This window comes from Dromaius novaehollandiae, chromosome 24, assembly GCF_036370855.1.
Source record: "Dromaius novaehollandiae isolate bDroNov1 chromosome 24, bDroNov1.hap1, whole genome shotgun sequence".
Taxonomy (NCBI): Eukaryota; Metazoa; Chordata; class Aves; order Casuariiformes; family Dromaiidae; genus Dromaius; species Dromaius novaehollandiae.
Genome location: NC_088121.1, coordinates 4,095,006 through 4,608,304, shown reverse-complemented (window position 1 = coordinate 4,608,304; position 513,299 = coordinate 4,095,006). Strand labels below are relative to the sequence as shown.

At 44.7% G+C, this 513,299-nt stretch overlaps 10 protein-coding genes and 1 long non-coding RNA gene across 29 annotated transcripts; 7 read left to right on the top strand and 4 right to left on the bottom strand.

Annotated features, from left to right (window-relative positions):
• The first annotated feature begins 26,801 nt into the window (after nucleotides 1-26,801).
• AGRN (agrin) lies at nucleotides 26,802-172,592 on the top strand. Of its 8 annotated transcripts, none has more exons than XM_064525506.1 (37): nucleotides 26,802-27,008; nucleotides 36,566-36,827; nucleotides 82,772-82,792; nucleotides 98,584-98,631; nucleotides 122,760-122,975; nucleotides 124,192-124,416; nucleotides 126,605-126,829; nucleotides 126,978-127,184; nucleotides 132,634-132,855; nucleotides 136,413-136,607; nucleotides 137,864-138,064; nucleotides 140,272-140,417; nucleotides 140,594-140,699; nucleotides 141,061-141,174; nucleotides 142,970-143,134; nucleotides 144,389-144,532; nucleotides 144,886-145,010; nucleotides 145,448-145,553; nucleotides 145,789-146,172; nucleotides 146,325-146,459; nucleotides 147,938-148,065; nucleotides 150,361-150,475; nucleotides 150,834-150,953; nucleotides 151,665-152,021; nucleotides 153,553-153,745; nucleotides 154,413-154,628; nucleotides 154,897-155,126; nucleotides 155,651-155,785; nucleotides 155,950-156,046; nucleotides 156,467-156,631; nucleotides 157,013-157,124; nucleotides 160,174-160,290; nucleotides 160,622-160,811; nucleotides 161,582-161,669; nucleotides 166,406-166,630; nucleotides 167,372-167,475; nucleotides 169,390-172,592. In XM_064525506.1, the coding sequence occupies exons 1-37, from the start codon at nucleotides 26,817-26,819 to the stop codon at nucleotides 169,545-169,547; spliced, it is 6,189 nt and encodes a 2,062-aa protein (XP_064381576.1). In that variant the 5' UTR covers nucleotides 26,802-26,816; the 3' UTR covers nucleotides 169,548-172,592. The 8 variants fall into 8 exon arrangements, with proteins under 8 accessions (XP_064381576.1, XP_064381574.1, XP_064381579.1 ...); XM_064525504.1 differs by having other exon boundaries at nucleotides 155,651-155,815; XM_064525509.1 differs by lacking the exon at nucleotides 82,772-82,792.
• Nucleotides 172,593-177,979: 5,387 nt separating this feature from the next.
• On the top strand, nucleotides 177,980-237,915 carry LOC112983482 (tyrosine-protein phosphatase non-receptor type 11-like). The gene is made up of 16 exons (XM_064525502.1): nucleotides 177,980-178,098; nucleotides 212,641-212,763; nucleotides 224,208-224,402; nucleotides 227,604-227,796; nucleotides 227,904-228,023; nucleotides 228,292-228,405; nucleotides 228,802-228,898; nucleotides 229,507-229,586; nucleotides 230,303-230,458; nucleotides 231,802-231,933; nucleotides 232,147-232,301; nucleotides 232,711-232,778; nucleotides 233,687-233,838; nucleotides 234,057-234,157; nucleotides 235,916-236,035; nucleotides 236,484-237,915. The coding sequence occupies exons 1-15, from the start codon at nucleotides 178,085-178,087 to the stop codon at nucleotides 235,998-236,000; spliced, it is 1,785 nt and encodes a 594-aa protein (XP_064381572.1). The 5' UTR covers nucleotides 177,980-178,084; the 3' UTR covers nucleotides 236,001-236,035; nucleotides 236,484-237,915.
• A 1,140-nt stretch (nucleotides 237,916-239,055) lies between these two features.
• On the bottom strand, nucleotides 239,056-241,462 carry RNF223 (ring finger protein 223). The gene is made up of 2 exons (XM_026100625.2): nucleotides 241,352-241,462; nucleotides 239,056-241,010 (listed from the first exon to the last, which is right to left on the bottom strand). Exons 1-2 carry the CDS (start codon nucleotides 241,401-241,403, stop codon nucleotides 240,163-240,165), a joined length of 900 nt encoding a protein of 299 aa, XP_025956410.1. The 5' UTR covers nucleotides 241,404-241,462; the 3' UTR covers nucleotides 239,056-240,162.
• Nucleotides 241,463-244,364: 2,902 nt separating this feature from the next.
• On the top strand, nucleotides 244,365-255,796 carry LOC112983484 (uncharacterized). Of its 2 annotated transcripts, XR_010392836.1 has the most exons (4): nucleotides 244,365-244,532; nucleotides 246,991-247,084; nucleotides 250,034-253,611; nucleotides 254,860-255,796. It is a non-coding gene; the product is annotated as an uncharacterized LOC112983484 (long non-coding RNA). The 2 variants fall into 2 exon arrangements; XR_003259236.2 differs by lacking the exon at nucleotides 254,860-255,796 and having other exon boundaries at nucleotides 250,034-254,625.
• Nucleotides 255,797-259,064: 3,268 nt separating this feature from the next.
• On the top strand, nucleotides 259,065-278,337 carry C24H1orf159 (chromosome 24 C1orf159 homolog). Of its 5 annotated transcripts, XM_026100649.2 has the most exons (10): nucleotides 259,065-259,200; nucleotides 264,611-264,766; nucleotides 264,913-265,003; nucleotides 266,902-266,977; nucleotides 268,963-269,067; nucleotides 269,984-270,049; nucleotides 271,407-271,541; nucleotides 273,729-273,754; nucleotides 274,102-274,132; nucleotides 275,493-278,337. In XM_026100649.2, the coding sequence occupies exons 3-10, from the start codon at nucleotides 264,932-264,934 to the stop codon at nucleotides 275,588-275,590; spliced, it is 609 nt and encodes a 202-aa protein (XP_025956434.1). In that variant the 5' UTR covers nucleotides 259,065-259,200; nucleotides 264,611-264,766; nucleotides 264,913-264,931; the 3' UTR covers nucleotides 275,591-278,337. The 5 variants fall into 5 exon arrangements, with proteins under 5 accessions (XP_025956434.1, XP_025956436.1, XP_025956437.2 ...); XM_026100651.2 differs by lacking the exon at nucleotides 264,611-264,766 and having other exon boundaries at nucleotides 259,066-259,200; XM_026100652.2 differs by lacking the exon at nucleotides 273,729-273,754 and having other exon boundaries at nucleotides 259,101-259,200.
• A 105,096-nt stretch (nucleotides 278,338-383,433) lies between these two features.
• On the top strand, nucleotides 383,434-408,052 carry TTLL10 (tubulin tyrosine ligase like 10). Of its 2 annotated transcripts, XM_026100655.2 has the most exons (12): nucleotides 383,434-383,646; nucleotides 386,667-386,773; nucleotides 390,270-390,435; nucleotides 391,390-391,508; nucleotides 392,742-392,862; nucleotides 393,521-393,606; nucleotides 393,912-394,083; nucleotides 396,165-396,336; nucleotides 398,216-398,356; nucleotides 399,776-399,892; nucleotides 406,490-406,583; nucleotides 407,640-408,052. In XM_026100655.2, the coding sequence occupies exons 2-12, from the start codon at nucleotides 386,680-386,682 to the stop codon at nucleotides 408,020-408,022; spliced, it is 1,665 nt and encodes a 554-aa protein (XP_025956440.1). In that variant the 5' UTR covers nucleotides 383,434-383,646; nucleotides 386,667-386,679; the 3' UTR covers nucleotides 408,023-408,052. The 2 variants fall into 2 exon arrangements, with proteins under 2 accessions (XP_025956440.1, XP_025956442.2); XM_026100657.2 differs by lacking the exon at nucleotides 383,434-383,646 and having other exon boundaries at nucleotides 386,509-386,773.
• A 373-nt stretch (nucleotides 408,053-408,425) lies between these two features.
• Nucleotides 408,426-417,661, top strand: LOC135330731 (uncharacterized). 4 transcript variants are annotated; one of them, XM_064525499.1, is made up of 4 exons: nucleotides 408,432-408,892; nucleotides 410,311-410,389; nucleotides 415,368-415,695; nucleotides 416,334-417,661. In XM_064525499.1, the coding sequence occupies exons 1-4, from the start codon at nucleotides 408,804-408,806 to the stop codon at nucleotides 416,612-416,614; spliced, it is 777 nt and encodes a 258-aa protein (XP_064381569.1). In that variant the 5' UTR covers nucleotides 408,432-408,803; the 3' UTR covers nucleotides 416,615-417,661. The 4 variants fall into 4 exon arrangements, 2 of the variants coding, with proteins under 2 accessions (XP_064381569.1, XP_064381568.1); XR_010392833.1 differs by lacking the exon at nucleotides 410,311-410,389 and having other exon boundaries at nucleotides 408,426-408,892; XM_064525498.1 differs by lacking the exons at nucleotides 408,432-408,892; nucleotides 410,311-410,389 and adding an exon at nucleotides 412,221-413,192.
• Nucleotides 417,662-418,981: 1,320 nt separating this feature from the next.
• Nucleotides 418,982-430,646, bottom strand: TNFRSF18 (TNF receptor superfamily member 18). The gene is made up of 6 exons (XM_026100592.2): nucleotides 430,391-430,646; nucleotides 427,606-427,740; nucleotides 426,994-427,081; nucleotides 426,416-426,504; nucleotides 425,281-425,421; nucleotides 418,982-425,030 (listed from the first exon to the last, which is right to left on the bottom strand). The coding sequence occupies exons 1-6, from the start codon at nucleotides 430,563-430,565 to the stop codon at nucleotides 424,879-424,881; spliced, it is 780 nt and encodes a 259-aa protein (XP_025956377.2). The 5' UTR covers nucleotides 430,566-430,646; the 3' UTR covers nucleotides 418,982-424,878.
• A 10,149-nt stretch (nucleotides 430,647-440,795) lies between these two features.
• On the bottom strand, nucleotides 440,796-449,359 carry TNFRSF4 (TNF receptor superfamily member 4). Its single transcript, XM_026100663.2, has 7 exons — nucleotides 448,353-449,359; nucleotides 446,111-446,233; nucleotides 445,687-445,788; nucleotides 445,198-445,264; nucleotides 444,417-444,649; nucleotides 443,914-444,039; nucleotides 440,796-443,096 (listed from the first exon to the last, which is right to left on the bottom strand). Exons 1-7 carry the CDS (start codon nucleotides 448,507-448,509, stop codon nucleotides 443,026-443,028), a joined length of 879 nt encoding a protein of 292 aa, XP_025956448.2. The 5' UTR covers nucleotides 448,510-449,359; the 3' UTR covers nucleotides 440,796-443,025.
• Nucleotides 449,360-449,499: 140 nt separating this feature from the next.
• SDF4 (stromal cell derived factor 4) lies at nucleotides 449,500-469,787 on the bottom strand. 3 transcript variants are annotated; one of them, XM_026100660.2, is made up of 7 exons: nucleotides 469,675-469,787; nucleotides 467,565-467,931; nucleotides 460,724-460,860; nucleotides 460,137-460,250; nucleotides 456,192-456,350; nucleotides 454,968-455,143; nucleotides 449,500-453,677 (listed from the first exon to the last, which is right to left on the bottom strand). In XM_026100660.2, the coding sequence occupies exons 2-7, from the start codon at nucleotides 467,870-467,872 to the stop codon at nucleotides 453,501-453,503; spliced, it is 1,071 nt and encodes a 356-aa protein (XP_025956445.1). In that variant the 5' UTR covers nucleotides 467,873-467,931; nucleotides 469,675-469,787; the 3' UTR covers nucleotides 449,500-453,500. The 3 variants fall into 3 exon arrangements, with proteins under 3 accessions (XP_025956445.1, XP_025956446.1, XP_025956444.1); XM_026100661.2 differs by having other exon boundaries at nucleotides 469,633-469,762; XM_026100659.2 differs by lacking the exon at nucleotides 469,675-469,787 and adding an exon at nucleotides 468,875-469,022.
• Nucleotides 469,788-469,821: 34 nt separating this feature from the next.
• On the top strand, nucleotides 469,822-477,003 carry B3GALT6 (beta-1,3-galactosyltransferase 6). Its single transcript, XM_026100662.2, has one exon. The coding sequence runs from the start codon at nucleotides 470,210-470,212 to the stop codon at nucleotides 471,251-471,253; it is 1,044 nt and encodes a 347-aa protein (XP_025956447.1). The 5' UTR covers nucleotides 469,822-470,209; the 3' UTR covers nucleotides 471,254-477,003.
• Nucleotides 477,004-513,299: the final 36,296 nt, after the last annotated feature.

Here is a 513,299-nt window from a genome sequence, read left to right as displayed (position 1 = left end):
ACAAACACGTGCATGCAAGATACATCAGTAACTACTAATGACTTTGCTGTATTCAAGCATTGGTTATTAAAAATGTTATATACAGAAACACATAGGTATGGATGAAGGATAAACCAGGCCTTAAATATGCATGCCTCTACAGCTCTGTACTAATATACATAACCTTACCTCTGTGCGTACACGTATCAATAAATCTGAAACCACGATTGCCACAGCCATGCCAAGTCTTCCTGCTGTTGTGCTAGGAACATGATCTGCACTAAAGGTATGCCCAGTCCTTGAAATGGACTGGTATACAGTGATGTACTGTGCAGACAGTTCAAACCAATACACTGGCACTTTGGGTGATGCAGAGGAAAAAACAGCCGATAACATTTAATTAATGTATAATTAATGCACTTTCTGGATTTCTGTGTTTCCATGCAAGGTCCTGGATCTGCCTGCACACCTGGCACAGAAGGAAACAGTCAGCGCAGCTTGGTTGCTGCTGTGGTTACCTAAGTTAGCTAATTCAGAACTGGCATAGGGCTACATGGGAGGTTTGCAATCTCTTTCAATTTGTGAATCTTTCAGCATTTTCACATATGATATAACCAATTCTTGGTCCTTGGGCTCCTGGGGATCTGACCCGTCTTGTCCTGTACATCTGGAGCCATGGAGAGACCCACTTTCTGTAGGCAGAGTGAGGACATGAAACACAGATAATTTGCAGGCGTCCTGACTCCCACTACGGTGCTCACGGCACTGGCCCACTCTTTCAGTCAATGTGCACTGAATCTTTCACTCCTGCTGTCGGCTGTGGCAAGTTTGCAAGAGGAGCTCTGGCTTGTCTGCAAGGGCTCTATGCTTCCCATTGGCTGGTCTTCCCAAAAGCCTCGGGCATGAATAACACTTGTACACCACTAGCAGAGGGGGAAAAATGCCTTCACATTCCTGATTTCTTGCACAGCAGCTCTGAGCTGTGCCTCCCTTGCCTTGCTTTTGTTCCAGTGTTTCTCCAAATTTCTGCACCTGCTTCTTAAACAGGTTCCCAAAGCTGAGGAATGATCAGAAACGTGTGGGAGAAAGAGACCTGAAGGCATGAGAAACCCATGGTGAGGGTGGGCAACAGAGATGTGGTAACAGAGGAGCAAAGTAGACAAGGGGGAGTCTGCATGGGGCTTGCTGAGCGGAGGGGATTTCGCTGATAAAGGGGCCTGGGTGTTGCAGCCCTAGCCAGCGAGAAGTGAGGAGGGCTGCCACAGAGGCCTGAACTCCGCAGGAGGTGGGAGCTCCTGCCTTGGAGAAGCCAAGTACCTCCAGTGAGGTGAGCAGATGTGGCTTGCCCCAGGGCAGCACTTGGTTTTGCTGAGTTCCGGCCTGTATGCTCAGTCTCCTGTTGGGGAAAGCAGAATCCAGCCAAGTGCTGCATCAGTGACAGCCTGCCACTCTGGGCTGAGATGGTGGTGAGGGGCTGACTTCATCCTGGTTTGAGCTGAAGTCCATGGGGAAACCAGGATGCAGGGCTGAGTCCTCACCCAGCACTGGTGAACTCCAACAGTGTCAGAACACGATAGACTGTCCCTGGGGACACGTAAGGTGCTCCAGAATAGGGAGATCTCCTGAGATCACTGCCCCTGTGAGATTCCAAGGATTAGGACTGTGATCTCAAGGGAATAGTATAAAGCAGTGCTTGAAGAAACGCCTTCCCCCACAGAGCCAGAGGATGAGAGGAGGCTTTTAGCCCAGGTCTTCGGCAGGGCATCAAGCTGAGTGGAGCTGAAGAGATGTTTGGGTTCAGGAGGGTTTTTGTGCTGTCTCTTTTAGACTTTGTGAATTATGGAACTGTCAGGATATTTTATACTGCATTTAGACTTTTTTTCCTTTAAAAAATGAAACTTCTAGAAGTTTGTAGTCTTCCCAGAGCATATGGTCTGATCTGTGGGGCATTTTAATGACTTCATATCACCGTCATATCAACCAGGGAAATATTACAGGGCTTCTCTGCACCACTTAATCAGAGAGAAGCAATAGTCTGTTGTATTTGTTTGTAATTCAGTCAGTGGTGTCAGTCCTTCCTGGTTCGCATACAGCATGAACTCAGCCTCACTTTCCTTCCCCTTCCAAACAGGTCATATATACTGAGGACTCTTTTCTATCCCATATGGTGTCAAGCCCACCTAGGGCCAGAGACTCTGGGAGAGCACATGGAAGACAGCTGGGAACAGAGGGAAAACAGCAGCCGCCACTACTGTAACTTGCAAAGGGCCACAGCAGGATGGGAGAGGGATGCAGCGCCAGGAGCTGTCTCCCTGGAAACCGCAGTGTAGGAGACACAATGAGGAGTGTCCCTCCCCGCCAACCGCTCTTTAATTCCTTCTTCATCTTTTTTTACAGCCAAGAGAGTGAAGAGCCGTTGGGCAGGGTGTCTCCCTCAGCTTGGCCTATTGTGAGTTTATGACACCTAGCCTTAGAAAAGTGCATTTTTAACACAGCTGCCACTATAACTTATCGCAATGCCCTGTTATAGCTTGGGAGAGGAGGGGGAGGGACAAGAAAGGAGGTCATGGAAAGGGTGCTGTGCATCCCGGAAGGGACCCTCAAAAAATTCAGAGTGGGGAAAAGACATGGGTTCTCATCTCTTTCTCATTCTGTTCTTCCCACAAGCACAGTGTATAAATGAGGCACTGAGGGCTGGGGCGTCCTCAAGCACTCCAGAGACAGAGCAATAAGACAGACGTATTCATCCGTGCCACCTAAAAGCATGTATGTTCTTACACTCTGAAAACAGTTTAAAATGCAGGTAACTAACGGGGAGGAGGAATAATAGCCACACTGAGTCAAGGCCATTACGTTGTCACTGCTGCTATTGCCTCAGGAACTAGACCCTGGAGGGTGAATGCGCTGCACCATACCCTGCTCCGAACAGCAAGGCACTAATCCTAGCAGCCTGCAGCTCATGCAATGCCTGAAAAGCCCGATGCACTCTTGGGTGCCCCTGCATAGCCTTTCAGCACATCCCACACTCCTCTCAAGCCAGCTGTGCCCCTCAGTCTTGATTTTATTTATGCCTTTGAGACAGGCCTGGCCATGGAGATGAACACCTCGAAGGTTCATCTTCCCCAGGGCCACGAAGGAGAGGAACGTGTCTTGGCTAAAAGGAGGTTGTTTCCTCAACCTCAGAGATCAGTGCTGACGTTTGTCCTCTCACAATTGGACAGAGGATATGCAGGGGAAGGGGAGGGAATGGGTCTAAATGACTCAGGGACCAGAGCTTCTGCTGAGCATTCAACTGAGGCAAACAAGCAAGCACAGAGAGGTCCGTAGGGCTGGAAGGGTGCTGTAATCCACAGCCGTCTGCAACACACCTGGAGATCCCAGCTGTCTGGGGGCTCACTGGAAGGAGCTCTGCGGTTTCATTTGGGCAGAGGCAGTTCCGAAACTGCAGCTGCATGCCAGCATGGGTGCTGGACCCAAAGAGGCACAGGGCAGGGAGCAGCCAGACCCTCTGAACAAGGAGCTGGGATTTTCCTCCAGGGAAGATCCTTCAGAGGTGTTCTGTCTTTTTCCTGACAATGAAGCCACCACCACAGTACGGTACTCCCCTGCCCAACCCCATCTCTTATCACCTTCCTTTTTATTTTTCCTCTTTTTTTGTTATTTGAGAAATGAATTTTTTTTTTAATGGAATCAGTTTTCCCTTTGGGAGGATTAAAGCCCTCAGCATTCAAGCTCCAAGCGCAGGAAACAGTGGCTTTTCTTCTGGTGCAACTTGGAAAGACATGGCTCTCTGTTCTCCCTGAAAGCCCCTTGCACTGAATGATCCACAGGGCCTGAATGAAGTGCCTCTCAATTAAAAGTTTCCCATTGATGCTGGCTGAATGAGACCTTGCTGTGGAATTCACCCTGGCTGAATGGCCTGGGCCTTCATCAAATATTAAGGGGCCAATAGATTTCCCACAATATTTGTACACCTTCCTTTGTGGGGATTTTTCCCTCCATTGAACCAGAAACTGTTAACACATCCGCTCCTGACGTGCCCCGTTCGGCTGCTCATTAGGGGCCGTGGCAGAGGTGGTAGCTGCGCTGTGCCACCCCCATGGCACAGGCTGGGCTGAGGAGGGCGAGGTGAGGGGCGCGCTTGGGGGGCCCGGCAGGCAAAGGAGCTACATGCATAGAAAGAGCCACTGGCTTATATTCATCCTCCAGTGAGCCCAAGCTGAACTTGAAATGCCGTGAAAAAATGAAGGGCTGGAGAGAGGAGAGGCCGGCAGCCCTCCTAAGCAGCCCCTGGCCACGGCTGGCCCAGAGCCGCACACAGACGCCTCCCAGCCCCGCTCCTGCCATGACCCGGACGGTCGCTGCCCAGGGAGGAGGTTTTGGTGGCATCACCTCCCGTTCTCTCCTGGTGGTCTCGGGAACAATTTAGGGGGCAGTGGAGGGAAGGGAGAGCCTCCCTTCCCATTTCCCCCCCCTTTCCCTTTCCCCACACAAAAGGAAAGTGGTCTTAACTCCAGGGCTCCTTCTGCCTGGGACAAAAGCTTTGGGATACTTTAACAGCACCGAGGGCCTAGCTGACAGCTCTGATTGTTAAAGGAGCTGTGGCAGCAAGGCTGCCCCCACCCCCATTAACGATGCTAATTAGAAACCATGCAGAGCAGCCTCTTGGATGTTGGGGGGGGAGAGGGGTGGGCTCTGTCGGCATAATTTATTCTCACTTAATCTCATTAAGGGGAAAAAGAGCGAGAGAGAGCAAGAAACGGACTGAGTGTGGGAATGCAGCACACAGGAGGAGAAATACTGCTCAGTTCTTATACAGCACCTCTTTCAGCCGCAGGACTCAAAAGAGCTAAATATCATTATGCCTGCTTTACAGGCAGAGAAGAAGAGGCACGGAGGAGGGAGGGGGCTAGCCAAGGTCGCATGGCAGGCCAGAAACAGAGCTGGGAACTGAACCCAGGGTGTCCACACTTATCATCATCTTCCACTGCCATTTTCTCCTCCCACATTCAATCCAGTGACCAGGAGTGCCAGAGGTATCAATGTCATAGCCTCACAGATCCAGGTTTTGAGCAGGCCAGAGATGGGCCATGACCTTGTGTCAGCAACAGGACTGTTTTAGCTCAGTCATTTGAACAAATGCTCAGAGAAGCCATTGCTGTGACAGGGAGAGGACCCTCATGAATCCCAGCAAATGCAGATATTCTGGCATAAGCCCAAGCAAGAGTAAAGAGAATGAGGAAATGCAGCAATGCTTATTTTGTCTTTCTTTTTACCTTAGCTAAGCAACTTCCTTCTGCTTCTCAGCTCTGACTGCCCAGAACAGCTCCCTTTCAAATAAGAAACCAGAAGGAGTGAGACATAATGACAAGGCTTAGCACTGGCCGTGTTGCTGCTTGCCAACCCGAGCACGAAGCGCCTGTGGAAATGAAAAAGCTTTTTACAAGGGCTCTGTTGGAACGTGACCTGAGGAAATCTGTGACTGCTCCAGGCAGGGGGACCGTGGATAAGGGTTGTGTTCTGGCAAGCCACAGCACTGCCAGGCATGCATTAAAGGGGTTTCAGCATCCCGGCAGGTGAATCCATCTGAAGCAACGCTAATACCTAGCATGTGTCTTGGAACCGCCAAGGGTCACAGCCCCGTGAGACCTTTAGGAGTACGGGGCAGTGGGTTGGGTAGACTGAGCACACCGGAGACTTCCTTTCTTCGCACTACCCCTGCTTCTCATCTGCTCTGCTCCGAGTGGCAGCCAAGCTGAGTGGAGCCTGGCGCAAAGGGTGGGGTGGGATGGGGCTTTTCCTGACCTGGAACCAGAGTGCAGGGTTTGTGCTCACAGTCAGGGATGCCAAGAGGTCCAGTTCTCCTGGCGGAAAGGGTGAAGGAAGAAGAGGATAATATTACCATTTCTTGAATCTGTCTTCTGAGCTGGGGGGGCAGGCGGGGAGGAAGGGCTGTGAAAACCATATCCTGTTATGCTTTGGAGCAGAAAAAATTGCCATTCCTTCCCTCCACTGACCTGGAAATTGTTAACATGTCCCTGTGGCCTGTGGGTCACTCGCACCATTGCCTGGGTCACCAAGCTGCATTATGTGGGGAGGAATTAGCCACCTGTTCTCCAGCCCTAATCCTGCACGCGGGGCAGGGGCTGCTCCGCTTCGCCGGCCTTTCGCACTGCCTGCTTCACAAGCACAAAGAGGCCAGTTAACCTGGGAATGGGCAGATTGGAGGAAGGGGTTTTCCTTTCAGGAGAAGGATCTGGGCTGTGGGTGCAGGGAAGGGCACAGAAGAGAGGTGCCAGCCTGGCCTGGCAGCCCTGTTTCCACCAGGGACTCACAGACCTTTCGCTGCAAACCGCAGCACGTATGGCTAGGCAGACACCATGCTGGGTGCTAGAGCCAGTTCCTCAGCTTGCTTTGCACCCTCCATTTACACTGCTCAGGGCTACAAATGAGCCCCATTTGAATTTATCACCACAAATAAGCATCACCTTAAGACAACATATTCCAGGTGTGGTTTCCCGGCAGGAGCAGCTTACCACAATGCAGTCTCCATGACAGGAGCTGGGCAAGGCTTCTCAGCTCCATCAGCGCTGCTTGGAGCACAGGGGCAGCTGCACCTCTTGAGCCCTGTCCTTCCAGGGCAAATGGCAGGAAAAAAGAGAGGGAAAGAGAGAGAGCAAAACAGTAATTTGGAGGTGGAGCCAGACTGTACACTCCAGGCTGTGCATTTCTTCCACAACTGATTTTACAGCCCTTCATTTAAGGAAACAGTGTTTCCCTAAGGAATGCATAGAGGGATGGAATGTCTCAGGACTGGTCTCAGCAGCCTTCGAAACTTTCGTAGGAGACTGGGTACCTTTTCCTGGGGTACTCCCAGCACAAAGTATGGCCTAGACACGACTTTCAGGTCCAGGAGAACTATTTCTGAAGTTCTGAGCTTTGGATCTACAGTATTGGTTCAGCTCCAGGCAGAAGTAATGGACAACATTCAGATGCACAGATTTCTGCTTAGGGGATTTCATCAGAAGAGGAAGGGGAGATCGAGGCCAGCTCTGTCTCTAGCAGGGCAGGATTTTTTGTCTGTAACGGAGGGGTTGCTTGCAAAATGGTGACAGGTTTAGGCAGGGATGTTTCTTAGTGGTATGCTTCCAGCCTGACGCCTGGGTTTCCCTTCTCTGCACGTTGCCACAGCCAGCCTGCCACATGGCCACAAGGAAGGAGGGTCTAAGCATCCTCTGAACAAGAGGTCTGAAAAGACATTGTCAGCCGAAAGGACAAGAGGAAAACGAAGACAGATGAATGAGTGGAAAATAAGCAGCTCCTTCATGTGAAAAAATGTGTTATGAGTTCCCCAAGGCCTCTCACGCTGAGCAGAGGGGTGTGGAGAGCAAGCAGCCACAGTCCTGCTCAGTAAGTCAAACAGTAGCACTGGCAGCGCTCTCAGACTGCTTCTGGACTGCCCTCTGCTCCGAGGAGACCTCTGGAGCCATCCATATGGGGAGCATGTGCAATTTTCCATGCATTGTGGTCTGCATATGTCTCAAACACATGGACGGAAGGGATCCAAAGCCAAGGGACAAAAAGGAAAAAAAAAAAAAAAAGCACACACACGCAGAGAGAGAGAGAAAAAACAAGAAAGCAAAAATGAATGCCTGTGTTGAAAAAGCTTTAAAGAGACCTGATACTTCCATATGTATGTGTTACTCAGTACAACCTGTGGCTCTTTGGTGGGGACGGGCCAAAACTTGAAGGGGACAGACTTACAGTTCCTCAGAAAGTCCCAGGTTTTATAAGGTGAATATCCAGACTCCCAGTGCGCGCAGAAGCAGTAGAGAAGGATAAGTCAGGGACATTTCTGTATCCCCATCCCAGTGCTCCGTGGCACCCTCAGCTGAAGATCTGCAGGTGAGACAGATTTGCCTAGAGCTGTTGTGAGCAGTCACTACATTTTGGAGGCTCAAATAAATCCCTGTGCATTCCTCCTACACTGCCAAACGAGCCAGGAAGAATGCGTGGAGGGCTGGCTGCACAGTATCCCACCTCAAGGCTCCAACGCATCTCCCTCAGGCCGAGTCTGGCGTTTTCAGCCCAGCGGAGGCTGGCGGGCTCTCCTGCTCCATGCACACTCCGCTCTGGGGAGTTCCAGCAGCAGTGAGGACAGTCTGAATACCACTGGGTGTGGTGGGTCCCTCCTGACGTGAGACAGAAGGCCAGGAAGACGTGCGAGTGGGCCAGGGTTTCCAACATGTGCCCTGCTTGTGCTTGGAGCCCTCTGTGCTGCAAAGCCAGAGAAGTTTCAGCCACACTCCTTGCTCCTAATTGAATCTGGAAGAATTCTGCATTGAAATTTTGAGCAGCTGATGAAAACGACTAGGTTTAAAGCACATGGGACTCTTGAGGAGGCTTGTTTCTGGGGGTAGCAGAGGAACAGCCACCAGGATACAAGGACAGCCAAGATAAGAGAATCCAAGACAACATCTGTGTATGAGAGGCTGCCACAGCTGCTGCAGTGCCCGTGAAAGAGCCCTGTGGCTCCATCTGGTTTGGGGACAATCCTGGTTCTTATGGAAACGCATGGCTGACATCTGGGGAAACAGGAAATGGCAGCAAGCGTTGCCCCGCAACGGTGTGTCCTTCTGCCTGGTCCCCCACTGGGAGAGCCTTGGGATCGGCAGCTCACCACTCAGGGAATTCAAAGTACGAGACCAAGGCAACTGATTGCTGGGTCAGGTTCAATGGGGAGGGATATGATTAATAAGTGTTATGGCCCCATTATTCCTGCTGTGTGGCTGTCAATGCCTGTTAGCTCTGATGGACGCTTTGATGACTCTATGCCCATGAGTGAGCCGCTGACATGAGTCGGCAGAATAATACTTGCTATGAACTGGTTCTGTCCCCTCGGACAAGAGCAGGGCCTGCCTGCATTGTGAGGGGTGTGAGGTCCGGCTACGGCAGGGAGGCCTGATTTCTCCAGCACAGGCTGTTCTGCAGCACTTGCCTCTTTCTGTCACATTGCCTCCCCACTACGGGATCACAGTCACTCTCCTCCTACCCCTGCAGGCGACTGATGGTGCCAGGGAGGGAGGGAGTTAAAAGAAATTGTGTCTCTTCCTTAGGCTTTCTTAGAAACTCGAATGCAGGGGCTTTCAGACTGGAATGCCACCATGGTCTGGCACCAACAGCACAACACTTCTTTGTGCCAAACACTTGCATGTTGCGATCCAGGTACGTTTTCTTTAGGCACCGTGCACCCCGGCAAGGGGCAGGCGCATACTATAACGAAGCCTACTGCGCTGTGCTCTTCTAAGCCCTGTTCCTGGGTCACTCTGGATGTGTAGAACAGTCATGTGCCTGCTCTGTGCCGTGGTTACCCCTGTGGCCTGACTACCCTCTAGTACTTGGGCCAGTTCAAAGGTACTGCGCACTCCTCGGGACAAGGGAACACCAAGGGAGTCTTGGCTCCCCACTGACGGCTGCTGCAACCTGGCTTATCCTTGCCCAAGATCCTCAGTGACAAGTGGTAATTGCACCAGCAGGAGCCTTCTTTCTGGAGCTCTTTCCTGCCATCTAGGACAAAATGATTTCTGAATGCAGAGCTCAGCTGCATTTTCCTTCTGCTCTGACCTGGACAAAGCGAGCCCCCTCCCTCCCCAAGCAACATGCAGGTCTGAGAGCGCAGAGGGAGGGGACGCTCAGCCAGAGCTGTCCTAACAATCTCTGTACAATATGGCTCATTGACTCCACCAGTTCGTCTCCTGCTGTCTGGCTGTCCTTTCTAATGTTTTAATAATGTTGCTGCCACTGCGGCTCCCTCTCCACCAAAGAGGGTCCAGAGCTTCTGTTGCTGGTTGCTTTCTGCCCTCCCAGCTCCAAGCAGTGGCTGTCCAGAGATGGAGTGTGTTTATCTGCGCTTGACTCTGGGCTTTAGTGTACTTTTGCACTAAGCAAACGCAGGAGTGACCTTGTTGAACAAAGGGAAACTTAAAAGCTATGAATTTGCTTGTATTTTTCTCTACTCCAGCATCGGCACCTGCCTGTACTCACAAATTGCTCGTGTTTCTTTTTTTTTTTTTATTTGCAAAGCTGAGCAAACTAAGAAAAGGGAAATACAGGCTTCTTCCAGGTCTTACTTCACATTACTCGTAGTCATTAAACTCAAGGTGCCAGAGCACAGCTCTCCCATAATCCTCTCCTGCTGCAGGCATGCGGTCACCCCGCAGCCCCCGCGGCTGCCTCGGGCGCTCCCCAGGCCGGGGGCTGCCGTGAGGCCCCCGGGGTCGCCCTGCTTGGGAAGCGGGGTAGAGCGCGCTGGCCGGGGCCACCGCTGCAGGCCGCTTGTGCCCTCTGCCGGGGCCGTGCTTGCCTCGCCCCGCGCACGGCCCGAAACCCAGCCCCATCTCCCGGAGCCTGGCCGCAAGGGCTGGGGAAGCTGCGCTTCGGCCTGCTTGCCTTGCGAGCCTGGAGCAAGAGCCCAAGAGCTGTCATGCACTGCGCCCGTAGGCTTAGCTCCGCTGAGCTCCTGGCAACCACCCTTCCTTTGTTTCTAGCACCCTGTCTTTTTAAAAATACAGGTTCGGCCTAGCTTTGAACATGCTCTGGCATCCAGGGTGCAGCAGGCAAGTCCTGCAGGACCCCTCAGAGAAAGCAGGCAAGCATCAGTGAGGAGATGGTAGAATAGCTGTGTCTCTGCCAGGATGACAGGAGCAGGCTCACACTGACCTGCCACAGGGAGAAAGCCCTGTCTGCCTGAGCAGCATGGCCTGGGACTTCCCCAGAGCTGCTGCTGCTCCTTCCTCAGAGCTACTGCTGCTCCTTCCCCTCTTGCTGGGCAGCCTCTTTGGTGATGTGCAGCTTGGACCAGGCACTGTAATGCACCCATGTTTCCTTGTTCACATCCTCTCCATACACCCCCAGTGACGAGAAGTCTGTCCCATCCACATGTGCCAGGGCAAGAGCCGTGCTTATGGGGCCTCTGAGCACCGCTACACCAAGGCCCCGCCAGGATGGAAAGGGTTGGACTGCACTCTGTGCAGTGCTGCTGGCTCATGGTGCATCACAGCTTTCATCCACAAGAGGCCACTTTCCTCTATCATTTGCTGCTGCAGCAGCAAAAAGCCTTCCCTGGCTAGGGAAAGATTGGGAAGAAGGACGTGTGCTCACTTGGGCAAATGAACAGGGGGACAGACTGTCCCAATCCTTGGGTCAGGTGCCTCTTCCTGTATGGGGCTGGCTGTGCTTTTCTGCGTAAGTCTAGCTCCTCCCTGGCTTTATTCCACACCTTTGTGAAGACAGGGGAGCAACTGGGAAGAAAGGCTCATTGCTGCACTGGCAATTTTGTTGGGACAATTCCTGCTGCCTGACTTTCTTAGGTAACATCTTAAGCTTTTTAAGGAGGAAAGAACACTTCCTCTCCTTTCACCTGTGAATTTCTGCTGAAATTCATTTTTCAATTAAGGGAAAGGGTTTCCACCAAAGCACAGAAGAGACAGAAGATTCCCCTCTGCCAGTCTCATGGAAATCGCTCTGGTGCGGGCCGTTTTCCAGCCAGTTTATTTACACTATGCACAGCCCCCAGGCACTGGCCTGGAAGCCCTCAGCATTTGCCTCTCATTGCCCAGAGATCATGGAGGGAACTGTTCCCCCCACCCTGCTTGTTTTGCAGAGGAAATAATTTTGACAGTTGCTTTGCACAAACTACAGTCAGAAGCACTTGGCCTGTCTCATCATCCCTATAAGCATGTGGGTACCTCCAATGTGAAGAAAGGCAGTAGCAATGTCCCCGTTGTGCAGACAGGGAGATGGAGGGCTCTGAATCACAGCCTCTGATGATTCACACTGGGGCAATTTAAGGGGTTGCCTGCTCCTTTGCTGCAAGCCACTGCTCTTAGAAGGAGGATGCGACACAGAGTTAAGCTCCCGTCCTCCTGGCTCCTTCTTCCTCTTCTCCAGAGTTTCCCAGTGTACTACCGAAGGGGCATGTTAATTACTTAGGACCTGATTTCCTCCTTTCTCTCGCTAAGGCTGCACTGCAATAGCCAGTCAATAATTCAATCAGTGTGAGTAATATCTAAGTACTGCATCTTGGCACTATTATTGTTCCTTGCTTGGTAGAGGTTTATGGCATTTCATTTCATAGAAGCTTTCCTGCTGCCAAAGCCTCAAGCCAGCCTTTTACTTTAGCTGTATTAATTCTCCTGGGTCAGCCCCACTCACATTGCATTTTTAATTGAGCATACTTTTCTTGTCTCACTTTTGCAAATTCAGCCTTGATTTTCTTCCAGTTTTGCAAGGAAAGAAAAAGATGAATACAGCACTGGCTGACCCAGGGAAAGCACTCCTGAGAGGGACCCATCTTTTGAGGGCCCAGCTCACTGGCCAGGAGAGGAATGAAGTGGAAGGTCCTGACAAAAGCAAGTGGGAGAGGACTGAGGGGCAGCTTTGCTTTTAGAGAGCTTTGTCTCCTCTTTTCCAGACAGAGGCAGACTTATGCCAAGGCCTCTGTCCGCATGTCCCTGGATGATGGAATTACATCTTCTTTTTGTTACAGCAGCTCATTCTGTCTGACCACTGTAGGCGAGCAACACGTATTCTTTCTGACCCCTAATTCAGGACCAGGACCGGGATTAGTTTCATTTTGAAGCATCTCCCTTGGCTTTGCCAACACATGTCCTATGCTGATGGGAGGTGAGGGGAGACAGTTGTAGCCTTCAGGTCCCATAGCTCTTGTTCTTTCCTCCGAGTGTAACTGGAATGGCCAACATCACCCAGACAGCTCAAGAGAGAGAGAAACACCCCTCAGGATGGGAAATCGGCTTGTGTTAAAGCTGTTTGTGAATGAAGTGGTGCTCTGATATGAGATGAAGCAGGTCTTGTAACAACAGCAACTCAGAGTGATATGAGATTTCCAAGGCCTGAGTGAGACCGCTGAGCTTGTTTCTATACAGCAAGCCTGATTTGGACATGCTTGCTATCATAAGCAAAAGTACTATTAATAATAATGCCTTCCCAGGAAGGAATGGATAGGCAATGCCAGGCTTTCTCAGACTGTGGTCAGTCCCACTGTTGCTTCTCTTGTATTCATCAGCATTTGTGAGGGAGACATTTCCCCCCTTGCTGTAGAGATATCCAGGCTACTAATGATTTCCAGCAGTGTGTTTGACTGACTGAATTACAAATCCTGCTTGACTAGACTAGAAGCAATCCCAGGGCAAATCCCTGGTCCAAAGTCTGCACTTTGATTTAAACTACTAAACCAAGGGCAACAGCATCAACTAGCACCCCACCAAAGCCTCTGGTCTTAAAGCATATGGCTCTGCCTCATTTCTGCACCCTTTCGGCAAGTTTTACCATATTTACCATCCAGCGAATAAGATGCAACCCCCAATTCTAACAGCTCTGAAGTACAGCATCTTATCCCTAATGCTCCTTACAGCTCAGAAATGGGGTGGGAAGAGTCAGTAGCCCATCTCTCAATGGGAGCTCAGCTCTGGTAGCTGCAGTGAGCTTGTCCAGCCTCAGACAACACAAATCTCTGGGATAGCGTTCATTTACGAGGGCCTCCTTCCTGCCCAAATCTCTACCCTTGCTGTTTCCCAAAGCCAAGCAGAGCCTTACAGGCTCTTGGCTTCCCTGAGGTGCCAGGTCAGCAGTGATGCAGGTACCCAGCCGTTTCCCAGGTTGAGTTACAGCAAGGCAGCTCACTGCTGCTTTGTGTCCCAGGGGTATGAATGCATGCAGTGTCCAGGCTGCTTGTGGACTGTGGCTGAAATCGTACGTTGATGCAGCCAGGACATGAGGAGTTGCTCAGTTTTAAGATCTTAACACAGATCTGTTCACCCTTGTAAATGGCCTGGCTCCACAGCAAGGATTATGTGCCTGAACAAGCCCTCAGCTCTGGGAGCAGCTGTTCTCCAGCTACTGCCTAACAAAAAAAACCTTTTATGACTATAGGAAAAAAACAGGACTTGGTTTTTCTGTAACAACCATCTAATTTGGGAGCAGTGTGGCTGAGGAACACCTCCTTAGCGCCCACTGATGAGGCTGAGCTGCTCCTTGCTTGTGTGTGCTCACGTGCACCCTGTCACAAACCTCAGCCAGGACTCACTGCCCTGCGCTGGAGGCAATGACAGCAGCAGCAAAGGCGGGACATGACCATATAGAAATAAAGGACTGAGTTAGTTACTGATGGGTCTCACCTTTTCCAGGGGCACAGAGTGGTTGTTTTGGCCTTTCGTCTGTCTTCCAGCTACACATCCCTGCTGCCACGTGTGTGCAGATGGTGTCTGTGCGGAGGCCCACATGCATGAGCCGGTAATGCCTTCTTGTTCAGCATCATGTGCATTTGTCTCCCTGGCTGCCTTTCCTGGGTGAAAACATTTCCAGGTTTTCCCACTGACCTGAACATTGCACCAACCCGTCACAAGCTGCCTCTGCTGTCAAAGAGCTAAAAGTATGTGCCTTCCAGGGGCTGCAAGATTTGGTTTGTCATGATGGAGCTCTTTCTTTCCCTTGCACAAACTTCACCCTTTCCTCTTCCTTTCTTTTTTTTTTTTTTTTTTTTTTTAGAAACCAATTTCCCAAATGAAATGCAGTGGTGAGCAGACAGCCTGCAAGTGCCTGAGTCAGATGAGCCTAATGGATGAGGCGGCAATTCACTGAAGCACTTTGTTTAATTGAAAGGGTCTGCCTGCTGCTGCCAACAGGATTCGGAATGTGCTTCCCCTGACAGGCCCTAAGTAGACAGCACAATATATGGAGGCTCAGCCCCCAGCCCTGCTGTGTTCAGCTCCTCGGCTCACCTCCTGCTCCCCGCAGCAAGCTGAGTCGTCTTGGCAGGAAATCTGCACCTTGCCTGGAGTCTCAGCTTGCAGTTGTCCTGTGGTTGTGCATCCACCTGTGCATCCACTAGTCACGCTTCTAGATGACTGCTCACATCCCTGGTGCAGCGGCACTTGCTGTAGGTAGAGGGCTGCATGGAGATAGTTCACCCCTGCTATGGTCCATGACACAGGCTGTGCTCCCCTCACCTCAGACTGGGCGAGCAAAATGCCTCTGCCGTGGGGGGTTAGGGATCCTAATTCTGAAGGGGAAACCTGGCACCCGGCAGCGCTTCCTCTGTGCAATGACCCTGTTCACTTGCAGATGGCCCTGGGCTGCCTATCAGCTACAGCCACTGCTGAGATGCTGCAGAGGGGGGCTGTAGGCCTAAAGGGGGTTGTAGGGGAAGGAGTCTGCCTGGGTGACAGCTGTGCCACAGACTTCCTTTATCACCCCAAGCACTGCCAGTGCTTTCTGGAGAGATAAGAAGCATAGGACTGTGCAGAAGCTGCTTCACAGAGCAGCTGTGAAGAGTAAGGTGTTAAACAGATGTCAGCTGTCAAATAATGCGGTAATGTGGGACCTGAGGTTGCTTTGCCCAGGCTGGAATTCAGGGTCTGCAAAAGCACAGTGAGCAAGGTGTGCGAGAGCAGCCAGCCACTACAGGTGCTGGGGGAGAGGGGAGATCTCTGCTGGGGTTGCTCTGCATCCATGTGTCACTCCTGCTCCTTTGCGTGATGCTATCTGCTTTTGCTCCAGGTCACTGGGCTAATTTTCTCTCCCTCTCTCATCACCTTTTGATAACACCAGATCTTTTATTTGGATTCAGTTCTTTACAGTGCACACAGCAGACACAGATTCAGGGAATGGGGAATTGTTTAGAGTCCATCAGGAGCCAGCTGGGCAGACGGCACTTGGAAAGCAGGCTGCCTTGCCCTGGTCCCCTCTGATTACATTGCCGATACAGCAGGGCCCTTCGGGGCTCCGGAGCAGGCATCCAGCTGGATTCCTTAGGAACTGCTCTGGCAGCACAGTCCAGATGCAAACAGGCTTTGAGTGCTTGAAACCTGGGCTGTCCCGGCCCAGGTCCTGGAGGACTGTGACACACACCGGTGTGTCCCTCCACTTCCAGGCACAGCAGGGCGGGCCATAACCGGACAGGCCAGCAGGTGGCACTAGGGCAGCTCGTTCGTTCCCGGTACCAATTCGTCCCTCGCTCGCCACGATTGTTTCCCAGCCCTCGTCCCCTCTTTCCTGGGCCGGTGCCATCCGGAGGCTGCCGCCGGCCCCGGGCCCGGGCCCCGCCGAGGGCGCCCCGGGGTGCGGCCGCTCCCGGGCAGCGCGGGGCCGGCCCTCGCCGCAGCCTGCTCCCCTGCGCCGCGGCGGCCGGCCTGCGCCTCTGAGTGGCTGCGCGGTGTCATTTCCGCGGGCTCTCTGGGTGTTTTCCTGGCTTTGTATTTATTGCCTGTCTGTCGTTTTTCAGATAAACGTATAAATAGTGCCCTGTGGTTACCAGTGCCACAGACAAAGGCTGTGCGTGGGGCTTGCCAGGATCCGGGGGAGGAAGGATGGGGCCTGTTCTGTGGGGGTTGTGTGCGGAGGGGTTTTCTCCCAAGAGACGGGGAAGGGGAGGCCGGCTGGGGGGCAGCTGAAGGGGAGAAGAGAGGCCGGGTCTCCCTGGGTGACTCGAGTCAAAGAGGTGTTAAGCTGGCGCTGGGTTGCGGCAGCGCAGTGCCTGCCCCAGCCGCTCTGCCCACGAACTGCAGACACAAATGACTATTTGATGGAGAAACATGTCAAGTGACGTTTGGGACCCTGCTAGCTTTGAATGTCCGGTGTGATGTGGACTGAAGCGAGACACCCCTGCTGCCCCGTGAACACCAGCTCTCACCTGCACGGCTGTGATGGCTGCGGGCAGCTCTGCCCGGGGGGACCGTGCCGGGCAAGGTGCTAACGGCTCTCCCCGCTGCGTCCCCCTGCCCTGGCCACCCAGCCCGATGGGCCATCAGGGCTCAGACAAAACTGCAGCCTTTCCCTGACCCTCCCCGAGACGGGATCCTGGCTGCTCTCTCCATTTTACACCTGGGGAAATGCAGACAAAGAAGGCCAGTGACTTGCCCAAGCCCCAGGGAATGGGCGGTCAGGGAATCCCATTTAGCCTGGGGAAGAGGGTGGGGTGTCCTGCTCGGTCCCTTCGCTTGGCCATCAAAGAGCAGACAGCAAGAGGTTAGCTCAGCCTGAGTCCTCACTCTGTGTGGGTCTGTGTGTGTGTGTCTGTGTGTGTGCGCAGAATAATGAGAGGAGAGGAGAGCATTTAGGAAATTGAACAGGAGGCAGCCCCTGCACTGCCTTCTCTCAGCTTGGCACCAGGAGAATAAAATATTTCCTAGTTATTCTCTGTGTGTGTTAAGAAAATTGATTTTTAGATAGAAAAAGAAATCTTTTAAGAGCTGATAGTTTTAATGTCTTTTTTTTTTCCTTCCCCCCCCCCTTCTTTTTTTTTGACCACACTGATAGCAGCAGCAGCTGCTGCATTAACTGTTTTGGATAAAATTCAACATAAAAGCCTCTATCTCACTGAGAGTCTGGTCCAATAAATCCTACCTTTAGCTATGAAATGGATTTAAGGGAGTGTGAAACCACAAGCTGGAAGGTGCTCAGTCCCTTCCCTGCAGGCCTGTGTGCAGTCCAGCCCTGCAGCTTTGCTAGGCACCTCGCAGAAGTTTTTTCAAAGGAGCCCAGTGGAGGGAGGCCAGAGCGGCAGCTCCAGCCTGCAAGCAGCTTTGCAAAGGTTGCCAAGTGCCCTTTAACAGGACTCTAAAAACCTTGGAACCTCTGTCTCTGAAAAAAAGGGGGGAAAAAAAGGAAAAAGCCATATCCTTGCATGTCCTGAATCTTAATCTCTTCTCTTTCAACTTGAGTCCTGCTTCCCAGAACCCTTAATGGCTTTCCATTAAAGGAGGGCTTCCGAAAGCTCAGTGTCTTTGTGGTGTCTGCCAACTCAGCTGTCAGCGGCTGGGGATGCTGATTCAAGCCTTCAGCATGGTACGCATGCAGGACTACTGCAACTACTATTGCTGCAAGTACCTCTCCCACATGTCTCTGCACCTGGGGCTTGCAGCTGGCTCCTGGTGGCACACAGAGGGCAGCCATGTTACGGAGACCAGTAGGCGTGATCATCTGAAACTGGGAATGCCCCTGCCAGAGATCCTGGATTCTTTTTCTTTTTTCTTTTCTTTTCTTTTCTTTTCTTTTCTTTTCTTTTCTTTTCTTTTCTTTTCTTTTCTTTTCTTTTCTTTTCTTTTCTTTTCTTTAGAGCTTGTTGCAAAAGGAAAGTGGGATATTTCTTATGGAAAACATTTTGGTAAAAACTTGTGGCTGGGGTACTAGCATTGTGCATCACATGTGTTTCCTGCAGTGAAGTCTGAGCCAAATTTGACAGGAGAGGTCATGATCTCAAAGGTATTAACACCCTTCAAGCCTCATGAAAGCAAGCAGCCAAGGAAAAGAGAAAGACCCCCTTTTCCCTGAAAAAAAAAAAAGGCTGTGTGGTGAGCACAATCCTTTCTAGCCATCAGAGAGCCCTGGTACAGGGTGGCCATCTGTGGGAAACCAGGCTTTATTAGCTAGAAGACCTAAATTGGAATAGCTGCCTTGGCTTCTGGGCACACACTGGGGGTAACCTGGGGAGCCCTGTGGCATGAAGGGGGCAAGTGATAGCTGTGTCTGGGCACACACAACCAGGAAAGACTCTTTGTTTTTCACCTTGAATATTCTTCACCCCCTGCACTGCTGTATCAGTGACCTTCATTCCCATGCCTACCCCACAGCACCTGCCAGTGCTGCCCCAAGCACCACGATGGTGCAGCGGTGCAGCCAGGGCTGGTGAGGCCATCTTGGGGCTGGCCACTGTCTCTGTGTCTCTATCTGGAGCACTGAAGAGCTAAAATTTTTGCTTTATAGCAACAAAAAAATGCTTCGCTTGCACTTTCTTTCTAGCTAATCCAATTTGTCTCCTTACTGCTTTCAAATGCCTTTTAAAGATTCCTAGCAATGTATTATAGAAATCCATTTGCTGAGATGCAGTGAAGAGGGGCATTTTTATTTCACAGTTATTAGCAAGTGACAAGGTAAGTAACTCAGAGAAGATTGATCACCCAAGTAAGCATTTTTACTTTCTCAATTAATCCTGGCATGATTGTAATAAATCCAGGAGTGGGAGTAATTAGATGTGAACGGACCTCACTTCCTTTTGCTGCTGCGTGTCAGGGGTAATGGACAGAGACATCTTTCTCCTGGAAGTGGCCTAGGGAGACGTCCAGTTAGATGGGATTTCTGGAAAGAAAGATAGATGTCAGGGGCCAGCATTCATTTTTTCCTCAATGGAGAACAGATTTATGCTATCAATCCACATTAAGAAGACTTCATGGCTACACAGAAATCCAGCAAGAATAATACAATTAGCCCCATGCACTTTTTAAGCTGGGATTTGTTCATGGAGTATCATTTGCCCTGAAGTTCACACTGAATTTTCTTTCTGTTCTTTTTTTCTTTTTTCTTTTTTTTTTCCTATTTTAATTAAAAGAGTCACTGTGGTTCACTGGGTGTTTTTGCCCAGGAGGTTAACTCCTAAATCATACTGGAGGTTCGTGGCCACTGAAAACATGGCAGGATGACACCTGTGTGTATGTGCATGCTCTCTGCCATGTTCAGTTCCTCTCTCAATGTTAAACCAAGTCCATTGCTGTGATCCTTAAAAATATCATGCCAACAGGCTCCTAAAGAGGGGTGAGCCCTTGAGTGAGCCCAAAGCAGTGTGTGTAGCAGGGGCAGCCTCTCCCCCTGGCGCTGCTCTCCACTTGTTATAAAGCTGGAACAGTGTTCAAAATCAGCCACTGCTTTTGTGTACTCCAGTTACTGGGTTTCTAACACAGTGCACCTCCGATGTATTTTTCAGTCTCGGGGAGGGCGGCTGTCGTTGCAGTGGTGCTCAGCTTGCCAGAAAGCCTTCCTGCCATGTCTTGGGCCCTGCACCTGAGGAGGGAGGCAGCCAGAAGCAGCAGCTGCTTTTGGAAAACCTGCTGTCTCGCATATTTAATAGCAGCAGAGAGGGAAAGCGCCAAGATCACAGGCCATGGAGAGTTGGTCCATGCAGCCTGTGCCTCAAAATAGTTAAATGACAGAGTCGGTCCAAGCTGGAAGTATTAATGACGGGGTTCGAAATAAAAATCCCTGCCACGGCTAGGCACCCAGCCCTGGGGTGGAAATGGCCAGGGTATTGCCCTTGCACCGACAGGGTCTGCTTTGTTCCCTCTCCTCCTTCTGCGTGCGGCTAGCCCCAGCACAACAGGGTCTCCCGGAGTGCCGCCGCCCTGCGGGGCACAGAGCAAAGCACCGCCGTAGGGCAGCCTGGGCCGGGAAGCGAGGACAATATCCAATAGACAATGTGGCGGGAGATTAAGAATGGGCAGCTCTGTGCCAGGCAGTGGTATGTCTCATCTGAAAGGCAGTCTGCCGCCTGTACCAGGCAAGGGCACGGGCTCGTTGCTGACTCACAGGGAAAAGTACCCACCTGCTTGAGATCCCAGGGCAGTGTCCAGCAAGAAACTGCCCTGGGAGTGTCACAGCCAGCACGCCGCCTGCTCGGTACAAACCCTGCCTGTGCAACCGAGCACACAGCGTCTGCAGGGTGTGCGGGCAGCCCTGCGCGCACGGGATCTGGCTCATGGAGAGGCACACGGCCCTTCCCTCACAGCCTCCACCAAGCACTGCCGGAGCCCCTCAGGTCTCAGAGGCCCTGAAGATTAAATACTGCTCTAATCTACTGCGTGTGGGCACGAAACGACTGCGTTCCTGCGTGACTGCAGTTTATTCCTCTTGCTGCTGTCGTAAACTAGGGTGCAGGCACTGAATGTGTCCAGGCTGAATTCCTCATAAACTGTTATTACACCACAATGCTTGTAATATTCAGTGGTTTGGCTTTAAAACTCTGCCTCCTGGAGTCATGTGAATATGTGCAAATCTCAGCATACTTTCCCATTTTTTTAAGTTGAAGATTTAGGATCATGTTGTTGAGAAAAGCTTGAATCCCAATAGCCCCTAAACTTTGAGGCAAAACTAACAAACCCCAAAGAACTGTTATGAAATTTTAACTCAGTACTGAGCCTGATACCCTGATTTGGGGAGGAGGATGGTGACTTGAGTTTCTTGAATTCCACCTAGGGCATATGACGGAAGCCGGGTTGTTCTGTCACTTTCTCGCCCCATAGCTAGGAAGAAAGGACTATCCAAGTTGCTCCTCTACACCAGTGGCATACCCAGTGCTGCACACTGATCCGAGTGGCTCGTGTCCCCCACTTCTGGATGGACATTAACTCTCTGTGACTCCTCTTGTGATGCTGCAGTGAAGAGTCAACAGAAGGAGGCAAAAAGGAGCATGAGCTGGGGAGGAAAAGGAAAGGGAGATGCCCAGGGTGGCACCAGAAAACCCAGGGAAGGGCAGCCAGCCTTCCACATGGCCTAAAAATGCCACAAGCTAGGGCTTAGCTCAAGGACAGCAGTGCCCATCATACCCGAAACTAACCTGCTGGAGCCTCTGCTGCAAGAAGCCACTTCCCTGCAGACTGTCAGACGGAGATCTGCTCCCTGTTTCTCAGCCCTGCTCCCACTGAGATCTCATTAATAGATTTACTTATTTGAAAATCATTATACAGGCAGACAGTCTCATAGATGTAGGATCCCAGAGGCAACTTGTTAGCAGCTGCTCTGTAGCTACATCAAGAGATTTTCTGACAGTACACAAAAGCCATTTGACAATGTCAGAAACCACCAAAAGGGATCAACTTAAGAGGGAAAAGAGGGGGGGGGGGGAAGGCACATTAAAACATGTCTTAAAGCTTATCAGAGATGGAGAGTTTCAGAGCAGAAAAGACAGCCAGTGAGGAGTAGAGGTGAATTGTGAAAAAATCAGGGGCCAAGCCAAGGAGGAATGGGGAGCCTGCTTCTCGCCTTGGGGAAGTATTTCTGAGTAACATTGGGATCCTGTTTTGCATTGCCAGGGTATCCACACAGTTTTTTTTTTTTTTTTTTTTAATTTGCTTTGAAGCCTTAGACTAAAATCTGGAGAAGCGTGTGCCATAGTGGTGTGAATGAAGAGTTCTGCTCTCAGCCATTCACTGTACACAGAGGTGAACAGACGGAGATACTGGGCCATTTTTACCCTGCAGCTACTGATATTTTGACTGCTTATGCTTTCAGCTATCTAATCTGATATACCTTAAAGGCGTGCTCTGAGGAAGCACTGAGCACCTGCCCACAGACACCAGGGCCCCACCAAAGAAAGCAGCCAGTGAATGAAGGTATGACACTTGTGATAATCTTGGCTGAGAGCTGTGATAACAAATATCTTGAAAGGGAAATGCTTCAGGGTCAAATGGCGGAGCGATGCTGGTATGAAACTGCTGAGTACAGCAGGAGCGTCTGTACAGTCATTCTGAGGAGGCAATAACTCACAATAAATGAAGGACCTTTACAGAGTTACTCAACCCAGCCTAAAACAAGCTAATCTGCCTGTGCCATGAGTTGTTAAAATTGGAAAAATCTTCAAGGGACACTAAAAAAAATTACGGTCCTGTCTAAAATGTTACACTGCTATTGCTGGAGGGAAAAGCTCTGATCGGGCAAAGCTTTAAACAGACAGTTAACTCTCAGTGTGTAGGTAATGCCATGGACATCGCTGAAGCTTGGTGAATGCTGGAAGTTAAAAGTGTATAAAGGTCAGTGTTGGTCATTCCCGCAGTGCTGGTGATGGTCTCGTAACACTATGTGTAACCACCCGGTTGGAAGTATCACAGCTTCCTCCCTTCCCCTCCCCTCCCCTTCCCTTTTCCTCTCTTCTCCCTCTCTTCTCCCTCTTCTCCTTTCTTTCTGCTCCACTCCGTTCCTCTCTGAGATTTTAGGCTCTTCCTGCAAGAAAATCTTGGAAATATGATCCAAATGCACTCAGAGATGTACAAAAGCAAACACTGACTAAAGAGTCCTGGTAAGCTCTCAAAAATCTCTAGATTTTTCACAGCCTGAATATGATACTTGAATTGTAAGATTAATGACACTGAAGTTTTTGCAAGCCTCAGGTTTTTAATACCCATCTTGAGAAGAGTCTGGACAAAACCCAGTGATTTATCTATTTTGGTCAGTGCCATTGTTTATTTATTTGTACATTGATTTGCCAAATAGTTTGTTTCCGTTGTTGCACAATATGATCAATTACTTGGCCAGTTTCTCCTGCTGTCAGTGTGAGGCTTCAGCACAGTGGCAGTGAAAGAGAAAAATAGGAAGTATAAATGACTGCTGTGTGATGGCTCTGAAAGCACAATTGTCTTTAAGAGGGATGCTTAGAGTAAGTGCGTTCTTTCAGCTGTATTTTGATGCTGTTCCTTTGAAAAAGCAAACTTGCTTCTACTTACGAACTTTATTAAAATGGCACATGGGAGCGATGAGATCCTGGCCTGGTTTTGGTTTGTATACTACCTCCACCAGTGAGCCTACAAGGTTGTATAAATCCACTTGAAAGAACCAAACAAATAGGGGCCAATACATCAGAAAAGCTTGTTAAATCAATTTTCCTCTTCACAGCTTTGAAAACAGATGGCAGGGTGGGGCTAGGAGGAGAGACCTAGCAAATAGAAAATGCTACCAGCAAAGAATAAATAATTTCTACCCTCTCCAATTTGCAAAGTGTGGGAGCAGAATATTACAGCTGGTTTCTTCCACCTTGAACTGAGGTTGTTTCTGTGATTTACAGTTGAGAAATGCTTGAGGAATACAATAAACATTAATAATTAAAATAGCAAAATAGTCTGCCAAGCATTGAAATATTTTTAGCTAATTGCTTGAGTTTATGATAGCAACAATGTAATAATGGACCCCTTTGTGCTAAACCTTGACTGTGTAACAATGACGGCTATGGGCCTGGACTCCGTGTTGCTCTTGGCTTACAATGGAGTCCTCCCACCCCATCCTGAACATGGCCCCCTCGGCCCTCATTTAGAAACCACTTTTCCTCGCAGGCAGAAGGAGCTGAAACCATTTGCTCTGGCAAACAGCTATCAGCAAAAGCAATCTTCCCAAAACATTAAACTTTATATAATTCTGAGCCTCCAGAACCAAGTGCTCCTGAACCTGAGAACATTGGGATCCTTGGGAAGAGTCCCTCACCTCACCTCACGAAGTGTCCCAGCCCCAGTGTTTGACACCAGCAGAAGAGCAGCCTCGCAGGGTCTTGGTCCCTCCCTTCACAAAGACAGGGCCAGCTGCACTTTTGGGAATCTCAGGGCCAGCATTACCAAAATTAAGGATTAAGGAGTAAGTTTTGGGTCCAAATAGCTATGAAATTCTGTGGCATTTCAGGCAGTGGAGATGGACCCTACAAACAGGACCTGGAGAATGGGCCTATCTTCAGCCATATGAGGAGATGATAGGGCCAGTCCCAGTGTTTTGATGGAGGTTTTACTGTGACTCTCCTCAGGTCTAGGTCAAGTAGACATGTGGCTTGGCAGATTGAAGCCAGACAAGTCACTGCTAATGCCACAGAGAGAGGAAAGTGATTAATTTGTTAACTAGGACCTCATTTTTGTGTTCTTATTCTTTGCAGATTCACAGCAGCTGAACAGTGATTTTTTACAATAATGACAGAAAAAGCAAACCACAAAATTTCTGCGAAGCTTTCTGGTTGGCACAGACAGAAAATCTGACATTATGCATCCTGCTTGAGCTCCCTTTTTCCTGGGGTAACTTTGCTTTGCAGGGACACATTCCTCCATGAGGGCTGGGGTTTCTACAGGAGTGACGTAAAACACAGCCAGGTTTTTGAAGGGGTGAGCACCTACAGACGAAGCCAGGTTTCCTGAAGACTGAAGCACATTGTGGGCCAGCTTCTTGGGAAACCACATCTCTTGAGTTGCCACTGAGGTGGTTAGGTCCTGCATGCTTTTGAATAGGCAGGCTTCCTTAGGTTCTGAAGTGGGAACTCAGTTTTACAGGACTTTATCTTTTTAGACAAGGGCCAGAAATGGAAAGATTTCTTGTTTCCTCCCAGAAATTGAAGTTTTGAGCAGATAGGTACCCGGGGTGTGCAAGAACAGCCCCAGTGTTGAGACTAAAATCACTGCTGAAATGTGAAGTGCGTGGTTTAAGACCAAATATATACAGTATGTCTTCCCTATAAAACCCACAGTGGTTGTGAAATCTCCAGAGAGATTTATGGAATCTCTGGTACTTCTTCCTCTTCAGTGTAGAAACAAGTCTTGGACAGCATTTTGAACACAAAATAAGACTCATGTGTTTCTGCCTTATAGTGAATTTCTGTTTATGTTCCAAGGAGGGAAACGGATCAGCACATATACAGTGGCAGTGCTATATATGACAAAGAGTACTGCTGCAAACTCGGAGGACAAACAGGGTGGCTGGTCATCTGCAGATTCTTACGATTCCAGCTGCTGCTGTGTGTTGAAATGTGCATGTCAGAGAACCACATCACACACATCATGTCCTCCACTGGCACAGTTGTACTGGCCTGGTTAAATTTCACCCAGTGATCAGTAATTCACCCGCTTGGCCTTGGGTCACAAACATGACTTGCCATCAAGTAAAACAGCCTTATAAAATGCCTCCAGGGATGGCTAATTTATGGAGGGAAGAAACAACATCCTTCCCCTGGTGCCACTTAACTTTTCATTTTATATTTGCAGTAATTGCACATGACATCTGGAAAAATTGCCATCTGATCCCCGGAGAAAGGCAGGGCAGAAAGTCACAATGCTCTAGGGGCAGACACAAGCCATTCCACTGGCGGGTGGCTTTGGTGTGCTTCGGGCAAGGCCTGGGAGGCAGGCGCCCCAAGTGCCACTCTTCCCCTGCTAATTGTCTTAGCAGACAGCAATGGAGCAAGCACTGGTGGCTTCATTTGTGTCGGTACTGAGTGCTTGTAGGAGCCCTGTGGATCAGGACTTGCCCTGCTCTCCATGCCTCAGTTTCCCCATCTGGAAAATGGGAACAGCCATTACAGCAGGGACACTGCAAGGCTAACCCCTAAGCAGTACCTGCAAAACAGCTTGTCTACAATAACTTCTGTTTCCGTCTGTAACAATGGTGAGTTGTGGATGGTAGGGGTGGAAGTGGGGAAGCACCTGGCCCTGACAGTCCTCCTGCAGCTGTGCTGGGCCTGCGGAGGTGTGCGTGCGGCGGTGGGGTGTGCTCTGGCTGGGGTGTCTCTGTATGCTTTTTTCCACACTTGCTTGCTCTTTGGACAGTGGCTTGCCCCCTGTGACTGCCAGGAGGTGTGAGGCAGAGGGTTAGGCACTAAGCTCTTGGTTGCCCCATTGATCGGAGCGCTTCCCAGCGTTTGTGCTAGGGGACTGAGTGGGTGTCCTGGAGGGGAATCTGGGGAGGAGGACCGGAGAGCAACTGCCACTGAGATGAGAGAGGAAGGCAAGAGAGCAAGCTGCCACTGTTCAGAGATCCCTACACCTTTAAAAGTCTCATCACGTTGGCGCGCTGATTATCCATTAACCTGATGTGAGCTCCCTTTCCTGGGGGTGGCGTCCTCAGCAGCTCCGCAGTAAGAGCCGGGAGCAGGGCTGGCTGCCTCCCTCCTCTCTCCCCTACCCCCCGCTCCTTTCTTATCAGCAATTCAGATTGCATGCAAATCTCCAGGCTTTCTTACGCGGACAAGGCAGAGGACAGAGCATTTCTCCCGACCGCAGCTTTGGGAGAAAGCTGTCTCCTCCTCCTCCTCCTCCTCCTCCTGCGATTTTCTTCCTTCCCCCCTCCTCTCCCCTCCCTCCCTGCCTGCCTCCCTCTCTTTCTTTCCTGCTTTTCACCTCCCTGAACAAAAGTAGCCCTTCTCTCTGCGGCAGCCCTGCGTGCGAGCGGGGCCGCTTTGTTCGCCCGCGCCGTCGGGGTGCCGCGGGGAAGGGGGCGCCGCGCCGGGCCGCGCCGCGCCGCGCCGGGCCCGGCGGGCCATGGGGGGACGGCAGGGGCGAGCGGCGGCGGCGGCCGCGCTGCTGGCGCTGGGGCTGGCGCTGGCCGGCGGCGCGGCGACGTGCCCCGAGCGGGAGCTGGAGCGGCGGGAGGAGGAGGCCAACGTGGTGCTCACGGGCACCGTGGAGGAGATCATGAACGTGGACCCCGTGCACCACACCTACTCCTGCAAGGTAAGGGGCCGGGCCGCGCCGGCGGGGCCGAGCCTGGCACCGCCGGCGGGGCCGGGGCAGGGGCCGCCCGCCCCGCCGGGCCCCGCGCCGCAGCAAGTGCGTGGCGGCGGCCGGGCCGCTGTCCCGGCTCCTGCGGGCCCGGAGCCGCCCCGCGGAGCCGCCGGCGCTGGGGAGCGAGCGGCTCCCCCGTGTCCGCGTGTGCGACAGGAAAACTTTCACATCGGGACAGGCTCCTTTTCAGGCAGGAACATGTGTTTCTTATTGTATGAATTGGAGCTTCGGGATGTAATTATGTATTTTTAGACTGCGGAGTTTCTCCCCGTTAGAGCTCCAACGGCTGTTTCGAGGGGAATCTCTTAAGGTTGCTTTTTATGGACTTTTCCCTGCTTTCCGTCATGCACAACTCCCTCCCAACTTTCTGCTTTGGAAGGGCTTAGGCCGGCCACAGAAGGTGTTCAGAGCTGCTTGCTGGCTGTAAGCATATCTCCTGGTTTACTTTAACAGTATCTTGAGTACCTCTAGCCCAAGCTGTTATTTAACTGTGAATCTGGCCTCTGGCTGTGTTACTCCCCCCACCAAAGGTGAGGGGGGGGAAGCTGAGAGACAGCAAAGTACTGAGCAACCTGAAATACCATCTGCCTGGTTGTCAGAAAATGTGCTATATGGCTTAACCCTTTCCAGGGCAGGAATCCTGCTTGTGAGGACTTGCAGCTAAGTTGATTCCACCCCCCCCCCCCCCTTTTTGTAGTCCCTTCTCCTCTTCCTAAAAAGTATTGTGGTCCTTGCCCATAGTTAGTGCTAAGCAGGGCCTGGTGTGATGCCCAGCAGCATGTTGCTGGGAGAGGTTTGCTCGTGCAGAGGAAGGGTCGGTTTACACCATGGTGTTGCCCTGTGTTCTGGAGAATCTCTCAGCTGAATAAACCAGTTGAAAAGCTTCTGTCTGTCCCCCTGGTGCCTGCTGCTTCATGCTCCCTTCCACCACTCCGCCCCTTGTGATACTGCATGGTGCAATCTGCACCCTGCTCTTGTAAATTGGATCACAGACCCTCCAGGCTAGTGCAGAGACCTTATGTTTGCAAAGTGTCTGGCACATCCTGGGTGCTATACAGAAAACTAATAAGCTGCTGTGAGCAGCCGGTGTCCTGTGGCAGCTTGGGGCACATATGGCTGAATGGATGTGGGCTGCCTGATGCTGGGGCAAGAGTTGTAATGTAAGTAGACAGGAGGTGGCCCAGTAAGGCCAGGGGCAAGGCAGAAATGCTCACCTGAGGAACTGGTCTCTTGCTTCTCACTGCAGACACATAGCAGGGTGTCTGGTAGCATAAAATTCAGACTTCATTTTATTGCATCAGAGTAAGAACTCTGGTCTAGGAAAACTGCTTTGTCTGTGCTGCTGTGGTGGTCAAATTGCTTGCTCAGCACCTTTGCATTTGGAGGGGTGCATCAAATACGAGCAGCTTGGGAGGAAGTGGGACTGCAGGTGGTGGCATTATGTGAAGCGTAGCTTATATTGTTTGGTTTGATAAGAGGTTCTCTCTCGCAACTTCCTCTGAGCTATCCTGAGCAGTGCTTTGGAGAAGGCTTGTGCTGCTTACTCCACAGTTAACCGTAGGATTTGAGTTCTGTTGATTATTAGTGTCATAATAGCACCTGAAGGCCAGAACCTGCCTCAAAGGAATGATTCTAGTACTGGAGTCCCGCAAAAAAAGTGAAAGGATAAAATCCTTATCTCCTACCTTCAGCTGAAGTGCCCATCCCTTCTCATTGCAGCTGTGTTGCTGTCTGTCCTAGCCCTGCTGTGATATTTAGCAATTTTCTTAAACACCTGTTCTTTAATCCAGTTCTTCAATCCATTTAACTACATAAAGAGTTTTCTCTGTGCAACTTTGTATGGTATGTTTATAGTGTCTTTTCAGAAAAAAAGTTTCAAAATGGGACTTGGAGTCTTGAGAGCCTGAAAGCATATAGATCAACATCTCTCTCAACCTTGTGAGAGGCAAAATGCTCATGACTTAAATGCTTCATTTTGCAGCAGCTATTAGCCTGTTTCACTCTGTGTCTAAGATCTCTCAAAGTAGCGGAAACTACTGTGGTTTCTGCTGATGCTGGGATGCAGGATGAGACAAACCTGCATGTTGGCTTTGTGGATCTTGGGGAGGGGAAGGACCCCCCACCCCCAGCAGCTAGATTGTAAAAGGGTAGTTTCAGCACTAAACCTGACAGGCTGACCTTTGGCTTCAACATCTCTCTCGCCCGCACTGGTGCCTTGTGGAGCTGAAACAAGTCAAGGTGCAAAACTCATCTTGCTGGTTAGCTCATGAGGAAATGCATCCTCACTATAATAACTCAGGTAACTGTTCCTTAGACCCTGAGGCTACCTCCAAATACCACAGTTATCTCCTGTCAGGTTGTTCTTTATCTGAATGGAAATGCAAGAACCAAGTGTGTGGAAGGAGTTACCTAGAGCCCACACCCAAAATACTGAATGTTATTGGTGCTGGGTGGTCTGTGAGAGAGCAGGCATGTGAATAGCTGTGGCAGACTCCTGTGAGTGCTGCATTAGTGTATTGTTCTTTCTAGTTAAACTCTAAACCCTCCCAGCTGAAACCTTTGATATATGAAGATAAGCACATTACAACCAAGAGAAATGTGAATTTAATGTTAGATAAACATCCTTAAATAGCTAGCAGCCATTAATTTGCTACTAGAACAGATTATTATTAATGAAGAACAGACTAATGAAGCTCCTAAAACTGAATCTGAAACCTGCTAATGTGTCCTTTCTCCCAGGAGTGTGATTTGGCATGAGAACCAGGGCTCTTCATGCTTTACTCCTGACTACAGCCTTGAACTTGCAGTTCTTCCACAGCTTGGTGTGTTTCTGTTCATCCTATTTACAGCCTGTGTGTTGTCATTGTCTCTTCTTGCTTTTGAGTCTTCCAGTGTGCCTTATTCTGGTTTGATCTGATACTTATGAAGGAAGCTCCTATTTATAGGACAAATGCAGGTCCTATATGCTCTATAGGAAGTGTTGGGAAGGATGTGGATCCTGTTCCAAACAGAGCCCGTATTTTGGGGGATAATGGGGGCCAGGGTTGGATATGGAAGGATCTGGGGATGGTAGGTTTGCTGCTCTGCTAGTTCCCATAGAAAAGGTTAGCTGGCTTCTGCCAGGAAACAGCACAGAGTGTAAAGCGGCAGAAAGGGGAGAGGGACAACCTGTGGTCAGGAGGGAGGGATGTTGGCAGAGTCGTGTGTGAAGATGCAAGCGGAGTGGATGCTAACCAGTACTGTCAGCCCTTCATCTTCAAGGACTGCTGAAATCTAGGGGGTGACGCTTTTTACTTCAATCTGAGAGCAACAGCTCTGTTCCTGAGGAGACTCTTCTGGTATTTCCTCCTCTTCCTAGGTACTTAACAAGACCAGAGCTCGCATTTCTTAAAGCATCTTCCTGGCAGCACTCCACATGCCTGCAGAGGCGGTCCCATTCCCTACTGTGGGATGGACCCCCATGGCATTCTGGAAAACCCTTTCACTCTCTGGTTTTGTACTGCACTTAAAATATGCTCTTGCAAGGATCTGCTTAAATAGCCTTCACTGTTCTTACTCTGCTTCCCTCCAGCTGCCAGGAGTCTTGTAAAACAGTCTTAATCCAGTGTTTTATGTGCTCTTGGTGAAAGTGTGAGTCTGCTGTAGGGAAGGGACCTTTTGGAATTAGGCTCTAGCTTAATTTTTTTTTCCTCTCTCCCCTTTCTCTCTTATCCCTTGATGGAGCCAGTGAGTCACCACTAAAGAAGTCTTAATTGTGTGTAATGATGAATGGGATGCCCTTCAGGTAATCACTTAGTCTTTGGTGCCTTCACATCCATTTGTTACAGAGGACAAGGGTGGGGAGAAAACTCATGGGCTGTGGTGTTGCTTGTGAATGCTGTGGCTTGGCTCTATGATGTAAGATTATAAGTCATGCTAATTAACTCAAATTACCATCTGCTTCAGAAGAGGGGCTAGGCTTTAGTCTTTCTGCCTCCTTAGACCTAACTGAAAATGCCCAGTTTATCTTTCAGCACAAGCCTCAGGGTGTGCACTCTGCCTGTGTCTTTCATTTTTCCTTTTGTTTCCTTTGTGTTCCTGGGTTTCTGCCCTGGTTGCTTGTGCACCTCGCCTAGTTGCAGCATGAGCTCTTGCCCTGCGGGTTTCAGGCTGCTCCTGCCGAAGGAAGAGGAGGTGGGGCTGGTGCTGCTAAAGGAAGGTGTCTTAACTTGACTGTGGGGAGAAGTGCAACCGCAGGGAATTGTGCTGCTGTGTGGGGGACTGGAGAAACAGCTGGTCCCGGGTGGGGAAGCAGGAGGCTTGTGTTAGTTCAGACTTGTACTAAAGCCACGCAGGCTGTGTTCCTTAGCTCTCTACACCCTTGGCTCATCTGAGGTGTCACGTTTGCAGGTGTCACCAGACTGGCTCTTTGAAGGTGGCTGCCTCATGTGGCACTGCCTGCATGTAGTGAAGCAGATGTCTATGTGTGAACACGGGGATCCTGTAAGATTGTGGGGGGACAGAACAGACAGCTGCCTGTCCCAGCTACCCTTCCTTGCCATCTGATGCTCCCTCTGCTTGCTGGCTGGCTGTCATCTCTCTCTGTTCACACTGGCAGGGCTGCATGCAATTGAGCAGTTGGCTTTTGAAGCAGGTTTCTTCTTGGCTTGAAATAGGCTGTGCAAATAGCTTTGGAAGCCATTGCTTTCTCAGCCCACCTTTTGCCTGCCAGTGAAGACTGCGCAGTGCTACAGCAGCTTGGATTTGGGCTGTATGGGGAGGGATGAATAGCCTGTGAGTCATTTCTTGACCTTTGGTTGCTGTGGCATTGGCACTGGCTCAAGGGGAGCTAATTCCCGTCATGCTGGAGGCCAAACGAGGGCTAGCACACCTGAGTAAAACATCTTTCTCCAGCACCCTTTGGCCAGCTCTTGGTGCCTCAGGGCAGCTGAGCCATATACAGCTTCCAAAGAGGGGCTGTCACAGTGGTATTTATACCAAGGATAGTTTTGATTTGAAATATGCAGGAGAACAGGGCTTGCCTCAGTAATACACAGTGACTGTTTGGATCGTAGGCCTGCTGGGCTGGATGGGAGCTGAGACCCATCCAGTCCAGAGTCCTTCAAGGCAGGCAAATATTACAGCCCTTAAGAAGAAGATGTGAGAAGTAGGAGGATCTGACAGTTACCCCCCTAAGCTTTATTCTTCAGTTGTGCCTGTAGAGTGCCAGCAACACTAAATCCATTCCCTTTCCCCACCTGACGGGTGAATTTTGTGCTGGGCTCTGGCAGTGAGTAGGAGAGTATCACCTAAGCCTGCTTGCTCCTGTGCTGGTGGCAATGACCTGTTCCCTTGCCACAGCATGTACAGCTGCCTCTTCTCAGCCCTGACAGAGACAGTATGTAGGAGTTTGGCTCAAGATCACTGTGGACCTTGAAGCTTTTCCTTCAGGACTGAGGGAGTGCTAAGCCCTCCTGAAATTCTGGAGTTAGGGCTTCAAAAAAATTACAAGACTGATTAAAGTTTGCAAGGCTTGCATTCCCCCTAGTCCCCAACACTTTTTTTAAATCCTCTTCTTTGAACTTTGCAGTTTCAGGTCTTTGTTTGCTTCTTCTGCAGTCACTGAGTAGCAGGTTGGAGGTATTTGGCAAAGTATGAGGTGTGTTTTTTTTTTTTTCCTGCATAGTCTCAGAGAAGTCTGTATGGGAGCACAGTGCCCTTGAAGGGTTATGCAGGGCAGAGGCCAGCGAGCTGCTGTTGCAGATAACTAAGAATGGCTCATTCCAGAGTGGGATAATGTCTGCTCCGTACTTTCCTCCTCAAAGGTAACAAGCCCCGCCCCCCCCCCAAAGCATAGGGCCTTTAGTGCAAACAGCTCACATCCTCCCTGCCTTCCCCAGCCACCTCCTGGTGTTCCCCAAGGACTGTCTCCCCAGATGCATGTGGGCATACTTCTCCCATGTTCCCCTTGGAACTGCATTCTTAAAGTACACACCTGCATGCCTGTTTCAGGGAGGGGATCAAGAGCCCCCTTATCACTGAACTGCCCCTTCCCCACCTGCTTTGGTGCTTGGCACAATGTGAGTTGAAGTACTCTTCGGGCAGCGAAGACAACGGGAGAATGCAGGTGACCAGGCCCTCAGGCTGGTGTAGGAGGGGGGATGTTGATGGGGAACGTGATAAAGCATGCGCTGAGCACATCAGGCAGGGGATTCCTGTGGTCACAGTAATACCCATACACCAGAGTAGCCATGCTTGCTAGTGAGCTGCCCTTGCTCTGAGCTGAGACCTCAGGCAGCTCTCTGAGCTGTTCTTCTTACGTACAACTTGCAGACCTGCCTCTGTGCTTCTTGCTGGCTCCCCTCAGAGGAATCTGCTCTATGCTCATGTTTTTCCTGCAATAGGACTGCAGTAGCAGGGGGATTTCTAACCAAAGGAATGGATGAGAACATGTCTTGTGTCCCCTCTGTGCAAGAAACCATTCACTTCAGGCTGCCTCTTTCCTCCTGTGTGGGGTTTCTTTTGGGCAGTTTCTTGCAGAGAGCGTGGCACCAGGGAGAAGCTGACTTGCAGCTGTGTGCAGATCTCTCCTTTTTTGGGCAGGGGGATGAGCCAACAGCAAGCTCTCTCCAGCAGAGGATCCAGGGAGACATTGCTTTAGAACTATTGGGAGCAGAGAGAGGGGAGGAAGGAACTAGCCCTCTTCTTATGGACAAGATTTATTTTCCTTTCTGAAGTTAGGATGCCTGAGGGGAAACTGGCTCCTACTTCCAAATCATCCATGTGTTTTGGCAAACCCAGTCTTCTAAAGCAAAAGTTTTCTTTAGTCATTTATAGGAAGCATAAGTCACTCAAACAGCAAATCCTATAAAATTATAGGAGGCAGTCATCTGCTCTGCCTCTTGTCCTCCCAAATTACTGGTACCTTGTCAGAGCTGGGAGACTCCTTTCTTTCATTTGTCCAACCTACCAGTCTCCTACCCACCTCTCAAAGCTCCTGTGTCAATGTTTGCCGCCTCCCTGATGGGTGGACAGTACTTTCTTTAGCTGTGCAGCCTTCCTAGTTGGAGGTTTCCTGGCATTTAATGTTTGTTTGAAAGTTGGGGAGGGGGAGGTTGTATGTGTGGATTTTTCTTGTTTTGTGTGGGTTTGCCAGCCGTGTTGTCTTCTCCCTTGATGCATTTCAGCCACTGAGATTTTGTTACAAGTCAGGATTTCTCTGGGAAAATCGTACCAGCTGGAGTCTGTCACCTTGAACGATGCTGCCTGGGAGTAGAAGGGGGATTCCTCTGGCAAGGCTGAGGCTTGCATGCTCCCCTGGGGATGTTGCTCATGGCACTTGATGATAGGGCTTCTGCCATATCACTGACCCCATGCCTTGCATCTGCAGAGAACGGGCTCACAGCTGATGTATGTAGAAAGGGTCAGCAGTGGGTGAGTTGGGTCTCACTTCTGTCCAAGTGTCCAAGGCAGGAGTGATCCCTTATTAGTCATGGGCAGGACCAGGGCAGTTGTGATTTCCGCCCCCCCCCCCCCCCTTCTCCTCCCTGTCAAGTCTCTGCCAACTTCCCCTGGCTGTGTGCAGCGTCTCTTTTCGGAAAGCAGAATTCCCTGCCATAGCTGGTCATGGGGCAACTCAAATGGATATTAGGGGCATAATATCGGGGGGGGGGGGCAGGTCGATTAGATGCGTCTCCTGTCTTAATCATTGTCAGCGTGAAGTAGCCCTGTGTGCAGGCCAAAACAGCAGTAGGGATTTTTGCTCCAAGGAAACTCTTGAGCAGCCTTTCTGGATATGAGTTGAATCAATTCCCTTCCAGTGTGACCTTGCCCAGGAGAAAGAAGGCTGACAGCAGTGAAGTGTGTTTTTTGTTTTTGTGTGGGTGTTTTTTTGGCTACCTCTAAACCTCAGAGGTAGAGTTCAGGGTGACACTAACTTCAGAGTCGATGAGGTTTTAGCCTTAGGGACAAGTTTCAGCCTGGATAAAATCTCGGGTGTCTCATGCCCCCTGCTCCGCAATCCCTCTGAGAAGGGAGAGACATCAGTGTCCCTGGAGAACTGTCACAGAAGGCAGTGGGAAAAGGGGCTGCCCTGGTTTTGCTCACACCTCTTCTGTCATCTCATTTCTGTGTCCTGGTTGGGCCAGATGCTTGGGGTTTGTGTAGAGCAACTGCAGCACGTGGAGCTTTGCGAACAGACTGCCCTGAGGAAAGCCTCTTGGGAAAGTCTTGGTGCTGCCAGCCCCTTGCATCTTGGCAGCTCATGGAGGGGAATCTGCCCTGAGACCTGGTGTAAGCTGCGGTCCCCTGCCCACTGCTGGGCTCTGTTCAGCAAGGCTGGCTGGACCTCTGCGTAGGACTTGATGTAGGCAGAAAACCAATGGGCTAATGTTAAAGGAACCAGCCCATTTTAAAGTGTGTGGAGAATTTTAAAGCAGTCCAAAGACATGTCCTGTGACCTGAAGCTTGTCATGTTGTGATGACAATCTAAGGATGTCTAGTTTTTCCAGAGTGCCCAGAAAATGCCAGTTGCAATTGGTGTGTCCCTGAAGGCAACCCCCACCTCGCCTTCTGTGCTGGGCCCCTCCTTTTACAATGCAGTAGTCCTTTTGATCTCCCATTTTGAGTCTCCAGCCTCTCCCTGTAGCAGCATTGTCTCCTAATGTCCCTCAAGTATTTGCTGAGAAGCAGCAGCTTATCTGGAGCATTGTTCAGGCCAGAACAAAGGAAGGGGGATACTGATACAGTAAGTCTTTGAATAGTCAGGTCAGCCCATGATATCCTTTGCACCAGGGCCTTTTTCAATGTTTATGCTGAGGGTGGGGAAGGCAAGGCCTCCCCAGTAGTTGATGCTAAAAAGCAAAGGGAGAGGGATTTTAGTGTGCCACTGCAGGGGAAATGGGCCTCAAGGGAGGTGACGCAAGATGACCTTCCTTGGAGGGTTTGGTGAGGGGCAGCTTTTTATCAGGCTGTGTTTTGAGCCTCCCACAGCAGTAACTGGGCTGGCCAGGCACTTGTCTTTGGCTGAGGGCCAGAGCCTGCTACCAAGAGAGGAGAGGCAGGAATGAAATGCAAATCCTGGGGCTTGGATGCCAAAGACAGTGTGTCCCAATGCAGAGGAGAGAGTCGTGCGCAGGGGGAACGGTGGGTGCCTGTCCCTTGTTGGAACACCTGCATGACTGAGGGACCCCTTGGGACACAGATGGCTGCCACCCCTTTACTCCCACATGAGCTTATGTGAGGGGGAGGAGGTGCTGGCTAACCAGCAAGGAGTGCTGAGTGCTTGCATTGGAGAGTTGAGTGCAAAACCAGTAATATGTGCTTAGGTCTTCCTGGCTGACACTTTGTGTGGATTTTAGAGGAATGGCTAATGAAATTAGCTCTGCTGGAAGGCTTTGCCAGCCTGAACTACTCTCCTGTGTATCTTGTGACAAGGTGATTAAAAATTAACTGGGCTGGAAGATGCTGGTGGGCACTGGTTGTGGCTGTGAAGTGGTCTCACGTGTTCTTTCTCCCTCTTGTTCAAGGTGAGAGTCTGGCGTTATCTGAAAGGCAAAGACATCGTCACTCATGAGATTCTCTTGGATGGTGGGAACAAAGTGGTGATTGGTGGCTTTGGGGACCCCTTGATCTGTGACAACCAAGTCTCTACTGGGGACACGCGGATTTTCTTCGTCAACCCTGCTCCACAGTACATGTGGCCTGCACACCGCAACGAGCTGATGCTGAACTCAAGCCTCATGCGGATAACGCTGCGCAACCTGGAGGAGGTGGAGCACTGTGTGGAGGGTGAGGCTGGGGCAACCAGGGTGTCTGTCAGTCTTTACTTGGGGTGTTCTGAGTGCTCAGATGCGGCATCGGCCGAGCCCTGGCTCTGTTGGCCACCTTATACTCTTAACCTGTAAATGATTGATTGCCAGGTGATCCCACTGGTGGCATTCTACATATGCCTGGGGTAGGAGTCATACCACTCTGTGGACTTGCTTATCATGGGAAAATGCCTGGCATTGACCTTGCTGTTAGAGGCAGTGATTGCAACCAAGGTATAGCCAAGCAGAGTGTTTTGTTGTTGTTTTCGTTTCAGATTTAATGCAGGTTCTCAGACTACTCTGCAAAGAGTCTAATGGGGGTGGGAGTATCCCCACTGCAAAGTTTTGTCCTAACACGTTTGGCAGGCAGTACCAGAAGAATAAGTCTCTTCACACCCGAGTTAAATTTTCCTGTAGCTTTAGAACCACAAAGTTAGTGGGCTAACTCTGTGGTGAAAACCTGTCTTTCATCTTAGTAAACCCTAGCCTGCCTTCCTTGGTAAGTCAGCCTTGCAGACTCCTGCAGGGTTCTGAGAAGCCGGCCAGATTCTCCTTAGGGGTAAAGTTTGCCCCTCCAGGGTATACCTAAGTCAGAAGCAAGCACAGCAGGCACTGTGCCTGAAGCTATGTGAATTTGGGGGATATGATTTGCACATCTGTATTGTCCTGGCGAACCCAGTATCCCTTGTGTGCGTAATCTCTCCTAGGCCTTTGTCTGTTTCCAGAAGTGCTCAGATGAGGAGAGTTGTAACGTTGTGCCATGTTACTGGAATAAGTGTGCACTGAGGTGACTCTTGGTGCAGGGACTGTTCGCAGAGACGTCTAGCAGCAGACTTGTAGCTGTCTGTGGGGCAACATGTGGACCGCTTGCAGGCCCAGGACAGAAGGGGTGGGTGAGTTAACAGTTCTGTTGTGGATGTTACAGGATTGTTGGGAAGAGCTGAGGGGAAGGCATCTCATAGGGTCTTAGGCCTCCAGATGTGGAATAAAGCGTCTATGGAGAAGAGATCTGGAGAGTTGACGTTTCTTCTACTTGTTGCCCAACCACCTTGAAAACATACTTCCGTAGCATCCTGTTTGGCTTCTCACTTCCTCCCTTTACGCTTGTCTTGTGTTCCAGCACGAGCTCCAAGCTCGTGGGGGGAAAAGTGCCCCAAAAGCTCTTTGGTGTCCCAGTATGTCCTGAGAGCAGATGAGTAAACAAGGGAAAGAATGCAGGAATTCTGCACAGATAACAGATAAACATGCAGATTGGCTCCTTCCTCCTCTCTGGATGTGCAGAGGAGAGGCCATAACCCCTTTCTCCAGCTGTGAATGCTGATGGAGAGGTAAATGACCGAACTTCTGATCTAGAAGGCTGGGAGAGGGTTAGTTCAGCAAAGTGATTCACAAGAGGTGCTTGCCTCTGAGAGGTTTTTGCAAGAGAGACACTGTACATATGTACTTAAATTGCAGGTCCATGCAGTTGTAAATGGGGTGCGTTTCCCCCCCACACACACACACACTCACTCTCTCACTTCTTCCTCCACTAACAGCCTTTCATGATGCCAGTAGCAGCTGATTCTTTCTGGGACTCTGGTTTTCTCTGAAGTTAATTTGCTGAACAGCTTGCTTCCTTTAACTAATTAAGAACCTCTTCCCAGTGGCTCACCAGGATGCTGTTGGCATGCTGAAATATGGTGAACCTAACTGCCTGAGGGCTTGAGGACAGCAGGCTGGTCTGGGGAGAGTGAGGACTGTAATGGGCTGGAAACAGCCTGCAGAAAATTTCCCGTGTAAGGTGAACCTTATTTCTCTGAAGCGGTGGATAGGTTGTCTGAACTGTTCTGCTGAGAAATGACAAAAATGAAGCAACTCTCAGTGACTACCATCTTTGATAGAAGTCAGAAAGTGTTGCCTGGGGGAGACGCAGTGGTTCTTATTTTATTTTAGCATTCACTTAACTTGGTAGCTGTTTCACTTACCTTGATAAACCCACCTTTCCTATAGTATCCAGTGGAATTGCTTTTCCTCTTCCCATTTCTTGGAGGCTGGTCATTGTCTGAGTATTGTGTATGCTGTGTGCTAACAGGTTCTCCATAGAAAACATGGGACAAATTGACCCTGCAAAAAACAGGTTTCCTTCAAAAGCTCTACCCAAACTTCAGGCCTCTCCTGAGGTCTGCGAGTTTCCTTTCCAACTTGCACAGTGTAGTTGTCTAGCTGGGTTCTGGGAGGCAGAGCAAAAATTGGCCATGAGAACCTGCTCCTGCCACTCTGGGAACCATTTCTGAGCTCAGAGTCTGAGAATTTAGCTGCAGGACATGTTTCCCATCAGCTCCCCCTGGGAGGGTTCAAAGCACCATTGCCCAGAACACCATTCTCTGCTGTATTTTCAGAGTTTAGAAACAAACCTTCGAGTGCTCTTTCCAAAAAAGAATCGGAAGAATGGTGGTAGCTGAATGGAAAAAAAGGAATGTTTTGAGTGTCTTCATCTTTTGTCATTCCAACTTGGAAAAATCCTAGACATCAAAATCTTTCCTGTTTAAAAGGGGAGTTCAAACCAGGGTGCCTCTGTGAAACAGCTCAGGTTAGATTAAAAGCAGTGTGTTTTGACTGCATTTAATTGTGTTGAAAATGCTTTGGCCAGCTGTAGTTAGAGTGCCAGACTTCAGCTTAGTTCTGCAGACCAGCTTCAGCACGGAGGGTGCCTGGAGGAAGCTTTTTTTGGAGCTGAACTGCCGAGGAGCAGCTCCAGAGCTTGGTGCGGGGAGGCTGGGAAACTGGCTTGGCTCCGGTCACTGAGGGAAGGAGGATGTTTGCTCTTGTGCCTCTGTGGGTGGAATGCATGGAGAGCAAGCTGGCTCCCAGCAGCGTGCTGCTCTGTATAAGCACCAAGAGCTGACTGAGAGTAGATTTTTCTCTTGCTCTTCAAGACATCTGGATGAGGCTTCCTGGGGGAAGAATTTGCCTGATAAGCCACAGTTTCCCTGCATTTGTGCCTTTGAGCATTGGTACTGCATAAGGGGGCTGGAGTCACTGCTCATGCTTTCAGGTGTTTGGGTTTTTTAAGTACACAGCCAGAAGGCTCCATGCTAAGTACAGTGTTTCTTTTTCTCTCCTTTCTCCTTCCCCTTACAACATGTTCACAAGCTTCTAAGAGTTCAGCAGCTGACTAATCCCTAAAAGATCTTTCCCCTGTGTCTCATATTTCACTTTGATTGCAACTACCTTTTAAGAAAACCAAGATTTTTTTAATTTAATTTTATTTTTTTGTATGACGTGGGGAGGGGCTGTTTGCCGACTCTGTACTGAGCTGTCTGGGTGGAAGGAAGTTCAGATTAAAAGCTTTGTTAGGGCCTTGGTTAATGAGAACCCAGAGCTGTTTTTTATATAGTGCCTTGCTCATGGCATGATTTGTATTAATGCTGGTGCAGGTGCTGTAGCTGAGATTGCTTTGCTAGCTATGGAGATCTGTGTGGACTTTGAATCTCCTGGGAAAAGCCATGTGCATTGGCTTTACAAGTACAGTGCATAATTAAACTTGATACAATGGTGCATGCCTACTGTACCCAGTGCTAACAGAAGGTGCTGCTGGTGGCTTGAAACTTTCATTCTGGTGTAGCATGGCCAGCACATCTTCAGGAAATTTTCCTTTGTGCTTAAATTAGCGCTGTTTCACCTCTGACTTCTAAGAGTTTAAGCCTTTTAGCAAGGATAGGTCTGTATTTCTTTGGGGAGGAGAAGAGGGGGTGCAGTCAATGGGTGGTACTCTGCCTCCCCTGATGGGATTTGTTTCAGCAGTGAGAGTGAGGCTTGACTCCCGTAAGTGTGCAAGTAGCAACTGTGCCAAACTTTTGGACTACTTGTTAACTTCCTGGACTGCTTAAAATCAGGTACAGGCCTGTATGAGTGGCAGCTGGCCAAGTGGTCTTTGCTAATGGTATGCTTGTGCTTCTAAGGTATGATAGTTTCATGACAGTTTTTCCACTACCTTCTCTGGCCCTCATGTGGCTGCAGGCCCAGGTCCACTCCCTCTAGCTAGGTGGTGGGGTGGGCACCTTTAGGTGCTGCATGTCACATTGGTGTGTAGAAAGTGTAGCAGGACAACATGGTGTCTCAGGGTGCAACCTTGAGGATGGCATGCAGGCCTTGGAAACTTTTTTCATATACATACCTATAATAAAGCTCTCTAGTCTGGCTTGTTTTCAAGATGCAGGGTGCTGCAGCTGCTCCATATGTTTAAAAATGTTACTTAGCTCTTATTAAAATTCTTACTATGGCCAGTCCAGAAGTCTCCACTGACTTTTCATCTCTGTGGCAGTCATATTGATTACTCCCATGGAAGAGCTGCATCCAGTCCTGCAGCCTCAGTTGTCCCATGTTTTTACCCAGGAAGCTAATTGTTTTTTCTTTCCATCTTTGATCTGTTCTCCCGTTGTGTGCTTTCCCCCATGCACCTTTGTACTGGATTCTCTCCAGCTCCACAGATACCCCATGTGCTCACTGTGCTCTTCTGCTTCTTGCTGCTGTGAGGCTGCTTGGCAAATCCTAGGGACAAGGGCAAGAAAAGGTGAAACACATCTGACTGTTCTGGAAGTGCAAGAGCTGGGAGCAAAATCGAAGTGGTGAAGCTTTGGCCATCCTGTGCACACTGCGCCTCATGGCAAGCTGACAGGTGCTGGGCCTTGTGCACTGTCTGGGTGGGACCATCTGCAAATCCCAGGTATTGCAGGCAGGAGCCAAGGCATAGCAATGAGCACTTGGCAGATGCCAGCCTGCAGGAATCAAATTCAAGCCTGTTGTCACTGGGCAGTGTGGGAGGAGGATGGAGAAACGGCTAGAATTGAGACATGATCTTCTGTTTCAGCTTATTTCTCTTAAGGGTGAATGCTAGTCTAATGGTAGCTGCCAACTCTCGTTCCTTTATTCTGTACTCGGAAGGTTTTTGGTTGACTTGGAAGCAGGACCGCTTTGAAAACATTTTTTAAAGTGACATATTCCATTTTGTTTTGTCTTTTTCCTGTTCACTGTTATTCTGTCCTCTTTCTTTTTAGGACTCTGCCTCTGTAGAGCTGGGACACTTTGTTCTTGTAAACCAGCTCATACAAAAATTTGTTTTTCAGGCTCCTTATAGAGCTTGTAAAACATGCATAGTGGGCTCTTCTCAGCACAGAAATTGCTGGCATGGGTTTGTGTGTTAGGTGATCTGGGCTGTGGTCATGTCCCATCATCTGGCCTCCCTGCAGCCCTTCTCCACCCCTGCAACTATTTCTTTTTAAACCATCCCTAGCCTTTCATTGTGCTTCAGGACAGATGAGGGAGGGGCCTGAAGAGGTTTGTGTGGGAGTTTCATCTTTAAGAAGTCTCTCTTCTTCCCAGCTCTATTTTGAACTGAAGATAATGAGAACGGCATCAACACCTTTGCCTTGAGAAGGTAAGAAAGTTAGCTGGCAGCTGCTGAAGCATCGTCAACTCTGAGAGGAGAGAATATGCCACTGAAAAGTCCTGAGGCCCCTTCCTGCATTCCTGTCCATGGGCTGGAACAGTGTGGACAGAGCCAGCATCTCTGCTGATTGCTGGGGCCAGAGCAGTATTTCCTGTCAGGGCTGCCACATCAGAGAGTGGCAGTGGGGGGAGAACAGGCTGAAGTGGGGATGAGGGCCTTGTGCTTTCAAGGGCAGCTAAGTGCTATGGTGGTTGCTGCAGAAGCCAGCCTGCCTCCTGTTCCCCATGTTAGTCCTGTGGTGTCAGCTAGAACAGCATTTGTGGAAGATGCTCTCACTTCTAGCATGGGAGGCCCTGTGTTTGAGCCAAACACAAGGGTCAGTCTTCTATCCTCCCTTTTTTGGTAGCAGTGCAAAACGTCTCATGGGTCTATGGCAGTAGCTCAGAGACTGAATTTGTTTAGCAAATTCTTACGGAATTTTAATCTGGTGTGGGAGGCATCTGGTTTGGGAAGGCTCCTTCAGCCCCCACTTCCCACTCTGAGCACATCCCGCTCCATTTCTCTGCGGGATTGGCCAGGGCTCCTCAGTCATCAGCCCAGACAGCATATCTCTTGGCAGTGCAGGCTGCACGTTTATGACAAGTGCTGGTCCGTGGCCATGTGCTCTTGATTCTGCTCTGCCTTTGTTCATCTAATAACTTAGAGTGGGACTGTGGCTTGCTGCTTGCTGCTCTGCAGAAGGGAGCTGCTAGTGTGGGGCCTGGGCAGGCTCTGTGCTTCCCTCTGAGATGTGTTTTCCCACTGAATTGCTTGGACTCCTCCAGACCTGCTTGGGCAGTACCAATCAGTGCTGGTCCAGGGCTAGTACATGGCCTCCTAGCTGGTGGGAATGCACAGGGAAGCAGTGTTCTCAGTGTTTCATCCTTTCCATACAGTTATGGAATGAAAGAGGAAAGTGGAGGAGGGAAGCAGACATGGGAGTGGGAAAGGTATTATGGGTTCCCAAATGGAACCAGTCTGAAATGCTTTTGTCCTACTCTGTCCTTGTAGCCTGTTGTCAGAGCCCTCCACTCCTTTGGTTTGAGCTGCAAGACGCTTACCATCACCTTGCTAAGGGGACTTGGCAAGAGTGTGTTAGTGCCCTTAAGCAGGGGGTTGCTGCAGGGAGCTCCTCTGTGGGTACGTGAAGGCTCTGATGGCAGTGCCTGGGGGCTGCAGGCACCAGAGGAAATTCTCTCTCCAGGGGCTGTGAGGGCTGAGCTGCTCCCCTGGGGCAGCATGGAGTTGGATGCAAGTGGAGTGATGCTTCTGTTTGCTAGTGACAGGCAATAACTGTTTCTGTTGACAAGGCTGGCTCTGCATCCTTTCCTCTGAGCATCTTTTAAACTGAATGCCAGCAGATCTGGGAGTCTGACTTCTTCACTCTTGCAGCTCTTTGCAGCACCTGACTTTGCAGAACTGTGCTGCTGACTCCTTTATATCCTGTAGCAAGGTGGACTTCAATGAAGTTTTTCTGTCTCATTGCCTCTCCTCTCCCTGACCCTGTGCTGTCCTGCAGCCAGCATGTAAAATGGGGAGTGGTGTCCCTCCCTCCTCCAGCTGGATCAGAGGTTGGGAGCCTGCACCACACCTGGGCCTGTGCTGGTTTAGCTCATGTGCTGCAGGCTTTGGGGTCAGGCTTTGCAGGTAACCTGTGCTCTGTGTAAACTTATGCACTGACAGTTGCTTTTGGTTCCAGAGTCTTGTCTTACTGTGTTGCCAGGCCATGAAACTGCAGTTTTAACAAAAGGTATTGCCATGCTGTAACTGTTTCTGTCTAAACCTTCCCTGTTACTCTTATTTCCCTGACTGCTTGGTATCTCTTCTCACAGCATCAAACATGGGAACATTATCAGCCCTGTCACACTGTATGTGCTGGAAGTGTAAAATGAATGTACAGGGTTGACTGCTTGCAGAATGCAGACAGTCACATGTATGAATTTAGGTTGTTTTAATGCTGTAACTGACTTGCAGCTACCTAGGACTGAGTGGCCACTTTCTGGCCACTGATACTTCCTGCCAGCAGCAGAGGCAGAACTTTACTGTCTTTCTTAGTGGCAAATCACTGCCTCCTGCCACTGAGTTAGGAGTAAGCTCTCCCTTCTGGTGGTCCATGTCTTGCACTTTGTCCTCTGATTCTCTCTGATAGAGAGCTGTGATATATGGGCATGCTAATTAGCCAGCATATCTGCAGAAGCATTCCAGGCAGAAGAGGTGTGAGTGAAGTTTATCAGTACTGATTTGTTTTCCACACAGAGCCCTGGAAGCTGGGCTCTGCTTGCTAGGAGAGCAGAGATGACCTGTCTCCAGTCTTGGAGGTGACAGACCAGTGAGTGGTGGGCTGTACTGAGCTGTGTTAGGATGCTGGGCAGGACCACACTGACCAGTCTCATGCCATGAGGGCTACCTGGAGGCTCTGTGCCTATCAGAGCCATGAGGTGCTTACTGGAGCTCTGTGTACCACCCCAGACTCCCTTCTTGCTAATCCTTACCCTGGAGTGTGACTTTGGTCTGTTTATCTTATTAAACACACTGCAAAGATCCCACATTCCTTCAGGATGACTTCCACAGAGCTGGAGAGCCCTTTGATGTGATGTGTGGTGGGGGCTAGGGCTACAGCTGGCCCAGCACCCTCTCCCTGTAGGGGTTGAGGGGAAGCTGAGCAGAGAGAGGATTTGGGGAGTAGCTTGCAGAGCACCATCGCCTCCCTTATCACAAAAGCTATTCTAGCAGTGCCTTTTTCTTCCCCATGGAAAATTATTTTGTTTCATGCATTTTCAGCTCCCTGGAACCATTCAAGTAGCAAAAGAAATTGGACTATAGTCCTTTCAATAGTTTATACTCAATTTGACTAATTTCAATCTGGCTGCAGCACAGACTACAAAGTGCATAAGAATATGTGAGGTTTCAAACCACTGTTTCTCCTTATCCACTCCTAACTCTTACTCCCCTGGCTCTTTCTGTGTCCAGAGGCCACTTCAGTCTGTGTTAATTTTTCTCCTAAACAGTGGCAAGGTTAACAGTATGGTTGCTGTCTGAGCAGGGGACACAGGCCTGGGCTCTGTCCCCAGTCCTGCCCAAGACCTGTGTGAATTGCTGGTTATCTTAAGCCAGCACTCTCCTACCTGGTCCCTCTCCCACTTTCTTTTGTCTGCTTGGTTGCTTTATGAATGGCATCCATCACCATGGCCCTTAGCAATCACCGGAGGTCCTGCGTACTTCCATATTTGATCCATGTCATCTTTTGTGCCTTGGCCAGATCCCAACTCTGATAATCCACTTGCACTCTTAGGTCCCTGTTGCAGATTTGCCTGAAAGTTTTGTTTTGGTTGGCAAGTGTACTGCTTGTTTGTTTTGCCTTGCACTGATAAGCATCCTGCAGGTAGTTAAACACAGCAGAGATTTTGTGGATCACTTGGAAGCCTGTTGGTAAAAGGTCTTTTGCAATAAAAGATGCTCTAACAGTGTCTGTTATCTTCGTCTGTAAGCACGTGGCAGAGTAGGACCATGGCTTGTCTTTGCCTAGCGTGCTGTGCAGGGGAATTGGTGTGTGCCATTCTTAGAATTACTAGGCAGCAGTTATTCTCCTCAAGCTGAGGCTGTGTAGATTTTGCAGGATTTCTTAGATTTAGTGGATTTCATCCCCAAAACAGAACTGGGACTGCTGCTTACTGGTTATAGTCAAGAGGCGCTTTTTCACAGCAGGGCTTTGCATGTAGCCCAACTCCATAGCTTTCTTACTGCAATATCTCATCTTGGGCTGCCTTTCTGGGGGAAGAAAGATAGGAGGTTAAAGTGACTTTCTGACTCTCTACAGATCCAGGAGATAAATTTTGACATCTTCCATGACCAGCTGCTGCCTCCTACTCCATTTTTGCTTTTTTTGCCACAGTGGTGGAGATCGGAAGAGAACTCAACACTCCCAGAGGACGTAGTGTCATCTTGATGGGCTGTAAGAGCACTTTCTGTCTAATATTAGACCATGCTTTCTCCCTGTTTTGTAGGAATGCTAATTAGCTTAAGTGAATGGGAGGACTGGCTGTGCCTCTGCATCTTTGATTTGTGGGTGATATTCAATTAAAACAAAACAGGGGGAACAGAAAAAGACCAAGGGAGTTTTTGCTGATCTCTGCACTTCTAAGTGCTTGCCTCTGGGCATTTAGTCCTCAGTTCTGTTTCAGGTGAGCTGGATCAGGCTGATAGGGAGACCTGCTCATGACTCTGCAAGCAAGCAGAGATGCTTTGGGCTGGAAATACTCATCCAAGCACTTCCTTCTGGGGAGAGAGAGAAGTATGGAGGCTCAGAATTTCTTGGAGAAAAGAATGAAATGGCTATCTTTTCTTTAAGGGCTTTAAAGCACTTTGCCCATGTTAAGGAGGCATTTAACTCCCCTAGATGCTGCTTACATTTCTACAGACTGAGATAGATATGGTAAGTAAGCAATGATATGGTCCGAGTTTGCACAGCAAGTCTGAGGCAGAGCTGGGAATGGGACCCGGGAGTCCTGACTCAGTGCTGCTCACAGCTGCTAGTAATAGAAAGGAAAATGAAGGATAACTGATTACCCACATGCATCTTGACTCTGAATAGATGGGGCAAACTCATGACACTGCAACCAGAATGCCAGAGCTTTTCAGTTAGTCAGGGTGTTGACATCCAAAATGGGAGATCTTATGATAGGTGAGATCTCCCCTGAGGGCCTGTCCAGGGTTGTCATCACTGTAGCACCAAGTTGCTGTAGGCTCTTTACTGTTATTCATGACTTCCCTGAGCCCCTTTCCCTACTGTGGCGTGCAGCCGGGTGCACTGGCAATGCAGACTCGCTTTGAGTTTCTTCTCACCTGCTTTCCCCTCAGCCTTGCAGCCTGCCCAGGCTGCCCACCAGGCCTCATCAGCCTGTCCCTAACTCCACCTACAGTAACAGGGAGCACAGGGCTGCTGCAAACAGCTGTATGTTGAATGGGCATGCATGGTGCTGAGGTGGTCTGCCAAATGTGCTCTTGGACTTTAAACCTTGGACTGCTCTTTTCACTGTCCTTGTGAAATCCTGGTATCCCTGCTGGTCTGGGGGAGTAAGGAAGTGGAAGAGAAATTAAAATCAGACTTCCTGAGCTCTCTAGCTAGAGAGAGCAGGGCTAGAGCTAGTTCACATTTTCCTTCCTCACATAAACCCCACAAGCCCAGGCCATCTATTCTTCTGAAACATGGATGCTCAGCCAGAGCTCCCTGCTCTCCTTTCCTCATTCTCCCTGTCATCAGAGCAGCCTTCACTCCACTTCAGTGAGCTAACCAAGTTCTCTACAGAGCATTTATTTACAGATATGGAAGATGTAAGTAGCATAGATTGGCAGTATAAAATGATAAGACAGGTCTAAGCTGGTAACTATGACCATAAACCCAGAAGTGAGTGGGGAGCTGCAAGCTTTGCACAGACTATAAACGTGCTTTCAACATACATCACTCCAGTTTGAACCTGAGCTGCAAAGGGGGGAATACTTGTTGAGGGATGTTAGTTATCTGCTTCTAGAGACCTCCTGAACCTGCCACTGTGAGAAGAGTCTGGAGCAAGCCCTCTCCAAAGGGTAGTTCATCAGGGGATGCACAGACTGGACAGGCAGCTCAGGCTGTGCAGCCCAAAGGCCAAGAAGGATGCTCAGAGTTTATTCATAACCACTCGCTGCTGATGTGCATAGCATATTGTGCTGAACAAAAGCACCTATTTGAGGCTAAATTCATGCTCTGAAAGCTAGTCTTCAAACTTTCTTCCAGCCTCTTGTCCTGTGGCAGTGCCTGTGGTGCAGGTGGAAGATTGTAGCCAAGGTCTTTAGCCCAGCTGGGTACACGTTAACTCCTACCACAGCAGAAGTTCCCAGACGCTCAGCTCTGGTAACCAAAGGATTGATTAAGCTGTGGGCTTCCAGCACTTGCAGTACCTCTGAGCCCCCAAACTGCAGAAGGGAGGCCACTGTGTGTGTGTGGGGGGAATTAACCACAACATTGCCTGCCAGCTCTCAAATTCAGTTGCCAAATTGTGATTGTCTTGGCTCTAAAGCTGTTCTCCTTGGCCAAGAAGCACCATATCTCACTCTGTTCCCTGGGGGGGTGAGTGCTCTGGGGCCTCAGATCAGTTCAGGCCTTTAGGTACTACTGTAAAATCAAGGAATAATTACATTGTAAAGGAAACATCAGTCCCAAGTTGGGGGGTGGGAGGGTGGTATAAAAGGAATCTGAAATGAATCTGCTGACTGGAACCTGGCTCCCCCACCTCAGAGCAGCCAGCCTCACCAGTTGCCACTTATTGCATCTATTTTTATTGCATTTTTTTGTGGGTTATAATCAATTGGGATAACCAAATCTCCTTGCAGGCAGCAGATTAGCCTGCTATTTATGATGGGTAGCAGGGAGAGTTCCTGCTGGCAAATATTGTCAAAATATTTTCAAAGCAGCAGTTTGCAGAAAATGGCTTAGAATTACCCTCTGACTTGCAACTGTACAGACTGTGTCTTCACAGGTTAACAAACTTTCCTGATTTACATGACTCAGGAAATAGCTGACAGTGCTGGCTATAGACACAGAAAATCAAATTAGCTAGTTGGAGCTAGTTGGAGTTAATCTCCAGCTCCATGTGTTCTTTTGTTAACTTGATGTGAGATTCCTGGTTCCTGTGGAAGGCAAAAATCACCCCTAGTTTGGGAATAAAGGAGAGGAGTGTACAAGAGGTTAAAGCATGCTCTGAGAGCTGTGCCTTGATATTTTAAAGGGGTCCTTTTATCAATACTGTGAGTTGATTTCTCCCTTGCCTTTATCAGTGATGCTGAGGCCCCCTGCTCCCACTACCTGCGGCAGTGAGGGGTGGATGCTGAACACCTCTGAATGCTAGACTCTGTACAGGCATGTGTGAATGCTGCCTGACAGTGAAAGCCAGGACTGTGCTCTGGTGTTGCTTCATCCATTGGGCAATGTTTGTTGCCAGATACTGGTGGAGGCTGCAAGTGAGAAACTTCATGTGAGCAAGTGAAATGGGTCTATGTGGGTGCAAGGTGCATATATTCCATCTCTGAGACAACAGATGGAGAGTAGGGGAAAAATGGTTTGGGATTCCCTCGTAGGGTGTTTCTGTCCTGGAGGCCGTTCCTGTGTCCTTTGTGCAGCCAGCCTGAGAGAGAGATTTCCTTGGGCTCGGCTGGGTGTTGCCTGTCAGTTGTACTGGCCCTTCCCCACCCCCTTGCACCTTTCTAGCTTATAAATTTTAATCTGCTCTTGCGCTCACGGGCAGCAGCCCAGGCCGGCAGCCAGGGGCAGCATTCCAGTCATAGCTCAGCCAGGTACGCTGGAACGATAAACCAGCGCTGCTCGGTGCCCCAGGCGTGATCTGCCGAGCAGCGAGGTGTGGGAGGAGCAGGCTGCCCTTAGGAAAGGGGTAGTGTGGGGAGCAAACGAGTTCACAGCTGTGCTCGGGCAATGTGCTAGCAGCGGTGGCACTGACAGCCTGGGGGAGGAGATACGTGTGTATGGGGGAATACTATCCTTTCCTAGCGTGGCTTAGACAGTCTTTTGTTGCTGATCCTCTTCTCTCTGGGTCCCTGCTTCTGGGAACTTAGGCAGTGCCTTGTTTTTTCTCTTGGCAGCTGTCCTGATGGAAAAAAGATTATGAAGTATGTACTGTGGCTTTCAGATGCCAGTACGGCAATTGTTGAGGGAAATCCAATGCCTGATATTATTCAGCAGACCAGAAAGGTCCTTGCTTTGAATTCAAGACAGAATTTGTAACTGCTGGAGTCTGCGTTTGAAACAGACCCACCTAGAGGGAAGCTGGAGAGGGCTGGCTAAGCTCCACTGTCTAGCTGGGCTGCATGTTAGGTCCTGGAGAAACCCATGCTGAGACAGTCCCAAGAGTCCACAGTTTAAGGTGGCCTTCCCTACTGCCTCTGTTTTTTTTCTTTCAGTGACTGACTGACAAATTGTAACACATGCATATGATTCATATAAAACTCTAGGATTTGGGCTCCGTCTCTTCTGCAGTGATATTTTGCCATGGGATTCCTTCAGACTCTGCTGAATCCTTTTTCTGCTGCTTGCTTGTTCTGCTGATGTCTGAAAACTTTACTAATGGATTGGTCTGTATTTGAAGATCATTGCTTAGGGGGGCACCAATTGCAGGAAGTCTGGAAGGGAAGAGAACTTAAGTGGTATAGTGTAATACAGGGCAGGATCATGCAAAGATTGATGAATTTTAAATGCTCCTGATTGATGTTGATTAGAAAATGCATTCTATGGCCCTGTAGGGCAAGGAGATCTCACCTGGACTGTTCTCATGGATGCCTTAGGAGGCCCTGTGCCATGGCTGAGTTTAGTGCAAAGGTTGCTCGGATGTCTTCAGGGATGCAAGATACTGAGCTGAGGGCCGCTGAATAGCTTGAGTGATCATGATATACAATCTGTTGGAGGGGGGAGTGGATCTCTGTACAGAAGAGATCCCTGATGAGGGCTTGCATGTAAAATGATGTGGTGAAGTCTATAAGTTGCTGAGCAGGGGAGCAGTGTGCACAGGAAGTGCACATGGATGTTTTGATGAGAAGCTTTCAGAGGTGCAATCTATTGGTATCCCTGCTCATAGCCTTTGCTGGTGATCATTCTTGATCTCAACAAACTTTTCCCCTTTTCTCCACTTCCCAAGGGAAGAGTATTACATTTTTTCTATGCAGCTCTGATCTGAATGGTTGTGGGAGCTGTCTATCAAAGCACTGGGAAATGTGTGGAAGTTTTAGAGGCGGTATCAAAGCTATGGGGTCAGAGCTGAATTTCTTCCTCAGTTATTACTCAAGAAAACCCTTTCAGTTGGGCTATGGGAGCCATCTGTGTGGGCCGGAATTGGCTGCTAGAAGCTGTAGTTTCATTTAGGATGGTTTTGCTCTTGAGGAGTCAGACTCTGAGAAAATGGGTTCTTTGTGTTTTATTTGTCCAGCTCCTGCTTACAGCCTGTTTCTCTCAGCTTTGCTTGTTACACTGAGCACTGTTACACTGTTTATGCAGTGATAAAATCCCTGAGCAAATTGTTTTAACTGATGCTGTTTATCTAAGAGATAAACTAGGATCAGTGGAAGCTCCTGGCAGTTGCATGGGGAAAGTCTGTCTCAGGGAACTGTTTGAGCTCCATTTAGGTAAGTGCTTCTGCTTCTTAGCAGTTGCAACACATTTGCCCAGACTAAGTGAGGGGTACAGAGATCAAGACTTGCAAAGTCTATTTCCTGCTGCTTTTGCCTTACAATTGGAATACCAGTGCAGGGGAGAGGGATACTGAAGGGTGCAGTGCTTTGGGAGGGTCGTGTTTGCCAGCAGCATGTGCTGAGGTGGACTTTGAGGGGGCTGGCAGCTCCCCAGCTGTTGGGAGCACCTGGGAGTGCGGTGACTGACTGTGTTGCCTCTCTAGAGCTGCCTACAACTCCATGCCCACCCCATAGCCTGCTGCCTCCCTCTCCCTCACCATGTTACTGCCTCTCTGGAGGGAGCAACCTCTTCTTCAGTACAAGTTTTAAAGTGTCACTAAAACCTGGGTGCTGCTTTGATCAATAGCATCTTGTAAGCCATGAAATAAAACTTAGCTGGCTCTTACAGGGCATCTCTGCAGCAAGCAGAGCATCAGTTCTGTGTTTTGAAATCTTAGAGGATGTATACCCAAGTGGATTGGATAAAGGGTGGATTTAGGTATCAGGGAAGATCTAGGCTCAAAACACGTGGAGATACTGGTTCCTACATTTCTGCATGCTCTCTGTGACACAGCGCTTTGATTAGGAGGGACTGTAGGGTGTCCTGCAGTGAGGTGTGATGCTGAGTGCTCTCCTTGCCTGGCCAATGTTGTCTGGCTGCCCCATGCTCCGGGGACAACTGAGTTTCCTTGGTAAGTAGCCAGGCCACTTGCGGCTATGAAGTTTTTATCTATGAAGATGCAGTTTTTATCTATGAACACACTCTTTCTAGCGTGTTAGTGAGTTTCCCTGTGCAAGTGAAATGAACAGTGCTCCCTCTTCAGGCTGCCTCTCCTCCGCTGCAAGGAAGACACTGCTTCCACAAGCCTTCCCCTGCCCTTGCTTGCTGCGGATTGCTCTCCTTTACTGCGTGCTCTGTTTGTGTAACCTGTTCTGGCATGTGCCGTGGTCAGGTGGGTTACGTGTGGCAGAGCTCTGCCAGTCTGGAATGCCAGCTATGCATCCCCTGAGCACCCATGGAGAGAGAAACAGCTTGCATGTAAAAATGCTGGTGGCTTTCCTGCAGCACTGCCTGTCTCTTAGAGAAAAATTGGATGATGCCAGAGCTTGTCAAAGGGGAGTATTTAGGAGGCAGCACCTCTGCTGGGTGGTGGAAGGCACCCAACTGAAGAGCAAATACTGACTGGCACAAGGGCTGGGTCTAGTAGTTAGGTTGTGAAGCAGCTGAGATCCCTGGTTTGCCATGGGCTCCTTGTGTGAACTTGCTTGAGTGCTGTGAGCCTGAGCTATTCCTCTCCCCCCACAGGAGATGTGGGAGGCTGCTGAGTGGGGAGCTGCAGTGGTGGTAGGATTGCAGAGTGCCCCCGGAGCTCAAGCAAGGAAAGGCAGTGATGCCCTGAAATTGCTACAGGAGCCCATCTCTCTGGGAATACAATGCGATCATTGCTTCTGAAGTGGGATACTCTGTGCTTGGGGGAGCAGTTAGGCTTTGTCTTAGCGATACTGTTGCTGCTAGCTTAGCAACTTATGCCTATAGAAGCGTGATGTCCTCTGTGTACATGCTTCCTGTGGATTTCCTGCTCCCTCCTGCATATGTCCACCTAAAAGGGTTTTAATTTCTTTATGGAAAGAGCTGCTGGTTATTTTCTGCTAATACCAAGGCAAGATTGTGCCAGGCACGGCGCTTCACTGTTCTCTGCAGGAAGCTAATGATGAAACGTCTAATCCTGTAAAAACAAACAAAAACCGAAACAACCTCCCCCCCCCCCCAAAAAAAAAAAAAAAAACCCCTTCCATTTGAGGCAATGCTGAACTGGTCTGCAAATCCATGTTCCTTTGGTGCCTGCTCTGGAGCAGCACCAGCAGTTTACTGGCTCCTGCTTGGTACCAGGAGTGTAGTGGACAGGAAAGAGAATTCCTGTGATGGTTCTTGTAGTGCAGTTGTTCTTAGAGCACTGGGCAAATCCTATGATATTATCAGGGTTCTTGCAGGGGTCCTGTTGTCAGGGTTTGTCGTAGCCTCCAGGGACTGAAGCATATATTTAGCTTTCAGAACAAGCTCTGTTTTTCTTGGTGGAAGTATGGCTGGGAATAGTCTCCTTGGAGAGCAATCTTGGAAGATGCTAAAAGAGTACCTTGTGTCCCTAAAGGTACTTCTTGCAAAGAGTGGACTTCCACACTGCTTTGCCAAGTCTCCTGTTTATGGCCTGTGCTCATTCCCTGGGGCTGTGCTTCGCTGCTTGGACACTCTCTCTGGATCTGGTGGTTCAGGTGCCTCACCTGTGCCTCTGGACTGTGCTGTCACTCAAGGCAGAAGAATTGCAAGATCCAAATCAATCTTAAGCAGAACTCATGTGGTCACTTACTGCCAAAGTCTTCTGTGGGCCTCTGCCAGCAAGCACAAGTTGAACTTGATAAGGACCAGTCAAAAACAGTTACCCATGGGCACTCAGTGTGGCCCATGTTGAGTGGAGAGCTGTGATGGCAGGAGTGCCAGTTCTGGAAGTCCTGCTGCTTAGTGGAGGCTTTTGCCTCTTCATAACACTTATGGGAACCACTGTGGGGTACTGCTTAGGCATTGCAAGGCTGAGTCGCCTGGAACATCTTGGGGGGCCAGATGTGATGTCAGGGGACAGCATGTTTCTTGGAGCAGTACTGCTCCATGGTGGCTTCTTGACTGTTCATAGTCTCCTCTTGACAGGTGAAATAGAGCAGTGAATAAAAGACACTTGGAGGGATCTGTATGCTTCCTGAGTAAACCCTGATGTTCAGTGATATGCTGTGCCAGCTGGTCCCTCTGTCTTGCATCTCATTTGAACAGAGCCCTGGGCCTACCACAGCAGGGCTGGTGGTGGCTTGAACAAAGCTCGTGAATTCAGTCTTGCCACATAACAACCTTTCTGGTCTCGACTTTGTCTGAAAAGAGGGGAGGGAAAAAAAAAAGGAAAAAACCTTTTCTGCCAGTTTTGCATCTTTTAATTATATAGGAGTGGTGGCGAAGGGCTCTCTGGTTGTGGTTTAGATGGTAGAGGCAGAACTGCCAGACTGCTGGTGAGGCTTGTTGCTCATTCTTATTCCTTTCTTCCCTCCCTCCTGCCTTGAGCCGGGAGTTTTAGCAACAAAACGCCATGAGCTATGCTAGTCTGTGTGGCTGTTGCACTCTGGGGCTCTTTTTTCAGAGGGAAGAGGATGGTGGGAGGAAGTGGGGAGGGGGCAGCTGTGTTTATGCCAGAGCTGGGAAGAAAAGCAGCATTGTGAAGTTGCCACATTAAACCAGAAAATGTCTGGCTGGACTGTGGTGTCTGATGCAGGCACCTTCTTCTCTTTGTTATGCTGTCCACGAGCATATTGATGGATGTAGCCAAACTTACTAAGGTTCTTAATGCTATGGCTACAAAGAACATTAAAGGTAGGGAAACAGCCACAGTAATGATGGAAACTTGCATTCTGCAGAGGCCCCTCCTGTAATCCCAAACCTGCTGGCAAATAGTTGAGTGGCTTTGAGGTCTTTATCAGGACGGTCTGTGGATCTCACAAGGGGCTGGAAAGGGAGCTTAATATAGACCTTGAAAATGTGATAGAGGAGATGTGGGAGGTAGACCCGATCTGGGGAAACCTCACAGCTCCCCTTGTCTCATTCTGGACAGACAGACAGTCTGAGACCTGTTGAAGCCCTGCAGTGAAAGACGCACCCTGCTTTGCTTTTCTGATTATCTGTGGTTTTTGTGAATGTGAATTTACACTTCTGAATGTGTAAATTGGTGGTAGCAACTTGCGCAGAGTGTCTTACCTGTCCTCTCCGAAATGGAAAATGCCCTGCTCCCTTTCTCTGCTCAGAAGCCACTTATGTACTTGAAAGCTGTTTCACATCTCCCCTCCAATGCCATTTCTCTAGATTAAACAGCCATGTCTCTTTCAGTCTTTGCTTGCCTCATTGATTAGTAATGGCTAGGTACTGTTTCTTCAGATTGCCTTTTACAGCTGCTTATTTGTGTCTGATTCCCAGTGTGCCATGTGAACAGCAAACTGGATAACGTCCAACTGCAGATACCTGCAAAAGGCTCTTGTTCTCTGGATAGGTTGAGATAAGGCTGGGAGGAAGCCGCCTTGCCCAGAACTGCTATGCTACCTGCTGAGCCTGTGGGGGACAACTTTGTCAGGATGGCTTTTCCTGGAGCCCTAATCCGGGTCTTGGGCCGTTTGTACCACCCAGCCTGTTATCTGCTGGGGTGAAGTCTGCAGGAGGCAGAGTGTGCTGGGAACGGAAAACATCTGCCATTTGGTTATTTCATGGACTGCATGTAGTCAGTCCATCTTCCATGGAAATGAAATTCTTTCCCACTTTATCTACCGGATATATCCTGTTGTGAAGTTTGTGTGTTTTTTCTTTTTCTTTTTTTTATCTCCTGTAGTCCATCTTTGTTTTGGAGCTGTTCACTGGAACATCAAAGACTGGATTTTCCCACCCACTTACTAGGGGAAGTACGCAGCTGCTGAGCCTCAGGGCAGCGTTGCTTTATGGTAGAACAAGAGCTCCCATCTTAGTGAGTGCCCATTTTGCTTCTAGGTGCACTGAGGGATCTTGAACAATAACCCGGACCAGCTTTAAAGGTACTGGCAGGGAGAGTCCTGGGGAAATCTTCAAACCTGGAAATGTGAAAGAGCCACGTCTGGAGGCTGAAATTTCTTGTAAATAGAGAAAAGGATGCCTAAGCTTAGACTCATATCAAAGGGCTCTGACGCTTTTACTGTTTTCTGAAAGCTGGGCCCTTGAACTCCTGAGACACTCTTGGCCTGCAGGTCAAATTGGCACATCCTGATGTGAAACTGCATGCTGATCCTGGTGGGGCAGAGATGTGAATGCTGCGGGTGTCTTGGCATCTTTCTGAATGGGTGTCTTGGCATCTTTCTGAATTTGAGGCCATGTTTTATGGTCTGTCTGGGGAACAACTTTCTGTTCCTCCTCTGCAGGCTCAGCGACAGCTGGGACTCAGACTCCTGGGCCTGACAAGTGTCACTGTCCAGCATGAAGAGGAGCAGGAATTCAGCCCAACCTTGTGTAGCAGCCAGGATAGCCCTGTGGTCTAGCTCTGGGTTGGAAAGCCTGCTCATGGCAGAATCCCACTTCTCCTGCCTTCTAAGGTGCTGTTTGGGACTTAAGAGGGGCAGATCGCAAAACCTGTGGGGGTTTTACAGTCCCAAACTGCCAGCTAGCCTCATGCCAGCTGTAGGCAGCAGCTTTCCCATCTCTGGAGAGAAGACAGGGCTCTGTTTTGACTGAGTTGCTTGGAGCCAGAGGGCTCTTGGGCATTGAATTGCAGTGCAGACAGATTTATGAGCTTGGCTTCCTGCCTCTCCCCACCTCCACCTGTGGGGGGAACATTCTTCTTGCATCTGCTCATGAAAACCCTGCTCTGGCTATGGTTCACCTGTCACCTTCTTGGTCTTTCTCTGAGACAAAAATGAGATGTGCTTTCTATGTCAGCCCAGGATCAGGCTATGCAGTTGCTCAGCTGAGGCTTTCTTGTTCAGTTTACTTTCTGCTACAGGCTGCCAGTCCTTCCTATAGCTACAGACTGCATTGGTTGCTCAGCTGATGGCTTCCAAATCAAGAGTACTGTCATCTGTGGGCCTTCACCTCCCCCTTTCTGTATGTTCACTTGAATACTGTCCCCCGTGTGATGGACGGACTGAGGACATGTTAGGGAGGAGCGTATGCTGCTTTTGGGAGGGAGAGAGCTGTCTTAGCCACTCTCTCATCTTGCTTTTTAGGGGGGAATTATGGCTCAGATGAAGACAGCCCATTTTCCTTAAGCCCCATCTACGGCTTGAGAAAAAACAGCTATTAAAAGCTGTTTCCTTTCAGGTGTTTACTCCTTTCAGATGACTTCTGCTTCTGGTGGGGATGAGAGAGGACAAAATTCTTCCCAAGGGGGGATAGTTGCTTCAGTTGCTTAGCCCCTCTCCATAATATCAAGGTTTCATTATCTTAGGGGTCTACAGAAAATTACAATGAACAGCATGGGATATAAATGTTGGACAGAGCTATTTCTAAGGCTTATCTTCAAATCCTTCTTGTGTTAGCTGCAGCTCACTATATGAGCTGGGGGACAAACCACAAGACTAGCTAATGCTGATACTGCTATTGTTATGGGCCTCTGTTAGAAAAAATCCCGTGCTACTAGTCACTTCCTCACAGAAGTCTAAAAGGGCTCTCTGTAGGAGCTGGCTGGTAGATGTGGCACAGAGTAAACATACTTCCCCATCTCATACTGTGTGGCTTTTCTTTTCAGGTGAAATTGATTTCTTTCTTTCCTCAAGTATGCTGAGTTCTCATCCCTTGGGAAAGGAGCTGTATTGCTTCCTTATCCTTCCCTGCTCTGTCCTGCCACAAGTTCTGGTCTTGCTGGGGCTTTGACAGTTCCCTGGTCAGCAGAGTGTTTCTCTTCCCTTCCCAGGCCAGCTCATGTTCCAGGGTTTATTGGCTAACAAACCACAGGAGGGGTTTCTCAACTACCTCAGTGGGATGAAGGGTATAAGCATATGCCTTGAGCTAGCCTGTTCTCTTAAACCTGCTGTTCTTTTTTTCTAGTCTCATCTCTAAAGAGTCTGTCCTGGGTGCATGTGAAGAGGGAGGGTGCTGCAGGCAGGCCCGGGTACCCAATCTCTCCTCTGCAGGGTAATACCTTGCCTGCTCAGCAAAGGGGAGAGGAACATCCCCATAGCTCCCTCCAAAGCTGGTTGGAGTCTGGGACACTTCTAGTGGCTGCATTGGAAGGGGAGACTAAGAGTTGTTCCCCTAAAACATGCTGCTAGTCCTTGAAGGTTGAAAAGCAACTAAGGGAGGGAAGAATCTGTTGTTTCCCTGTGCCAGACCTTCCCTAGTGCTTTACTGTGTCTTTCCAAATGGCCCTGAGGCAAGGGCCATGCTTCTGAGCAGCTTTGCACACTGGAGACTGTTCAATGAAGACAGAGTAGAGAGAGTAATATTGCTTGGTGTCTCTCAGTGAACAACCAGTGAAGATGGGATGGGTCCCCTCTGGAGGATGAGTAAATTGAGGGATCTCTGTTCCCCATATCCCATAATCATGGGTTGTGTGTGTTTGCAGGCCTCAGGATCCTCCAAACCTTTGCTCTGTTCAGAGCAGCTCAGCACTCAAGTCTCTACTGCTTAAATATCTTATGCTCAGCCCTCTTGGGAAGCCTGTTAACTGGTCTTTTTTTCCCCCTTTCTGCTGTGGTTGTTGGAATGCCTGCACTCCAGAGTTCAGTTAAGAGTAGGTTTGGTCCTGGACTTGCCCAGGACAGCAGCACTGCAGCTAATTACACTCCAGCAGAGAATGGGTGAAGTGATTTGAGGAGCAGTGGTTGTTAATATAATGAGGCACTGGGAAACCTGGGAGAGCTTCTGAGCCTGTTTTGTGCTCTCTGAGTACAGGGCTGCTCAAAATGCTCTGGGGAACATGATGTTGTTCCAGGGATGCCACACGCAAGGGGCTGGGTATAACACAAGACCGCAACCAGAACAATGCTGAGGACTTGATTTGGTTGCTTGAGCAATTTGTACTGTGCTGGTAGTTTGCTCATTCCTCAAGTAGAACTCTGTGTTCCTCCATCTCCTATCCTCTTTTCTAGAGCAGTTTGCTCAGCACTGGCTGTGCTCATTGCTTCTGATTGGCAGCTGTGGACTGCTGCATCTGAATGGGAAATGCACAGATCTTGAGTGGCTCTTCTGGGGTAAAGCACTAGAAGTCTCTCTATTTTCAGCTGAGTTTCATAGCAGGATGGGTAAATTGGGTTGGACAGAACAAGCCCTTTCCATTTGCAGGTGGAAGCAAAGCTGTTTGTTAGAAACAGCTCAGACTTGTCGGTGGATGAGACAAATGTGTTACCTGGGAGCATCTCTGTTTCCGATTCAAGCTAGGACAGGTAGTGCCAGAAGAGTACCCATGGGACTGTCCTCTGGGCACTCGAGGCTTGACAGGAGGCAGCACATGACATCTCTCCAAGGGAGGTGTAGGGCCATGAATGAGTGGAGCCCAGAACTCCAGATGTGTCCTGCAGATCCTCCTCTAACAGAGTCCCCCAACCTTGGTGCTGGTTGCAGAGCTCATCTGAGCTGGGATTGTGTAATGACAAGTGCAGGTATGTAGCTATTACCTCTCTAGGAGTGAAGCAGGAAGCTCAGGGTGGCACAGGAAGACAGATATGGATCTCAGACCTTACTGTGTCTGAGATGTATTTCATACCTACTTCAGCACTGTGGTGCTCTCCTAACCCTTCTGCAATCCTGCCTTCCCTTGGATTTGCCTGATGTAAGCTTTACTCTCACTGCATGTGTTGTTGCTTGTTAGAGTTTCTGAGCTGAAGTTGCTGGCTACTTGGAGCATGGCTTGAGGATGTATGGGTGGCTAGAAAACCTGCTTTTGCTTGGGGAGTCCTGGGTAGGCTCAAAGTGGTTGCTGTGGGAATGCGGAGTGGTGCAGAGCTTCTAGGGCTGTTTTGGTCACAGCATATCTGCCATACTCCTCCCAAACTGCCTTCATCCCAAGCTTCTTACTGATACCAGCTGATCTACTTCATGCTCTTCTGGTTCATGTGAAACCTTGCCCGCTGAGCTCAGAGCTGCTGGCTGGGACCCAGTTCCCAGGCACCAAAGCAGGAGGGAATCTAAAGAAATCCAAGCTGAAATTGTTTTTCTAGACTGATAATTTCTCCCAGACAGCTCTCAGTTAGACTCCTAGCCAGCTGTACTTGTACTTTCTTTGGTAATCTCTCTCAAGGGAGTCTGTTTTGAACTCTGCAAAGGCCTTGTGGAAGTGCAGTCTGGCTTCCTTGAGGCTGAAAGTCATGCTTTCATTAAATACCCCCCAGCTCTGTTTGTGGCATTTGTATTAAAATTTCATGGAGCCAGAAGGGAGTGGGGCAGGACTGGTGAGAGAAGCTGGCAGTGGCTAAAGGGTATGTGCATGATGATATGTAGCCTTACAGATTCTAGAAACATCCTCTTTCATGGGTAGAGTCCTGGTAGCAGCCTTGCAATTGGGAGCGTAGAAGTGCAGTCTTGCTCTCTACGTTGAGTGCATCTAATGTAAATTCATCTTACTTCACACCATGCCTAGCTAAGTGCTACTGTAGTGCAGGGCTCAATGTAGGAGCTGCAAGTCTATCTGGAATTAGCTCATCTTTCCCATATGCTTGCTTCAGGCTGAGCTCTTATGATCCTGCCTAGGTGAGAGTGACCAGAAGGGTGGAGGAAAATGAAAGAGATGCTTGAAGATGGCAGCCAGACAGCTCATGTTGCTGTAGGCTTGTGGGCAAATTGTCTCTGAATGCGAAAGGCTGGTTGTATCCTCTCCTTCTATTTTAAGCCTCTTTTGGCTGTGCTGCCTACCCAGATGGCTGTGGCTGGCTGTGTCCGAATCATGGTACGTGTGGTGGGTGGGAATTTAATGTGTTTATCCCTTTTGTTCTTCTTCACCAGTCTCCTTGGTGCGTGAGGTGTATCACCAAGGTCCAGGCTGCATGTCAGTGTCTCCCATCCCAAGGTATTGGAGCTGGCCACCACAACTTCCTGAACATTAGCAACCTATGCTGAGTCGGGAGCTTGGCTGCTGTGCAGGTGTTAAAAGTGCAAAGTTCCCAATTAACAAGTCAGTAGCATCTGGGTGCTCAGTTTTCTACTCCCTGAATGAGTCTTGTGCTTTGTGGTCGCACCAGAAGTCATGTGGCTCTGTCTTAACTCAAACGGTTAAACTTGCCTTTAGCTGTTGGTTAAGCCTCTCCAGAAAGAGGAGTGTGTGATTAAAACGCTCCCTTCTTCCCCAAACCAAGGATTCTGGATGTCCCTGCCTTGTCCCCAGGCGTGGGAACCCTTTGGTTAAGTGCTGACCCCGGAAGTCGATCTCGTGAGCGAGTTGGTGTTTTTCTGCTGGTGAATGAAGGGAAGCAGCGGTGTGGGCTGGAATCCCTGCCCTGTGAACTCGACCAGTGAGCTTCCAGCCCCTAGGGATCTCCCGTCACTGCATCTGTCACAACAAGAAAAAATACGACTCCAGGACTCTTTACTTCCCAGTGGCTGGCTGGCTCATTCATGTGTATTTTGGGCCTTTTGCTCTGCTTTCCAGTAGTGGAAACTTCTTTCCTCAACCCAGAGGTCTGCACTCCAACTTCACATGTTGCAAGTATTCAGCTGCAGAGGGTAGGAATCTTTCCTTTCACACTGCTGCCTACTTGCAGACTTTGGATTTGTCTGCCTCTGCCTGGAACAGGATCTCTTGCTGCAGAGAGCTCCCAGGCCATGCTGCTGTTGGGATCTCTGGCCTGGGAAGGCAGTGGCTCATGCCTTGAAGGAGAAAGGGAGCACAGTTCCCTGCCAGCAGAGCTGTGGGGCTTAGTGCGTTGCTCAGCTGGAAGAGGTGGCCCTGCACCTTCAGAAGTGCACTGCTTTGTTCTGAGCCCTCATTGTGTTGCAGGAGGTTCTTGCCTATGAAGTATCACTGCATAGGGAACGGTTAGAGTCCACATCCAGGGCACTTGAACGTGGCTGGCTTGTGAAGGGCCTTGAGCACATAAAACAGTGTCTAAAACTGCAAGCATTACCAAAGAAGCCTGATTTCTTTCCTTCCCCAAAACCAGTGTTGCATGGACTCACTCTCCAATCCTGCTTATTCCTCTATCTCCTCCCATGAAGGAGGAACAAACCAGCCCTGCTCAGCTGTGTCCTTTTCTCCACAGATTTACTGACTCAAATCATTCTCACCTGGCAATGTGCTGGTGGCTTATCTATATGCTATCCCTGCCTTGTGGAGTGTGCCAGGATGCCTGGCTGCCTGGGTGTAACTAACATTGCTTTACCTGTTTGAATTGGATGCTTAGCCCTAGTGAGCTTAGCTCTGCTTCTTCCTTGCTTTGACCAAATCCTGGATGTGCTAGCAGGGGCTCAGGTGGGATGCAGGGAGGAGTCCTGCCTTTCAAAGGCTAGTGCTCTGCCCTGGAAATGAAAGCAGGAGGCTTGTAGTGGGGGAGCATGGGCTATTCTGCAGCGAGTGCACTACTCCATGCAGCAAGGGATCTACCGGGGGAATGTCTGGCTCCAGCCCCTGATCTTAAAGGTGGGGCTCTGTGTCTGTGTGGGAAGGCTGAGCTACCATGAGAGCTATGAGGAGGCCTGTCTCTTGCTCTGCATGTCCTTTACTCTGGACATAGATGGAGTTGAGAGCTGTGGGTGCTGGAACAAAGGCCAGGCTTCTCTCTGAGGTACTGGCTGACCAGCACTGAGGTGGGACATGCTGAGTGTTGGCAGAGGCTTTTTCACCTTGGCCACTTCCCTTAGCAAGCAGGATTGCAACAGTAGGGATATGGAGACATAACCTGTTTACAGCTCCTCCTCACCTATGGGCTCTGCTCACATTTGGGATTCATCTTGCAACCTGCTTAGTGGAGTTAATCACAGGAAGGAGGCGGGTATACCCAGCGCTCACCCTGTCATCATTGGTTTTAACAGGCCGTGTGAGTCCCTTGCTCTCCCTTGCACCCAGGATAGGGCTGTGCACAGGAAGACTCCTGTCCTTCATCCATCTCTGGGACTTGTGCTCTACTGGTCATCCTGCTACAAACTGTACAGCAGGAAAACAGTGGAAAAACTGCAGATCATCTTTGCTGGGAGCCTGTTTCAGCTCAGGCTAAGAGAAGAGAAATAAATGAGGGTGCTTTTTACTTACCTTTGCGTGCTGAGCGGTTACACTAGTGTGGCTTTTATGCGGTAGATTCCACTTTTCTCTCTCAGTTCTCAAGAACAGAACAGGGAGGGAGGACTGGTGATTCCCTTCCTTGGGGAGATGCATGCTGCCAGGAGCTGTGTGGGGTGGTATGCACCAGGGAAGGAGGAAGGACACAGCAGCCAGCTGTGGAAGGGTGCCAGGTCTGAGCACAGAGCACCTGCTGTTAGCAGGACCACACCGCTCCTATCTGAACTGGAGAGATGCATCACTCTCTCTGCAGGGGGGCAGCCCTGCAGAGAGGCCTTTGACAGAGTCTGGTGTATACAATGGCTTCTGCTGACAGCAAGCTGAGCTTTGCATGGGAAATAATCTGTGTATCTGAAGGAGTTCTCTTTCCCTCCTTCCGGATGTTCTTTGGGCTTCTGCACTGCACTGTAGAGGAAGGAGGTGGTCTTTCTGGTGTAGTCACGGTTCCTTTTGGGGGTCCGGCTGCCTTCCTCTGGGGCTGGTAGGCACGGGAGTGAGCAGCTGGGCCCAGCAGATGTAGTTCCCACTTGCTAGCCTTATTCTGGAGAGAATAGGGAGGCAGCTTTGGGCTTGGTCTCGGGAGGTGGGGGACAGGAAGTGCGAACCATCAGCACAGCTCTGGCTGCGCGTGGGAGTGGGTTCTGCTGCTCTGTCCTTGATCCTACCTTGTCCTGTAGTGGGCAGCAAGGAGGATCAGTCTTTCTGCTCTCAAAGGTTTTTCTCGGCTTTTCTCCCTGCTGTTAAGCAGAGGCGGTTGGGCTAGCGGTTACAAGTGGTGCTTGGTGAGTCAGGACTCCTGGGTTCTGTTCCCAGTTCTACCAAGTGGGCTGCTCAGTGTGGCACATCATTCACAGAGCGATTGTGGTTCGTACAAATGTATTGCCGAGGGTCCTTGGCAGAAATGGCTTTATTGCACCAGGCTTGTGTGCAGCATGTGAAGGTGGGTTCCTGCCTCTCCGCACACCTGTAGTGCCCACAAGATGGGATGTGAAATACCATTACCTCTGACCGTATTTACCTGTACACCTTTTACTCCAGCTCATATAATTAGCAACCCCTTAACAGTTGATGTGGTTGGGAATCTGCACCGAGATGTCTTTATAAGTGCTACCATCACTGCCACTCTCCTCCTGAGTGACAGCCAGATCTCTAGCAGTGTGGTGATGTTTATGTGAGGATTAATTTAAAAGAAGCTGGCACTTACTTGAAGCCTGTTTCACATTAAAGGCTTTCCCTTCACAGTAAATCTAGTGTGTCTTACATCTTAACATCTTAAATTCTTTGCCCTGGAGTATGGCTGGAAACTGTCCACTATAGCACTGACCTGTTACAGGAATCAGGCCTGTGTATGATGTGGGAGATCTGGGGGTTATGCTGGATGCCGATTTCAATTGGGCTGGGAACCGATTGGCTCCACTGTGTGGGAGTTTTGGTCACAGGGACAGGCAAAGTCAAACCTATGGCTTTGAAAGTTGCACGATGAGGGTGTGGGATCTATGTGGCACTTAATGTCTATGGGGGACAGGTAATTGGCTCTGTTATTTCACTTCAGCTGCATCTTAAACTTGTGTGTGCATGTCAGGGGTTTGGTGGTCGTTTCAAACTAATCCTAGCACTAACTCTGCAGCCACAGCTAATTGCAGTTTAACACCAGTTAATGGACTTGCAGTTCGGACAGATGGTCTGACTACTGTATGGGGGTGTCAAAATGCAGAAATAATTGTTTACAGGCAGAAAACTGCCTACATGTGAATCAACACCCAAAATTTTTTGGAATTTGTTGAGATAGAGCTCATGGACTCAATCAATAAAGCGAGCTTTGTGCTAGGAAATGTGCAGAGGAGTCCCTCCCCCAGTGATGGGATTTTCAGAACAGCTTAAAGTGAAAATCATGGGACTGGAGAGGGAACAGAAATTGCCTGGGGTCATTAGGCCAAGTCACATAACCTTGCCGGTATAGTGGGCAGTGGCCTTCAACTCTCAAGAGCTTGTACTCCTGGGAGGTCAGTGTTTATAGGACAGGGTGCTTCATGGTCACAGCTGGCTCCTTCTGGCCTGCTGTTGCTCACTTCCAAAAAACATGATAGAGTGTAGTCCCACATTTCTCTGCAATGTGGAGATGGCAGTAGGTGAGGAGTGGAGAGGCGGCTGCAGGAGTGTGGTCTTTCCTGCCCTGCCTTGGCTGAGAGGAGCAGGGCACATTCCTCTGCCATGACTTCAAAGGTTGTTGCTGCATATACAGAGCCCAGCAGCCTTGGCAACCCTTGCTGTCTGGAGCATTGGCAGCAGCTGTTTGCTGCTGTTTCCCTACTCCACTAGGCCCTTGCTGCCCTTTTGGCCTTGCTGCTTTGGGAGAGATGCCCACTCCCTTGCTACAAGAGCCAGGATATGTGCTATGGATATGCGACTCTTGTTTCCACTGGCCTACTACTCCCTGTGCCCTTCTAGGCAATTTACTTTGTCACTTCTACCTGCTCTCTGAGTTTGTCCTGTCCACCACACTGCTTTAAGGGAAGTCCTGAATTTCGGAGCACAGCCATCTCTGGGGTTAGGCGTCTTTAACCTCCATTTCAGTCTTGGCACCCTCGGGGGGGGGGGGGGGGCGTGTGTCTGTTCCTTGAGGAGGGAAGCTATGAGAATGACACTCTCTACTTAAACATTTTACTTTAAAATGGAGTGGAATTAATCTAGTCCAAAGGGGGCAGGCTGGCCATTAGGATGGCACAAAACACCTGCGCTAGAGCATATTCTTGCTGCAGCATTGCCCGGACAGACCGATTTTGGCCTGGAAGCACCCCTGTGTTCCCAGCACGTGGATTGTACCCTCTCAGATGGTTTCACTATTTGTAAATGCATGGATTTACCACATAGTGGGTAAGTGGTCTTGTGAATAGAATCATGTCCAAAGATTGTTCCCCCTTTTCTGCCACAACTCTGGAGTCAAGGAATGACTTCTTTTAAGGAAGCTCACAGAGCTGAGACAGAGGGTGAGGGCAGGACAGGAGGGGGTGTTTGCAGTCCCTGACTCCATGAGAACAGAGCAGCCCTTTCAGCTGGCAGAGCTCCAAGGGCAACAGCTAAGCAAGGAGAGAGGGGAGAAAAGTTTAGCTATTCCCATAGTAAATTCTTCCTCTGCAAACCAGCTCTAGGATGCAGGTGCCTGCGGGCCAGGACATGGGCTGTGAAGGTTGAGCTGGCATATAGGCAGGCTGGTCCTCCCTGCGGCCAGGTCTGTGGCTGGCAGAGCACCTGCTCCAAGGCCTGTTTCCAGCACTGGCGTTACACTGCATCACAGCCCATCCTTGGCTCCTATGCTTCACATCTGGAAAGGATTAGAGTTGTAAACAGAAAACAGCTGGGCCACCTTGTGGCTTAGCCCCTCGATTAAGCACGGGGGAGCATCTGCTGGTGCCGTGTTTCCGGAGCTGTTCAGGGTCCCAGATCTTGCCTTTCTTCAAGAAACAGTTAATCTGAGTCTGTCCTGCTTCTGTAGGGAGGGGGAGCTGCCAGTCTGCACGCATCTTTGCAGCTAGGCAAAGTAGGGATATGCTTTGTCCTGGACACAGGACACTGCTTCTTCGGAAGAGCAGCCGAGAAATATGTAGTCACCCAAAAAGGATGGCAAGGGGATGTGAATTTAGCAGGGTTCAAAACTACTTAATTGGGGCTCAGCAAGGATGGGACTGAGTTCTCCATTTTTGTTTGTCTGTGCAATTAACTCAAGGACTGTGTTCATTCCCGTTGCTTTCTATGCCAATGCTGGACATGGAGGTGGTAATGTGTATCAAGAGCAAGCTGCTGTGTTGTATCAGCAGTACACCTTTCTTATTTCCAGCATTTATATCCTTAGGCAGCCTCAGATGAGACTCTTGCCCTGTGCATGCCTCCTCCTTACCCAGATTTAAGCAGAGAGATAGCTTTCTGAGGCATGCTGTGTGCTGGTAGAGGTATTGGGACTCCTCCAGCCCTGGTTCCTTGCCCAGCTTGCCATCCAGGTGACTTCAGCTGCATGACCTGGTCTCTGTGCTGGGAGCATTACTGCAGCCCACTTAAGAGATTAAAACGGGAATGGGACTGCTGCAGCATGAGCCAGCACTGATTTCCGGCTTTCAGCTCCTTCAGCTGATTGTACTTTATTGGCTCCCTCAAGTCTCCTGAGATTCGTCCATCTGATCCCAGAGGGAATTGCAGAATAAGACACTTGTAATAATTGTGATTTCCCCCAGAGAGAATTTCTGGTATATCCATTACATCAGAGGAGAAAAGAGACTGCTCTGTGATTTATGCAACAGACGTTGGAGGTTTTGTAGGGCGAAGAGGTGATAAATGAACTGTAGGCAACAGCCTTTGGAGGTCCAGCTAGTATTTGCCTTATGAGCTAGATGCCTGGTGCACATGGTCACATGTAGCAGACTGACCTGGGCTGGTCAAGGCAGGAGAATCTGTTTGCTTTTTTAATCTTTCCTCTCTGCCAAGATTCTATTTAATCTCCTCTCTGCTGGATTGCAGAATGCATCCTGAAGGCTTCAGCACAGAGAAGCGCTGAGGCTTTGTGGAAAACTAGCATGAGGGGAGTTGCAAGAAAAGAAGTTCATTGCCGTCTTCTTCCACCCCATGCCCTCTGTGTATGCATCCTTTGCCTGCTGTGTGTTCTGGGCTGTCCCCCTGGCAACACCCCCTCCATGCTGACAGAGCTCCTGATATATGTTACTTGGATATTTCTTTGTCAGTCGGATCCTTTTGCCATGGGGCATGTGACTTGTTTCACATTGCATACTAACTGATTTCGCCTATCTGTGCTCCCCACCTCACTGTGCCTGTTCCCTGCCACTGCATATATGTTCTCTTCATGCGCTTAGCAGGCACTTCCTTTCTCGCTCAGCTGGCTCAGGTATCTCCCCTTCCTGGTGAAAGTCCAGTGCATCAGATTCTTCTGCTGCTTGATCTGTCTGCTTTCCCCCTTGTTGGGCTAATTTTTGCTGTAGGACAGAGGGAGAGGAGGCAAGTGTGGCAAGAAGTGGAGTGTGGTGTGTGCAGCTTAGGCTGCTTCCAGCCCTGGGACTCTGCAGTGCTGCACAGCCTTGTTCTGCTGGCATCTGGCCTGCTCAGTGCTTGCACAGTGCTGAGCGACTTGTCAGCAGCATGGCAGCAAACAGGGGACTCTGCTATCCTCCGCCCCACTGGTGATGCTTCTCTGCCTTCTGCTGGAGTCCCTGCAGATCTGCAGGGGTCAGGGTTTCTCCGCGTCCTGTGTCTAGGCTGTTCTTAATAGGGACTGTGATCCACACCGTTTCTCTCACTTGGAATTGGGGGCAGCTGACACATGGTGCTTTGCAGGGCAGTTGAGCAATTAATTCGGCTGCTGTTGTGTGGGGGCTGCAGGTTTCCAGTAGGTGAGTGAACGTGGGGTGGGGAACCACTCAAGCAGGGGATGAGAAGTGAGACGAGAGATGGTGGAGCACAGTGACCTCTCCCTTACCCCAAGCTCAGAGAGCTTCTCTCCACAGCCAGGAGAAACCAGCCTACATGTTACCCAGGGAAGAGTGAGCCAGGCTGGGTCTGTTTGGCAAGGATATGGGGCATAGTTTGCTCCAGTCTGACCAACTATTTTTGCTCTTTTTCTTGCATGTGCTGCTTCTCCCTGTGGATTCCGGATTATTCGTTACTAGGTAAGAACAGCGTTTATTTCTTCCTTTCTTGGACTGAAAGTGGAGCAGGGGAGGCTGGGACACATTTGGTCTTGACATACAAGGATGCCTTGTGTGGCGGGAACTTTTACAGCTTCAAGGGAATGGAGTACGTGTGCGTGGGTGGTTTATTACTTGGATCAGCCTGTTCCTGGGCAGTCACTAGCCCAGCCAGCAGCGTGTGTGTTGGGGTGCTTGAAGGGCTTTTTTGGTGTGGAGGAAGCGCCTCTGTGCAGATGGCAGGGGTGAGCAAAGCATGTGGGGAGGGAGAGTAAAAAATAGTTTGTCCCATCTATCCACTGTCGTAAAGGAAACTGCCCCTGCCCCTTTCTCCTCTTTATAGGCAGAATACAAGTAACAAATTTCAGTTTTGCAGAAGGGGGATGTGATCATATCTGAGTATCAGCTTCTTAACTGGGCATCAGTGGGATCATAAAGTTGGAGTTTAGATTACCTGGAACACTTTAAACTCAGGGCTGTCCTTTTCTCTCCCACGTCTCTGCACCACCAGCCAGAGTTGGCAGAGATGCTTTCCATCCTGGTAAGGGTGACAGGACTGGTTTCTTGGTGCTCCTACACTGTAGTTACTGGGACCAGAAGCCCAAATCAGACACCCATTATGGATGGATTGAGCTTTTCTTTTATGTTTGGTTTTGAATCTGTTAGAAAAACTCCTGGCTTTCTCAGCTTCCTGCTAGGACAGCTAAAGCTCCAGAATCCTATAAGGGACCCAGCTTGTTGTTCTGGCCCTCTTGCAGACTGAAATGATGCAGAGCCTTGGGAATTTTACAGAAGTTCTGCAGAAGTTCACGTTGGGGCCAGGCAAGAGGAAATGCTGAGAGCTGCACAACTTTGAAGCAGAAGGGACCTAGAGCCATGGGACACTCTCAGGATTTTGCTTTGAACCACAGGCAGTATGGTCACTTAGGGAAAGCAAGGGAGGCAGTTTTTAATGGGTTTTATTTAATCTCCCCCCCCACACACACACACTTTATCTCTAAAGCCTTGAAGTGGGTAGCTGCAAGTCCTTCATTAAACTTCACTGCTGGGAATCCTGTGGTCTGCCCTTGGTGTGGAGCCATGTGAGGAAATCAGGTTCCCTGGAGAACTGTTTCTTACCCTTCACAGGATTGTGCTAGGGCCTGAGTTTCCTTCAGCTCGCGGCCTAGGGGAAGCAAGTCATTTTGGTGGAGCACTGATGACTCTGGGTGCAAACACCCTGGTGGGTGGTAGGCCATCAGCTGCAGCACCTATATTTATGGTGGGACCTGTTGACCTTGGCCTTCTGTCTTTTGCCTGGTGTCCTGAACCTGGATTTGTGCCATAGTTCTAGGCCTTGGCCCTAACCACTGCATATGACTACTGTACTTTGGTTGTCGTTACATGTTCCCAGAATAGGGAATGCATTAGCCCTGCTGTGTGCACTGAGAGCTGAGACCTCAGCCTCTGCCCTGGCTCTTCTTGCACCTGGAGTAGCAATGGTTTTCCCCACAAGAGAGGTGGAATGAGAGCATGGAAAAGTGAAAACTCAGTGCTAGCATTGCTGCAGGGAGCTTTTTGGAGCACATGTCTATTCTGTGGTGCCTGCTTGTTCTTTTACCAAGACGAAAAAAGGGTCAGCTTATGCTAAAAGGAAGGCGTGAGGTTAATGGTCAGTGCAGGTTTCCTCCTGGAAGCAAAACCTGTATGGGTTTGACTGTGGTTAAAATGGACAGGATTTATAGAGGCTGTTCAAAACTAACTAACCCTCTCCCCTCTCCCCTCTCCCCTCTCCCCTCTCCCCTCTCCCCTCTCCCCTCTCCCCTCTCCCCTCTCCCCTCTCCCCTCTCCCCTCTCCCCTCTCCCCTCTCCCCTCTCCCCTCTCCCCTCTCCCCTCTCCCCTCTCCCCTCTCCCCTCTCCCCTCTCCCCTCTCCCCTCTCCCCTCTCCCCTCTCCCCTCTCCCCTCTCCCCTCTCCCCTCTCCCCTCTCCCCTCTCCCCTCTCCCCTCTCCCCTCTCCCCTCTCCCCTCTCCCCTCTCCCCTCTCCCCTCTCCCCTCTCCCCTCTCCCCTCTCCCCTCTCCCCTCTCCCCTCTCCCCTCTCCCCTCTCCCCTCTCCCCTCTCCCCTCTCCCCTGGAATTCAGCAGGAGAACAGTGTTCTGGGCAATGGCCTGGCAGCTACTGATACTGCTGTTAAACCAATTCTCACAGAAAAGCCCAATAGGATTTAATATCCTCTGCATGATTTTATAAGAGCAATAACACCGGCTCTAGCCTTCAGTGTTTTTCCTGTCTCTTCCCTTTTCATTGTGTGTTTCTAGACTGATCTAACCCAGGGCCACAATTTGGCTTCTTAAAGACAATCTGGGGTCTTGCAATTTTCAAATACATATTTCTAAAAATGTTGCAATTTGTCTTGGGTTTCCTGTTCCAGGGTTGCTCTCTTCATGAAAAACTTTAATTGATTTGATAGTTTCCTGTTATGAAGAAGATGGGCTGCTGCCTCCTGAGGTTGATGGTTACAGAGAACTAAGCCCTTCACTGCTTTGTTGTGGAAACAATGCATTTGCCAAGTGCAGGATTACCCTCTGTAGTTTCTTACAAGTCCTTCTTTTCCCCACTCGCCCACCCCAAGGTGTGATCGCTCTTCCTTCCTGTTGCAGTGGGATCCTGTTTAGCTCAGGTATTCCTGCAGTGCTGCAGTTATTGCCCCCTGTCAGAGCCATGGCTCCTCAAAGCTCATGTCTCTGAGAAGGACGATGACCACCAGCACAACAGATCCGGAAAGGGACCAGGATAGTAGAGCTGCCCTTGAGGAGCAGGTCCACTCACCTCCCTCTAGTAGAGAGTGGCTTATGCTGGAGGATTTATTTGTATCCTCCCTCCTGTCAGGAGATGTAAGACCTCATTAATCTGAAGTGCTGTGCCTGCCAGTGGAGCTACATGATGCAGAGTAGAATTAGCTGGGAAGGGAGGACACTTAAACCTACCTAGTGTGAAGAAAAGGTTGAGGGGGCTGCCTCACTAGTTCAGTACAGGCGTCAATTATCTTGCTATTCTTCCCCTGTCTCAGCAGCCCATAGCAGGAGCGTTAGGGAAATGGTTGAGCTTGAACAAGTTAAAGGAGATAGGGTTAATGCAGGATTTGTGCTGGAATTGGGTGAAAGTGGGAGGAGTAGGCTGATGGGGAGCAGTGAAGGATGTTATTTCAGGATCTCTCCTAAACAATTAAAAGTGAGTTTTCTTTAGCCAGAGAGAATGGAGTTAAATGCTGTGAGTGGAGGCAGCTGCTTGTGCAGTCTGCCCTACATGGGACTCTGGCAATGACAATTCTCCAAAGGGAGACAGCATGAATGTTAATGAAATCTTGAAAGACTTTAAATTTTCATGTTAACTTCAATTATTCAGGGCAGTGCAAAAGCAACTTTAAAGCTTCATAAAAAGAAAGGAAAATAAGAGGCCAGTGGGCTTTGTTGTCGTTGTTTCTGTTTTTAAGATTTATTGATTTGCATTTTGTTCTATTGAGGTAAAACATGGATGCTTTAAAGACACTGTTGGTTATTGCATCTGACAGCAGTGCTGAGGAGGGAGGATATCAGGAAATGAATTATGTATTGCTTGGGGCGTGGTAGAGGTACAAAAACAGCCCACTGGGGCAAAACTAAAGTGTTGTCAAGGGCGTGAGGGTAGGAGATGTATTGGGCAGCTGCAGTTACTGCTCAGTCCAGAAAGTTGGCCATGTGGGAAGGCTCTGTGTGCTTTTAGCCTAACCTGTTCTGTATGGTGCCTCTGTTAGCAGCAAGCAGGACAGGTGTGCCCTGAGACCACTCAATTACATGTCCCTGGATGTCAAGTGAAGGTAAGGAGCACAGTCATGGCCTGAGAAATGCATTCCATATTTTTAGCCTAGGAAGAGCAGATTTGACCTGGGGCATTGCTTGTACTAAGTGTGATAGCTGCCAGTGGCTTTGTACCTGCTGAAGCCTGGACCTTTCTGCAAAGGGCAACAAGCAACTGGGTATGTCTCTGTATCTTGGTGGGTTTCCCACCCCACTGCCTTACCGCAGCTGAGGCTGGAGCCTGTGGGAGTGGCTGTGATGGTGAAGGGGATGGGTGTGGGGTTTAACTGCCTCCTGCCTAGCTATATGCAAGGTGTGAAACCATCAGAATCGCATTCAAACTGTCAGGGCTTTGCAAGGTGGTCTGATTTGCTGCTGTGGGTGCTTGGGTACCACTAAGACCTCCATAGAGCCTGAAGGCTGGGGATCCCATGCTTCTCCAGCTGAATTATAGAGGGAGCTATAGACACCTCTTAGTATCCAGCCCACTGTACAGGCATTTGAAGTGCCCCACTTCAAGGAAATCCCTTTGGATTGTTTTCTCAGGCTTGACAGTGGCAAGCACAAAGAAATGGCTGGGGAAATGCAGGGTTGCCTTCCTTCCTCCTGCACCTGTTTCCCTCCATGGATTGGAGGCAATCCCACTACAGTCGGAGATGCTCCTGTTCGTGTGTAGGTGGGCCCTGCTGAAATCCAGCTTGTTCTTGGTGGTTACTCTGTCCTTGCCCCTGCCATGACCCTTCCTCCTGCTCTGACTGGCCCTGATGCTCGAGGCATCCTCAGTTCCCACTGACTTGAGCAGCCTGATGCACTGTGGTTGTGGTCCTCCCTGGGCTCTTGGAGAGGGCTCCTGTGCATCTGCCTATGCCTAAGGGCCTTGCTTGCTGCTGGTTGCACAGCTCACTTTGAGCGAGAAGCTCTCTCCCTTCTTGGTTCTGGGCTCTTCCTCACTCTCTTCTCTTGCTAAGCCTGGGGCATTTGTCTGCAGTTCTGTTTCTGATCCCCAGCAGGCTGATGCCTGGCCTCCCTTTGAGGGTGCCCCACTGGTGCAGAGGGGCTCTGCAGCATAAATACATCTTTTATTCCCTGCTGCTGAGAGCTGCCAGGCCTGGCTGTCTTCCCAGAAAGCAGTGCTGTTTTAGAACATAAGCAGCTATTGTCTTAGCCCTGGAGACTGCAATCTGAGCTCTGCTGGAGTTGGGAGGGGAGAGGGGATACAGCATGCTAAAGGGACTTGAGAAAGGAGCCCAAGGAAGAAGGGAAGCTTGTAGGCTCTCAATTATGTTCGTCTCACCAAAAATAATGTGGATGACTATTCCACGACATTCCTGACACTTAAATTGTTCTTTCTCTCTTTCCCGGGTGGCTACTGAAAAGGGCTGTTGCATTTATTTTATTCCTAGCAAAGAGTGGGTCCTTTGTCTTGCATAGACTGGAGAAAGAAATTGGGGGAAAGAGTGGTCCTATAGTAAGTCTCCAAACAGGACTATAACCCAGCTGGAATCGTGGGTTCCTCACAGCACTCCCAGTGTAGGGACAGGGAAACTGCTTAGGGCACAGCCTTTCCCATCTATCTCTGGCTAGGTGGTGAAATGCTTTGCCACTGGCAGTGTTGTGTGTAGCGTGTAAGGTCTCTTTCTGTTTAGCTTTGTATCCTCATGGCTTGTTCTTCTTGCTAAGGGATAAATACGGGGAATGATACTGTTGCGGGATCAGAGCACAGGGGTACAGCTGTCCAAGGTTTTGTTTCTCAAAATAATAAAACAAGTCCCTGGGAGGGCTGCAGATCTGGCTGCCAGCTCCATCCTCTCTGAGCTCAGGAGTAGGTTGCAAGTAGGTGCTTGCTATCCATAGAAAGTCTGTACTCCCAAGAGGAGATCCTGGCTCTGGACCCCAAAGTGCTGTGGGCCGTACAAATGCCCTGGCTACAGAGCTTGCAAAAAAGGCAAGAGATGAGATTGTGTGGATATGGAAAGAGAGGAGAGAGAAGAGGCTGGGTGGGTATACTGGCTGTTTAACCACTGTCCGTTTCCCCTCTGGGTTTCTGAGGTTTGATCAAAGCTAGTGCTGTGTGAGATGGAGGAAGGGAGAGTTCTGATGATGCTGTCTGCTGTAAATCAGCCTGTGCATCTTCAAATAAAAGCTACCGCTTTGTCAGAAGTTGAAATTTGGCACAAGGGCAAAGGGATGATTTAGTAAAATGAATAGTCTTAAGTTCTCACCTGATGCAGGAAACTTGTGCAGCACGGGAAAAACATTGGCACTTGATGCCACAGAGCCAGAGAGGCCAAGGGCTGACAATGGGGCATCTCAGGTCTCATCCAGTCTGTGTAACCAGTCCCTGGTGGGGGGTCATGGCTGTCCCTGCTTTGCTGTTACAGGTCTCTCAGAACTTGAAGCAAGGAGAGGGTGCACACAAGGGAACAGAAATGGCTCCATAATTCTGTGTGAGGACCTAATTGACCTGTTCTTATTTGTGTCTTTGGCTTTGATCTGTTCTGGGCTCAGTCCTATAGTCAAAGAAAAATCACTTCACAGGTTAAACTATAAGTGTGGATGGTGGGGGTAAGGGAAGATAAGAATCCCTGCCAGACCTGCTAATCAGTTCTGAGTTGTGGGGGAAGGAGACTTGTTCCTGGCCTAGAGCATCTCGTGCCTATTCTCCCCTTTCTGGAGGTAGGGAGGGTGGAAGCTAATCATGAGGCTATTTCACGAATCATTTGGCCATGATGAGCTGCACTCAAGAGGGCTTGAGATGCTGAGCTTTTTTCAGCTTAATCTGCTGGAGTGGTGATCCACTGGTGCTTGCTGGGCAGATGCCTGCAGCCAGCCCTATCTGAGAAAACTTTCCCTGACTTCAATAAAAATGTTAGTGTAACAGATACTCTCCCTTGTCCTCTCCCCAGCTCCTCCAACCACCAAGTCCTGTTCCCCAACCCATGGCAGCTTCTTAAAAGGGCATGGTGGTGGAATAGAGGGGAAACCTCAAATCCTTGCAAAGCAGTTACTGCTAATGAGACACTTCCTACACAGCTGGTTTCAATTCTGGCTGTGTTTTGGGGGCTGTTCTGCAGAGCTTGGGAATGGAGGAAGGGGGAAAAATCCCTGCCTCCTCTTTTTCCTTCAACAGCACTCTCTTCCCAAGGCAGCAATTGGACCTCTCATTAGCTCCCATTTCATGTCCCAAACCTAAACAATTAACATACAAAATTGCACTTTTCCAGGAAGGTTGAATTTCAGCAGCAGCAGCAATTATTGGATGCTGATCATGTGCCAATTGATTGATATGTTTTTTGAGAGAGTGTAATGTGTTTAATTAGTGTGTAATTTACAAGAGCAAGGATGTCTGGATGCCCCAGACTTAAGAAAATTTCTGCATTAAGTGCCAGTTGCAAAGAAAATTGAGATATTTTCCTTTTTACAGTATGAGATTGCTTGGGTTTCATTTGTGTGCAGATTTAATGCTAAACTGACAGAAACTGTCTCTGGCTATTCTGGCTTCTTCCATCCACCAGTCTCAGTTGCTGGACTTTGAAGGTGCACCTGGCCTGTCTGCTCCTGCTGGGCTCCCAGAAGCTGGTTTCTGTGAGCTGTCAACCTGCCTGATTGCTAGGTTCCTGGCAGTGCCAGCCCATCATGGCTGAAAGGCAGATGCTGAAGTGCCACTGACTCTCAGTGGGACATTGGTAACTAGTCCCTGAACTCCTCTAGAGATCCCACACTGGCTTTACATGGATTAGGTAAACCTAGGTGAAAGACCTTCATCTTCTATTACTGACCATTCAAGCCATGTCTCTGAATGCAGATTTGTGTTGATCCTGGGCCCCTCTGGCTGCTATTTTTGGCAGCAAATTGCCTTGTTATCTCAGTGCAGTGTGGCCTTGGAGCAGGATGCAGAGAAACAGTAAGGAGGGTCAGGGAGAGAGGGATTTCAGGAAGTCTGTGTTGCTTTTATGCACTGAACAGCAGGAAGGTGGCGTGGGAACCCTTGGCTCGTTTCCTTGGGAATGAGACAGTACAATTTGGATCGTACTGGCAAGCTTATCAGAGGGTATTACCCTGAGGGCAAAGAAAACACCAAGTTGCCGGTTTCCTGGGATCCATTACAGAGCCTTCCTGGCTAGGAGCTGGGGCCTGGTTCATCCCATCCTTCAGCTGTGCAGGCAGGCCAGTTTCTTCCCTTGGGTACATAGTTGTGTGATGAAGCTAGACAGAGTACATGTGGACTGCAGTGTGGGAGCTGGATCTCCCCCAGCAGCATCCACCCGTTGTGTCCTCCCAAGTTGCAGGGAGCTGTACCTGATGTTGATTTTTGGTACTTGTGTATTTCAGTGGCTTAGCTGCGGAGCTGTCCGTTGCCTGCTGTGGGGTCCTGTTCACTGACACAGTGTCTTCATGGCTGTAGCAGAGGCTCCCATCAGGCTGCCTTGAAGTAAAACACACAGGAAAAAGCGCTCTGCCCTTGGTATTGCCAGGGGGTTGTGTCCTTGTTCAGTTAGTGGCCTTCTTTCTGCAAGGCTAAGTTACAGGGTCTCCTCTGCATGTTGGAAGCTGCAAACAGGGATTTGCCAGAGGACTGCTTGCCTCAGTGAGTTCTTTATATCACTTTAGGCTGGCATCTCAAAGCATCTTAGACTCTAATGAGCTCCCCATGCATTCAGCTGATGACTGGAGCTACCTTGGTTCACATGGAGATGGAGGGGTGCTGAAACCCACTGGCCAAGTGATTTGCAGGATACGGAGGTGAAGGGCCTGGCCAACATGCGTGGGTCCAACTGCTCTCTGCAATGCAGACCCAGGGGTGCTGGCATAGAGGAGGTCCTCTGCCTCTTCCCATGGCCTGGCCCAGTAGCCCTTAGTTCTTGGGCAGGAGCTGGGCTCAAACCTTGTGTCTGCCTATGGCTGGTTGTGGAGGAATCGGGGACAGAAAGAGTCACTCTGGTCTCACGGAGTTGCGTGATGGCTCATGCTGTGACTTGCCCATGTGTCTAGCTTAAGCTCCGACTTGAACGGTAGGGAAATGGTCTGGCATAAGTGTTGGTCAAGTGTTTCAGGAATGGAGTTGTTAAATAGGAGATATTTCTGGCCTTGCAATAGCTGTGCTTAGGCTTGCTTAAGCCACTTTTCATGAAGTAGTCCCAACCCCGTGGATGAACTAAGTCAAAACACGTGGACTGTGGAGAGATAGGGTTGCTTTGTTCTGGGCCATAGCTGCATGTCTGGTCTGTACTCCCAAGCACAGTATGAATGCTAGTTTCCTGCTCTGTGTTTTCTTCTCTGCCAAATACAGGTATGTTCCCCTGCTCAGAATATGTTTCTGTTCAGGAATACTTTCCACAGTTGAGTGCCTGACCTTGGAATAGAGCCTCCCACTCTCCCCTCTTTTTTTTTTTTTTTTTAATTTAATGAGTATTATAGTAAACTTACTTTCCCCTTCTTGATGTTAGCAGCTACTTCATTGAGCCAAAGCATGATGAAGGGAAAATCAAAGCATAGTTAAATCTTTTGGAGTTGAAAGGCAGGTCAGGCTCTGGGGCTACTTGTCTCAATTACACTTTTGTTCTAAAAATGAGAAGGAGAACGTGTGCAGCCTGCTGGTCTGGTGTGATCTCCGAAGCCTCGGGGAGGAGGAGAAGAAGCTGACGGGTGGAGGTAGAGGGCAGCTCTTCAGGTCACCGTGTGTGGGAACATGTTATGGTGGCCAGGACTCCATCTGGTAGAGTTAGCACTGAAGCAATGGTGTGTGGGCGGCTGCTGCTGAGAAGAGCAATCCGTGCTGCATTCAGCTTGGAGTCCTCTGTGAGTCACAGTGACTTCTGGCTCCATGGGGTCAAGTGTTCAGTCTTGCTGTGGCAACACCAGCCCAAGTGGATGTGTTTGCCCTTGCGGTGTCTCTGAGCATGCTGTTGTCTTTTATCCCCCTGGGTCTAATTGCATATATTCAGCCTTATGCTCACAATCCCTTCCCTGCTGGCAGGGAAGAGTAGAGTTCAAGCTGCAGTTAGGGTTGCCAGCTTAAGACTTTGCACTGGTCTTAATTTCCTGTCCTAATACAAGGTGAAACTCCCCATTTCAGGCAAGTCTCTTAACCTTTCTGGGACTCCATTCCCCATCTGTAAACTGGAGCTAGCAGCACTCACAGGAGTACTGACTCTCTCCCAGAGGTGGTCATACGTGTCCTTTCTTGTTGTTCTGCTGCTGAGGCAGCCAGGTGGGACCTGGAGCACCATTCATGTCTCTTGTCCTGGTGCTTCCAGAGCTAGAATTCCTGTTTTCTTGAAATTGGTGGCACTAGTGTTCTTGGTCAGGCAACTTCATCTTCTCTCTTTATTGCTGTCTCCCTTTGGCTTTCCCCTGGATTCTAAAAAGGGAACTACTGTTACAGGCCCAGTGACCACCAGATTTGATACCTGCGTGTGCAAGCTTCAGTTGCTAAGGAGCTGGGCAGGCAGTGACACTTTATTACCAAGCACAGAGCCCTAGCTGGATCTGAGGGTGCCCTTTATCTGCTAACGGCATGTGTCTGTAGCAGCCACAAGGCTGCCTCAAAGAAAAGGTGGTTCTTCGGGAGTGCCTTGCTGTGTTGGTTTTTGTCGTTGTTACAATTTGTCAGTAGTTTAGCCTCCAAGAGGCATTTCGAGGTTGTCTCCCACTAGCCCAGGGGTCAGCCTTTCAGTTGGGAATACTCAGCACCAGCATTCTGAGCTGGTAGAAGTCCTGATAGAGTAACAGGTTTTCCTAGGAGTTCACATGAGTATTCAGGGAAAGAGCCCTGACTAAACTGCACCAAACCAGAGTTGTGAAGGCCCTGATATCCCACAGCCAGTGGATCACTCAGTGGCCTTGGGCTAGTCACTTGATCTGTGTGTGTGTAGAAGGCTGTGTGACCTGGACCATCCTCCAGGTGTGTGAGGGAGTGATGATGCAGAGTGCCCTGCCAGAGGGAGGGCTCCCCTGGCACATCAAGGTTGCACTGCTCAGGCTGGGGGACCTGACTGTTGCAAAGCAGTTGGGGATTGCTGCGTAAGAAATGCTGTGTGTATAGTAATAGTGATGTGTAACCGAATGTTGTGTGGTGGCTGCTGCCAGGCAGTTGCTGGCTCTCCGCCATGGTGCCTGAGGTGAACGGGCTGGGCTGGGAGAGCTGCCTTGCACCAGCCCAGCAAAGGCTGGGGACTTCAGAACGCCTCTGCTCGATGGAAATGTCCTCCAGATGGTGCAGTGCCTGACAATGACCATCCACACCCTGTTCCCTGCAGTGACTGCCTCTCTCCTGACCTGGGCATTTATATTCTTTCCCTTGATGAGGGATAATGATAAAGTTGAATTCCCCAAAATATGGCAAGCAGACAGCTTTGCAGTAACCCCAAGCACGTCTTGTCCCCCAGGCTGCTGTATCTGGATGCTCCAGGAAAAGCCTCTGACCCCTCTCTGCACACTGACAAAATGAAGTCTATCCCAACCATCTTGCTACTGCAGGATGCCTTCGCCTTTGCAACAGGGATCCTTAGAGGTGCTGTCTCTGCAAGATGAGGTTCTCCTGCCATTCACAAGGGAGCAGCAGAGCAGGAAGATGTGGGCTCCATTCCCTGGTCTCCAGCAATGCCAGGCCATGCTGTTCCAGGGCCCAGAGGCTCATCTCTTCTGCAAGGTGACAAAGGAGTGCGATAGAGATGGCATAAGCCACATCATTTTAATTTAGAGATGTCTGGGTAAAAGAAGGGAGTGCTGCCATTAGACACTAACATTTCATCTGCACCAGAGCTGGCCACAGAATCTTGGCTTTCATTTCTGTTTTCTTCCTCTTTTTATAAATTTAAATCCCAAAATAACTGTGCTGCTCTGGGATATTTTTAAGCTGTTTTGCCCCCCTCCCTTTCTTCCCTGCATCCCCTAGCAGCTTATAGCTGAGAGGGTTCCTGGTTGCCAATGGAGAGAGCTGCACGTCATTTCCTTGGCGTGGAGCCGGCTCCAGCCTTCAATGCTCACTTTGTTTTTCCCCTAATAGTCTCAGTGAGCTGTCAGGACTCTTCACAGTGTCGCATTACCCATGTCCCACAGCCCATTGTGCGAGCGGCTGCTAATATTACTTGCAGAGTACGTGGGAGGTCGCAGTGCCTCTCAGCCCAGGTATCACAGCAGCGGGTAAGGCGCTCTGTTCCACCTGTGTTTTTGCCTTCTTCCTCCTCTGTGCTTCCTCTGCCTTGTGGCCTAGCATGCTCCTTTCCCCCCCTTCCTGGTGAGTCACCTACCTCTGTCCCCTGCATCCCCCCCATCTGGCCTTCCTGCTTCCCTTGGGGCCCTGCGTCCTTGGCCAACAGCCTTTGAGAGTCCAGTCTGAGGAAAAGCACACAAGAAGAGTGCTCCAATCTGCACCCTGCTCTTCATCAAGTAGCTAGTGTGCAGTCCTGGGAGGAGACATAGCACTCTGGGTAGTTGGAAGAACAGGGCGCAGGTTGAAAGAGATGTATTTCAGACTAGGAGATGCCCACATCATGGTGGGACACAGACCTGCCTGTGAAGAGGGTCACAAGAGATACTGTATAATAGCCCCTATCTCTACAGGCCTCTAAAATCAATGCTATAATGTTTTCAGGATGTCTCTGCTGCCACAGATCCGTTGCAAATAAATAAACTACAGACAATAACTATTAAAATGTTCAGCTATTTAACTGTCAATCTTCTCTTTCATCATATCCATTGGGGACTTTGTTTTATCTTGTGCCCTGGTCCCCTAGACTTTAAAGGGTAGTTTAGGCCCAGGTGATGCATTGGATAGGAAGTATCAAGCTGCAGTGGTAAAGGAAGTTTCATAGAAGAATGTGCCCTGCTAAGTCAAATGGGAAATATCTGCTGCTTGGTAGCCCATATGGGGAATTGCTTAGCTTAGCTCCACCAACTCCTGAGGATTTAAAAATCACGAGTTTGGTTTCAGGAAAATCAGGATATCAGCTTGACAGTCTGTGAGGTTTAACAGTTATGCCTGTACAGTTAGCATGTTGGTTCCTGAGTTGTTGGCTACACTTGTTAGGCTTTCCAGGACTTTCTTCAGCTGTCTGTGTAATGAAAGAGTGCAGGCTTCTTCATGGATGAAATCAACCACTTTATCTAGCCCAGCATACTTGGGTTGTGTAGCTGATAGTGCACTGTCAGGCAGAGATGTTCCTGACAGGGTTTTTGTTGTTACAGTTTGCATGTATTCAGTGTTTTCATTTTGTGGCTCTCCGTTTCTCACCTGTTGGGTTGTGTATGATTTTGACTACAGTAATGCACAATATCATCAGGAACCTCAGGATTCTACTACTTTCTGGATGTCTGCAGGTTTTGAGAGTCCATACATGCCATGAAAAACATTGTCTAAATCAGTGGACTAGAAGGTGGGGATGGGAACAAACTTGGAGAGGGCAAGTGATGCTCCCAGAATGAAGGCTACTGCCAGAAGTACTGGGGTGGTTTTATTGGGGAAACCATTAGCATGTTGCAAAGACATGGTGGCAGTGACAGGCACAGTGCCCCCTTTGCACCCATTCATTCACAGCCTGCTGTACCCAGCTCTGGACTGCGTATGGCTCTCTGGAGGCATGGCTCTGCATATCAGTCCTTGGGTCATGCCACCTCTTGGAGGCCTGTTACATGTAGCAAAGTGGCTGTGTCTGTTGCGTGGTTCTGGCCCTATGAGCTTCTCTGTACTGGGGTACTAGTCTCTCTTTCCTGCTTCCTCCCTGTGAGGTATTAAGATTGCTGGGTGAAGGACAAAGCATCCATCCCAAGGCATGTACGCCAGCATCCCGGAAGCAATTCTTCAGGGTGATCCGGGAGCTAGTGCTCGGTATGGGCTGGAAGAGGCGGATAGAAACTGCCTCAGTTAGTTTTGATGGTGGACCACTGGAGGAGGGAGCTTGGGGGAGGATAGGAAAGCTTTGGATTGGCTGTGTTTTGTTGTTCTAACTGTTTTATTCTTTCCTTTTTTTCCTCCCCTTCCCTTGTTTTCTAAAGAACATAGGAAGCTTCTTGCTGGTAAGTGGTGGTGTGTCATGCAAAAATCCCATTTTGTTTTTTTCCATCCACCATCAAACTCACTGGCTAGTTCCAGTCATTTTCCATCCACCTAGGATGTGCTGGAGCAATAGGAACCTTCTGGAGGTGGGTACAGGCTCACCCGTTACTGTAGCTTCTTGGCTGCAGAGCATGCACACACCTCAGAGGGAGCTACTGCTGTTAGATCACAGTTTGAGAAACTGCTTTGCCTTGGATGCTCTCTCCAGCCTAATACTATTGCCTGGGCTCAATTGGATTGACGCTGTGCAAAAAGCAAGTGACGGGCACTGTGGCACTGAGCCTCTGGAATGCTGTGGGTGCAAAACTGTGATCTAAGAACATCTGTCACCTAGTGCTTGTCTCATATCCAACTCCATCCTCAGCCTCTCATCTTCACCAGCCCCCTGGGAAGGGTGGGGGAGAGCCCTGTTCTAAATCATACTGGAGGTAAAATTGGCAGTTTTGCTCATTGACTTGGCCTTGGAGTTTCATGGCATGTGCTACGCCTGCTGTAACTAATGATTGAGGGAGAAGCATTGCTGCCACGAGGCAAAGGGCAGAGGCAATGTTACCTCCCCTGTTGGGCTGTGAAACTGCAGGTATGAGGAAAACACTCTGCAGAAAGCTCCTCTGGGCATCTTTTTAGCAAAAGCAAGTGAAGTGCGGACACAGGTCAATGTCCCCAAGGTGTCCCTGTCCCTGCTTCTCTGATCCTTTCTGCCTTCTCATTTCCAGAGAACACCAGTCTCATCTGCTCTGCACTGTATCATTAGTGGATCGTCTCTTCCCCAGCTGTCATCCACGTGGACAGTTGTTTTAAACAGTGAATCCTAGTCATTAAAACAAACTCTGCATGTGCCCCTGGGTGGGCGGGCTGGCTGGCTTATGAGAACAACACTCAGAGGTCAAGGGAAGGGTGTGCAGTGTAACTGGCTTCAGTCTGGCTGGGTGCCCACTTCCCTGTGATCCCTGGTGCTGGGAATCCTAGCATCCTGGGAGTCTCATAGGCGGCTGCTTTGTTTGGTGGCTGCAGATATGGAGAGTATGTGAGGAAGGCGTCTGGCATGTGGTTGGAGCTGGCAGCTCATCTCACCCCTCCCCTTGCCCACATGAACCTTTGTGCACATCTGCCGGCTGGCACGGTCCGCTGGGGCTGGAGGATAGGGTGAACAGAGTGTCTCCCTGTGCTGCTGCCCCCTCTCCCACACGCTGGGTGCTGGCATTGCCTTTGTTTGCCGTGAACAGGCAGCTGTCCTCTGCTTGTAGGGATGTGGCTGGGTGCAGAGGTATCCAAATGCTGCTATGTACCGACTTGGACTTTGGGACTGCTCCTCTGCCCCCTTTGTGTCATCCTGAGGCCTTTCATTTCACTGCTCACCTGCATACATGGTTGAATAAACAGGCGGCTGCTTACTGTGATATGGGCTGGGACAGAGCTGTAGCAGCCAAGCTAGCCATGATCCAGGCATTGTGGCTGACTGCATCAAACCCCACCAAACACAGGAAAAGGGAGTTAAACCAGGGCTGGATTAGCTGTGGCTTGTGAACTGTTTAAAGCTACTTCTACTGTACTTTTCCCCCATTTTGTGCCCCTTGTTATGTACAATATACAGTTTGTTTTGTGCAGATTGGGAGGGGTAGGCTAAGGGTTTGCTTGGAAACGTGCCTTTGCTGTAAAAGCACTAGAGTGGGAACAGAAGGACACAGAAGTTTTGTTGAAAACTGCCTACTCCTGGCCTGGACCCTGGGCCCCTCTGTGCATGCACAGGGAGCAGGGAGAGGAGCTATCCTAGCCTGCAGCATCCCCTGCTGGCTAGCGCTTCCCTCGGCTCAAGCAGCCAGGAGATGTGGCATGAATAGAGTTCTTTTACGTTGCAGCAGGAGAACTGTTCTGCTCTCCTCTTGGGTGCTGGCTCCTCCTCTCTGTGGCATGCAGTCCCGATATGCTCAGGAGGACCGGCAGGATTCTGTTCACCACTCGCAACGCTGGCATTAGTGTTCTATTCACAGCTATACGTGGTTGGCGGCACAATAACTGGATGCGGCCTGCTTTCCTCTCTCCTAGCCAACCTGTTGGGAGATAAAAAGGTGTCTGGGTTCCTGGGGCGGCCTGTCCCCCCGCAATGTTCCCATCAAACATACAAGCCTCTTTTTGCAGTGCTGGTGGGTGATGTCCGAGCAGGACCTTAGTTGTTCAGACAATAGGCTACCATTCCCTTCCCCTACTTCCCATAGGCTCGCTCCTACAGCTCTCCCTGCCTTCCCGGCCAAACTGCAGAGTGCTCCGCTCCTCCCTGAGGGCATGGCAAGCACACATTTTGGCTGGGCGTGTTTCTTTCGTCCTTCCTAGTGATGTACTTGTGCTCTCTTCTTTCCACACTGTTGCATAACTCAGCAGCACTTTGTTCTCCCTGAGGAAGTGGCCTGCACTGGGTCTGAGCAGCACCACCATGAAGCTGGGTGGCAGGCTGTGTGTCCTTGCATGCTGCTGGTGGTGGAGAAAGCAGGAGGGAATCATTTTGTCACCTCTCGCCTTGTTGGTAACGTCTGGCTCTGTGCATTCCTAGGAGGCCTGTCTCACACCGCTCTGCGGTTCTTGTGGTTTGTCTGGTTTATGGGAAGCAGTTAACAAAGCTCTGAGGCCAGCCGCTAGGAGCTACTCCATTTTGGCAGCTGCACCAGACTGCTTGGACCAAGGCCTGGGGCCAGTGCTTTTGTCTGTAGTGAGTGCTGCACACAGCCACAACACAGCGATTGTCTCAGAGCTGCTCCGCTGCAAAAGCAGGGTGTCGCTGGAGCTTTGCTCCCTTCTGCAATGGCCAGAGCTGGCACTGGCACAGCTGCATCGCTCAAGGGTGCAGGTTCTTCTCCTATGGCTGGAGAGGTGGAATGAGGGCATGTGGTTGGTGTAATGCAGCTCACGGCTTGGGCTAATGATCAGGGTGAGCCTAACTGGCTGAACCCTTGGGGAACTCTCCGCTCCCCTGCAGAGCCCTAGGTGGGGAGAAGTGGCAGAGAGCTGCTAGGCTGCCTCTTGCCACTTTGTTCAGCTCCAGCTCTCTACAGCAGCTCTAGCTAAAGGCCAGTGAGCCCATTTATGAATGCTGCTCCTACCACTACCTCTGCCCACAGCACTTCACAAAGCTGGCACTGGCTAACAGAGATGTTCCTGCTGTCAGTGAGTCTCTGCCTTTACACTGAGTATATGCTGGCCATTTCTGTATCACCCTTACTGTAACTATTCAACTCCTTGAGCGCTGGGCTGGGTGTGCAGAAATGGAGGCATTGTGGTGCACACACCTCTACTTTCAAGTTCTCTGCATGGCTGATTCTTGCTGGCATCTGACTTGTTCTCTCACCAGTTGCCTTTGCTGGTATGGCTGTAGGACTCTGAGGCCTGTATGAGGTTATTGGCAGTACCCTAATTTCAGCACTTTTGAATGGTCCTGGTGTGAGGCAAACAGCTGCTCGTTGCTGAAGGATGTCATTCATTGTCTAGAAGCACTCAGGTGACAGCTGCTTTATCTATGGGAAGGTATCTGGAGTGCCAGGAATATGTGCTAATTTTAGCCTGTTTGGTGTTTGCTCCAGAAATGAGCCATTTGTTTCATCGCTTGTTTTCAGCTGCTTATTCCTGCTTGTTTCTCTCCTTTCTCCCGACATGCTATCATACCCTTTAGGAACTCTACAACACCAGCTGATACTCGCACCCTGTTGCAGATGAGTTAGTTTACATCAGCTTTCAAAGCAACTGGTGTGGGTTTGGGAAAGAGTTGTCAGAAGTCTCTCTTGCTAGCTCAGCCAAGTCAGTTAGCAGACAGAGAGGAAGAGAGGCTGTATGCTTGGATGGTTCATTCTCAGCCAGTCCAACAGTCAGGCAAGGCTCCCATTCCTCTAGTGGAAGGGGTTGATGCCAGCTCAGGGGGACAGTAGCCACAGGAAGAAGTTAGCTCAGAAACAGACACCCAGGGCAGGCTTTAGGCTGCTGAAGGTTTTTGGAAGGCTTGTTTGTTCTCCGGCAGGGGAAAGGCTTCCCTCGCCCGCCACCCTCGTGTTCTGCTGTAATCCTCTCCGCCCTGTGCGCTCACATCACATCTGTCAAGATGCTGTGAGCAGCGTTGCACTCTTTACAGCTTGCCTCCTGGCTTTTGGAGGGAGTTTCTCGCCTTGATGCGAAGCCTGAACCTGTTTGGTAAGAGCAGCAGGTGGCAGTGTGAGACTGCGAGAGGAGCCAGCTCCGCGCTGGGCTGTGGAGGCTGCTGGGCTGGGGCACGCTGTCTGCTGTGTTTTCAGTCTGGAGAGGTGGGGATGGATAAACGAGGCTGCAGCTCCAGGCAGGCTGGCACTGCATGGGATTAGGGTTAGCGCTGCAGTGCTGCATGCACACAGTCCCTGACCCCCGTAGAATATAAGAAGGATGCCACAAGATGGAGATGGGCTTGAGGGGGACTTTGTCTCAGAAGCTATATTCAGTCTTCTTACTCCATCCCAGCTGCTGCTTTCTGTGTTGGTCCTGAATGCAGGTTCTGCAGTGGAGAGTTGTCCTGTGTGAGCACAATGAGCCAATGCAGAGCACTGTCTTCCCTGGGAACCTCAGTGGGTGGCTGCTGTAGGCTTGCAATCCCTAGGGCAGTGTCTTGGTCTGGAAAGTCCCCTTGGGTTGCATGTGCAAGCCTGGCTGCCTCATTCAGAGCCTGCAAGCTGAGCTTACAGGCTTGTGTGCCACCAGCTAACCTGGTCTATTGGTCTGCTGGGTCTGGGAGTGATGCCAGCGGAGTCTCAGCAGTTCCTGCAGACTTTCACCCAGGGGCAGGGGCTCACATTTGCAAAGGCAGAGGATGACAGGGCTGGACAAGGAGCGTGAGGGTTCCTGGGCCAGAACAGCAGGGAGTTATGCAGCTTAGTGCTGAGGTGCATGACCCCCCTCCCCTGGGATTGCTTTTGCTTTGCCGCATGTTTGCTTTTAGACAGCAGCCTCATGCTCTTACTTTTGGACACTGATTTCTATGTGCAAACTGTGTTTTAAAGCAATTGCCTTTTATTTCTCCTTTTTTAAGTGGGGCGGGGGGACAGAGACCTCGTAAAACCCATTCTTTGTTGCATATTGGTGGCTAGGTGGAACAGATGTGAGCTTTTTGCTGTGTGTATGGGGGGAACATCTGCTAATGGAGGGGCTCTCTTGCTGTCGCGATACAGCATGTGCACATGCTGTGGCTTGCAGACCACCAGCCCCGAGAAAGGCCTGTGGTTCTGAGAGAGGGTATTCCCTAGTGCACACGTGGCCTGCTCTAATGCTTCACAGTCAAGTATCCCTAAGCAGGTCTGGAAGACGTCTGTGCAGTCCAGAGTTGTGTGGAAGGAAGGGGCTTTCATTGGAAGTGGGGACTCTCAGCATGTGGCCCAGCCCGCAGGAGGAGTGACTCTAGATACTACAGGGTTGAGTGGGATGGCAGAGCCCAGCAAGGAGAGCATGGGCTCTGCCTGGGCCCTCAAGGGCTGCCCTGTCTCCCAGGACGTTGAGAACCTCCATGGAGCGCCATTGCCTTGGGCTCACAGACAGACTGCCCCATGCAATTTGTCCCTCTTCTGTGGTATCAGGGCAGGGAGGTCTGTAGGGTCTGTACCTGTTAGCTGAGTCCTCCCCTTTTTCTTGCTGCGACCCTGGCCATGCCTGTGGCTCTGCTGACGGAGTGGTGGTACCTCTTCCTAGGAGACTTGCTGCTGCTCTCACTTCCAGTGGGAGTGGTGTTTGCTGGGGCGGGGCCCTCTCTCTCCTGCACAGATGCTTTTAGGGGCTCATGAAAGCTCTTAAGAGAAATCAGATGAGTTTAAGGAGGCTAAAATCCCTTTGCCGAGCCTTCTAGTATGTCAACACAGCATGCCATGGGACCTGTGGTTTGCAGCACCCCTTGTCTCCATCCGTCTCCTCAGATTTGGGAATGTGGTGTAGCCCCATTCCAGCTACACCCTTTCACAGCTTTTTCTCCCTGCCCTGCCAGAGCAGCAGAGCTGTGCGGCCTGTCCTATGAAGGCTGCACAGCCACCTGCCTGCCCAGCAGCAACAAATAGCCCTGGCCTTTAAACTGCTTTCATTCTGGCTGTTTTGAGATAAAGCCATTAAGCTGGGGGGGGGGGGGGGAAAACTTGTCAGAGGAGGCAGCCAGGCACCCTTGTCCAGCACTGCCCTGCATGGCTGTCAATTAGGAATGGTGTGAATCAGCACTACTTTCCACTGCCACCACATGCCAACTTGGCTGCAGGGCCCAATGCCCCAGCCCCATCCTGCCTGCATTCTCTTGCATGTCCCTGCCCCCACACATTTGATAGGGTTGAAAAGCTCTTTGTTTCCGAGCACTGCTCAGCAGGAGTTGAGCTGGGTCCTGCCAAGTGTTAAATGAAATAATTAAAATCCCCACTTTCTCTCTCTTCCTCTCCTTTCTCTGTAATGCTGGTAATTAGCCTGTAAAACTGCAGGAGGGGATGGGGAAGAGAGTATGTTAACGCCTTCTCCAGGCTCCGTCCTCCTCCACCCCCAGGAGGCTCTCTAGGCACTGGGTGCTGTCAGATAAATCCTAATTAGCTTCTTGCCAAACAGGATTAGAGAGAAGGGAGTCAGCCTGACAACTGCAGGAGCTGGAGGCTTCTGCAAGGTCTCTAACTCTGTGAGGAGGGGAAGATTGACAGCAGTCAGTCAGCTTGCAAAGTAGTACTGGTTTTTAGTCTTTTGGGTTGTTATCTGTCATCTGGTAGGCAAGAATGGGGAGCTGAAGGAAGTCAAACTGTTGTCATCTGTTTGTTGCTCTCTTTCCAAGTAAATGGTCATTTGGGGCACTGAGGTTGGCGATGCCCCACAGAATGCATTTAAGCCTGCCCCTCAGCCTCCATCTGTGGTCAATGCAAGGATGCAGGGCATCCTTTGGTGACACTTGTCCCAGCGCTCCTTGCCCAGCCAGGGGCTGATGTGCCATGACCAGCAAGGCCCTGAGATGGAGTACGTGTCTCCTGCCAGCTCTCTGATTCAGAAGCAAGAGGATTAAACTGCTGTCCTGTCAAACTGAGCACGAGCAGTTGCAGCCACCCTTCTGGCTGTGTAGCATTTTGGCAGCAGCTGTGACATCCTTGCTGTGAATGCTCAGAAATAAACCCATTAACAGCACCAGACTTTTAAGTGGTTGTTGACCACACGGAGGCCTTAATGCATTAAACACTTTCACGTTCCCCCCTGCCTAGTTTTCTAAATGAATGTGCTCAAAAATAATATTTTCCTCCCTGTAACAGAAGAGTAGCAGCTGTGTCTGAGGGTGTTAAATTGGGCCTGCTCTCCCCCTGTCCCTCCCTCTTCTTTCCTGTCACATGTGGTGACTTTCTGCCTCTTGCTCCCTGCTGGGTTGGTCCTCTGAGCATCTGCAGCCTTAGTGAGGCCCAAGGAGGAGAAAAGGGAGAAATGCCAGCAGCGTGGATGTGCGGCACCATTCAGAGTGGGAGGCTGGAGGGTTATAGGAACCAAGCTGTCCCCACCTCACTGTGCCTTGCAGTGCCTTTCTGCTCATGCGCAAAGGCTTTCCGCCTTAGACTGGCTGGGCCCAAATGGTCCGGACCTTGCACTGCTGGGCTCACTGGCTGGCTCTTCTGAGTTCTTGACTGCTGACCGAAGTTAATGGAGCCAAAGGTGACTTTTATGTGCTCTTCCATGCTGTTAATTCTTGCTGTATTTTTCTGTCTGATCCCTGGTATGCTGGCATTGGAGGAGTTAAGTGTAAAGGGAAGGACTCAGTATGCTTTGTAGGCATGGCCAGCAGAGGGAGTGGAGCAAGGAGACTTGCTGTCCCACGGTGCTGTAGCTGATACAAAAGGATGCCAGCATTGTGAACTGCCGTATTTGTTCACGACTACAGATGTACTCATGGACCTCCCCTGGGGAAGAGGAGGGTAGCGAACAGAACTGATGACCCACATGGACTGGGCAAGTGTGATGTCTCCCCAGTGCAAACAGCTCTTCTGGTTATAAAATCTCATTTGAAAGAGTCACAAGGGGCAAAGGTGCTTTTGTTTATCTTACTCAGGAAGGTGATGAGCTGGTCTCATGCTGGAGTTTGAACCTGCCTCCCCCAGGACACGCAGGCTGTTCAGAGCTGATATAGTGCTGCCCCTAGAAGTGGCCCCTGAGTGGCTAGAGGGGCAGAGTTCCTGCAGACCTGGGAAGAAAGGGAGGACTGTGCTGTGGCTGATTTGCATGTGTAAACATGAACAGAGAAGGATGCAAATATGCTTGCTTTCCCTTTGGGATTTTTCCCATCTTGTTTCTTTGTCTGAAGCCAAGCCTTTGGTCTTAGCCCCCACATGCTGGAATTGCCAAGGGAGCGTGGCTCTGAAACCCTAACAATGTAGGGATGTGGAGCTAGGCTGGGAGGGTGGAGGGGAGAGGGGTGCTCGCCATCCAGAGTACAGCACTGTATTGCCATGGCTGGGCCTTCAGGCAGCACTTGGCATCTGTGCCCTGGAGAAAGACACTAAGTCCTGGCCGAACTGGCAGCACGGTGACCAAGAGAAGGATAGGACCAAGGCACTCTGCTGCCTTTGAGAAGGGCTTGTCGTCTTGTGTAATACTCCAGAAATTCCCAGAGGGTTCTTGTAGCCGGGGAGGAGACTGGGAACAAGGCAGTAATGGAAGGGCTTGAACTTAGCCGCTTGCTTGAAACAGTACTGGGGGAGAGGGTAGGAGGGGTACAGGGTCTCCATGTGCAGTGAGGTTAGAGGTTCTCAGTCTACTTGCCAGAGCACTCTAGATTGGCATGAGGACAGATGAGCAAATCACAAAACACTCATCTGGTAAGCAACACCCTGGAAGGGTATCTTGCTGCTGCCAAGCCCTGAAATGTGAAGCAGGTCCAGTGGCCTCTCTCGCCAACTGCGGAGCCCTTTTTAATCTGGCTAATCAGTGCTCTCCCTGATAGAGGGCTTTGCTTCTGAGGAGGTGCCTGAGATGGTTTCCCAGCAGGGATCTGCTCAGGAGAGACTGCCTGGCAGAGTGTTTGCTGCAGAGCCCTCATAGCAGTTGTGCTCTCAGGAACTCTTTGCAGCTCCTCTGTGTGTCAGGAGGAGAACGGCTCCCAGGGCACACTCCAGTCTGCTTTAGTGCTCGGACATGAGGCAATCGGGCACCCTGCTCATTTGGGCTCCGCTCCCAGCAGGGTGGTTAGGATGCAGCCTGCGCCTCTCCGCAAGCAGGGATTGTGTTCTGCAGGTCCCCAGGGAGGGAAGGGAGCGATGCAGGTTTAAAGAGGAACAGTGTCTGGGACGTGACTTGGATTTCTTTGCTCCCCACTCCATTTTCCTTTTTCCCTGCAATGCTCTTGGCAAGTTGCATCTACAGGGCCAGGATCTTCAGGACATTCCCCAGCCTGTCTCTCTAGCAGAGAGGAATAGTGTGATTTCTGTGGTGGAGTTGTAGGGCAGCTTGTGCCTACAAGGAGACCCAGCAACCTACTGACCTGCGGTGTGCGAGATGCCCTGCTAAAGGACCACCCACTCTCCTTGGTATCTCCTTGTTGGAGGGGGCAAGTAGGTGGAATCAGCTTTAGTGTTTGTGTCCCTCAGGTTCCAGGCGAATTGCCAAGGTGATGAAGGGAGGGGCAGCACAGCAGAAGCAGGCTGGGGCTGGAAGGGGTATGTGCCACTAGCAAAGGTTGTTCTGCCTTCTCACTCAAGTTCTTGCCTTTCGGAGGAGGGGGTGGTGGGTGTCTAACCAGCTGGGCTCCTCCCGAGGGGAAGTGAGGGCTGCGCAGTCTGAGTTGTTGGCAAACTAAATATAGCTCTCCTGCAGGGAGCTGTGGCACCAAGCCATCCTGGTGAGAGAGGAGAGCAGTGCCGCATCGCAGGGCAAGGCCTTGGCCGGGTCCTGCATGGCAGCCGCTGGCAGCCGCCAGGAGGAAGCTGTGCTTCCCTTCCTGACTGTAACAGTGGCCTGGTGTAAAACTAACCAAGCTGCAAAAGGCAGGAGGAATTTAAAGTGACTTCTTTGCCATGGGCTTCCATGTGTGACCACAGTGGGATTCCCCCACTGCATCATTTCTGCAGTGCTCATCTTTCCCTGTAAGCATGGGATGTGTGTGTGAGGACTCCTTCCTCTGCTGTGCCCAGACCCTGCCATACATGATGCTAATAGGGTACAGGCAGTCCATTAGCAGGACTTGGAGGGCAAAGGAAGCCACAAGAATCCTCCTGTCCTGTGTCCTGGATAATGAACCAGCCTCTGACGCCACAGGCCTGCATTTGGTCAGCCCAGATTTCCTTTCCCTGTGCTGCAAGAGGGCCTTCCTCTCGAAGGGTTTTTTCCCCTGGTCTCTAGAGTTGCTTTCTTCCTCCTCTGTAGTGAGGAAGAGCTCAGCCTGTCTGCAAAGAGCCATGGGTGCCTTAGAGACAAGAGAGCAGGTCATTGTGCTCTAGATGCACAGTACAGTAGGCAGGAAAACAGCTTACCTGGCATGTGTAATGCCAGGGATGCTGCATAACTAACAATGGGGCTCTCGATGGAGTGGTGCTGTGGGGAGCAGGTAGAGAGTGCAGTCCATGGGGGTCTGTTCTTGTCTTTTGGGTCAGGCCTGGCTTTCACACTTTGAAGCATGCACAGGCATCACTGCCTTTGGGAGTGCTCAGGTTGCAGCAGGATTGTCCTGCCCTGGTGTGTTGCTTTTTGCTGTTGCCCCATTGCTGGTGCTTTGGTCTGACTCTTGGCCCTGGCTCTTCTCTTGGCAGCTTTCCTGTCCTCTTGGTAGCTGTTTGCTTTGAGCTTAAACTCTGAGCCTCCATCCCCTTGCTGGCAGTACCCTGCCAAAGAAAAGTGGTGGCCAGAGGTTCCTGGCTTCCCAGGGGTGTGAGCACATGGGCAGGGAGGGAACAACGCACCTCAGCTGTGGGTCTGTGTCCCGCAGCGCAACTTCTCTCCTTTCCATGTTGTCCACCACCACATCAGGTAGGTTGGTGGTGGAGCCAGCACAGATCCAGAGCACTCTTTGAGTTCCTGCTCCAGTTGGGTCCCTGCCTTCTCTGTGCCTGCTTTGCCATCTAGATAGCACCCCGGGCCTGCTTCCAAAGCCCTGGGCATTTTTGGGAGGGTTTCTGCTGATCTGGGTAGCCTTTCGATCAGGACCTTGCTCCTTTAGTTCTTTCCTTCACTCTGAGCTGATGCCAGTGTGTATAATTTTGTCTTCATCTCACTTGCTCTCTCTAGGATAAATATCTTAAAAATGCTTAGTTACTATTTTTAATACTATTTTTCACACATCTGCTGTGATGTGGCCTTTAGCCACTTAGTTAAAAGCACACCTTGGAGACTTATGCTGCTGCCGTTCTTGGGGATCTCCGACCGAACTGGCAGCATTGCCGGGAGGAGGAAGGGCAGAGATGCCCTCCCTGCTCTGTTCAGCGGAGCCCTTCCCCATCTCCAAGCTGGGAGAGGCAGTGGAGGCTGGGGCCTGGGAGCCCCTCTGCTGGGCAGAGTGGGGAGGGGGCATGGGGGCAGAGACATGGTGCTTGGGGGAGGCATAATGAGTTTTGACAGTGCAGTCTCCGCCTCTCTCAATATCTTTAGTTCACGAATGAAAAGGCGAAGAGGGGTGGGAGGAAGAGGAGGAGGAGGGGAGAGGGATTTTTTTTTTCCCTTTTCCGTGCTCTCTCTGGGAGAGCGAGGGAGAGAAGTGAGTGGATTATCCCAGCAGCCTCCTGATCAGTCGCAGCGGCAGCTCTCCCCTCTTTCCCTGCTCCGTCTCTGGGAGAGCAGGATGCATACAGGTGTTCATGGCTCTGGAGCGGCAGCGGGGGGAGAGGACCCGCGCTGAGGTACCGGGTGCCCTCCCCTTTTCCTTTGTGCCCTTGCCTGCGAAGGAGTCCCCCGAGGACCCAGGGCAGAGCAATCCCCAAAGCCTCTTCCTCTTTGTTTGAGCTGCCTCTTGCTCTCACCGCTAGCGGCTGGCGAAGGCGAGCTGGCCAGTCCAGAATCCAAGTCGCCGTGGCTCCGGTTTTCTCCTCCTCCGCCTTTTCTCCTTCCCTTTTTCTTTCTTTCTCACCTCCCTTTGTTGGCAGCGTGACTGTGACCATTTGGAAGGGATTGTCGTTCCTCTGTGTTTACCGGAGGCACAGCCCTGCTGCAGCACCGGATCCGAGGGGTGTGTGTGTGCGCGCGCGCATGGAGTTCTTCAGAGGCCACCGCTGCCTGGAGAGGGACAGGCACTGACAGGGACTCCTGCCCTCCCTGTGCTCCTTAGGGAGTGAGGGGCAGGTGGAGAACCTCTAGGGCGTGGGGCAGGAGGTGACACAACTGCTTGGGGTATCTTTTTTTTTCCTTGCTTTATTGTTCAGTGCTGCACAGCCCTTTAACTGTGCATAAGATAAACCCTAGGCTCTGGAATTAGGTCTCTAAGCTCCCTTCACATATTGCACGCCCACCCGCGCAGGCAGTGGCGGCTGCTGCTCCCCCTGGTAGCTTGCGTGTGCGTGTGTGATCCCTTCATGCCTGGCTCGGCGAGAAACTGGAATCTCTCTTGGAAGGACTGGCATGTCACAGCAGTGTGAGGAGGGGAGCTGGCCTGCCTCGGCCACTGCGGTGGTGGTGACAGCAGTCACGCTGGGCAGTGTTTCTCTCTGCTGGCAAGGTTTGAGAAGTGACAGCCCACGGAGGAGGAGAAGGCAGGTTGCGGCCCCTTCCTGGAGCGTGAGCATCAGCTCGTGCTCGCTGGAGGGGTGGGAGGGTGCCAGAGATCTGGCACCCGGCTTGCCTGGAGAGAGGCGGAGGGGGAGAGCTGTTCACCAGCTGCTCTCGAGGAAACCTGAGCTGAGCGGGGATGGATTTGCAGTTGCTTTGAAAGGTGCTTCAGTGTGGAAGGGGGACCTCCTGCCCTCGCTGGTGGTGTGGGCCAACTGAGTCACACTGGCTGCTCCCAGCACCTGGCTACGGGGACTTGCCGTGGAGGGTCAGAAATCAGTGAGCAGGGGTGTGCCTGCCCCAGAGGAGTTACAGCTGTAGGAGACGTGTGGACGGCAGAGGAGGCTCAGCATTTCTGGAGCAAGACCAGCCCTACATCTGAATGGAGAGCTGAGAGGCAGCCGCACGCCGTTGGAACAGCGGGACTTCCCTGCCTGTCCCTGCCGAGAGGATACGGACTCTGCCGAGACTGTTCTGCACCGGCACCGCTCGTGCTGTCTCTGTCCTGGCCCTAATCTCAGGAACTGGTGTGTTGGTATTGGAGCTGCCTCCCACCATCTCCACGCCAGGAACAGCTCGTCCCCATCCCGGTAGGCTGGGCTGCAGAAGTTGAGCTCTCCGCACTTTTGCTTGTGGTTGTTCAGTTTGCTTTCCATTGACAGTTGTGGATCTGCACCTCCCCACCTGGAAGAGGGACTGACAGCATCTCTCCAGAGCAGGCTCAGGTCCTGATGCCCAGGCTGGGTCTCTGAGATGGCAGATGTGGGGACAAACTCTTGCTGCTGAAAGTGACCCTGGCCTGCCCTGCCCACATGCTAGCGGAAGATGGGAACCTCTGGGAAAACTTAGGTCTTGTGGCTGCCGAAGAAAGACTGGAGGGGGGAGGAGGGCATCTGCTTGCACCTTGTGGCTGCTCTGCCTTGGATGGGTCGGTGGCAGGCTGAGCCTTGGCCTACAGCGTGACGGCCAAGCATGACGGCTTGCCAATACCCCATGGCACCGGGGGCCTTAGAACGGGACCGGATGTACCAGCACAAGGTGTCCTTGGTGGTGCGTTATTTCATGATCCCATGCAACATCTGCCTCATCCTCCTGGCCACGTCCACACTGGGATTTGCTGTGCTGCTCTTCCTCAATAACTGTAGGTGTCTCCTGGCCGCGTGGGAGGAGCGGGGTGGGGGGGGAGAGGAAGGGGTTAGATCAGGTCAGCGTGCCTACAGCACTGACGCTGGCGGGGAGCTGTCTGAATTTGGACCTCCCGTTAGCCCCTGCTGTCACCAGCTGGGCTCTGCCCTGTGCTGGGGGTCTCATCATTTGCATGTTGTGGTCTGGTCATGAGCTGAGGAGGTGACAGCCTTCTCCGCCTGCTCTCTAGTTCTGTCCCGCTTTTGTCCGAGATGTTGTTTGCCCAGAGTTGCGAAGTGGAGAAGTGAAGGTGGATGTGCAGGTGTCAGTCCCAGCTCCCCACTGTGCATGTTACACTCGTGCTCTCAGCTGTGTTAGCACACTCCTGCACCCCTTCTAAAATGCTCAGCTCCCTCCCTCCTGCTGCTCGAGGTCTGAGCGTGGGTGACACTCTTGGGGAGGACAGGGACTTGCCAGGGCTGCATGTGGGCGGTGAGGGAAAAAACATGGGCTCCTAGGAGTCCTGGTCTGTCCAAGGGCTTCTGCTGCTCCCTTATCATAGGCAAACTGCTGAACCTTTTGGGGCCCTGTCACTATATTTGATGAGTGGGAAATGCATCTCCTAGACTGCTATGGGATCCCTGCTCTCCATTTACTCTCTTGTTCTGAAGAATCAGCAGAAAGTTGGGAAAGATGGAGGAGTTTTCCCCTGACTGGGCTGTTGATCTGATCTCTAGCATGCCCGAGTAGACCACACACACGGGTGTGTGTATATCTATGTATCGCTAGCCACTCTAGGCGCTGTGCCCCATTGCCTTGTTCTTGCCCAGGTGTTCATGCTCCCAAGTCCCAGGTATCTCTGGGCACAGCCTGTGGAGGAGGACTCTTTCATGCAGTAGTGTCTTTGACCTCCTAGGCCAGGACATGCCGAGTGCCTGCTGTGACAAAAGCCTTTAGAAGGCAGGTAGGGCTGTGTGCTGGAAGACTTGCTCCCCTGGCTTCAGGATGTGCTGTTTCTCCTGGTGTGTGTGTGGCTAAAAAAACTCCGTAAAACTGGTAAAAACAAATGAATGCATTTAAAAAGCACTGCCCAGAGCAGGGCACTGGCAATGGAAGGGAAAGAGCCTGGCCAGTAAGGAAAAGATTTGTCATCTGCCACAGCCTAACTTTACTGCTGTGGGCATGTCACTTAATAGACAGTGGGGGGGAGGGGAGCAAAATTTGACACGGGCTTCAGGATGTTTCTCGTTCAGCATGGTCAGAGCCTATGGAGCCAACCATTGGCTGAGTGAAACTCTTGTCAGCCCCTGCTTAATCAGTCGTTTCCCAGATGGAGAGGACTGGCTGATGGTGAGGCTGTACCACCATGTTCTGGGCTCCTGCTGTTACGCCCTTGGGAGCTTTGTTCTTCCACTGCCCCCGGCTACCCTTCCTCTCACTATCACCTCTACCTTCCTGCCTAGGAGGCTGCAGTGTTCCCCCAGTAATGTCCCTGCTCAGCCCAAATGGCTTGATGAATTTGTTCCTTGGGAGGTGCTTGTGTGAGAGATGATAGTGTGATTTGCATTGTGGCCTTGGTAAAAAGGTCTGAGGCAGCCCCCAGCCTGAAAATTACAGCTACCTGCAGCCCTGGTGGAAGCCCTGTCCCCTCACTGGTACAGCCAGGCAGAAGACTGCTCCCAGAAGAAATCCAGAGCTGCCAAGTCCCAAGCAAGAGGTGCTCCACTGATACAAGTAGGAGGGCCAGGGCTCCTGGGAGCTGTTCTGGCTGCTCCCTCCTTGCTGCGAGACCCTGCTTGTGTGGGGGATGTGGTGTGCCGATGGGCTAAAACATCAGCCCAAAAGCCACTGAGGAGCTGTGGATGGAGGGTGCGGGGGAGGAGGAGGAGTGAGCATGCAGAAAGAAACCTGATAGCCCTGTGTTCTTCTTTTTGTTTCTTTGCAGACAAGCCTAATAGTTACTTTACCCATACACCGCCAACCCCACGAGATGGTAAGTATGCACAGTCGCTTTCTGGAGCTTGGTTCCTGCACTCAGGACGCACGTGAAAGCAAATTGTTGAGCCTCTTGTGCTTCTTCCAGCTGATAATGGAAAAGCACTTCCCCAACCCAGTGATGTATTTTGCAGCCTGATTCACTTCTCTCTCTCCCCTGAGCAGTACTGCAGCTCATACAGGTGTTCACTCCCTTCCTTCTCTGTCTGGAGTCCGCTGGGCTGCCTCCTCCCCAGGGATGCGGGAGTGTTTCCCTCCAGAGCGGGGAGGGAGCGTAGAACATTGCTGTGTCTTGTTACTCCTCATGAGATACAGCAGCCCTTTCTCTGTGGAAGGTTTCCCAGGCAGCTGTGGTGGAGGTGGAGAGGGGCTGGAAGAAGAGGTGGGTTCTTCCATGTGCTGCCAGTGGTTTGCAGAGCTCTCCTGGTTCATCTGGTGAGACCATGCAAGGGAGGGGATCAGGCAAGGGGGCCTTAACCTTAAAAAAGTGGCAGTGTGAATTCAGTGACTCCTCTGTGTTTATCCCTAGAATGTCTTCCTGGATATTACGAAGGGGAAGGGGGAAGCTGAAGGAGGTGCAGAAAGATTTGCTGGTGTGCAAGCGAAGCATAGCATGCGTGCCTGTGGTGTGTGGCACTGAGTCCCAGGCAAGGGAGGGACCTGAAGAAGGTGATGGGCTGTATGCACGAAGAAATAGACCAAAACAGTGTTCTGCCTCCCTTGGTCCCCAAGTCTTTTTGGTGTAGCCTGGTCAGCAGTGCAATCATCAGAGCAGCCCAGGCCAGGACAGTGAGAGAGAGTGCTAGTTTCAGTTTGTGGGGCCCAGAGGTTGAGGGCTGTGTCTCGTCTTGGCACAGGCAGCAGCCATCCTTCCCTGCCATCCTCCACACTGCCCTGAGAACATGGGTAGGCCGAGCAGGGAGGGACGCCTGTTTGGGGGAGTGATAGGGACACAGCGTTTCCCTGGGACTTTCCACTGTCTTAGCAGCTCTTGCTCCTGCTGTCAACAGATTGGAGTGGGCTGCACTGATTCATGGCAGCAGGAGGTTAAATAGAAAGCAGGTAGGAAACTCTCCAGCACAACCACTCTGCGTATGTGCTGAGCAGCTCAGGGAGGGGTGCCTTTGCAGCTAGCAGAGGTTGCAGAGAGACTGTTGCCTGTTCGTTAAACCACTGTTTCTGCTGAGCAGTCAAAGTCAAATCATCCCAGCCCGTCCAGTCTTGGATCTGTTGGCTGCTAATGCTGTACGAATGCTTCAGAAAATCTGTTGGGCTTGTGGTCCAGCTGACAAAAGGTTTCAGCTGTATCAGCATCAGGAGCAAAATGGAAAATGATATTCAACTGGACATCAGGTATCTCTGCAGCCCTGGTCATAAATGGTATGGACACGTGATTGTGACCTAGCCCTCCTTCCTTTCCCATTCTTGCTGGGTAGCACAGATCTTTTTGTTTATGGGCTCTCTAACACCTGCCTTTCCATCCCTCAATTTTGACCTTGTGAGACAAAAGGCAGTTTGGTATCTTCCTTGTCCCCAGGAGATGGACTCCCAGTTCTTCCAGAGCTAATAGTCCTTCCGTGACAGTGCAGATGGGACAGCAGTGCTGGGTTTCCCATGGATTTGCATCTTTCCCTGTACTTATGGTATTGACAAGGTCTCTCTCAGCTATGGATTCCCTGGTGACTCATAAGAGGTGGGCTCACAATACACCTTTTCTCTGAGGCTTTATTAAGGTCTTTCAGTTTCATAGAGTTGTAGGAACTTTGTTTTTGAGGCCACGCTGCTATCAGCCGTTATCAGCAGGCTTAAAAGCTCTTGGGTGCATGCAGGCAGCATGTGCTCAGATAACGTCATCCTAGGAGCCTTGTTTCTTCTGAAAATCAGGCTTAAAATCCCCTGCTTTCTGCTGGCAGGCTGTTCAGTCACCTTCCCCACCCTCCCTAGCTTTATGTGCACAGATAAGAGCCTAGTAGAAAACTGCAGCCAATTAATAACACGTTTGTTTCTTTCTTTCCTTCTCTGATGGGGGTGGGGAAGGAGGCGGGGGAGAAACGGATGCTAGATGGAATGTGATTAATCTATAATTGGACCAGAGAAGACATCTAATGCAAAAATAAAAGCAAACGTAGGTGTAATTCTTAGCTTAGGGCTCCAAGATATTAGCAGACCATCCCATCCAGATGACATATTCTAAAAGATCTCTGGTCCCCACAGAGAGGAGCTGGAAAAGCACCACCCTTGGTAGTTTGCCAAAGGAGGTGCCTCCTTTTGCAACCCTGAAATGGTGCAAGTTCCTCTTGTAAAAGCTCAGAATTTCTTCTTTGGTAAGCTTTTTTGGGCAGAAAGGAGCATAAGGCAGAGGGAAGAGGTCACCCACCGAAAGGGAGTGGTTTCAGCCCCTGCTGTGCTGGAGAGATTGGTATTGTTCACTGCTTGTATCAGGCTTGGAGACATGCCTCTGGTCCTGCAAAGGTTCTTTAGATATACATATTCCGTCAGCTTAGGTGGGAACTATGCCTCTACTTTTAAACTGATCAAGTGCTGAGGCTTGCTGGGTGCGGGCCATGGCTTTCCCTTCTGAGGCTTGCTATCTAGTGGTGGCTTTGGTGGGGTGAGGTGTTATGTTAGCAACATCTGTGCCTGGCTGTCCTACTGATGGGTTTCAGTTTAGGGAGGTGGCTGATGAGTGGTTTAACCCTTTTCTCCATCCCATAACTGGCCGTATCTGAGAGAGATGGGCAAGGAAGGGGCCTCTGTCTCACTGCATCACATTTATTTTCCCCAAGCAGTATGTGATAGTGTGACAAAAAGGGCTGGCAAGGACTCAGTGGCTCTCAGCGGGAGGTGTTCTGGAGTTGGGTTTGGTAGGTGCTGTGCAGGGGGCAGGCAGAGTGAACTGTGCCTTCCTGCATCCCCTGGAGGGAAAGAGGTGGTGGGGGAGGATCTGGAGGGACCCTCCTCCCCCTCGCCTTGTTCTTTCAGCATCTGTGATGACAGGTTTGATTCCTGTTTGTTTGCAGCATCTCTTGGTGGAGTCGTGTGGGGGAGACAAGATCATTTTTATTGTTTGCTCTGCTGAGGGCAGAGCGAACAATAACCCTCTTAAAGCCATGGAGCCATGCTAGTGAGGGCTGGATTGGCTGGTGGAATTCAGGTAGAATTGATGGGATGAGGCATCAGGCTGTTAGGTTCAACCTACCCCAAACTGTGTCCCCTATCAGTCCCTCTCTTCCTGCCTCCCACCTCCCCTGGGGTGCTCCGCAGAGGTTCTGAAAGCCATCTCCACTTGGGTAATTGTTAGTGAGGTCTGTGCAGAGCATGATGGCACAGCCAGCAGCAGACTGCTCTAGACATGAGACCAGCAGCTGTGATACAAAGCTGTCCTGCTCATGTAGGAGTGGGGGAAGGATAGCCTTGCTGGTGGGAAGTTCAGCTCTGGCCATCCCTGCTTGCATGCTCTGGTACTGTTTTTGGTGTTGAGGAGCATCTTTCCCTTTTGCATTTGCAGAGACAAGGGGCTGAGAGCAGAGCAAAACAGGGCAAGCTGCAACTTGGGCCCTCCCTGGCAGGGTCTAGCCAGCGCTCTCTGTCCATACTGTTCTTCTGGCATTTCAGGAGAGAAAAAAGCCCTCTTGGTGTGGCCCAGACTCGAGCATTCTGTTTAGCCCCTTTTGCTAGCACCAGTTTTTTGGGACTGTGGATTTTGGTTTCTTGCTAACCCCACCAGCTTTCTGGAGCAAGCCTGGAGTTTGCCCTAGGTCTCTGAACTACATCTTGCTTCAGCCTTTCCTCAACAAGCATCCTCCGTGGAAGGAGGAAGTCATGATACATCTCTGGGAGTGGTGGGAACCAGCCCTTTTGCCGGTCTCCATTCACCTTTGCAGGTGTGTTTGTGGTATTAGCCAGCTGTGGGGAAGGTTCAGGTCCTGCCCCTCTGAGTTTGGAAACAGCTGAGAAGGTGGAGAGGGCTGGAGACGCATTTTCTTCTGGCAAGCATGGATAGAGTGATGCTGGTTCAACCTTTTGCACCGCTCACCAAGCCAAAGGTGCAGTGCTCAGCACTTACTTATGGGCACATGAAAACAGTGGTGATGCATGAGATGAAGACATCTGAGGAAAAAAAATATTGGAAAAAAAAATGCTTTCTTGTGCCTGGCAGCCCTGTAGATACAGGGTGTGCAGAATAGAGCTTTGGCCCAGGCAGGGGGTTACACAGAGGAATGCTGGTGCAAGTGGCTTTTCTTGTCTGGATTGGAAATCAGTTAGCTGGTTAATCCTACAATACCGTCAGTCCTGGGCATTGTCTTTGCTGTGGCTGCTGGGTATCCTCTTGTCAGTACTTAGCTCTGGCTTTGTTCTCTTCAGGCCAGCTCCCTTTCCCCTCCAGTGGTTCCCTCTCCAGATGGTGTCCCTTCTGCCATGAAGAGACAGTCACCTGTTGTGTTGCCAGCATTGCAAGGGACTTGTTCCTAGAGTCCCTGCTGGTAGCAATCGGTCTCTTCATTGGGGGTGAAAGGTGCTACATGCCACTGAGAATCTGATTTGTGCCAAAGGTGGGGAATGTAAAATAATCCTGACCTGTAGGTGAATCAGTTGATGAGTTTCTGTGGATTGAGCCACTGCATTGGCCGTACTGAGACAGCAAGAGTCTGGAGGGTGTACCTACCTTCCCTCCCTGGAAAGAGGATGCTTCTGCTAGGAACAGCAAGGTGTTGTTGGGAAACTGCACGTGCGTTCATGCCTCCAGTCACAAGCTGCTAATCTGCTCTTTTTAAACTGTAATTTTAAATGAAATGTGCCAGTTTGCAGCAGCTGTAGTTGAGCTAGGTGAGGTCGCTGTTCCAAGAGCCGTGAGGAGATGATGAGATAGATCTATTAGCTGTTCCCAGGTGCTGGAATAGACAGTTATTGCTATGTGTCTGTCATTGCAGGAAACTGCATTTCATGACCTGGCTGCTGTCTTCTAGCTCTGTGTCTTATCTGCTGTAGAGGTGAAGCCAGGGCATAGAGAGGCCGTGTGGGGCAGCATGTATGGGAGAGGCCTTATCTGTCAGCACAGGGCTGGGTTCCCTTCATCACAGGGCATTGGCTGTGCCTGAGCATAAACCACACATCAGCAGACGGGTCAGCAATCCTGGTCTTGATCTTGTTTGATGCTTCACTAGGGGAAGATGCTCCTTAATTTTATTTGATTGTTTAGTTAACATCCCATAATTCTGATGAGCAGCTTCCTCTGGCCATAACATATTGGCACAGATGTAAGGAGGAGGAAATAAATTGCCTTGGGCGTAGAAGTCACATAAAGTGCTTAGCTCCCCTCACCTGCCCCGCAAGGTTATGCGTGCTGCCCACAGACCACCTGCACTGCATCAGGATGAGCAGATCAGTCCTGCAGGAAAAGCTGCCCCTGTGGAAGACCCAGCATGTGGCTGATAGTGGATGAGGAGCTGGGAAAGGTGGCTCCAGTGATGGTGGGCCTCAGGTCTTTGTGAAACAGGGACAAAGATGGTTGGTTGTGTCTAGTGCCTGCCCCTGTACTGAAATGTTTTGGTGCTGGTGCAGGTCCATCAGCTCAGAGGAGGTTGCAAAATGAACACGAAGGTAAGGAAAGCCCCAATGGGTGGCTTGTTGGCCGATTGTGCTGTGCTATGAGAGTCAGACTTGGACATCTTGGGTTTTCAGAGCAGAGTAATGTAGTATCCTACCCATTAACTAAAATGAGCACTGTATCTTCCTTCACCCAAAGTGATACTTTCTTCTGCCTTGTGCCCAGTGGGTGCTATTTTAAAGAGAGTTAAATCTTGAAGGGCAGTGGCAGTAAAAAGGCTGGGCACTGGCCCACACCCTGGGGAGATATGTATGCTGTCCACACCTTCCCCTCACTACCAAATCCATGCTGAGCCTCCCCTTCTCCAGTCCCCATTGAAGGCTGAGGCCTGGAAGGCAGCCTTGGGCTTTTATTTCCTCAAAGGAGCTCGGTCACTCTATAGGCAGCTCTGCACTTCTCTCTCTGCCTGCTCAGGGGGGCGAGGGAACACTCAATCACACTAGGTAGGAAGGAAGCTGTGAAAATATAACTTAAAATAAAACACAAGCTCTTAAATTTCATTCCCTTTCTGCATGGCTGTACTGGAACACCCTGCTGGCTTTGGCTGCTAATCCCAGCCTATTTCTCTTCTGACACAGACCAATATAAGACTTGGATCCTGCAAAATGAATTCATAGCCCAGGCTGCATGGAGGGGCTGGTCTCGGTTAGTAGAATGGTGAGGGTCTTACAGACAGTCTCTCTTTTCTCTGCCCACAGATGCATTTACCAGCCCCATGTCTTTTCCCAAAGCCCCCTCACTCCTCTTCTCCCCACCAGTGTTTTTCCTAGCCTCTAGCTCTTTCCAGCACACGCAGTTTGAAAAATACGTAGCTGACTTTCGGCAGCTTGAGCAGTGAAATTTGATCCACTTCAGCAATAATCCATGTCACTTAAGGCCTTAGACCATGGTGTCCACCCTGTCAGTTCCCCACATAATACATGGTGTCAGACAACAGAGCTGACAGTAAGCCATGCTGATGCTCCTTGTAGTCCCACAGTGGCTGCTGGGCTGCTGTGACCTCTCCTGTCTGTGTCAGAGAACTAGGAAGTATGCATGTGTGGGAAGGGGGATGCTTCATGGAGAAGCACGTTTGGGATATGGGGAGTGCCTCAGAGCTGTGGCAGCTCTAAACTGTATAGATACCCTCCTGTCTTACTGTGTTTTCAGTACTCTTGTCAGAAGCCCAATTACTGCTAAGTAATGTCTACTTTGCCAAGGCCTGTGTCTGAGACAAACAAGAACAGCCTTTTCTGGCAGCTGACTTCCAACAGTATGAGGGGTGATAGTGTTTATGCACCTGTGCTTTTAACCTGATCAGTTGTGCAAGAGAGGTAGGCTAAGGGAAGAGAAAGACCAGCTGAAACATCTGTCTGAAATAGCAGGGCTCTGAGGACAGCTCTCAAGGGAAGATGTGGGCCTGGCCATATGAATGAGATGGCTTCTGGTTTCTTAGTATGTATTACCTGCTGCCCTCCAGACAGCTCCATCTCATCGCTTTTCTATGACAGTTTCCCAAGGCCACAAGCACTATGCAGTTGCTGTCTGCAATTAGCATGGAACTGTATTTTTCCCATTGGTCCTGCAGTTATAAGAGCTGGGCTTGCCACCCTTCCTTCCCCTCTAATGAAACCAGTGTGCAGCTGGATTGAGGGTGGCTTTGCTGTGCAAAGAAGAACTTGGGGATGTCAAAGCATGGTGGGAATGCTTGTCACACATCATGTAGCAAAAATATCACTGTTTGTGCAAGGTTAAATTTTTACAACAGGCTTCTCAGCAGCTTTGTCTTTTCTTTGCCCAGCTGCTCCCTTTTAATTACATAGTGCCTCCTAGTTCCTTGATACTTCATTAAAATATGGACTGAAATATTGACCTACTGAACTGTTGATACTGTGCTAGCGCATCGGGGCTGGATGCAGCGTGGGGCTGGACCCTTGCAGTATCTTCAAACATCACAGACTGTACCAAGAGGAGGAGTGATGAATGCAAGCTAGTGACTGTCCCATCTATAACATGCTGCCTGGGACTTGTGTTTCCCTGTTGACAGTGAGGATTTGAGGCTGGCCTCATTATTTAGCATGTTAGCCTGGGCCTGGGGAGCTTAGATGTGATTTGTCATAAATACCTCACAAGAAACTCGAGTATTTCACTGTATTTCTTTGGGGCTCATGTTCCCAGCTAGGGTAAAACTGGATGGGAAAGATTCAAATTGATTCAGGGGCCTTCGCTGAACTGCCACATTGCTCTGACACGTCTTCTCTGGTTTGAGATACCTATGCTAAGGGTTGTGGCAAGAGGTAGTGGCTCTCTGGGCAGTCTTGAACATGTGGTGACTTCAATCCCATGCACTTGCCCAGTGCTGACCAGTCTGGCTGCAGTGAGAGGAGTGGTGTTATGGCTTGGGATCCTGCCCGTTCTGCATACTCTAAACATCGCAGCAAAGTGTGCTTCAGCTAAACCAGTTCAAACTGCTTCAGGGTTGCTCTGGAGAGAGAAGAGATGCTAAACATAGCTCTTCAAAAAGCTGAACAGTAGATAAGGTAGCTGCAGTCACTAGACACCACTTTTGATCTGTTGAGAGTATTTTTTTTCCTCTATTTATAGTGAGGTTTGAGCTTTCTCTTGGGGGATCAATTCATGCACTTTCCTGTTATAGGGCTTAAGTTTGGGGAAGGAGTAGATGGGAGAAGTATTAAGATATTCCTGTTTTTTCACTATATCAGGTCCTTGCTGAGATATCAAATCCCCGTTACCTCACTTTCCCCAGGTCTCTGCCTCATGTCTCTCAGGACAAGCTTTCTGGCATTTAGCCCTGGAAAGTTTTGACAAGGAATGGTCTAAGGTGCTTTATCTTCTCTACTCCTTTGCTGTAGCATGCTGGACTCATTGCATAATACCATACAGAGAAAGCCATTGCATTACTACAAGCTCCCAACTCAGGCCCCTGCAAATACTGCCTGCTTCTTTGCTTCAGAAGAGGTTTTCTTGACAAGTGAATGTTGTTCTTCTAGGAACATGTCTGAAGGTCACAGCGACACAATGTGAGCCTCACTTTTTTGGTGACAGGAAAACATTTGCTGAAAATAGGAGCTGTTTGTAATTGTGTGGCAGTGCTCCAGGTGTGCTGGGATGTGCTTTGCCCAAGGCTGACATCCCAAGTACCATGCTACAGAAAGAAGAGATCCAGTTCCTCGCAGGGGTGGGCTGCTGGGCTAAGATACCGCACGGAGTATTTCCCTTCTGCATAACTGGTGCTCAGCCTGCCAAGGTCACCAAAACTAAATACCTCCCCTTCTGGCCAGGGGCCCTTAGCACAAGATTGCTTCCTAAGCCAGCCCACTGGGCAGTCCTCTGTCGCCAGTGGCAAAGGATCAACCCAGAACAGATGTGCTACAGTGAGCAGGGAGGCCAGGATGGGTCCAGCCAAACTTACTTCAGACCAACGTGGCTTTAAGATGCAGTCACTATGTTTAACAATTAATACGAAGAGCAGAGGGAGAGCAGGAGGAGTGAGGCTAGGCAAGACCCACGGGCATGAGCAGACTCCTTCAAAAGACTGCAAGCAGACCGTGCAGAAAGGCTTGCCAGAGCCTGGTGCCTTGAATGCCTGGCAGGCTGGGGCCTGGAAAAGGTCAGCAAATGGCAGTGTGCTTGGTTTGCCTGACAGTGCAGTGCAGTTGAGTACTGCCTTTGGATCTGGTGCATCTGGGGAGGAACCCTCCTTCCCTCCAGCTATACAGACTGCTGCAGCCCTCATTTCCAAGAACTGTTTCCTTGCTGAGCGCTCTGATCTCCCTGATTTGTAAACATTTGGCACTCTGTTTTGCAGATCATGGCCTCTGCAGACAGGTGAGCACAGCTTAAAACAACCCAACTATAGTTATTTCTTGCCTTTGCCTCCCTTCCTTGCTTGGGCTGTGTACAGGCTGCCCTCCCATTTGGGCATATTCTTTGTGTGCATTGAGCTGTCTCCAGTTTTCTTTGCAGAGTGCCTCCTCTGGGCAGATTCATGCTCTTTACTGCTCTATCTTTGGGAAGACTGGGAGGGGTGTCTGTGTGCTGGGGTGTGCAGGCAGGACAGTGGGAGCTGGCTGCTGAGGCAAGCTTCTTGTCTGCATTTGTTGTGGAGTGCGTGTCCAGCCCCCTCCTATCTCTGATAAAGGCTAATGGATTCTTCTAGTGATCAGCCTGCTCAGAGCTGCTCTTGCAAAGGGGCTTGTGACGGATTAATGAGAGTCTTTTAAGATGTTTGATTTGCAAGAGTGACTTTGTTTCATATCCTGAGAACATGCCTGAAACTCCTCCCTGCTCTACGCTGTCTTCCTCCAGCACCACCCTCTCCTTGCTCACCATCAGCTCTGTGTACCTCCCTGCACATGGTTTTGCTTTTAGATCTTCCAACTGATCAACTCTTTTTTTTTTCTCCCCTCTTCCCCCCTCCTTTCATTATGGAAACATATAGTCAGCTCTCTTCCCACTTCTCCTTTGTCTGCCTAGCAGGCATTGCTGGTTGAAGCCCTGAGAGGGGCCAGGCTGCCTTTACCAGCTTGGGGAGGAAGGGATGATAGGGACAGGAGTGCTGACTTTGCTGTGCTCTTGTTCTCAGTTTATAGTTCAGTAGTGGTGGCTTTTAGAAGTGAGGAGTTTTTCCAGGCAGCTGGGCTGTAGAAGGCTGTGGCTGGTGAAGACTGAGTTTCTAGGGTTCCCCTGTCTGCCTTCCTGTGTGACAGGAGTGCAGAGTGTGCTCAGAGGGTGCTGAACTACTACACTGTGATCTCAGGAGGAGATACCTGCTTTCCCAGAGATCTCTATGGTGTGTTGAGCTGTGCACAAAAGATCCTTGGAGAGCTGAGAGAAGTGCAGAGGTTCCCAAACTGAATGGTTGATGCCTGTTGTTCTCTCTGTTTCTTAAGGACCTTCCGTCCTCAGAACATGTCAGCTTGAAAACAGTAAGTGGTTTGGAGACTTGTGGAGAAGTTCTTGTGGCCTTGGGGACCACAGTTGTGCGGTTGCAGTGTAGCCTGGCTCCACAGCTAGAAACGTGGAAATAAAAGGTGTGCACTATTCCAATGAGCAAAGAGTGGTGCTGTCTTTCCCATTCCCTCTGGTTTGTGTGGGGCTGCTTGCAGGGATGCTGGTGCTGCTATTAGCCAGTGTTTCTAACTCCTCTTCACCACTGTGCAGGGAGGTTAACTGCAGCTTTCCAGGTCCATTCAGTGGCGTTGCAGTGAGATCAGTGTCCCATGTTGCAGGCAGGGACACAGGCAAGTGGGTGAGGACAGGTGTCCAGCAGGCCTGGAACAGAACTGGGGCTTGTGGCTAACGTTCCCCTTGTCCTGCTCTGGTTACACCAAGGGCAGGGCCTCTAAGAAAAAAGGCTGGGGTTAAATGGCGCATGGTGTTAACAACATCCAGTGTGCCTGTATCCAGTGAGCCCTCTGCAATTCTTTCCAAGGAGAGCCGGTGCTGATCCCCGCATGACCTCTGGAGGTGCTGAGCTGTGTTCGGCCAGTGCCTTGGGGGGTACACCCAGGCTCTCCTGCCAGTGCCTGTGGGTGGCTCTCCCAGCCCTGCGGCGAGGGGCCTCTCCTGCCTTTGAGCAGGGCAGCAGGCTCCTTCTCCCTCACCCAACAAGCAGCAGCTGATATAATTAGTATTGATGGCAGGGAGGGTGGGCCCAAGAAGAGGAGTAAACGTGCACAGATAAGAGTGTCGGCTGGAGCGCCAGCCTAACTCGTCACCATGGCAACGTGCACCTCCATCTCATGTAGAATTAATGCTGGCCTTTGCTGTCCTGACACACACGCACATGGCTCCTTCCCCAGGGCCTGTGTGCCCACCCCCTGAGCCTTGCATCTCTCTCTCTCTCTCTCCTTTCATCTTAAAGAAGTTGCAAAAGCAGTTCTCTCCTGCATTTTGCCTGCTCTCTGGCTTTCACACTGATAGTGTCCTCATATATTGGATGGCGACAGGGCAGGTTTGCTCATGTTGTTGTGGTAGCACATTGTCCCTTCTCCAAAAATAAGGTTCAGCCTCTGCTCCAGGACCGAGGGATTTGTTGCACACATGCTCTTGTCTATTGCTATTAAAAATGCAATCACCTTGCATGCAGTTCCTGTCTTCTGGCTGAGGGACGGAATCTGGGAAGGCTTATCACAGGCTCCTTCTCTGAGTCCTCTGGGCTCCAAGAGGACCATTACCATTTTTAAATGGTTTCGCAGCTGCTTCATGATGGTTGCTGCACCTCTTTTACACAGGCATTTAACACTGGTTGCTTTGAGGCAGAATTTGGCTCAGGACAGGTCACTGTTACAGCCCACTGGTCCATGGGGACCAAGTGGGGAATAGTGGTAGGTGGGAAGCAGAGATGCAGGTTGGCTTGGTAACTGCCAGCATGCATTAGGGATGTGAAATATGTATTAGATCGTCACAGCTTTTTCCCTCTGCTGACCCTCCTAGCCAATAGAGGGCTGCTCTCCACTCTGTATCCCCTAGTGCTTTATCTGGTCTGCTTTTAAATGGCTAAAGAAATGGAACTCTCACTGCTTTCCAGAGAAGAAGAATTTTTAATCTATTAGCATTAGTTTAAAAGGCTACACTGTTGCACATTTGGCATGGACATCCTCATTCTTTAATTTCAGATTCTTCCTATTAACAAGATGGCCTAATCCCTGCCCCGCATATGATATGACAAGGATGAAGATATTTACAAATATCTCTCTGCTCAGAGAGACAAATTCTCTCTGTTCAGTGTGGTTACCATGGGCTTAGCCACTCCAATGCTGCTTTAAACTTGTTTTTATCCTTGAGTGTCCTTGCCTACATTAGAGGTGACATTATGCTTACCATCTAGTAGGTCAGTCTGTTTGTTATCGCAGAGCAGTCTCTTAACCTGGATGAGCCATGTGCCCTGTGGGGTCACTTGGCCAGTGTACCTGGGTTGGCTGACAGTGAGTAGCAAGGGAAAGAGTGTGGCAGCTCAAAGGAGGATGTTCTGGCTTTTTATCAGAAATTCAGAGTCTTTCTCATTTCCCTGTTCCCCAACAGAAACAACTGTGGAGCAAAAGTGTTGTGGTATGTGGCAGCCGTTTGGGAGCAAGTGATGTTGCTGGTGGTTTTAGTTGAGTTACTAGCAGGTCCTTGGACATGCAAGTTGCCCTAACCTGCCTGTGGGCACTGCTGGGGAAGTCCCTCTTTCTCTCTCCTTCTATCCACGTTCCTTGCTGCAGGAATTCTTAGCTACATTTATACTGAGCACAGCAGTGTGACTGTAGGGTTTTGTCAGTCTTTCCTCTCTCCTACCCCTTTCTTGTCATCAGAGATGCTTTAAGCCACGAAAGTAGGTAAATCCCACCCTCCTATCTCCCACCCATGAGCTTTAATCACGTTTCCCACTGTGCTTCTCTGATCATTTTTCTCCGCCTATTCGGAGAAGGTATAGAATCCTCTGTGATCTGGAGCCAATGCAGGCTGGGAAATGTACATTTTTGCCTTCAGCAGAGAAACCTGGCTGGGGAAGGGAAGAAACTGTTAGGATTCTTCTGCATGTTTTCAAGGCATCTCTCCCTCCTCTGTGGACCTGCTCCTCCATTGTCAAGATTCCTGCTGAGGAGAAGGCTGCAGTCCTGGGGGTCTTAATGACTGAGGGGGCAGAACTGTGTCTGCCAGTGCCCCGCTCTGGCACTTTGTAGTGGTGACGTGCCTGTATGGCCTGGGCACTGCAGGGACAAGAGGCAAGGCAGGCGTGCACTCAGTGCAGAGGGCTGGGGGTGTGTGCAGTAAGCAATCTGCAAGCTGCTCCAGTAATTTTTTTCTTTTCTGTGCAGTGGAAAAGAGCAATTTTGACATTAAAATCCTAAAATGTTTCTCCAGTTTAATAACAATAATCATAAATGGAGTGTGAATGCTTGAGGCTTATTAGATAGAGCTCTCTACCTCAAGATCTCAAAGCACTTGACGAAGCCAGCTTATTATTAATCCGTACTACTCTCATCGAGCTATTTACCTACTGATATCAGGGGGTTGGTGATTATTATCTCCATTTTTTTGTAAATGGAAAAAACCAAGGCACAGAACTTGATGGTGAGTTGAGGCTGCAAAGCTGGAAGCAGAAGCTGCTCTGCTCCACCCTCCCAGCCTCAACCCAGCAGTCATGTCTCTCAGCTGCCTGTTCTCACAACTCCAGGCCAAGAGGCTCTGAAGAAGGCTGGGATGGATTGTGAAGCTGGCCCAACAGGTCTAGCTGCAGCACTTGGTGCAAAGTGTGGTACAGCCAGGACTGGCAGCTGAGAGAGAGGTGCAGAGTGTGTTGGCTTCAGGCTGGGAGGGCAGCACGCAATTTTCTTCATTGGCTGCTTCATTTTTTAGGATACAGAGGGCTGGAAGAGAGCATAGTGCAAATATGTGCACGGGGGGGGGGGGGGGGGGGGGGGGACAGAGGGGAGGTTGTGATAGCACATACATAGTCCTTTGCATGCACATATTGTTACTGGCTCTCTCTTTGCAGCATATGATGCCTGCCTGCTTAGGCCTGGGAATGTGCCAAGATGGGGCTGTGTGTATGTGTATGTATGTGTGTTGTGGAGAATTTCAGTTCTGCCCAGTTTCTTGGGCCCAGCTCAAGCAGTGCCTTTACTTTAACATCAGCCTTCTCCCCAAAGAAGCAAACCCGTCTCTGTGCTTCCAGCAGCAAATGTGCAGCCAGCTGGGTCCTTGGTGTACCTGAAGTAGGACTCTAAAAGCGTGGGGGAAGAGGTGGCCACTGGGCACCTCCCCTCTTGCTTGCAGCTGCCCTGCACCCTCGCACCAACTCCTGCACCTCTCTGCAGAGCGGAGTTGCGTGCAGGAAGCCTCAGCAGCTCAAAGCCATTCTCCTGTTGGCTCTGGTCCTCTCTGCCAGCCGCAGTGGAGCTGTCCTATTTTCAGCTGTCCTGCCAGTCATTCTTTGGGCATCTGCAGGCATTGTAGGAGGCAGGGAGGTGGAGCTGGCACCATCTGCCCTGGCAGTTCCTCTTGGAGTACCAGCCACCTGTGCCCTGCACACTCTGCTCAGGGAAATGCTGAGCTGAACTTTGGCAGCAGCTTTCATGGTAGTGAAGCATCCCGCTCCCTTCCTGCTGCTAATTAGGGGCTGCCTGAGGAAGTGTCAAGGATGGGATGGAAGGCTTGGATTTGTCATTACACCTGGTGTGGGAGCCTAGCTAGTTATCCTTCGTTCAGTAGGTAGGAGCAGCTCGTTTCAGATGAGTGCCAGCACTTTAGGGCCCACACCACAAGTAAGGGTAAGAGTAAGAATCTCTCTGCAACCCTGAATCTCACTGTTCCCACCCCAGTTTCAGTTGCCAGTGTAGATATGCCCCCAAAAGTTCCTCTCAGCTTGTCTTATCTCTCCTCTCCCCTTTCTTTCTCTCCTAGTTCTTTAATGCAGGCATCCCACCCCAATCTCCGAGTTTGGGCCATAGGCAGCACTGGCAGGACAGAGGAAAGCATTTCCATAGGTCACTTTTGCTGTTTGTTTACTGCGCCTCTTTAGGGTAAGCAACGCCTCTGCCTTTTGGGGAGAAGCCATCCGCTGTCTTGCCCTCTGGGATTTTAGTGAATGCCCCACGCTACAAGCCCACCCGGCCATGCGAGGTCTGCCTTGCAGGCTCTTGTGCCGTAAAGGGATATCATAATGACATCTGAGTTCATTCCTCCATCTGCTTGTCTCTGTGGGAGGGGAGGAGGGCTGCAGGCTGGGAGGTGGAGGCCAGCCGTGGCTCCAGCCGTTGCTGGGCTAGTGCTGCTGAACATGCTCCTGTTACCTGTTAAAGAATGCTATTCTGACCTGTTTCTTCAGTGCTGGCAGTGCCCTGACCCTCACCTGCTCTATGGTGTTCAGAGTAAAGGCCGGATCACTTTGGTATGCCTGCTCGCCTTCCACGGTTGTCTGGAGGACAGGAAAGTCTCATTAGCATTCTTTTGTGCTCTTGATCTTGAATGAGGTGGTTGCTGCAGGATACAAGGCAGAGCCTCAGAGCACAGCATATCTGAGCTGGAATGAGACTCCGAACCCAGTATCATCCTTCCCTACCTGTGATCTCTTCTAAAGGCCTTTCCTGCTTTTGCATGTTCAGCCTGGGGCTCAGCAGGGGAGAGGAGACTGCTTTGTCCACCCATGGGAATCATGTTGACTGATTTGTGGTAGGGAGCATGTTAGCATGGTATGGTTCTAGCAACACCTTTTGCTTTCCCCCTCCTCCCCAGCAGGTGCACTCTTTTTATTATTATTATCTTATTTCTGCTCTAGGGGCACTAAGAGACTTAGAGAGGCTTGGCTGGGATTCAGCATGGTTACAATAAGCCCAGGTCCTCCCTTTTGTTTTGTATGGCTTGCTTAGGGGTTGTATAAATACCTTACTTGGGCTGTTTCTCCACCTCATCTTCTGCAGCTCTGGAGGGAAAGGTCAGCTCCTGGCTGTAGCTTTTGTCTGTTCCAGGCTGGTGCTACTCTCATTGGTTGTCAAATGCAATATTACACTCCTCTGCAGCTCTAGGTTGATTTAACCAGAGCCATGTGATGCTTCAGATCCACACTGCTTCAAATCCACTTTCTGCCCAGCCTCAGCATGTGCTTTATAGACAGTTTCAAAGCATGGTTTTCGATGCAGAGAATGAGCACTGGGAGAGCATCTCTCTCCTGTGCTGACTGGGGAGCAGGCGCAGTATACTGCAGCATCCAAAATCCAGATCAGAGACTCCATCTATTGCAAGCTCACACCGACCCCAGTTCCTCACTTCCTCTTAGCATCTCCCCTACAGAGGTGTCCATCATACCTGGCTTGAAAGCCTCCAGCTGAAGGGTTGCGGTAGATAAGGCAGGCTTCAGGCTTGGTCCCAGTCATAGCCATGGCATGGGTTACCTCAGCCCAGCCCAGGCCAGGCATGTCTGTTGGGTGACAGAAAGCACACTGGTAGGAAAATATGCAGTCACTATCCTGGCAACCTTGTATAGATGTAACCAGAGTGGCAGCAGGCAGGGAGAACCTTGCTCCCTCTGTGTGTACCTTGTATGTGGCACTTATCTCACAGTTAGGTGAACTGGAAGGTGACTTGCTTATCATGCTGGCCAGCACCATCTCTGCATTTCTCTCTGCCCAGTTTTGTCTCAAATGTGGAGAGTGAAGGCAAGGACAGTCCCATTTTGGCCTGATGCCCAGGAGAGCAAGCCCCAGTCCGTAAAGTGTTTGAAATAACAGCAGCACTGTAAATAGAGAACAGTCTGTAGTCCCTCAGTTGTGGGAAATGTTTAATAGCACGTTTGTTTCCAGCACTATCAGGGATCAAAGTTAAGAGGTTCTTTCACTCCTGTATGCTTCATCTGCTACCTGCAGTTTGTTTGGAGCTGTCCTGTACAAGCACTAGGAGAATAACTCTTTGTGCCATGCTTGTTACTGCTTTCTGCCCAGGTTCAGCTAAGCACTTCTGTGCATGTTGACTCTCTTCATAGGAAGGGGGACATAAAGGCATGATTAGTGCTGAGTATCCTGGAATTAGGCTGATAGCCTCTTCTTTTTGTTTCTAATTTCCCAACTTTTATTTCTTCTGTGTCAGTGACGGTCACTGCTTCTTGCATCCTGCCAGAGAGAGAGATTTTGAAAGAAAGAAGCTCCCTCTGAATTTCATACTTTGCAGAGGTTTTTTTGGCTGAGTCTTCTTAGCAAGCATAATAAACTCGTTTCATCTCTCAGATCTGACAGAGGAATTAAGGCATTTTGGTTTGTTCTTGTTGGTGTTCTAGGCTTGCCTCATCCAACTGTATCACTCTATTGAATAGGTGAGTTTTAAAAATCATCTACTGTGAACAAATGGGCTTCTTCATCAGTAACACCAGACATGATTAGAAGTGAAAGAGACTTAACTAATTGGCTTGTCACAATTTGTTTCTGGTTTGAAGCATTTTTTGTTGCTTGCTTTTGTCTGTTTCTCAGCTTGAACACTGGAAGTCAGTGAAGCTGGATACTCTTCCACAAAAGGTGATTCTACAGCACCGTGTTTTGACATCTCACCCTGCCATACCCCCACTGGCCTCAGTCCTGCCCTGATGTGTCTGCAACACCTGGGCATTCAGCCTTATGCCATGAGTGCTGTAGTGCCTGACAGCTTTGACACACCATGGTTTATAAGTTTCTCTTCGCAGTAACAGGGTTCACTGGAATGTAAACAAAAAATAGAAAGGTGTCCATCATATGTAGGTTCTATAAAAGATCATTTTTTACAGTGTTAAGCAGATGCCTCTTCTTTAGAACACGAGGTAAATAAATACCCTTTATCATCTCTTTTGTTCAAATGTTGGCCTATATCCCTAATGTTTTTTTTTATATATGGTTCCAGGTGGAAGAACAGACTGAAAGTTCAAATCTGATAAAATATCAGTTTTATTTGTATGGCCTCACCCAATTAACTTTATAACACTTAATTGCTTTTCTGTCATTTACCATTGTTTTTATGCTTTCAAATTAAGAGATTCTTAAATATGCATGGGAGAAACAAATGTGAAGAGGGTCACTTTAAAAGTGACAAGACCATGTTTGGCTCCAAACCTTAATAAATGATTTTAAAAGTTTCTTTAAAAACAATCAAAATCATTAGCAATGTCTCAACCTTTACTCCTTCTGAAGTCCGGTCCAATATTTAAAGCCTTTTCCCTGCCAGATCAGCAAGCTAGCTCCTGCAGAATTGTATTAGGCGTAGAAAGAGAAATAGGCAGCAGGGGAGTGAAGGCAAAAGTGACATTGATGCATGACCAGTGCTGAAAGGAAATGGACCCTAAAATAGCAACAGGTATATTGGGACGGGGCTTCTGATGTGCTCAGTGCTGCCTTGAATTGGGTTCCAGTGAAAAACTTCTTTGATTTCTGCGGGAGCAGAGCTAGGTCAGTTGTTCACTTTGGGAACCCTTCCTTTAGATGCATAAGGCTCTTTTATAATAACTTGATGTAAAAGACAAGACCAGAAAAGGGCAAGAAATTAGAGCCGTCCCTGTCACCTTCTTTGTAACTTTGGACAAGCTTCTTCCTACCCTGGTTTCCTCATCTGCAACTGTGCCGATGAAACTGGGCCAGCATGTACTGAAGGTAAATGAAAAGCAGTGCGCAGGCCTGGCCTCCTGTGATTCCTGGGCCCCACAGGCAAATAGGGGCCTGGAGGAGGAGGCAGCAGACAGGACTTTCCTGCAGACTGCAGGCTGAGCCAGGGTCTGTGCAAAATGCGTGGCACGGCATATCCATCCTCCCAGCAAAAAAGCCATCAGCTTGTCTTTGCCACTTTTCCCTGCTGCATTTGGAGCTCTTATCCTGGTCCATCCCTTTGGGACAGCATGACACTGGAAGAGGGTGAGAGTCACCCCATGGACTCACTACAAGGAGATGTGGGGTAGGTTTTCTTTGCTGAGATGATAAAGGATACTGATGGCAGTATTTTTTTTTTTCTGGGCTGAAACTGGAATTTACGATTTTGTGTGAAAGCCTCCATAGAATTCACACCCTTCTCTCCAGTGCTGTGCTCAACTGTGATGGTAGTTTGTCTAGTCCCTTTAGGCAGAGAGCATCTTGGGGAAGAGCACAGGGGTCCCCTTGGCTCTGCACAGACCGGGGGAGTCCTGCTCCTCCCTGTGGCATCCCATAGGCACTGCCCAGACAGAAGTCCTTTATGGGACTGCTCTGGAGGGCAGCTGGCAGGACGAGCTGCATAAAGGCCAATTTTATTAGCTTGAGCGCTGAGGAGGCTGCATTTGGACCCACCCCTCTCTCCCTGGACTTGGGAGCAGAAGGTTTAGCAGAGAATCTTTCTGCTTGGCAGATCAGGATCTAGGCTGCTTTAGTGCATCTTGGGTGTTTGAGTAATTTAGCTGCTGTCTCAGATAACTGTATCTGTAGTCACATATCACCTCCCTTTCCCCTCAGTAGCAGATGCATGACTTGGGGCAAAGCACAGGCTGGCAGGACAGTGGCTGGCCAGCTACCAGAGAGTGTGTGAGAAAACCAGACTCCCCCAGCTGGTCTCAGTCCTCACCCAGAGCTCCTCTGAGGGGACATCTGCTAATGTGCAGCTGTGACAGGCCAGGGCAGGGACAGGAAAGCGGAGAGAGCAGCAGCTATTGATTTGTGTTAACCTGAAATGGGAACTCAGGGGGCACAAGTGGGTGTACATTTGGGAAATGGATATGGCCCAGCCGCTGTTTCCACCCCAGCCCCAGCACAATGGCTCTTTCTTCCCTGCATTAACAGTTGGGGTGGGAGGATACTGGTACAGCTCTTGGGGGTGGTTGCACGATCTCTGTGCTCATGCATCTTTCAGCACCTCCTCAGTCTTTCCCTCAGTGCAATCTCTTTTGTCCAGGTGACCATTCTTGCTAGCAAATCTCTAGCTTGAGCTTTAATTACTTTGTCTGCTGCTTGTTCTGTCTCTCCAGGGGGAGGCGTGACAGCATGCATAGAGCTTGCCTGGGAATGCAGAGGCTCCAGTAAGATCCTTAGTGCTATGGTCTTGGGCACATCACTGCCTGGGTTGTCTTTTCTACAGCCCAGACTGGCTCTGCACTAGCTAATACCAGTAATGGTGTAGCCTGACAAAGCCCACCCAGGGATCTGCATAAGATATGGGACCATTAGCTGCCTCTGAGCATTGAGAAATGGTGGCTGTGCTCACACTGGGACCGTGACTAGCTGCCATTCTTTGTTTGGACTGCTGTTCAGGTTGCTACTAGGGCTGTGGTTGTTCATCAAGGGGAGGACAGCACTGCTGTCCCTCCTGGAGGTACGAGTCACAGCCATTCTGTAAAGAGGAAGATCCTTCGATATTGGGCTTAGGGGAATGGCATCCCACATGTGGCTCATGATCTAAGAAGGTGACAAAATGGCTGGGGCTTTCCTGGGGTTCCCTGTGCGATCTTGGCCCAGATCCCTAGGTGGTCTCCACGGCAGGCCCTTCCTACACAGCAACTACCAGAGCTAGTGCTCCCCTCTCCATGCGGGGCTGAGCAGCCCTGGTTTCCCTCCAGCCCCTGGTAGGAATGTCTGAGCCCCAACTGCTTGTCCCAGCACAGCGAAGCTGCACCTGGCCACATGGCTGGATCCGAGAGCTGCCCCTTTAGCACGAGGGGATTGAGCAAGATGCATTCGGTGCCTGTTTGCTCTGCATCGTGTAGAGCCAAGCAGGCACCTCTCTGTCCCTCCCTCATGTCCTCCCTGCCTCCTTAGAACAGGTAGCTAACTGAAGTCTGCTGCAAGTTGGCTCTGCATGCCAGCCTCTGCTGCACACGCCAGCTCCTTTCCTTTCCCTTCCCTTCCCCTCTGTAGAAGTCTGGTTGCTAAGACAGCTTTATCTCTGCCTCCTCTGTGACTGGCAGCTTGATTATGCACTACACAGTTACACTTCTGCTCCGCAGGAAGGGGGATGGGATGAATCCCTGCTTGTCCTGCATTTCATATTCACTCACTTGCTGTTGGCCCCTGCACCTTCTAATCTCAGAGCTCAACAGGCTTGTCTACATTAAAAAAAAAAAAAAAAAAAAAAAGAGAGAGAGAAAGAGCAGCAGCGGAACGAGTGGGAGAGACTATCCAGAGCGCTGCATAAAAATGATAAATTGCTTTTAGATACTGGGCAGAAGAGAGAGTTCTTTTTTATTTGATATTAGTCTCTTATGCACAGCAGCAATGCACCGCTATGAGCTCAAAATCTCAAGGCAGTCAAAGGCAAATGCCTGAGAATGGAAGTGTAAATGAGCCATTGCTGAGCACTTTATTTTGCCTTTTATAATTTCTCTTTCTGTCATTATGTAGGTCAGTCTCCATTTCTAGTATATATTGTGTGCCTAGGAGAGTGCCGGGCAGGTAAGGTGTGCTCGTTGCCCAGAGGTGGTAGGAGGGTGCCCACTGCACATGTCTGCTGAGCTGTGTGGCAGGTGCACGTGCAGGGGCTCCCCTGTGCAAAGTAGCTGGGTGTGGAGGTTGTGACCATGTGGGCAGTGGTGTTCAAGCACTGCTGACACAGTAGGTGTGTGTAGTGAGCTATAAGGCTATGCTCGTGGCAGTAACCACTTGGCAGAAAGCTCTGCCATCTCTTGTTCTGTCTCACCTGCAGACAGTTGAGTTTGCAGGCACCTGGCCTCTCCATCCCTCCCTTTCTCCCTCAAATGTAAGAGTACCTTTCCTGTTAGCAATTCAAATGTTGAACTGGTCTGCGCAGGCTGCTCTGATTAGTGGATATGACAGAGAGGTTCGTGCATCTCCTTTTAGAGAGATACTAGCCTGTGATTTGTCAACTTCGCATAAGTGACAATGAATAAAGCAGTGTGTGTATGCCCACGCTGGGACAGGTGATATTTTCTTTCCTATTGTTTGGCTTTCCTTTCACTCGCTGGTTAGCAGAAAGCATGGTGTGTTGTGGAGGACTTGCAAAAGATTGAGGAAAGTGGCCCTAGGCACTGCAGGCACTTTCTGGAGACCAGAGGACACTCCTCTGTGTCAGTGCTGTGGAGCTGGAGGCATCCCTGTGTTCACAAGGCTGGGCCTTGGTGTCTCTGCTGCAGTGCAAAGTTGGTGACAGCCCTGTCTTCCCCTAGCTTGTGTTAGAAGTGAGCAGAATAGGCCGCCTGGAGGGAGAGCAGTCACGGAGCACAGTGGAGGCATGAGGGACTGAACACAGGTTTAACTCCATTTGGACCATGCTGTATCCCAGGCTCTTCCCCACCTGCCTTTGCATGGATTGAACACATCTAGCATAAATCCTCTCTCAAAGGTCAGCAGGACTCAGTCACTCAAAGGAGAGACTGCAGTAGAACCAATGTAGATTGTGTTGGTATGCGTGGGGGCAAACAGAGGTGCTGCCTTACAGAAGAATCTCCTGTTCAGAGGGAGGTTTTCTGCGTTGCAGATAACACAGATGCAGCTATCCATGCTGCCCTTTACCATTGGCCTTTGTGCTGTGTATTGCGTGCTCTGCACATTGTTGGCATGGACAAGTTGTTGCAGGGAACAGGGCAGGGTAGCTGCTGGCCAGCAGCGGGCAATGGCTGGCCCAGGAAAGTGCTGAAGGCTAAGCAGATGTGCTCAGCAATGCGCTAAGCAGATGTGCTCAGCAATGCGCTGGGCAGCCCTGCCCTTTCCTATTGCAGCGTGGGGTGGGTGTGGGGTGCGTGCACTCACAAATGCCTGGCCCCGATACCAGCAGAGGCCCCGCAGTGCTGAGCTTGCCTGTGCCTTTGCTGCCTGAACGGTTGCGCTCTGGGTGCAGGCAAGAGACACAGGGAATGCTGGATGCAGCAGCCCTGCCCTGGCAGCATGGCTGCCTCACACCATTCCCGTGCTGTGGTGAGCAGACCCAGAAATCTTCTCTTGTTGTTCTCATGTGCATGGACTTGGGGTGGGTAGCTGTAGTACGGAGGTTGGCTCAGCCTCCCTGCCCTGTGGGTGTGCAGCCTTGGCATCCCTGGGGAAGAACCTAACTCAGCCATCTGCCTCCTGGCAGGCAGTGAGCGGCTGCCCAGTGATTGTATTCTACTTAGCAGGCACCCCTCACCTCACCCAAGCTAAGAAAGGATCTTGCTGTGCCTAGAGCAGAGAACAAATGCAGCCCTTTGCTGGCTCCTCTTCCCCCCACCTTTGGCCCTGCCAGTGCGATCCTGGTGCTCCCCTACACACTGCAGACCCTCCCCAAGCCTCGTTGGTGTGAGCAGCTCTGGGGATGCTCCCTCCTGAGCGTCTAGCTGAGGGCAGCGGCTGTCGCCTCCGTGCTCTTGTCTGAGCAGTGAGGTGAGGGGGCCCTTGCCAGGAGCCGTCCGGAGCTGGCTGAGTGGCGTGCACAGCGGTTGGCTGCTGAGTCACCCCGGAGGACCCCTCCTGGCAGCAGGCATCTGACAGGCAGCGTGGAGCAGAGCAGATGTGCCGTGCGGGCTGCATGCTGACGCCCTAGAGAGGGGGACAGGAAACGCTCCCCTGGGCTCTGGCGGCAGTTGGTCAGGCTTCCTGCAATGCAGGAGGGCTGGACCACTTCATGGTATGCCTGGGGGAGCTGCCAGGCAGAGTAACACAAGGCAGAAGCAGTCCCCATTGTGGAGTGCCCCTGCATCCAGCTGGTGTCCCATAGCAGGCTGTGCTGGCACTGCAGCGGCACTGAGACTTTCCTGTCCTGCAGCAGCTCCATCCGCAAGGGTAAACATACGGAAGTTTGGACTTCTGGGGTGGCTACATGGTTGTGGTATTTGTCTGAGGCAAGCATTGGTGATAAAAGACATCAGCAGGTCGCAGATCTCCTATAGCACAGCTGTCCTGTACAGCCACCCTGTGGGGGTAGCATCTGCTTGGGAGATTGAGTCACTCAGAAGGTCACCTGCTCTCCCTCAGAAATAGCTCCAGGACTCTAAGCGAATCTCTCTCTCAGGTTAGAGAAGAGCAAAGATGCAGATAGTCAGATGCCTGCACCTGGGGCTCTTGGCTGCACTCCTGTTAGCAGAGGAGCACCCACAGCTCACCTGTCTTTCGGTGTCTTTGTGCCTGCAGCGTGTCGAGGAATGCTCTGTGGATTCGGGGCGGTGTGCGAGAGGAGCTCCACTGACCCCTCCCAGGCCTCCTGTGTCTGCAAGAAGACAGCTTGCCCTGTGGTGGTGGCTCCTGTCTGTGGCTCAGATTATTCCACCTACAGCAATGAGTGTGAGCTGGAGAAGGCCCAATGCAACCAGCAGAGGCGGATCAAAGTCATCAGCAAAGGAGCGTGTGGTGAGTACAAGGACAGGCTCTCCCCATTTTCCAGAGGTGAGGAGTCTTTGTGCCCATGTGAGACTGGGGAGACTTGGCCTGATCTCCTATTTGTGCTGTGGTACTGGTGATATTCTCAGGCAGAGGAGGACAGGTCTGATGTGGAAGACTATTGAGAGAATCGCCAGCTCTGCCTTGGGGATCTGCCTTGGGTTTAATAAGCAGACAAACTGATGGGCAAAGGCTATTGAATAGGTACGTGACAGAGCCCGGTGGGGAACAGCCCTGTGTCTCAAGCCAGTGCTCTGCATGCTAGGCCACACTGCCTCCCTAAAGCAAGCCACATCTGCCGCAGCTAGAGATCGCAGTTTGAGAGACTAGGCATGTGCACAGACCTATGCAAGAGGGCCCTTGGCTGGGAGTGGCTCTTTCTGCAGAGGCTGGGTGGGCAAATGAAAGTCCTTCCCCAGCCTGGCATTCACCAGCTGTGAGCAAGGAGCTGTGTAAATGAGACCCCAGTCCCCTCATCTCAGGGTAAATTAACTTGACCTTTCCCTCATGCAGAGCTCTGGCTTGCAATAAATCTGTGCACAGCACTCCTGCTGGGGCTCTTGTTAGAGGGGAGAGAGTGCAGAATGATTTATTTAAAATAATAATAATAAAAAAGTGACAAAATAAAAAAAAAAAAAGCCGGCAAATAAATTTTGACCCTTCCCTGTCACTGAGGAAATTGCTCCTTGAGCTATTCCTCTAATTATGTTTTGCAGGAGGTGCCTTAAGGACCCTTGTTTTGCTTGTTTGCTGGAGCAAGAGGCTCTCAAAGAGCTTGTGCAGGGAAGGGAGCTCGCAGCAATGAAGCCGAGAGGTTTGGAAAGGGGGGAGTCTGACTGAAGTGCCAGGTGGAGAGTGAGCTCCCCTCCCTCGTGTGCTGTGGGTTAGGGGCTTATCCTGTACCCTTACAATCCTGCCTGCCTCTGCAGACATCAGATGTGGATGATGCTCGTTATTGCAGGGCCAGATACGCAGAACTGACTCCAGCACCCACTGGAGCTGAGGAAAGGGCATCGGGTTCAATCACGTGTATTTCTGGGCATTCAGAGGAACTGAAGCTGTCTAGGCAGATGTGATGGTGTCAGGTTTACTTATTGCATTAGAGGGGGACCTGGGAGAGGAGAGGGTGAAGTGGGAGAGGACGATGTTCTCATGCCTGTGCTGTGCCCTCTCCTCTCTCCCCCAGGCTCCAAGGACCCCTGCACAGAGGTGACATGCAGCTTTGGCAGTACATGCGTCCGTTCCACAGATGGCCAGTCAGCCAAGTGCGTCTGCCCATCATCCTGCAGCACTGTGGCTGAGAGCATGGTGTGTGGCAGTGATGGCAAAGACTACCGCAGCGAATGTGACCTCAACAAGCATGCCTGTGACAAGCAGGAGAATGTCTTCAAGAAGTTTGATGGGGCCTGTGGTGAGTTGCCTGCCCCTCGGGGAATGTTGCTTTAAAATGTTTTCTCTGTAAGAAGCAGTAAGGACAGACCAGCTGGTAAGGGTAAAGGCTGGGGAGAACAACATTCCCCAAAATCCATCTTCATCAGCTCTGTTACCAAAAACATGGTCTGTGCAGGAAAAGAGTGGTATGTGGGTGAAGGCTTCTGAAACTCAAACCAAGGCAGTGCTTTCCCCTACAGTATTTGGCTGCAGGCAATTCTGGTCAAGACCCACAGACTTCAAGAGCAGTTGCAACATCTGCACCACCGTCTTTACATCCTGCCACTTCCCGTGACTCAGGTCCACTGTTTGCCACTTCTGGCAAGAGGCTTTCCAGCAGACAAGGTCCCAGGCCTTGCAGTGAGCAGTTTCCTCTAGTTAAAAGAGCTCAATGGGCACAGATCCCAGGAGGGCAAACACAGTCCTGCCACTCCAAGGATGGCTTTCCTTTTGTCTAATGATGGTTGTGGATCCTTGTAATTAAAAGCAAGTGGATCCTTGTAATTAAAAGCAATTGTGTTCATTAGAAAAACCATTAGATCAGCCGGCTCACGTGCCAGACCTCTGTTTGTCCCTGGGGGAAGGCATGTGGAAGTGTGTTTGGGCAGACTACAAACCTGGAAGAGCTTTAATTGTTCGTGCTTTCAGTGCTCAGTCCCAACTAGGGCAAGATGGGTGGCAGTGGGAGGTGTGAAAGAAGGAATATTATCCTGGGTGCTCCGAGTTTCTAGGGCAAAGAGGAGGCTTTGAGCATCACTGCTCCTTTGAGCCCCCCCTGGTTTTGCTAGGAGACAGCAGAAACCTAGCAGCATTTGGACTCCCTCCTCATGGGGAACTACACTGTATTGGACTGTACTGTAAGGCTTCAGGATGCACTGCAAGTTGGGGGAGACGGTAGGGGTGGGGAGTGCAGGTGAAGAAGCATGTCTCAAATATCCTCATCATACAGTCCATGGGATACTGCCTATGCACCTGCCTCACTCCCGCCCTCACTGATGTGGTCTCCATCTCCCAGCCAGACAGCATCCCTGCCCCACTACTGCAGTTTTAGTTACCTATAGGCTTGTGAGTCCATATGAGACCTTCTTGTAATTTTGCTGGGGTTTGTAGAGTCCCCTGAGGAAGTAATGCAGCCTTGGTTGTCTGCTGGTGTCACTGCAGAACAACAGTGAGCACAGCAACTCTTGCTGGAGGGGGAATGGGAGATGGGATCTGGTAGGCCCTGCAGGATCTCTTTCGTCTGCTTCCTTTCTGTGATTACTGCATGTGCTAAAATGGACAAAACAAAAGGCTTCTGCTGTGACCCTGTCCTAAGCCAGCCTTCACCAAGAGGTGTTGTATGGGTGACTGAAATGAAGATCCCTTGCCTGCTTGTGGGAGGGTGGGGAAACAGGGTACTATATTGTTTCTCCCCTTTGTCAGCCTGGAACTGTGGTATGTGCAGGAATTTCAGACTGGTAGGATTAGAGGGTGGAAGCATTCAATCATGTTTCTGCAACTGCAGAAAATGAATCAGCACTCTCCAGGTACCGTGCTTAACAAGGAAGAGAAAAGCCCAGGACTTGACCAGGGATCAGTGAACAGTCATCACCTGTTTTGTCCACGTCTGGTGTGTAAATGTGAGCTCAGATCATCAGAGAGGGTGATCTGTATAAGCATAGACTAGAGAGTAGAGCAAGACAGCATGTGGCCCTGGCTGCCTTCGGAGCTCTTCCAGCACTTTGGGAAGTCAAGGAGCACAGAGAGGGAGAGTGGGAAGAGCAGGATGGGAGTACCAAGCATCTTGTAATGTACAGAGAATGCCCTTTCGGCTTGGGAGATTAGTATCAGTCTGGAAAGAGCCCTGTCTGCCTGTACAGAGGAGAGGAGGGCAATGAAGGCAGCTCAGGATGGGGGGAAAAAGACAGAGCTCATTCCACCCAGCAATCACTTTGGAAAAGGCTTGTATCCTCAGGGTGTGCAGCTCAATAACAGATGGGTCCTTATGTGTGTCCAGCCTCAAGGAAGGGATCAGCACACACTGCATCCCTTTGAGGAACATACAGAGGCACTTGGGACTGGATGCAGCCAGGATGGGACAGGGCAGGCTATGAGGCACCTCTCTGGGGTGTGCAGGGCCATGCCTAACTGTCTGCTGTCATCCTTCTCTGCTCTGGCTTTGTGCGCAGACCCTTGTAAAGGCGTCCTCAATGACATGAACCGCGTGTGCCGGGTGAACCCCCGCACCCGAAGGGCAGACCTGCTCTCCCGCCCTGAGAACTGTGCCCCGAAGAGGGAGCTTGTGTGCGGTGACGATGGGGTGACTTACGACAATGAATGCGTGATGGGGCGTTCAGCGGCCATCCGGGGGTTGGAGATCCAGAAGGTGCGTTCAGGGCAGTGTCAGCATCAGGGTAAGTACCTCTCTGCTCCCTGGGCAGTAGGAGTGTTTGGGTTCCTGACCTTCCCCACTGCTCCGTGCCATGCTCTTGGGAGTGAGAGCATACCCCCTTCTCTTGTCCCCATAGTGGGTGCGAGTGCTGCTGCCCTCTCTCCTTCCAGACAAATGCAAGGATGAATGCAAGTTCAACGCTGTCTGTCTGAACCGTCGTGGTACCACCCGCTGCTCCTGTGACCGCATTGCCTGCGACGGTGCCTACCGCCCTGTCTGTGCCCAGGACAGCCGGACATACAGCAATGACTGCGAGCGCCAGAAGGCCGAGTGCCAACAGAAAGCTGCCATCCCAGTAAAGCACAGTGGACCCTGTGGTAAGCGCTGGTGCAGTGGGGCTGATCACCCACAGGAACACTGATATCCCTGCATCTCTTGCTTCCCACTCCCAGCAGTCACAGGCTTTGTACCCAGCCTGTGTCAGTCCCTTCCCTGTAGGCGTGCAATGCCCATGGAGATGCTGGGAAGCTGCAGGTAAGTTGTGATTCCCACAGTCTGAGTAAGCCGCAGGCTTCAGATTTACATCCCACAGGCCCTGAATAGCTGTTCCTCTCTGCTCTTTCTCCTTCTAGCAGTTGCCAATCGTCTGTGTACATGTGTGTGTTTCTTCTTGGTCTTGTCTCTGTCTGATGTGTTCAATATCACAGGAATCATTTGTGTTTGAACAATTCTGAAGTGCATCCGATGTCCAGTCCGTTTCTCTCATTCACCACTCCAGGCATATGCACATTCATCACCATGCAGTTCCTGTGCAGCCCACGCTATTCATTTCTCCTTCCAGGGTAGTGCCAGTCCCAAACTCCTTTCATGCTTTCCCCTCCATGCCTGCCTGCCTCTCTCAGCTCCAGGTACTGTCCACAAGGAACTCCTCACAGCGCACTCACTCTCCGGAGGTCTCGCCGTGTCTTTGTCTCGTCTCTGGGAGAAGCTCCAGTGGAAGCTTTTACAGGCTTATGTGATAGGATGGGTCTTCAGGTTCCTGTGATGTGGGAAACATCCAGTTTTTTAATTATTACACAGAAAATGAAGAAGGTTAAACACAGTCACTGAGTTGATTTGCATGGGTTTGAACAACTGCTCTTTTCAGTTTGGATTTGTTTTCTGCTAGAGATCCAAAACTGTGTCCTATTTTAAGCTGATACGATATAAGGTATCAGATATATCAAGCCTTCTAAAGTACCTGGAGGTTAAGGCCAGTATTTTGGGTCTGTTTTGCTGGCTTTGTGCTCCTGCAGTAGGTTTTTAATACCGCCAGCCCCAGCTGCTTGAAAATTGTTTGTCATGCTCCCAAAATCACACTTGATATAATCACAACTGTTATTTTTAATCATTCATTTTAGTGTGTTTCTAGTTGTTGAACCATTAGGAGTTACTTCCCCAAGTTCTTTCTACAAGAAGGGCAACAAAGATACTTTTTAATCCTCTGTCTTCCCATGATCCTGGAAGCTGATGCTAGATGACAACCAGCAAACTTTTGTAAGGAAGCCAGGCACATTGGAAAGTCTGGCATTTCTTTTCCTTCCCCTGTTGTGCTCCTGAAGTTTTACTCCTTGTGTTACTGGCCTGTTGGGCTGGCATGGAAACACACAGTTGCTGTGTTCCTGGTGAGGTAAACTCCCTTGGATTTGAGGAGGCAGAGGAGCATGGAGGCAAAGCACAGTGCAAAATGTTCACGTCCAGGCTTGCTGGCTCTGCTGGGGTCTTGAGACAGCTCTCCTGGAATAGTGCCAGGAGATGGAGGTGCTGACTGTTTGCAGCTGGGTGATTGGGCCCTGATGTGTTGTGCTATCTGCAAACACCTTCCAGTAATTCCTTCAGAGTAAGGCCACTACTAAGGTCTCCTGAGTTTCTGGGAGAAGCAGAAAGGTTGTGCTGCTTGGTTACACTGTTGTCAGTCTTGTGTCATTTCCACCAAGTTCAGTGGAGTGAAGTCAATGGTGTCATGGACAATAGAATGTGGTCACTGTGCATCTATTTCCTCTCTCCATTTGGTTCTCTATTATTTTACCCTTCCTTTTATTTTACTCCTCTCCCTCCAGGTAAGGAGAGCACATGTGCATATCTCCCCTCAGGAGCTTGTGGGATAGGAGTAAACAAAGCCCTTCATCTGGGAGAGGTGAAGTCAAGCTGGTGCTCTGTCTGCCAAATCCCAGGATTTCAAAATCCATATGACAGGCCCTGTAGGAAACCACTACAAGGTGCTCTCTGAGCTCACTGCTGCCCTTTGGGAAGATAGCACTTTCTCCTTCCTGTCACCAGTTCAGATTCAGTGCAGAATGGAAAGCAGATTTAGAGGTGAGCGTGGATGCCAGTGATGTTGCTTGCTGGCCTGTATGTCAAGATGGGTCTTCCCTGCATGAGCGCATTACTGCTGGTGCTCCCTTCTCTCATCTCTGGCATCCTGGCCAAGGCTTGCTTGGGATGCAGCGTACAGTGCAACAGCTCAGTCCATGGCAGGGACGCTTGGCAAATAGGTCAGACTGAGGGCTGAGCGAGCTGCAAGGTCTATCTGCATCCAGCAGCCATGGCAATGAATCCGAGTGTTTTATCTGTGCCTCCTTATTTGTGAGCATACAGCAAATACACAGAACTGAGGTGCCTCCAGGGCCTGGTGAAAGGAAGGAAATGAGACAGGACATTATTATGGTGGCAGTGTGATGCTTTAATCTTTCAGACACACCTGCCTAATGAACTCTCAGCTCTGACGCTCTCTTCCCCAGCAGCATGGCAAAGGAGGCAAAGCCAAGCAAAACAGCCCAGGCCTTAGTTTTAACTCCTCTCTACTTTCACATCTGTGTCAGAAGCCAGAGATTGCCCCATGACAGGGCAGCTGAGAAATAAGGGATGGGATGAGACATACTTTGGACAGGAGGTGGAGGGAAGGTATCTATAGTTGCATCTGTCTTTTCCTCCCTGCCTCTTTTCTTTCTGTTTCTTCCTCCACTCTTTTTCTCCTCTGCTCTTTCTCTCTCTTTCCTTTTTCGTCTGTGTCTTGTGTTTTGCAGTGTTGCCTGTTTGGAGAAAGGAATTGTGTCCTCGCAGCACCCTTCCACTCTCTATCCGGACATCTCTGCTAGGAGGTCGGCTTTCTTCCCTTCTCCATAGCCAGTGGTAGTCCTGGCCCCTTCCCACTGCTCCCCTCTTCTCTGATTTTGCTAAAGAGCTCCCGGGATGGAGAGACACCCCTGGTTTTGTTCCTCTCCCCTTGCCCCAAACATTTCCTGCTGGAATGAAAGTGCCTTGCAATGCAATGGGGTCTTTTCTAATGCGTGCTATGGCTTGACCCTCATAGACAAATGAGGATGGAAACAGAGGCCTGCGGGGGTGTGATCCCCACCACTCTTTAGCAAGTCTATTTTTGGCTGATACATGAGTTTGGGCTGCCCCTGGTTGATCTTACCTGTCCTTTTAAACCCAACTAACCCCCTTCTCTCCCCCACCACCTCCTTCCCAGACTTCTGCCTGCCTGGGACTGTGATGACTTGTCCCTTTGCTCTTCGTAATGTGTGTCATGCTTGTCTGCGCAAGTGCGGGTGGGGGCTCTGTGAGGATTGCAGCTCCCCAGTGCTCAGCAAAACACTGTGTGCCTTTTGAAAGCATTGCCTAGGCACTGAGGATGTGATTGTGCTCAGACATGGTTCTTTCCCAGGAATGCTCTGTTATATCACAGTGGAGCTAGTGCAAGAGCCTGCTGAAACAGAAACATAAGCAGGAGATGTGAGCAGCATTGCAGGGTGAAGCCCAGCAGGGAGTGATTTCTGGTCCTTAGAAACTATTCAGAAACCCTTCAGCTAGCTGCAGGCAAATTGATGACAGATGAAAAGGGAAGGTTGAAGTAGTGGCCATTTACCTCTCTTCTGAACTGTACCTCTCTTCCCTATCCCTGCTTCTCTGCAGTGCCTTGGTTCTATGTTTTGGCTTGGCAGGTGCTTCACAGAGAACAAATTCAAAATTCAGACTTGTTTGTACCCATGTTGTGGGCCCTTTTCTCACTGGTTGACAGCATGCACCCAAACTGCCAAGGGCACAAGCCTTGATCCTGCTCTGCAGGTATGTCACATCAGTCCTAGAAGGAGAGGAAAACAGGCCTTCAGTCCCTGTTCACTCTCCTTGTCATGCTGTCAGGCTCAGGAGGGGTTTTGTCTCTCCCACCCCACTCTAGTTCTGTGTCTGCCTTGCTGTGTTTATTGTCACTGAGGCTGTCCTGTGTCTGCCTGTTGCATCTGCCTTGCTTTTGCTGCATTGTCTGCTCCCCACATCCCTGTTGTCATATGTCCTTGTCAATGCCCAGCACAGATTATCTTCCTGTCCTTTCCCTGCCCCAGCCCCTCAAGGCCTTTGTCTGAGTCATATGGGCGTCTCTCACCCAGCAGCTTGTCCAGTCCTGCCTTTCAGCTGCTTGTCTTGGCTCAGCACCAGTTTCTGGATGGTGTAGGGCTTTTCAGAAGGGGCCTGCCTGCCTTCAGCAAATGCATAGGGAATCACATGAAACCTCAGGGCTTTCCCTGTGTGCATTTGCAGAGCTGTCCCAGGAAGCCAGCTTCAGCCTGTTCTCTTTGTTGTGACCATAGGGGCTGGCTGCTAAGCTCATCACGGTCAAGCATCTTGTGCCTGTCTTTGCTAGTGTGCAGGGGAGGGTGCCACCTGCTCAACTGACTTTAATTAAGCAGGTCCATTAAGTGAACAGAGGAGACTGCTGTCTCTCAGCCTGCAAACAATGCTGTAGGGCATTATCCATCCCCAGGGAGCCTCAGGGCTCTGCTCATGGATGCCTGAGGACTGAGGCAAAGTAAGGACATCAAGTCCCTTCATCCTATCATACCAGCAGCTCTTGGCATTCCCACCACAAGCATGCAAGAGGAGGGAAAGGGAGCTGAGTTACAGGGGAGAGGAGGAGAGACATGATGTGCAGTGAAGCCAGCTGTAGACATAATCTCCAACCGGGTCTTCCTGGGTATGGTCACGGGAGATATTAGGATGAGCTGTTCAGGGGGAAGTGTGACTCTAGGGATGTGACGCTTCAGGGAAGTGAATTGTCCCTATGTGACCTTTTTGGCTACTGAGGTTTGGAAGCTGGTACCAGCTGGCACCAGGTACTGCGTGATGATGTAGTCAGTGTCCAACTGAGGCCCCAGCTGAAGACGGCTTTCCGCTGCCTCCTGCCCTTCCTTCTGCCACAGCGCTGATCATTCAGGTCGGACTTCACAGGCAGGACTGTAGCACCACTGCTACACAGAAAGAGAAGGGCTGGCTACTCTCCTGGCAAGGAAACAGGCCTCAGCCTGTGTTGCCCTCCCTAAGCACAAGAGGCTTGTCCCTGGTGCTGGGATTGTGAGCTATTGGGGAGACCCAAAATAGCAGGGTTTCATGCAGAAACCTGTATGAAATCTGCAAGGCTGGTCCTACTTCCTGCAGGCCCGGGCTGCATCCTCGAGGCAGAATGTAGCTGGGGTGGGGATAGAGGGCAGAAAACTGACATCCTGTTCATGGGATACAGGGAAAAGGTCTTGCTCCTGCTTCCTATCCCCAACCTCCCCCATGCATAGGAAAGATGCTGAGCCAGGCATGTTGAGATGGCAAGGAGGACGCAGCAGGCTGGGGTGGTGCCAAGGCCAGAAATGCTGTGCATTTGCCATGGCTTTGGGGTTGGCAAGCGTGGGCTTGAGGCTGGAGATGCTGGCATGTAGTGCTGTGCACCTTGCCTGTGCGTGAGCTTAGGAAGCAGTAGACTGAGACCTGTGCTTTTCTCTCCTGTCCTCTCTGCAGACCTGGGCACACCCAGCCCCTGCCTGAGTGTAGAGTGCACCTTTGGGGCCACCTGTGTGGTGAAGAACCAGGAGGCTGTGTGTGAGTGCCAGCAGGTGTGCCAGGGACGCTATGACCCTGTGTGTGGCACTGACAACCGCACCTATGGCAACCCCTGTGAGCTCGACTCCATGGCCTGTGTCCTCAAGAGAGAGATCAAAGTGAAACACAAGGGACCCTGCGGTAAGGAGACAATCTGTGTGTGGTTCCTTCTCCTAGCACTGCTGGCCACAATGGAGGTTTTGTTTGCTGGGACCAAGCAGTTTCTTAAGCAGGAGCATGGTCCTGGCTGAGGGGAAAGAGGGCTGTTTTGACTCACTTGTGCATTGGCTGCCATTGTGTAGTGAGGAGGGCAGGAGAGAGCCTGCTTAGCTGACACATTGCCCATTTGGTGTGTAATGAAACCATCAGGCATCTCACGATGAGAGGTAGTGACACTGGTGTGCGGGGGCCGATGCTTGGGGGGTTCCTTTCTCTGCCACCCATTGTGTTAGAAATAAAGCAAGCTCAGCAGGATGGCAATTTAGGGAGAGAATCCAATAATCAGTCTGAAATATCCCTTCTTCACCAAAGGATATCATGAAAGTGGTGAAACCTTAGGATAAAACAGATATGAATTGTGTCCCCATGCAAGCCAGCCTTGGCACTGCTGTCTGCACTGTGTCCTGTCCAGCCTGCTCCGCCCCTGTTAGATGTGCTGGAGAGAGTGCTGCTGGGTCTGAGGTGTAGGGTGAAGTAAGGTCAGCTATGGAGCAGTGTTATGGAGCCCATCCTCATACCTTAGTTCCTAGCATGAGCCCTCCACCTGCATATGACTCAGGCAGACCCACGCACAGCTTCTCCATCTGCAAGCTGGCTGTTTGTGCCAGCACAGTTTTGCTAGTCGGAGAGTGTTTGCACACAGGCATAGCCCAAGCTGGCTATGTTCTCCATATAACAAAATCTGCTGGGTTGTTCAGGTAGGATTTGGCCCACTGCAGTTTTGCCAAAATACAGTCATTCTGCCCTCAGTCTTCAGGCTGGATAGTAAGAGCTGCTGCCTGTCTCTCCACCCAGGGCCTGTTGTGGGTTGGTGCTGCATAACAGTGCCCCTGTCAAAACTGAATGTGACCCCTTGGATTCATCACCCCCCCTCCCCCAAGCAGTGCTATCCAGGGTTTTGAGAGGGTAGAGGAAAGGAAGTCCAAAAAACAAAAACAAAAAAAAAAACACCCCCCAGCCTGTGGAACTTACTGCTTCAGTATAGCAGAGAGCCCAGTGGAATTCCTATCAGAAGAAAATATTGGTATGAATTGGTATGAATTCCATGTGGTTACAGGAGAAACAGTGAAGGAGTGTGAGTACTTCAGCTTTAGGTTATATGCAGCTGACTCCCCTGTAAGAAAGAGCTGCTCTTGTGTGTACACAGACTGCCTTCAACGGCCTCTTGCCTGACCTGCAGAGCACAGCCATGGCTACAAGCTTTGTGCTATAGATTAGAAACCTCCTAGCCAATAGTCTGCACAATCCAATCAGGGGGCTGTTGCATCTTCCTTCATCTATACAAAGGCAGCAGCTGCTGTGTGGAAGAAAAATGAGAACAGCCATCTTTGAGCCAAATTCCTGGTGAATTGGATGGAGGGGAGGGAAGAGGGGTGTTTGTCTGAAGGCGGAAATGAAGCTGTGAATTACTAAACAGCCAGGAATCAGCAGAGAGGACATGCTGGTTGGTGTCTGGTCTCCCCTGCCACAAAGATAGCTCCTCTGCAAGTGAGTTATTACCCAGATAAATGTCCTCCCTGACCTGAGCCTGTGCGTGCGTGTGTGTGTGTGTGTGTGTGTGTGTGTGTATGTGTGTGTGCTGTGCATGTGTTTGCAGTAGGCAGGCTGAAGATCTTAATGGGGGAGGTGACAGGACTTTAAGTTGGTGGTAGTATATTACAAATGTATCCAGGACTGCTGACATCCTAATAAACTAGGGGAAGAAAGCTCCATGGGTCATAGTGCTGTCAGAGCTCTGATGTATTCCTTGAACATGGGTGTGTGGCTCCGGTGTCTTCTCTTATAGATGTACCACCCTTCTCTTCTCCTGTGCTCAGTTCATGCACCCTGGACATTCTGCTTGCCTGCTTTCAGAGCAGAGGAGAAACCACCCAGGGTGGGCCAGTTTCTCTTGGGTTTTGCTTGGTTGGGGTGTGCACTGTTCATGGATCACATATCCTCATGCAAGGAGTCTCTGTGCTGCTGGCTTTCCACCTTGAGTGGGGCTGCAGCCAGACACTGCAATGCAACCCAACCTGGACTCCTTGGTGGGACTGCCCTGGTCTCTGCAAAAAAGCTTGGTCTCTGCTTGGTGATTCTGTTCTCCAAAAGCTATTTCTTTCCCTGCCTGAGAAACCAATCTCTAAGATTTTCCTCTGTGGATATGTCACGGGTGTAGCTGCCTGTGGTGTCCTGTGTCACATTCCTGTGACCTCCCCAAGCTTGCAGAGTGGAGGAGCATCCCACTAGGTATCCGGCTTCTAGAGGACAGGTGAGCCTGCAGTCTTTCTCCAAGGAGAACTGGGTGTAGGACCACTTTTCAGCAGTGCTGGAGCTGGAGGAAGGTGAGGAGGCAGAGATTTCTCCTGAGAGCACTCACATCTCTTCTTCAGGGAGGCAGAGGTTTCTCCTGAGAGCACTCACATCTCCTCTTCAGGGAGCAGCTGGCTCCAGAGCCTGGTATAAAATGAACCCCTCTGAGCTGATCACCTCCTCCCATCCTGCTGACTTGCCATATGTGAATCCTTATTTCCTCTCTCTCCCTTAAGCAGACTTGCTGCTTAAGATGCTGCACTCCTCTCCCCATGGCTGGCGTTAATTTATTATTCGTTGTAAATGCACTCAGCCCCATGCTCCCTTCTGCCTCCTATTTAGCTATAACTCCACATATAACTCCAGTGACATTTCATCACAATTACTCCTGGCCCTGATGGCTTTTATGAGTAGTTATTGTCTCTCTGCCTCCAAGCCTGTCTATCCTTCCTCCTACAACCCTCACCTCTGCTCCTTCCCCCTTTGCACTGCATCCTGGGGCTCCTGGTTCCTGCAAGGCTGCAAGTGCCTGCAGGGCCTCGACATGGGGAAGGAGGTTGCAATGGGGTTTTACTGCTGCTTTGGCACTTCATTAGAAAGTGATGTCTGCCTGACCTGTTCATGCTCTCATTCAGTCCCTGTGGCATGTTTCTAGCAAAGTCAGAATGCAGAAGTTGTTAATGCAGCGCTCTTGGGTGCCCAGGAGGCTCCCACATGCTTCAGCACCTTGTCTCCACAACACTTCTTTGTGTTCAGCACTGTCAGCTATGACACCCCTAGCTTGCACTGTTTAGTCAGACAAGGGTGGGTGCGTTCCCCGGGAACTGCAGCACCAGAATACCTACCTTTTCCCCTGTCCCTCCCACATGTATCCCTTTTGCTTCCCCTCCCCAGAAAAATCCAACAAAAAGTGGATCTGTGCTCTAGAACAATGGTGGTAAAGTCTCCGAACAAGCTCTTCCCAGGCAAATCCTCACACTGGGATCCTGTCTCCAGGCTAATCCCCTGCCTACTGCTGCTGTCGTTGCCTTTCGTCGTGGCAGGAAAGGCCCTGAGCCCTCTGTGCCTGGAGCACTGACCCTCTCATTGCTTGGCAGGAGCTGAAGTGTTTCCACTCTATGCATGATGGTTTCCTCAGTGGGCTGGGTGTTGTTTTAATTTCCTGTTTTTGTTCTTCATCTGTGCAGATCGCTGTGGCAAGTGCCACTTTGGAGCCATCTGTGAGGCAGAGACAGGAAGGTGTGTTTGCCCCACGGAGTGCGTCCCCTCCTCTCAGCCTGTGTGTGGTACAGATGGCAACACGTATGGCAGCGAGTGTGAGCTCCACGTCCGGGCATGCACACAGCAGACGAACATTTTGGTGGCTGCCCAGGGAGACTGCAGTGAGTCTGACAAGGTCCCCTTCTTCCCTCTTCTCACTCCTTCAGGTGGCATTTCAGAGAGTGGATGTTCAGCCTCCACTGCCCAGCCAGGCACTACTGAGGTGCCTCAGCCTGGACATCCAAGCAGCTGAAGGCTCACCAGTCATTTGTAGTGCCCTCAGCCTGTGGATTTGCCAGCTTCGGGGAGGGGAGGGGCAGGGGATAGAAACTCGAGGGTAGGGATGTTTGGAGGGAGCAGCTTTTATTTTCTTCCTAGCATTCCTCTTTGTGCCTTTATTGGTTTTCTTCATGCCTTCTCAAAAGGAAATCAATTCCAAAGTAACAGGACTTACCCTGGACACCCAGGAGCCTGGCCGTTGGCTGTGGCTCTCAGCTGTTCACTATGTGAGTCTGGCTGAGATCTTTTTTGGCTGTCTGGTTTGCTCTTCCTGTTCAGTTTCACAAGCGTCAGGCATCTGAGTCTCTCAACCAGCTTCTCCTTTTTAGTCTCAACTGTCTTAGTTTCTCCAGCCATGCGCTGTAGGTGATCTTTATCCTCTTTGTTATTTCATTCACTCGTTAAAATGTGGCCAGACCTTAAAGAAGATGATGTAGACCAGGTCCCTTGCCTGAGCAGAGAGATCAGGCTAAAAACATGTTAACAGCTATCACCAAAACCGAAAGTATCAATAGATTTCCCTTCTCTCTGTCCCCTTGGGTTAATTCCTGTCTGCTCATGTGTTTCCTCCTCCCTTCCCAGCACAGAGAACTGTCTGTGCTAATTTCTTAATGAATTAAAAACCCTGCCTAGGTTCTTCATTAGAACAAATGATACATCAGTAAAAGCAATACTTTGAACCGCATAAAACATGTCCAGCCAGATTTGGTGTTCCAGGGCTGAGCTGGGCATGGAGATCTTCTCTAAATTTTAGAGAGAAAAATGAACAAGTGTAACAGGTGACTCCCATTGCTCCAGCAGCACTGCAAGCAGGAGGAGGCTGGAGTTATGACAAACTATGAGAGTAAATGGGATTTCTTATTTGTGTCCTGTAAAAAGGTATTGGACACACACCCTGTGGATGCTGATGGGAATCAGGCATGCTGAGGACTCTCCTATGTCCACTGAAGAGTCTTTGTGGGGCTTAAATAAGCAATAACAAACAGCTCCAGGGAAGGAGGACTTCTCTCTGTCTTGGTGCCCAGCTCTTTAGCACTAGGCGGTTGGATGCAAGAGTCTCCACAATATCTCACTGTGGTTCTTCCCTCTTGTCTCGCAGAGTCCTGCGGCAACACCGTCTGCTCCTTTGGCAGCAAGTGCCTAGGTGGACAGTGCATATGCCCACGTTGCGAGAGGCAGCCCTTTGTCCAGGTGTGTGGGAGTGATGGCCTCACCTATGACAACCAGTGTGAACTACAGGTAGCCTCCTGCCAGCAGAAGAAGAACATTGAGGTCTCCAGGACAGGGCCCTGTGAGGACGGTAGGTTTTTGCTCTCCCTCTGGCTGTGCAGATATGACGGGTAGGGGAACCGGGGAGACAAGTCTGAGATTTGCACACAGTGGGGCTCTTCTCTCTGCTTTGCTGTGCCCAACCATGATGTAAGGCCCACTATTTGGAGCTGTCGTCACAATGTCCCAGGCACAGCTCCCTGAGCATCCCTAACACAACAGGTCCCCCTCTAACAGCTCGCTCCTTCCCTCATGGCTGGCTTTCTGTCCTCTGTCACCTCCAGCACCCATCTGCCTCTCTCCCTCCCTCTCTCCTTTCTTTGTCTTTCTTTATCCAGCCATTATGAAAGATGATAATCTGCTGGGCAAGAAGATTTGTCACTGCTTTAATTTCACACCTCACAGGACCTAGGCTGGAAGAGATGGAGCAGTCACTGTGGCACAGTGCCTGGCTGCCTCTTCACTTACCTCTGCCCCTGGGACTGCTCTAGGGCCTGGTCTGCAGCCACTGTTAACCCAGTACTGAGGGCCAGGGGAAGATAGTGGTGTTGGCTGTATCTTTGCTTGGCCATGCTTGTAGGGAAGGATGCTTGTTTCATACCCTGTCGGCACTGCCCTGGGACAGGAAGCAGAGCAGGGGGCTGAGAGCTGTTGAAAAGAGCCGTGTTGACGGTGAGACTTGCCTAAACTCTGTTAAAGATGCCCATTTTCTTTTCCCTGATGCTGCTTGTCACAAGGTTTGGACCACAGAGGGGACATGTATTCCTTGACTATCCCCGCTCAGTTCCATGAAGAGAAAAAACACCACTGTAATAACTCTTCCTCAGGAAGAGAGATGAGGCCAGCAGGGCCTGGGCAGCTCAGGAAAATGCATCATAGGCTTGCACTTTGAGTTCTTTCTAAAGACAAGTAGGTTGGTGCTAGGGTAGGTGACCTTTTCAAAGCATTCAGTGTAGCTGCATCCACCATTGCTAGCTGTGAACCCATCCTCTTCAATAGCATCTTTTAACCATCTCATCTCAGGACACTTTGGAGTAAAGTGTCTTAGCACCCATCTGGAATGAGGCTGTGGCTTCCCAGACTTGTTTTACCCGTGGTTGGAGAGACACTTGTAAACTACTGTGTCTTCCCAGTATCCTCTGTAGTGGGAAAGCTGTGCGTTACCACTGGCTGAAGCTGAGTGCAGGAAGAGCACAAACCTTGCCAATATGATGTACTGACCTGGTGAGGTGAGATTCTCTGGCTCGTTGCACATGTAGTCTAGCTGGACAGGACTTTAGTGCTATGGCTGCACTAGGGAGAGAGGAAGACATAACATGGTGTTTGATCACAGCCCTCCTCGAGGAATTTCAGGTTGATGTCCTTCTAGGAAAAGCTCTTATGTAATGCTTTGTGTAATGCCAACTCCCAACCTTTGATCACTCAGTAAAAAGGGGCAGGTTCTCCCTCTCTCTCTGTCTGTCCCTCTTTTTTTTTTTTTTGTTTTTGTTTTTTTTAAGAAGCCTTTGAAATCAGCAACATTTCTTTCTTGCTGCCAGGACACTAAGCACCTTATGGAGAAGCAGCCAGGCTAGGAATGGAGTTTAAATATTGTCTGTCTGCTAAACCAGGAATATTTGCCCAACTGAACTTTAAGCTAAACCCAAACCTCATCCTTTCCTCTGCTCTGCTCTCCATGAGCAGTGGAATTCCATCTGCCTGCTGTGCTGTGTGTTTGAGAAGGCGGAAGTTAGGGAAGAGGATGGATTAAAGCATGAAGCTAAGCCATCCTTAAAGCATGTGGCAGCCCTTCCTCCTGTGCACGGCTGTTGGCCATGTCTATTCTTGAGGTAGCCCGCATCGTGCTGGTAGCCACTGAATCACTGCTTTTTCTTCTGCAGTGATGCTGCAGAGAGAAAGACTTCCTAAAGCATCTCAATGCCATTTTCATCATTTAGGCTTATTGCATCCTCATAGCAGTGGTGGAACAGTCTGCTTTCTCTGAGGCAGAGGGATCTTCTCAGAGGTCCAGTCATAAGCATCCTAATATACACGGGCCCGTGTTTCTGGGCTTGCCTTTGCTGAAGACTCCAAGTCCAGCTGTGACTTGGATAGGCCTATGCAGCTGTGGGCTGCTTCTCCCTTCCAGGACATGACCTCAGGTTAGGCAGAGGACTCTGGCCCCATCCCCTGTACTTTCATCCAACTCTGCCTAGGAGGATGTGAGCCCTTGCTCACCATGTTCTTCCTTTGCTCCAGAGTGTGGTTCAGGGGGCTCTGGCTCTGGTGATGGCAGCGAGTGTGAGCAGGACCGCTGCCGGCAGTACGGGGGTTGGTGGGATGAGGACGCAGAGGATGACCGCTGTGTATGTGACTTCAGCTGCCTGGCCGTGCCACGCAACCCGGTAAGTACCCTCGGCGCTACTAGGCTGCCTACCAACAGTCCTTGCTGCCCTCCCTCTCCTCACCCTGGTGGCCTTTGCACTCGCTTCCTGGGGCAGGAGAGGTCACCCCGTGGTTAGGGAACCTCCATTCCTGTGCCAGGGACGGCCTTGGGCAACTTCCCTCCCTGTCCTGGCAGGTGTGTGGCTCTGATGGTGTGACCTACACCAATGAATGTGAGCTGAAGAAGACACGGTGTGAAAAACACCAGGATCTCTATGTCACTAGCCAAGGAGCTTGCCGCGGTGAGTCCCCCCTGAGGTAGCCAACCCTGCAGGCTGAAAAGCTCTGTGCACCAACCAGCCCAGTCTCCTGCAATAACACATGCTCTTCCACTGGGGCTAAATGAAGAAATGCTCTCCAAGGGCACAGCAGTGTCCATGTTGGCCTGTTGGTCCCAGCTGCAGGCTGAAGTTCCTGTTTCATGCCCTGTGCTATCTATGGCCAGGGGTAGGAACCTCACTTCATCATCAGTGCCCCAGCATATCTGCAGGGACCATGTGGTTTTGCAGGAAAGGTGCTGTCTGCTTGGTCCATACATTGGCAATACTGCCCTGAGACATTCTGCCTGCCAAATGTAACCTGTGCCTCTGCTTTCATCTACAGCCCTTGCCACAACCTCACCACCTCTCCCAGTTGTGCACTGTAGCCAGACCATCTATGGATGCTGTCCAGACAACATGACTTTGGCGCTCGGAGTGGGGTCAGCTGGGTGTCCGAGTAAGTGAATATTGTGTTCGCAGTCTGGGGCCATAGGGCACTTCAAAGGCAGGTGGATGTCAGGAGAGATCAGGTCAAAGGAGGACTAGGGGTTCTATCCTAAAGGAGATGGAGGAAGGTGGACCCTCTCCATTCTTCAGCAAGACTGGTGACCTCCCAGTCTGAGGAAGCCTTCAGTTTTTCCCCTAGCTGTGCTCCAGAATCACAGTATGCATACATGAAGATGTGCACACACACCACCTTCTGTATCCACCAGTGATGCTCCTCTGCTTTCTACCAGTGATGTTCCTCTCCTTTCTAAAGCCCTGAGTCCATTTCCTGCTCTAAGTCACTCTGAAATGCAGGAACATAAGATGATTGCTCAGAACTTGTCTGGTGCTGAGTCCATACTGGATGTCCCAGAAGGTGCCCCAAAAACCAGACTGTACCCTCTGTGCCTCCACCCCATCCCTAGAAAGGTAGGGCTCTTCACAGGTCCGAGTGACAAAAATATTGCTTGTGTCCTTGCACCACAGGCTGAGTTGTGACAGAGCTTTTGGATTCACCTAGGGACCCTGTCCAGGCCACCCCAGGTCTAGTGGCCAGTGCCACTGTGCAGGAATCTGAACTAGCAAATGTTTCATTAATATTTATTAAATAAGTATTAGAGTCAGCACTTTAGCAGAAGGCACATCTTGGAGGGCATTAGAACTATTAACAGCTGAGGCTTTGACTGCCTGTTAGGAAAACATTACCCCATGGAGTGAGGATTTAGGCCACACTTGGTTCCAGCTAATGCCTGCTTGATGAGAATGTAGTGATGTTATAATGTGTCTTACAATTTAAAAAGCAGCAGTGTTCGGACAATGCCCAGAGCTCTCCTGGCTGGGAGCACATGGGATGGTCTGCAGGCCCAAGGATGGGTGCTGGAAGAGCAGACGCATGCCATCATCTGTGCTGGTGGGCTGCAGCATCCTGCGATGGCCAGTCACACCAGCCTTCACCACTGCTTTGTCTCCCTTTCTGGAGCCAAGAAGGGCCAGCAGAGAAGGGAGTAGCAGGTTGAAATGGCACTAGCAAGGAGACAAAGAGCTTTTAACTTTCAGCTTTGCCCTGCCAGTGGTGGTTCATACCAGTGTTCTGTATGTCTCTGAACTCTCTGTCCCCTGCTCTCCAGTCCAGAGACATCTTCCCAAATGACTCCCTCACTATAGGATCCAGTATGCCACCAGTGTCTGTCCCACCTGTGCTGCTGTGTTGGCAGCAAACATAGGAGGTAGTTATCACTTTCCCAGCAGAGCCAAGCCCCTGGTGCAAATTTAGCCATTGTTGCCTACTTTGGACATGCCATTTCCATGCCACTAGCAGTCTGAGGATGTGTACATGCAAACTTTGCTTGCTGCTCCAGTGGTCTCCCTTTCACTCCAGCTCTGTCCCACCTCTCCTTGCTGCTGCTGTCTATGGATAAAGGGAGAGTCTCTCTGTCTCTGGATCATTTCCTTCCATCACGTTCCCAGTTAACAAATCAGCAATAAATTTCTAATAGCTCCCCCTCTCTAATGGTAATGAGAGGAGTTCCAGATGCTGGCAAAGCTAATGGGCAAATCCTTGAGGGTTTAGTCCTCCCTTGTAGCTGGAGCAGATGAGAGGTGTTGAGAGCAGTTGGCTGATACTCCCCTTCTGCCTGATGAAGAGATTCCTGCTCTAGCCAAGCAAGTCCAGTGGCGCAGTGATCCTGCTCTCTGACGCAGCCCACAGTGCATTTCCTCATTTATGGCCAGGGTTCAGTCTCACGCACTCTCTATCTGGCTTGCAGGCACCTGCCAGTGTAACCCCTATGGCTCCTACGGGGGGGCCTGTGACCCCACCATGGGGCAGTGCTCCTGCAAGCCGGGCGTGGGGGGCCTGAAGTGCGACCGCTGCGAGCCTGGCTTCTGGAACTTCCGCGGCATCGTCACCGACAGCAAGAGTGGCTGCACGCGTGAGTGCGGGCAGGGGCTGGGGGCTGGCATCCCTCTGGCCTGCGTAACTCCCAGGTGACACGTCTCCCTGGTCTCCGTGGGGCTCAGGTCACTGCAGGACTACTGTGGTATTTAAAAAAAATGAACCCTAAGGTCAGTCCTGCTGTAAGTGACCTTGGTGTCCCCCCTTGGTTCCTGCAGGTGGCAGGGCAAGCGGGTGCAAAGGAATGGGTTGGAAGTGGAAGGAACAAGGCAGCGTTTTGCCTCTTAATGCTGATCTCACCAGGAATAGCCTTATACAAACAAGGAAGTAAAACAGAAGAAAAGCCCAGTTCATTTCAAGCTCCATTGGAGACCTAAACAAGAAAATCAACAAGTGCCAAATAGGAAGAGAGGCCAGAGCAGCCAGGAGAAAGATGAGTTACTGGGAGGGGACTGCAAACAACAGAGTATGATTCTGCCCATCTTTCACTGAAATTACAGATAGCTCTCTGCCAAGCGATGGATATGTCTCAGGCTCCCACGTGGCTTAAGCCCCCTGGCAAAGGGACTGAATCCAAGTGCCCTGATCAAAGATAGCAAGCTCCAGCTGGAGACACAATTATGCAGTTAAAGGATAGGAAGAATGTTTTCTGCTTCAGAGAGGACAGGGAGGCAAAACTCATGGGTTCCTTTCCTGGCTCTGAGAGGGAGTGCTTATCTAAACACTTGCACATCAGGATTCAGTAGATGGAGATCAGTGCCAGAAAGCTTAAACTAGAAATAGGATGTCAGTTTTGTAACAGCAGAGGCATCACACTGCTGAAATGGCTTCCCAAGTCTGTACTTAATTCTCTCTTGTGTGCAGTCTTTAAATCAGAATAGGGTCTAGGTCTAAATGCAGAATCACAAGTGTCAGTAAGTAAAATCATCTGACTTCAGGCCAGACAGACACCTATGGCCAGTATCCCTTCTACCATCCAGCTCCTTTATCTTATGCCAGAGAGCAGGGGGACGGTCTTCTGGTATAGGTGAATGTTACTACTAGAGCTGCATAAATCCTTAATGTTGATGGGAATGAGGGTCTGTGGATCTGACATGGGATCACAAGCTGTAGGACCGTGGTTAGAGTGTAGCAGGAGGAAGCAGGGTTCCTGCAGCTGTTTTGGGATTAGTAAGTACAGAGTGGTAGTCCTCCTCGCTCTTCTCGTGACTCACTGGGGGATCTGAGTCTGTTGTTGTCTCCACACAAAGCCAGCAGCAAAACAGTCTCTTTTCTTACTCTTCTTGCCCAGCCTGTAATTGCGACCCAGTGGGTTCAGTGCGCGATGACTGTGAGCAGATGACTGGACTATGCTCTTGCAAGACTGGTATCACTGGCATGAAGTGCAACCAGTGCCCCAACGGCAGCAAGCTGGGCATGACTGGCTGTGAGAAAGGTGAGGGAGCCATGTGCCGGAGGGATTGTGTGGGACACTGGGAAATGAGTGCCTGGGTACCGCTGGGGGGCAACACGCAGGCCCACAAGAGAAATGCTTCCCTCTTATCCTGCCTGCTTGTGCTTCAGGGGAAAAAGGTCCTGACCTGCATTCCTAGCTGTATTCCTGGTGTCTGTGTACTCACACAGAGCACTAGGGGCTGCTCCTCTGTTTGGTGAAAGTCTGGCACATCCACCAGTCTGAGCTGCTCTGCAGGGTCTTTTGGAAAGCTAAACCCCTGCTGGGAGGAGATAGGCTGTTTTTTATCATTGGTGTCTGCTGTGTTATCTCTTCCCCTTCTCTCCTTATCCCAGACCCATCAGCCCCAAAATCGTGCGAGGAAATGAGCTGTGAGTTTGGGGCCTCGTGCGTAGAAGTCAATGGCTTTGCCCACTGCGAGTGCCCATCCCCACTCTGCTTGGAGGCCAACATGACCAAGGTTTGCAGGGGAGGCTGCTGTGGGGGGCTGAGCTGCGACTGCGGGAATACGAGGCTAGCTCAGTTGTGTCAGGCTGGTGCAGGCAGCACAAGAGATTGATGTTTCTTCCTTCCTGCAAAAAGCAGGCAGGCAAGTAGGGCCACTGTCTTTGATGCATGGGGAAGGGTGATGTGTGGGTTGTGGATGTCTCCCAGCAGTGCAGGGGCTCTCTCAATGCCTCATTTAGCACCTCTAAGCTGCTCTGCTCCTGGGCTTCTGCAGTCTACCCTCAGATCTCTCTCTGCAGCCTGCATTCTGCTTGCCTCAGAAAGACCCCTGCAAAGCCTCTGCCTCTGCCCCTGCCCCAGCGTTTAGAGAGAGGTTTATTTTGTCCAGGGCTTGGAGGAGGGCAGAGGTGTAACACACACCTTTCTCCATTTTCCCCTCTGCCCTCCCAGGTGTGTGGCTCTGATGGTGTCACTTACGGGGACCAGTGCCAGCTGAAGACTATTGCGTGCCGGCAGGGACAGGTCATCACAGTGAAGCATGTGGGGCAGTGCCATGGTGAGTGTCGCCTGCTCTCACTGTTGAGTGAGAGTGCCAGCTCTCCTGGCCTGACACTGGACACCGAGTCTGGCTGCCTCCCTCTGCAGTTCCGCATTATGCCATGACCCTTCATGGCACAGCTAATGCGCTGCCCAGGGCAGATGCTTGAGGGTTTGCAACACGCTTGCCAGTGTTACGGCCATTTTTTTCCAGCCTGCCCTCCTTAACTACCCTGTCTTGCTGCTCCTTTCAGAGACCATCACTCATGCAAGCCACACCACACCGCCCAGACCACTGCCCACATTACCCCTGGACAAGTTAATTCTTCCTCCCCCGCTCCAGCTTACTACCCGGGCTCCTGAGCCCACTGAGGCAGCTACCAGCTCCCTGCTGTTGGAAGCCAAGGCTACTGTAAGAGGTCACCCCACGACAAGACGAGTGACTACTGCCAGACCAGCCACTACACCATGGATGACCCATGGTGTGCATAAGACCACCATCCGCCCCCTCTCTACTGCTCCAGTGGTCCTGGCCACCACCCAGCCTGCCTATGTTGAATCAGGCAGTGCAGAAGGCAGTGGAGACCAAGAGATGGGCATCAGCGGAGACCAGGAATCTAGTGGGGCAGGTTCTGCTGGTGAGTGTGCCCTGCTCAGACTTGGTAGGCCTATTGAGAGACATGGCATGGGTTAGCCCACAGGTAGACATGGAGCTCTTTCTCAGCCCAGTTCCCAACAGGGGGATGAGGTCCTGCCTCCTGCTGGTAAATGTTCTTCTTAATGCCTGCAGGGGAAGAAGAGGTGGAAGAAAGCCAGGTAACTTCCACCCCAGCCATCGAGAGGGCAACATGTTACAACACCCCGCTTGGATGCTGCTCTGATGGCAAGACTGCGGCTGCTGATACAGAAGGGAGCAACTGTCCTGGTGAGTTTGTCCTTGGGGCTGGGCTCTGGGCTCCGTTTCGGTGGTCAGGAGTAAGGCTGAATTCTTGCAGGGCACAGTAGAGTGAAAGATGCTGCTGAGAGTTGCCCAGCAGGGAAACAGGTGCTCTCACCCAGTTGGCAGTGAGCCCCGTTCCCGTGTCCAGCCTGGGAGCTGGGGTGTCAGTGCAGGGGGTTTCACGTGGATATGCAGAAGCCATGGTAGCTGGGAGAGGTTGTGCTAACTTGCCCCAGCCCCCCAAAAGCCAGCCACAGTGTTTGGGCAGGTGCTGCTGTTCACATGAGGAGCTGGATCACTCTGCAGTTTCCTTTGCCTGGGTGACCACTTTCTACCTTAGCTGTTACAGCCTTGAAACTTTGAACAGTTTTTTACCTAGGCTTATGCAGAGCTCAGGGCTGGTGCTGGGGGAAAAGAGGGAATTGCTTGGATTCCCATTTTCATCTGTTACAGTGGCTGTAGAGTGAGCTGGGCTTACCAGGACCAGCTTAGTGCCAGGGTAGGTGGTGAGAGGGGCTGTAGCCCCACTGTTCCTGTTGAATTCCTAGGGGTTTTAAGCTCTTTTAACTTATGCCGTGGACCCAAGGAATGTGCACTGCTCTCCTGATTTGGATGGCATCTGTCTTTTCCACTCACATTTCGTTTCGCACTGTGTTGAGGAGTTGCAGAGCCACCTGTGCTCAGTGCAGAATAATGGGTGCCCCATGCACGCATCCTTCTTAGCCTCAAAATTGTTGCCTTGGTGCCACCTCCGAGGTGTCTCCGAGGTGTCTCCTCGCTGCTCACTGAGGTCCTTCTAACTGTCCCTATTCCCTGGGGTTTCCAGCAGAACATCCCTTTTCCTCTGATTCCCCTTTTAACCCACCAAAGGATACCTGCTATGAACCTCCCATACAGTTACCCACAGGAAGGCTCTTTCTGTAGCTGCCTCTGCACTCCCGTAGCTTCCCTGGAAGGGAACCACGCCTTGGGTTCCTGTTGAAGTTTCGGTCTGGTTTTACAAGGCTGGCCACTGCCTGTCAGCAGGGTCTGCGCTTCCCTCTGTCAGGATAGGTCTTCTCCTTTCCCAGCATCCACCTTTTTGTCCTCCACTACCCTGCGTTTGTGTGCATATATCTGATCCTGCCGTATTGACTATGTGCTGCTCTGGCTAACGTCTTTCTCTTGTTACTCAGCCGGTGCAGGGGGGCTGCTCTCCGGGCCGGAGCTCAGAGGAAACCGTATGGTAAAAGCTGCCATCTCCAGCCTGGTCTTTGCCATCTGCTCCAGCTCCCTCAGATACTAATCCTCCATGGCACTCTCCCAGACCCATACAGACTAACCCCAACACTGGCACTACCCACACACTACCATCACCCTTTCCCCCAGGGACTTGAACGCTCCTTGCGGCTGTCAGCCACATACCTGCCAACTCCCCACAAGCCAAATAAAGGGGTTTGTCTTGTTTACCCTCTTTCCTGTAGCTACCAAAGTCTTCCAAGGAGTCCTCATCTTGGAGGAGGTGGAAGGCCAGGAGCTGTTCTACACACCTGAGATGGCTGACCCCAAGTCCGAGCTCTTCGGGGAGACGGCCAGGAGCATTGAGAGTGCGGTGAGTCCTTTGCATTTGATCTGGAGTCTGGCTAGGGCATTTCTGACCTTAGCTAAAGAAAGGAGAACCCTGCTCTCCTCTATATGCACTGCTAAAACCCAGATGTGCATCTCCAGAAATGCAGTCCTCTGCTTCTCCAGTAAGCAGGCATTCTCTGAGCTGCTACTAATAAGCAGGCTTGTCAATACAAGTGATTGTGCTCCCATGCGGAGCGAGCCTGTGGCACACTAACCTATTTGCGTCTGCTCAGCCTCAGAGGTGCCAGCGCTCTGTAGGATATCAGTCTGCCTGCTGCGCACTGCTGCAGCCACCCTGCTAAAGCAGGGACCACGTGCTGTCTACTTTCTGAACAATGCTCCCTGGGTGCGTGTTACAGTACCCTGTGCCAGTATCACCCTCTGTAATTACAGAGGCTCTATTTTCCTGAGCATGGAAACCACTTTGGGTCTTCTACTTTGGCTTTGCATACCTGGTGACTTCTAGGAAGACCATAGTCTGTCATTGTTACCTGTCAAATGAGAGCAGAGACACCTATTTGCAAAATGCTATGAGTGCCTTGCAGGAGAGTTGCTCCATGCTGGGGTTTTTTTGAGATGGGCTACTACAAAAACTAGGAGTGAATGTGGCTTATCGCCAGGGCCAGCACTTTCAGAGAGTGGGAACTTAGGAGCATAAGGACGTGATGGCCCAGTTCTGGCTAACAGGTGCCCTCTATGAGTTTGTCTGATCTCTTTTGAACCTAAGTGTATTTTTAGCCTCTATCACATCCTGTGTTGGTGAGTTCCATCCTGCATTGTCTACTGGCTGAAAAACTGTTCCTTTCTTTTTGATTGATCTTGGTGATGGGGCTGTTTAGATAAGAGGTTTTACCTTAATGCCCTGGATTTCCTTGAGCATCCTTATCTCTGGGAAAAGCCCTTAAACAAAAATCTGTCCCAAGTTCCTTTGTCCCTCCAGTTCAGCCACACAGCTTGGAAAGCTGCTTGTGTAAATCCAGTCTTCCACCTTTAAAGAGATGCACGCCTTCCCTCTCCCCCACCTCACATTGCTAGCTCTGGGAGGAGATGGGCTTTGCGTAGCAATGTGTGCATGTGGGTATGCTGAGGAAGCACTGGGCAAGACAGCAATGTTGTACTGTAGCCTGCAGTGTAGCACAGCAAATAGAAAGCATCTTTGCAAGGGGTTTAATGTATTTAGAACTGGTTCCAAGCTGCACTTAAAAGTTGGCAAGCCCTCAATACATTCATATAAGCAGATGTGTGTCTGGCATATGGACCATATGGTTTGTGCAGTTCTGTATTATAATAGCAATATTTCCCAGTACAGTAGTGACTTCCATCTGAGGATCCAAACACACACAGAAAGCTTCATTCACTGGTTCATCCGTTTTTCCCTCTGAGAAGGCAGGAGGCTTTGCTTATTCCTGTTTTCCGAGGGTTGGGGGAAATGAAGGCATGGCGCAGGCAATGTGTCCTAGAAGATGTCTGTGGCTGGACTGAAAGTTCCTGCCACAGCTCTGTGCTGCAGAAACCTGTTGTTCCTGTGCAACCCCTATATACAAATGCCATTGTATTTGATGTGGTCTTTTACCCTCATGAGATCATTATGCCTAAATGTATGGGGGGGGCATTATTTATTTATTTACTATTTTCTGTCTTTGCCCTGGAGCTGAGGGAAGGAAGTTGTGGCCTCTAGTTGTGGTGGATGCCAGTCCAACATGAGGCTGGACAGATAGCACATAGGGGTGTTAAAGCACTGGCTTGCTGAAAGTCTTGCACTGTCACCATCTCCTTTGTGTGACTTCAGGCAAATCCTGCAATACCTGAGGGCCAGGTTTTAAAAGGCGTTCAGGTATTTGAAGATGTACAACAGTGCCTGGTGGGATTTTCCAAGTGGGAAAACTTTCCAAGTGGATTTATGCAGATTTAGAAAAGATCAGTAAGACTTAGATGCCACGCAATTGAAAAACCTGATATGAACTACAAAGTGTCTCTGTTCTGGCTCTGTTCCCTAGCTCACCTTCCGCACACTACCTCTGGATCATCTTCCTACCTTTTATTTCAGGGTATAGAGGACAGGGACTATCTGAAACTACATCTGTCCATCACCCTGCACAAAGAGCCCTGTTCTCTGCAAATGTCAGTGGGATAATTTACAGAGGTTTGGATGCAGGCTTCAGTGAGGTGAAATCAAGGAGATCCACTGAGACCCAAGGTCTTTAACCTAAATCCATGCCCCAGGATCTCCTTGTTGATCAGTTTGTTTACCTTTCCTCTTTTACCTCTAACCAATTAGCTGGATGAGCTTTTCCGAAATTCTGACGTTAAGAAGGATTTCAGGAGCATCCGTGTCCGAGACCTGGGGCAGAGCAGCGCTGTTCGTGTCATTGTGGAGTCCCACTTTGACCCAGGTAAGACCCTCCCATGTCCCTGTCTGTGTCAATTCACCCTGCCATCACCATTTGCCTGAGGAGGGAGCAGGTACTCTTAGTGGTGCTGACAGTATGAGGAACAAGCATGAGGCAAGGAGCATGAAAGAACCTTATTAAAAACTGCTAGGGATGTGTCTTTTGTTCAGCAAAAGCAGCAGATGCTGTGAGAAAAGCTGGGAGGAGGTGCACCTTAAACTGGTGCCTGGAAGGCTGGAAATTTTTTTCTAGGGAAAGGAGTGATTCAGATGCATCATGAGGAGGTCATGAAAGGAAAGCTGCTAGGTGGGATTGCATCTTCACACTTACCTTTTCTCTTTCTTCTCCTGGCTATGAGCAGCCACTTCCTACACGGCAGCTGACGTCCAGGAGGCCCTGCTAAAGCAGATCAAAGCTTCCAAGAAGCAGACCATCCTGGTGAAAAAGCCCCAGCAGGAGCATGTCAAATTCATGGATTTTGGTGAGCCCTCCTGTCTGTTTGTGGTCACTTCCCTTCTCTTGGCTTAGGCTTTCAAAGGGACAGGCTGGCTCTTCCTGTCTCACCAGGGCTTTTAATCTTCAGCAGTAACCAGTCAAGTGCTTCTCAGTGCACAGTGCCTTGCAGAGCCAGGGCCCAGAGGATGTTTCATGTCCCCAGACCTGTTCTCCGCTCAGGAAGGCTGTAATGGAGAGTAGTACTGCCCCACTCTTCCACAGCAGCACATGGAAAGAGACAGTGCTGCCCAGTAGTGACATGACAGCACCCACAGCAATGTAAAATGGCCTTTCCTGGCTCTGTTCCCATGGTAGCGGAGTGTGGTGACCAGTCCAGCCACTGGGATCTCCTGGTGATAAACCTCAACAAGGAAGAGAGGAGCATGACCATGCCTGTACATGGCATGCAGCTCCAACTGGGAGCATGCTAACCCCCACACCAGGGTGGAAGGACAGTAGCACTAAGATACTACAGGTGGCTGCTGGAGACATAAGCCTAGCCTTGTAGCGGGAGCCCTGGGGCACTGAGAGTGCGGAGGGAAGAGGGCTCTTTGGCCTCTGTGCATGCAGTAGCCTGAGATCACCATGCATCCAGGCCTCTCTGCTGCCATCTCACCCCAAAAGCCTGGGTTGTTTCCCTCGCTTCCAGTGAGGATTGCAAAGTACCAATCTCCACCTCCATTTTGCTGTGTTTCAGACTGGATCCCCAGGCTCTTCACCACCACCATGACCACAACCACGGCCACCACCATGGGACCCACCACAACACGGAGGTATACCACAGCTGCTGTTGCCACCACAGCCCATGTTCTGCAACCAGATGCTGTGGGCAGGCCCAGCATCAAGATGGCAGGACCTGTGAGCACCAAAAGACCCACCTCCACCCTCCTGGCCACCACCCGGCGGAAGCCCACACGCCAGCCCCCTGTCCCAAAGAAGCCATCGCGGCCTTGCGACTCTCACCCCTGCCTGCATGGTGGCACCTGTGAGGATGATGGGAAAGAGTTCATCTGCAGCTGCCCAGCGGGCAAAGGGGGAGCTGTCTGTGAGAAATGTACGTGGCCTCTGATTTACCACAGCAGTGATGCTGCTGGGCATCAGTAGTGGGAGCTTACAGCCATAGGATGGGGAGGGCAAAAAGTGAGGATTGCAAAGTCAGGGGAAATGTGTCTCTTTGAGCTAATAGTTTCAAATACAGGCTCCAGCCTAGGCAGCTGGGAGGATGCAATCGGGGAAGTGTCACTGGTATAGTCGCCTCTTTTCTTATGTGTTTTCTCTAAGCATCTGCTGCTAAGCAGAGCCAGCGATATAGGATTGGGCTTCACCCAGTGTGGCCCTTCCTGTGTCTGTCCATACTCCAGAAGATTGCACTGACTGCATGGAGATGGAGAGGCTTGGGGCCATCTGCAAACCCAACCCTGTAACTGATGCTGGCACTGATGCACACGCATCAGGTAGAAGGCGCTGCAGGGATCTATTTAACCTGCTTCCTTGCCTCTATCAGGAACAGGTTGTACATGCACAGTGTATTGTACTGCACCGCAGGGCTGTACGGTAAGAAGGTGCCACAAGCAATTTCTTCCTGGCCACACTTCTGACATGCCAGTGCTCTGAAGCATGGGGATCATGAGCTTCTACTTTTTTATCTCAGCTAGTGATATTGTGCTGCTCTGAGTCCCTAAAGCCAGTGAGTGCTGGTTAGAGTCTAACACAGAGATAGTAACTAACTGTGTTCTCAAACACAAGACTATGTGAGCTGGTAATTCAGGCAGTATTGCCCAATGCTCAGAGCTGCTTAGCAAACAGTTGCAGACTGGCTGCATGCTGAACCAGAGCTGCTGCTGTTTACTGTCAGCTCAGAGTGGCAATTTAGTGTCATGCTGGGGGCTCTGGGTGATTGTGAGTGCTTATTCCTAAAAAACCTTTGTCCCTAAAGCTATAAGCTCAAGTGTTCAAAGCTGCCCACTGGCTGCAGCAGTCCAGTCCTGTTAATTTTAATACAGATTGGCCTTCCAGATCCCTTTGAAAATCTCAGCTGCAATAAATAAAAGCATGGGATGATGAATGTAGATCTGCCATGTGGGATGGTGGGAGGAGAGAGAAAAATGGTCTAAGGATCAAGGAAGTTGAGTTACGAGGAACTGCATGTGCTGTTGAGCTCAGCTGAAAGTATGGGGATGTAACGCCTGTGTGTGGAAAGGACCAACAGGGAGGACTGCAACTGCCAAGTCCAGAGTACTTACCTGGGAGGAGCTGACTGTGACATGACTGAAGCTAAGTACTGGGGAAACAGTACCACTGAGATCTCTAAGGGCTGGGAGGAATCTTCTCGGGATGTCCCATGATGACAGGTGTTGGTTGCTACAAGTATGAGTGTCTGGGAGGCTGTGACAAGGGATAATTACAGAGGGGCGTGGGCCCGGGGAAGATAGAGTTTCTTTCTGCCATTTCAAGAGCTCTCTCTGCTTGCATAGGTAGGAAAGTGCTCACAGACTGATGTCAGGGCTTTTATCCTCTCTCTTTTCTCCTGTTCCTCCCTCTGCTTCATCCACTCTTTCTTTCTCTCCCACCCCTGGCTCTTGCAGCTATCAGGTACTTCATCCCCAGCTTTGGTGGCAAGTCCTACCTAGCCTTCAAGATGATGAAGGCGTACCACACCGTGCGCATTGCCATGGAGTTCAGGGCCGCAGAACAAAGTGGGCTGCTGCTCTACAACGGGCAGAACCGTGGCAAAGACTTCATCTCCCTGGCGCTGGTCGGTGGCTTTGTGGAGCTCAGGTGGGTGCTCTTCCCCTCAGCCCTGCGCTGTGCAGAAGGGGTGGAGCAGCCTAGCTGTCTTGCCAGAAGGGTCCTTTCAGGGCTTAAAACACTGGGAGGTGGGGAGGGGGGATGCTGGGCTCAGAGTCCATAGAAGGGTAAGAAACAGCAGGATCAAAGGGACAAGAATAGGAGCTGCTTTTCCAAAGTAATAGTAATGCTGAACTTGCTTCCTGTGGCACTTTTTTCCTTTTCTACAAAATTGGTTCACTTGCTTCAGCTTGAATTTTCAAAAACTTAAAGGTATGGGAGGTTGATTTTTCTGAGAGAGTGAGAGGCCTTTTTTTGATCCTGCATTTGTACTGGGAAAAGAAATGCAAGAGAAAAAAGAAAGCAAGCAAAGCCCCAGAAATCTGAGCTGAAACAATTGTTTCAGTTTCAAAAGCCAGAAGGCACAGATTGAAAATGAGGTGAGCTGGAGGGATGACTTCTGGACACCTCAAGCCTGCAAGCCCGTAGGAAGTCAGTCCTGTTCCCTTCCAGAAGGGAAGGCTGTGCACTCTGAGGGCAGCCTGCTCCAGAGACAGGGTAGGGTGGCTCCTGTGCGCTCGCAGCAGCCCCCACGCCAGGATGCACATGCCATTACCGTAAGGCGGCACTGACACAGGCCTCCCGTCCTCTGCTGCAGGTTTAACACTGGTTCCGGCACAGGCATCATCACCAGCAAAGTTCGCATCGAGCCTGGCAAGTGGCACCAGTTAGTGGTGAACCGGAACCGCCGCAATGGCATGTTGTCTGTCGACGGGGAGCCCCATGTCAATGGGGAGAGCCCAACGGGCACCGATGGGCTCAACCTCGACACAGACCTGTTCATCGGAGGTGCGCCAGAAGACCAAATGGCTGTGTGAGTAGTGGGTGCTGGACTGCTGCCCTGGGTGCCACAGCATCCTCCGCTGGCTGCGGACAAAGCATCCATGGTGGGTTGCAGCCCTCTCCCAGCTCAGCAGGCTCCAGGTGGTGGCTGTGAGTGCTCTTTGTGGAAATAAGGCCTCTCTGGGCCTGAGGTGCCTGTGACTCCCTGCTGGAGAGTATGGCCTGACCCAAATGGTTGGAAGGCCTCTGCCTTTTGCCTGCAGGTGTTTCCCCACCCACCTTGTCCTTTGTCCCCGCAGGGTGGCAGATCGTACCTCAGCTACGGCCGGCCTGAAGGGCTGTATCCGCCTCTTGGACGTGAACAACCAGATGTATGACCTGCGGGAGAAAGGCAGTGATGTGCTGTATGGCAGTGGAGTGGGCGAGTGTGGCAATGACCCCTGTCACCCCAACCCCTGCCACCATGGTGGCATCTGCCATGTCAAGGAGGCAGAGATGTTCCACTGCGAGTGTCTCTACACCTACACCGGTACGGGGAGGGGCTGCAGGCAGAGTGTTGCTGGGGCACCTGGTCCCACTGGCCAGCCCCAAGGGATCCCAGAGCCTTTGGGCTCCCATTGGGAGCTTTAGTGAGGGAGGGTGTGATGAGGGGGTGTCAACAGTGATTTAGAGGGAGAAGCATAGAATGAAGCCTCATCCAGTGAAGACAGAGAATAAATTTAGGCCATAAGCTATTCATACAAGTGTGAGACAAGGACCAGGACCCAGGGACTGTTATCTACCTGTTCTCATGCAAAAAAAATTCCCCTTGTTTTTTAGGGAAGCACAAAGCACAGTCCGGCAAGGATGTCGTCTGCCCTTTGAGGGATCTGTTGGGGGAGGGGGGGACTTCATGGGGCACTTGAGCCAAACCTGGGACAGGAGAAGGCGGCTGTCAGGGCCATCCGAAGCTATCCCCTCCTGTGCGTGCCCCAGGACAGAGCTGTCTCTGGTCAGGTCACGCGTGATGGGTTTTTGAGATACTGACCTGACACACTGTCTTTTCTGCTGCAGGTCCAACATGTGCCGATGAGAGGAATCCCTGCGACCCTATGCCCTGCCATGTCTCTGCCACCTGCTTGGTGCTGCCAGAGGGAGGTGCCTTGTGTGCCTGTCCCATGGGGCGGGAAGGAGACTTCTGTGAGCAAGGTGGGACTGGAGCTGGGAGAGGAGGGGCAGGTAGGGAAGGGGATGGAACTGAAGGTGCTGATTTCCCCAGCTCTGCATGGCCAGGAGACCTTGCAGGCTGTGGGCTTGGGGCACTGGCTGAAGGTGCTCTGCCTCCTTTTCACCATTCCTCCATTTGTGCCCAGTGACAGAGCAGGACCACACCATCCCCTTCCTCCCAGAGTTCAACGGCTTCTCCTACCTGGAGCTGAATGGGCTGCAGACCTTTGTGCCTGACCTGCAGTAAGTGCCAGGGAGCGGGAAAGGCGCAGGCATGAGCATTATCTGCATGGCTGATGAGGGTGAGAGACCTTGTGCTTTGAGTCTAGGTTGTCATATGCTGGCTTTATGTAGAGATCTCCCCTGTAGCCTGCTGGAAGCTTTGTGCAGAGAGACAGGGATTCCCAGAAACCCCACAGCCAGCCTGGGGTGGTGATGCGCCTAAGGTGCGTTGTGGAAGCACTGTGGAGAGACATCCCAAACATAGCAGATGTACCTCTTGCCTGACAGTTCTGCCCACTCAATTACAAGAGCAGCATCTTTCTGCCATGTCTGTAGCCTCTGGCAGGCAGAGGTCTTCTGGGGGGCCCTACATGCAGCGGTGGAGGAAGAGAGCACGTGGGCAGCTGGTTTGGAGGGTGTCAGTAACTTATCTCTCCTCAGGGACAAAATGTCCATGGAAGTTGTGTTCCTGGCCAAGAACCCCAGCGGCATGATCTTCTACAATGGGCAGAAGACAGACGGCAAAGGGGACTTTGTCTCCCTGGCCTTACACGATGGCTACTTGGAGTACAGATACGACCTGGGCAAAGGGGCAGCTGTGCTCAGGTAGGGGTGAGCTGGGGGCTGGGGAGCAGTGCTGAGTAGTTGGGATAGTGGTGACAGAGGCAGGAAAGAGGCAGGGGTGGCTTTCAGTGTCCACACTAGCTATGAGTTTCCTCCCCAGAAAAGCATAAGGGGGAGAGTAGGTTTCACACTGGCCTTTGCTGCTAGCAGTTGTGGCTCTTGGCCTGTTGGCCCTCCATGGAGCAGAGCAGGGCTGAGCCAGTTCCCCAGGCTCTGTGTGTTTTGCAGGCTAACGCTGGGCTGTTTTTGTGAAGCTGTGAGCTGGGGCCACCCAAGCTGGTCAAGAGAGGTTTTTGGCATTGTGTTTGCAGGTGGTCATGGCAGAACTCTCAAATATGTCTTCTCCTCCCTTCTTACCACCAGGAGCAAAGAGCCGGTTCCCCTCAATACCTGGATAAGTGTTTTGCTGGAGAGGAATGGGCGCAAAGGGGTAATGCGGATCAACAGCAGTGAGAGGGTGATGGGAGAGTCACCGGTAAGTTAGTAGGCCAGGAAGAGCCAGTCAGAGCTCTATGGGCTTCAGACCCTGCTCCTGTCATGTGTGAAATGAGCTGAGCAGTTCTCAGTCCCATGGGCTTTTATTCCTTGTAGTGTAAGGCTTTGAGGGTGGAGAAGGAGTGGGCAAGACCCAGGGAGAAAAGGAGGTTGCAGGGCAGAGCCTGCCTGCCCCTCTTAGCTGCTCTGGGCCCTGGCCCTGGTGCTGTAGGACAGCAGTAACGCACCTTTCTCCAGCTCCTCCGTACCACTTGTCCCTCCATCACGCGTAGAGCTGCAGCCTTTTTGTAAGAGACAGGTCCCCTGATCTCTTGGACCTCAGTTTCAGAGTTGTGTTTGGTTGAGGGCCCCCCCCCCTTGCATGCCTGCCCATGGGAGCACCCTCCCCCCTGCTTCTGCCAGTTGAGGCAGTACATAGGGCACCCCTCATAGTCAAAGGAAGTTGCTGCCCTTGGTGCCACTTGGTTGGGCCCATATTATTTTCAGCCAGTGCTCTTGATGCGGGGCTCAGGAGCCTTTCCCAATGTGAAGAGCCAGGCAAGGAAGAAGTCACTGAGTAGCAAAAACTCATTTGCACCATTGCTGCTGAATACATTAGTGCACTCTTTGCTCTGTTTCCAAACTAGCAACTTATCTCTCTGGCTTCTCTCCATGCCTTCTCCCCTCCGCACTTCTGCCTCTGTGCAAACACAAATAGTTCCCTGGAGTTTCATGGCAGGGCCACTGGCCTTCCTTCCATCCACCTTTCCAGCAGTGAAGCTGAGAATGCATAAAAAAACCCAATTGCTTTTGAACTCATTCCTAAAATCCACCTAAAAATATAGGAACAGGAAGTGGCACTGCTGCTCCTCATCTGCTCAGTGTGGCCATGCTACTGACCTCGCACCTTCTTTTGCCACAGCCTGGGTATGAAGGCTGTAATCTTCCTGTGGTGCGACAGGCGCATCCATGTGGTGCCTTCTCTTCTCCAGATGACTGCCAGCCCAGTGGCAAAATCACAGCAAGGTGGGCTGTGTCTGGAGGCCCCTCTGTGGCCCTGGTGGCTGTGTCACCTGGCTGCTCAGTGCCCATGCATAGTGTGGCTTCTCACTTAAGGCAACCCATTCAAAGCTTCACTTGGGGCTTTGTTCCTGTCTTTCCCCACCAGCCCCTGCAGCCAGGCATTTGGATTCATGTCTGGATCAAGTCCCAGACCTTTCACATCCAGACCATATAGCATGCCTGCGAAAGAAGGGCTTTTTGCCCTCTCCTCACTCTCTTCTTTTGAAGTTTCTTTCCAAGTTAAGGTTACTCCTGGCTGGCAGGGTGGCAGCGTCCCTTTCTGTTGCCTTCTGTGTCTCCTGCTCTCCCTCACTGGCTACTGGGCACTGATTGCAGCCCATGTTCTTGCAGCCCTGCATGTTACAATGTTACACACTGATCTTCTCTCTCTCTCTCTCTCTGTCTCTCTGTCTCTCTCTCTCTCTCTCTCTCTCTCTCTCTCTCATATTTTCATTTGTATTTTTCCCTCCTGCTGTCTGGATCCCAGAAATCCCGCAAGGTAAAGATAAGTATGACCCACTGCACCTCCATCTCATATGCCACCGGCACATTGTTCTTTTCTGTTTGTTTTCCATTCAGATCTCAATGTTTCACCCATTCCCCTTCTCATCTGACCAAGCAGCTCTAGGATCTCTGTAGATTAGCGATGCTTATTTCCTGTTCCTTCATTACTTTTTAGCTGGTTATTACATTTTGTCCCAGAAACATTTCAATTAATCTGGTCATGTTTCTTGTGTTAACTCCACAAAGCATTAGCTAGTGATTCATATAACTGCATCTTTGCCTCGCTGCTGTGCCTCTGGGTCCAACCCAGGTACACAGGAAGGGGCATCATTCCTGTTGTGTGCCCAGTGAACTGTGTGGCTGAAGATTCACCTCGGACTTTCTGTGCTGCACAGCTGGGACTGCAGGAGGACATCAAGGAGGGGGGTCTTTGCAAGGACAGGATCTTCCTCTTTCAAAATCACAGCCATTTGAGCTACAGGAGAACCTCCTTTAGCCATTTGCTGTAGGGCATCTGTAGCATTCAGATGATCCAAGCTGAATCTCTCTGGGTATGAGTTTGGGTTTAAACACTAGCACAAGCAAGACTGAAGCAGTATTTAGCTGGTGGTTTAGCAGGGCTTGGGGGGTTGGGGCCACAGTGCCAGAGGCCTTTGCTCCTGCAGACATCAGAACAGCATCTCCCCAAAATTAAATTCACAGGAAAACCTTTTCCTTGTTTGTCTGATGACAGGTGAGACGTTATAGCTTGGCATAAGGAAGTCCTTTGGAGATCCCTTTCTCCCAGCCCCCTTTGCAGCCTGGCTTGGTGCTGGATATGTGGAGTTCATTTGCTCCCAGGGATCAGTCATGGCTCATGCCCTCAGTGCTCTTGTTTGGTGGCTCACTGTAGGTCCTTGGCAGGGGACAAAGAAAGAGACAGGTGGGCTACAAGGAAGTGCCGGGTACTGCCAGGGGTCAGGGTGGCCAGCAGAGAGTAGGAGCAGCTCAGGAAGAGGTGTGGGGGCGGGGGGGAGTACCTGGTCCCTAAGACGGATGCTGAGCACAGGCTGCCTCCCGCACATCCTGCCTGCCCTAGTGCAGAACTAGTCTGGTGTGCTCCCTTGCTCTGTGGCCCAGGGCAGAGGCTGTGTCCTGGCCTCTAGGATGCTTTCCCTGCTCCTTGCGTAGCTACAGGCCTCCTTTGCTTGGGTCCCTGCAGAGGTGGCCTAGCAGTCCCCCATACCAGCTCTGCCCAGGGATACAGACCGTTACCTTGAGGGAGAAAGGCAAGGAGTGGGGTTGTGTAGGGATAGATGCTGCTTTGTTTCCTGCTAGCCTGGCCTCCAGTTGTGCGTGGATCCCTGCTCTCCCTGAAGTGCTTCCCTGGTCACAGCCTCCTTTAGTCCCTCCAGAGCTGGGCCAAATGCCTTTTGCATCCTTGCTGCACATCAGGGATGACCTCTTACCTTGTCTCCTCTCACCTTTTCCCCTTTCCTCCTCAGGTGCCTCACACCTTCCTGAACCTGAAGGAGCCCTTTTATGTGGGAGGAGCCCCTGACTTCAGCAAGCTGGCTCGAGCTGCAGCGATCTCCACTAGCTTGGATGGGGCTGTGCAGAGGGTAAGGCCCTGACCGACAGCCTGATGCAGGTGTCTGACTAGATGTGCCATCTGCATGGGCATTGTTGGAGGAGAACTGGGACCTGAGAGCCTGGGAGTGGGCCGTCCTCTGGCACTCGGGTCCGTGTGCATAGTGGGGCACACCCCACTGAAGAGTGGCAGCAGCAGGCGGTAGAAGGGGAGGTTGGGATGTACCCCAGGGATAAGTGGGAGATGGGGTTGGATTCCCATCTCCCTCCTGTGAACACTGGCCTCTGTTCCCCCATCTGCACTGCAGAGAGATGAGGTGGTGAAGGCTGACTCTCGTGCTTGCTCTTCCTTGCACCTGCCAGATCTCCATCAAGGGAGTGCCTGTCCTGAAGGAAGAGAACATCCGCAGTGCCATTGCAGTCTCCTCCTTCCGAGGCCACTCCTGCACCCAGAAACCAAATCCCTGCCAGAATGGAGGCACTTGCAGTCCCCGGCTAGAGAGCTACGAGTGTGCCTGCCAGAGGGGTTTCTCCGGGGCTCACTGTGAGAAAGGTGAGACTACCAGGGTACGGCCAGACCTCGACCCTCACCCACTAGCCAGATGCTGCAATGAAACTGCTGTGGCAGTGTGGGTGGCAGCATGACAGCACCTCTCGGGCCAAGCCTGAGGTCTTGTCCTTGTTGTGGCTGGTGGGAGGGATTCAGGAGGAACATGCTGTGGTATTTCCAGGCTGGCGCTGTCCTGCAGCCACGAAGTCAGGGCCATGTGATTTCTCAGAAACCCATGCATTACGCTGCATGTAGCAGGGTAAATGCTGCTGCTCACAGATAGATCACCCAACCCTGTCATCTCCTTTGTGCTCCCTGATTCTGTTTCATGTTGCTGTGCTCACTTTAAGCATCCTGGGGCAGAGACATGGTTTGGTTTTATAGCAGATTCACCCTGAGTGAATCTGAGCAGTGCACAGCTGTCACTCATTCAGGGTTTCTTTTCTGCTTACCTCCCTGAGTTTAATACTTGGGCCATCACCAAGCCCAGGTTCCTCCTCTGATTTTAGCCAGAAGACCAACAAGGCTGCAAATTCTAGGTCAGCTGGCTGCAAAACAGGATGCTGGCCCAAGCTCACTGGCTTCAAAGTGACAGCAAACTTTCACAGGGGCTGGTTCAGAGCAGTACGGTGCTGACATGTCCCAAGGGGTGGCAGATTTGTGTACTCCTTGTCCTGTTATGAAAGCTAGGTGTAAAGGGTTTTATTCCTAGTCTCCAAGGAGGGACAGGCCATGTTGTGTTGCCTGACAGCTCTTCTTCTTCCCACTTCCAGTGATCATTGAGAAGGCAGCTGGAGATGCAGAGGCCATTGCTTTTGATGGTAGGACATATATGGAGTACCACAATGCTGTGACAAAGAGGTAACTTGGCTGCTGAGCTGAACCAGGGTCAAACAAGGAGTTAGGCTGTTAGCAGGAGCAAGAGATAGAGGTCAGAGATTCCAAGTGCAGCATTCAGGGAGGGGCAAGCAGAATGGGGGCAGTGAGCCCTCACCTCCAGTCGTTACTGCCACAGCTGCCTTGTTCTTCAGAGGGGTTTCCCTGCAGTGGCAATGCCTGGCCAACCTCAGGTCTGGATGTTCTCATTCTGCAATGTGTGGGCTGCCTTATGAGTTAGCATAATCTATTTTGGGAGTGGGCTAAAGCTGGCTGAGTGCACCTCACCAAGATGGTTAATGTGGCCTGTACCCTGCTTCTGATGTCTGTCTTTGCCCTCACATTCAGGAATGGGTTTTGGGCTGGGTGAGCTGCGCTGAGGGGAATGGTAGCTCTACCTGCAGTTTAATTCATGCCTGTCTACCAGCTCCTTTGTCTCTCTGGCTGGCTGTGCAGCAAGGGTCAGTTCTGTGATTGGGGAATGGCCATCGCTGCCAAAAGACCAAGTTAGCATTCTCTGGCGTCCACTTGACCCTGACTCCATGGGCTAGGGGTTTGTGTTTGGATTCTGTAGCCTCTGTGGCTGTACTTGTCACCTGGGGGCTTCTCTTTCAAGATCTGTGGAGCCTAGTGCACAGCTACTGACAGCCCTGAGAGTCCTCTTCAGCCTCTGTGCTGGATATTCCTCCAAGCCTTCTCCCACAGGAGAATCAGTCCACAGTGGTCCAGCTCAGAACCCCTCCTCAGCATTTTGCTGCTACAGACCATATGGCTAGGTCCCAGCTCCACAGCACTAGGACAGAGTATCGGATGATATGCTGTCCATCTCCCTCTTCCACCCTCAGATTCCCCCCTCCCTGTAGCACTAACAGTCTGCCTGTGTCTCTCCCCCGAGGTGAGCATCTCTGTGGCGCTGTTGTTTGTCTGTCTGTCTCTTCTCAACGTCCTTGTTTCTTTGTTTTCAAGCCACCTGACCAATGAGATCCCTGCGTAAGTACAGCGCTCCCTGCTGCCCAGCTCCTCCCTGCCGCCACCTGCCCTTCACCACCCGCTTCCCATTGCTGCCCCAACCACCAGCCCACGCACAGAGGAGTGCGGGGTGGGAGGGGGAGTACGGGGACACTCCCAGGGGGCTGCCATGGGCAGCATTCCCGTTTAGTGCAGGGAAGACGCACTGTTGTTGACCGCAGCTCTGGTGGTTGTGCAGGGGCACTAACACAGACAAGGTCAGCGCAAGTCATGCTGCCTGGCTTTGCTACAGACAGATGTTGCCCCAGGAGCATGCTGCAATTTACCCTTACTTTAAGTGATGAGCGAAGCGGAAGAAAGTTCCCATGACATCTTGCTTCCATCAGCAGAAAAGGCATGAGGTATTGAAATAAAGGGTGCTGATGCTCTCCTATTTGTTCCAGCGTGAATGTGGAATTGCTGTCTTAGCACCTAGCGCAGCCTTCCAATTAGGAAAATGTTCAATAAGGGGTATATGGCCTTGGCAATCCCCCACAACGTGTAGTGTCACCAGGGGGCTGAGAGAGGGCTAGGGCAAGCAGGCAGGGAGAAGGGCCTCTTCCCCAGAGTGGCCTTGACATCTGTTTGTTTGCTATCTGTCTGGCTGGCTGAGAGACAGGTGTGGACAATCTCTGAGAACAGCAGTGGTTTGTGTGACTGCGTTCCCCTCTTGCGGAGGGGAGTTTGAGTGATACCTGCCTGCCACATCCCCATTTCACCTCATTTCCTGCAAGCTGGGGTCAGAGGCTCTGGAAGCTGAAAATTGCATGCATGCATGTCAACAGCTAGTGAGCTACAGAACTGAGCAGCTGCATGTTCACAACAGTTTCAGGTGCTCTGGGTTGCTCTGGCCTTTTGGAAAGGGCCTCCTAGAAGCCAAGCTAGAGAATGCCCTACAGCAGCCGGAGGCTTGTAACTGCCTGTGCAACACTCTGCCACATGGCACAGAGTGCCCAGCCATCCCTTTGCACAGGCATGAGCCATGCATCTCTGCAGGTGAGCAGAAAGCTGCTACCTTTGTATCCTGCCTCTCCTAGTTTTCTGTAAAAGGGAAAGTCACCATTCCCAGCCTCCTCCACAGTCTGAGCCAGCTAGTACCATTTCAGTGTGCATGCCCCGTCCTGCAAGGGAGCATAGCACTCCTCCCCAAATCCTTCCGCTAGGATTTGGCAGTAGCACTCAGTAGCCCTGCTGGGGCTGAAGGGTCCATCAGGTTGCCCATAAAAAGCAGTTTCTTCTGCCTCCAGACAGACATCAGGGGTGTGCCCTGGACAGGACCAACACACCAGTTGCTTCTGGACCCTGCTGGCTATGACATGCCCATACATTTTTTTAAACATGCACATTATATAATTGGAGCTGATTGTAATGCTGGGCCTGTAGCCCCTGACACTTGCAGGCAGTGCCAGCAGGACAGCTGTAGTCCTGGGTTTCCCCTTCCCCACGCACACCCTTCTGCCCAAGTGCCCCAAGGCTGACTCAGAGAGGTCTTACGTGGCCATTCACCTCTCTGCCAAGATGGGAGCCCATTCTGCTGCACAGATACCCGTCCCAAAGAACCAGCCAGAGGTCTGCATGCAGATCTGCCCATTAAGTAGTGCTTGTGCAGGGCTGTGGACCAAAAGCTCCCTTCTCCCAGCAGTGCTTCCTGCTGTCTTCATCCCATGCTTTGCTGGAGACACATCTCAGCAGATATCATAGGATATTAGCAAGAACACTTCTACTGCTGACCTGGAGAGCATTGCAGAGTCCCTGCATCGCTGCCTGGGGCAGCAAGGACAGGGCTGTATTCACTCTCTGACTGACAGAATTGTGCCTACCTTGGTTAAAGAACACCTTGCAAACTTGTTTTTCTGGCTTGAGAAAACTCAGCCCCAAGGACACTGGGAGACTGGGCTTCCTGCTCATGCCAGGCCAATTTCTTGGCCTGGACGTTGTGTAGGGTGAGAAGCCATCTCCCTTGGTGGGGCTCTTCCCTGCCTGTGAGTGGGGTGGGAGGGAAGGATGTCCTCCTCTGTCCTGTGCTTATCGCATGCTCCCCTTTCTTCCTGCATCTAAGTCCCGAAGCGCTGGACTCTCCCATGGAGCTCAGGTGAGTCTGTGCCAGGCTTTCTGCTCTTGTGTCTTTCACGCTCTGCTGTTGCTGCCTCAGCGTATATCTTGTCTCTGTGTGTGTTCTGTTTGTCCATACCTTTAACTTTATTTATAAGGGATACAGCTCTGCAGATAACGAGAGCAAACATGGAGGGAGCCCTGTCTCTCCAGCTAGGGGACAGCCACAGTTCCAGCTCTGCCCCTTCCTCCTGGGAGACACAGACAGCAAACAGCCATGGATGAGGGGAGAGGCTGAGTTACCGTGACAGTGCAACGGGCCTCACACTGAGTCCTTGTCCAGCACTTTGAAAGTAGTGTCCCTTGGGAATAAAAAGCTGTCCGTGTTGCCTGTGTTGTCTGGTCTACGTATGCACTTGTGTCAGCAGTGTGTCCCAGAGCATCCCAGGAGAGTGGATGGCAACTTCGCATGACAATGTGGCTTATTGCCAGGAGCCTTTTGCCTGCTCCAAGAGGAGCTCCAAGGACTGAGCAGAGAAGGGGGAAAAGTTGCCAAAGTGGGGGAAATCCTGTCTGTCCTTCTTTTCTCCCTTTGAAAAAGCTGCCATGTCTGGGAGGAAGAAGGCCTTGCTGTCTCTTAGGACAGTCCCTATTCCCTCAACACTGCAGAGGATCCTCACCACCCCCCATTTCCCCAGCCTCAGCGTTCCCACTGGGCTGTAGTCAGGCAGGCAAGACAGATGCGGCAGCACAGGAGAGGGCTCTGAGGCTGATCAATGCATGGCAACAGTGTGGGGAGCCACGGTCCCCAGGACCCCCAGCTCTGCCTGTGCCTCAGGCGCCTGCCAGCAGGAGGGTGAAATGGCACTGACGCCGGCTCAGCTGCTGCCTGCAGCCCTGCAGATCTGGCCAACAGAGTCTCTTTGTTCTGACCTCTCCCAGATCAAAGGTGGCTCTGTGGGAAAGGCCTCTCCCTGGCAGGACTGGGGCTGGCCTGGCACTGTTCACCAGCCCCCATAATAGATCTCTTCCTTCAGTGCCTGCGTACGAGGAGACAAAACTAAGACTTTGTCAGAGCTTGCAGGGTTTGACAGATCTGAACCTTGTGCTCCAAGGAGGGCAAAAGTACAGGGCAATAGCGACAAGCTGTGTCTTGGGAGGTTCAAGCTGGATGTTGGGGGAAAAAAAATGATCCCGAGGAGGACTGCAGCCCCTTCACAGGTCACCAGGGAGGTGGGGGGAGTGCCATCCTTGGGGATTTCCAAGCTCAGCTGGACAGAGGCATGGTTGCCCTCATCTAGTGCTGGCAATTGTTCTAATCTTAGTGGGAGCTGGGTTAGAGACCTCCTGAGGGTCCTTCTCACAGCATTTCTGTGATCCTGTGGTCTAGTTCAGTGCATGTGACTTGCTCCTCCCATGCACTCCTGAGCAGGCCTGGGATATTGTTAAGGTCTGTGACCGCTTGAGTACAGCAGATAGGGACTGGTGCCCCATGCTTATTGTGATGCTGAAGGTTTGTTAAAGGTTATCCTACAGCAGGTGAGCTACTTTGCTGGGAACAGAGGAGACTGCTCTGAGGGGCTGATTGGCTGCCTATTGCTTTTGTAGCCATGTTTTTAACTCTGATCTGTGTTCTCTCCCACTCCCATCTCCTGGTGCAGTGAGAAGGCCTTGCAGTCGAACCACTTTGAACTAAGCATCAAAACAGAAGCTACCCAGGGGCTGATCCTGTGGAGTGGGAAGGGGCTGGAGCGATCAGACTACATCGCCCTTGCTATAGTGGATGGCTTCGTACAAATGACCTACGACCTCGGCTCCAAGCCAGTCATCCTACGATCCACAGTCCGAGTAAACACCAACCAGTGGATTCATATCAAAGCGTACAGGTATGGAGGTTTGCAAGAAGGGAGAGCCGGACTGGGACAGATTGCTCTGGGATGGGCAAGCTGTGAATCAGGGTCAAGTCTTGGGAACCTGAGTCACGGCCTTGGCTCCATGCCCTTTGATCCCCAAGGGTCAGTCCTCTTCTTGGATAATATTAGAGGAAAGGCATGTGGGCAATGCTGCATTGGAGGGATGCATGTTGTGACAGGCCTGCCCTAGATTCTAGGAAGTGTCAAAGGGGCAGGCTCAAGGAGATAGGAAAGGTCTGTGCCTTTTATTTTAGCTGGCTGAGGGCTTGACATTCTGTTCATGTTGGGCCTAAGCTGTTCCTGCGCTCGGGTAGCTTTTATTTTTATTGGTGGTGAGGGGCGTGGTAAGCAGATCGTATGGCTGGCATGCCAGGGATTTCTGCTGATGGGTCTGAAGGGAGTGGGAGGAAAATGTGGCTATTAGCAAGGCTGGTGATAGAGGTGCAGGAGTCCCCAGGGGAATGCCAGAGGGGAGCACTCGCTGCTGGCTGTGTCGCACCCCCCCAAGAGGAGACCACTCCATGCTATGTGGCCTCAAGGAGAAGGCTAGGAGTGTAGTAGTCAAGGAGAGCCCTGCTCCCATCTCCCATCCAGATGGAGCGGGGCTGATGGTGCCCAGTGTCTTGATTTAGCATAAAGGAGATGGCAGCTCTGTGTTTTTCAGCTGAGGTTATTAATGGTCTTTTCTTTCTTCTTTCTTCTCTCCTGGGACAGGGTACAGAGAGAAGGTTCCCTTCAAGTTGGCAATGAAGCCCCAATTGCTGGCTCCTCTCCACTTGGCGCAACACAGCTGGATACAGATGGGGCCCTGTGGCTGGGTACGTCATGTGTGGAAAGAGTGCATCTCCTCTGTGCACCCCTGAATGAGGGGCTCAGAGACATAGCTGGTACTTAGATGCTCTCTTACTTGTTTCCATTGGACATCTTTGCCTCCCAGGTGGCTTTGACAAGTTCAGTTTTGGTCTGTTCCTGTGTTCTGTGAAAGGTGCTGTTAGCCACAGGAAAATGCCTTTTCAACAGTGAGTCAAAAAATGCCTTATTTGGAGGTCATCACTGGCTTCTGTCTAGGTCTGATGTATGAAGTAGAGGTGTTGGAAGGCACTGGTGAGGAGATGCTATAGTTGGGGAGAAGCTCCCTGCTGTTCACTCTCAAGATCACTTCCTTGCTGAACCACACTCTTCTTATGCAGCCCCTTCAGTGTGCTCCTAAAAAATACCCTGCTCATTCTCTGCCTACCAAGGCAGCTTGCTGGTACAGCCAGAGGAAGAAGGGCTGGCTTACCAGATGCCAGTCGTGTTCACCTCACAATGTCCTGTTCAGAGAGCAGTGGACTGGCTCACAGCTCTGGATCCCCTACTGCCAATGGCATGGACCACTCTTTCCCTCTTCAAACTGGGAGTCCTCCTGCCCGCCAACTTCCTTCCCATGTGGGAGCCTCCATTAATTCATGAGCTTCCCAAATGTTATTTGCTTTGGGAACTCTGGTTCCCAAAGATAAAATGGCTGTATCGACAGAAGGATGCTTCTGTTTGGAAATATGTAAATAATCAGATTTTAAATGCTGTTATTTGCATAGAATAAGCACACATGCCAGAACCTGCCCATAGTCCAGTTTCATTTATGCTGACATAAATCTTCTGATCCTGCAGACAGAATTTAGCCCATTGCATCTAATCTCACACCACCTGTGACAGGACTCCCATCAACACAGACATAGGCTGGATTTGACTTGTAACTACTCAAATCAGTGAGAAACCCATAACTGTAATGGTTCTTAAACAGAAGTTGCTGTCTTTGGATTAGTAATGGTTACATCTGAGCTCAGAAGATAGTAAGTCCTTTTTAGAACCTGAAGGGATGAAAAAAAGGATGCTCAGCAATAGGAGATATTGCAAGTCTTGGGCTTAGTTCCTCTCCTGAGGCAAGAGCTTTGGGCACTTCTCCAGCAATAAGTCAATAGCTGTGCTTTCCCTCATTAAGGTGCTGTAGCAGTCAGCGCATTAAATACTAGAGCAGAGGTCATAGAAATCAATAGATAGAAATTTCATCTGAGGATTTTGATAATATGTAATGAAGAAACTGTGAATCAGGTTCTGTTCATACTTCTCAAAAGCATCTGTTCATATCTTCCCAGTCTAAGCTCGTAGTTTACAGGTCTAACCTGACTTACGAAGATTTCATACTCAAAAATGTAACCTTACCTCTGGTGTGACAGTATCCCAGATGCCATTTCTGGTTCTGAAATCAATCTAGAAGTTAGTGGGAAAGCAAAATTTTTTCGTGAGAAGTTTTTGCTCAGCTTCCCAATGGGCTCTTTGAAATGTTTTGTTTTCAATCAGCGTTTCACAATTTTAGGGCCTGAAATGAGCTCTAGTTAACATTTCAGTAACTGAAATAAAATTTAGCTTGAATTTAGAACAAATCTCCAAGGAAATGAAGTATTTTAAGTTGAATCAGTATTTCAAAATGAAAGTTTTTGTTTTAAAAGTCTTCAGGAAACCTACATGCATTGTCTTGAACTGGCATTTATCTCATTGAAAGAACTAAATACTGGCCAGGAAAGTTTTTTTTTTTTCCCTGCTGTTCAGGAGGGCCATCCCCAGCAGCACCTGCACTGCATGCCATTTGTAGGAGTGTGTGTCACTGTCTGGGGCAGGATGCTGGAGCATTGGGCCACACAGCAGCATGTCCTTTGTCCTTCCACTCGACATTTCTGCACTGTCTCTTGCAGGGGGAATGGAGAAGCTCAGTGTGGCTCACAAGCTGCCCAAGGCCTACAGCACTGGCTTTATCGGCTGCATAAGGGACGTCATTGTTGACCGCCAAGAACTGCATCTGGTGGAGGACGCTTTAAACAATCCCACGATATTACACTGCTCAGCCAAATAGATGCCCAGGGACCCTTCCTTCTCCTTCCCTCCCTCCTGCCTATTGCTGTAATTATTTTCTATTTTTGTAAACTTATTGCTTTTTATATTTTGGGGGAGAAGGGATAAGGGAGGGGGGAGGAAACACCTTTTCTCTTGGGTTATTTGTTCAGTTGCAGTATATCCAGGTCAGTCAGACTCTAATCAAACAGCAGCAACAAAGAACAAACCCTGAACTAAGTCTCCAAGAAGTGACAGAAGAACTTCCCCATTGCATCTGCACTGTAAATCTCATCCATACTTGAAGCTTTTCTTGGTTTTGTTTTTTTTTTCCCCTCTTTACTTGTGTTTTTGGGTTATTGTTCACGCCCTGGAGGGAAAGGAAAGGATTACGGTGCTGGCAAGACCTGTGGCCTTTGTGGATTCACTGCATACCCACCTCAGGCCTGGCCCCAAAGCCCCTTCTTCAGTGCTGGCTGAACAGGGAAGTAGCCATCTGAAAGTGGGAATTACCAAATTGCTCCGGGGCCTCGCTCTACCAAGCCTTCTCCTGGCCATGTGTTCACCCTATTTCCCTCCTCCCCGCTTCCTCCCACTATAATTTATGTGTGTAGGGATCTCAACTGCTTTTCTCCTTTATGGTCTGTTAAAATCAGGGATGCCATGCACTGGAAGAGAGACTAAGATCTGCTCTGAGCAGGCAGAAAAGCATTGCTCTTCAGTTGTCTTATGACTGTTTGCTGGACTGCGAGGTGCTCTAGGCGGACTTTTTTCTCTGTTGGCTCTCCTCCTTCTGTTGGACATGTACAGAAGCAGCTGTGAAACCTTATTTTCAGGCTTTGTGTTTGTCTAAACATGTCCCAAATGCCTGCTTGCCCTGGCTGCTCTTCCCAAGAGCTTCTGTGTACTAAATGTTGCTGTCCCATGCACCAGAGAGAACTTGCAGTCAAACAGGCCTGCGAGGGCACAGGATTGGATCGCTTTTCACTTTCAAAAATCTGTTCGACATATCCTTCCCTGACCCATGTCCATTTTCCAGCCTTCTGGCATGACCTGCCCTCTCTCTACCATGATGACAGTGCAGCTGACCAGCATGTGAATCGCTGTAGACCTGGTATTAGAGCCTGTGCCGTGAAGGGTAATTGGAGTTTTACTTTTGACTTATGTTTTTGCAATGTCCAGTGCATTGCAGGGGCTTCCAAGCCATGATCAAAGTTCCTCTGGATGCCGCCAGCACACCAGCAATAGCTTCAATGGGAACAGGAGTGGGCCTTGAGCCAGCTATCGAGGCAGTAGTGTCTGGGAGGAGGTTTTTAAACCATTTTATTCATGCAAATCTTGAAAGCAAATACTATTTTGCCAGCTACAAAGCCTGTGTGTGTGTTCATGAGTGAATGTGTGTGTGTTTGTGAGTGCCTGTTAACCAGCACACATTTACATGCAAACACTGAATCTCCTCTAAGCAGGAGGAAAACAAACCATGAGACTGTTGAAAAGGATGGCAGCCATGAAAAGGAATGACCCACTGCATTCAGGTCACTTCTCCATGGGAGGAACTTACTGATGCTGTCTAACACACTGTGTCCCTTTCCCACCCTGAGCAGGCAGCTGGCATTGCTTTGTGTAAAACCTGGTTTATAGAGCATGCAGAATTAATTTGAAAGATCCTGCTAGGTATCGTGTTACTTAATATCCAGGGTGCCATCACTTTGCAGTTTTGCCATAAATTTTTTAATCCACTTCTAGCATTTTCTTCCCTCAAAAATTGTTTCTCAGCACTGAATTTTGAGCAATGAAAAGTCAAATTGCTTTTCTCAGGGCGACCTCTGAACATAGATGTAATGAAGGGGAACAGCATATGCTGAAATTACCTGGGTTTCTTTTTCTTTCCTTCTTTCTCTAAAATAAAGGGCAAAGCTGAATGGGTTCCATTTCTAAAGCCAAAAAAGTTACATGAAGGACTTTGGAATATGTGTGTTGGAGGCCTCACAAGGCCCTGTTTTGAATTTGCAGTTCCCTGTTCTTTTGGGGCAGGGTGGTGGTTTGGGAACAGGGATTTTTCATGGTCCTTGCTAGTGCATTTCTTCTCTTCCCTCCCTCTCGGATTTTTCTTTTCCTGATCCAGCTTGAAGAAACCTTCATGCCACCCAAGCAACCATTGTTTCCTGCACTAACAAGCAAGACTTACCCTATCAGCTGCCTCCTGCAGAAAGCTCTGTCTACTAAGTTGTCATCCTTCTAAAAATTCCGTGGTTAAATATCTCATGGAGGGTTGTGGCATCTGTGAAATGAACTGGAGACTCCAGTGTGGGTGTGGGTGTGAGTATGGCAATACCACATTTTAGGTGACTATTGTATATATATTGTGGTTTCTAGTGGAGAGTACTCTGACTGTGTTATGAAGCAGACGGAGTGCTGTATTTTGATCACAAGGTGTAGATTGCCAGGGGCTGACTAGAACTGCAGGATGGGGTAGGATGGGAGGGAAGTGTGAGACTCTTGCTTTGTGTTTTGGGAATGTGGAGTCTAGTGGACAACATAACTGCGTTAGCTGAGATTGGGGTCTGAAGATGCCAATTCCGGAGGGAGAGAGGCATGCACAGAGGAAGCTGCTAATTTTCCAGAATGTCACTGAAATGAAGCCAAGGTCACTGCAAAAAAACAAAAACTCTGTCTGCTTTTGCTGGGGCTTGGAACTGCCTTAAAACAGGACATTGTGTCCTTGTCGAGCATCTTGAACCAAGGTCAGATTCAGCAGTGCTCCTTAGGGGCCGTGCACTTAACTTCGGCTTTATTTTTAATAGCATTTATAACACGTATGTACAACAAAGATATTGAGGTTTGTTTTTTTCTGGGGGTTGTTTGTTTTTGCTCTTTTTTTAAAAAAAAAAGTCTGTCCATGTGGCTTCATTTATAGGGTAAATTAATGACCATTGTAAACTGCTGTATGAATTCTGAAGGGCAATGCACAGTAGAGGAGCGGCATGATATAACCATTACTAACTTGTGTCTTTCGTCAATCACCATGAAATAAAGTTTGAAAACTATTAAATATGTTTTAAAGGGACCTATTGTGTTTTTTATTCTTTGTCGTACTGCCTGCCTCACACTAGCTCCCTGGTCTATGTCTGTCTCTTGGACAGACACTGCGAAGTCTAACTGATTTCTCCCCTTCTATCTCCCTTTGAACTGACTTGTGCAAGTACCTGCTGTATCTTCTAAATTCATTCTCCTTATGATGGTCAACCTCAATCCTGTCTGTAGGAGGAAGGCTTCTCTGTGTCTTTACTTCCCCTCCTCTGTGGCCTTTGAATCTTACTCTAATTGTTTCACCTATTCAAGTATCCATTAGCCTTTCCTTCCTTATTGCATATGCTTTTATCAGCTTTTCTTAGTTTGCATATTCAAATGAGGGACAGGCTTTGCATCCCTGCCCTGTGTTGACATCACACCAAGTCAGCAAGGCTGAAGTGATACTTCTGTGGCCTGCTTCTTGCAGACAGCAGCAGTTTATGCTGGGTTTTACCCTCTGCAAGCTGAGGAGCCGTGGAAAGACAATCAGACACATGCAACTGGGAGGTGAGATACACCAGCATGAAGGTTCTCACCTTGAACAGTTCTTCCTAATGTGGTCTTTCCACCTGGCCAGAGCCCTAACTCTCCAATTCTTGCAGCGTCATCTTTCCACATGAAAATAAGGTGGCAGGTGAAGAGTTTTTGTTCAGGCAAGAGCTCATGCTCATTCAAGTGGCATGGAGTGAGAAAAGAACATGGATGTCCTGTCATTTGGGAGGCATCTAATTCAGCAAACCAAGTCATTTTGAGATCCAGTACTGATGCACATTTGATTAGTGTCTGCACCAGCTCAGTAGGAACCGTCTTTTCAATGGACAATGAGGCGCCGAAGACTCACAATGGGAAACAATGTGGCCAGTGTTCAAAGGGCTTCAGGGGTTACGGAACTCGCCACTGGGCCCATGTGTTGCTCAAGATCAGCCTCCTCGTGCAGGGTTTTCTTGACAATGGCCTTATTATACCACAGCAGGCAGAGACTTGCAAAGTCAGTACCTCTTTCACGGGCTTTTTGCCAGGTTGTTGCAAAGTGGTAGGAGAATAGCTATCTTTTTTTTTTTTCTTTTTTTACTATAGGCTGGAAAAACCCCTAGTGAGGGGAAGGAGGAAGGAAAAAAGGTGAAGAGCCATGCTGGGGGCATGCTTGGACAGGCAGCAAGCATGACTCAGGGGAATGGCCTGGCCATGCTTTCTGGCAGCTCTTGCTCTGAGAGCAGCCTACTCAGTGCAGGAGTACAGCATGTGCGAATCAAGCCTGCCTGCCCAGGTCTGCTCTTTCAGAGTAAAGGAAATCAGGCAATACCTTCACAGAGAAGAGGGCAGTTGGGGTTGGATGGTCTTAGCATCCTCAGCTTGCTCTGGCATCCATAGTCTCTGGGTACTGCTAACCCAGACAGCCTGTTGTGGGCCTCTCCCATGCAATGGACCTTCAGTTTGGAGTTAGAAGCAGCTCACTCCAGCTTTCTTAAACCACTGAGCTAAGGCTTCAGTGGAAGGGTGGGGAAGCTTATAGGGAGTTGGGGGAAGAGGAGCAAAGTGGGCATGTTGCTTTGATGATCTTTGGACAGGTGTGAAAGGTCTCACAGATCTGTTTCATGGGGTTTTGCCCTTCTGTATACCTTTCACAATTGTCCAGTTTCTGGGTCCTCAGTTAGGTGTTGCGAAGTGAGAGACTTCAGTCACCTTGCTTTCTCCTGATGGTGCCAGTGCTAGGCAGCCTGGTAGGGGGCTGGTCTTTGGAGAACTGTGGCAGACTAAATCCCCACTGTGTGTGATTTGTGGCCCACTTCTCTTTCCCCTGTAGCCTGAGGTAGTGGCTGTTAATAGACCTGGACTCCTCAGCTCAGTAGCTGCCTGACCTCGTTTATCAGAGCGCATGGTCGGGAACAGTAGCTATGGGTTTTACTCCCTGCTCTGCTGCTGATTCAGCGAGCAGGATAGTGATCCATTATGCTGGTCTGCAATGTGCCTCCATATCTCTGGCTGGAGAAGCACGATTGTTCAGAGAGAAAAGGGCAGCAGTGTTTGCAGAGAGATAACCTGAATGAGTGCTTGAGTGAATATTGCTAGGGGTGCAAACCTCTTCCCAAACCTGAGCACAAGCAATAGAGATTGGGCTGCCTGAGCTGAGTGAGTAACATGGGGGTCTTGACCATCTGTCAGCAAATACCTCCTGGCCCCATGCAGACTTGGGGGAATGGGACTAGTTTACAGTGTCTGGCCAAAGTGCACCTGGGGGAATTCCTATCTGGCAGACTGGAAACCCAGTCCCCTCCTCTGCTTTCCCCAGCACCATCTGTTGACGATCAGTGTGATGTGGTGGTGTGCTGGTACTCAGCTGTCCCTTTCTAGACTGCAAATGAAAGAACAAATGTGTGCATCTGTGCTTATATCAATGAACAGTGCAGGAATAAATTATAAATGACTGAGTAGCTTTGGGGGCTCCTCTGGAAAGGGATCTTTGTAGCTGTCCTTACTGCAAATGTTAAAAGGCATCTGGGAGCTTTGTTCCCTGGACTTCCCCTAGCATCTTCCAAACAGTCACTGCAGAATCTGGTCTCTTAATCCAGAGATCAGCCTGAACAGGAAGGCTCCTGCTGAGCTTTCTCCTGCTTCTCCTGTCCTGTGTGCCTGCTTCCTCTCCCCCTCCAGTGGTAGCTGCATTTTGGTGGTGGATCAATCCTGTTCTCACTGGGGCCCTTCTGGTCTGTCTCCTGGGGATTTCCCAGTCTGGGCACATGCTCTGTAGCCGCCAGATGAATGTGCTTCCCCAGGAGTGTTCTCACTGTTCCTCCTTGCCATGCTGCCTGCATTGCCCTGGCTATTCGCACGTGGCATTTCCAGCTGTTTCCCCATGTCCTCTATAGGAAATCCCAGAAGAACATATAGATGAGAGCTAAATATATGTTGTCCTCTGCCTACAGCAGGAAATGCCTCCAAGCTAGGGCAGAAATGTCAGATTCCACAGTACCTGAGCAAGGTGCGAAACCCACTTCCTCCTGCTCTCTAGGCCAGCTATGCCAGGCACATAGGAGCCCGGCTGCTCCCTCATGCCTGGAGCACGCAGCAGAATGAGAAAGGGGGAGATCTGTTCCAGAGGTTTACTTTTGATCTATTTTTAACCAGGAAGCTAGGCAGTGGTCCCTCCCTGACCGTATGCATTGCCCCTGAGAAAGGGTCTTGTTCCCGCCAGCCCTACAAGAGAGGCACACGAAGAAGTCATAGCTTGGTCTCTCACAGTGAAGTCTGAGTGTAGTGAAAGAAGGTCCCAGTAACTAGAAGCCAGGACAGTGGGGGAAACCAGGAAGGGGAGCAGAGGGGTCATTGTTACCAGGGTTGCTATTTGGCCTCTCTGGCCCTGTTGTCCCATGAGCAATCCAGTGGCATGCAGGAAAGCTATGCGGCCCTCCAGTTCTCCTTGCTGAGAAATGGGCTGGCTCTTGCTGCCAGCTCTCTGGGTATTCCCCAAATAGATGTGGAATTTGCTGAGTCTTATTATAGTTATAAAACTACTATTTTTGCCACTGTGTGTAGGCAGTGGCTGGGGCAGCGTGTGTGTGTGGTTGCTAGCTGGCTGTGTCCTGGCTTTTTCTCTCTCTCTTGGACAGCATTCATGAAAGGTGCCAGATTCAGGACATTTCTCTGGGTTAAATTCTGTTTTTATGTGAAGCAGCATATATTTGACATGAGTCTGTCAAAGGCTTCTGAATTTACATCTCAGATATGGCAAAATGTGCCATATTTGTATAAAACATGCAGCACACCTGACTCCAGCTTATCTCATGGAAGATCTTGGTGTTAACAGCTCTTCCTCACCTTAGATGTTGGGATGAGAGCAGGAAAGCCACTCTGGAGACACTGTGCCTTCCTGGTCCCAAAGTAGCCCCTGAGCTGGGGGCATTTAGGGATAATGGCAAATGGGGCTGGGACTTGCTAGACTCAGGGTGTTCAGCATCTTTTCTGGAGACCTGCTTGGCTCTAAGAGTGGCATGATTGTTGGTGTGGCCAGATCTTTGCGAATTCGACAGCAAAATCTAGACCTTCAATAGTATCTAGGTACTGCACCCCATGTGAAATCTGCTGCTGGTGTGAAATCTCACATGCTGTCAAGAAACTGTATGGTGGAGCTGCCTGGCGGGGGGACTGAATGTACCATCACTCCCAGCATGAATAGACAGCATGCTAGCCAACCTGGAAGGTGAAGGGGCTCTGGCACCAGGAAGGGAACATGGCCATGGCTCTGGAGAGGAGAGGAGTGGGGCAGGCTGCGGTCTAACCCTGGGCACCAGCTGTGATGGGATAGATAGTGTGCATTGCTTGCTTGGTGTTCACTGCCATGCCTGCCCGCTGTGCATCATATCCCTGTGTTTGAACTGGCAAGGCTGGTGGGTCTCTGCTCCCAGCCTGGAAGGGGTCTGGTGGGCAGCTTCACTCCTCGCTCATTATCTAGGAGGAAATTGTCTGCACTGCCATCATGGTGGACTGAATTATTGTGGTATATGGCCACACAAGCCCAAACCAACAGCCTCTAGCCATAGCTAATTAGGTAATTTAGATGTTTGCTCTTACGTGTAGTCATTTTGTGCTGCATTTTATTTAAAAGAAGCAAACCTCATGTTCATTTCCACACTTGGCAGCTATACCTGATGAGAGGGAACAGTGAGGGAGCAGCCAGATGGTGCTGCTGACCTCTTAATTAAATGGTGCTATCAGAGAGAGGGCAAAGGGGAGCAGGAGCCACTAAGTCTCCTTCCCACAATGCACCCCAGAATGAGGGGAGAGGCGCAGGCATAAGGGCTTTGTGCCCCAGGGCAAATGGGAAGCCTAGGCCAGCAGATAGAGCAACAATAAGGAGGACTACAGGAAGTCGGGGAGAGAGGACTGCCTTCCACTGGTAGATGAGCACTCAGCAGTAATCAATATTCAGGAAGCAGGTCAGCTACTGCTGCTGAAAAAGTGTTCTAAGCACCCCCATACCATAAAAGTGTAAAGGCAGCAGGAGCAGTGGTGCAGACGTGCTCCCGGGGAGGGGGGTGCCGCTGGCTTCATCCCTTGAGAGGAGCAAGACTTTTGTTTCTTTAATTGCTGTCAGAAATGTATCTACTCATCAGAGAGGATCCCAGAGCCGTTCCGCCTATGGGCCAAATGCTCCCAGGAGCGCCGGCGAGCAGGAAGCGCGTTGCCTTTTCCCGGCGGCCCCGCGGCCCGCCCGCAGGCTGCGCAGCCCCGGTACGAGCCCGGGCGGCGCGGGCGGCCGGGGGCGGTGCCGGGGGCGGTGCCGGGGGCGGGGATTCCCTCGCGTCACAGGGAGGGGTTTTCCCGGCGGGCACGTGGCCGCGGCGCCCAGCTGAGGGGGCGTGGCCGCGCGGCGGGGGCGGGGGCGGGGGCGGGGGCGGGGGCAGTCGGCGCGGTGCCGCTGCCGGTGCCGCTGCGCGCTCGGCTCGGCTCGGCTCGGCTCGGCTCGGCTCGGCCCGGCCCGGCCCGGCCATGACCTCCCGCAGGTAAGGGCTGAGCGCTGCCGCGCCGCTGCGGTGTTGCCGCGCCGGGCGCCCGCCCGCCTGCCCGCCCGCCTGCCGTCGCTGCGTCGCCCGCGGCGCTCCCCGGCGCTCCCCGGCGTGCGGGGCGCCTCCTGGGCGCGGGGATCCGCGCGGCGCCGCCCGGGGGAACCAGCGCTGCCGCCTGCGCTCTCGAAGCTCAGCACCGGGCCGCCTCCTCCGGGCCCTGGGCTAGAACCTCTCCTCTTCCCGAGCAGGCTGTCACCCTGCGGTGGGGTTTGGTTAGACTTCTGGGAGTGGCACAGGGGCTAGTAAAACCCGCTGAGGTCCGTGTGTGCCTGTGCACACGCGTTTCTGCTTGTGCTTTATATGCAGGGCTGTGTTAGAGGCGTAGGTAGGTGTGCCATCAGTGAAGTGGTGGCTGGGATTTGCTGTGTAAGCGGAGTTCAAGTATTAAGTGCATGTGCTGAAGCTGAAATCTGTACTTGTCAAAAACCTGTTATAAGCCTTTTTCCAGCCTTAGGTCCCCGTCCTGCCTGCTGTTTCATGTAGGAATCCCTCATCTTCTTTGCAGAGCTCTCTGTACCTGCAGGAGCAGCCTGTTGCCTTAAAGCATCTTGTATTACTAGGGTCTATAACTGCTTCTTCAATATGCTAGAACTGCTAAACAGAGGACCCCAATGTGGGGCCATTCTTTAAAACTTTCTTGAATATCCTTGTGGATGTTGAACTTAATAAGACATTTTGATGTGCCCCTCCCTGCCAACTTCTTCCAGAGAAGCTGTTTCAAAGCTGCAGTCCCTTTTCCTTGGTGGCAGCAGGAGCCAGTGTGGCTTGAGGGCATCTCCCTCTCTTGGTTCCTCTTCTGCTGTAGCTTCAGAGCAGGTAAATAACTATCCAAGAAATTGCCTCTTGCAGTGCTTGTTTACCAGGACAGTTCAGAGCACCAGGGCATGTGCACAGGTGCTCTGTGCTACAGCACAGAGATTTCTTAATGGCTGATTTGCAGGTTGGGCTCATTCTTGTCTGTCCTTCCACAGAGTCAGCCTTAAGGTGACCTGAGAAAAGCTTTTGTAGCTATTAAAAGCTAAGTGTGTTTTGAAGAATCCTAAGGAGAGTGATGCTGGGGAACAGTTCATGGTCATTTTAAGCTGAGAAATAGGATCAATTACAGGACAGAGACTGTTTGTTTGGTGTTGGTACAGCACCAAAAATGGGTAGGTCAAGAGTGGGACTTCCACAACCATTGCTTGAATGTGTAGTAACTCCAGATTCTCCTCCTGCACGTTCCTGTAACAGCATAAATCAGGGTCTTGATTTTTTTTTTTTTTTGGGGGGGGGGTGTCTCTCACTTTCTCTCTTTTTTCTTTTCTTTTTTTTTTATGCAAAGGTTTTGCCATCCAGCACTGGGTGTTCCTCTTGTAGACATCCGCACAACACAGCTCAGCATCTGTTCTATGATTCAAAGTGTGCAGGAGAAGTTTAAGAAGGCATGGCATGGCATGCATCTAGGTGGTGCTGTGTTAAGTTATGAAACACACTTGCTGATGGAGTATAAAGGAGTGTGCTGGAACTCGGAGCCCCCGAATTTCATTCCCAGCTCTTGTTGTGCTCCCTGTGCCCACAGGCAAGTCAGTATTTGTCTACACTGCCTATACTTTGCTAACTCCACCCTATAGGGCAGTTCCTTAGGGCAGCAGAATGCTAGAGACAGCAAAATGGTTGTAATGCTGCTGCCAGCTCAGCCCTTGCAGGATTCCTGAAAAACCTGGCTAGCTAGTAATACTGCTGCTGAGAAGCAGTCAAAGCAGTGTGGACTGGCCTCTGCACTGAGGGTTGATTGCTCCCAGCATCAGTTGTCCCCCCATTCTTTCCACTCAGATGCTGGGTTTGCTGTGTCCTGCTCAGTTCCTGTCTCCCTGTGCAGTGGAGAGAATGGCTTGGCCCCAGCCTTTACTCTCTTGCCTAGTAACATACAAGTTACTTATCAGATTTATATGATACCCTTCTCTTCTTCCTCATCTCTGGCAAGTTGAGACCATTCTCCCTCTGGCTCAGTGTGTCCTGGTTCAGTCCCAGTGGACCTACTGAGATCATGATCTGTGCTGGCAGTGCTGAGAGGCTCGGACAGTCTGTCTCAAGGACTGGCCACTGCAAGGCCCAACTGAAGCACAAGGCAGTTGATCCCTTGCATACTCTCAGTATTGCACCTGCTGCCTTTCTTGCAGGTCGTTCAAGCTTGCATGGGAGCCCTTGGAATTAAGAGTGCACTGGCATTAATAGGCTTATGGGCTGGCTTACAAAAGCTGGTGGTATGGAGCTGCTGAAAGCCAGTGCATGATTGGCCTGTTGCTCTGAAAGAAGGTGCTGTGAAGCAGGGGGTCCTGTGGCAAAGTGACCTTTCGGTAGCTGCAGCCCAGCCGAGGAGCTGGGGCAAGGTAGTACAGATGTCTGAATCAAGGGGGTGGCTTCAGGAGCAGGTAGGGTGGACAACAGGCCTGTAGCGAAGGAGTGACGTGTCCGATTGCACAGGGACTGTGGGGGAGGTTGTGTTTTTTTGTTTGTTTTTTTGTTTGTTTTTTCCCCTCCCCCATCTTCCTGGGCCATGTAACTCAATGTTGTATTTGGGAGCTGTTTGGGTAAGCAGATGTCCCTTAACAGCTGATGCCCTCTAAGAGATGCCCATGGGAAGCACAGGCTTGTATGAGTGCTGGGCACAGTAATGCTGATACAGGCTGTTGAGCACTCTGTCCTTTCTCTCCTCTTCCCTGCACTGGAGTGTATCTGTGGAGGGGTTGGGGGGGTGTTTTGGGTAGGGAGCCCCCCCCCCCCCCCAAACCCCCAGAGGAACAACTGTACTCTGGGAAGATACCTGCATGCCACATTCTTTTCAAGGAAGGCACAGGAAAGGGGAAATAAACCTCTTTCTGGGTATATGACCAGTGTTTGCTAAAGCTCTCCTTGTGGTCATGCTGCGCACTGGGGAGAGGTACCAGGGACTGATGGATGCTTGTCACACTGCTTGTGGTCTTCTGACCACTGCATGTGGCCTTCTGAAAGGTCACAGCGGTGAGTGCTGGGGCTGGCCTGGAGAGTGGTGGTGATACGTCAGTGTGGGTGTGCGCATGTGTGACAGGAGGATCAAGCCCTGCTGTAAAAAGAAAACAAGCTTGTTGCCGTCAGCCTAAACCACAAAGCTGTTGCAAATACTGAACTCTGAGCCCCTGCTAGGGCCTGATTGTGTTACCTGTTAAAAAAGCTTGATGAAAGAGCAACCATTTCTTTCTCTCTCTTAGCTTCACTGGCATGTGACCTCTGAACTGTAGAAAAGGTTTGGAGGTCAGGAGTGCACCCTCTTCCCTGCATAGACAGAGAAATTGCAGCTTTTCTGGAACAGTCGAGAGCTTGAGAATCTAAGAATAACTACTGCCCCTCCTCTGCTTCTGTCCTTACGTCCACTTGGGTGTGATTAGAGGTCTTTTGCTGTGACAGAGATGGATGAACCTAACATCCCTATTGCTTGCAAACCCCCAAAGCCCTGTGTTTCCTTCCTAGAAAGGAGTTGCACAGTGTCTGGAGCATTTGGTACATGGCTGGCTTGTGCATTGCTCTTGTCCTCAGGGCAAGCTTTTTCTTTACAGCTAAGTTTCCTGGGATGGTATGACTGGGAGTATGGAAAAGTCTGGAGGAAATGAGTGTATTTGAGCTTCTGGAGTCTGATTGTCTCCAGGGTAGGGGTTGCCCCAGTTTTGCAGAGGTGAGTGCTGACTGGGGCCGGCACTGAATTGGTGCCTTTATGTGATAGATTATGGAGACCCTTGTCTTCGCTGCTCTTTGTACTGTCATTCTGATGTTTTGAGTATTGCTGCCTCTGGCAAAGCAGTTCCTAGTGTGCAGTAGAAGGTTACTCTTCTTTCCTGCCTGTGCATGTAGAAGGGAGAAGCCTTCCTTCTTGGCTCAAAGGCCATGGTAGTGCTAAAACTGTACTGTCGGCTCCAGGGCTGTAACAAGTCTGTGTGTGTGTTAGCCAGCAGCAGTGACTGCACAAAAGCCTCTTTGGCTACTAATCTCCCTGCACTCCAGGTGGTCTGGAGAGATGCTGCCTTGCAGTTCCTACCATCTGAGATGGTTTGCACACTTCCTGACCTGGAGACTTACACATGTAGTTTGGAAGGCAGCTTAAAGCACCATAAAAGTAAAACCATCCCTAGAACAAAACTAATGAGACTGAACAGTCCAAGTTCCCAATTTGGGGGGCAGTGAATGTGCAGGCTAATGGTGTTGGGAGGGACTGCTATGTTTGGTGAAACACTTCAATTTCTGTAACAGACTTGACAAAGAACTATTGAATGGTATACAAAATCCAGAGCTGAAGTGCATGTCTCTGACAACTTCTTCTGTGCATTCAGATGAACCCTTTTTAAAATCTAGTTTACTGCTCACCTGAACTACTACTTCTACATTAATTTTATAGTGCATTGTAAGTGGTTTCCTTTGAGGTCTCAAGCCACCTGTAGTTACTAGCATAAGCAGGGCTGCTGCAACTACCAGAGAGGGAAGCAGTGGCTGCATGGCTGATAAGTCAGGATTGGCCTGGGTCCTGCATGAGCTTTCTCCACGATGGTGTGGTGTGTTTACCACAGTTGTGGAGGCCATGCCTTCAGCTGTATCTAGAAACCTTGTTTGCTGTCCAACCTTGACCATCTGCTGCAGTGACATGAAATATGATGCCACTCCCTGACCACCTGAGTAGTCTTTAGTCCCAGCTTTCCCACTCTCCTTACCAGTGAAAAAATGCATGCTTCCTGCACTGAATTTGAATGTAAATATTAACCTTAAGTATTTGCAATAGCTGCTTACTTTGGCAGCTGGGGTGGCAGTGGGGGGAGGTGATAACTTTGGTCTGGGAAGCAAAAACAGTTCAGTGTTTTGGCTTCTTGGATATTCATTAACAATACATTGTGGGCAGAGCTTAGGGCAGCGGTGGCAGGAACCAGAACAACACTGTGTATCTCACTGGTGGGGGAGTGCTCAGGTCTGTGGCTGCTGTCTCTCTGAAGTGCTGATCTCAGAGCAGATGTCTAGTATGGTAAACTCATTTCCCTCTCGTCAGGCAGTACTTCAGCACTTGGCTCTGGAGCTGATGAGCTCAACTCCAGCACTTAAGAAGGTCAGTCTGGGCAGCGTGAGGCGAGCTGCAGCAGCAGTTTGAATTTACACCCTGGCTTCCTTTGCAATGGCTTCCCTGCATAAGCAGGCCTTGCAAGACCTTCTCAGCAAGGCAGCTGAGACCTTTTGCTCCCCTGCTTTGCTGCTGCTGTGCCTGAATTTCTGCTCAGATTTTTGCTGTTTTTTGTCTCTAGCCGAGCTAGCTGTATGAAGGTCTTTGTGCACAGGCTCTGTCTGCAGTAGCACAGGAGAATTCTCTTGATAGCACAGACATACTTCAGTTGAGCTTAAAGGCTTTTGTGCAGGGGAACTTGCAAGCATGTGTTAAGCCTGCCTATATGCACTCTGCATGGACAGGTGGGAGATGGGAAATGCTGTATTTGCACATGTAGCAGACATGCTTTTTTCACTAGACTTTACTGTGGTAAATGGAGGTGAGAACATTGGTAGCAATTTAAATTACACTTCAATTACAAGTCCCTAATCTACTGTTTACTTCCAGATAGGGTTTATCCACTACTGCAGATCATGAAATGCATAAATACAGTATTCTCTCCCCTCTTTCAGTGAGGGATTAAGAGTGGTTAATGGCCTGGCTCAGTCAGGGGAAAACTAGCCTTGTCCAGGAGAGGTTTTTGGATCAGGCCCTCAGTGATTTACCAAGATCCTATGGTTTCCCCCAAGGCTGAGTGAGCTGCTCTTCCTACAGTCCTGAGACAAATGAAGCGCTCTTGGCCCTGGACCACATTTATCTCTCTAGCTGTATCTCTTCTGCAGGCTGCCAAGGAGAATTCCTCACCATCTGTACCGGCAGTTTAGCTCAAAGCACACCAAAGAGGAAGTTAGTCTTCCAGCTCATACTGCCAAACTGATATGGAGGACGAGTTTCCTTTGTGGCTGGGTGGTACCAGAGCTGCTCGCTTCTTTTTCCAGCAAGGTTTAAATTAAACAGGTTTCTAGGGGATAGTTCTTCTTAGGAGCCTCTTAGGAACCAGAGTGAATTGGCTCTTAGTGCTCTAGTGAAGCAGCCAACTTAGCAGTGGTGGCCAGGTGGTGTCTCCCAGGTGTCCGCACACAGGTCTTGCTCTGCACTAAGCTGTAGGACAGCAGGTGGCCTGGGCTGAGGGAGGTCCTGGCCACCCTGGTCCCTGCAGGCTGTCAGCAAGCCCACAGGCAAAGTGAAGGCTGCCCTGAGCTGCCCCAGCAGCAAGTGCTATCCCACAGTGGAGCTTTACCCTCCGAGCTGCTCAGAACTTCCCTCCGCTGGCCCAGGCATGTGATAGGACCCTGCAGTTTCAGCGCAGCAGAAGTCTGTGTGGCTCAGTGGCTGGGAGGCTGGCTGCTCCCGGGAAAGGGGAACAGAGCTCAGGGTTCCTGTGGTGGTGCTAGTGGCATTGTCTAATGTATCAGCCGCAAGGCCTGGCTGGAGCTGCTGCTTGATTCCCAAAACGATGGGCACTGGCCTTTTCCTCTCTGCTCAGCAAAGCAAACCCTGCGCTTGTGAAGCTTTTCCCAGAGGTTGGCTTTTCATGTTGACCACAGCATACTGGATCTCAGGTTACTCCATTTAAGGCACTTGGACAGAAAGTGTTTGTTCTCTAATGGAGGCTTTAACTTACTCTTTGGTTTGAAGACAGTTGAGACCAGCCACAAGGCTCTGTCATCTCTGGTGCTGATCTTTGCCATACTGTGAGCAAGCCTGCAGCCTGGTCCCTCTTAAAGAGGATCCTGTGGGGGGGAGAGGGGGGAATGCCCGGAGATGAGTTCTTCTCTTTTCCTAGCTGTGTCACTGATTTAGCACCCATCCCTTATCTCTGGGGTGTCTGTGTTGCTCACCCTCCTGGTCATGTGGTGTAGATGCCCTTTGACTTCTACATGGCTCACTAAAAACTTATTTCCCAAATTCTGGTGTTTGGGTTCCATCCTTATCCTGAGGGAGTAACAGAGCTAATACCTATTTACACTCTAAAAATAGTCGCACACCCTCTGGGGTGTGTAAAAGGTGCTAGTAAGGTTGTAGGTCTCTAAGCATCAATAAATCCTTTTCCTGCAGTAGAAATTGGCTTATTCAGTTGCTTTTTCACTGCCTTGATTGACTGACCAGGGCTGCACTTGCTACCTTTTGAGATGGGTGGTGGGGAGGGATGGAAAGTGGCTCCTGCAGTCCAATTGTGTATTCCAGGAAATGTATGTAGGATGGGGCCTAATCACATTATGGGGCTGGTCTGTTTGCAGGCTTCCTGCATGAGTCTAAAGGGAAGAAGGAAATTCTTCGTATTAAACCAAACTGGAAATCAGGAACTGGGCACTTCCTGTATATATATGTGCTTTCTTTGCAAATAGCTCACGGGGCTACTTGTATTAGGGGTGCTCTCTAAAGATCTTGCAGCAGCTGAGGGACATATGGAAGAGATGTGCATTTCAGTGTCTCCTCCTGTTCTTCCTGAGCTGCTGCTACTCCTGTTGTAGATGCTGTGGCTGTCACAGATGTCCTGTGTAGGTCCCATATAGAATGAAAGGGCTCTTCCTGTGATCCAGCTGCAGTTGAAGCGTCTGTCAGGTAGTCTGGGTCTTGGTACAGGTGCCTGTACAGTGTCCTCAGCCAAAGTCCAGTACTGTGGATGCTGGCAGGAGCATGTGTGCTCAGGGTGAATCACAGCAGTGTTCCCTACAGTCTCCCCTGTGAGGGCTTGGGGCCACGGAAGCCTGTCATGGCAAGGAGTGATTAAGTTTATCTTGCTTGTTGAAGCTTTGTGGCATTGAAAGAAGTTGCTTGCTGGCCTAGGGGGAAAGGCACTAACTGCAGCAGTGAGGAACACACATACCAAATGCAGGCAGCCTCCGTGTGCACCTCTATATGGTCCATCTTATGCACAGAGATGGGGTCGCTCTGCAGGTTCACAGGACCTTTGGCAATAACCTCCACTGCCATGCTGAGACAGGCCCATTCCTCAATTTCCTCTTACAACCCAGGCAGTCTCCATGCCTTGCTGTCACATTCTGTAATATCTGGGGTAGAAGGTGTCTGTAGTGTTGGATGCACAAAAGCCTTTCATGCAATTGCATCCTTTCCTTTTTTCTTTCCAGCTGAGCAAGAACCTACTGTGACCTTATGATAATAATATCTGGAAATGACTCCCATTACCAACCTACAGTTATTATATATCTAGTAATCTGGACTGTGTCATGACTCTGTTTACCTGCCTGCTAATCTCCTGTGGGCTTTACAGAAATTCTTCACTTAAATAAATTTCAGGCTGGCAATAGCCCACACCAGAGCAGTTAGGTAGGAAAAACTTTCTCTCTTCTAGCAGTTGTGCTAACAGATGCTAAACAAAAAATCTGCCTTTCTGCACAGGAGAGGAGAGCTGTATAAGAGTCGGACCAGCTGTCTGGAGTCCATAGGATGAGACAGGCTGTCCTGCATTGTGTGGGGAGAGTCTGCTGGGCCAGAGAGTCTTTCTCTACCTGGCCCTGTCCTCTACCCATCCGACTGGACTGCAGCTTGTTTATAGCACTGTGCTGCTTCCTAGCTTTTTTCTCAGTTTTGACACCAAAAGAATGTAGTTCAGATCTGCAGTGCTGAACTGAATATTCCAGTTAACTTGAAAAGGAGTTGTCTTTCTTTTTTCTCTACTCCCCCTCTTCTTGAGGATCTTTTAACCAGCCAAGGGAGAGAGAATTTGATTGAAGGTGGGCTTCTCAGCACCACCAAGGAGATGATTCCCTTTCTCTCCCATTGATAGTCACCAGGTTGACACAGCTGTGCCAGTTAGGATGTTTGTCCCCCTTCCTATCTCCCTTTGAAAATGCCTTTTCTTCCTTCCTCACTCTCTGGGCTCAGCTACTGGGTAAGGCTCACCTCTGTCAGAGCATAAGCTAATAAGGGCCACAGGGTTGAGTGGCTTGGGCTCTGTAAGGCTTGGCACTGGCATGGGAACAAGGCAGAAGAGGTGGATTCTGTGGGCACCAAGAAGGTGTGAAGAGACAGTGGCTGGGTTAAGAAAACAATGATAAAAGACCTGCCTTAAAAAAAAATGAATGGGACACTGGCATGAAGACTGCATCTTCCACTCTGCTCCAATGAGATTTTGAAGCATTTTACAGAAAATGGAGGGATTCTAGTAGAAGAAACTGAGGGAAGACCTCCTCATGGTGACATGAGAATAAGCAATTAGCAATATCATCAGCCTTTGTGCTAAATCAGTATTAAGGGGCTCTCTGATACATGCTACCTCCAAGGTAACCATGACATTACTCACAGACTAGGTCTTTGTTAGCAGGGATCCCCTTACCTCCTCTGGCCATAGTTTGCCACGGTCTGCCATTCCCCCTCAGAGCCAGTCATGCTGGGCATATGTGACAGAGAAATGGGGACAACTTGGGCAGAGTCTCAGTAGTTGGGGTAACGGAATACTTGATGTAGGCAGAGGAAAGCACTACCCTCACTACCACCAGGGCGTGGTGCTTGGCTTTAGGGACTTGAAGAGGGTGGGAAAGTGACAGTGAAATATTTAATTTCAAAACAACAAAAATTCCCCTTCACACCCTTGAGCAGCATCCCTTCCATGTAAGGTCGTTACCAGGGCTATTTTTGTCCTTCATTTTCTTTTCTTTTTTTCTTCTTCCTCCTCCTCCCCCACCACCACTCTCCTGAAATATTTCCATCAGTCTCCTCTCTAAGAAGTGTTACAAGCTCTGCCACTGATTAAATTCTAAATATAGCTGTGGTATTTTTTTTTTTTTCTCTCCAATTCTTCGTGATGTATCTAGGTGAAAAATAGCCCTGGCGATTCTTCAAAGGGGATATAGGCCTGCTATGGGCTATATTTTTGTCTTGTCACCCTGCCCAGGTCTAAAATAAACCTCCTCATTTTTAATTAGCTCGTCAGGTTATATAATCCTGAAAGCTGAGGATTTCTGGGCCCAGTAGGACCGCCTGTGACACTGGGCTCAGACAGATTGTGGCAGGCAAACATGGTGCCTCAGGGCAGGAGAAACATAGCAGGAATCCGCTCTCCTCTCGCTGGCCCTGGTGCTGAGCGAGAAGGAGCTTGCAGCAAGCCAATACGCTGTAGCATAAGGCCACCCATCTACTGCCTCCCACCCTAGGCTCTGCTCTTACTTTCTTCCTTAAGTGCTTTTTTTCCCTCTTTTTTTCTTCCTCTAGGCTTGGAGAGGGACTCCTTAAGCAAGGAAAGGGCCTGGTTAGTAGTGAAGACTTCTGGGCTCCTTGGCTCTCTGTTGACTTGGGGCTGGTTTGGTTTTCCTCTGCTCCTGCGAGAATGGATCAGGGTTTTTCTTCCCTTGGCATCATCCTAATAAATGAGTCTTTTTATTCTTTTTTTTGTGCTGAATGGAGCTCATTTGTCTTTCCCTAGCCCAGTTCTGAGTGCTTATGCTTGGAAAAGCATTATCCTACTACTATCCTCCAACAGGAGGGGTGGGAGCCAATCGATGCCTTCTGTCTGATGCTGTGAGGTGCTGGACCATGAAGTGCCTTTGGTCTTACCACTACCGCTTTACTGAGGCTTGAAAAATCTCTCCTGTGTGCCTGAGGACTCCTGCTATAGAAAGTAGTCATCCTTGTGGTTTGCATGGGGGGGCCCAGCTGTGACTCTTCAGGTTCCTGTACTCAGCTACCCTGTTCATCCAGTGTGGGGGTGATCTCTTCATGTAAGCAACCAAATGGCTTCTGCCCTTCCAAAGAGACCTTTCCTTGCAGTCCTAGGCTTATCAGAATGGCTCATCACAAAGCTGTCTTTAGCCTCTCTGGATAGATAGCCCTGAATGTGAGTAGGCTGTGCAAGACAGCAGTGTGTGGCTGCTCTACCAAGCTTTAAAAAACTTCCTAACCAGCAGATGGAGCAAAGGAACTTAAAACAACCATTGCTGACACTTTGGCCAGGGGCTGCCTTTGGGCAGTGAAGTGTAACCACTACTTGGAGAGTTTCAGCCATGTGGGTGGCTGCTGTACCTCTGCCTTGACTAGGCTTTGTGTTGACTTCTTTCTCTGTAACCTCCTCTAGCAAGTCCTATGGTCTTGGCAAAATGACATGCAGGTGCAGCTGGCACGTGTGTTGCAAGCCTGTTCCTTGCCCTTTGGTTGCAACCTGATGTACAGATTGCAGTTCCCACTCCCTGGCATGTCTTTGCCCAGGATGTGCTCTGACCCGTGCGAGAGAAGGCTGTGCTGCAATAGCAATGCCATCTTGCTGACTGAGTTGAACCAACCCACCTGCTCTTATCCATATCTTGGACTAGGCTTTCAATCTCATTACTGTGGGTACTGGAGGGCCAGTATTTGTTGCCACTGCAGCTAAAAGCAGGAGAAACTTTCAGTGCTGTCATCTCAGTGCTCAAAGCTAATAGGAACTGGAATACTTGGAGAAGTGTAGTTTGAGGGAGGCGTGGGTTTCAAGTGTTTGACTAGGTTAAAAATGGCAGGCTTTGGGGTCTCTCTTGACCCATGGAAGAAGAGGGATGCAATACATCTGGGATTTGAATAGGCTTTTCCAAACCTTAAACCTGCAGTTTGGTTCTTAGCAGAGCTGGGCAAAAGCCACAAAATTAAAGGTCTGAATTCTCTTTCCTTCTGTGTCCAGGCACTGAGCTGGAGTGTGGTTAGGCCTGTTACATTGGGTTTCAGGCACTGCAGTGCATGGATGCAGGTTGTGATGTGGTTGGCTCAGCCCTTCTGCTTTTTCTCACCCCCTTTGCGGCTGTTTCATTACTTGCCCTTTTGGGAAATGGGTGAGATATGACAGAGAAACGTGGACCTGTGGAGATGGAGCGTGCTCTCCTTGGCTGTAATATCTGCTTTGTTCGTTTGTACTTCTGGCTTCTGGATTTCTGGCAAGTTCAACCTTTGGGGGGGGGGTGCGGGCCAAGAGAGCTCCCTTCCCTGTGCAATTTGTGCGGCAGCTCTTCACAGTTCTCGCCTGTCTCCTCTTTCCTCCTGTGTGGAACAGACCAGTAGCGGCACAGCAAAGTGAACGGGGAGCTGAGGCTGGAGAGCAGGGAGGCTGCTGGCTCTTGGACTGCTTATTGTTCTGCGAGAGCACAACTCGTGCTACTTAAAGCGCTACCCAGGTCCAGCTGAATAATCTCTGTGATAGAAGAGGGCAGGCAGCTGTGATAAGAATGGCAGATTTCCTCTTCTTTTCCTGTGTGTCCTTGCTAAGTGCTCTAGCTCTTACGCTGAAAAGATTTGAAAAGTGATTATATACACAGTCTTCAGACTCATGCAAGTGAAAGTGGGCTTGAATTTCCCATGGTTGTTTTTTTAGGGGAGTCCATTGAAGCAACCGACTTCTGACTTCAGGCCAAATGGTAGTGCAGGTTGTTTCCACATGGTCCATCTTATGTGATGAACTATTCCACAAATGATCAGCCCCTGCAACAGGGGCTGCAGCATCAGCCAAGGCTGTCTTCTTCCCTTGTTGCTTGCACTTCATGCACTGGTGTTTGGACTTGAACAGTGATTCTGTCTAGCATAAAGCAGACAGATGTTTCTCCTCTCTTCTATGGCTTAAATATTTACCCCCTGAGGCTCTTGCCTCAGCTGCTGCAGGTCTATTTGGCTCATGGCAGGGGGGTTCTGGCAAATGTTTCGGGGAGGAGAGAGCACTTAACAGGTCTCTATATGAAGGGATAGCTAAAAAGCCATGGCAAGTACAATACTGTTAGCTGGTGAATACATGAGAAAGCTGAGATGGGGTCTGAACTGTGTGGAGAATCCTTATGGTAACAATGATGTATATTAAAGTGTAGAGGAAAGAACTTGAGGAGAGCAGTGTGAGATCTCTTGCAAACAACTGGCCCAGTTCTAGCAAACCAGTTTCGCGCAATAAACTCCTTTGCAGTGTGATGCCTGTGTTCAGTCCAAGCCAGGGAAAAAGTTGGTTGTTACTGAATGCTGGAATCTCGCCAAATCATCTGAAAACTATAGCAGGAACATTGCTCATTTTGGGTGCTCTTTGGTGGCTACTGTATAGGATAGCTCATGTTTAGGACAGTGGCATTGTCATGGTTATTACAATGCTGACATAAGAAAGAGGACAGGTTCTGGCTAAACAGATGTCTTATGGCAGTTAACCTAGAAAACATCAGAGCTCTGCCTCTAGTCAGGACAATTCTGTTTTGGCCGTCAGAACAGATGTGGCAGAGAGAGAGTGAGCAGAGTATGCAGTGAAGGTACTGAACTGAGTGAGTGAAGGGAAGATGTGGGGGTTACCCTTCCCCTGACACTGGCCCATTGCATATCCTGGGGCAAGACATTTCATTCTTAGCACTTCAATGTCCCAAAAGCCCATGAGGGAAGCATTATTCTAAGGGCTGCTCCCATCAGCTGCATTGGACATCTGGGGAGCAAATGAGGGAGTCTGGCACTGCTGGAGGGCTATTAGGAACTTCTCCATTAGCAGAAATTACACCCCTGAGTTCCTTTGATTGTCTGTCTGGAGTTGTCAGCCTTTCCCTACTGAGATGGAAGTTAGCATCCTTCTTGAACATAAGAGCCACTTATTCTTCCTCCTTTAGCAGGAAGAGAAGCCCAGCTCTTTTTCTACAAGCCACATAAGCAGGGTCAAACCTTAAAAGCAAACCAAGCTCTGTGTTGTCTGCCTTCTGCTCTTTCTCTGTAGGATCAGCTGGGTGCTTTGTGTGCAGTCCCTGGTCCAGCCTAGTGCTTCCTAGCTCACCGCTGCATAGGCAGAGGGCTTCTAGTGCTCTCAGCTTTGCTTTGTGGTTGGGACTGCTGCTGTTCTCTAATCTCCTCTGTGCTTCAGCTGCTCTGTTGGCACATTAAAGGCTAGCCACAAAGCAACTATAATTGTGCTAAGTGGCTGTGGGATAATGGACTAAATACTCAGGATTGCAGAGGCAGCCACATTCCCAGCTATTTAATATCCTGATTGATGTATATTTAATTGTTTGCCAGTCCATGGGATGATGGCCATCTGAGGTCTCATTTCTCCCGCTGTATGTAGCTGGTGAGGCAGGTATGTGAAGGAACCAGAGAGGAGTGAGGTATTTAGCCAGTCGTCCAGATGCAGGGCTGTAACAATCCTAAGTTTGCTCTTGGTAGCTCTGGATGCAGAGTGCCTCTTGCTGGGACTGCTAGGGTAGGACTGGGTATTGTGGTCTTCCTCCCTGGCTTGGTGAGCCAAGAGAGGGTAATAGATGGCAGTACTGGTCTAGGCCCTGTTTGGAAGAGTGGAGTTGTCTTCCATGGCCACAGCCTCTGGCTTCCTGCAGAATGAAGAACACAAATTCTTCCTGCCCTGGGATGACCTGAGAAAAAGTCTGTGTGCATGAAAGCTTGTCTGCTTTTTCCAACTCTATCATCTGATCTAATAAAAAACATTATCTCTCCTTGCAAACCTTGCTATCTCTCTAATTTAAACCTAGAACCTGGATGTGTTGGGATGCTTGTCCTGTCTAACTTTAGGCATCTGTGTTCAGTGCCTCAAATGAATGTCCTTATGTAGTCAGGGGAGAGTTATTAGATTCTGTTCTGCATCACCTTCTGGAAGAGCCTATTTCTGTCTATGACTAAAAAGGGAGACTGGACTCAAACTGGGATGCCTTACACTTAGGTGCTCTGCATGCTTCTGTCAACTGTCCAGAGATTGTTAGCCCAGAAAGGTTTTACATTACAGAAATGTAAAAATGCTTCTCTCTGAGATACAGTTGCTTCTGGGGGCCTGGTGGTATATATTGTTTTAATATGGAGAATGGGGCACTCTCTTCCCGGAAGAGCTCATGGTGCAGAGAAGTAAAGTGCACAAAGGAAGCGTAATGAACCCTACTTTACAGGGCAGAGAAACTGAGTCAGAGTGAAAGGAAGCGACTGCTTTTTAAGGATAAATTAGAAACCATAAAAAGCAAGCAGGGCTGCCAAGATGTTTCTGGGCATCTAAATATCTTGAAAAATTCCTTCCGATGAAGTGTGGGAGTCTCGTTGTTGGCAGGAGCAGACCCTGTATCTGTGAGCTGGCGTGTTAACCACAGATGGCGCCGCCTTGCTGTCCCCTTGCTCCCAGCCACGCTGAAAGCAGTGGCTGCTGTTTCGAGGATGTCCACCAGCACTGAAGGGCTGGAACAGAAATCTCTCTCACTGCTCTGCATGGAAGAGGAAGATTTAATAAGAAATGCTGTTCAGATACAGGAACTCCATGGAACATAACTTTTCCCCAAAAGTCATTCTTTAGGTGGTTTTTTTAGTGGGGTTTTTTTTTTTAGGTCTTTGTCTTTTTTTTTTTTTTTTTGGCTGCCCATAAGCTGACAGATGTCGTCATATATCATGTGTGCATGGTGGTTACCCTCCCCGGTCCCCTTCTAAACACTAAATTCACAGCTGCTGGCTTTGCACTGATAAGAGAACGCGATGACTTCCTTTTCTTCTCTCCACCCCCACTCACTTCCAGAATAAGCTGGGCTGTGTCTTTTGGTAAATAACTCTAGCTGTCACTTCTTCACTTGAAACTTTCCAGGCTCCACCACCTTGGCCAACCCTTCTGAAGGATGCTGGAGGCTGGAACATTCTTATCAGGCAGCAAACTGCCTTCCACATCCTAGACCAAGCTCTCCCCACCTCCTATATCCTACAAATCTTGGTGTTTTTTGAGCTGCGCTGTGGTTTCTGTGGACTAACGAATCGCCCTGAATATTCTGCTGGGTCAGGAGTCTTGACCAGTTATGGTGAGGTAGGATGTCTGTTCTGTGTATGTCTAGCTTCTATTTTTAAAAAGATGATATTTCTGAGTGGGACCAAGTGAAAAGGAGAGGGCATAGACAGAATTTGTGTAGTTTAGATCCCCTAGAAAGGTTCCACTTGCACTATTGGAAGATGTGAGCTAATAGCAGTCAGAGAGCACTTAAAGGTGTGGGCACTATTAGGGTATGAATAGTGATTAACAGTGCTTGTTAGCCATCGAGTAGCAAATTCTTTCCAGAAGTGTAAGATTCTCCAGTTGAAACTGCCCTTCATATGCCTCTGCAGTGTGTGGGTGATGGGTGACTTTCCACTTGTGCTGACTTTAGTACTGGGGAAGAGCGTGATAGCCATTTCATTAATATGATTACTATGATTACTATTAGCATGATTACTGAAGAGGCTTTTGGTGCTGACTGCAGCCTGGGAGAGGTTATTCCTGCTGTGAGCAGCATGTCATATATGTGATATTACTAGATTTGTATCTTGTATTACTTTATTAGCAATGCTGTGTTAACAGTTACTCATGTATCTATCTCTTCATTTGCTTTGCTCTGGCTCTTGCAGAGCATGCTTTTATGTACTGATAACCCAGCTCGCCTATATTGGAGCATTGTAATTTCAAAGGGCTGAACACCTCTAATGGAATTTTGTAGATACTCATAAAATGTGTGAAATGACAAAATTTAGTCATCAGAAGTACAATTTGGAAAGCAGCAAAGGTTATATTGGGCATGAACTGTAACAGCAGCTGTATGTGAAAGGGGTCTGCTGGAGCAGGGGAATGGAGTGTGAAATGATCCCTTTGCCGGGCCAGGAGGCACAACAGTCAAGCATATGTATGAAGAAAGCAATCCTCTTCACTAGAAACTCAGTGAGCAGATCTTGGGCAGGAACTGGGCTGTGTCTGAAGCCATGTTCGAGGCTGCTAAATGCAATGGGATCGTTATGCAAGTGGCTGGCTCTTTGCCATGGAGTGTAAAGCAGAGTATGCCTTGGGTTTTCCTTCCTTCCTTCCATGGGCGTGCAGAGGGTATGGGCTGGTCTTCAACACTATACAGGGATTTGGTTGATGCAAGTTGCTGTAGCCTGTTGGTAATTTACGCTCTGTTGTACCTCAAGAGCATCCCAAAACCTTTTAACTAACTTCATTTCAGTGCTGCTCTCTCACATGCTCTTGTCTCCTCCTCGGGTGTGTTCTACTTCATCAGATCATAGCAAGGCAACTAAACAAACACCGTTCTGCTTCATGAGGAGGCCTGTCGTTCAGATAACAGCTGGGCTAGTTTCGGAATTGGCTGGCAATATATTTTTAATGCCCCAGCTGTCTGGCAGGTGGGTCTGCAATTTAATTATAACTTGCTTTGTGAGAACAAAAACATCTGTAATGTACAGACCAGTAAACTTCCTTGACTGGAGGGGCCTTAAAAGAGATTTTTCCTCATGTTAGGCCTTTTGAGGCTAGTAGATAATGCTGTCTCTGGCTGAGGTTAAAGTGTAGCTTGGTGTTCGAGATGGTTGCTTTGTGCTCCTAACAGAGGAGCACTCTCCTTTGAGCAGAAAAAGCTAATTCAAATTTAAATTTGATTTGGAAAATAAATCAGAAAATTTGAAAACCACAGCTGAAAATAACCCGTTTGGATCCTTTCCCCTCACACATCTTTTGGGCTGATATGTTCAATGAAGCTTGAGGGCCTTAGCTACACCTCTTTTAATTAAGAGGACATGGGTGTAAATCCCCTGGGCAACTTGGAAAAATCTCAACTGTCAGTTACCTGCTAGTGCAGATGAGTATAATTGGGTGCTGAAATGCATGTGGGCCAGATAAAACTAGATCTGCCTCTCCCATTCTGCAGAAACTGAGAGTACTTGGGCAAAATTTCTATCTTTTTCCCAGTAGTTTTGGTCTTGTTATGCTTCCTCTCCTCTCTGTCAGTGTACTGTGTGCTAAACCCACCCGTTAAACTAGGAACTAACTTCTTGCCTGTTGCAATGCTCTCTGAGATCTCACTGTGCAGGGTTGAAGGTGGGTTCCATCATTGCCTTGTACAGGGCATGGAAATCTTTAGAGGAAACTTGTCCAAATGCATTGAGTGGCAAGGCCAGAATTTACATCAGCAAGAATAAAATGGAGGAGTGTATTTCAAAGCCAGAGACCTCTTGCTACCACAGAAAGCCTCCAAACATATATGCAGATTGCCTTCCAGTTAAATGCCTACTTGCTTCGGCTGACAGTTTGTACTGTGCTACTGAGCGCTATACTGTGCCCTGGGGGGTGAGACAGCTCTTGCTGTTAACGGAGGCAGGGAATAACTACATGATTTGCCCCCTGGCCAACAGGGAGCTTGTGACAGGAGGAATGGAGTTCACATCTCCCAAAGCCCAGATGTGTGCTCCACTGGCTGGGCTGTCTGTTCCTGCAGACAAGCCATGGGCTGGATTGCAGAGCTCAGGGATAAGGGCCACAGACAAGGGCCTACCTGGAAATAGAGCGCATCTTAGAGAGGAATCAATGTGTTAAATGTTAATGTAGCTTCTGAAGTGAGCAAATTCTTGGAATCCAAATGGGGAAATTAACCCTGCGCATTTTCTGTAAGGGATTTTTTTGCCTTCTGTAGAAACAAACCAAAACTGTCTCAGCAAGAGACTCTGCCCTTGGGGTATTAGGCTGTGATCCCACAGCAAGATCAGAGGTGACTGTATTTGTACAAGCTAGATAATGGGGAGGAATAGTTTTTGCTCCTGAAAGCACCTGTTGGATATCTGACTGTGTGCTAGCTCTGTGCAGACAGTCTGGGGGTTGGAATAACTGTGGGTAAATAACTTGGGGAGCATTACCAAGTCTAACAGTTCCTCACTTGCTACACGCTGCTGCCCCCTTGGAGCAGCCTTCTGCTGAGCAATGAAATGGCCAGCAAAGATGGTGTAAAGGCATCCATTGTCTGAAGTCCTCTGCTTCCCACAGGAAAATGTATGTTTTTCTGAGCTGATACCTGTTCCAGTCTCTTGTGGTCTTTTCTCCATGTCCCATTGGTTCTTCTCTGCAGATGATCAAGAGAGGTGCTAGTCAATGGCCCTCCCTCCCCAGCTATTATAGACCTGAATTTTACCAGCTATAAATCTTAATGACACACTGAGAGCCAAATCCTTTGCTGGTATAAATGGTTCAAAGTAGATGGTGGTGGTTTTAGGTTGTATCCTTTATCAGGGACTATCCTCTGAGGAAATGCAGACAGATGGCTTGCTCGGCAGTCTTTGCCTCAAACCTTCTGATGCTAGTCATAGGATCAGAATTAATTTAAAGTCTGCATAACTCCCCTCTGCCCAAATCACATGGGAGTCCTGCCAGCCTGACATGCACACCCAGTAGTAAGGAGGAGCTGTATTTGTGTGCTCAGTTGACTTCCTGAGCAGCCAAACAAATTTTTGAAGTGGCCATTTGTTTAAATCAAATGTGGTAATCAGTGGAATTATTAAGTCTGATTTCAGTGCCTAAGAGGAGGAAACTTCACTGACAGATTTACATGTTGAGGCGACTGTTAATTTGCTAGGTTTGCTATGTCCCAAGATGCTCAGGCTTGTTTGTAGACAGGTTATGAATTAACATAGCCTGTTTGGGAAAGCGTGGGGGGATGTGATTTAATGCCACGTTGAAATTGCCGTTGTGGTAGGGCTTTCCATTGTGACCTAATGCCCTGAGATGGAATAAAGGCTTGTTTTCTCATAGTCTCCATTTTGAGCCAAATCTTTGCGGGTTACTTGCCATGTTGCTTTCTGATGCCTGACTTGAGATACAACTGGAGAGACCATGCTACATGGACCAAGAGGAAAAGCTTACAAAATGCTACATATCCCCCACCTCAAAACACAAATAAGGGAAACAGATACAAAAGTGAGGGCTGAAAACGCACATCTCTGAAGCACCCTCGGAGCTAATTTTCCAGAAAGATTTACCTGGTAGTGTTGGTGGCCAAAAGGCTATGCTAGGAGGGCTCTGCTATATTTTGGGGAAACTGAGAACACTGTCTATCCTTGGCTGCTGCCCAGGACTAGCCGAGCCTATGGTAGTATCTCTGTTTTGACAGCAGTTGATCTGTAATGGGCCACTGTTTTCTTCCTCCCTTACCCCTCATACACCAATATTTCTACAGTCTTGTTTCTAATCTGAATCCATCCTTGAAACACCCTAACGTGGGCCAATCAATAACACATGTTAATCAGTGGGGATAGGCCTTTGCAGGATAGATAAATTTGTGTTATTCTAAAGAGGAAACTCTTGCATCCAAGCAAGTGTATGTAACAACTTATTTTGGAAGTGAAAATGTAAGTACGTACTTGTGGCGGGAGGCCAGGCTCTCTAATGACTCCTCCTCCCTCCCTTCCTCCTTCCCTCCCTTCTTATTTCAAGGCATCTTTTCCTGTGGCTAGCAAGGACCAGCTGAAGCCCCATATTTCACAGCAGCTTTCCTTGGCTATAATTAGGCATGGTGCACATGGTAGTCACAGGGGAATGTGGGTGCAAGAACACTCAAGCACATAGGCAAACAGGCACACTTCATTTTGTACCTGCCCTGCTGATTTGGTATCTATCTCTAGAACACAGTGAACGAGCAGTCAGAATTTTCTGAGATGTGTGGTTACTATCCCCTGCATCACCGCTGTGTCCTGAAGCTTACTGTACACCCTTTGGATAGACTCTTCTGGCTGCACATCTTGGCCAGCTGGAAAACCCAGAGCTGCTGCTTCTGCGGCTGGCTTGAGTGGAATTGAAGCACACTGGCTACTAGGATGTCGTTACAGGAACTCTGCCTCCAGCAAGGGGCAAGCATAAGCAATACTTCTGCTCAAGTCTTTACAAGCTGCTCAAGTCTTTACAAGCTGTTGTTCTGAGGACCAGAGTTGCTAGACAAGTGTTCGCAACACTTTGGACCATGGATGATGGCAGACTTTCAAAATGACGTGTATCACCCCTTTAACTTCTTATGCATGGTGCAGAGCCACTTGTCTACTGCAGCCTCCTGGGAGGGCTGCAGGGGATCTAGGTCGGACGAAATAGCAGGTGTAGCAATGCCAGCAGCAGCTGCTCACTGACATGAAGCAAGGAGGAGACAGCAATACAGCAGACAGGTGCCAGTCTCTTTCACATCCTTCATGTGCACATGCAAATGTATAATGCAGTTCAGCTTCTTGCTGCATTCGAAGGCCAAGTCACACATTCATGCCATAGTGCCTTAACTGTTCATTCTGGTCCTGTGGATCAAACTCATTTTTGTCTCAAGAAATGTAGCTGTGCCCTAGGTCTTAATTTGGCAAGTGGCTTCCTTTCCTTGTCACTGTAAGGCCTTTTATCTGGGGAGAATGAGACATGATGGTGAAAGAGGTTTTCTGTATCAGCAATGTAGGATGGGCTGTGAGGAAGTCCCCACGATAGGCAGAGCTCTCTAGTTTAGTGTGTGTGAGGGTGGGGGGTGGCAGGGAGTGAGTCCTGACTGCTGGCCAGACTCTTTTCAGCCTCTTTGGCTTTGGATACAGTCTAGGCTCAGCTTGACTGTGGGGAAAATCACTGGCAGCTCTGAAATCAGCACCTCTTCTGAGATGTCCTCACCTTCAGATGTGCTGATCTTTTTCCATCTTACCTGAAGCTAGGGTGAGCAGTGCCTCTAAAACTAGAGTGGAAAGATCCAGACAGAAATGAGAATGAAACAGGCATGTGACTAAACAAATGTCAGAAATGGGGTAGCTTGTGTGCCAAAGGCCTCTGCTGAACCAGCAGCAGGAAATCATCTTAGTTTTTCCATGAGTAGCAGCATGTAAATAAAGAAGAGAGGTGCTAATAAGCGTGTTCTAACCCCAGCGGCTGAGCTCCTGGCTGTGGGGTGTCTGTACACAGCTGTCCTATGATGGCTGGGGCAGGTGCGTGTGTGCTGGCAATACAACGATACTCAACTGAGGTGCTTTATATCATCGCCTCCTGCCTAATAAGTGCTTGTTTGGGTCAGAAGGAAGAATATGAATGTGACTTTCTTTCATCTCTTGTTTTCCCCATAACAAAATAGTCATACTAGGTGTCTAGTGAGAAGTATAAGAACGTGACCTTTTGTCTGTAAAGTTCAACAAGGTCTCTTAACATACAGAGTGAAAATCATGTTCAGCTCCCTGTAAATACAAGTATTCTCCACAAAGGGAAGGTCTGCATTTGCAGTTTCTTTGTAGCCTTCTGGCTTTTCTTCCAATAGTTGCTATTTTTGAGCTGATGACCTGTTTAATAGTCTTGGGTTTCCCCAGAGAGATAATAGGTGAACACATGATTGGATTTTACTTCTTTGCATCTTAGATCATAGCCTTTTTAGAGAAGTGAACTTTTCTTTCCCTCATTGCTCATGCTCTGTGTAGAGCAGAGCCACTTTCACAGAGCAGGCAATCAGAGATGGAGACCAAGCTGACATAGCTGTCATGGAGCACAAAGATCATTATTATAGGTTTTTGGCAGTCAGCATCTCAGCCTGCGAGTTCTGAGTCCTTTTCAGGTCTTCTGAACCAGGTACTGCCTTCCAGGCTGGTCAGCCTTAATGGAAGTTAGGGCCAGTTTGGAGACTGCATATAATAGAGGCATGAGCTGGAGACTGGAAAACATGGGTCCTAGTCCTGGTGTTATTGGGTAAACTACAGTATGGCATGCTACCTCTGGTCCTCTCCCCCACTATTCTTCCTGGACTTCAAGTTGTGAGAGCTTGTTTCAGGGACCCCCTATGTGACCTGTCTGCAATGTCTGTCACAGTGGAGTTTTGCTCCTCAGCATGACTGTGCTCTAAAGTGAGTTAAGGTGTTAAAAACAAAAAAAACAAAAAAAACCCCCCAAAACTTAATGTGTCAGCTTACTTGAATAAAAGGGCCTTTGTGTATGCACTTGTCACTGCAGTCTTTGAACCTGAAGTCGACTCAGTACTTGGCTACACCCTTATCAGTCCAGGTTGTGTCTTGGTTACGTGTTCGTGAAAGAGGATGTTATTCTTGAGCACGATCTAAGTAATGCTTTCTTTGGATAGTGTACCTGATACAACTCTGCGGTTAGAAGGCCAGGCACTAGTTGGCTCCAGGAATGAATAAAGGTGTGCTAAAGCTGCTCTGCCTTTCATTGAGGTTATTAGCTCATAGGCAGAGATATAGGTTGAGGTTTCCATTGCTGAAGGCTAAGGCTGTTTCATGCCCACTTTGCACAAGCATTAATAGCATATCCTGCAGAAGACAATCAGGCTGGGGATGTTCTCATGATGGGCAGGTCCAGTCCAGAGGCTGCAGTAAGAAAAGGATGCCCTTGCCTTGGGATTAAGCCCTGACGTGTTAGCTTCAAAAGTTTCAGAGAAGGCGTCCCTGATAGGTGTACCAGCACGTGCTAGGAAGGGAGTCTGACTGGGCTGGCTCAGCAGAGATGTGGAGGGAGGACTTCCGTTATGGGTTAGGGCTCAATACCTAAGCTGCAGTGAGGGTGTGAGCAGTTTTTACAGCACAGTTTCAGTAATGCAACAAGGCTCAAAGACCGAGCAGTGCTGGTCTTCCTTCACAGCAGTGTTGATTAGCTGCTGAAAATAGTACCCAGTAGCTTCTTCAGAGGTTGCTTGTGGGATAGAAACTAGGGATCTGATATGCAGAACTATGGCTTTGGATTTCCTTTGTCTGACTTTTCTGCTGTTTTGGGGGGCTTGGGCGAGACCCTCTGACCTGAGCCTGGCAGAAGAGTTCTGCGGGGTCTGGCCATGTGTAACGAACATGGTTGGTCTGATCAGCACCCCTTCCTTACAGCGGCAGAGTTATCTGTGCCCACTGCTTTTGGGTCACTGAGACTGTGTGCTGGATCACTGTGCCTCAGCTCTTTTCTCTGATATAGTGCTGTCTGTGATTGTTAACTGTGATGTGTGTGGAGGTAGGAAGTCTTCAGGCAAAGGTAGTCTTTACTGCATGTGTTTGGAGCATTATAACTGACTCTGAGGCCAGATCCTCTGAAGAGTTTGGTATCTCAGCTCCTTGCTTCTGCTCACCTCCCTGGGTGTTAAGAGCACTGTAGGGACTGGGGGGAGTGTGCTGTGATCTTTTTCTGTGGAGAGATGTTTGTGATGCATGCTAGCTGGTAATGTGTACAGGGTGCTGTGGTCAAGCTAACTGGGGTTATTACACCGATAGCTTTTCATCTTGATGTTGCTGCACTAAATGCGGTGCGCACCACTAACATGGGTGTCTTACAGATTTTTTGTTTGTCTGCTGAAGTAAAACCCATGAACACCCAGGCCTGGCTTGTCCTGCTCTCTGAAACTGAGGTAGTCCATTGACAGGGTACAGAAGTCCACAGCCTTCCGCAAGCAACATAGCTGCTTGGGAGAACTCTGTTGGGATGGGAAGGAATTTGGTACAAATGCCTTTTCTTTTAAGACAGCTTATTTCCTGCCTCACTCTGCTGGGTGAGGCTGGACAACCCACTTGTCTCATCTGCAGTGTGCCATCAGATCAGCTGATGGGTAGTGCTCAAGGAGAGGCATAGAGCACTATTACTGATTAAATACAGGCTGAGTGGACCCAGTAGCTCTTAATAAAGAGATGGGAATAAACCAAGACCCCGGCCTGCTGAACATCAGTGATGAGTGGTTAATTAGCTTTTTTAAGGTGATGTTGATCCCATACAACTGGATGGCTGCCCTTTTGGAAACCACATTGATTAAGCAGTGTGCTGAGAATTCAGCAGCAGAAAAAGACTTAACTGGACCTTTCTTGACAGTACAGAGTGGAAAAGGTTAGAATTTGGGATCCAAGGCAGAAGCATCTGGTTTGGGTCACTGACTCTGCATAACTGTTTTCTCTGTGGAAGTCCCTCTGTGCACACACTCTCACCAGCCATATGCCTTGAATTTGAATGGAAAAAAGTTGTTGAACAAAAAGCCAGCTCTTCACAGGACATCAATGGAAACTTGGCCCCTTCTCAAGGAGATGGGGCTGGTGGTCGGAAATAAGCATGCATCCTCAACCTTGGCTGGCCGTTGCCCACAAAGGGGAGCAGATCAGCTGCTTAAAAGAGAAGACTACACAAACTCCACAGAGTTTGCCCACAAAAATGACCAACCTGTCTCTCCGCTGAAATGAGAGCTTGATTTCTGCCTAACAGCAGAATGTTCAATGCAGCTTTTTTTTTTTAATCCATGCAGTTTAATATTTCTCTTCTTTGCAACCACCACTCAGCTATTTGTGGGGACTGATTACCCATGTTAAAGGCCTCACAGGGTTTTATCCTACTTATCTGCTCTTGTACAGTTACTGTGAGTCCTGGCAGTTCCACAGCTACTTTTGTTAATGAGTTCTTCAAGAGCCAGGGGACCTTGGCAATAGCGCATGAAGTATGTGTTGTGCTGCATGACTCGGGCTTTAGTGCCATACACTCTCTGGCTCTATCACGCTTACCACTGGAGTCTTTTTTTGGCATGTCGTCAAAAGCTGCTGGCAAAGGGGTATGAAACAACTCGAAAGTGCTCTGCCTTACCCATGCTGAGTGGTCAGGAGAAGTCTATGGGAAGGCTGGAGGCACCATGCTTCTCTGAGATAGTTTGAAAAGATCTCCTTTTGAGTGGGTGAAAACTGTGAATCTGCTTGTTCAGAGCAATCCCACCAACCTCTGAACAGGATCAGAGCCTCAGCAGTTGGTTTTTCCGCTCTTCACTATTGCTTCTGCTGTTTCTTGTCTTTAAATACTGGAGTAAACAGTAATGCTTATGGAAACAGTCCAGACTTTCTGTGTAAACACTCTGTTTGCTTTGAGATGATTCTGTTTGTGCTAGCAATGAGATCTTGGTTTGCACAAATGCAGGACTCCTTTAAAGGGGTGAAAGGATGTTAGGCGTCCAGGTCATACTGGAATTTGGTGAAAATTGAGTGGGTACCTTCTTAGAAAAAGTAATTAATCATTCTCACCTCAGTGTGAGATCCATTAGGAAAGTGCTCTATAAAATATACAGGAAAGGAAGCAAGCAGGTTACTACAGAACTGACTTGCACCCCAGAGAATGCAACACAGACTTGTATACCTGCTATGGAAATGGATTTGATGGCCTCGAACCATAATAGGATTTTTATTTGTTTTGTTTTAAAGATGTTTACAGATGTCTTGGGGTATATCAGATGTTTTGCACTGGCACAGTTAGCTGTCGTGATGCTAATTGCTTTAGGAAAATGAAAATATTTACCTGTATCTAGAATTGAATAGATTTGCAGGTATATTTGTTTAACACATTCCCTTGAGGATATGCTTGGCATAATGAGTCTTCTGATGGGCTTTGAATTGAACCAGCCTAGAGACAACAAAGGAGGCTGTTGCAGCTCAGTCAGGTTTGAGAAATGCTTTATATGCAGACATGCCTGTGTAGAACAGCTTTCGATGAAGATGCGAATGCTAATAATTCGGTATGTAAAGGTCTTGAAGCCAATAGTAGCTTTGCTATATAGTGAATGTGCACTTTACTAAATTAAGTCTTGATGTAGCAGGAAGAGTGTAACTTCTCCTCAACTAAGATAGAATGCTTATTTCCATCTCTGCAGGAAAGTCTTTTTTACAGGTCTGTGAAATGCCATGCCATGACTTGCAGGCACATTGCTGTAGCTTTTTGCTGATGGTCAGTGTTTTAGCATCTTGTTAAGTGACTCCCCCAGGTGGGACAGTGTCAGTGTCACTATGTGCTGCAGTGTTGCTGGACCTTCTGCAAAGCTGAGCATCTGTCTTGGAGTCTCTACTGATTCTCTCAAAGAAGTATTGGAGCTTCTGTGTTTTGGGCAGAGGAAACTTTCAGCCTGGGTGGATCCAGAGAAAAGCTTGGACAAAGTGACCCTGAGTTCCTTCTAACAAGAAGAATGCAGCCTTGTTTTTACTGTCCTTTTTTGATAAGTTAGTCCCACACTCCAAGTCTAAATACCCTTTTTAGTGCTTGAAGTTGGCATTACTGGAACTCTTGATGCTTCCTGTTTCACGTGGGATCCTGAGTAGCTTCTGGAAGGTCTTCTCTTCCCTTTGCAACTTTGTGGCTTTACAAGCTGAAGAGCTCCTGGAAGCATGTGGTCCACAGATGACTTCTCTCATTATGAGCTTTTTTTGTTCAGTTGGTTAAGAACCAGCTTCCCCTGACCCCAGGTAGTGCAGGAGCAACATCCTGCTCACACAAGCAAATTTCTGCTGCTCTCAGGAGAGCTGCAATGCCAGAGATACTTCCTACGCTGAACCATATCTGCAGAAGGTCCCAAATATGTAAGTGAGGAGTGTTAGATTGTTTTTGTTATTTGTGGGGGGTTTTTTTTTCTCCTGTTGGAAATCAGCAAGTGTGATAGGTATATTGGTCTCTTCAGCAGGCAGAGTTTCTCTGAAAAATGGGTCCTAAAAGAGTACTCTTAGCTCTGGGTCTCCTGCTGTAGTCTTGTATGTTGGCCAAGTTACTGGCCAGCTGAAAAGGCCAAAGCAGCATTGTTGAGTGTGTGGGCATGACATTCCTCAACAGCAGGCAATCTGTAGAAAGCAAACCTTGCTGTCCTGAGCCTAGCTGTCCTCAGAGGCAGCAGGGTCTAACTGAGTCCCAGTCCAAGGAAGCCTTCCTCAGAAAAAGAGCAGCTTCTCTGTTCTTCAAGCTCTAATCTGTGGTGTAACTCTTCCTGCATCCCAGAGGCTGCTTATAGGCATGGGACAGCAGTATCCACTCAGCCCAGAAGAGCTTGCTAACACCTTTGAGTCCCAAAGACTCTGTTTTGAGAGCTCAAGTGGTATGTACCCTTCTGCTGGCTTTTGACACTGAAAGGAGCGTCATCGAGTTGTGTGCAAACACCGGGCCTTTACATTCCCTTGTAATGGGTAATAGGTATCTGGAGCAGCTCTTAAAGATTTCTTCCTATTTGCTAAATAGGAAACTTAGTTTTGCAAAGGGCTGGGTTGCTCCTGCTCTCACAAGTCAGCCTCTTCCTTTCGCTGCTGGAAGAAATTTATTTGGTTGCCTTTAAGGGCAGAGTCCATATCCTGTCCTTCCTTCACTGTGGTGGGAGGAGGGATATCTCTGGCTGGGGAACCTATGGGTCTGTTCGCTCTATATCAACAGCATCTACTGTGATCACTGACTCCTGGAGAGTGTCACAAGGCTTCAGCATAGCAGAGGAGAGGGCTGGCAGTTGGTGCCCTCCTCTCCCTTTTGCAGTTCCTTTAACCACTTCAGCTTGCTGGGTTGGTGTTTGTGTAGAACTAAACAGTGCTAACCACACATCAGATGTGTAGGTGTCATGTCTCTTGGGCCAGATTTGCTTTGATCCTTTCCAAATCCAACCAAAAAGGAAAAGTTTTGCCATTTCAAATGCTCTTAACTCTCCTGTTCATGTTGGACTAAATTCATCTCTGCACACAAGGCTAGTTTGCAACTGTTCGTACTCCGGCTCTAGCAGGGCTGCACTAGGTGGGCCTCTTGTCCTGGCTCCCTGCTATGGGGACACCCCAAAATAAGTACAGTGAAAGCCAGAGTACATGCTGTTCCCAAGAGTTCTGACAATTATTTTCAAGTCTCTGGTGCTGAACATGGCTTTCCATGTGTACAGTATTCTGGGATGTATGTCTTGGAGAGAGCTGCCAGTCTGAGTCTCAGTGGCCAATGTATTCAGTTGGGAGCTTTTTTTGCGCAAGATGTAAATTGCTACTTCTTTGAGCAGTCTGAGATAGGGATAACGGAAAAGGAAAAGGCAGTGATCTGGAGTAACTTGCTTCCCTCTCCTTTTGGGAACTTAGAAACTTTATTGTTTACTTATAGGTTAATGGATCTTAGGAACCAGCAGCACTGTAAGTGGTAGCTGGAAGCTGTATCCCTCCGTGATACCTCAAACATAGTCGTATTCAAGAATTCATCTGCTGAGGGAGCAAGTTGCTGGCACCCTGCTTCCACAGTGGCCTCTTAAGTATCGTTTCAGGTTAGGTGCTTTTTATTCTTTAGTTATTTGCTAGAGCTGTTCAGAATACCAAGAATCACAGCTAGGTTTTTAAAAATGCTGTGTTTTATAGATTCCTGAGGGTGTAACAGTGTTGTTCAGCTATCTGTTAAGTTTTATTCCAAGACAAGGGCACAAGGATGAATTTCAGCAGGAAAAAAAAGCATTTCCTGCTCATTTTAGGGAGGAAATGAGTAGCACTGTATGGAAGGGACAACTCTTTTATAAAGAGAAATTATTCGATAATTTTTAGCTTGGAGGAAGGTTTCCTTTTCTGAGCTTTGGCCGGAATGTTACTCCTGCCCAAGGGACTATTCTGGAACCAGACTTTGTATCTGATTTGTCTGGGTCTGGGAGCCATGTCTCCACCATTGCTTATCTCAATGCCCACAGGATCAGGAAGGGTTTGTAGCCATTGCATCAACTGGCATTTATCACAGTGCATGGGTGGGGGAAGTCCTGGGGTGGGCATCTGCCTAAGATTTCCCCTCTCATGTAAGTGGGTAAATCCTCACTGGAGAAACTGATCTGCCTTTGCCTGACCTGTGCCTAGATCTGCTTGTGCTGGCCCCTGAGTGCTGAAATAGGACCACTTCTAGGTGTGCACAAGGCCTTCCTGTTGGTGGGAAGCCATTCAGTGAGGGCTGTTGGTAGAGGTGAGTGTGGGGAGTGCAAGAGCTGGTGAAGAGCTGATGCAAAGTTAAGAGCTGGGGATGATATTTTGTGGGGTTGCCTGCAAGGAAAGTGATGTTGAGTGAACACCATGTCAGTGGTTGTCACTTCCACAATACCCTTAGTCATTCCAGCTTTCTCATAAAGGGCTTTCAGGCATTCTTGTGGTTATCAGACCTTTCTTTCCACTTTTGAATGTGTGCGCTCTGTTGTATTAGTCAGACTGATCTGAAATCTAAACAGAGCCCCCTCCTGCCATGCTGTGTTGATTCCTGTCCTGACTGAATCATACTCTTTTCCCTTCCATACAGGGCCCAAGCAGTATCTTTTTTTAAGTCTGTGTTGGAGACATGCTGCATGCAAGTTTTATCTGTATATTTTAATACATTTCTTTGTGTAGGTTTGTGTGCCTTTGGTTCTTGAATGGCACTTGAGGATTTTTTTTTTGTTTTTTGTTTTGTTTTTAATTTAGTTTACCTTAGTTTTTGATTGAACCATGGAGGGCAAATTCATTTCTCTGCAGGAAAGCAGTATTGCCTGAAGTAAACCATGTGTATTTACTTGTAGAAGTAGAGATGAAAAGTTGTTAGCTCCCCACTCTTATTTATTTAAAGCAATTCTTTAGGGGTGACTCAGTTCTACAAAAAGCACTAACAACTGAATGGTTGCCTGAATGACCTGCTGCACAATAACGCTTGCCGCTTACTGCCATTGAAAAAAATGGCACGATACTATTTTTTTTTTCTAGGCAGTTGTTTCCCTTTTATTCTGCTTTCCTTCTCAGAGCATTACAGATCTCCATATAAAGAATTCATGTGTCCAAAGGTCTGAATCAAAGCCTTGGGTTCAACTGCACATGAGTGGTGCTAGTTCCTCCAATGCATGGCCAGGGCATGCAGGCTGGAACAGGTAGGGATCTCTTTGACTGTCTGCAGGTTTTAGTATCCTCACTAAGTGAGGGATGTGTGGATTGGTGCTTTCTTCTCATCTGCTGTGTTGTGGGTTGATTTTGCATACCAACAAATGTACTTCAGTAAAAACCTATAATGAAAAATGGCTTTAAAGATGCTTTGTGCAAATACTCCAGCTTACTCCAGGCCAGGAACAAAATAAGCTATATTGATAAAAGCTATATTGAAAAAAGGATATGTAATGGCAGTGGCAGTTGTGACTTCACTCATGGGATGAAGCAGCAGAGAGCTCTATAGCAAGCAAGCTCTCTGTGTACATTGAGTTAGTAGGATGTGGCAGCCTTCACAAGGAATGAGCCTTGAATTCTGTTTCGGTTGTTCTTTGCTATTGATTTTAAATCCACTGTTTACTGGAGCAAGAGGTGAGCCGAGACCTGGAAGTAGTTTGCCAGCATATACTGAATGGGAGAGGTGGATTTTAAGTCACGTGTGATTGTCTGAGCTGCGCAAGGGATTGAGGCACTGAAACTTCAGGTTTTTTTTTTTTTTTTTTTTTTTTTAATTCCCATGTAGTCCAGGCACAAAAGCCTCTGTGGGGAAGATGCTGCATTTCAGACCTGGAATTCCCAAATGGAGATGACCTTGAATTTAAAACTGTCCCTTTCATGCCACAGGGCTGTAGTGTGTTCCCTGGCTCAAGAAGGCGCCCTGTGCGAGGCAGTGCCAAGCAATACGTTCCCATCAGCGCACTGCCCTCAGAAGATGAACTGTGCAGGGAGCCTTTCTTTGTTTTGGAAATCCATGGGAGAGGTGCTTGAGTTTGTAGAGGGCTTTTTCCCTTTTCTTTGTTGCTGAATTTGGAAATTCGTCTTTCCGCCTCTTCTGTTAGTGTGGGCTGCAGAGGTTTTCTCCTCAGCTCATCGTTTTTTTCCTGCAAGCTAAATAACAAGTGGCTTGTGAATGCTTGTATGAATTGGTTCCTTTCCAAGCAGGGGGAGTGATTAAGGGAAAGGATATTTAGCATTTAGGTTTCTGTTTTAGTGACACGAAGACAGCATCAAAGTTGACAGGCCCCCAGCTTTGACCCTGGTATACTCCTCACCTGCCTCTTGGTAGACAGTACTGTCCCACTCTTAAGTTTTTACAGATGGTTTGCAAGTGCCTGCCTATTCCCTTGGAGCATTTTTACAGAGAGAAGGATGCTAAAATGGACTGATGCTAATGGACTCTGTAGCTCTGGTCAAAGCTGCTGAGATGGAAAAGGAAGAGGGCTATGGAAAACTTTCCTGCCTTTCCAAACTCTCATCCTTTCATTTGGAGAGATGTTGGATGTAAGGTCCCTTTTCCCTGTTGCATTCTTTCTTGTGGGAGCTTGGTGCCTCAGGCACTGGAAGATTTACAACCCCAGTACCTCCACCTTCTTCCTGACACTGACAACTTGCAAAAAGTTGGGTTTTTCGGTATGAAAAAATCTGGCTTTAGCTGAGATTCTGCATCCCAAGACAATGAGTATTTAAATGGGAGTATTGAGTGGTTTGGTGATAAGGGAAAAAGTGTGTGTGGTTCTATTGTTATGGTAGCCTTTGAGGAGTGTACACCCTTCAGAAGACACTGCTGTCAAGGTGACCAGGATGTGTTGTAGCTATGGACATGTGTCTATGAGGGCTCTTATCCCACTACAGATGTTTCCTTAGGTTTTTCCTATACATTCTATTTAGCAGTATTGCCCTGTTTTTATTGCCATTAGGCATTTGATGAAAACATTATGTGTGGCCTTTGGCAACTTTGCCTTGTCCCTGAGCTTCATTAAGCTCCATTAGAGGCATTCATTCCTCTGGCAGTAGCAGTTTTACAGAACACTTAAGTGCTGGCCCTGCACATGGTGGATTTATAAAAGGGTGTCACTCTTGTGATGTCAGGAATACAAGGCTTGGAAATGTTGGAATTTCTGTTTACCATCTGTTTCTATGGCCCTTTCCTAGTAGAGCTCTCTTCCTCCAGTATCCAAGGATCTTTAATCAAAACTATTTGGCTTGTGGTGGTAGAGAGGAAATCCCAAATTCTGAAGGAGATTATACATTTCTTGACCTTTCCTATGTGTATCTCGGAGGCAAACACTCTAATGAGTGTGCGTGAGCATATGCTTGTAGATTTAGTCTTTGGGTGTATTTCCTAACACAGGCACGCAGCAAGATGCTGGACTGTGCATTTCTCTGCAGCAATCAAGATAAACTTGTAAACCCCTTGTGAGGACAGTGAATTAGCTAGCTTGATCTACAAGACAGCTGTATGCAAGGGACTAACTTACTAAATATTTCCAGCTATGTTCCTTGCGAGAAGCCACGTTTCACTTTGCATGGCAAATGAAGGGTTGTGTTTTAGTTGTTTGTCCAAGTGGCAAAGCAGACCTCGGGCCGTGCAGAAACTTAGAAGACTGTCCTCTGCTCAAAGGAGAGTTCTGAGCCAGTGCAGCTTCTTCTCTTGCAGTCAGTGCTGTCCAGAAAACACTCAATTGGCTAGGTTTGTTATTGTAATAGAAATAGTTGTGGCTTGTCTTCTCCTCTTTCCTGCTCATGGAAAAATATTGTACCAGTCCCATGCAGAAATGTGCTGGAGCATGAGCTCAAACTGAAGAATATCTTCAGAACTGAGTGACTGTCAGTTTGAAGTGCTTTTTGTGTGATTTGATTACTTAAAAGAGCCTTAGGAGGAGGAAAATTTTTTTTCAGTGGTTTCTGAAAAATCAAGCCATAAAACTGGTGCCACTTGAGAAATCATTGGCCTAGTATGCATACTTAGCACACATTAAAGTCTGTGGAAACACCAGTTCTTGCGATTCCATCAAAAGAGCTTGATCAAAACTGATAGCATCAGAAATGAGGTCAGTAAATGGTTTGATGACACTTAAAACATGAAGATTACACTAAAGTAGCCTACAGCATGATGAAACATTTTTCCCCTAAGGGTGAGCTGTCTCTTCTTCCCTTTTCTAGTATGTCCTGTTATGCACGTATGCTAATAGCACTGTTGCTTTCCAACAGCATGCAAAGCAACATTTCATTTGCTGCTGCTTTCCCTGGTTATGCTCTGGTCTCATGCTGAAAATTTTGCTTTAGACTCAGTAATTGCCATGGTTTGGCTCATTTTCCTCTGTGCTCATGGGAAGACTGGCTGTGGCACCATGGCTTGAACTAAAACTAGTTAGAGTTTAAAAAAGCAGCTGCTTCATCTTAAGTTGAAGAGTCAAAGCTGCCTTGGCTAGGACTGGAACAGGCTTATTATCTGCGAACTGGGTGAAGAGGGAGATCCTGGAACACGCAATGTGTTTGCACTGATGCTTAAGAAATCCTCTCCTAGCACAAGGGTTTGTCACTGTCTCAGTATGTTGCAGACCAGAGCATGCATTTTCTCTGCTCTGACAGAGCCTCAGAGAAAGGCCTTTTGTCCCTCATGTCTGTGTACCCTCTTTTTGTAACAGACTTTAAATAGGAGAGGCTGAAGGACAGAAGCTTGGCTTCCCGCTGGGGCCTGTGGAGAAAAAGAGGCTTGGTGCTCTTGATATTGGAGCTCTTTTGCTGTTCTTCTGTCATGAAACGCACAGAGAAGCCCTTAAAGCAATGTCCCAAGTTCCTTCGGAGATGCAGGCCTTTTGCTGGATCTAGTTCATTTGCCAGCAGCATGACACCAGGGAGGATTTGCACGTGGTAGGTGCTGGGTGGGAGGCAGCCAGCCAGGATCGGACCTGGACCCAGAAGAGTCAGAATTATTTTCCCAAGCAGGTGGTCCCTCTAAAGAGGTAGTCACATGTCTATACTACAGAAAGCTTTCAGAGCTCTGGCCTTTGCCTGAACTGAGGAAGAAGAAGGCAAAGTAGTTTAGGAAAGAGTCCCATCCGTCCACTTGATGGATGTCTGAGAAGACTTTCTCCACTCTAATACATGAATTTTCTGAGTGCAAACTGTTACTGTGATGATGTGGGGTGGATGGTCAAAATGCTGCTAGGCAGGATTGGGCTCTCTGGCTGCCTCACAGGGAGGAAGACTGCATCTGCAGGCTCAGGCCATACTGCTCTTTCACATGTTACATTTGTACTTTGCAGGTGGTTTCATCCCAACATCAGTGGAATTGAGGCAGAGAAGCTGCTCCTGACCAGGGGGGTCCATGGCAGCTTTCTGGCTCGGCCCAGTAAGAGCAACCCAGGAGACTTCACTCTCTCTGTCAGGTAAGCGAACAGCAGCAGACAAGAATTGGAGGAAGAGGCTGTCTTGAACTTTCCAGCATGTTCTGCTCCAATGAATGTAGGTACAAGGGCAGCAGGGGGGAAGGGTGCACAGAGGTGATATCTTTGTAGTACCACTTGCAGATAGTCAATGGACTCTCCCCATCACTGCAGAGTCTGTGCTAAAAGTTTCATGCTACACTTTCCCTGGCTTGCTCATCCCTCTGGGATGCACATGCGCTCGTCCTGCCAGGCTTGGCTACGTACATTAGGAAATGTGTTTTTTGGAGCCATTGGCCCAAGTGAAGGGAAGATAACATGCATGCTTAGGTTTATGGGGAGAGCAGGTTCAGTCCCTGCAGGAATTAATGATCTCTCTCCAGTTTCAAATGCAGCTACGTAAAGTTCCTTTGAGAGAGGCTTGCTTTTTGTGTCTGTAAAGGATCCCAGGAACATCTCCATAAGAGAGAGAACATACTGACCAGCCTGCTGAGTTTCTGGACAGCATCACATGCATCATCTTTAAAGTGTTCTTGTGTCCTTTGGGACCAAGGCAATTGTAGAAAGGAGGGTTGCAGTTTTGTGAATGCAGCCCTTTAGGATACGGTGGAGCAGATGCATAGGGTAGAACACTCTGAAGGTGATCTAAAGGGAAGAGGCAGAGCAGCATTGGCCATTGAGTCCCTGAAATGAAAAGGGGGAGGTTGTGTGGTTAAGGCAGTGGTTTGACCTCCTTCAGTGAGAGCCATCCGTCTGGTGTGTTAGAGGGAAATAGCTCAGCAATGGTTCCTCTAGGCACTTGTAACACAAATCTCTGCCCCCCTCTGACCGCTTCTACTCCCCTCTGAATTTAAACAACCCTCATTTTGTTTAGGAAAATCTATTGAGTTTATACATCCTTTTATCTACACTGTGTTTAAAGAAACTTTGTGCAAACAACAAACTGGATAGAGTGTTCCCACCTGGCAGGGTGCTGACATCTAACAGGATGTGAGCAACACCCAGCGGTGTTTGAGCCTTGGTCCCTCCCCATGCTTCTCTTTCCCCCAACCATGTTGTGTGGGAGCTGCTTGCAGGTCCGAGCTGTATGTCTGTAAGACTTTACTCTCCTGTTGCTGTCTTAACCACTCAGATGAAATGTTTCTCAGCCTTATTTCTTCCCCCTACTTTTGTCTCTGGACTTGAAACATGGGCTTCTCTCTGCCCTGTGTGCAAAGTGCAGTCAATTCTTAGCTCTGGCAAGAGGGAGGATTTGGAACCTTATTTATGTGCTGCCTTTTGTGTTGGGGAATAAAATCCAGCAGACAGACCTCTTGCCTGTCAGGCAGCTCAGACTGACCGAAGCTCTTCCTGTTGTGGAGCAAGGCAGCAGGAAAAGAAAGGTCCAGTTTTTCCTGTGTGTTGGCAAGGTGGGGAGTGTTTGAGTCTGTCTTCATTAGCTCACCCGTAATCTTGCAGTCAGAAGTGGCTGTGAGTTAATGAGAGACACAGGAAATACTGTCTAATTAGAATGGAAAATATACTTAGTCACACAGAGCTGCCTTGAGCAAGTTATGACAGCAGGGGAATACGTGTAAGATGGGGTTGTCTTCGTGTTAGCTTAGTGTCTCTTTCCATGTAATTTTGTGAGTCAGGGTGTTGTCTGATCATAAAGTGAAGTACTGACAGCACCTGCTCAGCCAGGCAGTGCACAAGCCCAGATGCAGGTCCTGTCTGTGCAAGTGTCATGATGTGGAAAGATACCCAACTAGCAGTATAGTTACCCTGAAAGAGCAGGATAAATTGCGCTGCAGGGAGAGCCAACTCCCACATCTGCATTACTGCACTTGTGCCTTGTGCTGTGGAGTCATTCCACAACTCTGCATAATTTTCTTCCCCAGCTCTATCCCTGTGCCTCAGTCACAGTCCACGCATGTTTCTGCTGTTGCAGTTGTCACCTTCCACCTGTCCTGGTCCATGGCCTTCGCTGTACCAGCTGTGGCACAGGTTAAGACTGAGTGGATTAAAAACTTGGCCTCCTGTAAAACAGCTACTGCTGGCCAAGAAGTCCCCAAAGCATTGTTTTTATTGCCATTATTTCTTTACTCTTTTTCTCTGTGTCAGAAGGCAGAGAGAGTAGGGGAGGGGAGTGTCAAATTATCAGAGGGGGTCCTGGACCACTTCCTATTCTAGGGACACCTTTGTATTGCAGTAAATATTTAACAACAGTATTATTTTAATCATAAGCTCAAGCCAATTAACACCCTTAATGCATGGATATTGCTCTGCAGTAGAGATGCAAGTTACGAGCGGAGCCATACAGTTTACCTTAATATCATAGTATTAAACAATACTGCCACAACCCACTGGGACATTTCAGCCAGTGGAAAGTTTGACCAACTCTCGCAAACAGAGTGATAAGTTCTAAGTAAGCCAAAGCTGTGACACATACCATGTTTCCAGGAAAGCACATTAAACAATGCACAAGGTTAGGGACCAAGCGTTGAGTTTTGAGGCATCATGAACACAAGAAAAAAGGATTTTTTTTTCCTTTTTTCCTTCTTCATTGGCTACTTTTACCTACAAGTCCTTGCTGCTTCCTGGCTCATCACATCTCTCTGTTCCATGACTTGAGGCAAGAGTTGTCCTATACACTTGGGTTTGGAAACTTTGCTTGGAGATAGTCCCTGGTTAGGTAAAACAGTTTTGCCCATGCTTCATCTGAGCAATGTGCTCTTGCCCCATTGATATTGATGGCCTCAAAAATGTGCATAAGTGCTTTTGGTATTTAGAGCTGCAACATGCAATAGAGTACAGAATGAGTAACTTTGTGCTGTGAAAGCTGAAAACTGGGGTTGTTGTCCTCCCCCTATGTTTTCCCCTTTTTCCATTACATTACACACACATACAGATGGAACAATGTATTATCCTGACAAGAAGAGCCCTTTTTTGTCTCTGCACTGGACAGGGCTATATATGTGTGTGTGTGTATGTATTTTTTTTCTTTTCCAGAAAAAAGTGGAGCTTCTTCCTCCTTCTCCCAACCCCCTTTCAGCTTCTTCAAGGATATTTGAAAACCAGTGAGGGAAAAGGCAGCTCCATTTAATTGCAGAGAGGATGTGGGCTGAAAAGAAAGTCGGAGTTGGAGTTTTGGCTTACCAGACCACGCACCAAATGACCTGTGTGCTGGTGCACATCCAGATATGTGTCCCTGAGGAGGGGCTAGGAACTAATATTGTAGAAGTTATGAGAAGATTTCCACAAAAGTCTGTGTCTACTTCCCCTTTTTTTCTTCCCCTTTGTGTACCTTTTTAGCCTTTACCATTGCGGCAAATAGCCTTCACAGGGCTTTGTTTTTTCAGCCCTTAAGAGAAAGAGGCAAGCCACATGAAGAGGACATGATATGGTTAAGGAATGAATGATATTTCTCCTGGCCTTAAGATAATAGGAAAAAGCTCTTGGGAAAATTCCTCAGCTTGGAGTCCAAACTGCTAGCAGTTTGTAATTGGTCATCCCCAGACTCTCCTGGCTCCTTTCATCAGTCCTTCTGAAATGTGATCCTTCATGGGACATCTTTGCAGATGGGTACTATAGGTCATTCCACCAAGAAGATGAGATACACTTGCTGTAGTCCAGTGCCAAGAGGACTGTGTTTCTGAGAAGTTTGCTTGGTGTGATAGTGGTGTGTCAATACCAGCTACGCAATTTGGATTTATTGGCTGGTCTTAACTCATTCTCTGGGCACTCCAGCAAACATGTGGAGCACATCAATAGGGGTACAGGAAGGAAAATGGTCTGGCAACTTCAACTGAAGTGTAATGATGATGGAGTGAGGCAGAAGTAATATCTACTGTGCCTAGATGCGAGCAGTCTCATTTTGGTTCTATGCAGTTGCAGCAGCACTGCTCTCTTTTGGAGGTATTTCAGTGTTGCCACAACTCAGATAATAAGATAGCTCTGTGTCACTGGATCAGTTAGTGTGGGTGATGTTTCTCATTAAAGGGATTGGCTTCTGTAGGTTATGAGAAGTGGTGGCTGCCCAAGGAACTGACAGTACTTCAACACTTAATGCTTTCTTTACAGTGGCTCACAAAACCGGCGCTGAAAGGGGCTGTTTATGAACAATGCCAGGAATGCCTTAGCTTCTCAACCTGCAAGGGGCTGTAAACTGGAACTGGGCTTGCAGGATTGCTATGGAAGCTGTTCTGGATGCTGGGAGCAGAGCCTGCTGGTCAGGGGATTTTTGGTGGGCGCAAGCAGTTTGTTTGCATGTTGCAGTCTTGATAGGAAGCTGTTGTAAAAGCTGCCTTGTCTGCCTTATATGCAATGTCACATCCCCTTTTCCAGAAGGGGCTGGTACTGGGTCTGCTTTTGATAGTCAGTCTTCCAAATTTTAAACCTGATTCTGAAGAGAACAAACGTCCTTTTGAAAGTGAAGGTTGGGGGAGAAATGTGGGAGGCCACATAGGGAATGTCACATGTGTCAGACCTTCAGTACATGCCTGGATCTGTCAGAGAATGTTTTCCGAAGACCAAATATTTAGAATCGCCTATGAAGAAACTGAGCAGCTTCTTACAGGTTTGGCCAGGTCTGGGTAAATAGTTAGAACAAAAGGAAAAGGCATGTTGAAAGTTTGCCTAAGTGGTTCTTGGCTTGTTGCCACAGCACTAATGCAAGTGCCAAGACAGTTGAGAACTGTCTATTAGAAACCCTATGTACTTGGTAACTGGGTCAAAATTTATGGGAACAGATCTTATCTTGATTCATGGGATATGATACAAAGTGCTTCTGTGTAACAAAATCTTGTTAGAGAGTTGCACTCTCTCCCAGAGTGGTTTCCCTATTCTTTACTGGATTTTTTGTTTTTTATTTTTATTTTTTGTAAAAGGCTGCACAAATACTCTCTGGATGCAGGGTGAGACATGTAATCAAGGAAGATTTTCTGTCCTATAAAATATATACCCTGCTAAAAGGAGTAAATCAATACTATAAATGTGTTGCAGTGGTTGAGTTGCTGCCCGCAAACAATACAGACGGGCTGAAGGAAGAAAGTTGGGTCTGGAAAAGAACTGAAGTCTTGGAAGAGGCTCTTTTCAAAAGCAATTGTCCTTGTGTCTTATCATAATAGCACTTATACCAGCCCTGTTAAGGCCCCATAATGTGGTACAAACACTTAATGAGAGAGAGACCCTGATGCTGCCTTTTCCAAGCTAGGCCAGCCAGCTAAGGAAGTACTGACTTCATGTTAGAGCTAGGAAACAAATGAAGACTCCACAGTCTTCTGAAAGTCTGAGTCTCTGAGACTTGGGAGTCTCAGAGAAGGCACTGGACAGCAATCAGATCATCAAATCTTGACCAAGTACTTTAATCACAAGACTTTTTTCCCCGTTAAGAAAGCATTTTCTCCTCTGACAACTAAGTCTTTTGTCTTGGAACGGCTTGAATTTATTTGGAAGTAGATAGTTCAGCCTGAGATGTATTGCTAACAGATATCTCTGTCTTTACTTGTACTTTTGTTGTTGTTTACACATTTGGCATGGTGGGGGATTCTGGAAGCCGCCTTTTGATGGTAGACATTTGGCAAATGGTCTGTGCTTCACATCCATTTCCAGGGCAAAAGGGGCTTCACTTCAGGAGAAACTGGCAGAAGGCTGGGTGTTTTTGCCTGGGGCAGGAAGTGCCTTCAGGAATGCAAAAAGCGTAAATGCCCTGTGGGGAAACAGTGCCAGTGTATGACTTCACTGAGTACTTGGATGTGCTTTGTCTCTATGCCCCTCCCAGAGCTCCTAACACAGCTGTGTGCAAGTGCATCACCTCCTAATGCATTACTGAGTCACTTTAGCAGTTTCTGTGGGCCTTTGGGCTTGGGCATGTGTGATCGGGGAAGGCTCTGAGCCTTCCCAGGAGCCTGTGTGATGTGCCTGAGAGTTTGGATGTTTCCTGCTCCCTGCAGCAGGAAGTAGAGTGCTCTGATGTCTGCTGTTGTCATGTACAGCATTTGGGAAGTGTGAGGTGGGAAGGGATGCCCTAGTGTCTCTAGCTCTCTGAGATGAAAGACCTTAGAGCAGGTGATGCTTGGCTAATGCTTAACTCCCCTGCCCCCCTCCCATGTCCCCTCTTTTAGTTGGCTCAGACTGACTCAGGCCTTGTGATGTTTGTCTAATGGATAGCCTACTTGTGCCTAAATTGGGAGATGCTTGTCCAAGTTACCATGGTGAGCAGAAAGCCATGTGCTGCTGTTGCATGTTGAGCATATGACATCCATATACTAGAACGCAGCTGTTGTCTTAGGGCCTGACAAACTGAGGCCAAAATGGAGATATTGCAAGTGACCCTTCACCAGCTTGGATTACTGTGGTGGGCTCTTTAAGAAGAGATGCTTTTAACTATCTCTCTTCAGTACTGAGGTTCTCTCATAGCACTGACTGCTGCATTGGTGGTGGTTCTTTCTGCATGGTTGGGAGCTAGCATTCTCCCATCCCAGATAAATTTGGCTCTAGAGAGAGATCCTAGCCTGAATGTGCATCTGGGTAAATGTATGACTGATGCAGCAGTACTGAGCCAGTGTTCTTTTTTTTCCCCTCCCTCACCCAAAGGAAAAAAAAAAAAAAAAAAAAAAAAAAAAACAACCAGTGGCTTCGGATCCAAGTATCCATTCAATCCTTGGACTTGCAGCTTAAATAGCTACTCTATTTTGGACACCTTAGGTAAGTAGTAGGGCTCAGGCAGTGAGCTGACTTGCTTCATGCCCATAGTCATGAATTTAAGTTGACATCTAGCCGTAGCCCACGGTATGAAGTGTTTGAAATCCATACTTGATCCCTAGAATTCTCTTGGCCATACCTCTGAAAATGCATGCGAATGTCAATTGATTTTGTCTTTTTGTATTGGTGGATAATAAGTTTTCTCTGTCAGCCCAGACAATCATTTAATTGAAACCAAATATTCAGCCAAGCTTCTAAACCCTGTGGGAGGCTCTTCCTGTTTTGCGTAGAGAACATTTGGGGTTTTGGGAGTTGGTTTTTGCAGCTTGTCAGAAGGGGTCTCACATGCGTGCTGTGAGGTTCTAGGTTTTCTGTCTGTCTGAGGCAGGCAGAAAAAACACATGACCAAAAAAACTTTTTGGGATGCAACAGGCAAACATATTTCTGACATTTAAAGCAGCTCTTCTGCCTTCAGTGACAAAAAAAGTCTTTTTTCTGGAAAGTCCTCTTCCTATTAACTGTACTCCATTGCAAAGAATAGCTGTTTGCATCTATACTGTTGGACAGTGCAGTATGGACTGAAACATGAGATTCAGATTCACCAACTGGAACATTTTGGATCTAGAAAGCCTCCTGGATATCTAGCAAGGGAGTTGTGCTGGTTGCAAAAGACTGGTCTTATTTGTACTGTAAAAGGAATAACCACTCCAATAACTATTGCAAATTAAAGAAAAAATGTCAACGACTGTTTTCATTTTTTATTTAATGTGTGCAGTGGCGGGGCTTGGGAAACATGATTCATTCTATAGCGAATGGCTTTGAGTGTTGGTGAATTAGTTTCTTCCAAATTATCTGAATGTAGTATAAAATTGCTCCTGAACATTAGCAGTCTCCTACGCTCCTGTGTATTAAATAATCTTCAGCAGGGCTTTCCACCATGGCACGTGTTTCCTATGCTGAAGGAGTGCTGGGGCAGGGAGAGGGCAAGCAAGGATGGTTTTGTGGAAAAAGTGGGACTAAAGTAAGACTTAGCAGGTTAGTTACTGGTTTGGGCTTTTCCCTTTATCTTTGGGATACCTTACAAGAGCACCTTTGTCTCTATAGGCTAGAGTTGTCCATCTGCATAATGAGAGTTAAAATGCAAATCCTACTTCCCCCTTTTTAATTCCTCATACCTGTTTGTGCAATCTGCTTTGCAGAGCAGGGGGTTTTCTCTGTTTCTGTAGCACAAACACACAGCCGCCCTGATCTCTGCTGAAAGTCTGTAGATGATTGCAATTAAGTCTGATGGTGAAAAGAAGTTTAGCTGAGAATGGAGGCAGCCATCACTTGTCTGACCAACTCTGAAGCTGCCGAAGAAGCCAGCTTCTGCTAGCAAACAGTGCTGCACACGAGAGCTGTGTGTCTGTTAGTCAGAGGGTAGCCATGCCTTCCGGCACAAAGCAGCTGAGTATTTGGGCATCTCCCTTGTGCTTTCTTTCCTCAGGCAGTGCACTGAGGACACTATTTTGTGGATGCTGTTACTGTGGAATCCAGTTCTGCCATCCAGCTTAAAGCTGTAGAGTTGACGCAAGCTTTAGGAGAAGTGGAGGGAAATAGGAGTCAATCAATGGCCTTTGTGCTTAGATTGACCTTGAGGGCTCATGGGATAAATGACCCTGATTTTTCTCTTTGCTTTTCATTCCTGAAGTGCTAGAAGGCCTTTGGGGTGGGAGGGTGTTCTGTGAACTGAGCCTTTGTAGGTCTTTAATGGGGTTGGGATGGGGCAGGGAGCTGTGGAAAGAAGGGAACTTTTGAGCCTCTGGCCAAATGGCGCAAACATAGTATGTGTCTGGTGCCTTCTGTGCTGCACAAAGACTTTTCATGTCCAGCTGCTGGCATGAATGGCCAGAGCACTTCATGTGCCAGCTCCTCTTGGAGAGGAGGCATTGTTATCAGAGCCCTGACCAGGACCTGAATTTCACAGCCAGTTTCCTTCTAGTGAGTTCTGTGCATACCCTGGATGCAGACACTGCCAAACTTTGAAGTCTCTGCTCATAAGACGGCTGGAATTGACATGGCAGGCCAGATCTGAGCCATACTTGACGTATGTACCAGGAAAAGTTAACCGCGTCTCACTAAATACACAGGAGTGCTACTCATCGCAGTTTTCCCTGCTGCATACAGTTGGATTCTGTTTCTGAGACCTTTTCGTCAAAGTGTTGAGATACAGATTTTGCCACTCAGGCCTGTTTGCCTGTCTGCTGCTGGGTTTGTAGGTTACTAATGCATGGTGATGGTAACACTATGGATACTGTTAGGCTGTTTGCACTCTAGTGGGTTCTGCTTAATTAGTACTAATTTGAAATCACTTCAGTGTCCTACCCAAGTCAGGCCAAGCATGCAAGAATGGCTGTATAAGTACAGACTGGAATTACTGGTTCTACATTGGCAAAGTCCTCTTAAGCAACTGGGATCGAGTGAATGGGGATAATGCCACCTGTCAGGATGATGTTTTAGGAAGAGCTGTGTGGCATGTAGTGACTGTGGCTTGAACGTGGCTAGAGTGTTGCAGTCTAATTATAAGTCATGTCTCTAATGAAGGTAGGCCTGAAGGGGGAACACACCGTTGCTGTGTTAGCACACTTCTGTTAATGTTTCCGTGGACTATTGGAGGCTCAGCACAGGTCTCATTGCGCAGTCCTAGCCTGTCCTCATATTGTTGCTGCACTACTGTTGCTGTGAACTGATAAGCTTACTCTAGCACATCTTATTGGATGGTCAGCATTTAGTCTGCCTGTTTGTATGACAGACAAACCCCTCAGATGCCAAAAGTCACAACTATTAAAAACCCAGAGATATGTGGAAATTGCAAAATCCATGGCAGTAGTTATGTAAAGGCAGCCAGACCTCTGGGTAACATGAGTGCATTCCAGGGATGGTAGTATCCCTGTCTGCTGTGCCTCTCTGTACTCTGTGCACCCTTCATCAGTCATCCCACAGCGCTACAGATACACGGCCTTGGGTCCACTGAGTCTGATGTTCCTGCTCCTAGGCAGCACAGCAGGCCCTGCAGGAGAGAGAGCTGCTGCAAAGTCAGCAGAGTCCTCTCAAGTGAACTTTCAATAGCCATTGCATTGCATAGTTCAGCATAGTTTTTAAGGGGAGGTACTATGGAGGAATTCCTAAGAACTACAAATTATTTTCCTCCTTACCTGAGGAGCCAGATGAGTCTGTCTTGCATGTGCAAGGCAGGACAGAAGCAGCTCAATCTCCTCTAGCAGGGGAGGATTCAGCTGCCCTGGTGTTGCTCCAAGTGCTTGTCTAGACTAGAGGAATTTGCACAAGGTATCTAAATATAATGGCACCACCGTAAACCCTATGCAGACTTAGCACGACACCAGTAAACTTATCAGGTGATGAGCACAATGAAATGATGCTAGCACACAGTCTGTTCTGCACATCCAGGCCCAGAGCTGATACAGCCCAGCTGTGTTCCTGTAGCTGTGCCAGCATCCCCTAAGGCAGACAGAGCCTTATGCCAGCACATGCATTTGAGGGCCAGATTTTAACCTCTCTCTGAAATCAAGGAGTAGGGTCCAGGCTCCAAGGGACTTGGTACCTCCAGTCAAAGGGAACTAAACAACAGATGGTTTTGTGGAGCTGGGGCTAGATACCCAATACCATGCAGCAACCTAGTCTTTTACTGCATTGCCTGTCTTGTCATGAGGGTGTACCCTGCTGCAGAAAGGTGGTAAAATGGGGAGCAGCACTGCTACTTGAGAGCCCCAGAGGCTCTGCTTTGGATCTGGCTCCTCTTTCTGTTGAACCTCATGCACAAACCACTATAGCCTTTCTAATTTCATACTGTGCAAAATGGTGGTTCTTGTCTGACCTGATGTGCTGCCAATACCACCTTGAGTCTCCTGCATCTCAGTGTCATGGTTGCTTTGGCAACAAATTGAAAGAGGCTATGAGCAACTCAGCATGGGCAAATTTCCCCCCTCTCCCCCCCCCCTCTCCCCCCCCCCTCCCCCCCCCCTCTCCCCCCCCCTCTCCCCCCCCTCTCCCCCCCCCTCTCCCCCCCCCTCTCCCCCCCCCTCTCCCCCCCCCTCTCCCCCCCCTCTCCCCCCCCTCTCTCCCCCCCTCTCTCCCCCCCTCTCTCCCCCCCTCTCTCCCCCCCTCTCCCCCCCCTCTCCCCCCCCTCTCCCCCCCCTCTCCCCCCATATACCCTTCTGGCTCGGAGGGGCACCGCAGGGGGGAAGAAAATTCATTAACCCTTTCTATACTGTTCATAGAGGGGGGGGAAACAAGCTTGTGAATGCTAGGCAATATACTGATTTGGGAGGCTGATGTTGTTTTTTAAGCTAATTAGATGATAGTAAGTGCTTCTGTGGGTAGAAAAGGGTGCACTGTAAATCAGAGTGAGGTCACAGCCTCATCTGGCCAAGAGGACAAGTGGTTTAGGAAGTGGAGGGGATGGTAAAGAATGAATTATTCACCTCCTCTTGTGAGGTTGTCTCTGAGGCAGAGTGGGCTGGGAGCATAAGAGGTGTAGAGTCAATTCTTGGCTGAATAACCTTCCCCAAGGAGTTTCCATATCTACCCCTACCTGTAAAAGTGTGGTTAGCATGGGCTGCATCTGAGTGAATGGAGATTGCATGGTGTAATTTAAAGAGGTAGGTATTGTTCTAGATGTGGCTGGACTCTGAAGGCTGGTGCTACATTTCTCCTGGTTTCCATTCTCTCATGCTTACACTGTTGTGTCTGCCTTCCTTCCTCAGGAGAAACGATGAGGTGACACACATTAAGATCCAGAACACAGGGGATTACTATGACCTGTATGGAGGGGAGAAGTTTGCCACCCTTGCAGAGCTGGTGCAGTACTACACAGAGCAGCAGGGGCTGCTGAGGGAGAAGAACAGCAATATCATCGAGCTGAAATACCCTCTGAACTGCCAGGACCCCACCTCAGAGAGGTAAGTTTACAAGGCTCCAACGGCCTCTCCTGATGGTTCCTACATGGTGATGCTGTCTTCTGAGCTGGCTCAGGACCTACTGCTGCACCTAGCCTGAGTTCAGAAAGGAGCCTTAAACAGTGTGTGTTTTTGTGTGATTTAGCTTTTGTGGTCCAAAAGCTGCATGTTTCTGGGATATTTTTCCATAACTGCCCTGCACTCAGAGATGACCAGAAGCTGGCTAGGAAAAATTAGTGAGCAACTGATACTTGTGCAGTGTCACCATGTGCTGATAAGCTTGCTGTAGTTTCCAGGCAGCCTGGAACCTAAGCAGCACCAGTCCGCCTGCCTGCAAACAGCCCTGTAAGTGTAGTCCATTAGGTATATGGCTTTGGTTTTAAAAGAAACTAATCACATGCAAGTGACTTGTGTCTGCCTGTGGAAGGTTATGTAGAAATGCCCTCAAAAAAATCTTTCTCCATCCCATCTAAGTCTGTAACACTGTTCATACTGGTGGTGACACCCTGTTGTCTTACAGGGACAGGGATGTCTCTCTGACTCACTATAAAATGCAGCTTATCTCTGGTTGCTTCAGGATGTTTTCCCCCAGCCCATTAGTGACCTTCTTTTTACTGCTTCACTCATGGTACTCTAATGACACCTTCTTTCCCTTTCCTCCTCCTCAGTTTCCCCGGTGTCATATGCTGTGGCTGACATGGTGGGTTGGAAACAGAAATGGCAGGCAGGTGGCAATGCCATGGAAGGACCCTAATTACTCTAACTTTAGCAGCCAGGATAAGTCAAAGCTGCAGTCTCACTTCCTGAAATGGAGCAGAGGCACTCCCTTTCATGCTATCATGTGAGCCGGCTCAGCCAAGGGGCTGGGAAGTCCCTCCAGCTCATGTGCTCCCTTGCTGCCAGGAAGGTTTCTTTGCTCATTCTAGACTGCAGCCTGAAAAGTGGACAGGCAGCCCCTAACATCAGCAGAAGCTCTGGAAAAGTGGAAACCCCCTTCAGCTGGGTTTCCCCCTCGTCTCCCACCAGGGAAAGTCTGGTTTGGCAAGTAAGCTCTGTAAAGGTTTCTTTTCCAGACCACACATCTAATGGCATGAGGGAGAAGGGAGGGGAAAAAAGGGTCCAAGTCCTCTAAATAGATGAAATGACGGTGGTGTCCAAATATAGCAGGATGCGTCAGAATAGCAGTGTTTCCAAGACCCGGGCCTGAACAGCAGCCGCGTTGTTAGCAGGCTCTGAGGTACATCACCAGAGTTGGTCTGTCCTGCTCCCTGCAGCAGTAAAACTCACAGACCTGTGATCCTGATGCTTTCTCAAGCCTGCAGAAAGTGATTTTGCTCTTCAGAGGTCTTCCCAGTCAGGCTTGAAATGGCTGCCTTTTCAGCATGCCAGGTTGGAGATTTGAAATGCCCAACATCACTGACTGCTGTTCTATAAACTTTGTCCTCTTGGACGAGGTTGCTGAGACATGATGTGCTGCAATTACATTGTCCCTGGAATATTATTTTGCGTCCCTCTGAATTCTTGGCAGCTTGCCAGGCAAGCCAGTAGTGAGCATCTTCAAACTGGGATCCTATGACATCTGCTCAGGGCCGCTGCTGAGTGCTGATGGAGTGTAGGGATTGAAAGCTCCAAGGTGCAAAAAAAAAAAAACCAAAAACACCAAAACCAAAAAAACCCACCTTCTGCTTCACTCCAAACTATTATTTATATCTATGGAAGGCTGTTGCAATGTGTTAGACCATGAACCATTCCTGCCTTGGGTACCTGCTGTGCAGCTAGCTGAGACACATGTGGCTTTGTAGAGTTGCTGTGCAGCAAAGGCCAGGTGAACTGCTTAGCTTGAGGACAATGCTAATACAGCAGTGCTGTAGTTTGAGCTGTGGAGGGTATGCCAAGAAGGGGTTGTGTCGCAAGGCTGTTACAGGCTTCTGACCAAGCCAGCTCACAGGTAGCTTGCATTTTGCTGGGACTGCAGTGTAAGTATATCAGTAGACCAAGAGAAAAGATGGAGAGATCAGCTGGAAAACAGAGGCATGTCCATGCAGGATGTGTGCAGACCAAACGGTGGAGTAACTTACCCCCACTCCGTGAGACCCTGGAAGTATTGAGCACAAAACTCTGCTCTGCTCTCCCTGCTCCCAGTCTGTGGTCCCAGACCACCACTCCTCTTCAATACTTTCCTGCTGCTGCCTGCTGCCTTTGGGCCACAGGACCTCCAGGAACACAGGGCTGTTCCCGAGCGGTATGGTGGACTTCCAGGTAGGAAAGCAGTGGGGTCTGCTCTGCTCTCAGCCTTGCAGCTGGGTCAACAGGTACCACTGAGCAGCCGCTGAACCAGCCCTAGGTTGTTTGGGGGGAGGGGGGCTTCACAGTGATGGCCCCTTTGGAGTGATGTCTCTCTCAGGACAGCCTGCCTGACTCTGTGCCGAGCATGTTGTAATCACTATCTGCCAGAGCTGCAGCTTATGGGCAGGGCTAGAGTGGTGGGGAGGCGTCCTACATGCAGCAGAAAATCTGGTTTCGCAGCTCAAAGCGAAGGGACAGGGTTTTTCTGCTTTCAGTCAGCTAGAAGAAACAGAAAGAAGCCCCCCCTGCCCGGTACTTTCTGGGAGTCAGACCCTGAGCTAAGGGTAGTGACCTAGGAGGTGAACAGCACTAACTACACCTAGGAGAACGCTTCTGGGGGAAAATGGTTCCCAGCCCATGTCAAAGCATCTTGTTCCTGGTTAGCATTGTCCCTGCTCTGCATCTGATATTCTCTTACCATGGCCTGCTGGCTCCAAATACTCTTTTTTTCTTTAACATTTAAAAAAATAAAGGAAAACATAGCCACCTTCTAGTAAGGTCTTCCAGAATTACATATTTGGAACTTCATCAGGACCTTATCCCTTGGTGGACTCACCACAGATCACATTGTAGTTTAATATTAACATTTAACGTTTGGCTGGAGAATTGAGCAAAGTCCTGACACTTCCAGCCTTGGGCTGAAGTATTGATGTGACTTTGCAAAGTGTTGGAGGAAAGTCACTAGGGACCATTTCTAAAATAACCCAAGTTGGTGTGCTGGTGGGAAGGGCAGTCAGAGTGGGAGCCTAGAAATGGGTTTCCCATGAGCACCATCCCAAGCAGAAACTGCAGCTTTTCTCTAAAGGTCATGCTCTGTGCATTTCTGAGCTGACCTTGCTCTCCATCTCTGCTCTTCAGGTGGTACCATGGGCATCTCACTGGCAAGGAGGCAGAAAAGCTCCTGACAGAGAAGGGGAAACCAGGTAGCTTTCTGGTGCGGGAGAGTCAGAGCAAACCAGGAGACTTTGTATTATCGGTGCTGACAAATGAGGACAAGATGGAGACTGGGGACCGGAAACCACACGTGACCCACGTGATGATCCACTACCAGGTGGGAAATGTGCTGTCCTTGCTCTTCTGTGACAGGAGCTTCGTGGCTACCCCAGCTGGGAATTGCACGTTTGAGTCTCACTGTGTTTCTGTGATTCTCTTCTGCAGCCAGATGGGAAGTATGATGTGGGAGGAGGAGAGAGGTTTGACACGCTCACAGACCTGGTGGAGCACTACAAGAAAAACCCAATGGTGGAGAAATCTGGAGCTGTGGTTCATCTGAAGCAGGTAATATCTGCTGTAGCATACAGTCATGGGTTTTGGACTTTCCTACACTCCTGCAGGAGCCCACAGATCTGCCTCTGCTCTTTGAGAAATCCCTGCCCCCAGAACCTCTCACTGGCCATTTATTGGGATTGTCCAACTTCACAATTGGAAGAAAAGTCCCTGGTCCTACATTCAAGGTCTCGGGGATGGACCTAACTCCCCCCCTTTTTCAAGGGGAAAGTCCTCTTTTCATTATCGAAAGTGACTTCTGTCTTCATCTATCTTTCAGCCATTCAATGCCACACGCATTAATGCAGCCAATATTGAAAACAGAGTGAAGGAGCTGAACAAAATGGCAGATCACAGCGAGAAGGCCAAGCAAGGGTTCTGGGAAGAGTTTGAGGTACAGGATGCTGCTGTCCTACTTCTGCCTGTGAGAGATGCTTTTCTTATCTTCATGGGAGTATCATGGTTTTCCGGCCTGTGGACCCCCTCTCTACACTTTCTTCTTTCCTTATTTTTTCTGTTTAACTGATTTATTTCCCACTCCTTTTTTTCATTGCTTTTTCTCATGTCTGAGGCAGTTTCTCCCTCCTAGTACTGTGTGCTTTTTGTCCCCTACAGTAACCTATGCCTTCTGTCCCCCATTAATTTTCTCAGCAAGCTGCTTCCAGGTTTCCTTTCTCCACTCTCCTCTGCATTACGAAGCCAAGCAGTTAGCTGAAAAAGCCTCTACTTTTGCTTCTGAGTTCCTTTGTCTTCCCAGAACCATTTGGTCATATGTGCTCTGCTCCAATAGATGCTCCAGCAGCAAGAGTGCAAGCTCCTCTACCCCAGGAAGGAGGGACAGCGGCCAGAGAACAAGGCAAAGAATCGCTACAAGAACATCCTTCCCTGTGAGGAGACACTGATTTTGTTGTTGTTATAGTTCTGTTTTGTTTTCCTCGCCCGTATTTCCCGCAGCTTCCTCTGGGGTTAGTTAAACCTGCAGATCTTTCTGTTCATAGCTGAGTTGGAAGGATGTTGGCACTGTCCTGTTGGAGTGGTCCAGTTAATTCATGGCCTTCTCCATCCCCTTTCTATCCTGGTCCTTCCCTTTTGCCTAGGAAACTGGTAAATTGTTCTCCACTTTGTGTCGTGAGTCCAGATATGCTTCAGAGCTCAAGTTTAGTTAAAAGGTCATATGGAGCCAGAGCTAGAGCTTCCAAAGAAAACACTGGGGAACTTGAGCTCAGATTGGTCTAGGATACTATATATCACTATAATTTCCATCCAAATTACTAGACTGGCAGCATAGCTGTGAGTCAAGCAGTGTGGATACTGCTAAGTGTCATTACGAGAGCATTGCATTCCTTCTTTTGCAATAGTTACCCATGTGATGGCACGGTAAGAACCTTGTGCTGGGAGCCACCACAGATGCCCTGCTGTGCCCTCAGCAAACCCCATTCATGCTTCTGGTTACATCCGTGCCCCTGTTTTCACTGTGGACTCTGTTCTCATTCAGTTGATACCACACGGGTGGCACTCCGAGATGTAGATGAGAGCGTGCCTGGGTCAGACTACATCAATGCCAACTATATCAAGGTACTTGGGAAGGGGGAGATGATGTCTGGGGGCTGGGGGTTGCCTTCACCCCAGTGCAGTGTTTTTGGTGGGTGCATGCAGAGATAGTGCAAGTCTGAAGGGATCAGCCTCTGAGGAACCAATATGTTTCACTGGGTCCAGGCCAAACACTTGATTTTTCTATTGTGTCCCAAGGAATTCCACAATTGCACCACGTCCTGTTTGCCCTTGATCTAAGAATTCATCTCTGTTCCCTCCTTTCTTTACTTGTTCAGGCAATCCTAGTGGATTGACCCAGGCTCTCTGTCATTGACTATTAACTCTGAGGTCAAATTATAATTGTCATCTGTAAACTAAGAGCAGTTTGAAATTGAATTTCTAGCAATGCTGCTCCAGTATTTAAGCACCAACCTTTGGGAAACCTTCAGGGTCACTTCATTCCAGCCTTGTTCACATGCAGCTTCTGCAGCTGCCTGCTGGCTGGAGCCTGCTCAGTAATGTGTAGCACAACTCTTTATGAAGGTCTCTGGAGGCAGGAAGATCATTTTGTTGGTGGCTCTGAAGCTGGTGATGAGTGGCTTCTGTCCACAGGTCTGATGCTTACAGGAGAAAATAAACTAGCTCAGAAATCCTGCAAGGCAAGGCACACTAACTTTGCTGCTAAAGGCTGCACTAAGGGACTTCTAAATTCGTCTCTCTTGGATTGTTAGATTTTTTTTCTCTCTTTTGGTCCTCAGGGCACCCCTGAAGATGGCAGGAACTCAGAGCACTGCAAGATCTATATAGCCACCCAGGGCTGCCTGCAGACAACAGTGAATGATTTCTGGGCCATGGTGTATCAAGAGAATAGTCATGTCATTGTCATGACAACCAAGGAAGTGGAGCGGGGCAGGGTGAGCACTTGTCAGGCACAGTCCCCAAGCCTGAATGTTACCTGCTCCTTGCGCTGACCTGTTAGACGGGATGCAAGAACTAGTTCTGAAGTCAGGACTTCAAAACTGAAAGGGTGATGCAGCAACTGCTACATACACCAAACTAGGTAGTTACTAAGGGCTTATATTAAAATGTGAAACAGAATCAGTGATGAAATTAATCCTGGGCAGTCAACTTAAGTATATTATCCTGCCTGGACACTTGTATGTTCTTGCCCATAGTGACAGAGGACCTAAGTGAAAATTTCTCTTTCAGAATGGACTTTATTGCAAACCAGTGTCCTCTTCCACAAAGGAGCCACTTGGAGAGGACTGGAATGCTGGAGAAGTTTTTCCTAGATTTAGAAGGCCTAACTTTGCTTTGCCCTTGATAAAGCACAACTCTTAGAAAGAAAGCTGCTAGTACAAATGATGTTTAGTTAAGCTGTCTCTAGCTAGTTTTCATGTCACTTCTTCTGTCTTGCAATGTTGCTTTAGCTGTTCTTCGTGAAAGAAACATGGCACGTCACTCTGCACAGCCAATCTCCACAGCACCATAAGTATTAATGGGGAGTCCCTCATCTGACTTGCTTGAAAGCACTGGAGAATGGCAGGTGGCAGAAGAGAGTGAGGAAGCATCATTCTTACAGCCAAGCTGGAAAGTAGGGGGGAAGGTTGCAAACTGACTGCATGAAGGAGGAATATAATTACACAACCTGAATACATTTCAGTACAAGTGGGTTGGGAGAGGCCAAGAACACAATGGAATACCAGCCAGAGTCACTTACCAGAAGTACCATCCCCGGTAAGGAGAGGAGAGAATTATGATCAGCACTAGCAGTTTTGCTTAGCAATGAGGGCAGCAGTTATGTTTTCAAACAGCCTAGTGTAAAGATGAGCTGAAGAACCTTGCCTCTCCAGACACTCTGGGGTAGCTGTACTCACAGGCCTTGTTTTTTATTGTTAAAGACACCATAGCCTCCATGATTGGCGGGCAAGAGGGATATTGGCAGACTGTGTAGACCCTCAGGATGGGAGGTTTTGCTCAGGAGTTAAGGAATGACCAGACCAACAGCTCAGGTGCTGGGTGTCAAGATTGCCTTGGCAAAGCAATGCCTACATGAGGCTGGGGCTAGCAGAGGAAGGAGTTTTTCCTAAGGATCATTTCCTATATATTAGAATGGCCCTTTCCAGGACAGCTCCGGATCAAAGGAAATGCTCTGTGTATGGCCCTCCTTTAAATCTTTACACTGGGGGCTAGGCACCCCTTGAATGCAGCAGCTCCCCTGTCTTGACTAATGAGCAGCTCTACCGTGTCACTGCAGAACAAATGTTTCCGTTACTGGCCAGACAAGAGCAGCACCAAGGAGTATGGGTGCATCTGTGTGCGAAACGTGAGTGAGCGTGAGGCCCAGGGCTACTACCTGCGAGAGCTGGAGATCTTGCGGACAGATAGGGTGAGTACTCTGCTGCTGTCTGCCCACCATACTGAGAAAGGACTGGTGCTGGGACCACCAGGGGAGGGAGCTGTGGCTTCCTTTTTATCTAATGGTCTCATCACTTAGGTTCTGGGCCATTTTACACCAGCTCTGCTAATTAGAAAGGAAGGAGAAGCCTGGTATTAGTAGGAGTGGTTTTCTGACCAAGCAATGGGCCTCTGCTTTCTGCAGGATGAGCGTCCCAGACTGGTGAAGCACTATCAGTATTTTAGCTGGCCAGACCATGGGGTGCCCAATGAACCAGGAGGGGTGTTGAGCTTTCTGGACCAAGTGAATCGGGCACAGCGAAGCATTCCAGACACAGGGCCGATCATAGTGCACTGCAGGTACGAACCAGCGGGCTGTCGGCGGGGGGATAGGGGCAATGGGGTGGGTGATAAAAATGTATGTCTCTTCCTTTTCCTTACATCTACAGCTGGGTTGTCACATGAGCTGATGGTGGGCAGTTGAGAAACAAACATGCTACAAGTATGCGTGTATGAAAAATGTAGCCTTCCTCCAGAGCCTCACTGGTGAAAAGACAGGGAACAGCAGGCCTGATCTGGGGTTGCTGGCTGCGATCAAGCCTACTGGACTCTGATTTCCTAAGGGCTCTGCCTTTGGCTCAGTTCTTCCTACAGGAGCCATTCGAAACCTGCTCAGGATGCACCAGGCTTGCAGCTGAGTGTGAGAGCTGAGCTGACCTGCTCTGAGGAAAGTCTCCTCCTGTAATGATTTTTCCTCTTCTCTCTCCAGTGCTGGAATAGGACGCACAGGCACCATCATAGTGATAGATATTCTGGTGGATATTATTCATAGGCAAGGTATGGATTCCTGTTTAATAGCTTTCACTCTTTGCCTTGCTCCAACTGGCTATACACAACAGCAATATGGTGTAACCCTGCTCTTGTGCACTGAATTAAGTATCTCCAATCAGTGAGTTTAACAGACATAGGCTTGGCCTGAATGGGGTAGGTGGGGAGCTGTTGTATTGTGCCTAGCCCACTTCGCTCTGGAAAACACTTTCTTCATCTGAGAAATGGAGCTCTTTCTCTTTGTTAATGAAATGTGAATCCCTTACCGAATGGGTGTGTGCATGGATAGCCTTTTAGCAAGGGAGATGCTCTCTGTGACACAGCCGAGGAGAGTCTTTCTATTGGCATTAGTGGGGCCAGGATTTCAAGGTCTCCTTGAAAACCCTTTCATTTGGTTGGAGTAGGACAGGAACTAACATATTCAAAAAGGGTGAAACCTCAGCAGCCATTTTAGAAATGATTCCCCTAAGCCCTTCTGTACAGAAGGGCTGTGACCCTTATCTGAAATGCCGGAGTTACTGCAGAACTCTCCATGGTAGTTTCCAGGGCCGGTCCAGGAGCCTGTAGGCAAGTGGTCCCTCTTCTGCAATGGTTGTACCCATTTCTTAAGCTGTCCAAGGGTGGTTAATCTGAATCTGTAGGAAGTAGGGTTAGAACAGATCTAGTTTCCATCCCAAGCCCCCGCTCCAGGCAGATCAGCCCTGTCTCAGCCATTCTCAGCCCAATGTGTTCTGGGGGAAAAAGAAAAAAAAAATCTGGGCAAAGAGGTGCATTAAGTCCTTTGTCACAATATTCCAGCGCTTCACTGACATTGTGTTCAGTGAGATACTGAAAGGCCTTTTCAAAGCTATCTTAACAAAAAGATCTTTTCAACCTCATTCCCACTCCCAAAATCTCACTTTCTCTCTCTTGAGCAGGTTTGGACTGTGATATCGACATCCCCAAAACTATCCAGATGGTACGCAGGCAGCGTTCGGGCATGGTGCAGACAGAGGCACAATACAAGTTTGTTTACATGGCTGTTCAGCAGTACATTGAGGCTGAACAGAAGAGATTGGAAGAAGAACAGGTGAGTCCTGTTCAGCTTGGCTGGAAAACCAACAGCAGAACTTGACCTGTGCCAAACACCACCACCACTCCCACTTTCTTATTAGAACTCAAATAATGCCCTGAACATATGAAAGTAAATCCACACCTGCTGTTCCCCAGATGGCATATGGGATCCATTAGGGTCGTCTTCTGTCTCTGCTTTGGGTAGCTTTTCATTGTCTTTGCTTTGTCTTTCAGAGGAATAAAAGGAAAGAGCGAGACTACTTGAATATCGGATTTTCTCCTATGGAAAAAGGCAGAGCCAAAGGGCAGCCCCCTTCACCAAAGGCCCAGTCTGTGTAAGCTGAATGTGTTTGTACTAGAGCTAAGAACTTCTGCGGCAGGAGAGAGAATACCATAAGCATAGTCCAAGTGTTTATCTTTTGTTGGCCTGCCTCTCACATCCCTGAACCCTGAACACTTTCTGGCTATCAGATGAGAATGGCTAAAAATAAACAGATGATCCCACCTTGTTGTCAAAGGCGGTAACAATCCATCTTGCTTGTGCTAAACTTTTGCGGCAGCTTTTGGAGGGGAGAGGAGGAAATAGATCCTAGCCTTCAGTGTCTAGTCCCCTTCTTCCTTTGCCTTGGAGAGCGTGTGAGTTGCTAGAAAGTGAAGTCGGGTTACTGCATTGAAGGAGTTTTACAGCAAAATACAAAGGAAGAAAAGAAGAAGAGAATAGAGGGAGGTGTATTGGCTTGTATCCCTTGTGGAAAGGGAGTGTGTGCTAAATGGTATGGGTTCCTTATATAAGCAGACATAAAATACTCCAAATTGTACTTTTCTCTCTTGCCCCAAGTAACGGGATAGCAGTCAGTGATGCGGAGGGCGTTGTAAGTTGAAGGTGAGTGGGTGGGACATGTCATTTATATAATATCAGAGCTTTTGGGAACCATGAATTACTATGGATTTGAAATAAAGAATGGCTAGGCTAGGCAGGAGCAGAAGAGTGGGTGTTTAAGTGGAGACAGCAGTGCTGTCTCTGGGCTCATATGGGAGCTCAGAATGAAAAATCCAACTGAAAAAAGGGGAAAAAGGCAGCAAGTTCCTCCCTGGGTGGTAACTGCCAGGAATGCTGGTGCCGTTCTCCGTGTGCACCGCAGTGCTTGGGGTGCTCAGAGCTGCCCTACCCTATGTGGCAGCCTCAAATAATCACCAGGGGATTTGTACCTGAAGAGGGAGAGTGAAGCCGGTGGCTGGGGCCCTTGCAGGGCTCGGGACGCTGCCGCCGGGGGAGCCAGGAGAGGGCAGCAGGAGGCAGGAAAGGCCCTGCTTTGCTCTTGTGACACCGCACAGAGCGGCACAGGCAGAGCTGCGCTGGTTCCTGCAGCGTATCAGTGACTGGAAGACCTTGCTCTTATGCAATGCAGGCTACACCTGGATCCTTCGCGGGCATTGTGAACTTTCCAACTCCAGCTGGATCTAACCAGTTGGGATCTTCCCCTCTAGACTTTAGGAACTTTTCTGTCCTGTTTAAAACACGCAACTTCAGTTGAAACTGGAGCTCTGAGTAAAAGAGGACAGGGTTAGGGTTAGGACTGCATGGGCCTGAGCCAGACAAGATGGGCTGAGTATTGCCCACTCCATATAACTGTCAGCTCAGCGTTGGATGTCAAATCCTCTTCAGGGGTGCTTGCATCTGGCCTTTGGAGCTGCCCTTTCTAAATAAGGCCTATCTGGAAATGAAAACAAACTTCTCCTTTTGCATTGGATTCTGAAAAGTACAGGGAAATTGGATAGGTAGAGAAAGTAGGAATAGGAAATACCATGAACTGTAACTGCTGGCCCTGCAGAAATGTTGCATCCTTGACAGGCTGACATGTGGAGGAAGGTTCAGGGCTTCATCCCCAAGCTGTATTTAAACCCAGGAGGGACAGCCCAGGTAGAGGGAGAGAAAATAAGAATAGAGAACAGTGTGGGTAATCCTTTACTTTCCTATCTACGTGGCTGGGGAGGGAAAAAGGGAGCTTGGCTGGCCCATTACCCTGGCCCTGCCTCTGGGAAAAGATCCAGAGCAGTGAGGATGTTAATAACAAGGCTTTATTTCTTGACAGGGTTGATGATGAGTCAGCTTCCGTGTATGAGAACCTTAACATCAAAAGCCCAAAGGTTTCAGGGATGAGTAACACAGGGCGATAAAGGAGCCGGAGGTGAGCTGTGTTGAGTTTGTACAGGTAGGAATGCTTCCCGTGATTAACTGAGAGTGTCTACAGTCTATTTACATTGCATTTGACCCAACTCCTCTTCAGCTCAGTGTATGCAGATCTTAGAGACTCTGCCTGCATCAGGGAAGTCAGCTTATGCTTTGAAATTTCAGCAGAGCCTAAAGGCATGGCTGTGGTCAGCTGCTGATGGGAGAAAAGGGGGAAAAAATGAGCTAATGAGACCTAGTTAGGAAAATGCGTTCATTTTTAAAATGTTACCATTTCTGGGGGAGAGATCTGTTTTTTGGAGCATTATGTTAGCAAGCTGTCAGACTCTGAGAATGAGACATGTACTACATATACAAACAAGCAGGAGAGACTCCACATGCTGGGAAGTGTTTCAGCTTTGTGCCATGTCAGTGCACTTCTCCCGGTTATAAACCATGCCCTCCCTCTTGCTTCTTGTTTTGGAATGCAGGATTTACAGTGTTTACATCCACCCTTTCCAAGTTTTGCCACTGTGGACAATTTTTTTTTTCCTGCCCTATCTTGCCTTCTCCAAGCACCTTGGATTCAGTGAGGAAGTAAGAAGTTGACTGCATCTGAATGAAGCAGAGCCTACGCCTTAAGAACACGCCTCGCTCCAACTTATTCATGAGATGGTATCCCGTTCTCCCCTGTATTAGTAGGGTGATATTTATGTGGAAGTGCCTCTGGACATTCATAGGGCATCAAGACTCAATTTTAATTTTTTTTTTAATTTAAGATTCTTATTTTTTACATTGAATTGTTAAAAGGAATGGAAATGATTATTTGCTTAAGAACGTTCCCAGGGTTGCCCACTTAGGGCATTAGTAAAGTGTTAGTACACTTTAATGTTTTCTTTAGGTCAATCATTTCTAAGCTAGAAGTATTTTTAGACTAAATCCTAGAGTAACTTTGCTGCCAGTGAAAGTGAGAAATAGAGAGTATTGCCTGGACCCAGGTATTTGCACCTCTGATCCTTCTCCTCCGCACACTTTCTTTTGGCTGTACCAGCTCCAGCTTTCTATGCAACTTTTCCAAAACATACAAGCAACTCCTGCTGCTACGGTACAGCAGACGAATGTGCGTGCACCTGAGAGTCTGCTAGCTGCTCTGCATGTTGGTTTCATAGCAGAATTGGGAGACAGAAATGAGCAGACATGAGTCTGAATGTTTAGGTGGGTCTGAAATCCCACTTAGCTGGCAGGTGCCTGAAGAGCAGGAAAGCAGCTTTGACCATGTGCTGTGCTTAGCCGCCTCTAGCAAATAATACACCCTAGGATACTAGGCTGAGCTGTTTTTGAGATGGGCCCCTCTAAGTTTGATGCAGCTTTGTTATTGCCTTGCTGCATGACCTTTTTTCTCCTGCAACTGTATGACAAGGCAAGTACTGGGTCTGCTAAGTAGGGGTGCTGTAAGAACACTCACAATTTGACCAGTGCCATGAAGATGAGTGTGTTGCTGAGTATTCCCCTTCTCTTGATGATTCTTGACTTCTGACTACCAGTGCTTCCTGCTATTCCAGCCTTCAGGCATGCAAATAACTCTGCCAAAGAACCCCCTTTCTGCAGGTTTCATTGTTTTCTGAAAGTGCTCTCTGGGGGGAGCCTTGGGTCTGAGTACTGGTGTCCATACCTCCAGAGCATGTGGGGGCTCATGTTAAAGTCATTCTGGGTCTCTGGAAGTGAATGGTCTTGCTGGCCCTCTGCATGGTCAGGGGCATTAGTGCCCAGAGTGCCAGCTCCTAGAGTGCTGAGCAGAAGGGATAGAACAAAAAGCACAATGATATACCTTGGCTGTATTTCCTGGCTGGCATTCCCAGTCATTTGTCACAGGGACAGGAAACTGTTTATTTTTATTGCACTTTTATTAAATGTTGAACATTCTCAAGGCTTTTTACTTTCTTTTTAAGTAGTTTGCTCTTTGGGAAAGTGACTGACTGACAGCTGGTGTGGACAACAGGGCATCCTGAATGTCTCCCATCCCCAAATGCGACTGTTCAAAGCCTTGCTTTCATTTACCTTGAATCTTCGTTTTGACTATGCACAAGTGAGAGGTTCAGCTGTGTGATAGCTAAGCCCTCAACCTCTGTTTTCAAGTACACAGAGTAAGAAGGGGGAGTGAAGAGGGACAACCCCCCCATGAGGATGCTTTGATAGACTCCTAGGAAAAGCCCCTGTGGCCCTTGATTGTCACCACATGCATTAATTTTTATAAGGCTGTCACACTGAAGATGTAGAGAAACTTATTTCCCTTTCCCCTGCCCTTAAGTCTCACCAGTGGGAGTTGAAGGGGTAGCCAAGATGTATGTAACAAAGCACTTCAGCTCTACTAGTATCAATTTGCTGGACTTAATCTCAAATTCACCTGCTGTAAAATGGAAGTGCCTTCTCTGCCTTAAGCCTTGGTGAGTCACTTACACCAAGAACACACTTCAGGTGGTGCTGTGAAGATATTCTGTGTAGTAGCAAGCACTTGGGAATGGACAGGATGATACAAGTGAAAATAACTGTCAAGGCCAGTGACTTTGGCAGAAGTTGTTACAGGGGCTGGAGCAGTTTCTGCAGACATGTGGCTGGCACAGATAATACCTGCCTGCAGCTGAATATCAAAGGTATTGCAGATACAGCACATGCAGCAGCTTTCCCCAGAAGTTCTTCATAGCAACAGATTTGCTGGAAAGTGAGTGAGACTGGAAGCATTTTTCAACCAGCTGGGATGAAGTGAAAACGTGCAGTCTTTGTGGCTTCTCATTTTTCAGGTCAAATCAGGTAAACACAGGGGAAAGTTGTACCTGGAACAGCATAGCCTAGGTGATGGTACATACGAACTGACAGGACAAAGCTCTCCACTTGTGAAGGTTTATACAATACTGGGACAGCTGATACACAAGACCAGAGTACACACATGCCACCTACTGTAGCTACCATGGTCTAGGAATGCAGCTAGGCTCAGGACTGCCAGCTGAATGCCTCCAACAGCAAGTAAGAGGGGAAACATGAATTGCTACAAATTGACACCTTGCATTATATAAAATGTAATTTAATAAATACAGGTATAGTACTTGCATACAGTACTGTCTTACATCCATGTGTTAGAATAAACAAGATATAATAATTGTAAGCCTTCTTGTTCATGAAGACCTTTGTTTAATCATTGCCAGAAGGTCACTGCATTAAATAAAAATATAGAGTAAGCAACTGGCCTGTATCTTAATACTGACACCCTTTAAGGTCAGGAGGGCAAAGCTGTCAAAAGATGGAACTTGTATCATTTTGGCAATGGTTTCTCTATGGGAAGTGTGAAGTTCACTGATTAAATAACACTGAAACTTGAGGGGGAGGTTTATACTGCTGTGTCAGAGTGTGCCTGTAAAGAGCTCACCCCCATTTTCAAAAGGAATTCACTTCCCCTTTCCAGGTAAGGGGCGAGTGCTTTTAAATAATGTCTTAGAAAAAAAACCAGCAGCCTGGCTACCCTCTTCTGTTCAGAATTTCAGTAGTGCTTTAGCTCATCAGGCAGCTAACACAACTTGGAAGGTGGGTAGCAATAACAGATCTACGTTTCAACAGCAGAAGGCAGTGTTCAGCGCTGCCAACATTAAATAACACAATTGAAATGTTTCAAGTATGTGGAATAAGATTGGTTTTCATCTGTTTATATGTATTTATCTTCCCAAACCCAGCTTCTCAGGAATAACCATGTAGATCCTTCAGTTTGCAAAAATAGCCCTTTATTCCCTGAGGGAGCTCACTGTCATTTGGCATCCAGCCAAGAGAGCATGAGCCATCTGTGTCACTCTTTAAAACCAGTCCTAGAAAAGTATCAGTTGCCCATTGCATGGGTTTTCAAGGTTTCCAAGGAGAGTGAGGTAACAGGAAACTGAGGCAGGTCCTTGAAGCATTACTGGGCTGAAGGCAGTTTGGCAGGCAAGCATTTCAGCAGAGCTGCACAGAAGTGGATGCATGTGTCCACCTGCAGGCACAGAGCAAGTGTGCAGAGCAGACCATAGGGCCTGCAAGAAAACTAAGGAATGTTGTCAGGGCAGTAGGTCCTGTTCCTGCCTTCCTGACATGCTGTGCTGGGAGGGAGCTGACAGCTCTGCTAGTGGTTAGTGAGGGGCTGCCTTGCTGCTACTGGAAAGGCAGTTGTGTCACAGGTGCTGCTGCTGTGGTATGTTTAGGGGGAAGATACTCTGGCCTGCTTATTGCAACAGTTCTTGTGAAGCAGCGGAGATTCCCTGTCTTCAGGGCACATTGGACTGGCCACAAAATGATGCAGAATAGGATGATGATCAATGCTGAGAGAAGGACTATGCGTTTCCAGTCATCGCACATGTCACAACGGGAGAGCCTCCCAGCTAATCCTGCCGGAGGGGCCTCTGGAGCTTCTGGCTTGCTCATGGCAACATCGATGGAGATGCACGAGTCTGGATTCTCAGGGTCTTCAGATGACTGGCGGCAGCAGAGCTTGGTCCCTTCCATCCAGAGCACCTTCTCCTGCTGGAGTTCAGGGGGCAGCGTGGCAAGGAGCTGCTTGCTGGTCTCGAGTGCTGGAGCACCCTCCAAGGGGATGCTGGTCAGCTGTCTGCAGAAGGGGCAGGGAAGCTGGTCCTCTGGTTGGTTTGGGGGCAGCCCTGTGCTCAGGCGAGCCACGCACTCCAGGCAGAAAACATGGGAGCACTGGAGCAGCTTGGGAGTCTTGAAGGTATTGTCATAGGTGTTAAAGCAAATGGAACATTCAACAGGGGAGGTGGGCTTGGGAGACGTTGGGTTTGGAGAGCCTGGCTTGTCAGTTGGGGACCTCACCTTCCTCTTGCCATCTCCTGGGGAGGTGATAACAATGGGGCTGATGGGGATGGGAATTTCACTGGGAGACACAGGGACTGGGCTGGTGGGAGAGTCTGGTGTGTTTGAGTGCCATAGCTGGGTGAAGCACGACATGACGGAGCCTGAGGAAATAAACAGAGCCCTGGGAAACTCTAGAAAAGAAGAAAACCACAGCTTTAGTTTCAAATAATGTGAGGACATCCATCACCAGGCCTTTATTTAACTCTTTAAAGGGACCAAAGAGCAAGTTCATAGCTTCCACTGTGTCCTGAGCCTGAGAGAGACCCTGCTAGAGGTGAGAATGGCACATGCAGCCTATTTGAAGTTGCATGGTGAAGGCAAAGTTAAATGTCCTGCAAAGGAGCAAGCAACCAGCAGAGATTCACCATCCAGCCAAAGCCTTTTCACCAGAACCACCCTGGCATTATAGATGGGTGCTGTCTTCCCCAACACATGCCTCCCTTTGTGCAGAAAAACCACAACAAAAACCTACCCCGGCTGGTGCTTCCCAACACCTGAGAAGGGAGAAGAGCAGAAGACTCCATGAGGTCAAGTAGGGACCTTGCTATGGCAGTCTTTTAGTCTGGGAGGCACTCAGATATTATCGTGGCAGCATGAGCAAGGCCTAAGAGACAGATAACACTATTCAGTTGTGGAGGCAGTAGAGGAGTGAACCTCTCCCCTCTCTGATGTGCTCAGAGAGCTTTGTGCATTGAATCACGGTTCTGTATGCTGCCTAGTGGGCAAGTGAGGCACCGTCCAATGATACTGTGTGGTGCTGTCTAGCCATAGTGGGATCTGAGCTTCCTCATGTCACAGCAGGACACAAGGAACGTGAGGAAGCGCTAATGCCTTGCAAAACTTGGTCCATCCTCTGCCCTCTCTACACCCAAAGAGCACAAAAAGCATCTCTACCGTGTCACCATGACACAGCAAGAAAAGCAATGTTGGCGGAAATGGCCTTGGGTACCAGAGCAAGGGGAATTCTCCACTATTTCCTTGTTGCTCTGGTTTCCCTAGGGAAGCACAACTCTTCCTTGTCCTCAGCCCTGGCGGAGTGCCAGCATGGCCCAAGCCTTGCTGTGTGCTGCCACGTGCTTTCTGCTTTGTGATGGTGTGCAAGTAGGAGCCTTGAGCTGAATGGCTAATATGTCAGTTCCAGCAAATTGGTTTACAACTGAGTTACTCCAGCCTTTGCAGCACTGTGTTACCTTGAATTCCAATTAGCTTAGGCTAGAAATGCAGCTTCGCATGCATTCATAGCAGTCATCCTGTCTTTTCAGATATTGAGCACTTATTTTTAGCTGAAAACAAGTGTTTAGCTGAAGGAAATCCCCAGCAATGGCCAGGATGCTGCATGCCTGGGGAGCATTTCTTTAGGATATGTCACTGAACTGGCTTGGCTTGATTCTTTGCTTTGGGAGATTTACCAATGACAAGCCAGAAGCCAATACTATTGTAATTATAGGTCTCCAGTCAGTCCAGCAATGGCTCACCAGCATTGGCTAGAGATTTTATGTTCTATCAAAAATGGCTAATTTAGGGTATCAAAAAAAAAAAAAAAATTGCTCACATTGCACAAAAAAGTCTCCACTATTTGAGAATGAAGTATTCTCCCCTCTCCCATCAGAGCTAATATAGCCAGAGCTGATAAGTACCCAGACTACACTTATGAGACAAATCTTGGCTGTCTATAGTTAAAGTGACCAGAACTTGCCTATTGGTTTAAGTACTGCCTTCTTTTTCCTCTCTCATTATAAATGGAGAATTTTTTGTGAAGCCTATCTGCAAGTTAGAGTTTCAGTCACAGCCACAAACTCTCTATACTTTCCAGCAAGCTGTAATGTTTGTTTCATGTGTTTTTTTCTGGCTACAGACCACCGTGCATGTTTTAGCACTATCTGGCAGATGCTGATGAATTACAAGTTCAAGTGCACATTGGCACAGATATGAGGGAAAGCTCCCGTTTGGTTTTTCTGCTAAATGTGTTGTTTTACATAACTTTGTCACCTAAGAACATGCCTTGTTCTGTGCAGTCCCTCAGCTTGGAGCACTTGTTCGAAATGACTAGCAACAAAACCAGTGCCAGAAGGTAACTCCAGAAAAAGAGAGCCTTTGCTTCTGCAAATTTTAAGTTCCTAACCTATTTGAAAAAAGATGTTCTGTAGGATTTTTTTTTTTTTTTTTTTTACTAGTGTTTGTAACATTACAGCTAAAGCAACAGCAGTGTCTTGATTGTAAACTTGAAGTTTAGCCACAACAGTTGTTATTCCATGAAGATACAAGCTTTGGCCTACATTGATTTGGAACATGTCTCCCTTTGCTGGAGATGGTCATGACGCTTTACATGCTTGTTAGTTTTAATGAATTTAGAGTCTGCCCATTTTTATCAACATTTTGGGTATTATATGGCACCTTCATCAGACATGAACAATTTGACATAGGTAGTTGACTTAAACTGAGAAGATATGAAGAGGGGGAGACAGACCGGAGACATGAGAAAAACAGTTCTAATTCATACTCTGCCACATTGACAAGTCAGCTTCTGCCTGCTTCTTGTGCCTTTTTGCGTGTTACCTTAACACTGGTGCTCAGAAGGCTAATTTGGGTTTGCGCCGCAGCTAACACAGGGACCTAGACTTCTCCTGGACACTGCTGTTCTACTACTAAAGCATATCCAGTTATTAAAGCTAGAGTCCTAAATGAAGATGTGCAGTTTGGAAGCTGAACAGAATTATTTGTTTTGGGGGCTCAGGCTTTTTTTAGTGCTATATGAGCATGTGATTTTTAATACAGAGCAATATCTTCCATCAGTCAGACCTCCACAGTCTCATTGCACTTCCATAGAACCTGCATTTATTTACCTCACTGACAATCTGGGCTTTCCAGAAACTTTGGGAACTTCAGTAAATAACAAAACCATTCAGGAGAGATACATTAACTCATATTCAAAACTATATGCTTATTTAACTCTGCTAGACAATATATTAAGTAGTTTTACTTCCATGCAAGTTCTAGAAAGTTGCTTTCTACGCCATAAAAATCAAAGAAAACACACAGTTAAGACAGTGGCCAACAGCATTCTGTAATATGATTCCCTAATGGTATCTTTAACTCAGAGCAACTGAATATCCAGCAAGTTAAGAGGTGTATAGCATATTAAAGTCTATAAATACCTGTTCAGAGTGCAGTTTAGAAGGAGAAAAGCATGTTCTGGGCTCTTGATTTTTACCCTGAAGACTCTTCTCTCCAGAAGATAGTCTTAAGCTCGGGCTCTTTTGTATTCATAAGCCTTCTTCTGCCATTCAAGCTCCCCAGTAGCTTTCTGATTTGTTTCCAAGCACAGTAGGTCTAGCAAGACAAGTAACCTCTAACAGCTCCCTGTGTAAAAGTGGCCCTGCCACTGTAATTCAAGTATCTTTTATACCTTCCTGTCTAGAGGTGACTTACCTGCCCCACCAGTCTTTCCCAATTACCACTGAATCATTCCATTGGCTGCAAGTGCACTTCCACTCTGGGCTGGTTTCTATGACAAACAGGGCAGGCTGGAATGCTACTGATAAGGAATAGCACTACAGAAAACACACGCTTGTATTGTACGCTGTATGGAAGTGTTGATGAGAAATGTTTATTTGTTTGTCTTCTCAGGCCTGGGCAATACCTTCTGCTTTCTGGTAAGGTCTAACAGTTCTTTACCTAGTTTAAAACTATTTTAAATTATTCTTTAAAAGCTAGTCCAGTTTTAAATGCTCTGTGCAAATATACTGGCCACATTTTCACAGGGCAGCAAATGTTCTGAAGAAAAATTTCAGAATATCTAAAAATGGCAGTTTTCTCTACTTCTTCAGTAGGGACAAATAATTTGAAAATGCTCTAGATTAGTAACAGAAACAAGATTCTGACAGTCTGCTTTCTTGTGACTGTTTAAAAAAAAAATGTTGTAATAGAAAACTCCAGTAAAAGTTGGAAAGCCTGAAAGCCATTTATAAATCAACTGAGCCACTCTGTACAATCATGTCTGCTTCAAGATCCTATTGAATTGTTCAAATTAACCCTGTATGGATTGTTACAGAGAAGAAATTTCATTCTTTACAGCTTTTGGTAGTATTTGACATAGAAAAACATGATTCGACCTGTAAATTTCTAATGGTTCACAGGACATCAGACCATGGTCCACAAAAATGAAATAAAAATATATATACTCACATGCAGATAAGGAAACAGATGTGGAAAATAACAGCAATGGACAAACATTCAATGTTTAACTTAGTTTTTATCTGCGGCAAATAAAAATACCTTTCATTGTCCCATTTCTCAAAAAAAGACACAGGATGGTGTGTGGATTTTTTCAGGGCGATATCAGGAAGTCCTTTCTTAATGAATTGTTGAAAAACTTCACTATAAACATGTGTGGAACCATGTTAGTCCGTTGGGACAGGGAAGTGTCTAAATCCCATAGACTTGAGTGGTAATTGGATACATCTTGCTTTGGCTGTTGAATTCCCTTACTTCAAGTAGTGCTGTTCAGTTTTAGACAGCTGAAATCCCAAAGTAGGCTTTTAGGAATAATAGAAGTGTGTTGAAATTAGCAAAGTTTTAAATTCGTTTTAGAATTAAAACTAGGTTTATCTGATGCTTCTACAGCTAGAAGTATCTGCTCTAGAGCATTGTTCCTCAAGCAAATTCAGATGAGTGCCAGGGGTTTCTCTGGAACACAAACACATCAATGGAGAGCGCAGGTTAAAAGAAAACTTTCGCAGATCTGCATCTCAATGCTGTCTCTCTCTCAATGGACTGTACATACTGCTTAGGAACAATAGCAATCCATACACTACACCGAGCATCCAATGCCAGCATATTGTACTCCCCCATTTATTTATACTGCTTTTCAGGCATGAAAGAGGATGGGGGCAAATGGTGTCTACAGCTGACAAAGCAGGATATTTGATGAATGGATGTAAATCAGATTTTTAGAAGTCCTGCTCACTTAGTCACTTGCATAAGTACTTTGTCAAATTTGGCTCAAAATTAACCATGTTTCAGTAACAGAGCCAGTTCATAGCTAATGCTGAGAAACAACAGTCCTTAGTTTGGGTATAGCTGAGATCCTCTTGTGATGTAGTCAGTGGAACAACACTGATTCACTTTTTGATAATCTTGCCCTCTTTCATGTTCTAAAGAAAAAGACACATGCACATTTTAAACTCTTTATCCACTGACAAGACTAGGCCTGTTAAACTGCAGTACCAGCCACAGCACCATTGCAGACTACTGGACATGACTGCCATTTCAAAGCTTCAGTTTTTCTGATCTTGCTTTCCCACTGGCCTCAATGTGACTAACATATGGAACTGGGTGAATTCAATCCAGAAGCTGAATGCTGGGGGAAACTGGGCCTGTTTCACACATGCCTGCACATACCTACCTTGGCAAGGGTACTCTAGGTATGCAAGACACTGAGTGTGCCGAGACATCACCATACTGGGATGATGATCAGGGCTTTGCTTCCAGGAGTGAGTGGGAGGCAGTTTCACAGTTATTTTTGTCTTCTGCTTAGAGGAATATACTGAGCATGTCAGGAGCTGCAGCTGGTCTTGGGTGGATGCCAGAGGATTGGGAGCTGCCAGCTGAGGGAGCACATATTATCATGTTTGCACTTAAAGATGCAGTGGTACTAAGTAGAAACAGTTACTTCATTAACACTGTTATTCCCTTGAGCTTGCAATACACATGCACACCTCAGGTGCTTCTGAAAGCCATTCTCTGTGTACAAATGTGGGGGTGTACAAACAGCAGTCTGAAAATACTTGTTCTAAATTGACTTTTGCTAAGCCATGCAGCAATGAAGATTATGTGGCTGGAACACTAGGCTGAGACATAGGAGATATGTATCTCTGCTACAAACAGTGTGACCTTGGGCAAAACAATTAAGTTCCATGAGCCTCTGTTTCTCATCTGCAAAATAAATAAAAAAGAAATTGGAATGATAATTTAGATGGGAACCTGTGTGGGATGGAAATTATCTAGCGCATAGGGCTGGTCACAGTGGCTCAGATGAGGGACCTAACTAAGCAGGATCCCACCTGCAGCAAGCTACTGCAATTGAAACACTGAAGCTTTCAATTATTGCAGGACACCCATCATCACATCTCCTTATTTTACTGGCATCAATAGCCTTTGTCATCTCATCCAGGACTGCAGGTGAAGTGATGAAATTTTCTAAAGGGTATGTATTCTTTTTTTGGGGGGGGGGGGTCAGGAAAGTTTATAATGAAAAAGGCTATTTCCAACAGCAGCTACCAACTGGTTGAGAACATGACCATTTAATAAGTTGCAAGACAGGCTCCTTAGTGCTTAAATAAGCAAATATAGCACAGAGTAATAAAAACAGACCACTGATTATGGCTTTAGGGTTTTTTCTTAGCTGGTTCCCTTAAAGCCTAATTCTTTTCATTATTCCTGCAGTTCACCACAGTAGATAAACTAAAACCGCCAAATAAAGATGGCTGAAAAGAAACACCATGCAATGAGCAACATGCTTACTCTGATCCCTCTCTCTTTTCATCCAAAGCTAGCCAGTTTCTGGGTATGCTACCTCTTGTTTATGTTTTGGCTACTGTTCATAGCTTCTTTCCTAATTTGTCAGGCTACCGCCCAAGGCCCTGTGTGAAGCCTCAAAGGGCCTTCATACAGCTTCTCATGCTGCATGAATGCCTGCAACATGTTGGTAGAACCTGAGAAAGCAGTTGCTGTAGAATCACGGAGGTATCCAGCTGCCCGGACTCAACCTTTGCAGGACAAAACTCCAAGTACAGTGTGTTATTCTTGAATAGAAGAGACATTTCTGCTAGGTTCATGGAGCTACACCTTACTTTGTGGGAAAGAAGAAGGGTATGACTAAGGATAGATAAGCTTGTTTTAACTAGGCAAGAACAAACCTAACTCAGCCAAACACCCTTGCACAGCATGGAACAGGAAGTCTGCATAGCATTAAATGTCCACATTTATGGAAGATTATGTCAATTATGTTTTCTATTAGCCCTTAAGTTCATGCACCTGCTCCTAAGCTACTGAAAGCCAGTGAAAACATCCCCCTCTTGCCTCAGCTTCTGTGAATTTTGGCACAGGTCCAGCTAAGTAGCTGATATGCTCATCTGTTAATCAGATAGAAAAGACATGGACAGACACAGTAGTGACTGAGTTTTCCTGCAAAAAATTCCTTGGCTTCTGGCTAACATCACTTTCTGATCCTAGTGTTCCTCAGACTCAGGAGGCCTGGTGCTCTATGCAACTAATGCTCTAGGGTGGTAAACAGCATCATTAAGTGATGTTTCCCATGCTAACTCATGGAGCTCTTTTATTTGTCTGGTTTCACGTGCAACTAGCTGCCTAACCAGGTGTTCACTCTAAAGTCTTATCATTGTTGCAGTAGTTTGCACCAGGCTTAGACTGGAGTACTTAAATTCTGAAGCATATATTATGCACTGTCAGGAAAGAGTCTTGGTAAGTCATCAGATATGCTAGCCGTGAACTCCCTATGGGATACTCCTAATACAATTACGTTTGTCCCTCTCTAGCTCTTTCTAATAGACAGTCTCAAGACCCTTCACAGGTATGATGAAGAGCCTTCCAATAATCATGTTTATCAAAGGTGTTATCTCATTTTACATTTAGGGAAGTTTTGTGGAGTATGGAAAGCCCAGATAGCAATGAAAAATGCTGCTGTAACCTCTGTGCAGGGACAGATTCCAGGACAAGCTGTGTTCCTTAACATAGTGGAGTGATTTGCCAGAGCAGTGGGAGAAGATTTTAAACAAGAGGTGGATTGGGAAACTCCATCAAAGTTGTGCATGACCAGCACATGTCCACTAAGGTAGCTTGATACACATGTAGAGAGAAACTGCTCCTGTTAGATAGAACCACACATTCTGTCCTGTGCATGATGCCCATCTTTATAGACCAGGCCAAATCCAAGTTCTGGAACCACGTGCCTCTGCAATTTATCTCACTGAAACTCTGGATCTACCTGGCACCTAACTTTGCACTGTTCCTCATTTCCTGTAGTCACCAGGAAAACACCATGATTAGATAATCATTATAAGGTATAGATGCAACACAGCAATTTTCCAGATACTCAATAACTCTTGTGACTATTACTCTTCAGCAGCTTGAGGCTGTATGATTCAGCCACTCATGGCTAGATTCTCAAATAGCAGGAATAGCAGTCATTCCCTGGATATAAAATCAGGTCTTTTCCCTATCCCATTATTTCTGAAGGAGTAAGTGACTTAGACCAACGGCCAAACTATGATCTAACAAATCATTGGTTTGGAGGTAGTAAGATGTGCCCAAGGACTGCAATGCCTGCTCCTTTTGATGTTGTAAGTGGTTTAAGTGCAACTGGGTTTGGAATATAGTATATGTAAAGTTCATGGGAACCAAAGTAGTTGCTCTCTTGAAGCATGAACAAGATGCTCTTCCCATGAACTGGCAAGATAGCTATTGCTGCAAGCTCTAGAATAAGTCAAGAGGCAGCTACAGTCATAGTAGCTTGCTGATGAGAGAAACAGGACTGGAAGAGTTAGCAATAGAAGCAAGGGGGCGGGCAATGTTAAGTTCTCACCAACACATTATTAATTGCTCTCGTGATTGTTCCACAGAGGCCATGTTCCTGAAGTGTTACTCACTTCCGGGCCCTGTGCAGTGACATGATGAACTTGGGAAATGGTTGTGATGTCAGAGATGAGGAGTGAATGTCTGCAGGGCCACCTTGCTTCTCCAGTGACTTCTTATATCACAAGCCACCTGCCCTCTGCTGGCTAAATTCTCCCCTTCCACATTTGAACTATGCTCAATGTGAGTTGCATCTACACAGCAGAACTGATGTCTCACCCCTCACACCCATCAGAGCACATCCTATCAGAAAGAAGGTGCTGGGATGCTAATGCATCTGGCCTGGAACATTTTCTGGTATACAAGACCTCGATTCCAGTGTGTACCTTCCCACCAGACCAAATGTATTCTGATGTTGATGGTGATGAGGGACAGGTTTCTCTGTGGTGTCTGTGGTAAGTGCTCACACCCTGAGATCTCTGGTTTCTCTACTAATACTAATCTTTTCAGGTTATAAATAGTACCGTCTCAGTTAACTCCTTTTGCCTTCTTCACCCTGCAGGAGTCCACAGACTCGGAAAGGATCACACTGATAAACCTTCTCAGCAATCTCCAAGATCAAGCATATCCCTCAGCTCTCTACCTATTTCTCTGTCGTGCTCTCCCCACACCCTTGAGTGGCAGTGCATGATATGCTGCTTTTTTTCTTAGAGCCAAAGGTCTGTTCCTGGAAGCTGCTAAGTATCTTAATTCTCCACTGAGCTCAGTGTAAGTAGAAGCTGTGTAGCATAGAATTAGGCTTAAAGAAAATAAGTATGAAAAGTCTGGTGTACTTTCTCAGTCCTCCATGCCATGTGTTAGACACTTCTGGGAAGTGTGTCTCTACTGCTGAAAAGACTGGTCCATGACTTCAGTACTGGGCATACTGGCTAGGCTAAAGGGCTGCTTTATTAGCACTGTCTAGCACCTCATGGGCTCTGCTCTACTTCTTTCTACAGATAAAACTGTAAAGTAAACACAAAAGTTTAAAAGCTCTAGAACCAGATTCTGCACTTTTTCTTCAGTGACTGGTAAAAGATGTGGATAATATCCAAAGGTAACTTTCAGGGTTGTAATTTAGATTAAAACTAATACTTCAAATGAATACTCAAATGCATAACTGATACATGAATGACTAATCCCATTAACTTCTTTACACTTTTTATGGAAGAAAAGTTATATACTGAGAGATCTGGTATTTCTGATAGGAGGGGAGAAACATGGGGCTTTGGTTTCTCAAAAGCGAAGAAAGATTTCTCTCTGTCTTGCTTTTTTGATACCTTCTGTAATTAAGAATTCAGCAAAAAAGATATTGTAACAAGTCTTCGCTATATGCTTCTTTTTATTTTGAACATCATTCATGTTTATTTTACATGTTCTTGAAACAATACAAATGACATACACCTGCCTTCCTCACCCAACAGTACATACTCCTTCATGTTTCAAATGCAGTACAATCACAATGCTGAGTTGATGAGAGAATTACAGTCCTGGAAACAGACTGCAATGTCATAAAAATAAGATCTTGATGCCTGATCAGTGGGATAGATGGTGCTGAGCCACTAACAAACTGAGTCACTTCAGAAAGGATAAATGAAGCATTTTTAAGAGAGATAGGTCATCTCCATGGGTTTTCTTTAAACGACAGAACATCCTACTTGGTCTTATTATTAGTAACACATAAAGTGCAGCAGTTTTTATTTTGTTAACTGTAGTGCTCAAAGGTGGTGAGCTCTAAGACACACAGAAAGCCTTGGCACGTCCGGCAGCATTTACAGTGAAATAGAAAGGAAAAGAAAAGCTATTTAATGCATAATCTCAGAGATCAAACACATGATAGGCTCCAAACATGTTTTGTTTGGATATTATTTTTTGTATGGAGCACTTTGATTCAGAGCTTTTGACCCCACTCTTCCCCCCCACCCCCAAGGACCCACCTCGAAGAAACAAAAAATCAACACTATTCTTCAAGCTTATTTGTTTATAACAAAATGTCGCCTGTTACAAGAGACCTCTTTAAACTAATGCTGCTGACTTGGTGCTGAGGTAGATTAAAGTACTGCTATTCAATGTGCCATTGTGAATGGGATAGCCTCAACAAGCGGGACATCACAAATGTCACATCCTAGTGGCAAAAATTATATAATACAGATTGTACAACCATAAGTAGATGTCAGGAAAATTTCTGGTTCCTCTGTTCACTTCCTGTCTCTGCTGGGATATACGTAGCTTGCTGGCTTTAAAGCCCTGGATAAACATACACGGCCTCATCTCTACCACACCCCCAGATGGTGGTGAAGGAATACATGTTAGGGAACAAAAGACAGGTTAGTCTAGGGATTTGGAGTTCCCAGCATCCATGATAGCTGCATTGGCAAACAGTGTATAACTGGAACAAGCAGCTGGCAGAAACTGCATGCAGTGCCAAGGCCTGTGAGACCTCTGTGCTGTGGAGCTATGGCACAGGTGAGCGTATCAGAACCATGATTAGAACATACATTCCTGATCACTCATCCCATGCTGACTTCTCAAGACAAAATGTTAAAAATCACACTGTGGTGAGCATTCACATTTTCATAAATTGGCAAATGAGTTCCTTGATTTGCCATATTCTTGCTTATGCCTTTCCATGGATCTAGTTTATTACTTTTCCTTGCATAGTCTTTATGAACATTCAGAAATTCACTGAACAACTTTTTTATTTATTTTACTCACTTATTTGTATTTACTGTCAACAAAGCAATATTTAAATACTGCTGCATGTGGGGATGACAAATTGCCTCTGGACCCAGAAAACTGGAGATATGAAGTGACAGATTTATTAGCTGTTAAATAAAAGAAAAGGGAAAAAGAAGATAAAACATTGTATCTTTTGCTTATTATAAGGCCAACATAGGGTTAAAAACATTCCAGAGCAGAGATCAGATGAGCAAACTCCTGCAGGTGTGCCTGTTAAGTAGGTGTTAATTTAGGAGGAGCTAGGAGTGGAGTATAAATTAGAAAGCCCAAAGCTTAGAAATTGGTGGTGGTAGGGTTGGTGTTTCTCTGATCCCTGAGGGAGTAGTGCTAATAGGGAGTGTCAGAAGATGAACTTGAAGAAAGTGAGTTGTAGTTGTTTTTTGACATCTGTTAATGTGTTACATGTCAGGGTCTGATTTGCAGCCTGGAGATTAGTGGTGAATTCTCTTTATGAAAGCTATGTTACAGGGCACAGTTTTCTGGAAGATAGTACAATGTTGTTATGGCTAATTCTTCAAAAAGTATTTCCCATCTAGTATGGGTATTGGGTAGCTAACCTTGGTGAACAGCTTATTTTTATGAGCCTCTCTTGCCACAAGCTAAACTAATTTAAATCAAAATGTAAGCTTTTATGCTAGTAATGGATTTCCCTTATTATTAAAGACAACAGCTTAAAGCTGAATTTGTGGAAAAGGCTGGGAACTCAAAAGCAAGGTTTTATAAGAAGAGGTAATAGCTTTTACTAGACAAATTCTGTTAATCTTCTAGCTGTGAGAACAGCTGAAAGAAAGTTGCCCTGGGCTTTAATGGTGAGATCTACAGCACAGACATGTGAGGCTGGGGGTCATGTGCTGCTATTCTTAAACTATGGGGAATAGTTACTTTCATGAAAATGATAAAAGCAGAAGCCAGGCTCTCTACTCTTTCTGCAGCTACATTCATGCCTTCTGAAGTGTATTGCAATTTTCCTGGGTATGAGAAAGGCATTTAAAATTATCAACTGCTTGCTTAGGAGAGGAAAATGCAAGCCCTCAGGGCCTGCTTAATAAATGACAAAAACCTAAAGCTCAATAAGCCTGTAAGGAGGATAGCCATTAAACTACCCTGTTTCAGTGGCTGCGATATAAGCCTCTTTAGAGGAAATCCTGTTGTGCAAATCTGTTTCCTTGTTACTTCCTTTGCTTTGTTTTTTCAGAAACAGTCCATCTCTCGAATGCTGTAAAGGACAGAGGGAACTAAGTTTTTGTTGTTTCTTGATTTATTTTTTGCTTGACATTTCTCTTGGGTCCTTTTGATAATTTGAAGAGCAAACTTGTTCCCTCAAGAGTCTCTAATGCTCTTTCTGCTCACTCAGGAAAATCTGTAAGTATTGAATTTTGAGTTGTTTTTCCTGTGACTCAGGAAGTCTTCTATGAACAAAACGCAAATGTGAAAGAGCTCCTGACAAAGGAGGAATGCATTGAATCGTGACAATGCATAAGGCAGGGGGAAAATAGAGTAATTTGCATCAGTCCAGATGAAGAATTTCAGGGGGAGCAGGGGAAGTTTCCCCTCAAAGTTTTGTAAGCTGTGCAGCTCTGATAATTGCCAGATGTGCCTGGGATGCCTGAAACTCTATTCTCTGGTGCAAACGGGAAAATGAATTTGCTTCTGTGTAGGTGGCCATACACTTCATGTATTGAAAGGAGTGTGACCTTTTCTGTTAAAGAATACTTCTCCCTCTTCTCCTCCTGCCCCTTCTCCCCCTCCCTCCACAAATAAATGTTTCATTAAGAATGGTAAATATTTGTTTTTCTACTTCCTACTTTTCTGTACTTTAACAGATCTTTGTATATAAAGATACTGCTACATCTTTATAACACAAAGAACATTAAAGGAGGGGAAAATACAACTCTATTATTAGTAGTATAGTTTGCTGAGTAAAAGCTCTGCTACTATAAAACAGTTCAACTGATAATGACGTCATAAATGCATCCTGATTCTCTTCCATGCCCATATATAAATAGCTTAAATGAAATGGAAAGCCAGATTCCCCTGATGTTATAAATCAGCTGACAGTAAGTTAGTGGAGGGAAAAATACTTTTTGTTTACATACAGTGGAATTTCTGAATCTTTCATTCAGTATTGTATTCATCTACTCAAAGTGATTACATCCACAGACTAATTCTGTGTGGTTTTTTTGAAGTAGACGTCTTTGATATTTAGCACTGGACAATCTGCTTTTGAGGTTGTAGGCCTTCTTGGCTCAGTTACAGATAGGTATTTAGACTGAATGAACTGAATAATATTTATCATCTTAAATGTATAACCTGAAATTATGGTTCCTTTCTAAAGAAAAATATAAAAGTGCGCACTTCTCATGTGTTAACTTTCAATTATTTGAAAGGTCTTTTACATGTTTAAAAGTCACACCCTACACTTGTCATTTATACAGTGTCAAGATTTCAAAGTTGTATGTCAGCATTTATCTGACATAAAAGGCACATAGGATTATTGCATGGCAGTATGGGAAAATTTTTTTTAACAAAATTACCTAAAATATGCTTTAATATCTAAGGTTCTATCATAAATCTAGAGAAAGCTAACAACATTTTGATTTTTACTTTCAGAAATGAATGGTCCAAAACCATTCTGGTTGGAATTGAGTCTTAGATTTTGGGTAAGTCATGAAGTAATGACATTCAAGTTCCTTCCAGCCTGGTTATTTTTGCTAAAATCATATATCAGGCAGTACTTGTCAAGTACTACCCATCAAACAGAATATCATTTACCATCCAGTATGCATTGTCTGAGTCTGATTACAAACAACTTGCATTCTAAAAACAGAAAGCCTGCTTTTCCTTAATATTAGTGTAAATCTACCAGTGGACTTTTGGCATTTAATGCTGATTTGAAAGAGAAAAGGCTTAAGCCTTCCTATTATTGCTTTGATCAAAACCAGACCATCTAAACTGTCAATAGGAAATAAGCACTCCCCAGTGAAGGGGAACACCTTGGATATTTCAGATGTTATTTAGAAGTATTGGCTGGCAGGGCAAACTGTCTAATAGATAAAATGCCAGAGTAGATTAAAGATCATGACCAATCTGGGGCAGTTTAAGTATGAGAGTGTACATACAAGAACTGACACATTAACTTAGTAGTGGGTCAGATGATTGAGAAAAGTTGTCAGCATGGGTATAGATTGCATTACAGGCCACAGGACTCAATATTCCAAGCTTTTTTTCTTAAGGAGATACAGTATTCACTGAAAGAAGTCACTGGTCAAAGTCTCATTAGTCTCATCCCCATTCCTGAAATGTATCAAAGCATCCTTTCAGAAAGCAGATGGTAATTTTCTGTGCCTTGGATGAAAGGCATCAAGTTACATGCCAGCTTGCCTTTAGCAACTTTACAGAATGTCTTCATGGATTCTGTAATAGTTAATTGCTGTATAAAATAGGAGTATCCTCTAATTTTCAGTTTCAGCCATTTTACACAAGTCCTTGTTTAGGTTCTTACAGATGGTTAGCTATGCAACATGCAAAGTGAGAGTACTTTTGCTTTCTCTCTTATTGGAAACCTTGGTAACTGCCTCAGCTAATAGTTAAAAGCCACAAATCATGAAGTCATAAATGACAATGCTTTAGAGGCAGTTGGGCAGAAAGAGACAAGGCAGGAAGCTGAATACAGAAATCTAATTAATACAAACACTGCAAAAGCAAGGCAAGACTTAAACTTGTTGGATGCTGAAATAATTCCTAAACATAGCAGAAACAGTGCAGTTTCCTTCCAGCTATACAAACTTCTAGGGATGCAGCAATATACCTGAAATACCCTACAGAGAAAATGGATAATGTCATCTAAAAGTGTTTTGTTTTCCTTTCTCATAGGCTGACAATAGAGTTGATATGTTAGACCTTCCCATTAAGTCACATTCAGCAATAGTAGTTTTGGTTTTGAAACAACTTGTAATTCTCCCTGTCTACTAAAGGAATGTTAATTTTGACACGTTTTCTGCCAAGCATGCAAAAGAATATGTAACTGTTATATAAAAATACTGCCAAGTAATGACTGCCAACATCATTTTGAAGAGATATCTGGTCATGTTACATGAGAACCTTATTAAACAGAGCTGAATGGAATAATTCAATATATGTCATAGTTTGCCTAGTAGCTTGCACTTTTTCCACACAAAGGATGAAGCTTTCATTTATTTCCCACTTTTCCCCCACCTTCAGCTTGGAAAGATGGATACAAAAAGCTGCCTGAATGCCTGAACTGCATGTTCCATTCATTTACTTGTTGCTTTGTGCTGATGAAATAAGTGTTCATGAGCAGCAACCTAGTTTTGAAGGACCTTGCTTTAGTCATAGTGATGCAGCAGCAATAACTATGGAACTAGCTGGTAAAGCTGGAAAGACAGATATTTATTGTATCCATTTTTTGCCAACTTCTACAATTTTTTCCAGCAATTTTATTTCATAGAAGTGCTGGACTCTGAATTAGGCAAACAAAACAATTTAAAGCTCTGTCAGGGTGCAGAATTTTCTTCTGCCTTGTAAATTAACAGGTTTGTTGAATCTAAGTTCAAAACTCTTAATTTCTGTCTTTCCTTCCTCCATCTATAAACTTGAAAGTGGCACATCTTGTCCTGCACAGGCATATATTGCAGTGAAAAGATACTGAGTAATTGATTATTGAGAGATAGAGTAAGTCTTGGTATCGTATCAACTACTAAACTATTCATAGGATTTAAATTGCAGCCTCTTACATGTATTGAATCTGTTAGACAAATAATTCCAATTGCATTGTCACACTATGTATTCAGCCATGTATTCCATTTCGTGAAAAACTGATAGAAGGATGGGCTGGGGTGGGAAGGGATCACAAAAATTACGAAGCTGCAGAACAAATTCTGGGTGACATATTAGCCAAGCAATGTAAACCACAGAACACAACAAAGAAGCATGACATGTTTTTCCTGGCTATGAAGTCATTGTAAGTTTTAGAGCTAGTGAACAGAACAAAAAGCTGTGAGGGTTAATTGTTGAAGACATAAAGATGAATATTTTGATATTGGCAAAGTAGTGCTTTTAAGTCAAAATAAATTGTTATACTACAATTTTGTGCATTTTCCCATAAAATAACTTACAGAATCCAAAGTTATTAGAGAATTTCTTTTAGCCATGCTGCTAACAGGCAAATTATATATCTTTGAAAACACTATGTAACCACAAGTGAAACTAAGGTTAACAAACAATTTGTTTGTGGTTTCTGCACTTTAACTACTCTGCGTATTTCTTCATCAGAAGCTGCATTTCATGTATCATGGAGACTTGCACACAAATGAAGAACAGAAAGCAAAGATGTCTGTCTACCCACTTTTGCATTTTCTTATCTTTTTAGCAAGGTGTACTGAATATGTTCACACTTTGTGCAAGAAGCTCTAGGACTGTCATATCAAAAGTTCAGTGGAAGCCTTTTTTTTTGCTTTCTGCAGCCTTATTCTCAAGTAGTGCATTTAAAAGAAGTCTTTCTCTGAGATTTTTGGTTTTGCTCTAAGGCATTGCACCTAATTTAAAAAAAAATGCACAGCAAGTTGCAGTTCTCTTGAGGTATCCAGGTTACGAAATTTGTAAAGGGCTATGTTCAGCTCTTCATCTGCAAAGTGACATAAATATTCAGCCAAACTGAATATGAATTTTATTGGTAAATATTGTCATTCTACTCACAGTCAACAAATTAGTTCCTTCCTTCCTGAAAAAAATATCTCCATATATGGTCCAGAAGAGAGCAACTTTCAAGAAATTTAAATACTTTGAATGCTTTATTTAAAATTATTCTATAGAATTGATTTCTTTCCTCAAATGGCATTTGACATTGTGTATAATCTTTATAGTTTAGACCTGTTGCAAAATATAGTGTAATATATTTTTCTTGGATCACATTTTAATTCACCTTTTCAAGAACTAGAAAACTGTTTTGTATGAAGACTTTGATTTCAGGGCAGAAATGCAGCTTTTTATCTTGCCTTCTGTTTCAAGCCCTAGTTATGCCAAGAGCTTCTACCCTTTCTGCTACATTTCAGCAGTAATTAATTGGGCTGAGACATGATAGTATCAGAGTACGCTTAGGTAAGCAACTCTACTGGTGTGTGTCATCCTTTTGGAAGTGAGCATTGTCCTGAGCCTTCTCAGTGCTTCCTTTATTTCTTTGAAATCTCAGCGTTTATCAGGAGAGTGTTATCAGGATGATGCAAGCAGATGGTATCAAAGTACTTGTATAACATATAAAGCGCTGAGAGGAGTTTGGGCATGCTGTGACCTCCTTCCACCCCTTCTTGATAAATCTTTAATAAAATATTTGATTTTTTTATCGCAATATCCACCATGTAATAGACGACTCAGTGGACTGGTGAACGCGCATCTGCCTCCCCTTTCAGCACCCCACGTGCCCTGATGGGGCCCTTGGCCTTTTTTACCCAGTGAACGATGCTCTTTGCCCCTTGTTTCCTGCCTACCTGCTGCTGCATTCGCTATTCCAGCACCCCGCCATCCCTCCTGGGGCGTCTGTGTCGCCAAGCAACGCTCAAAATGGCTGCGCCAGCGCGGTGTGCACAGGGAGTTGTAGTGCTGGGACTCGACCATTCCTCGCCCGTCCTCAGGTCCCGGACTCCATTTCCCAGGAGACATCGCGTGAGGGGGGGCGGTGCTGGCCAAGGGGCTCCGGGGCGGGCTGAGGAGGGGGGTTTACCTGCGAGAAGGAGGGCACAGGTAGGGCACGGCGCGAGGGCTGCTGGGACTTGTAGTTCCGACTGCCGGACCGTTCCCCGGAGCCCGAGGTGCGGCGGGCAGGGAAGGAACTACAGCTCCCGGGGTGACGCGGGAAGGAGCGGGCAGTGCGTCGCCTGAGGGCGGGGGGTACGAAAGGGAACCTGCTGTTGGTGCTACCGGGAGTTGTTTCCTCAGGTGAGGAGGCAGTGGGGGAGGCCGTGAGGGCGCGGGGTTGGCAGCCGGCGGCCAAGCCTTGGGTGCTGCCCTGTTGTTCGGGGCTTGGGAGGTGTCGCCAGGCAGATGAGGCAAGGCGAAGAGGCGGGGGCCGCGCGCCCGCCCGCCCCGGCGGAGGGCGGCGCAGCAGCAGGCTCCTGCCTCGACGTGGGTAGCAGCGGGCCTTGCTTGCCCGGCTGCTGCCCGCGGCGGTGACGCAGGGGGTGTAGGGCCGGCCCCGAGCGGCGTGGAGGGCGAGCCCCTGCCCGGCCGCGGGTGGCGGCGGCGAAAAATGTCACTTCGAAATGTATTTAGCGAAGGGGAGACCCACAAAAGTAGAGTGGGTGGGGAGGGCGCGTTCCCTGGCGGAAAAAGCCTCTGTACTTCGCTCTGGGGAGGGGAGCGGGAGCAGCGGCAGTAGGCGGGAACGGAGGGTAAAGCTGGGAGAGTCACTCCTCTTTCTTCTGCCCAAGCTTTTCCAAGGCTGTTTGGTTTCTTGTGCATCTTAAGTGGTCTCTGCTCTATTTTAGGTGTGTTTGTTTTCAAGGCACACTTGGAAATGAGTCACCTCTTTCTCAAGGCCAAATAAAAGCTTTGATGCCTTCCCCCACCCCCCTAAATAAAGTAACTAAGTTCCTCGCAGTTTGGCGATCTGGGACCTTTGGGGGTTTGGGGGACTTTTTTGGTTAAACTTCAAAGAAGTACGTACAACTGTAACACAGACTTTTGTTGCTGTATTACCCGGGGGGGGGGGGGGCGACAAAACAGCCTGTGCCTATACCGAGTTTCCAAAACATCTTTCCCTGTGGTATATGGTACGGTATTGGCAACCAAACTGTGCCAGTATTCATTACTGCTCTTGGCTTTAAAGACTGCAATGACAGCTGTAGTACTAGCAGGTGTTACAGCCAAATTTTAGTTGACTGAACAAGTGTACATGTTGGTGTTCACTAGTGTCTGCTCTAGGCACGTTCCAACTATGTAACTGCCTTTTAAGCAAAGCCTTGCTTAGAGCAGATATCTTAATTGTCCTGAATGGAAGGTGTGTCTTTTTAATTGTTGGTTGCTGGCCTGTTTTATAATCATTCTGTTGTGATGGCAGGGGGAGTAGTTCTTATCTTGGCTTTATGTTAAGAAAGCTGGAAAAACAAGTCCTGCTTCAGCTTTAATTTATGAAAGATTGTTCTAAGCACAATCCACACCTGTTCTTCTACTGTGCAGATTCATTGTGAAACATATGAGAATGAGTCAGTAAGAAATTAGTAGTAAACCACATACAATAAGCATTCAGTGTTATCTAAGGAAAATGCAATATTCTACTGCATGCTTCTGAGTGAGCTGATCAGTGAGAGCTTAGGCCTTCACAAGTCTGTGGTTTGTGAAACTGCATTTTGTCTTTTCTGATATCACTGTTTGTTATGATTAATTCAAGGCCATGTCAGAACTAAGAAACCCCTTGGCAGAATGAGGGTGGTACCATTTCAAACTCTGATCTAAGTGAATTGTAAAACTACCACAGCAACGTTTCAATGCCATCTTCTTTTTCTCTGTACCTGAAGAAAATACCTTGCTCATCCAATGCTCCAGCAATGCTTCAAGATGGAGAGATACTGACAATACAACAGAGATAGTAGATATACAACTGTAGGTATGGAAAATGTAGACATAAAGATGAAATAAAGCACTTTCAGGAGTGGGGGAGAAAACTCTGTAGTGCTTAGCGTTCGTCATGAATTGTATGGGTGTTTTTTAAGGCAACGAGAAAAAATATCACATAGGGAAAGCTTGATGTATTTAACTTGTGTGTTGTAGCACTGGTGAGTGATTTGAGATTTGTTTTAAATGTGGAGCTCTGGTGCGAAATCCTTTTTAAATTAAAATGTCTGTGTTCTCAAAACTGTGCTGGCATCTACAGCATAAATACTTTCTAATTTGGGCTCTGGTTTGAACATGACATTATTATTTTCTTAATCTGAAGAGAAAACACAGCCAAATATAAAACATATTCCATGGGCAGCTGTAGGGTTTTTTTTAACTTGTAAATTGCTTTGATGTGTGTCTTACCCTGATCAACTTACATACCTAATTTAAAAAATAAAATTTCAGCTACCTCATTCTGCGGCATGGCTCGCATTAGCGCATACTGAATGTCTTGGAGGCTCTAGAGCTTTTCCTTTCTAAAGTTAAAATTACGACAGAAAATATTGTTCAGTTTGGCAATAAAAAGATTATGATTGGCTTGTCATTGAAAGCTGTAAAATGAGTTGTGTTACTTCTGTGTTTTTGTAAGGGGAGGCCAATCAACAGTACAAATCCCTGTTTGAAGTTGCTGTCTTATTTGGCAGTCCTGCACTTGATTTGTCTTTTGATTTACAAGCCAAAGCTCTTTTCAGCCTCTTTTTGTTGATCTGTGGCACAACCAAATTTTAGGAACACTGCACGTGTTTTCTTATTATTAGAAGGAAAGAATTTGGATGTTCCATTCTGTCTGATAACTTTCATGGGCATTACCCTAAATGAAAAAGCACATATATAGTGTTACCTTCATGGTGTGAATTCATGTTTTCCTGCTTCATTCAGGCAGATAATATTTTATATGTTATGTTACAGGCCTCTGATTTTTATTGTCTGAAAGAGAATTGAGCAGCATGTGATGAAGTGGTTCTGGGAGCTGGAGTAAATGTAAATTAAGTAAATGTAACATGCTTTTAGTATGTTTGGGAGTTTAAAGCAGTTTGTTCATCTCTGCTTTCACTTTCCTGCAGTTGAAACTGGTTCAAACAAAATATATATTTTTTAAAAAAATGTTATCGATCTCTTTCACAGAAATAAAAAATATTAAGTCTCTGATAATGTGAGGACAGTTAGATCTTGTGTCCTATTTCTACTGGAACAGCTGCAGGGTGTTCTAGTTTGTTACAGTCACTAGTGGCTGTGAACAAATATCTGTCCTCAAATGCAATGCTCTTGTTGATTAGTAACTTAATTTATTTCAGGAATGGAAAGGCAACCCATGTCGAGCTTATGGTGTATGGCTATTTCTGTTTTACAAAGAGGAGGACTGGGAACTTTGGCAGTGTCTAGTTTCGCAAATGTTTTCTTGTTTAGTATGACTTGTTCCTGAAAATAGGTATTTTTCTAGATGACAGGAATTACTTGTTTAAACAAATTGCTTTTTCATCTGCCTTCTCCCAGCATTTACAGTTATTATAATAATCAAGTATTGACAGAAATCTGTGCATAGTGTCCAGAGTGATGAAGAAGTTATCCACAAATGGCTTTACCAACTGTGAGTGTTTTCCCCAGAGGAAGCCTTTAGCAACCAAGAAGCAATATCTCATTTTCAAAGATGAGGTGTAGAAAACTGATAGGTAGTAAGGCAAACTGGCATTGTATTTGTTTAAAGTACATCCATCCCTATGCTCATCCTTGAGATTGTTTTAATGTTCGGCTCTGGACTGCCTTGAAGAACCATGAAATTTACTTAACTCTAAAAGTTACTAAACCTTTACTGCAGTACAAAGGCATAAAGAGAAAAATCCTACAGTTTTTAAAAGGTTAAATGTGCAAGTTGCACTCATGTAATTAATACAAGATTATTCATAGCATTTATAGAAGTACTTCTATGCTAGGATATACAAGCAGAAGGCTCTCTGTTAAACTAGATAAGTGCAATGCCTACATTTGCAATCACTTATTTGAATTCTGCTCAAATTTGCCCAGGAAGAAGGTGGTGCCATCAAAGCTGTAAGCTAGGAGTTCTTGGCTTCTGGGGCTAGGCACTGTACTGTAGAAAAGTTATTTCCTTTCATCTGCTGAGATGTCATCACCTTTTTATTAGAACAGATGTTTGCATTTGAGGTATCTTGTCACCCCATGCATTGCTGAAAAATAATATCATAATGCTTTAATTTAAGTCAGTAATTTGTGAACTTAGTTGTAGATTAGAAATGTATCTTTCCATCCTTCTGTAAAATTTCCCAAAGCTAAATTTTCCCTCTCCTTTTTGGCTGTGCCATCACTTTCCAGCAGTTCTGTAGGCTGCCATAACCCTTCTTCATTTTCAGGGTGTGGTTGTGGTGTCATTCCTGAAGCTACTTAGCTCTTAGTCTCTGATTCTGGCGAATCCCTCTGTATGTCAAGGGCTCCTTGCTGCTTGCATTTCCTAGTTCCTATAATCTACATTTCCAACAGCAAGGCTAATGAGGCTGTCTTGTCCTTTGTTGGCTACCATCATGTGCATAGTGCACTTGTACTGGCTGCCAGCTTTTCATTTCAGCATAGGGTGTCACTGTAGTCATGTATGTAAATGTGAACTGATGAATTCATGAATGCCAAGAGAATTGACATCCATTGTTATGTTTAAATCAAAAGATACTGTGGCAGTGTGAGCTTCTCCGGCTCTGCCCAAATCTTCATTAACTGTAGAAATTACCTATAGCAGTAAGACTGGAGTTTGATTTTCAGGATTTTCAGTCCTTGGTCTTAGAGCTTTCGGTGGATAGCAGAAGGCAATAATAAGTTTCCCTACCAAGCTGAACTAATTTTATTTTGAAGTTCAGGCAACAGGATATGTGTAAGTGATTTCAAAAATTGAATAGAAATTAATTGTAGAAACTGTTCAATGATTGTTTGTCTTCAAACAAACAACTTACCAGGCGTTATGATACATATTTTACAGTAATTTAAAACTCATCACTAGATTTTTTCTGTTTAAAAAGAAACCAGTAACGTTTCAGTTTATGAAAGAGTGACTGAAAAAGTTTTCCCATACAGTTTACAGGCTTCCTTTCTAACACTTTCCTCTTATTAAGCCTTAGTTAAAGGGTGTTGTCTGTTCCCATGTTTTATTTATAATATGAAAGACTTATGTTTTTCTGAAGCTGCCAGCCTACACGTAAAGTGGTTGGAGAGAGAAAGTGGATGTGGCTTTCAACAACATATTGACAGGGGGATGAGTAGATATTGTAGTATTAACATAGGAGGTGTCTGGACAATGCAGATCAAGAATGATCTATCACTTTTATCCAAACAATTTAATATAAGAAGTGTGGGCTTTATTTGGTTTATATGTGCAGTTATATGGGAAAAGTATGTGTGTTGGGGGGAGACTTGAGATATGTAACAGACTGTACAAAGTATTCTGCTCCGTATTGTTTTCAGACAGTTGAGAAATACTGCTTATTACCAGGCTGACTTCATTAATGCTTCATAATTGTGTAATGGGAAAAATTAATTGCAGTATTGTCTTTTCAAAGTGCTGTGTGCTCTCTGCCCTGATACAAATCCATCACAGTTCAATGCTGCAGCCAGAGGAGTCTGTAACTGTGGGGAGCTTATCAGCACTGGTGCCAGGCAGTAACTGTTCTATTGCAATCACATTGATTTTTAGATCCTGGGTGTGGAATAGTCTCTGCATCACTCTGTTTGGAACAGACTGATAAGGCTCCTTGTTTCTTAGCAACCACAGTCTGCCATAGCCAGAAACCTGCCCCTCTGCAGCTGGAGGGAAAATTCTGAATGTCTCAAATTTGTACCTTTAACCAAGGTAAGTCATTCCCCTTTGGCATATTTAATTAAAGGCCTTTGCATTCAAATAAAACAAATGTTTTGGCAGAAGTTTCGTAGCAAAGGGAAGCCTAATTTCTCTGTCATTAATAAGACATTCTGATTTCTTTTCCTGTTCTTATTTAGACCTCTGTCATTCCTGGGCATGGAGGTGCCATATGTCCTTCTCTTAACTAAACTTGTAGCAGAAGTTGCCAGCAAATCTACTGAAAGTTCGGTAGGTACTTGCTTTGTGATGCTAGGTGCTCTGAATAGCAAAGGGTCAGATTTTTTTTACCTTCATAATTGCAGTTTATAGAAGGCTTTCTAATTCAAGGGAAATTAATGTAGCTTGTATCTCCTATAAATATCAGCATTAAGTTTTCATTTTACTTCAAGTGGTATTTTCTTTTGAAGATTAGTTCAATGGTCCAGGCAAATTTTGCCCCATGTATGAGGAAAGAGTAGGAGAAGATGATCTCAGAACTGCTGCTGGTCCGTTAACTGGCGCATTTACAGAGGAAGAATTTGTTATGAGGGCTGCTTTCCTATTAAAGCATGGAATCCTTCCTAGTGCCTGTAGGCTAGCGGGGATGCAACTGGCAACACTTCACACTGGAGGGGGAATACCTTGATATGGAAAAAACACTTCTCAAGCTTCCTGGCAGTTAAACTACAAACAGCCCCAAACGTGGATACCAGAAAGTAACTTTACAGATGAGCAAATAGCTCTGTAACCAGTACTGCCTCATGTAACATAAAAAGGTCAGAATATGAAACTGCTTCCAGGAGACTTTGACCAACAAATCTTTTTAAGAAACTGGGCTTAAGTATGTTGTCTGTTGATCTTTGGTTCTTTACTGTAATCTGTCCTTTCTCCTCATGAAGCACTAGCAGCATGAAGTCTGCCTAATAATTGCAGTTATGACTGTCCCAACCGTTTCTCCTGATAGCTTTGCTTTTTGCCACCTCTGGATTTCATGGATTTTGCTGATTAGCAGATAGTACTGGCTGTTACATGTGAGGTATATTTTAAAGTTACTTATTTGGTTGAATGTAGGTCAGATCGTGTTACTTTTGAACAAGGATACTTCACCTCTTTTTAAGGCTGGCTTGACTTGCTGTCTTCTTTAGGGGAAGGTACCTGCAAAACTTAGAAGGGCATAGGAGCTATATGGCTTATTTTTCTTGTACACGTGCAGAAAGTGGATATGCCCAGGCCTTTAGGGATTTTAATAATATATATCAAAAGAACCATAGAATTCCTAACAACCATCTATCTCTATGCTTATGTCAGAACTTGTAGTAATTTATAAATCATTTTGAAACTGGCTTTTACATAAACAAACAAAAAATTAAAATAAACTATCTGCTTTCAGGATGTGTAAAGTTTTTTTTTTTTTTGATGTAAGTGTTGAGGGAAGAAGCTTTTGTAGTTCTGCTGGATTGCTCTGCTTTATGTAAGCGTTATCACTGGTAGTAATATAGGTATTCAGTGCCAGCTGTTTTTTCCAGTCTTTTTGCTAATAAAATATCCTTCCTTCAAGCTGTTCTTTTTCTAAATTTCCCAGATGGGTGTGAATTGTTTTGACTACTGCTTAGTACTGGCACCCTAAAGTTAAAAGAGTTTGTTTCTTTATACGTAAGTCCTACTATAGTTTAAAAATGTTTATAATCTTCTAAAAATCTTTTGAGAAAGGAGATTTAAATACAAAAGTAAAACTTTTCAAGAGTGTTGACGTGAAGAATGAATTCTGAGCAAAACTGTTAGGGCACTTGTGTAGTGCCATGGGAAGGATAACTCTCCCTCTGAACTGTGCCTCATTCTGAAGAATTTAGCAAATATTTTCTAAAGCAATTTTTTGAGGCTTGTTCTAAAGTCAGCATTAATATATAGCTTCTTGAACATTTGTTATCAAAACCTTGATTTGAGCAGCAGCTGACAAATTAAAATGAGCTCAGTGGTGCATCTAGCCCGTTTTCTTCTTGTAATGTTGCTTAATGTAAAAAAAAAAAAAGTTACTGCAAGTATTAGCTGTAGTTACACCTTATTCCTCTGCATTCTCTGTAGATTGTTACTGAATTATTTTAGTAAAGCCAAGAACTTTGGGAAATGTATTGTAATTTTTTCCTTAGGTTTCAGAGAAAGAATGTTGTGTGGATATGTGGGATACAAACAGTTCCTGTCCAGTAACCAACCAGTGCAGTCCAGGTATAGTGTGTCATTGTTCAATGAAATTTCAGATTGTTTTTGATAGCTAGCACCAAAATACAGCATCCAGTTATGTGGGGAGGGAAAAAATATGATTAGTGCATGTGGAGATCTTTATTCCTCCATATGCACGCAGGTATTGCCAGTTATGACTCACAAAAGTTGTCCTTGCATGGGAAGCAGAGGAGACCCTTACTACTAAGCTTGTTTTTTGTTTCTTGTTTTTTTGACCTTTTTATTTAGTGTGCAGTTGGGTTATGTAAGCTAGTGCATATAATGGGCATGAAAGGAAAAATGTAGTAAAGTACACCTAAAGGAGCGGTAAAAATAGCTTCAGTGTTCTCTTGTTAGCACAAAATGCCTCATTCTTCCTTGTGCCATTTAAAGTAGAGGGTTTTTTCCCTAAATGAAGTTTAATACTTCTTTGGTCACTTTCCAACGATAGCATAAAAGGGTGATCTCTCTTTTTTATGCAATTTTCTTTTTTTAAATCATATAGAAAAAGCAAGGAAACTGTTTCTGACCCAACATTAAGAGGAGGATTAGTGATTTAAAAATGGGGACCAAGTTCCGGATTCAGTAATTTCCTTGTGAATTTCCTTCTTAAAAAGCGTTTTTAGTGTAATTTCAGTGCCTTGTTAGTTTCTTTAACTATTGCTTTATTACTGCATTCATTTCTACTTCTAAATGATCTTAGACATGATATAAACAATTGTCTCTAAGGTATGAAATTGTATTTTGTTAAATCATACTGTAAAATGGTAATCTACCAAAATCTTTGGTGTCAGATAAGTGCTTTGATGCTTCCTTACTATTACTATAGAAAGTCTTTGCCCCTTACATTGGGCCTATTTGTGTTTAGATTAAATGTCAGGTATAATTTACAACTGTAGGCATCGTGTGCCACTTTCCTCTCAGGAAAATGTAACAGCAGAGTTGTTTTCAATCAGGACCTTACTAATTGTGTGCTTTATGGGATAATCGATACCAGTTTGGCACAAGACTCTAAAGAACTGGATTTTAGCCAGGACAGTAAGTTTTTTGTTTGTTTGTTTGTTTTGCTTTAAAATTTAGGCTGTAATATGGTCTAGTGGGAATATCCTAATCTTCATGTCTTGAGTCTTATGACACACAAGCCTGAAGTGAAACCACCGCAGCTTTATTGTATTAAATAAAGTTGTTATTGAAGACATGCCATAACTTTTTTTCTTTTTTAATGGAGAGATAGCAATATGTCCTTTTAAACATAAATTGAGAGACTTCGACATTGAAGGTGTTGCCTAGGTTGAAAGTTTAATCAGTTTCCAGCCTGCTCTGGTAGGGTAGCTGATACAGAACGCTTGCTGTCTGTCACAGACTAGTTTAAACAGTCTTGGGTTCTTTTTGAAGTGAAACAAATAGTACAATACTAGAGAATACTGAGGCATAGAAACAGGCTGCATTATGGTAGCATTCATATTGTTAGTTTGCCAGCATTCACGTGATTCAATATAGGGACCCTCGCATCTTCTTTCATCTAAGTGCACTCTTTTCTGGTTCTTAGCGTCTTTGTCCCTGCCTACTTCTGTTTTCAATACTATATGTAACAGTGGCATTAAATTCTATTTCAACAGTGTATGACCTCTGAAGATAAAAAGCAGAATGGTGCTGCTTTTTTAGTATTGTTGAGGGTTCTTACAGATTGTCAGAAACTTCCCATTTTTCTTAAAACTAAAATATGTGAAATGGTGAATGGAGCTGTGTCTTTTGAGACTTGTTTGCTTGTAGCTTTCTCCTTTTTTATCTCTTAAAAGATTGCATCTTTTTTGGAATAAACACTTGAAGATGAAACCTTAACTTGTGTAGTGTGATAGGAACAGACATTTGTGATTACTAGAACAAACTGAGGGGATTTCTGTCACCTCTACTTGTTTCTGAAGACCAGGAAATAACTCTAGGGCTTCTTTTGCTGTTTTCAGATCACTGTATGTCTTATTCTTATGCAGGTTGTTACAGGCGATGGAATGAGGATGGCAGTAGTAGCTGCATTAAATGCAAAAATGAAACCCTTGCTGTTGCATCTGTTTACAATCTGACTGATTGCAGAAATAGTAAGTCCTTTACCATCCCTTTATTTTGATGGGAGTCTTTTGTTATTGAGATCTCTTCTTGCATATGTAGTCCAGCAAAGAATATTCAAGAAAGAATTGAATGTTTCAGAATCTTTTTCCCATCCTTACAAAATTTCAACCTTTTCTAGAGGCTTAATGTACCTTGGAAGTTTTGAATTAGACGCTCAACAAAACCTATGGAAACTTTCAAGCTGAGCTGGCAGAAGCTATACAGAGTGCTGTGGAGCCATTCCAGAAACGAGGAAGAGAAAAGAATTCAAAATCTTGTTATGTCTCAAGAGTACCTAATCTGCGAAACCAAATGCAACATGAAAAAAGTAGCATAATTATGATGAACAGAAGTTCTCAAAATAAAAAAGCAAAGTCCTAAAAATCAAAATGATTAAACTTGCAGGGTGGGACCTGTATCAGACAAATATAATAAGTACTGAATTTTTTGAATGCTTTGATCTCTGCTTTTAGAAAAAGACATTTGCCATGGGCGTTTGCTAGGGACTTCTCCAGAGCACAAGTAGCTGATGGTGTACTTGAGTTCCCTGAAAAATCTGTATGGAGGAGGCCAGATTCATTTTGTTTGTGTAATTTTTATTTGACAGTTAAGATACATTTGTTTGCTTATAAATATTTTAAGTGAAAGAAGAAAGAAACTTAAATCTAAGTTTCTTAGAAATGCACCAGTCAGTAGTTTTCTCTTTGGACAAATGATGATGATGTCTGTTTGCTTCCTTTTTTGAAATTCAAAAAGTGATATTAAGAATGCTGGTTTCTCATGGAAGAAACCAGCATTCTTTTACAATTTCAAATTACTTAATAAAAGGCTATCGTATTTTTCAAATTTTCAATAAATACACAATTATGCAAAGGCTTTGCTTTAAGAATGTGGTTTTTGTTACAGCTGGTATCAGAGGAATGAATTTCCAAATGAATATAAGCACTGTAACTCCCTTCATACAGAACATAGGTGAGTAAATGGAAATAGAAATAGAAATATATACTGGATGCATGCTTCATGATTATCTACTGCATACCAACTCTGTCATGATGTGGCATTTGGTGAAGTATTTTTTCCTGTAGCACAAGTTTTATTCTAAAGGTAGTAGCCATTTTTACTTGTTCTGCCTTGCTCTCAAAAAGAATCTTTTATAAGTCTTAGAGTTGCATTTTGAGGTAACTGCATTTCTTTTACTGAATGGTACCTTCATCCTGTTACCAGTCCTGAAGTGATTTCTTGTACCAATCAAGCTGGTTATTTCTGAAACCCCATGACTTGATTTTTGAACCTTATGCCGCAAGGGTTTTGGTTTTTAGGGAGTGAGACAACATTACACACCTGTTACATGAATGAAAAATTTGATTAGCCTTTCCGTAGATAGATTTTTATCACTGCTGACCAGTCACTTCTACTTAATCTCTTAAAAATATTTTTTGACACAGGTAAGAGTAATGCAAATTGAGAATATTTAGATAGCATCATTGCACACTTCAGCAGGAGGTAGAATGCAAAATGAGGTGACTTAGAGTAAGTATTTAACATCAATACTCTTAAAAAGGAAAGCTATAGTGCCAGGTCAAACTTGGCTACTACTGATCCCTTTCAAACATTTGTCTTGTCATCTACATATACCTGATCTGAAATATCTCTTGCTGTTCAGGCTGTGGACTTCTCCAGAAGAGCTTGTCAGAGATATTTGTTGTTTCGGTTTGTCTGTAACAAGATTGTGAACATCTTCTGTTTCTTAAAATACTTACTATTTGTGATCATAACCTTAAAACAAATAAATTAAACCAGCAGAACAAATATGCAGGATTTGGGGCAGGGGAAGGAGGGTAGAGATGGGGGAGGACACCTATTGCTAATGTCTGCCTCCTTGTGAGGCTTTCTGTATCAGTCAGTTGTGGAAAACATAATACTGGGGGAACTGTACCTGTGGTGTAATGTCTGTTAATGAGTCCTGTCTTTAGGAGACTTCACTAAAGCAACAAAATAGCAATTAATATTAATGATCAGTGCCTGCTGGCACTGGTTTTGAAAGTTACATAAAAAAGGGAAGGATGGGTTAAAATTTTTTGTCCATCTTCAGGAAAGTAAAGACTAAGACTTTGCTGACTTTGCGGGGGAGGGGGAAGCTGTCATATAATTAAGTGAATATAGGAAGATCTTAGCAAGTGTTTCGGTGAGGACTTGGTGTATAAAAACAGATGTGTTTCCTTTTTTTCTTTCTCATATAAAGATCAGGAAGTTGGTCTGTATTTTCTGTTTAACCACTCTATTAGAAGAGATTTCTAGTTGACAATAGTGTTTTCTCTGATTTTTACAGGGGGCCCAGAAGTGGCAGCCTCTCTTATTGTGGGAACATTTTTCATCAGTTTATTCCTGATTCTGTCTGTTGCTTCATTCTTCTACCTCAAACGTGCCAATAAACTTCCTAACGTTTTCTACAGAAGAAACAAAGGTAAAATACCTCTAAGTAATTGCCTATTTCATCTGTAGTTTTGACCTTTGCTCAGTTTCCTAGTTTAAAATCCTTTTAATTTCTTCAGGTCAGTGTTCTAACTTTATGTAGCTACTATTATCTCTTCCGTTCATCCAAAGCAATGCAAACTAATGAAATATTTTTCCCTGCTTGTGTTTATAGTGCTGTGTTTTTACAGCAGTGCAGAGGATATCTGTTCTCTATCTAAGTGTGCTTGGGTGCATGTTACACAGTATCTCTGACTAACCCAACAAATGTTTTTTGCAGCTTCCAGAGATTTCCTATAGTACAATGCACAGCATTAGGCTTCACTGCATATTAGCTATTTGCTTATAAACAAACAAAAAGCTCCAGTGCTTTTTACACCCAACACATTTTAATAGAATTTAATAATACTTGTTTATTTCAATGCACAAAATGCCAGATATTTATAAAGCCTCACAGAAAGCAGCTGTTATTTTTTCTTGGTTCAGAGAGAAAGAAAGTGTAGCACCAAAGGGCAGTGGATTTACCATGGATGAGTCAGCAGCAGGAGCAAAGGGATGGTATTTGAGGTTTCTCAATATTACTCAGTCTGTCAGACATGTTTGTCCTCTGTATGTAGGACCTGCTGGGCCTTGAAGAAGCCAACTGCCTGAATGTTTTCTACAGCATACCCACCTTAGCTTTTCTTTTTATAACAAAATTTATTCTTTATTTCTGCCATTTTTGTAACTGAGAAATGGATCCATGTAACTAAAATGGAATGAGTTGACTTCTTCATGCCAAAGTGATTCCAGAAAGGCTAGGGGAAAAACACCTGGGATGCACTTAGCTCAATACGTAAGACTTTATGTAGCCATCTGGCTTTTTCAGATGCTTCAGTTCTAGTGGAGTTGTTGCATGTGTCCTCACTGGTCTTCAGCTCCTGGGAGGTGGTGAGCAAAATATATGGAAGCTGGTAGCTCCATTTTGCCCAACATTTTGTACGAAAGTAAGGCTGGTCTATGAGTCCCTGTGTTGTGCCTCCTACATAGTTCCTTCGAAACCTTCCCATGACAACCTCTAGCACCGCATTTGCCATGTGAGAGCTCCTTCTGTTGAACAGAAAGCTGTTTATTGGTTAGGTCTACTAAACAAATACATCTGTCCTCTTTTTCACTGATGCACCTTGCAAGACCAAGTCCAAGCTAGACTGTCACAATAGAAATCAATTTTAAAAGAGAACAAAGGTTGGGGTAGGAGGAGCAATATGGCTCTTCTATTGTGTGGCCAGCAGTGTCACATCTAGTCATAGTAACCTAATGGCATATCATTTTTCCAGCGTCTGTGGTATTGCTTCGTGTAAAAGTATGTAACAGTAGATACCTAGAGTTAAACTGCTCAGTGCCACAGGAACGTCTAGTATCCTAATAATAACTGCTAAATTGAAACCTCTAAGTTGCCTTTGAATGTGTCTTCAAATAAATTTAGTTGGTACGAAACTCTTCTTAGGTTTTTAGTGGGTCAAGAGCTGTCATGCTGTCACATCTTCAGACCGGCATGACACCAGACCTCTGCTGAGGCTTCAGTGATACCAGCGTGCCTTCCTCATTTTGTACTGCTAGTTCACTTTGGTCCAGCAGGCTAAAGCATTGAGATTCTTCTTTGCAGAAGAAGCGTTAGAAACGTTTCTTTGACTTATTGTTGTGTTAGCTCTCATTCTGTCTGGATCATGATTATCATGTGGCCAATAAAGGCAGGTTGCAAGTTGTAGAAGGGGTTGCATTTTTGACCACTTGGCCACTTCCTATTTGTACTGCCTGTTTCTGGTAGCTGGATCAAGGTGCTTTTTTCTCTATTGGAGCTTCTTCATATTAAATGGACACTGCTGTGGCTACCTCCTTAGAAAGAAACATTAAGTCATTCTTGGAGACCTTTGCAACTCTTTAATGTTGAAAAGAATCCTATAGACAATGTATCCCACTAATGGGAATTCTGAAATTCTGATCTGTTTTGGTGTTTTATTTCTCTCAAACATTAACCTTGGTAGGGATATAAGATTCTGTTTGTGACAAAACTTTTTTTATCAATAGAACTATTCTGTTGCACATACATTTTTAGAAAACTAGCAGTTCTAGCCTTCTAAACTAATGATGGTTAGTCTCTCTCTCTCTCTCTCTCTCTCTCTCTCTCTCTCTCTTTTAGCATCTGTTCTCCAGCCTAGTGAAACAGTAAGTAAAATCTGTCCTTCTAATACGAATAAGAAAGCATAAACTGCCAAGTAAACAATAACTTAAAGTTTTAACAATTCAGGATGGAGCTACCTAATCTGATGTATGAGAAACTGAAATAAAACCATGTCTTTGGGTTCTTTGTCCAAATTGAGAAAAACACAAAAGATGAACACTGACCATATGGACTCTCTTGAGCTACTTTCTCCAGGAAAGACTATTTGCACAGTAAAAATTATTGGAACCGTAAAATGTTCCTGCATTTTTTATATATGTATTTATTTTAAATAAGAGACTGTGAAGACAAAAGGTACATTGTTTGACTTAATCATTCTTCTGTTATGCAGGCATCCATGATACCTCCGCCTGCTTCTTCAGGTGAGGAACTGTTCTCTGGGGCATATTGCTGCAGATATTTTCCCTGTTAGATTCTCTTTTTGGCATCTTATTATTGAAAGCAGGAAAGCTATCTCAAAGTGGATATGCAAAGAATACACAGCAAATCAAAACAATTACTTGTGAAGCCAGTCTTGAGGGGACAGAAGTCCAGTGAAATCTGTCCAGTTGATCTTCTTGATGGGATTTATTGCTTTGATTAATGTAGACATACAGTACTGACTAAGTACTTTGTTTTAAAATGCATCGTTGACAGTTAGGATAGAGAAACTTTACAAGTAGATGTAATATTTTTTGTCAGTGCTGAAAAATAAGTTATTCAGTCAGGGAACTATTTTCTGTATTGGAATCTTCTTGATGATGCCAGCTTGGTTCATTTTGAGGCTCATCGATTTGAAGTATATCAAGTTCCTTGAAACGAATGACATACAGTGTGTTTTGAATATACCATTTTGTGTGTATGTGGTGCATGGGCTGTTTGTAGCTTGGCTCTTTTTGACAAGGAGGGTTTTAATAAGCATAACAAACTCAGGCAGAAATTTATCCCTTGGAGAAAAATTAATCTAACCAGCTTGGCTTAATTTTCCTCCCTAGACCTTCATAGTTTCTACATACGAATGTTACTGAGAAGTACAAACTTTAGTCCACTGTTCTAGTCTATGTCTTGGTAATGCAAACACTTTCTTTGTGGTGTGCCTCTAAGTTTGTGCTACCTTTAGGAAGTAGTGCGTGCTGTTTTTATGTTGTTAATGTGCAAATAAGAGCTTAACAAAGCATAAAGTATCTAAACATGACTCTCCTAAAATATATTAAAAAGGGCAATAGAAAACATCTAGTCAGATCAAAGGCATTCTTTCAATGTCTCTGACCAGGCAACAAAGCTTGAAAAAGAAATGGGTGATACAGAATATATTTCACAAATTAAAGAAAATTGTTTCATTTTATATTTGTGCATGAAATTAATTTAGACTGGCTAGGAAATTGAATTTATTTGTTCAGGGTAGTACTGTAAAATATCTTGTCTGTAAGCTTGATCTGTCTACTTTGAAGACAATGACAGAACTTATGTTGACTGTATGTTGACTTATGTACTGTAAATACTTAAAAATAATAGAAATGCCAGTATGTAGTAAACACCTTATTTAGTAAGCCATTAGACACTTATTTAAAAAGTTTATTGGTAGACTTTTCGCTAATTCTCAGCTACATGTAGGGTTCTTTTATGGTCCAGAATGACTCTGGCCACTCAGGAATTGTTGCTTGGCATGTTATATTATAAATTAATGATAAAGGCATGCTTATACAGCAGATGCTAATGATGTCTCTGTGCCAACCATTTCAGTTCGGAAGCCGCGATATGTCAGACGAGAACGGTCGCTAGTGACATCTGCATCTTCTGCTATGATCTCTTCTGCAGAAACAAGGGTCAGCAATGTTTAGCCTTCATTCTTAACTGAAGACTTTGTAAGTGTACACAGTGTCGAAGAAACTTTTTCTAAATCCACTGAAGTGCCAGGAAAACATCGCAAGCAGCTGACCTAAATGCAAGCCAAATTACTGCGTCAAGGGGTTTGTGGCAAATATTAACAGAGAAATGAACTAGTGTAAAGATGCTGACGACAGGCTACATCCAGTTCTGTGAACTTTGGTGGGCTTGAAATGCACTATTCCAGCTCTGTGGTTTCGTTTGTCTCCTACAGATGCTGTGTTTGAAATCTGTAAAGTATCTGCCTTTCTTTGGTATGCTTTCAGTTTTGGCAAGTTTTTCTTCCTATGTTGTGATGTTTTCTCTCTCCAGAGCTGAATGTCTTGGTGCTGCAGACCAGCACAAAATATTGGGATTACTCAAGGGTGTGGGCTTGTTTGAATGGCTCGCTTGTAAATGTTAACACTAAGTGCCACTGCTTTAGTGTTGTAGGAGAACGTAACAATACTTAAAATGCAGTATTCTTTTGACGCAAAAACTGATGCCTCTTGGGGCATCTCCTTCAGCCTCTGACATTGGGTGACCTTCGTTTTTAACTAAAGGCTTTATTGTTGTTCTCATTGCTATTGAAGGCTGTGGTCAGTATGGGTCTGATCCAAAGTTTGTGAATTTACTGGGAAGCTTTTCCAATGGTTTCAGCTTGGTCCTTGGATTAAAAAGCCATTTGCTATGGCTTTGTAATTGATAGGCTGCTATGCCTGCCATGCAAAGATGGTCTCCACTAGCTTATTTCCCTCAATATAGCAGCTGAAGGGAAACCAAACTTCCTGGAGGGTAGCTGTGCATCCTTTAGACATGTCAGTGAGTATTGAGATGAATTGGAGAGAAAAGGTGAATTCCTGCCAATGCAATAAAGGATTTCTTTAGTCAAGCTCTTCATTAACATGCCTGACATCTGCAGACCAGCACCTTGTGGCAGAGCTTTACAAGTATTGCCTTGTTGACAGTGCCAGTATAAATAGCTCCTAGTCTCAGATGGTTGACCTTGCTCATCTTATGCCAACTGTGCAGTGCACTTGATCAGGAAGTTGATGTAGCTGTGATTAATTTTTTTTTGCCTAGGTTATCTTTGAACCAAATTGTTTCCTGGTGTGGTTGACTATGTTGCCATGTGAACACCTGTGTCATCACAATAAGCACAATGGGCATGAGAGTGGGTGATTGAGAAATGAGTGAAAAACTTGAGGTTGCTAAATTGGTTGAAGTGTCACTGTCACCACACATGAAATATTCCTGAGCAGCTTGTGCATTCCCTCCTGCCTGTGTTGCTGTTGCCTATTTTGGTTTAGCTCTTACATTATGGATCTATGCTCCTAAAATAAATGACTCTGTGGCTATTCATCACCAGTCACTGACATGAACATAATGATCACAAACTCGAACAGTTGATTCGCTCTGTCAGAAAATGTGAACATAACTGTCTTGAGCTGATGTGATGCCCATATGGAGAGTACAAAGATCCAGATTCTCTTCCCCCTGTGGTTAGAGGCTTGTTAAAAGCTGTAGGATCAGAATTGGTAGGGGAGGGGATATGTTTATCCTGTTGAATAGACCTGCTTTTATACAAGCTTCAGTGCAATTATAATTACTTACATCTCTTTCCTCACAAGGAATGAGATCTCTTGTAGCATCCAAACAAGCAAGGGCAAAGACTAGGGATAAAGGACAAACCATGAAGAAGCAAGGTCTGCTGACTCAAAAAACCACCTGAATTGCTATATGGAAAATACTTAAGATTGCCTTTCTATGGCAATGGTAAAAGAATTTTTTGTTCTAGTGGACCAAACTAAGCACAGCAGACAACTCCATTTGAGATGTTTCACATTTTAATATGAAATATGCTTATAATTCATGTTACTTGTTCAGGAGGTGGCAGTTTTGTCTCAGTCATTTTGATGTCTTTTTATGTCTGTACTGCTGAGATTTTCCACAGGTAGAAATTTGTTTGGATGCAATTGGTTTTTCCTGAACTTAGTTGCTGAATATTTTCCTAACCTTTAAGGAGAAGGAGTAACTATGCAAATAATATAATGCCAAGAAGCTGCACGTTTTAAAGCAGGGAGTTTGTGCTTGTGAATCTGTTAGTGATAGTGATACATCTTTGAATTACATAGTTGCTAACCTGTTCTTTCTCTCCATAAATTGTTGAGGGAGCATTCATGCCATTGTACTGGGACTTAAAAATATCCGACACCACTGCTACATATATGTATCTGTCTGGTCCTCAGGTGCATATTGTAACTTAGCTCAGTGTTGTGTCCAATGTTCTAACTTTTTCTGTGCAGTCAAGTTTTTTCTGAATGCTAATATCTCTCTTCCCCCTCCCCTACTCTTTCCTCCCAGCAAGCTCCTTCAAATGCAGCAGGTTTTTTTCTGTTTGGGTTTTTGTTTGTTTGTTGGTTGGTTTTGTTGGTTTTTTTTCATTTCAGGAACTGTTCAGCTTTCATTATTGCTCTCTGACACAGTGGACTCCTGGTCTGAATAGTTTCTGGTTCATTTGCACTGTCAATTTAAATACATAATGTGGTGTTTTGGTTCTCACCTCCCTCCAAAATAATAGTAATATTAAAAAAAAAAAAAAAAAAAGGCTTTAATGAGCCCCGAGCTTTGAGCTAAATAATTCCAGAACAAGGGATTGATATGTAATGTATGTGTGTATTTTTAAATTATGCCAAAATAAACATATTTGAGCTTTTTTTAACCACTGTGGAGGTCATGCATGTGTTTCCTTTTCAAGCGCAGAGTGAAGGGAGCGATATTAGCACCCAAACCAAATCACGGTTTCAGCACATATGGTACCTTACCTCCAACAGAACTAAGTTTCAAAAGGAAAGGAGTCTGCTGAGCACTCATTTCTACAGTAAGATTGCCAAGCTGTAGAGCTTCCAGGACTTCTTGTCATCTGCAGACCATCATCTCTTTACACCTTGAAGCAATATATTTGTAAACAAATATTTGTAATGGTAAATAAGGATGGTGGCAAAAGCCATACATAATGGCCTTACCTGTAGTGACGTCAGGGTGACGCTTTAGCACAGAATGTAGCCCTGGAAGGTGACTGAATTTTTACATCAGTATATGTCTACTTAAATCTCATTCAAAGAAGATAGCAGGAGTAGCAAGTCTAAAAGAGGAGACTACTAAAGGATGCCAAATATACCAGAAATTGAGATGATCATAAAAATAATTGCTTATCAGTTTAAGGGTGGATTATGGTCTTGGGTTTGGGTATTTTGATATCTTCTCCTGTCTGCACTCTGATTCCTTTAAAAAGGTGTGTTCTTTTTTCCTCTCCCTTCCCTCCTAGGAAAGTTGGTAAGCTTGCTGTTGTTTTTTATTATGGTTATTAACGAAAATGTGTCTTGTGTTCTTAACTTGAGTTGCCAAAACAGTCTGTAATAATGAGAGCTGAGTCAAAAGAAATTGAGATGCAGAGCCATATAATCTGAACTGTGAGTAGTTAAATTTGGAAGTACACTTTTCCCCCACAGAACTAGCTGAAGTAACCTGATGTATGAGAAATATGCTGCATTTAGTGAAGTATGCTGATGAGGAAGGATAAGCCAAAAGCTTTAATGCTTACTTTGCATACACTGTGAAAAGTCTAATAAACTTTGTTGTCAAAGCCAAGGTGACAGTATAACATACAAAGAGAAATTGACCTGGAAAATTATCCCATTGAGAGAGGAAGACTTAAAAGTGATTTATCAGTTAAACGGACTCTGACCACTATGCACGCCAAAATATAATAGCCTTTGGGAAGAGGAAGTACTGAGTGTCCTTGCATTAGCCACCTGACTGAATTTAATAGGTGAAATCAGTAGTAAGTGAATTGGGGAGAGCAGTAAGTGGATGTACAACAGCAGGGAACAATTTGAGACAGCATATTTTGCATACCTGAGAAGGAGCTGTCTCGCTTATATATATTTTTATATATATATACAGATATATATGACACTATCTGAAGGTGACTGCACTGTATATGGAAGACTGTGACAATCATTTCTTAAAGCCATGAGTCTAAAACCTTGTGTTTTACTAAAATCTGAAATCCAGTTATAGACTCTTCAAAAGGCTGGTGCCATATGTATGAAGAACGAAACAGAAATGACATTGCATACAGATACTCTAAAGTATCTTGCTACCTAGCCAGTATCTACAAACTGCAAGAAGCTTGCTAGACTAAATAATAAAGCTTTGTACAAACAAAATGACTTAGGTCCTACCTTCTGTCAGGCATCACTTTAAGCTCACAGAAACTGTCATGAGATTGCCTCTTGTGTCTTTCTTTTCCCTGACCCCCACCCCCACTCATCAAAAGCATCTTGGGAAATATTGCTTGGAAATACACCTAGGATTATGGGAACAAGTCTATAACTTCCTGAGGGTATAAGTTTAAGGCTGAAAGCTTTGAGCTATAGAAGAAGACAAAGAGGAGTGGTGAAAAAAAGTATGCATGTGGTTTCAGTGTAAGCTGGGAAGAAAGAACAGTAAGTTTCATGATGGTTGTACTTACTGTCCTCTACAGTTACAAGGAATGAAGTCTGAGATGCATGGGCAAAGAGAAGAAGGAAAGAATGGGAAAGCATACCTAAGCAAGATGATACAAAAGCTCAAGGTCCTCTCCTCAACTCGAGATGTATAGATAACTGGATGGGGAGATTCAGTTGTATGCGACTAGATGGAAATATTGTCTGCTACAAGTAGCTGATCTTAGCAGGCAAGCTTAGCTCTTGCTGTGCCAAGCTAGTGCCAGCAATGGTGTAATAGTTGCTTTGATAAAATTATACTTGCCCAGGATATTTTTTGATTTTGATATCAATAAATTTGATAAAATTTACTATGCCCAGGATTAATTTGTTTCTGTCATTTTAAGTTTGAAAGAACACACTCAAGATATTGATTCTTTCTGAAGTGTGCTGGCATTGCTCTTGCCACCAATACTGTGAAGTCTATTGACATGTCTAAAAACTGCTTTGCATTTTTGTCATTTACTTTTAATACTTTCTGATGAGGAAAAAATGAAATGATACAATGTTTATCATTTTAATAGCCTTGCCATATTTTTACTATTAACTGATTGGATGCAACAGTATTCAGATAATTGCATTTCCTGTTTCAGAGACTGGTGATTTATATCTGTTTTCCAAAGTGTTAAAACTTCTTTAAAACAATAGTTTCAGTAAAATGAGGTATTCGCTCTCAGGTATTTGCTACAAAAGATTAGGCCTTTGCCGTTAAGGTGGCCGTTTTCTGTAACGGGACTAATAGAGGGAAGTTTTACATTTTAGACCTGTCATACTCATCTTATAATGAGTGTTGTTTATAAATAGGTCATCTGTTTTATTGCAAATTTGCATCCATCAGTTTATATTGTTCTCCTCTGCTTCCCAACCCCAATCACTACAGGAATATAGTCTTTTGGAATAGAGTACTTCACTTCCTAAAGTGCTTAGGCTAATCCAGAATGCAGTAATATGAGCTGTCAGCTCATCAGATTACTATAACTTGATGTCAATGCCTGTTCAGTTTTGCCCATGAAGTTCTGATGTCAGTTACTCCCCTCCAAATGCCAGCTCTTCCTTCCTGGAAGATCTTTTAGAAGATCTTTTCTTCTAAACTTAAACCTCATTCTAACATTTTTTACCCCACCATCTCCACTGTGTTCACACTGCAGCCCCGCAAAATACAATCTGCAAAGGACAGGAGATGACACCACACATTTGTATGTGCTTCTTATAATATGAAGAATTCCTAGACTTATGTTATGAAATCTGAACCCTTTACTGGGGTGAGTATTGCATTTTCTGGAGTGATTCTTCAGCTCTAGTCCTGTTCTTTGGGGTAGGGCAGGGAAAAGATGGAAGAAGAGGGAAAAGTGAAGGTGAGAGAAAAGAACCCCTTTGCTGCAATTTTGCTTTTGCAGAGAAAGAGAAAAACAAGTGCTGGTCCTCCTGTCGCTAGTATGATACAGGATGTGTTAGTGGGTATGTAGTTACTTTCAAACAATGCATTTCCACTGGAAGAGGCATACTACTTCTGTTTAAAGAGGTACAGAAGTACCACTGATTAATCACTACTCAAAAGATACTGCCTTGCCGCACATCTGGCCCTTACAGAGGAGAAAAGCGGAGGCTGCGAGAAAGACCAGGCAAGCAGCCAGCAAAAGGTAGAATGATCTTTGGGAAAAGGTGATCCAGAGTGCTTAAGCTGTCTTTGTTTTCTGTATTTAACACAGTCAAACCCCTTCTCCAAATCCTATCTAACAGATTTCTGTACATGACCTCTAAATAATCTTTCTCTCTACTAATTCCTACTCTGCTTCAGATCTCACCCTGCTCCCCTTTCTTGTCATGGTGTTCATGAAATTTTCCCAGCTGTGACAGAGCAAGCAAATATGAGTGATCACATAAAGAATAGGTTCTAAGCATCCATGTGAGTTGCCTGATTTGTCTCACTGCCTGTTGTCCTACTGTCATCTGTAACATTGAAGCATCAACTTCTCCCTCCTGCCTGCTTTGAAGAAAGATCATGTGCTTGGAAGGTGTGTTAATGGCTTGCAGGAAAGGTTTAGAATAATATAAATGCAGACTCTGCTATCTCCTTTCCCCTTCTCTTTCTTCTATAATCTGAAATGTCCCTATCTAATCTGATAGAATAGCTACTATAAAGCAGTCTATCTCGCTTCAAAGTGTTTGATAACACAGATAATACTTTGGTCTAAGTGTGCTAGGAAGGATTTGATTGATCTCAGAAGTTCCAGTAAACCTCTCTTCTGCTGTACAAAGTTTTCCTCCATTGTAATCTGTTTATTAACAGCACTAAACAGCTCTTATTATATCAACAGCCCAATTATATCAACAGTGATGATGCCTCACCTGTTCATAGGCCTAAGTCCAGGGTTGTTGCACTGAAGACCATGAAAGTAACACTCAAAGCAGTGGGCACTAGACAGTTGCTTAAGAGGATCAATAAATTTTGTTTTGTGACTTCTGATCAATAGTAGGCAACAGCAGGAGGCAAATACTGTGTGTTCTTGACCATAATGCATAAGCTTTGCTGACCTTAAAAGAAAATAAAAATTCTGAACTCCTGCCTTTAGGTCTTAGCTGGCAGGTTTTTTGAGTTTGCATTTGGAAATAAATGGATCTCCTCCAGGAAAGCATTTTTACTCATGTTTAAATTTGCACCAGATATTAGGACTGATGTGTATTAATACTGTACACTGTTTGAGAGAGAGATTTGGGGAAATTGATGTTTGTAATCCACCTGTTCTACTCCTTCTATCTTCTCTGTGGCAAGCGTCTCAACAGAGAACATTTTGCATCAGATAGGTCAGATTACATTGCTGCAGCTCTTACAGCAGAATTGCATCATGTCTATTGCATTTCAGATTAAGAGTGGGCTTTGCCCCTGTTTCTGTGTGAGAATTGAGCATACATCACAGTTTGGGGGGAAAAAAATAGAAAAGATAAAAATGGCAATTAGTCACATTTCAGTGGTGCTGGCTGGACTGTGACCTTTAAAATTAGAACCAAACCACAAATCAGTCACAGCAGTGCAGAAATTACAGGTGAGGGGACAGGAGATCCTTCAGGCCCTGAAACCCCTATCACTACAAAATTATTTCTAGCACAATCTTATCTGTGAAGAGCAAGTTTGCAGTCCTTCAGTAGCTCTGCTGCTACAATTTTTCTAAGTTAGCAGGATTTGAAGAAACTCTCCTCCAAAAACCCTGTGGCCTTGATAGTGTGGAAGTATGTCCATACTAATAGGTCCATCTGAGAGTCATGGGTTCTCATATGCTATGCAGGTAAGCTATTCCTGAATCAGTGTTGGCTTCTGTCCTGCTGGCTCGGAGAGCTGGCAGGAGCTAATACTCCATTGTACGCATCTGTCTAACAACAGATACATGTGTACAGTCCTGTGACTGCATATCATAACACTTCATGTACCGATGAAAGTAAACCATTGGGAACCTTCTCCATGTTGAATAGAAGTCAAAAAGGCTGCAAAGTTTAATGTCATGCTTTGAACCCAAACAGCTAAGAAAAAGCAAGCCGAATGCCAGTTTGCTTTCTCACTAAGCCTTTAGCATCCATGTTGACCTAGCTTTCTCTATTGCTTGTGCTGACACGCTAAATGGATGAAAGCTTGATAGCAGCTGATGGGACGGTTGATGCAAACTGTGACAATCAAATTATATATGTCTGCAATCAGCTGGATGAAATAAAACACATCTTCATTCAAAAGGAATGGGTTAAGCTACAATTCTAGTGGTCAAACAGCTGACAAGATGGAAAGAACACTAGTGAAGGTTAAATATTACTGAACTGGATGGTCATTTGATGATAGTTTACAGCCTGTATCTTAACTAAAGAACCAGCTGAAGCAGGGGAGGATGTGATTTTACTCAGGCCACATAGTTATACTTCTATTGATGTAGTAATAAAGAGAAACAATTGTCTAAATGGAATAGGGTGTTACGCACTGCATAGTCAGTATGAGATTAAACCTCATATCTTAACCTTAGTAATGACCTGGTCTCTCGGTATGGTCTGTGTTCCTTAATTCAAATGGTTGGTGTCACAAGCCAAGTACTGATCTTTCTCTAGTTGTTTTAAAATATCATTTACATGACATTAATTCATCAGACTTTCTTGAATTTTGTAGTTGAGTGTTTTTTTTTCTTTTTTTGATTCCTGAGGATTCCTGAGGAAGACAAAACAGGAGAATAGCCCTGGCTCTTACACTGATACCCTACAAGCTAACCTGAGCTTGAAGAGAGCTTCAACAAGCTTCAAGAAAGTCCTATGTGGAGATTTTCACGGTGTGGGTATGAAAGCAAAACTTTGCAAACTGTTGGACATCCGCTCCTACTGGTAGAAGGCCCAGCAGAGGAAGGGAGAGGGAACTGGGAGGCTGAATTTCCAACGCTGGCCTAAGCTCAGGCAGCCTGAGTGTTCCATGTTGCCTTGCCTGTTTACACACATATACAGCCTTATCAGGCAATGCAGTAGACACCAAGTGATGTTCAGTGCTGCACATGAAGGCTTCTGCTTGTCTGATGCAATAATGACTGCCTGATTACAAAGCCTGCACTGCTCACTCAGATCAGAGCTGTGCCCACTCTGTAACCTACAACTGAGTAAAGCAGGCCTGGAGTATTAATATAATCAGTGCTTTGAAAGTGGTCTTTAAAACGCTATATAAATGCTGCAATCCAGGGGCATGAGGGACTTGGTCTGGAGGGGCTCCCTGATCAGCCTTATGTCTACAGCCCAATTTTCTGTGTGTATGTGCACAGAGGGAAACAGGAGGCTGGTGCTGCAGGTGTGGAGGCCAGCTGGGCCCATTAGTAGTTCTTTGTGGGGGTAGTGCCCCAGGTGTGGCTGGTCCCTGTGAGGGCTTCAGGCAGGAGAAGGTTCCCTGGGCAGCACATGCCACATCAGCAGAGTGTGGAAGTGGCCAGGTAAAACAGCTCAGGGCATTTGGCTTGTGTCTCTGTGCTATGCTATGTGTCTGGAGTTGGTTGTGGCCTCTAAGGGCAGTTCTGGACTCTGTGGCCTGTTGTCTGTGCCACCAGGTGCTCTGAGTCACCTGCAAGGCCAAGGAGTGGTGACTTCTTGTGAGGCCGGAGAAGAATGTGAGCAGAGATTTTGGTAACTTGCTAGGGGTTGTGAAAGCACCGTTATGCTTGGTTGTTTATCTGTAAGGTTAGCTGAATCATTCAGCTTCTGCTGCGTGGCTTCTGGCTTGCCTGAGTGCATTTCGTTGGCCTGAGCCCACTGCGCTGGGCCTGCTTGGAGCCTTCCCTTGGCTTTTGTGGGAATTGCAAGCAGTTACAGTGCAGGATTTTGGAGTGGCTGTGAAGTCTAGACAGCCCAAGGTGGGACAGACAGTTCTGGTTTGTGGCATGCTTTGGTTTCTCTGTAGGTTTACTGTGTGCATCTGTGTGTTTTTAATGGCTTGTCCCACCAAAGTAAAGTGAGGCTGGCCACTGATTTCAGTGAGCCCTAAAAGAAGGTTCTAAATCAGTCTAGACAAATACGTTTTTTTTTTAATGTCAAATATTGAGCTATCCCCCCCTCCCTTTTTTTGCCACCTAAAAGAAAGAGCAGCAGATTCAAATGTCCTATTTTTCATGTGTTTAGCTGCACTTCCCAGACAATTTCTGTGACTGTACTTCCATCTTGTAGGGAAAAGGAATGGAGACAGAGAATACGGAGAACCTAACTGATGAATGCTCCGCTTTAATGTGTTGCTGATAGATGGTTTCAAGAAAATCACTGGAAAGTGATGTAGCTCTCTTTCTAAATGTGCTGCTTCAGTTGGGCTTTACTTTGACTCTGAATATATCTCTAGTTGGGTGGTATCTTTGTGTGAGCCTGGCTTTATGAAGCACTGTTACTCCACAGCAAAAGGGCTCAGGGCTCATCTCCAGTCTCAGGAGAACACATCTCTCTGATTGTAAACCTCCTCCAAATCTTGTTTACTTTGGCAAACCTGAATCTGAAAGGGTTGCTATTTTACAATTAGACTTTCTCTGTGTTCTGTATAATTAGGAGGGCAGGTTTTATCAAAATAAAATAGGATAATATTTTCTTAAGAAATACCTTGGTAAGTTCTGTCTGCCGAATGTCAGTCATGGATTTATGCTCCTGGTAGAAACCTAAGTCTTGACTCACAAAAAGGAGTGGTGTAATTCTATGCTCAGGTCTAGTGTTTTCAGTCTCAAAGTAAGGAAGTGTAAAAAGTGGGGAAATAAGAGTAAGAAGACTTAATGGAGTAGTACTTCTTCTTGCAAATATATGACTGCAGGAGAGCTTGCTTTTCACTTTTGTTGTCTAAACTCATTTTGGTCAGGTGGAAAACAGTTAAACTCCCTGGCTGCAGGGGTTGTATCAGTCAGTCCTTCAGATGCAGATACTCTGGTTCTTTCAATTAGATGAAGGTGAGATGGTTAGTTAAAGGTAGTTAAGTTAATGCTAATTTAAGCAAAAAACAAAACAAAACAAAAAAACAAAAAAACCCACACCTCTAATGCTTGATTGGCATGTCCTGGGTTTAGCCTGTAGCCAGACAGTGCTGTCCTAATGTAGCTGGCAGGCTCTGTTATATGTCCTTCTGACTTAGGCACTTTCATTGGCAGTGCTGAAGTCTATACCCTGCCTTTTTCCTTTCCTGGGGACTGTAATAAAAGGGCTCTTATTGGTTGTGCCTATCTGGCATTTAGTTGTGAGTAAGGTATAGAAAGGAGCATCCAGTGTCTTTTCATTCCTGCAGATCACTGAGAGCGCTAGATGGCTTGGGTCACTAGCTCAGGCCTGGGCTGGGCAAATGTAGCACTGATGTCTGATACCTCTGCAGGTATCAAGTCTGAGAATCTCAAAGAGGGTCCAGATTCACACACTGTGGAAATTCAAATTATGAATAATTTGCTGGCTCCTTTCTATGTAGTCCCAGCCATGGTCAAGGATCAGGCTACCAAGCGGGCTGAATTTTGCCTATGCATAGGGCAGAAATATGTGCTAGCAAAGTAGCAGGCTGTTGTTCATACTGTTGCTGTTCTCTGTGCAGAAGGACTTCCATTGTCTATAGGTTGGCAATCATTCTGGCAGCTTTTAGCAGCTAACTGAACATTCATTGTTATTTACTTTTTCATCAGTTTCCAAGGAGGATGGCAAAGATCCTAACAAAGTGCTGGCATAACAAATTAGGGTGAACTCTGAACTTGGTATTTTACTGGCTATTCCATTGCTGACAACTTTTGGAATACTAACTTTTTGTGTCATTTTTATTTAAAAAAAAAAAAAAAAAAAAAAAAGATTGGGGGTGGGGGGTGTGTATATTTAACCTACCCAGAGAAACCAGGAAATTCCAAATGGAGGCTGATGTTCCAGGTGTACTTATTGTAGTGCTGTTCTTTTAATGTTGGGGAGAGATTAATTATTAACTTTTGAGTGATATCAGCTTAAATCTGCTGACAACAATACTTTTTTTTTGTATCACTTAATTTTTATCATTTTAAGAACCCGTTGCAGCATGGGGTAAGGGTTTAGACTGGGCAAGAAACTTTATAATAGATAGCATTTGGTGTAAGTTTGCAGCAGCTTTCCTCATCTGATGAATCTGAAGAATATTTAGCTGTTTGATATGAATATTGTCTTGAAACTGTTGTTTGGATTGTAATTTTTGCCTTTGGAACAAAGGTTGGGAAATCTAGCATGTAAGCTTCACCTTCTTTTTGCTCTTATCCCATGCATTGTGCTTCAGAGTTAAAGTTATTGTGCCATGCTCAGAACAATATTCTGCAATGAATGGGAGAATATTGTTTCTCCTGTGTATAGATGCAAGGTGAGCAGAAGGATAGTACTGTGACTGGGATGCAAGAGGCAAGTACTTCAGGCTTTTCTCATTGACCTCGAGCAAGTAACTTGAAAACAGAAAGGCAGTGCTATTTTCAGAGTTACTGGAGAGCTCATTAAGGGCTGGGAAATACTTAGGCTCTATACAATATGTGTGTGAAATGGTATCTAGACTTCCTAGCTCTATGATGTTAGTGCAATATGAATATGGAATTCAAGCACCACTTGAATACTCAGGGACTGAGAAGTAAAAGGGAACAGCTTCAGACATAAATGCTTATTAGTGTCATCTTACCTTTACCCAGTTTTTGAGCCCATGTCCCTGCCTTCTTCAACATATCTATGTACTGTTGTAACAGCAAAGCAATGCTGAAATACTGGTGAAGAATGAGTGAACAGTAAGAACTGTTTATAAGAGCAGCTACTTTGAAGCTTGCTAAAACTAGTGCTAGGCCAATGATGGAAGCAAACTGGGTGGGAGGGAAAAGCAGTAGTTAAAATACATTGCTCTGCAGGGAGCCATGCCACAAAGCAAATGTGTGGGAGGTGGCCTTTTCTGGGGGAGTTGCAGTTGCTCTATAATTCTCCAGAGGACAGCTCTACTCTGCAGCAGAGAGATCCCAGCTGGGAGGATGCACTGTGTTGTTGATCTGAAGAATGGGCGGGAGGTTTAGAGGATGATAGGTAGCATGCATATAAACACACATCAGGCTCGTAAGACCCACCAGCTACATGTTTCCACCAGGACTTGAGATGTAATTATTTTGAGATTCAAAGTAGGTCTTTCCTCTCCCACATCCAGTGTTAATGCTTTGACTTTCCTGCACTCTGTCTGAGGCATTAAAAGTCTTACCCCTTCCTGAAGGAGATCCTTCAGCACAACTTTTTGGATCTGACATGAGTAGGTCTACAGTGGGGGGAGGGCTGGGTAGCTGTATATCTGCTTAGCAGAGGGGATTAGGGGATTTGACATGTTAGTGTTTTATTCTTGTACGCATTCAACTGATTTCGCGAGCTTCCAAGGAAGTGAGAAGGACTGTTGAAGCCTATTTATAATGTGGTCGGTAGATCACTTTGTTGCATTTAAAGTACCACTGTGTTCTCCTGGCTTGTTCAAAGTTGGAACAAAACTGTTTAGTTTAAAATGTTCATTATTATAAGTTAGGCACAACTACATGAACTGGGTTTACCAGCAACACTTAGAATCTTCTCTCTTATATCATAGGAAACATGTTCTAATTAGTTTGTAAGGCATACTGTAAAGCAGTCGGGCTGCTAAGCAGCATCTCCAGACTCATCAGATGTGACCCAGCCTCTGACAGAAGGGTATGGGGATTAGATGCAGGCTCAGTAGTATTGGGACAGGTGTCATTTGGTATATTTTAGAGCACAGCCTATAGAGAAAATATTTCCGTAGCTATCCATTGGATTTATGTAACTGAAATGAGATTTGGTCTTTAACAGGAGAAATGCTCTTATAGGTATGTCTGTTCTATGGAGAATAGACAAGCTCAAGGAGAGAAGGGAACTTGTTCTTTATATTTTCCCTTCTGGGGAAAGATTTTAACTACTGGTATCTGGTGATAAGCTGGTACTTCAGCTAATCTTCTGAGTATTCCACAAGGATAGAAGAAGCTCTGCGATATTGGTACAGTATGTGCATGTAATGAATCCTGAATACCCCGTCTCACCATGGGAAATGATGAACATAATTCATGTTCATTGTTCAGCTATAATTGTCCAGGGGAGTCTTGTATGCATCCCCCTGAAAGAAAGGCATGTGAGGAAGGATTATCTGAGTGATAAAACTGTGGCCTTACAGACATACTACTACTGATTGCAGGGTCTTTCTGAAAACGTATAATCTTAGGTTGACTTTCTATCTGGGACTCTAAAGTCCTTTTCCTCTCCCTGCTCATCTTCCTATACCTGTCAGTTGTCTTCGGCTTACTTATTTGTTGTGGGCAAAATGTGCTACTTATTGGTACATGACTAGCTGGTGTATATACACCCAAAGGGGCAGGTGCATTGAGACTGACGTTGGCTTTTCAGCTTTGTTACTAATAAAGATTTCTTTAATCTGCTGTGCATTGCCACCCCAGCACTTCCTTGTATGATGCAGTTCCCACTGACTCCAGCACTATCTGTGAGGCCTGTCTGATTATTCTTGCTTTTACCAGCATCCCAATAAATACTGTTTGAAGAGAGGGTATATATCCTGATGTGCCACTTCACAGCACACAACACAGTTCTTCATTGCTGGATGACACAAAGTCCAGGACCATGACCTTTGGAAAGCTCTCACTCTCCCCTAAGGAATTTCAGAAGTAAATTCCTGATTCTTTTTGTGATGATAATTGCAGTTAAGTAGTGGGGAGCAAGTCCCTTGTCTCATCTTTTTAGAGCATTGTATCCAGCAGAGTATTGGAAGAAGCAGGTTAAAAAAACAAAAGCCCTCAAGTGGTTCATCTGTGTGCCCCAAAAGTCAGACTTTATTTTAAATCTTGATATTGGGGCCTCCCATTCCTTTCAAAAGCTGACTTGGAGCAATTCTTAAACTGTTTAAAATTTGATTTATGCAAATCATGATTCATGCTAGCTACAAGGTCCCCTTTATGCCTTGCCTACCTTCTGTATGATATTTATGCTTTGCTAAAAATGCACCTTCTGAAGACAAGGAGGTGAATGAGAATTTTGCCTCTCCAAAATAAAACTTAGTTTCAAGAGTTGTTATGGAGGAGGAAATTGAATGGAATGCTTGCTGGAAGCTGTTTTTATCCCTTCAAGAGGTAAGACTGCTCTGTTGTCATAATATCTAACTAGCTATAGCTCAAAGCTAATGCTTATCCTCCTCACGTGCTCTCACTCATGACCTGTTTCTAAGAATGCTCCTCTCATTAAAAGAGCTAAATCAGTCTGCAAACAATTTTTACAGCTAAATCTCAGGAAGAGATGGCAGAAGATACTTGTTTACATTTTAAACACTTTGTAACTGCGTCAGTTCTTGAATGAATTTTCTTTAAAAATGATGGCTTGAAGAGATAAGTGCTTTCTTTATAACCCATAGTTTATACAGGTAAACAAAGATCCGGTCATGACCAGTGTGGAAACAGGACCTGCTCTGTTGCAGCAAAATCATGTTCCATCCAGATCTAGGACTTTGGGCTCTAAGCACAGCTTGCCTGAAAGAGGGTAGGGAGACACAGGGAGTGTATGTGTTCATTTGTTCATGCCTATCTAAGGAGCGTGGGTTCTGATAAGCTTCTAGTGCTAATGGCATTTACTGTAAGGAGAAAAAAAAAAAAGGATCTTCCCATTCGGTTTGTGTGTTACCTGAAAGAAGGTTGCAATACTGAGTGCTCAAAGGCTGGTATGTGTGCAAGAAGTTGATTCTAGTGATCGTAGTTTGCACCACTTAGAATTTTTATATGCGTATAAATCTTTGGTTCTCTTTCTTGCCTGTGTTCCCAGGGTTTTAAAGTGAAAGCTATAGGCTGACACTGATAGCCAGTTCTGTCTTTAATATGGATTGTTGTGGGAACCTTTCTGTAGAAGGGAGCTGGTGGGCCATGCAAGCAGGGTGCCAGGTACTGAGGATTTTATGCAGTGTGGTTTTTTTTGTTAGGATCCAGGTACCCTTCATCATACTATGGAGGTGGACTAATTTCCATTTTTACAGCACAGGAGACTTTTTGTCTGGGCAAGGCTTCTAGATTAGACTCCAGACACTCTGATTCCTGGCTCCTCTTCAGCAGAACATGGATGTGCACTAAAGCACACTGCTAAGTGTGGAGACATCAAGGTTCAATCCTGCAAGGTGCCGAGAGCTTTTGATTCCTTTGGAGTTCAGTCTGACTCCTTTAGAGTTGCGGGAACTAGGTGGGCTCATGAGTGTTGCTCTCACTAGTTCGGCTGTGTTTCCTTCCAGAGCTGGTGCATGCCGCATCTCTGTAGCGGGAAGCGGGTGTAGAGGAGAGGTGGTGACTGCTCCACCCCTTCCCCCGTTGTTCTGCCAGCAAATAACACGAGCCCTTTCTAGTTCTCCACTCAAGCCTGGGCTGCTCCTGTGCCTCTGCCTTGAGGCCTCTGCTTTTGCAGAGGAGCTGCAGAGCCCTGCAGCAGTATTTATGTGCAGGAAGAAAGGCAAGCCTGTTCAAGGAGACAAAGCTGGCATTGTGGTACATGCTCAGACAGAGGCTTTTCAAAGGCTTTCACGTTCCAAACATCCCCAGGGCAGCACTTGCTCGAAAACACCAGGAGGCTGAACAGAGTAAGTGTCAACTTGCATGAGGATTCTTTGTCTCCAAGGGAAGGAGTAGGCAGTCTTTAATAGAGTTTAATGAAATATGCTACCTGGTGGAATTGGTATCTAGCTTTACCAAGAGCACTAAGGCAGAAAGGATGATGTGATAGGAAGTGGTTGTACAGAAGCAACAAAGGCAATAAAGGTATGCTGCCTCTGCTCCAACTGTTGGAGGCTCTAGACAAAATAAGCCTAGGATCATAGGTCCCTTCATGTAGCAAATTGAAAGAGATGTTCTTTTTCCAGAGCTTCCTGCCTGTGTGATTGCCCAAATTATCTTACTTAAAAATACCTTTTTGGTAAGCTTCTGGATCTGTAGAACTGTCTTGTAATTGGCACAGATCAGCTATCAGGGGGAACTTTTCCTCTCAGGGAACAACTAGGCACCTTCACCAGTTTTACTGTACATTCTTGATATATGCTGCTAGCATGCCTGGGAGGAGAAAGCAGACTTTTAGCACAGGCTACTTGGAAGGAAGCAATGCACCGTGGCACATACCTTGTATACTTATTTGCATTTATTTGCATCATAATGGTGGTCAGATGTGTGAAGCTTTTGTAGCAGCTTTTTTTCTGAAAGCTCAGGTTTCTGCGTTCCTAAAAGGTCATTTTTTTTTTTTTTCCTTTTCAATGAATAATTATGGTGGTCAGCCACACTGAAAACTTCCAGTCTTGTTTTCAGTATTTTTGGTAGAAATTTGACCAATTTTAAAATACTTCTGATGCTTCTAAAGGATTTCATGCCAGAGCAATTCAGAAAGCATGGGGTATCTGTTACCGTCATTAACTAAAAGAAAGATCCCATGCATTCTGTTCTTGACTATCCTTCCTTAAAAAACTACTCATCGTCAAAACTTTGTGACCAACACGCTCTGAAGATATGACTCATTCTGCAGTGGCATCCTGGGATAGTAAGTGGCGTATGAGTGACACCTTGTGGTAGCCTTTGATACACAGTATAATCTCACAAAATTACATTTATTCTCTTGCACATTTGAATTAAAGCTGAACCAGTCGACAGCACTCCTCTCTACTTGTATGACGTGTGCACACACTGTACTGATGCATTTGTCCCCAAAACTTCATTGTCTGCTCCCTCAAGAGCCAAGCAGAAGCAGCTGATGGGGGTTTTGCCGGTGCAAAAGTAGTATAGGAAGAGAATCAAGCCTTTGGTTTTGGAATGTGCTGGGCGGACATGCCACTCCAGAGCTGTGCGTGTGTGTGTGTTTGTTTTTTTATCATGCAGCACCGCAAAGCAGTGAAATGGCAAGACATGAGATATTAAACATCAAAAAGAATCCAGGCTTTCTAAGCAGGCTTCTCCAAACTGCATTTTTATAGCAGATCATGAATCGGTTCAGCAAAAGTATTTGACATTTTAATTGGCTTGGTTGTGAATAATTTTGAATATATACACCACAGATACAAAATAATGGTGGCTGCTTTATTTTTCTGTACAGATGATCTCCTTCTACAGTACAATTTCAATGAGAAAATTTATTTTTGATTAAGAAGGAGGGTCATAAATAAATACCTCTTATCTGTCATGATGATAGAAGAGCCTTATGTTGAAGGAAGAGACAAAAAGGCCTAACCTTGTATTAATTTTGGTTTGCAACCTGAAAAATCTACTTCACAAGAAATTCCTAATTGGAAAGCATAACAAAGGGGATGCATAGGGAAGATATTTGAAAATCGAATTCAAAGCACTTGCTGCCCTCAGATAACACAGCAAGAGGTAATCTGGTTCTACAGGTAAATATCCTTTCAAGAGATTCAGAGCTGAACAGTGATTAAGATGAACAGAGCATGTAATTTCATGAATTATCCACATCCCCACTTCAGATTCAGTAGGGAAACTGCTTTGTCTAATTCCACAACCAAAAGAGAGAGAGATGTCTGAACTGCTATTTGATGGATCCTTCATTATTTCTGTTGCTTGTTTTTAAAACAAATTTTAGTTCTTAGTAATGGTGTTGGTTTGAAGGTTTCTGAATTTTGACAGAGCCCTGAAAGCATGGTTGATAGCAGTGTAACGATTCTCATATGTGAATATGGTTTTATCTTGAGTCTGTCGTCTTCTGTGATGTGAATATCTGCCCCACCAGCATTAGAGGTGAACTGGATGTCGTGGATGTAGGTTACTGAGGAACTGCTAAAACTGATTCCTCATCTAGCAGAGAATGGAGATAAAAGCAAAACTCAATATGAAGTGAAATTCATCAAATTAAACTGGAAGAAAATAAGTACAATTGGAAGAAAAAATCTTTTTAAAATGTGCTTTTCTGTGGAGAATAGAATTTCTCTAAAGAAAAAGGTAGTAGGGTTTGGTCTGAGCAACAAGAATCCTATATTGTGCTTCTAGTACTGCACTGCTGCAGATGCAGGTGTGAGATGGGGTGATGGAAATTGGACCTTGTTAACTGAGATGTCATTATAGTGGATTTGGGGGGGGAGGTTCTTGTCCAGTTGTAAGAATGACCTAGGTATCTGGAGCATTAATGTTCCATCCTTAGGAATCCAGCCCTCAAATACAGACTATCTGTCAGAGTGTAGCAAAAAACAAATACCTACAACCACAGAGTTGCCAGTTGCTCACTACCCAATATTTATAAATGGCTGCTACCTCTTCAAGACCGAAATGAAGCAGAAACCTTCCAATAAAGATTTAGGCTCCAGTTTTGCGGGGGGAGAAAGGGCAGGTGCTGTGCAGGATGTGAGTTAAGCACTCTGGGCCTATATGCTAGGACACTCAAGATAGTGATATAAATGGAAAGAGTGCCCTTCTGTTTTGTGAGCATTGTTTCAGGCTAGGGAAGGTTTTGGAACATTTGGGTCTAGATGATATGTCCAAGGTACTCTGACATGCTGGTGGTAGACTTTAGTGAGTGTCCTGTTTTACTACTCCGCTGTTCTAGCCACTGTACTCTGCTACTGTCTTATCTTTTATTGTGACCATATTCTTGCAAGAATGTAATCCCCTTCAAAAACATCATTTGTAATGAGAGACGCTGCTGAACTACCATGTGCTCTAAAATAAGATGATATTAGAGAAGCTGCTGGTAAAAGGTTAGCCAAGCCCTTGCTATTCACAAGTTGACTACCATGAAGGGAAAATATAAAACCAGTAATCTACATATTATAGTTCTTCCTTGGTGCCACTGTCATTAAATTAGTTCTCAGCATGCAGGGGTTGTGTTAATTACCTTTTCATGAGGGAGTAAATGCTTAATATCATTGTTGAATAGTGTGTCTTAGGCTGGTAAAATCTATTTTAGAGTCTGAGTGTCCCTGCTGCTGCTACAGTTCTCTTCAGCATGGATGAACACAGAGGGATTTCTGCTGTGGCTTCCACAGTGCTTTTGCTGTGGAATCTATGTGTATTTAATGCATGTGCCACAGGGCAAATCAGGTGTGGGAGAATCTTGCTGGGAAAAGCACTTAAAATTTTAATCTGTGGACCTTTTCCCTGATGGTAAGTCTATGCTGGTGTTTTCCTGTTTGTGTACTACCTAGTCAGTGGGAATTTTTCATAAGACGAAATAGTCAATGTATGTGGACTCTCACAATTAATGCTACAAATGTTTAAGAAGATAGAAGATGAAGGACACTTGGAAGAAAGTTCATTTTGGATTCTCCTTCAGAAATAACAGACTTCCTTGTGGTAAGCTGATTTGCCCCTCTATTGCGTGCAAGTCATGCAGAGCAGGAAGCAGAAAATGTTGGTCTGCCTTGAAGCTGAGACCAACGAATCTGTTGTGGTTTTGGTCTCCTCTTGACTTTGGCAGCTGATACATCTTCATTAGAGGGGAAACGCAGCACAAAAACCAAACCTTGAAATGGATAAGAGAGTCTTTGACCCATAAACTGGCCCGGAGTTGTCAGTGTTGTCTCGGGAATGGTTCAGCAAACTGTGGTTATCTGATACTCGGAGGACTCAGTAACACAGAGAAGACTTCAAGTGGCCGCCTAAGGGTAAAACCTGGAAGAAGGCATCTTGTTGAATATGCCCCTGAGTAGAATCTATTGCAGCTATATTTTTTCCTGAAACAGTCAGGGAACATCTTTGAAGCATGACAATACCTCAGAGGCTGCTCAGGCCATGAGCAGTCGATGGCTGAAATGGTAGTCTCAGGACACTAAAACAGCAGTGATGTGGTTGCTGGGCACTGCACTGTAGTAGGGTCTGCATTTGCACATCTTTGAACCAAAGGATAGTGAATACAAGTATCACTTCACAGTCCATGTGATTTTTTTTATCTTTGGGAAAATGATTTCCTGGGCAGCAAATCCCACTAGTCTTGAGACTGAAGGAATAGAATTGTGAACTTTTGAAAAGTGTATTTCAGTCATTGTGCCAAAATACAATTTATAGCTATAGTACTCTGTGTTTCTATTGCAATGCCAGGACTAGTACTATATATTTACAACACAATGCCAACATTTCCTGGGCATAGAAGCCTTCTTTTTTTTTTTTTTTTTTTTTTTTTAATATAAAGTTACTCCTTTGTGGGGTTTTTGTTTGTTTCCACTTTCAGGAAATGTCAAAACTGGTTTCCAAAGAAATGGAGTTATTATGCTTCTCATAAAGCATTTTTCATCTTAGTGCTATGTAACATTTTAAACTTCTCAGAAAAAAGGAGAATACAGCACCATTTATTTCAGCACCATAAAATGTACTTCCACAAATCTCATTTCACATCTCTTTCCTTAACCCTACAGACACCGTTCTCTAAACCTTTAAGTAATTCTAATACTGAAGAGGATAGTGGTTAGAGTTGAACCATCATAAAAAAGCTGATGTGGCTATAGGGAACCCTAAGAGTCAGACTAATGAGGAGATGAGGGGATTTATACCTCTCCCCAAATAAACTCCAGTGATTAGTCAGGAGGCTTCAATAATGCAGGGCTTGAAGCTCAGAGGGAGCTTCAGTTATGTACTGTACAGTACAATTAACTGCCTGCAATTAGAATGAGTGCCTTAATTACTATGTTTACATTTTGTAATCTCTCTGCTCCAATCAAACAGCACTTTCTCTGCATATAAAGCTGCACATAAACATTTTGCTTTTCATTCTTGTTTTCCTACCATATGCTAATTTAAAGAGCTGAGATTGAGTTTTGGCAAATGATTAGCTGGCTCAGATAACATAACAAAAGCAATAAATGCAGCATAGTTTTGACAGTTGTTTTGGTCTGGATTTTTGCCTTTATGCTCAACAAATGTGGATGTTTGTTAATCACTTCACGTGCATTCACAACAATTCCTCCCAATTGCAAAGGTAAATAAAATGGTTTTTTAAGTCTCTTGAAAGGTCTGGAATTACTTCCTTTCCCTGGAGTACTTTGGCTAAATGTTCATCTTTGTCTGCTGTTGCAGGCAAAATTTATTTGTTCTCTCATCTGAAGTGGTTGCTTTAAGGTTTCCTGTGCGTTTCAGAAGTAACAATGCAGTATCTTCAACTCCTTTATGGTGTGAGGCTTGCCTTTTGGGAAATCCAGAACTCCTACACAATATAAGCTGGATCATTTGGCCTGCTCTGTCCACTTCAAGATGAGCTTCCAGAAATGACCACCTAAACATGCACCATACCTGACATGAGGTGCTGAGATATTTATGCATCTACTGAAAGGGCCAGAGGGCCCTTCGTTGCTGTATCATGAAATGAATTGTTTACATTATGAATTTAGCTGTGTAGATGGGATGCACCAAGTTGATGTCAGATTCAAAGCAAGTGATAAAGCAGTCCAGTAGGTCAGAGTGTCTATTCTCTATATACAGAATAATGGAAAGAGCCACACTGGTGTCCTATGTTTAAATGATCACTCCTAAAGAAGATGCATAATTCCTCCAGAAATTGTCTAGTACTTTGCGAACTGAAATTTACTTAAAGCTGCAGTATTTACAGACAACAGATCTGTACCCCGACTGTCTTTTTGATAAGAGCCTCCAGAGACACTTTTACTCTCCAGTAAACTGCTGCTCCCTACAGATGATTAAGTAATGGAAACTGGACTAGGAACTGTGTTGCTGGATTGCACAGCTGAGGTTCATAAACCTCACCGCCAGGTGTCAGCAGCTATTAATATTGCTAAAGCTGCAGGGGCTCTCCCTGCGCAGGGTGCTTACCAGCTGTGCTATCTCCTGCCAGAATAACCAGAAAACCCAAGGTCATGCAAAGTTAGTGGAAGAGCAGCGGACGGAATATGGGCCTTTGGGCACTTATTTCCTTGTCTCATTTATGGAGCACTAGCATTCTCTCTCTGACTCAAACTTGTACCATTGTGGATGGCTTTAACCACAGCAGTGTCTTTCACTTGAACAAGTTCATTTATGCTTTGTTTCTTTTGAAAAAAGGAAGAAAGAAGAAACCTCTTTTCTAAGAAGTCACATGAAGTTGGCCTTTGTCAACCAGTTGATGTGTGAATATGCTGGAAGAGCAAGCTATTGTACCAGGTTCACTTATCTTCATAGGAAAAACGAAGCCTACTATTTTAGCTTTAATATTTGCTTCGTCCACGTTGTTTGTAAGGAACGATGATCCTCTGCTGTCTCTGAGTTAACTTATTTGTTTGCTGTCTTCAACTTCTCCATGTGAACTGATACTGCTTTCCAAGCAGTGAACTGACTGCTTGGAAAGCAGCAGCTCTTTAAACTTGAGTGATCAAATTCAACTTTGTGGTCGAAAGAGATCCCTCATGCATTTCTCTTTTTGCTTCCCTCTACTTCTGTGTCACATGATAGAATGTACTCTAAAATATTTTAGTGCCTTGACTGTTGCCACTATGAGAAACAGGATATCAGTAATTGCAAATCAATAAGTATTATTGTCTGGGCTTTGCCCTGGAGAATAGAGGTGCAGGCAGATATTGCAAACCTGTCCAAAAAGTCAGATATTAAGCCCAACTGTCTTTCCTTTGGTCTCATGTTAATGACAGACACTTTCATATTGGTGGGCCAGCTAAATGCAGAGAGTGTAATCCATGCATCTCTTGTCATAGTTGGTCTTTTTTTAGTTCAGAGGCTATTATGACTTATAGGTGTGATCAAGAGTTCTGCTCTGGACATTAAATCACTTACAGCTCAAGGATATTTATATCTAGGATTATTTTCAGGCCTGTGTCTGTTTTGTTTTTTGTTTTTTTAATTTTTTAAAAATTCTCTTTCCCTGTGTTCATCATTGTACAAGCTCTACTGGCAGCAGTGGTCTCTCTGTGCTTTTATTCTCAGCTGTTAGATGGGAACATGCAAGAGGGTCAGAGGCAGGATGTGCAGCAGAAGTTCTGTGGTATTTCAAGATTTTGGGGAAGATGAGGAGGAGAGGCATTTCTAAAATGTGTCTCATGATTAGGGTATCGGGAATTAAAAATTTGTAATGTTCCTGTCAAAATGTGACAGGTGACCAGTCGTATCACCTTAAGACATACTGAAAATACATAGGACACGCTTTGTACCTGGCTTTGTACTTTTTGCCTGTATTTTGTCATCTTATCAAACTTCCACCAAAAACAAGGTAAGATCCAATTTTACTAAGAGCCTCGACTCTGTCATTTTAGTTCCTTGAACTGCTTCCTGCAGCCAGCTCTATTCACTGCCAGAGTCTGCAGTGAACACTGGAAATTCTAAATCCAAGGTGAACATTATGGTCAACTACTCTTGTCTTTTGTAAACCGCAAGCCCTAACCTGCACCAGTGATTCCTGCTTAACTTCTAGTTGCATTAGGATATGTCTTCTTAGGATCAAGGCCAGGTATCTTCTAAAGGTTTCAAATGGTGGAGAATCCCCTGTGTCCTTAGGTAAGCTGTTCCCATGCTTTTATTTGTCTTGTGGTGACCTCTGTGGTGCTCTTACACTTGCAGACCACTTTCAAATTAAAGCAAGATAAAGAATGACCTGTTTCTTGATATCCTTTGTACATCATCCTAGTGCCCTGGGCAATGGGAGCTACTACCAGGCAAATACTTACTTTACAAATTTGGTTAAACAGAATGGAGACACTGAAGTATTTCATGTTCTAATTGGAGTAAATTATCAGATTAAGCAAGTAAATTGACATGGGAGAGGTTACTTATCTGTTTGCCTTATCTTAATACACACTCAAAAAATAGGAAGGCATTGATAAGGATGCTCTGGAAGGGAGGGAAAGGCTGAAGGGGCAGAAGTCAGAGGGCAAAGCGATGAAAGTGAAGCAGCTTATCAGAAAACGTCCCAAATCTGAAGGATTTAATACAGTTTTCTGCTGGTGTTACAGAGGACTCAGAGACTGAAGGCTTGTACACTTTGGGGTAGGTGGAGCTGAATGCTTTAGGTCACCCTTGCTCCTAATGGGTATGAGAGTGAAAGCTCCAAAATAGTTAACATCCTCTTGAAATTGAGTCTTTCTTTAAGGGTATTTCAGATTTGGCAGACACAGTTAACTGACATGGCCAAATAATTCTGAAAATGCAGACTGGAGTTTCCTTTACTGTTATAGTATCAGAGGCAGTGAAGAATGCATTACCTTTCTCTTGCTGTTTCCTTCCTTAATGATCTTATCTATTTTAAAGGTACTTTATTTCACTGGATGTTAATGAGTCTTCAGAGAGAAAGCAAAAATTGGACTTGGTAGAGAGATGTGTGATAATGCAAGTTGATTCCATGAACTCTGTTCTATTATTTGACCAGCTAGCAATGGGTTGGTGAGCTCTGGGGTGGTGCACATTCTTTCTGTTTTGCTGGTAATGGGCAAATTTTTTAAATGTGGAGCAGACACATTATGCGTGTGACTCTGTGTAGTAGAATTAGGAAAACAAGCATATTCTTATTATTCTTCTCTTGGATAAATAGCTGTGATTGCTGCAACAAACATACAGACTTCGTAGTTACAAGGTTGCAAGGCAATCTTTCGGGCTTCAAACGGGACAAAGGTCTCTTTGTGCTATGTCCCTAACTGTGACTCACACTGCTGATGGAGAGAAGGAATGGAATTAAGAGAAGGTGAAACAACTTGCCTACAATGTCGTAACTGATCAGTGGTAGGACTAGATGTAGGACTCTGATTAGAGTCTGTATTTGTTCTCTTCTTAGTGAAAGCTGGCAGATGAAGGAAGTCCTTGTAAGTATTTCTGAAATGCCTTTATTCAAGAAAAGTAAACCATTACAGCATTCCTAAATTTTAGGTAGAAAATGCAACTCCAATGTCAGCTTGTCTTGGTCTCCTTAAGTACTCCAAGTTGAATATGAGCCACTCATCATTGGCCAGGGTACTGATTAAATATGTTTTTAAGCCTCAGGTTCCCTCCTCATGTATATTCGCACTGGGCGGGTACTTACATGCATAGCTACCATTGACTCTGGGAGTTAAATAGACATATAGAGTAATATCCATTTGTTCTGTGGGAAATACAATGCCCCCATTGAAAAGGAACTGGCTGTTTGCAGCATTCAGAGGTTTGGGGGTGGTTGTCGTTGTTTTTTAATTAGGTCTCCCAGGGAAATGAATGGGAGATATGAGCTGTTGTTTCCCTTTCTCACTCCTCCCCCCATCAGTCTTGGGTACTTTTTAGCAGTTAATTGCTATTTTTTTCAATGCATGTGCACTATTACATTGCTGCTGAGTAAACTGGCATAGAGCCACTGTCTTTGCTGTAGCTGTGTTTAATTTCTCTGAATAAGAAATTTCAGCTTTGAAATTTGGTGGTGGGCACATTCTGGTCACAGTTAGCTGAAGTCTGCTTACAGTGATTCTTTATGCAGCTCTAGGTAGAACTGGGGTAAGTGCGGGGCTGCCACTTTGCAATGCAGTTGCACCTTGGTTGTAGAGCTACAAGCACTTCATAGTTTGCAAAGTAATAAAGTGTCTGGCATATCTCAATGGCAGACAGACACTATGGATTTCAGATGTGTCTTTGGTAAGACATAGGAAACAAAGCTGTAATGCGCACAAAATTATCAGTCTTGATGAGCACTTCTAGAAAATATAGCATGAAACTAAGAGAAAAAAAAATCTAACAGTCTATGACTTAAAATGGACATAGCCATAAAAGGTGCTGAGAATACACTGAACTGCATTGAATGCATCTTTTCAGGCTGTTGTCTATTCTTTCCACTGTTTTATTCCAGTATGAATCTCGGTGTTTCTCTGATCAAGGCCTTCCCCATCATAGACTGTTGCTTTCACCAAGGCTGTTAATTCCACCTCTGCTTTAGAAACTTACGCATTCTACTTTGAAAATCCTGTGTCTCCCCCCTCCTCCTTTTTTTCCTCCTTTTATTTTCTTCTGCAGGTACAGCCTTACCCCTCTGCCCCCTCCAATGTTTGGACAGAAGAAATGGACTGATCCAGAGCAGGTAGTGCTCTGTTGTGGTGGCCACTTGGGGGTGTCAGAATGTAAGGCATATTACCCTCCTCCTGCCCAGAAAGCATCTGACTTTCCAATAAGGCAATGAGGGGGAAAAAAGAAAGCAGAGAACTTGTGATTCAGGAAGTGTTTTAGTTAGCGTGCTGGATTGGTCAAGTCTTTGAGTCAGGAAACTTTCTGGTTAATGACAAACACAAACCAGTAGCAATATACAAAACAGAATCAGCAAAAACTCATCTTGGCTGAACAAATAATACATTTTTTCTTTTTCTACAAGGCTGGCTTTTCTCCCAAGACATTAATCTCTGGCTTGCAGCATTAACTATTGTTAGAATAAGAAAAAAAGGACCCCACTTGGACTGCAGCCAAAACAGTCCCTTTTCTTACTGGTGTCACACCTGCCTTTCAGCATTTGTCAACCCCATCTGGGCCTCCAACAGTAAGAACTCCCAGTACTACCCGGTTCTCAATCCAACAGCTGGTTTTCAGCTGGTAATTTGGTTTTACTGCTACCTGTTCCTAAGGTTGCAGGAGGCTAAACAAAGGCAGTTAACTTTGGCTGCTGTTTCCATGGAGTGTTCATGCCCTCCTGAAGGATATGAGTACTTCCTCAGGGCACTCCTATAGGAGAAAGAATAAAACTTGCAGTCTCTGAGAAAGTGTCTGATTAACTCTGAACTAGAAATAGATACAGACAGGAGGAATTCAGTGAGCTTTTCATCCTCATGGAAGTTTTTGAATATTTCAGGAACATAAAATAAGTAAACTTTTCAAACATAGAAATTATGTTGTAACCAAAATTTTCATATAATCATCACCAACAGGTTAACCCTCCCTCCTCAACACACACCTACCCCTACAAGATGTTTGTTTATACCAGTTGTCTCTTTGCTAGTAAGCTTTGCAAAGCAAGTTCGTTAATGTGCTGACTGCCAGACTGTACTTTAATGAGCCTTTCTCAATGTCTCCTATCTTATCTGGAGCTTGATAAGTACAAAACGTTCCTGTGACATTGCTATAAATCACATTTTATTGATGTAGCCCAATATGAAATGGCTGCTGTGGTTTGATGGTGTCTGTTTGCTTTGGAAGAGGTAACATTGTGCAAATATAGGTCTGTGAGGTTTTGTTGTGACATGGGGATCAATGGGGATCAATTGGGGAAAGATTTTTCTTGAGAAATGGGGCGGAGGGGGGTTGCATGCATTTGAACACGGAGGACATAGCCAGTTGTCTTCTATCTGCATTAGTTCTTGAGGTGTGCAAGGTTATTGTTAATTCTGAGGACTAACTTTGTGAGAAATGATCCTTATGACTTTTTTCTTTCCACCTCTCAGGACTATACAAAAGCTACTGGGTTGCCTTTGCTGTATGCAATAGGTAAGCCATCAATTGCCTGCTGAGGACCTGAGCCCATGGTTGAGTTACATGGTTTCATTTTGCTTTATTGGCACAAGAATGCATTCAAGATGAAGGGAGCAATTGGGGATGCACATGTAATAAATAACCACTAGCTTTGTATAGCTGGCTCCAAGATAGTTCAATGTGAACTATGTTCAAAGTGAGGAGTCTATGGACAAAGAAGATCCATGCTGGACCTGTTTGTTTCCTATTGTAATCTGGAGGAGTTTTAAGACTGCTCTAATTCTTGGCTTGCTGCATCAGCCTGCAGGAGAACATGGTGGCTGAGTAACACCAGAGGACAAAATTGTCTGTCTGTACCTTCTACTCTGCCACAAGCAGAAAGGTGGAAGCTGACTTCTTACAAAAGTGTTATCTAGCTGCTTTTTCTAGAGTGAGTATTTCCTATCTGCCCATGCTGCACAAAGCAGCCTTACTCTGGGACATACATACCAGGAAAGCTAAGCTCCTGTGATTAGGCACTATTTTAAATAACTCGGTCTTCTGTATCTGTGAAAGAAGTAAAAGGCATTTGTCCTCCATTGCCTGCGAGGGTGAGGGAAATTAATTGTGACTTTGAACTTGCCATGATGGATGTTGCTTAGTGATAGTTTCTAACTGCTACGGGCAGCACCTGTTTAAGAAACACCTGCAAGCATGTTACTGAGTTGTCCAGAGATGGGCGTGATTGAGTTTACACTCAGCAAGGTCAGTCACGGATGTTTTGGAAGTTTTTTGTTTCAGGGCTTTCAGCTAATGTACATTGTTATTCATGCTGGTGTTTGTCTACCTGAAAAACAGGCCAGCCAGTCTTTCAACCCTTCCCCAACACACCTTTATTTTCAGTTGATGTAAATTTTAATGGTTATCAGGAAGCTGAATTTGGGCAAGTTTATTGTTTTAGAATTTAAACAGTAAATCTTCGCAGTTTTCATTCAGACCAACTGTGAACATTTGTCTGCACCTCTATATGAGAGTGTTTTCTACTAATATAAAAAACTTTTTATTTTAATGGCATAAAAACTGTGTATAGGTTCAGGTTTTGATGTTCCTGCTAATGCTGTATTTTAGATGGATGTTATTTATTTCTCTAAACTCTTCTACTTTGCTCATGCCTTGGTCAAATTCTGTTCCTATATGTTATTTATCTGTACTTGTGCTGTTGAGTGGCTCAGAAATAATCATTCTAATCTCTTTTTGGGTCTGATGGAGTCTTCTGAAGCATTTGAGACTCTTCCATTGTGCCTTCTATTGCTATCACAGTAAGCCATTTCATTGTTTCTGCATTAGAAAGAATAAGTCCATAACTGAGTTTAGAAGCAAGCCCTTTCCCCCTCTTCTGCAGGTGCAAGAGCTGTAAGTTACACTGTTATCTGCAGTAAATGCAATATTGATCTATATCTAACAGTTCTTATTCCAGAACCACTTCAACATCCACATGAAACATGGTTTTTGGTTGTTTTTGGTTTTTTTGTTTGTTTGTTGGTTTTTTTTTTTTTTTGGTCCGAGGTCTTGCTTTTATACTTTTGGTGCAGGTAAACAATAAAACCCATCAGTATGTATTGTAACTATGTGCGTACCTGTTTGCACACAATAGATAGGTGTTTACTTAACTGTGTTGTGCAATAAATGTTGTGTGTGACAACAGCTATACAGAAGCATTCTTTTGAGTTAAGTGCATTAGCAATCTCTTAAGAGAGTGTTTCCTTTTTCTCTGAAATGTATCTGTCTGTGCTGTATTTCCAGTTTACCAATAAGAACAGACACTTCAGCTTACTGAATTATACACTTTCTCTATGTTCAGTACAGAAAGCAGGAGAAGATTAAAGCAGGAAATTTTGTTTGTTTCTTCCTGACCAACCCAAAGGCTTTATTCAACTGATTTTTCTGATCTAACAATGTGTAGTTAACACAGAGAGAGTAACCTTAAGTGTCTGTTTTAATGGAACTTTAATTGTGCAAATGCTCAGCAACTATATTACTAACTCCACAGCTTTCAGGGTGGAAAAGGACAGCTGCTACCTTGAACTGAAGAAAGAGATCAACCTGGGTATAACAATGATGTACAAAATAATAACATAGTGCCTTATGAAAGGACTGAGATATTTGCAATGGGGAGGTAGTTTCTGAATTGCACTTTGTTGTGAGAAAGACGTCTCTTACCAGAAGAATGATAAAATGTACGTGGGGAGGAAAATGGGGATGATTAAGTAGATTCTTAAAGCCTTGAATAAAGTATTCTCTTCTGTGTGGGCACTGCATTGGGTTGTGATTCTCTGCATGCTAAGGATTTCATCACCCCTGAAAGGAAAAAAGCATCACTGGGAAATACTGTGGACTAGTGGAATTGATCATGGGCCTGGGATTCAGGAGTCATAGCCTTTAGTGGCTTCTTGCCCCCGTCTCACTGAATGGTCTTGAGAAGCAGCTTGCTGTACTTCTTTCTCAGTTTTCTGGCCCATGTTGCCAGATGGAAGAGGGCTTGAATAATTCACGTTACACAAAGTTATTTGAATGTCAGTTCTTTAGAAAATCTGATCTTTTAAATTTCTGGGCTGTAATTGAGGAGGCAGGGTATATTCCCAGCTCTCCTGCTTGTCTCATATCCAGCTTCTTCACAGAGCTGAGGTGACTTTTCCTTTGTTTCTTGTCCCAGATTTTTGCATATTTATTCTGTGACTTAATGTAGGCTTTTATGAGTTAGCAACATGCTGAGCACAATGGGTCCTGGATTTCAGCTGGCCCTCTAAAGAGCTACAATACAGTTGACTAGAATTTCTAACTACTGTTGTTTTAGTAGTTCTGAGAGCGTTAGATTGTATGAGCCACAAATCAGTAAAATTATCTGAGTTATATAAGAAAATGAACAGAGAAGTCACATAATAATCTATAGTCCTTGAAGACTACAGTCTTTCATCTGTGTGTTGTTTTCCCAGAGAAGTTCATCATCCTCGCCCTAATGTCTTCTGCCTGTCTCCCCCCAACTAGGGTATTTTGAAGGGGTGCTGCATCTCTCCCCGCCCCCCCTCCCCCCTGCTCTTTAAAATTAGGAGTCTTCTTTCCATAAATAAATAAATAGAACCCAATTGAGCAGAGAGTGTGTGTGAGACCCTGTTTTTCTTCCCAGAGCAGAAGTTAAAAATTATTCAATGTAAAATTCCTGGCCTGTGAAACAGAGGCTCTGTACTGTACCAGGCAAAGATTTTCACCAGCATTCTCTTGCTTAGCCAAGGCTGAGATAACAGACACTGTAAAACACTTGGTGGAATAAATCTACTGTTCTGAGATTCCATCGGGGTGTTCATCTTCCACCTTGTTTTTCCTTTGCTTAATAAGGTATTGCTTGAACTTAGAGTTGGTATTTGACTTGACTTTTTCAAGTCAAGGCCAAATGAAGCTAGATGTTGGTTTTTTTGTTTTTCACATTTAGATGACAAGAATAACCGGAAAGAACAAGTAAGTGATAGACTTATTTTGTTTTTTAATGAAGAATTCTCTTGAGGATCAGTTGTAGTTGTGCTTTGCAGTGTTTCGAGGGAGTTTTGAAAATGGTTTAGGAAAGGATAAAAATTAGTTAATTTTGAGATGCTTAGGTCAAGTGAAATAAGGTGGCATGGTAACAATTCTGCTGTCTAAGATGACTTGCCTGAGACTGTGATTAGTAGTAGTAATGTGATTCTGGTCACTATCCTTTGTGTGTTAAAAGATCTAGCTGCAAGTTACTTCCCAGCTTTCTGATCATTTCTGAAAATGCTCAGACATTGATAGGGTTGCTGGAGAAGCAGGAGGGAAATTACCAGTGTAAGGAAAAGGCAAAACACTTGCTTGCTAATTTTTCAAGCACAGAGCTTTGTAGTAATTGATATTGACTGCAATCATATCTTGGATATTTACTTTGCGATGTGAACTTCTTTTGTTGGATTATCATAATACTCATCAGTCAGCCTGTGAAACCTGTATCCCGTTCAGAGTGATCCTACATTTGTTGTTCAAGTGCTAGCAACAAAATGGGGAGATTTCCATTGCTGTGTAGTTTTTGTGGAAAGAGATATATAGCAAATCTCTCAACAAAAGAAAAGTCTAATTCAGAATCTGCATTCTTTCTGATGAGTGAATAGCTAAGAAATGCAGAGTTGCAGTTGTTAGCCCAATGAACAGTAAAATGCATGCAAAGGTGAAGATGTAGAGGTATTTCCAGCCTGCTGCTCAAAAACTATGTCATTTAGGTACTGTTTTCTTATTTTATTTCACATTTTTCATATGTCTATTCCAACATGCACGGAGATGGCAGGAAAACCAGATATTATAGGCTGCAAATTCAAGTTAAAACTGTAGCAGAGTGTAGGAGACAAATGTGAGTTTGGGTTTGGAATAAGGTGGCTGAAAAGAACATAGCAACAATAATTTGTGGTCACTGAAGACATGGCCTCAAACATTCAGGGCAACTTGAAAAAACAAAGCCCTGATGTCACTTCAGACTGGCCTTGAGGACACTGTAGGAATAGCTGCCACTTATTTCAGTATGAAACCAAGTGTCTGTCCCCTTCATTTATGGGATCTGTGAAAACCTGTTAAAACTATACCAACTTTCTTGGACTTTTAAATAGACTGATAAGCACTTTTAATATTAATTGTTCCTTTTATTTATACTCTAGCAGGGGAGCTTGGGCACAATAGCTTCCTTTCATTCCCACAACAGGACCAGTGCACAGATACTGAGGGGGTAAATCACACCATCAAAGGGGCCAGGACTTGTGAGCAACTGTCTGCTTATTGTGAATGACTGTATGTGTTTATTTTGAAAATTAAGATGTATAAAAATAATGTGTAATATTTGTAGGACTTTCTTAATTTCTATTCTCTCTTTTCTAATGCTTTTGCACTCCTGGGTCTCCTGACATCATTTGTTGATGTACCATGCCACAACCTGCCCTTTGGCCTTCAGTTGAACTGGGGTGGTAATAATAAAAGTAGCACATCAGAGGTATTGTCTGCACAGTGACTTTAGGGATCTTTGTTTGAAGGTATGGGGCTGTAGGGCATAAAAATTCACTTTTGCCTAGTGAGGTTATTAACTCTTTAGATAAAATCACTGCCTAGAATGCTAGGCTGTATATAATATAAATTTCAAAACAGCACATGGATTCAAAGCCTACAGAAGGCAACAGAAAGGCTCTGACCAGCTTCCCTGGAATTTGGACGAGGTTGAGATGAATATCTACTATCTCTTTTCTTTAATAAAAAAAAAAAAAAAAAGTGAGAAATTTGGGGGGGTTGGCTCTGCTGAAGAGGATAATTGTACCTACTGAGTTATAGGCCAGTGACAGATAAAATGACATTTCAAAAGAGAGGCAAACCTTTGGGGGAGAAATCACATTTAGGCAGCTTGCTGACCTGGCTGAGTAACTGCTCTTTGCGGGGGGAGGGGGGGGGGGGCAGGCTTCCTTTTGACTTCCTAGTTGGACCGGTATGTGGGCAAATTTAGACAATTAAACACTTAACATAGTTACAGTGTTGATATTAAGTGCCTTTCTCAGAGATGGAATGTTGTGTACTGCAAACTTACAAGCTATGTCTTTTCCCTTTCTTGTTATGAAGTAGCAGAATTTGGGATAGTTTTCCAGACCCATGGGGCAATATAAGCTGTCTTTCCTTTTTGTGTTATGTGCCTTGAAAGTTGTATTTCTTCAGGTCAGTTACAACTGGATAGCATAGACAGGAATGTATTTGTCCTGTTGTGACCAGAAGTGGACCTGTCTCTGTGTTCAGGTGAACACATCATTCTGTCCACAGAGATGCTCTTTGAGATATAATAAACATCTTAATACTGCATATTCCATGAAGGTACTGTGCAACTCAGTCTTGATTTTGGAAATGCTTGCGAAGCTTAGACTGAAATCCGTGTAACTGCCTTATACTATCTTACAAAACAAGATGATTCATATACTAATATAACAATAGCACCAAAATTAATATTTGTTGATACTGAGTGAATGGAACCAAAATCCGATATCTTGCAACATCACTAGTGTAAAAATGGAAATGCTTGTTATTCATGTTGTAGTTATATCAAAACAGCCTAATGCACCTTCAGCATCGTTAAATATCCATGGAGTTCAGTTGTCCTCTGACCTGGGTGCTCGGTGGATACTTAAAAGCAAGCAAAAGCAGGATCTAAGGGGCAACAAAAAACTCAGATGGAACACAAAGCACTGCTGAGCTTTTTCAAAGTTCTCTCTCTGGGCTGAGAATTTTTGTGCTAGAATTCCGGAAGCCATGTCAGGTTTCCTGATCATTAACCCACAGGAGGAAGTAGAATGGTATGTTAAAAATAAACATTGGTTTTTTGACCAACGGAATCAAAATAGCGACTCTTGTTGACTGGTGGCTGGTGGCATCATGTCTCAGGATATTACAGCAAAGTTAATGAGTTTTGTTTGACAAGTGCTTCTTAAAGGTCTAATGTTCTTGTCTGCTTGGGACAATAGTGGTAGCTTCTTCCCTCCATTAAGAATCCAGGAGAGTGTAGTAGCTAGTGTCATGACAACATCGAAAGGAGCTGTTTCCAAGTTTAAGGCAACTAAAGTGGTCTTTGAGCCCATGAAGGCCAGCATTTGGGACCACAACAGAAGTAGCAGATCTGGAGCCAAGGACAGGACCTCCTGATCCTCAGCTATTAGCTGAAGTACAACTCATATGTCAAAAGAGACTCCTGGTACAACAGCTACCAGCTATTGCTGTTGACAAGCCAATGAGCAATGGGAGAGACTTGGTGTGCTGTAAAACATTTTAACCAATCCATTTTGTTGGCCAGGTACGGTTACACATTGTTGCTTCTTGTCCTTCAGGGGTTAATGAAACCACAGGAGGAAGCCACCTTAAAAACCTAGTCTTCTGTCTGCCAGACATTCCTCCACCCTGGTTGATAACTCACTGGTAAAGCTCATGTTTCTCAGTGGACAGCCAATAGCAAGGGCATGCCCGTCAGCTCTGAGTCAGCAAGGCTGGTGTGAAACCTGACACTAGCCTCAAGTCTATGCCAGGTGTGCAGGAAGCACTGGTAGTTGCCTCTTATGAAGTGCTTCTTCCTTACAAAGGAAGTTCATGTTTCTTCTTTGAATGTTTGCAATCTAGAAAGGCATTTTGCTTTTTGATATATATTACTAAAATTCAGCTGTAGGGCTTTTGTTTAGTGGAGAGGTTTGCCTCTTCATACCTAAATCAAGTTGAATATTTGTAACTTAGCTTCTTGGCTAATGCACATCAATATAGTTATGTGAAGTCCACTCAGCTGAGCAGTTCCTGGGCCCAAGTCCTAGGGATTTTGGAACCTGAGAGCACTTTCTTCCTTTTGTGCACAAATGTAAAGTTGCATGTTCCATAGCACCTCTGCTTTTAATTACTTCTGAGCACTACTCATTAAAACCTTGAACAGCAGTTCTGCCTTCCCAAGCAAAAAATGTTACTATCATTCCCTCTTATGCCTGGTTCATATTTTAATTCTTTCTGCTGGGAAATATCCCCAAGCAGGAAACAATAGGACTTCAGGACAAACAAACTACAGTTGGAAGGGGCATTTATGGTATTTTAACCTGATGGGGTGTCTTCCATGTAACAAATCAGTGAGAGATCCTCTGTGAAAAGAGAGAAGAATAAATGTTGTGAAAGATAACGCTGTGAAACTCACCATGAGACTAATATAACCATAAAACAAAGCATCCGGAAATCAAAATGGAAGAAAGAAAAGCTTGAGAAGTTCCACTATGGAACACTGTTTTATAAATGGAGAAGTGCCTGTTTCGTAAAGTGCTGCAACAGCATAAAAATAACCCAAGTAATTCAAAACAAATCAATCTTCAGTTTTATAAGCTGAAAGTAATACAATGAAGAATGAGATATAAGGATATTTTTGCTTCTTAGATGTGGTTAGATATAATAGAATGGAGTTTGTACATAGGAAAGGATGTAGATTTTATTCCTATCTATGACCACTTGTCAGCCAATGTGTTGCTGTTGGGTTTGTCATGGTATCAGAACTACTCATGCAAGTATCTGTATGTTAGTTTGTGTTATCTGTTTTTTACTAGCCTTTTAAAGGGATTTCCAACCCAAAATGCCAATGAACAAGAAATCATCTTTTTAAATAATGCTCCGAAAGATAAAGAAACTTTAAAGAATCTTTGAAAGATAAAGAACACTGCAGAAGACAAGAGTGGTAAAAGCTATAATACAAAAGGGCAGACTTGGAGCTTATATATAGGCTGCCCATTTCTGAAAGACCTAAAATACAGCAAATTTAAATAGCATGTATATTGCTTGTTTTCTCTGTTGCACAAACAGGGTAGTCTTAAAATAAGTATGCATGTAGGTTTGTTGGAATTAACAGCATGCATTGGCAGCTAGTTGGGTATAGCTTTCTTTTTCCAGGAACTGTTAATGCAACCACAGGCCTAATATTCTCCTCTTTTTTGTATCTATTGATCTAGATTCCAAGCAACTCCACATCACAAGTGTGTGTTACTATATTAATGGAATAGTTCATCACAGTAAGTCCACTCCTAATTTTCAAGTTATTTGAATTAATGGATGCTTTGATTTCATAGCAGTCCTGTAACTCTGGCTCTGCTGTGGGAGAAGCAGAGTTAGGAAATAAGAAGGGGGTCTGTGATAAACCCCAACCTGAATCTCTGGTGATCCATGCCAGGGATGTGCAATACAGAGCTTAGTGCATTAGCTCACTTGGTTTCTTCTTCCCTGTTGCATAAATCTGCACTGTCATTCTGAGGTTACCAGGTTCAGGTGACTCTTGCGTCATCCTGGTGGGACTAGCCCTTTTGGTAGATTGCAGTGACTCATGTGAACTATACAGTGTTTGCATTTAGGTAACTGGGAAAACAAAATGCTGTAAAGGTGTCTTTTCCCCACGTTAATGCATGTCCCTAGATTTGGACCTAGTAGCAGGACTGAGTTAGATAAGGATTACATCATTTAACTAGTCCTTTTCTACCTTTCACCTCTGGTACTGCTTTGATGCAGCCTTTGCTGAAAGGACTAAAACCTCACTAACAAAAATACACCATAGGCTTGTTACAAGGTCTGATGGTGCAGAATAGCCCCCAAACAGTTGCTTTGTCTCCTGTCAGTCTGCTTTGAACTAGATATGCTTGTTCTGCATGGTCTTAAGGAACATAAAATCAGGAGAACAGATATTGCAAGCACTTTATTGATTCCCTGCAGGTCATGCTAGAGATGGGATACTCTCTGAATTGTCCTTTCTCAGCAGTTACAATAAAATCTGTCTTGGCTCAAGCCTCTGGGTACAGCATGTACATTTTTCCTTTTATAGCTGAAACAGAAAAAAATGCATTTTCCATTTCTTTTTGTTCCCAGCTAGTCTGTATGATGAGAAGAGATTCTGCAGGCATTGGGGTAAGAATCTGATGTGGAAAGCTGTATTTTTGGCTTTGATCAGCTTCTGAAGTTCTTTGCCCAGCTGCACCAAGTGGATAAAAAGACACATGTGAACTGATGTGAAAGGATGTTTAAACTGGCTGCAGTGACCATGAGCAGAGCCCCGGCAAGGGTAGCATGACAGGGCAGGTGCAATGTGATGGGGAAAGGGGATGACAGGCTTTAGTCTCTTGGTGGAATTCTTTTTCCCACCTCAGCTGCTCCTGCAGATGGGACTGTCTTGCTGTGTTTCCCTTCAGTCCCCAGGCTGTGTTCAGAGGCTAGTAGTCTGGTTGCATTCTGCCTTCCCCACTTTATTCCTGGCCTGAGGCAGGGTGAAGCTCAATGTACTGCAGAAGGCATCCTGGTGAGATAACAGCAGTGAGTAAAAGCTGAGGTGATGATTGTTAGCTAGTGCTGGCAGTACTCCCTTCCCTTCCCTTCCCTTCCCTCACCCTCTTTACTGATTGTGCATTTTGCTAGGTCCTAGGCATAACTGAGGAGGAGAACTTAGGGAAAGCCTAGATTCTCATAACCTCCAGATCACCAGTTTGCCTCTAATAAGAGGTCTCCCCTCCAGTGGGCCTGCTACAGCTCTTAAAGCTCAACTCACAAGCCATGCATCAGATGGGAGTTTCCAGGGTAAGTTCTAAACCTCTCCTGCTGGCATCACCAAATTCATATATTTAAACCATGTTAGATTTCCCAGGTAAATCACAGCCAGATTAAGTGATCTCATCAACTAATAAGGGGATGTTTTGTTAGCTTTTGTCCAGAGTAGCTTTTGCTGGTTGCATTTTCAAACTTTTTTTTTGTGGTTGTGAGAGAACTTTGAATTCAGTTTTATTGAAGTTGAGATTTTTAGGGACTCTGGTTCCTCCAGAACCTCTGAACTCAGTGTTGGCATTGTTGTAATGGGTAACCTGCCTTTGTAGCTCATCAGAGTGAGTTCTGTGGTATGATTCAGTGGCCTGCTTCAGCATTGTTCATGGGGCTCTTAATCTTGACCCTTCTAATGTCCCCAGTCTTTTTATTCTCTTCCTCCTGCATCTTTTATATCACCTTGGATTTTCAACAATTTTTAACACCAAACCAATTGCTAGTCTAAAAGAAAGGAGATTTTGGCTCTTGAGAAAAAGATTATGTCCCAGGCCCTTTAACCTTTGAATGATCTGAGCATTTACCAAACTCCGTGGCAGAATAAGGTGCATGATGCAAAACTCCCAGGGAGGCAACAAGGCTAAACAAACTCACAGAAGCTTCCCTTACAGAATGCCTTGCTGGATTGCTCCCTGGGGAAGAGTAGGGGAGAGGGAGTGTCTGATGAATTTTTTTGTCTGCATTCACGCTGTATGTTTGCAGATAGGAGTTTCCTTCCTGATGCTCACTTAAAACAACGGTTATGCGAGGGAGTCACGGCAACCCTGGACTATATTCGTTCTTCAGTAGGGTGCTCATAGTAACAATAAAGAGAGATCTAAGGGACCATGAGCTAAAAAACTTCTTGGAACGAGAACAAAAGACATGTGAAGTACCTTCTCCCTGCCTTTCCATTAAATAGTAGTTCAGTGGGCTTTGGAGTGTACCCCCTAACTGTGTTGATACATAGGAAGAAGAAAAGTGAAGGACAGCTTCATATCATTCCTTATCTTTTTCAAATCTCCGCTACTGGGAAACATGCTTGAAATCTTTCCCTTTTTGGAGTTGCAGGCAATTCTTAGTTTTCTTGGAAGATTAGCTATGAAGATAGCATTGTGTTTAACCTTCTTGCCCTGATTAGGAAGGAATGCTAATTAATACTTATTCACTACTAAAGTGCTGTTGAATGCAAAAAAGCAACGTAAATATAGTTCAATAATTATGATAATGAAGTTTTTCAGATGGAGGCTTTGATTTCATTACCATTGTAATTCCCTAGATTTCTTTTAATATCCTAACTCATTGAGTATATATTTGATTTTTCTGGATAGTTGTTTTGCTTTGCATATATGCGCTAATGACCTTACTTAGTGTGTTAGGCTTTAACGGTGAGTTAATCATGTCAGAATTGTTTACTTATGGGCCAACTACTTCCACTCTTGCAGTGTCATTCATACAAAGGACGCTGTAGTCAGCTAGGTTGAATGTTTGGATCAGATAGCTAGGAAGTCTATATGCAATATAAAAGGCAAAAGCACAGTAGGAAAGTCTGAAGGGTGAGCCTGCCTAATCTTTGTCACACTGTGCTTCTCTGCTGAAGCTGGGGAGAAAGCCACCCTTATAAAAGAAGTGTCAGACTGTGTGAAAGTGGAGCCATGTAACTGTGTAGCTCTTACTCTGTGTATGCCAGCATTGTGTGTCTGCTTTTATGTATGAGGAAAGTTTAGCAGTGAAAGTTTAGTGTGAAGTGTCACATGACAAATTATATATATTTGGGAATGACAGGAATGTTTTCCTTTGTGGCCATTGTTGTGCAAGTGCCCCTGTGATCTCCTTTTACTATAAGTTTGGTCCCAAATGAAGTCTTCAAATAATAAAAATGAGGTTTCCTTCTGTTCTTAGTGAATATGATCTCCAGCCAATTCTGTCTTAAAACACTCCATCATTTCCTATGCCTCTCTTTCTCTGCCCATTCATCACTGCTCTGATCTGTAATATACAGAAATTTGACATTCAGTTTTTGACCTAGCCGCAGGTTTGCTAGTATATCTCCATTGTGGTTAGCACTGCTACTGTCATCCTTAACTCCCACCTGCAGATACAGCAGTTTACCTTGGTTCTTCCATAAAACATATTGCTAACTTCTTCCTGTGTCTTAATTGAGCTCTGTCAAAGGACTGCATTCCTAGCCTTCACTTCTGGCTTCTTCCTGCTGAACTTCCAGCACGTTTCTGAACATGATCTGTACACCTTGCAAGCGCTTATAATGCACTAGTCTATGGTGTCTCCTCAACCAGCATAGCCACCTTTGCAAATGGCTAGCCTCTGTATGTGAATGCAGGTTTAAAACTGCAGTGTAAAGAGAAAAAAATAATCTTATGTATCACATGTAAAGGGCCAAATGTTTGGTATACTGATTCAGGAAAGACAATGGGAGGTTTGAGTGTGAACCTCCAGTCAAGCAATGAAAGGAGTCCAGCACAGACAGGAAATAGAGGACTGGTAAATCACTCTTCAGTGATTCATCTATCCCTTTTCTGCTAGGACATTAGCTTACATAACAGTATGGCTTGAATCACAAGTGAACTAGTTCAAATAACTGGGGTCAGCTCTCAGCTGATTTAGCTTATGTTAAAAAAAAATCCTGGAATTATCCCAACAGACTCTAAAAGCAAGCTTACCCTTCATCGCTTCTTGTTTATCCAGGACAGCAAACTCTATACCATTAGGATAATAAATCCAGTCAGTGGAGAAATGACTAGTGGATATCACTGGTAATTGTAGGAGAAACACTTCAAAGATAGTGAAGTAGCAAAGTGAGGGGTTAATGTGCTCTAGGTCAATTTTTTTTCCCAGTTCAACACAAATGGCCAGTGGATCCTGTTCCAAAGCTTGGTTAAGTTTCTGAACAAGCCCTGATTAAACAGGAAAAACCTGTGAATTGTTGTCTTTGAATCCTGGACTGGGGACAGGGTGCACTTGGTAACGTGTGTGCTTCAGTATTTCATTTGAATTTTTAAAGCCTCAGAGGAAAGGGAAAAAATCTAGGTCTTTCTATAAGAGGGAAAAAGATCTAATCTGTTTACACCCTGCATTCCTTACGTTCCTTTGATAGCTTGCTACTATAAAAGCCTGGAGTCCCACCTACAACATGAGTTTAGCGGAGCTATGGCAAAGCTAAACTCTGTACAAAAGCAGATCTGCCATAATGCTTGTAGGGATCCTGTCTGATTTAGACACCAGTGCATCTAAACGTGTTTGCGATTTTTTTAGTGCTCTGAACAGATCTTGTTTGTTCTTCAGAGGAAGAGATGTGCATATACCCACCCTATTTCAAAAGTGCTCTTTTCCTTGTTAGAAATTAAAACAGTGTCCTGGTATGGGAATGCCCTTTTCGGAGTATCAGGCTCATTTTTTTCTGTTTGAACATGATGACTCAAACTTGGTGCAAATCCAAGGCAAATAAAAGGTGCAGGCACCTACAGCTGGTTAACTCCTGAGTTTCTGTGAACACAGATCATGAAGTGCACCATAACTGCCTTCCCAGGATACTGTGGCCTAGGCGCTTTCCTGACCATGATACCGAAGGAGTAGGTGGGAGTTAAAGATTTCATATCTTGTGTTGCTTTGGTTATTAAATCATGTCCTTTGCTGCAGCTTACAGTTGCAGTGGAGTTAACAGCACTGACTTACCGAGGTTTGCTTCCTCATGTGTGCTCTTTTCGAATGGAGCCAGATATTTGGTTATTTTTGTTCACGGAATGCTACTGTATTGTGCCATTGGAATTGATGGCGGTACACCGGTAGCAATTGTTCAGGTCCTATGAAACGTGAACGTGGAGTAATTACTTCTGCCATGTCCAAAACATAATAGACTTCTAAAGATTGACACCAAAACTGTTTCTAAATATTCTGCGTATGGGGAAGGGGCAGCTGAACCTTTCCCTCATCTGGCCTGGTGTAGGATCTTACAGCCTGAGGAGAGATCCAGACAATTGGATCAGGCAGCTGCTGAGTCTTCTGGAAACTTTGGGGAGGTGGAGAAAGCCTGGGAACTGGCTATTGGTACTGAACTGTTAAAATACCTGATCTTTTTCAGTGCATTTCACTTCTCCTGTGCTACTTGAAGGATATCCAAAAGGCAGGTGTGCAAACCCCCCCGCCAAACCCACACCCCCTTACCACCCTACCTAATATCACCTCTTTCATAAGACCAATCAGGCTAAAGGACACTTAGCTATTTTATCCGTGCAGTCTGTTTTGGAAGGAATTGTTGCTAGAACTGAATAAACAGCACATGGAATGCTAAGAAACATGTACAGTATATGGGAATAAGGCAAAATTCATTGAAATGCCTGACTGAGGGGTTATATTTGGTAGTTTGGTTGAGATGTGGTAGCAATGTGGTATTTCACCAGATGCTATGGATGTTGAAGCATGGGTCTCTGAGGTGGAATTAGCTTCTTCAGCTATTGAACCCTATACTATTAACAGCAAAGGGAGGCCCTTCTTTAAGTGGTAGGAAGGGAAGAGAATCCGAAAACCTCAGCAGCAGTGCCATAAATGCAAAGCTAAATGTCCCCACAGTGTATAAGATAGCAATATCTTTAAAGTTCTGCAGTATTTAACTCCTTCCTTTAAAAGTCAATAGGACATTACGTCTGTCTTGAACTCACAAGATACAGAGATCATCCTTTCCTTGAAGGTAAAAGGTAGAGATCTCTCACTTTTTATTTCTCTTCCTGTGGGTATATTTTTCTAACTTCACTTCGAGAAGTCACTGAAGAAATCAGTGACTCGAATGATTAACATTGGAAATATGGTACACTTTTCATAACTAAACATTAATATCCTCTCAGGTGTCTCAGAAACAAAGAGAGTATGTGGAACACATGACAGTAGAATAGCAACAGCTCCCATCAGAACTAATCTAGGCTCAGTGATCAGCATTTCATAACCAAAAAGTGATTTGAATAGTGTAGCTTTGAATCATCTTCCGTGATTTACTGCAACTCTGATTTTATTTGCAAATGAAGGCATAAGCACAGCAATATTTGTTTTAATATTCAAATCTCTATGGAAAATAGCCTGAATGTAATGAATAAATCTTCAAGGTGTTTTAAAAAGTCCAAAATAACAAAAAGAAAAACTCCTTCGAATTCTGTGCGGCTCAATCATATCAGCTGTGGGTCAAGCTTATTTCTTCCCATTACCTGTCTTTCCATTTCTCTATTCCCTATTCCTCCCACTTTCTCTCTTAAAAAGCAAAAGGATTGCATACAATCTTTCATGGTTTGAGATGAGACACTTGTCCCTTTTGCACAAATCCACACTGAAGTCCCAGCTAGGCCCCTGTTGATTTCAGGCTTACCAGAGTGGGGGGATGACCACTGAGTTGTGGTCTGTAGCAGTAGTTTCTTATCCTCTGCTTCAGAAAGAAATTGAGCATATTAGTCTGAAATGTTAATGTTGGCAGAAGAATTAATCTCTGCCTCTGCTTTCTCTTCCTCCTGATTGTCAGAAACAGGAAATGATCTTGTTTTGAAGGGCTGTGCATTCCTCCACAATTAAGGATGTGGAACTGATGTCTTAAATCTTTCTTGCTGGGGTGTGTTGTAAAAGTGGAGGGCAGAAGACCAGTGGTGCTTTCCCTGTGGTCAGCTTTCCCACCCACGTTGGAAAGTAGGAGTGGTCACAACAACAGCATTGCTTTAGGAAGCTCTTGAACAAATTGTACTGTGATTGTTTCAGCACTTCCATTCTGGCTAGGAAGAGAAGTATTTAAAAAATCCTTCACTGCACCACTAATCCAGGAAGTTCTTGGGAAGTGTTTTATCTGCTGGGCTGGGTGCTGTAACACAGTGAAACTCTGATGACACGAAAGAGCAGTGCTATTCTATAACAAACATGGACCTTTGGTTGGGAGCACAGCAGTGAATAAGTATGTTTGCAGTTGAGAGCCAGGGGACTCCCTCAATGATGTAGTTTTGTTTTTCTGTTCCACATTCTTATTCTGAGCTTTGGTTTTATTCTCCTTTTGTATATTTCAGCTGCAGTAGCTGAACCATTCAAGCATCTTTTTTCTTCATCACATAAGGTTTCACAGGCAGGGTCATAGGGTAAAGAAGGTGCCCACTGATGTTCTGGTATAAGGTTTCAGGACAGTGCGACTCCTCTGAGCAGTGGGGGCTGATGAGTGCTACACAGCCCTGATGTGGCCCAGGACCACTGTGCTTCTCCTGTTCAGCTGTGCCTACGGCATCACTCTTAGTCCGGTGAGTACTGCAGGAGAACACACTGCCCGGCAGTGGGGACACAGAATGGGAAAGAGGTTGCAGACAGAAGCTGCAAGCTAATGAATTATAGAGGCAATAAGAGATGAAGTAACCAACCATGGGAGGCTTACGATAAATGCATTATTTCAGAAAATCTGCTTATTAGTCAATCCGAGTAAAGGGATGCTCCCCAGAGCCCTCTGAACTCAAACTCTTTGTAGACTTTTTTTTTTCTTTTTGAAGATGCGGTCTAAATTTTTTTGTAGGTGATTCACAATATTGTCACCTGATACTTCATACTTTTGCCCAAGAGTTAACTGTTAGCCACCTATCCCATCCAGCTTCCAGGTTAAGACTAGGCCTGTGTCTTTTCCACCCTGTGTACAGGGACTTATTGTTCTTACACAGAATGAAAGAATAAATTGGACTGTCTGCGCTCCCCAAATAGAAGGGGGATGTGGCAGACAGTTTAGCCGCACTGCATTTGATGCCTCACAGATTGCAGGCCTGGGCAGGGCAAAGGCAGTTTTCATTAGCCTGCTTCTATGTGGAAATGGTGTAGAAAAATGTATGCTCCATCACTAGCAAAGGAAAGTTTCCCAATACCATGGCTGCACAACTGCTAGGAGTTGGTTTACTCCAAGACAAGCCATTACTCTATCTGAGTAAACTGTCTCTGGATTTCTGAATCCAACCCTGACTTGAATAGATGATGTAACTGGGCTGGGCTTCCATCTCTCATAGCTGGATGTGTTAGTACCACTTCTGTGCATCTCGTATTGATTGTGGTATGGCTTTTCAGTGTCATTTTGTTGCTCAAGAAAGGTCTATTCAGGGATTTGGTGCTCCTATTGTCTCCTATATATCTTCTGCAGATTTCAGAATCCTGCACAGGGTAATAGATGCAAGTGTCTGCATTCCTTTCTTCTCACTGAACACAAAGACATGTAAACAGGACTAAAGCAGCAAATCATGATGGTATCAAGGCTTAAAGGGCATTCCCCATTTTGTAATGCAGTGGTTCCAATGTGTGACAACATCCTGATCTGATATATGTATCTATAAAACATAAAATAGCAAAAAGAAATAAGGTGCCATACAAAGCCCAAAATGAAGGTTGAAAACAAGTGCCTATTTCTCAAGGAGGTAAAAATATTTATTTATTTCTGATATGAATGCTTAAGTGGGCTTTCCCAAAGGCTAGTTCTGCAAGAAGAATTGGATAATGTAAAAACCCCAAATACTGTACTCAAATACTGCCTAGCTCTTTTACAGCATTCTTTTTGTTTCATCATTTACATCCCCTGGCTTCCATTTGTCATTTGTTTTGCTGCTTCTGTTTCCCCAAAGGTACCTCATCTCAAAGGAATGAAATGTTTTGAGCCAGCGCCTGGAGGCCCAATGTTAATTTGTTTTATGGCCCTTCTCTCCAAGCTCTTCCCTCCTATTTTCCACAAACAGAAATTCCTTTTTCATCTTGAGTAGCTGTTTGAAACAGCAAGTTGAAGGTGTCACAATCAATCAAGTTCATCTTCCTGTCTAATTTTCAAGTGTCCAAATGATTTAGAAACTTGAGTCCTATTTGTAGAACTGAGCAAAGCCCATTTGCAAGATTTGAAGGCTTTTCAGAGTTTACATCCACTGATTTGAAGGGGTGCTCTGTCACTAAACACACACCTTAATGATTTCATGCCTTAGGGTGATATTCTCAGAGGTATTTAGCTTTCTAGCTTCTACTAAAATCATGGATACTATGAAAAAAGAATTTAGGAGTTCCAAGATACAATTTTCACCTAATGTTCTGGTCTAAATTCAGTGACTGAAACTGTCCTCCCCTGCAACATCTAAAGTTAAAACATGTAAATCTTAGTCTGGGCAGCAACTGGGCATCTCTGTCTCTGCCTTCACTCTTCCCTCCTCCCCCCACCCCCAACTTTGTTTGTTTAGGAAGGACTCAGATCTTGCGGTACACTGTCCCCTAAGTTCTTATTTCAGATACTGACTTGAATGGTCTTGTCTTCTCTGCCTGAGGCATGTGGACTCCAACAATTCAAGTAAGCATTGGTCCTCAAACACTTCAAAAACCCTACTATGGAATTATTTTCTCCCAAGCCTATCTGTATACACATACAACTAGGTGACAAAGACAGCTTTATCGGCCCAATACAGTGAGTCTCTTGGAACAGTTTCATAAACAGTTTTCTTAGGACTTGTTGAGAAATGCGTTTTCTACCTTCCAATTACAGATTTAAGTTCCAAGTTCATACCTGGCAATGATTCTGATTATAGTGCATTATAGAAACACAGTTAAAATGACAGTAAGTTAAATGATGGGGATTCCAATGAATTCAGGCCCTCTGACATAAGCCCACTGTGATAAGAAAAACCTTAAATAATATCAAAACATGCTTACATCTTCTGTGGTTGCAGCTGCACTGAACATGGGTGGGTCTGCTGGAAGAGTATTTAGAGTACCTTGATTTGATATTTTTCTGATCACTTTGCGCAGCTTTTATCTGTTAATTGTAGTAGGATATTTACTTGCATGTTTCATTCCTCTTGGGGAATAGACCTCACGGAGATCTATATGAGATTAGAGCCCAGATGCAGAAGAATGGAGACTGTGTGCCAAGTCTTAATCTCCTTTAATGGGAGCCCTGTCTCTTGCAAACAAAAAATCCTCCAACTTTTTCATCTCGTGTTATGTTCCGCTTGCCCAGGAGCTCCTTACAAAGCTACTTTATGTGACTTATTGACAATAATTTTCTGTGCTGTGTGAGCATCCTGCAACAACTGTAGTTATCTCTAGATCCTGTCACTGCCTGGTTTGGGCTCAGCATGCAGTTCCTCCGGTTCCTCTCAAGGAGTGCTGTTCTATTGCTTCTTGGTACTACCTGAGGCTTGGAAAAGGTAGTCCTGGGGCATGGTAGGGGGGCTTTTTGCAAATGGATCGGGCCACTGGGCACCCAAAGTCAACTGAAACAGCCTTCTTAATGCTCTAAACCAGTGTCCCCTAATACAGATAAGGTAGGCAGCTGCCTACCCACAGGCTGAGAGGGGTGCCAGAGGAGCTGTGACCCCACCTGCCTACTCCAATCCTGCCAAAGTCTGGGAGAATTAGACTGGCAGCAGCTGCTCAGGGAGGGTAGGTCAGCAAGTACTCTAGGAGGAGGAGGCCAGGCCTTCCTAGAAGTAGCAACTACCCATATACTCCCATCATCTGGGAGCACCTGCAGCAGCAAGCCCTATTCTCCATTTGCTGTTTCCCATTTGCTCTGTGCTTTCCCTCTAGAGAAGGGCTAGCCACAACTCCTTCTCATTTCCTTTTTCCTACCCTTCTGAGAAGACTTAAGTTAGCCCAGCCATGGGCCTGCTGAAAATCTCATCCAATCAAATGTCTAATTTGCTGCTTCTCCAGAGTAAAAAACCAGCATCACCTAAAGGCAGACACTAGCTGAATAGACTTCAGGCCACAATAAGGACTAGAACAACCTTTACCAAAACTGCTGACCGAAGTGTTCTGGCTAAAATTGTATCAAATTTGAATATTTGCTCCAAAAAACAAGAAAACCTTAAGAGAAACAGGCAGGGATTTTTTTCATGTGCCATGCAATGTTTCTGCAGGATTTCTCTCAAAGCTTACTACTGTTTTTTAAGATGCACATGATTAACTCTGAGAAAACTTAATTTAAAAGTTACTTGTATTTGTCAAACAGCACGTCAAATGCACTAGTCATGCTTTCCATTTGAGAGCCAGTAATCAGCTATCATCTTGGCCAAGACCATCTGAGATTAAGCAATAAAAAAGGCCATAAAAAGATATCTAATTTTAGTCATTCACATTTTAGAAAATTCACTCACAAGTGAGAAAATTTAATATTCAAAGTAGATCTGGGCTGAACAGTCAGGGCCAACACGTGGCCATCCCATGCTGCTAACTCACCTTGCAGCACAGCAAGCAGGTCATGTACATTTTGCACTATGCAGTAGCAGTGGTGCATATGACTAACTCCATCTCAGAAGATTTCTCCCTCCATTATGGTAACAGTGCTAACATTTCTCAGTGACAAATGAGCCAAGGACATGGTTCCTCTAGGCAAAAAGGTCTGTGCAGCACAAGGCAGAATCCTATACCGGGCTATGTCCTATCTAATGGCTGGTTAGTGTTTTTCCAAATCTGTCTTCTGCTTGAAGAGGACAGAATGTAATAAACTGTGTAAACACCAAAGTGCTTTACTGTCATCACGCATCAAACTGTAGCTGTTAAAATCCCCCAAGGGGATCTTATGTTTGTTTTCATGACTTACTCATTGCTGAAGCTTTTTTGAAATTTGGTACACAGACTGGAGTAATGTTTGTAAACACTCTTCCCATGGATGTTAAAAACAAACAAACAAATCAATGAATAAAAATACAGTCTTATCCTAGTCTTAACACACACTGCAAGTGAAACAAGACATTTATCCCAAGCTTCTCAGTGTTTGAGCTTTATAAACCTTGAGGCAGTGGTGGCAGAATATCACCTATGTCTTTTTTTCTTCCCTTAAATCTTCCAGTGACCTCAGGATGTGGTAGTTTTCATTTTAGACTACTCTTTATCTCATAGTCCAACTAAGAGACCTCCTCAGAGACCACTGCACTACGAAAAACAATATAAGGGCCAATTTAGCAGAAAAATCAGAATATTTCCTTTGGATTTAACCTACTTAGCCATGGAAAAGTTTATCCGCTGAAGTTCTGCATGGGAATATTACTTGGTGGACAGCTACTTGTTTTCACCAAATCAGAGTACATTAAATCATGCTGAGTAAATCTGAAAACTGTGTCCTCCTGTGTCTCTCCCATTAGGGAAAGCTTCTCTCTGAAATACTGAGCTGGAGATGATCACTTCAATCCTGCAGTAAATCCCAAATGCTTGATTAGCAAGCCCTTCACAGGAGGAGTGGTTTCATGTATTTAGCTAGCTTGTAGCATAATAACATCTGGAACTGTAAACCCAGATCCTTGAATACTGGTTGTTGGGTTTTTTTTTTTTAAGCCTTTTTTAAGCATAACTAATAATGAATCTTGACTACAGACCCCAATTGTGGATGAGTTGGATTGTATTTACGTAATGCTCTGATGTGTTTATATATCAGTTCTTGAGATTTCAACATACATGTTCACTTTTAGCCTGTAAATACCTGGGCCTATAGCATTAAGGTTAAGTGCCTTGTGTCTCAAACGCTTGATCTGCTTTGACATTGACTTTATGACAGAGGGAGCAGATGTGAAGTATAGTGGCCTAAGTACTGTGAGATAAATGGATATTTATAATAAACTTTAGCATTGTTTATAAGGACTTTTCATCACCTGCTTTATCCAAATTACAGTGACTGAGATTGTTACTCTTGATTTCTGTTGTGTCTGTGACCAAGACTTTCCCAGCTTGGCTGAGACAAGTTCTCAGCATGGGATGGGAGACAGGGAGGGAGGTGAGATGCAAGATGTAGGTCATGCTAGCAGGAGGCATTCTGCATACTTCATGCTACCAAAAAAAAAAGGGCGGGGGGAGGGAGCAGATGCTGGCATGATGCTGAAAATGCAGGAGAAAATTTGTACCATGGGAAATCATGAGGAAATTGAAAAACAGATTATTTACCTACACCAGTGTCCCATCAAGTTAATGAGAGCTATGGTCGTGCATGCTTATATGTAGGTGTAAAACTGCACCTTACTCTGGAAGCAGCTACACTGAAAATCACAAAATGATTTGAGTAAAGCTGACAGAATCTGGTTTTTGTCTAGCTGGGTGGCAAAAAGTTGCTTTTCCTCCATATTCCTGTATGTATGTCTTCATTCTTTTTATTGCAGTATTTTTCATTATAATGAGCCAGCACGCTTTGAATACAGCTAGCTGTCTCTTGGCTTTCAGTTTTAAAATCTCTGCATCCAATTAGCTCAATAGCTCCTGCCATTAAAAGCTAGCTTTCAAAAAGAAGTAAGATGGGAGGAGTAATAGCACAGAGCTTGGCTTGTCTAATGAACCAAACTAAGCAAAGCCATGCCAAGGTTATCTAGGTACGGTTGTATTTGATAATGACTCACCCAGGAAGCTTCCTGGCTGGCCAACACCCATTCCTACTAACTGCTCTGGCAAGAAGGATGACTCAGACTGTACTCAGCAGCATGCTTGCTGCTGCGCTGGGAACAGTGTTCTAGTGCCCTTTCGATAGGGGCTATCTTGGAGGATGCCAACAGAGAAAAAGGACATGTTCTAACTGGCTGTTTTTTAATGAGTGAGGCACCTTTCAAATACAGATTGCTTTGTTCAAAGTTGGAAAGAAAACCAGGAAATTCAGAGTTAAGGACAGCATTTGCTCCTTTAACTTCACCTACCAAGTATCTGTTGGATCACACCAAAATGTTAGTGTTCTCAGAACATTCAGTGGAAATCTCTCCTTATTCTATTAGCACAGTATGGTCTGTCTCATTTACGTGGTCAGTTAGGCAATCCTGACTGGTCAAGGGCAAAGGAATGGATGTTTTTTCCCTTCCCTTCCCACTTCCCCTGGATTCACAGTGAACTTGAGCAGAGTCTGTCTGGACTTGCATAGAACAAATCTCACCTCAAATGCTAAAAGTTTGTCTGTCTGTGTCTAAAAGTAGTACGGTGTAATTTAAGGGAAAGAGCACCAGATCTTTTCTCCAAAGAACTCATCTTTTGGAAGCTGCTATTTGCCTGTGCCTCTATTTCCATATCTGTAAAATGGGAACAATGTTAATTTCCTTTGTGGAATGGTTTGAGGTCTACCAATAACACTGAGACAGAAGTAGAAGTTTCAGTGATTGATAACGGTCATCCCAGCCATCCCAATCATTACATCATATTTTTTGCATCGTCATCTTGACTAAACTTGAATGATATTTTAAGGACTTATGGGTTGGGCTCTGCAAATGCCATGAAGTTAATGAAGAAACTCAGGAAACGAACAAAATACAGTTTTCTAAAATTTTTTTAGAATATGCATCACCAAAATCAGATTTTTTTTTCCACAAACTAGACTGAAATGGCCCTGAGCCTATTGGCTCCAAACTCTTGGCTTCAGCAAATCACATGAAGCCTTTTTAGAAGTTACTGGAATTAAATAGTGACTTTAATCATCTTGTTTTAATCAACAAAATCAAGACCATTTTCCTTTTAGAGTTGGTTGCTTATGACTTTCCTCTTATTTTTTCTCTGTGTGGTCTTTTATCAGATTTTTCTGTTTGATTTTTTTTTTTCTTGTCTTAGAAGGCCCAATACTTACAATGTTTGCAACAAGCACAATTCTCTGGAATTTGTTCATACCATCTGCTTTACTAACTTGTCAAGCTGATGAAAATTTAGAAGAAAACAGGCTATCTGTTTTGGTCTGGCATATAAATTGATAGGCCCTACTCTACTTCTCTACTTTTTTTCCCAGCTAGAGCTTTTTTAAGATTTCAGAACTGTTGCAGGATTAGCAGTGATATGTTATGGAGCCAATTATTATCCCTTATTATGTGCCTGCATAAATCTAATTAAGGCAAAAGGGAAAAATGCACTGAAAAGAAGCATTCTGGGAACTATGATAATGCTTGTAAGAAATGACTAAAACTGTTAACACTAAATACTCCATTTTTGTGAACAGACCTTTCATCATGTCTGAAAATAAAATCTTAGCCTGAATAGTGAGGGTGCTGAAATAGTTTATTTAATCGATGCTTGCATTAGCTGAACTCCAAGCACAGAGTAAAAGCCTACAGGCCAAGCAACACCAGCTTTAACCAAAGACTGGTGTTCGCACATGTTCATGCTTTCGCAGTGGTTTGGGTGTAATGTGTGGAAAAAAATAGCAGGAAACAAAGATCTTGAATCAAGTCCAATTGTAAGCAAGGGCAGGAGTGACCAAAGGTTTTGGAACAATTTTGGTGAATGGTTCATGAGAAGGATAGTCCTTATGAAATTAATCCCTTCCACTTTTTTCACTATGTGAAATAGTTATCTAAACTAAGGGTTCAGGGAGTTTTGCATCTCTGTGTGTTTCTGATTGCTTCCTGTGAAATATCTTCAAATTACTAGCTGATAGAACATTTTCAAAAACCTTTTGCTATCTTCATGTTTGCTATCTGCTGACTTTAGTTCCTTTTACTATAACAGACTGTTTTCTCAAAAAACCTTTCAGGATGGAAATGCCCTGTGCACTGCTCTAAATACTGGTATAAGGACAGTTGGTGTCAGGATAAATTAAGACAGCAGTCTAACTTCTGAAAGCTTGAGGGCTTGGTGGAGTATTGCAGTTTCCCTCACTGCACATAGCAAAGCTGACCCCGTGCATTTGGGTGCCTGCTGCAACATGCTGTTAAGAAAGTTAGAGGCTGCTCTGATGACCCTGGCTTTTCTAATAGTTCTCATAAGGAAAGCATGCTTCTGTGCAGGCATATCCTAGTCTGGAGTAAGTAGCAGCATATGGAAGATTGTTTATACCTAAACCAGTGAGACCCAAGTCAAAATAATGTGGAAGTGGTAACTGTCTGATAACTGAAAAAAGAATGAGTAGTGACTGAGTAGTCTGGTCCTGCCATTTTATTGAACTGTGTGGCTAATGTCCAGAGTGGCCTGTTTCAATATGCTAAGATCACTTGGGGTTACGCTGATGGCTTCTTTTTCCTTTATTTTTTTTTCTATAAGAGTACTAGTGATTTAAGAAACACTTTATTTAATTCTTTTATTGGCAAAAGCTGCTGTGATGTATGTTTGTGTGGTGGAGGCTGTGAATTTAATGGTCTTCCCATATGTTTGCTTGAAAAGAAGGAAAAAAAAAAAGACAAAACCTCATCTGATAGCTGATGTAAGGCTCAGCCCTTCTCCCTTCTTCCTCTTCCTTTCAAATAATTACATTATTCACTGGGATGGAAAAAAAGAGTAGATGTTAATTTCCTCCATTCCCACACCTTGCAACCCAAGGCAAGTTAGTGCCATTTCTTGTCCTTCAGAGACCAATTATTGTAGGTGAAGTCAGACACAGAAGCAGCGTTGCTAGGAGCGGGAAACTGGGACTGGGGCTTTACACAAGTTTTTAAGACTGGCAAGATGCAGAAATCCTTATTGACCCTTTGTAAGCCATGAGGGAGACATACAGAATGGAAACCTCAGGGCAATTTGAAAATGGTGTACATGATAGCTGCTAGGCTATGGAAATTTACTGAATCCTATCTCATGCATATGATCCCTTATCGATGTAAATCTAGAGGGATGCAGAGAGGCAATGTCCTGAAGGGGCCCTGACATGGCACAGCTTGGGCTAGGCCCTCCAGGCTCTATGATATGACTTTGAAGAGGGATGCTGCAGAGGATTTGTGTCACACTAAGGTCTTCCATACTTTATTCGTGTGGATCTTTAAGTTCTGCAGTATTCTTTTGAATCTATAATAGGCTCTTAACCCCACAGCACATATCCCAGATCCATTTGGCTCCAAGAATCCTGGCTGGGGACTCAACATGAGGCAGGTACCTTCCCCAACAGTCTGGGGTATACGTCTCTACTGGAAAACAAACCTGGGCCTTGGAGAGGCAATAGGGCATAGTCTTCTGTCTTTTGTTTGTAAAGAGGATTCAGTGAAGCTCCTGACAAGGCTAGCACCAAAAATGTTTTTATTTTAATTGTGTACAACTGGGTTTGTGCTGAGTAAATGACAGCCTGTGAGAAGACATGCCATTTTCCTGTCAGCAGCTCTCTTCCACTTTTGCAAGTGGACTAATGTTTCTTATAGTTCAAATTTTAGGGAAAGAAAGTGTTGATATTATAGGAGCTTGCTACTTCCACTACTTGCACCACCAAAGATGATTTTCACCCCATGGCAGTGCTGCGCATATCTGTGGAAAGTCCTGATCACATAACACAGCAAAATTGTCTCTTAGTTAAATTGCTTTGCTTCATCCCAAGACTGAAACCTGTTAGAATTCAGTCATTGGAGTTATGGATAACAGAAGATGGGCTTAAATAAACGCATTAACTTCAGTGTACTTAGACTTCTGTTGGTCCCAGAAGTCATGTTTATGCAAAGTGATGGCATGTCTTGTATTCTCCCTTTAATGCCTCTGCCCCTCCTGTTCTGAGTTAGAGGGAAAAATGAACTATATACAGTTTTAAAAAGACGTCCAGAAAAAGCAAACCAGCTACCCTAGAGAAAAGGAGAGAGGATTTCACTGTATCTTTCCTGCTTCTTTTTTACTTCTGTTTTTGTCTGTCTTTTCTCTTAAATTATACAGCGTTGGCACAGCTCCCACTGCCTGCAAACTCATTTTGTATTTTGCTCTTGTGTGTCTATATCACAACTTCTTGCTTGAGAAAAGGCTCCTTTTTCAGCTTTGTTCCTGTAATTACAGTGCAGCACAGGATAAACTGGGAGAGAAGGACCATAATTAGGATTTTTCAAAAAGCATTTCCTGTGCTGACTACTGATTTTGCCAGTCCTGCCACTCCTGTCTCTTGTATAATACCTGCTTCCTCTGTGCATTTAATGACAATGAGGCCAGCTACCATGGAGGCACAATTTGCTTCCTTTTTTCTTTGTGGAAAGCTAGCTTCCTCCTTTCCTTCCTCCATTTTCTTTTTCTTCCTTTTCTTTCATTTCTCCTGCTCCAGTCCCTGATGGTGTTGTCAAATAAAGCACACTGTAAAATGACAGTGCTCTGTGCTGCTGTAGCATTTTTCATCTCAAGCTTTCAATGTTGTATGCAAATATTCAGTATGAACTTGCTATGTTTTTACTTTTGTTCACTTTCTAGATGGGCAGACTCATTTTTTTAGGTTTAAATTAGACTACCAATCATTTTCTCGAGGTTTTTGTCTTCAGCTATACCTTTGAAGACACTGAATATATTTCTCCTTCTGAATAGCTACTGTTTGGGGGTGAGGGGTGTTGAGAAATGCAATACTTCCTCTGAGACCGTTGGAGGGTTCTGGTGCTGAAAGTATTGCGGCAACAGCATCTACTTCAAGATCCTCCTACATGTCTCCATGTAGGGAGACAAATGATCTTTCTAGATTTGCAGCCATTTCCAAAACAGCACAGTCGGCTTCCAGTAGAGTCTAGAACCAAGTCCACAAACTAGGTCTAAACATATCCTTTTCCAAATAGCTATGTTCCAGGTCTCTGGAATGAGAAATTCATGTCATTTTCTTTGAGTGTAATGTTAGGACAAACTGGCATTTGGGATTTATAGGATCGATATACTATTTCCCACATAATTATAAATTGTTTTAATGGGAAAGAAAAATCAAGCATTGGTCTCCTGTTGGTGAGCTGGAAACTATAACTTTTTCTCTTGCTAGGCATATCTCTAGTCCTGAACATGTGATTTGAATAATGTGTTGATATATTTGTGTTAATTAAAAAGAGTATTTTTTAAACATGCCTTGATACAAGGTTTTTTCTTCACTGCTTATATCAGGCACACCTCCAGCTTCATTTTAGGTTATTGATACCCTGATAAATTCAACAAAAATAATCTCTTCTATTCACTTTTACTTTAATACACTATGTGGTTCTAGCAGTATATAGACAGTAAAATCCACCAATCACTGTTTCTCTGTGATTACTTGTACTAAGCGATTGTCTTTTTCAGCCTTCAGGTTTTTGTACTCTATCTGGATGGCTAGTCCAGCCAGCAGCCCACAGAGGGGCTGGGAGCAGCATGCTATCTGCTCAGTTTGCCTCCCATCAACAGGGCTGCCTCATGACTTGCCTGTCCGGGCATGCCTGGAAGTACACTATGCTGCCTGGTAGCATATGAAATTGTCAGGTGTGGTCAGACCTATGGGATCCTGGGTGCTTTTTTGGCTATGCTGGAAGCCATGCTTGCAGAATTACTGTCTCGCCTGGACAGTAAATAGAGTCTTTGGGGTAACCCCTTGCATTTCTCAAAGGTCTGCAAGGACATAGCCACAACCTCATCTTTGCTGATACTTTCCCTAGGTCTGACCAAATTAAGTTTCTAGATGATTCAAATGACCAGAGAAATGATGGGATACCAGATCTCAGTTAGAATAGAGCCCAGGCTACAACAGGTAGAAATGCATATTCCCCACCTTGGAGCAGGAAGGAAAATCATCTCTTCTGAAGTACAGAATTTGATTAAACAAAAAGAAGGTGTTTTTTTTTTCCTAACCACTTTTTCCATTAAACACTTAAGACCCTGTGGAAGGGTTACTGTGCATCAATGTCCTATTGCTGAGTCATTGTTGATGACCTGTACATTTTTTCTTTGCAGTTTCCTAGGATTTGCTCAGTTGGGTTAGTTTGTTGTGTTTTTGTTGTTGCATTATTTGGCATTCAAATAAGCACAGTCAGTGAAGCAGTAGTCAGTTTCCTCATTTGAATTGTCCATGCAAAGTTGATCTCTGTTTTTGAAGTGTCATCTTACTCAGTTGCTTGTTGGCTATTTATGTTCCAGAAGATCTAATGGATCTGCAGTGTTGCTACTGAAGTTGTCCCACATGCTTTCTCTTCAGAGGTATCATCCATGCTTTTTGGGGGGGCGGAAGGCAGGAGGAGCAGGTCACTGACGATAACTGTCAGTAGCACAAAAGCTGTTATTGCTGTGCCAGCTGTTGAAATCTTGTTTTAATACAGTATGCTTTTGTAAGGACCTTGAACACTGATCATGCTCTTAACATCTTCTGTTTTCCCTGCACAGCATGGTTATAACTGTGATTTTGGTCTTCTTTCTATTCTTTATTTTTTTCTTTACCACCTCTGTGAGTATGAGGCTTGATTCTTCTTGCCCTGGTGATGCACTCATCATCTTACAACAGTGCAAAACAGACATAAAAGGCGCCATATCAGGTAGTGTTTTAGTCACACTGTGCAGCTGCCTTGCTAATGCTACTTAGAGTTTGCAGGCAGGTCCTGTCTCTTTCAAAGGCGAGTTATCAAATAACTGACTGCCCACTGAAAGTTTTCTGGAGCTTTTCCATGTCTTGGAGTGGGCTTTTGATCAGATTTGCTGTTACAGTTTAGATTATGTATTTCAGTTTCTCTAATACTACTTTACATGGGTCTGATTCTGATCAGCTTACTGGACACTAGTGTGAATCTCTTGAGTTGTATGGATTTACTCCAGTTCTGCATGACATACCAGAATGTAAGTGGCATTCACACTGATTTCAAAATTTAGGTGGGATAGGTGGAAATAGCAAGTGGTAGCCATTCTATCTCTCCCCTTAAAATTTCTCCTTTCTGCCACCTCTCCCCTGTAAGACCTAATGAAATATCACGTACCTGTAAGAGGGGTTTTAAAGATGCCATGAACATGACTCTATTCTGTTTGCCCTGTGTGCTTGTGAAATAGTCTGAGATCGTCTAGGGAAAACAGTATATTTGTATCATAAATGTAGATGGATTAACATCGCAAAGGATTCAATATTTATTGTTTCCAGTACATCTGCAAAAAAGAATGGGATGGCAGGAAGTTCCATCACATCCCACTTCTTTTTGTGTTGGCTTATGTAACATAACAGTGCCTTATTCATGCCTGGGCACCAGCCTTTGAAACAGCTCACATCTGCTGCTGCAAATAAGTGATTGCAGGCACTGAAATGCTCCTGAGAACCCTATATCCATCATGTCCCTGCCTGGCTATGGGGGTGTACCTAGCAAGCAGTGACTCTCATGGAGTAATCCTAAAATGGTTGGACTTACCCAAGTCTGCTAGAGCCACTTAAAAAGACGTAGCTGCCAACAATACTGATAGTGACAAGTAAACAAGTACAAGTATCACAGACTAAGAAACTGGATTTGTGTTTAACACTTGGACAGTTGACTGGAGTTGAAACAATCCCAATGGAAATAATCTCCCACATGCAAGCCAAGCCTACAAAGGGAAATGGTATTTAGCTAACAGTGACCCTGATATGGCACAGCTAGGCTGTGAACTTTTGTTAGAGAGGTGGTCTTCTGGGTAGAGGGCATGACTATGCTGCAGACGTGACTGGGACAGCATTGCTGAGTGATGGTAGTGTCACAGGTAGTGGTGGGAGACCTCTGCCTATTCAGGCAATATAACTGAGACACTGCAAAATTTTAATTCCCTAAAGCCAGCACACACTGCATTTCACAAGATTAAGAGTGTTAATCCCTGGATGCCTGCACATGCCATTCAAGGGTCAATCTCCTGTATTGTGGGCCTGCTCACCTACAGGGATCTGAGAGCATGTTGCTTTGCTTGCTGTAGTCAGGGTGCCCCAGTTTGCTGGCATGAGGTAATGCTGACATCTGCTTGTCATTTGCATGTACTTTGTACTTTACAAGGTGGTAATGAGGAGACTTTCTTTGTATAGGCCTGGCATCTCCTTTGCAGTTCCATGTTCACCATCACCCACATCCTTGCCACTTGTGATTTGAATGAGTAATTCCTGACATTTGTTTTGAAGCAGGTGGCTCTGACACACCCTGACTCCTACATTCAAATAGAGGAGGAAAATAAAAGAAGGGACATGGATGTCACCTCATTTCATGGAGCTGAGCAGGAACATCACTCAGTCAGGTAAATGTACAAATGACACTGCATGAATGTGTCTCACATTGTAGTGCACTGAAGATATATGTACAATTGAAAAGGTGAATTACTATCGAAAGAGCAGGTATTCACCTGATCTTTATTGTCTCTACATTAAAGACAAGTTCAGACCAAACCTCACATCAGACTCTTGACAAACTTTATGGAATTTTGTCACCTGCCACAATACAGCATCTGGGCTTGGTGTTCCTGAATATTCATAACCTAAACCCTCTGTCTGTCACATGAACAGTAAGGTAGGAACTCAGGCTGAAGCTGTGTGGGATCCTTGGAATAATTCAGATTGAAACAACACTGAGTCTTCAGAGCACACAAGTAGATGGCCATGCACTGTGAAGCAAAGCTGAGCTATGGAACACACCATGGAACAGTGTCATGACTGTAAGATGCTCTCAAGTCTAACAGATGTGTATTTCTCCAAGCAAAGTGCTACTCCAGAATAAAATGACCCATGATTGCCTCTTACAGAAATCATCTCTTTGCAGTATACTCATAGAATAACATTGTGTAAAGACTGACAAAGATCATTAACTTACCTAATTTTTGCAGATGCTGTTTGGTTCCCATATGCATTCCTAGTAAATTGATTTTATGTACCCTTCTGTTATATGCTGTCCCATTTCTGTGTCTCCATTCTAAAGGTCAGGTTCTGTACACAGGATGTTCTTTTTCTGTCTGGAAGAAGGCTAACCCAGTGACTTTTTGTCTACCCACTTGACTACTCTTTCAGCTAAGAAAATGGAAGTGGATGTGGCATTTTTATATCCACTGATTTCTTCCTGGTGGAGCCATGGCACCAAAGCAATAAAGCAGGTTAGTACTGTCTAATACTGCATCTTAACTTAGGCAGCTTCTGTCCCAGCTGAGGAGAGAAAGCAATGAGGTCCATGCATTCCACTTGGTGCTAGGACAATTCAAGCTTGGCTGGACCAAAATCAGGAGGCTCAAATTAGGCTACTCATTACTGCTTGCAGACCAAAGGACTTCCCCAAAACTAGTTATGTGGAGAGTCTTTCTGCCCCCAATACGCAAACCCCACCTCAGCATGAAAGTGCTTTTCTCCACCGAAGGCTGGTAACCAAACAATCTATAAGCATATTCAGCCCAACCCAAAGAAGTAATTTGTGCAAAATAGAACAGCAAAACTACCTATCCAAAAAGGCAAAGCAGTTTTTTTGCTCCAAAGTATTTCTGAGCAGTCAGTGCTAAATGTGGCTGATCCGTGCTGTTCAAAGCATAAACTTAATCAGGGTATTAGATCTGTTTTTGCTACACAGCAGTCTGTTGCTTTAAACAACAGTCCGTTGTATCAGACTTATGTAAAAAAAAAAAAACACCAGGAAACAAGATTTTTAAAGCTGCTTAGGGAGGGGATCTTATGTTTGTTCAGCACACTATGGATTTTTATGTCAAAGTTAATGGTTGCACGCATCGAAGAAGTCAGAAATGAGACTGAGCTTTTTGTTTGTTTTGCCTCATTATTTTGCCATTGGCAGAAGTTGCAGGGTCATAGTTTGACTATATCAGTGAGATTGCTTAGTTCCTTTATTTTTGCAAGGCCAGAAACAAGGTGTATTTCTGTCAGGTAACGCATCTGGTTTCTGCCTTCTCTGGAACACACAACACAGTGTCTGGTGCTGCAGGAGTCACGAGCAAATCTGTCTGCTATGTTAGCTGGAACACAGGACAAGAAACAGCAAGCCTTGTAGGCATTTCTGAAGTGCGATTGTAGCCATGTGTTTCTTGTAATGGTATGTCCATCCAATGTTAGACCGTGCAACCAAAATCTTTGTCATCCTGGCAACATATACCAAAAGCTTTGATTTAATTTCTAAGGCTCTGATTTGGAATAAAAGTGTAAGTTCTACCTCCCAGTTTGCTTCTACATATTTATAGGTAGGAAATGTAACATGAACTGCTATCACTAACAAATTCATTTCTCTGTGTAGTGGGTGTGAGCCAAGTTTTAACTGTATACAGGACACTTGATTATCTGCAAGTATTCAAATGTGCAAAAACAGCAGGCAACCTCTCAAAATCAAGCATGATATATGTTTAAGTATTTGTCTCAGTGGTTTCAATGCCCTGCTCATAGTTCAGTAGAGCTTTTGATGGTGTCAATATGGCCCATCTGAACGTTTGTCCTAACCCAGCTTCCAAACCAAAAAGCTATTGGCATCAGCAAAAAGTAAGTGGAAGCAGCAGAAAAGCTCAAGTTACTCGCACACATAGCAAAATGGGCAAGTGACCTCCTCTGTACACTCTGTTTCCTTTGCCACGATAGAGCTGATCCTGCATGTGAAGGACGGATATGTGGTGGGCGATGTCATATAGATAACTTGCAAGTAGAAAAACACTTACAAAGAAAATGTGAATAGCTGTAGAAAAATAAAAAACAGCTATTGTTTAAGTGGACAGATTGAGCAAAGACAGGTTGGATTGTCTCTGATACACAGTGGGTATAGCATATGTACTCAGTCCGAGTGAAAGGAAATGAGAAAGGCTGAAGTCAAGTCTCTGCACAGATACGCTGTATCAGCCTTGTTTCTCCAAACGGTGTCTCTTCCTATAAGAAAGCACAGGCTTTATAGGTTTCATGATGAAATATATAGGAAAACAGTGCAACGCAAGCAGCAGTAATCTGCCAGTATACTATCTGCATTTTTAGAACTGCCTTGTTCCAAACTGAGAAGAGAAAACTTCTGTTTGTGGGCCTAGGAATCCTGGGAAAGGAAACATTATTAGCTCAGTAAGGCTTTTAACTTTATGGAAAGGATTAAAAAAAAAATCCTGTAAGAAACTGAGCAATGTCATGGCTGCATACCAAAATTAAATTTAGTGGGAAGGAAGTGGCCAGCATAAGCTGCATAAGTTGTAGCAAACCTGGCTAAGTCAGTGGGGCTCAACTTGCTTTCTTGAAGTCAATGACAAAAGTCTTGCTATCCTCAATGTGAACAGGTTTGAGCCAGTAATGTAACCAACACCATCTGAACTGAGTAAGCTTTTAGATAGGTGGATTTTTCCACTTACTCAAACACTGTATGCCTTTTTAAAGTCTTCCATGGTATAGTCTACGTTCTGCACCTAAATCTATATTACAAGATTCTGCTTTCTCTAGTTGCTGTATGCCTACTCTTGCTGTAAACAGAAGGCTGCATGCTTTTAGGAGTTAAAATTATGCCCATTGTTGTAGGTTCTGTGGGTATTTATGCTGTAATTCACTGATTTGATCTGCAACAAGCCTGTTTTTAACTGCAGATCTAATAAGGAAGATTGTTCAAAAGGTAAGGTGTGTCTCACTGATTAGCTGAGTTGCAGTCACCTGACCCTGAACAAATAGTTCCTGACCTGAATTTTATGTTAGCTTTATTTACTTTATAGAGAAACGTTAAAATTGGACTGCAGTAACCAGTATCTTTTAATCATTTCACTTCTTGTATCATCTGTAGTTTTATACAGGATCTAAGTTAAGAATCTGTGTTAAAGGTTGAATCATGTGGTGGAGTTGGTCATTTTGCAGTTAGGTCATTTTTCCTTCATGGATTCATCAGCTTCCCAGCTGCAGGATTTGGAGAAAGCAGGTACATATGAAGTTGTTTCAACATGTAATGGAAGTGTGATGGGAGGGGTGGAGGAAAAAAGAAACTTGCTTGCTGAGGTGTGGTGTGGGCTGGTGATTCAGATGCCTGCATGCCATTAGCTCTGCACAACAAGCTGCAGTTTAGAGGCAGCACACTGGCAGAACTAGTGTGGTGACTCTCTTGTTAATGCTCACTCCTGGCACGAGATGGTGGTGAAGTCAGGGCTGTATTTGCACTGTCACGCGATGTGATTAGAGAAGATCTGCTCCATCGGCGACTGATCTCTGAACCAGTGAGTGTATGTTAGAATTGAAACCAGCTCAGTGTGGGCAGAGAAGTTGTCAATGTCACTTTGTTGCCCAGTAGGTTCCTGATCTGGAGGGAAAGATAATACTGTTGGTCCTAATAAAAAGATATAGTTTGGGGGATAGGAAAAGAAAGCTAGATTTAGGGTTCAGAGTTTCTTTGCTGACCCATGACAGCTGGAAAAACACTGCTGCAGCTAATTCTTGAAAGGCATATATACACAACTGGAATGCAGGCCATTCTTTCTCTGATGTTGTCTCCTCATGTGATTTTAGCTAACTGGCTTTTCTTTCAGTCTCCCTTTGTTTACTTATACTGTATGCTATAGCGTCAGGAGAAGTCAGTCAATTATTCCAATAAAATACTGTGGCATTCCCATCTATTGGCTTTATTTAGGCTATGGTACTGCAAGTATTTCCACATGGCCTTTTGCAGGTTCCCATAAGCCTCAACCCTGCTAATCTAGCAGCCCTGTTGCAGCACTAGTTGTGTGCAGAACTTGACTGGGTATATTCCTCAGGCGACTGACTGTGGTGTGGTACCAGCCTAACTGCGCTTACCTAGCTGCTATGCTGAACTCATGTTCTAGCAGCTCTGAGCAGAAAGAGTTGGTTCATATCAGCCGCCGAAACATCTTGTGCTCTTAAAATCTAAAACCAAATATGAACCAGGGCTGCATGCTAAGACTGCACAACTTTGGCAGAAACAGTGCTTCTATTCAGCTGCAAGTAGGGTCTTTGTGTTCACAGTTGTGATTAGATTAGATCATTGTGGAGGGAGGGTCTCTCCCTGAAACTTAAAATCTGTGGGCTGTTGACATTTGCAAATTTTGCTGATAAAATAAGCATAATCAAGTTTTGTGAAGCAGGGCTTTGCTGGACTAATGCTGCTGATTGAAACTGTGCCTTCAGTCTCAGCTTCAGATAGTGAAAGGAAAAATTACATGAACAGACTTGATAATCTTTTTACCAGCTTATAAGCCTAGACATCTGTAGTGTTTAAACTCACCTGAAGCAACTCATGCTATGTTTGCAAATTTTTATATATATATTTTCACCTGGGCTAGCTGAACCTTTGGTCTGATCTGTTCCACTATTCTTGAGAAAGAATTGTTTGGAATCTCTGTTGAATTAGGCAAGTGTGGTGCTGTTGATTTCCATGGGTTTTTGCCAGTTCACACTTGTAAAATTGTCTCAGTGATTAGTTAATAATACCAGTGTAGCTACAAAAATAGACAGATGGGACTGATCCTATTGTGGCCTTTGAAATCTTCATAAAGCCTGCCTGGGGTTTCTTCTTATTTATACTGCTTACATTTTCAAAGTCATTCTAGTCTTACATTGGTGTCACTGGGTGCAGAAAATAGCCATGTGTGTGAATGCTAGGAGCTAGTCCTCACTCTTCCTCAATCTATTGTCTGTATTCAGATAAAAGAGTCAGGAATTCAGCTTCAGGAGGAGTATAAGATTTGAGTATGAATGTGGCTCTATACTAAATATTACCAAGCATTCTCTGCAGTTTGCCCAGGAAGATGTAAATCTGTAAAAATCTGTAAAAATGCAAACTTTAGATAAGGGAGCAGTATTTAGTGTTATATTTAAATATTAATGATGTAGTATAGATCCAGCATTCAGTTTAGAGTGATGATGCTATGCCATGCTCTCTGCAGTGCTTTAATTGTCTGCTTTCAGCCGAAGGGACCTGCAAGGACCCAAGATGTGAGGGACCTAACAAGCATATGGGAAGAGTGCCTTCTACCTCTAGGTCACTTTTTGAGAGCCACCTTTTTGGGAAAAGACTGCTGGTCATCTTGATTCTTACCTAACTTCACAAGCTAGTTGTTCACATTTCTCTATCACAGCTAGTTCTAATAAGCAAGCCTACTTCATTGTCGAAGTTAGCAGAAGGTACCAGAGGGTGTTTAGAGACCGAAATATTAGCTCCTTTAGAAGCTAGGAATAATTCTGAGGCATGCACATTTGAAGCAGAGCAAACTTGCACAAATGTGTAATGGATCATTTCTAGGGCTGTGAAATAATGCAAGAAGATAGTATTATTGCCATGGCAATTCATTGGCATTGCATTCAGGAGCCTGTCTTGTTCCATGAGTAGGTTAACTGTCAGAGCTTTCCAAAGCAGCTCAAACCCTCACTTTACATTAGAAACCCTCATTTTAAGAACAAAGGTCTGTGTAAGGATGAAGGAAGAGGAAGATGACATGAACTGAGGCTGTATGCAAACAGAAAGGCATTTATCAGGATTCTATATGGAGTCATTAACATGGCTGCCTTCCACAGCAACTAAGTGCCTGGCTGCTTTTACCTGCCCAGGGCACAGAAGCACTTGCTGGACGTGTCTGAATGTACGAGAGATTAGCAGTGTAGGAAAACACCTGCTTCCACTTAACTGATCTGAGAGGAAACAAAGGGCAAGAAAAGCTATAGCCTGAACAACACAGGATTGGATGAAAACTAATATGTAGCTTCAGGTTGGCAGTTGGCAGCCTTAACCCTCAATTTGAAGCAGCTGAAAGTCCCAGCTCTTTGGATCTGAGATCTTGCTGCTATGAAGATGAAAGACTTTGTTTTCCTTCCTTCTATTTTTTTTCCTTTTCACTCAACTGTGGCCAAATAGGGAGTAGGCAGATGGGAGTCCAGGCAAACCCAGATGCCATGCTGCTGTACTTTTTATAATAGGCAGTGGGAAGTGGCAGACAACTCAGCCAGAAGGAAAAGGTAGAAACTTTCAGACCATTGTTTAGGAGTTCAGTGACCTCCTTCTGTGTTCCCTGAAAAGGTGGCAATCCTTAGAGGAAGGTGGAGTTGGTTGGGACTGACTGATGATGACAGTATAGTCTTCAATTTAGATATGGGATTGAAATGCTGGCGAGATGGAGGAAGGGAATATGATGCTTTCATTGACTTTGACGTTTGTAGCTGCTCAGCATCTCTGCAAACAAGGCCTCGAGGCACTTTTGGTTTCTTAAGTTGGTTTCTCAAAAATAATGTGTTGAATCTAAGACCAGTTAAAAGGGGAGTAGAAAGGCTAGATAGTCACCTCTTGAGGCCCAGTTTCCCTGCCTGTGAGAGCTGTGTTTTGTTCAGAAAATGATCTTAACATCATTTTAAGTACACTATCATTAGGCTCTTTTTTTTTTCTCTTTATCTTCTTCTATTTGCTTTGATGGAACAGGAAGAGTTCTTCTAGCTGTTAACAAACTGGTTATACCAGAGATGCCCACTATGACACTGCAAACCAGGCCCCTTAAAGGGTGCTGTGCATTGGTCAGCAGAACAGCTGATGGGCTTTCTTGTGTCTCTCTTCAAAACCAATGTTAAGGTTTTTATTCTGAGCGTGTGTGCATGTAAACAGAGGAAGAAATCTTACTCCTTTCTTGTGCACCAGCTTGTGCCCTAACAAAAGATAATTTAAGTCTGGCGGATTGGACTGTTGGCCTTAAGTCAGTATGTTTGCAAAGATGGGGCAAAGAGAAGGTAAGGCTTGTAAGATTATAAAACTTTCTTTCCGTGTTCAAATAAACATGGATTAGTCTGACTTGTCTGCCCACTGCTTGTGCTGTATTCAGAACAGTAAAGAAACAGTGAAATATACCTATGACCTTACACACCAACACTGGCAAAACATGTTTTAACTGTGGAGTCTGATTGCGTGCAAACTATCCCTCCAGGTTATTGTACCTCTTCAAAATGCTGCAAAGAGCAATAGGCTTCTCCCCTCCTCCTTTGCTTGCTTAACTTGTTAAGACATGGAAGCCTACTGCTGCTATGACTCCTATTCCTGACCTGACAGGTGGTGCCTTGAACTGAACTTTGCTCTCACAAACACAGTTGGGTTTCACGTATCAGTCTACCATTTAGTGGACTCGCCCATCTGCACAGAACTTAGTTATTCTGGCAACATGTGTTGCTGCGATTGTCTCAGGTGCTGGGTTAAGGAGAACTGTTAAGCAGGGGCTTGCTACGTAAATAAGTGAGGGCCAAGAATTCAACACATTTAATCTCATGCCTTTAACACAATAGATTGTGCAGTGAACATACTAGATTGTGCAGTGAGTTGCTGACTACAGGTAAGAAGATGAAACAGACTGAGGTGATGCAGGAAATGATACTTGTGGCTACAGCCCCAGATGAAAGAAATAAACACCTTTATGGGTCTGCATTAATGTGACCTCTTGTTGCAGAGCTGCACTAGGAACAAAGAACTGTAATATTGGATCAGAAGCCTAATGTGTTTGGTAGCCTGTTTTTAAAAACTGCTTAATAGAAGCTTGTTGAAACAAGATGAATGAACTGCTATGAAGAATGGCTGTGAAATAGTTTGTTGAAAGTTTATTTTCAACAGAAGAAATAGTATGTTGTGGGGGGGGGGATTGCATCCTTTCCTTATCCAGACTAAAACCATGGGCATTTTCCTTAGCCAAGTTCAGCATTTTCTTTTGTTTGTTTGTTTTCTACCAAACTTTTGGTGTCGGTGACATCCTGTGGTGTAGAGTTACAGGTTAACTGTGTCTGAGTGTTTTTCAGAGATGTTTATCATATCAGTTTTTAATACTTAGCCCTTTCATGTTAGCCTGTCCCCTGATGTTTATATTGTGAAAGCAGAATGAGCTACCTTGCTGGGTATCAGTCATTAAGTATCCCAGGAAGTGGTATGTAACAATACTAGTTCTTCTAATGCCGATCTGATGTATATTTGTATTGATTGGGTTAAATCCTGCAGTTTTCACTCAGCTGCCATTTGGGCAAGATTCCTGTTTACTTTAGTTTATCTGCATTTAGCTGAGGAAGGATTATTAATGTGAGGATTTGGCTTGCTGTTGAGTGCTGATGGCCTAGATATAGCCAACGTTTCAATAACCACAAAAATGAATATGTTTAGTAGTGGGTGTAATAAGTTGTACATTAATCACAGTTAATCTTTTTAAAGCTGAAAAATACATATAAGATCTTCTCTGCTTTACTTCATGGGGATTCCTAAAGCGCAGAACCAACACCTTCAGCAGAAACACATTATTAGTTTGTCATGAATGAAATCTCATTTCATGGAACGCTTATATTTCTTGAGCAAAAAAATAAAGCAAGCAAGTTTATGCCTCTTGTCCAATCAAGTATTCAGTTACCTGTTGCGCTGCCTTTTGCTGCTGTTATAAGGTCAAGTTTATAAAAGTAGGCTGTGTATTTGCATTCCCTGGAGCACAAAACAGGGGTTTTGCATACATGGGATGTGGACTTGGGCAAACTCTTACTACATGGGCAAATTCCAAACTAGTTAACCTGTTTGCACCCCATAATTCACCTTTATTTGCTCAAAAAACCCACTGTGCAGTTTGAGGTATGTAAACTGCAACCTTTGGACCTCTGTAGTTTACTGTTTTAGCTATCACACATTTGTAAGAGGTTCCCAGGACTTTGGGGAAGAGGGGATAAAGCGAGTTAAAGTTTGGGAGCTGCATCTGAATCCCTCAGAGTCCAACACAAGGTACCTGCTCCCTAGCTAGTTTACTGGACAGTAGAATAATAGAATTTCTTCTACAGCTTGACTTTCAAAGGCCATGAACCCCTTGAGAGGTCCCACCTCAGCAAACACCAGAAAAGGATTTGCTTACTGTTGCTGTGAGTGTTAGAAGAGAATGTGAGAGACTCAGCTGACCAGATCATCATAAGGCACCAGCAGGCATCATATGGCTTAGTCCTCTGGTGCACCATACGGTATCCTATCAAATGCTGCTGCTACCTAGTGTTCTTATTCTGAAAGTTGTTTATTGAGAACTTTCTAATCTAAATGGGCAGTTCATAGTTAAACAATTTTGGAAGACTAAAAATGAAAATTTTGTTTGGTTTCACAATCTAATATGGCAGTATAATCCACTGGCAGTCAATAGATGTACTGACTGAAATAGAATGGGGAGGTATAAGAGATCAAAGCACAGAGCTGGAACATAATAGATTCTATTTTCAGGTTCTGCTGCAGATTTTTCTATATGATCTTGAGCAAGTCACTTCAGCACTCTTTCTCTGGTTCAGTTCCTCAGATATAAGACAACATACTTATTCTTTATAGAAGTTTTCAAGCTAATACTATGACTTTTGTGAGGTACTCAGACCCTGTTGATGGGCTGAAAAATGCACAAGAGATTAAGCTGAGACTTGTCAGGAAGATAGATCAGTGGTCAGTTGCTTTGTAGTCATTGAGTTACCATACATGAAGGTTTCAAGTAGAATCTTTAGAAATTTCAAAGAAATTTGTAGTCAAGGGGAGACACGATTGTAGTCAGAGGAAAGACATGATTGCTTTATTCTGTCACAATAATCCAGTTCTCTGTGTTGCCCGTCAAGGCCAGCTAGAACATTATAAATGAAATTGGGGTGGCTCCATGCAAGTGCCTGTGAAACAGGCAGGATGGAGATGGTGACTCTGTTTATGGAAGGAGGTGGTGGCTTATGCACTTTGGAAGTGGAAAGATTGGGAACTTTGTTTTAGCCAGCTTCAGAGAGATTAGAGATCCAGGTGTTTGTTCAGACAGGCAGAGAAAGGTCAGGAAAAGAGGTAGGACTCAGGGACTCAGAATTGAAGGCCTTAGGTTGAATCAGAATAAAATTCATGTAAAAGCTGTGTCCTGGAGAACAATACTGGTATCTGTGTTCTGAGAATTAAGTAACAGAAGTTTACTATAGTTTTTCCCCCACTCTGTTCCCAAGTTTTCAATAAATGGAGCCCAAGGCCATTTATTGATACTAGAGAAAATAGATCTTATTGTGTATCCACTCAGTATAGTTGATTGGCTGGATAGTCTGATTATTCATGCACTAGCTCAAAATATTTGTGATGGATGCCTCAGAGAGAAGACAGGAGGGCAATTTGTAATAGATCAAAGCCTTTGATGGCTGAACTAGTTTAACATCCTAAATAAATGTCCTGAGTGTCCAGATGACCTAGCCTGATACAGATGCAGGCCAGATCTATATTGGAATCAGGATGGTGTTGCAGCATGTGCTGAAAGACCTTGGCTAGTTTTATTCATTTGAGTGTTGAATCACTGTCAAGATACAGTTGAAAAGATCAGTGAGGACTAATCCATTAAGAAATGCAGGACTCTGGCACTAGGATTTTACAACTTGTGCTGTGGCCTATGTAAGTCTAGCATCACACCTATTAACAATAGTTTTGACATGTCTCCACAGACTTCTGTCATGCCTCCCAGTTGCAGTACATGTGTCCTATTGGGGGTATGTTTTTAGGAGGCTGGCCATCTTCTGTAGTTCATGGATGCTATTTGTGCTAACTGTGCCTGCCAGAACTGCACACAGAAATCTTGTATTTGGAAAGCCATTTATTGACTTTAGCTTTTAAATAGTTTTCCTTGTGTAGATTCAGATATTTCAGGCATAAGTTTCTTCTCCAAAATGCTGTGGACTAGACTCTTCCCAAGCAAAAATGTCTGTCTTTAAGTTACAGCTCTAGCAAGTGGGAGAAGAAAAGGAAAAAGCCAGTTTGCTCAGAAGCACAGCTGGCAGTATAATCAAATGGCAAGCTATATCATACAGTTGCAGAAGAAATCAGTCTTTGTCAACTAAAGGTTTCCAAGGTTTCTCTTGAGCTAGTTATGAGGATAAGTTGTGTCTTTAGAGAATTCTTCTGCCAGTTGGACTAATTAACATGATAATTTGTTGTTTCATTAGCTACATCTTTCATGGGAAACATGAGTGTGTTTCCTTCATAACAAGGAGAAAACATTTTACTTATTTTTCTTTTTTTCATGATACTGCTGAGAATTTGCTGCAAACTTCCTTGAAAAGGGTTGAAAATGTTACGTAGAGAGCCACAGTTTTTCTCTGATCCGTTTTAAATGTTCTGCTAGTATTCATGGTTAGAACTGAACATCAGTTAGTCTGGACCCCTTTTCCCCATCCTTCAATACTTTCAAACCCATGATATGCTATGGAAAAGAATCCTTTTGTCACCACCCCAGAAACAATTTTTTACAAGAAAAGCAAAGTTTGGCTCTATCAGTGTAGCCAATACAGCCTCCCCTGTTGTGTATGTGTAAATACCACAAAGATCTACAAGGTGAAATGTGCTCTAATCATTGCAGTTTCAATCATGGTGCCTGTGAATGGACTTATGAACCCGTTTGTAGGCCTCTGCTCTTACTAGCTGGTGTGTTAGGACACTCGAGTTCTGGCTGGACTTTTTATTAGTTTCAAAAACTATTCTGTCCATCAAGGCTGGATGGTGGTAGGATTCAAGCTTCTGTTAGTGTTTTTGAAAAACTCAGCTCTTGTGAATTTACCAGCAAAACCGAATGTGTGTCCTCCAGCAAATCCTTGCATCTTTCTGTTTGTGCCTTAGACTACCTCTGTATACATTATGTCCTTTGAAAAAGCAATCATCAACCCATCTATGTACCTGCTGTTGTATTGCAGGTTAGATGAACTAGGACAGTTCCAGTTAAATGGTCTAATTTCTAATTCAAAATTCAAGAGGTGTCATATTCTGGTTGACAGAACAGTTAGTTGGACAGAACTTTTAAAGTATTTTTCAGCCTTGAGCCATTTCAGTGGCATTGTAGTCATGGCAGTGGGAAGATGGAAATTGTTTTGTAGTAGAAGATTTTGCCTGGAGGTTGATTTTAAAAGGAGGAAAAAATGCCACTCCATCCTGAACCCTTGGTTGCCAGTAGACCTCTGTTCCTAAGCAAATCTTAAGGGTGTATGGAAGGAACACAAGACACATTTTTGGAACAAAAGTATCAAATCTGAATCTGCACTAGGTAAATAATTCATTCTGTGTTAAAGCAGTGGTAGCAGTGGAGAGACCTGAATGCCCCTTGAGAGTCCAGCCTCCTGCAAAGCATGTCTGCAGCACGCAAGTCAGTTTCGCTCTGGCCTCTCCCAAAACCTGAGGACACACCTGTTAATAGCTAGAGGCAATGAGATTGGTTGGATGTAAAGAATGCACCTGCGCAGGGAGGGGTGAAGGACTACATGTAAGACGAGCCCTTAGACACTCTCCGTCTCTTCTCAATTCCAGCTTAAACAAGCAACATCGCTCTGGGCTGCGAAGAAAACTATGCACATTTTAATCCTTTGCTTTTCTTTTTTTTAAATTCGGTTTTATTTTATTTCAGTATTTGGTTTTATTTCAGTAGTTTAATACAATTTAGAAATGTGTTGTTTATTCAGGTACCGTTCTATTTTTTTTCTTCATTTGTTTCATGCGAATTTCACCGCAAAAGCCTCTTGCTCCAAGTTCGTCTTTTCCAGGACACGGGAAGATCGGAAGATGAAAACTCTTGCGTGTGCTTTCCTGATGATCATTACATCTTTTTTGTTACCCACTTGAAGGCTGATGGTCTTGGTTTGGGAAAAGGTTATTGTGCTTCCGGCACTGAAGTTACTTGAATGTGTGTGTGTTCATGGTCCTGGTAAGCCATAGTGTCCAGGTACTGTGATAAAAAATGATCTAACTAGCATGAAGTATGACTGCTTTGATGCCTTTTGTGACTATCTACATCAAAATTCTTCTCTCAACTTAACTTTTTTTTAGAACTCTGTCCTCTTTTCTCTTCCTCTTCTTTCCCCCAGGTAGATTAAAGAGGGTTTTGTTATACTGTATCAGGTTTTGTCTGTTAGAGTTGTGGGGGAGGGGAAAACAGCACATGAATTCAAACGTTCATTTTACAACTAGCCAAACCAGTTAGGGCAGGTAAAAGCAGACTCGAGAAATTGAATAGGAGGCAGCCAATGGGGAAAAGCTAGTTTCACTGAGATGTCGTGGGAGCCTGGAAAAAAGACATGTTTCAAAAAGCTTTGTTGAGACCGAAATACAACAATTAGTATAAAACGTAAGAGAGAGCTCTATCGAAAGAGAATCCGTGCGTTGGAAAGAGGACCCAGCTTTGGTACTGCTAGCAGTGACATTTCTAAATACAAATAGGTTATAGGCTCCTTTCCAGTTTCTGGGTAACAACTGCCATTTTCCGATTTGTTTTTAAATTAAGTGGTCTTTTGATGTATCTTATTACAATTGCAAAAGGCCCAATCCTCTAGTTTTAGACATACATTCATTACTTTTACTACTCAGGAAGAGAAATTAGTTTCTCGAATACTGTACTGGATGAAACTGAATGAAAGCAACACGCTCGCAGTTTTTCAAACGGTGTTTTTGTTTCAGCTAAGTGGAAGTTAAGGAAAGGTCTTGTTCTACTTTAGAGTCATTGGTTTCAGCTCACGGCACTGAGAAGCCATTTTGGGTTCGTTTTGTTTATTCTTTTCTTACCTGAGGCTTTTTTTGTACGTGGCAAAATGAGCATAATTAAGTCTTCCCTTCACTCTCGCACTAGTTGACTCTCGCTAAGAGGGTACCTGTGCCAACTGTGACTAGCCTTTACTTGTGCTGGCTAGTTGGACACCAGAGACCAACGACGAAACAAAAGGGTTTGCTTCGTTCTTGAAGTGTGAAGTCTAGCTGCGGGTTGGAGTATGGTGATGTGCTGCTTTCTCAGGCTGGAAGAGCAAGGTACCTAAAAAGCCTCTTCTCTTTTATAATTTGGTTGGCAGCTGGTAGGTAGCACCGTTGACGTGATAATTTTGGATGAGGAGTAAGAGGTGTTTTGTAAGCAAGACGACTTCTGGTATTATTTCTCTGCCCAGATTCAGGAAGGGGCGTTAGGCTGGGGTTGTAGACACTGAGGGAGTCAGCAGAAAATGTTTGCTCACTCATTCCCTCCACCCCTTTAGTAAAACAGCCTTCTAGAAAATTCTGTTAGGCACAAAGCTGGGCAGAAATAATTTTAACGTATCTAACTTTTCAGCAATAAGGAGCCAAAACTTGTCCTGATTTAAATGCTATTTGATTTATTTAATTTCAAGGAGGCCTTTAATAACTCATTTCTGAAAAATTTTGTCAGGATCACATGAAATACTGCAAGTTTATTTGCCCTCTCATTTTCAATGTAGTTAGTTTTTTCTTTTTTTGTTTTTGGCCTATATTTTCTTCTTGTAAGTATTTAAATTCAGCTGACTTAACTTTTTTAAATGAAAGAACTGTGATTTAAAATGATTTTGCTTTATTCTACACTTCTATAATAGAAGTTGAGTTTACACTTGCTAGAACCTCAACGAACAGCATTAATACTGAAAAATTGTGTGCTGTTCTATCTGTACACTAATACCAAAGAAACTCAAGCCAGCTATAAGGTTTTATTTGCAGGACTAAACATTTAATTTTGATTTTGCAAGTTCAGAAATAGTCTCAGTCTTTTAAATTTGTTCTGGTAGCTTCTTAAATTTGAACTGGTCTTGCAGCTTGCAAATGTGGGTGTCTAAAGTTCAATGCCTATGCAGAGCTGTAGATGTTACGTGGCAAGACTTTCAAAAGCGCCTCTGCTTGTGGGTGTCTAAATCACTCTCAAAATTTGGGAATTAAATTATTGAATTACTATTACAAAATATTATTATTATTAAATGAGAATTCAAGCTGTTCAAATGCATTGTGTGGTACGTGGGCAACTAACTTCAGAAAACCAAAATGTTACAGAATTTAGAAAAACATATGACTGCTCAGATTTTGGAAACTGTTTGATAAATACTGAATTCTGTCTCCTCTTCCCATCCCACACAGCAAGTAGTCCTGGTGAAGGCATTGGGAGTTCTTACATGGATTAAGTTAGGCTCCACGGTAATCATGAACAAAACCCTGACAAGCTAAACAAATTTCAGGAAAACTAACAATCAGAACTTTAAAATTATTTTAATAATGTTATTATTATTGCAATTATTTTAATAATATTATTAATAATAAGTCACAGAAAGCTGGGAATGACCAGCATGAAACTCTAAATGCCAGACACAATGATGCTATTCTGTATTTCAAAAGGAATGGGGGCTAAATTCTTCTCTTGGTTAGATCAGGCAGGCTTGGTCTGGACCCTGCCCCTGTTTAACACTGACTGGAATGTTCAGCCCACAAAGTGAGCAATTTCAAAGGAGTGTGAGTCCTGAAACTGGCTTGGTGATTGTTTTACTGATGCATGTTGTTGTATAAGAGTTGAGTAGAAATTTCTCATTTCAGAAAGAAAAGTAAAATTCTCCTAAAACAATGCTGTGAATTTAATCAGACTGTAAATGATACACTAAAACTTCAGTTGTCATATACTTGTTAATGATAGCGTTTGAAAATTTTTTCAATATGATAATCATAAAACATTAAATTTCTCCTAGGTTTCCTCTTTTTTTGTGAAGGTTTACCCATCTAGGAAATAGGATTTTCTTATTGTCTTTAGTTGAAAAAAATTCAGAAAGACTGAAGTGAATTTGCTGCATTTCTTATAAGAAAGTATGTAATGAGATTGAAAATTACAAAAATGCAAATTGGACATAAAATATGGGTGCAATCAGATGTTAATTTGCTAGATATTTTGTTTGCAAAACAAGTTAATTAGACTGCTCTTACATATTTTGGGCAGGTGGAAGTGGCCTGAAGAAATTACATCTTACAGTTGGGATGCACTTTTCACTTTAATTAGCTTTTTTAAATGGCTTTGTTATTAGAGTCAGATAAGTTAGTTTCAGAGGGTAATCTTTTAGCTTAGGTTGTGGCTGAAGTAATTCTGCATCAATAAATACGCCGAACTCTAGAAACAGAACTTAGTTTGTGTTGATGCTTTAAAGCTTAAAAACAAACCTGCCTGTACATTCAGACTACAGGTATAGCTTATCTGATGGAGCTCAAAGATATAAAGGCTTAAGTTTCGCATGCTTTGTTCTTTTCACAGTCCTTGACTATTGATTAAGGCTCAGTCCTACAGATTAACTAACAAGTTATTTTTTCCCCTTGCATTGGAGCTGCATTCCTTTTCAGGCCTGCAGCTACCTGGGTAGTCTCTGCATTCCCGCTTGCAGGATAATTGATATCTAATTATTTTAAAGCTGGTAGAACTTTGTCTGTGTACTTGAGAAATGAGTGGAAGAGGCAGGTAAGGAAGTGGAGGAGAGGGGAGGAGAAAAGAAAGGTAATACAGGTACAAAGCTAATTACTATTTCTCTTAAAAAAAAAAAAAAAGTGGGGGTGGGGTTTGTTCAAGTTCCTTGTTTTCCATTCCTCTTCAGTCATTCTTTCCTTTTTTCTCAAGGCCTGAGCATTGGTAATAATGGTGATGATTAACTCAATGAAGTCCGTAACCTGGGTGACCATTAGGGTGGTTTTATATTTCATGGGTACCGAATAGCCAGAGAAAGCACACTGAGGACTCAGAAAACTGAAAGGTGGGGGGGCTGCAGATTTTTTTGGGGGGGAGGTTGCTTTTTGTTTTGTTTTGTTTTTGTATTGGGTTTCTTTATTTTGCATTTTGTGCCTCGAATATTTCACAACGGTAAGGTTATAACCACCTTCTTCCATGATTCCCTTCTTCTCCTGTCTTTTTCATTCTCTTCTTGACTTGCTGCTTTTGAAAGATCCTGCTTATGACTGAGGTATAGTTTCCCCCTGTTTGCAGGCCTACCTGCAAAAGGTACTATCTTGGGGAGAAGAAAGAGGGATAAAGGAAGGATTTATTTCTCGGTATATTAGCTACATGCTAGCTTAATTGGCTCGGAGATTTTTCTTTTTTGACAATGCATCTTAGACTTTTCCTGCTTCTGCCATAATAGGTTAGTGTCATCTCTCCAGACACAGCATTTAATTTTGTGCCGTGACCACACTTGTACTGAGTGTACTAAAAGCAAGTGCCATAATCTGTGGAACAAGAAATTCTCCCAACTCCCAGGCCTCTGGTGGGCATGAATTGCTTATTTCAGTGGCAGTACTAATGTGAGCAACAAGTTGGTTGGATAGTTTGCAGGTTTTTTCTTTTTCCTTTTTTTGCCTTCCAGTATTAATGGTTCATTTGTTTGGTAAGTATTCAGTAAGTCTCAAAATGGACTTAACACAAATGAGCTGAAATTGGTTATTAGTCCAATAGAAAATAAGCACTCTATCAGTTTCTAACAAACTGTCTTTACCTAGCAAACTAGATAGAAATAGATGTGTGATTTCATATAATAAAAGCAGAAGCTCCAGTGTTACTACTGGGTGTGAAATGAGGATTCATATGAGAAATGTGTGTGTTAAAAGTGGCTGCACGGCTGCTTCCATTTAACTTCTTTTCCTGCAGGCTGAGTTGATTAATGGAATCTGTGATTTAGTTGTTTAGTACACCATGCCTTTTGGGAGGTTCTGTATCTTATGGTTTGTCATTGCAAGTATATTGTTAGCTAGCAGGTGGCTGATTATTTAGTGTTGCCTGTGTTTCTGAGTAGCACTAAGGGAACTAGGGTTTCAGGGAACACTAAGCAAAACATTCCTTAGTTTGTAAAATTCTTGGCAACTCTTGTAGTAAAGAAGAATTGTGAAAGTTCTTCACATCCCATGCAGAGAGTTACATGTGCTAAAGTGAAGATCAAAATCGTTTTTCTCAAATAAAATAACACGCAAAATTACACTTAACCGTTTTAAGGTAATGCTTATAAAATCATTCTCCTAACTCGCACTAAGTGCTATTGAACTTTTAAAGTAGCAGCTACTCCATGAACAAAGCCTGTGACAAACTTACAGTTAATTTTCTGGTCTCAGTTTTATAATAAGAACTTTATAACCCCATTAACTTTATTAGATAATCTGGATGTATAATATCTTAGCAGAGATCAAATGTTGGTCCTTTGACTGCCGATATAAACAACAAAATTGCCACTTTGTAATATGTAATGTAAGATTCCCTTGAATTCACTGCCTATAATTCATTTTTGATATTTATTTCATATATGGAATATCTCCTATGGTACTATGGAGGACAAGAAGTTAAATAGATACTGTATTGTGCAGAAGATCACACAAAGGCTATTTCTCTTATTCTGTGTTCTGTTATTGTCAGCAGCTAGGCAAACCGAGCAAAAATTATTATTTTAATGGGTTAGCTGTAAACTGCTCCAGAAAGAGCCCTAGGAATGATTTAAGTCTTCTTGGAAACTATTTCATGCTTTTTGTCTGCTACAGTGTTAGGGTTTTTTTTCTCTCTCTCTCTTTTTTCTTTCTCCCCCCCCCCCCCCCCCCAACAGAAATCGGTTTCATTTTACAGTGCTGACAGGTAGGCCATAAATGATATGAAGTTTTGAAAAGCAAATTCGCCAGCCATTGTTAGGCTGAATAATGATTAACACAAGAGCAAGGCATAAGAAATGGTTTATCTGAACTACATTAGGCACTTAAGAAATACGTGCCTTTGTAATCATCTTGGCATATTACCATTGCCCAGCTTACATATGAAACCTTTGCAGAGAAAATTTTTTTTACTCCAGGTACGTTCCACCTGATTGCCAGTTGGTTTAACCTTTAGGTATTTGGTTCTCATTGAAATCCATATAGTGCAAGGCCTTAAGAAGTGACTGTTGAAGCTCTGATTGGAAGTTAGTGTAACAGTGAGATACAGTTCTGATACCTTTGTGAAGGTGGCATTTGTAACTCCTTTGAAAGTGGTGGGTTGACCTATGGTGGGCTAACAAAATACTCTCCTGATACATTGTAAACCAATAAAGAGCCCACGTTTTCATTGGAAACTGAACCGCAGGAAATTACAGAGAAAGTTTGATGCACAGGCTTTCAGGAGCCCAGTCTAGGACATCTCTAATGCATAGGATTCTTCTGAGAACAATTCCATCAAATACTAGATGTGAATTAGCTTTGGTGGGAGGGAAGGAGGAAGGACTGGATAACTTAGCAGGTCAACTGTAACTTCTGATTGCCTCATATTACAGGATTATCCTTTTGTAGTAATATACTGTGAGTAAAATCCTGCCCTTTGGCAGATCTGTATTTCTGATATGGCAATGACTTGAGTTTTGTATTGTCACTGGCTGTGGAGAATGGAGGCAGAATGCAAATGGCCCTAACCTCTTCATCCAGTCTTACCCATCGTAAGTATTCTAATTGCCATTTCTTGCCTGCTGTACAAAGATTGTAAAGGACAATCTAGCATGCAGTCTACAGAGAGAGTCTGGATAGAGCAGAATGAATTGTAAAAATTGTCAGTGGAGGACATATTATATCAAGAAAAGCATTTTAATTAAAAACGTTTTTTGTTTCCCTTTCTAAATGGAGAGCTAGGGAATGACATAACGGACCGGGGCCTTTCACCTTTCTGCAGAGAATTTATTCCAGACTGGTGCCTTCTTATGTCTTTCTCTTGGCATGTGTGAAGTGGATTGGTTGATTCCATTTCAGTTCTTTAGGAACTGATTTATTTGTAGCAGCAGAACTCTCATAGATTACTTGGCCTTTTGTTTGCAATCGCAAAAGGAAAGGTAAGAAATGAACGAGCTTGAAATTAAGATGGACAGCTATGGTTCTCTCCAAGGCCTTGGAGAACTGTCTGAAAACCTGGGCTGAGGGTTACTTACAGACGACACCTGTAAGACTGCTGTGTAATGTTGATGAAAAATGGCCCATTGCCCCTTCACAGACTCAGTTCTCTGCTTGTGTATTGCAATGAACTGAGCTAATGTTCTTACCTTGCTTTATGGAATAAAACCTGTCTTTCCAAGCAGCATTAGTGAAGGGGCATTCCATGTGAGAGCTGGAGTTAAGATTAACTCAACTGTAACTTCTGATTGCCTGATATTACAGGATTGTCCTTTTGTAGTAATATACTGTGAATAAAATCCCACTCTGGCAGATCTTTATTTTTTTATTTTCTAGAGTTAATTTGACCTCAAGTTCTCTTTGGATACATCAGGAAGTGTGTCCAAGTCAAAATGGTGAAGGAGTTCTTAAAGCAAGACTCCTATAAAATTCCTTATTTCCCATCCCTTTTGACTTTTCAAGGTTTTCCGCTCCCATTGAAATATATCTATTTTAGGGATTCTCTGCCTCTGGTGAGCAGGAGGGATGTAAGAGATAGTGGAATACTGCTTGCCAAGTACTGGTTTATGCATTCTGGCCTCAGAATGTGGTGTTCCACTGAACCTTTTGGCACAATTTGGATTTTATACCTTTCAAGCATTAGTTTGTGGCATTTCTGTATCTGTGTTTTGGCTTGGACATACCTCTGGATCAGTGTAACAGGTTTTTCTGAGATTGCTGAAAGGTTTCAGTAGTAAGAAATTTCCCTTAAGAAAAGATCCACTGTGCACACGGCAGGACAAGATTGTTTTTGAATGCCTTAGGGAAATAAATAGTTATCTTAGGATATATTTCTAGTGTAGTTGTGATCTCATCTCTTAAAAGCAAGAGGTGTTGCCTTTTAGCTGGGCCACAGTTTGAGAATAATTCAGACCAGGTAGAAATATTGCTGTACCATCAGAAAATACCATGCCAGCATCTGCACCTGTTGAGTTAATTCCCAGTACATCAGAAATGAAGAGATGATTGACCTGAATTGCCCCTATAGCATTTCTGCGATGGCATCAGAAGTGGCAGATCACAGAAAATTTAGCTTGTAAGGAGCCTCTGAAGATCATCTAGTCTGGCCTAGACCTAGGTCAGGTGGCTCAGGGCCTTTTCTAGCTGAGTTCAGAAAATAACCTTTCACCTCACACCAGGTCCAAAAGTTTGTGATACACTTAGCATTGTCCATTCCGTGTCATGAGACGGTGAGGCAATAACAGCGCACTTGAATGCTCATTTAAAATATTTATGCACTTCTCTTTTTGCTCTCACTATTTTTTAAGTGATAAAGCAATTTTCTGGCTCCTTTTGAAGGTTATTGTTGTGTAAAGTATTGCGATTAAGCAAAGGCTCTGATAACAGCTGCAGGGGACAGCTTTAAAAAGAAAAAATCTGTGTTCTCTATAAGTGCTGACATCTGTTATTTCCTTTTCCAAGTTCAAGGGAGAAACGGTCCCTTGTACCCCTCAGCTGTAGGAGGCCCTGGCAAACTTGATCCATGCAGCAAATTTCGTTTGCAGTAAAGGGAATTGCGTGTGGCATTTGAGGGCAGGACTGGTTTGGTGAATTCAAATATATAATCCCACACCTACTCTGACCTGAGGAGATACATCACATTATACAGCATATTCAAGGGACTTGAATGACTTTAGACAAATCTATGAATGCATTTTTGAAGAAGTAATTTATATGGAACAGTGTCGTCTGTTACAAGTCTGTAGGGCCACAACTGTTTTGTCAGGAGGTCAATTTCCAAGCCAAGGAGCAACCTGCTTACTTGAGAATGAAAGGGGTGGCACGGGTTCTAGTGAAGTGCTCCACAACTGCAGCAACAGTAACACTGGCATCTAGTTCAGAAGAACCCTAATATATCTTCTTCAGTGAAACAGTAAAACCCTCCTAACAGCCTCCAGTAAAGTGAAGACATTTAACAGGAGGCCAGAAGCCATAGTTACTATCTGTTAACATGGCACTGAGTTTCTGGCCTGTGATTCTGCACTGTTGGATGGCCTTTTCTATTGAAGGTCTGGTTTTATTTGTTAGGAGTGTGAGCTGTGAGAATCCAACCCTCTTTATGCCTGCCCATCTCCTCCAGTCTCTGAGGATTTTGTGAAAATTCAGCTGTTGGGCCTGCAGTATTGATGCCAAATAGGAAGGAGTCATTTCTCAAGAAATTTTCAACAATACGTTGTTTCCTGTGTTAAAAAAGAGACAGATCAGTACCAATGTAACACTAGCAGAGAATATGGTTTGTTGTATCAGTTAGCTACTTCTGATCATTAAGTAAGACTGTGTGATATGGTTCTAGTACAATCAAGCAAACATCTACTTTAGATGCATCTACCCTACCTTGATAAAAAGCTATAAAGAGATCTTTTTCATTGGTTTAAGAAAATCCTCAAACTAGAAAGAGATATCACAACCAGGAAAGAAAGGAGGAAAGTCATGAAGCCCTCTAAAATTGAATTCTCATTTTATTGTTTTGTCTTCTAACTTTCAGCTATTGCTAATTCGCTATTAAGTTGGCTGGTTCTATCAATATGGGAGCAAAGAAAAAAGGCTCACAAATGTCACACCCTGACAAGATTTTAAGCCAAAAGGGTAAAGTCAGTCAGAATCTTAGCTTATTTCCTAAATTGCTGTTGTCAATTGACTAACATTTTCTTTCAACTTCACATGCAATCAAATATTTTTTGCTCTAAATATAACTAAGCACCATGCAATTTTTATAAACAATGGTAATTCTAGCAAACAATTGATGTAGTATTACATGCATTGATAGTTCTCACTGATATGTATCAGAACACCGTTTAACCCACCCTGGGGCTTTATTATTTAGAAACCCTTCGTTCTAATTACATTTATTTCAGATACAAATATCACACCTAACACTGAGACTATTTTAGACAAATAGCTATTGTCTAATTCTCCTTCTCATTGCCTTTTTTTTTAAAAAGACATAAATAATTGATGTAGAAAAGAAACTTCCTTTTGTAATGGTAAAGTGGAACATGTCTGACTGTCAGCTGCTTTCATGAAGCTTTATTTATTTATTTATTTTTGACAGTTACCTAATAGCAAGAAAATGATGGGGAGTTTCAGTGTCTTCTCAAAAAAAAAAAACACCCCAATGCACGTGTGCGCGTGCTCTCTTTCTCTATTATATGTAGTGCACTGACTTACTTGGCTAAAATACCAGGTAATGTACATAATGATATGCAGCTGTAGCTGCCTTAAATTGGTTGGATTCTAGTTGCAAAAATGGCTTTATTCATCATTTCACCACACCTTGGTTTAGCTATTTTTCACTTTATTTATTTTCACCCTTTCTACACTGAATGCAGTCCTGCTGTTCAAAAGGATGCTGTGCTACTAAGGGAGTTTAAGGATGGCTTTCACCTGACTACACTTTTGAAGTTATTATGCAAGGAGCTCCTTTAAAGGTTTTTCGCTGTTGCTGCTGTTGTAAATTAAAACAATAGCTCTCTGTATTCAGGAATTCAGCTTTTCTGATCTGCCATCATCTGGAAAGAAACAACACTTTCTCTTCCCCTACTTTTAGCTGTATGTTTTGCATCCCTGAATGTTTGCTGAGTTGGAGACCATTTTACTGTTGTACCTAGTCATTAATCAAAATAGTGGGATTCTGGTAAGGAACATGGCAACTGACCAGGTAAAGGCGGGGGGAAGGGTGGAGGGAGGGAAGGACGAATCCCCTACGGTAGCCACTAGAATATGGAAGGTTTATCTGTCAGCAATGTCTGGCAAACAGGGATTTCCAACTGGTTTCAGGATGCAACGGAAGGTATGTTTGTCAGGTTATAAGTCTTCACTTGCCAAGGGTGTTGTGTGTCAATGCTAAGTCTCTTTGTGCTGAGCACACACACACAAAAAAATTGTTTAGTTGCTGCATGGTTTTTCAGAGGACCATGTTTTTTGTTTTTTTTTTTTTTAATGTAATGAGACAATCCTGGTAAAAATTCACACATGCAAAAATCTTGTCAAGTTTAAGAGACGCTGTGGAGAGTAAGAGGGTCCAAACACTCTTAAAATTTAAATATTTCCAATTTCTTTATATTAACTATGATCTGTGAGGTCTCTGGACTCCAGAAAAATAAATCTGATTAGGAGATGAGTGAAGGAATCAGCAAATAGTGGTTGCCTAATAAAAACATAGACGAAGCTTAAACACATGGAGGTTCTTGAAAAAAAGGTGAGAGTAATTTACCAAAGTCTGTTAGCTTAGGTTTCTTCCTAGATTTTGCGTTTCCCCACATTGAGATTTTTAATTTACAGTAGCAGGTAGGGTTGGCTGTAATTGCCTGCATGTCAAATATTCTTTTGTAACATTCTGCAGCTCATAGCTGTGTTCCATTAGCTGTAAATATAAATGAGACCACTTATTGGTAAGTGACAGTTTTGAAAGGCGGAGGGGAAGGAAGAGGCAGAACTGTACAACTTCAATAAATATTTCTGGGATACATTTTCAGAATATTGTTGTTTCCTCCCCTCCCAAATGAATAGCATTTGCTAACTGCTGAAATCAAAAATGAGGAACAACTATAAGATGGTCTTTTTTATGTCTCTCTTTTCCCCATTATTTTTTTTTCTTCTCCAAACAATCAGGCTTTCTAGCTTGTGATATATCTGCTGCTTGTAGACCATGATCCTGAGATGCCATTACCATCTTACTGGGCAGCATTGGATGTTTTCTGTTTTTCTAATACTGCCTGGTAATGATGATTATGGTGTTTCGTGTACAACGTGGAAATATTCAACAGCGAATTGGGAAGCAGAGGTTAGTGGCCAATAGAGAAATCTATGCTTGACTGTCAAATCTCCCCAAGCATGAATAAACTTAAAATGAAATCCTCTGAGTTTTAGAATAAAAGGTAAAAGCAAACATGAGAATATCTTGTCCTTATTCTAGAATTAGAATGTAATGTTAGAGTCTGTAAATAGAAAACTGTGCAGGACACTGAGCAGAGCACGCATTTGATACTGCAATGACAGAATACATTCAAATGAAAATGTTAAGTTTTGTAGTTAGTAAGATGAATGCAGTTAGTCCTGTCCAGACATACTCTTTTTATTTACTTTCAAACATCGACTATAGCTTTGCAGAAAATGAAAGTAAACATTTTATTCAAATTTAACATTTTAGGTTTCTAGTTTGTAATCTTCCTTCAAAAACAAAATACTCTTTTCATCTACTGTGAGATGAATTAAGAAGTGGTGTCTTGAAATGTGAATACAGATTTTACTTTTTCAGCTTTGCTATTGTATCTTAGTCTTTCCTTTTCACAGCAATTCCTTCAGACTCTTCCTCTCCAGTAGGATGCACAAATAGCAAAGGCATTTCTGCATAAAAGTTTTATGCAATGTATAATTTTTTAATAATTATTTTTTAAATTTATTTTTTAGTTATACTTTTCTGTCCATTTGTCATTTCTTAGAGAGACAGAGATAAACCAATTCTTCCTGATTGTTGTCATTACTTTAGGGGGGCTAATATAATGATGCATTTTAAAATGTGATGGACTTGATTCTTATTCTGAGGTTTCTTCCCACCACTAATCAATGGCACTAGTTAAAATCACTTGTAAAGAACTAAATCAGTCTAAAGTGAGAATGTTGTCTTGAATGGTGCCCAGATGATTTTTGTTCTTTACCAAGAATTAAAGCAATACAAGAAGTCATTCTTCTCCAGTTATCAGATATTAAAGGTACTGTAACTAATGATTTCCAAGGTTATCATTGAGAAACGTATTATTGCTGTTAGATGGTTTTATCTGACTCATGGCTTTATGGGCAGATGTTTAATGTACCTGGCAGGTGTTAACCATTCTAAATTGCAACAAAGCAGCAACAAGAACTCCCCCACTCCAAAGAATCTCTTCCAGATACATGGCTTGAATTGAAAAGTTTGGCTGTTCCTTTGAAACCTATTCTGAAGTGTAAACTGATCGATTCACTGAACTGTAGCTTGGATGAAACGTATTCCATTACAGTTTAGTTTTATACAGAGGTTGCATATACCATGTAAATTACCGAGCTGGATCCACAAAGACTATGAGTACCTTAAGGCAGTGATAAATACTATATGCAGTAGAATAGTACCTATGCCGTCCAGCTCAGATCAGTGCTCTCTTATGCTATTGCATAGTTAGAAGCTGTTACAATTCTGAAGAGATAAGAATAAGGGGTCGGGAAAGGAAGACAGAGCAAATCATGCTGCCTTTCTCCTGTGTGATAGAGGGCCAAGGACAGAAGCAGAAATGGGATCCTTTCAGTAACAGGCCCACTTAGAATGACATGGAACTCTCATATAAAGAAATGCTTAAGGTTGAGAAGTGTGTGCTAGATTTTTACCTACTCTGTTGCATGACATGCTTAAGCAAATTTCTCCCTCTTCTGGAGGGGAAAAAAAAACAAAGCAGGAAGACACCTTGTCATTTTTATCATTAGTATTCATTATGCTTAATTACATTACTAACAAAAGTACAATTAAGTCTCCTGTCGCTGTTACTTTTATTTAAGATCCAATCTTGTCTGCATTCCTTGAACTAAACCCACTACGATAAAGTATTTATTGTAAAAGCAATGAACTGTATTAAATGCTAAGCCTTCTTTGTCACTCTTTTGAGCCCTTCTTAGTACAGTTTTCTTTGTATATCAGTTTTCAGTGCGTCTAATTGACTGGGAAGACTTAAAGCCATTGTTATTTTTGTGAATCAAAAAGGACTAGGGAGGGAGGAAAAGGTGGAACAAAATATAAGAAACCTTACGGCTTTTACATCATGAACTAGAACTTAATCTTTTGTTTCTATTTCAGATCTCTAGTAAATTAAAATTTTATATCATCTTTGTCTCCTGAAATCCACCATAGTTTTCAGACTATCTTTTAGTATCAAATGTCATACTTCTGCCCATGTGTCTGGTAAATTATGTACATATCTAGTGACATAAGGCAAACTTACTGAAGTAATTTCTATTAGTTCTTATGGAACACTGATATCCTGAAGAATGTGGAATCAGTAATAGATGCTCCATTTCTCCAACTGCTGGACAGACTATGGTCCTCTGTGGGCATCTTACTAGACAGTGCTGGATTTTTTGGATCTACTCTAACACTGTCTGGTAACGATGTTTAAAGGGTGAACCAAACAACAACATGCATCAGGAGGAGCTCTCACAGAAAGACTGTGCACCACAATTTAGGCCAAACTGGAACATTTGGACAAGAGGGTAAGATGCTGACCATAGTGTTGACAAGTATTTTTAGATATAGTAAATGGCTATGCTCATAAATACTTCCAACAAAGATTTTTTGCTGGAAACTTCTCCATTAGGTGCTACCAAACCTTGATACTGCTTTGAAGGAGATGAAACAGGACATGTCCACTTGCGCATACAAACTGTGTGTGTCTTCTCAGAAGCACAGTCGTGCATTCTTATCTTCAAACAGTGGTTAGAGCTGTGATGTGTTTGCATGGCACAGCTTTTGTCCAGGAGGCTGAAAGATTTCCTTGTAGGTTACCGCACTTGGCTGTAAAAGGTAGTCAGAGGACAGAATGCTTGTTTTAAGGGTCATTTTTCCCATTTACAGTTCAATAATCTCCATGGCTGAACTGCCTAGAAACTTTCAGCCTTATAACCTGCCCTGTTGTAGGCAGTGCTTTCAATGTATAGAACAGGTGGATTAATCCCTCTAATTATTCCATTTAGAAATGAAGCAATTTAACCCAGGAAAGGAACAATGGCTAAATGCTTATCCTGCTCTGCCTAACCAAGCAGAGGAACATGAAGGGCTGCAGCCTCACAAGGATTAATTTCAATGGTGTAGCAACTCAAGCAGAAATACATTGCTGCATTGAGCTTGGGAATGGATGAGGTTTTGATTAGGAGCTGGTATTCCTTAAGGAAGGAATCCTTCCCCTAAAACAACATGGAGGCCAAATTTAAATAATAAGTTAGCTGGAGTGACAGAGGAGCAAGTGCATGAGTGAGGAGAATTCTTATAGTAAGAGTATGTATTTTAGTGACTTGCTGTGTCTTATGTGAGCCAGGTCCTTGCTCAAATCAACAGGGATGTGGGCTGGACATCTTAAAAAAGCAGCTTTCTCAAAGGCAGCCACTCCTGAGTCCTGGGAGAGACCTTCAGAAACAGAAAGAAGTGAATAGTACCAGTAAGTCTATTTGTGAGGCTTCGGACCTTAGGGGACAATGACTGAAACTGATTGGCTCTTGCCTGACCCCAGGGGCACACCCGCTTTTGGGCTACCTCAGTTGTGTATTAAATTGCTGCAGTGCACTAAATTTCAGCCTTGGGGTGAGGAGGTGAATGTGGAAGTTGTTTACAGGTTTAATTTGACACCCCCCCACCACCCCCCCCCCCCCCCGAGAAAAATGACTCTGCAGGAGCACCTCTTTCTTCCTTTCCTGTCTCTAGTAAAGCACCAAATAGTCCAGCTCCATCAGCCTTAGTGAAAAATGCTCAAGTCTAAGCACTGGAAGTGGTAATATTGCCTCCTGTGTTAAAGATTTGATACTGCAAGCACTTGCTGCTCTGCATTTTACATGTCCTTAAATGGGACCACTCCTATCTTAAAAAAAATAAAAATAAAAAAATAAAAAAAAGCAAGCATATATTTGGAGGCTGGGGACCAAATTAGGCACAAGTCTGCTCTCTTATAGAGATATTAGTGCTTCCTGCCTGCACTGGGAACTAACTGCACATACAGATTCAGGACCAGTCTGTAGCTCCTTCCTGTTCCTTGACAGGATTAATGCAAGCCTGCATTTTGCAGACAACCTGGCCCTGTAAAAGCAGAGCTGGAAAAAAAACTGTAGAGCTGTAAACTGGTAACAGAGCTTGAAGATTTTTTTTTAAAAAACATATTGGCTCCTCAGCCACTCTGAATCAATGCAGCCCTGCATCTCTGCTTAAGTACTAGCTTGAAATTGATAGTTATACCAGTGTAATGGAGTGACCAAGTTGGGCCCTTTAAACATAAAAAGCTACCTTGCAATTCAGTATGTGCACTATTCAGAGAGGCAACAAAGCAAAATTCTGGAGTTGCCTGCATTTTATGTACATATCCTAGCTCTGTTCCACATTTAAAACAGTCCCTTTATGAGATGATTATCTAGAGCACTGGAGTTTACAAATCATTAATTTTGGCTACATCTATGTGTGGATGAAGACTTGGACCTGGTCCACCTGTACAGAGTAAGCATTCATATCAGAACTCATTAACAGGCCGCTGTACAAGGTGAGACTCATCCTTACACAAGTGTTCATACTGCCTGGATTTCTCAAAGTCCCTAAAAGTTTAAGGGTTCCTGGCAATTTAACTTGTGATGGTGCACAGACCTTGTACTGGCTCTTGGAGCACTGTACCCTTTGGTTTTCAGTGCTTTTCTGTGAGAAATAAGGCTCCGTTATACATGCACGCTCACCACACACTCCATGCCCCAGAGCTTTAAATGAATTCCCAGTGTTTATTGTGTTTGAATCACAGCACCAAAACATTTTCCTCATCCCCAACTTAGTTTTAATTTCCTCCCTCGCACCAAAATATGACTGTTATAGTAACACAGCAGTATGCAAGCCATTCTGCATTCTCTGCCTTTATCATTGGAAATCACTAAATATTTTTTCAACCCATTCCAGTAGGTTGGGCATATGATTCCTTGCCAGAAGTACTACTCTGTAATACAGGAACAGTAGGAAAATGAACCACTTGGTATATGGGATAGGGCAATAGCACCTTAAACCTGTTCACATTACAATGTGAACAGCTTGAAAGGTGAACAGCTTGAAAGGTGCTGACTATGCCTGCTTTAAATCTGCTGGTTGACTAAAACTGAAATGCTGCTGGATCAAGCTCAGTTTGGCAGTAATGTTTTCCCTTGCAGGTTGTAATTCTCAGGAAAATAAGAGAGATGGAAGGAACAGAGAAGCATTCTTTGGTGGTTAGCCTCTGTGTTACTTATTAACTGGTTCACAAGAGACTGAGGAAATGGTGTGAAATTTGAGTGACTCTACAAATTGACTTTTAACGAGCATTTAAATAAGATGAATTGGAGCACATATCCACCTCCCATCCATCTTCTCCTCTTAAAACAAACTACAGGTGCTAAGCTTGGATGGAGTTACTAAATCAAAACAAGGGAAGATTAACTGTAATGTGGCATCCATGGTAGGCACAAGGATATTTCCCTAAAAACGAAAAAAAAAAAAAAAGGAGACCAGCGACATCCCTCCTTCCCTCCCCCAGAGTGGTATATGCTTAGGAAAGGGTCCATTCAACATTATCTCAGAGAGAGACAGTGAGTCATGAGAGCCAGGGGGAACCTAGAAAAATCCCCTTCTGCTTAATATCTTCCTCTGCCTCCCCTTCTCCTACTGATTCTCTTCTCACTTAAATCCATTTCACAGGAGAACAACTCCACATGCACTAGTGATTCTGACAGCGGCGTAAGAGCTGTCTAAGGCCTGATTTGCATTAGACTTGATTCTGAAAAAGCAGTCTCACTGAGAGAAATTTTATTATTGATGAGGGCAAATTTGGAAATTTGGGTTGTTGGGGTTTTTTGTTTGGTTTTTCTTTTTCACCAAGTTGTGGGATTGAATAGACAGCACAGTCTGTAGAGCGTAGCTAGAACATGCATATCCACATTCTTGCTGTGCTACTATTGATGGAGCTGCACCAGACACAGGTATGGTAGGCAATTTCACAGTAACACGGATGCAGTTGGCAGAGCTGTTGGTAAGTTAAGTTCTTTACATTTTTTTTTTTTTTTTTTTTTTTTTTTTAAGGCTCACATACCAGTGGAAGCACTTGTGATTTCCTAAGTGTACTGCCTCTTTAACAGGAAGTATTTCAAGTTAAATATAAACTGGCTACTACTTTGTCTATAGGAGAGGTTGTCAGCCTCTCCCCACCCTACCATTTTAGTTCTGGATTCTGGAAAAAACAAAAAGCTATTAATGTTGGTGGTTTCCTTTAGCCCGAGTGCCTGCTGATTGCTGTCTTACCAGGCAAAGTTAGATCTAGCTATTTTTGTCTAATACTGTCTGGTAATGCCGTCAATCGCATTGGCAAAGTCTTCGTCTTGACAGAAATACGGAGAAAAAAAGCTCGTCTTTATCAGAAAAGCCAATGGAGTCTGATGTCTGGGCCAACACCCAGACCTGTAATGTAAAGCCTGCAGAAGCATAAAGAGAGAGATGAGAAAAGCCAAGAGAGTATGTGCTCAGATATCCACAATACACTGCTGGGTCAAGGTGTGTTTTGTAACTTGCTTTCCTAAAAAAACTAGGCTTCTGCACTTGATAGCTACCTTTATGTGAATAACTTTTGGACTTTATCATCTGATTTCCTCCAAATTTGAGGAGGGGAAAGGTAACTTTTAAAAAGGCTTCATAAAATTAAACCAGTAAAGCAGAGACCATCACTGCCCCAGTAATGGTAAGACTGCAGAGTGAGCATAGCTGCATTAAACAGCAGAGAACTCATAGGCCCATGGCATAGGAAACTGATGTTTCTGATCTAAAATTTTTCTCATACGGCATTACTCATATACTCAGAAAAGTCTTTTGAAGCATTTTTTAATGTTGCTTTAGACTATGAGAATTTCTCTCAGTGAACTTGGGCCATTTTGTCATCTGAGATTGCTGCCAGTCTCAAGTAGCTGCTTCTGTTTGGAAATTATTTGTTAAATCAGCAAAACACAAAAACGGATCAGTGGATCCTTCTACTACATTGTGACTTCAAGTAAGGCCTGTTTTATTTAGACTGATAGAAAAGTACTTTGAAAAATATCTTAAAAATAAAAGTCTGCAAAGCTTTCATTTCAGCAGATCTTCTACTTGACACATAATTAGTCAAACTGTACAGTAAGACAGGTAGCCTTAGCAACAAGCGCTCTGATTCCCCACACATCCTTTCAAGTGAATACTATCTACCAGCATTACCTTATTCTCCTGATATTAAGCTGGTATCTCTTAACAAATAGATCTATTGTGTGTGATACTTTCTGATGTCACAAGTCATCTGTGGACATGACATTTCTGTTGCCAGAATATTTTTATGCATTTTTCTAATGAGGCATATCTGCAAACTATTTGCAAGTTTGTTGAGGCAGGAGAGGAAACAACTCGTAGGAATGACATGGAAGTGACAGAATTTTTTTTCACATGTAATCTCAAATTTGAAGCTAAATCTGTTCTGAATGAAAGCAGAAAATGTTTGCCTTCTATCCCAAAGCTTCTCAGAGTTTACTGTCATTCAAGGGGGTAAATAGAAATTACTGTATTCGAATGGTCTATCTTGGCTAGCACTGTCAGCAGCAATAGCCTACACCAGTTGTTGAATTTCTTAATACCAAACCCCTAATTGCACAACATTACACTGGTGGGAGGGAGTAGCATGACAGAATGTATACCTGACATCAACTGGTGAGCAACCTGTACCCTGAGGCATGAGAACTGAGAGAGCATAGTTCTCCATAATATAAATGCAGTCTCACTGAATTGTCATGAAGATTTCCCAGTGAGGAAATCTCCTTGCCCAAAAATGCTAGGATGGTCAAGGTGGGATTTGAATACTGGTTCAAATGACTCTAGCAAAGTTTCATTTTGCAGGCTACAAGTGGCATTCCTTTCCATAGAACAATTTTTTTATGGGAACTTGCTGCTTCTTTAGGTATATTCTAAGGTCTCATCAAGATATCCATTCACTACACTTCATGCATTTAACTGTGCTATCCCTGAACTTCAACTGACTCCTTGTTTTCCTTTCCTCTATATTGCTCTCTGCATCCAACATTTAACCTTTGGATTTCACAGAAGCTGGAGTCTCTTAATGGAAGCTTTGCTATTTCTATTTCTCTCTGCACAAGGTGATCAACGTGGCGTTCAAGGGGGTTTTCGGAGCTATGCCATTGCTTGAAATGAAACATTTGACCTTTCAGCAACACTACCCTTTGCTAATTATTTTTTAAAGAAATAATAATAATAAAAAAAGCTACATGTCTTTTATTAAGATGAGTTCTTGGATAAAATGGTGATAAAAATACCAGTGTTGTCCTAGGTTGTTGTCAATTTGAAGCATAGGTATGCATAAAAAAATTCTCAAGGATGGCGAAGACTGAAGATAAGACTGTAGCCCTTAATACTCTCTTCACATATTCTTTTACCAGTAACTTACTGTATTTACTGTGATGAATATTCTACTGTCACTGTTTTTACCCCAAGAAACCCCATGTGTGGATAAACACATCTACAAAAATTTTCTTCGTCAAAATAGGAAGAACAGTTTCCCTGGCTGCTGCTGTATAAATACATGTTTTAATCTTATGTATCATTTAACTTGCTGTTACACTTCCTTAGAGCTTGTATCATTAATTTTAAGCTTTTTAATTATATATTTAATAAAAGAATTGAATTCAAGCTCTGAGCTGAATTTATTTTAGAGCAATAGAGATTGGGTGGTTAAACTGAATAAAAAGTATTCCCCAATACATGAATTCAGTCTAACAATCCTTGTCCAAGAGCAGTAACTGCTTCTCAGGAAGTCCCTCCACGTGATGCAGTACAGTTCTGTACAGACCTATGCCCAGCTCCTCAGAGTATTCTGTACTAGTTTGGATATAATGCCACACCAGTATAGCTGTATTACTTCCAGCTCCAGAGCTGGTGCAGTTTCTGCCACCTCATGCATTTGCTTCAGTTGGACTGATGCAATTTATGACAAACTCTATTCAAAGAGGTTGTACCTCTGAGCAGCTGACATTGAATGGTGGTTCTAGACAATACTAAGGAAACATTGCCTTATCTTTATCCCATTCATAAAGTTATGGCCAGCCATTTGGGACTGAAGCCGGCTCATTTCATCAACCGAAACATTTCATCAGGCCATACTTTGAAATATCCTTGATTTCTAAAAGAAGGAGCTTCCATAGTGTGTGGCAGCTGGGGGGCGGGGGGGAGGCAGGCACAGAGCAGGGAAAATTATATCTCAGTACATTCCCATCAAAAGAACTCCCATGCAGAAAAGATGGTCCTTACACATGCCAGGACAGAATCTCTCTTACACCACGTGAGTGCTAAACTCTCCCTTATAACACCTCAACATATATTTTTAATCTTGAAGGTTGCAGTAATGTTACTGATCTTCCTGAGCTGTAGTCTGGAACAAGCCATGCAAACTTTTGGCTTGAATGGTCACTTATAGTCCTTGAATGACCCAGGTAGATGCCACATACAAAATGGGTGAAAGAGATCCTGACACAAATCTCCCTCTGGAGAAAACAGGGGGAAGGAAACAAGCAGCACCTATTTCAGCAAAGCCCCTATTTTGCTTTGATTGACAGGGGCACCAAAGAAGCAGACACATACCGGTAAGTTATCTGAGTTAGAGTAGCAGACTGTAGGAAAGTGTACTGCTGCCAGAACAGCCTATGCTGTGACAAGGTTAAAAACTGAAGCAATCCAAGTTTCTGCCTATTGTAATTACACCTTGCTTTGTTGCTTAAGAACTTAGCACAGCAGGCCAAGTAGGAACCTCCCAGCTACTTGTAAAAATTTCAGCAATACTTAAAAGGCTACAGAAACTTTTTCAAAACTTGCAGTCATCTTAGTAGGGAGTTTTGATCTAGATGAAAAAAATCTTAAAATTCATTCTGATCAAAATCCCCTTGTCACATTGGTTGCTGCTGCAGTTCTTGTGAGGTTACTGCCCAATAACGGCTTTGGCCCCAGGCACAACTAGTTCTGAATTTTAGATTGAATGGGAAATTATTTTTTCTTACTGAGAAAGCAAATACACAAATCTATATGCAAGTCTCTCCAAGCATTTTTCTCTCCCTCACCACCAAGCAGCTAGCATAGCTGTATAAATTTCTGTGCATCTGATTTATCCTAGAGTCTTGGAACCACGACCGTATACCTAACTCCCTGTAATACTTTCTGTAATAACATTCCTGCCGTATCTCAGTTGTGCAGAAACAAGCTGCAGCTAATAGGGTGAGGTGGTCAGGAATACTTTTTGGTTCAGCTGTTAAATGTAGTCTCCCATGCAGCTTCTAACAGAACTGGAGTGAAAGTCTTCACTAAAGATTGGTTTAACCATAATTGTCTTGCCAATAGAAAAGCTAACTGAGATAAATACATGACCTTGAAATGCTATAGACAAAAGAGAACTGACTGCAGAAATAACTCCAAACACCCAGTACCATCGCCGGTTCCTGGGTACAGGGCACAACTTCTTAATCCCTGCTTCTAGTCTTGGTATCTGGTAGATTTATTTTCTGTAATAGAACTTTGTAAACAAATTATGATTTGGGAGCCAAAAAAATTGAGCAGACTTTCATTTTGGCCTGCATTGCTTTTATTAATCTCAGACTTAAAAGTTTTGGTACTGAAAATTTTGAAAAGCAATAACAAATATTAGCTATAAATTTGTGGAAAAGGAGGGTTTTTTTCAGTCTTATTTCTTCCTCCAAAACCCTAAAGCCCTTATTTCAGCATGCTCAACATTCTCATTCAACATAGCTGGTGCTCCTAGAATTAAATTCAAGAACTGAATAAGGTATCCTTTTACCAGCCTGCAGTTTATGCTATGGATTATGATAAAGTTCCTAGGATTCTGTTGCACTACACTTTATATGCCAGTTGGTAAAATAGCCAAATACATTTTTACATCATCAGGCAACAGTGAATTATGCCCTTTCATGATCAAACACAGCATCTGACTGAGGATAACATTTCACCAAACACAGCCCTCAAAGACCTTCTGTTTGCTTGCCTCCTCTGAGTACGTAAGCATTTTTGATATTTCTTACTGTTGCTTGTCAGCCCTAGAAAGGGTTTCAAAATTGACTTTATTTGCCATCATAATGCTATACAGTAATGTCACAGTCCATTATTGCTGCACCCTTCATCTCACAAGAGCAACATCCCCTTTTCCCCCACACACTTTGCAACTATTATCTGAAGACAGCATTACAATTAAATTGCTATGAATTGCCCTCATATCACAACTGGGAAAACTCAGGCACACACAGAAAATAACTTATCCAGACTATTGCAGGAGAAAATAAACTGAGAGACTGTTGTAGACTCCAAGTATTCAGACTTATTTGGCTTTAACTCACTAACATTAATGTTTAACATTGGCATACATAGCAATGTGTGGGTTTAAAGAAAAAGGTTCAATCCTTCCTTTCCTCTCCTGCAATTAAGAATTATAAAAACAAGAAAAAATAAAATGGGGATTTCAAACAGCTAGCTGAGAAGACAAGGAAAGGTATTTAAATTTCATAGTATTCTGTATAGTTCAAAACATTTGATGGGGGGCAGGGAACAGCTTGAATCCTTCTAAATACTTTATTAATCATCATGGAGCAATAGAAATCCTAGTATGTTAAAAACAGTTCACATAACAGTTCATATTAAATATTACAAAAGCAGAATAATTACAAAGATTAAGGATTGATCTCAGTGTGGTAAGGATGTTCTTAACTTACATCTTCAAAACATCAGCCTTAAACGCAGTATTGAAGGCTATATGTACACTCATGTGGTAGAGAAGAAAAAAAAAATACCTAGCCCTCTTAAGAAACTTCTTCCTGGGAGAGATTCTTTTCATGTTCTTTTGTCAATTTATTTTGGAAAAGAGAAGAAGGTGGAGTCAGCTCCCAAGGCAGTAAATTTAACAGCCACATCCTAACACTGCTGCTACCATTCAAACTGATTCAAGAACATAGTTCAAGACATTTAGATCCTACAGAAACTATGAACATACGATTGTTTTACTCAACAATAATGTATTTAAATATAAGAGAAGTTGCTTAGTAAATAACATTACTTTTATCAAACTATCTGCCCTTTTCAAAATAACAGCATTCTTTTTTCCAGATATTGTAAAATTGCTTAAAAGGTATAGAGGATCAAAACTACTTGCAAATTCAGATAACAGCACTTGTGCCAATAGACTAGAGACTGCATATGGCAAGCAGAATGTCCAGAAAGAGCATTCAGAAGTGCCAGCGGATGGCAGAAGGACTGCTGACTTTCTTTGGCAGTTTTGTGACTAAATTCAGTATGCTCCTGAGACTGTCTATTCACTTTTAAGTAACATTATAGCCACATGCTGCAATGGGCTTTTGGAGAACTAAAGGATCTGATATTTGATAAAGCTGCCATTTTAATATTAGTCTCCAAAGGGAAGTCGCTCAATGGATTATATTAAACCATTACTTTAGGCCCTTCAATTAGGAGCCAAAGCTAGGGAGAGGCTAAGCAAACACTCTGAGGAGGAACAGCCTCATTTGGATTGCTAATTTTATTTGCATCTGAAACACCACTTTAAACAAACCTATCTGGGTTTTTTTTGTGTGCGAGTTTAACTCATTATTCACTATCCCCTATTTGATGAGTGTTTGTCAGCCTATCCTTTCAATAAACACATGCAGAGTGATAGAGAAAGCCTTGAGTAACACTGAATAATAATAATAAAAAAGCCTTAATAAAAACTAGGATGAATTAATAACATGTAATTCTTTCAGCTCTGTTTACTTGTCTTTGACCTTTATCTCCCTTAGAACAGGTCCTAAAATCAGAGCCATTTTAGAAGGGTTTGGGAACAAAGGAACTGCTTATAATTTTGATACTTTAAAAATAACAAGCAGACAACTAGGAGCAGTCTCAGCTAAGTGTGGCTGTATGGTAACCAAAGTGAATAAGATACAACCCACATTTTTAACTCTTTTTTAAGTTGCATTTTCTCCCAACTGCAACTTAGAAGTTTTAGGCATGACTATGCTGGGACTGAGAGGCTTCCCATTATTCACTATATACCATTTTCCTGCCCTTTGTCTGGCTAGTTTATTGTGTGTGTGTGTGTTTCAATATTATACTGACTTTGCAGCTACATAAACAGTGAGAGATTTCCTCCGCCTACTCTCCCTAGCCACTGCACTTTGCTACCTCTTCATTTACACACACCTTTTCACTGCACAGGAGAAGGAATCATTATACTGCAATGGAGGAAGAGACTGAGCACAGAGAAGGAAAGTAACAGGGTCAGCACAGACCAGCACTATCAGCTGAAGAATCTGGCAGGACAGTGAAATCTCCACAGCACACACCAGAGGGACCAGCTCTCTCACTATGTTTGCAAAACAATAAAGCAAATGCCTCAGTTCCTAGACACTACAGCAATAGATAAGAGTGGTTAAAAACATAAACATTTCTTACCTTGAGTCTTCATAGCACTAAGCCAGAGTAGATGGTGTTCAGGCTTCTGAGCTGAGCCCTCATTTCTGGCCAGGTGAGACCTGCTACAAATTCCTGGATAAGTAAGTCCTCCCAGCTGTGCTCCACAGGGTCACTGGCATCCAGCAGCCTGGGAGAAGAAGGCACTGTAGTCAAGGTTCCTCACAAAAGCCTCTCTGCTTGTCTTCAGCTTGTACCCCCCTCCTTTCATAGTTCCTGAGTCTCTGTAAATTTTATCCATGCCTGGAGCTCTCAGTGCTTAGTATGTATTCTGTCCCAGACCTGGCCCTAAACATTGGTATTGTCTGTAACTTAGTGGTTTTACATTTTGTTGTGAATACAAAACTTAAAACAGCTTTGCTTAAGCTCTCAAACTTCCAGCAACCTGGAATCTAGTTTTTGAATGCTTAAAAGCTATTCAGTGGTTTCAGTCATAACTAAATGCTGGATAGAAGTTCATCACATGCAAAGCATCAGCATATAAACGCTATATGAGCCATATTTATGGGGTTTCAGAAATGTGGGTGTGACAGCCTGCTTCATCTGTCAGTGAGCTGTGCAACAATTCATAGCATACTGTACCCTTCCACTAAGGGATTAGTATTTGGTGCAGGTAGCTGATGGAAGCAGAACAAACAGAAGCTAGCTCTGTTTGTAAAAAGCCACTAGAATAACAGATATTTTTCTCAAAATAGAATTTACATACTGCATCTGCACTGCCAGACTAATGGGTGGAGCCTCCTGACTTTACATTTCAGTAACATCACTTCAGAGCCCTGGAAGCATCCAAGAAACAGGTCCAGACTTGAGCAGCTGTGGATTCTGAAATGAACCAAAAGCATTTCTGAAAGAGGACACATGCCTAGTTAGCCTGACTGGTGCAGCAATCAGAAATCTGTTCAGCGTTAGGAAAGTATCCTGCCAAGCAATGGTTTACATTTAGAAAGCCGATGAGAGTCTCCTAAAGTGTTACACAAAATGGAAAGCCTGAAGAAAATACCACAGTAAATAAAGGAGTACTGAGCTAGGGAAGCAAAGACATATGGTTCAGCATTACCACTGATGGCTTTGGGTCCATAATAAGTTGTAGGTCTCGGCCCTTACAGGCTGGCTCTCCATTGATAGTGCTAACAGCATTGATATGTGACTTTGCATGGGCACCAGGCTCAGAAGAATATCCATAAGCACTAGATTCTAAGCTTGGTTGACTCTAGGGGAGTTCAGTAAAGCCATTGTGGTTATTCCAGCTTCACAAGGATGCAGCAGAGTGCAGACTAAGAACTAGGGAATTTACAGCTGCCATTTTCAAAGGAACCAAAGGTAGCTAAGTCCCCAAATCAAATTGGAATTCAAGGAGATTTAGGTGTCCAACACCCCATGATCTTTGGAAAATGCCAGCAAGATTAGTAGGCCAAGAACCATGAATAATTTGAAAACCTGCATCACACTGCTGGTGAGTCAGCCCAGATGATTATTTTATTACGGCTCCATTCTAATAACCTCACCCTTCCCCTGGATTTTGATCTTATAAAACAAGTGACCAGAGCAAGTAAAGGCACATAGGGGAGAATTTGAATAGTTTGGTGACTGTCTGCTGTAGCAACAGGCAACAGAAACACCTGGGCAGTAGTTAATCTTTTAAACAAACAAACAAACAAAAACTCTTTTTGGTTCACACTACTCCTGCTCATATTCCTTCCAAATTTCTCAGCAATTCTGGAAGTCAGCTATACTGGTAGGAAACTGAAGTCCCCTGGAGCCAATGAAGTCGCGTCAGCCTCTTGTGTACTTATGAAGGCCAACAGTTTTGGTTTCTGTTACTGAGTTTATTTAAAGATATCTGTAGCTCATGAGCATTGGCCCAAATCTCTGTCAGTGCCAAACCTGTGGCAGTAGTTTTGTATTACTGCCCTACAGGATAGGGTATCTGTAGCAATGGAGAATTTCGCCTTCAGTGATTCTGTTGCCGCTTCTTAGTTCTGCTGTAACTGCTTCCTCTAGCTCCTTGTCAGTTTCCGTGAGTGATTGCCTGGCATTGTTTCCTGTTTTTTCTTCTGGCACAACATAGCATGGGCAAAGCAAACAGGTGGCAGGAAGAAGGCTGATCTTTGTTTCTTGAGCTCTATTATGTGGTATGAGTTTTTCTTACAAAACCTCACACCCCTGTTTCATAGCATTATCAATAAGACCCTACTATCAATGGCTGATGTTGCCTTTCTGGGAGACAGGTAGAAGAAGGTGTAACTGGACGTGAAAGATGGTCAAGCTGCAAGTTAGGGTAGAGGATGGAGGGTAGCATGGGTCACAGTTGCTGCGTGCTGTAAACGCTGAGATGCTGCGTTGGTTTGCTGGAACAACAGTCTCTGCGATGGCACAAGCAAAGTCCTGTGAGCAGGAAAGGGAAGACCTGCTCCTTCTGCCTGCAGTGTTCCTGCTTTTGTTATTGTGAAAAACATTAACAAGTATCATGCTTGGCTCAGAAGAGTCACTTCTTTCCCAGAGCCATCAAATACAGAGGTTCTTCCATCATTAACACCTGGTTCCCCTGAAGTGTAGGGAAAACATTCTGTGCTCACCAAAGCACACTCTTCTATTGTAAATGGCCCTCTGCTTTGTTCTTCACAAAGCCATCTGTTGCACAGACACAGCTCAGACAAGAGAATCTGATTTCAGTGCTCCTGAGAAAGCTCAGCTTTTTACATGCCACTTGCAGCAATGTAACTGCAACAGTGAAGAGGCATCCAGGGATGGGTCAATTGGGGATTGTGTTAGATCATCTGAGAACGTGCAGTGGGTTCCTAACCCACAGACAAAGGGCCTGGCAAGACTTCTGCCAAGCCTAGGGACCAGGGGTTGGTCAAAGATTCTGCCTTGGATGCTCTGTCAGGAACTGATCACTTCTTTATCTAAATGGGAAAAGCCAGAGGAGCAGCAGTGGAGGGAATGACTTCAAACAAAGAGGGAGTACTTTTAGAAAAAGCGCAGGAAAACAAAGGCAAAAGTAGACAGGGCATATGACACTTTTTCCCCACATTTTTTCAGTCTTAGTCTCGTTTTCTTAAGACTCTTGAAGTCCCAGCTGTAAAGTGGTCCAGCTCCACCTGAAAAAAGTGGAATGCGGCAGTATTAAGTTCAGCTCTGCCCCAGCTACATCAGCTCTTGGGGCCTCCTCAGTGATAACCTTTACACACAAATGCAGTGAAATCATGCCTCTTGCAACTCAGTGTCTTTACGGCTCAAGGCAATCCTCTATCTTAGCTGGAGAAGGACAGGGTGAGTGGGAGCAAAGTGTCTCAGAGCTCTTCCTGCAGCCTTCAGTCCTCTGTCCTCTGAAGCTTGTTTCATTGTCAGGGACAAGGTACAGTATGAGACAGGCCTCAGGTCTGATCTGTATGGGTAGGTCCTAGGTTCTTACTGGTGTGAGATGAGCGGCTAGTGAGGTGTCAGGAGGTAACTGGCTGAAACATGCTCAGGGATCCTTGGTTTATTTCTAGAAGAAGACAGCAGTTCAGTCACGTAATTGCTGGTGTGGTGAGGGAGGAGGGAGAGTGCCACAGAGTCCCTTCTTAGTGGTGAGGAGCAGGGGTGGAAGCATGCTGGAAACCATGATTTTGGGCAGAGGATTACCTTCCTTCCTGTGTTCAGCCCTGACTCCTGGATTGCAAGCACTCTGTGACGTACAGTGGTTGCTAGGAGGATATACTACACCGCAAGGCAAGCCTCTCTGGATCTACCAGGAGATACTTAGGTAGGGCAGGGGACTCCCACATAAACAGTGCTACTGAGTTTTAAACTGACTGCTTGAAACCTGAGCAGTGGGAAAAGCCATTTACAATGGCTGTTTGCTCTACTCCTTTCCCACCTTTCTTTTTCCTCACAGCCACACCTTAGACAGTAGTTTGGATTTTGCTTAAGCTGGGCTGTCTGCCTGCACATAGTGTTTCTCTAGTGATCTGCTGCTTCTTAAATTGCAGCTCCAAATCAGAACAAAGCAAGAGGATAAAACATCGGGAAGTGTTTGGGATAAAAACAGAGCAACAAAAACAAAGCAATAGAGGCAAGTAAAGAGGGAGAGACAGAGAGAGAGTGCATTTCCTAGGAAATGTTCCCAGTTTCCTCAAAATACTGATACAAAGCCAGTTGAAACACATGGAAGTTTTCCCACAGACTTCACTGGACTTCTGTTCAAATTCCTTTCTCTATAATTGACAGTCTTTCCTCTCACAACTCTTGCTCATAAAGGAAAGAGCTCCCAACTTTCCTGTTGATTTCATGTAGGATTGTAGGTGCTCAGCAACCTTGAAAATTGGTCCTGTTATGAGAAATCTAGTTTAGTGAAACTGCAGACACTTCACCTGCTGATGCTTCTGTGTGATGTGTTCAAAATGGGATTTGGCTGATCATCTCAGTTGCTCTGTTTCCCCACTCTGACACAGAAAAATGTTTGTAGGAAGTGGATGGATTAGTCTTTTTGCGGGAGGATTTGTCTTCTCCTAACCCCACAGCTTTGCTTCAGAATTTTGGTTTGGGCTTAATCATTAATTTCCATTTGTCTGCAGCCTGCATGCCTGCTGTGCAGTGAGAGGGAGCGGGTAGAGAAATGTCCTGTTTGACAAGGCATACAACTCTTACTTTCTCTGGCGACTGAAAGAGCTGGTTTTCTAGTTTTTTTTCTGGAAAGAGCAAGAGCAGTGCTGACTCTCTCAGGGAAACTTGGACACCTACACTTCATTTTCACTGGCTCCAAGTAGCCATTCCAGAATGCTCTGTGACAAACTGTGACTGGTTATATCAGGCACGCCTTTACAAGGAAGGATCCTTTGTATCTTTCTTATGAGCTGAAGGCCAAGTGTAGCATTTCAAACTGAGAAAGGTGACACTTTCCTGTGTGTCTATGTGTCTTGCCGTGGCTCATGGTTAAAGATGACTTACAAGTTTGAGTCAAGGCTAGACAGATACGCTTTTCTCAGAAGGCTTACACATACAGCTCTGTCTCCCTTTACTCTTCCGGTGGTACTGAAATACAATGTACCCAAGACTGCAATTTGATTCTGGGTGGGAAGCATACAACTCATTACTGAGAGGCACAAGTATGCATTGTTTGATAAACGTATCAAAGCAATTTATAAATATCCATTATTGTTCAAGTCAGCAATCTTATTCCCATCATACAGGTGGGAAACCTAAAGCCTAGAAGAGTATGCAAGTTGCCCCATGTGTCCCAGTGTCTTTCTTGCAGAATCAAGGGGATATCATGCTTTCTGACCCTTAGTGCCCTGCTGCATACCCAAGAAAATACATATACATTCACATGCATTGTCCTCCCTAGCTGCCTTCACATGTTGGGTTTCCCTCTCCCAGGCAGGGCTGTAAAAGCATTGCAAATGCTTGTAAAAGCATTGTCTGCAGAAAACATTGCTACTGCTAGAAAATAGCAGTGCAGAACTAGAAAACAATAAAGCATAGGAAGTAATCTCAGCTCAATTCTTCGTTGTGTGGGGGGGGGAAGGGGGGGAGTGGGCAAAGCAGCTTCCAAACTTTATTAAAACATTGTTTTCTGAGAGACATGCTGTTCTGACCCTCCAGTTAGGTATCAAAAAGGGCAGTCAGAGCATACACACCACCAGCACATGAGTCACTCCTAAAAAATCTTTGAATGAAAGAGATTGTCCAGATAGTGCCGCTCTCCCACTGTCAGCACACAGCAAAAACTCTGTGCTGTTGCCTCGTGGATGAAGTTGGCATCCAGCCTTGGGTGCACTGATCCTATCCCTGAATGCTTGTTTCAGCTCAGTGGCTTTTGAATGGAGTAGGGCTGTTCACCTGAACATCAGGATGATCAGGATCAAGTGGAAGCTGCTAAGGTTTCTCTCACAAATCACCCAAACAGTAGTTATCTATCTTTGAACTGCATCTATTTATAGAGGGAAGCACTAAAAAGTGTAATGCATCTGTGGGAAAGCTAATATTGTTTTCTTCATCAAGAAAAAACGACAGCTTGCTGCTCTCCACAGTATGCTTTATGAAATCAATCCAGTAGGTGGTTATAAAACCTGAGGAAAAACTCAGATCCTCTGAGATCTGCTCTGTCTTTTCTACCTGTAGCACGTGTCAGGGTTGGTGTGCAGTGTGAGCGCTCTATTCCTTTGTTTTCCTAGTTGCTGAATAGCAAGGCTCAGTTGCTTGCTCTGAGGTTCTGCATAAACAATGATGTAGAACATTTATTTTTTTAAGGAACTTTCTGTGGTTTAGTATTTTAATTTTTACTCTGTTTTCTAATTTTATTTTGGTACAATGTGCTTTGCTTTTGTAGCTTGGATTTCATGAGCACCTTGAAAAAGAATTATAATCTTATTATTGTATCTCCTGTGGTGGCAACATTATTCCTTACATAAACCTTGATATATTTATAGTCAAGGGACTAGTTTGTTATACTTGTATTTCATATGGATCCCGTAAGACTTCCCAAAATACGGAACACAAACAGGCCTTTCACATCAAAACATTCCAAATTTTTATACTCTTTAAACAAAGATAAAACACTAGCTATCCCGCTAGTCTGATTCCTAAAACAGATGACACAGATGTTGTTTGTGTAGCTAATCATGTCACAGGAACTCTTTGACGGAAAGACTACCTTGAATTAAACACACTTTTTCTTATCATATCTATACTTGCACCTGTGTTGGCAATATACATCCTTTTCTACTGTATGGTATTTTTTAGTCTAGTTTTCTGAGGTAATAAGGATTATGCAGTCACTTTGTCTATCTTTGTCATTTCTCATTCTACTGACTTTTAAATATAGTGGTCAAGTTCAACAAAACTCAGCAGGTTTTAGAGGCCTCAAAGTTATTATATTCATGCAGGTTTTGTGTAAACAGGCAGCTGGGTAGAAAAGGGAGAGGCAAAAGAATGCCCCTTCCCCCTTCTTATATCTTCCTGTCCAAGGGAAATGCTGCAGCCCTCTTTCAACTACATGCTTAGCACCAGAGAATCAGATGAAAGAAGGGCAGGAAAATTGCTATCCAAAGTGCTTTTAAAATAGACTCTAGTAGGATCTCAAAGCATAGTACAAATGAGTCCTTCAGTCTTCTTTAGTAATTCTCTAAGGAACATCTCATTTCTTTTCATTGTACACAGAAGGAAACTGAAGCACCAAGTATTAATTGAGTTTCAAGTGAATGAAATAACACCTATAAACCTCAGCCTCTCCTTTTCTCCACCAATTAGGCAATATTTCCTAGAGGGTGTAACATTTACTGAAAGTATTTGCAATATTGCAGGTTGCAACACTGCAGTCCTCCCACTCCGTGCTGTTCTCTATATGACCAGAGAGATTACGTTTCGGTGGGCTGGCCATGACAGGTAATCCAGGAAGGTTGAAGGTAAGGCAAGGACAGGATCCTGGCTTGGCTCTGCATAAGCCAAGCACTGGAGCTAATCAGCGGCATTGTGCATGAACAGGAAAATACAGAGAATGTTCTTGAAGGTCACTGTGACCGCCAAGGAGTGCCAGCGTATTCAGAATGGCTTGGCATGTCCACACTGGAGCATGCAGGACCAACCCGGAGACAGAGATGAAATCCAAGCCAGATTCCACGTTCTATCAACTTTTGTCCTCCCTTTATTTTTGTTGGGTGGAGGGCTGGAAAGAAAGGCTGCCAGATAAGAAAAAACAGGTTTGCTGCTGTATTTTAATTCTTTCCTCCTTACAGTTTTAATTGTGAGGAGCTGTAGGTGTTCCACGGTAGGAGTGTCTCTCCACATAGAGCAGGTTTCAGCATCTCAGCTACTGCTGGAAGACAGGGCTGAAGTTTTCAGAGTAGGCCAATGATGGAACTGCTGTGCCGACAGTAAGAAGCATGGAAGTCTGGCAGTAAATGCAGACCTTTCCAGGTTTTATCTTCTGGTATTAAGCCTGGACATGACCTACTCTTTGCCATACTTTGCTGAGGTCACAAATAACAATTAATTTTTGCTCCAACATCTGAAGGACAGAAAAATCTATATTTAGAGAGGAGTTTAAGGGATGCTTAAATTGGCCTCTCCATCTTAATATTACCAGCTGAGGCTTCACTCATGTCAAAATCTTTTATTATTGTTAGTTTGGTAGCAGACAGAAGCTGCCTGAAAAAATTCAAGGTTGCATTGTGTTAGGCACTTTTTACTGCAAACAGACAATTTATGGTCTAATAAAAACAAAAATGTGAGGGAGGAGAGACTCCTGTAGAAACAGAGTGATTTGTCCAAGTCATAAAGTGGTTCATTTAGCTGTAAAACTAGCAATGGATGCACTCTGTTTGGTTAGAACTTAATTTTGGAGAAACATCCAAAACTACAGTTTTTTTCTTTTCCATACTTATCCCCATATTTTCATACTCCCTGAAACACACTGAGGACCTTAAGAGATTTGAGAAAAGGGGAATGCAGGACTGTCTCTTCCTTCCTTGCCTTTTCACCCATTTAATCCCTGGGTTATTGCAGGCTCAGCCCACCAGTAGCTGCAGCTTAGTGACACAGTAAAGCTATTCAAGGGAATCAATAAACGTTTATAGGGAGTGTTCAAAAAGAGACCTCTGTATTTGGCAGTTATCTCACACTGCTAACCTTAGCTTACTTCCTCTTTTTAATATGTTTGAATCTTTCACTGTCAATTTGTATCAGTGTGAGCTGTGTTATGAAAGTCTTGCTAGTGCCTTTTAAAATGGCTTTAGGTGAGTTTACATGCATGGTTTTGATCATATCTGGCATGCCTTTTTCAAAGAAATATCGCGATTGTTCCTCCTCACTATGCTTTGGCTCACATTTTTGGTGGTCTGTGAGCTCACAGATGGATTCTCTTTGGATGGAGCTAAGCCGGGGAGGCACTCAGCCTCTCCCACCAGTAACAGATGTCACTGGGGACCTGATGTTCACATCACACACATTATGGAAGAGGTTTACTTCAGACCAGCTCTCTTTCTCTATAGATCCAACTCGATTTCATGGATCTGTTTGCTAATGTAGACCTCACCTTTGGCACAGGAGGTTTTTGGCTGGCTCTAGAAGGATCCCCCATTAAGCACTTTGCCTTTGGCCTCTGAGTTACTCTTCAGAGGTCTGCGGAAGGATTTGCCTCTGTTCACTACAGAAGCAGATGGACTTATGAGGATATAGGACACTGATTTTGCTCTGTTACCAGTTTTTATGATTTTAGTCTTGCCAAATTTAACAGTACATGCCACATCAGATCAAGTCCAGTACTCAATATTAATGGAGTCCAACAAAATTAAAGTACTGTCCTATGCAAACTCTGCCATAGGAAGGAAAATTATGGTAAAGACAAAGTATATATTTGCAGGAATTTAGCCTGTCCTCTTGGTGGTTGTGCACTGGAGAGAATGAAATGAGCCTTCCTGGTTTGCTCTTTGGAGACAGTGCAAGTGGCAGGAGCAGGCTGTCGCAGCAGAGGTGAAGCCTGACCTTTAGAAGACTTGTGGAAAGGTGTGGAAGAGTAAGCACAAATGTGCCAGCCAGCAAATGCTCAGAGAACTGGTTCTCCCTTTTCCCTGCTCTACAAGTTCACCTTGATACGCATGCACTGGTTTGTTCAGCAGCCCTCCTGTAACACTGTACCATCAGAGAGCTTTATCTGAAAGCACACCTATTGGTAGAAATCCCTCTGCATTTTTAACACCGGAACCCCTTACATAGTTACCAACTGTTGCTAGGCAGCTGTTGCTAGGAGATCAGGCTATGTTTATAGCACTAAAGGCTTTTCAAACCTCTCAGACGAGCACAATTAAACCTTAATATATATATAAAGCAGAAGAAGGTTTGGTTTCTGAGCTGCTGTTGTGAATCCACCGATCTCCAGTCAATGAAATAAGCAGCCTGTATTCTCCTGGAGCACACACCTGCACTGCCACAGGATGGTTTGTTTCTTTAGAAGTTGTTTATGGCCTGGCTGGAAGCCAAGTGAAAGTTCTCCAAGCTGAAGGAAGGACACGGAGCAGTTAAAGTTCTGCTAAAGTATTTAGAAACTGCTGAGAAAAGGTTAGAATTTCCATTACTTTCCATTAGCTTAAGATATGCTTTTAGCCCCTGAATGAAAGGGCTAAAAGGCAGGAAGTGGTGGTTGTACAGAATGCCTCTATAATCTCTGTGGAGATACGGTACACAGTGATTTATCAATAAGATGCTAAAACCATTTTGTGTCACCTAATGACAGCAGTGCCCATCCATGAACTAAACAGCTATTTTCATCAGTATTCTAATATTCAGAATGAATGATCCAGGCCTTTATTTCCAACATGACTTGGCAAATCCTCAAAGCTGCTTCTCTGAGATCTCATCAGATCACCATAGCTGGGCAACCTGCTTTCATCAGATACACTTTGGTAAAAAACACTGAACTGTTTCACTGAGTTGTTGCAGGAAAAAGCAGGTAATACTTCTTCAGAAAAACAAAATGATCTTTAAATGTATAACTTGTAAAATGTTGGGGGTTTGAGCTAAAAGGCTTTACACAAATGTTGGATACAGCAGCACCAACTCTTTTTATTACCCACAATCACTACACGTATTAGTACCTGCTACTAAGAGGATGCTATGGAAATATACATCGCTACATACACAAGCATATTCTTATATGTACCATATCCCTTAAGGAAGCTTTTCACTTACTGCAGCCTTTTCTTCCTACCATTTTAAGGTCTTTTTACTTTGCCAGGAGAGTGTGTAAAATAACCTCCATACAATTTAGTATCTGGATTACAGTCCCTGCTGCAAAGGCACACACAAGCTGTGAGACCACAGGGTGCGTTAATTCCTCATGAGCAGTTATTTGCTTCGTTAGAGTCCTTCTGCCTCACATGAAAAGTAAGTGCAAGTGCTCAAAAACTTGAGAAGAGAAACTTTGGAGAAGCATTTAACCTAAAATGGAATTACAGGAAGAGGCTGTGAAAAGAAACAAACAAATAATAGAATGCCAGCTGAAAGGACAAGCTGCTTTTGGCTAGGAAGAATGTTTATGCTTTACATGTCTCACACCAGAAGCAGGGACAACTAAGATGGGAACATAAAGCTAAATATCTCCTCGGCATGATGAAGATTTATTCATGCATATTTTCCAGTGACATGCTTGAGTCTTACTCCTTTCCTGTGTATTCTGAGCACAGGAGCAGGCATTGCAGGACTCCAGAGCCTTACTGCAACTGGCCTAGACTATACAAGACTATCTTAACCTAAAACACTGCTTACTCTTCCTGTTCCCCATCCTGCATGGTCCCCCTTTTCCTACAACTCTACCTAGAGCAGTTTTTGCTCAATGCATTGTGCTGGAGTCACTACCCTAACCTTTATCTAACAAATACCCACTTTAAAAGCTCTGTAAGTTGTTTCCCTGTCAGTCTGCCTCTTAGTTTGAGGGTGAGACTGTTGTCAGAGGAACAGCTTCCCATTCCCTGTCACTGTTTAGGGGATTTTAGAGCCTCACTTTATTGTCTGGCAAAAGTTCCTCTGCCAGACTCCTGGGTGACAGCTGCTGTGTATTATGTCAACCCCCACTCTTTATCATCTTCCACTGGGAGTCTGAAAGAACCCTTTTTCCCCCTCAGTTCCCCCTGTGGCTTTGCCAGACTCTGTGGCTTAGAGAAAGGCAGGTGCCCTGAGGTTCCACAACACCTGCCTTTCTCTAAACTTCAGATTTTATTGAGCCAGTTTCTTTTTCTTTAAGACAAGTCACCTCACAGGAAACTGTAAAGTTCTTTGGCTTCCAATTGGAAATAAAACTCTATCTGAACAAATAAGAGTTGAACAGTCTAGATGAACAGTTGATCTTTGACTGTTCTACAAAATGAAAATTCCAGTTCCACCCAGGTGCAATTATGCAATTATTACCCCAACTTACAGGTAGGGAAACGGGCGCTGTAATGTTTTGTGACAGCCACAGACACACAATGAATCAGTGACATGGACATGTTTGTCTACCTTTCCTGCCTACTTACTCCAACAAATGACTGGGCTGGAGGGAAAAAATCTTTAAGAGGAAATACACTTTAAATATATCTAATTGTAGACTCAGTAGCTCAATATTATCATTTAGCCTATTTATTATATCTTCCTACATAAGAATATTTAAAATAATTTGTACTTCTGCATTTGTCCTGCTTATGGTCTTTAAACTATATAGTATGTATGTGCCATTTGTCTGTTTCCTGAAGGAATTGTAAGTTACTTGGTATTCTTAGACTATTTGCTACCTTTCCTTGTAGGTAAAAGTAGTTAAGTGTATTTTTTCCCTCTAATGCTAATCAGTGTTTCAGTTGTCCTGAGCTTTCTAAAGTAAGCATTCTTTCCGCAAAAAGAGTTGCAGTCTTGACTCAAAACAAGTCCGTTTCCACAACTGACTATCCCAAACGTGACTCTTGCTAGAAATATTCTGCCTACCTAATGTCTAACAAGTATCCTGGATTATGGTTTCTGTCTTCAGATGGAATATCTCATTTTTTCTTTTCACATCCATTGCAAAGACCTAATGTGAGCCTCAGCTTGCAAGCTTCCTGAAGAGAAGCCTGTCTTTTATCTCAGGGCTGAACAACTGTAGCCTGAAGATGCTGTAGACAAGGAATACCAGGTATTTCTGAAAAATGAGGAGGCAGCTCTTGGACACTGCTCTTCCATGAACAGCAGACTTCGGGAAAGCACCCAGTTAGTTATATCAGATTTACAAGGCAACCCAAGACATGCACTGAGTGCTATCAAAGGGAAGGAAGTAGAAAGAGCACAAAGATTAGATACAAAAGCATACAGATCCCCTGCACAGTTACCAGCAAGCTTATCACTGGAGATGACCCATAAGAAGCTAGAGACAGAAAATAGAGGCTATGTATTCCCCGCTAAACACATATGTCAAAATAAAGGTTCTGAAGAAGGGAAAGGACTACAGACAGTGGGAAAATGTCACCTATAATCAACATAGCAAATGATGACAAAGAGAAAAATACACCTTACAGACTTTCCCAAATCATTCATGACTCTGGCAAAGTGGCTGACAGTGATCTTTCATTTTGCAGACTAGGCTTTGAGATGGCCTTTGTGCCAACGAAGAGGAAAAAGAACACCAAATCCATGATGCAAGGAGGCAACCAACAGCAGGCCAGATCCTTATCAGCTGACAGAGGTGAATCTTGTATCCTTGTTGTTAACTATTAAATGTCCCAAGTCCCATGACCAGGTTCTCAGTTGATACCAATATCAATGGAATTGCACCTTATATTAGCCAAAGTGCTGGGCACTAACCTACTGCATAACTAGAGACATGATTTCTACCTTTTCAGTTAAACTCTGTGAAAATATGAGCCCATACCTTTGCTTCTAAAATACTGAAGGCAGAAATTATTGGTATTGGCTGGCAAATATCTAGTGAAATTAAAATATTGTATATTAATCTTTTAAGTGCTTTATGGAAAACATGAACAGAAATACAAACTATCCATTAGCAAGCAGTTCCTCTGAAAGAAACCATAATTTCCAAACTCAACTATCCTTTGATAATGGTTTTTATTAACGGGCAATTTGGCTGAAATGCTATGAATCTTTCAAAGATAAAAACAACAATCAGCATTATTTTTCGTATGTATTCATTGTTGAGCTCACCTCAGTGCATTGGCAGTAAAAATGTGTAAGTGTGTTTCAAATGAAAATCTTTTAATACAGAGGTCCTTTACATGGAAAAGGGAATAAAGGTAGTTCTGTGTTCTAAGTTCACAGTGCTTTTTGTTTTTGATAATAAATGACAGAAAGCAGTCTACCTCTCCCTGCCAGTGTGTTTATCCCTGTGCGCACGGACAGCAGAGCTGAGATTAGATAGGAGCTGCTTATAGAGACATTGCCTACCCATAATTCCCAATGAAATTAATGAGCTGAATTGAAAATTGTCTCAAGCAATGTAATTTACTGGCTGCACCCAGTGTGAAGACAATCTCAGTGGGGGGCTCCATGAAAGGGAATCACACTGTTCAATTTCAGTTCAATTTATATAATACACACACACACACACACACACACACACACACACACACACACACAGTGTGTATATATATATACTATGTATACTACGTATGCTATGTATATACATGTATGTGTGTACATATATATATAGCTTAAGCAGGAAATTCAAGGCAGGAGTCCAGGGATTAGCACTGATAATGGTATACTTTGTAAGAACACTAAGGGCTTTTGCTGTTAGACCCCTTTGGTGCTAAGTACTACATGATCAAGAAGAAATTTAAGGTAGTTCCTGCCTCAAAATGTTCACAACCTACTTCATTTATTCCAAAATAAAGTGAACCAAGTGTGTGAGCCTGCTGGGAAGCTCAATAACTGTGGGCACACACTTCACTGAGGACTGCACCTGTGTTCACAGGTGGAGTGCAAAGTAGACATAAAACAAGCACTTGTGAAATATAAGAGATAACAATGTCCAATACCTTCGCCCCATTTAAGTCAATAAGAGTTTTGCCATTGAGTTAGTATTTTTCCTCATGTGATCACATGATTTAATGCAACAAATAACCATAAAAAAACAGTCCAAAGAGTAGATAAATTACAGTCTTGTCACTAGCTTGCTTCCTGCTCCCTCCTTCTCTGCCACCACCTCTTTCCAGCGGGAACAGAACTAGGCCAGAGTAGATGTTTTTTCTTCTACTCACAGAGTTTATTGCTCTCAAAAATTTTATGCACAGCCAAGTTCGAGAGAGACCTGAGGCATAATTTCTCAGCCCTATGTCATCTTTGATTTGTAGTTGCTCATTTCCACTCTAACCGATACTAGATCCTAACTTGGTAAAGAGAAATTCAGCAGATGCTAATTTAGCCTTGAGATCTTGCTACCATTTTCCCTAATGCTCTAAGAACATGTGCATTCTAGTCATTTCCTAAGTCTGTAGCCAGTGGTTTGGGTCTCACTATCCAAATGCTAGTTATACAAGTAGTCCTCACCTGTTCTGTAAACAAGTTCCAGCCCCACAGTTCATACGAGTCACCAACCAAGAAGTCAAATCAGGACCAAGAAAATGGATGATAAATCCAGCAATAGTTTTGCAGCTGATGGTATCACTACATCAGATACCATTTGTGAAACAGTATGGTATGCTTTTCTGAAGTCCCTTCTAGCAATCATTTTCAAAATAAAATTTCCTGCTACTGACCACTGTTTCAAGTAAATATCTCCAAATATGATTCAAGTTTCAAACTGATAAATGTCTTTCATTCACTTGTTCTTGTTAATGCATTATAATGTCATTGATCTGTTCTAAGAACATTTGTACAATGCGAGGGTTAATCAGTTAGAAGTGGTTCACCTACTGTTCTTTTTTTCTAACAGTACCAGGGTGTATGACAGTCTACCTGTATCAAGCAAGCTCCAGTGCAAGCTTTGCTACTTTAAAGTTAGTTAAAACAAATACATTTATAAAGTGCAGCGGTGGATACCTTGGCCTGTATCATTGTCATTGTGAGATGGTACTTTGGTGACTTCAGATGCTTTGAAGCATCTTTATGTTTTAGAATGCACTTGGGGATTTCACCAGAGACTTGCCTGTGCCGTATGAAGAACATAAGAGACCTGAAACATAGACAAAGCATTGTGTGTGTGTGGTGGGGGATGGTGGTGAAGGTCAATGAGTCTTAGTTTGCCTTGGGAAAGGGAGGCCCAGGGAGTTTTGATATGTATTATACAGGAAACCTCTTGACAGAGGAAACTTTTAACCAGTGTTTTCAGACTAGTTTGTTATTCCTAAAAGGCCATCAAATTAAAGTTATTCACAATTACTAAAGCTAGATACAAGCTCTGTCATTCTCTTCTGGGAATAACTCAGCAGCCCTTACAGGTTAGACAGATCTCATTAACTTTGTACTGAAAAAAATTATTATCCGCTGCATATTCATCAGCTCCTGAGCCCTGGGATAAGTAACAGAATCATTTCAAGTCCTGACATGATTAGTTATCAAACTGAAGTAGGGTGTTTTTCATCCTCATCCCTACAGTCATTGTCACCACAGTTAACATGTGCCATTCCACTTTCTGACTGCTTGTCAGTGGGACCTCAGAGCTGTCACATTCTGCGCTTGTTAGAAATCCTGTAGGCTTTATTAGATGAAAAAACATCTGTTTCCATGTACAGTGTATGGCTAACACTTTTTGGGAGGCTCTTCTTGCCCCTCCCTGTCCCCACACATCTCTCCAGACCTTGCAGTCTGTCAGAGTCTCCCATAGCCCTCCCAAGCAATCCATCTGTATAGCTGGAATGATTTGTGCTCAGCTCATGGCAGAGCTGAGACCAGTCTGGATGAGAGATCTGAGAAAGCCCTCTGAAGCAGAGGCCTGCCAGGTAAGTGAACACCTTTTAGCATTTACAGACTAGGGCTGATTGGAGAGTTCCCATCTACTACATATTTTATTACATTTCCTCTGTTCTTCCATTTAATATACCATGGCACCTGCCATTAGGTAAAATAAGCAATAATTTCTGAATTGCTGTAATATAGTGCCCCATACCAGTTTAAGTGTTCTCTTACTTTACGATATTTTCTTCTCTAGCAGCTGTCTCACTAGATGTGCATTTTATGGAGAAGATACCTGATCATCTGAAGTCTCTCAATTTCCAATTTTGCAGCTAGTTCTAGCACCTTTGAAGTGGAGCCTGATGAAGCCAGGTCTAAAGAGAATACAACATGTGGTGAGGCATGCCCTGAAGAAAAACAGTCAGAAGAAAAGATACCGGAAACACCACAGGGTCCAGGACCATATTTTTATATTGGTGGATCTAATGGAGCTGGGCTGTAAGTAGGTCCTCTCAGGAGACTCCTATGGACAGTGGTATGACTTCATATGAAGTTATGCTATGTTATCCATCAGTGCTCAGCATCAAATCATTTTTCTTTGACTTGGTGTCTTTTTGCGGGGATACACCTGAGTGCTACAAATGATTTAAAGATAATTCACCTGGAAAGTGCCCACTGGAAGGCCACCTGTGTTAAAGTAGCTAACTGCTACATATATGTAGAGAAACTAAATACCTCAATTTTTTTAATGAAAGTTTATTTTTGGGGGCTGCTCAGAAGTTACCTAGCTACACCATGTAACAAATCTGCTAGCATCACGCTAGAGCTAGGAACCACTGTTGTTGATCAGCACTCTGCTGTGCTAAATGCAAAAGATGCAAAGAAGAGATTTCTGCCTGAGAAAAATGCCAGATCAGAAGGTCCATCATCCATTCTTTTCTGAGTTCTTTCCAGAATATCAACATTCTTCTCTAGGTAATATCACCAGCAAGTACCACACAATCTCTTCTGTAAACAGCACTTTCCTTGCTATGTTTTCATAACTTTGTCTACAAATGGCTTTTTCTATTGCTGCTTGTCATCTCTCCCTGAGCTCCTCAGCAGAGAAGCTCCTTGCTAAGACTGGACCATAATGCAAAACATTTCTATTCCATGGGTACCACTTGTGTCCTAACTGAAATAACCCTGCTGAAATGGTACCAGCCCTCATTAAAGAAGCTGAATCACAGTATCCTTAGGATCCTCAGTTATCCTCACCTCCCTCTGAAGTTCAGAAGAGCAAGCCCAATAGCAGCCATTCTAATTAACTTGTTTCCCACTGTCTCCCTAACTGATGCTGAGGGGTGTGTTAGGTCAGCTTCCCAGGTTAAATTGTTAGGAGTTCAAGGGATCAGAGCTAAGTCTTCATTAGTAGAAAGCAGGCTGTTTTGCTGTTTTGTTTTCCATATGCAGTGTGAGTATCTACTGCCAGAGAAGAGGCTGGCAGCGTATCTATGACAACAGAAGAGAGGATTATGCACTGAAATGGTGTGAGACCAAGTGCCGAGAGACCTATTACCACTTCAAAGAAGGTAGAGGTGTCAGTGGGCCTTGAGTGGGAGAGGGTAATGAGGAGAAACTTGGGAATGCTGGACTTGTGCCTCCCAGGCTAGAGAAGTTAACCTGCAGGGTAGGCAAAACAGGTTACCTCAACTTCTTGACAGATCTCAGAGGGGAAGTCAGAGCTGGATTGTTATGGTAATTAAAGAAAGGGTTTTAGAGTAGAGAACAGCTCTGGGGAAAAGACACCCCTGCAATGAACTAAGCATAGTGAAATGAGCTATATAGAGATTTAAACACAAAGCATCATAATCACTTTTGAAATGCAGTCCTCTCTCTTTGGATTTGAGCATACAGACTGCAATAGGACTGAAACAACACTGTAGTGGAGGAATGACATACAGCGTGCTCTGACACCTCTCACGTACTAGTCTAGTCCTCATATACAGAGGGTGCCAAAGGGCAGACACCCCAACACCCTCATTCAGGCAAGCAGAGAACAGGAACTTTTCCTATACAGTGCACTTCTGGAGAGAAGTAACGTAAGCTCAAGATTGGCCACCCCTTACATCCTGAGCCCAGCTACCTTTAGCTAGGGTGAACAGAGTCCCTAAAAGCCAAACTACTCCAGTATATTGGCAGCTATCTTCTTGAATTGCACTCTACCCATCATCTCATCAGTGCACTCTGACTTCACAGGGCCCAGCCAGTTCTCCTACCAGATGTGAGCCAGACCATGGGCCAGTTCTTTTACTCCCAGGACCTGGCCAAGGCTTGTGCCCCTGGCAAGCCTCAGCATCACAGAACACAGCTGTGGGCTTTCCTGTGACAGAGGGAGCAGGTTAACACTTCCCTGCCAGTCCACACACAACAGTCCCCCATCCCCTTCTGCCAGTTCTCATGGCAATGTGCTGTCAAGGCTGTACCTTTACAGCAGTGCCTCTACTATATGGTAGTGTAAATGGGCTGTGTTTCAGTGCAGTTCTGCAGCTGGAATGGTCTGAGGGTAGCATACAGGGCAGCGGCACCTTTGGAGAGGACAAGAAGTTTGCTGTTTCATGATGCCCCATCGGGTGGAACTCTTCCCCTACAAAGCTAGACATAAACACATTAACAACAAGTACTTTCATTGCTCTGTGAGTCATCACTACTGCCTTAAAAAAAATTGGTGAAAGTCAGCAGTGACAAGGTTAGCTTCATCCTCCAGATTCTGCTGCACAGAACAATAGGACAAGGGTTTGTTTTGTTTTGTTTTGCTCATACAGGTGAACAACTTCTCTACCAGATTCCCAACAACAGAATCCTCACCACTAAGATAGGTCTTTTAAGCTGTCTGAGAGAACAAGAGCGGGTGATGAACAAGATCAGCTGGAGCTCTAATTCCAAGTAAGAACTCTAATTTCTTTGAACCTTGAGCAGAAACATATGCCAACAGGAAGAAAATGTGCATACGCAAAGGACCAGTTTCTTTTGGATGCGTAACAGTGCAGCATACAAGCCATATGGGGTTTTCTTTCTTTCTTATCTTCTACAAAGAATACTTTTTTCTAGAAGGACATACATCAGAGAAAGAAATTCTTCTTTGTGTATGCCTAAACTTGTAGGAATGCCTGGTCCTCAAAGATAGCAGTCATAGTAATTCTCCTCTTTTGGGTATATCCTTCTACATCAAAGGCTAGTACTTCCTGTGGCACAGATAATGTAAATGTAAAAGAGGCTTATTGTCATTTCTGCTCCTATATTCTTGACCTGCCAAAAAAACCAAACCACAATCATATACCATGGCAACTTGAAGCTATCCCATTAGTTTTCAGAAAACTGAGCATATGAAAAACATCTCAAGGCTAACATAAAAATTCTTCAAAGCTTAAGGAATCAGCTGGTTCTTCATGAGCACAAGAAAAACATGCAACGAGCATACAACTGTATAGAGGAAAGAAACAAGCCATTTCTCAAATCTCTACTTGCAGCCATCCTTTCTGAAAGTAACAGGGGAATGAATGTGTTGGACAGAGTTTTCAGCTTGTGTTTGGTTTGCCCACAGATTACTGAAGATGGAAGAATTCTTCCCAGAATCTTTTCGTCTGGATATAAAAGATGAAAGAAATGCCTTTTTTGAGCTTTGCAAAGGTGAATGGTCTTGATCATGCTAGCAATCAGTTTAAACAGCTATATGATCCTCTGAAAAATTCATAATAATATACACAGTAACAATTGTTGACGTCTTTGCTGCCCAGATATCGCCTAAATGTGTGCATGTATACATACACACACATATATAAAAAATACATACATATATATATGTGTGTGTATATATATGTACACACACAAATGCACACACACATATTCAAATGAGCAGTTTTCAGAGCCAACTAACTGGCACACCAGTGTTTCACGCCATACATATGACTACAATAGACTTATTCTTTCTACAGAAGAACAGATTTGGATCTGCAAACCAACTTGCTCTAACCAAGGTCGAGGAATTTTCCTGCTTAAAAATCAAGCTGCTGTCAACACCTTTCAAGCCAAGCTCCACAGCGCTGAGGAAGACCAACTCAGTAAGAAGATGTCATGCAAAGCTCCCCAGGCAAGAATAGTGCAAAGGTAGGGACTGAAGCCTAAGAATTTATGTGCAAGTAACGTGCTTGGTTAGGCCATGCTGGCCTCAGTGAGTTGAATCTTTCCGTAAGTATTTAATTTGGTTACACCACATCTTCTCAACAGCCTATGGGAAGTTTTCATTTTGTGGGAGAGAGGCTATTTCTCTGATTAGTCTGTCTTGCATCCACGCTTCTGTCATTTCAAGGTAGATCTTTGTTATCAGAAAGATCTGAGATCATCTTTGCCTGGAAATTTTAAAATGAATTCAAAAGGCCAAATGTTATAGTTCTGTGCATGACAAAAGCCTTGTGCAAAGCCATTTAAATTAGGTATTATCCCAGCTTCAAATACAATGCTAGCATTTTACAAATGTACAGCTGCAGCATCTGTTCCATGCAATTTAATAACGCATCCCCAATATCTGCTTAATCTGCCTCATTGTCATGAAAGTCAAGACCTCACACAATAAACCACTATTGTGGGAGTTACTGGCTAAAAGTCACTAAAATACTGGGTTTTGGTTGTTTTGTTTTTTATGCCTTGACGATGTTGCAGCTATAAGCTTTCAGGGCAAATGTGAGAGGGTGTCTGGTGACCAGATATTACCTTCCTCCTTATGCATCTGCCAAGACATTTGTGTCAAAACCATGCAGGTTCTTTTTGTATAACATATTTCCTCTCAGCCATGCTAGAATGTTTTGTGCAGTATAACAGCAAAAGGAAGGAAAAATGAGGCAGCAGAAGTCATGAGAACAGTTTCAGCTCCTGAAAGGTACTATCTCATTGCTACACAACTAAACTTTTCTTTGCTTCAGTGCCCCCTCTCACTTGAGGGAGATGTTATAAATAAATGACTTCAGTGCTTTGAGATGAATGGATAAAACTTTCCAACAGAAATGCAAAAAAAAGGTTTTCATTATTTATTGTAGGAGCTGCAGTTCCCAGACACTTTTGATTCTGTCTTATGTACAGCAGTCTTCTGGCTAGGCCTATAAGGGCTCTCTGAACTTCATGGTGCCCATGCAACAGAGCATGACATCACCTGGCATTTTCATGACATGCCAACAATCAAAATGTGATATGCTAGTGACATGCTGTAATATGGGTGTGGCAAAAGCACATCTTGCCACAGAGTGACCACATCATGTCCTAGCATAACAGTAATACTTTTTCTCCCCATTGACCCTTTGCCACCTCCCAACATTTTTCTACCATGACTTAGCATATTTATCCTGCATGAGAACACACTACACAGTAGCCTTTCCAAGAGTCTCCCTACCCAAAGAAAGCAATATTCTCTGCTTACCTTCATCCAAAGATTTCCTTTCATAACAAAGGAATGGCAGGCCTGATTGAAATATGTAAAAGAGCTTTATAAAATAGCAAATTGGAATGATGACCTTCAAGGGCATCTGCAATAAGCTGGATTGTGTTCATGCAGCAGCTAGTATATGGAGCAAAACAAAAACTACCTGACAAAATCAGACCGGGGCCAAGTTAGACTAGTATGTGGTCTTTGACACTGACCACGAGTATTACCAGGGGAAGAAGCTGCTGGAGCTTATCTTAGATGTCATCTTGATTTGTAATAGTGAGGAACTGGCTGAATAATGAGGTTCCATATTCCTTTGAAAACTGTTTTTACCATTGATTGTTTTAACAGCATATCCTTGTTATTTATATAAGCATCCAGCAACCTTTGAAGATAAAGGGAAATAATTCCCAGGCAATGTCACTGTGGCAATAAAAGCAATGTTGCTCTATGAAGGGCTCTTTGTGTTCAAATACAAACTTTGTATATTCTCCAGTAAATATTAGTAAATCTTTAATTACCTCCCACTCCAAAGAGTAAGCACAACTTCTATTTCATTTGAAAGGATCTGTTCTTGGCATTTATATTACCTCCTACAAGCGCCCTCTGCTGCCACTCATCTAAAAAAAAAAAAAAGATTTTTGAAAAATAAGGGCAAATAGATTTGTTCTGTGGTGTGAAATGAACAGGCTACGCAGTTTTGTGCAAACTTTGAACTGCCATGTATTATGGCTGCTTGTTGATTCTGTGTCTTGCGCTATTGCTCTGATAGGTATATTCACCATCCTCTGCTCCTAGAAGGCAAGAAGTTTGATGTCCGGTCCTACCTCCTTATTGCCTGCACAGCACCATATGTGTTATTTTTTGCCCAAGGTTATGTCCGGTTGACCTGTACCAATTATGATGCTGCTTCAGATGATCTGACTGCTCATCTGACAAATCAGGTAAACTAGAAACAAAGCTGTTTAGCTAATCTGTGAGATTTGTGACTAAACATCCCAAACATTGACCAGATAAGTCTATAGCGACCTATTTCTGCTCATAGGCTGCTAAATGGTTGATCCAGAGAAGCCTCTCTCAGGAGTAATTCTAAGTGCACTTAGTTCAGAAGAAGGTAGGAGGTTGACAGAAATGGGAAGCAAAAAAGACTTTTGAAAGCCTTCATGCATGCAAAGTCCACTCACCCATGAAATATATAGTCAGCCATGGCAGCAAGGTTGAATAGAAAGAACACTGGATCAGGTTCAGTCCTCTGCCATAGACCAGTTCTGCACTTGTGCTGACACAATTCTTTCCCTAGACCTCTTTTTCTTGTCATTATCCTCTCATGTATCTGTAGCCCATAAGCTTCTTAGGACAAGAAGCCTTTGATTGTGGCTACCCAGCACATCATCCTAAAATCTCTATCTTTGCTTGCCTTGCTTCTCAAATGAGATCTACGAACCCACGTTCTGGCTCATACCCCCTTCTTTCTTTTGTCAAATTTGTCTCAACAAAATAGAAGCCCTCCTCATTTAAACCTGCCTGAGTTTTTTGCTTCATATGAGGCCCTTCTGTTGTTTGGACTGTCCCTGATGAAAGAGAACAAAAAGGATCAGAAGGAAGAAAATGGCTTTGTTTGAAAGCCATTTTCTCCTTCCAGTATACTGCTGTGTTCTGAGAACTAGCAAAATACCTATTAGAGAGACATATCAGGCAGACCCACTTTAGTTCTTGCTGGAGTTTTATGGCTCCTGTAGAAGTGCAGTTCAGGACAGCATATTATAGCTGCTTCCTGCAATATATGCTATTATCAGTATGCTACTTGTTTTCCTGGAATAGTTTGTTTGCTCAGCTAGAGGGCCATCCACAGGGGAATTCAGGTGCTCAGGTAGGATCCCATGGCACAACTGATATTAAACAAGGGACAGATGTTTATTAGGAGAACATAAATTATCTAGGATCCTGCTGGGAGGAGGAAAACAAGATTTACCTTTACCTGGGCAGCTGGTAATAGAACAAACTTTTTCAAATTACAGTTGATTCTGCCTTCATTCCCTCCCTACTTTTCCCTCCTGCTGAGAGTCAGCCATTTTCCTCCTGTATTTCCAAAAGACAAGACAAGAGGTGCTGGAGACAGCATCGCTAATCAGAAGCTTTCAATCTCAAAGTGACTGTGCCACAGATGTGGTTGCAGTCTAACCAAGCTCTTTTACAGGGAAAGGGGACCTGTCTTTGATTGAACGGTGTAAACATCCCATTATCAATAATCTCCAGCTGACTCAGGGTTTAATGAGACAGTGGAAGAGAGAAGTCCTTACCCTGGTTTCCTCTGGGGATACATGCATGCTTTTCTCTCAGACACACATTTCTCAGCTCCTCCCCACTAGTCAGGTAGACACTGTCTGTAATGGGATTTATTCGAGAGAACATCATTAGGCTATGACTTGAAAGCACCTCTCCCTGTCTGCCAGGCTCTGGTTCAGAGATGCCGTACATACATACACACAGAGGGAGACAGAGAGAAGTGGCTGTTTTAACAGAGACCCTGGGTAACTGTCTCCACAAAGTCCACATGGGCCAGGTTCATTTCTGCCTGTGGCAGACACAGCATTGTACAATGACTCCCAGGGCACTGGCAGTCAGCGCATTAGCTCAGGTTTAGCTCTGCTGACTAGGGGCACTATTCTTTCCACCTTTATAATCTGCACCTGTGGTCCTTCCCAACTCCAAGTGCCTGGAACAGCTCAAGATAGCTGGATGTTTGCTGTGCAAGCTGGCTCCTAGTTACTCTTCACTGCCGGAAATCTAATCCTCCCTGTGCTCTGTTTCCCCATTTCTCAGTACATGCAGAAGAAGAACCCCCTGTACAGCCAGCTGAAAGAGGAGACAGTTTGGCGGATGGAGCACTTCAACAGCTATGTTAATGAGAAGTTTAGAAAAGTCAATGGCCTCCCCAAGGACTGGGTTCTCACTGTGTTTACTGTGAGTACATGCAAGTGTATGGTACACCAGTCTGCCTAATTAGAGGGACTGGAATGCGGAGCAACCTTTCAATTCACTGGAGCCCCCCAGGAAGCATATGTGCTGAGTGAGAAAGTATTGATGATCCCATAGTAACCATTTACCTGCAGATGATCAACATAGAAGTCAAGATACAAAGAGTTTAATTTTAGTGGTTTAAAAAAAAAAAACTTGTATTTTCAGCAAAGCTTAGGTGGGCTGCTTTGATGGTAGTTTTTTGTTTTGTTTTTCTATTGTGCTCAGTTCAGTAAGCACTTTATGGGGAGAGCTGCTGAGAAAGAGTGTGTGAGTATAAATACTAGCTATAACACTGCTAGTATGCTAGCACATCCCTGGCCCAATGCTGTGGTCCTTTAGGGAAAAATAAGGCACACATTAGAGAGCTCTCCAGTCTGATGGGTCTCAGCCTGAAAAGAGACTATACTTTGAGTGGTCTGTTCTTGTCTGGCTTGATCTCTCCCTTCACTTTCCCCCTGATTTTGCCATGTGAAAGTCATGTCAGGGCCTGAGATTTCCTCTTGTCACAGAGGAGAGGTGAGGATATTCTGCAGGCTTGATTTCTTACCATCATCCTATCTCACAGAGGAAACAGTGAAGAAATTATCTGAGTCCCTGAGACTGTTCCACTCATCACTCTGAGTCTAATGATGCATCAGTTCTCTGTGTGACTTGCTGTGGTGAAACGAAAGGGGCAGAGGACACAGTTTTCTGAGGTTTATTTTGGTAATGCTGTAATTCAAAGCCAAATCCAAAGAAAACTAAAAAGTTAAAAACTTTGTTAAAATGGTTTGCAGTTTAGAAAACAGCTCAAAAGCAAATCTAGTTGAGTTTGCTAGAAGTTTCTCAGGGGATCAGAAACTTTTCAGCCAACTTTATGTTATGACTTCAGGCAGAAAATCCCAAGCATGCATTTCAACTCCAAATTCAGTCAAACCTGGTATCACCCACTTCAAGTTGCTGTAACTCACCAGACTTCTTCAAATCACTATGTCGAGGGCAGCTGTGAGGGATCATAGTCATCACCATCAGAAATGGCTGTGTTCAGCTTATGTCTAGTTGCCACCTGGAGGAGTAAATGAAAGACCGTTGCTAAGAATTCTGCAAAGGACTAATTCTGAGAAAGGAACAAGGGCCGAGATTTCTCCACGCACCACTGCAGTGGTCTGGAGAGCTGGAGTTCAAGGCGAGGGTTCCAGTCAACTCAAAATGGGCAGACATGTGGTCTGCAAAAAACAACATCCTTTCAAGCCTAGAGAGAGCCTCTGCTGGAGGCAGGGGAGGAAGAAACATCCCTAAACCAAGAGGAGATCTATGACTTGCAGCAACTCCCATGCCCTTGACATTTGAACTGATCAGCTGCTACTGTTCTCTGTCTCTCAGAAAAGGATGCAGCAGATCATGATGCAGTGCTTCCTGGCAGCCAAACTCAAACTAGAGCGCAAACTGGGCTACTTCGATCTCATCGGCTGTGACTTTTTAATTGATGAAAACTTTAAGGTAATGAATACAATATTGTCAGATCTGGGTATAATATTAGCCAGATATCTAATAACAGCAGTGTAGCATGGTTGACAAACTCTGGTGCAAAGAATTAAATAGAGCCTTCATTCAGTAAACTGTGAAGTGCAGGCTGCTTTTTCTCTCCGGCTCTGCTACGCAGCATCAAGACATAGCATCTGTACAGCCTGCCCATTCACTGCACAGAGCAATCTTGGCATTAACAGCTCATGATGGGAAGAAAAGCCCTTATTGCACCTGAAACTGTGCTGTGCAGAATTTTCACGGAAGAGTAGAGTCCATAGCAAAAAGGATGGGAATTTTAATGTCCACTCAGTTTTCTCTCTCTCCAAAAACCAAACATGCTTGATAATCAGCCAGCATAAATCAGTGTGTAATGCCTCTAATGTCACATGAAGTATACTGATTTACACAAAATAAGTATCCATCAGTGCAGCAACAAAGAACTCACCCTGTCACCATAATGAAGCATCAGTCATTATTGATTCAGATGTCAGCATCAGAATCTGTGTTCACTGTAGGTTTACCATTTAGCGCTAGGCCAGCCTCGCTGAGTTCATAACATAGGCTAGAATAACAGCTCGAACTCATAAAGAGTGAATGAAAAACAGGCAGGAAAAGCCAAAAGAAAGGGAAATGATCAATACTGCGATTGCACTGCTTTCAGTGCAACACAGTTCTTCAAAACCACCTGGCCTAAAAACAACAGAAAGCCATCTGGCTGATTCTGCTGTTGCTAAAGCTGAAAGGAATTCAAATATATTCCAGCAAAGGGCAGTGGGAACAGCAAACCTTATGAAAGAATGGAAATAATGTATGCAGCACAGGGTAAGGCACCCAAACAATGGCCTCTTTTGTATAGGAAGTCAATGGCAAGGGAGAGTAAATGGCAAAGACATAGAAACTGGAGCTTCTCAAATTTCAGCAGCAATTGTCTTTTGCAATGTTGGCATGCAAAGCTGGGGCTGTGTAAACCTTAAGTAGAATAGGAGATCCAATATCACTCTATTGTGGCAATCCCTACTTGACTAGTTAAAAACTTTAGCCCAGCTTCAGTGAAAACATGGCATTTAGGAACTATTACATGCCTATGTGTGTTAAGTATGGAGAGATAAACAAAACATGTTTCTTTATGAATATTATCTATAAGAATGATGAGGATTTCTGGGCTGAGAAACTAGAAGCTTAGAAACTAAAAAACATAGTCATGATGGAGTCAGCTAGAACCTGGAACCTCTGAGAGAGAGTATAGTGTGAATTTGGGCATTTATTTATTGTAGGTTTGTTTTTATTTTCTTGCCCTTGTTGGGAAGCAGTAAACCTTTTTCTCTTCTTTTTGCTTTTTTTTTTTTTTTTTTTTTTTTGGATGCATTAGTGAATCAAGAGACCCTTTTCTGAGGCTACACAAGTTAAAGGTAATGTACCAGAGCAGGACACAGGACTGAAAACTTCAACCCACAGTTAACACTGCTCTGTGCAGCAGACTCCCAGTCCTCTGTGGGCTGATATTACAACTCCTGATCTGGCATCCTGTCCTCTCCATCTGTAACACACAATGGCCTTATTCTCCCTTTCATCCTGTCTGACAACGTACATAGAATCTACTTTATACTGATTTAACATGGTCTTGTGTTCAGTGCTATAGCTCATGCCTTCCATCTTCCCTCTTTTTCTGAGATAAAATGCCCCCAGCATCACTTCCCAATAATTCTTGAACACTCTGCAGCATCCTGATTTAGAAGGTATTTTTCTGCCTCAGAGTTCTCAGGCACACAGACTGTGAAAGCAGGGCTTGTTGAGAAACCACAGTTTTCTGTAGAGCTGTGTGTGTTCATATGTAGGCTGAGAAAAGAGGGAAGTACTTTTAAGAGAGGAAGAGGTAAAAGTGAGTGATATGGTTTTATTGTTGTTGGAGTAAAGTTTTTTTTTTTTTTTTTTTCTGGAGCTTCTTTGTGGTGCATTGTAAATGTAAAACATTGTGAATGTAAATGTAAAGGTAAAACACAGCTTTGGATAGTGTCATTTAAATGCTCAGAGAACCTGTTTCCAGAAAGCATTGCATCAGCGATGCAAGAGTTGCCTTCCAGAAGGATCCTGGTAAAATAGAGGCATATATTTTTAATCAGCCTAAAGGGATTCAGCTATCCAACCATTAGAGAACAGACTGCAACATAGTTAAGCCATTGATCAATTTGTGGTAAATGTATATAAGTGAAGGTGACACTCAAATCCTTGGTTAAGGCAGGGCCTATTCCCTTGGTTTGAATGAAATGGCTGCTCGTTTACCCCAAGAGTCTGAGGTCTCAAGGGGATCCTGCAGAACTAGATGTGCCCACTCCTGACTACGAAATGCCTGATAGAGAGGTCTGATTACAACAATCTGATAAAAACCTGTTAAGACTGAGGAAAAAAAGGGCCCCATTGGCTTAGCCTGTGGTCTCCACTATTGCTAAGTGTGTCCCTTGTAGGGAGGCCTGCTACAAGGGTTTCAACATCTGAACCCTGTCATCTGGTTTATGACTGCCTATGCAGTTTCGGCCATGTCCAGGACACAGAACAAGCTATTTCTCTTACTACTTCTCACTGGTATTCCAGTGCTGCTTAAAGCTCCAGTCACAAGCCAGACTTCCAGGACAGCTGCTCCTACACAAGCACAGAAGAAGACAGCCCTGCTGTGGAGAGCTTTGGGCTTTTAAGCTGATTTATAGCAAACGTCTTTAAGTACTGGTTCTGATGTAGACAGACATATAAAAACTAAGGCTCCACCAATCTCTCCTCTTCAAAATGGCAAAGCATGGAAGTATTTGTGGTTACTGCAATGGCCAGTATCTCTTCATTAATTATACTAACTCTTACAAACTTTTACTCTAAATGTTACCACAGTAGATTGTTTTGTGTAGGCCCTTATGTGGGTGTAGCTTATAAACAGATGCATTCACACTCTGTCAAGTTTTGTGCACTGAGTATGAAGTTAACTAATCTAGGACTGCATCCCATAGGTCTTTGGACTCAAGGAATATCTCCACATAGCTCTGTAGTCTTGGCCAGGTCTGCCAATTGGCTGCTCGTGAAACAAGGGCTATGACGGGAAGAGAAAGGTTATGGGCTAGGTGAGCTTTGTGGGTTTTTTTTTTTTTACAATAAAACCAAGATTTACAAAGTCAAAATGAAAGAAGGACTCCAGAACAAGCACAGAGTAATGCCTTAAGCTTAAGGATGACTACCACCACTTACAGGTTTAGTGTGAGAGGTGGTAATCAGTAAAGCCACTGGAAACCATGTAATATGGTGGGGTAGTGTGAGTTGCATATACCATGGGAAAGCTGGGTAAATCCATTAGAATTGAGCAGAAAGGATGGTAGAAGAGACTGCTTCTAATTCTGAAAGGTTCAGTTGAAAAAACACTAACAACACGCCCTAAACACTTGGAGTTGTTTTTTTTTCCTTCTTTTCTGCAGTTTGCATATTAAATAATTAGCGCTTAAACAGCTGTTTATATCTTCAAGACACTTAACCAACATCATCTAATTGATTGTCAGACACCCTTCCTATCCAGTTAGATGGGATTAATCCTCATTGAGATATAATGCGTCTATGAGGCAGAAGTCAAACAAGTAAAGAAGCAAATTGGCACCCTTTTCAGCACCAAAATACAACACAGATTTTCAAAAAAAAGTGAAGCACACAGAGCTTATTGAGAATTTGCCCCTTATTTAATTGTGAGTTCAGCAAGGATAAAAAACAGCTTTTCAAAAGCGTTTTAGGTGCCAAAAGAAAGAGTAAAATGCCTGTGAGGATTTTCAGAAGTACACTTTAATTCTCACCGAGTTCACTGGAAATCAGGTACTTAACCTGCTTATGAAAATCCTTCCATGTACCTAACACTACCTTTTGTTACTTAATACTTATGAAAGTTGCTCTATAACTGAATTGTCTAGAGCCACAAAGAAAATCGCTGTCAGGAATGAAAATTAAAATTAAGAAACTCATAAATTCCAGTTTCACACTACTTTTAGTGTATTTTTCTCCATGAACAAACTAAAATGAGACACAACTGGCAGACAATTAGATTGCACATTGCAGCTTTCAGAGTCCAAAGCATCACAAAAAGCTTCAACTATAAAGTAACTGGATAAATAACTAAGGACTGGGTCAGCTATCACTGGTATTGTTAGACAATAGCTGTTCTACTGATGTTAGTGGGAGAACACCTATTGAAATCTGGTGTGAAAAAGTGTGTATTGCTAGTATGTATGTTGAATACATCTCTGATTACAGCCTCAGCAAGGGGTTCTCATTCTGTCTTTACTATCGAGACACTTGGAGTTTCTGGAAGCCTGAACCAATGCCCTCTCCCTTGCTGAGACCCCAGTAGGATGTTTAGCTTCCATCTGGCCAGCTCCAGCACACAAAGACCTGTATATTAAAATGAACTTGATTTCTTTTGATAAGAGAGAGCAACAGAACCAAACTGTGGCCCAATCATGCATTTCCTGTACACCAAAAAGTCTTTACCTCTGTCTATATTGGCAGGGCAAGGACCCCTAAGACAGGTCCTGTGGTGTCTATTAGCTGCCATATCAACATGTGACAGAGCTAAGTCACATTATTTAATGCTCCTTTCAAAGACGCTGAGCTGCTGCAGTGCAGATGACTCTATAGCAAGGGGACTAGAATAGCAACTGAACTGGCTGAAAATAAAAAGCATTCAGCAAATGCTAATCCTGCAGCCAGCATTATACAAAGAAGAAGAAATGAGACCTCAAATCCTGGTGCAAGGCAGTTAGTCTGCAATCTGGCATGCTGTCCAAGGACCTACAGAAAAATCTTACTATTCAAAGTTGTTAAGCCTGCTTGTGATGTCTTGACAGAGCAAGTTTAGGATGTGATAGCACATACAATTGTACAAGCAGGCTTCAGAGACCAGTAACCTCTTCATTCAGCTGAAAAGCATCTAAAGCAGCACTTCTGACCACAACCAAAGGGTACTCAGTATTGTTCTCATCACTCGAAAAGTCTAAAGAAATTGGGAAGTCAGAGAGATCTGTTCTCAGGGGGGTTTTTCCTTTGTCATATGTTTGCCAGGAAATGTTGAGCAAGCCAGATGCAAGCCAGATGCAGGGAGAAGCTCAGGTTTTCAACTTCTACATAAATCTCCCATGAAAATTAGGGATATTCACACCTTGATGGATCTGGGCCTTATTTTCTCTGCTCTTCCTGAAACAGAAAAAATGGCATTTCTTTACCTCTCATGGTTGCTGTCAGGTTAAGAGCATTTAAAGACTATGAAGTGCTCAGATACAACAATAACGGGGAATGTAGAAGATGGACAGCATAACAGATGTGAACAGAGAGAGCTTTGCTCCTCCTGTTTGTCAGTTTTATTTGTCTAGAAGGAGAAGAAACCAAAAACTAATCACGGCAGTTATGAAGGTTCATTGAGTTTGTCTGTCAGCACAGAATCTTATGAACTTGTAATAGGAAAAAGGACATTTATGTAGTAAAAGAATAAATGTCTGCCAAGGAATAGGAACGTACCTTAGATGCCCTCTGTTGGCATCTGCAAAGTACTTCTTTTGAGCAGCTGTCTCTATTCTCCTCTCCTCTGACAACATTTCACCACCCTGGCTTATCAGTCTTTTCATTTGCTTCAATAAATTAAGTATTTTAAGAAAATGGCAATTATTGGTGTATTTTATTCTCAGCAAAATAAAGTGCCAAGGTGAAGGCTATCATACTGCCAAAATCTACCTAAATCCTAGACTTCTTTTCACAGGGACTTGCAGGCAAACATATTTCTGCTTCAGAAAAAAAGGATCATTTTTCTTAAATGGCAATTGACCAGGAGTAAAATTCTCTCAGGGCTGTTATATGATTAAGTAACCTTCCTGACAAAATGCTGAATGATTCCTACATGCTTTATATACAAGTTGCAGCTTCATATGGTGGAGGCAGAAAGTGAATAGATGAATTTCTCTCACTGCTAGGAGCAGAAATAATAAACAGAATTGCATGCAAGTCAGTTGTTTGGTTTCACATAGATTTGTAGCTGCGCTATCTTATTGTGTAGTTTGAAGATTCATGGCATTTCAAAGGGAAACAGAAATGAAATTAGTCTAGATATGCAAAATTAGCATCTTGTATGGCTTTTTACCTGCCCCTAAAACTTATCCAGGAAATGAAGGCCAAGGGTTCATTGAAAACTCAATGCTGTGTTTGCTTAGTTTTGATCCCAGGTCTACTTCAAATCAAAATATGATGCCTAGATTCCATATAACTTTCATGTTATTTAAAAAATTCAACTAGAAACTGTTGTAGAAATTGGTATATTAAGGGAGACGGTGTCTTTAACCCTTCTGCTATATAGATGTGTAATCTGAAGAGTATCAGCTAGACTCACAAAATTATATGTACTGTTCAAAAGTTAGTTCCGTAAAGGTAGTGTTAACCACTGCGAATACCTCTCTTGGTTTAACAAATATGTGGTATTCACTAAGTCTGTAAAAAGTCATTGCTGTGCCTCTGAGGAGATCAAGCCTGCTTTACAAGTTTCTGACTGGTACTTGTCGTTCCTAGGTATGGCTTCTGGAGATGAATGCAAATCCAGCGTTGCATACCAACTGCAAAGTCTTGAGACACGTCATTCCTACTATGGTCTATGAGAGTCTTGGTAAGTGAACAAGTCACAGGGTGGCCAGCACCAGATAACCATGTCACTCCATCACTTGCCAAAGGAAAGAGTCTTGTTGATATCATGTTGTTGCTCCAAAAATTGTCTTGGAATAAAGGTAAACTCAGCAGTGAGATATAAGTGATTTAGAAGGTACTGAAAATTCTATCCTCATAGAGACCTGGAAAAGTTACGGTCTTTCTAGCCATGTTTCCATTAGAGAGAAAGAAGTGGTCACATCTTTTTTATTATAATTATTTTTAAGATTTTTTTTCTCATATATTTAGGTGAAAAGGACTAAGTCTTCATATATGACACTATAAAATGCACCTGCACATTTTCCTCATGCCTGTTGTTTTGAATTTGCAGAAATTTAAGTAGGTTTGTACAGTGTGTCTTTATACAGCTGTGGCAATGCTTAGATGCCCGTGTACCAGAGAATACTCACAAATAGAGCTAGCACCTGGTACCTGAACTGCACACAGACTGAAAAAATTCTTACATAGTCTGATGTTCGTTAACTAGACCTGGTCCTGCCCGAAAGTATGCATTAGATAGCCTGTCAAAGTCTCTTCCACCCCTGATTTTCTATGATTTCACTGTATGTGTAAGAAGGAGAAATAAAGGGAGTGCCTATGTCTGCAGGAAAGGTATTAGCAATAGCCTACCCATGCTTACTCATATAGATACAGTTACTTTGGTGTGCATTCGTATGTTTATTTTGGGGGTGTTATTCATATCCTGTATTGCATTGCCAACAGTTTTACAATATTTTTCCTACTTGAGATTCCTTAAAATGTTCCCAGTGGAGCTGAAGTAGATGAAGTGAATGCACGCAAAGTGGTAATAAAGTTGCCCTTAAAAAAAAAAAAAAGTCTTAATAGTAGTAGTCCACAGATGCCACAGATCACAGGTCGGAAACCACTTCCCCTCATCCCTCCCTCTCCTCATGCACACAGCTGCCTTGTGCATACACATGAAAACTTGGGTGTATTTTAGGGTATATTTTAGTGTCAGTGAGTTTAGACTGTCTCGTAACTGCATCTTCTTTTTCAGATTTGGTTCTTGAGATTTTCAACAAGTGCCTCAAGGGCCAGAGTGTTTTACCTTTAGAGACACTCTGCCATTTTGTGCTTCTCTATAAGGAAGATGCTGCAGCCCCTGGCCAGAAATCCTCGAAGCTCAGAACTCGCCCATGCATGGGCAGATACTTGAGGCCAAACACAGACAGCCCCAGCCACTTTGGTCGGAGCCCTGCCAAAGCATTGGAGAACTCTTCCGAGAAGCTCAGTTGCTCTGGAAAAAAGGTTGGCTTTTTGCCTAACAAGCTTTGTCAGCGAACTGTCCTACCTATCCCACATGTACAACTCTTCAATCATGAGGGAAAACTCTCTGAACCATTACAGAAGGGAGGGCTTTCACAAGTCCGGAAGACATAAAAAGAAAATAAAAGCTAAGGTTGTATGTGCTGTATGTGTCCTGATCATTTTCACCTGATATAAACAAACAAGTATCCAACTCAACTGGAAAATTAGTTACTATCTCTGTCAGTACTTAGTTCTTCTGAGGAAAACAATATTTTAACAAGCCAGACAGAAATTATAGGGAAGTTACAGAACATTAGGTATCTGTTATTATGTTGAAACCCATCCCTTTAAGAACAACCTTGATCTGACAGGTGCAACCTAGAAATTGGCCAAACTTTTTACAGGGAAAGTCCTTAGACACAAAGACAGGAAGAGAAGCTGCAAAAACTAAACCCGAGGCTTAACAGGGGAAATCACCTAGTTCACCCCACCATTCCTCATTGTACATCCAAGTCCCTCACTTGTTAGATGCTCTATGCCTTGCACATTTCACTTTACTACATGAAGGCTCTCTTTCATTTTTCATTTGGCTGAGGTGACAGCCAAGCAGTAGCACAAACTTACTGGATCAGGCCATCATCTTAGCAGGAAACAATGACGTTTGTGGGACCTGGGAGAGGGGGAGGGAGGGAGGTTTAAAACCAACAGGAAATGCTTTCACATTTCAAATGCTGCTGCTTCTAACCCATGAAGAAATTAAATGAGCAGAAAGTAGAAGGGTACATGTGTGTTTCCTTCCTCTCCTGTACTTTCTCTGACTGTTGTTCAAGCACATTCATGTGATCCTGTGACCGCAGCACTAGTTCTGTGGATTGAAGCAAGTACCTGCGGACAAGGGAGCCAGTGATCAAGCATGGGATGCTGCAGTCTGAGTGCCAGGCAGGCTGGGTCTGCAGGAACAGGCCAGGATGAGGTGGAGCTACTGAAGACAGGCAGGAGCAGGTAGGCAGCAGTTTTGGGTGCATATGAAAATGGCCAACCACCTCTACTTAAACAGAATGGTGCTTGTGACTGAAACTCAACAGCTATATTGGTTTTCCAAATATGACTCCTTTAAAGGAAAAACTTGTTCTTCTTCCCTTTTTCTAGCCAAAATTTACAATAATGCCAAGTGTTAGATACTTCCAATACATCTACAGCCTCGATTCGTTCACGATTAGGGTCTGCATGCTTTGTATTTTCATTTGGTGTTGTAGTTGTTAACTAAGATAGCAACACTGCTGTTGGCAGGTAGCAGTAAATTTACCCATTCCCTGCTCAGTAGTATGAACCTTGTTACCTTCAAATGATATGACTGCTGGCTACCTGAAATCTCTCAGGCAAGACAGCAGAACAAGTCATTCTTATTTCCCTTGCTTACAGAGCCTGCACTAAAGCCTGCTGTCTCCTCCTCAATGTGTCTCTCTAGGTGACACAGTCTTTTAAGACAGAGGACCAGCTTTTGAGAAACTGAGGGTGGAAACATTCCTTCCTTCCACAGATATTACTGTCTTTCTCTTTCTTTTGGATGGGCAATCACAACAAACTCCTGAGGCTGTGGCAAGCACTGCTCATGTTTTATCAGAAACATGTTTTGTATCAGATTGTCACATGCCAGAGGCATGCAAAGGCCTAGAAGGAAGCTCAGGAGGTCTTTCACATTGCTTTCATGTCTAGGGCAGCCTCAGCTCTTCCTAAATCTTGCTTGACAGATGCTTGTCTAACCTGTCCTTGAAAGCCTCCAATGGTGAAGGTTCTGCAATGTCCCCAGACAAACCATTGTCCCTTTCTAATAGCTAACCTATAACGTAAATAAGACCATTCTCTTTATCTTATCTACCAGACACAAAGAACAATTCCTCTCCTCTTACATAAAGACCATTACCATGCCACCTCAGCAGTCTTTTCTTTGGGCCAGATGTTGAGCAACATTTTACGCTTCCTTCCATAATTTCTCTATGTTCTAATAAATTATTTTATTCTCTCCTTGTCTATTAAGGCAGACAGTGAGAGTGGCCTACATCATTCCTACACACTTTCCTGTAAGACATCAGTAGAAAATTATGCGTCTAAACGCTCTGTTGAATTTAGGTCTTAGTCTGTGCTTAATATGAGTAGTACTTTGCTGGTATGTTCTCCAAGAGTTCAAGTGTGTTATTCCTTGACAATACCTGCTTTCTGATTCTGCATCTGCTGCATTTTTTTTCTAGAGTCCACTCAGATGTTCCAATATTCCAGTCTTAGAATAGGATGTTCTAAAATACCCAAACTTTATACCAGAATTCCAGAAATCAGTCTCCTGCCTGAGCATGAATTTCTTGTTTTTGTAACAACACACATAAGTGCTTTTCTGTGCCTTCCCATATTCTCTTCTGTTTCAGAAAGTGGTCTATCTCAGAAGGCCAGAGTGAGGGATCCCTCTATCCTAAAGATCCTGTGGCCCTATCAGAGACAGAAGATGTGAGTATGAGCAGGGTCATGCAAGCTAAGATTCATAAGCAGAGTCAAGGTGAAAATTGCAGACCTATTTATCTCACCCACCATGGCATTATTCCGATGCAGCATCCCATTGCAATGAAGTGCCAGATGCTATAACAAGCACTCTCTTTTAAAAGCAGATAACAAACAGTTCTCTCTGTTTTAAGGCATAGATATGTTTTTTCAGCTTTTTTCCAAGTATACATGCTGCTTTTCTCATAGAACCTGTCATTAAGTGAAAAGGAAGGTCTTCATGGAAGGGTCAGAGGGTTCAACCCACAAGCACATTTGTCATTGCAAGTCAGTTCTGTAATTTATCCTGGGACCATATTTTATCCCCATTGTCAAGAGAAGATGTTCAGAGAAAAGAGCTGTCAATTATGCAAATTTAGACAGATGGCTAATGGCCAAATCTCCCACTGTCTGGACTATAAAGTTACCCCCTCTCTCTTTTATCCACAGTGTTATAAGCTATCATCATTTAGCTCTAGTTCCCATTTTCCCATCTCCAACTCTGCTATTTTACAGGATATTCCTGATAAGTCTATAAGAAGAAATATATGCTGTGGTTTGGGTTATGTTTTTTCCCTTCCAGACAAAAGCACTGTGGGGAAGAACACGGGAGAACTAGCGAACTTGTTGATCACGCAGCTTATCAGTGGCTGGGAAGGAATAAACATCCACTGTCTTGGGGAAATTGTTTGGTCTTCCCTAGTTTTTCTGAGAAGTTATCACATGGAGGTAATCATCCTCATATTACAACCACTGGGTCATATGCAAGAGATTTTTCCATCTCTGGAAAAAAGTTTTAACTTTTATGACTAGTGGGACAAAAGAACGCTGGGGGAAATTTGGACTTCACATATTATCAGAACTACGGTCAGATCCCAGTGCTTGACTAAGGCCATAATTTGTCCTGACCTTTGTTTTCAAGAATTAATGCCTATACATTCAGCTTTTTTCACCACTGTCAGTTCAAGCTTAATAGATTTCATAATCACTTCTCTGAGCAACAAGCACTTTTTCATTCATTCCTTGAGGGAGGGGGGGTAATCATCCTTTTGTCAGAAGTATTTTTTACTCTTTTCCGCAAAGAGATAAGGACTGGTCATCATGGTTGTGAATCTTTTTTTTGTAACATTCAAGCCCTCTCCATGGGTATTGGGAGTGAATGATAAAAGCAATGCATTGTAATTACCATTATTACTGGTCTTGAAAGAATATCTAGAATTCAGAAGAGGGGACTGAGATCTATTCCAGCTTTGCCATGGATTCATATCTGTTTACCTGCACATCTCTGTTTATGTGCCTGTATATGCATATGAGTAAAATTTCTTTATCTCACAAGAATGCTGTAGTTTGATTTGTCAGTGTTCAAAAAGCACTTTGAGACCATTTTAGGAAAAATGGTATAGAATTCCTAGGTACTGATAAAAAGCTTCAGTCAAACTGTGACCTACTGTGAGACAGTCCAGCAGTTCAACACTGCATAGCTCCTATTTACCAATGAACCATTAAACCAGCAGCCTATCAGCATTGTGTGCACATAAAGATGTACTAAATACTGCATCAGAAGAGAGCAGGGGAAGGTGAGGAGCTCTAGAGAAATTTAATTTCCTTTTATTTTTAATATCTGAAATGTTTTGGAAGAAAGATATAATTGACCTTATTTCAACAGAAGATGTGTGAATGCTACATTGTGCTGTTCTCCTTCCACTTGCTGATTCTCTCAGTGGATCACACAAAGAAGATATTTGTTTATGAGATAAAGCATAAGGATTTTTTTTTTTATCTATTGTATTCATGCTCACAACCAAGACTTCCTAAATATCTCTTTGCTCATAGCTCTAGCATGTAGAGGGTAAAAAGAGTAGTTACCCTCAGCACCCTACCAAGAGGAGGGTTCAAGAGGGAGCAAACATGTGCAGACCTTATCAACCAAGGGAGGGAGACTTCACTGATTTCAGTAAGGCTTTGGCACAATTCTCCATTTTTCAGCCTGTTTCAAAAAGGGAAGAAGCTCTGTCCCAGGGATTGCAGAGGAAGTGCCAGATCCAACTTATATGACTGCTTCTAGGATCTTTAATTTTAGCTGGCTTCTTATTATTGAATTGATTCACCCAGGGAGAAGGACTGCAACTCTGTCCCAGTAAGCTGAGTAAGTGAACACAGTATCAACTGGGAGGTGCCAAAAGGAGGTCGTAAGAACAGGTATTTGCAGGTGTGTGAGGGGGGCAGACATGGTGTTCCAAGGAGAGAGATATCTAGAAGACCTGCCTTCAGTAGAGTAATGTCAGGAAGAGTGTGCTTGAGCTGTACAACACTGGACCAGATAAAATCTAAGGTCCTCCGTCAGCTAAGAGTGGTGGAGCGGCAGGAGGACACAGAAGAGAAAAGATATCGTCAATTTATATGAGATGCAGGATACAGACTATGGCCTTATTGTCCTGAACATGAATGTGCTCCTCTGGCCTGTTTTTGGACATGGGACAGGAATTCAAGAGAGAGGCTGCAAGGCAGATGCGATTCCATCTAGTTCCTACAAAGCACTTTTCAACACCAGTCTCTGTCTATTCGTGGAGCTCAAAGGCATTTGATATCACAGATGCCCTTCCTCAGACCCAGGGGTTGTATGTTTCCTTGCACAGGGTCCATGATAGAATCCAGGCTTGTCTGCTGCCAGACTTCATCTGACTTTGACATGTGGGTTCAACACCTTCAGCACCAAATTGAGACGGCAAATGCTAACTGCCCTGTCAGTCACAACAACATCATCTCTTTTCTGGTGAGTCAATGTAGAACAGATGTAAAGAAAATGGGATGAGAGCAGGAAACATTGTAGCAATCCTTGAAAAACCTATCCAGTTTCAAAGCTGCCAATCAGGCTAGAACTGAACGCTAGCGTTACTTGAGGATGCTGTAGCTTCATTCTAGGTTATGGCAAGTAAGTTTGCTACACACAATGTTTTATCACTGAAAATTTGCAACTGCTGCTCTGTGCACACGAGAGATTTTAGAAAAATTCCTGATCATTTTCGCTCATGGGCTGTTAACTTAAGGAGCCTAAGGAAATTACACTGTCAAAAAAGTCAAGTTTCTGCTTAGTTACAAAAAAACACTTGCTCCTCAATACATGCTGGACTGCCACACAAATTCTTATAAAACATACTGCAACATCCCTAGAGTGTCACAAGATGGCAGGATTACGCTGACATTGAAAACACCTACATATTTGTGCTTTAGGGAATTCAGGAACACAGCTGTGCAATGCATGCTCCCAAAGTTTTTGCCCACATTCTGCCCATGTTGTTCTATGCGCACATTCCTAAAGTGTAAGAGTCAGCTGGAAAGCCAGCTTGCCTTTCTTCCTCTCCCTAGTCCTATTCACTAACAGTTCTGTTAAGGTTCCCCCTCTTTCAAACATCCACACAACTATCCTTGATGTCTTGCATGGCCTGGACTCTAGGAGAGCACTGCACCTTAATTTTGTCCAACAGCAAGCTTGAATTAAGTATGGGAAAAAACCCACGACACAGACCACCCAGCCGAAAGAGCTGCTGATTCCAGACTTCCCCTGCGGCTCACATATATGATTGTAACTAGTGGATCAAAGTTAATTCTAAAGTAGTTAGCTCAGGTGATTCTGCTCTAAGGGTTCAATATAGGGTGCAGAAATCCTTCAAGGATTCAGCACAGCCATGCATGCCATTAGCCACATTGAATCCCAATCTCCTGTTAGCTGTACAGGGCTACTCCAGAGGAAAAAGAAATCACATCTTCATATTTTACCACAAATATCCCCACTCAAGTCCAAGAAAGGGACCTGAATGCCAAGCCCAAAGGGCTTTGAATTAAGATGAAATTCTAATTCAAATCAAACCCATGTCCCAAGCAACCTCATGAGAGAGGGAGAGGGAAAATGAGAGCTTTCTCTTTTAATAGCTAAAGCTGTTCAATTGTCTCAGCCACTGATCATGAAAACACAGCATATGTGACTTGGCCCAGGTAGGCAGGAAATGTGTAGCAAACTAGGAACTTCATCAAGGGTTTCCAAATTTCCAGGCATATAGCATAAGTACCTTTCTTTTACCACCGCATAACCCATCAAAAACATCACACCTCCAGTTTTATCTCCTTTTGGTCTGTCTCCAAAAAAGTGCCATGCGATGAGCAGTGGAAGAAAAGGGAGCTGATGAGACATCTGTTCTGTAACACCATTCTGAAGTGGGAAGGAAAACCTATTCAGCATCTGGCAAGGATACAGTACTTGACTATGGTGCAAGGGGCCAGTGGCCGTGTGGGGGTAACGTACAATATATATCACTCTCAGACACATGGATGGCTTTAAGAATGCAGTCAGTGGAAGCTTAGGCTCACATGGAACTCTTGTTTCAAAATGGCTGGCTGTAGTGTGTAGCTCTAAAAAATTTTGCAACTGCAATGACTGTTGCTTATGTGTATCATTATGCCTTTGGTAGGCTAGAGAAAAGGTAGCATCAGGCTAATTCTGCCAAAGTCCCAAAGTATTGAAGAGACAAAAGGAATCACTTCTGACGATGTTTTCAAACAACTGCACTCAAACTCAGAGGATATGGGGCTGGAAGGGATCTCATGCGGTCATCTAGCGCATCTAGCCCATCCCTTTCTTATCTCACAGAAAGATCATTTCCTAAACATTTCCTTGAAGATATGTGTCTGACCTATTCTAAAAAACATACTTGGTGATAGATATCCCATCAGCTTTCTAAGCAATGAATATCCAGCCTGAATAAGAAATTAAAAGGATAGTATCTGTGTCTGACACAGGAGCAACTGAGCACTGCAGACAGTTCTGAGATTTGGTATATTGCCACAGTCATTTGACTTCATATTCTGCCTTTGGCTGAGGCAGATTTGCCAAGTGGAATTCATTGAACGTGTTTGGTGTCCCTAAGATGTACTATCTGCCTCTGTTCCACAGGATTCTGAGGAAAGACTGCTGATCCTGTTTCCAGAAGATCTGCTTTTCCTCTCTGTAGTTAAGGAGAGAACTGCAATCACTTACGAGTTAAGTAACAGAGGGGATAGAGAAAACGGTCAAAGAAACAAAGAGCTGAGAGGAGCTGGATCTAGTGAGCAACTGTGGGAGACAAAAAAAAGTCTGAATATTAAGGACAAAAAGGAGAAGTCTGAGGAAAATATAAAAGCATTGTTTTTCTTTTCTTTTTTGAAGGGAAAGCTCCCCCTAACTGGAATCCAGGCAAAGGAGAAATCAGCTATGCTGAGAAGGTTGCGGTTTGAAGTTACAGGTAAGAAAAAAACAGATGAGAGCAGTGAGGAACTGAGCATCACTTGGTGCTCAGGCTTGCATTAGAATGGGTTATCTTAAGAAGCTGTCTTCCTGTGAATGGATTCAGTTGCACAGAGTAGCTCAGGCTTACAGGTGCTCTTTGCAGTAGTAGTTTCTAGCAGAACTGACTGTGCTTTAATAAGAAACACAGAGCCTTCCAAAGCCCAGCAGTTTCAGTACAAAATGCTTTTCACATATGTAACATTTAAATCTGGCTCTTTACTATCACAAAAGATAGTTTCTAGTTAAAAATCAGGTATCATTTCTAACTACATCTGGAGCAACCAGGGAGATGCTCCTTAGGGTCTTCTTACATTGCTGGCTGCTACGTTTTAATACTCTTCTGTGCTTCCCTGCTCGGTTCAACAGCCAGTCCAGTCCCTGTTGCCTATCTTTTCTGCCATGGGAAATCTGAGCATCCTTCAGGTTAAAAGGGAAGGCAAGCTGAAATCTGGATGCTGACACTGGGGAGAGGGTATTAACCTTGCATAAGGATAGACTCTGCGACTTTCCTTGCTATAGGCTGATAACCTATGTGTCATGGCAAACTTGGCATACTTTTCTACCACCAAGCTGTTCCCTGTTGATGTCTTGCAGGAAGCCTGACAGAACCTATCCTTATCACCTGTTCCACAGCAGAGGATTATGAAAAAATGCCTCTTCCACCTACAGACGGTATTGGTCAGAGAACTTTACTGCAGCAATATCTCTTCTCAAGCCTGGGACTTTCCCAGCCACACATAGATTCATCCAAACTGTATGTTCCTCCCAAATTATCTTCTCCTTTTCCTCAAAAGACTTGGGTAGGGAGTTCTCTTCAAGCTCATCTTTCTCCTGACAGGACTCAGCACCGAGTCCCACAAAACATTGGGGAATAAAATATCAGCAGGCATAAGAAAAACAAAAAAGAAGAAAATTCCCTCAGCAGACTGAATTTGGGCCCTACTGGGCAGAAAACATCTCTATCTTTCACTGTTAGAGAAGGTATACTGAAGCACCTAGTTTTCATTGATTTCAATGTAAATTAAATATTGAAATAAGCAGGACTACTGAGGAGAGGAGGCAAGTTGTTAGGGCAGTTTGCCCTATTTCATGAAGCTGGAGAGACAGATTATATCACACTACACCTTAAAATACCAATGATCGCACTACCAGTTTATGACTGAATTCCTTGCATCCTCCCATAGCCATGCAAAGTGGAGATAGCCTCCTTCAAAGTAGGACCTTATCTAGGTCCTAGCTTGCAGAGTCTATCATTTTCCCTTGGCCAGGATATACAACAGACCCAGCACAGAGGCTTATGTATAACCCTATCTGGGCTCAGAGAAGAAGGAAGGTGAATCAGGAGTGGATGTTTTGAAAGCAGAAGAGATGTTGGGCTCTGAGTATTAATCAATATGGCTATTCTTTAGTTGAGCATGGCTATATTTATCTGGCATGTAAAGTTCTTGGCAGAATTAGTATGTTCATGTGCAGTAAATATGTTCCAGCCAGAGGAAAACCTTGATTCTCTGACTCTTCAACCACCACCTATCATCCCTAAGAAATCTGGGTGGTATCAGAAGTAGGACATTAGCATGGAGTGACAACAAGAAGGGTGTGTCAGATACAACACCAACAGAAAGTGAAGAAGCTACAAGAATGAGTCCCTTATTGGCAAAGCAAGGGTGGACCTGAAATTGGAATCAAAGCTTCTTTCGGACTGAGAGGGTGAATAAGGGCCTGCACATGAACTGCTCTCCACTGACAGCTGTGCTGAATAGGCCATTGTAATCAGTACAGAATCTTGTGGGTTTGACCTCAGCTGCACAACTGTCTTAAGGAGAAATTTTTCCCAATCTGCCTACTATATTTATTGCCTGATTCTTCTCAGAAAAAGAAACATTGTAAAATACTGTGTAAGTACTATGAATAAAACCCTTTATCCCCAAGCTGTGTGTAGAAAGCAGCATTCATGTTTAACAACTTTCTAGCCTGATTCAGGAAACTGTGTTGGTTTGCAAATAAAGAGTTTGGGGAGCCATTCTCTTTCTTTAAAGTTGCAGGAACAGTGCAGTTCTTGACTGTGAATAGCCCCTTTTCTATAGCTTTTCCTCCCAGCCCAAATCAATGGGAAAAGTTAACCCTGGAAGATACCACAGATCAAAAACTTCTTCCACATATTCTCTTTGCTGTCCTCCACCCACTAAGAAAAACAACTCAAAAACCTCCAGTTTGAATCAAATGTATTCATTTTCACAATCACAAAATATTTCATTCGGATTTTGAACAACTTCAGAATTTTTCCCCACTCTATATAAACACAGCCCTTAACATGAAGCATTGCTACAAACCAATGGAATCAAGCCTTTCGTTTTGTATATACAGTTCTCAGTTACCTGCAGGCTAATCATCGAGGCTGCATCCATAGTGTGTCTGCAAAGTCACCTGAACAGGCTTTGACCCCTTGGTTCCTGTTTTATCCACATTTTTCCTCTATGCGGTGTACACTGGCCACCTGTAAATCCAGAAAATGGAAAGATGGCATATTGAAAAACAAAATATTTTAACAACTTCAGAAAGAAAAATCCCTCCAGAAAAGTATGTCCAAGAGCAACAGAATTCGTGAGTCTCATTTCATGGTGCTTGTAAGAACTGAACACCTTGGCACCTCTGCCAGGCTGGGCTGAAACTGGGCAAGGAGTTCAAAAGTTATTCAGAAAGACAGATATATAATCACACGATTGCATAATCTTTCTTTCCTTGGGAAAGGAGAGAAAAACATTAAGGAGAAGTCTCGTGGAAATATTTTTTACCTTTTCCAGTTTTAAAACCCTATTAATTTGCAAGAAACTGCTTTCCTTTAATCAGTTATTGGTAGGTGAACAGATGTGTTAGCATACCAAAACACTGTCTGCACAGGTCCCTAGCTACTTTCTCATCAAGCAAAACCACTAGTATGAAAAGGGCTGTTTCTGTACTTCAGGCCTGTTAACTCTTTCACTATTTTTTGCAGCCAAAGTATTAAGAAATCACCAGCATTCTACTGGGCCCCAAACACCCCTAATTATTATTTATAGTCAAGTATTGTTGAGACTGTTTGTGATATGCACACAGCAGATCGTGACTAAATGAATGACTATATAAAAGGGTATTTTTACCTTATTCTCCTAACCGTTACCCTGCATTTCCTAAAACTGTGTGGGAAGGACTTTATCTGATTGTCAACAGCAAGCCATGTCTAAGTATCAGACTTGGTGTATAAGAAAGTTTAAAACGTCTTTATTTTAACAGGTTAAAGAGTCTTAAAAATTTATACACAGAGAAAATTCTGAAGAATTGTAGACTCAGAACAACATTTTCCATTAAAGTCTTGAAGAAGGTACAAGATGACAGAGACAGGAAGATCACTCCTCTCTTCTGCTAGGTGCTCAAAGCCTTTTTCCCACCCTGAAATTTTTCAGTCATACTTTTTTCAGTTTGAAAGTCAAACTTCAGGAATATGAACCCGGATTTAGGAGCATGAGGCAACAAGTGGTAACACTTTCCCTAGCATCATGAAATTAGTACACATTATTCACAGGAAAATTGCTGAATTTGGTCCTAACTTTTTCACCAGAGCATTAGAAATTCCCAGAACTCAGAGAAATCCAGCTTCTCTGTACTGAAGGCCATGGTTTCAGTTCTCAATTTTCAATTCTAGCAACCATTTCTCTTTTTACAGGAACAAGCGAGGGAGCCACATACAAAGCTAAATGATGTTGGGTTCTAAGAAATCACAAACTACATTATATTAGTAGCATCTTAAAATCTTCTAATGGTGTCATGCATAGCGACACTGCCATTCCAAGCAGTATCAAAACTCAGCTGCTAAAATGGTTGGCTCTTAAGACAACAACTGACCAGGTTTGAGAATCCCTCCTACCCCCTGAGCAGCTTGTGATGCTGTCTCAGATAGAAGGGAGAGGAGGCTGAAAAAAAATGTTTTCCAGCATAGAGGGGACTTTTCCCACATGTGTTGCATGAACAGAATTGGTCCAGAAATTTCTCAGTTAAGTGCTGTCTGCTTTTCAGAGTCCTCACTCATGCCTGGTCTGAGCTGTAGCAACACACACAGCATTTGTGTGAAATACTGATTTTATCTACTGCTTCCTCAACAAGCAAAGGCTCAGGCAGCAGCACTGGCTGTACAACACAGGTTAACAGTCCAGCAAAACCTGTGAAATGCATATTGCATTTGTATGCAGAGCCCTCCGAGTCCAAGAGCAGAAGAGCTGAGGAAATATCACCCACTCTCACAGAGGTGCCACCGCCAGATATAACCCCAAAACATTACCTGAGAGTTGCTCCTCTTACAGCCAGAAGCACACACTGTCAGTGGGGCTTCACATCACCAACTACCCCAACTGCTGCACAGCTGAGACTGGTCAGCACTCACCTGATAAGCAGGCAGCTTTAGATAGGCTGCAGCACCCAGGCTGGCCAGCCCATGCCTGCCGTGTGGAACAGCCACAGCCCTTAGAGTAGCAGTTATGTCTGTCCATGGCTGCCCGGCATTTGTGGCTGGTGCTGCAGCACCGAGTCCAGCTCTCATCTCCTGCTCTGATGCCTAGCCATGGCCATAATGGAGTGCTCCACATCCTCACCTCTTGGGTGGATTCAAGTGTGTCAAGTCAGGGACAGCAATAAGATTGCTGATGAGGGCAAATGCTCCCCAGACTGGCATGATAAAATACATATCTAGGAAAGACTCCTACTAAATGGCAACAAGCCTTTAATCATCACTGGCTGCTCAAGAACATTTTTTGCAATTAGATTCCTCAATTCATGGGACAACTCAGAAACAAGGTTAAATACAAGTGCTGGGTAATTCCTGATAAAACAAGGGCTAATTGTCATTAACTGTCATATTTCTATAATAGAATGCATTTCTGCATCAGCACGTTCCATAAAAAGTTGCATTTTTTGTCGGTAAACACAAAAAATACCATTTAAGTCTCACCTACACAAGGTGTAACACTTATGTATCTTGTTAAGCCATAATTTGATGCTGTGGCTTTGGAGCCTATATATTCACCTTTTTTGTTACCACTGTCAAGGGACTTTTTAGATTTCACCATATGTTATATTTTAACTATTTACTCATGACAATATTTTAAAAAAATGATATGTTTCTAAATTTGCTTGACCACATAGTCTCTAAAAACTTCAGGCTATTTTTCAAGGATGCTGTATTTTCTCTTTTGAAAATGGATTCAAGCAAAAAAGAAAAATATTGCTATCGACATTTCATTATATGTTAATGATTTCAGGAAAAAAACCCTTTTAATCTAGAGTCCATATACACAGATCAAGCTGAAATTAAATCAGAACTTGAAAATCCCATAAATGCTCAGATATGAGCTGAAAATTGAGCAACGATCTGATTCAGATGTTGCAGAACTGAAGGGACTCCACACTATAGTTGTTTCTGAATGGAAACTGAAGCATAAAGTTTGTTTGCTTAGAAGCTCACTGTTTTGAGCTGACAGCTTTCACTTTCTTTGACGCAAAATACAGTTCTTTTGTTGAAATTCTCCAAGGCTTAAGTGATTCACACTTTGGGTTTTTCCCTCTGAATCTGAGCTTCAAGACAGGAAATTGGTTGCTTTTCCCATCAATAAGCAGACCTAAGTCAGGTGGTTAGGTAAGTAGGAAGTAGAACTCTTCTTCAAGGTAGGCATATAGAAACCCAAGAGGCCACTGTGCAAATTTCCTATGAATAATACAGCTCTGTTCAACGTGTTTCGATATTAACTGGCAGCACTGTCGGCTATTCAACATCCGCAGCCCACAAGGTCTTGTACACCTCACCCAGATCAACTGCATTCTCTGATACATAGACTTCCATTGGACACTCGAATCTTTCATCCCTCAAACAGTAACTTCTGTCAGAATTTTCTGCCCAAAATGTAGCTGCTTCTCTGACATTCTCAGGAACGGAAAATATTGTCAGCCACAGTTTCCTGCTATTTTGGTAGTGGGCAGCTGAAAAGATAGTTGAGCAGCAGCAAGGAAATTTTAAGTCACTTGCTTAAAAAGGAGAAAAGGTGCAAATGGGCTAGTCTAAAATGCAATGGCAGAAGAGTTTGAGGGTACATTGCTGAAATAGCCAGAGTTCTGTAAGAGAAGCGAAGTGAATTGGGAAAGTAAAACTGAACTGCACTCAAGAACACTGGGACAAAGCAAAGAATAAAATTCTTCCAGAACAAGACCTCCAAACCTTTGCTTAATTGTATCACAAAAGCACATAATTCAAACCTCAAGTTTATTTTGCCTTTAGAAAAGGCCACAGTAAGAAATCTTGTTGAAAAACAGTTCGTAAAAAGATAAATGGTCCATACAGAGCAGAGAATAAACACAGTCAACATAGAAGAAGCAGTAAGAACAGCCTTGATGAGGAGGCATTTAGACTACGGAGTGTATTAAATCCCACAGAGTAACTGCTTACAAGGCAGAGCCAGCCTTGTACTTCAGACCCAGTTATCCTATTTAATCCAGTCCAACCCCCTTCACTTTCTTTGCATGAATCTCCAGTTCACCTCAGTTAAGAATCCGTATATTTCTCAAAGCAGTGGGAAAAACCTCTCTCTCTCAAGTGAATTTCACATAGGCATACCTATGGGAAAAATTATCAGCAACACAAGAATTAACACTAATAGGATCAAAGAAAGCAAAAATACATTACAAGTACTAACTATGTCTCACAACATCCTTTTGGGGTTGAGAAGTTGCACTATTCCAATTTTACATGGAGGGGACGCCAAGGTATAAGGATTTTGATTGCACCAAATCCAATACCAGAGCAGCTGGAAGATTAAAACTAGGACTATGGAGGAATGCATTATAGTGGATATGGCTAATTCTTTGCACTTCACTTTCTCTTGCAATTATTTCACCTAGCTGTAAGATTCAGTAATGCACAAACAAGCAAAAAGCAGAAAAGACAGGATAAGTCCTGTTGACAATATAAGTAGGACCCCAGTGGATTACTCATTCCCATAATCACTGAAGAAATCTTCACCAATAAAAGCATGTCCATGAATTATAGAAATAATCCTTCAGCTTTATTCAGCTTGCTAAGACCTCCTCTGGAGAAGGTTTCAAGAAAGACCAACTGGAGAGAGTCTAGAGAGAGACACTAAGAGGTCTAGAAAACACAGCCTATGAGGAAAGATAAGAGTCTGCAGAGACCAAGGAGAGATGGTAGTTTTAGAATACTTATAAAGATGCTAGAGCGTAAAATGAAGTCAATTCTTCCTCATGATCATGATAGACGATATAAGCATTAAGTAACATAATTTCTCTCCTTCTCTGACGTCTTGAAATCAGTCACTGGATTGGATTGCCTAAAGAAGTCATGGAGTCATCCCAATGAAAGTCTAATAGGAAGATGGATATTTGCTCTAGCTGAGCCTTCCTTAGAGCAGAGGAGTTGTGTGACTGGCTTTCCAAGGCTATCTTCCTGTCCCATTTATTAAGATTCTCTGTTCAAGTGCTTCTGTAACACACACTTGTGCATGGAATACCTTCTGCTTCACACCTCTTTAGTTGAACACAGCCCTAATTATAATAGCATGTCATTCAGACTTGGAATAATCTCCTTTGAGTATTTAATAAGGTGATTAACATAACTTTCATTAATCTATTAGGATTTAATTTAGAAGCCCTGTCCTGTTCATGCTATCTGCAAGGAATGAGAAGGAAGCTGACACAATGTCTATAGTGTGTGGTATTTATAACCCTTCATGTGATGGTTGACTCAAAACTCATTTTTGCTCAGAGTTGATTTAGTCATAAGAGAGTCTACTCCAAGTAGCTTTCACCAGAAAGCACAATCAGAAGGCAACCAGGGCTTTGAATCTATTATTGCAATCACATAACACAGACATTATATAAGAAAGACTTGAGTTTTAACTAGTTGAAGCCACAAACTGGATTCTTATCCAAAATCAGTGTCAACCCACAAAAAGCAACAAAGTCCATCAGAAAATCTGGCCCTTTCAAGTCAGGCAAAAGGATTAACTCTGACCATGTTAGAGCTCTATGAACTTGGGGGAGGAAGCACTAACCTAACATTAAAAAAATTCTACATGATTGGATTTTCAGAAACAGGAACATCTTTTAGCTGATGATCAAACTGTTGAAGCTTTGCTGGTACATACCAGCAGAAGCCCTGGTTCTTTTTCTTCTGAGACAGGGAGAGAAAAAAATCAAAAACAAATGCTGGGCTCTTCTCTGTTTTCCACTGCCTTTTCCTACTGTACAGACTAGAAGGGCTCATTAAACCAAGTATGTATCTCTAGACAGCACGGTCTTTGGCTGAGTCTTTCAGAAGTCCTTTTAATTCAGTATTCCAGGGTTCAAAGATTGCTGAGTTATGGAAGAAAGGGAGGATAAATGCTATTCCCTTCTCTCCCCAGTTTCCCTGGAGGGGATCATGGAACCCACATCATCATCAGCAAAGTCTCTGCAAGCACAAATGATGTGGCTATGGCAATCTCACACTGGCACCTCTGTGCACTGAGACTGACCCAACCAACACCTTCTATCATATGAAAGTATTTCACGGTTTAAGTGTAATAGCCCTTCCTGCATAACAAAGAGCAACTTCATATTAGGGAAATGCACTGTCTGTTTATAGAACAGTAGTAGACATGATTGTTAGGCACAATGTCTTATTCCCTTAATATATGACTGTTAGGCACACATCTTGGCACTATGGATAGCCTGTGAAAGCTCTGAGTGCTCTATCAGTATTATCATATTTTCTGTACATGTCAGTCTGTAGGAGCACCGCAGAGACATGTGCAGAAGATGCAAAGAAGAATAATCAGAACAACAGTCTCTGATCTCAAACCAAGTTGAAAAGCATCAATGGAAAAAACAGGAAACTTGCAACAAAGCAGTGTTGCTGAACTGAATGTCAGCCTGAGTTAGCAGTTCCTCTGTCTCTAAACGTCAGGTTTGTTGAGAAGAAATAAAGCAAAACTCCCCAAAGACTCATTCCTTATTGTTCTGTATATAATGATGCTTTATGCACTCAGCCCCTCTCTCCTCCTTTTTTTTTTGAAAACCTGAGTTCAGCTCTCCCTCCTCAGAGCACATTGCAATTCATCCATTTTCACTGTAGACTCTGAGGGTGAAAATAGCAAGGCTTTTCTTCAGGTGTTTTGTCTCCATGTTCTTCCTCTGGAAACTGGCAGCTGTAAGTCTCTTCTCTGTGGTGTGACGGTTGTGGAGCCAGTGACAGCCTAGGGAAGTTATGTTCTAGATCTGTAGTGAGAACAAACAAAAGCACTGCACATACAAGAAGTCTTCACAGATGTCAATTAGCTGCCCATTATCTTTAGCAATACAGCTTCTATCTGAGGAAGAGGCAAAAATACAAGTGGGGCACTGCATTAGCAAAACTAAGCAACCAACCCAAAATCATATAGTAAATTTATTCCATTCTGAGTCTGGAGCAAGGGGGCAGCCCCTCTCCACTGTACAACCACAGAGAAGTCCACAAAGATACACTTACTGTCAGCTATGCGGTATTTTTCTCTCTTCAGTGACCATATGCAGAAGTGCAAGAAGAAGGTCAGCAGGATGAGAACAAATACAGCCGCTGCAGTAAGAATGGCCAGGATGGTGGTATACATAGATTCATCTGTATTAGGAACTGCAATTAAATGTATTTAATAAAGGTTAAGAAATTATTTGCCCAGACTTTTGTTAAAGGAAAAGTAGTGCATCCAAGGAAGTTTGGAGATTAATTTTCTCTTTCTGAGGAAAATTATTAGCCAGGAGAAAAACACTGCAGGTGTTAACAACAAAACTGAGATGCTCCAAGTCAAGGGTGCAATAGATCACTGTCTGCGGTAAGCATTCATGGAAAAAACATATGCCTGATCTCTTCATGGCTCAAGGATTTGGCTCTGGCTCTCTCTCTTTTGCAACAACCACATATGCACTATCTTCTCTGTTTTGTTTTTTGCTTTTTTTCAGGGTATTTGACTTCAATGTTTCCCTGAAAAGCAGTAAAGCAAGCCAAACTTTCACATTTGTGTTAGCCTCATGGAAGTTAAAAGTAGCACATTTGTGTGATTTGTCTCAGCAGAACTAATGATCTCTCTAAATAAAGGACCCAGAGCTGAAAGGTGCCAGTTCATTGTAGGGACAAAGGGGAAGGAAAGGCAGAGCAGTGCAGCTTGCCACCTTGAAGATACTCAGCAGCTGCAAAGCCTCCACCCAGTCATTCCTATATAATCTGATCCATCACAAGACATTAGTCTTCATTTCTGGGTGTCGTGGACTCAACCAACACCTGTAAAGGAACCGGATGACTAACTAAGCTACTTTTTCCTGAGAAAATCTGGCAAAGCAGCAACAGAGGTTCAGTGGAAAACTCTGATAGTTTGCCAACGAAGTGCGCTCTATTTGAGGACAGTTGCTGGGCATTTCTCCCACTTTATTACTGGCAATGTTTTAATGGTGTAATCTTGCCTTGGTCAATGATTCTGTCTCTGTTAATAGCGCAAGAAACACAATAGTCATTTTCAAAGCAAATATTCATGATAGCAAACTCTGGATGATAACTATACAGTAAGTCACCAGGTGAAGCATTGTAGAGAAAAGGGAGAGATTTAGACAAACAAATCATTGTGAAGAGGTACCTTGAGCCAAATCTTTAACAGGGAAACCACATACAACATTATGTGTACTGTTGCCTTGCTTCATTGTTAGAAATCCAGAACTTTCACAGCTAAAAGAAGAATAAGAGTCACATTTAGATCATCCCTGTCTGCTCCTTCCTTCCTTTCCAACCTTTCCCTTGGCTCCCTTTCTTCCTTTCCTCCTTTATTTCCACAACTTGTTTCCTTCTTTTCTTTTTATAGCAGCATAGGCCAAATTATGGATGCTCCCCATCAAGATAACACTAGATCACAATTGTTTAGGTGCACTTTTTTCCAGCCTCTCTGTGAGTCCACATTTGGAATAATTTTACATCAGTTTGTGATGGACCTGAAAGCAGGTTGAACGCATAGCAGGTTTTTTTGAGGGTTTTTTTTGAGGCCCATTATGCATAAAGACAAAGTTGAAATAAATATTGTATACTGATAAATTAAAAAAAAAGTAATCAATTTAATCAATTGGTGATCACTTCTTTGATTCAACTCTATTTTCCAATTTAAATACTAATCATTTGAGAATTTTATCATGCATGTTTCAAAAAATATTGATGCATACATACTCAGTCCAGCTACGGCACCAGCCATTCTTAACATTAGAATAGGTTCCTATCTCACATGGTTTACACTTGAATGTGAAGTCTACAATGCCTATAAGGAAAGAGAACATGAATTATTAGAGGTCAGTGCCTTTACTGAATGGAAAAACAGGAATACTACAGATAAGAGTATGGTAAGTTCCCTCTGCACTCTTTCTGAATTAGGAATCAGCCCCCTGAATGAATATACAAGCAGTTCTTGTCACCTTTGCATTTTGGGAGATGTATGAGTTGACCCCTTATGGCAAAGGTACAGAATATTCTAACCTGACAGCAGAAGGTGTAAACTTAAGAGTCACCAAAAGCAGTAAAACAGACTTTTACTGACAGTTCTAACAGCGTGGAAGAAAAGCAATTTCAAAAGTCTGAGCAGGAAACTGAACAGTTTCAAATTTATGAAAGGAAAAGTTGTAAAAATTGGGAAGCAAGGGCTTCAGATGCTGAAGCCAGGTTATAAATGTCATTTCTGTCCTTTGCATCAGAAGCCCTCCCAAAAGCAATGAATGAAACTGTCTGCTGCTCAGCAAACCACCTATATTGAACTCCACCTTTAAGAGTCATTTGTGTTTTAGTTACCAAACTTAACCAGCTCCTCTCCCTCTGCACATTCAGGCAGTTTTACACAGTAGAGACATGCACTATCAGTACAGCTGTATCCCGGACGACATTTGCAGTCATGATCCTCTGTGTCTGCACATCGGCTGTTGTCTCCTGTCAAGAAGAAAGAGAGAAGTTAGAATTGTCTTTGTAACTGAGGCCAGAAACTGAATCTCATTTAACCATTAGTCTTACTGGTTGACGCTGGTGAAATAGTTTCTTATTGTGCTGTGGTGAAAAAACGAGTATCAGAACAGACATACTCCCAGGCATACTGAGTAAAACCTAGAGCAGTCAAATTCAGCACCACTCAAATTTTTACACCATGATGACCTGAGCACTGCATGACTAACCACTGTGACTCCTCTGTCTTATCTGGAATACCTGCAGGCAGCCCACCAGTGTAGGCAGGAGTATACTGAGGTAAGGGTGCAGGTTTGCCATACTGAAGTTCAGATTCAGATGCTGTAAGGTGAGGGCATCACTGCCAATGACCCAAGAAAGCATTGCACATTAAGGTAGCTCTCAGGACACTGAAAGAGCTCTTCTCAGTTTGAGTCAGCCCTAGTAGAAGAGGGATGCCCAAAGGATCCCTGGCCACTGAAGCTAGAGCAACTTTTCCATGCCTTTCCTGACAACAGCAGTTCCTTCCTAAACTCTGTTGCCAGAAGTGTGTCAAAATCCAAGCCATAAAAACATCTTTCCTACCCTCTGTTTCTAGAGGAGTTCAATTATGAACCTTGTTTGAACTCCAAAAACATTAACACTAATTCTGAGAGGCTCCTGAGTTCATGAAAGCAAAGGATTGATCGTATCTACTGATGTCATCAAAAAATATCAAGTAGTTAATCTGTCACTTGGAGACCAGTTAGAGGAAAAGCGCTGTTCAACCAAAAAGTTTTGTGACCTTAAAGAAAACAAATTCAGAAGGAAGTACTGGCTAGCTCAGTGGTGCACTTAGAAAACCCACAGTGAGCAGCAAAGATCAAGCAAAGTTTATCTGGTGAAGGAATGTACAGGGCTGCTAGGAAACTGCCCACATCTTCCTCTGATCATCACTGGCCTCTTATTGGCCTTCACAACTTCATGAAGCCTGGCAGCAAAAGAGGAAAGGTTTGAGGATGTTTCTCTCCTTGTATTAACAGTGAGTGATTCTGGAGCTGATCCCACTCGGCAAAGACTTTCTCACCTCATGCTGAATGACTTTGTCTCAGTGGGAAGGGAAATACCCTGGGGTTTCCACACTATCACTGGCAGGTGATAGGTGGAAGGGAGGAACCTTTCAGTCTGTTTTAGCATTGGTGACAGAGACAGGATCGCAAGACACAGATCAAACAATTCCCCAGCCACTGAACAGAGACAGCCTGGAGAGCAGCAGGGATCCCTCCCCTCACTCTGTATGCACTGCTTTCTAATTCATGCATCTCTGTCCTGCCCTAAAGAGGTCCCCCTAAGGGACTGGAGAGACATTCATCCTACAAAGCTGATTCAGCCTCTAGCTTTCTCCATGATCACTACCAGCTCAGATGTCTTATTTGTCAATGTGAACATGAAAACACTAGCTTCTGAAATTAAACCCTCCAATGCACCTTGTGGAGGCCACTGGTTAAGGATGACCCAACCAGGATTTAATGGGTGGATTATGAGAGAAGAACTTTACAGCTCTTCACCTATTCATTGTTCATTCCCACAAATCCCACGTGTTCACCTACTCTCTTCCATGAGGCACTCAGTCTCCTTGCTGTAGGTTGGGGGAGATGTGTTCAAGCAACTAAGGGTGGTAGGCTGACTCTTACCTAGGCACCAATGAAAGATGAAACTTCTTGGCTAATCCTGTTGCTAACCCTGCAGGATAACACCACCACCACCACCATATCAGCTATACAAGGATTTCAGTAACCCCGTTTCAGGACAAACAAACAGCTTCATGTTCTGTATTGTTCAGCTCTGGCTACTGTTATAGACAGCACTAAATTAGAATAATCAGAATGACTGTTCCTGGATCATGAAAGGGGCCATTAGAATCACCTGTTCTGTTGTTCAGTCTAACAGGCATAGAAATGTCACCCAGTAACTCCTGCAACTAGACTATTCCACCTCTAGTGTCTTACTTTGACTTAAAAGTCACAACCAAGCGAGAATCCATTAACAATTCATCAACATCATAGGCCCAGGCAAGGACACAGGTTAGAACAGCCTGTTGAAACTAATGCTCACCTGAGACCCTGTCTCGCCATTTACATCTGAGTCAAGCATAGGTCAGCTGCTTTATAAGTGGAGCCGAAGGGGTTGAAGGGGGAGGTCTTGCGCTCTTTAGGACCACACACTTCAAAGGACAGCCTTGCAGAGAGCATCACTCCCTGCATCCCCACTGAAGTCTGAATGGCACAGACAATATTCAGAAACCATCTCTGAATTGTGCAATGGGTCAGAACCAGTGTTGGGTGAACACTTTTTTTCCATGTGAGCAAGGCCAGCTGTCAGAAAACTTGATTCTCCCTCCTCACAACAGAATAACAAGTATAGTCACATAAAAAATCCAAAACATGAGCCCACTCTTAAGCTTATAGCTAAGGCACATTCCGAATTAAGGGTGCAGGAGACAAGCCCCTGCAATTTTGTTCTGCATTTACAGTTACTCAAGATACACTGACATTTTCACACACACACACACATACACAACATTCCCCATATTTGTTTACTGTGGTTGACATAAATTAATACTTACAAACAAGAAAAAAAGACAGACATCTCATTCCCTTACCAGTATCTGGGCTGCATTTGGGGCAGCATTTCTTTTCCTCCTTACTGGTCAGCCTAACTTCACCATCTGGGCATGGTGTTGCCAAAGCTTGCTCTGTCAATGGCCACAGACACACCACAAGTAGCAAGCAAGCTTGAGTCTTGAGGAGACCAACTTCACTTGTTTCTTCAGTCATGTCTCATGCTACACAACCCAAAAGCATGCTAGAGTGGGCCTGTATTCAGACTTCCCTTTCAAAAGTACTCTTTCCTCTGACACTGTGGGAAGGCACTGCACTTTTTGTAGTGGTGACTACACTCTTCCTGTTACAGTTTCTTTAGGGGCGGGGAAAAGATTTTATTTTACCCCATCAAATTCTTACAAAAAGCAGGGCTAAGGAGCCATGCACAAGTGACTCCATTAAGAGGGCAGTAGGTAAGGAGCAAAACGTAGCATCACAAAACTTGATTTTCAAAGGATCCTGCAAACTTACACACACTTGAAAATGAATGCAAATTACATTTGGGTGTGAACTTCAGCTCTCTCAGACTAGTTCATTCTGACTTATAGCTCCTAATGAATTTAGAAACCCTCAAGGATTTCACTATCAGATGTGCAATGTAAAGTAAGCCCATCCACACTGCTTTTCTGACTCTGATTCTGGTCATTGTTTTCAGCTTGCTCACACTCTGGATCATGCAACTCTTGAATTATTTTCCAGAGCTGATGAAACTCCATATAGGTCCCATGAAGCCAAGAGAAATAATACTGTCTTCCCCCAAGCTGCAATATCAGCCCTGGTACCAAAACTGAAAACGGAAGGGGGCTGCAGTGGGCTGTCTAAAGACACATACTGCTCCTCCACCCTCTGCCCCACAAGGACATAGGCAACAAGAGACAGCTGCTCAGCAAAATTTCACATAGGCACAGACATATTGTCTGTAATCATCACCTGCTGCTTGGTCTCAACTCCAAAACATCTTGGCTTATATAAACACACATGCACACTCCCATCTCTGCTTTAAGTATAAGCAGCTTGCTTTTTCTCTTGCCCTTTCTCTTTCCACTGCACTCTAGGGTTTGCTTCCATCCCTGTAGTTTGTGGTCACTTTTAAGTGTACGCAGTGAAGACAGCATTTAAAATTCAACCTCATTCTCAACTGAACAGATGAATTCTCACACAGAGGCAGTTTTTAACGGATTCTTTTCCACACTGCATGCGACATGGGCCAAGGCAAGGGAGAGTCAGACCTGTGAAGAGAGATGAGTGCTTGTGGAAAATGCCATGTCTAAAGCACTTGCAGTGTTAGTTCTTTAGTTAAATATACAGCCAAGGTAGCCTGGACAAACTTCCCAGCCATACACTGTCCCTCCCCCTTCAGTGTGTTCTACACTTCTTCTGAAGACTCATTTACAGATGTCAGAGAGCAGGTCAGTCAATGCACTTTTCCCTTAGTCCTTGGTCTATTCACATATCTACCTGTGTTCCTGGACTGGGCAGGAGACAATCGCATATGTTTGGTATGCAACAGTCCCTCCTAGTTTTCCAACTGTATGCTGGAAAGCTTCTTGTACTCATAAATGTGCTAGATAAAACCTTTCTACCAAAAGCTGTTATCCGAACTAGCTGCAAGCAGGCCTCTGCAGTCACTGTCATATAATGCCCTTAGTAGGCCAATATTTATGTTTTTGAAGCAAAAAAACCTCCTCTTCTGTACTTCTGCCACACAGGAGATCCCTTCTTCTTACCACACACATTGGTCCTCGCAATTGCCACAGCCTGTCCCCTGTACCACTCACACTACACTGCAAACCCAGAAATATACTTTCTTCTGCAGCTGCTGCCCAGCCAGCCACAAAGACTGCTGGATGCCACAGTTCTTGGATCCAGTCCCCCATGTCAGGGTTCCTTTCACCACCTCATCCAAAGAGCATAACCGCAATGCCTGGGCAACACAGAGACAAGAAGAGCTACTCAGGCTGGTCAGGGTGCTTCCCTCATACAGAAAGCAGAATGCACTCAGCAGCCTGCAAAATTTTGCCTCTCACTCTTACAAACTCTGCAGTGTCTTACGATGAAGACAAGTTCTTAGACAAAAGCACTGGAACACTGCAGCAATATATGCTGCAGACAAACCAGTGTTAGGACCACTTCTGAACTGCACACATATGCAGACCAACTCTGAGGATATTTTTATCATCCCTGGCTCTTAAAACAACTAAATAGGTTGTTTCAATATGGAAAACTTGTTCCAAAATCCTTACCATGATCATATATAGGATTCATGCTGTGGCATTCTGGCTGCAGTACCATTTGAAAATGTTCCTCCTTACACAACAGGGTGAGGGAGACCTGGAGCACACCTAAGGCCCTCCACTCTATTGTGGCAGCAGATGTAACTCCTGGGGGCAGAGCAACTCACATCTGCATTGATAACAAGTGCCGCTACTGCTTTTGTAGGCAAGATGCTTGCCAAATTCACCCTTCTACCTTTTCCAACCCCCCAGCCAAGACTTTTTCTTCTTCCCAGCAGCATCTGCCTTTGAGGTCGGGTGCCCCCAGTTTCATTAAGAGGTAGTGTGTAGGCTTCCTGCAGACATAAAAGGACTGCAAACCCACTTGCAGTAGATAGCAACACAGAATCTGTAGGACACATATCACAAATAATCTGAGGAGTAATCTTGACAAATCATTTGTTAGGAAGATGTACAGAGAGAAACATAACTCAGGAATAGGAAGAAATGGGATCAGCTCTGTGTGCTGCTGAGGGGCTTGGCCCACTCCCAGAAACTTTCTCAGGCTTTATTACCTGTACTTGCACCCTGGGTAGAGTCCCATTGCCAATATCAATGCCAAGAAGACAAACCCTGTTAGAACACTGACAGCTGTCCTGATGCCAAAGCTAGAGTCCTGAGGAGCTGAGAGTCATTTAGCATCACTTTCTAGAAGCTACTCCTCAAGGCCATACCCTCGGAACACCTGGCACACCAGCAACTGATAATTACTGCTGCCAAAAAACCAACAGGAAGAACTATTACTGCCAGCAACAGTTAGGACAGGTAATTTTATAACTAACAAAGGTTTGAGTAGTAAAAGACCTGATCTCTAAGTTAGGTAGCACACTCAGACTCCTGATGCCTTACTTTTTTCATCTTTAGAAGGAGAAGTATAGCAGTATCAATAGACTAGACCATGTATACCAGAAAGGACAATGGTTCCAGACGAAGGAAATGGCCATTCCCCCAAAGTTCAAAGATGAACATTAATAATTAGCATGACTTAAATCTCAAACAGGAACTTTAACCAGACTTTTTGCTCAGCATCATAAACCCAAAAATAGGGAAGGGACCTCCAGACGAGGTCAGACGGCTGGCAGATGGTACACAAGGGAACCCCAGCCCTGGCAAATCCTGCAGGCACTTAGTTAGCATATCTGATAACATAATCAGGATGCTGGTGAGCAGGTGCTTATCAGACCTAGAAATTAACCATTTCTTTCCCTCTGTCTTTTTTGAATGTTAGTGCTTTCTGAACTGGTCTGTACATGTTTCCGTTCTTGTTCAAACATTATAGTCATGCTCAGATACTGCCAGATGATGGAACATTTACACTCAGATCACAAACAATAGTTGTACATGCCAAGTCTAAACCACTAAAGTCAGCAGTGACCTTTCAGAGACAACCTGATTATCTGTCTGCAAAATCTCTGGGGGTTTTCTAAAGCTAATCTTACCTGTCTCTGAGGTAGTGACATTTCATCTGCTGACCCCTTTCTTGTTCAGTCCTATAGGTGATGTATGTCGATGCTGCTAGGTTCCATGCTACTGCCTGGTAGAGATTTGGTAGAGTTTCCAGAATGCTCTGCATCTGTGGATAGAACAAAGATCCATTACACACATGAATAAGCAGTAGCTTCCACCTCCTCATCACCTCTTTGGTGGGTGTAATCATCAGCAGCTAGGGGATTAAGTAGAGTATTTTTGAATTAAACTAGACTTTTTAACAAGTAATCTTCACAGACTTTATCTTCCTCCAGAAACAGAAGTTTTGCAGCTTGGAGAGCTGCTTTCAACCCATGTGACTGATGTTCAAAATTATAACCCCAAAGGTTGGAAAGGCCATAGGAAGCAATGTGGTCCTCAAGGTTGCCTGAGCACATACAACATGCAGTGGTTTCTCCTTTGCCTGAAACAGGAAGACATGGTACAGTCTAGACCAGGCAAAGAAACAAATATAGTGGCTGAGGCAGAAATGCCTCAGGATCCAGAGTCCCTAGCTTCCATTAAAAATAAGCAGCCTAATGCTGCTGTCACTGTCCCTTTGAAAAGAGGTTCCCCAAGGGCTTGTACAGGAGTTTGAACTGAAGGGTGACTAGCATGCCAAGCTCTTGTTCCTCAGACTTGTATGAGGAGGCTTTAATCTTTCATGACTGTCTCAATGAAATGAAACTCAGTTCTGAGTGTGGGGCCTCATTGCTATGTATCAGGAGATGGGCACGGGAAAGATGGGCTTCTCCTTCCGGCAAAGAAGGGAGACACAGAAGCATGTATGGCAAAAGACCACAAATGCAGCAACTCACTTCCTGCCTCAGCCTCTAGAGGAGCAAGGAGTCTCTTCCAGGCACACCTATCCATGTCCATGCATAGCTGTAAGTTCAGGGCAGACTAAGGCTGAAACAGTGCACACAGTGGTGGAACAGAAGAGACGTTAGAGAACCCCCAATCTTTTCTCTCTGCTCTGTGCTACCACAGTCTGCAACCATGACACTAGAAAGAGTGCTCAAGGATGAGATCTGAAGAAAGAACCAGTGAGTTCTTCCACCCACGGCTGTGCACAGATAGGGCAACTTGCATCTCTGTCTTCAAGGCACACATTCCCAAGAGTATTTACAAAGCTGTCTATGAGTATGAGCACTTTTGCCCACCATAATGGTATCCAGCTCTGTGCTGAGCATTACACACATTGCCAAGCACCTAATTTTACAGTTTCCTTTTTGCTTGGGGCCAGTGGAACCATGATTTTGCTGAACTGTCCAAATTACTAACCTTTTGGGGAGAACAAAACAAAACAAAACAAAAAAGCAAAATGTACAATCACTTCTCTAACATCTAATTAGTTCCTGCAAGTTCAGTGGCTTTACTGACACTGGTTGGACTTAATGTCGTCAATCATAAGCCAGGGACAGTACTTGGTTTCCTGACATTGAGATTTTGCTGATTACCCATAATGAGTGATCAAAGCAGCAAGCCATGCAGTTCTCCTACAAGTAAGAGTTTGTTCACATGAAGTCTATGCAATTTCTGAATGACTAATGAAACATGCTGGACTGAGGTATAAATTGCCGTGTAAGCTCCATCTCATAAGCTGTTTTTGTCTTACTGTAGGAAACTCCATTGCTATCTAAAGGATTCACATGCAGTTGTCATAACTTGTCTATGTTCTTGGAATCCAACTTTTGGTCAGTCTAGTTATAGATACCTTCACTATGCCATCACACCTGCAAAAGGTGCTACTCCCATCCTAGACCTTTCCTAGACAAAGGATTCTACAGCTGCAAAGGAGCTCTGAGCTCTGCAGCAATGGTAAGACTCTCCCATTTAGCAGTGGGAGATTCTTGCCTCTGTGACCAGTCTTCCAGGTCCTGTCAAGGTCAGAAGTCAGTAGATGCTGTGAGCTACAAATCATTGCCTTATAGAGAGGTGTATCACCTGTATATCACACCTCTAAGAGACAGCAGGTGCTGGAATGGAGGTCTCTTTGTGGCTAATCCCTTAGTTCTCAGTTTAGAGAATAAAGAATGATTCTCCCCTATGCCTGGCACAGCCCAAATAGCAAGTTACGTCTTATTTACAGAAACAAATCAAAAAACAAAGTTTCACGCAGGTGGACTTTTACTCACATCCAAGCCATTTTCCACACTGGCACTTGCCAGAATGCTAGCCTAGCTTTACAGCTGGAGGCTGATCTTATTGCAATACCTTTGCCAGGCGTTGCTTGCATAGAAGAGCAAGAAGATCAGGGGAAGTCACATTGTTAGCGACATTTGCTCTCACCAGGCTTTTAGTTAGACTGATTGCACAAGATTCCCTGTAATTCATAACTGATAAAAAACCAACTAAAGGACAGCTGCTAAATAACTCTGTTCATGACAGGCAGATCCCATCCTATCTTGGCTGACAAGCAAAATCTCAGTGTCCAGAAAGAAAATGGAACACACTACCTATGTCCTTGCTCACAGCTATGAAAAGCATGAACTCCTCTGGGGAGAAACACTCCCAGTCACCCAGCAGAGCAGGGCTCAGTTCTCAGCATATGAGCATTCTGTGCCCAGAAAGCTGCACGTATTTCAGACAAACTCATTTTGTAGTCAGCTTTTAAGTATGGCCGGCACCACCATGATGCTTGGGCACCCTAACATCTTTAATGCTTTGAGTTTTCCAGCATCCCTGAGGAAAGAAGTCTGTGCTCCTACTCTCCCACTGGGGTCCTAGGGCACACCAGGTGATGTGACTTGCCATACAGGGAACCCTGTGGCACAGCAGCAGTTCTGATAGGCTGCAGAAAGCATAGAGGAATGCCCAGTGCATGGGGTGCAGGTCAGTGCTTCAGCAAGCACAGAGTATGATCCTGTATGGGACAGAGGGACATCAATCCCCTTAGAAGGATGCCATGTGGGTAGTGACAGCTCACATAGTCCTTGTCCAAGAAGTGGGGTAAAAAGGCCTGAGGACCACTGACTTATCTGTAGCCTGAAACTAGAGGATAAAACTGTTAAATGTTGCTCTCGGCTGCTGACCTTCAGACCAGCCTCGAGATTTTGGAGTGACTAGGGCTACCTAATCTGTAAGTTTACGGAGTCTGGGGTGTCTGCAGAGCCTGGCTAATGCCTGCCCTCTTTTGGCACACATGGAGAATTACCGCCCTGCAAACACCAGGTAAGCCTCAGGTCACAGGAGTTGAACAGTGTGGCAGGAGCTGGGGTGGCTGATGCGAGGCCATGTGCAGGTCTCATGGACAAGTTAAATCCTTCTCACTCTGAAACAATTAGGGCTTTGCAAAGACCCTTGGATCTTTCCTTTGACAGTGGTAAGGGTGGGCAGGATGCACTCACCAGAGCTCTGCCTCAGCCAGTGAAATTAGTCTTGTGGTCACTTCTCTGGATTGCTTGTACAGCCTGGACACTGAATGTGGTGACTTCCTGCAAAGGCAAACCCCATGGAGGGAACAGGGGCTGGGTAGTAATGTATCAGTGACATTTCACAGAGGGAACCAAACCAGACAGATGTAAAAACCCCCAACTCCTTGACGTTACCAAGCTGTGTATTTCCTCTCCGGCTTGCCACCTGGCACAGTATATATCAGATGTGACCTTTTTGAAGTCTCTCATGGCAAACCTGAGTCACTTTGATGCACTTCTAAGTCACAGGAGGATGTGATGAGGAAGAGAAAATGCATGAGATAAAGGATCTAGGGTAGCCACAGCAGCAGAAACTTGTCATACATTTGTAGAAAAAAGACAAAGAAAGAAGTGAAGATAAAAAGAATAAATTTATGGCCCATATCTTTTTTAAAAAAATAAGAATAACCACCAAAGCATGATATATGTATGTTACTGTCAAATCTGCAGTCTGAAAAGAGCTTCTAAGGGCTGGGAGACCCAGTTCATTTATATCCTTTTTTTCAAGGTTATTCTCAAAAAAATACTGTCTGTGCCTATCCTAATTCTTCTCCAGAGCTGAATGCAACAAAGCAATAGGCAGAACCATTTTAAAGAAACGGGTCTGTTAAAACCCCAGGAAGCCAAATAGCAACAGCCTCATATATAACAGAGAGACAGAAAAAAATTCTTCAGATAGAAATCACAAAGAGAGAAGGGGTTAACAGGGAAGGGAATCCTCCCTGTTTGTTGTAGCATGCTCATGCCCTAATCTCTGTCTTTGGAAGAAAGTAATTACAACCAACCAAGGACAAGGGCTGGACACAAGGCCTAAAATGAAAGTAACTCATGGCTAGCAGAGCTGAAAAGAATTTAAATAATTCATGAAAAAATGACTTTATTCTTACCTAGAAAAACAAAATTATAGACATTTTTGTTAGCTTTAGGGATTGTTTTAAGAACAATCAAGCAGCCAGTTTTGCATGTGCTTATGTGACTTACTGAATCAGGGCCCTATGATGATTGAGATGCATTTAACTTACTAATCACACAGCTCTATGAACCACCCTGAGTGCCAACATAGTTCATTCCAAAAAGAGTTTGTACTGGTTTGCAGAACAGAAGAAGCTAAAGGGTGTCCTTTCAATTAGGAAAAGACTCCTGTGGCCTTTTCTTTAAGAAAAAACCCCCCAAAGACTCACACCTTAGCTTACTGCACTACACTGGAAAAAAATTCTAGTATAGCCCTATCTTTATCAGATTTAGATGAAGCAGCAGCAGCACAAGTTATAAAGCCTGTGTGTCTCTTAGCAAGTGCCTCAAAAAGGGGAAATGACAAAGACTGAAAAACACAAACTTACATTGTGACACAGGCCCGTACTTTGAGAAGGGAAAGTTTCATTTCTGGCATGCAGGATGAAACCAGTGTGGGTAGCACCAGTTTGCTCAAGATTCTCTGCCTACTGTTAACACAATTACTTTTTGCCATTTTAGTGAGGATTGTGGGGTTTATAGCACGTTGGTTCTATAGTTTTCATTGTGGAATGAGAAACCAGAATAGGCCTTTTGGGAGGAAAGCTACATGGTTGAAAGTGACCAATTCTTTAAATTATTCTTCCTTTATTTACAGTAAAATAGCTATGTTAATTTATTTAAACCTACCAACACCCAAATCCTCAAAAAATAAAAATCAAATTGTAAATGCCCCCTATCCTATCAAGCATTATCAAAAGAATTAAACCATGATAAGATTACAGTTCTGCACAGTGATTCAATACAGCAGTTCTACGGCAGTAGAGTGCAGCAGATTGGCTCACTGGCATGCAACAGCAGAACAGCCAGCGGTCACAGTGCACAAGTGCTATTACAGGCCTCCAGCCACACAACATTCTGGATTGCCTATCTTCAGTTTCCCAAATGGAGATGAGCAAACACAACTTGCCCTCAGCTACGCTAGCTCTGCTGTGCAGTCCCAGGGCAGTTCCTTCTTCAGCTAGAGGGAACTCAAGCCCTAGTTCCCAGAAAACTCCTAGTTGGGAGGCTGTAGAAAGGCACAGGAACACAGTACACCCAGTCATCTTCCTGTACAGCCAAGTCAAAAAGCAGAAATCAAGTGTGAGATTCGTGGAACCAGACAATAAGCCCACACCACAAATGAGCTCTGCTGTCATAGCAGCACCTCTGTCAAGTCAATAGCTCATTTGCTCCTGTGAGCTGCATTTTCTTCATATAACCCACAGCCTCAGACAGCTCATGGGTTATCTGCACCTTGCTCAGAAAGTTCTGTGAAAACATGGTGCTAGTTTTATTGCCTCCAAAGTGCAGCCTGCAAGCTTGATAAACATTGTTTCCAGGTACTTTCTGGATGTTCCCTGGATTCCATTTCTCACATTCATCCACGGTATTCTGCCACCTCATTCACTGCAAGATGACAGCACTTTAGCCATTGCACACTTTCAAAGACCTCTACATTCAGCACCAATCTCTGCCTTTTTGAAGGAGTTGAGCTTTATCATCTCAAATCTCCCAGCAGCTCTCAGGTCAGAACTACTACCAGGCCTGAGTTACAGAGCAAAACACTACACAACTTGCTGAAGTTACCCACAAAGGCAGAAGCTAGACAGCCCATTAAATTTAAACCTACTAAGCCACAGGTTTGACTGTTTGGCCATTCTGTTTTTTGTGAGAAGGGCACTTTTATGCAACAAGAGCAGGGATCTCCCAGAGCCATTCTCACAACTAGTTACTGGGGCCACATCTAAACCCTGCAATGGTTTTGGCAAATCTCAGCCAAGACTGCATAGAAAGAAAGGTCTCACATGTACATGCTTTATCCCAGCTAGCACTAGTGAATTTCCCTGGTTGGTAGACTCAGGGGAACAGTTAAGGTCCAAGGTCTCAGGCTACACCCACAGCAGTCAGCAGCTGTGATGGTGTATGATAAGTGAGCTTAATCACAGCACCCTTTACTATGTTGGCAAGACCGTATGACAAGATGCCACTCCAGGTCAGGACGAAGAGAGTAGTCTAAAAGGCCTCCAAGTGACTTTTACAAAAAACCCCACAAAGCTAAGGTCTTAGGATCTTCACTGTGATGATACATGACTATGGGAATCATTTCTTAAGAAGAGTTTCAAAGACTCTGATACAAGAACCTAATGAAAAAGGTCAATGTTCATCTTATGTTCCAACCCAACCCTAGTGAATCATGCTGGAATACCTCTTCTTGCTTGTCCCACTCTCCAGTCAAAATACATCATACATGGGCATCAAGACCACTGTCACAGTTTATTTGAAAAAGTCACTATTATACTTTGTATATAATACAAATGTTTATATACACTGTATATGCACTTCAATATAGAAAAACACTATTAAGTACACCATATGTATAACATATAACAAAATATGTTTAAAAACATGTTTCTGGACACCAGTTGTATTCTTGAATACATTTCCTGTTGCATATCTTCACATATGCTTTGGTATTGTGCATACAAAATACATAAATCTCTGCTGAGTTATCTACCAAGGAGTTATATTTAAAGTGAAAAACATTACTGAATTACAGAATAATTTTCAAGTTTGCTTCTTGAACTTTCTACACTGAGGTATTTTAAATTATATCAAAAGCTATTTGCAATAATGTTTCAGGTGCCTTTCATACACTTTAGATTTTTGAAATTGCTATCTAAAATTTAAATGCTCTCAAAAACTACAAACTGATTGACTTGTGAAAGTGTTACAGAAGCAAAAATCTAGCTTCCTTATAGTATGTAGGCTCACATCCAGGTATATTTTAAATGCACACAGACCAGACCAAGAATACTTCTTCAGTTTTAAGCGCAGGTTTCCCTGACAGCATGCAGAAGGTGAGCATCCAGATGAATCATGACAGCATAGTTTGGGTGTCTACCTCTTGTCAGATGATCTCTGCATGTCTTTGCTAAAACGCAACCCTCAAAGTTCTAGAGGGTCAGCCCTGTGTTATTTTAGGAGTCCAGCTATTGTCTCTTATCTAAAGAGAACATCTAGAGAATTACTCTTTTTTGAATCATTTCTGGAGGACCTTTTCACATTATCAAAAAGTTATTCATCAGCAGAAAAACTCTAAATGACCAAGTACATGCTCCTAAATAAGATGTATAAATTTTTTGTGTAAATATAGAGTACTGTTTGGATCCAAACTTGTTTGTGGGTTCCCCCTACATCCACAGTATTACTTCCAAGCAAGCAATCGAGTCCCACAGAAGTGGTTTAAGCTAAACTATTTCACTGTGGAGAAGTCCAAGTTTGACTGACGCAGGCTCACCCTTGCTGAGGAGGGACACACCAGGCCATTCGGCACAACAGGATGTTCACCAAGAGGAAGCACAGAGCTTCTCTGTTTGTGCAGAGCTTGTGGAAAAAACAGTTACATACAGCAACTACTAAGGTTTGCAGTGCGGACAAATTGTACTTTGCCTTTCCTCTTGTTTGAAACTACAGTCTCCACTAATAAGAATCTAATCAGAAATTATTATTCCCTTGGCTTTTTAGTAGTGAATACACAGATTCTACTTTCCACACACTTCACATACAAACACTTGGAGATCTGGAGCTGCCCTGTGATCATGACTAATTCCATTTGTTGACCAGGCTATAGAGACACTGTCCGGTGTGTTAACATGACATTTTCTCAATGGGTCAGTTTAGAGAAAGTCAGAAAAGACAGAAGTGGCACCCAATAGCCACCTCTCAGACTGACACCTAAAAGCTAGCAGTGTTAGCACCGGAATTGCTAGCTATAGCAATTCTGTCTCTGCAGGCACAGCCAACGTATGCAACTCATCTTGTCTGAGAAGAAAAAAGCTGAAAACACCAAAGCACAAAGGAAGCTAGCTAGGTTCATGGGAGGAGGAGGGGGGATTCTCTATCTAAAGGGAGGAAAGTTCATTTGGAAACCAGACTGAAATACTGGAGATGGCTGCACCGAGAGAAGACATGCCCTCCTTGGCAGCCTAGGATTTCAGGACAAGAAGCAAACTCTGTTATAAAGCAGCTCTTCCCTCTCCCCCATCCCATTCTTCCATCTCCCCAGTGATTAGCTCTTATAGCTTTGTAAACAATTTCTTCGGTCCAAAGACAATTGCTTATCACTATAAACAGGGTTGGTCAGAGATGCCCAGAGGGCTGTATCTACTTGGGGCCTGGCAACAGGAATGTTGTGCACAGGACCCACCTAAGAGAGAAAGAATCATGTGATTACACCACGAACGGCAACTGCCGTGGGTCTTGATGCCTAAGGGTTGATCAAGGAAACTCAAAGGAACAGAACTGCAATTAAGCAGTCACACTGCCGTGGGTCTTGATGCCTAAGGGTTGATCAAGGAAACTCAAAGGAACAGAACTGCAATTAAGCAGTCACACACATCCACGCGTATAACCACAGAATACTGTCACATTACTTGTTACAATTGATGGGCTCAGAAACGCAGGAAACACTAATGTAATGTGGAGTCAGTTTTTGATGAGACTGGAATTGGAGTCGATTTGTTCTTCCTGGATAGGAAGTCGAAAGCTCTGTTCTTCTGAAAAACAGGGAAGAAAAAAAAAAGTACAGGGTAGGCGAGGAAAGGCAAAAGGGAAGCGAGGGACTTATCTAGCTCCATGGGTGCCTAGGTACATATGAGTGGCTTGAGTTAGTGCTTGTTCTTCCAGTCAATGCTAGGAAACACGAAGCGTGAGGAACAATGAAAAAATATTTTACCACTGCTCTCTGAATGAGCCAGCTGTGAGCTGGCTCAAGAGCCAGGCTGCCATCTGGTTCTGAATAGAGAGCTGAGTTCTTCTTAGGTCAAACCTCTCCTGTGTTTGCAGGACACATTTCAAGACAGTTCACTTCTACATGAGCAAAAGTTCACAATATACTCTTTAGAAGACTGGTGGGTTTGGATCCTCCCTATACTAAATTGAAGTTCCTGCTCAAATTTATTACATTAGTTTTGGAGGGGACTAGGGAGAAAGAAGGTAGAAGGAGACAAAAATCAGAGAGAGAACACAGAATATACAGTCAATGAGTCAATGATGTACCAGAATTAATGCCCTCTAATGATTCACTCAAAAGCATACAGACAAACAACTTCACGTCTGTTTCCATCAGCACATTCCGTAAATTCAATATTCCTGCATGGTAATACGGGAGGGAGTCTGTGCTCTACTGTACAAACCCAAGACACTGACACCTCCAGTGCATCAGGACCAAACAGGGAATTGAGTATTGGCATTAAATGAAGGTGACACCACACTACCCAGTCAGGTAATTTCATTTTAATGGAAACAGTTACCCAACTAGCGGGCTCTGATTATTCTCTTCTCTGTATGGTCTCTCTCTAAAAAGCAACTCACCCTGATGGTTGTTCCTACAAGGCCTCCTCTTAGTCTCTTTTTTGGCTGCTTGGATAATCAACAGGAGGATGGACATTCCAGACACCACAAGCAGTATCAGACAAATAAGGATAAGTGATAAAGGACCTGGAGGTAAAAAAAAAAAAAAAAAAAAAAAAAAAAAAAAAAAAAAGATACACCAATAGAGATTCACTGTTCTAGCTGGAGTTTCCAGGACTTTCTGGCTTCAAAATACGGAGCCTAGAACTCCAGATCTCATGCAGGCAGTCAGCTCGACAGGGAGCATCCCTGAACCACAGAGCCTAGAAGTCTCAGCCCCCAAGCAAGCCACCAGGAAGACTGGAACCCTGTGCATGGCTCACTGGAAGACTGTGTAAAAAAAACAGATATTGCTTCTGAGAAAGAGTGAGATTTCATTTCTTATGAAAGCAGTTTCAAGGGAAAATTTCTGATCAGCTCTAGTAACTACCAGTAGACTAGACTTGGCCATTCCCTCTCCTTACCCCAATTAGTCTCTGTGGGGCTGTTCTTATCCGGGCAAACGATAAAAGGGACCACGCTGGGTTTGGACGGGGAGAGCATTGCAGTTGATATCTTATTCCTGCGGTGGGTGGTGGAAAGATGCAAAGCAGATGTTATACTCCGAGAGGTAGTTGGCTGGGTCACCTGGCTGCTGCAAACAGCATCCTCTGTTTTCGTCCCTGTACGAAGAGTCTTTTTTCCAAGAACACTACAGCTAGAGATGTAAAATAAATCAGTGTAGTTTTTCAAATAGTTTCAGTACAGACTTTATAAGCGATCTGCACGTAACAAGTAAGTGAACATTGCGACCCTTGCTTCATCACTACAAATTCAAGCTTCACCTTTTTTGGATTCCACAAGTATGTGAAGAACAAGTAATTTTCTGATATCAATGTTATCAGTGGAAAAAAGCTGAAGTGATCCAGTTATCTATTTTTCCTCAGTGTCTGTGCACACAGCAACCTTGGAGCACAGCTGCATTTGGCAAGGGAGCCTTTTGCTACAGAAACATATCCAGACCTTTAGAAGACACTGAGAATACTGTTGTTACCATGTGAAAAGGGAAAGGGCAGAAGGCAGACAGATGCCTCAAGCCAGTGTACAGGCTGTTCAGGACTCCTGAGAGTCAATCAGGAACATGATTTCATTGCATCTACTGCCAGTTTAATCTATACACCAGCTTTCAACATGGCTTAGGCATTTATTGCTACAGAAGTAAACACAAAATATTACACTGAGTGTGTTTGGATCAGCGATACATACTTGGTCCAAGGTCGACAACTTTCATTCCCCCCCTTGGAGTAAAAACCTTCACGACATGGTGAGCATACTGAAAAAAGACAGAATTGGACCTGAGTTAGCAACATAATTACGTGACACTTAAACAGCAATAGCACTAACAACATACTAATAGACTAACTTCCAGAACAGACCCAACAAAACCCACATAGCCTCTAGAAACCATAGTCTACAATGGTTCAGGAGTAAGACAACATGCTCAATGGTCTTGTTTAGTATGCAACTGGCTAGGTTTCCCGCTTCCTCTACAGGCTATTTATGGATATTAACAAGGAGAGCATTAACATCTCTGACAGCTCAGAAATCACAGAACAGCTTTTGTACAACTGCCCTGCTGCTAACGCTTGCTTGAGACGTAAATGAAAGAAGAAAACAGTTTCTGCACTAGCAAAAAATAACCATCTCATCTGAAGTGCAGGTGAGAGGTTGGAGAGTCAGCCATCACTAACTTACCACTTCCCAGTGTATATCTGGCATCTGGCATGTAACCTGCAGTACACATGCAAATTCTGTCAGAGGTCTTCTCACACTTCTTCACCTCCACGCTCCCCTTCCCTAGGGGCAACAGAACATAGCACACATCAAATTACTCAGTGCCTGTCCTCTGCAGAGTGTTTCTGCATGCAGTGGATAAATTCTTAGGATACCAGTTTTCAAGCAGTTTAACAATCCCTTTGAAGGCTATCATTAGTAGTGACCAGGAGCTATAAGCTACTGAAATGACAACCCAGAAAGCCTTTGGATTTGATCCTTCCAGGAGAGATGCAGGTGCTTTATGATACCAGCTTTTAAGAAAAAAGCAAAGATGAGAAAGCATATGAAGAGTGATTTGCTCTCAAATTCATATAAGGAAATGACCTCTATACAGCTGACTTACTGGTGTGGCAGACCGTACAGCTCTTGCAGAAGTTGTGGTTGTGCTCAGTATTAAAGTATTCATCCTGACAGGGGGCACAGACTGTTTCTGTCGCTGCTGTGCAGCGGCTTCTCATTCTTTCACCTAAAATAAAGATCAAGTAGAAGGGGAAACTAAAAAAGAAAAAAAAAAGAAAGAAAGAAAAACCACACACACCACAGTCCTCTTCATTCTCATACATTAGAATGAAAGAGTGCCCTAAGTCACACTTCCATTCAAAACTCTGGCTAACAACGTTCAGCAGATTCAGAGCCAGAAGACCCCAAAACTTTGCCCTATAAAAATCACTGTAAACTAAACGGTTAACAGGCTAGCAGGGGCCTGATAACTTGCTGAGAATTGAGGCAATACTCCAAATGGTTTTCCCAGTGCATTCCAAGTATTACTTCTCTAGATCACCTTTTAAAATGCCTTAGATATCAGGGTATGCAGCAAAAGTGCGGGACAAAAAAAAAAAAAAAAAAAAAAAAAAAAGGGAGGTTTTACTGTTATAATAGGTCTGGTATCTGTATAATACAGTAGCTTTGTGATAGGTCTTGCCATCTGTCATGAGAACAATCATGCAACTCAACTCAAAGTAATCCCTCAAAAACAAGTACATAGGAGCAACAGGTACCACACAGATTCACAGGCAATTCATCAGTGAAGCAGTTGGGAACAAATGTTTGTAGTATCTTTCTGCTGGAGATCCCAAAACCCATTAAGCATGAATAAATGGGGTTGTATTTTGATATGCAACTATGCTGGCACCCATGAGTATCAAAGATGTTACTATCTCCATTTCATAAACAGTGAGACTGAGAGCAAGACGTGAGGCAGGCATCTGTTACTACTCCAAACATTGAATGGATGTCACACGTTGCATTAAGAACCAAGCTCTGAACACTTTCACCCACAAATTGTATCTTCCCAACCTACATGGTATACAGCACTGTTTCACAGAGCATCAGTTTTGCAGACTGGGATGACAAGCTTTGTGAGTGAAGTGATTTGTCCCAATTGAAACAGCAAGTCAATGGTGGACCTTGGAAAAGGAGTCAGATCTCGGATTGAATGGAGATCTATTCCAATCAGCACCTTCGAAGATGCTACTAGTTTCAACTTCTATTGTATCAGTTCACACATCCCTTTTGTGTAATAGGCTTAATTACAAAAATAGAAAGTAAATCTATTTTGAAAGATACAGATAAAAACTCAGACAAGATTAAGCTGAACCTGCATTTACAGACATGATCTAATCTCTCACTAGAGCTAGAGATGTACCTTTCTTTTCTATCAGTACTGACTGTACTAAAAGTATTTTGTCGACTGCTTGCCCCTTGAACAGTAGTATCACCTGGTAATTGTGGTTACTCTGCACCATCAAGTCATTTCTATAATGAAATCCCAACCATTAAAAGTACTTGACATTTGATATTTTGCATTTGCCCCTCTCAGCACTGCCTGCAAGATACTCACTGATTGTTAGAGCAGGTGTGAGAAGAAAAAACAAACAAGTACATGATCTAAAACATTCAGATTCATTCAGTTTCTGCAATAAAACAAACAACACACACACACATTTCTTGGCAAGCTGGCTTTGCCAATCTAGGTCCATGGACCAATGGAAGAGCTAATGTCCTTCATGGGGCAGGGGGAGTGGCATTTGCTCATAAGACCATTGAAAAAATATTGTATGTCTAACATTCATAATTTTTCAATTTTCATTTACTATACAGTGTTACATTTTTGCTGGAAAAGAAAAAAGATCCAAATCTTAGCTAGCACAAACCTTGCTATAAAAGAAAGCTTTTAAATAATCTTTAGTGACAGACTTAATCACCTGAAATTTTCTATTATTACGTAATATTTCTGAGTTGCATTTTCTTAAATAAGTAAAAAGATAGTAACATAAATATCTTTTCTCAACTCAAACTCCCACAATGAAAATGCACCAGTCTAACACATTAAGGAAACTAAGCCACACAAATGAAATTAAAGAACATTAACTCTCTCAAAGAGAGTTCCTAAATTCCATACATTACAGAAATAATTTCTGTCAAACTAGAAGGATGCAAAATGCTCAAATGCTTTTTTTCTGTTATGTTTCATACATGTGTGTGGTATTTTCAACTATCAAACCATTTTCTACCACCTGTGGGTTATTAACTGATTAGATATTACATCTAACAAGTACAACCAATATTCAGTGAAGATTACTTACCAGGAGCACAGTATTTGCAGCATTTTTCACCAAAGGGATATTCGTGTTCCTTACATTCCAATCCCAAGCAACGGGTAATAGTGACCACCAGCAGCAAGAACAAAACAGTATGAAAACGTGAGTAAAAACTTACACAAACTAACATCTGTCCAACCATAACGGAGCCCTACTGTCCCAGCAAAAATCTGGTAGTGGCAAAATCTTGCAGGAACTGTCTCTAGACTGCTGGTGACCAGAACGAGTTCATATGTCAGTTGCCGGGAAAATCCCAGCATGTGCTCCACCCCCACTTTTTTTCCTCCCTCCTCAGAAAGTGTATTTTTTGCAGTTCACAACTAAAATATTCAGAGACAGAAAGATAACATATTGAACTGTGTTATCAAAAGATTTCCATTCTTAGTTGTAAAACAGAGTGCATGTCAGCCTCCAGCTAGGTACATACCTCTCCACTTAGCGTTAAAGTGCACAGCTTGAACCAGAAGAGATGGTCCTCATTCTTCTAACACATGAAAATCTTTACAAACTGGAGCCTTAAGTAAAATGAAAGGCAGCCCACACATAGGCTTACTCCTTAAAAGCAAAGTACAGACAGATTCTTTCCTTTTTGTCTCATGGTAACAGTAGACCCGTGACTTTTATTGCTGCATAAAAAACATTATTAATATGACATTTCTCATGTCAGCAAGAGCACGGAAGAGCAGTTCAGTCTTCTTGATTTTTTCCTCATAGCTAGCAAAAGCTACAGATGGAAAACATTTGCAGAGTGCCCATTTTGATATTAATATTAGACTCCCTGCATTGCCAGTGAAGAAAGGAAAGCTCCTGACTCCTAAACAGAGACTGTGTGTCGCCCCATCCCATTTGCCCCCATGGAAAGAGCAGCTTCCAGTAGAGGTGTGCTCTACGAAAGTAAAAAACGTAATACTCACATACCAGCTACTTTTGATTCCTATTTTATTCTACAGAAGCACGCAGAGTAGAGAAAAAGGTGATCACAGTAGGAAATAAAGGGTTCAGCTTTCCAGGTTCACTCTTGGAATTTCCCTAACTTGATATCACTGACCCAGGACCTGGGTTTTAGGTCTGCCACTGCCAAGACACTTTAGAAGTATTTATGCAAAGGCCCAAATAAACAAAATACCCCACATAATCAAAGATGTTTTATTTACATTAGTTAAAAACAGAGTCATACTTCCCAGACAGAGCAGATCTACTGTCTAAATGTGAAGGAGATGATTGGAATAGAAGCACATTTGGACTCCCAGTTAGCCTGCTGTACCTGGGAGGACCGGACAGCAATACTGTTGGTGTGTTTTATCCAGACTGCTGCTTTTCATCTCTTTTTTAAATTTCTCCAAGACTGTTTCATGGTGGCAGGGGAGACAAAAGTAAGGCAAACCAGTAGCTATTTTTCTACTTTTTCCAATTATTGGGGGGGGGGGGGGGGGGGGGGAATGGACACTATGGAAAAGAGGTCACATGTTAAAGCCATCTCATCCAAAAGGCACCACAGCAGACAGAGGAAGCAGCCCATACCAGCAAACGTCAACAGCCTTCGCATTCAGTATCTGCACACAGGAAACATCCTGATCTCTTCCCACTGTACTGTTGCACTGAATGCCATTCAAGCAGCTTTACATCTCATGATTAAGTCCTTCCCTGAGCAGTACTTAAAGCAAATTTTATTGTTTTTCATTTCATTCTCTTTCACAATAGTAGTAGACTCTGCTCATTCACTCAGAAAGGAACTGAAAAATGCAAGCATCTTTTCTGTGAACTTCAGTGGGAAAGGCTAAAAGTCTGCTATATACATTTAAACTGAAAACTCCCAAAATACCAGAGCAGTGATGATAAAACATTGATATTGCTGTTAAGGACACTTTAAGGCAAATGAAATACTCATTTAATAAAAGCAGTCAGCACACAGACTTCACAGACTTCACATGCTAACTTTAGAATTTAATTTTTTCGTATAGTATCCCTAGAGTTTTACTGGGCTTGATATCACTGGATTCCTCTATGTGGCAACATTATGCCAGTAAATAAAACAGGGAGAGAGCACAGTAATCATCCTGTACCATTTTGAATTCTGCAAAGACTAAACATGTCCATACAACAGTAGCACTCCTATTAACAGTAGGCAGATATTTTGTGAACAGGAAATCAAAAAATCATCACTGAACTCATAAGTAGTGCTAAACAGAAGGCTAAAAAATAAAAATAAAATAGAAAATAAAAAAGCCCGCCACACCAAACAAAAAAAAAAACCCTCAAACAAAAGCCCACTAGATTCCTTACAGATTACAGACAAGTAAGGGTTCCCTTGCAGGTAAGGGCTTATAAGAATTTGAGAAAGGCTGAATGGAAAGGCCAAATCCCACCATGCAGTCCACTTTATCCTACAGCTATTCACACGTGATCCTGATTCCTGGCAGGAAAAAAAACAAAACACATTAAGGTGCAGGCCTGCATGCAGACATTAAAGATGAACTTTTCTCAGCTGTTCTTCAAGTTTCAGATTTATCAAGCACATGGCAAATACTGCAACAACAGCACATACTTTAATGTTTTTGCAGTTGCTAGCTATCTGCTGTATTACCTTGTATTTTTCAAGGGATTCCATGCTCACATTACTAGGTTTAGAAGATTAAACTCAGAAAGACTGAATATGCATAATCTCTGCCTCTACTGACAGATAAAGCTTTAAATTTCATCACCTTTCAGCTGCTCAAAATCCTTCTGCAAACTCTAGCACTTGCTTTATGAGCATCAGATGTGACTGGATTCTATTTGTCCACTCCAGTTATAGAAATCTAAATAACTAAATTCTGTAAACAACTAGCATATGTAATACAAGAATGCAGTCCAAGGACACTTATACAATTATCAACTGATGTTGCTAAAACTTGTCTTGAACTAAATCGGGGGCCACTCCATTGCAAAACTGTATGTTTACATGTACACTTTTGTATTAGTTGAAAGTGGAGGTCATCATGTATTTATAAAGCCTCAGCTAACAGAACAGCAGAGAAAACTGCAGACCTTTTGCTGATTAATCTAAAACAACCATACCTATGATTTCTGCTAAGCACCATATTTCTAGCTGTGGGATTTTTGTGTAGAACGCCTCTTGACTCTGGCTATGCTAAAACTCACCACCTTGCAATCAAGTACGTGCAGGGGGAGTTTGACTAATGTGGAAGGCTTTCTAGACCAGTCTTCATAAGCTCTTTTTAAACAGAAACACGTAGATTCTCTTGGTTCTAAGCAAAATATGAGACTATCAACTGAATTTACTCCTCTAACAGTTTTTTCAAGTCATATTTTGTCTGTCCTCTGGAGAGTTCGGATTTTTCCCACTCACTGAAAAGCCTAAAAGCAACATTACCAAAGCACAGACAAAGATATTTACTGCAGAAAGATGGATGTATGTATGGTGACTTTGATACAAGCCATTTAACCAAAAGCAGAAAAAAGAGGAGGGGAAGGGGACGTCTGAAACAGAAGCAAACAATAATATTTATATTTACAATAAGAGAATAAATTCATTCAAATACTGTATCTCGGATTTTCAGGCAACCCTTCAGAAAAAGTTGGTGGGTTTTTTTTGTTTTGGGTTTTTTTTTGGTAAAGATGGAACTAGAATTAAAAAAAAAAAAGTTTTATTTTAGACAACAGTGGATATGACCTTTGTGTTGCAAGATACTTTTCAGAGATTACCCAAAAACTGACTGATTAGAAGGCTTCCCAAATGCTGACTCCACATTGCTCTGGCAGAGGCACTGCAAAAGCAAAGCCAGCATTTCCTCCAGTCTTAGCAATCATGAGTTTATCAGCATCATTAACTTGCAGAAAAACAAGCAACTCTACTAGTCTTAATAATGAATTTTAGTTAAGTAGAAATCATAATCCTAGAAGATCAATCCCATTTGTTCAATCTAGCATTTGTAATTCCGCAAACAAACCTCCCTCTTAGCGTTTCATTTCAGAATTAATTTTAATGACCTAAGCAGTCTTAGTCTTCCACAATCACGGTACAGATACAAACGAAAAACCAGTTACATCGTAAACTAGTTTTCTTTTTAACTCAGATGTAAAAGAGGTTCTCTGTAACATTTAAAGCAAGTCCCTTCCCCCAGTTTCCAAAGATAGTCCAGTGACAGAGGGAGACTTGTATTAAATCTTCAACGATATAGGGCTAGATTGAAATATATTGAGAAAAACACTGGAGGATGAGCCCAATTATTGTAAACGAATGAGCCATCTCAGGAATATGGCTATCGTCTCTTTTCTTTCAAGCCCTAAATATTTCTAATAGCAGTTACTGGAAACTGACTATGAGAAAGTAATACCGGAGCTAATAATGCCTTTAACAAGCTAACACAACAGGTCTCACATTTCTAAAAAAAAGTCCATGAAGAACTGAACTCCAGAGACAAAAGCAATGACATCAGCAGATAAATTCATTGATACTCAGTACATACAACATTAAGAATGTGTGCTGACTACACAGGCTGGTAGAATAGCGAGAAAAGAACCAACCATGACTGTAAAAACCACACATAGCAAAGACAGCCTAGAGAGCAGCATCCTGATACAATTTACTGATTTTTTTTAACTATTGAAGTGGATATAAACTGTACACAAAATACAAAGGGATATCTTGCTGAGCAAAATAGAAGTTTTTCAGTCAGTCAACTGATGGATTTTTTCATGACATCAGAACACATGGATCTGAACCACAATCCCTTTAAGAAAGCCAACATCTTTCAACGATATTTGTGATTCCCATGGATCAGCAGCTATGAAGGTAACAAAAAAAATTAAATAATTAAGATGCCTCCACTAAAAGTGATTAGCCGAAAGCAGCTGGAAATTCAGCTGGATTAACTGTACAAAATGGGGTGAGCTGTAGTCCAGAATCTGCGTTATTATTTTTGGACTTCCCCTCCGCTTCTCTTCACACTGAAGGCAATAGAGCTGTAGTTTTTCTATATGGACAGAGATTTTTTTTAGTCTAGGACAACACACCATATGCATACAACACAGGTAGCAGCAGCAAGGTAACTTTCTTTTTAGTTTCGTTTTTTGGTGGGTTCTTTTGGGAAAGCAAGAAGGTGCTTCAGAGCTCTGGAAAAGCGATCATGGTCAGAACTCTTCATGGACATTACGTGCATAGTCCATAAGTTTGCTGCCAGTGAAGTATTCACTATATTTCAGGATCTCCTCCAGCTCTAAGTGATGGTTTTGATTTTCATCTGCTACTGCTATCATTTGCTTTGCTTCATTTAGGGCATTGTACTCATTCATAGGATCCATATACTCCTAAAACAAATAAGACAGTCAATCATTTTCACTCACTAAATACGTATTTCCCCAAACCATAATTATGAACCCCAGCTCTGTGTAAGCTTCAGGAATTGAGACCAACATAAGCTACCCCAACATGAACGTAAGCCACAGCAAAGGGCAATAGCACATCTTTAACAGGTTTACATCTTTCTCCTGGCTATTTTTCCATTCACTGCTTCTTCACCTGTTTTAACACAAACCCAGATTTTTTCAGCTCACATCAGTGTCTAAAATAAATGCATTTTTAACATTTTTGTTGCAAACTAAACCCTCCAGCAAATGTGGTGGTTTTTGTGATGAAACATCAGCTCTAAGTATTTAAAGTTGTACAGCTATTCCTCTGTACAAGTTGATTTTTCTTGTTTATGGAGGTAATCTTTTTGCAGCATGTTCAATTTGGAACATTCTGGTTCCATTTTAAATCACCTGGCAAACAGATTTACGGAGGCAAAGTCTTTGAAATGAAACATTTCCTTCATTTAACTTGAAATAACTTTGAAGTTTTCAAACAGTGCATTTTAGTTCATGATACAGAAGACTCCTTAGAGATTATTTTTACTTTCACTTTCTTCACATGAAACACAGTAAATGCTATTCTGTAGAAGATTAGTTAGAACAACACCTGAATATATATATATATATATAAAATTATATAGTTTAGTGAAAGACTTCACAGATAAAACAGCTACTTTTAGAATAAAAATCTCAGTGTAAATGTGATTAATGTTTTCTTTGTCTATGTCTGAGCATAACTGTCTATAAATCCATATTAATTTGTCTTTAAAACAAGAAAAACACTCTGAAAGACAACACATCTGGTATTGCCTGTTTTTTTCTAGGCTAGTGGGGCAACAGGGTCCTTTGATTTTATTTTTTAATGAATATATAGATTGCCAGTTACTCCTTTTGTAACTGAAAATATCACTCATTGCCTCCTTAATTAGAAGGCCCAATGAAGCCTGTGACTTTCTTTTATGCCATATGTATCCATAACAGTGTCTATATGACCAAAAAACCCTAAAAGCGTAACTATGAATAACAGTTATACCAGGAAAACTCCCCCTCCTCTTTTAAGAAAAAGTATTACACCATCCTACCTACAACCACTACAGAAGAATACTATAATCCAAAGGTCTTTAAAGTTGTACTGTTAATTCGAATATATTTCTGGACTTGAAATTTTCTAAAGTAGTCTCAATCCTGTATTTGTAAGCTATCTATTGGTTTCAAAAATACTTGAATAATTACTTAAAGAAGACTTACCTCTAGCTCCTCCATTGTGACAATACCATCATGGTTAGCATCAATGACCTCCTCAAATTCCTTCTTTCTGTCTTTTACCCAATCATCATCAATATCTTGAGCTTGCTGGTTCTCTACAGTACCAACAGGTAATGAAATGAACTCTGAAAGAGTTAGTTTCTTATCTCCATCTTGATCTACAACAGAAGTACATTGTAACTGAATTGAAAAACATTTGCTTAAAGTTCATTAAAAATGAAAAGTTCCTTCATGTCAAAGGTGTGATTTGTACAGTCTGTCTGGTTTCAGTTGTCCACAATCCTGACTAGCACAGAAGAATAACTACCATTTATATCTATGTGGGTAACAGAAAACTCTGCATTATGGTTCGCAGAGTGTTTTAGAAGGCTAGAAAACATGCACCCATCAACATACTAAATAAAAAGAATTCTAACGGGTCTGAAAGATACACCAGCTGGCAGGCTGGGGATGTCTTTTTGTTTTGAACAATCCATGGCACTAGAAAGTCTGTTACAGCTGTATCCAGTCTCCCTTTAAATTAGCATTCTACTAATATTAACCCTCATAAAAGCCTGTGTACTGGAGTTGTTTTGTTTCCACACCATGTACTTAAGGTATCACTGGGCACTCTTCACATTTATTAACCTAACTACAAGCAAAGTAGGAATTTTTTTTTTTTTTTAATCTAGGTGTTCTAGCAATTTCAAATATGCTTAACTACTGAGTCAACAGAAAAAAAACCTCACTTGCACCAATACTTAGGAATTAAACAAAAAAATTATTTTCTTAGAAGTCTTAACCATTTATTTCCACTTTCAAGTCTGTATGCCACAACTCTTACATGATTGCTGTACTGGAAAAGTACAAAGCAACTAATGACCACCTCACTGAACATTCATATCAATATATTCTAGAATATTCTAATGTACATCAAACCCTTTCTGCTATTGCTACAGTGACCATGCAGTGCAGCAGCAATTGACTGTGAGTATCAGCTGATCTTCCTTAAATAAAGTATGTAGAATATCTTTGTAACATACGATGTTGTGATGTTCTTTAACGAGAGGCTAAATTTAGCCTTTAGAGATGCACAGAAAACCCCAAGTAATGTCAGCATCTGTGCTAACGCTGTATTTTCCTTACATATTTTGTTGAAGTTTTGTTGCTACCCAACAAAACTCTAAGTAAATAACTCCCGAAAAAACTTGTTTTAAAATGGCATACCCAGATCTCGGATGATCTCTTTCACCATGAATTTAAGCATTCCCCTACTATGCTCAGGATGAAGAAAGGACAAGAATTCTTCTTCATTCAACAACAGATCAGGAGGTGGGTTGTCAGCTTGGTACCACCGATCCTTCAGGTTATCTAAAACTTCCTGTGCTAAAAACGTAAGCAAGATTTAAATCATTATTTTTAATCTATTTACAGTTCTTAAAATATACCTTGCCTGTTATTCAACTGTTTGGTTCACAGATTATCCTTGATTAAAGTTATTTTACAGTTTGACAGGGAGTGGGGGGGGGGTGATGAAGGGAAACAAAGTACGATTAGCTTGGACTAGCTAAGAGATGAAACACTAGAAAAGATCCTTTAATCAAACCTCTGAACTGAAATAAAGAGATGAAAATAAAGATTTAGCTGTACCTGCATCAAAACTTCAGTGCAGGAAGTGCAAAGTATTGTAGAGGGAAGAAAAAAAAATTTTTTTTTTAGCTGCTTCAAGTAGTAGGTATGGCTAATTCAACTTGGTGCAGTACTTGCATGAAGTGCAAGTCCTCCTTTCTTATTTTGATATTTTAGAGCCCACTACCAACAGAAATTTTTCTCCTTTCTGACTTCCAGTAGTACTCTTCTGAATTAATATCAAAGTTTTCTACTTAAAACCATTTCTGTGCCTTTAACTTGTCAAAATATTCTTCAAATCCAATATCCCCATCTCCCGCAATGTTAAGATCAAAAACCTAGTCAGTGTTTTCAAGGAAGGAAGATGATGTCAAACAACTCCTTTCCTACATAAATAATAACAAAAATAAAAGAAAGCATGTGAAGGGTTATGGGGCTTGTTATTCTATTAAGACCAAATAACATAACTACTGACAGATCTAGGAAGATGCTTCTGATCTGTGCAGCACCATTGTTTTACTGCTTTGTGCAGTACAAAGGTTCATTCTACTCTAAGGCACTTTGTAAGTCTACCACAGATCAGAAAATATTTTTCTTCAACATCTCGGTTCCAAGCACGATCAAAGGGGCATGTTTTATTACTCCAGCATTATACCACCCAACTTTATTATTTCGACCTGGCATTTCTTAATATATTACCTAACCAAAACCAGTTGTATCATTGCTCTGAATTACTTTAAGGTATGTTCACGCCCAAAGGATTTGAAAATAGTTGACAAAATGATAGCGATCTACCACAAAGTGATGATAGAATTATGCATGCTACATACTTGTAAAGTACAAAGGTTGTTTTTTTTCCACCATACTGCAATTCCAGTTAGCACCCTTACCCTGCACCACAAAACTACATACGTGAAATAAATTTAATATAATTCTTACACTTCATTAAACCTAGTTTTTACAATGATCACGAATACATCTCATGAATAACTGTTCCTTACAAGACTTCTAACTGAATGGGCAACACAGCTAGAGCCATAAAGTTTGGAATTAGGAAAGCCATGAAAAGACTTTTATCCTGCCCCTGGCTCCTCCCTCTTTCCTTTACCATGTCAAAGACTGAGAATTCAAAAGAATCTCCTACCCAGAGACAACTTATGCTCTTAGACTCAACCAGCAGCCAGCATTTCTGGCAGAAAATTTCATTTTTTGGAACTGTGAGAGATTTAAGAGTGGCTTTAGAAAAGAAAGCTTGGGAACATTAAGTGGAGATGCGAAGTTAAGCACCAAGAAATGCATTTAGTTTTCCATCTACTTAAGGATACAAGCATTTATTCCTCTTTTTTAGCTATTCTGTCTATTCTACATGAGAAAGTAAGCTGACTTCAGATCTAAAGCCTGCAAATGTCATAGTTATCACTATAATTTAAAGAAGGGAAATATTTTTGCTGCAAGGAGCAAATGCAAGTTGAACCACACATGTACAAACAGACATACCAGAACCAGAAATCACTTTACATTTCCGCTTCTTTCATTTCATTTTACATCATGTTGATAAGCACTTTAAATGCATTTTTCCTAAACTCAACTGAAAAAAAAAATCATTATTTGAACAAGAGTTTCCGCTAAGAGTATGCCACAGATTTGGAGAGAGAGAGAGAGAGAGAGAAAGAAAAACACACACGCACACACACAAAAACTGCAACATATAGCATGAATATTACATACACCTAGTGGTCCTGAGCATAACCAAACAGGAAAGAGATACCTGTATGAAGTATTCTTTTTCTAGTGTGGGCATTTTCTAATTGACACACTGGAAAAATACAGTCTGTGGCACACCCTGCTATCCCCAAAACACACTAACAAATACAAGCCTGAAGCACTTCACAAGTGCTAAAAATGCTATGAAGCACCAGTCCGGTATTGTCAGATTAAGATCAAGGAGTCTTTTGGATACATTTAAAAAAAAAAAAAAAAAAAAAAATCCACCAACCCCCCCTCCCCCCAACCACCACACAAGCATTTTCTAAGTAATCTGTCTTGAGTAGCTCCTGCATGCGTTGAGGTGCTACAAGAGAAACAAGCAACAAGTGGTAGTATCTATAGTTTTGAACTGACAGTTACAATTAAAAGTTAAGTCTTCAGAGAATGTTTTATTGTGAAGAGTAAGGAAATCCTTCAGTCTTAATAAGCATTCTAATGCAAATTTGTTTAAAGTATTTATTACTTCAAAGGCACTAGTAAATACAGAATAATCAAGTGACTTGCTCATGCTTTTTCTGTGTTGCCAACCCCAAGTGTTCAGAAGTCACAAATCAACCTCCCTTCTCCTGCCTTTCTTCTTCAGGCTAAAATGGAACTCAACTGTCAGTCATCAGTTAATACTGTAGTGATTTGAAAACTTAGTTAACTACAGTCGTGCCCCCAGTTTTGGCCTGGCATCCAAATTGTAGCATGTTAGAGGTCAGCAGCAACTTTTGCCTAAGACTCAGACCATATGTCTTAAGATCTACATGTTGAGTTATTCTATACAAACAAAACAAAAACAACAAAACAAAAAGAGGACTTTTACACTGCAGTGAAGTTTGAAAATAAGTTTTGCCTATCATCCTCAGGAAGCAGTAGATAACTAATGTGATTTTCCCAAACAATGCTTGTTACCTAGGTAGAAAAATGATTGTGTACACACTTCTCTTATTCAGCAAATCTTTTATCTGACGAGCATTCCCGTAAACTGTAGCTAACCACACTGCCATAGAACATGCTGCACAGGTATTTTCCCTGCCATGAAATTCAAAGGCCAATTTGCATTTTAGTTGCTTTTTGATAAATGGAAAATATAACATAACTCATTTTTAAATGACTAATTCCTGCAAGGAAAGGCTAAGGCTTAATGTTTTACCTAACAGTAAATTTAAATACTTTCAGAGAGGGGAAAAAAGTTACTCCTTGAAGAGTTACCATGTTTAGAACAAGTCAGATTAAATAAAAGTTTCAGAAGCGATAAGGAAGAAATGATCAGTCTTGCTCACCTAAAAAAGTCTCTCTCTCCCTCTCTCACTCGAGAACTTCTGTGATACATGAAACAATTGTTGGGCAAACTTCTGCTATTCATTTCTAGCATGCTCTGCAATGCTTAAGCACACACCTACTTAAACACAATACAGTTTGGTAGCTTATATATGCTTTCTCAATTTTAGAAGAGGAATAGTGTATAGCCACCTCCTTTCCATTTGGGGCAAGAGGGGACCTGATACCCCAGTTGACAATGGGTCACAGATAACACAAGTCTGATACATACAGAGGACTATTAAACATAAGAAACTGAAAACTATTGGAATAGCCAGTAAGAAATAGGCAGCTACAATTTTTAGTGGTAAACACTTGTATCAAGAATGTTTAGGAGCACAGATCTGAGTTCCAGAGAAATCTAGTATTTTACTCTTAGGACTTGTTAGAGGCTGAAGAGCAGCTAAGATACTCATCTCACAGTAAGAACAGTTTTGACATTCAGATTTTCAGAAAGTAAAGTATACTTACTTTCTTCATCAATTTTTAGCTCTTCATTGTTTCTGATCTTCTCCACAATTTCTTTTTCATTAAAGCCCTTACTTGCCAAAAATTTGACTTTATATTCATCCCAGGACACATGGCCTGTAAGAGAGAGCCATATCTCAGACATTACATAGTATTTCAAAATACTTAACTTTTGGTCTTATTTCTTAATGAGTTCAGCACTGTAGCCATCACATGAACTTTTCTGAACAGCAAGATGATAACTATCACCTGATTCACTTCATGTTTCCTTACAATAGACAGGTCTTGTGAAAATAATCTACTGATGTCACGGCCCTCACCCTCTCATCACTGGAGATCCTAAGGTTTCCTGTGTCTATGAGTGAAACAATGTAGCAGTCAACGCAGAGGACTATAACGCTGACTGTAGCACATTACTACTTTGCTCTGTTGTCTTCTGTTTGGATCACAGCTGTTGAGATGCAAAGTGTTACGAGCAGTCCAAAGGAACTAGGATTTAATCACAGCACATCTAAAGGGCAGCCAATCAGTTTGGCCACTAGCAACTGACTTAACATGTCATCAAGAGACTGAGGAATTCTTCATCTTACCATCACCATCAGGGTCCACAGCTCTGAAGTGCATTTTATTCTCTTCCACAGCTTCCTGGAAGTGTTCATCCGTCTTTTCCATGATCCAGCGCTGCATCTCTTTAGCACTTATCTTTTTATCATTATTTATATCCACCCTGTGGAAGGACAGCAGACAAGATTTTGATTTGGGGAACATTTATAGAATCTAAATGAATTACTTTACCAAACAATAACAAACATAGGTTGTCACAGAAAAAAGGACACTATAACTGTATCTAAGAAGTCCCACATTCTTTCAACTAAAGAGTAAACAAGTAGCAAGCTGGTAAGTTATTTCATAATTAAATTTAAGTAAGTATAGAAGACTGAATAGACTCTGGGCTTACAACAGGAAAGCGAGCATTAACTATCAGGTAGGAAGTTCCTTTCTGTTTCAAGTCCACCTTTCTCAAATCTGAGACAACACCTAGATAACTGCCCCTTGAAAAACATTTAACCATATTTCACTTTATTATAAGTTAACTCACTTCAATATTGTGCTTCTGAGTATGTATTTAAAGTAGAGGAAACCACAAATACAAGGCTCATGGCTTATTAGCCTCACGCTCATTTCTTAATGCTTCAAAATTGTCAGCTGTCAACAGATGCAGACTTTATTACTTCAAAAAATTTCTTTTCTAATAGCCTCCCAAACCATTAACTTCTCAATATATCTTGCCAGGTCCTTTTTACCTTTATTTTCTGAGGCCTCTGAAGTTTATTGATGAGTTGCTTCCCTGGGTCTGCCTAGATCACATCACAACTGTTGTGACCATTAAAAACAATGAAATGAACACCCTTAGTACAATGGCTTTCAAAACTATTTAAGGCTTTGACTGCAGCATATGTAAGCGGGGGGGGGGGGGGGGGAACTCTATTATCCCTTGATCTCTGTTGAACACATGTTCTTAATTCTTAAAACTGCACATTTCAATGAGCTGCAATAGTTCCGCACATATATTTGTTCTCCATCAGTAAGAGAGATCAGGCTCACTTTGGTTTGTCAAAATATATTCTTGTACTCATTACTATCGAGCTACAGAAACAGTTGCATATTTTTTTTGCCTCATTGACAAAATTGTCAGTAGATGTCCAGCCACTATTTGCCTTAGCATACTATCAAGATTGCTTTATCAAGAAAGGGAACTGCTGGGATGGCAGTCTATTTTAAAACTCATTTCATTAAAAATAAGTTAATATAAAAACTACAGTTGAACAAATACAAACACCAACATGGTATTTTAAAGTTTTTCTGAGTACATCATTAGATATACATCCAAAAAGACAGAACAATACCTAAAACTTAGAAGACATCACTGAAATTTAAACGGCAAGATTCTATTCAAAGTATACCAAAAGCCACTCCAGTTCAGTTTTTAAGAAAATACATATATCAGCTTGACTCTAGCTTTTTTTATCTGTTTGCATCACTATCTTAACACTACTGAAATGTTATCACCGAAACTCAAGTTATTAAGTATGCGATTTACCTTTAAATGTCAACTAAATGTTAAAAGCTCAAGTCAAAAAGTGACCCAAGCATCTAATCTTCCAAAATGCTTAGCTGTATTAGGAAGAGTGGTACTTGGATTTTTAAATATTGTATCATATCTTTGCACATACAAATGCATAGACTCAGTATCAGCAGCTTTTCTGTAATCAACAGCAAGACAACAGTACAGTTGCTGTGGCAGTGTTCTACTTGTACACCTTCCATTTAGCCCATGAACAAATGTGGGTTTTGATATGGAATAGGGACTCTTAAAAATGAGATGGGATAGCAAAGTATCTTCCCCTCAACATTTAAGTTTCTTTCAATCAAAGCCATCAAACTTTTTACATTTAAATCAGATGGTAAATAGGTAGAAAGGTAACAAGCATCACATCTGAAATTTGAATCAGGGCATTGCTCCTCTAGCTCATGAAAGTAGATCTTTGTTCTGCTACCACAGTTCATAAAAAGACTCCGATGACTCACACCTTCATGAATTAGCAGGCACCTACTATATGATGCAAGTTGAAATCATTCCAGTGACCATAGACAGCACTTCTGCTTTTGAGAAGTAAATATTTACAATTAGATTAAAAACAATATATGGCCCTGCATCAAGGCTACCATGTTAAGGGGGGGCAGGGAGGGAGAACACACCCACAACTGTCCATGTTTCCTTGGATAACTATCTTATTCAGGATGGACTACTGAACACGTTTCTACTAATAATGAAGCATTTAAATAATTATGCATTGCTGAAGAAGCTAACACTTGCAATTCACAGAAAACTGACTTTATAATGTAGTGATAGGGGAAGAGTTTTCTGAGCCCTGAACACTCAGAGATCTTACTAAAGAATAGTACATTCTAATGCACTCCTTAAAAAAAGTTGCCAAAGAACAAGAACTGGCAAGAAAGAATTTAAGTTCAATAAAATAAGCTTAATCCAAGGAAGAACAACATACCAGATTACAATTTTGCTCAAACTTTCTTCAGTTATCTGTCTGTAGAAGTCTTGCCACAATTTCTCAAGACTTCATGGTATACCGGTCCCCCCCCCATCAATTTTACTTCTTCCACAAGAAGCATTATCAACAGTTTTCTGCTACAGTGACATCTCAAATCCTGCAGAAACGAAGGTCTTTAAAGTGCTGTTTCCTGACTTGACAGAAAAGTGGGGATCACTGTTATCATAAGTTTGAGTTCAACAATACAGACTACAGAGAGAAACGTACTTTACTGCTCACACAACTCTCATTCCAAAGAGAATTATAGATAAACCACAGACCATAGAGCAATGGATGCAGTGTGATAAATATACACCACCAGTATTTATATATTTCAGTGATATCCAGAATCATTCACAACAACTCCTACAAAATAAGTCTGCATTCAAGCTTAGCACTTCATTGACTACTCAAACTATATTTCATTATCTATTCACAAACTAAATGTTTCTTTCTCACTTCAAGGCAGTTTTACCGAATACACTACTTGGCAAGATAATTGCAAAATTTTCCTTAACAGAAGTCTGCAATAAGGGCTGCATTGAAGAAAAAAAGCATTACTCCAGGCTTGACTTAACATTTCAGCCCAGTTTCTCAACCACAAGCCATAAAAAAATAAAATAAATAAATAAAAGAAGACACAGACAGACACAGATTTCTGTGGCCATCTTTCAAAAGGTTCACACTTGAAAGCATTATCAGCTACCCTCTCATCACTCAGATTTTCAGATTCATGTTTTCAGGTCCCTAAACGACAATACTGCAAGGCTGCGCTATGGGGGGGGGGGGGGGGGGGGGAGGCAGAAAGGCCGTGTTCTTATCTAAAGGACCAAAGATAATACTTTCCTTGAGCACCAAGTACAAACAGCTCTAGAGGCTTTTGTTTCATCCAAATAATGAAAAGCAGATCGAGAAAATCATGTTTAAAAAACGGAAACCAAAGCAAAGCTCTAGTTTATGGGGGGAGGGGAGAAGGTATGTAAAAGTTAGATTTATTTTTAAAAACATACAGGTTAAGAAAATAAGAATCGGGATATACGCATCACTTCAAAGTTTTAAGTGGCAGACAAACATCAACATAGATATATTTGCATTGTTCAGTTAAAAACCTATAATCTAAACTGAAGATACCAAAACGGAAAAGCTTAACATGTCACCTCTCCACATTCTTTATTCTACATGCTATTGTCCGACGCTGGCTGCCTAAGCAACATCTTCCCACCATGGACAGCAGGATTACTGGAAAAAATGAAAACTGTGTTAGACTATGCAAGGCAGACTTGAAATTAAAAAAGGGAGCGTGGGGAAGAGGGATACAGATCTTGTCAAAATCACTCCCTGTGTGCAGTCTGAACACAAAGAGTCACAGCTGCAACATTCTGAGAGAGCTATCCTTACAAGGATTGCTTAAGCTCAACCTCTACCCAGTCAGACTTTGTGAGAACAAGTTCTGCCTTCGGAAAGGATGCACTCATGAATTTTACAGGACGGGAAGTATATATTTATCAATCTCTGTACGTAGTAATAGCTAACAGAAGTTATATTTAAGCCCGCGACCTGATGAATGACCGTCAAGGAGAGGCACTCAGTGTAACACACAAGATTTTTATTTTTAAACCACAAGTAGGGGACTGCCTCTAAGTTGCTGAGAAGATCAGCAAAATGCAAATGCTAGAAGCTTGGTATTCAGCTTTCAAACTCACAAAGGTAACACCACCACCACAAAAACATCCTGACACAGAGCCACACACATTACATTACTGAACAAAACAGCTAGATTCAAGTGCAGAAGAGATGTAACTTAATTTACAAGATAACTGTCCTCCTAAAAGCAAGGCTCACCAAAATCTGAATTCTAGTACTCAATGTCATTTATTTAGTAAAATCAATCACCATAAATATACTCCATTATTTTCAACATCCTTCCTCCCCCTTCCTTCCCATCAACATCCACCTACATAGGCCAAACTCTGCCATAATGCAGAAGAATTTTCTATAGATCCCAGGCTAATTTAAACCATTTAGATGGAAAATATAGTAAATGCTTTTTTCGCAATTATCAGAATTACGAAGAGGTGTATCAGGAACCCTCCACAGATTTTCTTGACCTGAAGGCACCTGAACACTAACTAACCCATGACAAGGAATGAAGACTAAGAAGATGCATCCAGGATTTTCTGCACCATGCTCTTATTTTAAAGGACAAAGTGGAAGTACTGGTTAACTCGTAACAAACCGCTTCTATAGACAAGTGAGGATTGTCCTCCCAGTAAAGAGCGACTTCAGGAATCAAAATACAGAGCTATGAAACATCACTGTTCTTTTCAATTATGTATAGTTTGTTTACCTAGAAAAACGGTTTGGGGAGCTTTTCTTCCATGTTTCACCTCTATTTTTAGTAATCTTATTAGATGATAATTTATGCTTTGAATTGAATCCTTTATATCATATAGGCGTGTCCTAGAATCTCAGCTTTCACTAATTAAAAACAAAGTGTGGGATTTTCTTTATGTCTTGAAAGAATATATTTCCACAGCATTTGGGAGCCTATGATGTACTACCTTTTCCATAGAAGTCCATCATATGTCTCTCTTCACTCAATCTTCAAGGGTAAGCCTGGAATATAACCAAATTCCCCAGAATGTATTTCTACACGTCTAACCTGATCATCTGAGGGAATGGAACTTTAAAGAAGTATCTGAGTGAACCTGGTCTTGAACCTTTAAGCTTCCTAAAGAAACCTCTTTCATAAGAAAGAGGCAGAAGTGAATGGAGCCTGCAATTTGTGAATGACAAATTACTAAACGCCAGCTGTACGTTTCCAGTAAACATACGGCAATAAAGAAATTAAAAGTTTACTTAATATTTGCATTTACGTACATACTACCACTAAAGAGACTGGCCTGAATATTCATGAAGGATTTACTCCGAATGGAAAAGGCACTCTTGGTTTGCCTATTTGCTTTACCCAGGAGCACACTAGGGAAGAAAAAAAAAAGTCTGTGTTGCTATTGGTATTTTTACTCTGTTAGTGAAACGTTTGCAGGACAAAAAGCTTTTGTTAAGCTTTCTCATTTCATCTCAGGCATATGCACACCCCCACATTACAATCAGCCTTAATAGCACCAATATAATCTAAGTTGTTCTAACAAAATTAATCCTCCATTGCAAAAATACAAATAAAGCCAACTTCGCCATCTAGTGTCTGAAAATACATTAACACGGGTTTCCATTTACGTTCTATTTACTGACCTCCAAACATCTGCTTAAAGAGAGATTAGCTGATACAAACCCTTTCTAGCACAAAAAGGGTTTTATAAATGGACAAAGTGTTTTAATATCCAAAAGTAAAGATAGTATTTTCACATCAAGTAAACACCTCTATGGAGCTTTCAAAAAAAGGCTGTGAAAGAACAATTGAACCTTTCTGTTCTCAAGATGCTTTTCATTCTAAGTTCTGGGGAGTTAAATGCTTGGTTAGTAACAGTTCTTAACTCATGAAGAAAGAAAGTTGTCATTTCAATTTCTGATTTCTTGGTATTCGCTGTTAGGCATAACTGTTTTTAACCTCATGTATTTCCAGACACTCAAATTTAGACACTTAATATCTACTAGGAAGTTTTATGAACAGAAAAATGCAACTGAGTTTGTTTACCACAATCTTACCCACTGTGTGTCTGTCCCTTTTTCCCCTTCTGGCTTCACTATGGGATCTTTTAAGTGTTTTCCCTTTGCTGTATTTGCAGAAGTCACAAAAGCAAGAAGACCCAAAATTCCAAAATCCAAACAGTATATAAGCCCCCCCCCCCCCCCCCCAAATAAGAAACTTAGATCATCAGCTGCAACCAAACTTATAGCAAAGCAATAGGACATACCAAAACTGGAAGAAAATCCCACTTTCACAGTTTATTGCATAGGCATCCTACCAGTAAGGAAATCCTTTCTTACTAATTCACGGATCTAAGATGCAAATATGATTATTCTTTGAACTACAAAAAAAGAGATACACCTTTTAATTTTCATACTCTAAGAAGCTAATTATTTTCATACAGAAACAATAGCTTCTGTTATAAATTTTACCAGATGACAGCACCAAACCTGAAAACTGATTGTGGCCCTCAACAAACACAACTATTTTTACTCCTGAGAATGGGTGGGTGCATGTGCATGTTTGTACCTTAGCACTATGTTCACATTATTTACAGTATGACACTTCCCCTCTCTCCCCATCATTACAATTTTCAGATATTACAAAACACAAATTTCACTCTGGAGAGCAGGGAAAAAGGCCGCACTTTCCTTGGCAATGTATGTAACTTACTTTGAAAAGATGACCATGAGCTTCTTCCTATTTTTTCTAGGTTCGGAATCTTCCTCAAACTCTTCCATCTCTTTTCCTAGAAAAACTTCTTGATGAAATTCTTTGTTAAGATGTCCATCCATCTCCATTTTGACCCCGTTCAAGTGATCTGGGGGCAAGATCTCATTCTCATCTTTCGTGTCAACTAGCTTTTCCTTGAGGGCAGAATTGTTTGCAGGCCTTGCATAAACATCCATTAGAAGAAATACAAACAGAAGAGACAAATACAGAGATCCCAAACTGCAGAGAAAGGCCTGTCTTGACATCATTTTCTTTCCTCTTATTCCAAATATTGGTCAATTAAGTTATTCTGAATGGATTAAGTGATCTAAAAAGAAAATCAAAAAACATATAAATAAACTCTAGAACATTCTGTCACTACTAAAATGTCTCCTAAAATTCAGAAGATCCTCCACACACACATTACAAGAAATTAATCTGTTTCAGTTACCAGTCTACACTTGTAACCTCCACTATGTCTTTGGAAGATAACATCCTTTAAAGGGCCTGGTTCTGCTCTGAAAAGTATCTTCAGTTGTTATGGTATGAGCTGATCTAGCAGCTTATAAAACTCAAGGATTCAGAGAGAAGCAAACACAGAGCACAGAGCTCTGTGCATGTGGCCAGAGCTCAGGTTGGTGCAATGCCTCTAACAGGGGCACTGTATTTCACAGCACACCAGCGAAACTGCCACAACAGTGCAACAGAATTTACTGGACATCTCACAAGACCACCTCTGAGGAAGAGCTGATAGACAAAGGTCCTTTTGGAAACAGATGACTGAGGGAAATATGATTACAAATGCCATCACGTAAAGCTGGAAACACACAGGAAACAGTCCACAGGAAAAATAGCTCTGGGGACAGCCCTTGCGTGATCTGCTTGCCACATAGAAGTTCACAGATCTCAGGAAGAGGGGAAAGAACCACAGCAGAGAAAACATCGCGTTCAGGCACACCAACTTCCGTGAGCTGGGGAGGCCCTACGAATCCAGGGAGGACTCGCCCAGCCCGGGACAGGAGTCACAGACTGAGCGGGACAACGAAACCTCAGCACGGGTATGGGGCACCCCCAAGGCTCCCCCGTCCGGCGGGAAGGGCAGGAGCTGCCCCACCCCGCACCAGGAAGGGCCGCGCCGAACTCGCGGACTGCTCCGGACGTTCCTGGTGCCGCGTACCGGCGGGGGGGAGCACGGCCGCGAGAGCCCTGACAGGCGCCGGGGGACCAGTCCCGGCTCCGCTGCGCCCCGTCCTGCCCTGCTGACCCTGTACCTGTGCGGGCCGCGGCGGCTCCTCATGCCCGACCCGCTGCGGCCTGGCCTCGCTCCCTACGGCCACGGCACGGCGGAAAGACGTCAGCGGGGCGCCGAGGACTACAGGCCAGCTCCCGCCCCGGAGGTATCGGCCGAGGGAGGAGACCAGGCCGGCGAGCGCTGCGTAGGAATCTATTCACACCGCCGTGCGTGCGCGATGGGCGGGCAGCGGCCATCTTAGAATAGGGCAAGAAGCACCTCGCTTCGCCTTCAGCGGCCATTTCTGCCATTTGCCGGGCGAAGATGCCACTTCCCGTCCCGTCCCGTCCCGTCCCGTCCCCCCTGCCAGGGCTGCGTGGTTGCCATGGTCCGAGGAAGAGGGGTGGCAAAAGCCCAGCTGTTAATAAACGGAATGTATTCGCTCACTCTTTCTTATCCCGGTAAGGCAGCCCTCCCCTCCAAACACGAACGACCTAGTCTCCTCTAGTTCTCAGTCATGCCCCTTTCCCTGGCTATACCTACACCCCTCGTTTTGTCTATCGTTCATCTGTTTTGTTTGGGAACCCTTTAAACGTTACCTTTGTATATACTTTTTGAGAAAGTGCCCTAACACACTATTAATAACCTCTGTGAAATCAGAACAATACCAGTCTAGGTAACACACGAATAGAGACTTTTGCAAGGCTACGTACTTTACTGTGACAATCAGACAACGCTCCCACGCACCAAACATCCATGATGCCTCACGGCTAAAAACACCACCAGCTACAAACTCACCAGGTACGAACGCACGCTATCCTAGGCTGAAACGGCACTTACTCCGGCTCCACATGCCCTGACACGAAAAATGGCAACTTGTACGGAAAGGTATGCCCAGAACCAAAATGGCAGCCATCTCAACTTCATGTGCCCTGCTACAAGATGGCTGCTACAAGGCGCTGTCGTATGCGGTCAGGTGGTGCAGGGCGCAGCCACTCCTCCCCGCCCCCGCCCGAGGCAGGCGGAGAGTGAAGCGGCAGGCGCTGCACACACTGAGTCCGCGCTGGAGGCCCAGCGGGTAGGTAGAGGTAGAGCCGCTCCTCCTTCCGTCCTAAGCTGGCGCTTCCCCCAGCAGGAGGCCAAAAAAAGCAGGAAGGAGACATGAAACCACCTCTGAGGGAACGCGAAGCGCGGTGAGAGTTCCCAGAGGAACGGTGTCCTTTCTTGGTAGCCGTACCTGTTTCACTGTCGGGGGCGGGGCTCCCGCTTTTCCCGCCTAAACTTTCGGGAGGCGGGGCCTCGAGGCCTGGCAGGGAAGGGGGTGCTGTGGGGAGCTCCGGCCTAGGCCTAGTCGCCCTGTTGAGGCCCTGCTGCCATGAAGCTGCTGCGCCTGCTGTGCCGCCATAAAACGGCCCTGGGCCTGGGTGGATTGTCAATCTTTGCAGTGGTCCTGCTTTACCTGGCCAAATGCACCTCTGAGGGCCTCCGGCCTCTGCCAGCCCCGCAGGGGCTGCCTCACAACCAGCCTCCACCCCCGTCGCTTCGAGGTGCCAGGGGGCTGCATCCTGCAGCAGCCCCACCGCCACCCCCTGAGGAAACAGCCTTCCTGGCTGTGCTCATCATGAGCGGCCCCAAATACACTGAGCGCCGCAGCATCATCCGCAGCACGTGGCTCTCGGCAGCTGGGCGCCCTCCTCGCAGTGACATCTGGAGTCGTTTTGTGATTGGCACGGGTGGGCTTGGGGCAGAGGAGCTTCGTAGCCTGGAGCTAGAGCAGAGCCGTCACCGAGACCTTCTTCTTCTGCCAGAACTGCGGGATTCCTATGAGAACCTGACTGCCAAAGTCCTGGCCACATACGTATGGCTGGATCTGCACCTGGATTTCCAGTTTGCTGTGAAGGCTGATGATGATACCTTTGTACGCTTGGATGTGCTTGTGGAAGAGCTGAGGGCCAAGGAGCCACATCGCCTCTATTGGGGCTTCTTTTCTGGCCGTGGTCGAGTGAAATCTGGTGGTAAATGGAAAGAGAGTGACTGGGTCCTCTGTGACTACTATCTACCATATGCCCTGGGTGGTGGTTATGTTCTTTCTGCAGACCTGGTGCACTACTTGCGTCTCAGCCGAGACTACTTGAACATGTGGCAGAGTGAAGATGTCTCCCTGGGGGTCTGGCTAGCTCCCATTGATGTGAAGAGAGAGCACGACCCTCGTTTTGACACTGAGTATAAGTCACGAGGTTGCAACAATAAGTACATAGTAACTCATAAGCAAAGCATCGAGGACATGCTGGAAAAGCACCAGACCCTTGCTAAAGAAGGGAAGCTCTGTAAGGAGGAGGTTAAGCTCAGGCTTTCCTACGTGTATGACTGGGGAGTGCCTCCTTCACAGTGTTGCCAAAGGAAGGATGGCATCCCATGAGAGGTTGAGAAAGGAAAAGGCAAATGGTTAAAGGACTCTCTGAGCTTGGTTACTGTCATGTGGGGACAACTCCAGTAATTTGGGCTTAAAAATTACTCAAAGATTTGCACGATTCATGATGTCACGATAAATGTAACCCTGAAACTCCTAAGAGCTACTGATGTGGCATGATGTATGGATGTAAAAAACAGAAATAGAAGGCAAAAAATATGGAAAGGCTTACACTACAGGATTGAAGGCAAAGAATAGGTTGCAAAATACGGATAGAATAAAAAATTTGGGGGACATAACTTGGATGCAAAGCTGCTGGAAGATTTTTAACAGATTCTGAGATTTATTTGCTAAAGATCATGGCAGGCCTTTGCACCATCTACAGGATTGGGAAGCTAACATCTACTGCTTGTTTCCTTTCAAGGAACAAGTGTCAAGTTTGGTAAGGTTTGAAGATTGTAATGAGACAGCAAATCAGTTGCTATTGCCAGTGGGAACAGGTGGCTGGTTACAGATACAAGCATCCAAGTAAAGGGAACACTTTTGCGCAGGATATTCAAGTTAGGGGAGGGAGAGAGTCTGTTCATTGGAGAGTATTCTGACCTACAAGAGTGGAATTGTTAGACCATCTGGGTAACCTGTCTCTATTTTTTTTGGTTGTTGTTTTAAAGACATCATGTATATAAATTATCTGGCAGCTAAAGAGTAAGTTTGTATTTAGAAAGGTGGGTGGGTTATGGTATCTTGCAGAAATAGAGTATATTATCTTCATTTGGGATCAAATAGTTATGCTACAAAGCTAGCCTTCAGTTATTAGTCATAGGTTTTGCTCTTAGCTTATCCTGCAAACACACTGCATATGAAGAAACATTTTACTTTTTTAAATAGTAAATAATCCTACTGACTACTACATGGTCACATGTTGTAGGCTTATAGATTTCTATTGTTTTGGATTACTTCTGTAAATATAAGTTAGCAAGACTAGACCAGTGGAGGGTATTCAGAATTTCAAATGTGACCATCCCAACTTGCGTACCTCAGCTAAGAAAACAAACTTCTTGTGCAATCAAGAGTGAGAAGTAGATTGCCCTGATTATCATATGGAGGAAGATACCTACTTTTTTTTCCTAAATCGCTGTTTGAAGATGACCTTGTCTGTCTTTTCAGTAGCTACATGGGGATCTAAGGACACTAATCTCCCTATTGTCACCTTCAGATGTCCAAAGTTAGATTCTGTGAATTCCCTCATTCTCCCCAGTAGCATCCAATGGTGGAACTAGAGATAATTTTGTTAATAACTTGATACTTAGTTTTACAAAATATCTAAATTAATTGCTGAAGTGATATCGCAGTGAAATGGGATTATTTCCCCTAGTCCTGTTTACATTGCAAATAATTCTAGTGTGGACAGAGCTTGTCAGCAGCAGTTGCAGTATTGACCAGTAAATGCAGACAGGAGATTCTTGGCTGTAGAACAGCGCGCACAATTTCAGCGTTATTTCTTTCCAAACTCTTAGATAAGCCTGTAATCCAAACACTTCTGAACAGCACTGCAGATGCTGTAGTACACAGAAGTACTTTTTTCCAGCACTAGTACAGAGCTGCTTACTTCTGATAAAGTTTGTCAGCTACAGATCTTTCAGGAAAAGTGGAGTTCTTACTTTTATGCCTGAACAGCATTTTCTTAGTGATCACTTTTACCGTTTGTTGCACAGCGCACTTTCATACAACTTCTTTATTTTCCTTTTCTCCCTGGGCCAGTGTCTCTATCTCACTTGCAGGAAGAGACAAACTGCAAAGAAAAAAAATAATTGGGGCTGATATCTGTCTGCTTTTGCTTCTTAGATCTGCACGTTAACAATTTATACCAAAGGAATCAAGTATAGTTTTTGTTCTTGTATCTCATTTTGATTAACTTATTGAGGATTAAGAATGTCTTCTGGAGCAGATGATAATTCTCTACTTTGAAAATTTGAATAAAATCTTCAACTTCCTTCTAAAAAACAAAGTTAGCAAATTAAGATATTGAAAAATAAGTTATTTTAGCATGTGTCCATTCTAATGCATGTGTTCATGTATGGACAGATAGGCAGATGTGCTGTTCAGCAAAGTAAATTATTCTAAAATATGAAGTTAATATTTAACAAGATTACAATAAATTTGAATTGGTTTCAGTATTGTGAAAATATCTACTTGCTATACTGGGTAAACTATTATGTTGTGTATATATGTGATTAAGTGCTTATAATTGTGAGTATTTATTTATAAGTATTGAAAATGTATTATGTATAGTAAAAATACGATTGCTAAATGTCATGTTTTAAATTTGTTTGAGGAAGTGTTTTAAGGTCCATGAGAACTACATATCAAGCAATGTTTGAATTTAGTGGTGTACAGTTCATTTTTTAAAATATTGGGATCTGAGTTGCAGATCCAAAATCTGCTGCATGTCTCAAGCTAGTAAGAATGTACTCCTCATCCATTTATATCAATAACTCTGCTTATGGAAGTAGTTTACATTATTGACTGTGGTTAATTCTCCCTTCCCCACAAGTGTTTTTTCATCATTAGTAATATTAACAGAGGAGAAAAGCTGAATCTCCATCTGAGATGTGGCCCATGGAAAACATGATGCACAGAAATAGCTAATAACTAAGAAATTCTCTTAGAGAATTTCTTACCCAAGTGTCAGGAATACAGTGCTCACCCTGCGAAGTACTTTACGTAGTAGATCTCTTGGCAGCATAACGGCCTTTTGCCTGCCTAGGTGCACTGACTGCACACTTCTAAGATGATGCCCAGAAATGAAGAAGGCCAATGGTATCCTGGACTGCATTGGAAAGAGTGTTGCCAGCAGGATGAGGGAGATGAACCTTCCCCTCTACTTTGCACTGGTGAGGCCACATCTGGAGTACTGTGTCCAGTTCTGTGCTCCCCACTACAAGAAAGACATTGGCATGCTGGAGCAAGTCCAGCAAAGGGCCACAAAGATGATTAAGAGACTGCAGCATCTGTCACATGAGGAAAGGCTGAGAGGGCTGGAATTGCTTAACCTGGAGAAGAGAAGGCTCAGGGGGGATTTTATCAATGTGTATAAATATCTGAAGAGAGGGTGTAAAGAAGGCAGAGCCAGACACTTTTCTCAGGTGCCTAGTGACAGGACAGGAGGCAATGGGCAGGAAGTTCCCTCTGAATCTAAGAAAAAACTTTTTTACTGTGAGGGTGATTGAGCACTGAAACAGGTTGCCTGGAGAGGCTGTGGAGTCTCCATCCTTGGAGATACTCAAAAGCTGTCTGGACACAGGCCTACACAACCTGCTCTAGGTGACCCTGCTTGAGTGCGAGGCTGGACCATATGATTTCCAGAGGTCTCTTCCAACCTCAACCATTCTGTGAAATGATGGTGACAGCTCATATCTAATTGACTATTGGATCTCAGTCTAATATAGCTTAGTTATACCTTTTTCTGTCTGAGGTTACCTACGTTTTGCCCTAGTTGCAAAAGAAATTAACACGGAAGGTTTGACAGATTCTTGTCACTCATTACCTCACTTCGATTTCAGTCCCAATTAGCCTGTTAATTCCCAAAAATTAAAAGACGAAATTGTTAGGCTTTGTTATTTTAAAAGCAAATAGAATGATTCAGGAAAGTGCAGCTATCCCAGGAGTCATCTGGAAAAACCCAGTATGTGACGTTTATAGTGGCTCTAACTAGTACAGATTGTGGGGTTTTGTTTGTTTTCTTTTAACTAGGAAGAACTTGCATGCAAAAAAACCATTAATGTTATGTTGGAAAAATCAAGCAACATCTGCGTATTGCATGAGATGAATCACTAGGACTTTAAAACTTAAAGTATCAGTGTAAATTTCATTTTAAACCCATTTTTTCCTAACCAAAATCTACAAGCACAGATCTTGAACAACATGTGGATTGAGTATGTTTGTAGTAGTAATTAAAGGTTATTTTTCATACCTTCTCAGGACCAGGTTCCATATTTTCTTCGGAGATGATGTCATCTCAGAAGTCTAATACATAATGATTTTATTATTTATGTATTTGGAGATTTTCTGATGCTTGAAAAGTCATGATGGAGTCTTTGTCTCTCTGAAGTCAGTGGCAGGAGTTCAGCTTCAGTGGGTCCAGCATTTGGGAGAATGTTTAAGTGCTTCTGAGAAATAAGCTAGTTTTTTGGCCTTTATGACAGGTTCATTAGAGCAGAAAGCTTTGCTGTGGGCCTGGGTGAAAGCAAGATTAGCCAGGAACCGATTTAGCATCTTTCTTGTAACCATTCTTTTAGTGACAAGATGGGCTTTTTATTTTTTTAATAGCATTTCTGCTGATCACCAGGTTTTTTCTTCACAAGTACTTTGCATTTTTAATAGCTTCCCATACTACCAGTACTATCACCTCAGCTCTTCTATATATCATGGATTACAGACTAGAATTCAGGCAACTGCGTAAAGTGTATAAGCTTATGTCTGTATCAATACAGGACTACCATAGAGTCAGGTTGTAACAGTATTGCATTTGTTATTATTCACTGAGTATTTGTAGGTTTTAAATTGGGTATGTAGCACTCTACCAGAGCAATAAATATAGTAGAGAAATTAACTGTTCACAAGGTGTCCCCCTTTGATGCTGAAATTTTTATAGCTGGCAATGGCATAAACTGAGCTAGAAAGTTGATTTTTTTGTTTTTCTGGGAATTTTTTTTTTGAGATATACAGCATGACTCATTCTCTTTTAGCATGTAAAAAAATAGGTAGCTAAATCATTAATTTCAATACTAAATAGGTTAACAGTTCCACAATAAAAAAAAAAAATTCCCAAATGACCCTAATACTCCCTTCAGATATTAGAAAACCTCTTAGAAATATTATCCCCGTAATTGAATACTTTATTTTCTAAACATGTGGTCTTGTTCATATGAAGTCTATGATACAACTATGATACAACAGTCTCAAATAGAACTTGTACCTGTCTTATTTATGACAAATGTTACCTTTTCTGTAGTTGTAATACCTCATTTTGAGTATTTGAATTTGTATTTCATGTTAGTGTTCATGTTTGGAGGGTGGGGGAGAAGTCTGTATCCAGTGTTAGTTTTGCAAATTGAATTAAAAGTACAGCAGCATGAGAAGGTGATTAAGACTTGCATTTCTATTGGTTTCTGTTCTGCTCCAGCATCAAAGTTGAAGTGTTGTCTTGGTATTTGTATATGCTTGACAAACTGTCAACACACATACTACTATATATTTCATTTAGGGGACACAGCCTGTAAAACTCAAATCTATTGTTACATGTTCAACATGCTTTACCTTAGAAGACAAATTACTTTATGCTGACATAATATGCCAGTTACTGCCTTCTAATACAGACTGTTTAGCTGATGTCTATTAATACATGGAAATGGCTCAGTTTGTTACTTACAGGCCTGTCTGAAGCTTGAAGGATACTATGTAATAAGTGTGCCTTTAAAAACAGAATTAGTGTGGAGTACTGTGCTAAATATGTTTTAAACAATTGAATCAAGTTATGTATTTTTTGCAACTACCTAAGAGATTGGGGTGGGGCACACAGTTTTTTTGCTCAACATTTACGTAGGGAATAGCCTACTAGAACGCTGAAGTTATTTGTGAAGAAAACATTTGTTATATAGTATAAGTGTGTTGTATAGGTATTTATCTCCTTTCATGTATGGCTTTATTGGCCAAAAGATGTGTGCTGTAATTTTTAATAAAAGACTTTTGCTGTAGAAGCAATTTTTTTTTCTTAACACAGAACAAGCAAAAAATATACAAGTGTGGTCATTTTAGTTTTATTATGGCACCGTCTGAGAGATACAGAGGATTGGCTCAGTCTTAAGCAACTGGATAGAAAGTTTTTCAGTTAACATCACTAATGATGACTTATTAGCATGCCAGAATCCTCTTTCTGCTTTTAATCCCTCATGACAAAAGTATTTTATATTGTATATTAATACATAAAGAAACTATATTTTCCTCAAATAGCAGCCTAAAAAAAATGCTGCTGTGTGGTGCATGTATATTGCAGTCTGCTATGCACAGAGCATAGAAATACATGTACTTGTTCACCCTGATTTTACATTGGTAGCAATGTAGGGGCATGACTAATGCAGCCAGGAAAAGGATTTCTTGTGTCTAAGAAGCATATTGGTTCTTATCTTAGCTGAGAAGTATTCTAAGCAGTTAGACAAATGCTCTATGATGAATAAACACCATTTGCTATAAGACTATAATGCTGAAAAAATAAGAAAACTAGTGACATTCTAACAAAGAAGAAATTGTAAGTATTTTCAATACAACATTTGACCAAATAATTTCAACACTTGGAACAGTTTAAATAGCACTAACTTGCTGCTGAAGACAGTCCTTTCTATTGAATTGCTCTCTCAGCAATATTGTACACTTCCAGAGCCTTTGCAAGAATTACAGGCAGCTAAGTACAACAGTGACAAAGTGCCCAAGCCTACACTTAAGCAGAACTTTAAAACACGCACGCACATGCACACACACATATTACTCCTCTACCACAAAGGTTTTCAGATGGTCATGGAAGAGGGAAAAGTGAAGCACAGTACTGAGGAAGAAGTTCCTAATGGAGGTAAAATTGTGTCCAGTCCTGAAGTGCCAACAGTGCCCTGGGAGAAATAGCAGCACAACACCCTTTAGCCTTGCTTTGCCACTGCACTTCAGGCATAGCGTGCCCCAGTAACAGAATCTGGATTTCAGGTCAGCAGTATTTCTTCAGCTGCTACCCAAGAACGAAGGAGACAGTCACATCAATACAAGAATAAGGAAAAGAGCTTTTGACCCCAGCTCAAGTCAGGACAAACATGTTTATTCTCTTTTTCAGATTTATTTACTCCTCCACTTGCTGCCAAGAGTCAGCATAAAAGAATCTTTGATAATCACTCTCTCACTAATTGCTACAAGTTTGAAGAAATTGGGAGCAGATGAACTGGACTGATTTGGGGGTTTTGCCAAGTGTGCTGGAGGGCACCATGAATTATGCATTATTTGCTTTATTCAGGACGTGGCCAACCCATGTCCCAGAGACAATTCAAAGACAAGTCTTCACTGCTGGAAATCTTTTTTCAAACTCAGTCATCCCATTCCAAAGAAAGCTGTTTCAGAAATTATTCCCAGGTCAAACAGTCTAAAGTAAATAAAGGCACAACTGTAAAGCCTTGAGCCTAAGCTGAGAAGTTATTTTGCTATATGATGTTTGATGTTTTAGTTCTAATACAGATGATCAAATTGCTTTTGAAGGGAACAGGAACGAGGAGGGGAAAAGCAACACAAATAATGTAAGTCAAAGGAACTAATTCAAAACAGTTTGGCTAGGTCATCAACCAAACGAGATACACATTAGAATTTTTGTCAGTAGCCAAAGAAGTTGCCTGAAAATAGAATTCATGGATTACAGAAGAATGTAGAGACAATCACTGTCTGAGGGCACACAAGTGTTTCAGTTTGACAGGGGAAACAAACCAGCTTAGAGGTGAAGTGACTTGTCCAAGATCATGCAGGAAGCCTGTAACAGATTAGAAGCTAGAAACTGATCTTTGGTGCTCTTCATCTCATGGTTTATGTAGCAGGCTATTGCCCTCCTCTTAACAAGGAGAAAGCTGATGATAGTGTCCTAGAACTTACCCAACTAATCATAAGTTCTTCTCTTCAAAAGATAAATAGCAGAACTACTACAGTTTATCTTTTTTGCCTGACAATAGAACCAAGCCATCTAACCTTTACTTGTTGTTATAGTCAGTTTTGTTTTCATCTGTGACTTCCAAGTCACCAATCTAGGCACTCTTAGTAGATTGTCAATAAATTCTGGTAGTAATTGATGGCCCTTACCTCTAAGCTGATTAGCCCTTCAGGTGGCTTTTCATCAAGTTCTGGCTGTTTATCACCTGAAGGTCTGCAGTTAGTACATGACACTAAAAATTCAAAACAAATTTTCAGAGAAGTGTGAAAGCTATTTTTCATAGCTCTGGACTCCAGAGTTGACTAACAAGGCATTACCTCTCCCTGGTAGGAAGAAAGAACTTTACTCAGCTGTTACTTGCTTTGGAAGTTCACCAAAAATTAAAAGGCCTTCAGTCTTTTCCGTCATTGCCCTTGGCCCATTTCCCAGTTATTTCTAGACTCCATGGTTTAGGCTTTTTTGCTCTGTATTACGGCTCAGCTCTTCTAATCTTGACAATATCAGAGATCATTCTCTACCAAAAGCAAAATGGAACATGCCCTCTTCATCATCCTCTGCCTACATGTGAATCCCCAGATCTAACAGTCATAAGTGGAACACTATTTGGTTTAATAATTTAGACCAAGATTGAAGTTTAATTTCTTTACCTGTAACTATCTCAAAACATTCATGTTTAAGGTTTACTTTTTTAAAATATATAAATTTGATTAAAAACACAGTAGCCTCTTTACTGCAACAGAAATTGGACTATCTTGTGCACATCAGTATCCTGACTAAGGAAGTAATCCTAAATAACAAAGTTAGTCTGCAGCTAAGAAAAAAAGCAATTGGGACAGACAGAATCTTTATATGACTTTATCAGAATGTCAACCAAACCCATCCTACTTACATAGGGGGTTCCTCACACTCACTCAACACAGACTGAGCTAAAGTAGCATGCCTTTGACTCCTCAAAGTCAGCCTGTATCCTGCAGCGCCCTAAAATTCTATTTCCCACCACTAAGGCACCAGGGCAGGCTCACAGATATTTTGCCAGTCCCCAGCATTTCCTAGGGAAGAGTAGCTCCAAATATTTTCCATTGAAGCTAGCAGACCTCACCATCACTCTCTGCAGAGGGCATACTCAAGCCAAAAGAATCCTATTATTTTTCTATAAACTTAGCTTTTTCCAGGCCAGCAAAACCATCACTCAACCTTTTCCCTGCCTAAATTCAGAAGAGCACACCTGTTGCTAGAAGAGCAATGTTCAAAGACCATCTGCCTGAGGGGCAAAAAGAAGCTCTTCCAGTTCTCTACCTTACCTTTTTTTCCAGCAGGGTCGCAAATAAATGCTATTTACCTGATTTTACTTACACAGAACAATACTCCATTATCACAGCTCAAACACTTCACAACAAAACACCCCATACAGCTCTTCTTTCTGCTTTTAGACTGTTTGGTCATCACATTATTACTGACCTCAGGGAATCAGCTGGGAAGCAACAAATCAGCTCCAGATGAGGATCAGGCCCAATTGTCTTTAAGTGACATCCCAGCCTGTGATATTATCCATCTGTTTTCCCTGACAATCAAAATCTCTATTCTGATCATTTTTAAACAAATTTTCATCAAAATTAAGATATTTCACAACATATAATGAACTCAGTTCTTTTTGCATTTTTGCTACAAAAAATAAAATGAGAATTTTATTTTCCATTTCTTCATAAATGATTCAATACGATTTTAAAATTTGCTATTGCTATCAAACCTTCAGAATGACAGAATTTATCTGGAATTCCTCTTAGTTTCCCTGTTTAGTTGCCCTATCCGATTCAGTCACTAGATGTCACTATGTGCCTTTTAGAGCACCTAACAGCATGTATTCCCTGGTAAACAAAAGAAACAAAGCTGGAACCCAAGTAGTGTGGAAGGACATTTATTTATGACTAAAATCTAGCTATGTTCTCTAATAAATATATGCTGTTTAAGAAATACTCAAATGGATGATCAGAGAGAAGAGGAAAAACAATTTGCTAATTTAGAAATGGAATTCTGAAGGAATTGTTCAGAATGGAGCCAACATTATTAACTCCTGAGGGTATTGCTCAGTCAACGGTTGATAGTGCTCTCCCAGATCTTAAAAATACACCTCTGCGGAAGCCTACACAGCCTCCAAATATGGAGAATGCAAGTTAGCTAGAAATGATCACTGTGTGATTTGCCACATTTTGCTCTATTTGACAGTGACGTTTAGATACATTTGGGAGCTACAGTGACTTGAGTTTATGGAAAGATAACTAGCTGTGCCTGTTAGGAAAAAATGCAGCTTCCATTTGCCGGAATCTTTGGATGACTTCTTTGTGTCTATGTATATTTGTGGGTCACTGGCCAAAAACTTCACATCAAAAGAGTCTGCTGTTGTTGTTGGGAAGTTTCTGGTAGGTAGAAGAGAAATGGCTTTTCAATGCAGTGGACATTTTTTATAAAACAAACCCAAACAAGCCAAAAACTCCAGCCCAAAATGAAACCATTTGAATCAACATTTTCTATGTCTTCATCAAGAAGTAAAGTTTGTGGGTTTCATCAGCTGAAAATACATTTAGTTTGAGCTGGCAGATTGTTTTCTTTAGGGAAACCCTCCCCCCAAATGATCGAATAATTCTATTCCAAAAATCTCTATGTATGGCTCCCTCTCAAACTTTTGGTTTTGTTAAAGAATGTGTAAAAACATGACCTACTGAAAAAAAAGACTATCAGCATACCAATCGAATCTAGAAGCCTATCAGGTAAGTCTTTTCTGGGAAAAAGGAAATAATTACTCATTTTACTTAATTAATACATTCACCTGGCATTTGTAGCTGAAATTCAGAGAGTGTTAAACAAAGGCTGAAAAAGCAGGGTTATGGAATGTGTTCTCAATACCTACATGTTATTGCAGGGGAAATAAATATTTGTTCTAAATCAGATTCCAAAGCCTTTATTAATTTTGAACAGCGCCTGCTCAGTATAATAATGCCACTGTGAGGGCAACAGCACTTCTAGAGAAATGCTGAGGAACTCTGAGAATCAGGCCCTGTCTGCTGACTTACCTGTATTGCTGCTTAAATATGTGAACTGTAGTGTTGAGAGCATGACAACACAGGGCAAAGCTAAGCCGTAGCGGGGTTCCACACCAATGTCCCAACACAGTCCAGCACTGCCTACCGCCCTGCTCATATCAGCCAGGGATTTCTTTTCATGCAGGCCACAATACAGGAACACCTATTATGTCTTAGTGGTTATGGAGTGCTCCACCTCTGGCTTAGCACAAGCAGTGCTGTTGATCTCTCATAGCCACGTACTTCTATACCCAGGTCACAGACACTGCCTAAAATCCAAACTTCAGCTACACTTTCTGCATTCTCTCCTTTCTCTTTTTTTCATTTTTATTATTGGTTTCAATGAAAACATGGAAAAAATGTGAAAAAATCTAGACTGATTCATGTTCTAATGAAAACTGAAAAAGCCACAAGCCCTCAAATCCACCCCCTGCTGCCCACTGTTTGATAATCATGCTGACCTTGATTTCTGGAGACACCACGGCAGTCACATCTGCTCAGCACAGAAGCATGCTTTACAAAGTTGGCAGGGAGGTTAATGATATCTAGTCATTCAAAGCCACAAGCCCCACCTTCTGGTGGTCCACGTAATTCCCTAGTTTGTTTGACAGCCAAGAGCCAGGGATTGAGTCCTGTTACAGCATCTGTTTATTTTCCAGGCAGCAGGCTAACATACAGTATTGAAATCTGAAGTGTTGGACAAGTAGAGAAGTCCCCCACAAAGTATCTCTAGCGCAAAGTGCACCATACTTAAACAACAGAGGGGACTGGAAAATTTTGAAAATAAATTAGTAACACTGTCTTTCTCAAATAAAGGAAAAAGCTGTCATTGTTGCTAGTGATCAATTGATTTGGGATAGTGCCAAATGGCTCCAGTTGGCTTTGAAGCATCATAGCACAAGACACTGCAAAAACATTTATCCAAAGCAGATCCCAGCCACAAAAGTTACAAATATTTACTTTATGTATTTACTTTAGAGAAGGACTCAAGCCAGAGATAGTAGATCTTGATTGCAAACATACCAGCAATTGGGGTGCTAAGAATTGAACTTTTGGGTCTAATCTTTCTGATCTTGTCTAATAAAATTGTCTTTCTTTCCATGCCTTGACATCATAAAACAAATGTTCCATGCTCTGGAAAACCACTCCTGTAAATATGGTGTGCTGAACTCCAGGCCTGAGTCCTTGACTCTGCTAATATCAAGGAGGCCAGGAGCTAACCCAGGCCTAGAATAATTCCTGTATCTTTTGTAGCTCCTTAGATGTTCACATGGCATAATACTTGCATGAGCAATTTTCTCAGCTATCTCTGCCCTCATCTGCAGCTAGTCTTTCTTAGTCCCTAACAAGTAGCTTCTCTGTGAATACCACACTGCATCTTTCCTAAAAACAAACCTTGCTGAGCTCAGCTGCAAAGAACTGCAGGGGGATCTTCTGCCATATAGGGAATTTCCCAGCTACGAGGTGCTATGCACAACAAGTTAGACAAGTTACAACCATTCTGGCTTTATTTATCATTCCTACTCCCTGGTTTCACAAGGACTTCTAGCTGGTAAGACAACTGGTAGGTTTTCATCTTTTTCTCTGTGACCATTTATGTCTTTCTAGGACAGTATATTGCAAAGCTTTTCAGGGTGGTGGGTCTCTCAGCTGCTTCTCTTGCACTATGGCAGGGAGCAATGACTGGCTCACGAAGGCAGTGGAAGGCTGTGGTGAGGCAGAGAGGAGAGAGTCCCTCAAGGAGAGGTGACTGAATGGCAAAGGCTGCCCTAGTGAAAGGCACTGGCGCTGGCAAAAGAGAGAACATCTACTGACAATGTACCATGAATGGAGAGGACTCCCTGTTCTCCACACCTTCAAATTTAATGGGTCAGGTAATTCATCTCCTTAATCAGATGATGGAAGATATGGCTACCCCTGGAACTCTCTGTCTCCTGGAGTGCAAAGTCGTGTGTGCTCCTGGGTACTGGAGCAGTAACATACTGTTGCTGGACATCGACTAATGTAACCTGCATGGCTGGTTGCTTTTTTGTTAAAAAGGAAGAACTGCCTATTCATTGTAACCAGATCCTGCCAGCAAATTATTCTGTAGCCATGGGTAGGCCAAGCCATGATCTGCCAAAACCCTGAATTCTTGATGGTACCATGTCTGCATTATTCCAACAACAGCCAGTGGAAATAGCTCTCAAAATAAAAGTACTAACTACTTTGTGCCTCAGTTTCTCCAGCAGTAAATTGAGAATAATAATACCTCTTCTCAGGGCATTGTGAAGCAAAACTATCAAAGGCCTTTGGGATCCTGGCATGGCTGGACAAACGGAAGTCACTGATTATCTCATACTTTATAAAAGTCCAATCTGGCTTCTGAAAAGGTTCATCAAAGCAAAAGCCATAGGCAGAAGGTTTATGAGGACAGGGAAAGGGGTAAGAAAACAATAACCAAGATCTAATTGCTTAGGACTAACAGATAGTCCCAAGAGGATATAATTGAAGTCTATAACAGCTACAGATAAGATCAGACTGAGCTACTATTTTCAGCTAGTCTCAGACAAGAGGACTGGAGGCACCAAAATAAATTCTAGAACCTGAGACAAATGAAATGCAGTGATCAGGAAGCTGCAGGGTCCCGGAGAGGGAGAGAGGGGAAGAAATACATAAATATTGCAACTCGGTTGAACTAGCCACTAGGCAAGGATGTCCTGTTCCAGTTACCCTAAGTGCTGGGGTCACTAAAGAAGAAACAGATGCCTGTTTGGGGAAGGAATGAGATGACAAGGAGGAGCCCGAAGGGGTAAAATGACCTTGATTTTCATTCCAGCTGTGACAGGAAGGACTTTATCCTCATTATGGTGCACCAGTAACATCTCTCTGCAACTGCCTGCTCCATTTACTTTGAGAAAAGAGCAGGGCACAATAACAAAAGAACCAGAGCCATGCTTAGCCCAGGGAGCTGCTCTGGGGTGTCAGTCTGTAGAAGTGGGCAACACCTGAATGAACTCAGTTTCTCCCCATTGGGAATCTGATCTACCAGGCAGTGGCCCCAAATGAGCTACATCTGGTAACTTCAGAAGTCACTGGGGTAAGAACTAGTGAGGCAAGTGGGTGTAAAGATTTCATGACCTTAACAGAGATGGCACAACTGGTACTGGGGGAGAATTTTGGTTGGTTGGGAGGAAGTGCTTAGGTGGGAAAAAGGAAGGCTGGTAACTAAAGCCAGTGTGATCTCAAAAGTTCCCCTTCTATGTTATGCTGAGCTGTGTGATTCCTGGGTGCTAGACAACACCCAGTCCCCTGATGGTCATGCAAATGGATGTCCTAGTTTCAGAACTCCTTTCTCAACTTCGTGTTTGGGGCTTTGATTGCCCATTGTAATTGCCTTAGCCAGTCCATAGCCCTATCAATGCTCCCCTGAGAACCCCAGAAAGCACTCCCCCCTGGAAGACTATCAGAGAAGTGTGGGGTGGCCTCAGCTACCTGCCTCTTTCCAAACACAAGCTCTGGAGAAGCAGACAGTCAGGAAGCTGGAGCACATGCCCTATGAGGAAAGACTGGGGGCGGTGGGCTTGTTTAACCTGAAGAAGAAAAGTCTGGGGGAAGACCTAATAGCTGGCTTCCAATAACTGTGTGGAGGTTATCAAGAAGACAGTGCCAGGCTCCTCACAGTGGTGTATGGTGGGAGGACAGAAGACAACAGGGATAAGTTGAAACAAGAGAGGTTCAGACTGGATTTAAAGAAAATCTTTTTTGCCAGAGGACAGTCAAACATTGGAATGGGTTGCTCAGAGAGGCTGTGCAGCCTCCATCCTTGGAGGTTTTCAAAATCCAGCTGGATAAAGCCCCGAATAACCTGGTCTGACCCCATAGCTGATGCTGCTTGGAGCAGGAGGTTGGACTAGAGACCTCCTGATGTACCTTCTAACCTTGGTTATCCTACAATCAACAGCAAGTAAGTCTCCACTCACCCTTAGCAAGCAAAGAGATCAGCCTTGGCCAGGACAAATGACAAATGAGAAGTGACATCACCAGGCAGAGGAATGCTTGGGAGACATCCCATTGCTTGCACTGCATCAGCTCTATTTTGGCCTGTGCATAGAGCACCCCACCCAACCCATGTGGATCTGTTCACTCCCTACCTCTGACAGCTTATTTATTCAAAAGCATTTGTCTCTCAATGCTTTACAGATGAAGCAAGAGATCAAAGGCCCTGCTTTCTTTTCTTCCCACTGCATTCTCCTTCCTTGTTCAGGCTAGGGATCATATTAACCAGGGATTTCTTCACAGCACAGGAAGTCAGTCTAATAAAACAAGGCCATTTTGAAGAATCCCTAGCAAGAGAACGGGCACAGCCAGAAGCAGGTTGAAGGTAGCTGCAGATTCCTTGACCCGGGAGTTGTAAGAGGCTGAATTGGCATTAGTTGGAAGTAGGATTGTTCAAAGTGAAGGAAGAGGGCCAGGTTCAGAAACAAAACAGATAAAATGCTAGTTGGAAGGTTCTGTCCTTGCAGAAACATTTAGAAGAAAGAAGTGTTAGCTCAGTTCTTCTATGAACAATAGGAACTGAAGGGAGGTACTTCCATTTAGCTCAGGTATTAATGTGACTCCCACTACCAGAGAGCTTCTCAGTCTCTATCTATCCTCATAGTACCTCTGTTAGAAAGGTCAGTGCTATGGAATAATTACAGAGGGAAGCTGAGGTACAGAGAGCCCAAGATGACAACTATACAGCATCTAGGCTTGCTCTGCCTACTCTGTAAGCTAGACACAGCCAGCTGCCTCAGGAACACATTATAATTGTGTTAGCATGATGCTGAGCTCAAGCTAATCAGCTCAGACTCCCAGCCACAAAAGGTGACAGACCATAAGTGACTTGCTGACACAGCTGATCAGGAGCAAGTCAAAGAACTGAGCCATGTCTCTGTGGTCCGATCTAAGCTCCCAGTCTGTTGTAGCATCTCTCCTTAGGCTGCATAGGAACAGCTTCAGGCTCTTGAAGTATCTCAGTGTCCCCATTCCTTGACTTATTCAGAATGTGTTCTTTCCTCTCCTGACTGAAAACAACCTGTGATTCATTGATTTCTTTCTAAGCAAACATGCAACCTCTTCCACGTAATCAGAGTTTGTTTATTTCACTGCTTCCCCTTTCATGTGAGGCCTATGGCTTTCCATCTCTTTTCAGGCGTCAAACACTGATTTCACTTGGCTTTTGTCAGCGAAATGGGCTGGAACAGAGAGTCACAAACAACTAGATCAGTAACACTCATGTTTATTTAAAAGGCAGTTACAATCTTTTTTCTGTAACTGTTTAACTTTTGAAATCCAATTCTTTTTTTCACATACGTTGTTTCTCTCTCTGGGTTTACAGAGTAAGAAACTGAAGGAGGAGAGAACAAAAACTTCAAGTAAGGATAGAAATTAGGATAAAATGATCACTTAGTAATCATTGATTGGTGGGAGTCAATCCTTCAAAACTCAGTTCTGCATTTCAGTGGCACTGTATGTTTAATACCGAACACACACACCTGCATTTGCAAGTTTGTGACCTTATTTGTGAATGAAGTTAGACAGCCAGGCCAGAGCAAAGGAAATGATGAGGATTTTTTTTCTTCTTTTCTGGGCAAATCTACAACAAACTAGTGAAATTAGTTTGGGCAAATAGAGCTTTAATGTAGCTAGATCAGGCAACAGTGACCAATAGAATGTCAAGTGCACAGCCAAAAACCTACCTTTACAGTCTAGACCACAGCACTGCTTTTAATATTGTTATGCTTTTTTTCTTGAATGTTTCAGGACTGCAAGGTCTATCCTTCAGACCTTTTTTTCCCCTCTCATTTCCACAAAGTGGGTGGAAAAGCAAAATACAGCATCAAGTCACTAAGGCTCTAAGTACTATCAGGCCCAAAGGAAAATGCCTCTGTTTGGAGGCTTGTGCAGATGCTTAAGGGACACAGACCTCTGCTGGGCAAATGTATTCCGATTCAGGCCTACTGTTCTCTCACTTCTTGGCTCTGCTGTGATTACAAGCAAGAGTCCAACAAATGCCATCTGCTTCAATGCCTGCTGCTATACAGGTGATGCTACACAGCTACTCTTAGCTGATGGATCAGGATTGTTGAGTCCATTTCATCTTAGTCGCTTCACAAAGCTAATGTGTTACCATTCATTACGCAGCCCCAAATCAGCTCTGGAGATCCATATGTTAAACACTTCAGGGGCCTACTGATGAACATTTTCTCTTTCTGAAGCTTTCAGCTTTTCAAAGGACATTTTCTTGTCCTTTGGGAATGTTGGAAAGAAAACAGTGTTGTCAATAATTGTGAATTGTGTGTACTGATTGTGATATTTAATACTTGGTTGCAATTGCACTGGTGCTGAAACCATCATACCCTGGCTATAAAAGACTCTAGTGTCAGAAATATAGTAGAGTTTTTCATGCCAGCTGCTGATCCGGGTTATGGCTCCAGTCTGGCTGCATTGCTCAGTGAAATATGTTATTAGAAAATTAAACCAACAAAGACAATGTTACAGCAATGCTCTGTCTGAGCCAACCCACAGAGGGCTGGGATATTCATCACAGAGCAGGGAGTTGGATCCTAGGTCAGCCTAGATGATGTCTGCTCTGCCTAATCCTGCAAAAGCCTGAGCACTGTCTAGGCCTAAAGGCTGCGTAGACATGACAGTGCTTAGCATCTCACTCTACTCACTACAGGACTGAGCCCACCAAGCACAGTCACCCCCTTCCTACCCTGCCATGCCAGTCACAGTAACATAACTTAGTACTTGCCCACCCCTGTTGATGAACTGACCCATCATTCTTGTTCTCAGGGGAAAAAAAAGGCTTGTGTCCTGGGTGGCTCAGGGCACAGCCTGTCAAAGGAGCAGGTGTCAGCTCTTTTCTCTTCTGTCCTTCTTCCCACCAATGGGAACAATTTCCCAGTCATGAAGGGGCTTTTTCAAATGGGGATATTAGCTCTTTGCAAGCTGGATTGAAGTCATTCACTCCTTTCCCAATGGCTGCCCAGTACTCCTGTGCTGGCACAGCCTTGATCTGAACTCACTATCTACTGGTAGAAGAGGCTTCATAGCCCACCGGATTGTGTCCCATTTAATCAAATTCATGCTATGCTCACTCCAGTCACTACAGCTGATGCACAGGGCTCTTTTACCTGAAACAAAAGCCAGTGGAGACTAGTGAAATTTGGTAAGCAGGGGCAAAAGAAAAGAAATTTCTTCATGCTATATGCTGGACAAAACTGATCTGATGAGTGTGTGTGAGCTTGGCCCAGGGGGCTGTCTTTGATGAGAAATAATTTGTTAACAAAGGGATTTTGGGTCCTGGGGGAATAGATCAATATCTGATTAGTATTTCCTCTGCCAAGAAGCAGACGTGACTGATCCACTTTCCAGCCTGACTGACTGCTTGAGAAACTCCACCATATTAAATGAGGCTAATTGATTTTTCCTGTGTACTTACTTGTACAAGAGCTGTAAAACAACAGAAAGAGTAAATGCAAAGTGGTATTGTCTTGTAGTCATCAAAACTACTATGCTTTCTTCCTCTTGCATCCTAGAATGTCATCCCAGCCAAACCTACAGCAAAGAGGTGGAAGTGGAGGTGGAGGTGGAGGCCAGGCTGAAGAACCTTCCAGCAGCAATCTAAACCCACTCCAGTGGGGTTTATGGGCAAGACAATGACAAGCAGTGTCCTCTGGTATGGCAGTGTTTAGTGGGTGACATGGTAATGTTCTAGTTTATACATTAATTTCCTACTCTAATCTGTCCCCAGCTCTGTAGCAGCATGCTCTGCACAGGGACACAGGCTCACAGAGGAAGAATAGAATAACAGTGCTGTGTGCAAGCTGTTCCTTAAGAGGACTCCCCCCCCCAGCAAAAAAAAAAAAAAAAAAAAAAAAAAAAAAAAAAAAAAAAAAGAAAAGAAAAGAAAAAGAAGAGAGAAAGAAAAGCAATCACTTTCTGTGTGGTTGCTATCACAGGGAGTAAAATCAAGGAGAGGACAAAATAAGATCAGCCCAACCAAAACAAACTGCAGAAGCCCATGGGTGTTGATGAAGAGAAGGGAATGATGCAGGAAGTGAAGTAGAGGGTCAGGTTATCAGTTTCAAGGTGGGGATGGAGCAAGAGTGTGGATGAAGTTGTGAGGGCCAAGCAGGTTAGTGGCAAGCTCTGTAAATGGCCTGCTTACCACTGCTGGATGGATTCAAGACACCGGAAGGGGAAGCTACAAGTTTCCACCTTTTTCCTGGGCAGGCTGCTACCATACCTAGTGTTACAACTTCTGTTGGCACAGTAATGTTTCTCAGCTTAATAAATGCCTTGCTGGCCAGGCTGAGCCTCCATGGAGTGTTGCAGCAGTGTCCCAGGAACCCACAACACAGCTTCATTCATTGTCTCAGAACTCTGACATACTTTGAATTGCTCCTCTGCTTGTGTTTCTTTATTGTTTGATGAGTGATTCTGACCCCGTGGTTCCCTTGCTCTGCCAATACACACTGGACTGCAGACCTTTGCCTGACAAATGTTGTTTTTGTTGATGGATGCAGATTTGGATCTACAGAAATTGTCCATTTAGAATTCATCCATTTGCTTTAGAAATCAAAATCTAGTTCTTTAAAGTATAAATTGCTAATTTATTTGCAAAATAATGCATTTTGGTGTTTCAGTTCAAAACAATGCTCCATTTAGAAGTCTATCTACACTGAAGCTGAATTAAAAATGGGGATGGGAATAACCCTAACATAGGACAACATGCTTAATTCACCCTAAAACCATTTTGAGGGGAGAAAGATTGGTTTTCAGTAAACAGCAACAATTTTTCTTCTCTTGCTTTGGCTCAACCCAAAGTAAATTTTCTTTCCAAACTTTTCAACCAGCCAGGATACAGGAAAAAAACAGTTTTTCTTGCTGTTTTATCCCACATATCTCTCAAAATATAAAACCACTCTGCACTTCAAGCCCTGGTTGAGTTCAGCAGTGATCTGAGATAAAACCAGCTCAGACAGCCAGTCTGTTCTGAGCTCTGTGCAACTGCAGCTGCACAGCAAATTATGGGCAGTGTAGATATATCCACAGATGCTGGGCATGGAGCTTTGGGAATTGCTACAGTGGGTATCAGAGATAGCACAAAGCAGTGCTCAAGCACTGGGGTTACGTCCACAGCAGCATCCCAGCTTGTTCCCACAGTAGAACCCATGTTCCCAAGGGTCTCCTCGTAGTCAAACCCATTCCAGCCTCAGATCTTCATGAGGCAGGCTGTGCTTTAGGACAACCCATGGATGACAGATGCACTGCCAGTGCAAAGGCAACAGCCTTAAACACTGATGGCAGGAACAGTTCTTAAAGTTCAACACAAAGCACTCCCAGAGCTCCTTTTTTTATGGAATCCATCCCTGCAGTGAGCAGAGAAACAAACTCTTCTCATTTAAGAACAGAAGTGACAAAGATGAAAATGAGGAACAGGAATCTCAGCACTTCACAAGGAGCCTGAGCAGCCAGGCCATGATGAAAAAGAGGACCCCAGAAAATCTTCCACGAGGTTCCATTGTGCAGCCAGTAATGCACACTTTTCACGTAAGAGGGCACTAGCATGTTTTTAATTGGGAACATGTTTCCTCTACCTTGCCTGCTCAAGTCAGTTCCAGCCCATAAGCAAATCAAGGGAATAAAAAATACTGAGGTTTAAGTCTGGTCACAGTACATAAATGCTGTTTGCAAAGACAGCCCTTGATGAGCTCCCACAAGGTACAGGCAGAAAGGTTTTTTTTTTTTTGGTTGAGAAGGAAGGACTGTCATTAAATGCCAAAGAGGAGCTAAGGCAGATTCTGATTTCAGTTTTCCACATATATACCTGGAGTCAGACTCAGAAAGCCAGTGGTATTATTTCAGATTATGCCAGGGTTGGTGAGAACCAAATGTAGGTCACTGAACTAAGCAGAAATTGACCCCCAAAATACACGGCTCTTGACTGAGAGCCAGGCAGATTCTGAGGATGGTTTTAGGGTTTGTGGTCTGTGTTCAAATCTGGTTCAAGGTTCAAGTCTAGCAGCACTGAAATCTTACAGGCTTTATATAGAAGGAGAATTTCAAATAGTGTTCTGAGCTGGTGGGATTTTTGCCATACTGAATGGCATAAATCTGGGAAGATTTGCAGGGCACTGGAGCCACTTACTATGTTCGGTCCCAACTCCTCTTCTGAGATGCAGCTATCACTGGAATGTTCTTTTACTCCCAGCTCACTTGCAGCTGTTTCCATTTTTCAGGCTTTATGGACCAGAAGGGGAAATGTTCCTGGTTGAAGACAAACATCACTCAAACAGCTGGGGGCAGCAGAACAGATATGAAGCCATATCTATTAACTCTCCATAAATGGAACACTGAGCAGGACTGGCTGCCCAGAACAGTGCCAGCTCCAGATGGATCTGGGTGCAGCTGGCATGCATGACAAAGCCAAACCATCTGAATTTGGGGAGCAGATATTGAAGAATGGGAGTTCCAAAAAAACTCAAGATGGCCAAATATTCCTCCTCTGATAAGCAACAAGTATCCTGTTCCAGCATGCATGCCAAAAGCTACTAGCAGCAGTGATGATAACATCAGGCACTTTACTCTCCAGACTAAAAAACCCTTTTGCTTGCAAGGGAGTCAGCACAAGATGGGACCACAGTTTAGATGGTCTATCAACCCTCTTCTGAGGGTTTAATTGATGCCTCCACCTCATGCTGAGGTTTTGAAAGCAAGAGGGCCCTAGCAGCTGTAAGTCCATGGTGCCTGTTGCACCAGCAAGAGTTTTTCCTGTTGCTCTTACTTAAAATCTTCATCCTTTTCCAACTGTGATTCAGTCAGTTATGCATCCTATGTCTGCAGTCCTCCACCAGTGATTGCATTCTGCTGGTGGTACAGGTGCTAATTTTACAGCCTTTCCTCTTGCAGGACTCCCATCAGCACTGGAGAAAATTCTTGCTGCTTTCAAAGGCAGCTTAGTGAACACAGGAAATACAAGTTAAACCCTGAATTTGCAAAGAAATTGTCATATTTCAGAATGAAAGTTACTTGATGCAGAAAAAAAAAAAAGAAAAAAGAAAAAGAGAGACTACTAATCATTACATGAGTTGTTATTGATACTACTTTGGCATTTAAGAATATGTTTGATGGCTCATGTGAGCTTTGCCTTGGAAGGGGGCATTAGTTGTGCATCCTCCACCCGCAATGATACATTCTGCCAACCAGACCCCTGACCTGTCAGAGAAGAATGCTAAAGGCACAACCGTCACCAAAAAGTCTATCTGCAACTTAGTCGTATCTCCCAAATGAAGGTACAAAATGGTGCAAATGGAGCTAAGGGCATACAAGAGGGGTAGGAGTGAAGATAAGAGGGGGAAAAGGGTCTGGATAATGTCCTACTAGCCACAGCTCAGATTCCCACATCCTATAGGATGAAACTTCCATGACTATCTAATTTCTTCCCTCTCTCAGGGCTGCTGTAGAGCAGTTATTTCATTTCCAGGGGCTTCCAATGTCAAGATGCAGGACTAGTCCCAGCAATGGCCGCAAATAGGTTAACTAAGCACAGACAAAGGCCAGTAAATGTGTCTCTCCATGCATGCCTGAAGAGGCAATCCGGATTACCATTCCTGTGTAAATAAAGCATAGTGAGGGTGGGTGGTCAGCTCCCCATCCAGTCTGTTACAAAACATCAATTTTCTGGGCCTGAATAAACTCCAGTCATGCAGTTCGGATCTGACGACTGCTAACTATGCAACTAACGCATAACTCTGCTACCCTACATCCTCATTCCTTGCTATTGAAATGCCTGATCCAGTGAAACTGATGATCAGTGGAACAGATGATTCGTGGAGCTGACCATTAATTAATTGATCCAAGGCCCATTAATGGAAAGATGGTACCTGGTGAGCACAGCTTGGGATGAGGCCTCAGAGAGCTGATATAGAAGAAAGTTTGCATGAAGATAGATTGTAAATAGCTACACTTCAGTTCACGGTTTCAAAATATGTCCTTTAACTTGCACATTCTCTCTTTCTTTCAGTATCATCTGTTATTCTGTTGCTAGCTCACTTAGAATCTGCAGTCATAAACTAAGCCAAAGTTGTGTCAGGTGCTGGATCCAGAGCAAAAAAATAGTCTCTTCCCTCCAAAATTTGCAATCTAATGTAAGATAAAAATAATACATGTATACAGAAAAGAAAAACAAGCAAACAGTGCAACAGTCTTCACTAGCATGATAAGCAGTGTTTTCAGAACCCCAGCTTCCTAAACTGCTGCTGAGATTTTTTCAGCTTCTCTGCTAAGCAGAGTTGTAAAGGAGAATTTGAAGCAAGTCAACAAAGTCCTCATAAGTCCTCAGCCCCTTTGTTTCCTATCTGAGCCTTGATTTTCCCCAGCCATGGCCTGTTTATTTTTTATCTGTTTAAGAAAGCCACCAATTTTGTTAAGCAATGTTCTTTCCTGGCTTTTCTTCATTCAGCAGAGCTTTCCAAAGGCTCTTTTGCTCCAGATGTTAATGCATCCATCACCTTATAAGGCTCTAACTGGAAACTCAGGAAGCTGAAGAGAAAAAGGTGTTCAAGTAGATGTTTGTCTCCTGCAATGTTTGCACATATCATAAACATGACTCTCTGCTGCCAGTGAAATTTATCATCCCATGTACCTTCTCTTTGTACTACCCCATACTGCAGAAAAGATGCAAAGGTGATGATCCGGACATGGTAGGGTATACCTTAGGGCATTAGACTACCCACTATGCTATGCAATGTTTCCCTTAGGTTAGTTTCCATCTCTCGTGTACTAAGTTTATTCACCCTGGATGATATTACAGTCATTGCAGGACCCTGTAGTGTACACTACAGAGCAGTATATTTAGAAATACTGCTTTAACTACTAGCAGAAAAACAGATTGTCTGGGTAAGCAGCAACCCCAGGATCTTTCCTGGACACTATACTTACCCATTAGAAATAAAATCTTACATGTGCAAATTGTTTTCTGCCATCTGGTGTCCAGAGACTAAAGGCAGATGTTACCACTAATCAGTCTTCCAGATGGTCACCAGCCTCAGGATGTTTGTCTCACACAATGCTGTAGCCAAGAACCAAAGAGCTCTCCTCATAGCCGAAACTCAACAATATTACCAAGGGAAATACTGCCTGTGTGCTCTCACTGGGGTTGAATTAGACTTAACTCACCAGCAAGAGCACTATTTGGCACTTGGGAAGCTTCTTATCCTATCAAAGATCTCAGACTGCTTTGATAACATTAATCAATGGGACCTCATTAAGCCTCACAGGTGTATCTTTGTGAGGCAAGCAAGGATTTATGCTGCCTCAGACACAGAAGGAAACACTGAGGCATTTCAAAGTGAAGTGACTTGCCCTGGGCAGAGTTATTGAGCCTCATGGTGTTAGCATGAACATTGTGATATATTATTAATGCAATATCATACTTCTGAGGTCTCAAGTCTTAATTTTTGAAACCTTATAGTAGGCAACACTATCAACACAGCAAGCCTAGTGAAGCTAGGGAAATAAATGAGGAACCTAGTCTTTGATTTTTCTATTTAAAGTAACTTCATTCTACTGTCATCATAAAGAGCTGAAATAAATGTGTTAATATGTAGCAAGTTGCACTGTTTCCGGCCTCCTCAAATCTCCAGTACTTACTGTTTTGTTTTATAGGTTGGCCCATTTGCTATTCAACAAATACTAGCTTTCAAATAAAGAGAGATAGAAAATAAAAAGGATTGACCAGCATTCCTAAAGGGTTGTCCCAAGGAAATCAGTACTGCACGGTCCCATTTTCTTTCAAACATGGTGAAGTCACAGCTTAGCTAGCAAGCATGTACTTGCTAGGAGAGGCAGGCGCTGTGCTCATGGGAAATACTTTGTTGCCTTTTTTAAAAGTTTGAATCAACTTCATACATCTTTTATTTGCTTTGTAACTCAGATGATCTAAAAATTGCCTAAACCTCTACTGTTTACTTCAGAAACAATAGAAAATGACTGGCTCTTACTCACATGTATCCCAAGACTTTTTTCTTAAAGGTAATTAGAGTCCATGGCTAATTAAATTCTCCAGTCAATGAAAACAAATTTCCTGGAATGAATATCATCTTGATTCACTTTGGGCAAAGCCAGGCATATGTGCTTCTCCCACTCTGTTCTCTGAGGGTGCTGGCTACGTTTCTGAAGTCTTCTTGTCAACGCATGACAATGCAGGGGAATAGTCTAGCACTGGGATCTTCATACTCTTTTGCTGCATGTTACAAGAAATTGTGTCTTCTCTATTCCTCTTCTCTGCTTCATCTGATTTTATAGAGTTTTATTGTCTCCTTCATTAATCTTTTTTTTAAGCAGAAAAATCATAGTCTATTTAACCTTTCTTTATACAATATAGATCTATACCTCTGTCCCTCTTGATCTTTGCTGTACCTTTTCCTGTTCTACTACATGTTTTTAAGCATGAGATACTGGTTGGCTACTACTGTTATTTGAGTATGCTACTAAGACATATACAGTAGAAATATGACTCCTTCCCTTCTTTACAGAACCCAGGATGTCAGTTTACTATGTGGCTTGCTCCTTTACTCAGGCATTTCTATGAATTTCTGTCTCCTTATGAAGTCATCTATGGTAACAAGCATTGACAGATACAAGAAGTCCATAGCACTGTTCTGAGAACACTGAAGTCCCAATATCTTTCTATTCTGTCACATTTCCCTTCCAAGAAAAGTTTCCAAGTACCTGTCATGAAACCTGACATGGTCTATGGGTGCACAGCAGTTGATTTTTACTGCTGATACAGCCACACATATGGTAGAAATTCCTAGAACTTAAACGTTAGTCACAGTGATTAAGTTAAATTATCTTCAGTGTCCAACTTCACCGAGGTAACAGCTCAAGAAAACGGTATTGTTTTATCTCTAAGTGTTGTTCACAATGATGAAGAGATGCAGCCTTTTGCATAATCACTCTCATTTGGATTTGAGAGTTATTTGCTCATAATCTGCTGAAGACCACCAGGAATTAGTTTACAAGCCACTTGAGTTTGAAGTGGGGAAGATTTCTCCCAGGGCAAACAAAAATCCATGCCTGGAAAAATCAGCTCCTTTCCTACACTTGTTCCCTGGTTCTCATCTCCTCTGTGAGTCTGTATTTTGTACTGTGTGTTCCCTGGGGTAAGGCAGGTCTATGAGTATACAGAGTGTATTTGGCAGTCAAATGGAGTTGAAATCAGCCTAAAGCAGACAATAAATCATTATCATGGTTAGACCGAGCAGATGCCTTTGGAGGCCATCCATTTCAAAGGCAAATCCTTCCCGCTCTGACATTTACTTTCCTGTTTATTCTTTTCAAAGTGTCCTTAAACGGTGTTCAGTTCTCCATCATCTTTTGACACTGAACTGTTTGTGTCCAACTGGCCTCCAGTCATCTCTTGATGGTAAACACCATCACGTTTCCCTTCACAGTTGATCAAAAGCACGTTGTGTTAGGAGATGGCCTCTGAGATCATACAGAGTACTATATGGTGTTTACTGTGACAGTTTGTTCACTTGGGTACCTGAACCAGGATAGCTGTGTTAGCACATAGCTATTTTTCCTGGATGTTTGGGGTATGATCAGCTGATGGGCTGCATGTTTGTATAATGAGATATCATTCCTTTTCTGTGCTGCTGTGACTGATGGTGAGTATGCTCCAGGATCTAAGCAGATTTGCTCCAAAAAAAGATGGAGATGTCTAACTTGCACCAAGGTTAGAAAATTAGGAGCATCCTAAATTCTTTTTTGGATCTAGTCCATAAGCACATCTACAGTTATTTTCTGGATCAATGGCAGTACAAAGTCATCTTTTTACTTTGCAATAAAAAGTATAGGAGCACACACATGTTCCGTTGCTATGTCCCAGATGAAAATGATGGCAAATTCCTACTTCTGTCATCATGATAACCCTCAGAGTATCCTGCTTCCAGAACTAAGATTGCTTTGTGCTAGTCTGAGTATCTCAATGCTGCATTTCACTGTGCAGCACAGACAAACCATGAGTTCATTGGGAAACCTACAGATCACTTGTAACACTGTTGTTTTTAGCCAAAATCCTGGTCTTCCAATTGTAACACAATTAGTTGTACACCCTGTGTTTGCAGCCCTTTACCCAGGGAGTGATTGCATTCTGGCAGTGGTGCAGAAACTGATTGCACAGTTCTTACTCTACTCACAAAGTTATCTTAAATCATGAGACTTTTAGGATTCAAACATTCTGGCTTTTTTATATAACTCCTGGGCTCAGAAGCTGTGGGATTCACATTTTCAACCAACTACACATAATATACTTATGTTTTAAATGAATGTTGAATGTGCTACATCATCACATGATTCCAAAGTCTGGAGCTTTAAGGAAAACCCAGTATCTTAAGGATAAAAGTCATGACAGTTGTTAGCACTGTAGTTCTACATCAATTCTGTTTTAAAGACAGAAACATTTCCTAAGCCTTATGCCCAAATTTTAGTTTATCATGAACAATTTTAAATATGCTGCACAGATTTTTGGTTTAAGTTTTAGGGCTAAGCCCCTTGTCTTTGTTTTTTCTTGGAAACACTTCACTTGCAAACTCATCACTAGATATTCCCAGCTCTTTGCTAAAATGGCATAAAACAAGTAGACTATTCTTACCTAATGGTCAGGCCAATACAGAACAAAAATGCTGTGTTAGAAATGGAATGGACATGATCTCATTTTGTGAGAACTGTAGCTCCTGAATTACTGCTGTTTACTTAATAATATGTGAGCTGTTATGTGTGAAATTACAAGCCTACTGAATCAATTAACTTCATTATGCATGAAATATTGGAGAACCTGACAGTAAAATGCCAATTTCATACATTGCCTTGTGTTGCCAAGAAGTTAGCTCATGTCTCTGCTTAAACACAAGATGCAGAATGGCTAAGAACCAGAAAACAGTAACTCTACTGACAGCCACCTTGATCACATCTTTTGACCCATTCAATAGCTCAGCTGGGACCAGCCTCTTAGGAATGGGGGAAGAATTAACATCTGTGGAATGTTTTGGAAGAGTAAAATGCCACAAAAGCAGACTCTGATTTTATGTGCATTTCTGGAGGTAGTCTGAGTTCCCTCATAGAGGATTGGTATGTATGCTGATCAGAGTCATACACTATCAACTGCTTTGCAACTTACAGCTCTTAAATTTCATTGAGCAAGACTATGACTTGGCTAACACCTATGCAGGGGAGAAATAGCCCTGCTTTTACACATCATGGATCCTGAAATGTAAAAGATAGCAAGTGGATATGCTGACTGTAACCATGGGTTGGAAGGGATGAAGAAAAGACTGTACAGGTTTCATTTCCTAGCATGCAAAAGGCAAGCAGAAAACTGAGGGTGCTCAAGGAGTTAACTGCAGAATCTCACCTCTACACTGGCATCAGTACCTCACCTATTCAGTTTTCATAGGTAGCTGAGATATGCCAGCATGAACTCCAGTCACATATTCTTGCAGCATAAACACATCATATTTCCCCCTACCTAGGTCTTAGAAGCCATGGCTCTGGATTCAGCTTGTATCTTCTGCTAAAAGCATGTCAAGTGAGATTATCGTGAGGCAAGAAGTAGCACAAACTCTGTGACTTCAGTAGCCCTACACACAGCTATGCCATTCTAAGGCTTAGTCACTTAGTCAGTGAAATGCTTCCCAACACAGACTGATGTGAGAAATAAGTTTCCACAGGCCACAGCTATTCTCCACTTTTTACCTGACACCTCAGCCTTCCCCCGCACTGCCTCCTGCCTCACAGACAAAAAATGAGCATGTGTTGATTTCTCTCTCTGAGAGCCAGTTATAAGGAACCTGTAGACTGCCAAGAATAATCTAACAGGAAATCATAAGTCTACTTGGATTGGATATACCACCCATGTTGTGATGAGCAAAGCTAGGAGAGGTAAGGGGAGAGCAAAGCTGAAGGCTATGGGGAGACTAAAAGAAGCATTGTACCTCAGGATTGATACAGGATTTTCCTGTGGAACAACTGTATGCTTTTGATCTCTTCAACTCAGCAAGACAACCTATGTAAAGCTCCTTCATTGTAAGACCATACTGTGTGACCACAACACCCTAACAACTCCCCCACATCCTAGAACAAGTCACTGGTTTTCCTTATCTCCTGCCATGAGCTGTTGCCTCCAGCTTTGCTCAATGTACTGAGATGACTCTCCTAGCATCTCAAATCTCCACAAGGGCCTCATGAGAAGCAGTGTGTTTGGGCATGGGCAGTTCAGGCCCACAAGCCCATGAAGTTCACCCGAACACACGTTGGATACATGAATAAACAAGCAATCAGCACATAGACCCTCTTCTTGCTGTGTGTGCAGCCTCTCACACAGTGTCAGCTTGCCTGACAAACCCAAAGACCTTCAGCAGCATATCCATGGGTGGGCACAGCTCATCCATTTCAGCACTGTCCTCCACTGAGGTCTAGAGGACATGAAATTTGCCTCCAAAAAAATTCCTGGGCTGCTGCTGCCTTTCAGTGGAAGTTGCTGTCCCTGTTTAAAAATGGTATTTGTAAGAGAATGGAAGGCAACAGCAACAGTTAAAGCAATTCGAGAATGGACATATGGCTTACTTCTGGAGAAATCCTGCTTTGCAATGGCCATAAGTATGGCCTACTAGTATAGTCACTGCACTATACACACTAGTGCAAGTATGATCTGGGCCTGGGATGGGGAAGCAAATCCTCCCATTCCTCTACTCAGTCTCATTTAGATCTCTATATCCATCCTTTAACCCATCCATCCCTCTGTTCCGATTTGAACTTATTCAAACCTGTTTCTTTTTATCTGTCTGTCTACATGCAAGTTATTGTATAGCCAGAAACTCATGTCTATTGAGTAAAGGCAATAAAGGTCCCTGCTGAAAACCTGTGGGGAAAGGTTTTTACAATTCTGTTTGCAGTAGAGGCAGAAGACCCGTCTGATGGGTTGGAGTAGTCTCTGGAATCTTTTATGAGAAGATCCATGAAAGAGACACTTACCACTACTAGGAATGGATTCTTTACCACGGGGCAGGAATGGAGTTCCATTCAGCTAATTATTCTCAGCTGCAAAGACCCACTTCGGAGCTAACAACACACTGAACTGCAGTAGATTAGGAAATACCACAATAATGTTTTCTAAACCTACTCTGTTCACTTTAAGAGCTATGGAATAGTTCTAGATGAACAAATGAACCTGGATTTTTCACTAAGAGTGAAAGGGCTTACATTATGATCTCCATCTCACTGCTCTCCAACCTCTGTGCAACTCCTGCTCCTGCATTTCTGTTGGCCCAAAGACATTATAAGGCAGCAGGGATTAAATAAATGGGTGTAAACATTAGTCATCTTGAGCATACAGAAAGGCAATGAACTCTGCTGCTCAGGGCTCCCACCTAACACAGGGTGTGGTGTGGAAACAAAATTCAGCTGACAGAGACAGTAGCTCTCTTGTCACCACCTTGCCTTCTGCAGACAGACACCATCTTCTCCTCAACAGCCACAGAACAGCCACATGGGCAGCAGGCCTGCTGACCTTCCTCCAGAGTAACCTGGCAAGGTTTCCACTTCCGAAGTTTTCAGGAACTCCCAACATATTCCTGAAACTGTGATGAGTCCTCAATGTCATATTCCCATGGCAGGTAACAGTTTAAATATTGGCACTCCTGAGAACCTACAAATGGCACCCATGATATTCTGAGCTTGTGTGCAGCCTGAATAGGGATCAGAACCAGCTTTATTAAGAGCAGGGATGCTAGCTAGGATATCTGGACATACATGAGAAACAGGTGGAAGACACCTCTGCATTAACTTCATCACAAAACAACAGCAACTCTGATAGCATTTCCAGTATTTTTTCATTCCTTGGTTACACTTCTTGCACACTGGGAGACTGAGTTCAATACTGTGTGGATGTCGATGCTATGGGGCCCAAATTCACACTTCAAGAGGGTGCAGACTGCCTGAAAGCAATTGATTCATAGCTGTTTAGCCCACTGACATCCAGCAAACACATGGGATTGCTAAGAAAGATGACCTTTCAGCTCTCCCTTTCATTACAATCTCTCATCCATCTAGATGCAGTCAGCTGGGATGCTATCCTCTCATGCTTGCAAAGAGGTCAGCACAGACTACTTCTAGGGACCCAATATTGTTGTAGGTTTACCATGCATAGACTTTTACTGGTGGCAAGATGACAAGGCTGAGCAAGTCAAGCCTTCTAGACCAATACTTTGCCTAAAGGCAGACTCAACACTATCAAACCCAAATCCCAAGTGCCAGATCCTGGATCTCAACACAAATTTCGAGAATCTGTAGAGAAAGAATGGTTCACCCCACCCATGTGGTCAGTTACTGTCCCATGACAGGACTTCCCTCTCAATAGCATCTAGACAACACTACCACCAGAAAGGGAGTCAAGCAGTTCAGCCAGAAAATACATGTATAGGAAGCTGCCTTTAACACAGCAAGGCCATTCCCTTCACATGCTCTGTCGGAAAATAAGGATGGTGTCTCAGGTTTATAAACAGTAAGGAACACTGTGCAAGGTGAAGGGAGGATAGCAGAGAGAGGAAAGCCCTTTCCCTCAGCAGCCTGCCTCCCCTTTCACCACCTTTTGCAAGCTCCACATGGCCAGCTCTGACTTGGGCCCTGACTGAAACAGAAAGAAATACAACTTTAGCAATTTTCCAAACTGCAACATACAAATAAACACGTTAGCTATCTTTTCCTCAGCAACCACAGAACATCTTCCCAAAAGCAACACAGCAAGTCACTTATTAGAGACTTAATGAGCTGTGGAAAAATAACACCATTCATTCTCAGCTACTCATTCTCTGTCCTTTCTGAAGTCGTAACTCAGGCCACCACAGAACCACACAGGCAGCATGCAAACTCATGGCCAGAAGCACAAGCACACTTCAGCACACAAGCTCCCAAATAGCCTTTACTGGCTCAAAGCTTTGGCTCTGACCTGATTTGACTCCAGCCCCAGCTGTGTTAGCCCTAAATCCAAATTGGGCTGAGTTCATGAAAGCTGGAAATTACTACCAGAGGAATAGTAGCAAGAGTTATCCTGTCTAGCAGTTGATTAGCTACACTCCATTCTTACTTTATAAGAACCACAGACAATTCTACAACACTCTTTTCTCCCAGAATCTCAAAGCACATCATGAAGTGAGTAAGGATTATTCATATCTTTGAATCAGGAAAGCATATGCAAAGGAACTAAGTGACTTGACCCCTTCAGATAGTAAAATGATAGAAAGCAGTTCCAATATGCTTCTAGACCAGAACATCAAGCCCCCAAGCACACTGTCTAGTCCAACAAGCTTTTACCAAGATAAATGGATGCTTTCCTTTCTATGCTTTTTGCCTTAACGCTGTGATTAGTGCTGCATCCTTGCCTTTAAAATCAGCCAGCTTGTGGTACAGCAAGTTTGCCTGTTCTACTCTCATGTTGGCAGTCTGAGATATATCACTCAGAGAATGTGCTTATACTTTCTCGACCATTCCCAATGCCTGCACCACCAGTGCCAACTCCTTCTCTTCCCAAAATGAAACAGAAGCCTTCAGTAAAGAGGTATTTTTTCATTCCTCTTTGTTCTTAAGTTGCCAAGAGGCAGGCCCTGAAATGGCTCTGAGCTCAGGTGGAACTGCCTGCACTCTGTTTCGGGCTCCTTTCAATAACACCACTGGATTGCAAAAAGCAGCAAAATAGCAAACAAGAGCACCTATGTGGGATGAAAGTATTTGCTATTGCTTTCCTTTTTTCTTGGTCTCAGAATCAAAGTTGATGTTCAGAAAAAGTACAGAAAAGTTGTATTCAATAAAATTTGTTTTCCTGTCTTTTTTTTAACTTTGAAATTTCTAATGAGCTTCAGAAAGAAATTCAAGATTTTCTGGCTGTTATACAAACCAAATCTGGAATTGGGAGGGGTGAGGGGTTGCTGTCTGCTCTTCCATTGGAGATTCACACATGCCACAAATTCAGATGATGGATTGACACAAGTTGGTTGAATTTATCTTTGGAAATTTATTAAGAATTGATTTCTAACCTGCACGTTTCAGAGATCCAGGTATCATTTACAGAAGCTCAGTTGCTTCCGTGATGACATTTCATAGACAAGACTGCAAACTAGGAACAACATGCATTACTCATTTTCCTTTCATGACTCAGAAAAGACAAATAAAAGCAACCCATTGCTGTTTATCATGAAGAAATTGCCTGTTTGTCTGAAAGTTAGCTGCAAGCATCTCAAAATACCTAAGCTGGTGAAGACCTTCACTGCTCTTCTCAAGATTTATCAAATTGTACTAACACCTTACAGAGATCTCATGAGGAAATGAGCCTGTAGAGGTCTTAGGGACAACGAAAAGTTTGATACAGCTACATAAAACACCAACGTGAAATGGAGCTAGCCCCTGGTTAATAACAGAGCTGGATAAAAATCAGCCCAAATCCTCATCTTCTTAATGACTGGTAGCACTTCCTTTACCACATTCTCTTTCTCCTCCAGTATATGAAGCCACTGCTATAGAAAAGACAATCACAAGGTCTTAAGAACCATATCACTATCACATATCACACATATATCACTAATATATCAGCTTGCAAAGGAAGAGTAATCCCTTGGACAGGTCACCCATTCATTGTGACCTCCAGCTGTTAGGGACCTTTTTTGTTTGTTTAAAAAAGAAACCCAGCACAAGATAATTCTGCTGCTGCAACTGCTTGGCAAAAATCATACCTGCTCCCTCCTCTCTTGGCACAAGCAACAGTACAAAAACATCATCAAGAAGTGAAGAATGAGGCTGTGGTGGGTGAACTCCCCTGTTTAGAGCAAACAGTGCAGAATTCCAAGTAGGAACAGCCTGTTCTGTTTGGGGGAAAGACAGCTTGACCATGCTGTCAGCTCCACATAGAACAGGAGCTAGACAAATTTAAAAGAAAAAAAAAATTTTTTTAATGTTCCTCTCTGTGGCAGTTCAGAATTCCACTATAGTATTACCAAGAAACACTATAGCCCCCTGTCTCATGTGACAGGAGAGGGACTGCCATCAGAATTGCATCTACCTCCCATCACAAGCCCTTTCTACCAGTAACTATTGTAGTAGTGAAGGGAGATCCCATACAAAGCACCCAGCACAACAGGATCTGCTTTGTATCCCCTAGGCTCTAGTGTTGTTTCAAAATAACTGGCATTCCTTCAGAGACTTCAGCTAGAGAAGATAATGTTGTTACATTCATTTGCATTAGTTATGCACATATCACCATAGTCACCCAGGTAATCAATCCTTTTCTAGCTTCCTTAAAGGCTCCATGCTGCAAGATAATGAACCCTGAGCCAATAAAACACCTACATAAGTGCTTGGACCTAAACTTAGGAGAAGTCTTCCTGTGCTCAACACAAAGTGCTGAGTCTCAGAAACAGCCAAGATTTTCAGCTACTACGTTACAAAGAGGTATGTCCTCCTAGCATTGAGCATTTCTTTGCTATGAAAGGAGTTCTAGAAACACAAGACATTTCTATATACTTTGGATCTTCGAATATAAACCAAATCAAAGGCTTCCAACATAGGCAGCCATTTTGTCTTCATAAACCAATATATTTCTGGGATTTGTGTTCTCAGAAGTAAGTACTTGCTGAGTTTCATGAATATCACAGAGTTCTGAGCATTGATTACAAGGATCTAAAAAGCTCTGAAAGAGCTGCTAACCAAGAAATCCTGCCTGCATAGGGTGTGTCAGCACTATTGTTGGAAGGTACAAGATATCACGGGCAGACAAACCTGAGACAGATTCCTCCTAACCTTAGCAAGCAATGACCATAGCAGAGCAAGCCAGCACAGAGTGCAGCCATGCACCATAACCATAGATTATACACACAATACAGATTCTAATATAGTCCATCACTGCATTTCTCCATTTTCCCATTACGTTTATTTCCAGTTCCTTTATTCCTTACCCCTTTCCAACTTCTGAGTGCAACTGCTTGGTCAGGGCATCCTACTGCAAAGCCTGCAAGATGTCTGTGGATTGTATACCCAGATTTGTTTAGCAAGATCTGCCAACCAGTCTCCTCTCCCATTCATTAAGGATTTCTGGAAAATAAAAGCTGTGACACACTGATTCCACTACCTACAGGACAATGCCAGGTGGATCCTTTCCAAAACCATTGCAGGGCAAGTGACTGGATCTCTCCTCACAGATCTAAAAAACTCATACCCCAACAAATCATGTTCCTTGAAGGAATCACAATTAAGGCCATTAGTACAGAATGTGCATTTCATTTAACACTAAGTACATCAATAGAGAAACTTATGCACATGCCACTGCATGTGCTGGAGAGCATCAGAACTGCCAGTCAGAATCCATAAGACCTAAAATGGTGATAAAGTTGACAGTCCCTTAGTGTTTCTGAAGCAGAAGGCTGCATATATTTACCACGTAGTAATCAGGAATGTCTAGAAAGTGGCTATAACGTCTAGCAGAACAAAAGTAGAGAAGTCCTGTGTGGTCAAAGGCTATTATCTGGCAATAGCAAAAAAGAAAAAAGTTGAAATAACCTTGAAGTTCAGCTAGGGACAGTACTGATTACAGAATTCACAACCATGGCCCCAAAATTAAGCTATCAGTTTTACATAAATTTATTCATGATATCAGAACAAAAAACACGTATCAAATAGTTGTACAGAAATTATCTTAAACACTCCAGCCTACATTTGTGTCTCTGTAACATGTGGCTGTCACGATAGAGTGCTATATTATTTCTCCCCACGAAACAGGAGCTACAAGCTATAAGAAATTGCTCTTAAATCAAAAAGGTGAAAAGCTACCTAGCTATGGTTTTTACAGCTTGTTGCAAGAAGGGTGCACAGCACAGCAGACCAAGCTCCGCTTAAACAGAAGGGTTTCAAACACTCCTCAAAGCCAATACATTGAGAGGAAAGTCCAAGAGCACTGGACTGGGACTAAGGAAGGCTTTAGGAACAAACTGTCCATGAAGTTCTTATGAACTAAAAGACCTCTCTTACTACCCTTCAGTAAGTTACCCCCAGCTGTTCTGTGGAGAGTTACAGTAAGGGTACAACTAAGGATGCTTTTAAATGGGGGGGAGGCATGAAGGGGGAAAGGGCTGGCCACTTTGAAGCAGTTTGGAAAACAACTCTAAGCCAAATCCCCTCTGCTTAGGAGAGCTTAAGCCCATATCTCCATGAAAAATATTCTAAGCTTTCAAACCTTTCTTCACTTTATTTTAGTATTAAACCTTCCATCAATACAGACAGTATAAAATTAAACCTCTGCAGACAAGTGTTGAACAGATAAAGCTGATATACTCCCACACGTATCAAATTATGAAATTCAAAACATGTTTGAAATGCTTGTAACTGGTCACAGGGCTGATTCAGTCATAGAGATCAAAGAAGGGACCCTACAGCACAGCCATGTTTTTCCATGACGGAAGAGGGAGAGAGAAGGATGAAGGGCAGGAAAAAGGTAATGGAACCAGCATTAAGTAATGAGGTATCAAGCACAGCTGTTCCTCTCTCCCACCATTGTGCACACAGATGCTATTGGTCTAGGTTTGCGCACACATTTTTGTGTGTATTCACATTACTAATTTGCACATGCCTGAAGGCACAAACATCTTTTTGGAGTATATATCTTAGCTTTGCACTGGGCTGTTTTTTGCACATGACAGATTTGATTTCACTTTGTTTATACTGACTTCTGCCTGATAAATTCAAAACAGTTGTTCTCAGCATAACTGAGTGTCAGAAGTTATCAAATGCAAAATATTTAGGCCCTATCATATAACCATGTCCAGCAAGAAGAAATGAGATGAGTCTCACTGGGACAATTTCTGGAAGTGTCAATGAATCTCAGAGATTGTCTTTCTCTGGTTCATCATTTATCTTCAGGTATTTTTAGAACCTCTTTTAGTACCTCTGAAGAGAGATACTTTCAAATACAGCTTTCTGTTCTAATTTTTCTTAAGACCTTCACACTGGAGGCCTGAGTTCTGGAAATGTTCTTCTAGAGGTATTTTACATCGGGATCTGAAAGGAGAAATACTGGATATGTTATAGGAAGTGTTCTAGCTTTCACAAGCTTTCTAGTTTATTTTTGAAGACACATGTAGCTCAGTTAATCAGAAAAGCCTCCAGAGTTTGGGGAGCTTCTCCACAAACATTGCAGCCCTCCCCTGCAGCTCTCCATTTGTCATCTACACAGGGTCTGTGAGAAAAGAATAGCCCTTCTCTCAAGCTCAAATCATTTGTTTGGGGAGGTATCAGACTGCTGTAATTATGTGCCAGGGAGTTAGGCCCAAGAGTCTGAAGAACAGTAAAAGCAGATAGACCTGGACCTCAAAGGGACCAGCTTTCCGTTATAGAAGTGCCAATGCCGGCCTAAGAAGCTCATTTAATGAGCAGGGAGTTGGCTGGCAGTGCACAGACCTTTCCAAGTTAATTAACTCATTTTTTGACAGCCACTCAGGTTCTACACAAATGCTTAATAGCTGAGCAGGGGTAAATAAAACTACCCTTGCAAAATTTGACCAAAGCCTTTTAAAAAAAAAAAAAAGTTCATGACTGTCCCTCTGCAGCTCTGACAGAGTCCACAGATGAATCCTCCCAGTACCCAACACCGTGCTTCGAGCAAGGGAGACTACTTTAATACTCTCTGTGCACTGAGGAAAGACAATTTAGCAGGAGGTATACCAGACCTTTTTAAGATGACCTTAACTTTGGTTTTTTTCTCCCAGGTTAAAGCTGGACACATCACCCACTTCATTTGCAAGGATGTACCCTGTCCGCTGAAACAAGAAGATAAGCGTGTGCAACAACAAAGCAAAAGTTGTTTAAAGGAACATTAATATAGTTGCTAACTGTGGATTGCTAGTGCTCTGTTGGCAGACCTCCAATACTATGGGACTTGCCACTAGTCAGACATGAACATGCCAAACGGCTTGTCAGGCAGACAGACACTGTTTTCTTAACATACTCTAGATAGGACTAATCAAGTGATGATTTAGAGACTGATGCATAGTTCAGCAAAAAAAAAGACCTGCAATTGTCACTCACCTCCTGAGTGATACTGGACAAGTCACTCACCTCTCTGTTTCTCTTTGTAGCAGGGAGTGTTCAAGAAAGGGGCTGTCTTACTAGGAGTATGCACCAGGTCTACCGTACAGCCCTCATCTAAGGATACTAATACAAGATTAAAAAAAAAAAGAAAAGTAGCAGGAATGGACATCTGTTTTCCTGGCTCAAAAGCCAAGGTAGATATCCTAGGAGCTGACTCGCAGAGAAACAGAACCACAAACATCCAAGTCTGGAACCTCTCCTTCCTCAGCTTCAGATGCACTCAAACTGCTCAAATGTCAGGGCTGCTGTGATAAGACAGAGGAGCCACTCTTTCATTGCCCTGATTAGGACTGATCTGTACCACAGACTCATCAAGGCTGGTGAATACCTTAACACTCTACCTGCTGACCTTTTAAGACTGTCTGATAGCCTCTGCAAAGAACAATAGAAGGAAGTTAGTTAACTACAGCAACCAAGCACCCATCACCACACTGCAAATCAATGCCCCAGGGAGGTGAAACGCATTGGAGGAATGCAAATAACTCTCAGAAGAATCATTTCAGGCTGGCTGCCTGGCTGTAGAAGCAAACAAGTCAAATTCAAAAGGGCAAGTGAGTTAGGAAGGGAGTAATTGCAAGGAACCATTTATTTCATCCCATTGCTGAGGACAGAATAAACCACATGAGGTCTGGGCTATTTTTGTTTGTTTGTTTGCTTGCTGAACGTAAACCTAACTTCTTTAAAAGCCAAGGGCCACCAGTGAAGCATTGAAACCATGTACCATCCATTATCAGTCCTACCTGAACCTGGACTGTTGCAGTCACTGGTTACAAGGCCTTGGTCCTTTTAAACGCATACTCTACGGATTTCTCTCAAAAGCTGAAGTGGTAGAGAAATGTGAGCAAAGTGACAAAAATGAAAGAAAGTTGTGTTTGTTTCTCCAGTTAGTTAGGCAAAGCATAGGGAGACAGTGCCAGACCACACAGTTCTGTTTTTCAGTTGAGGGAGGGGAAAAAAAAAAAAAAAAAAAAAAAAAAAAAGGAGGAGACAACTTCATTTTTGTTTCTTTAATTCATAAATATAGCATGTGTGTGGTCTCCAGAGTAACATACCAGCCTGGGCACTCCCACCTCCTGGTCTCTTCCCAACCATTTTAAGGCACTGCTAATACCTGATGGTAACGTCATTAGTGTATTTGCCTGGGCAAGGAAAACACATCACATGGAATGACATTAGGGCCTCTCTCCTAAATGGACACCAAGTCTCTCTTTTCTGTTGTTGCAACTACATTTCTTTATGCCAGTGGTTTGGTGCTTGCAGTTAAATTTGCAGACACCAGTGCTAGCTTTAAAAAGGTCCAGCTCACTGGCTGGTGAGACCTGCAGAGCACCTGGCTGTGCTGATGCTAACACTTGCTGTGGCAACTAATCCTTCCTGCTGAATGGTGGGAGCAATTAAAATAGAGCCTGTACTTCATTACAGGCCTGAAAGAAGCACATTGCTTCAGCTGCAAGAGGCTTATCCTTGTTCTAATGTGCTAAGGCAACAGCTATCATGTTTGGTGTCAGTAAGCGATATAAGCCTCTACACTCAGGAAAGAAGCCTCAAGTGAAGAGCCAAGACGCAGATGCTAAAAGAACATAAGTCAGTGAACTCCAATCAATTTCATTACAGTGTCCCATCCATTCCATCTTACAGTAGACTCTTATCCTCTCCAGATGAGGCTCAGATGCATCTCAGACTGAACAGGGCTACTTCTAGGTAGATGTTACCTGTACAATACACTTTATTGTTTAGGCACAATGGAAATGGCTACACACGGAATTTCAGGCTTACCATGGGATTTTCTGCCTTTCTTAGAACAAAATTATTTCTGTGTCATTCAGTATGTGGGAATTTCCTTTCTTAGATTGTGTAAATGTTATTTAAAGAGGTACTGGGTAGATTTTAAAGTAGATTTTAACATTGGGAAGGATTGTTTGCAATTAATTTAGTCAAAATGTTGCATTTAGTGGTAGTGTTTTTGTTAAAGACGTTTGTCTCTGGGCTACAAGTCCTTACTGTTCTAATATTTCTGCAGATCTTTTCTGCTGTATTATCATAATATATTAAAATTGTTTATTGATATATAACAAACAGATGGTCACACAAATGCTCAGATACTGATAGAATATAAACATAACTCTTTATATTCTTCAGCATGCAATCAGATAGTCATTTGGTATGAATCAACACTGATTGAAGTCAACGGAGTTTTTTCCAGGCTTTGGGGTCAGCAAAGACGGGGTCGCATTTGGTCCCCAAGCCAGAACTATATTTGACTAGAAATTTTTTGCACAAAACAAGTAATCTCAGTGGGCAGTGTTGTCTAATGGATGGAGCAGACGACTAGATACAGTTCTCTCTGACTGTATGCAACGCTGTCCAGTCATTCCCCTGCTGCATGCTTCACTGCCCCACAAACAAGCTGCATTTGAGATTGGTGACAGAGCAATGCTGTTTTCCAGGCAGGTGTAGGATGAAGGTGAGAAACAACAGCAGGTGGCTAACCCTCCTCACCCAGGTTTGTGCCTTCAGTGCTGTGATGAGACTACTTCCCTCCTGGTACCTGGGATATCACTGTGCACTCTGTGCTTTTCCAAAACTGCTGAGATCAGAGTCAGATGCAAGAATCCTGCAGACTCCAATGGGGCATGGCTCAGACTCCTTGCCTGCATGGAGAAGCAGTAACTCTATGACAGTTGCTTAAAACCATGCAAGGAAAGTATCAGGAAGAACAAGCATTGACTGATGATAGCTCAATCCCCCTGACTCAGCCTACACCCACACAAAGATCAGCAGGTTGAAGAACTCAGGAAATAATGAACCAGAATGCTCTTTTTATGAAAAAGTATCTATTAATGCTAATCTAAACTAGGCCCCTGTACCAAATCAGTAGATTTAAGCTAACCAGAGGATTTCCCTTCCCCCCCCCCCCATTCACAGTGCTGTTCCTGAGAAATCATGTTAGCATGCATTTCTACTGCTTTTGAACAACTTTGTTTGTAGCCCCAATCACCCTTCTGCTCCTATTTTCATACTTAATGCAGAGCAGAGCAGTCTCCTGGTCCTTCAGGCAAGTCATGGGATCATTTCTTCCTCCCTATCTTTTAAATATAAAAAGCATGCAACATAATCTTCCCTTCAGCCATAAAAAATACAATATAATCTTAAGTAAATATTAGCATTCCACTTACATAAATACAAACTGCTTTTGAGGGCTAAAGCACTGAGCCTGTCAAAACTCCTGACTGAACATACTCCTTTGGAAAGGATAGTAAGGGTCAGGAGTGAAAGACATTTTGGTGTTTGTTATGAGTTAGGCGTAGAAGAGTTCTGCTGGAAAAAGAATGAGTCAAGCAAGAACTTCATCCCAAAGCTCTTGGAAGACAGGGAAAGGAGACACTACTTGGAATAAAGTTTTCTAATTCAATTCCTAAATGAACATATCATGATTTCAGTTCTATCTCATTTCTTACTGCCAGCTGTGCAGGTATATATAAGAAATGGGGTTAGGGCTAAGGTGACCAAGTTGACTGATGAAATGTGACTGAGGCCTCCACACCTTTGTAGCCACTCCAGCTCCAAGAAGAATCAGAGGATGTCATAGAAACATTTCCTCTCCCCCACAGCCCCTGCCCAAAACATCCCTCATTCAGACTTCCTCCTTATAGACAAAACTGCTTCCTGTACCTAAGCCAGACAAGGTATTTCTCCTCCTCCATCCATTCTGCAGTGCAGATACCTGCTGCAGTTTACTAAGGAGAGAGCAGGAGGAGATACTATTCTCTTTACCAAATCAGCAAGTGTTTTGTTATCATCCAGATCAGCTGTTGCTCGCAAATTTTAAACAGACTAGACGCTTGGGGAGTACCAACTCTTTTAGTTGTAATGGCACTTGTGTTTCATAATCACAAAAGAAATTCAGAGCATTCCACCTTTTATTAGTGAATCTTAGGTTTCTAAACCCTCCGGCCATAGCATGTCCCTTCAGACTCCAACAGTGACCACATTGCCTTTGCATTGTTAGTTTTTCCCCACTCTG

Coding starts and splice junctions, on each gene's coding strand:
- LOC135330731 (XM_064525498.1), top strand. CDS start 413,013: ATGCCCTTCCTCAGACCCAGGGGTTGTATGTTTCCTTGCACAGGGTCC. Junction 413,193..415,367: donor ACAACATCATCTCTTTTCTG/GTGAGTCAATGT, acceptor TCTGTTCCACAG/GATTCTGAGGAAAGACTGCT. Junction 415,696..416,333: donor GTTGCGGTTTGAAGTTACAG/GTAAGAAAAAAA, acceptor GATGTCTTGCAG/GAAGCCTGACAGAACCTATC.
- SDF4 (XM_026100660.2), bottom strand. CDS start 467,872: ATGATGTCAAGACAGGCCTTTCTCTGCAGTTTGGGATCTCTGTATTTG. Junction 460,861..467,564: donor CTCATGGTCATCTTTTCAAA/GTAAGTTACATA, acceptor GTCCTTCCACAG/GGTGGATATAAATAATGATA. Junction 455,144..456,191: donor AGAGATCATCCGAGATCTGG/GTATGCCATTTT, acceptor CTTCTGTTGTAG/ATCAAGATGGAGATAAGAAA.
- RNF223 (XM_026100625.2), bottom strand. CDS start 241,403: ATGGAGTCTTCTGCTCTTCTCCCTTCTCAGGTGTTGGGAAGCACCAGC. Junction 241,011..241,351: donor GTTGGGAAGCACCAGCCGGG/GTAGGTTTTTGT, acceptor CTTCTTTTCTAG/AGTTTCCCAGGGCTCTGTTT.
- TNFRSF4 (XM_026100663.2), bottom strand. CDS start 448,509: ATGGTTGGACAGATGTTAGTTTGTGTAAGTTTTTACTCACGTTTTCAT. Junction 446,234..448,352: donor CTGCAAATACTGTGCTCCTG/GTAAGTAATCTT, acceptor TCTTTATTTTAG/GTGAAAGAATGAGAAGCCGC. Junction 445,789..446,110: donor CTGTACGGTCTGCCACACCA/GTAAGTCAGCTG, acceptor TGTTGCCCCTAG/GGAAGGGGAGCGTGGAGGTG.
- C24H1orf159 (XM_026100649.2), top strand. CDS start 264,932: ATGGAGGTGCCATATGTCCTTCTCTTAACTAAACTTGTAGCAGAAGTT. Junction 269,068..269,983: donor TCTGACTGATTGCAGAAATA/GTAAGTCCTTTA, acceptor TTTTTGTTACAG/CTGGTATCAGAGGAATGAAT. Junction 273,755..274,101: donor TTCTCCAGCCTAGTGAAACA/GTAAGTAAAATC, acceptor TCTGTTATGCAG/GCATCCATGATACCTCCGCC.
- B3GALT6 (XM_026100662.2), top strand. CDS start 470,210: ATGAAGCTGCTGCGCCTGCTGTGCCGCCATAAAACGGCCCTGGGCCTG.
- TNFRSF18 (XM_026100592.2), bottom strand. CDS start 430,565: ATGACTGAAGAAACAAGTGAAGTTGGTCTCCTCAAGACTCAAGCTTGC. Junction 427,082..427,605: donor AGAGGAGCTGGTTAAGTTTG/GTAACTAAAACA, acceptor CTTTCCTTATAG/GCATTGTAGACTTCACATTC. Junction 425,031..425,280: donor AAAATACCGCATAGCTGACA/GTAAGTGTATCT, acceptor TTCTCACTACAG/ATCTAGAACATAACTTCCCT.
- LOC112983482 (XM_064525502.1), top strand. Junction 229,587..230,302: donor TCAATGCCAACTATATCAAG/GTACTTGGGAAG, acceptor TTTGGTCCTCAG/GGCACCCCTGAAGATGGCAG. Junction 234,158..235,915: donor TCACCAAAGGCCCAGTCTGT/GTAAGCTGAATG, acceptor ATTTCTTGACAG/GGTTGATGATGAGTCAGCTT.
- TTLL10 (XM_026100657.2), top strand. CDS start 386,551: ATGTCACCTATAATCAACATAGCAAATGATGACAAAGAGAAAAATACA. Junction 390,436..391,389: donor GGATCTAATGGAGCTGGGCT/GTAAGTAGGTCC, acceptor TTCCATATGCAG/TGTGAGTATCTACTGCCAGA. Junction 406,584..407,639: donor TATGGTCTATGAGAGTCTTG/GTAAGTGAACAA, acceptor CTTCTTTTTCAG/ATTTGGTTCTTGAGATTTTC.
- AGRN (XM_064525504.1), top strand. CDS start 26,817: ATGGGGGGACGGCAGGGGCGAGCGGCGGCGGCGGCCGCGCTGCTGGCG. Junction 82,793..98,583: donor ACATAGGAAGCTTCTTGCTG/GTAAGTGGTGGT, acceptor GTTTCTTTGCAG/ACAAGCCTAATAGTTACTTT. Junction 127,185..132,633: donor AAAGCACAGTGGACCCTGTG/GTAAGCGCTGGT, acceptor TCCTCTCTGCAG/ACCTGGGCACACCCAGCCCC.